The 542,802-nt window shown below is 41.8% G+C and overlaps 4 protein-coding genes, 1 long non-coding RNA gene and 2 pseudogenes across 16 annotated transcripts; 1 reads left to right on the plus strand and 6 right to left on the minus strand.

Moving 5' to 3' along the window:
* Nucleotides 1-58,910: 58,910 nt before the first annotated feature.
* On the plus strand, nucleotides 58,911-59,770 carry LOC112860699 (Y-box-binding protein 1 pseudogene; annotated as a pseudogene).
* Nucleotides 59,771-89,379: 29,609 nt separating this feature from the next.
* On the minus strand, nucleotides 89,380-149,126 carry LOC147584535 (uncharacterized). Of its 3 annotated transcripts, none has more exons than XR_015250711.1 (5): nucleotides 137,330-137,641; nucleotides 135,164-135,351; nucleotides 133,118-133,306; nucleotides 97,786-97,924; nucleotides 89,380-91,470 (listed from the first exon to the last, which is right to left on the minus strand). XR_015250711.1 is itself a non-coding variant. In XM_086705766.1 (5 exons), exons 1-5 carry the CDS (start codon nucleotides 137,344-137,346, stop codon nucleotides 91,387-91,389), a joined length of 684 nt encoding a protein of 227 aa, XP_086561892.1. In that variant the 5' UTR covers nucleotides 137,347-137,641; the 3' UTR covers nucleotides 89,382-91,386. The 3 variants fall into 3 exon arrangements, 2 of the variants coding, with proteins under 2 accessions (XP_086561892.1, XP_086561899.1); XM_086705766.1 differs by having other exon boundaries at nucleotides 89,382-91,470; nucleotides 135,097-135,351; XM_086705773.1 differs by lacking the exon at nucleotides 137,330-137,641 and adding an exon at nucleotides 148,553-149,126 and having other exon boundaries at nucleotides 89,383-91,470; nucleotides 135,097-135,351.
* A 2,888-nt stretch (nucleotides 149,127-152,014) lies between these two features.
* On the minus strand, nucleotides 152,015-371,485 carry COMMD10 (COMM domain containing 10). Of its 4 annotated transcripts, none has more exons than XM_025924332.2 (7): nucleotides 371,411-371,485; nucleotides 369,758-369,848; nucleotides 360,595-360,705; nucleotides 358,324-358,479; nucleotides 323,316-323,426; nucleotides 153,731-153,790; nucleotides 152,015-152,559 (listed from the first exon to the last, which is right to left on the minus strand). In XM_025924332.2, the coding sequence occupies exons 1-7, from the start codon at nucleotides 371,449-371,451 to the stop codon at nucleotides 152,521-152,523; spliced, it is 609 nt and encodes a 202-aa protein (XP_025780117.1). In that variant the 5' UTR covers nucleotides 371,452-371,485; the 3' UTR covers nucleotides 152,015-152,520. The 4 variants fall into 4 exon arrangements, with proteins under 4 accessions (XP_025780117.1, XP_086561923.1, XP_086561909.1 ...); XM_086705797.1 differs by having other exon boundaries at nucleotides 371,308-371,422; XM_086705783.1 differs by lacking the exon at nucleotides 371,411-371,485 and adding an exon at nucleotides 371,280-371,299.
* Nucleotides 276,119-280,715, minus strand: LOC147584536 (uncharacterized). The gene is made up of 3 exons (XR_015250710.1): nucleotides 277,853-280,715; nucleotides 276,574-277,816; nucleotides 276,119-276,335 (listed from the first exon to the last, which is right to left on the minus strand). It is a non-coding gene; the product is annotated as an uncharacterized LOC147584536 (long non-coding RNA).
* A 19,997-nt stretch (nucleotides 371,486-391,482) lies between the features above and the next one.
* ARL14EPL (ARF like GTPase 14 effector protein like) lies at nucleotides 391,483-400,176 on the minus strand. Its single transcript, XM_086719615.1, has 5 exons — nucleotides 399,478-400,176; nucleotides 397,840-397,954; nucleotides 395,777-395,916; nucleotides 393,580-393,582; nucleotides 391,483-392,218 (listed from the first exon to the last, which is right to left on the minus strand). Exons 2-5 carry the CDS (start codon nucleotides 397,930-397,932, stop codon nucleotides 392,002-392,004), a joined length of 453 nt encoding a protein of 150 aa, XP_086575741.1. The 5' UTR covers nucleotides 397,933-397,954; nucleotides 399,478-400,176; the 3' UTR covers nucleotides 391,483-392,001.
* A 19,545-nt stretch (nucleotides 400,177-419,721) lies between these two features.
* LVRN (laeverin) lies at nucleotides 419,722-498,995 on the minus strand. Of its 7 annotated transcripts, none has more exons than XR_015250717.1 (21): nucleotides 498,127-498,995; nucleotides 478,370-478,512; nucleotides 476,138-476,277; nucleotides 471,596-471,722; nucleotides 463,939-464,093; nucleotides 461,883-461,996; nucleotides 454,966-455,109; nucleotides 454,142-454,207; nucleotides 453,973-454,038; nucleotides 453,579-453,751; nucleotides 451,429-451,505; nucleotides 450,925-451,064; nucleotides 447,752-447,807; nucleotides 444,292-444,445; nucleotides 442,309-442,403; nucleotides 440,424-440,531; nucleotides 438,688-438,855; nucleotides 438,106-438,243; nucleotides 430,391-430,466; nucleotides 424,874-425,091; nucleotides 419,722-424,349 (listed from the first exon to the last, which is right to left on the minus strand). XR_015250717.1 is itself a non-coding variant. In XM_025924540.2 (20 exons), the coding sequence occupies exons 1-20, from the start codon at nucleotides 498,822-498,824 to the stop codon at nucleotides 424,951-424,953; spliced, it is 2,979 nt and encodes a 992-aa protein (XP_025780325.2). In that variant the 5' UTR covers nucleotides 498,825-498,995; the 3' UTR covers nucleotides 424,855-424,950. The 7 variants fall into 7 exon arrangements, 2 of the variants coding, with proteins under 2 accessions (XP_025780325.2, XP_086561985.1); XR_015250722.1 differs by lacking the exon at nucleotides 419,722-424,349 and adding an exon at nucleotides 431,140-431,179 and having other exon boundaries at nucleotides 425,052-425,091; XR_015250718.1 differs by lacking the exon at nucleotides 438,688-438,855.
* Nucleotides 427,652-427,819, minus strand: LOC112861911 (U2 spliceosomal RNA; annotated as a pseudogene).
* Nucleotides 498,996-542,802: the final 43,807 nt, after the last annotated feature.

Raw genomic sequence — 542,802 nt, forward strand, 5'->3', positions numbered from 1 at the left:
CTGACACCTGCTATGGTGGCTTTTGCCCCAGTCAGCTTTGTTCTGGTCTGGTGAAGAGGAGTCCCAGGCGGAACAGGTGCAGCCTGTGTTTTAGCCGGGGCCCCAGGGATGTCCTCGCTCAGACTCAAGGAGTGCCTCCGATAAGCCAGCTTTTTAATTGTCGTGTTTACTCTCTCGCTTGCTTGCTGCAGGGTTAGTGGTGCCTGTAGGGTGCTTTCAGACTGCTGGCCCCAAGGAGTGGCTGTCCCGACACAGCCAACGAGCTAGGCATTCTATGGGGCCAGAGCTGGCATCTTAGACCTGCCTGCCTCCCTCAAGCACCATGTCAAGCAAACACAAACAGGTCTTGTTGTTCAGTCTTATCATTTGGCAGAAGGCACGCAAAGTACCCCAGAACCACAGCGCCTAGGTTTGAACAGCCTGAACAAAAGCTCTTTCAAAAAATTCATTCGGCAAGTCAAAGAAAAGTGATCTAAAAGGCACCTACATTCTCAGGCACTGGTATATTTTTTTTTGCTGGAGGCAAAGGGGTGAGGGGAATTTAAAAGAACGCCTTCGTAACAAAATAACACGATTAAGAGCATAATCCTCAGCCTGGCTGAGCAGTGTGACAGCTGGGTGCATGCACCCAGTAACCCTTAGAAATCCACATCTCACGCTTGTCTTAAAACCAGGTGGTGTCATGTCTCTTGCACAGAATTGGGAAGGAAGGGCTCACATTTATTGATCGGGACCGCCAGACAGATGGGGATCTTCAATATTCCATTTAGAGTATTGTGTATCTTTAGCTCTAACCCCCCCGGGACGCCTAGGGGTGGGGGCGGTTGACCTCAACAGAGGGCTAGGCTGCACTGATGTGCATTAAATGTGGCTGGGCAGAAAAATGGGCAGATGTCCCTCTAGCAAATGGAAATGAAATTTGAGCAAATCAGGAGAGGCAGCTGAGTGGTGGGGAGTTCCCCATCCCTCCTCTGCAAACACATCCACACACACATGTGCCCACAAATGCTACCATGAGGCTTTTTTCCTCCAGAGTCTAATACCAATAATGTCACGGAGGTCAGAACCCGTGTTTGCTAAAGGTGGACCCTTTGGAAGTTCTTTCATCCCATTTCCTGGTACAACATGGGCTTCACCTCAGCACTTTCTAGTTAAAATCGAAGTGTCACAGGGGTTCTTGGGTGGCTCAGTCGGTTAGGCGTCCGACTTCAGCTCAGGTCATGATCTCACAGTTCATGAGTTCGAGCCCCGCGTCAGGCTCTGTGCTGACAGCTCAGCCTGCTTTGGATTCTGTGTCTCCTTCTCTCGCTGCCCTTTCCCCGCTCGCACTCTGTCTCTGTATCTCTCAAAAATAAATAAACATTTAAAAAAAAATTTTTTTAATGAAGTGTCATAAACCGTAGTCTCAGGAACGGAAGCCAACACTTTGCAGAGGAGCCTGGACACGGGTCCCTTTCAGCCCTGTCGACAATGACTCCCATGACCAGCAACTTTTTGATTCTTCTAATCACTTTCACATAGTAGACTCCCTCGGGAATCATTAAGATCATCCCCAGAACAAGTCATTGGTCCTGTTAATGGGCTGCAATAATGGTCCAAATAAGGGGATGCTAATGAAGGAGAAAAATAGGTAACCATGAAATGAGAAGCATTTTTCATTGATGATTTTCAGCCAAAAAAAAAAAAAACGGATGAAGGTGACATTGGACACAACACCAAACGCCAGGAGACCAACAAGAAAGAGGTTCAGGCGGGATTCCCAGGGGGTTCCTAGGATGCGCTGGATGATGTAAAATCTGTGTGAGAGCCCAAAGCTCTGTTTTCTCCTGTTCAGCATGACAACTGCCCTCAACCACATTTACAGGGTTGGTAAGGAAGGGAGCCGATCTTGACAAACTTAGTATCAGTTCTCTGGTGTGGACACGGAACATTTTGCACACAGAGGGCACAAGCGTGAATTTCAACAAGAGAAATGGTCAGTAACAATGACAGTTTACATTGGTGGCATTTTACAGTTTGGAGACCTAACCTTGTCCATGGTATTCTTTGATCCTCATAACAGCATCATGTCTGATGCATCCTCATTTTACAGGGAGGGGAATTTGGAGAGAAGGAATCTATTGGATCACCGATCAACATGAAAATGGAGTAATGTTTCATAAACCTGTGTGTTGACATCACCCTCTCGGCCCCCTTGGGGACACCTCAGGTTACACAATCACTCCGCTTCACCAAAGGGGAAAAGCCACCCACAGCATTTCCCAGGAGACACGGTTACAACAATAAAGCCTCCGAAATAAAGGCTAGGCATACACGTTCTATTTTAAGGGCATTGTGCTCTAAGATTTTTCCATCATTAAAGAACACATCTCTTCCTTCCTGCGTCTGCAAAGTCCTGATGCCAGCAGTGTTATTAGGAGCTGTCAACAAAGCAGGAAAAGAGAGAGATGAAGCCAAAGTCAGTGACCTCCCTTCTGGAGACGCACCCTGCCACCTCCGGGGCAGTGACAGAGACCCTCAGTGGAAAAAAAAAGGGATGAAAGGCCAGCTTTTACAGATTCTTCATCCTACTCAAGCCACACGGATCACAAGAGAAGTTCGAGGAGCTTAAGAGAGCGCAGGGTTAATTGGTAACAGAGAAGAAAGTCCCTACACCTACCAGGGTAAAGAATTTGCTCACCCTTCGCTTCATAGAAAGTAATTGACGAGTAAGAAATATCACTCTTGCTCTTCACGTTGGCACCATTGGCCACTGCGGCACTATGGGTACCAGGTCAACAAAGCGACTTCCTCTCTGATGTCAACGATGGGATCATTTGGTTGAGAACCAGAGGTGCCTGCGTGGCTCAGTCAGTTAAGCGTCCAACTTCGGTCAGGTCACGATCTCAGAGTTCATGAGTTCGAGCCCTGTGTTGGGCTCTGTGCTGACAGCTCCAAGCCTGGAGCCTGCTTCATATCGTGCATTTCATTCTCTCTCTCTGCCCGTCCCCCACCTGTGCTCTCTCTCTGTCTCTCTCAAAAATATAAATAAATGAAACATTTTAAAAAATCACCCAGAAGGAGACAGAAGGTAGCAGTGGCCTCTACCTCAGTACCTATCTTCCTCCTCCGTATCACTGCCCATATTCCATGTTGCTCTGGCCACAGACTAGCCCTCCTGGAAAGAATAAGCTACTTGGTGTGAATGCACAGGATGCAGCAGAGGCAGGACCACCTCTCTGCAGTGGGACGCCTGGCCTCCCTCCTGCCCTGGGGACAGTGTGGCCCAGCCAGGTACTACTCGCAACTAGCTTCTTCTGCCCTCAGAAGAAACCGGCATCTTCCATTAGCCGCCATGACGGATAGCCTTAGGCAATTTCACTCAGAGGGAGGGGGAAAAGGCCATTCTTCTTAGAACTGCACTGTTCTCTTTCTGCTTTGTATTCGTTTGTTTGCCAGTTGAAGCCCTGTTCCCATAAAGCCTTTTCTCAATACATAGAAATGCTTTGGGGGCACCTGGATGGCTCAGTCGGTTAAGTATCTTACTTCAGCTCAGGTCATGATCTCACGATCTGTGAGTCTGAGCCCCGCAATGGGCTCTGTGCTGATGGCTCGGAGCCTGGAGCCTACTTCAGATTCTCTCTCTCTCTCTCTCTCTCTCTCTCTCTCTCTGCCCCTCCCTTGCTCACACTCTGTCTGTCTGTCTCTCTCTCAAAAATAAATAAACATTAAAAAAAATTTTTTTAATGCTTTTTAGTAAAGACCAAGGCTGTTGCCACCAACTTTGGTAGCACTGGTACAAGATATATATGTAATTACAGTTGTTACACAGTGATATCCATCTAATTATGCACTCAGTAAAGGTAGCAACCTTTGAAACAACTGATATTCCCTGATCTGAAGGGTGCCCGTCAATAACCGATTGACTTTGTAAAGGAAGTTTTCTACTCCAAAGGATGCATTCCAGGACAGCATCAAATGCTAAAGTTCTTCTGAAGACCTCCCTTCTCCATTCCTGGGAAAGGATACATTTTTTGTGTGTACAGGAAACAGAATTGTCTACTGAAGTTTGACATAGGTGTTGGCTGATTTAAATTCTTACTGGTGTTTTATTTAAGAACCAAAGATTCATCCCTCTTTGTTTCCAGGGTGAAGATCTGTGATCACATTTCCTGCTTGGGGAGAAGAAAGAATGTGTTAGACTTATATGTATGAATAGAAATAGGTAAACAGTCATATTTCCTTCTGACTTTGTAATTTAAACAGTGTAAGTCAGTAGGGAAGGGCTGTATTTGGATCCAAAGTACGTGAGGTGAAAATTACTAGGTGTTGGACCATCTGCATTTCGTTTTAATTAGGTGACTGTAATAGCGAGATCAAAAACTTCTCCTCGTCATTCAATCTGGGGAGTTTTCTAATCCAGAAACCAAAGGGCTCTTTCTGTCCTCCGGAGAGAGTGACCCAAAAAGGTCCTCTCTAATTACTTGGCCAGAACAGCAGACAGGCCTGGGCGCAGGGACAGACCAGGGCTCAGTGGTGGTGGCGTCGTGAGGGTGAGGTGCCCTGAGACCAGCCCCCACAGAGGCCAGTCCCCAGAGGCTCTTAGAACAGTCATCCTTAATCTGGCAACTGGGAGTTTCGGCTTCTCCCAAGACAAAGTCGCTTAGAAAGCACACCCGTGGTGAGTCTGTGGGCCTGGCTTCTAGTCTGAGCTGGCCTCTGTGACTGCGGGGCGGTCTTTCAAACTCTCCACAATTCACCTTCTCCAGCTGCAAAATCGATTTAAATCATGGCTGTCCTGCCTACCCCACAGGAGTGTGTAAAAGTCAACTGAGGTGAATGTTTTACCGGCGCCTGAAAAACTCCAAATCCCACCATGTCCTTCTTCTCCAACTTGGCATTCACACACAAGATCCCAGTCCTCGAAATCTTCAGATTAAATAAATGACTCTGAGTCCCCCATCCTGCTGATAATGAAAATGTCTCTTTTTTCTCTCCCCTAAATACTCCTTATCTGCCAACAAAAGCAGCCAGCCAGACCTGGTTAAACAAAAGCCCTGCTTGGCCGGATAGAGTTCTGGCTCTTTGTCACACGTATAGCCATCTGTGCCACAGGATGCCTGCACAGAGGCCTGGGGGGCTCTGAACACCTCAGGGCCGTCCTCTGCCATTCCCCCATGGCTGGTCTGGGGAGAACAGAACTTACCATCACTCAGTCGGGCCTCCTGTGCTATCTGGGAAGTCCTATCTGCTTAGCCTAAACTGGTGCCTCTGGGCAGGACTCTCTGGACCCCAGAATGGACCCAGAATGCACTACAAAGAACAAAACTATAAGGTCCCTCACCCCCTTTGTCCAGGAGGCTCCTGGGCACCAGTACAGGATGCCTGGAGGCCTTGGATTGCCCATCTGCTTGCTGACTTGCTCTTCGAGCCGATTCTCACGGCCCTTTTCCCTGCACACATCTACATTGTTGCCCTGCCTGGTCCCAGGGCCATTCCAACCTCAGAATCTCAGCTGCGGTTAACCTGGATGGAAGTAACTGCTTGCTTAGCCCCAAGCCTTGTCCCATCTCCTGGCCAGAGACTTGAGACATTTCTTTTAAGAGAAAAATTACTTTGTGACACGGGCGCCTGGGTGGCTCCGTTGGTTAAGTGTCTGACTCTTGATTTCAGTTCAGGCTATGATCTCAGGGTTTGTGAGTCCAAGCCCCGCGAGGGGCTCTGCTCTGACCACGTGGATCCTATTTGGTATTCTCTCTCTCTCTCCCTCTCTCTCTCTCTGCCCTTCCCCTGCTTGTGCTAGCTCTCTCTTTCTCAAAATAAATAAACTTTAAAGAGAGAGAGACACAGAAACTACTTTGTTATAAGAATAAAGCAGGGCACCTCGGTGGCTCAGTCGGTTAAGCGTCCAACTTCGGCTCAGGTCATGGTCTCAGTTCCCAAATTCGAGCCCCACCTCAGGCTCTGTGCTGACAGCTCGGAGCCTGGAGCCCGCTTCAGATTCTGTGCCTCCCTCTCTCCCTGCTCCTCCCCTGCTCACACTCTGTCTCTGTTTCAAGAATAAATAAACATTAAAAGATTTTAAGAAAAAAAAAAGAGTAAAGCATCATACCAAAAATGTAAGTGATAGCCATTATCTCATGGTGCTGAAAGCCCCTCTTTTTGGAGATGAATAAATCATTTTGAGACATTGCTCAAAAACACACTGCTCGTTGGCAACAGATTTGATGGCAAGAAGCGGGTAACCCAGTTCCTAATTCACTGCCTGATACCATACTCTGTCACATACAGACTTAACTTCTGCAACAAAGTACTGCCAGAACAAGGCAGCTGAACAAAAGATAGAAATTTATTTCACTCTTAAGCAACAGCCCCACAGCACGGGATCCATCACTGGTGGGGCAGCTCTGTAATCTTCCACGTGTGGCTTTAATCTTCTGATCAAGACAATTCTCTTCGTGCCAACTTCTCCAACAACAGGGAAGGCAAAGGAAAGAGTGGGTGGAGCATACCCAGCCATTTTTAGGGGCTATTCGGTAGTGGCACAGAATACCTTAGTTCACATCCTAGGAACACAAGTACACTCACAGCTGTGGCTACATCAGGCAGCAAGGGAGGCTGAGGAGTGTAGACTTTAGTGCCTTGTGACCTGCTAACACTTGGGAACACATAGTGCTTTAAAAATAGGAAGGAGGGGTGACTGGGTGGCTCAGTCAGTTGCGGGTCCGACTCTTGATTTTAGTTCAAGTGATGATCTCACACTTGGTGGGCTCGAGCCCCGTGTCTGGCTCCGTGCTGGGCGTGGAGCCTGGTTAAGATTGTCTTTCCCCCTCCCTCTGCCACCCTCCTTGACTTGCATGCTCTCTCTAAAATAATTTTTAAAAAAAACAAAAATGGAAAATGGAGCGGGAATGCATACTGCAGGAAGTCAGCAATCTGCCACATTCTGTACACAGAAGAACACCTAAATCTTATTTCATAGTACATACATGTAACATATGTGTGCGTGTGTGCATAGGTGCACATACACATTTTACAAAAATAAATTTTAACCAGCCACTGCACATGCTACATCACCACCTGTCTCTACCAAGCTTACCCTGAGCTCCCAGGCAGTATTGGGCTCCCCTTCCCTCCTCCCCTCCAAAGCATAAAGATCTCGAATGTGTAGCACCATGTATTGGAAAGATATGCTTCTCCATTCACCTGTTAGCATACCAAGGGCAAGAACTGTATTTTTATTTATTTGTTTGTTTGTTTATTTTTACCTTAAAATTTTTTTTTAACGTTTATTCATTTTTGAGAGACAGAGGGAGACAGAGTGTGATTGGGGGAGGGGCAGAGAGAGAGAGAGAGACACAGAATCCGAAGCAGGCTCCAAGCTCTGAGCCGTCAGTCAGCACAGAGCCCGAAGTGGGGCTTGAACTCACAAGCCATGAGATCATGACCTGAGCCGGAGTCAGAAGCTCAACCGACGGAGCCATCCAGGCGCCCCGATTTATTTATTTATTTTTACCTTTATAAGTCCATAGCCCACACTGAGCTGGATAAGTTGTAGGTGCACCACAAAACATTTGCTAAACTAAGTTATCATCAGACATAAGATGGTAAGGGGTGAGTCTCCACTCGCATCCATACAGAAACGATATTATTGCTAAGGAATTGCCGTGGCCATCATAATAGCCATAGCATGAATCCCACGCTCACCACCGGATGCCAAGTACTGGCTTATGTGTTTCCCCAGCATTAGCCCCCTCAATCCTTATGAGAATCCTACCCTTTGTTCTTTCTTTTGGAAAGGTAAGACATCTGAGGCGTGGAGAGGTTAAAGAACGTTCCCACATTCACTGAGCTAGTATTTGGCAGACCCAGGGTGTACATTTGGGTCGAACCCATAGCCGTTTGGGTGGAACCCATAGCCAGTGCTTTTAGTCATCCTGTGTCTTATTAGGGGAGGTGAGCTAGGGAATGCTTTCTTTTCTTTTCTTTTTTTTTAACATGACAAAGAAAGCCTATTGGAAACCAAGAGATAGCCAACCCTGTAGGGAGCTAGGTGATTAATGACACCAGGGATGGGAATCACACTAATCCCTTAGGGACACTTCCAATAACCCAGACAACATGCAGCCCACCCCACGGATCGTCCATACGTGCACGCCCACGTCAGTGCTGTGACGACGCTCATCCTGTTTTCCAAGGGCTTTTCACATAGGACATAGAGTTAGGAGCTGAAATCTCAAGTATTAAAAACAATCAAACTTTCCAATTCCCTAAATCCTTGACCCTCGTGAGATTCCCCACTCCACAGCACCTTCAAGAATCTTCGTTTGCACAACGATAACAACTGACTATGTAATTTTAGAAATTTATGCATGTAATGTAATATATGTAATGTAATATAAATCATGATGGCAGAGCAAGCATTAGGGGACTCTGAGCTGGTGGTGACATTGGGGACACATTAGCACATCAGCTCTGGAGACCAAGCCCATGCGTGCTGAATATCAGAGAGAGGAGAGAGAGAGAGAGAGAGAGGTTTATTTCTCCCTTCGCTGATGCTTTGCTGTGTAAGTGCTGATAAGAACCTCCTAAAACTATTTTAGGAGATATTTTAGTGCAACTTGGGTGTGTTGGGGGGGGGGGGGGGGAGACTCATGATTTGAAGGCAAAAAAGACAACAAGATTTGATTTCACAGACACTTCAGAAATAATGGCATAATCTTATCCGTTTACAGCAAATACAATCAAGCATTCAAGCCCCCGATAAAGGTGGAGCGCCGTCATTGGGGCAGCAAACTGCAGATTAAGCGCTTTTTTTTTTTTTAAATGCTTTTCAAATTGCCTGTGAAGCAACCTTTCATGAGATATGATGGTTCAAACAATTTTGCAAAGAGCAGAAGACAAAGAATACGTTTTTACACCGAACTGGTTTCCTAGGAAACCCTGAAAAAAATGTAATATGATATCTCTTAGAGGTAGTTCAAGGACCAGGACTCCACTTTACTTATTTAATTTTTTTTTGAACGGTGTTTAATATCTGCCTCTCCCCCTCTCTGCAGTGGGAGCTAGAAGAGAACAATCTTTCTTGTACCCAGCCGCGGGAGTGTCCTCTCATTAATTGAGTGCCCGATCTGCACAAAGGAAAAATATTTGAGCCAAGTTGAGCCTTCATTACACTCTGCAGCAATTTAGAGTAAGAAATTAAAGGGATAGAATTTGAACTTTTTGCTCTATCATTAAAAAAAAAAAAAAAAAATCCCCAAATCCCAGCTAAGACATTAAAGGAAAAAAAAAAAAAAAAGCCAACCCACTGCTTTTCAAACCACGTCTAAATTAATCTGTTTCAAGGTCTTCAAATACCATTTATTTTAGGTTTATTTTTACTCTGGCTCTCCATCCGTCTCTGTGATGTGCTGGCATATGCAGGCTGCTGGAGGATGCCTGAATTAGCAGGCTTACACATCTCCCAAGTTCAGGTGCAAGATCACCAGGGTCTAGAGGTGGCAGGGAAGCTGTGGACGAAGAGATGGGGAGTCTGCAGGTCAGGAATCCTTCAAGGAGCATGAGGCTGTTTTGCAAGGACACCTCCACGAGCCCTAATGTCCATCAGTCATCACCCCCACCAAGAGGAAATCAAAATAGGCAAAGTGAGGGAACATCTGGGCTGTGTGGGAAGGAGTTAAATTCGATTTTCAAATAAATAAGGCATCTAAGCTTCAAGTTGCACTTATTCAACAATTGGAGATGAAAATCATAATGCTGGCTTAAAGAAGCTTGGGATGTGTCTGCAGGCGCAAGGTGGGGAGGGGGCTGCGACCTCCTGCGAAGGTCCTCACCCGTGGCTCTTTCCCCACCTCTGTGCAAAGACCTGGGGAGAGCCTGGAAGAGGCGCACAGCCAGGGAGACCGTTGGTGATGGACTGTCTCTCAGCACCAGCAGACCACAAACATCTGCCTTTCGTCACCATCACTGAGTCTGGGTGACCGTGACATTCTGGGAGCAAACCTCTTCAAGCTGAAGACAATACCATTGTTTCTCATTCAGGATCTTTGAGCCTACAAGCCTTTAGGGTCACCAAAACACATTTAATAGCTGCCTTTGGGGATGCGACAGTTGCCCAGGAAGAGAGGGAAACCCAGAACTTGAAGACTTTTCACGAAGATTTTAAAAAACCATGAGGGACACCTGGGCAGCTCAGGCGGTTAAGCATCTGCCTCTTGATTTCGGCTCAGGTCATGATCTCACAGTTCGTGGGTTTGAGCCCCACGGCAGGCTCCACACTGACTGTGGAGCCTGCTTGGGATTGTTTCTGTCCCTGTCTCTCTGCCCCTGCTCCACTCTCTCTCGCTCAAAAATAAATAAATAGACTTAAAAAAAAAATCTAGGGGCGCCTGGGTGGCTCAGTCGGTTAAGTGTCCGACTTTGGCTCAGGTCATGATCTCACGGTCCGTGAGTTCCAGCCCCGCGTCAGGCTCTGTGCTGACCACTCAGAGCCTGGAGCCTGTTTCAGATTCTGTGTCTCCCTCTCTCTCTGCCCACTGTGTTCTGTCTCCCTCTGTCTCAAAAATAAATAAACATTTAAAAAAAATTTGTTTTTTAAATCCAGGCAAGATATTTCTTAAAAAAAAAAAAAAAAAAAAAAAACAAAAACAAAGAGAGAGAGAGAGAGAGAGAAATGCCAAAGCAACAAAAGAAGCTTGACACACACAATAGGTACCCTCAGGGCTTCATGGGATCCAGCTCGTGCCAAAGGACATGGTAGGCCCTGAAGGGACCCTACAATGCCAGCCTACACATTTGTTTTTTAAATGCGGGTTGAGTTGGAGTTCTATGAATACAGGGAATCTCATTTGAAGGTGGGAAATCCACCTTTAAAAGCAGCTGCAGCATAGGTGGGGAGAGAAGAAAGCAACCCTTCCCACTTGCCTCGGTATAATAAGGAAACAGGTGAGCACGAGCCAAAGGTACACATCAAAGTCTCAGGTACCAGTGGACATGTGGAGGCCATGTTTCCTTGCTTTTTTTTTTTTTTTTTAATAACAGCACCCTATTTCCCTTTTGAAGAGTGGTGTCCCCTTCGTCATGATCTTGTTGGGGGCCATAAATGAAGGTTGCTTCTTCTCCCCTAAACAAGAGGTGGACAGGTGACCCAACCTAGATCAAAGACTTTCCCCAGAATCTTAAAGAGAAAGATGTCCTCCGTAGTTAGCACTCATGCCTTAACAGTTGGATAGTCACCAGGATGCACCCTTGAAAGCCCAGGCTCAGGCTTCAGAGCCAAAAGCTACCCTGAATATGGCGACAGTAAAACATCCATATCCTCTAAGGGCCGGGATGAGTGTAGTCTGAGGGGAAAGGCACATACTAGCACATGAGGAAGTGAGACAGGAAGTAGAGGCCATTGTAGGAGCCACTGTACTGAGTCTACCACAAGTGGGACTACAGGCTGCATCATTCAGCTAAATCACCCTTGGCAACCTTCTGGAAGCCATGGTGATTAATGGCAGTTTGCACCCAGCAGTGGTGAACCAGGGGGCACCGAACCTTCTGGATATAGGGTACAACTTGGGGACCAAAATAACATGACACATAGTCAGGATTCAATTGAGTAAAATCAGAGTTCATTATCAGGATATGGGGTTATCTCAAATGCTGACTGTAAGGGTTCTTTGGGCCTCATGAGGGCTTAGAACCCAAAACTTAGAAAGTCAAGAAACAGGGTGCTCTCCGTTTCTCTCTGGAGCCCCTTGGCCTCTAGTGCCCTGTCTTGGCCTAGTCCCGGAGACTGCTGCTCTCTGACCATCTACACATGAGTCTAAAGCAGCCACTCCAGAAAGGTAACTTTCAAAGCACATAAATTCCCTATTTAAATATTTGACAAAGGGGCGCCTAGGTGGTTCAGTCCGTTAAAGCATCCGACTTTGGCTCAGGTCATGATCTCGCGGTTGGTGAGTTTGAGAAGTGTGTCAGGCTCTGTGCTCCATCTGTGTCTAGATTCTGTGTCTCCCTCTCTCTCTCTGTCCCTCCCCCACTTGCACTCTGTCTCTCTCAAAAATAAACAAACATTAAAAAATTGTTTTAAATAATCAATCAATCAATAAATACTTGGCCAAGATTGACCAGCCTTTCTGAGGCTCAGCCTTCAGATTTGAGATTGGAGCTCAGGGATTGGACTCTATAGCTGGGGTGGCTGACACCAGGGGAGGCCAGGAAGCCACCCTGTGCTCCAATGAGACTCCATGCAGATGAGGCATTGCCCTGTCCTCCGGAGAATTTCTCAAGTGCCATCTAAGGATAGAAGGAGGGAGCACAGTCTGATTTGGAGGTTCAAGAATTACCACTTTTCAGCTGGGAGGTTGGGGAGAAAACCCAAATCTTTCTTTCTTAATCTTCCTGAGCTCCCAATTCCTCATTTTAAAAAAAGATAAGCTTTGGGGCGCCTGGGTGGCTCAGTCAGTTAAGCATCCAACTCTTGGTTTTGGCTCAGGTCATGATCTCACGGTTTGTGGGTTTGAGCCCCACGTTGGACTCTGTGCCAACAGTGCGGAGCCTGCTTGGGATTCTCTCTCTCCCTCTCTCCCTCCCCTCCCCTGCTTGCTCACTCTCAAAATAAATAAACATCCAAAAAAAAAAGATAAGTTTTTTTTTGGAGATCATTAAATTAGATCACTGAAGAAAAGTGCTGGTACACACTGGCTCTCAAGAAATGGCGGCCATTTCGCCATCTTGCCTGGCCATGTAGAGGGTCACAGGGGGAGCAAAGGACAGAGGCCCTTTCCTGTGGTGTTCACATGGACCTGAGGATTCACACACATGTAGGCAGTGCGGGAGTTTTCTCAGCTTTTCGGAAGGTCCATTCCAGCTATAAATACAAATTCACTGAGCTGGCTCTGACATCTCCACGCCACGTGAGAGAGCGTTAGGCCGCGTGACAGCTCTGTGAGCAGTCTCTGGGCCCTGAACGTGTTGACACAAACATGACATTCCACGTGGCTGATGGGAGTCAAGTGGTGCCCAATATATTTTTACTCTTTAATGTTAAAATTAAAATATATCTTCCCCAGAATATCAGAACACCAGCCAGGTGAGGAGGAAAAATCTCAATGCATGCATTGTCATCAGACAGGGTGAGGAGCGGGGCACTTGAAGGCAGTGGGTAGGAACAGAGCTGTCATAATATAGACTTTCCTCACCCTGATTGTTTTAATGTTAGGCTCATAGGAATTGTGGCGTTATTCTCAAGGCCACACACACGCATATGCACAACATATTTTCCCAAAGTATCTATCAGGAAATCTGAAATTAATTTAGCCAGCACACATGGATTGCACATCAGGTTGCATGTTGTGAGCAAATCAAGAGATCAGTGTGGAGGTAGGTAGGGCAAGTGCTATGACTGGACACGTGTGGCCCATTGAGCAGCCAGAGGAGGGACGCCCTCCCCAGACTGTGAGACTGGAGGGGCCTCTGAGAAGACCTTGAAGGAGGTAGCCCCGAAGCCTGAAAGATGAGCAGGAATTAGCTGTAAGAGGGAGGATGGTGCTTGTGTTTGGACATAGGGTAGCATCGAGGGATGGTTCCATGAGAAAAAACCCCCAGCATACATAAATAAAGATCCCATAGAAAATGGCTCCCGTAAGAATGTGTAGGTACCCCAAGTCTTTACATCTAGGATAGACACATTTCTTGAAACAGCAAGGTCTCTGGAGGAAGTACACATTACACAATCAGTATCTACACATACTATTGTTTTTCCCTGGGTGGCTTGATCCTCTTGTACACACACACACACACACACACACACACACACACACACTGCAACCACTGTTCACTATTAAACATTTGCCCCCCCACCCATTATCTTTTGCAGGATTTTTTCCAATATGGAACCTCTCTAATTTCCATTAACCGTATATTGCTAACCACATTATTTGCACTAACTAGACACCCAATGAAGAGTGGTATTGGTCTCCATAATGGTACAAATATCCCAAATACGTAGCATGATGTATTTTGTTGTCTCCGTGTTAGCAAGGATGTGATTCATAAACTTGAATCTGTAGCTTTAAAAACTGACATTATTATGCTCAGTGAAATAAGTCAGTGAGAGAAAGACAGATATCATATGATTTCACTCATATGTGAAATTTGAGAAACTCAGCAGATGCTCTAGGGGAAGGGTAGAAAAAAGAAGATAAAAACAAAGAGGGAGGCACCATAAGAGACTCTTAAATACAGAGAACAAATTAAGGGTGGATTGGGGGGGCGGAGAGGGGAACATGCGTGATGGGCATTGAGGAGGGCACTTGTTGGGATGAGCACTGGGTATCATACGTAGGTGATGGATCACTGGAATCTACTGAAGCCAAGACTACACTGTAAGTTACCTAATTTGAAAACAAATAAAATTTTAAAAAAGAAAAAGAGAAACCTGACATTATTGTTATTCATTCTGTTCCAAGAAGTTGGATCAGTATGACAAAAAGGTACATGTATTTTGATGCCCATGTGTCTGAAAATCAGTCAAAATGCTCCTTTGATTCATAGTGATACCAATGTCTTTTTTTAATATATAAAATTTTTAATGTTTATTTTTGAGAGAGAGAGAGAGAGAGACAGCATGAGTGGGGGAGGGGCAGAGAGAGGGAGACACAGAATCCGAAGCAGGCTCCAGGCTCTGAGCTGTCAGCACAGAGCCCAACTCGGAGCTCGAACTCACGAACCGTGAGGTCATGCACGACCTGAGACAAAATCAGATACTTGACCAACTAAGCCACCCCGGTGTCCCCATAGTGACAGCAATGTCTTAGTCAGCTCAGCCCACTGTACCAAAATACCATAAACTGGGTGGTTCATAAACAACAGTTCTATAGACTGGAAGTCTAAGATCAGGGTGACAGGAGACTTCTTGTTGAAATCTCACATGGCGGAAAGCAGAGAAAGGATACAAGCTCTCTCGTGGCTCTCATAAAGGCATTAACTGCACTGGTGAAGGCTCCACCCTCATGACCCATCTAACCCGAAGTGCTCCCCAAAGGTTCCACCTCCTAACACCATCTCACAGAGCGGTAAGGTTGTAACATAAGAATTTGGGGAGGAGCATATTTCGTCCACAATAATCGACGACGAATGTGATTACCCTTCTCCCCCTACCCTAACCACCCTTGGAAGCACTCCATCTTTTTTTTGCAAGTTTATTTATTTATTTTGAGAGAAAGTGAGCGAGCGTGAGCAGGGGAGGGGCAGAGAGAGAGGCAGTGAGAGAATCCCAAGTAGGCTCTGTGCTGTCAGCTCAGAGTCCAACTCCAGGATCAATTCCACGAACTGTGAGATCATGACCTGAGCCAAAATCAAGAGTGGGACGCTTAACCGTCTTAACCCAGGCACCCCGATGGCCTCCATCGTTTTAAATTTCATTAATCTTGTAGGCAAAAAGTCTGTTTTTGGTGTCCGTGTTCATGAATGTGAGTAAAGCTAAGCAACTCTTCATTTGCTTAGAAAACGAAAAAGAGGATGTTTTCTTTTTTTTCCATGGATTTTCTCCATTTTCTTAATTTAATTTTATACAGGCACTAGGCGGGGCGCCTGGGTGGTGCAGTCGGTTAAGCGGCCGACTTCAGCCAGGTCACGATCTCGCGGTCCGTGAGTTCGAGCCCCGCGTCGGGCTCTGGGCTGATGGCTCAGAGCCTGGAGCCTGTTTCCGATTCTGTGTCTCCCTCTCTCTCTGCCCCTCGCCCGTTCATGCTCTGTCTCTCTCTGTCCCAAAAATAACGTTGAAAAAAAAAAATTTATACAGGCACTAGGCAAGGCTTGAAGCTTCTTGTCTTTCAAATAGGTGCAACTTGTTATAACCCTATGTATTAAGCGAGGCAGCCCTCTCCACTGTTACGGTATCACCGTGATGACTTTGAACTCTGTCAACTCAGCTAAGCTAGAACTCAACTTCCCCAAATTCCCTTTCCCGTACGGTCCTGGGTTAGGGATGACTATGAGAAAAAATTACAAGGTGGAGGTAACATGGTGGCTCTTGGGCTTTGAAGGTCATCGTAGAGGGCAAGGTTATCTCGCGTGTGGTTGGCTTAGGGCGTCAACCAGCACTGGGGCTTCCGCAGCCTCTCTGAGTCCTGGGCCAGATGCAGACGTAGGTCGTTGTCACCGAGCACCAGCTTCTCCAGCAGGTCACCTGCGGCATCAAGGTGGCGAGACACACTCACAGGTTCCAGTTGTTTCTTGTGGTTTCCAGCTTATCCTCCCTGGTTTACCCAAGTTTGTCCTTTTTCTCACCAGCTCCACATCCGTTTTTCTTCCTGGCTGCCCTCTGGTGACTCAGGGCCTAGCTCCCATTGTTGCTTGAGGTTCTATAATCAATCCTTTGTATCAGGGTTTCTCGGTCTCATTGCTGTTAACATCGGGGTTGGGTAATTCTGTTATGGGAGGCTGTCCTGTGCATTGTAGGAAGTTTAGCAGCATTGGGACCTCAACCGATTACATACTAGTGGACCTGCCCCTTAGTTGTGCTTGTAAAACATGTGTCCACAGGTTGTGAAATGTCCCTTGGGGCCAGGTCACCTCTACTGAGAACTGCTGTTCCGTGTCCTTGACGGTGGTTCCCCTCCTGTGATGCGACCCTGAGTGACACCATCACCTTTATCAAACGCTCTTTCCAAATTGACTTGGATCCCTCTCTTTATTCTCTTCCATGGATCAGCGTTATGTATTTGTGTCAGTACTATGCTTTTTTTAGTTATGACAATTTAAAGCAGGAACAGAAAACCCACTGCATTGCTCTGTTTTTCACATTAACTTGGCATTTTTCACATATTTATTCACCCACATATGAGGTAGTCCTGATTAATATGTAGTCATCCCTAACCTGGAACATCCTGTTTATGCCATCCTATAGAGAATGGGTTTTTATTTTTACTGTTTTGAGAGGCAGTGAGGGGCAGAGAGAGAGAGACTCTGAAGCAGTCTCCATGCTCCGCACAGAGCCCAATTCAGGGCTCGATCTCACAGACAGTGAGATCATGACCTGAGCCAAAATCAAATTATATATACCTATATTCATATATATACATATATATATGAAACAAACTATATGTATGTGTATATATGTGTATATATATGTGTATATGTATATGTTATATATATGTGTATATATGTGTGTATGTGTGTGTGTGTATGTATATATATATATATAATTTGTTTCTTGAGAGAGAAAGAGACAGAACGAGAGGGGAAGGGGCAGAGAGAGAATTCTGTGCAGGCTCTGCACCATCAGTGCTTGAAGTCATGAACTGTGAGATCATGACCTGAGCCAAAATTAGGAGTCCTGAGAATGGGTTTTTAAACTGGAGTTCCTTCATGAGGGAAATACAAATCCAAACCACACTGAGATACCACCTCAGGCCAGTCAGAGTGGCTACAATGAACAAATCAGGAGACTATAGATGCTGGCGAGGATGTGGAGAAATGGGAACCCTCTTGCACTGTTGGTGGGAATGCAAATTGGTGCAGCCGCTCTGGAAAACAGTGTGGAGGTTCCTCAGAAAACTAAAAATAGATCTCCCCTATGACCTAGCAATAGCACTGCTGGGAATTTACCCAAGGGATACAGGAGTACTGATGCATAGGGGCACTTGTACCCCAATGTTCATAGCAGCACTCTCAACAATAGCCAAATTATGGAAAGACCCTAAATGTCCATCAACTGACGAATGTATAAAGAAGATGTGGTTTATATATACAATGGAGTACTACTTGGCAATGAGAAAGAATGAAATCTGGCCATTTGTAGCAACGTGGATGGAACTGGAGAGTGTTATGCTAAGTGAAGTAAGTCAGGCAGAGAAAGACAGATACCATATGTTTTCACTCTTATGTGGATCCTGAGAAACTCAACAGAAAACTGGGGGGAAAGGGGGGGAAAAGTTACAGACGGGAGGAGGCAAACCATAAGAGACTCTTAAATACTGAGAACAAACTGAAGGTTGATGGGGGTGGGAGGGAGGGGAAAGGGGGTGATGGGCATTGAGGAGGGTACCTGTTGGGATGAGCACTGGGTGTTGTATGGAAACCAATTTGACGATGAATTTCATATAAATAAAATAAAATAAAATAAAATAAAATAAAATAAAATAAAATAAAATAATAAAATAAACTGGAGTTCCTGACCCCCTTGAAGCTGTATATAAACTGTGTGTGTGTGTGTGTGTGTGTGTGTGTGTGTCCAGAGATGCTATAAAAAGTGATCATTCTGCCCATAACAGTTTCAAATCTCCCCACCTTTTCAGAATCTCCTACAAAGCACCTGACAGGCAAGTCAAGGTGGACAGTTCACAGGAAAGATGAATTCACAACCCTTCCTCTGAAATTTATGAGAGATGCTCTGCAGAGTAATATTGCCAAGGGACTCTCTCCTCAGGTCCAGCTAGCCACGATATGAACAGTGACAGAGACCTCTTTTCCTGTGTGACCAAGGGTGACCAAGGATCCAGAGTGTGCACTCTGGGGGGCACACACCCCCAAACAGGGGGACAAACCTCCCGCGTTAGCAGGCAAGGCCATTATGAAGCATCAGAAGAGCATCGTATCATATGTTCCTCTCTTATTTATTATTTATACTCCACCTGCTTCCAAAGGGATGTGACTTTTCAATGAAAAGCTCAGCTCTGAAAGAACCGTACAAACTCTAAAACGAAGGTCAGAGGACAAGAGCCAAGAAGGACAAGAGGCAACAGGGGAAGGGATAGAACAATTATAGAGTAATTATACTGGAAAGCAATGGCTTAGCGCCCACTTCCCATCATCCAAGAGGGAAAGAAGAAAGAAAGAATACACAATGGCATATAGCTCCCTTTAGCTAGTAAAAGGAAACAGATCACCAGGAGAGGCATTAGCCACCACCCTAGAATTATGGCCTCTTTGGCCAGAAGAGAGCTAGGCAACAGGAGGACAATAGGTGAGTCCCTCCCCAAACATCCGGCTGCCACAGGGATGTATGTCCATTTAAAAAGCACTAACTGGGGCACCTGGGTGGCGCAGTCGGTTAAGCGTCCGACTTCAGCCAGGTCACGATCTCGCGGTCCGTGAGTTCGAGCCCCGCGTCGGGCTCTGGGCTGATGGCTCAGAGCCTGGAGCCTATTTCCGATTCTGTGTTTCCCTCTCTCTGCCCCTCCCCCGTTCATGCTCTGTCTCTCTCTGTCCCAAAAATAAATAAACGTTGAAAAAAAAAATTAAAAAAAAATAAAATAAAATAAAAAGCACTAACTTTCTGTTATCTAAGGGTAAGAGTTGGAGAATTGTTCATTTTACTCATCAAATACGCGCTGGGCACCTGAGCTGGCCAGACTTTGTAATGAGGATTTAAAATTAAGAGTAAGGGACCACCTGGGTGGCTCAGTCGGTTACTCATCCGACTCTTGATTATCAGCTCAAGTCATAATCTCACGGTTTGTGACATCGAGCCCTGCCTCAGGTTCTACACTGGCAGGATGGAGCCTGCCTGGGATTCTCTCTCTCCTCTGCCCCTCCCTCATGCTCTTTCTCTCTCAAAATCAATAAATAAACTTAAAAAAAGAAAATTAAATTAAGAATGAGGACTTGGTGCCTTCCTTCGGGGAGCTCACACTCAAGAAAGGGAGATGTGAGCCAACAGATGGAACGTGCCTTGCTGGGTGTCCAGTAAAGGATAACCTCAAACATGGCAGCACAGAAGGGAGCCACCAACTTCACTTGGGAGGGATGCCAGTGCCTGGAAGCCCAGGATGGGGCAGAGGCGAGCTCTCAGCTGAGGGCCTCGTATGGGTAGAGAAAGTGCAGAAGCGGGTAGCCAGTGTAGGCAGAAGGATGCAACGTGGAAGGCATACAGTGTGGAGTGCATGGTCATTATGCAACAAGTGGGAGCTTGACAATGTGGCTGTAGTTAAATCATGAAGGGCTAAAGAATCTGGGCTTTGGTGTGAGAACCATCCAAGATGTTTAAGCAGGGAGTGATGAGCTCACATTGTGGGTTTTGTGCATTTGTTGAAGATCCTTAAATCCGTATTCAAAAAACTTATAGAGAGCCCAAACTTGATCAACTTGGGTGCCTGGGTGGCTCAGCCGTGGGAGTGCCCAACTCTTGATTTTGGCTCAGGTCATGACCTCACGGTTCATGAGTTCGAGCCCCGCATCGGGCTCTGTGCTGACAGCGTGGAATCTGCTTGGGATTCTCTGTCTCTCTCCCACCCCCCCGACCCCCACACATGCGTGTGCTCTCTCTCTCTCTCTCTCTCTCAAAATAAATACACTTTTAAAAATAAATACATACATACAAATAAAACTTTAAATTCAGTCAACAAACCCTTACCTGTAACGACTAAGAGTTGAAACAAGGGCATTTCAGACAAGTTCAATGTTCTTTTGCAAAGCAGAACTGTGTGTCCTTCCTCATCATAAAACAGATAACAAGGAACTCTGGCCCAGCAATCCTCTTAGGCACAGCCAAGAAGAGAAGTAAAGTCAGCAGCGGGGGGCTGCTTCCAAGAATAAACCTAGGAGTTTGGGAAGAAAAAAAAAAGAAAGAAAAGATGCATTTGGAAGCCATCTAAAAATATATTCCTTGGTGAAGGACACATAGGTACTTTCTGCTTCTCTGTAGTTAAAAGAACAAAAAAAAAAAATTGCCTTGTTCCCATTAGTACTGCAGGTTTCTAATGGGATATAAAGCTAAGGGCAGCACAGCTGAATGAGCCCAGAATGGACAGGGACTAAGAACAGTGGTTCCAGGCAAAGCCCAGTGGTTTGTGGGGAACTGGGGCAGGAAATATATCTGTTATTTATTTACCTTTTTTTTCCCCGAGAGATTGGGGGTTAGAGAGAATCTTAAGCAGGCTCCATGCTTGGTGACAAGCTCCACACAGGGCTGGATCCCACACCCCTGGGATCATGACCTGAGCAGAAACCAAGAGTCGATGCTTAACCGACCGAGCCACCCAGGTGCCCCAGAAATGCACCTGTTCCAAACATCGGGGAGAAGGAAAGCCTAGGAGGCTGGGAAGAAGCAAGAAGCCAGAGAGCACTGCTCTTCCTGCTCTCTATGGGGAGGAAGAGGGGACCGCTCACCTCCGCTCTACCTCTGACAATCACCAGTTACCCTCTTCCTCCCTGACAAGCGTCAGCAGCCTCCCGTTCAGGGCCCATGGTCCTTGACCTGCTTCGCCAGCCTAGGATGTGTTCATTCCATGTGTTCTGAACCTGAAGCATCTGGTCAGAAAAAGGACATAGTTGCATAGTTCGAACATACAAGCGATTTAGGATACCAGAAAGCAGGTGTGGGCTGCAAAGCAGCCAGCCTACTCTCATTCTATGACTATCAAGACCCTGGCGGGTAGATCCTGAGAATTAATCGGGGCGTCATACAGGAAGTCCTCTCTAACAGGGCTGAATGATGTCATACATTTATTTACCTTTTCAAAATTTAGAAGGGATTTATTTTCTCTCTGCTCTTTATTTATTTTTTTTTAATTCATGTTCTCTCAGCTCTGAGAACCAATCTTTGATAGTCTCCCATGGCTTTTATGACTCCCCCACAACTATGTCTCTGGCCGACTTTGCCTATGACCATTCAACACTTCAGATCTCCCAGAATCCCTTGCAGAGATACATGTTCCTCAGAGCTTCTGACTCTGCTAGTAGAGATAAAACCGTTCTCTCCTTGGAGCTTGCCTCCTTTATTCTCTGACCCCATTTGGACTGGGATGCCAAGATCCGGTCTTGAAAATGGCTACCAAGGAAGGAATAGCGCTTAGAGAAGAAACTTCAAACTGAAAGATTTTGTGCTCTCTAGACAAGCTGGTGGATGTGACACATTTTCTGGTCATGGTCCATCCTCCTCTTCCTGGCCTTCCCATCTCACTTGGTACCAACTTCCTATGTTCTCTCTGTCTCTCTAGGGCTCAGATTCTTCTTTCTCCTGGATCCTTCACCCAGGTTTTCCTGTTACCACTTTCCATGTTCCAGACCTTTCCTGAAGCCCCACCTTCTGTCACACCAGCTGGTGCTCCATTGCCTCACGTCCTGAACTCCATTATTAAATCTAGTGGTGAAGTCACCCAGCTGTGAAAGCCCCTTCTGATGGCAGATTTTTGGGGGGTTTTTTTGCCATGGAAATTAAAGACACTTATTGATAACTGACCCATAGTGGCCATGACAATTATGAAACCAACAGTCACCACCAAAATGTGTTCACATTCAATATGGCTCAACTGAATGCTTTATTTTAGGGAATGATGATCCTCCCTAAGTTTTCATAAGGTTATATATAGGATTGTGTATTTGAGTAAAAGAGAAGTAATAAACACGGAGGGTATGTTAAATAGTACATTAAAAATTTTTTTTAACGTTTATTTATTTTGGGGAGACAGACAGATTGTGAGTTGGGAAGGGGTAGAAAGAGAGGGAGACACAGAATCTGAAGCAGGCTCCAGGCTCTGAGCTGTCAGCACAGAGCCTGACGTCGGTTTCGAACCCACAAATTGTGAGATCATGACCTGAGCTGAAGTCAGATGCTCAACCGACTGAGCCACCCAGACGCCCCTAAATAGTACATTTTAAATCTATGACAAATCTGAGCTACATTTGTGCTAATTTGCATTTTTCCAGTCTTATTCTTTATTTAAAAAAAAATTTTTTTTAACATTTATTTTTTAGAGAGGGAGAGAAAGAGAGACAGAGTGTGAGCACGGGAGGGGCAGAGAGACTGAGACACAGAATCCAAAGCAAGCTCCAGCCTGTGACTCGGTCAGCACAGAACCGGATGTGGGGCTGGAACTCATGGACCGTGAGATCATGACCTGAGCTGAAGTCAGACGCTTAACCAACTGAGTCACCCAGGTGCCCCGAGTTTTATTCTCTATTAAATGAAGTTGACCTAGACCATTTTTCCCCCCTTCAATCTTTAAATTAGTTCAAATTCCTTGTAACACAAATTACACACAAGTGCCAGATTAAATGAAAGACCCCTCTAAGTCTCAACGCTAATAGCAAATGGCTGTCTTTTTCCCAAGCACATATACACACACTCTTATGACTTTGGTCTGTTACATAGTTTTACAATAATTATATGCATAAACGGGTACCCTTAGAAAAATGTGCAATGCTGCATTCTTTTCTTCTTCTTTTCAGTTTAAATCCAAGTTAGCTAAATATAGTGTAATAATGGTTTTAGGAGTAGAATTTAGCGATTCAACGCTTACATAGAACACCCAGTGCTCATCCCAAGTGCCCTTCTTAATGCCCATCACCCATCTGGCCCATCCCCCCACCCAACACCCCTCCATCAACCCTCAGTTTGTTCTTTGTATTCAAGAGTCTCTTATGGTTTGCCTCCCTCTCAGTTTTTATCTTTTTTCCTTCCCTTCCCTTATGTTCACCTGTTTGGTTTCTTAAATTCCACATATGAGTGTGATTCTATGATTGAACAAGAAGCTGCTTCTGCCGATAGAGCACACATTTGGTGTGTGTGCCTCCCGCACCCTTTCTCCGTTTATTCCTGGTAACGGCGCCCCGATTCCCTTTGCAGAACTTCATTTCATGCCTCCTTGACAGGACTACTGCTCAGGATGACCTTATCTGTCATAAATAAGGGGTGGTCACAGGACCTTAAATGGGGCAAGCTGGCTTTCCTTGAGCGAAGTAACGGAAAGCAGTAGAAAACAATTGATCCAAAATTCATTAATAATTAATAAATAAATAAATGCAAAAAAAAAAAAAAAGCCGTGCATTAATTCTGGAGATCTAGATCTCCACACCTGGTCTGGTTCCTCTCTCTCTTGTCCTAAGGCCTAAAAATCTATCCAGTAAAGTACCTACTCTATCCCTCCTACCTTGTTTTTCATTCTCCTTTAGATGAATTCGTAGGGCAAAAAGCCTTAATTACCATTTACCTCAAAAAAATGGTAAATTGGGGACACCTGTGGGCTCAGTTGTTTAAGCATCCGACTCGTGGTTTCGGTCCAGGTCATGATCGCATGGTTCGTGGGTTCGAGCACCTCACTGGACTCCATGCTGACAGTGCAGAGCCTGCTCAGGATTCTCTCTCTCTCTCTCTCTCTCTCTCTCTCTCTGCCCCTCCCCCGCTCATGCTCTCGCTTGTTCTCTCAAAATAAATAAATAAACTTCACATTTTAAGAAAAGGAAGACCTGGAAGACATTACTTTAGACCACGTGGTCTTTGGGAGGGTTGGGTGTGCTCCCTGAGAAAACAGGAAGTGGTGGTAGATTTTCCAGCACGTGAGAGAGCCTCCCTGTCGTTCTACCCACAGGCTCCCCCTGGAGGGATGATCAAAGGGCTGAGGGTAACACCTGACACACGCCTGCGGAGATCCTCAGCAGGAGTACCCAACTCTTTCTGTGGTCAGGAGGGTTGAATCTGCCCAAGTAGCTCTGCCATAGCCTTGCTGGTTTCCTGTGAGGGCAACCCCACAGAAAGTGGCCAGCGGCCATGTTGGCCTGGCTGTGAACAGTGGAGGGTGCACTAAGGGCCTTCCCCACAGGAAGCCCAGGGAGGAGCTTTCCCCTCATCCCCTCTGAGGAGTCTCTGGCTCCTGGCTCCTCTCCCTGTTCTGGACAAAAGGGGGATCAAACTGAATCAACTGTGGCCAGAGGCATAAGTACCCTGAAGCTAGGGGCACCTGGGTGATTGAACTTCCTACTTCTCAATCTCATGGCTTGTGAGATCGAGCCGCATTGGTCTCTGAGCTGTTAGCAAAGAGCCTGCTTCGGATCTTCTGTCCCCACTCTCTCTGCCCCTTCCCCCCTTGTGCCCTCTCTCAAAAATAAATCTTAAAAGAAGGAGGAGGAGGAGGGGAAGGAGGAGGGGGAGGGGGAGGAGGGGGAGGAGGAAGAGGAGAAGGAGGAGAAGGAGAAGGAGTCCCCTTCCTGAAGTTAGGAAAGCTCGAACTTCAGGACCAGGTACTGATACCAACCCCTTCTATTCTCATAGTAAATAACGATTCACTTTTATACTTAAATCTGTAAGGTTCTTTTACATTTTATTTTTCATAAAACGGTCCCTCCAGATTGAGTAAGCATCGGACCCCACCACACTTGGATCTATCCTGAGTGTTTTACAAACAGGAAAGAGAAAATGAGGAAGTGCAGAGCCCTGGGCACAAAATTAGAAGCTGAAAATGACTTTTGCTTTTGAAATGGAAGAGAATTGTAACCAGGGTGTGTCAGGACACTCCCTGCTTTCTGTCCCACCAGGGGTGTCCCTCATTACCTAATGGGGTTGGGCGGGGGGAGTGTGCCCCTGGTGAGCAGAGAAAAATGCTTCAGGGTCCTCTGGGCCGGAGGAATTGTCCATGGTCTGCAATTGGCTCCTTCTATCACTCAGCTGCGGAAGGTCAGGTCGCTGCCAGGTGACCAGGAAACCGGTGCTTCCTCTTTGGAAGGACCACCCCGCATCCTCCTCAGAAGGAGCCCACTCTGAACTCCGCAGGGCACTTTACTGAAGGTTCAGGAAGGTGTCCTACGGCAGAGGAGCCGGAAGACATGGCTTTATTTAACTAACTTTGTTCCCTCGGTGGTGAAGAACAATACCCCAGAGTTTGGCCTGCAGGGATGTCCGACACAGGTGTTTGGTTCTGGCCTAGAGCAGTGGCCAGTTTATGCTGTGCTCCTGGGGGAATTAGAAAAAGTAAGCTCTCCCGGCTCTCTCCTCCCTGCTCTCTCGATGGTGCCAGACGTACTTACTACCTGGGTTGGCGGGTGGAGCATGGCTGGGATTCCCGTCAAACTGATGAGCAAGCTGAGGCCAAAACACAAGCTATCACCCCGCCCCCCTCCTCCAGGTGGGACATGTGTGATATTGCTCAGGCACTCCCAACTGCCCAAGGACAAAGGAAAGGACAGAACACCAATGGTTAACTGATAAAGATCACAGTCCTGCAGGACAGGAGTCTCCATCAATTTGCAAATACCTTAGTAAATTACAAGAAAAAAAAGGCAATCTTAACTATAGCCTAATCTCCAGAAACCTACAGGCTGAGTTTTCTGGAGCCCCTAATATCACCGCCCCCCCCCCATAGTTGATGTGGGGAACAAAGGCAAGAAGGAAGTGGCAGGTAAAATTCACTTCTTTATAACCTCAACCCATTGACAAATGCTTGAGGCCAATACAGAGTAGAACCTTTCTCTAGGACCCCCCCCCTCCCATCCTAAGGTTAATGCCTTACTAGAGGGAAAACAGCATTAGCGGGACAAAAGCAAGGCCTCAGGTATTTTAGGAGTCCTCTTTAGCATATCAAAGTCCCTCTGGAGGCCTCCCTTTGACCTTACCTCCCCCAACCCCATCTTAAATAGTCACTCTTCACAACCCCAGTGCAGCTCTTTCTGCCCATGGGTCCTGTGTCCGTGCTTTAATAAAATCACCTTTTGCACCAAAGACGTCTTCAGGAATTCTTTCTTGGTCATTGGCTCCAAACCCCCACGGCTCCAAAACCCCATGAAAATCACTCCACCAGCTCACTGATACTCAGAGTGTAAATGACCTCACCTGCTCTATCTCAGGACACTTCTGTAGCTCCTCCCCCCCCATCTGCTTGGGTACAACGCCCCTCCCTAACCCCCCACCCAGATGAATCAGCAGGGCCATTGTGAAGGCAGTCTCCTGGAGCCCTGTGACCCGTGCCTCTCTGTTCCATGCACAGAAGGGAATCCCTTGAGTTTCCGCACCACTGATGGCTCAAGCTACCTTATGATCACCTGAGAGCAAACAACCTCACCCAAGAAGAATTCTCGTGTCCTTCTGAAATCAATACGATCCTGTTTCATACAAAGCGTGCTTACCTTTTTCTATTACCAATCGTTTGACCCTGCTCAAAGCGACGAGAATTCTGGCATTATTACCTGGCAGGAAATAGCGCCACCTCCAAAGAGTCTCGCTTTGCTATCAAACCCCCAACCACAAATAAAGATGGAGGGGAGTTTCAGCACGTGACACCACAAAATGTTTTTTGGGTTTAGCAGGAGACAAAAGCTCCGGTCCCTTCTACGTGCCACGATTCACATCATCCTGCCCCGGAACAGTTAGGTGTCTGGGCTATTTAATATATGCCGCATTTACTACGGAGTGTGGAAACTGTAAGGTCCATTAACTGTAAGGTCCATTAACTATTGCTAGGGCAATGCAACGTCACCTCAAAGGCACACAAGCATCAACATTTATTTCTCCCTGGTGCGTCTGCAGATCGGCTGGGGTTGAGCTGATCTAGGCAGGGCTCAGCTGGACTGGACTCCAAGCTCCTTCACCACCGGACTCTTATCTTCCTGGTCCAGCAGCTCTGTGGGGCATGTTGCTCTCATGGTAAAAATTGGGACAGTAAGTGCATAAGCTCACCCATGAAAACACATTTCAAGCCTCCATTCATGTTGTATCTGCTAATATCCCAATGGCCGAAGCAACTCACCTGGCCAAGCCCAAATCAAGTAACCCGGCCCACGATCAGTGGGGCAGAAAAATATATTCTTGCCTCTCATGGAAGGAATACCAACGTTCTGTGGCAAATGGTACACAGAAAAGGGTGAAGAATTGAAAGTAATCAGCCACTGACCATAGGGAGGCAGGAAAAAGGGAAAGATGGCAAAAGAAATAAGATTTTTAGGGATTGGCTTTGAGCCAGGTACTTGGCTGTGTGTTTCAGGCTCAAAATTCTATTTAATGTTCACAAGAACAGGGGCACCTGGGTGGCTCAGTCAGTTAAGTGTCTGACTTCGGCTCAGGTCATGATCTCGTGGTTCGTGAGTTCGAGCCCTGCATCTGGCTCTGTGCCGACAGCTCACAGCCTGGACCCTGCTTCAGGTTCTGTGTCTCCCTCTCTCTCTGCCCCACCCCTGCTTGCACTCTGTCTTTGTCTCTCAAAAATGAATAAATGTTAAAAAAAATTTTTTTTAATGTTCACAAGAACCCTTTATTAAAAATGGGGCACACCTGGGTGGCTCAGTCAGTTAAATGTCCAGCCCTGGATTTCAGCTAAGGTCACGATCCCAGAGTCATGGGATCGAGTCCCGTGTCTGGCTCCATGCTGAGTGTGGAGCCTGCTTGGGATTCTGTCTCTCCCTCTCCACACCCCAACCCCTCTCTCTCTTAAAAAAAAAAAAAAATGGAAAATTGACATCGAGATATCTAGGTGGGAAAGCTGGTGAGCAACCAAGCCGGAATTTGCACATAGGTCCAACGGACTCCAGATTCTGCCAAGAGGCAGAGATAGCAGCGTCTTTAGCTGCCTCTTGCTGTTTCAGAACTACAGATGGATATTGAGCCAGAAAGAGGTAAATAAACTGTGATCTTTTCAAACCCAGGCTTCTCCCAAAGGGCTTGAAGCAGGGACATTATGCCTGAAGCAATAATTGGAGTCCAATGACCCGAGTCCTCTGTCATTAGGCTGTAGATTGGCTGCTTACTTATTCCCAGGGCTCTTTGGGGCATTCAAGCCCATCCGAGGCAGACAACCTTGCCTTCAAATCTATGTTATAATGGGATCAAGAACCATTTTCAAGTCCTCTAGAACGAGTTCACATTTGTACCCTTTTTTTGTTGCTGTCTGGCATTTGGCTCCCGGCATGTTAGTGCAGATGGTCAAGTATGAGAGAAAGCAGAGCATGTAACCAGGGCCCCGGGTGTAGCTGTCAAGCCCTTAGCATCAAGTTTAAGATGCACTTGGATGCTCTTAGGAAGAACGCAACGGGACACGGAAGTGTGTGGCCGCTGTATTCACTTAGTTGGCGCTGAATACATGCTTTGCAAAAGAACAAATTCATGGACGCAGCCGTGCTGCATTTCGAGCCATGAGTTCATGGGCCCAGAAGGATGACTGTGATTCTTCTCTACCACCAATATGCTTCCACTCAGAGAAAAACCCTCCCTCTGAGGTTTGTCCCAGCGTGCCCACGCTCTCTCCCCACCTTCAGCCATCCCTTGACGCCCCGGTGACGCCCTTGTATTCACTGCTGATTTGGCCTCCTGCATTACAACCTTTCCCTGTTCTGCTAGGGACCGGGGATACCACCGTGAAGGATCATGTGGTACCTGGGCCTTACAGGTGCCACCTCTGTCAACTCCGGCAGCCTCACTCAACCTTCCTTACCCACGCCCACCTCCCGTGGGCGGGTCTCGCAGTCTAGCGCCGCCCCCTCACCGTTTTCAAATGCAGGTCAGAGCCACTGGTGAGTCACAAAGTTAGTTTCAGGGGACTTGCAGCATTTTTGCCAAATAAAATAGAAAAGAAAATACCTGACAGCCTTCCACATAATAAGGGGGTATTTTTCTCGTGCAACTTTTGTTTGAATTATATGTATTGAGAGGTATACGGGGCGGTGATAGCAGATTTTTTTTTCCCCGAAGGTTATGGTCAAAAAAAGTTTGAGAGATACTTTTCTTGGCACTTTTTTTTTTTTTTTTTTTTTTTTTTTTTTTGCAGAACATTCCATTCTTTTTGGTTGAGTTATTTATTTTGAGAGACAGAGAGAGAGAGCATGCAAGTGAGAGGGGAGAGGCAGAGACAGAGAATCCCGCACCAAGAGTGCAAACTTTGTGGGGCTCAAACTTACACACTGCAAGATGATGACCTGAGATGAGAATAATAATCGGACCCTTAACCGACTGAGCCACCCAGGCACCCCCAGAACACTCCATTTTTATTTTTTTATTAAAAAAAATTTTTTTTAATGTTTATTTATTTTTGACAGAGTGAGAGACAGAGCATGAGCGGGGGAGGGGCAGAGAGAGAGGGAGACACAGAATCCGAAGCAGGCTCCAGGCTCTGAGCTGTCAGTACAGAGCCCAATGCTGGGCTCAAACTCACAGACTGCGAGATCATGACCTGAGCTGAAGTCAGATGCCTAACTGACTGAGCCACCCAGGAGCCCCAGAGAACATTCCATTTTTAAAATATCATTCTCTCATAGCTCCCTCTAAGGAATGGCACCTGCTCACTCTCTACTTTTCAGACACCCATTGTTGCAACACTTATGGTTACATGTGGCCCATTAGCATGGCAGGTGAAAAACTAAGGACTGGGATATTGTTGCCTTATAGATCTCTTATTCTATCCCAATCCCCTCTGAAAGACACACACACACACACACACACACACACACACACACACGATACTGTCCTGCATGCATGCACAAATTGTCTAGTGGGTATGGCATGAATACACACACCCTCAGACTGCAGTGGATACTGAGACAGAGAGTGAGTTTCCCACATGAGCTGACATGGGCACAAAACCGGCACACCACGTGTAGTCAAATGAGACGACCGGAAGTCGCACGTGAAAGTGTGTGCGTATCCCGGTCAAGGAGGTATGGACTCATGACATTAACACAAGAGGCATATTTGGGTTTTCTTCAAGATGACAAAGTCATGACCCAGAAAGAAAAGCCCCAGTATTACAAATTTGAGCTGTAATATAAACTCTGAGTCAATGTAAATGGTAAATCCAAATTTTCTCTTGGGTGGTAGGATATAGCACGATTTCTCAACCTGGAAACTATTGATATTTTGGGCTGGATAATCCTTTTTTGGGAAGGGTGGGGGGCTGTTCTGTGCATTGTAAATGGCCTGGCCACTGCGCACTAGATGCCAGTACCACCCCCTCCCCACTTGTGACAACCAAAAATGTCTCCAGACACTACCACTTGTGCCCTGGGGGCAAAATCATCCCAGTTAAGAACCACTGGAATATAGCAAAACCAAGGTCATGAGGTGTCCCATGGTTGATGAGTTCCTCTGTGGCTATGATTTCCTTTAGCCCTCACAGCAGCCCTACAAGGTAAGACTGGCCCTGTTAGTGTTATGCCCAGAATTCGTGATCCACAAAGACCACCAGGGAGCCGAGTCTAATGAGCTAGCTTGAGCTCAATCCCCTACCTGCACCGACGTAGCGGTGAGATGCCAGGGAGAGAGAGCGAGTTTCAAAAGCACAAAGGTTTTATAGGGGTCTAGGGGCAGTTGGTGAGGTAATGGTTGTGGCCTCAGCCGATTGGCTGGGGAAGGGTCATGGCCTCAGCCGATTGGCTGGGGAAGGGTCGGAGTCCTGTTACGCAGGTCGCAGGGCGTGTTTTGATCAGGAAGTTTGAACCGGTGAGCGGGAGGTTACTCAAGGGGAGGAGGCGTGGTCTGAGGTGTCTGCGATTTTCCCGGAAAGGGGGCATGTCGGGGACATAGTCACTCAAGGTAGAGGACACAGAACAAGATGGAGTCAGCCAGCGTAGGTCCGCTGTTTCATTATAACTTTCCATGGTCGCAGTGACCCATCGCCCAGGTATCCCAGTGCTCTTGGGAGCTCTGCCTCAGCCACCCGACTCTGAAGTAGATGACCAGTGACTTCAGATTGTGCATCAATCACAAAATGAGTCACCTTTTACCCATTCTCAGTCATTTGGCAATGCTAAGACAGGAATCAAAATACTACAAGACAAGACACTGAAAGTACTTTAGGAGGCCACGTTTGGATAGTCCAGCCCCACCTTGAACTACAAGAACACAGATTATTAACATCATTAACCTTCCTTATTTATGGGACACTGACACCCAGAGAAAAAGAAATAACCTCCCCTATGTCAAACATGTATCAATGGTGCCCCCTGCTCTCGCCCCCTGCTCTCTGCCTCGCTCTCTGACCCCAAGACTGACCCCACTGACCCCTGACCCCAAGTACTCAAGGAACGTAAACCCAACCTATTACAGTCCCAGTCTGCCAGCATCCCAATTCCAAATTCCTGAGAGCAAGTCACAATGGGGCTCTTACGTGGGGGCATTGCACCATGCCAGGGGCACCACTCACACAGACCATGGAAATCCTATGGTACTTGATTCCAGAGTATGAACAGGGCTTCAGGGACCAGCCCATGGATAAAGAGCAAATCTCTGCGAAGGTGGTAACAAATTAGACAGGTTAACTCTACAGATGTCGACTGAAGTGATCTCACACAAATCACGAGACTTCTTGCTGCTTCAATGATCCCATCTCCGTTTGGCGATTGTAAAACATGGCCCCCTGATTCCCTGCCACTCCCCCCAATGGAAGGTAGAAGGCTTTGTCCCTGCCCCTTCAATCTGGGCTTTGTGACAGTCTGACCAGTAGAATTTGATATAAATTCTGCTATGGCAGTGTCCAGATTCAGGTCTTTAGAAAAAAATGGCAAATTTTCACTCCGTGTCTCTTGGATGCGTGCTCTTCGTGCCCAGCCACCATACTCGGAGGAAACCCAAGCATTCCTGGAGAAGCCCACCTGTCCAATGGTCTCTGCTTATCTTTCGTGGAGCTGAGACGAGCCTTCCTCAATGGAGCACATTCCCAGTTGGAAACCCATGTGGTTAAAACAATTGTTAGTGTTAGTGTTAGTGTTAGTGTTAGTGTTAGTGTTTTCAGCCACTGTGTTTGAGGGTAGAGGTGGTCGGGTATGCAGCGATAACCAAGAACACTCATAATCTCAGCCTTCCTGGTAGAGGGTATTAGGTAATCCATTGAGATACAGTATGAAAAGTGAAAGCTCTTGGTACATCGGAGAGCATCAAGTCAGCTTTAATTTGCATGATTCCAAGGTAAATGGCAGCAAAGCCGTGGTTCTCCCGGCCAAGTCAGCAGCTGGCTCGTGTTCAGGGGAGAGGAGGCAGTTGCTAACAGCAGCCAGCACAGAAGCCAGGCTGGTGAGGATTGGGGCAAGGAGAAGGCGCAGTCACAGACTGCTGTGGTTTATCAAGCCTCAGGGCAAAAGATGACCCTGGGAGGTTGTCTGAGACCCTTCCTCCAGACAGATACATGAAGAATATCGATTTTATTTTAAAGGTTCTGGAAGGAAACAAATGTCCGTGTCTAGCGGTAAGTTTGAGTTATTCTGGATTCTTGGCCAGGAAATACTAAACCAAGTCTCTCTGGCTTCCTACGTGGCCCGTATCTTTGGGTTGCGGTGTCAGATAAATTTGGGGACACAAGTAGGAAGGCGCATCCTTGGCCACAATGATTCTGGCCGGGAGGGTGTTTCTAAAAGTCTCAATCACTGCAAAGGACTGTTGTATCGTTGTCTCAAAAAAAAAAAAAAAAAAAAGAAAAGAATTTCCCCATCTTTCTAATGTAGAAGTCTGACAGGCCACGTCCCAATTTGGTGATGGAAATCCATACATTATTTTGCCCATTGAGTGCAAATACCCCGGGAGAGATCTTTCCGAACCACGTTCAACGTCTTGTCATTGCCCTTCGTTTTTTTTCTCCTTTGCAGTTCAGAGAAGGTGAGTCCTGAACACGCTGAAGTTCAAGTCCAGCCATGCCTGCAATCAGCCCCGCCCTGTGCATTGCAGCCTACCGGAGTCCCCACATTTTGTGTGTGCCAAAGGCCATCTGAGCTGGCTTTTCTGTCACTTGCAGTCAAGAGTCCTAACTGACCAATGCGTACAAAGAAAATTTCCTGGGGTGACCGAGGCAGGAAACTCACATGGTAAATCCTTTACTCTGTAAATATCATGAAGACCCCACCCAAGTGGAACCACTTTTATTTTCTCTTCTATCCCCCTTTCTCTGCCTGGTGGGGGACTCCTGGGCTTCCACATTATTTTCCTTCTCAGTGGGGAGGCCCCTAGTCCCCACCTCAACTCGGCTGCGCTGGCTCTCTCCCTCTTTCTCTCCAGCAAGTTTCGACCACACCAGCGAATGCTCATCAAAGAACCTCAGGCCATGAAGTAGTAAGGTACAAGGAAGTAAAGTCTGTGAAAACGTCTAGCTACTTTCAAACCAGCTCATAAAACCCCAGCGAGGCAGCAAAGGGCACATGCTGTCCCCAGGCCCGTGATGGGGCAAGAGAAGGGCCGCCCCCCCCCCGCCAACCTTAGAAGCTGTTTGACAACAGCGAGCTCAATGCCTGTATTTTCTGGAAATATCTCAGTTTTGAATATCCTATCCTGTGGACAAACGGTGCATCCCACTTTGGTGTCCTGAAAATACGGTGACTGTTCGTAAAGCATCACCCCATCTAGCCTGTGTCAGGAAACGCGGCTCCCATCGCAGAGGGTAGGGGCTGCCCTGTTGTACCACGGGGCTTGTCTGCACTGTCACTGTCCCAACCAAACCAGGGAGGCTCGGAGGTGGCAGGCTGCAGCTCTCAAAGCTCTGAGTACAGAGAAGGCCATGCAGAAGAAGAAGACAGTTCTTGGTCCCCCTGGACTTAATTACCAAAGTATGGCTCTTCAGATGACTTATAGTGCTACACAAATGCTATTTTCTTTTAAGATTTTATATTTAGGGGTGCCTGGGTGGCTCAGTTGGTTAAGCATCTGACTCTAGCTTGGGTCATGATCTCACAGTTTGTCGATTTGAGCCCGCGTCAGGCTCTGTGCTGACAGCTCAGAGCCTGGAGCCTGCTTTGGATTCTGTGTCTCCCTCTCTCTCTGCCTCTTCCCCCCCCTCAAAAAATGAATAAACATAAAAAAAATTAAATTGTCATGTCTCATAGAGGGAGGTGGGTGGGGGGAATCGGCTAGATGGGCAATGGGCACTAAGGTGGGCACTTGTGATGAGCCCTGGGTGGTACATGTAAGTGATGAATCACTAAATTCTACTGCTGAAACCAATATTACACTGTATGTTAACTAACTAGAAATTAAAAAAAAATTTTTTTTAATCATCATGGTGTTTACAAGCTGTAAGCCATTTCACAGATATTATTGCCTGAGATGACACCAAACTACTGACAAAGGTTGGCCAAGTAAAATTAAAATATTAAATAAATAATGGCTCAGTGGGGTGCCTGGGTGGCTCAGTTGGTTAAGCATCCGACCGGCTCGGGTCATGATCTCGCAGTTCGAGAGTTTGAGCCCCACGTCAGGCTCTGTGCTGACAGCTCGGAGCCTGGAGCCTGCTTTGGGTTCTGTGTCTCCCCCTTTCTCTCTGCCCCTCCCCTGCTCACAGTCTGTCTCTCTCTGTCTCTCAATAATAAATGTTAAAAAAAAAAATTTTTTTTAAATAATGGCTCAGCAATCTATCGTAATGACAAAAACCACACGGATGGTAGAGAAAGGCAGGGAATTCGGTAAACTCTGCCCTCAGCTATCGCTCTAGCATCTTCAAAGGGGTCTGCTTCTCTGGACCACATTCCTTCAGAGTATTATTCAGTTTTGCTTAGCCTCCATGTCTCACACCCTCAGAAGAACACAGAAACGTCACAGGTGGCTATGTGAAAACAGTGCCTGGGTAGTTGGGCTCACAAGAACTTCCTAAACTGCACCGAAAGAACAGTGAGTCACATTATTAAATGGACCACAGCGGTGGTGTAAGTTTTACGTGATTCTAACAAACACATAGTGCGTAGGTTTCATGGTAAGGCATAGAATAAAAGGTTCATCTTATTGCAGCATTGTTTACAATGGCTAAGATATGGAAACAGCACAAGTGTCCATCGACTGATGAATGGATAGAGATGTGATATCTATATATGTATCTATAGATAGATAGATAGATATACACACACATACAAAGGAATACTACTCAGCCATTGAAAAGAATGAGATTGTGCCATTGCAGTAACATGGAAAGACCTAGAAGGTATTATGCTAAACCATGTAAGTCAAACGGAAAAGACAAATACCATATGGTTTCCTCATATGTGGAATCTAAAAACAAAACACAGGGGCGCCTGCGTGGCTCAGTCGGTTAAGCGTCCGAATTCGACTCAGGTCGTGATCTTGCGGTTCGTGAATTCGATCCCTGAGTCGGGCTCTGTGCTGACAGCTTGAAGCCTGGATCCTGCTTCGGATTCTGTGTCTCCCTCTCTCTCTGCCCCTCTCCTGCTTTTGCTCTGCCCCTCTCTCTCAAAAATAAATAAACATTAAAAAAAATTTTAAATAAATAAGAAGAACAACGCAAACTAATGAAGAAACAAAGAAGCAGAAACATACCCATAAATACAGAGAACACAGTGATGGTTGCTGGTCGGGGCAGGGTCGATGGGCAAAATGGGTAAAGAGGAGTAGAAAGTCTGGGCTCCCAGATATGCAATGAGAAAGTCAGGGCACCTGGGTGGCTCAGTCGGTTAAGCATCTGACCCCATTTCTGCTTAGGTCATGATCTCATGGTTCATGAGATCAAGCCCCACAATGGGCTATTTGCTTCCAGTGCAGAGCCTGCTTGGGAGTCTCTCTCCTCCTCTCCCTCAGCCCCTCCCCTGCTCTCTCTCTCTCTCTCTCTCTCTCTCTCTCTCTCTCTCTCAAAATAAATAAATAAACATTTAAAAAGAAAAGCCACCAGGATAAAATGTACAGCATAGGGAATATGGTCAAATAAAAAAGAAAATAACATCAAAGTCTCATCTGTTCAATACTTTGTATTGACTCCCGTTCAACGCTTTTTAACTTCTGCTTCAGGGGAGAGCAGTGCTAGATGTCCAGAGTGGGAGAGACTGGAGGGTGAGTGCAGGGTGGTTGACACTTTCCACGCTCAGGGTGGTCCCTGTCTAGTCACAGGAAGGATGGCAAAGCCACACGACCTGTTTTATCCACAATTCTCCAGCCCAGGTGCGGACACCCTGCAGTCACTCTTGAGGGATTAATGCTCAGGGGACCATATATGTCTACGTCTCTATATCTATACCTATTGCAAAGCCAGGCAAAAGAGCCTCTCAGATCACAGAAGTAAATCTTAGGAAAAAAAATCACAGACGTGAAGTCTTAGAACGAGTTGTCACCCCGAGGGATGCACCGGAAGTAAAGCCTCAGCCTGAATGCCAAAGTCAGAAAACCCAGATCCAGACCTTGTCTGTCTCGTTTCCCGGCTACATGATGTTAGTTGACTTACTTCTTCTATCCTTGGCTCTGGTTTCCTCATTTTTAAAAGTCCATTAGCACGCCAATCTCCCAGAGTTCTTGTGACAATTCAGCGAGATTAGTTGATGTAGAGCCCTTGGCTGACAGTTGGGCAAAAGCTGACTGTTCATTCCCTTGTTCCCTCCTCCTTCCCTCCCTCAAATGCACAAGCCCGTGGGAGGAAGGGGAGTTGGTGGCTGCCAGGAGGGGGGCGGGGTGGGGGGGTGCAGAGATGGCGGGATGCTTGGCTGTGGTTTTTGTAGGCAGAAAGCTGCAGCTATACTCCCCTTAGAGACAGGAACGAACGCTTTGCTGTGCTCTCAGGGAAACCAGCTCCTTGACACCATCTGGCCATGAGGAAGGGGGACCTCACGGAAGAGACAGGTCAGGCGAGGGCAGAGAGAGCTGGGCTGAGGCCAGCGGCCAAGGCTGTGCTTCCCAACCTGCTCTGCCCAGGGGCCCCTCCCTTACCAGAGGATGCGTTTTGGATTTTGCCTCCTATGGACTTTCTCTCCAGTCCACAGGCCTGCTTGGCATCCAGACTCCAAGTGATGAGCTTGACCATTGGCTGGTCACATGGCTTGGACGCCGTCCAGACTGTGCAGTTGGGATGGATGCGTCAGCTACAGCCATGGTGCAGGGCATCTGATTCAAGGGTAGAAAGGAGACGCTTGTAGGCTTTGTCTCTTTTATTATTTTTAGAAGAATGAGGGGTTGCCTGGGTTAGCTCAGTTGGTTAAGCATCTGACTCTTGGATTCCTCTCAGGTCATGATCTCATGGTTGGTGGATTCGAGCCCCGTGTCGGACTCTGTGCTGGCCGTGCAGAGCCTGCTTGGGATTCTCTCTCTCTCTCCTTCTCTCTCTGGCCACCACCCCCGCCCCCAAAAGATAAATAAATAAACTTAAAAAAAAAAGAAAAATGAATATATGCCAATATCAATAGACAGAGCAGCCAACTGAAAAGCCACCAGTGACCTCACCCCTTGGAGATAACTGTTGCGAGTGAATCTAATCTAGAAGCATCGCCATCCTCCTTTAGCTAAAAACTAAATTACTCTGTAACTCTTTTTCCTTCTAAGACATTTTCTTCCAATATAACAAAGCTCCCGACACATTTCAAGACCATTCGGGGCTCTTGGTTCCGGGTCCCGGGGCCAGGTGTGCCCTTCAGAGGCCAGGGCTGGTGAGGGGTGTCTGTCACAGTCTGCCAGGAGCAAAAGAGCCGTCCCATCCTTGGCCTCAAGAACCCAGCAGAGAGGAGGGATGGGGGTTGCCCCATCCAGATTTCTGCAACCAGAGGAGGATGGGCAAAGACAGAGACAGAAATGCACGAAAGAGCCTTAGCACCCCGCATTTCTCTCCTGCCTCCCGTTAATATACTCTGGGCATGTCCCCCCAACTGCAAGGCCTCTCAAGGGCAGCCCGTGCTGCTGGCATCTGCATTTTGAAGAAGGATGGGGTGGGGTTTGCAATTACTCCATATTGCTATGAATTAGACTAATACTCAATTAGCACATTGTGCATTTAAATGACTTATTTATGATGCATAATTGATACAGTTGCGTCTACACAGCCTTGCTGAGTCACATGAAAAGTTTCAAGGCCTCGGATGACGACTAAGCTTCCTCTTGGCACTTGGCACCCTTGCCACCTGCCCTTTTGGGGCCTGTTCCACCCAAGAGCCGGCGGCTCTTGCCCGGGTTTGTGACTTTCAAAGCAAAAATGGCTGCCTCTCAGCTGCTGAGAAGCCAGGGCAAGGCCTTGTGTTCTTGCTGCCAACTCAGGAGGGAAGGGCAGTGTAAACAGCAGGTGTGGAAACCGGACCTCGTCCTCCAGGACCTAACAGAGCAGAGAGGAGCGGCTGGCTGAAGTGGCACCAGAGCAAGTGTGAGGGGAGAGCTCCCCATGCGGCCTGTGTTTCTGGCCACAGCTTTGGGGAGGTGCAGACAGCTGGACGATCCGGCTTTCTGTCATGAAATTTCAGCGGCTGCCTTCGTCAGTCACAAGATCACAAGATGGCAGCCCAGGCAGGCTCAGTAGGCAGACAACTTGAGCCCGGGACAAGTTCATCCTTGGGGGGGGGGGGCGGGGGGGGAGGCGTTCGTTTGCTGCCACAGAAGAGTATGGCAGACTGGGTGCGGTGAGCAATAGAAATTGATCTCCTCACCATTCTGGAAACCACCAGTCTGAGATCAAGTGGCCTCCCTGGGTGGCTCAGTCAGTTAAGCGTCTGATACTTGGTGTCAGCTCAGGTCATGATCTCACAGTTCGTGGGATCAAAGCCCACATCGGGCTCCACGTTGATGAGCCGGCTTGGGATCCTCTCTCTCTCTCTCTCTCTCTCTCTCTGTCTCTCTCTGTTCTTCCCCCACTTGTGCTCTCTCTCTCACTCTCTCAAAGGAAATCAATAACCTTTAAAAAAACAAAAACAAAATGTCGGCAGGGTTAGCTTCTGAGACTGCTCTCCTTGGCTTGTAAGTGGCTGTCTTCTCCCCATTCATCTCATGTCCTTCCCTGTCTGTGTCTATGTTCTAAGCTCTGCTTTTATTTTTTTTTTTTTTTTTTTTTTTTTTTTTTATATGTTTTTATTTTTTTTTTTCAACGTTTATTTATTTTTGGGACAGAGAGAGACAGAGCATGAACGGGGGAGGGGCAGAGAGAGAGGGAGACACAGAATCGGAAACAGGCTCCAGGCTCTGAGTCATCAGCCCAGAGCCCGACGCGGGGCTCAAACTCACGGACCGTGAAATCGTGACCTGGCTGAAGTCGGACGCTTAACCGACTGCGCCACCCAGGCGCCCCTAAGCTCTGCTTTTATAAGGCCACTGATCATTGTGGATTGGGGCCCAGCTCATGACCTCATTTTAATGTAATTACCTCTTTAAAAGCCCGGCCTCCACATTCTAAGGTACTGGTGTTTAGGACATCCACATACAAATTTCGGGGGAACAAAACTCAGCCCATACCAGGGGCTCTCTCACCCCGTGAATGCATCACCTACACCTCCTGTGTGCTCTGTCCGAATCCAAGCAACGGTGGGGTGCTGCTGGCCTCTGCAAAGAACGCTGAGGGAGAAGAATCACAGTAGGAAGGCCAGTGTGATCCCTTTTCTCTCATGAATTTAACAAGAAATCCGTAAAACCTCCCCACTGGCTGTAGGAGGAAAGAAAAAGGCCCAGCGACAAGAAGTGTGGAACTGCAGTGCAGGTTGAAGGGCACTTCTGACCCCACTGCTGGAGGCCTTGGAGCCACCGAGGACCCGGGAGTGTTTTCCAGATCCAGGCATTCTGAGCTGTGGCCGCCCTGGGGTTTGGGTTCTGAGGCTTCCAAGCAGTGACATGTGAATCGAGAAAATCAAGCCCCTTGTTTGAGCCAATCTTGCTGTGCAACTACCACTTACTTGCAAGACACGAAAGAGCCTCAAGGGCAGTACGGATGTGATACAACCAACACAGGGGATTTTTTAAATAATTTTTTAGTAGACGTGCTACGAAAAAGTTAAAAGAAGCCAACAAAATAAATTTTAACAATTACTTCAGTATGTCCAAAGTACTATTTCCACATGTAATCAGTATTAAAACGTGTAATGAAATTTTTATGTATTTAAAATTAAATATAATATTATCATATATAATTATATAATATTATAAATAGAAGTATATATTATAAAATAAATTACAGTCATATATTACTATTAATTATTATACAATACATGTAACATGATAACATATTTGCCCATCTCTAGGGGCCCCTGGAGGAATGAGGGCGTCCGGTCCCACCAAGTACACAATTAAAGCCATTATCTCGATCATTCAGGTCCTAAGGTCATCTTTTTCTCTGTTACCTAAATTGAGTGATCAGAGCACCTGGCTGTCTTGGTTAGTAGAGCATGTGACTTTTGATCTTGGGGTTGTGAGTTCAAGCCCCAAGCTAGTGTAGAGATTACTTAAAAATAAAAATCTTGGGGCACCTGGGTGGCTCAATCGGTTAAGTGTCTGACTTCGGCTCAGGTTGTGATCTCAAGGTTCATGAGTTCTAGCCCCGTGTCGCGCTCTGTGCTGACAGCTCAGAGCCTGGAGTCTGCTTCGGAATCTGTGTCTCCCTCTCTCTCTGCTATTCCCCCGCTCACGCTCTGTCTCTCTTTTGCTCTCAAAAATAAACACTAAAAAATCATAAAACGTACATAAATAAAAATCTTCAGGCGCGCCTCGGTGGTTCAGTCCATCAAGCATCCAACTCTTGAATTTGGCTCAGGTCATAATCTTAGGGTTTGTGGGCTCGAGCCCCATGTTGAGCTCTGCTCCGACAGCCTGGAACCTGTTTGAGATTCTCTCTCTCTTCTCTCTCTACCCCTCTTTCATGCGTGCAAATACACTCTTTCTCAAAATAAACTTTCAAAAAGAAATTAATGACAATAAAAATCTTTTAAAAAATAAATGGATTTGTTTCTCTAGAATCCCAACTCCGACTATCTTGGAGCACAAAGACATATTTACCTGGAATCTATGGATGCACCCTTGCTTCCAGATTTGGAAATAAGGCGAAGGTTGGGATGATCCGGCAGCCTGGGGAAATGTGCCAAGGACCCAGCATTTTGGGGACTCACCCAGCCTGTACCACGGCGGTAGGCCAACCCTGGTAACCTCAAACCGCGTCCAGCTCTGTTGAATTGTCAAGACAGCTTTTGCAGAATGAACTGTGATCCCTCTGCCCCTTACGGATGAGGAAGCTGACGCTGAAAGGTAATGTGACTTGTGCAGGTCACTCACCAGGGAGACGGAGATCCAAGCCTCGAACCCGGGTCCCTCTGATTCCAAAATTGGTGCTTTGCACAGCGCCCAAGGTTTCTAGGGTCTCAGGTGTAAAAACAACTGTCCCAGAAAATAAAAATCTAAACTGAGGGTGGGAAGTGCTGTTGTCTTGTTTTAGCAGATTACTCGGGTCCCAACCTGAAAGGCTCCACGTGCGCAAGCCTCCCTTGGTTGAGCGAGCCTGACCCCGGCAACTGGGAGAAAGTCTGGTGCTTTCCTGTTCTGCTGAGAATCCTACGGTCAGACCAGCCCTGACCTTGCTGGCCAGTGCGTTGAACGGGCAGCAAAATCCATCCTCCTTGACGGGTGGAGTAAGATGATTAAGATGATGTCTGTTAAGCACGTAGGACATCTTGGCATCATGGCGCTCTCCCAAACTGATCGATAAACCCCGTCATCTGCCTTAAGCACGCCATGCTGCCTTCAGGATGAACCTTGTCTCCCTCCCATCTGCGGGATTACTCCTGCTTGAGACCCAGCCCAGGCCTCCTGATCCCTCGGATGTCTTAAAAGACTCACCTGTGTGGGTCTGAGTTTAATTATACTCGTCAGCCAAGGGATTTGGGGAGCTTTAATTTAAAGACGGTGTTGAACGCTTTTAAATTATTTTAAATTTTCTGAGGCACCCAGCTGCAACACACGCCTTTCATAAATTACAGAGCAAATGCGGCGGAGGCTGTGTGTGCAGAAGGGCCAAGGATCAGAACAGATCCCCAAAGGATGAAATATATTTCTGGCAACGAGGAAGAGCTTAGCGCACACCTATCATTATTGTTAATGGCACCGGGGTGTCGGGCTCCCTCTCAGGGCGCACCACAATGCAAACGCGGCTCTTGGAATTCAGTTCCTCGCTGCTCCCTGGCCGCTCGGTAGCACTGAGCCCTGGTGAAATGTGTGTCAAGTTCTTCAAAACAATTATTGCTGCTAGAGGAAAAATGATCAGCGAAGTGCTCTGAAGTTAACACCTCCTCAGCGCCGGAAATGGAAATGGAAATGAATTCTGGAAATGTCTGCATTCTGTTGAATATGAATCTACAGACATCTCGGCTGCCGTGTGCAGAACGGGAGAAGGGACTGTAAGGGAGGATAATGAGCTGACGAAGGAACTCACGAGGTCTAGAGGCCAGAGTAATGGACTGGTGGTCACACTCCCAGGTTCTTGCTACGGTTCTGCTGCGGGACCCTGGGTGAGCTCTTGACCTCGCAGAGCCTCCTTTCCGGAGGCTAACTCACAAAGGCGTGGAGACCAACAATTTATGCTAGAATCTAAATAATCATGCAAGTTACCTGGAAGAGTGGCTGCAAGGCCCACCGTGTGTGACTGAAATCTTCCCAAGGGAGCTTCAGCAGTGAGGTGTCTGAGGGAACGCTCCCCGGAAAGGAAAGCACCTGTCACTCCTGGGGCCACTGTGTGTGGCTCAGACGTATTGGCTCCTGGACACAGGGATGATTTGGGGACAATTCCAAAGGTGAGATGGGAGACTCCTCGAGGGAGAAGATCCCACCCGCACTGAGCAGTAGAGCCAGAAAATTCTGACATGGACCCCAAGGCACAGAGTAGGTTGGTAAAATGGGACTCAGTATGACTCAGTCTTGGTTAAAGCTCCAGAAGCTGAGAAGTATCAGTGAACGCCAGGAGCCAAGAAAGGCCCCATCGTAAGTGGGGTGCTGGGCCATTTGTGCAGGCAGGCCACTGCACAAATGCAGATTTCTTTTCTCGCCATAATCTCCCTGGTGGATCCAAAAGGTTGGGGCTGGGAAGATTCCAGACTTTCTTTAAAGACAGATGAGGGCACACCGAGCCCCCTACAGGTCCTCCCTCCTACTCTGGGGTCGAGAAGGAGAGGCAAGACTTCCCTCCTTTCAACCCAGCTGAGATAGGCTTCTGAAGAATCACTTGGCAAGTCTGACCTGTGTCCCCCGGGGGTATGCTGGGGACAGAGGCTGGGTCAGACCCACGCCTCAAGAAGCCCACAGGCAGGGGCTTGCCAAAACAGCCTGGTGGCAGAGCCAATATGCCCAGGGCCAGCTGCACGTCTACAATGACCATCTCCCAAGGATTCGATGGGAGACTCCAGGAATGGAGGTGGCTTGGCAAAACCTCAGACTCGACTCCTTTGGGACACAAACAGGTGTCCACTCTGAACCCAGAGCCACTAAGTAAACGGCAAAGCCAGGATTCAAACTCACATCTTTTGATTCCTAACCCAAAGACCTTTGCTTATTGCTGTCCCTCTTTTTATATTTTATCAGCCAGCGTTAAGAGGTAAGTGTGCAGTCTAGAAACTCAATTTCTCCCGCACGCCTAGATAAAGGACCTGCTGAAAATAAACCCATGTAAACACAATCATTTCATATATGAGACAGCAAATGCAATCATTGGCCTCATTTTATCAGTATTGTTCGAGATAATAATTGGTGCACTAATCGAGTCTGACATCAGAGAAAGCTCTAATTTGATAAACTCCTGATTCAGGATTATAGAGCGCTGATGCTTTCTCATGAGCGGCACATAAGAGTAAGCAGGCAACAGAGTCCAGTGTATTCTCCAACGTTCTCTGGAGTGCTGTCAACCTGTCATGATTAATTCCAAAAGGAGAGAGCAGAATATGGTTTGTGGAGGTGACGAAGTTGTCCGTTTGTCAGACAAGAGGACAAGAGTCTAAACAGGGTGACAAATGTAAAGTTTGGGGGTTTGCTTTTATTCACTTGGACATTTAATAAAAAAACATTTTTTTCTCCAGAGAAATGACCATTTGAATTGTTTTTAAATTTTTTTAAGTCTTATTATTCATTTTGAGACAGAAAGAGAGCATGAGCAGGGGAGGGGCAGAGAGAGAGACTCCCAGTGCAGAGCCTGATGTGGAACTTGAACTCACAAACCGTGAAATCATGACCTGAGCCGAAACCAGGAGTTGGACACAACCCACTGAGCCACCCAGGTGCACCCAATTTGATTTTCTTTTTTAAATTTGAGAGACAGAGAGAGAGTGAGAGAGATCACGAGTGGGGAGAGGGGCAGAGGGAGGGAGAGAGAATCGTAAGCAGGCTTCACGCTCAGCACGGAGCCCAACTTGGGGCTCAAACCCACGACCCGGAGATCATGACCTGAGCCGAAATCAAGAGTCAGATACTCGACTGAATGAGCCACCCAGGTGATTCAAAAATCCGTATCCCTGCTTCACAAAACTTCAGGAGTTTCAAAGAAATGACACGTGCTGGTAGTGGATCAGCCACGAGTTCTAAGGATGCAGTGCTGTACCTGAAGGGCAGAAAGCGGGGAGGTGGGGTAGGTGGGCCCCGATACGGCAGATCAGCATTTCTATAATCTCCTCTCGACCCCCTGCTTCGTGGCTGCTAAACTCAGGATTGGAAGAGCAGACCTTCTTCTGCCACGACCTGGGAGGCAGCGAGAGGTAGCTGGGAGCTGGAGGGCCACATGCCCTGAGGCACAGAACGTGAGGTACGGCGTCTGGCGCAGTCAGATTGTAGGTGGTCAAGGTATGTCCAGATGAGTCACTGTGTGCGTGCAAAATTCCTGAGAACGGTGGGCTTCCCGGATCTTGCCCTCAAGGGGCGCTTATACCTTAGGGTGGTAAGTGACTTACGCTATCATTTGGTCTATCACCTGATGTCTGGGGTAGAGCCAAGCGCTCTATCACGGTCACTTTAAAGCTTGAGAAACTGCTATCTGCCCGTCCACCCGTGTGTCCATCCATCTGACACAGAACAAAGGTATTATAGGAGCAGAGAACCCAGGGCCTGACCACGCCTGGGGTCCTCCGCTTTCAGGCCACCCTGCTGCCCCAGGTGTGGGTCTTTAAAGAGGGTCACAGCCCATGTGGGACCACAGCTGGCAGGGATGAGGCCGCCCAGGGCGCCCTGCACAGAAGGACGTCTTTGTGCGAGCTCAGTGTGGAAACTCAGACTTGGGGCAGTGCGGGCTTTCAGATGGATTTCCTATCATTTATCTTCTTATCAAAAGGTTTAATCACTTTCCGCTCTCCTGACTGTACGGGAATAATGACCCTATTCTATCCTTACCAATACAATGCACAATAGAAATGGTTCAGAGTCTCTCAGGCCTCCTAAAATGAATGTCTTATTGTACACACATCATTCAAACCACAGTAAAAGGAATGTTTAAAGAAGAGAAAGAAATCTCAGTAATCCCACGCACAGCGATTGCATATTGCCCGCCGGTCTTTGCATGTGGGCACGCCGAGATGAATTGCACGTTGAAAATTACTTGTCCTGTCATTTCCCCAAGAGGCCGAATGTATTCTGACACGTCGTGGACCTGTAGCTTCTGGAGAAGTACAGCATGTCCCCCTCTATGATTTTCAACTTCTCTATCCAGAATGAACAAGTACTGAGAAACTTGAAAACGAATCGCAGTGGTTTCTGCCCAGCGTTGGGCTGCTGAGTCCTTGTTCTGGAAACAGTTAAAAGCTGTATTACATTCCTGGAGGGCAAGGGCTGTATCATATACCTTGATGCCTCCATTAGCTCCCCACCCCCACCAAACAAAGCTCCTTTCTATGAGATCAGGCGTATTAAATAACAACAGCAGCACGAAACCTGAGACACCCTCACGGGCAGTGGCTGATGCTCACGAGGCCTTATGCAGACCGATCGAGTCCTCAAAGTGCTTCTGGCTTCCCCAGGCTCCCCAGGTCAGAGTTAGGACCCTCATCCTCTCTCCAACACCAGAAGGGAGAGTTTTTTCACAACTCCCCATTCATTGTATCCTACGGAAGGAAGAATTCATCACTGATACTGTCACTTGGGCTGTTTAACCATTCCTTGGGTTGTATAAGAAGGGTGGGGGTGTTATGCACCTGTAAAAGTGGGTGAAGAGATATGGAAGCAAAGGGCCTGTAAAGACACCCTACAGTCTTACTACTAAAAATGTGGACCTCAGACCACCAGCATCGGCATCCCATGGGAGCTTACTATAGAATGCAGAAACTCGGGCCCCTCCCCGGTGCCATAGATTGGATCCGAATCCACACTGCAACGAGACCCCAGGTGGCATGGATGTGGTTGATGAGGGACCACACTTTGGAAACCACTGCTCTAGGGTGTCTGGGTGGCTCAGTTGGTTAAGCGGTTTGGGCTCAGGTCACGGTCTCACAACCCGTGAGTTTGAGCCCCTCATCGGGCTCTGTGCTGACAGCGTGGGACCCTGCTTGGGATTCTCTTTCTCCCTCTCTCTCTGCCCCTACCCTGCTCCCTCTCTCTCTGTGTCTCTCTGCAAAATAAGTAAATAAACTAGAAAGAAAGAAAGAAAGAAAGAAAGAAAGAAAGAAAGAAAGAAAGAAAGAAAGACAAAAGAAGAAACAGAAAGAAAGTAAGAAAAACAAAAGAAGAAAGGAAAGAGAGAGAAAGAAAGAAAGAAAGAAAGACAAAAGAAGAAAGAAAGAAAGGAAGAAAGACAAAAGAAGAAAGAGAAAGAAAGAAAGAAAAACAAAAGAAGAAAGGAAAGAGAAAGAAAGACAAAAGAAGAAAGAGAAAGAAAGAAAAACAAAAGAAGAAAGGAAAGAGAAAGAAAGAAAGACAAAAGAAGAAAGAGAAAGAAAGAAAGAAAAACAAAAGAAGAAAGGAAAGAGAAAGAAAGACAAAAGAAGAAAGAGAAAGAAAGAAAAACAAAAGAAGAAAGGAAAGAGAAAGAAAGAAAGACAAAAGAAGAAAGAGAAAGAAAGAAAAACAAAAGATGAAAGGAAAGAGAAAGAAAGAAAGAAAGAAAGAAAGAAAGAAAGAAAGAAAGAAAGACAAAAGAAGAAAGAAAGAAAAGAAAGAAAACCACTGCTGTAGAACCAGTCAGGGAATTCACATACCTGAGTATCCCCCTGGGGCATTTGCCTGTGGGTGTAGAAGAGGCAAGTAGTGAGTTTTCATTTCCATGAAGGTAGAGGAGACCACCAGGCAGGGAGGCGCACTCACCCACTTACTGCTGCCTGCTGTCTCCTGGGTCCAGACTACCCTGCAGGCCACCCCACTCCCACCTCCCCTCCCTCCAGTCTCTGCCCAAGATCTCCAGCTCTAGGTCATCAGGCACATGGGATCCCATTTCGTCACCACGATGCACGCAAAGCCAATCTGAACCATGTGATATAAAATAGTACTCACTTAACAGTCTCATGCGATACACAAAATTAGAATTAACGTGAATACTCCAAAATTTTTTTTAAAAAGCCATCAGGCATTTCATAATTTCAGGTGCCTGGATGGCTCATTTGGTTAAGCGTCCGACTTCGGCTCAGGTCATGATCTCACGGTTCATGGGTTCGAGCCCTTGCATTGGGCTCCGTGCTGACAGCTCAGAGCCCGGAGCCTTCTTCGTATTCTGTGTATCTCACTCTCTGCTCCTTCCCCACCCGCACTCTGCCTCTCTGTCTTTCAAAAATGAATAAATGTTAAAAAAAAAATTTTACGAATTGCATAATTTCAAGACCAGGGGAGGTCCTGGGAACCATTTCTACTTTTCCCACACGCCAGGCCACAGAAATGCCTGCCATCTTTTCTCAGCATCTGTAATCCCTGAATCTTCTTATTATTTACATATATCAAAGACTTTGCTAGCATCCTGGTGATGATTTTGCCAATATTTATCTTCACTGATGTCATTTACTGTCACCTAAAAGATCCCTGAATGAGGATGTTCATGCTAAGGCTGATAAAAAGTTCCCCTAAATCGAAATCTGTGCAAGGGAAGTTAGATGTGGTAAAATGCCACAGTGAAACCCGTTCACACACTCTGACACGCTATTAATATAGGAAAAGGCTCTGCAAAATATTAAAGATAATGCTACCGGGAGCGGGGTCGGGGCGGGGGGGACAGAGCTTTCAAACCAAGAGACAACGTAATAATTACAGATTTATGCTCTCCTGGAACACATCCCCCTGACTCTACATTTATTGCCATGGGAAAGTTTGTCTTGAATTATGCAAGGTCTTCAAAAAAGCACCCGTTGCATAAAATGTGACCACAACATACATGAGAATGTTTTATTCCTTGGGTCACCGAAGACAAAAATGTATCCTGATGCATCCAACATGATTTCTCCCCTTGGTTATGGAACTCGACCCCTCCCCTGGCTCAACTCCCCTTGTCCAGACTCCCTTTGTCCCCTGGGACCCCATACATGGCATTGCATGTATCAGACACACGATAACATGATCACCAGGCCATACCCACCGAGAGAATTGGTTTTTAACTAATTCTCTGTTTTTGTTAAAAATATATATATTTTTAAATATTTTTGAGAGAGAGAGAGAGCAGGGGTGGGGCAGAGAGAGAGGGAGACACAGAATCCGAGGCAGGTTCCAGGCACCAAGCTGTCAGCACAGAGCCTGATGAGGGGCTTGAACCACAGACAGAGAGATCATGACCTGAGCCAAACTCAGACGCTTAACTGACTGGGCCACCTAGACACCCCTGTATTTTTTTTTTTTTTTAAGTCAGATTGATATTTTTTTCAGCCTTGGCTTTGAGCAAGGGCCTTGATCACTCGGCCAGATGGCTGTTTCACTTCTCAGTGCCTCAGTTTTCTGTCTTTGCAAAGAGATCTGCCCTCAGCCTAACAGTCATTGCTCTGGGGGAGTTGTACGAAGAGGAAGACAGTACCCTTGAGGGTGAAGAGGGGCAGGGGTCGCAGTTGTGTGACCCGAAGTGGGCATATAAGTCCATTCGCACTCTGGGGTGAGGGGTGAGGGGCCGTCACAGGTGGGGCACAGCCCTCACGCAAGCTCTTCTGCAAGGCCTCTCCAGCTGAGACATACGTAGGGTTGTATCTCAGGGGAGAGGGTGGAGTGTGCCCTGGGGTCTGTCTAGGAAGTAGCCAGTTGTAGCCATGAGCCGATGAGCTTAAGTATCAAGAGGTAACTATAGAGCGCCTGGGAGGCTCAGTGGGTTAAGCCTCCGACTTCGGCTCAGGTCATGATCTCATAGTCCATGAGTTGGAGCCCCAGGTCAGGCTGGGTGCTGACAGCTCAGAGCCTGGAGACTGCTTTGGATTCTGTGTCTCCCTCTCTTTCTGCCCCTCCCCTGCTCATGCTCTGTCTCTCAAAAATAAATAAATGTTAAAAAAAAAAAAAAAAAACTAAAAAAAAAAAGAGGTAACCACAGATGGAGATCAGAGCTGGGGGAAATAGGGATTGAGACAGGTGGAGTGACAGGGTCCCCACATGCGACAGTCCTTTTGCTTCCTCCTGTGCAAACTCCTCTTTGGCCCTTACTCCAAAGGAAGCTCACAGAGGCACCAAGGGAGAAAGAAGTGTGGAGGTGAACCATCTGAAATTGCCATTTTCAGGCACCAACCAGTTGACTATTGGCAACGGCACACGTGATTGAACCTAAAATCACCCAGTGGAAATGGTGGGGAGGGAGGGTGTGAAACCCTCTCAGATTTGCCTGTGGCAGGAGCTAGGCAGGGGGAGGCTGAGCTTCGGAGGAGACCTCTGTCTGTGCCCCACCATGGGGGAGGTGGCACAGACTGGGGACTTCGGAAGTGACCCTGCTCCCTCTTAGTGGTGGATGCCGAAGACAGAGGGGTTATTTCCATGAGCTGCTTGCAAACGACCACTGCCGTCCTCACTCTGCCTTGTCAGGATTTGTTTTCAGATAATGTCTTCAGGGCAGGGTAGAGACAGTCTCCTAGTCTCCTGTGTATTCCTAGCAACTTGTCTGGGTTCCGGATACCCACTGGAGGCTCCAAGAAATGATTACTGGATGGGGCGCCTGGGTGGCTCAGTCAGTTACGTGTCTGACTTTGACTCAGGTCATGACCTCACGGTTCATGGGATTGAGTCCCATGTCGGGCTCTGTGCTGACAGCAGAGCCTATTTGGGATTCTCTCTCCCACCCTCTCTCTCTGCTGCTCCCCTGCTCACGCTCTCTCTCAAAATAAATAAATAAATAAACATAAAAAAAAAAAGTTAGAAATAGGATGGCAGTATTTCCTAAAATTATTGGATGACAAAATAGATTGTTTTCATGGCGCATCTCCCAGGACTGGTGATTCTCCCAGACTGTATTTTGGTCCTTCAGACAGAGGTTGGGCTGAAATATATTTATGCATGAGCTATGAACAATAAATTAATAAACTAGATGTCAAGGTAGAAATGGGTAAAATACTGAGGAGGAGAAAAAACTCTTTCCAAAGACTTGAGAAGTATTTCAGAAACATCAAGTACGTGTAAATAATTGATATAATATCAGTCATAACTTAATTATTCATTGACATAGGTTCCCTAATGATATGGATGAAGAAAGACTGGATTAGCCTAGTTGAAGGTATATATTTGAAAATAATAGGACTACATAGCATCAAATATATTCTCACTTTTCAATAATTCAAGCTAGTTCCACCATTTTCTTCCGTACTTAAAGGTTTTAATGTGTCTATGTAATTTGCTAATTCACCTGAAAATATATGAAAGGCACAATGTTTGGTATCATGGGTCTACAAAGATGAATCAAAGGAATTTGTCTTCAAGTCTCTCTATGAAAACAGGTGGTAAACCAGGAAGATTAGATTAAATGAATATTTTTCAAAGTAGAAAGGGGATAAGTCGGTATGTGAGAGACACAGACAAGTGCTAGGAGTTTCTGAGGGACAGAGAGATGTTGCCTTCCAGCTGCGGGAGGAGACATGTCTTGGTGTCGGGCATTCTTTCCTGGAAGGCGGTCTGTGGGTGAGGAAGGCCATGGAAGGCAGGAGGAAAGAGCGTCCTCTAGTGGACACTATGGATTGTGTTTAGACGTGAGCACGTTTGTACGGTCAAGTAGCCAACATTAGCCAGTGCCAGTGGGTGTGTGAGAGGTAGAACTGACAGCTGGAAACCCACAGAATGGGTTTGTAAGGGCCTATAATGGAAAGTTCTGTGTGAAAACCAATGATGTGTATTTTGGAAATGTGAAATCCTCAGCTCTGCTCTGTCTGCCTTGGTAGTACAATGATCCGCCAACCAATACCTGAGAGTCACCAAGGAGATCCTGGAAATGTGCACCAAGTGCTTTTTCCAGGGAATGAGGATGGAAAGGGCCCCTTGGGTTCGCACTATTTAAGATAATGTAGGGACAAAATAATGAAACCCGGTCGTTTCCGTGTGAGGACGCTGGGAAATGTCCTGGCAATAGCACCTCAGTCTCACTTGGGGTCATCGCTAACGGAATATGGCCATGAAGAGGTGGCTCTATGCGAGTGGTATGTGAGCAAATGAAAACCAAACATGGCGCCTGGGCTTTCAACAGACTACAGCCAGTATTTCCACGATGACCGAACACCTCCCTTGTGCTCTCATTTCTTGTTCCTATCAACCCCATACATTATATAATTCCCTTTTTATACCTTTTATAAGTAAGCTTAGGCTCAGAATGGTCTAAAAAAGCTAAAAGATGCGAACTCGCAAGCCAGCAGCGGGGCTTTGATTTGAATGCAGGTCCTTCTGATTCCCAGCACAGGGCTCCCCAGAAGTCACAGCCTTTACCTCATAGGTAAAGGGGCCAATTCCCCCCTTTCTCAGAATCTTGGGACCCCTGTCTGTAAAGGAGGGTGTGAGGATGGGGAGGAGTATGCACATACCAATACGAAGTCTACTCACATCCCAGGACCATTTTGCAGCTCAAATGTGAAAGCATGTTTTCTTTTTTAAAAATGTTTCATTTATTGTTGAGAGACAGAGAGAGAATGGGGGAGGGCAGAGAGAGAGAACACGAAGCAGGTTCTAGGCACTGAGCTGTCAGTACAGAGCCCGACGCCAGAGCCCGATTCAGGGTTCGAACCCATGAACTGCGAGATCACGACCTGAGGTGAAGTTGGACGCTTAACCGACTGAGACACCCAGGTGCCCAAAAGCACATTTTCAACACTGAGGTAAGGACTATATTAACAACCCCCATAGGGGTTAGAAAAAAAAACGAAGCCCTGCAAAATAAGAGCTCTTCCTGGGGCGCCTGGGTGGCTCAGTCAGTTGAGCGTCCGACTTCAGCTCAGGTAATGATCTCTTGGTTCATGGGTTTGAGCCCCGCATCGGGTTCTGTGCTGACAGCTCAGATCATGGAGCCTGCTTCCGATTCTGTGTCTCCCTCTCCCTCTGCCCCTCCCCCACTCACACTCTGTCTCTCTCTCTCTCAAAAGTAAATAAACATTAAAAAATTAAAAACAAAAGAGCTCTTCCTAAAAACTGCAGAATTGGCACAGCTGGGCCATAATGGGAGGGCTGTGCCTTTAAAGGGTGTGGTCAGTCAGCAGCTGGAAGGGTAGAGGGGAAACTTCTCAGGCTCTCCACTTTTGCCTGAGGCCATCTTTAGGTCCTAAGTACGTGGGACTGGACTTAGCTGTCCTTCCCCTTGGCCATCAAGCATAGCACGTAAGCCCAGAGGCCAGGGCTAGGCCTGCAGAGGCCCTTCCCTGAATGCAGCTTCCACTGGCTGCCTGCACTGTGTCTGCCCTCACTGGCCAGGGCCCCGCACCCACGGCCAGGTGCTTGCCCTGATAGAGAGCTCAGAGCCAAAGCCACCACCAGTAATGCTGAGGGATTTGCTCTGGGGCCACGACATTGTCCTGCCACAGCAAAAGAAATGTATCCAGATGGACGCCAGGAAGCCTTCCGTTCTCTGCTGGCAGAGGGGGCCCATGTCTCCCCACGGTCTGCGAGATAAATCCGTTCAAAGACCCCAGCTTCCAGGGCACAGGGGGACCCCCAGGCCAAACTCAGAGCAAGAGCTGCCAGATTTCTTTTTTAATTCATAAGTCTTGGTGGATCAGAGCCTGCCCTCTCAGCTTTGCTGAATCCTCTCTGGCAGGAGCTGTGCACAAAGCCATGGCCCAGGACAAGAGTCTAGGGCCAGCAGAGAAGGTGCCACGTACCTAGCAAATGACAAACTTTTGGTTTGAATTTCCAGCGTAAGGAAATATTGATGGAGGGTGGCCATCACCCATTGATGGAGGGTGGAGCCTGGGTGGCTCAGTCAGTGAAGCCTCCGACTTTGGCTCAGGTCATGATCTCACGGTTCATGAGTTCAAGCCTTGTCTCGGACTGTATGCTGGCAGCTCAGAGCCTGGAGCCTGCTTCGGATTCTGTGTCTCCCTCTCTCTCTGTGCCCCCTCCCCCATGCTCTGTCTCTCTCAAAAATTAACATTAAAAATTTAAAAAGAAAAGAAAAGAAATATTGATGGAAGGGAGGGAGGAGTTGTCTCTACCTTATCCTGAAAATGGCCTCTGCCTTCCTCTTGGCTCGCAGGTGGATAATAGCTCTTCAGGGCTTTGGGCTGCCTTCCAATGAAAGTTCCAATCCGAAATTTTTCCTGGGCTCCAGACTCCCAACAGGCCTTTGGCTGAATGTCAGTGGGTCTGTGAACTTGAACTTGTCTGCATCTAGTCTATACTGCACATGGCAGGAAGAGTCCCTATTGGTTCCCAACCAGCCTCTATTGGGATGTTACAGGGCCCGGAGCTTCCTTGTGTCTTGAGACATCCATGATCCCATATGGACTGTTGCTGCAGGAAGATAAGACTCCTCTGTTCTTCCTCTCTGAGAACCGGGACCCTTTGTTCCCAGACTTCCATGAGTGGTTTCGTCTGCCTAGAGCATGAGTGGCAGACAGGGTCCAAGGTGTGGCTCTGGAATTTGTACTTGCATTTGCAGAAACTTGGCCTCAGCCTCATCCTTCCCAGCCCTGCTTCTCCCTCAATAAAGCAAGTTTCTTTCTTTCTTTTTAAAGTTTATTTATTTATTTTTGAGAGAGAGAGAGCGAGCACATAAACAGGGAAGGAGTGACACAGAACCTGAAGCAGGCTCTAGGTCCTGAGCCACCAGCCCAGTCGGGCTCGAACCCACGAACTGCAAGATCATGACCTGATTCGAAGTCCTACGCTTCACCGACTGAGCCACCCAGGCGCCCCCAAGAGAGCAGGTTTCTAGAACCATGGAAACTGATACTCAGTTACCACTGGATGCCCGCAGGGGACCTGGTGCGGGCAGAGTGCAATCTGCAGAGAGACTCCAAAGCCTCTGGATCTACAAGCTGACTAGCCCCAGGAAAAGAATGTTAACAGCTCGCCCTGAGCTGAGCGAGCTACAGAATCCTGTCTTGAAAGGACAAATACCACCTAGAGGTAAACAAGAACTAACAGAAGGGGCTGGGCAGCAGCCCCCGCTAGCCAGAAGAAACAAGGCAACAGGCGGAATCCAGGATGGTAAAGAGCTGGCTGAAAACATCCCAAGGAAGTGTCTAGATGCTACATATTTCCAGTGCAAGAACACAAGCAACAGCAACCACACAAACAGTTTCGGAAGCCAGGGGCGGCGGTGCAGGCAACAAATGCGAAAGTCACCTGGCCAGGGAGCGCCTCTCCTCTCTGCAGAAGTCCTGAGGTCCGGCAAAACCAGTGGGGCGAGGGGAGGGGGGCACTGGATGCTGGGCTCCTGTGAAAGCCCAGAGACCCCGCAGCATCCCGGCTATGCGGCCCTTCCACTTGGGAATGCAAACCTGGAAGAGCCTGGCTCCTAAGAAAAGGCTCAGGTCCATGCCCTTAGCACAGAGCTCAGGAAAGCCAGTCTTCTCCCTCCTAGCACAGCATCCTCCCTCCTGGGCAGTTCAGCGCATCCTCACTGTGGCCAGTCGGTTGTTTGGCCACTGCTTCTGCGGAGCAAAGGGGAAGTGTAGGAAACATCTTCCACCAGTTGCCTTTCTCTTTTTAACAGTGCACCTTGCTCCCAGCCCCATCTCCAGGGGGGTGTGGGGAGTGGGGCAGCAGAGGCCCTCCTGACCTTGATCAGCCTGGCAATCTGGCGGGCATGGGTAGTGCCAGAGAGGCCAAGCGGAGGCAGAAGCAAACAGGAGAGCAAACTCTCTTGTTGCCATCAGACAACGGGAGTCCGAAGCCACCGCCGTCGGATAGGCTGATCTTTCAAGAGAGGCAGGACATCTGCATCTGTATATGAAATGTCCCGTTTACAATGGTGGGTTGAAATGTTCAGACAGTAGTTTTTGGTGGGGCAGGCTCCGCCAGGCGCCTACGCCGCTCCGTCTCTCCCGTGGGTAGGTAAGCGCTCCTGCAAGGGCACCACTCGGTCAGCCCTGGGCTGCCCTGCTCCCTCCAAGCCCACCGGGCGATGCCCCGGAGCCTGGCAGGGCACCGCCTTACTGCCATCCAGAGCAGCCTGCTCTAGAAGAAGAGGTTTCCTCTTTCTGGAAAGTGCAATCTGCCAATCTGAGCAAATAATTCTGGCCCCTCCGCGGGCACCGTTTCTAGTCTGGAACAAGGCACCCATCCTTGTCCGCTGTGGAATCTGAAACACGAGTTGGCGGGATGGCGCCCACCGTTGCCTCATGTGGCCACAGGGGAAGAATGATAGCCTTTGGGCATTTGGAGTCCCTCTGAAAACAACGACGAACTGTTAAGAGTTTTGCCAAAGAATTACTGTACCGAAGTAATAGTTATTGACATCATTGCAAAGCCTCAGTCCTGTTCTGCCTAGTGTCTGTGAAATACCAGAGACACCGACTCTTCCCCATTGTATGGACTGAAGCTGAAGATTGAAAAGGTTAAGATTGGTCAGCGCCCGGGGCACCCAGGTGGCTCAGTCAGCTGAGCGTCTGACTTTGGCTCAGATCATGATCTCAAGGGTGGTGGGATGGAAACCCGCACGGAGCTCTCTGCTCTCAGTGCAGAGCCTGCTTCAGATCCTCTGTCCTACCCCCCACCTTCTCTCTCTGCCCCTCTCCCATCATGCTGTATCCCTCAAAGATAAATAAAACATTAAAAAAAAAAAAAAGACTGCTCAGAGCCCCCATCTGCAGAATCAGACTTAGGATTTGGACCTCAGGGGTGGGGATCTCTTTCTAAAGTCCCTACTTGAGGCCACCTCCAGTCCTCCAAACTCTGTAGAGATTCCACTTTACAAAAAAAATTTTTTTTAATGTTTATTTTTGAGACAGAGAGACAGACCACGAGCAGGGAGCAGGGGAGGGGCAGAGGGAGAGGGGGACACAGAATCCGAAGCAGGCTCCAGGTTCCAAGCTGTCAGCACAGAGCCCAGAACAGGGCTTGAACCCACAAACCACAAGATCATGACCTGAGCCAAAGTGGGATGCTCAACCGACTGAGCCACCCAGGTGCCCCTAGAGATTCCTCTTTTATTCCAGGGTAGGGACCTTCTTTCACCTTTTCCTCTTCTTTCCTTCCTCCCCTCACCCCTTCTCAGGAAGTGAGAGCCAAAAGTCAAAGGCTTCGTTATCATAATAAGCCACCACAGTTTTGCACGCCAGAGGGGGTCCATATCAGCAAGAGAAAGGGTTATTTTGCTACTGGATTATTTATTCCCCTGGGAACCCCATGAGGGCTCCTACCTGGTGAAATGTCAAACTGTCTGGCAAGAGACCACACCTATAGCACATCCCAAGTATTACAGACAAACACAGAGTTACCCAGTTTCATATGATTCCTTGGGAAACACACAATATGGAGCTAAACTGGATAGTAAGTAGAACAGCGTATTCAACCTCCTCTATGAATGTATCACTCTCTGGTTTACCAGGGTACCACGTATCCCCACTTACACAGAGGGGAAAGTCCATCATTACTGGTGACCTTCAATATTTTTATGCATTCTAGTGTTGCTTTTAAGCACAGAAATATTGCTCATGGTCTTTCTTTCTTAATCAATCAGCCAATCATTAACAACTCGTCATCTCTGCCCCAGTCTTTAAAGAATATTTAGAAGGAGAATTAGAAATACTGGGTTCTTCATTGATCGATGGAATATGTATAGGCATACATGTATCTATACACACATATATACTAATAATACAAAAGAATATCAAGTTAAACTGCTAAATGTGTAGAGACAGCAAGTTCTTCAAGAGTTCAAAGAAAGGGTCAAGGGATTACAATGAAAGATAGAGAAATCAGGGAAGCTTCCTGGAGTTGGTGATGTCTGAGCTACAACTTGAGAAACAGGAACAAATTCCCTAGAGCTTTAGGGGCAGGAATGACCTTGCTTTAGTTGATGGAAGAAATGAAATTCTGATTGGGTGGCAGTGGGGCAGCAGAACCCAGTAAACAACACAGATAACACTTTGGATAACGTGATGGGGAAATATCTGGCTTTTTAGTTCAGCGTGTGTTTGAACGGAGTTGAACAAAATGGATTTGTTAGTGGTGCTTAGCAGAATACACAGGTGTCAGAAAGGGCAGCCAATGCTGGGGCGCCTGACTTAGTTGGTTGAGCAGTTGAGCGTCCGACTCTTGATTTTGGCTCAGGTCATGATCCCCCTGTTTGTGAGATGGAGCCCCGTGTCAGGCTCTGCACTGATAGGTTGGAGCCTACTTGTGATTCTCTCTCTCTGCCCCTCCCTCGTTTGCACTCTCTCTCTCTCTCTCTCTCAAAATAAATAAACTTAAAAAATTAACAGTAACAACAAAAAAAGACAGGGTAGCCAATGCTAAGCACTAGGGTGGGCAACTAATGTCTATTAAGAAGAAAGGAATCTTATCAATCGATAGGAAAATAACAAATATCTTTTTTGAAAAAGTGGGCAAAGGACAATATTAAGCATGATGCAAAAGAAGGACACGCACAGCTGGTAAGAACAGCTGCTTATATTTGGCACGACGTGCAAATCTTCAATTCAGCAAGGAAGTCTGCCTTTTAACACATAGCCTCAAGAAAGAATTCAGAATTTGAACAAAATCCTGTGCAAGGATTTTCAGTACCTCGAGCTTATCATGGTCAAAAACTAAACTAAGTTCTTAAGTGGGAGAGTCAGGGACAACGTATAAGAAATGTGTTTATTGATTTTGAGGGTTGGTTGCGATATATTTGCAGATTTTCTAGAAGGCATCAAGCAGATCATGCGACCCTGTGCGGTGTGTATGCCATTTGTGCATAAAAGTAAAAACAAATAAAACTATCCAACCTAAATACGCACACACACACACACACACACACACACACAAATATACACACACATGCATAGATATTCATCCATATTTGTTTTTCTTTCCATCTATATGTATATATAGGGATACCTGCACACACATATGCATATATACATAGATGTCTATATGCCTAGATGTTAATACTCCTTATTTCTAAGTAGTAGGATTATATGTAACGTCTATTGCCTTCTTCTGCATACGCTTTATGTTTGTTTTATAACTGTTTTCCACAACAAGCATCTTTTTTTCCCTGTGCAGCTCCAGCACGGCACCAGCCTAATTGCCATCGCGCCCAGCAGTCCCTGCCTCGCCCTCGTCCTCAAGGTCAATGCCAAGCACAGGAAGCAGCGGCAGAGGACTCACATCCACGACCTCTGCCTGCTGGGTCAGGGTCATTGCAATGAAGCTTTGGGGAACAATAAAATGGTTCCTTGTAAGAAACTAATATGGTTTCAATAAACAAAAAGGACACTGAGGAAGACGTATTTTGTACACCAAGACAGCCATAAAGAAGAAAAGCCCCAGGAAGAACTTTCTCAGTGTAGTTGGTGGAGAGACTGGAATTTGATCTTGTTGCAGGAGAAAAGGGTACAGGGGCAGCAAAGGTCACGTGCCCTGGTGGGGTTCCAGTGCAAGGCGGTGACACAGCTCACCAGAGGCATTATAGACTATCCAAGATCGGCCGGGTCCTCCACACACTCACCAGCGGAGCTACCAAAGCGATGAGAGTAGGGTGAAAAGAGAGGGGATGGCTCTTGGAGGGCTCCCCAAGTTCAGGGCCAACAGTCCCAGCACTCCCATACTGCGCGTAGGCTCCCAGCTTCCTGCTGAGCACAGACTGTGGGCGTGGACCCCAGGATCCCAGCCCTTCTGTTGGGGGAGAAAAGGTGGAGGGGGCTGACAAACGGGGTGCAGGAGAACAAGGTAGGCCATAAAGACAGAATGTGTATCAGGGTTATAGACCACGACTTCCCAGGGGTCCCTCCTTATCAAAGACGGCCTAGAGAGGATGGCAATGAAGAAGGTAAGGGGAATCAAGGAGATGACACCCAAGGTCAGCAGGTCCCTCAAGGTTAGTACCCACAAAACTTCAATTTCCCACACAGGGGCTCAGAAAACTGGAAACTGCTGGATAGCACAGAGACCAAAGCAGCGGACCCACCGGCTGAGACTTTTGCTCCAGCATGAGCAGTGCAGGGCTGAGTAAATGCTCACTGACCGTCTCTACCACCGGCTGGTTGAGGCATCCAACAAGAATGAATATGAAATTCCAGCAATAAGAAATGAACAAAAGATTGGAGCTGAGGGCGTTAAGTACTTGCTTTTTGCCCATTGATCAGATACCCAAACTATCTGCATTATCTATGCAGGATGGGGTTTCTATTATTTTTACCTAATCTCTTTTTGGTCATGACAAATGTGTGTGTGTGTGTGCGTGCGTGTGTGTGTGTGTTTTAAAACCTGGTTTTTCTCAACACACCTTTATTTTTTTCCTATGTGGTCAAATTGAAATTTCTAGGAACCTCATTTTTAATCTATAATAATAGTTTCCGACTTGCTTTTTCAAAAGGATCAACAAACAGCAAACATGTGTTAATAAAGATCTTAAAGGTACAACTTCTTTGTTTTCTAAGTTTATTTATTTTGAGAGAGAGAGTCAGGGAAGGGCAGAGGGGGAGAGAGAGAGAGAGAGAGAGAGAGAATCCCAGGTAGGCTCCACGCTGCCAGCACAGAGCCCAAGCGGTACCTTGAAGCGTCGAACCATGAGGTCATGACCTAAGCCAAAATCAAGAGCCTGACGATCAATCTACTGAGCCATCCAGGTGCCTCAGTAAAGACCTTAAATAATAAATAAATAACTTTAGGGGCACCTGGGTAGCTCAGTTGGTTAAGTGTCTGACTTCAGCTCAGGTCATAATCTCATGGTTTGTGGGTTTGAGCCCTGTGTTGGGCTCTGTGCATACAGCTAAGAACGTGGAGCCTGCTTCAGATTCTGTGTCTCCCCCCTGTCTCTGACCCTTCCCCACTTGTGCTCTGTCTCTCTCTCTCTCTCTCTCAAAAATAAATAAACATTAAAAAAATTTTTTTAAATAAATAACTTTAAAACTGTAAAGGTCAGATTCTTCTGTTAGAGCCCCAGTCAGTAGGATGGACAGTGCAGTGGTAATTTATTATGGTAGAGAATGTCCTGAGGAACCAGGCAATTCTGAAAGAAGCTTCCTAAGGTTTACAGCCCAGAGCCCAGCATCTGTGTGGCTTAGCAGAGGGAAATGTTGCTTGCCTTCCCAAAGTTGTACTTCCCAGCGTGTATTTCAAAGAGCAACAATCAGAGGTGGCAAGAGGAGAGGACACGAAACTTCAGTGACAGCCCGGAGGCCCAAAAGGGAAATAGTGGCAACAGGGCAGAAAACCCAGCCTTGGAGGCTGCCGTTTTGCACATAGTGCCCCGGAGAGCCAAATCACACGCTCACAAGTGGCTTCCACATTCTGAAAACGTTGAGGCATGAATCCACATTTCAGAAGGGAGATGTCTGTTCCAAGAATCACCCTCAAATAAGGCAGAGGCATTTCAGTTCAGCCCAGCAAGCTGCCGAGTGCCCTCTACTCGAGTGATTCTACTCTGAAAAGCAAGACTCCTTCCCTCCTTTCCTCCCTCTCCTAGAAGTAACAAGGCCCACAACGAAGATATCATCCTCTTATGAAGCATTTCTTCTATCAAATCACTCACTCTTCACAACAGCATCATCATGTAGATGGGTATTATGATACCCATTCTACAGATGGGAAAAGTATTATTATACCCATTCTACAGACTTTGGGGCACAGCCAGGACTTGACCCCAATGTACTAACTGCCTCCTCCCTAGGTGACTTTTTGGGGCATTTACCAAACAGAACTCATTCAAAGGCAGGCATTTGTACCAAATGAGACACCGCAGTGTTTGATATTTAAGCGAAGGTTAGGGCGCGATCATGCAGATGTTGTTTACCATCGTGCCTCATTACACAATCAAATTAAAGTTGCTGACACACTGAACTGCGAGTCCAACGTTGTGTTTTGTTTTTGTTTTGTTCTGTTAATCCCACAATGGAATTGCTGATCCACTAATCAACCTTCAGCATGGCCTTTCCTCCTTGGGAGGGCCCTCCCGCCCGTGGAAGGAGGAAACACACTCCTTTGGAGGAAGCTGACCCAGCCCGGCTCTGGTTGAACTCCTGGGCCCGGGATCTCTGCTCTGTCAACTCTCCCCAGCAGGGCCCTGAGACAGACTGTGTTCGCCAAGGGAGGAAGAGAGGGCATGGGTGATTTCCTCCTTCATTTTGCTTGCTCTCTCTCTCTCTCTCTCTCTCTCTCTCTCTGGAAACCTCTTCCCTGGGATTTGAAACAGACTGCTACTTTAAAAATTTTTTTTTTGTTTTTTAGTGCTTATTTTTATTTATTTTTGAGAGAGACAGAGCACGACCTGGGAGTAGCAAGAGAGAGGGAGACACAGAATCCGAAGCAGGCTCCAGGCTCTGAGCTGTCAGCACAGAGGCTAATGCGGGATTCAAATCCACAGACCACGAGATCATGACCCGAGTGGATGTTGGACGCTTATTCGACTGAGCCACCCAGGCACCCCTAGACTGCTGCTTTTAAAGTAGAAGCTGCAATCTTCGAAACTGCAATCTTTTTTGCACTGAAAAATAAACCTGAGAGGACAAAAGACTCTTCTTGAGGAGCGGGGGTCTCTGGGTGGTGCCTCCAGCCTGGGCAGGGACCCCCTTGGTTTAGGGAACAGTGTAGACAGCCTTTCAATTTAATGGTTTCCAATAGGCTATACATTTGCAAAGTTCAGAGACAAGAATAATAGAAGAGAGACTACAAGGGGAAATCTTTTTAACTTATATTTATTTTTTTAAGTTTATTTTTCTTGAGAGAGAGAAAGCACGAGTGGGGGAGTGGCAGGGGGAGAGGGAAAGAGAGAGAGAGGGAGAGAAGGTGACTCCCAAGCAGTCTCTGTGCTGTCAGCACAGAGCCCCATGTGAGGCTCCAACTTACGACCTGAGCCTGAACCAAGGGTCAGATGCTTAACTGACTGAGTCACCCAGGCGCCTCTAACTTACATTTATTTTTTTTAAGTCGTAAGTCATCTTTCAACCCCAGGGGATGCTCAGACTCACTACCCCCAAGACCAAGAGCCCCACACTCTACCCACTGAACCAGCCAGGCACCCCTAGGTGGGGCAATCTTGATCAGACCTTTGTGCCCATCTTCCCATCGGCTCCCTTCCTTATAGGCCACTAGTTTTCTCAGTTTCTTAAGTAGCCTTCCAATTTGTTTCATAATATATTTTCTCACTTTCTTATCGAAGAGGCTTCCTCAGTTGGGGTGATACCACCCCCAAGGGGGTGAAAATTGATTTTGGGAAGTGAAAAGTTCTTCCCCTTTTTATGTGTAAATCACAAATATACATTAGACACGCCGCATATAGACAGATATACATGATATCAACATTTCACCGGGGAGGGATGTCTTTAAAGGTTTCTTGGTGGGGGGGGTGATGATGACGAAAAATTTAAGAAACACTGTTCTAGAAAGCAGTATAGGATACAAACTGTTCTGTACCTTGCTTCTTTCCGTTTACAATATGTCCCAGAGATCTTTCCGTATCAGTTCATGCAGATTTGCCATTTTTTTTTTATAGTGGCATGGTATTCCATTGTGTGGCGGACCATTATGTGTCTTACCTGTTCCCTATTCATAAATACTTGATTTTAGTCTTTGGCTACTGTAATGCCATAGTGAACAGCCTTCTGCACACATGGAACATACACACAGGTCTATCTGTATATCATAGATGCCTGGAAAGTGGGTTTGCTAGGTCTAAGGCTCGAGTCCTTTAAAATGTAGGCTGATATGCCAGATGCCCTCCCCGCCCCGCCCCCCCCCCCCCCCCCCATTTTGCACTAACTGAGTCTGTCATCCAATAAGAAACAGGTCGGTTGCTCTTTAAATGGCTGTCTGATGCCCCATGAGGATTATGTTAGGGGCTAGGGGCAAGGTGGTCCTAGGGGCTCTGGGGGCTCCTCTAGGCTGTGTGGTGTGCCTCAGCTAAGCAGAAAGTGGGTCCTCTGTGATAGTACTCAGGGTACTCAGGCAAGGAAGGGGCCTCCTACCCTCCCCCCTAGTTGGATGAAGAGCTTTGGGGTCTTCAGAGGGAATATTGCATGGGATGACCTCAGGCCGTGGCGTGGGATTTGGCAGCCCTGCCTCATAATCTACAGCCTCCAGTTTGTGGGAGGGCAGCTCCCGGTACAAACTGAGCACACCTCAACCTTGACTTTCCAGCCTGGGAGCCAAGGCCTGGCCAAGGGCGGTTCGCTCTGCATGGAACATTCAGGGTGCCACGCAGCTCAGTTCCTGACACAATTCCCTTCCCACTGTCCCGCGCAGGGAGGGAAATCAAGGGGTAGCGGCCTCCTCTTCCCCGGAAATCTCGGGAAGGAGCCTCCCCCACTGCGCATGCGCAAGGCAGGTGCGTTGCCTTCCCTGCAGCTCCGCTCCTGCTGTGATCTGGACTGAGATTTTAATTGCTCACAAGACATTCGTGCTTAACACCTCAGCCGACTCCGCAAAGATTTTATTTGGCCTTAAATGATTTAAACCACTGTAATCATATTTGCTTTCAACAGAAAACTGCCGTATTTACTGGCTTGAAAGGGACTCAATGAAGCCCCTGGGGTGGCTCACCACTGCTTTGGGGTCTACTTGGACCCGCCCCTCCCCAGACAGACATCCCTGCAGGGCTGGGGGCAGGGTTTGCACTGGGTTTTCTCGTGCTTATAAACCGAGGTCAACTACATCACAAAATACAGAAATTTACACTGCCTTACAATCATGTCTAAGCTATCACTGGGAAGGATTTTGACGCAGTCATTTAGTCAAGACACCCTCTCCTTCCTGGACCAGTCAGATCTCTGAGCCTACCTGGTCTTTCCCGCTTAGTTCTGCAAGCAACTGGGGACTCCCACTCTGTTCAGAGAAGGCTTTTAGGTCCAGGGGATGAATTTAAATAAAGAAAGAAACATCTGCTGTAAACACGATTTCAAGGACAGAGTGAGCACTGTGGTTCCCCATGCCTCTGCGTCTTCTCTCCGTAAAGCTGAGTAAAGCTCCGAGCCAGAAGGGACATGAGAAAAGTGTCAAACAATATCAATCGTGAATCGTAAGTCACAGTTCCATTTGCTCTGCCACAGTGTAAAAATTGCGAGTTTTTCATTAAGAAAGAAAAGAAGAGCTGTGAATGCTTCCTATCACTTGGCTGCCATGATACTCTCATCATCCACACCCACCTCGCTGGTGCACCTTCTCTCTCCCAGAAGACTGGCCTTCCCCAGGGCCAACACTTACATACCTTGTCTTCCCTGGGTGCACATGTTCCTCGCCCTCCCTCGGGTGACGGATATTTTGGATGGGATCCACAGTTGTCTCATTCATGGTTAACAACAGTGGGAAAAGGTGTTGAAATTGAAATCTCTCCTTTTTCTCCTTGGTAATTAATTCATATTCTCTCTCTCTCTCTCTCTCTCTCTCTCTCTCTCTCTCTCTCCCCTCTCTTTCCCATCCCCATATTTTCTCTCACCTGCTCGAGAATTCCAAAGAGAGCTAGAACAGGAACAAGCAGAACCCAGGCTTAGCAGAAACAATCAGGTCCTTTTACAAATGATCTTCAGAACTATGGACAGCAATACTTGTGAGGAGACAACTCCCAAAATTTGAGGGGTCATACCAGGTCTATGACAAAAATTCCATGGCTTCTCCAAAGCCCTTCCCAGACCTGGGGGTGTGTATGAATCGCTAACTTCTACTTCTAGGACCCACATCTGGCCTCAGTGGGCCCATCTCTACATGGCGGGTCAAACAGTATTGCCAGATGCCAGGCACTATGAGAGAGAGACCTAGGCCAGCAGTGATTTATTATTTATTTATTGCTAGAAGGCTTGACTTGAACTATGGACTCACAGAGGGTCAGGACTGGCTTTATGCCACCTCCACACAATGCCACCAAGAGGGTTTCTATACTGCCTCTGGGCAGTGATGAGATGGCAAGCTGAGATAGAAAGAATGATCATCTGATGTATTATATTTAAGAATGTGTTAATAATATCATTTAAAGTCTATATCAGTTTTATCAAGTCTCCTGTAACTCAACTAATGGAGGAAAATGAGACCAGCTTGTAAGGAACGCAAGTCTTATTCATTGGACATCTATTTATTTATAAATAAATGTGCATCGATACGCAAAGTAAATAAACATGTATCAATATGCAAAACACTGTGGTAGAGTAGAAAGTTAGACAAGATGGACCCCTGCCATCAGGAAACTTAAAGGAAAAAATAATAATAATAAATCATATTAATAAACACAACCAACTTTGCTGGGCTAGTTGCTAGTCCCAGTTCTACACACTCAGCAGAGATTTGCTCATTTAATTTGTACAACAGTCATACGTGATAGTTAGTTATTATCCTCATCTTACAAACTGGTACACAGACAGGTTAAATAATTTGCCCCAGGTCACACAGTGAATACGTAAGCCCAGCTGTGCACCCAGAAAATCTGCCTCCAGAATCCACATACTTAACCACTGTACTATGTACTTAGACAACCATTAAGTGATGCAGAAATGAATGGGATCCTTAAAATTTAGTCTGCCATAAATAGGGGAATTCTAGGGGAATCTAGAAAGAAGATCACCTTCGGTGGGAAGCAGGAACTCTGGGATCTCAGCCAAGGCCTCATAGAGGAGATAGCATTTGTGCTCAACTTTAAGAATGGATGAACTTGGAAAAAGTGGACCGATCAGAGATCTCTGGGTAGACATGATGCGGTCTTAGAAGCGACAGAGAAACACCCAGCTTGCACAGAAATGGCGAAACATCCAGGTAAAGAGTTAAAGGAGAGTCGTGTGGTTTACAGAGAGGAGGGGCATTTTATATTGCAAAATAAATCTTCCAAGCACTGTAGGGCTCACTTTGGTCTGACTCTTTCACAGAAGAGCATATAAATGGCAGGATATAAGAGCATCTGTCTGGGGGTGCAAGGAGAAACGGGGAGGTCTGAGGGCACCTGGCAGTAGTCCTTTCCCTGTCACTACGGACCCCTCTGAGGAAAACATAACTTTTTATTATCAGAGCTGGAACGGGCCCAAGCCGAGGTCCCAAATTGGCTCAGTTCCCTTCTTAGGCTGAAGTGTCATTGTGTTCCAAGGAGAAATGACTTGATCTTAGCAGATGGCTGTTCGGGCTGGCTGGTGACCAGTCTACTGCCCTGTCCTGTGTCCTCCTGGAAATGAATGGCAGCTTCTTTCCTTAAGTTTCCTGGCTTGCTCTGCTGCTGAAAATACCATTCTGGAAACAACACAGCCTCCGGTGGGCTCTGTACAGGGCTGTCCCAGCCTCCGGGCTCTGGGCAGAGTGACCTCCACCAAGGAAAGCTTGCCCTGACCACGGAGGTGTGGAGGGGACCCCGCCCAGGACCTTCCTGGGGCCCAGCCTGCAGCTCTGACCTCATCCAGAGTGGGAAGAGGTGCACAGGTGATGAAGGCCATAGCCGTCCTGAGACAGAGGAAGCCTGGCTGGAAAGGCCAAGAAGGGAGGCACAACACGTACAAGGACGACCATCAGCGTCCTGGTTTATACAGGCTCTCGATTGTTCCTTTGATGTAATATCTAACTTGGTGAACAGATGGTAATCAGGTGACATCAAATGCTTCCCCTTCCTCCAGCTTCTCCTTCCTTGTCCTCAAAAGAGTTCCAAGTTTCTTTCTTTTGTTTTGTTTTGTCTTGTTGTGGGTTTTTTTTTTTTTCCTTTTTCCTTTTACAAAGGAAATTAGACCCAGCAGAATGTAGAAATCACTGGCATGGTGTGTAAGGGGGAGGGGAGACGCATGGTCTTTGCAAAAGGGAGGCTGGCCATCTTTTCCGTTCTGCTTGGCTCCGTGGCTGAGGAAAAGGATCCCACCAGTGAAGCGCAACAGGATTTCAGTTTCTGGGCACAGGACCACAGTGGGCAAATTCATTAGGCTTCTGCTCGCAGACGAAATCTTCTGCAGGGCAGAGCACGATGACACGGAGGAGGCAGCTCGGAGATGTGCTTCCTGTAATGAATTCTCCATCCCTTGCTGGGGAGAATAAAACATTTCCTTACACGTTTGTTTCTCAGACATCTTGGGCACACAGAGGTGGGGGGGAACCCCAGAACCCAAAATAGCACAGCATTGCGTGGGAAGAATGATAAAATTATGGCATTCTGGTGACAGACAGGAGGTTTCATTTTATCTCTCTGTCACAGGGCGTCTTGGGAGGTTCACTGTTTCCACTTCTCTCCTTTCTCCCCGTCCCTATGTTTTCCTCCTGTGAACATATACATGGTTGCATATTTTACTTCCATTTTGGATGTTTTTCCTTTTCTCAGCCTGCCTTGGATCCATGCAGCCTAGCTGCTCCGGAGGGCTGTGATCGGCCCCACTCTCCAGTGCTGCCTCCCAAGGGGCCACTCCTATGTAAACGCTTGCGGCCCCAGCTGGCCCCTGCGCAGCACCATTCAAGGACCGGGTACAGCTGCTGTTGCTGCTATGAAGGCAAATGCATCCCTCAGAATCTGCAGCATGGGATTCCCTGGGATCCCTCCCCACTACCAGTTCACAGACACCAGGCAACAACCTGCTGCCCCAAAACGAAAGCACTGCCCCTCTCGCCGCCAGTCACGGCAAGCTTTTGCATGGCAACCTTCATCCTGTCCACTTCCCTTTGAGCACGCTCTTCCTCCAGTTGTGGTCACGTGCACAAGCTCCACCACCTCTGCGTCAACCCCAGTCCCAACCTCAACAGCCCAGGAGAGAAAAGGCGTGGTGGGCGCCACAGCCTCTGAGATGGCGATTGGCAGGGTCCGTGCTGCCTCGTTGCACGTGAACTCTTAGACGCGAGGCGTGGCTACCACTGTACCTGCAATTGTGAGGGTCTGCATGTGTGATCAGCTGTACCCACTGGATCAGGTGGGGTCTGATCAGAGAAGGAGAACCTCTGGGGGTAATTTACCAAGGGAGGATTTGTAGCGTTTACGGGGGCTAGACCTTCTGCAATGGAGACCGCAGGCTATGCTGGCCATGCAGTCCCTGCAGGCTGCTGCTTCTGTGTCTCACCTCCAGGTGCAGTTACTATAGGTCAGCCATCCGAGGAGAAGAAAGCCGGATGCAGGTGACAGCAAGAATGAACTAGAGCCTACAGGGGTGAGGGGAGGGTCACATGACATCTGGAACCAGGAGGGGAAATGGAACCTGCTTCCGTCTCTCATCACCTTGACGCCGCGGGTGACCCGCGGGAGAAGTGGATTCCCTGTGCCGAGAGCTGTGTGCACACTGGGGCCAGGACTTGGCAGAACCTGCCGCCCTGGGCCACGTTCAGAGCTTGCCAACGCAAGAGGGGGGTGAACTTCCGTGTTCCTCACCCCACCTGTGGAAGAAACAGCAATCCCAGCGCGGTACATTCATTCTCATCCTTGTGTGTTGTGTTCGCTGATGAGGGAAACACAGGCAAGAGAAATGTAGCTGAAATTAAATCTCCCTACAGCTTGCAGCCTGAAACATGCAGAGAGTGACCTTGCTCAAGCAATTCATGGCCGTCTTACTTCCTTCATGTTTCTGTTTCATTAAAGACTAAAAGTAACCTTATCTTAACAGCAGCTAGCCTCTCAAGGTCCTGAAAGCCTTGCTTTCAAACTCCGTAGAGACTTAATGCTCTCCCTCACCTCCAGAAACTTAAAGGTCCATAGTCAGTCACTCCTCACAACCCCGGTGCAGCTCTCTCTGCCCACAGGTCCTGTCCCCGTGCTTTAATAAAATCACCTTTTTGCACCAAAGACATCTCAAGAATTCTTTCTTAGCCGTTTGCTCAAGAACCCCATCGTTCACTGCCACTAGAAGGTGCTTGGTCAAGTCCAGAGACCATCCCCACAAACTCTGATCCTTCTGCAAGTTTTCAACCCACTCTGTACTTCTACGGCAGTCCAGAAATTAAGCGGGCATCTGCGGAGAACTTGCGTTGAGCCAGATCCTGGGCTGGGTCCTGAAGAAAATGCAAAGAAAAGCAGAGAAGGCCACTCGTGCCCGCTGGCTTAAGAGGTGACATACGTTCATCTGAAGCTGACTGACTTCACAGTGTCACACTGGTAAGACGCGAGGAGGAATCCCTACGGGGACTTCAGGGAGGTTTCCCAGAGTTGCAGGACTTCCACCAGTGCGTGAAGACGGATGGAGAGGAGGAGGAGGAGGAGAACAACAGCAGAGGAGCACAAGCCAGAGTTCAAAAGGCTCACTTGGGGCAGGGAAGGTCCCCCCGACCCCCACCCCAGCGAGCTATCTGACTGTGCAGAGAACGGGAGGCAGAAAGTCAAGGCTCAAGTCGAGAAAGATGCTAGGATGTGATCCCCCCGCTGCCTGAGCTCCCCCATCGCCGCGAATGCAAAAGGTGAGCCTGATGATCTTCAGTGATGACAAAGAATAGCTGACGCTCGGGGCACTTACAGTGTGCTGGGGCTGGTGCGTGACCACGTAATCCCAAACTAACCCGCAGGTAGTTGTTATTATTGTATGGTATTTACTGTATTTATTTTATACTTCTGAGAGAGCGTGCAAGTGAGCGAGGGGCAGACGGAGGGAGAGAGAAAGGGAGAGAGAACGAGGAGTCCAAAGACGGGCTCGGGCCCACCCGACGCGGGGCTCAAATGCACAAACCGTGAGGTCATGACCTGAGCCGAGATCAAGAGTCGGACGCTGAACCGACTGAGCCACCCAGGCGCCCTCACGTAGTTACTCTTATTCCCATTGAAGAATGAGGAACCTGAGTCTTAGAACATAAGGTCTCTCAACGCCACATTCTTCACCCACCGCTTCAAGGCTGCCCACCTGGCCCTGCAGTTCCAGGCTCAGTGACACAGATGTTGCAGTAGATGCCGGCAACCTACCCAGTGTTACGCTCATGAGGCCCTTCTTCTGTTATGTAATTTCAGTTCTGATTAGGGAAGCAAACCCCCCAGGATTCGAGCTGGCTACATTATAAGAGACGTCGGCTAAGAAAGTGGCTTTCTCTACCCAGGAGGCTGGATGGGCGAGAGGGCCTCCATCACGGTGCGACTCGCATTTGCTGTGCAATGTGCACTGGGTAGTTGTTTCCTTTTCATTTTTTTTTAAAAGTTTATTCATTTTTGAGAAAGAGACAGGACACGAGCAGGGAAGGGGCAGAGAGAGAGGAAGACACAGAATCCGAAGCAGGCTCCAGGCTCTGAGCTGTCAGCACAGAGCCTGACATGGGGCTCAAACCCACAAACTGTGAGATCATGACCTGAGCTGAAGTCGGACGCTTAACCAACTGAACCACCCAGGCACCCCATCTTTGCTTTTCATTTAATTGGGGGGGGTTCCTCCTGCAGATTCCAGGTTTCTTTTGTGGGGGTGGGGGAGCATTTTCAGTTTGTAAGTTGAAAAGCACTCGTCGGCGTCAGTAACGAAAATGTGCGCACAGAGAAATCACCGCCGCCCCCCAGGCAGGGCAGCGCTCCCTCCCCCCCATCCCCAGGCCCAGAACTGCTCCGGTGAGCCGAGGCCGGCTGAGGCAAGGAAGCAGGATCAGGGAAGGAGCTCAAGCTAGTAAATGTGTCAATTTACTTGGGCTCCCTGCAATTTAGAAGCTGATTTCAAAGAAAAATTGCTTCGGGCCTCACGCTCCTTCTGTTGTTGCCAAATGTGGCCCAGTTTTACAGCTGACTGACCACGGGCTAAAAATGCGGGTCTCTGGTGGTCTCCGCAGGCCCCGCTGGCTCCCGGCCGCCCCCCAGCAGAAGTCACAAGCATAATTACAGCTAATGGAGGCAGGTCGGGGCAGGCCGTCCCTCACGTCACTGCCACCTGCTTCCCCAAGGACTGTGCCTCGGCTCGCACACGCAGCTGTTGTGAATCCCCAGTCAACAGCTGACATGACTCATTAGAACCTCACGCTCCTGCCCGGCAATCCCCTCACGCCTCTCGAACCTTCTCTGCTAGCCTTCATGCCCAGTTCACGGTCTGTGGCTGCGTGCTCCCTGCCCTCCCTGTCCTCCCTGTCTCCCACCCCTGCCCTGGGTGACTCCCCGCCCAGGGTTAATCATGTTTTCTCCAGGGCCTCCACCCAGAAGGAAAAGAAACAGTCTGACTTCACTGAGGGTGACGGGGCAGAGGGGCAAGAAATCCTTTCCCCACACGCAGAAATCCACGCACAGGCCTTTCTCTCTGGCAGCTTCCATCTGAGTGTGTCTCACTTAAAATCCATTCCTCTCCGGTTGCCAGCCTGACATGGGGGATGAGGGGTTAGGAGATTGCTCTGTGGTAATAGGGACAAATTCATCTCAGCTGAAATTCCAGAGAGATGCTGGGTGTTTTGTTTTGTTTGGTTCAGGAAGGGCAGTTACTCAAATAGTGTTGTTTGGAGAGTGAATCATTAATAAGTTGTCCCCGCAACAAACCCTTCAAGAACCTATCAACCTGGGTGGCTCAGTCAGTGTCTGATTTTGGCTCAGGTCATGTTCTTGCGGCTTGTGGGTTCGAGCCCCGTGTCGGGCTCTGTGCTGACAGCTCGGAGCCTGGAGCCTGCCTCGGATTCTGTGTCTCCCTCTCTCTCTGCCCCTCCCCCGCTCACGCTCTGGCTCTCTCTCTCAAAACTAAACATTAAGAAAAAGAAAAGAACCTATCAATACAGCCTCAGTTGCTCAGAAGAGAGATTCCTCCCGCACACGGCTTATCTCCGGGCAATTGGAGGATGCATAACGTCTGTTCAAAGAGCACCTGTTTGGGGAAGCTTTGGGATGGCGTCTAAGCCAGCAGGGCTACTCTAGGCTACGGTGAACCGTGGGAGGCCAAAAGCAAATGGATGTGCCACCTGCAGGTGGGGCCCAGCCGACAGAACAGGGTAGACCAGATGACCTTTCTCCTCTGGTGCTCTCTGGTTCTGGGCTCCTTACCTGAACTTCCTTCTTTTGTGAAGACAACCGTCTAGACGAATGGAGATGACCTTTGAAGACCAATCGCGACCTTCCACTGGGACATTTGCATGTGATTCCTACGGAAAGGTCACCCGAGAATTCCGTGGTTGAAGAGCATCTTTTCAAACAACAAATGTGACAATTAAAACAAAGCACCCTTCTCATGTGGTGGCAGTGCGGAAGCAGCTGGGCTCCAGGATGGCTTGGCCGGCGCAGGCCTGTGGCATTTGTCACCTAAGGGAAACAATAGCATCTCTGTAGGCATTTCTGTCTGAAAGGGCGAGAGCTGTTGCCAGCTGCTCGGCTCAGGCCAACAAGAGAGGGGCAACAGGAGAACACCCATCGTGACTGTGGGGCATCCTCGCACCTTCCCAAAGCCCCCATATTGTCCTGCCCCCTCGTGACGGCGTGCGCATGCGCATACCGGTGACAAAGGCAGGGTCTTGATTCCGGAGCGGGACATGAAGCTTCGGGCACAGGGTAGGCGCGGTGGCTGTGGGTGTGTCTCTTCCATTCCACTCGGAAATAGCCAGGTCGCTCACAGCTCTGTCCTCCAATTGAAAAATGTGCGTTGGACTGTGAGCCACAAATACACATCTCACTTTCTCCCATTTTTTTTCCAGTCTCCGGTGGAACCAAGTCTTCCATGGAAGTGACCATTTATGGATAGATTATGGTTCCTCTTAGAAGACTCTCAAATGCTGGTCATCCTGGTGGATACTCTGTTCAGAGGGAAACTGACCCATGTAAAGCCCTTGCTGCTTCTCCATCTAGATCCCTCCCACGCAGCTCATCGGGTCAAGGGCTGGGGCCTAACCCATAAAAAGAACCAATGGACACCTTTCCAATGACTTAGGAGCCATATGGTTTCTAAGAAAATAACTATGTAAGTGGAGGAGGAAACATTGAACCTATTACATTCTCTCTCTCCCTCTCTCTCTCTCTCTCTCTTTCTCCCTTGAAGCTGAGCCATGAATAAGAGAATTTCCCATTGGGAGGAGAAATCGTTTCTGAAGCGTCATGAAGTAAATTTAGAACTAAAGAAGCCAAAGGTAAGGGTGAGTTGGGGCAGTGGGCAAACACAAGGAGCCACTGATGGTTGTGAGTGAGCAAGAAAGAGACACAGCAGGTAGGTATTTTGTCCTGATGGTGCAGTATTTGAGGAGGACCCCACAGAAGCCCCCTTGAATCCTTCTGTTCCATTTCCAGATGACCCTTCTGTACCTCAGTTTTCTGTCCTAGGCTTCGGACTTCCTCATTGTTGCACATATACCTTAAGATTAATTCCCCTTCACTTTGGCTAGCTTCAAGAAGTCTCTATCCCTTCCCTGAAGATAAACCTGGAAAACAGAACAACAGACACCCTGGGGAGACTAGCTTTCCCAGGGTCCAAAAAAGAAAGGGTGATTATATTAACTACACATTTAAGGGGCGCCTGGGGGCTCAGTTGGTTAAGCGTCCAATTCTTAATTTTGGCTCACATCATAATCTCACAGTTTTGTGAGTTCGAGCCCCGCGTCGGGCTCTGTGTGCTGACTACACAGGGCCGACTTGGGATTCTCTGTCTCCCCCTCTGTCTCCCCCTCCCCTGCTCTCACTCTCTCGTCTCTCTCTCAAAAAAAAATTTTAAAAAGAACACATTTAATTGTTGCTGTTCTATTTGATGAAAGGAAGGAGGAAAAAGAATTCTGATCTACAAGGCGATCACCAGATCCAGGGAAGGTGATCAGGCAGCCAAAGGCATTGGCTGTAATTTATACAGATTATTGTATATTATATTGTATATTATAATCTGTAATTTATACAGATTATTGAGTAACCTGACTGCCTCAGAGGGAGAGAGAGGGGAGTCTGATCTCTCCTGCTAGGAGGGCTGTCCCTTTGGAGTCGTGAAAAACTGAAGTCACGGCAGGCAGCTTTCATGTCCCCCCTCTGGGAAAGACCAGCAACATTGGCACCCCAGCACATGTGGCCTAAGAGGTCAAAGCCCTATTCTGCCTGGTTCCTTGAGCCTTGTGGACACTGACCCAAGATGAGAGATTCACATTCCAAACTGGGTGTCAGTCACTCAGGCGTTTTATCTTTTTTCCTGCTGTATCTATAATGAACACGCTCTAGGAGAGGAAGAATGCACAGTATTTTAACAAGTGTCGAGAAGCTTCTATGCCATTACATATTCATTACAGCTTGTTTGAGGAGGCTGGGAGGACCCAGGTAGAGCAGGTTATATAATATTTAAAAACCTCAGCTAACCAGGGGCGCCTGGGTGGCGCAGTCAGTTAAGCGTCCGACTTCAGCCAGGTCACGATCTCACGGTCCGTGAGTTTGAGCCCCGCGTCAGGCTCTGGGCTGATGGCTCAGAGCCTGGAGCCTGTTTCTGATTCTGTGTATCCCTCTCTCTCTGCCCCTCCCCCATTCATGCTCTGTCTCTCTCTGTCCCAAAAATAAATAAACGTTAAAAAAAAAAAAACCTCAGCTAACCAGAAGTCAGCTAACCATAACTTCTCAATTAACCAGACATTTAACTGTTACTTTTATAAACATAAACCAAAAAAAATAAAAATACAAATAAAAAATGTCAGACTAGGTTATGTCTCAGCAGCTACACATTAGAGATCTCTAGGACCAGGACCTTGAGATGTTGCAGGATCTTGACTCGTGTGAAAATGTTTGGCTTGCTCATCAACCTCTACTGACAAAGGCATGGGTGTGATCACAAGTATTTTGGGCAGATTTGCAACAAGTTTCTATTTTGGAAGCAGGGAATTGGATGTTTAAATGTCCACCTATGAGATCCTAAACATAAGTGTTTAAGATTATACCAGCCTGAATATCACATTTTCTTCTGGAGAAGAGGGATCTTGAGGGGGGATTTGTCCACATGCCAAGCTAGACAAAAGCCTCAAGTACTCAAAGGCATCAGTGAGCCATTGGACAGAAACAGGTCTTGGGATTTGGACTCGTTTGGTCAAGAGACATGGGTTCCAGCCTCAGCCTTGCCAGTCAGGGAATGACTTTGAGAAAGCTTGGTCCCATTTTCCTTGGCTGCAAAATGGAGAGACTGTATTAATGTCTAAAATGGCCTATCTTCAGAGATGACCTCACTTCCAAAACCTGCTCCATCAAGTGGAGAGTAAATTTAGAGGCTACCTGTCTTATTTTGAGCCTCAACTCAAGGCAAGTGATGGAGGAAGATACCTTTGAGAAAATCCCAAGCTCTGTATTACAGTTTTGCCCTCTGAGGGAAACTCCACCTGGGATAATCATCCTCCATATGTAGTCCTAGTTGTAGTTCACAAACTACTTTTCTTGATATAGAAAGATCTTGAAGGTTCTAGCCCATCACTCAGATTTGGCATTTAAAGACATATTCCTCCCACACTGGGAACTCCCTGACCAGAACTGAGATTATGTAGCCATGAAGACCCCTTTTAGTGTCTCTCAGACCCTTCATCCCAGATCAAATCCAGAAGTTCTTCCAAATCCATTTGGAGGTGAGGCAATGGGAGGTTTTGTGTGGGAAAAGGATGAGATGCTTCCTTCCTCTTAGAGCTGGGTGACCTCCCTCTTCAGGACTCCCACAGCCTCACTGGCCAAGGGGTCAGGGGCCTGTAAAATAGGGTAGAACCGGGTTTCCTCTCAGACCCCAAAAATCAACCCATTGCAACAGGTGCGTGTGATCTATCTACTGTAATCAGACTGGGAGAGAGAATATTCCTAATGGTTACTGCCTTGGGCTCTGGGGCCACAAAGTTGGGACAAGTGACTTCATCTACTAAGGCTTTAATCTCCTCATCTGTAAAATGGGCTTAAAAACAGTCTGCACTTCATAAGGTTGGTGCACCAATTCAGTGAGAGAGTTTATGCCAAGTACTTGGTGTGTAGGAAGTGTTTAGTAGCATGTAGCTCATGTTTTGTTGTGTCCCAAGGATCCCCCAAACCCTTCTGTGTTCGCCCAAAGTCTCCTGAAGACAGGGCATCACAGGAGTTAAATTTGATATGACCTCCGTGTCTCATCTAGGAGAAGGAACTGATGAGCCTTCCGATTTGTGGTGAGCACGAAGTGGTTCATTGGGTCTGAGCCGACAGCTCTGATTTTTGCACCTGTGACTTCACTCAGTCCAGAAGCGCCACCTCTGCTTTCCGTAGATAAAGGTGAGAAATTAGTCATTTTTGTCACCTTCCTTCCAGCCTCGATAATTTCAGTTGCACCTATGTTCGTTAGAGTTCCATAACTTTTAGTTGAGGTTTGGGCATTCAAACACACCCAGGCTCGATTAGAAAGGAAGAAGTTGCATCATTTCATAAAAAGAGGAATAATACCCAGAGTCTTAGTGTGGCACCCGAGGCTGAACCAAGGGGATCAAGGGCGCGGTCAGGGGTTCACTCATTCTGCCTCTGCCATTTGCCAGCTGTGGACAAGTCGGACTTCTCCAAGACCACACTTCCTTCTTTATGAGGAGGAGAAGGTAAAAGCCTGGCAATGTTTCCTTCCTAGGGTCATGGTGGAGACAGCGTTCTACAGCTCACTATTTGTTGGTGCCGAGTCTACTCAGCTTCTCTCCCAGACCCGTTGATGGCTGGTAGGCAACTGCATTAACCATTTGGTATCCCTCCATCAACTGGCAACCAAAAGCAGGCAGCTAGCTCATCCACCCGCCGGACTGGACTCCCAACTTGGGGCAAGTCTACCTACTTGGACTGCGCCAGTACAGCCCTGAGCCTGCAAATCCACCACCGGCAGGGGGAGCACTTCCCCATCTCCCACAGGTAGTCACCCTCCCCCACACCTGGGGGGGAGGGGGGAGCAGGCTGGAGGCAACAGAACGGGGACCTTCAGCACCTGATTCCTACTAAAGATCGCCAGCCCCTAGACAGAGTCCACATCCAGCTGGAATGTGGTAGGGACGTCATGACTCCGGGTTGTGGCTCTGATAAGATACACAGAAAAGCCTCCTCCTCCTCCTGTCCTTCTCCTGAGGATCTCTGAGTCCTCCAGTGGAACTCTGCCCTGCTCCCCCATCTGATGTCCCATCAAGTCTTGGTCACAGCATTTCCAACCTGGCCTTCACTGTTTCTTTGTTTCATTTTTTACTATTCAACATTCAGTCATTCATAGCAAGGACCCTGGTCTCACACTACCTGAATTTCAATGCTGCTTCCTACATATGCGACATTAGCCAAGTTACCCAATCTCTCTGTGTCTCCTGTTCTGCACCTGTTAAAAAAAAAAAAAAGGTAATAATAGCTCCTCCTTTTATACAGCTGTCCTGAGGACTGAGTGAGTTTATGCAGGTAGAGTGGTTGTCAGAGTCTAAACACTGTATTACTGCTGGCTTCTTGTTACTGTGTTCTTATGCCTCAGTGACATCTCGTAATTAGTGGCGTTGTGAGGAGGTATCATCTCACAGGAGGAAGGGAGCAGAGACTGTCCAGTCAGCTCTCCACCAGGACGCTGAGTGAATCCATTGTGTTGCAAAACACAGTTGGACTCTTCTTTGTTTATCATGATCCTAGGGCAGCTCAGTCCTTCCTGTTCTTGGGATGGTTTCTCTTCTTCCGGAACTTTCTGTTTATTTCTGTAGATCCACCCTCCCCAGTTACACAGAGAGAAATAGAGATCTATATTTTACAAAAAGACATAGATAATTTTTTTAAAAAACTCAAACTACCCAAACACGTCAACCTCACCACTGTCATGCTTAATCCCACACCATGGCGCGAGATGGGGAAGAAAAAGGCAGTTATGCCTGTTCTCGCTCTCCCTAAATGCGGGATGGTTTGGTTCTTCTGAATATTTATCCTGAAGAGCCATCTTTTTAATGTCTTCAACAACAAGGGGCACCTGGGTGGCTCAGTTGTTTAAGCGTCTGACTCCGGCTCAGGTCATGATCTCGTGGTCCGTGAGTTCGAGCCCTGCGTCAGGCTCTGTACTGATGGCTCAGAACCTGGAGCCTGCTTCAGATTCTGTGTCTCCCTCTATCTGCCCCTCCCTGGCTTACACTCTGTCTCTCTCTCTCAAAAATAAATAAACCTTAAAAAAAATTAAACAATAAAATCTTCAACAACAAGAGGAGTAGAATTAATGAAGAATTCTCACAGGTAAACCTGTCTTTTTTGGCCACTTGGGTAAAAGTGGAAATAATGTTCCCAAACCCTACCCCACATCCTCTCCCTACCCAGACCCCAATCCTCACGGCCCTGATAGCAGCTCGGGGACAAAGTCATCTTCCCAGAAAGTGCTGGCCAAAGACACAGGGGGAGGAGGGTGGGGTGGGGGCGGGGAGGGAGCTACCTCCGCTTTGAACCAGACTCTGCACCCTGCTTACACCCCACCCCCCCATCCGGGTGGCACAACGTATACCCCGGGCATTTCCAAATCATTGCCCATCAGCTTCCCAGTAAAACAAAAAGGCCATAGCTGGCACTTTAATTCTCTCCCCACCCAAGCTGTTCATGCAAGAAAAAAAAAATTTTTTTTAAGACTACAAGTTGAAAGGCTTTTTTTTAAGCGCCTACCCACATTAAAGGAGGACTATTTAATTCTAGAGCTACAGCTACAAGATCAAAAATAGGAATAATTAAAGCCTGAGATGTAACTGTTAAGAAAGGCGTTTTTTATTTTCTTTGCCAAGTCCTTAAACAGGTAAACCACATATTTAAAGAAAGCACTAAGATTTGAAAATCCCAATGGGAATTTTTTTTTCTTGTTTAAGGCATAACGAATTCAGTCTTCAGAGACCACAGAGCAGAGTTTGTTAAGCTCCCTGAACTGTCAGCTGAATAATTATCTGGCAAAGCCTGTGTGTAGGTGACTCCCCACGATTTCACTTCTTTCCTGTTTTGAAACAGAAGGTCACCAACCTCTGGAACAAAATTTGGCAAACTCAGGGAATGTCAGCTTGTGGCCTTCCTTTGCATTAGGGGATATTTCATTTTTAAGTCTTGCAAATATGTATACTGAATGCCACTCAAGTACATGTCCTAGAGAATGTAGAATTTAAAAGCAAAAGAAACAAAATTAAAAAAAAAAAAAAACAACCAAACACAAAAACAATCTCCCTTTTTTCAGAGTGGCTGGAGCCAAATGAACCTTATGTCAAAACCCATGAACAGTCTGACAATTTATATTCCAAGGAGAAGGTGAAGCAGGAACATTGAGGGTCAAATGCAAAAAAAAAAAAATCTCATTACAGCCAAACCTGTTGGTTTTTTAATAAGATTATAATTTTAAATTGTGGCCTTAAAATACCTGTCTGAGTGCTTGGACGTTACTGCTTTAAAATCTCCACTTGAGAGGCTGTGGCTGTGGGGGTTCCGGTTCACCTAAAAGGAGTCTGGACAGCTGATTCATGGGCGCTTCCTTCTGTCACATGAACCTTGTCCTGTTCTGAAACTGAAGTATTCAGTCTCCGTCCCCATAGGATGCAAGGTACCTTCAAGGAAAGACAATGCATATCATTATCCTAACTTGACTGAAGGCAGAGCTAAGTAGAGATGAGACTTGAGATCTTGAACTTGAGATCAGACGCAAAACCTGACGTGGAGCAGAGATCACGCCTGGCTTGCCTTTGTCCCAAAAGAATGTTGCCTGGGTGTCAGGCAGGACTGTTGGCTACACCTGACCAGGTGTGGGGAGGTGGGATTTGCAGATGGGAACACAAAACCTCAGTTCCTTGTAAAGGAGAAAAATGAACAGCCCACCTGCTCCAGAACTGGCCAGCTTCTCTCAAGTTTGGCCAAATAGGACATTCCATTGTTCTTATCCTAAAACCAGAAAACTACCTCCCTCGCTCCTGCTACTGCCTCTGTTATCTGCCAAATGTCAAAATGGGCCTGGAGTAGGCTGTCTGCTTTGCTCTCCAGGGTAGTAGAGTTGAGAGAGGGGCAATGATCAGCCAGTGCTGCCCTAGACTCATGTCTGCAGCTGGAAATCACCTAGCCACACAGTCTTCATTATCCGTGCAGACAAAGGTGGTTGAGAAAAGAGGCGGGTCCCCGATGCAGCCGTAACTATTCCTGATGGGACCTTATTTCTAGAATCAGCAGCCTACACTGTGTTCCCGGGACTGGAACCTGATAGGTACACCCTCTACATTCTCTGGACAAACCAAAGGATGACGAAACAAGCACAGAGAAACGACCCTGTGACCATGTGTTTGATCATTTCTCTTTGGAATCAGGAGCGAAGTTGGTCAATTGTTTTAGTTTGCCCTGATTTTTTTTCAGGGCACCCCAGCCCTCAGAAGGTATAGGTTTATATGACTGCCCCTTGCCTCAAGAAAAGCTGCAAACTCCTTGGGAAACCTTTCTATCCTGTCACCTGTATTTCCCAAAGTTTGGGGCGGGTATTTGTCTCCTGTCTTTACTTAGGCTACTTGATTATCAATGTTCCAAGAACCTTAAACATCTAAGTCTTTTTCACTGTTTCTCCCTCAAGCTCTAAAGCCCTTGTGAAAACTGACCCTCAAGGTGCATCCTGATGTCTTGTGGACCCCAGGTGGGACATGAGGATTACGCCGTGATGAGTGTGCAAGCCAGTTTCAAATATGTGGTCCATGCCTATAAACCCACGAGAGCTTGAAAGCTGCCATTGTTGATGCCAGCCTGACTCAAAAGACAGAAAATATCCCAGCATACCCAGATATTCCTCTCAACCCCCCTTCCTGTCTTCTTTGATAACATTAACTCCATGATCACTGTTGTTACCAAATTCCGGTCTTTGCCTGCTGCCCCAACACCAGCCTTCACCCCTCCAACCCACTTTCTTTCTTTCTAGAAGCCACAACGATTGTATGACTTGCTCCAACCGAGCAAGTCAGTCAATGGCCAGAGGTCATTCTGAGCATTAGCTTTCCGTTCTGCAAAACCTACACACCAAATTGAAGAGCAGACAAATAAACCCACAGCTTGGGGTCATCAGGGTAAGGGGCTAAACTAAGATCTCATTTTATTTGACAGGTGCATGGAATCGGGGATTTAAATTTCAGGAAATCTCCATGAGAGAAAGTAAACCCATGGTCATGGTCATGGGTAGTCATCAGTCAAGTGTTACAATGTGGACATGTTTCACCCAGATTGGTCCCCAAATAATTCCTAAAACTTCCTAAGTTTCTTGCAATCTATGAGAAATGTTTCTGGTGCCCCGCCCCCCACCCGTTTAGTCCTTACACATTTTTTAGTTTAGCGTTCCCAATATTGCAATTGTTTATGAATGGGGTGTAGTATCTGGCCAACTTACTGAAATTCTCTTACTAGTTCAGATCATTTTGCGGTTGATTGAGAAGGATTTTCCAAAGAGACAATTATACAGTCTGCAAGTAAAAACAGTTTTGTCTCTCCTTTTTCAATACTAATACATTTTGTTATTTTATACCGTTTTATTCCATTAGCTCGGATGTTGAATAATAACAGTGTTCGTCTTTGTTTCTGATTTCAAACAGGTGACTCACTGCTGAAGATGAGGTTTGTAGAGGGGTTTCTTTCCTTTATGAAAATGAGGCTGTTTTATTTTAATTCTGTTTTGTTAAGTGTTTTTCTTTTTTACGTCACAAATGGGTCTTTGTTGAGCTCATTAAAACAGTTTTTCTGAATCTATTGAGATGACGTTATGATTTTTCTTGTAATTCTTGATCAAATGAATTACATTAATAGATTTCTTCATGTTGAAATACCCTGGCATTCCAGGGATAAACCCTGCTTTGTTAAGACGTATTATTCTTTTAGGACACAGATGGATTTAATTTACTACTGTTTATTTAGGATTTTGGTGTCCTTGTTCATAAATTTGATTGATCTATATTTTCTTTCCCCTCGATATCTTTGTTTAGTCTTGTTATATGGTTACACAAGCCTCATAGATGAGAAGCTTCCAAGTTTATTCTAGGTTCAGAAAGAAGTACTAGACCCCCCAAATTATCTGTTTCTTGGTGATCTGAGCTTTATGATTAACTTTGCCTAACTTTTAAATGTTTCTATAACTATACCTCTTTAGTCAATTTTAGAATTTATATTTGCCAGGAAATCACCATTTTAAAATCCACATTTGCACATTTATTTTAAAAAGTTGAGCATGGTATGTCTTTATGTTTTAAATCTTCTAACAGAATATACACCCTTTCTTATTTCTGATGTTTCATCAATTTTCTCCTTATTAATAATTGGCCTCGATCAAAGCCTTGATCATTTTTCTTTTTTTGCATTTACTCCATTAACTGCTGCATTTTCTCATGTTTATTCTCTCCTACTTTTGGGGGGATTACCTTACAATTTGTTATCTAGCTTTTGATTCATAAGTTTAGTAAAAAAACAAAAACCAAAAAAACCTCCTCATTATCTAATTAGACTATTTCAAACTGTAAAATGTTCTCTGCCTATTATTTTGTATGCATCCCACAAATTTTTTCTTTAATGCTGTGCTCACATTCTTGTTTATTCCTAACTTGTTTGTAATTTCAGTAAGATTTTCTCTTCAATCTAGGAGTTATTTAAAAGTCTGTGTTAAAATGTCCCGGTAATTGTATCTAGACTATATAAAGAACTCCTACACATCAATACAGAAAAGACAGCTCATTACAAAATGAATAAATAAACATTGGAACAGGCAACTCGTCAAGAAGATATATGAATGGCTAAAAAAACATGTGAAAAGGTAGTCAACATTAGCAGTCTTCAGGGAAATGCAAATTCAAACTACAATGAGATACCACTTGCCATCCACCAAACGGTTGCCATTTAAAAGATGTGAAAATATCAAGGGCACCTGGGTGGCTCAGTCGGGTGAGTGTCCAACTTAAGCTTAGGTCATGATCTCACGGGTTCATGGGATTGAGTCCCACGTTTGGCTCTGTGATGGCAGTGCGGAGCCTGCTTGGGATTCTCTGTCTCCCTCTCTCTCTGCCTCTCCCCTGCTCATGCTCTGTCTCTCTCTCTCTCAAAAAATAAACATTGAATGAATGAATAAATGAATAAATGAATGAATGAATAAATAAATAAATGATGTTAAAATATCAAATATTGGTGAGAAAGAGGAGCAAAAACTCTCGTATGTGGCTGACAAAAGTATAAAATGGCACAACCACTTCGGAAAAGAGTGGTAGTTTGGTGGCAGTTTCTAATAAAATGAAATTTACCTCAACCCGATAAGCCCGAGATTCTGTTACTAGGTACATGCCCCAAATAAATGAAGGCACATATTCAGAAAAGTCCTTGTACAAAAATGTTTCGGGGCGCCTGGGTGGCTCAGTCGGTTGAGCGTCTGACTGTGGCTCAGGTCACAGTCTCATGGGTTGTGAGTTCAAGCCCCGCATTGGGCTCTGTGCTGACAGCCCAGAGCCTGGAGTCCGCTTCAGATTCTGTGTCTCCTTCTCTCTGCCCCTCCCCCACTCGCGATCTGTGTCTGTCTCAAAAATAAATAAACATTAAAAAAAATTTTAAGGGGCGCCTGGGTGACGCAGTCGGTTAAAGCGTCCGACTTCAGCCAGGTCACGATCTCGCGGTCCGGGAGTTCGAGCCCCGCGTCAGGCTCTGGGCTGATGGCTCAGAGCCTGGAGCCTGTTTCTGGGCTGATGGCTCAGAGCCTGGAGCCTGTTTCCGATTCTGTGTCTCCCTCTCTCTCTGCCCCTCCCCCGTTCATGCTCTGTCTCTGTCGCAAAAATAAATAAATGTTGAAAAAAAAAATTAAAAAAAAAAATTTTTTTTTAAATGTTTCTATTAGCTTTATGCAGGTGCAATAACCCCACACTGAAGTCTGGATTACCACACAGTAATATATCTGCACAGAGACATACTACTTAAAAAATGAGTAAGTAAATAAGGGATAAACAGTTCGTACGTACCACAAACAACAGGGATGCATCTCAAAAACATGCTGAGTGGAAGAAGCCAGATACAAAAGAGTATCTGCTATGTGAACCATTTACATAAAGTTCAAGAATGGTGATTGTCTCTGGGTGGGGGCATGACCAGAAAGGGGCAGGAGGAATCTTTTTGGGGTGATGGAAATGTTCTAGATCTTCAGCTGGATGATTACTGAGTGGTGGACATCAAAATTCTGTGAGCTCCACAACTGAATTCTTTAACTATATAAATTATACTTAGAAGAACACCAACAACAACATAAAGTGTTTCCCTTCCCCCCTCCTTTTGTAGTTAATTTATACTATTATTGCATTTGGCTAGTAAATTTATTTAAATACATTCAACTACTTATTATTTGCTGAGATTTCCTTTGAATCATAGTAGATAGTGCATTTTTGTTACTGCTCCATAAGTATTTGAAAGAATATATGTTATTCTGTTAAAAATAACCTATACAGCTTGTAGTGTCTTATTCAAATATACCAGTTTTCTTTTTTTTTTTTTAAATGATATTTCTATTTCTGAGAGACCTATGCTAAACTTGTGGCTTTTTCCACTCATTTCATCTGGTAAACATTTGCTGAGTTCCTACCCTTTGAGGAACATACATTAACAGTTGAGAGGAAAGGGTGTGGAGCTAGAACCCTTGGGCATGAATTCTGACTCTGGTATCGACTAGTTGTGTGACAGTGAATATGTCACGTAGCCTCTCTGTGCCCCAGTTTCTGTATCTTTAAGATGTGGACAGTATAGTATCTGTCTATGTATCTGTCATACCTATTAAATAAGTACATGTGAAGTCCTAGAATAATGCTTGCATATAATAAGGACTTAATAAATGTTACCTATTATATGACAGAAACTATGGTAAGCCCTGGAGATATTACAATGAAAGAGAGAATATAAGACATGGTCTGAGACCTCCTGGGGCTTACCTTGCAATGGAGGAGTCAGACTTTTTGTCAATTGCATATATAAATGTATAATTACGCTGGGATAAGTGCAATGAAAGAAAACAGTACCATAAGAGCATATAATGAAACATCATCTATTTTGAGGGACTGGAGAAGACTTTCCTAAGGAAGTAATATTTGGGTCGAGGAGAATGTGGTTATGACTTTAGAATACAAAATAATTTCTTAAACAAGTCACAGTAAGTATAGTTCATAAAATTTTATTGCATTAAAATTTAAACTTGTATAGTTCAGGGGCACCTGGCTGGCTCAGTCAGAGGAGAATGTGACTCTTGATCCTGGGGTCATGAGTTTGAGCCCCATGTAGACTACAGAGATTACTTAAATAAATAAAACTTAAAAAATTTTTTAACTTGTATAGTTCAAAAATACCATAAATAAATTGAAAAGACAAATCAAAGACAAGGACAAGATATTGCAATGCATGGGGCGCCTGAGTGGCGCAGTCGGTTAAGCGTCCGACTTCAATCAGGTCACGATCTCGCGGTCCGTGAGTTCAAGCCCCGCGTCAGGCTCTGGGCTGATGGCTCAGAGCCTGGAGCCTGTTTCCGATTCTGTGTCTCCCTCTCTCTCTGCCCCTCCCCCGTGCATGCTCTGTCTCTCTCTGTCCCAAAAATAAATAAACGTTGAAAAAAAAAATTTAAAAAAAATAAATAAAAAAGATATTGCAATGCATATGGCTGATAAAAGGTTGCAAATTTATAAAGAAATTCTACAAATCAATAAGAACAAGGCAAAATGTATAAATGTGTGGACAGATGACGGGAACAAGCCATTCACAATAATCAATTGGAATTGCCAAAAAAAGACACATGTAAAGATTCCCAACCTCATTAGTAAGTAAGGTAACACACAAAATACAGTAACAATGAGATAACATGTACCTGATATAGTGGCAAAAATTTTAAAGTCTAACAATATCAATATTTGGCAATGGGAACTCTAATGCTACTCCAAAAATAAATTAATATAATTAATTTGGACAGCAATGAGGCAATATCTAGTAATATATACTCTTTGACTCAGAAATTTTACTCCTGGGTATATACTCCAGAACTAAGCTTTCCAACTTTTTCACATCATGGCCCACAGTGGATTTTATTTTCCCCAGTTAGTGAGTCTCTGTCTTTTAATAGGAGAAATTTAGCCCATTTACATGTGATAACTAATATGACTGGATATATTTCTAAAGCCTTATTTAATGTTTAAAAAATTTTTTTAATGTTTATTCATTTTTGAGAGAGACAGAGTGTGAATGGGGGAGGGGCAGAGAGAGAGGGAGACACAGAATCCGAAAAAAGATCCAGTCTCTGAGCTGTCAGCACAGCCCAACGCAGGGCTTGACCCCACGAACTACGAGATCATGACCTGAGCTGAAGTTGGATGCTTAACCGACTGAGCCACCCAGGTGCCCCCAGCCTTATTATAATGTTTACCATGTATCCACTTTAAAAATATCTTTGTTAGTTTTCCTTTTTTAAACCATCTGTTTCAATGGATTTTGAATTCTTTGAGTTTTTTTTTCTCCAATAGTTTAGACATTATATACCCTATTTCTATTTTTTCTGGTGATTATCCTTACACTTTAAAACACACTTAAGCATATATCTTTCTACGTATCTCAGGTATTTGTCAATATCTCTATACTTACCCTGAAAAGTTATCTATTGATTTGATGTAATTCCAATATTAGCCTGCTTTCAATTTCTTCTGTGTCCCAAACCCACCACACTGAAATCATTTGGGATTTTAGTTTTTGTTTAGTTCTATTCATTATTTTTCACATCACGCTATCAAAATCTTTTAAGATTTAACAATTAAGCTTATAGGTTTATTGGCTTACCACCTTCCTGTGACTTGATCACTTTCTTAGGATCGCTTTTCTTCTTTCTAGAAACACTCAAGTGTATCTTCTCAGAGAGGATCTGTGGGGGCTGAACCCTTGCATGTCAGTCATTTTATCCTGCTCTTCAATTTCACTGCTAATTTGGCTCAGCATAACGTTGTAGTTCTCTGGAGTTATTCTTTCTCCTGCAGTTGAAAATGAATGCATTCCCCTAAACTGCTATCCTTTAAAAAAAAAAAAAAATTTAATGTTTATTTATTTAAAAAAAATTTTTTTAATGTTTGTTTTTGAGAGAGACAGAGACAGAATGCAAGCGGGTTAGAGGCAAAGAGAGAGGGAGACACAGAATCCGAAGCAGGCTCCAGGCTCTGAGCTGTCAGCACAGAGCCTGACACGGGCCTCGAACCCATAAACTGTGAGATCACGACCTGAGCTGTAATCAGACACTTAACTGGCTGAGCCACCCAGGTGCCCCCAAACTGCTATCCTTTTGATCTATTGCTGCCTTCCCTTATATTTCAGTTTGACAGGTATTTGTTGCATCCCTACTATGTGCTGAGTGTATTTCTAGGTATTGGGGATACAAGGGGGCTTGACATAGGCCTGTGTGTGGTGTGCTGGGTTCACTACCACCACTGTGTATGGACTTCCTAGGTTTCCCCCTGATGACTGGCCGAGGGGCCGCCCTGCTCAAAGTTAGTCAACGCCTAGGCTGGCCTACAGCACGGTGTGGTCTGATAATCGACAAAAACCCAAAAACAATAGCAACAAAACTGACCTGTGCTGATTCAGTTCTCATTCTTATGCATTTCAATGGGGAAATGCCCAAAGAACAAAGCTATAAAAATAACCCTGCCTACTCTCTGGCCATCTGCCCACCAAGGGCAGAGCTCAGGGCATCTGGTCCTTTTGATAAATGCTCTGGCCCAGTTCTGCCTGACAAACCACATCTTTCCCACTATCACTTTCTGGGCAATGACATGTGAGAAAGGAAAGACCAGCTTCTTGGCACAGCAATTCCCTAAAGAAAGAAAACAGGGCTGGGGGTGAGGGGAGCATTTATTAAATCACCTGGAGGACTTTTTAAAAATGCATGTTCGGGGCGCCTGGGTGGCTCAGTCGGTTGGGCGTCCGACTTCGGCTCGGGTCACGATCTCGCGGTTTGTGAGTTCGAGCCCCGCGTCGGGCTCTGGGCTGATGGCTCGGAGCCTGGAGCCTGCTTCCGATTCTGTGTCTCCCTCTCTCTCTCTGCCCCTCCCCCGTTCATGCTCTGTCTCTCTCTGTCCCAAAAATAAATAAATGTTAAAAATGCATGTTCAGGGTCCTTAACCCCAGAGAATAAGATTTGACCTCTTGGGATGGTGGGGTAGGGGTTAGGGGAACTTGGGGGAAGCAAATATACATTTTGAAAAAGTATCTCAGGGAATTATCACCTCTATTGTATGTATGACCACTCTGCCACTTCTGTTATCCAACCCTGTCATTTTATAGATGAAGCAACCACGGTCCAGAGAGGAAAGGTGATTGATTTGTTCCAGGCCATACAGCTAGTAGATAGCAGAGCCAGGATGAGACTCAAGGACACTTGATTCCTAGACTGTGCTTCTCCTGACTACCTATAATTCATCTTTAGCTCTTGCTCTTCTTGAGATCATTATCATCACCATCACCACCATTAATGTCATCACCATGATCACCATGATCACCACCATGATCACCATGATCACCACCATGATCACCATGATCACCATGATCACCATGATCATCATCATCACCACCATCATCACCATCACCATGACCACCATGATCACCATGATCACCATCATCACCACCATCATCACCACCATCACCATGACCACCATCATCACCATCATCGCCACCATCATCACCATCACCACCACCATCATCATCATCATCACCATGACCACTATCATCACCATCATCACCATGACCACCATGACCACCATCATCACCATGACCACCATGACCACCATCATCACCATCATCACCATCATCACCATGACCACCATCATCACCATGACCACCATCATCACCATCATCACCATCATCACCACCATCATCACCATCATCACCACCATCATCACCACCATCACCATGACCACCATCATCACCATCATCGCCACCATCATCACCATCATCGCCACCATCATCACCATCATCACCACCATCACCACCATCATCACCATCATCACCATGACCACCACGACCACCACCATCACCATGACCACCACGACCACCATCATCACCATGACCACCATGACCACCATCATCACCATCATCACTATCATCCTCATCACCTTCACCAGAAGGCTACTGGCCACTTATATAAACTTATCTCTCCAATTGACAATAATCCTACAAGGCAAGTGTTGTCTCTGTTTCTTACTCCTTGTCCACGTTCCCAACTTTTATGTACTATTCATCCTGACACACAGGATCTGTCATCAGCAGCAAATGCCTCTATCTGTGCCCTGTGTCTTTTGTTGTAAGGTGTCTTCCTATCTTGCCCTAATGGAAAGTTGGCTGTGCTCTGCAAACGCCACCTCATCCGCAGACTCTCAAGTGGAGGTTATTTGGGCTTCATCAAGGCTCAAGGGTGGGATAGCTGTCCCATTGTACCTGTAATTCAGTTCTCTTCACTCCTCCTTCAAAACTCCCATCCTTCAAAATTCAGGGCACACTTTACTACCTGCCACTGTTATCTACCAACTTACTCTCCTTCATTCATTAATGACTCTCCATGTTTATTCCTGACACCATTCTTGGTGACTTAACAACCTTGAAGAATAGTGATCCATTCCACACCTTGCTCCCTGCATTCTATGACCTCCTCACCTCCAACAATCTTTCATTTCTACTCCCCGGCGCCCCAGCCACACTCTCATGCTTGTGTTCTAAACCCCAGTATCAGTTCTCTCTGGTCTCAATCCATGACTTTACCACCTTTGTATCTTTCTTTATAAAGATACAAAATACAGTGAAGCTTTGGTTTGCAAGCATAATTCATTCCAGAGACATGCTTGTAATCCAAAGCACTCATATATCAAAGAGAATTTCAAGAACCATTAGCTCAGTTGTGATCATGTGACATTTGGTGTCATGTACTACTCTTATTGCAAGACGTCGCTCGCTTATCAAGTTAAAATTTATTAGAAGTGTCTGCTCGTCTTGTGGAACACCTGCAGAACAAGTTACCAAGTTACTCACAATCCAAGGTTTTACTGTATATGCAAAGATAACATATATGTCCGTATAAATGCAGATTATTTATATATAATGGGACTGTATATATAAGGAGATATTAACATGTGATATGTATATATATCTCCTCATATCCTCACTTGCCTCCTTGTTCTGCTTAATTCCATGATGTATCATTATAGTGACTGCTTTGTGTATTCTCTCATTTCCATGGCTTTTTCTTTTCATCAAATGCATCTGGCAAAAGCCCATTCAAGATTAAATCCCTACCCGTAGAGTTTGTAACCACAGCTGAGAGGCTCGAAGTTGTGACAGAAGATATAAAGTGGCTGGAGGGTTTACTTTCAACACATTACTGCACACCCCAAATAGGACCCCAGCGCGCTCGGTGGTTTTACAATCCTACTCTGTGAAAAGATTGTTCCGCCCCTTCTCCTCCCTCTTTAAGCTTTATACATGGCTGGCTTCATGTGAGTTCCCCTAAAAGCTGTGCCTGAGACACAGGTCTACCTGAAGGTAGTTTATATGGGAAGTGATCCCAGAGATCCAGAGAGAGGACCTGAGGAGTGAAACAGGAAAAGTGGGAAAGGCGATGGATGACCTCTGGTAGATGGGCAGTTCAGCACCCATGACCTGTGGGTGACGGATGAGTTATGGGTGATGGATGACCAATCTCAGGGACCTTCTGAAGAGCCTGAGGGGCTGTAGCTCAGATTTTTCCACTCAGGGAATGGAACGGGTGAGCATTTACCTCCAGGCTCCTGTCTCCCATTGCCCAGTGGGGGCCTCTTGCAAGAACTTCCCCGCATCTCCAGGCCATCCCAGGGTGAATGTCACACAGCAGCTTCTAGAACGCCCGGGGCCAGACACTGTCACATTGTTCTTGGGCTGAGCTGCTTTGAAGCCAGTCCAGAACGGTCCCTCCAACAGTCTGTAAAGTAGGGAGTGTCTCCCTGAGAGGAGAATTGAACTGAGGCACAAGGGAAGCCCCTTGCACCCTTCACATCTGTCACGGACCCTCCAAGTCCAACTGAGTCTTTACCCAAAGCTGCGACTTCTGCCGGGACTTCATGCAAGAGAGAGTGATATGAGCTCCAGTCCCCCTGCTCCAGCTAATCTCAAGGCCATAGCCGATACTGTCCATTTCTACCACCCATTCTCCACTGCCCTCCACCTCAGCCAGCACTGAGCAGGTCTAAGTTGATTGCTGTATGCAGGGTCAATGATCTTTGTCCCCTGAGAGGTCTGCCTCTCAATGCCTTGCGTTTACATCTGGTCATGGGTGCTGAACTGCCCATGTACGTAGTTATTGGACAGGAAAGCATTGAAAGCCACTCATGTAGGTCTCTTGGGCGCAAACACAGATTTCCCTGCTCTTGTGGGTTGGCTGGCTGCTCACCCCACTGGTTCCCAGGGCAGCATGAGGGGTGTGAGGGCACTGGACCTGGGAAGAAGGTCAGAGGTACAGAGATAAGAGTTGTTAGAAGCCGAGAAGGTCAGCTCCAAAAGTCTTCCACATGAGTGGGACGTAATGCCAAAGACCTTCTCTGTTAACCTCACAAAGAAGGACCTGTCTTCTCTCGAATACATATCGTGTGCCAGGCAGCCTAGGTGCCTTGTTTTCACGTGAGAGGTAGCATTGCGGTCCCCATTTCCATCAGGGGGAAACTGATCAGAGCAGGAAGCCAGCTCACCAAGCCGGATCTCGCCCACAGGATGGATCCCACAGCCCTTCCCGTCAGCCCTGTGCCTCCAACCTGGGGGTTGAGGCCAGTCAGGTGACAGGTGAGAACATACCCTGCAGGGCCCAGAGAGCTCGACCTGATTAGATGTGTGTAAAACACGCACGGAATCGAGCACAGAGACATGGCCAGCCACTCGGCATGCCCCCTGGGGTCTCCCCCCTCCCCCCATGCTCTTCCCCATGGCACTCTCTCTTCTCTCCCCACTGTTCTTGTAGGAGCGGCGCATCTCCGGTAGAGCGGTAAGTGGGAGTCCTTCAAGTCCATCCAGGGAAGGCAGGCACCTTTCTCCTTCAGGGCACTCCCTTCCCAGAAGGGCCCCATCCACAACATCCAAGCAGGTCAACCTTCGCAGGGTTGGGTAAGGTCCAGAGGCACAGCAAACCAGCTTCAAGGCCACCTCCTTCCTCGAGGAAACCCTGGTCTGTGCCAGGAGGAGTGATACTGCGGTAATGACAGCTCACAGGCTGGGGCAGGGACAGGTGCAGGCAGGACCCAAATCACAGACTGACCTCTCTCGCAGGAGAGGCAGGGAGGCGGCGAGGTGCTGGGGGCACACCGGCCCCTCTTACAGGTACCCAGAGACTGAGGAAGAGCAATCAGATGGAGAAGCTGCAAATCTGGATATGTTGGGAGAAGCAGCAGGCCACCAGGGCTGACCCATGATCAGAAGCATCAGGGCCGCAAACAGACTGTGTGGATTTCGAGAACACCCGGCATAGAGAAGCTGTGGCCTGGGTGGGGGCAGCCGGAACAGCCCTGGCCGACCCCAGCTCCCCAGCCCTCAGGCTCCCTGCCTGGCATGTCCCCCTGACCCAGCCTCCTCTCCTCAGATCCCATTCCCGTACTCTGTCTGCTGGTCCCACGTCACTGTCCTTTCCTGAGCAGCTCCAGCAGGTCTGAGGTAACGAGAGAACGGGCTCGTGTCCAGAGTGTGCCTCCTCCCACCAGCCGTGGCCCAGCCCGGGTGCACCTGCTCCAGGCCACACTCCTTGCCTGGCCGTGAGACCATGCACAGGTCATTTGGCTTGTCTCTGCCTCAATTTCGTCCTCCATAAAACAGGGATGGCGATGGTAACGAAGACGATACCCTCCTACTATGGTTGTGCGGATTGAAGCGATATGTATAGTTGTGAAAGAGGTACAGAGCTGATGTATGTTTTGAACCATTTCATTTACTCTTCCCAACAGTATAATTGGTCCCATTTTACAGACGGGGAAATAGAGGCTCCAAAATGAATAGGCATTCACTGAAAGGCATGCATGAAGTAGGAACCGCAATTTGAAACCCAAACTTTTTTTTTTTTTTTAAGTTTATTTATTTATTTTTGAGAGACAGGGAGCACATGCGCACATGCAGGGGAGGGGCAGAGAGAGAGAGAGAGAGAGAGAGAGAGAGAGTCCCAAACCTGATCCAGGGCTCGATCGCACAAACCGTGAGATCACGACCTGAGCCGAAATCAAGAGTCTGACGCTTAACCGACTGAGCCCCCCAGGCGCCCCTGAAACCCAAATTGTGTGACTCTGAAGCCCGGGGTCTTTTTGACCTCTCAAAGTCAGAGGCCCAGACAGGCAGGCAGGTGAACAGGGAAAGGGCGCTCCTGCCACAGCCGGGGCTTGAAGTGGTGCTGCTTCACTTTTGCTTCTGTGCGGCGTCCCCAGAGCAGACCGCAGTCCAGAGCCAAGATTCCTGCTGTGGAACTCGAGGCCTGACCGCAAGCTAGATGGAGGCAAGAATAGAGACCCAGGTATCTTTCCCAGCCCTGCCTCCTCACCTCCCCCCCGCCCCCCCCACTTCCTGCAGGCAGGGCCACCTGCTGAGAAGCCCTGGGCTCTGTGCAGGAGAGATGGGCATATGCCAAAGCAGGAGTCGCAAGCTAGTGTCAGAATCGCCCCCAAAGTCCTTCCTTCAGCTTCTTGCAGCGCTGTTTCTGGACAGAAACCAAGCGGAAGGACGGATGCTGTGGAGTCTGCGCCTTGTACAAAGGCTCTGGCCAACCGCATTCCCCAAGCTCTCCCAGGACTTGCTTCTCTTCTCAGTTTGCTCCTCGCAGCCGCGTGCCAAGCATTCAATTAACCACCCTGCTTCTGCCCCCTCCCCAGCCAAATGGGTACCAGATGCACCATGGAGACCTCGCACAAAGGGGGGAAGAAAAACTTTACTCAGGCAAATCAGCAGAGAAAACACAATTAGGCAAAGCAAACAGAGCCAAAGAGGCAGCGGCGAAGCCAAGCGTCCGGGAGCCCACCTGCAACACATTTCCAGGAGCCCCTCAAAAACCATGCTTTTCTAATGGAGGCCATACAGAAGCCCCCGCCAGGCAAAGGGAGGCTCTGTGCCTAGCAGATCAAGACAGCCTCCACGCCAGGGGCTGGGGAAGTGGGGAGAGGGGGGTTTGCTTTTGTTCCACCCTCGCGTCTCCAGGAAGGATGTAGGTAGGGCCTGTGGCTGCTGCAAAAACACGAGAGCTCGATGCCAAGAAGCCACCAGAAAATTGGCCCCGCTCCTTCCTTATCTTGCAATCTAGACTTCCAGCCAGGGCCAGGAGCGGCAGTCACTGGAAGAGGGAGGGGTTAAGGCCAGGTTTGCAATAACTCTTTTCTCTGGGAGGCCCTGCTCAGATCACTGGGCTGAGAATAACAGCTGCTGCCCCGGGGAGCAGGGCAAGGGCTCCTTGATGGCCTGCTCAGAGCATCAGGCAGCCCTGGAGGAGCTTCTGCCAACAGCAAACACCCAGAGCCCCAGGTAGCGTGATCCTGCCAGTTCCCGGGAGCAGCAGCCGAATGCGAGGTTCAGGTGTCTGCTACCAACATCACAGATCCGGAAGTGCGATGTGCAGAATCGCTTAGACCTCCCCCCACCCATGTGCCATCCCCAGAGCGGTACAGGGCAGGGAGGCAGTGCCGGGAGCACAGCCTCTGGCATCAGACAGAAGCTCAAATCCCAGTTTCCACTGCTTATGAGAAGCTGTGCAATGCCCAGCAAGTTACTGAACCTCTCTGGGCGTGTTTTCTCATTGGTAAACTGAAAAGGGACACCTAAGTTTGCCAGGAAGATTAAGTGAGATTTGGGCACATATGGTGGTGAATACATACCTGGCACCTGGTGGGAACTTAATACATGGCAGCAGCTTTGTGCCGAGCTTATTAGGAAGAAGCTTGGGAAATCAGGAGGTGGGAGAGAGAGGAGGGAACCGGCAGAATAAATGTGGAGCGGAGAGGTGTGAGGCCACGAAAAACCAACAGTTGAGAAACATGTAGCTGAGCGTTGGTGGAACCAGCTCGTGAGCTCTGCTAGCTTATTAGCAGAGGAAGGTTCTATTTTGACAAACCAAACCAGCCCAAAGGAGGCATCAGCCATAGGGCGTCTACGTGGTGGAAATGAGCACCCAGCTCTGTTTCTTTTCCATCTCCAGAGCCTTGCATGGTACCTGAGCCAGCCCTGAGCCCTCCACCCCTCGCAGGACTGTGTTGACTCTACCCACTCCCCATGCCCTTTATTGCATAAATAATGCCAGAAAGGGGGCGCCTGGGTCGCTCAGTCAGTTAAGCGTCTGACTTCAGCTCAGGTCATGATCTCACGGTTCACGAGTTCGAACCCTGAGGCGGGCTCTGTGCTGAGAGCTCAGAGCCTGGAGCCTTTTTCAGATTCCGTGTCTCCCTCTCTCCCTGCCCCTCCTCTGCTCACGCTCAGTCTCTGTCTCTCAAAAATAAATAAACATTAAAATAGAAAGAATGCCAGAAGGAAGTGGGAAATTCCACCTGGAAAGGCAGGCGTCCCGGAATTCTTGAAGGAGGCTGTGTCATGGCTAAGTCCCAGGAACTGGCCTGGACAGCCCAGGGGTGTGGCTGACCTCATGGGTGGCCCAGAGGTCACCACCTCTGTCCACAGGTCTGATGCCCCACACCCCTCGGTGGGACTGGAGTCTTCCATGAACCTCTCCTCAGAGCTGGCCAGAGCTGTGGGCCTCACGCACTCACAGGGAGAGCTGCAGGGGGGAGCCACGCGGCTGGAATCTGGAATCTTCTATCTTGTGATTTAATTTAACAGTGTAACAATGAACTTCAACCTAGAAATACAGCTTTTTCACCAGTCTCTATGCATCTATATGGTCCTGCGGTGGTCCCAGGGTGGAATGAATGGGCTGGCTGCAGTCAACTGCCCCCCAGAACACAGGGAGAGGAGTCAATACAAATTGGCAGCCAGAGACCAGCTCCTGAATGACAGAAAGGCGGCAGGGAGTCGAGCCTTTGTTCCCCGTGTCCTAGGACACCACCACCGGTATTGTTCTGAATGGCACGTGAGCAGGGGCCCTTCCCCGCCGGGCACGGGTGGCGGAGAGCACAAGCTCTGCCATCAGCAGGCCTGTCAGAATTTGAGGCTAGCATCTTCTGTGTGGTCTCACGAACTCGAGACTTAATCTATTCCGCTTCAGCTGCCTGTAACGCTCCACGACCAGGGTTTCTGTGAGGATTAGGCGGCATAAAGTATACGCAGGGCCCGGCTCAAGAGGGGCCGATCCCCTTTCTCTGTGGCTTGAGTTCACAGACCAAGTTTGCGGGGTCTGGCCAGACCTACTGTGCTGCTCCTTCAGGGCCCGAGCCCCCTGTGCCGAAACACAGTCCCTGCCGGCTCCCCATCCCCCGGACCCCACACACTCGGCCCTTCCTTCCACCTGCAGTTGTCTCTCTCCAGCTCCTCGGCACCCACAGCCGTGAGTGAGCTGCTCCAGCCACGCTCCAGTAGACAGCCCGACAGCATCTCCCCGCTCCGACCCACCCTGAACCACCCAAAAGCCACCACTCAGGACATAGGAACAAAATATGTCCCGCACAACGGCAGAAAGGTCAGAGCATAATCTTTTTCTGCGACAAACTGGACAGGACAGTATGCAGGAGAGACACGTCCGTTTTCCAGGAAGCCTATGGCTTCAAGAGGTCTGAGACCCAATCTGGGCTTCAGATCTACCAGACGACGGAAAAGAAAAACCAGCAGGATAAATCTGCGGGGAAATGTGAGTTGGTTTTTTGGATGAGCAGTAACTCTGGGGCTCTGTCTTGACTTTTTTTTTTTTTTAATTTTTTAAATGTTTATTTATTTTTGAGAGAGGGAGAGAGAGAGAGAGAGACAGAGTGTGAGTAGGGGAGGGGCAGAGAGGGAGACACAGAATCGGAAGCAGGCTCCAGGTTCTGAGCTGTCAGCACAGAGCCCGATGTGGGGCTCGAACTCATGAACCGTGAGATCATGACCTGAGCTGACGTCGGACGCTTAACTGACTGAGCCACCCAGGTGCCCCTTGACTTATTTTCTATCTGTGCATGTCCGTCCTGGAGGCCAATGGGGTGGAGAAAAGGGCAGACCCTGGATGAGAGACAGTCTCGGCCTCTCCACCTGTGTCACTCACCCCAAACCGGGTAAAGCAGTCATATTTGTATTTGGGGCTTGCTTAAGTTATTCTGGGGCACAAAGCAGAATTTTACCAAACCTCTTTCAAGCCTACTACCTGTTTCAGAACAAAAGCTGCTGGAGGAGCCAGCCTGTCTTGTCCGGGATCATGTCTTCTGTGTCTGCCCCAAGGCCTGGCACCTAGCAGGTCCTCGGTAAACGTTGTGGAGACTGAACTCCTCCGGTCTGCCGTGGATCTGTGAGAAGAGAGATAAGGCAGGTAGACATTTCGAACTCCAATCCTTGGGGCTTCAAACCCAGAGTGATGGAGCCATGTACAGGAAGGTCCATAGAGCTATAGGGATTTGATAAAATGCAGGGTGGAGAGGAGATCTCTCGGCTACTAGATTTATTTGGATCACTTATTCACTCGCTTAGATAAGGACAACCACTTGAAGGATTAAAAACAAAAACAAAAACAAAAAGACATAGTCATGCCTCAGACAACAGGTTTTTGGTTCTTCATAAGCACGAGAGAGAGAGAGAGAGAGAGAGAGACCTCAAATTTTGGAACCTCCAGTAGGATTATGTTCCAACCCAGCCTAAGCCAGCCCTTCCAATACAGTTGCTAACCACAAAGAACCCAGCTGCCCGCCGCTACGATACTACCCAGGACGCTACCCACCGGGCACCCAGGATGGCGGTATTTCAGACATTCCCAGTCCACTGGTGAGTGGAGCCTGTTCTGGTCCCTCCTACTGGGTGAGGAAAAGGTGAGCCCTGAGAGGCATGAAATATAGCCTCTCTTCCTGATGGCCTCCATACAGCCAGTCTCCCATCTGGCCCTTCAGGATGGTTTCTGACCTGGCCTTTAATTCTGTCTACATCTTGTTGAGTGTTACCTGTAGTAGAACATGTATCTGGCAACACGTAGGACAGCAGCATGTGTTACAAGGAAATACTCCTCAACAGAAACCATCTGGAAGGCGGGACGTCTTTGTTCTTGAAAACTACAATATAATACCACCCTAAACTGGCAGGGGGAGGCAGAGGGTTATGTGTATGAGGGGAGAAACAATTGAGTGACAAAGCCAAGACATGAATACCATGTCTCAGCAGTTAAGTCTGTGAGCAAAGTCCCTATCAGATCCCCGACACGGGCAATACGCCTGCAGACTGAGCAGCTGCCACCAAGAGAACGTGGGGCCAACGTGACATTTAGCTCTCCTTTACTCCCAACTAGTGCAACATTCTCTAGACAGGCCAACTCTTCCTAACAATGGTAGCAGAAACGCATGCTAGTTTTTTAAGTTATGTATTTATTTTGAGAGAGAGACAGAGAGAGTGTGTGTATGCATCCACAAGTGGGGAAGGGGCAGAGAGAGAGGGAGAAAGAGAATCCTAAGCAGGCTCCATGCTGTCACTGCAGAGCCCAATGCAGGGCTTGATCCCACAAATCATGAGATCGGGACCTGAGCCAAAACCATGAGTTGGACGCTCAACGAACTGAGCCACCCAGGAGCACCAGTGCATCCTAATTTTAACCTCTAAGAAGTGAGTAAACATGGGTATCTAACAAGACTTTAGTAACTAATAATTCACAGCTTCTGAACTTATTTACGCTTTTCAAGGAATCATCTCAGAAAAACTTATGTTTTAAAATCCAGATCGCTTGCTTCTCCCTAACTATCCACAGATCACTTGTGGCTTCAGCATTGAGAGTTCTGTGTAATGTCCACAGGCCCCTGTTTCTCCTGCCCCCACCCATGAAATGTAGGTGGCACCGTACCCCCCCCACCCAAACATAACAAGACAAAACCCAATGACCCAGCAATGGGCCTCCAACCAACTCCAGTCAGTTGCTGAACAACTTTGTCCCCTTTGTGGTTAAGAACATCGCCTGCCTCCCCTCCGTGGCTTCTGCTCTGTTAGGCAGCTTACTTAAAAAAAGAAATTTTTTTTAATGTTTATTCTTGAGAGAGAGAGAGAGAGAGAGAGAGACAGAGAGAGAGACAGAGACAGAGACAGAGAGAGACAGAGCACAAGCAGAGGAGGGGCAGAGAGAGGGGGAGACACAGAATCTGAAGCAGGCTCCAGGCTCTGAGCGGTCAGCATGGAGCCCATTGTGGGGCTCGACCTCACAAACCATGAGATCACGACCTGAACCGAAGCTGGCTGCTTAACTGACTGAGCCACCCAGGTGCCCCTATGCAGCTTACTTTTAATAGCCCAACCACGCCCTCAGACACAGTATTCTTGCCTGCCCTGCTGCTCCCCTCTGTACTTGCTTGAACAATTTGGAATGGAACTGGGTACGGCAAAAAGGTAAATATTTTGAAGAGAAGGGAAAGGAAAGGAAGGAGTCGGGCCTCAGGACTAATGCAACAAAGGACCTGACTACTTCCAGATTCTTCCGTTTCCAATCTCCTCTCCCACCTCCTCTGGTGTCCAGTCCATTTTCCTAAGGTTAGCTTCCTTCACCTGGTTGGAAACTGGCCATGAGCCACTCGCACAACATACAGCCTGTCATGAGAGAGGGATTAATCTCTTTCTACAGTGTATGTGCACACACACACAATCCTAGACAAGGATTCTGAGTGACCTGGCCTTGTGCTAGGGTCTGCATGTTTGAGTCCCCTTCTCCCCAGTTCACATGTTGAAATTCTAACCCCCCAAAGTGATGGTATTAGTAGATGGCGACTTTGGGAGGTGGTTAGTTCATGAAGGAGGATTGTTGCCTTATCAAAGAGGATTCAGAGAGATCCCTAGCTCCTCCCACCACGTGAGGACACAACGAGAAGTCTGCAGCCTGGAAGAGTGCTCTTACTTGCCCACCCCCCCCAGCACCCTGATCTCAGACTTCCAGCCTCTAGAATTGTGAGACATGAATTTCTATTGTTTATAAGCCATCCAGTCTGTGGTATTTTTAGCAGCCCGAACAGAGTAGATACTCGGTAATCAAGACAATCAGGTTTTGTGCCCATTTCCATGACTACTGGGTATTATGATTGAAAGTACCGATAAAAGGATGTGGAAGGAATGGAAGGTAAATTCCTCCAAAGAAAAGGGGGGGGTGTTGTTTCAAGATGAAAAGAAGGGTGATTACAGGCCAAAAAAAATGATGCCCACTATACCTTCCTTAACCAGAATCTTTCTCAAAATACACTGCTTAAGATTGCTATGGCCCAAAGTGTCCCTCAGACAACTTCCTGTGACTATTCTTCTCACACTCACAGGTGACATTCATATCACATTGTTCCAGAGCCCAAGACAAGAATGTTTTAAAATCTCCAGTTGTTCATTATATGTGCAGACACAAACACACACACACACACACACACACACACACACACACACACACACACAGTTGTATTTTAAAGTTGTATTATAAAACCCCCCACAGGGATACCTGGGTGGCTCAGTCGGTTAAGCATCTGACTCTTAATTTCGGCTCAGGTCATGACCTCGTGGTCATGGGATCAAGCCCCAAGTTGGGCTCCACACTTGAGTGAGGAGCTGCTTGGGATTCTCTCTCTCCCTTTCTCTCTGTCCCTCCCCTTTATCATGCATATGCTTGCTCTCTCTCTCTCTCTCTCTCTCTCTCTCTCAAAATCAATCAATCAATCAATCAATCCACCCGTCCCACAAATTATTATCACTGTTTATACAATCAAAGTTCATTTAGGCTTACCTGCATATTTTCCATTTTATTCTCACTTTATTCCTTCCATTTTACACGTTCCATCTGGAATCACTATCTTCCTGCCTAAAGTACATGCTTTAGAATTTTCTTTGGTGTGAGTCTATCAATGGAAAAATCTCTCCATCTTTTTGTTATGATTCTAGATTTTATGTTTGTATATTTTATTTCTTCTTACTCTTAAAAAAGTTTTTTTTAATGTTTACTTATTTTTGAGAGAGAGACAGAGAGACAGAGAGAGAGCACGAGCAGGGGAGGGGCACAGAGAGGGAGACACAGAATCCGAAGGAGGCTCCAAGCTCCCAGCTGTAAGCACAGAGCCCTATGTGGAGCCCAAACCCACGAGCCATGAGATCATGACCTGAGCCAAAGTTGGACACTCACCTGACTGGGCCACCCAGGTACCCCTATTTCTTCTTACTCTTGAAGACTATTTGCGTGGGTATAGAATTCTATGCTGGTAGAATTTTATTCTTTCAACATATGGACCTCATCACTTTACTGGTCACTAGCTTCCATGTAATTGTTGAGAAGCCAGCTGTCACTCTAGTAGCTATTCCTTTGTTGATAACCTTTTTTTCTGTACCTGTTTTGTGATTTTCTCTTTGGTTTGGTTTTCTGTGCGTCACTGTGAAGGGGTGCATTTCTCTCTGTTTACACTGTTTGGCATATGGCGGGTCCCTTAAATCTGTGGTTTTAGTTCTAGAAATTTATCAGCAATCATCTCTTTTAATTTGCCTCTATTCCGCTCTTTCCCTCTTCTTTTGGAACTGTTTTTACACTTATTTTAAGTCTTCTTACACTATCACTTGTGTTTCTCATCCTCTCCTGTATTTTTCCTTTCTTTTTTTTTTTTTTTTTTTTTTTAAATTTTTTTTGAACGTTTATTTATTTTTGGGACAGAGAGACACAGAGCATGAACGGGGGAGGGGCAGAGAGAGAGGGAGACACAGAATCGGAAACAGGCTCCAGGCTCCGAGCCATCAGCCCAGAGCCTGACGCGGGGCTCGAACTCACGGACCGCGAGATCGTGACCTGGCTGAAGTCGGACGCTTAACCGACTGCGCCACCCAGGCGCCCCTATTTTTCCTTTCTTTAATTAATTTGTTTTTTGTTCTTTCTGTACTGTGGTTGAGAGAATTTCTTTTGATCTATTTTCCAATTTACTAATTCTCTCTTCAGTCTGATCTAATGTGCTAATAATCTGATTTACTGAATTCTTAATTTAAATTATATCATTTTTAATTCTAGACATTCTATTTGGCTCTTTTTTAAACATCTGCTATATCACTGTTCATACTTTCCAATTTTTTGCTGATAAAATTGACCTTAATAAGAGTTTTATAGTCTGTATATGATAATTCTGATCTTTTAAAATCTATTTATGTTATATCTTTGAGCTGGTTCTTGCTCAAAGTGTCTTATTTCCTTTTATGTTTAGTTTTCCTTGAATGCATGCTGGCCACTGTACTTAAAAGTAAGATGTTTTTAGAAATAATTCAAAGCTAACAAAGATAAAGTTACCTTCCTTCAGAAAGGACTTTTGTTTTCTTTGCTCATCACCAGTCTGGGATCACCTTAATCCAAGTTCAGGGCTGGAAGTTGTTTTGGACCAAGGTGATGTTAACTCAGGCTGCAAGGCTGAGGGGTGGGGGAGGGAGGGAGGGAGGGAGAGGAAGAAGAAGGAGGAAGAGAAGGAGGAGGAGGGGAGAAAAAGAAAAGGAAGAAAAGGAGGAGAAGGAGGAGGGGAAAGGGAAGGATGAGGAGGAATGAAGAGAAACTGAATAAAGAAGGAATCACTTTTGATTCATCATTTTGAGGATGAAACCAACCAGGTACCAGCTTAATAGGTATACGGAAGAATGGGTATCACACTTACATCTTGAGCTGCAAATCCTTGTCTTTAATTTCTGTTTCCCCTGTCACAAAAGAGGTCCTCACAACTACAGCTCAGACAGCAGTTGTTTCTTCCATAGTAGCTAATGCCCTCAGAGTAAAAGTTGCTTTGAGTGAGTAACTCACATTTCCAAGATTTCGCCTTGGTAATTCTTCCCTAACAACTAGGCTCCATAGCACTTTAAAATTGTAATTTTGGGGTGCCTGGGGGGCTCAGTCGGTTCAGTATCTGACTCTTGATTTCAGCTCAGGTCATGATCTCACGGTTTGGTGGGTCTGAATCCCGCTCTGGCTCTGTGCTGACAGTGCAGAGCTTGCCTGGGATTCTCTTTCTTTGGCCCTCTCTCTGCCCCTCCCCCATTTGTTCTGTCTCTCCAAATAAATAAATAAACTTAAAAAATTCTTTTAATTGTAATTTTTATATTTCATCTGGAGTTTTGATTTTTCCAAGAAGAAAAGCTAATCAAAATTTCCTACCTAAGCATTTCAGGAGGTATTATTATATCACATGTTAATAACAAATGTCAAAGCATAAATTATAAAAGTAATCTGAGATACCATTATCAGAGGTATATTATTAAAATTAAAGTTATAGTAAACTTCTTTTCAGAATTCTTTGTATGCATACATCAACATTATTCTATATAAACCTATGTTACTAGCTAGTAACTTCTGCCCAATAGGATCATTTTCCATGTTACTATAGATCTCACCATTTATAATGCTTGGATAAGAACCATATCTAACACTTACTGAGGACTTACTACGTGCATGGACTTTCAATGTAATTAATTCATTTAATCTTTGGAACAACTTTCTGAAATAAATTTTAATAGGTTATGAAGCTATTGTAGAGATTTTAAAACATTTTCTCCATTAGGAAAAATAGGCAAAAAAGATATTAAATAATGTGATCAGAATCACAGAGGTAATAAGTGGTAGGGCCAGATTTGAATTCTGACAGACTGACTCCCAAGACTCTGCTTAATTTTTTTTTAAGTTTATTTATTTATTTTGAGGGTTTGGGAGGGGCAGAGAGGGAAGGAAGGAGGGGCAGGGAGAGAGAGGAAGAGAGAATCCCAAGCAGGCTCTGCACTGTTAGTGTGGAGTCTGAGGTAGGGCTTGAACCCGTGAACTGTGAGATCATGACCTAAGCTGAAATCAAGAGCTTAACTGACTAAGCCACCCGGGCATCCCTGAAGCCTATGCTTGTAAGAGCTGTGGAGTACATAGCATTTCACTGTATTCCACTTAATGTATTAAATCAAGCCACATACTCATGGATTATTAAATTATTCAAAGTCTGTTTTGCTATTACATAAAAATAAGTTAAAACAATTCCTTGCCATACATCTTTATGTACTTATTTACCTATGTCCTCAGAATAAATACCTGCAAAGAGAACTGCCATGTCAAGACTATACATGTTCAGGGTCACCTGGATGGTTAGTTAGTTGAGAATCCGAGTCTTGATTTAAGCTCAGGTCATGGTCCCAGGGTACTACCCCCATGTCTAGCTCTACGTTGAGCTCTGCGTCAAGCCCCATGTCGGGCTCGGCATCAAGAGTGGAGCCTGCTTAAGACTCTCTCTCTCTCTCTCTCTCTCTCTCTCTCTCTCACACACACACACACACACACACACAAAGAGTGTATACATTGAAAATTTTAGATTTTGATACATATTGCCAAATTGCCCTCCAGAAAGTTTTGCCAATTCACAGTCCCTCCATCACATCAATTTTATAAAAGTGCCGATTCATTAGCAGCATGCTTTTTAGCCCTGAGTTTTGTTAATATTTCCCTTCTTTGATGCTCTGAGCATTATTCTCTGCGTTTCTTTCCAAACTGTGCTTCTGAACTGTGACTGTCTGGCGGGCTATCTGGATCCCTATGTATTGCATTTCCTCTGTTCAGCCTTGACTTTGCTCTGCTTTCCCCCCCTTCATTAGTTTGTCCCGTGGAAAGTTCATCATGCTGGTTACATTTCCTTTCAGGACAGAAAGCGGTCTTTAGGATGCAGGATTATTCAGAGTCTCTCAAACCACATTTTCTGGTTAGGATGCAGTTACCTGAGTGACAAAGACATTAATTTCAAGGCTGAAAGTATTTTCTCTCTTTATGCTCCAGAATCTGCTCACTTCCTCTCACCTTTCTAATCAAAGAAACTGAATGACTGGCAGTATCTCAGCAGTTTTTTCCAAGCCTGTAAAGTCTTCTACTTAACAGTGGGCGGGCTTTAGAGAATGCAGATTGAAATCTGTTGCATTACGGAAGGTGAATCCACAACCCATCTAAGAGCTGTGTTATTATGGTCAAACAACTTCAGTCTAGAGACTGGAACAGAATTTTCGAGGTAATTCTCCTTCCTCCCTTCCTTCCTTCCTTGTTTCCTTCCTCACACATTTCTTTCTATATCATTTTAAAAAAAGTTTTTATTTGCTTATTTATGGGGGGGGGAATAATCAGGGAGGGGGGGCAGAGAGAGAGGGAGACACAGAATCCGAAGCAGGCTCCAGGCTCTGAGCTGTCAGCACAGAGCCTGACGTGGGGCTTGAACTCATAGACCGCAAGATCATGACCTGAGCCGAAGTTGGACACTTGACCGACCCAGCCACCCAGGTGACCCCCAAAAGAACAATTCTTAAAATTCCACTTCTCTCTTCATTCTACTTCTCTCATATATTCCATATCCTTCCCCCTTGTATTTCTCTCTCAAATTTCCTCCCTACAGTTTGTCTGTTACCCCTTATCTTTCCCCTTTTCTTCCAAATCTGCAACTGAAGCTCAGAGACTACCTCTAAAAATGGCAGATTTCCTTGGAGGGCAAAGGAGAGAGAAAAAAACTGAGCAGAGGAAACTGAAAAACAAGATCCTTCTCCCATGGAAGGCAATGGAAATGCTAGAAAATGGAAAAAACTATATGCTAATAATCATTTTTCATCCCAGCAGAAACACAATGCACGGTGTTTTAACAGGAGTCCAAGTATTTTCTGGTCCTTTCCTTCTGATAAGCTGATGAACAGGAGTGATAATATGCAGGTAAACCCTGTGGCTGGGTGGGGGTGTCAGGACAATGAAGTGACCAGGTGTGATTTCCTGACTTGGGGGAGACAGGAGAGTTACACTTGGCTGTCACCGATATCAGAGCAAGCCAATGCCACAGTGCCAAAAAATGTTAGAGATTAGAGAAAGGAGTCTCAAAGGTCCTGAGCTTATCATGCTCTAAACTCTGTTCTTTGGAACACTAGGTCACATTTAGATAGTTGGGGGGGGGGGGGGAGGGAGGAAGAAAAAGAAACTATAAACTAAACTATAAATCAAACAATATTCCTTACTACAGGATCGCTCTGACATGTTATATGGTAATATGAATTACATATCTCCATGAAGAAGATATGAAATGTTGCTTTAATATATTTTTCATTTTTTTAAACATTTATTTCTTTTTGACAGACAGAGAGAGACAGAGTGCAAGCAGGGGAGAGGCAGAGAGAGAGGGAGACACAGAATCTGAAGCAGGCTCCAGGCTCTGAGCTGTCCAACGTGGGGCTCGAACCCATGAACCGGGAGATCATGACCTGAACTGAAGTTGGATGCTTAGCTAACTGAGCCACCCAGGAGCCCCAATATTTCTTAATTTGACCACAGGACTCTTCTCCTTCTGGAAGCCCTAATTTTTACAACAAAATTTGGGTAAGAGTGGGTATATTTGTATTTCTGTCTTCATTTTTATGGATGAGATGCTTTATAGCTCCACATGCTTTATTTGGTAACAATGCACACAGTGACTGTGGGGGGAGCTGTACAATAGGATGCAAGGGGTTTCTTTATGTTTAAAATTTTGTAAGGCATTAAAGATTTGAATTTTTCTAAACGCCCTTTAAGCTGACTTAAAAAAAATACATGCCAATCATAGAAAATTTATAAAATATATGTGATCCAGAAGATATGGAAAATCTTATCAAGAAGAGAGCACACAATTCCAGGATACTGAGTTATCCAGAAATAATCCTCTTAACGTGTTGTGTATTTGTTCTTGTGTTTGTACGTAATACGATGTGAGCATGTGAATGTGTACACATAGGTTTTTAGCAAAATTAGGGTTATAATAGTTATGACACTTTGCATCGTTTCAACACATTATTTTTAAGGGCTATTCCTTCATTTGTATGGCTGAACTCAATTTATTGAACTCTTTCCATGTCAGCAAATACCTATCTCTAATCTTTCACTGTTCTAAGTAACACCATGATGACCATCTTGTATATAAATCTTTGTTTTTACTTCTGCTTAATTTTCTCAAGATAAATACCCCAAACTGTAATTGCTACATTAAAAACTTTAAAAAAAAAATCTGCTACACGTCACCACACTGCTTTAGAGAAAGATACATGATACTTATTGCATAGACCTCATTTCATGTTAGCACATGAAGGATGCTCTCATCTATTTTAACAGCTGCCTGGCATTCGCTGTATAAAATGAACTACAATTTTTTAAGTTTATTTATTTATCTTGACAGGTGGGGAGAGGCAGAGAAAGGCGGGAGAGAGAGAGAATCCCAAGCATGCTCCATGCTGTCAGTGCAAGAGCCGACGTGGGGCTCAATCCCACAAACTGTGAGATCATGGCCTGTGCCAAAAATCAAAAGTCTGACGCTTAACGGACTGAGCCCTCCAGGCATCCCTGTATTACAAATTTTTAAACCAATTGTCTATTGATGGACATTTGTGTGATTACCAAAGAGAAGAGAAGAGAAGAGAAGAGAAGAGAAAAGAAAAGAAAAGAAAAGAAAAGAAAAGAAAAGAAAAGAAAAGAAAAGAAAAGAAAAGAAAACCATTTCACATGTGTACAGAAATATGCAGACCATGTTCTTAAAAGCAGAACACTCTGCGAGTGTTCTGCAAGATGAACAAACATTTCTAACACATTTTAACTTGATAAACGAACGATGTCTTGCAATACAAGTAGTACATGATGCCGAATGTCACATGATCACAACTGAGCCAATGGTTCTTCTCTCTCTCACTGCGGGATTGTGGGTGATGGTCTCCCACGCTCAGATGCTTGGCCTCAGGCTGTAGTGTTTGGCAGAAATCAGTGATTTTTCAGAAGGTTGGAAGGTGCCCACAACTGGAACTAGTGTATTTTTTGTCACTTCAAAGCACTATGGACAGTCCTTTGCTTTTCCACCCAAGAGCAAGCTTAGGAATGCTTTGCTTCATTCTAGGTCATTGGACAGGTTCCTTGTTAAAGTTGTATGAAAAAAAAAAAAAAAAGATTCCATTGAGCCAATAGATAGCAGTGTTTCTGTTAGTGATCATGAAAAGTCAATCTCCACAATAAACCCCCTCTTTCTTGTCTCCCTCACACCAGCCACGAAGGTTTTCTTTTTTTTTTTTTTTATTATTATTTTTTCAACGTTTATTTATTTTTGGGACAGAGAGACACAGAGCATGAACGGGGGAGGGGCAGAGAGAGAGGGAGACACAGAATCGGAAACAGTCTCCAGGCTCTGAGCCATCAGCCCAGAGCCCGACGCGGGGCTCGAACTCACGGACCGCGAGATCATGACCTGGCTGAAGTCGGACGCTTAACCGACTGCGCCACCCAGGCGCCCCGCCACGAAGGTTTTCAAAGGTAAGCGTAGGTTGATTTATTTTTCTTTATATTTTATATTTTCTTTATTATTTTGTATTATGTTACAGTATTGTAATCATTTTTATATGAATATTCTTGGGTTGTGGAACGAATCATCTCAGTTTCCATTATTTCTTATGGGGAAATTCACTTTGGTATAGTAGTGCTTTGGATTACAAGCATGTTTCCGGAATGAATTATGCTGACAAACCAAGGTTTTACTGTATTAACAAAATTCCACATGGAGATTGTGCTGCTTTATATTCAAAACAATAATAGTATGAAAGGGCTTGTTTCCCCTGTTTAAGTGCAGCCCTTGGTAAGAACAGAATGCTCTGGCATTCTGTGTTGGCAAATTATTAACAACTGGACTTCCAGCAAGAAAAAAACTTAGGTTTAGCTCTCTCCCTCTTCTCCTCTGTTATTCGTTCATTCATTCATTCATTCATTCATTCATCTTAAAGTAGGCTCCATGCCCATTTGGGGCTCCAATACAACACTGAGATCAAGAGTCGCCAGCACTTTTCATAGAGCTAGAACAAATAATCCTAAAATTTGTATGGAACCACAAAAGACCCTGAATAGCCAAAGCAATCCTGAAAAAGAAAAGCAAAGCTGGAGGTTATCAAGATTCTGGATTTCAAGCTATATTACAAAGCTGTAGTCATCAAGAAAGTATGGTAGTGGCACAAAAACAGACACATAGATCAATGCAACAGAAGAGGAAACCCAGAAATGGACCCACAACTATATGGTCGACTCATCTTCAACATAGCAGGAGAGAATATCCAATGGAATAAAGACAGTCTCTTCAGCAAGTGGAGCTGGGACAGCGACATGAAGAATGAACCTGGACCACTTTCTTGCCTCAGGCACAAAACTAAACTCAAAATGGAGGAAAGACCTCAATGCGAGACTGGAAACCATCACACCCCTAGAGGAAAACACAGGCATCAACCTCTTTGACCTTGGCTGCAGCAACTTCTTACTAGACATGTTGCCGGAGGCCAGGGAAACAAAAGCAAACATGACCTACTGGGGCTTCATCAAGATAAAAAGCTTCTGTACGGCAAAGGAAACAATCAACAAAACTAAAAGTCTACGGAATGAGAGAAGGTATTTGCAAAACACGTATCTGATAAAGGGTTAGCATCCAAAACCTATAAAAAACGAATCAAACTCAACACCCCAAAAACAAATAGTCCAGTTAAGAAATGGGCAGAAGACATAAGAGACATTTCTCCAAAGAAGACCTACAGATGGCTAACAGGCACAGGAAAAGATACTCAACATCACTCATCATCAGGGAAATACAAATCAAAACCACAATGCAGGGCACCTGGGTGGCTCAGTCGGTTAAGTGTCAGACTCTTGATTTTGGCTCACGTCATGATCTCACCATCATGGGATGGAGTCCTGGGTCCAGCTCCATGTGGACAGCCCAGAGCCTACTTGGGATTCTCTCTCTCCCTTTCTCTCTGGCTTTCCCCAGTTCATGCTCCCTCTCTCTCTCAAAATAAAAACAATAAACAAAAACAAAAACAAAAACCCACAATGGGACTGTCAACCTGTCAGAATGGCTAAAATTAACACAGGAAACAAGAAGTTGGTGAGGATGTGGAAAAAAGGGAACCATTTTACACTCTTGGTAGGAATGCAAACTGGTGTAGCCACTCTGGAAAACAGTATGGAGGTTCCTCAAAAAGTTAAAAATAGAACTACCCCAAGGGGCACCTCAGTGGCTCAGTCGGTTAAGTGTCTGACCTCGGCTCAGGTCATGATCTCGCAGTTTGTGGGTTCGAGCCCCGCGTCGGGCTCTGGGATGACAGCTTGGAGCCCGGAGCCTGCTTCAGATTCTGTGTCTCCCTGTCTCTCTGCCCTTCCCCTGTTCATGCTCTGTCTCCCTCAAAAATATTTAAAAAAAATAGAACTACCCTAAGACCCAAAAATTGCACTACTAAGTATTTGCCCAAAGGATACAAAAATACAAGTTTGAATAGCCACATGTACCCCAATGTTTATAGCAGAATTACCAATAATGGCCAAACTGTGGAGAGAGCCCAAACATCCATCAACTGATGAATGGGTAAATTAGATGTGGTATGTGTGTGTGTGTGTGTGTGTGTGTGTGTATAATTAGAAATAATATATTAATGATATTATTACATGTAATAAATATAAATATATTTATAAGTGATATGACATATAAAATAATATAAATAATATAATAATTATAAAATATATACAATTGAATATTACGCAGCTATCAAAAAGAATGAAATCTTGCCATTCACAATGATGTAGATGGGGCTACAGTGTATTATGCTAAGCAAAATCAGTCAGAGAAAGGCAAATATCATATTATTTCACTCATATGTGGAATTTAAGAAACAAAACAGACTGATGAACATAGGCAAAGGGAAAAAAAATTGGGAGGCAAACTATAAGAGATGGTTAAATGTTGAGAACAAACTAAGGGTTGATGGAGGGAGGAGGTGGGGTATGGGCTACATGGCTGATGGGTATTAAGAAAGGCACTTGGGATGAGCACTGGGTGGTACATGTAAGTGATGAATCACTCAATTCTACTCCTGAAATCAATATTACACTGTATGTTAACTAACTAGAGCTGAAATAAAAATTTGAAAAAAAATTGTCACATGCTCTATCAACTGAGCCAGCCAGGTGCCCCTCTTCTTGCACTTTAAAGGTGGCATTTTCACATGTTCTTGAGAAGGCTGCTGTCACATTTAGCTTTATTTCTCTAGATGTAATGTATTATTTTTACGCTTAAAAAGTTCTTTTTAATGCTTATTTATTTTTGAGAGACAGAGACAGAGCACGAGTGGAGGAGGGGCAGAGAGAGAGACAACAGAATCTGGAGCAGGCTCCAGGCTCCGAGCTGTCAGCACAAAGCTCAATGCAGGGCTCAAACTTACGTACCGTGAGATCATGACCTGAGCCAAAGTCGGACACTTAACCGAGCCACCCAGGTGCCCCTATTTTTATGCTTCCTAACCTTCATTTATTCCTTTTTAATGTTCTTTCTTTCTTTGTGTAGATTCAAGTTTCTGACCAAACCATTTTCCTTCTCTCTGAAGAACTTATTTTAACATTTCTTGCAAGGGAGATGCACTGCCAACAAATTCCCTTAATTTTTGGTTGTCTGAGAAAGTCTTTCCTTTTCTCTTTTGAAGATACTTTCACAGCACACAGAATTCTAAATTGGTGTGGTGATTTTATTTTTGTCTTTCTCTCTCAACACTTCAAATATTTCTCTCCACTCTCTTGCTTGTGTGGCTTCTAAGGGTAAGGTGGGTGCAACTGTTATATTTGTTCCTTTTTAGGTAAGCTTTCCCCCCCTTCAAGAATTTTTCTTACTTTTTGAAAATTCTGTAGGTTTAATATGATACGTGTAGCTATAGTTTTTCCTTTTTATGGTTTTTTTTTTTTAATTTTTGCATTTATCTTGCTCTGTGTTTCTGAGTTTTGGATCTGTGGCTTGGTGTCTGACATTGATCTGAAGGAAATTCTCAATCATTATTGCTGTAATGCAGTAATGCAGCAACATCCAACAATGCTGTTGGATATTGTTGGATATTCCGTTCCATTTAAAAAAAAGGTTTTTTTAATGTTTATTTATTTTTGAGAGAGAGAGACAGAATGTGAGTGGGGGAGGGGCAGAGTGGAGGAGACACAGAATCCCAAGCTGTCAGCACAGACCCCAATGTAGGGCTCAAACCCATGAACTGCATGATCATGACCCGAGCCGAAGTTGGACTAACCAACTGAGCCACCCAGGTGTCCTTCTGTTCCATTTTTTAAAGGCTTTTTTTTTTTTACCCTGGTTTTTCATTCTTAACGTTTTTATTCTCTCATCTTCAAGCTCAGAGATTATCTGTTCAGCTGTATCCAGTCTATTAATGCCTACTACTAGGCATTCTTCATTTTCATTACTGTGAATTTAAAAATTTTTTCTAAATTACATTTATTTATTTTTGATAGAGAGAGACAGAGCACAAGTGGGGGAGGGGCAGAGAGAGAGGGAGACACAGAATCCGAAGCAGGCTCCAGGCTCCAAGCCGTCAGCACAGAGCCTGACGCGGGGCTCAAATTCACAGACCGTGAGATCATGACCTGAGCTGCAGTCAGAGGCTCAACTGAGTGAGCCACTCAGGTGCCTCTCCATTACTGTGATTTTTAATTCCAGCATTTCTTTTTGCTTCTTAGAATTTCTACCTCGCTGCTTATATTACCCATCTATTCTTGCATGTTGTCTATTTTTTCTGTTAGAGCCCTTAATGTATTCATCATAGTTATTTTTTGGAGGGGGTGAGGGGAAGAGGCAGAGGATGAGGGAGAGAGAGAACCTCAAGCAGAGTTCCACAGCCAGTGCAGAGCCTGATGTGGGGCTTGATCCCATGATCGTGAGAGCGTGACCTAAGCTGAGATCAAGAGTTGTACACTTAACCAACTGAGCCACCCTGGTGCCCCAATCATAGTTGCTTTAAATTTCCAACCCGATAATTCCAACATCTCTGCCATGTTTCAGTCTGATTCCACCTCTTGCTTTGTCTCTTCAAACTATGTTTTGCCTTTATAAGCCTTGTAACTTTTCGGTGAAAGTCTCATATGCTATATTGGGTAAAAGAAACTGTGGTAAATAGGTCTTTAGTTATGTGGTGGTAGGGAATGAGGAAAGGGGAAGCATTCTGTTCTACAATCAGGTCTCAGTCTTTTAGTGAGCCCGTGCCTCTGACAGTGAACTTCACAAGAGTTCCTCAATGTTTTTCCCTCTTGGGTGGGACAGGATGGCTAGAGGGGACTGGAGTTGGGTACTTCCCTTCCCCCAACTTGTTTAGGCTCTAGGAAAACCCCATTAGATGAAGCTCTGATAAAATAGTTTTTTCTCAAGTGTAGGCCTGGTTAAGAACAGAATGTCCTGGCACATTTCAAAAATGTGTCCCTCCCCTCCTCATTCCACATAAGCTTGAGGGATTTTTTCCTCCAATATTCATCATGAGAACCTGGTAGGGCTCCTGGTGGTGAAACAGCTGAAGTGTGAAGGCTCCTCTCTGACTAGTCCCTCTGGAGTTTTGAACTCTCCAGCTCATGCACACTGAGCCTTCGGCAATTCATCATTTACAGTTCAGGTGTTCTACCTGGTAATGGTTCCCACAGAGCTTTGTGCGCGTGGGTTTCTGCTCCAGTACACTGTGATTCTCTGAACCTGTCTTTCTCTCTGATGTGGGGGGCAGGTGTTTGCCCTATGACCTCACTTCTCTGACAGATCTAAGAAGAGTTGTTGATTTTTCAGTTAGTTCAGCTTTTTACTTATTAGGACTCAGTGACGGGTTCCAAAAGCCTTACATACCAAACCAGAAGGCTGGGTGTCTTTTAAGACACACCCTTTATTACTGGCTTTCAGCAATTTGATTATGATGTGCTTTGGTATGTTTTTGTTATGTTTTTTCTGTTTCAGGCTCATTGAGTTTCTTGGATCTAAGGGTTTCATGTTTTGCCAAATTTGAAAAAACATTGGTCACTTCTTCAAATTTTTTTTTCTGCTTCCTGCCACTTCCTCTCCTTCTGGGACAGCAATTACACATACGTTTGACTGTTTAATATTGCCACGCAGCTTGTGGACACTCTGTTCACCGTTTTTTTCAAAATTTTTTCTCTGTTTCACTTTGGATACATTTTTCTGTCTTTGGATTTATATTCTAAAACTCCAAGTATGCTGATCTTCCCTTTTGCAGTGTCTAATCTGCTCTAAAACCTACTCAGCATATTTTTCATTTCAGATATTGTATTTTTCATTGTCTGAAGTTGCATTGAATTCTTTATTTCTTCCACTTCCTTCTCATTATGTCCATGTTTTTCTTTAATTACTTGAATAAACAGAACATATTTATCATAGCCATTTAACATCCCACTAATTCAATTATCTCTATTATTTTGAGTTCATCTTTATTGATGATTTTTCTCCCAATGTGGATTGCCTTGTTTCTTCATATGTAATTTTTTTTTGAGTTTATTTATTTGAGAGACAGCGTGTGCATACATGAGTGGAGGAGGGGCAGAGAGAGAGAGCAAGAGAATCCAAACAGGCTTGGTGCTGTCAGTGTAGAGCCCAACATGGGGCTCAGTCTCATAAACCATGGGATCATGAACCAAGCTGAAATCAAGAGTCAGACGCTGAACCAACTGAGTCACCCAGGCGCCTCTATGTGTATAGTAATTTTTAGTGGTTGCCCAGACATTATCAGTTTAACACCGGTGAATGCTGAGTTTTGTTGCATTCCTTTAAATAGAGTTCAACATTTTCCGGCAGGCAGTTACTTTCACATTAAATTTGACCCCTTTGAAGTATTTTTTAAAAACTCTTTATAAAAGGGCCTAGAGGAGCCCTTATTCCCCACTTCTAAGACTTGCCCTTCTGATGTCTCTACTGAATGTTCTTCAACTCAACAGTGCCTCTTTGCTCTGGCTGGACATTAGGCAAACAATTCCCAGTCCTGTGTGAACCCTGGTAATTGTTTATTTTATAGTTTTCCTGTAATTATACTACATTGGAAGTTGTTCTTGTCCAACTTTGTGGGATGTTTTCCACTTTGGTACTCATTATGTTCATGTTTCCCTTTAATTCCTTGAACAAACAGAGTATGCTCAGACTGGTAACCAACCAAAGACTCAAAAGATGCCTATGCATGCTTCTATAGCAATTAATCCTTCATGGACAGTAGTAGAAACAGCCGTGTCTATGTTTCTTGGGGATGGAGGGAGATGCAGGAATCTTGTACCATGTTCTTGCTCTCAACTTCACATGTTTTCAAAGACTAAAGGGACCAAAAGTTGTTTCTGATAAATGTTGTCCAAAATATTTATGTCTTAAAGATTTAGACTTTATTATTAAAAAACAAGCTGTTTTCGACCATATCTAAATTGCCTGATAGCCAACAGCAGCTCTCTGGCCCTTGCTCTACGTAAAGCAGGGAATACCTGGTGAAGGGTATTAGTACTTGACTACCATAAACGATCCCGCTTTTAAAGTTATGTAAAATCTATTGCGCGCTCTATGCTTTGATGACTACAGCTTTGACTTTAACCTCTATAATGTAGTTGTGTCAATTCCCACCACCCCTTGACACTGAATGAAACAACAATGCCCATTCCTTCTCCTTGCCTCCTATCACTCCAAACAGAAACGCTCACAGGGGATATATTATTACAAAGACGTTTGACAGTATCTCCAAATGTTTCCTGGGTTATCCAACCCTTCTTATGTCAACAACCCAACACCCTGCTCTTTTCTGACCTGTGAACTGATCTGGCTGGAACATATCAGGATTTTGGAAAGACAATCCACTGCCAGAGAGATCTCAGCAGCAATTCTTAAAGCCATTCTGTCCAATAAATGGCATAGGGCTGAATTCTGATAGCATACCCAGTCCTGATTTCTTTTCTGCTGAAGAGAGAAAAATTGGGGAAATCGTATTTTCTGAGATGAAATAGTGGAAAGGAAATAGATTATACATAATCACTTTAAATGTTGGTATCAGCAGAGCTGGAGAAAATCCCCTGGCTAAATCCCATGGTGAAAATCCCCTAATTTTGAGGGGATTAAATCAACTGAATAATTTTGGATAGGCAGATAATGGAAGTAACCATTCTGAAAGTTAAACTTCTCCAGGGAAGCAAACTTAATTTTTAAGTCTCTGGCAATAATTGCAAGTAGAATTTGGTATTTTTTAAGCTATGCAATGGGGACTGTTTCTTATGATACAATTTACATTTCTATAATCTTTGCATGCCAGGAGTGTTAACATTTTATTCAAATCCAAATTCAGAGTTTAACTATTACTGGCTAGAGATCATTAGATAGTAATCTCCCCATTTGCCTTATCAAAAAAGGACCCAGGCATGATTGGATCTGGTTGATATAATAATCCCTATAAAAGATTTTTTTTTCCCATTTTCAACACAGTGGCAAAGTTTTGAGAATGGCATTAATGTGTTTAGCAGAGGAGAGTGGACCATGGGGTCAGTTTCAAGCTATGAGAAGCACAAGCCTTTCTCATTTCTTTGGCTTACAACTTTCTGCCTGGTTTGGCATTAATTGGAGAGATATAAAGTTGGCAGAAGATACAGGCAGGAAGGAGAAACAAAAGACATCTCATTGAGCACATTACTAAAGCTTGTCCCTTAGCAACTGCTAGCGAGGCTCTCAAACATGCAGAAAAAGCTGTGACGAGACACTGGGAGCTCCTCCGGGGCAGAGATTTGTGCTTCATTTTACCCCCGGGTTTACAGTGTCTAGTGCACTGCTGGACAGAGCAGGGGCTCAGCACATGTGATGTATCATCAGTTGTGGAACCCTGGGGAGCCCCCCTCTCTGAGAAGAAATATGCCTCTCCCCCTTTCCTTGCTGAAATGGTGGTCAAGAGAAGCAAAATGGACCCAGATGGAGCTCCCCTTTTCAAAGACAAATCTTCCCAGATGGACTCATCCTTTACCATTATGGCCAAAATGTGAAGTCTTATTGTTTTTACCTGTCCTCGTGTCTTGGTTGTGAATTAGGGTATTTCCAGCAGACGAATAGCCTGTGTTAATGTAGGGCATGAGACTGGATGGTATGTTTTTGAAACTGTTCTCTCTTTCTCTGTGTTTTGTTTCTCGTTTTGGCTGTGGAGAGTGAGTACAGAGGTCAGAGTGAATCATATTCCTTTGTTCGTGGCATATTATCATAACTGGTCTGTTTAGGTTTCTCTTGTTTTATTTATGCATCTGTCACTTTTTCCCGTAGACTGGCTTCTGGCTTATGACATACTAAGGCTTCCACTGATAACAGATAAACCCCGTAACAAAAAGCCACACCATTTTTCTTTCTAGAAGTCATTTGTATAGAGATATCTGAGGGGATAGCAGAAACCAACATTCTGGAGACAAAATGAAGAGAAGTGAACTGATCCTCTATAGCCACTTTATCTCCTCAGGCATTTGTTGATTTTGGCCAAAAAGCAGAATGAGAAAAATCAGAATTTTTTAGCCATCTCACAGGGCTAGAAACCTGCGTGACCTCACTACACTTCCAGTTTTTTCCCTAAAAACACCTGCCAAATTCTGAAGCTACACCGACTGTGACCTTTAAAAAGCTAAGTAGAAAATCTGTGAAAAGCAGAATGGGCTTTGGGGTAGTCTCACAGTGATGAGAAGACAAAGGCTAGAGTTGCAGAGTTGTTACCAAGATGGGTATACCCAGTGGCCACATCAGGACAGACTTGGACGACTATACCCTAGAGCAGGGATGAACCAGAGGTAGACTGAGACTTGACAAAAATTGCAGCTAAGCATTTTCTTAGCTGAGTCTCTGACTAAGTCATCACTCCCCACTCTGTAAGCCTCATAAAGGAAGTGGAGGATCAACTCTAGTGAAAGAAAACATAATTTGAAGCCTCTAAAAAGTTTAAAAATCCACAATGTCCAGTGGACAACAAAATAAAACTAAAGTTAAGGAGGAAAGAAACTAATAATCAAGAGATAAAACACTTAGTAAAAGCAGACTGAGAAATGAACCAGAGAGGAAAAGGTTGCAGACAAGGTCTTGAAAATAAATAAGATTCACAGAAAAATAAAAGAGAAAAACGGATAGAACTTCTGAATGGACAAAGTGAATCACTGAAACAGAGAACTTGTATCTATATTTAAAAAGAATCAATACAACAGTGAGCACTGGGTGTTATATGTAAGTGATGAATCACTAAATTCTACTAAAACCAAGAGAACACTATATGTTAACTAACTAGAATTTGAAAACCTGAAACAATAAATAAATAAATAAACAAAAATAAAAAGAGTCAAACTGACATCCTAAACCTGCAAAATATGATTGAGGTTCTGCTTCTGGTTTAGAAGGAGTGTACTCCTAAAAAAAAAAAAACCTATGCTCCTTCAAATAACAGCTATAACCCCTAGAAAAAAAATACAAAATGGGGAAAAAATTACCTTAAGACTCTGGAGATTGAAAAACACAGGCTGGGGCGCCTGGGTGGCTCAGTTGGTTAAGCGGCTGACTTCGGCTCAGGTCATGATCTCTCGGTCCGTGAATTCGAGCCCCGCGTGGGGCTCTGTGCTGACAGCTCAGAGCCTGGAGCCTATTTCAGATTCTGTGTCTCCCTCTCTCTCTGCCCCTCCCCTGTTCATGCTCTGTCTCTCCCTTTCTCAAAAATAAATAAAACGTTAAACAAAAAAGAAAAAAAGAAAAAAGAAAAACACAGGCTAATTATGGAAGGGAGCTGAAATTTAGAAAAGTGATTGGCACAGAATGAATGTCTTGTTTTTGTCACTTTACCCTGAAGGGAGCCACAGATGTGGTGGCAACAATGCCAGGTCACTAATGCTTTGGTAGGAAAATCCACCAGCTTATTGTCTGTCAGAAGCAGAGAAAGAAGCCTGGGACAAGCATAGCCATCAAAGAAGAAAAAGAGGGCATGTTAGAAAGGAGAAAGCCAGAGAGAATCCCATTGTAATTCTGTGTGTTAATTTAGCCCAAGTCTTTGACTGATTAATGCCTCATACACGCTGGGGAGAGCTGGAAGGAGCCCGTAGCTAAAACTTAGAGAACTAGATTCAGAAGGAAGCCACCACCCACCACAGGCCTAACAGTACGCAGCTTGATTATTAATTAGTATGATCCTCTATGTTTCACCTCTTAAAGTCAGAATGGGCTCAGAATCATGCCTCAAGTGGGGCTTTTGGGATTATCACAGGATCTGATCATTAGCAGGAGCCCATTGGGACTGTTTTATGGCTTTAGCTGCCACTATTTGTGGAAAGAGGGCTTAGGAATAGTTTTAGTCATTAATTCATCCCTCATTTCTCAACCCCCTACTGTGTTTCACCACCATCTGGCTTTCTGTATTTATGAACAAGCCGATCTCTTACCCCAGCGGTACATAAATGTGAAGCAGATATCTGGGCTCCTCGAAAGAAATATTTGCATTTCAGTTCCCAGACTGTGGGAGGGAGCTATCCCACTGAATCCTGGGACACGCATCATGATTTGGGTCCTGCCAGATCTCCAGTAGTAAGCACAGTGTCTGAACCAGGTAAGTGCTTGCTTTAATAAATGCTTGTGGAGTGGACCTAAAATTTATTTGCGATTTTTGGAGAAAAATTCAGTGATGTCACCCCAATTCTCCAAGGACATATTTTTTCCCGCTACCTGTCACCTGTAAAGGGTAAAACCTCTAAATCCTGTCTAGGAGTCCCTCAGGCTGTCTATCTATCTAGATAGACAGTGGCTATGTGGCTACCAGGACCTTCATATACTTCACACATATAAAGTAGGAACACCAAATGTTTTTGATCCTTGTGTAGATTCTTGCTGGAATCAGCACTGACTGTGTTCCTGGGCTCAGGCCACACTTACTTTCCAACAAATGGACAATAATATGTACTGATCAAGAAGTTCTGCCTACTGGGAAGATATTCCTGCCTTTCCATCTTTCAAGGCACCTTGAGCGGGACCAGGATACTGCCGCTGACCTTTCCAGTGTTTCCAGCTGCCAACATTTCAGGCACAACCATCTGCAATTACATCTGAATTTCAAATTCTCCCCCTCAGGTAGCTGGTCTCATAAACATCGCTTCTACCCCATAATGGAATGCTTCTTAGCTGGCTCATCATTACAGACAGGGAGAGAAGAGAGCATTCATGCTGGGGTGGTTTGGATCATATGGTCGCTTAGCGCCCCATGTCCAACATTCACCAGAGCCAAGTAAAGAGCCGAGAGCAACATCTAAAAGGAGAGGAGTTGCCTGTCAAAGGCTTTTTGCTCCAGAGTCTTACTGGCCTCGCCGACTTTATATGACATTCAAGTTGCTACAGATACCAAAAGCTCTTGGAATCTGCTGGGTCACTAGCACTGGTTTCTAGACTCACTGGAGTGCCCTTTCTTTCCTTAGGACCTACTCGAACCTTGCAGCTTTTTAAACATCACATGGTTGGTGTGCCTGGGTGGCTCAGTCGGTTGAGCATCTGGCTTTGGCTCAGGTCATGATCTCATAATGCGTGAGTTCCAGCTCTGCTTCAGATCTTCTGTCTCCCTCTCTCTCTGCCCCTGCTCCGCCTGCACTTGTTCTCTCCTGCTTGCTCTCTCGCTTGCTCTCTCAAAAATAAACAAAACACTAAGAAAACACTAAGTGAATAAAAATCCCCTGGCAAGTGAAGGCTAGATTATTCATTAAGCAGAAAAAAACATGTGCTCAGGGGAGAAAGAGGGAGAGACAGACAAAGAGAGGGATACTAATGGATTCACCTTTAATGAGCTTATTGCGATTTTTGAAATATGAAAATCTGGAAACTTTTAATTTTAGCAAACTAATTCTGTCTTTAATAAAGTGGAATTTTATTTTGGATTACTTAGTAGGCTAGCAAAATATTTTCACTTACTAGATCATCGAAAGATCTTAATCAGGTTATTGCTAAATGGGCAAAGCTGCCACTCCAACAAGAAAAATTCTGCCTGTAGAATCCAAATGAGCCCACCAAGCATGATGTGCTCTCTTCAATATAACAGGACCTAAGGTTCATCAACTTGTTTGGTAGGTACCTGACCACTAACCAGATCCCTATGTATTTCACTGAGGTGTAAACTCCCTATATTTTCATGGATATAGCTCTTTCCCACTGACACAAACATCTTTCCAATTTTTCAGGCTGCAAGCAGTCTAGTTAAGGGTTCAAAACTCCTCTATGATCTACTCCAATGTGCTGAGCAAGTATTTTCTGTGCATAAGAGCACGTGAGAAAAAGTTTAGGAGGCACTGAGGTAAGTAACGTATGTTAACAGTCATGTGTGGTCAAAAGAGTTCTTAACATTTCCCTGGGGGCTATACTGAATTTTGCTCTAGCATGCTCTTCCCAGGGAACACTACCTTTTTCTTTAAAAAAATTTTTTTAAGTTTATTTATTTATTTGAGAGAGTGAGAGAGAGACACAGAGAGAGGGAGCAGGGGAAGGGAAGAGAGAGGAGAGAGAGAACCCCAGGGAGGCTCCATGCCGCCAGTACAGAGCTCAATCTCACAAACCATGAGATCATGACCTGAGCTGAAACCAAGAGTCAGAGGCTTCACCAACTAAACCACCCAGGCACCCTCAAAAACTACCTATTTCTGAAAACATATCCTGATTCTTGTTAGAAGTTTCTAGAAAATGCTTTATAATAGCTTACCTAATTGCTAGGAAAAGTCTAAGCTTTGTGCCTATTTGTCCACCACTGGCGTCACCACTCCCCTGGGCATAGTCATCAGTTCTGAAGCACAGAAAAGATTCATCAGGCTTTAGAAAGCTTGCCCCAGTAACTTAAAGCTTTGAATGATGAAGAATGACACTTAAGTAGAAGGAAATCTTAATATGCTTCCTAAAACGTCTAATCATGCAGCCTGTGTTTTGGACCCAAAGTGTCTTGCCATTTGACCCCGAGAGGCTAGAGGGCGGGGAGAGTGATTTTATCTAGAACAGTACCTAGAGCCACAACATTTATGGAATGCTTGATCCAGTTATGAGCAGACTTTTGGCCTTTTTGTCCTGGGATGCACTCCCTGGGTCTCTAAGGAGGTGGCTCAGTTTCCAGTTACTTCACCAGCACTGACACAGAAAAAAATTTTATTATTATTTCTATTTTCTATTTTCTCATGCAAAGAATTACAGTGTATGTGTGGGTGTGTGGGGGGCGGGGATGGGGTGGGGGTAAGAGCACAGTGAGAGTCACAGCTAAAGCAAAACAGCCACGTAAGTGGCTGCATATGTTCCTGTTCAAAATGTGACCTCCTGAGGTTGGGAGAACATAGTCACAAGGGCCTTCCCACCCCTCTGTGTGATTCCTACAATACAGGTAGGGCCTGGTGACCTCATGAAGGTCATAGAAAGTAGACACTGAAGTCCCATTTCTTCCTCCTGGCTTCCCTCACTGGAGGGGGCTGGGAAGGTGTTAGGATAAACACTTTCTCTTAAAGTGGTACCTTTTTAAGCCCCAGACACTGTCACTTGGTTACAAGGTGGTGGTTCTTTTATGTATTGGTCCTCCTCAACAGCAGGACCTGGTCAGCCCTGGTTACTTTTTCTTGCAGAAAACAAGCCCCAGAATCCTTTTGGCATTCAGATGAGAGCTAATAATCTTTAGAACTATTAGGCTGCACCTACCTCAGTTTTCCCTACTAGGTTATGGGAGCCCCTGACTTCTATAGAGTGGAATAAACCTCTGTGAGGCCATGAGTACAGCTACCTAAACCCCTTCTGTCAAAAGTCAGTGAGACACATCTCCCCGGGCTAAGCGCTCAGGTGAAGCATATGCTTTACTGCTTTTTGCCTAAAATAGAAAATTCCAGAAGGCCTTTCATCCTAAAATCCCTCTGCGTAGACATTAGGGTTACTCATTTCAATGTAATTTATTAAAATTTCAATGTTTTTAGCTTCAGATATAGAAAGCAGAAGTCCTGCACTAGGGTAGCCAAGTGAGGCACTGACCTCAGGCACAAAATTTAAGGGGAAGCTGCAATCAAGATATATAATATTTAATGCAATATTCAAAAATTCAAAAGTAATACAGTGTTTTCACAATGAAGAAAATATCAAAATTTTAAATAAAGATAAGATCAGCAATAGTGTCATTCTGAGCTCTACTGAAACCTGAGGCAAATAAAATATTCAGCAATGTTTCGTTCATCACAGACACGTGATGAACCTTCACACTGTACAAGAGATAAAGTAATGATCAGTGACAGACTCAACTATGACACGGATGTTGGCACTATCACACAGGATACTGAAAACAGTTATGATTAACAATATTAAATGCTATAATGAAAAAGGTAGGGGCGCCTGGGTGGCGCAGTCGGTTAAGCGTCCGACTTCAGCCAGGTCATGATCTCGCGGTCCGTGAGTTCGAGCCCCGCGTCAGGCTCTGGGCTGATGGCTCAGAGCCTGGAGCCTGTTTCCCATTCTGTGTCTCCCTCTCTCTCTGCCCCTCCCCCGTTCATGCTCTGTCTCTCTCTATCCCAAAAATAAATAAACGTTGAAAAAAAAAAAAAAGAAAAAAAAAAAAAGAAAAAGGTAAACAATATACAAAGTCAGATAGGTTATTTCAACAGAGAAATGTAAACCATAAGAAAGAATAAATGGAAACGTAGGAAATAAAAAACACAGTAAACAGATAAAGAATGCCTCTAATAGGCTCATCAGTACAAATAACACAGACGATGGAGAAAAAAAAAATATCAGTGAACTTGAAGAAGAGTCAGTAGAATTTATGCAAATTGAAAGCAAAAAGGAAGGAGATTAGAAAAAAAAAGAATTAGAAAACACATCAAAGAGATGTGGAACACTATCAAATGGCCTGACATGTGCAAAATTAGAATCCCTAGGAAAGTAGAGAATGGACTCAAATGAATACTTGAAGAAACAATGGCTGGAAAATTTCCAAAATTAATGACAGACACCAAACCCAGATCCAAGAAACTCAGAGAACACCAAAAGGATTAAAACAAAAACAACCCAAAAAACCTAGGTAAACATATCATAGCAAACTGCTGAGAACCAAAGACAAAAAGAAAATCTTGAAGGCAGTCAGAAAAAAAAAAAAAAAGACACATTATCAATAAGAGAACAAGTATAAAAATTAGAGTCAATGTCTTATCAGTAGCCATCCAAGCAAGAAGACAAGGAAGAGAGATCTTAAATGGGCTGAAAGAAAAACACTGTCAACCTAGAATGCTATATGAAGTGGAAATATCCTTTTACATGGAGGAGAAATAAAGATTCTCTCAGACAAAACAAAAACTGGGGAACTGAGGGAATTCACTGCCTTCTACAAAAAAATGTTCCATCAAGTTCTTCAGGCAGAATAAAGATGACAGAGGTCAGAAATTTACTTTAATACAAAAAAATGAAGAGAAAATGAAATATTTGACCTTGCTTAATTTTACACTGTTCTACAAGACAACTGACAATTTAGAGCAAAATAGGAACAACGTATTATGTACTTATATCTTATCTAGAAGTAAAACATATAACAACAATAGCACAAATGATGAATGGGAGGCATTGTTGGTATGTTAGAAGGTCCTTAAACCACACATAAATTACTATAAGATGATTTGACTGTAGATTCAGATTACTTTAAAAATGTATATTGTAGAGGTGCCTGGGTGGTTCAGTTGGGTAGGCATCTGACTTGATTTTGGCTCAGGTTATGATCTCACGGTTTGTGAGTTCAAGCCCTTTGTCAGGGTCTGCACTGCCAGTGCAGAGTGTGCTTGGGATTCTCTCCCTGTTTCTCTCTTGGCTCCTCCTCTACTCATGAACATGCTCGTTCTCTCTCTCTTTCTCTCTCTCTCTCTCTCTCAAAAATAAACAAACATGAAAAAAGTATATATTATAGGACGCCTGGGTGGCTCAGTAGGTTAAGTGTCAGACTTTGGCTCAGGTCATGATCTCATGGCTGGTGGGTTCAAGCCCTGTATCAGACTCTGTGCTGACAGCTCAGAGTCTGGAACCAGCTTCAGATTGTGTCTCTGTCTCTCTCAGCCCTTCCACCATTCATTCTCTGTCACTCTATCTCTTTCAAAAATAAATAAACATGAAAAAAAATTTTTAATGTGTAATGTAAACCCAAGGAAAACCATTAAAATTCTACATAAATAAGTCAATAGAGCAGATAAAATGGAATAAAAAAACCGCACAGTTAAATACAGAGAAGAAGAAGTTAAATACAGAAGAAAAAGAAATAAAGAACAAATTATTTTAATCCAACAATATCAGTGATCACAATAAATGTGAGTCCTCTAAAAACATTAGCTAAAGGACAGAGAATGTCAGATGCGGGGGTGGGTAGAAAAGCATACCCAAACTTATGACCTCAATAAGAAACCCACTTTAAATATACAGATACAGATACATTAAAAGTAAACAATGGAGAAAGACATATGATAAACATTAAACAACAAAAAACCTGGATTATATTAGCTATTTCAATTTCAGATGAAGTAGACTTTGCAACAAGGAATGAAATCGGAGATAAAGAGGAGGTCTACATAATGATAAAGGGGTCAATTCTTCAAGATGACACAACAATCCTAAATGTGTACGTGCTTAACCTCAGAGTTTTCAAAACAAATAAGGTAAAAACTGATAGACCTGAGGGAAGAAATATGCAAATCCACAATTGTAGTTGGAGACTTCAACACTCCTCCCTTGGTAACTGAGAGAACAAGTATGCAGAAATCATAAGAGTATCTGATCTAAACAACTATCAACCAACTTGTCCTATATGACATTTATATGACATTTATAGGACATTCCATCCAGTAATGAAAAATGCACATTCTTCTCAAATGCAGAATATTCTCCAAGATCCCCAATCTTGGAGACTGGCCACAAGTTTTGTGGCCTATCAGATTTTTATATACTTACACAAGAATAGAAAACATCCAACGTATATTTGTGGCCCATGCCAGAATTCAGCTAAAAAATAATAACAAAAAAAATTGGGGGGGAAGCCCCAAATGTATGAAAAATTAAACATTACACTCCTGAATAATCCAGAGGTGAAAAAGGAATTCCTAAGGAAAATGTGAAAAATTTAAATTGAATGAAAATCAAAACAAAATGTGTCAAATTTGTGAGACACAGTTAATGCAGTGCTTACAGAGAAATATATAGTATTATATGCTTATGTATTATGAAACAGCATCTACAAGGACTAACCTAACCTTTCATCTTAAGGAGCAAGAGAAAGACAAATAGATTATATCTGAAGAGGTAGAGAAAAGAAAAATACTAATAAATATTAGTGTAGAAATCAATGAGATTGAAAACACAAAAATAATAGAGAAAATATATTAATTAAAAGCGGGGTTTTTAAAAAGATCTATAAAGTTGATAAGCTTTCATCTTCAGATGAAATGATATGATATATGAATATGATATCATCTTTAGATGATATCATATTCATATCAAGAAAAAGACAAGATGACATAAATTATCAGTGTTAGAAATAAAAGCTGAATATCCACTGCAGACCCTACAGATATTGAACACCTGCCAAGGAATTCTTACGAATAACATTATGGCCATCAATTCAACAGTTTGGAGGAAATGGACAAGTCCTTTGAAGAAAGAAATGAGCAAAGTTGACTTAAAGACAATTCAAAAACATAAAGCAACTAAGTGTGTCATTAAATCGTTTGCCACAAATGAAACTCACATGGCTTTATGGTCAAGTCTAACGACACTAAAAAAAATTGATAATCCAGCACAATATATAGTGAGAAATTTGGATTGAGTCCCAGGAATGTAAGTGTGGTTGAATATTCAAAAATCAGTCTGTGTCATCCATCATATTAATAGAATAAGGGAATAACAAAAACATTTTCCTCTTGTCAAAATTCAACACTCCATCATGATAAAAAGTCCCCGCAATCTAAGAACTTTCTCAGTCTCATGGATGACATACACCAAAAACTTAAAAAAGACTTGTGATGGGGATTAAGGAGGGCACTTGTGATGAGCCCTGGATGATGTATGCAAGTGCTGAATCACTATACTGTACACCTGAAACTAATATAATACTGTATGTTAACTAACTAGAATTACAACAACAACAACAAAAAGCCTTGCTTTCCTTCTAAGATAGGGAACACAGCAATATTATTTGTTCTCATCACTTCGATTTAATACTATCCCGAGGGGCCCTCTTAGTGCAATGAGAAAAAAATTGCATAGATGTAAAAAAGGAAGAAGTAAAATCATCATTTTCCTCAGACTGCATGATCCCAGGGGAAGAAAATCCAAAGGGACCCTCAAAAAGCTACCAGAATTAAGAAATGAGTTTATCAAGTTCACAGGAAACAAGATTAAAATACAAATGTCAGTTGTATTTTTAGATACTAGCAGTGAACAATTAGAAGGTAAAATATAAAAAATGCCATTTTACATAGCGTTAAAAAAGGAAACCCCACGAGATAAATGTACTAAAAAACAAGTATAAGATTTGTGCACTGAAAATGACAAAACATTGTTGAGAGAAATTAAATAATTAAACAACTGGAAATTCACTGTTAAGATATGAATTCTTTCCAAATTGATCTATAGGTTAAATGCAGTCTCAGTCAAAATTACATAGGCTTTTTTTTTTTCCTTTCCAGCTGAGAAGTTAATTCTAAAATTTAGAAAGAAATACAAAGGATCTAGAATATCCTAATCAATCTTGAAAAATTATAATGAAGTTTACTTCATGATCACTATATAGCTAAAGTTATTAAATAGTGTAGGTTCAGTGTAAGGATATGGGACCATGTAAGGAGTCCAAAATAGACCCTCATAACCAATGGTCAAATGATACTGACAAAGGTACGAAGATGACTCAGGAAAAGATGCTCTTTTCAATGACAATGCCAGCTAACTGGTTATCTATTTAGAAAAAAAAAAAATGGACCTTGGCCTTTACCTCACACCCTTTATCAAAATTACTTTACTTCTTTAAAACATTTTTAAATTTATTTCCGAGAGACAGAGTGTGAGCAGGGAGGGGCAGAGAAAGAGGGAGGGAGACACAGACTTGGAAGCAGGCTCCAGGCTCTGAACTGTCAGCACAGAGCCCGACACGGGTCTCAAACCCATGAACCAGGAGATCATGACCTGAGCTGAAGTCGGACACCTAACCAAGTGAGCCACCTAGGCGCTCCATAAATTACTTTAAAATGAATTATAGTTTGGGGCACCTGGGTGGCTCAGTCGGTTGAGCGACTGACTTTGCCTCAGGTCACATGATCTCACAGTTTGTGGGTTAGAGCCCCATATCAGGCTGTGTGCTGGCAGCTTGGAGCCCAGAGCCTGCTTGGGATTCTGTGTCTCCCTCTCTCTCTGCCCCTCCCCCACTCATGCTCTGTCTCTCTCTGTCTCAGAAATAAATAAATATTAAAAAAATTTTTTTTGAAAAAAAAATAAAAATAAAAAAATAAAATGAATTATAGTTTTAGCTTTTATGTTTAAAAGCAAATACAGGAAAAAAAATGTGTGTGAATGTGAGGAAGGAAAAGATTTCTTAGGACACGGAAAGCATGAACCACAACAGAAAAGAATTGCTAAGAGTAGACTTTTTCAAAATTAAACACTCGGCTTTTACAAGGCAAGCCACTGACAAGGAAAAATATATACAGTAAATATAACTGATAGTGGAGTTATTTCCAGAAAATATAAAGAACTGTTATAAATCAACATTAAGAAGACAGTCAGTATGATAAAAAAAAAAAAAGCAATATATGTGAAAGGACAGTTCTCAAGATATATGGATGGCCAAGAAGCACAGAGAAATTGCTCAATAGCATTAGGCATCACGGAAATGCAAATTAAAACTACTACCCCCATCTAGAAAAGCTAAAATTGGAAAGACTGACAATACCAAGTGTCGGACGATGTGAATCAGTAAGAGCCTTCATAGATGAATGGTGGGAACATAACGTGCTACAACTACTTTGGAAAACAGTTTGGCAACTTCTTAGGAGTTAAATATTTTCCATACAACTCATTACTTCCCAGGCATTTCCATAAGAAAAATCAAAACGAAAGACAGACACAAATGTTCAGATCGGCTTAACTCATAATAGACCCCAAACTGGAAATAATCCAAGGACCCATCAACTGACAAACAGATAAACGTTTTGCAGCCTAAGCATTCGATGGCATATTCTTCAGCTATAAAAAGGAACAAATGCTGCATATAAATACGTCTTAAAAATATGGTGAACAAATGAAGCCATAGTATACACACTGTATAGTTCCCATTTACATAAGATTCTAGGATAGGCAAAACCAATCTACAAAGACAGGAAATAAATCAGTGGTTGTCTGGGGCCACAGCTGGAAGATACTGAGTGCAAAGGAATACATGAGATCTCTTAGGAGGTGAAAATGTTCTGTATCTTAACTGTGATGGTGATTACGTGATTCCATCTATATGTGTGTCAAAACTTAGTGAAATGTATAAATAAAAATGAGTATACTTCTTTGTATGTAAACTGAATCTCAACATATGTAAGCAAAAATAAAAAATAAATTCTAGGTTTTGGTGTCTGTCTTTGTTATTTTTTAAAGTTTATTTATTTTGACAGAATGACAGAGAGAGTGGTGGTGGCAGTGGTGGGGGGGTGGGCAGAGAGAGGGAGAGAGAAAATCCCCAGCAGGCTCTGCACTGTCAGCACAGAGCCCGACTCGGGGCTCAAACTCACGAACGGTGAGATGATGACTTGAGCTGAGATCGAGTTGGATGCTTTACTGATGGAGCCACCCAGGCGCCCCGGTTTTTTTTTATTTTGTTTTGTTTTTTAGTTTGCAGACAGACAGCCGGGGCTTGTGCATCTGGGTGATGCATGGTAATGGAACAAGGTCTGCCAACGCCTTGGGACTGCTTTCCTTCAAACACAGTGACATCCCAGCTTTTGGAGTCCACTATTCTGAATGTCTCTGTTTACAGCACCCTATGCCAGGTGCTAGGAGAGGGTGACAAGGTGGTAGCTAACCAGCTAGAGCTGCTGTACTCCCAGAGTCTAGCACAGTGCCTCTTGGATGGACGAGTAAGACATGGGTAAAAGAAGCATATTTCCAGAGGAAACCTCAGATCTCTAGAATGGTACCAATGCAAAGACTGAGAGAGGGGGCTGGGGGAGGGAGCCACGCAGTGGCTTCAAAGAAAACCATCAGGCCAGGAAGTGCCTCAGTACTGGCTCTTAGAGCAAGCCCCGGCCAGGGAGTGCACAGCCTAAGCATTTCCAAATCCTAGCAGCGTCCTTCTTCATTGACTTCACTGGGCCAGGTCAACAGAACCATCCTCACTGGAGTAGATTTCCCAGTGAGAGATTTTATATCCATGCACCTGCAACCCTCAAATAAGGTGCATCTCCAGTCAGGGCCAGCCTGCAAAGTACAGCTCTCATTTTACCGGAACCCCTTGTGGAGCATCTGGCCTCTCCCAGGCCACTCCCAGGCAGACTTATTTTCTCTGCACCCAGTGCCTCTTGCTTCCCACCATAGAAGCGTATGCACATCCCAAATCAATTAATCAGCATGGGCTTCTTCCCAATGACAGCCAACAAAGACATTCTAAACATGGCTTGACTTCGCGCACACAGCTCTTGCTACATCCACACTCCCCCTTGGCTCATATTGTGACCCATCTGTTGATGAGAAATTAACGACACACAGTGTGTCACATATGCCCATACGTTTATTGTAGGATTCAAGCTAGAAGTCATGCTTTTGGGAAAGCTGCAGAGAAGTGTGTGGAACAGGCTGTGTTGGCTCTCTTCCATTAGGTAAGATGGGCCTCGGCTCCCTGGGAAACATCTGATCGGAAATAGCAAAATGTCCTGCTAAGTAAACCAACATGATAAAGGAAAATCATGAGCATGATGAAGCCACAGACATTAGAGACGAGTGACAGAGGGGAGTTATGTGAGGGTGTGGGGTCACCAGTGATGCTTTGAGGAGGGTAGGGCAGGGAGGACTGTGCTTTGCCCCACAAGCCTGGGATGCTGGGAGTTAACAAGTGCTTAGTTACCTTAATGATCATCAAACCCAAAGTTCAACATATATTTAAAATAAATTTTTGTTCAAGGTATATTCATTTTTCAGAAACAGAGACAGAGCGTGAAGGGGGGAGGGGCAGAGAAAGAGGGAGACACAGAATCCGAAGCAGGCTCCAGGCTCTGAGCTGTCAGCACAGAGCCCGACGCGGGGCTGGAACTCACAGACTGTGAGATCATGACCTGGTCTGAAGTCAGACACTTAACTGACTGAGCCACCCAGGTGCCCCCAAATTCAACATATTTGACAGACTTCTAACTGCTTTCCCAAAGGTAATAGCATTGGCAGAGGAATTTCTTGGATTCCCCAAAAGACTCTTTTGAACTACTAGGTAAGGGATAACTATGTTTTGGGGTATTTTCCCCCATTTTCGGAGATGGCAGTTTCGATCACCACCTCTTTCTGCCCAACTTGAAGAAGCAATACAATGTAATTAATGGTAACGATTTGGACTGAGGATCATGAGACTAGCTTTCCTCTTTTTATTTTTATTAAAAAAAAATTTAACATTTATTTATTGTTGAGAGGCAAAGAGAGACAGAGCACAAGCAGGGGAGGGGCAGGGAGAGAGGGAGACACAGAATCCAAAGCAGGCTCCAGGCTCTGAGCTGTTAGCACAGAGCCCGACGTGGGGCTTGAACCCACAAACCGCGAGATCATGACCTGAGCCAAAGTTGGATGCTTAACTGACTGAGCCACCCAGGCACCCCATGAGACTAGCTTTCTATTCCTGGTGCTGCCCATTAGAGGCCAAATGACCTTAGATAAGTCACTTATTTTTTCTGAACCTCACAAGCGGTTAGACCACACTTGGAATTTCCCTAGCTCCTTCTGAATCTTTCCATGTTGTATCCAGAATGTTCCTTTAGCTTGTCTTCTAGTAACAACAATTTACTTGGCCTCCCAGTGGAAGGCCAATGCTGTTGCTCCCACCTGGCATTTGATCAACTTCACTAGTGCAAGAAGACCTAACAATTGTAAATATTTAGGCACCCAACATGAAAGAACCCAAATATATAAAACAATAACAAACATAAAGGAACTCATCGAAATAATACAATAATAGTAGGGGACTTTAACTCTCCACTCACAGCAATGGACAGATCATCTAAACAAAAAATAAACAACGATCAACTTTACTGAACAAATGAATGAAAAATCACATACATAAATGAATTCCTGACTCCTTCCTGCACACTGGCTTTCTCTGTGGGCTGCTATTGCTTCCAATCAAACAGGAGTATAAAAATTAATTTAAATTATGCTCCGTTACTCAGTCCTTATTCAGGACCTTCTATGTACCAGGCATCAAAGTAGGAAATGCTTGCACTTGTCAAAGACATACGAAAAGATCCCTGCCTGTAAGAAACTCCACGTCCTTTGCTTTGTCTGCGACTCCACACCAACAGTTAGGACATCAGTCAGGGTCCAATCAGGAGACAGATACTATTTAACTATTTAAATAAGGGAAGCTTAACATAAAGAATTATTACCTAATGACAAAACAGTAACTATAAAAGAGAGCTTTATAGGGTACCATAGGGCTGAGAGAGAGTACCCAAAGTCCCGTACCTGGTTGAAGAAGGTAGAGTTGAAGTCTGTCGGATGGAAGAGAAGTGTGTGGGATGGGCCAGGCCAGAGCTGGTCCACAGTTCCTGGGAGAGCAGGAAGCAACCTTCTGAGAGGTAGGTAAGCCACAGCCAGTGACCAGATGTTTCAAGGAGGCATGGCACACCTGGTGTCCATGTCGCGAGGGCAGACCTGAGGGGGAAGGGGCGTATGAGCAGAGGGAGCCATGGCTCACTTGAGCAGGCATGTGGAGAGGCTAAAGGTCACAGTCTGGGCAGAGGACCTACCGCATGCAGTGTCTGTGTTGAAAGAACCGTGGGGAAGTGTGAGGGCAGCACTGCAGGGTCACTAGGGGACTGAGTACCCTGGGCCTCTGGCTGGGGCAGAGAGCCACCAGATGTCTTCACGTTCACAGGCATGACTGATGGGGCTGCTGGCAGAACCCACAGGAGAAGCCTCTTCCTCCTGCTCTGTTCCTCCAGTGGCCTCCACCAAGAAAGCTTAACCTGTGATCACTGTAAAGAAGACCTTAAAGGGATTCCAACCATTATTTTCAGAGCAGCTGTTGAAGAGGACATTCAGAGCTGAGAGGCAGAAGCTGCTATCAAAAGGGCCCTACGCTGGGGGGTGGGGGTCAGACCTTCTGAGTGCACCTGAAACTTGGGTGTCTTGGCTTTATTCATCTGTGCCACGGAGAAATACCTGTTTAATTTACTAACCAAGAATACTGTGAGGCTCCAATAAGCAGCGTGAAAGGGCTCTGCAGAGCGTAAAGTAGTACACATCTCCAGCGGGTCCCTGCCATGTTAGCTGTGCTCAGTGTTACATTTGCTGCCCCAACAAGCTGGGTGATGTGCCACCTGGTGTTAAGGCCTCGGTGATGAGACCCTGAGACCCTGTCTTATGTATTTTGAATTGCTGGCAGCTAGTGCTCTAGGCACAAAGCAGGTGGTTAATTGGTCTTTGTTACCAGAACTATATGTTTCACTTATTTATTGAGAATCTCTTTTAAGGATTTTTTTTTAATGTTTATTCATTTATTCTTGAGAGAGAAAGGTAGAGAGCAAGCAGGGGAGGGGGAGAGAGAGAGAGAGAGAGAGAGAGAGAGAATCCCAAGCAGGCTCCACACTGTCAGCAGGGAGCCTGATGCAGGGCTCAAACCCATGAACTGTGAGGAAACCAAGAGTCAGACGCTTAAGTGACTGAGTCACCCAGGCGCTCCAGAGTCTCATTAACTGAGGTGCGGAAGCTGCCGGCCATGCTGTATCTGACCCATGAAGGGGTGGGCTCCTTGCAAGTGAATCTCTCTCATGCTTCCCCACCTTTCTTCCTACCACCAGAAAGCTGCCGGAGGCATCGCTGAGGAGAGCCTCTTAGCCTCCTGACCAGCCTCTTCCTGGGGACCTGGGGTGATGCCTTCATTGTAGATCCTGATACTCAAGCAAAACAGGAGTTCCAGTAGGACCTCACTTGCTGACCGATTACGAAGTGGGTGAATAACGTATAAATGAATGAATGAATGAGCAAACAGAGTTGCCCAGCTAAGGTCTTGTACAGTATCCTATTTGAGTGTGATAATCACGAGGCTATCAAAATCAATTGTTCCTTAAATATATGTCTTTAAAAAACAAAAATCTTTGTCCATTCCTTTCTCTTATTACTCCCTCCCTTCCTTTTTTTTTTTTTTTTTTTTTTTAAAGTTTATTTATTTTGAGAGAGAGCGAGCAAGCAAGCACACAAGCAGGGGAGGGGCAGAGAAGGAGAGACATAATTCCAAGTAGGCTCTGTGCCCTCAGCACAGAACCCGATGGGGGGCTTGAACTCATGAACTGTGAGATCACGACCTGAGGTGAGATCAAGAGTCAGACACTTAACTGACTGAGCCACTCAGGTGCCCCTCCCCCCACCTTTTATTAAATCAATGAAGAAATATGGGTATATATGCAAAACAACTTATTGGATTTTTGCAGCAGAAAGCTCACAGCACAGTACACCGTGGTTCTGTCTGGGCATCGCGGATACAGCTCTTGGAGGTCAGAAGAGTCTCACTCTGTATGAAGGGTAAGTTCCTGGGCATCCGCAGCCTCCACCCTGCTCGTCCTGGCACTGCTGTTGATTCAGGTAGGGAGAGAGCTGGAAGCAAGCTGTGGCTGGAGGGGGCAAAACCTGTGGACATGCTGATTGGTCTAGGAGAGAAACCTCCTGCCATCTGGCTCTCCTCCCCCATAAAGGTAGTCCTGAAGGAGAAGTAGAAAAAGGCAAGCACGTTTAATTAGTTTCAAACATATCCTGGGACATTTCAGAGATCCCTGCAGGAAACTGAAGCATTGCATGCTTTTTAAAACTAAACGTCACTGATGCAATTAGAATTTGGGTGTTTTTTGTTTGTTTGTTTGTTTTTGTTTTTGTTTTTGTTTTTTCTGCCCAGGTTAGGATACATTTTGTGGATGAAGTTCAACCAGTAAGCCCTTAGATAGATTTCGGCATGGTGCCGGTTAATTGTCTGAGGCAGAAACAACTTGGCATTGCAGAATCAGTTTGTTCTGCTTTTGATACACAGGAGGGTGGGTTCAATGCTGCAGGGTGAAACTAACATATGGAAGAAGTCTTTCATTCATTCATTCCCCTGCCTGAAGCAAATCCTGTGAGTTTCATATAATGTGAATGAGATCTACTTGCAGATAAGGGAACACATTTAGAGAAGGAGGCACAGAGGTGGCCCTGAAGTGGGTTGGTCTTCTGTACCACACAAAGGTAACCTGATCAGTCGGTTGATATCTCATCCACTCTTTTTCTCGGTTTCCTCTTTGGCTGTGCTACACTATCAACACTTAGTCTGGAAAGAGAGGGAGCACTGTTTTCAGTTGTTCTTTTCCTTCCACAAATTCAGCAAATGGTAAAAAGACAGAATCACGTCAGGCTACCAGAGGTACAATCCTCCTTGGCTTCCTAGGGAAGTGAAGGGAGAGGTTGAAGTTCAAGTTCTCAGAAGTGTAGAGGAAGGTGAGGGTGAGGTCCATTTCCTCCCTGTAGGGAACTGGTCTCACTGCTCTGTTGTGGCAGGTGGGTAGCCAATTGAAAGGGACTCAGCAATGTTTCCCCCGTTTTCAGAGAAGGGGGTATTTTGTTTATTTAGAATGGAAGGTTAAGAGTGTCAAGCTGGTCTTCTGCCTTGAGAATCAGTCATTGATTTTAAAGACTTCTCTTACTCAGTGTCTACTTGAGAATTGAAAGGTATAAACGATGCCTTTGATATTTTTGTCCATAGCCCTCTAACATGTTTACCACTGAAAAGATCTGTTAAGAAAAGCTACAAGGGACACAGAGAAAATTGTGATTGCATTCAATGGCACTTGAATAGAGAACTCCAAGTGCCCAAATCTTGTCCTGTCAATCACTCCTCAACTTTTGACGTTCCCAAGGGAGCTGCATACAGAAAAACTGATAGCAAATGGGAAGCAGAGTGAGACTTTATTATTACTCTTCAGAGCTTCATATAGCTGGATCAGAGCACATGGCTCACTCTTAAGACTTAAGAACGGCCCCCCCTCCCCTATACACTCTGCTTCACCTCAAATTCTCCAGTATCACTAGCTCCTGCCAACTATATGGCATGTAACGAAAACAACAGCATTTTACTAAGGTAGAGAAAGACGGCTAGGCCCCGAGGGATTCCTGGTTCCACTGATAATTCCAACCCATGAACTGAAAGCAAGGAGTGCAAGAGTACCAGGAGAGGATTACCATGCACAGACATGGTCTTTTGACATTACTCTGTTCGCTGGTAAACATGGCCAACAGTGTTTCCTTTTTTTAATTTTTAGAAAAAACTTGATTTCAGTACTGTTGACACACAATTTTATGTTAGTTTCAGGTGTACCACATGGTGTTCAACTTCTTTATACGTTACGTTATGCTCACCACAAGTGTAGTCACCATCTGTCACCACACAATGCCTTTACAATACCGCTGTGTTCCCTATGCTGTGCCTTTTATTACCGTGACTTATCCATTCCATAATAGGAAGCCTGTACCTTCCACTCCCCTTCGCTCATTTTGCCCATCCCCCAGCCCTTCTCCCCTCTGGCAACCATTCGTTTGTTCTCTGTATTTATAGGTCTGATTCTGCTTTTTTTTTTTTCCTGGATTCTGCATATGCGTGGAGTCATCTGGTATTTGTCTTTCTCAGCCTGACATATTTACTTAGACTGATACCTTCTAGGTCCATCCATGCTGGCACAAATGGCACAATTTCATCCTTTTTAATGCTGAGCAATATTCCATTGTTCTACACCTTCTTTACCCATTCATCTATTGATGGACACTTGGGTTGTTTCTCTATCTTGGCTGTTGTAAATAATGCTGCAATAGACATAGGGGTGCAAATACATTTTTGAATTAGCGTTTCTGTTTTCTTTGGATAAATATCCAGTAATGGAATTATTGAATAATACAGTATTTTTATTTTTAATTTTTTGAGGAACCTCCCTACTGTTTTCCACAGTGGATACATAAATGTGCATTCCCACCAACAGTGCACAACTCCTTTTCTCCAAAGTGCACAAGTCCTTTTTCTCCAAATCCTCACCAACACTTGTTAACTTCTTGTCTTTTTTTATTTTGGCCATTCTGACAGGTGTAAGGTGATATTTTATGGTCGTTTTGACTTGCATTTCCCTGATAATAAGTGATGTTGAGCATCTTTTCATGTGTCTGTTGGCCATCTGGATGTCTTCTTTGGGAAAATGTCTATTCAGGTCTTCTGCTCATTTTTTAACCAGACTGTGATTTTGGTATTTAGTTATATAAGCTCTTTATATATATTTTGGATATTAACCCATTATCAGATATATCATTTGCAACTATCTTCTTCCATTTAGTAGCTTGCCTCTTTTCTTGATGGTTTTCTTCACCACACAAAAGCTTTTTAGTTTTATGTGTCTCAACAGTTTATTTTTGCTTTTGTTTCCCTTGTTTCAGGAGACATATATAGAAAAATACTGCTATGGGTGATGTCAGAGAAATTATTGCCTAATTTCTCTTCCAGGAGTTTTGTGGTTTCAGGTCTCACATTTAGGTCTTAAGCCATTTTGGTTTATTTTTGTGTATGGTGTAAGAATGTTTCATTCTTTTGCAGGGAGCTGTCCAGTTTTCCCAACACCATTTGTTGAAGAAACTGTTTTTCCCACTGTATATTCTTGCCTCCCTTGACACAGAGTAATTGACCATATAAGCATGGGTTTATTTCTGGCATCTATTCTGTTCCATTGATCTATGTGTCTATGTTTGTGCCAGTACCATACTGCTTTGATTACTACAGCTTTGTAGTAGATCTTCAAATCTCGAATTGTGATACCACCAATTTTGTTTTTCTTTCTCAAGACTGCTTTGGCTATTCTGGGTCTTTTGTGATTCTGTATAAATTTTAGGATTATTTTTTTCTACTTCTGTGAAATATGCTGTTGGTATTTTGATAGGGATTACATCAAATCTATAGATCGATTTGGGTAGCAGTCTGGACACTGTACAATTATGAACCCTTCCAATCCACAAACATGGAATATCTTTCCGTTTGTGTCTTCTTCAAATTCTGTCATCAATGTTTTATAGTTTTCAGAGTAGTGTTCTTTCGCCTCCTTGGTTAAATTTAGTCCTAGGTATCTTATTATTTTTGGTACAATTATAAATGGAATTGTTTTCTTAATTTCTCTTTCTGCTACTTTTGTTATTAGTGTATAGAAACACTACCAATGTCTAGCTATTAACTTTATATTCTGCAACTTTACTGAATCAATTTATTTCTTCTAGGAGTTTTTTAGTGGAGCCTTTAGAGTTTTCTACGTATAGTATGATGACAACCAATATCTTATAATTGATCCAATGGAATGGCAAATCATTTTCCCTTAAGAGACACTGGAAAGAGAGAGAGAGAGAGAGAGACACACACACAAAGAGAGACAGTTAATAGGGACAATAGGAAAGTAAGTAGAGAACTAGAAATAGTTTTCCCCTATAAAACATTCACCCTCTCTGCACAATAAATGTTCTATTTAAAACTTGTACAGAGAAGCTTGTGAAATAATAAAATATATGATTCTTTAGTAAAATGTAGAATACATATTTAGTCTTAGCTGATGAAATAGGGAGTAATTATTTAATTATAGGGCAATTACTCTCTTCTCAAAGATAGGATTCCACAGAAAGAAAATTAGACTTTTTGAGGCCCCAGCTTTTCAAGTAGACACTTTTGTAACCTGGATGTCCCAGCACAGAATACACTAAATATAGCAATTAACTAAATAACAGCTAAATATAGCAATTAACTGACATACAGAAAACCTGAAAGACTCTACCAAAAAATTACTACGACTGACAAGTGAATTCAGTAAAAGTGCAGGATACAAAATCACTGTGAAGAAATCTATTCCATTTCTTTTTATTTTTTTTATTTTTTTTAACGTTTACTTATTTTTGAGAAGAGAGAGACAGAGCATGAGGTAGGGGGAGGAGAGAGAAAGAGGGAGACACAGAATCCGAGGTGGGCTCCAGGCTCTGAGCTGTCAGCACAGGGCCCGACATGGGGCTCGAACTCAGGGACCACGAGATCATGACTGGAGCCAAGGTCGGATGCTTAACAGATTGAGCCACCTAGGCACCCCGAAATCTATTCCATTTCTATATACTAATAGTGAAGCAGCAGAAAGAGAAATTAAGAAAACAATACCATTTATAATTGCACTAAAAATAATAAAATACCTAGGAATAAACCTAACCGAGGCGAAAGACCTGTACTCTGAAAACTATAAAACATTTATGACAGAACTGAAGAAGACACGAAGAAATGGAAAGACATTCCATGCTCACATATCAGAAGAACAAATATTGTTAAAATGCATATAGTACACAAAGCAATCTATACATTTAATGAAATCCCTTAAAATAGCAATAGCATTTTTCAGAGCTAGAACAATCTTAAAGTGTATATGGAACCACAAAAGACCCCAAATAGCCAAAGCAATCTTGAAAAAGAAAAGCAAAGCTGGAGGCATCACAATTTCAGACTTCAAGTTATATTACAAAGCTATAGTAATCAAAATACTATGGTACTGACAGATAAATAGACAAAAGATCAATGCAAGAGAACAGAAAAACCAGAAATAAATCCACACTTACATGGTCAGTTAATCTTTGACAAAGCAGGAAAGAATATCCAATGGGGAGAAAAAAAAAAAAAAAAAAACATCTCCTCAACAAATGGTGTAGGGAAAACTGGACAGCAGATTGCAAAAGAATGAAACTGGACCACTTTCTTACACCATACACAACAATAAACTCAAAATGGACTAAAGATCTAAATATGAGATCTGAAACCATAAAAATCCTACAAGAGAGCATAGGCAGTAAGGTCTCTGGCATCAGTCATAGCAACATTTTTCTAGATAGGTCTCCCGAGACAAGGGAAAAAAAATAAATATAACCACTGGGACTACATTAAAATAAACCTGTGCAAATGAATGGAACAACTAATAAAACTAAAAGGCAACTTATGGAATGGGAGAAGATATTTGCAAATGACATATCCGATAAAGGGTTAGTATCCAAAATATATAAAGAATACAACTCAACAAATAATCCAACTAAAAATGGGCAGAAAACATGAAAAGACATTTCTTCAAAGAAGACATACAGATGGCCAACAGATGCATGAAAAGATACTCAACATCACTCATCATCAGGGAAATGCAAGTCAGAACTACAAAGAGATATAATCTCACACCTGTCAGAACGGCTAAAGTCAAAAACGTAAGAAATAACAAGTATCGGCAAGGATGTGGAGGAAAAAGGAACGCTCTTGCACTGTTGGTCGGAATGCAAACTTGTGCAGCCAGTCTGGAAAACAGTATGGAGGTTCCTCAAAAAGTTAAAAATAGAACTACCCTACAACCCAGTAATTGTACAACTAGATAAATACTAGGTACTTACCCCGAAATTAAATACAAAAACACTAAGTCAAAGGGACACATGCACTCCTATGTTTATTGCAGCATTATTTACAATAGCCAAATTATGGAACAGCCCAAGGGTCCATCGATAGATAAATGGATAAAGGTGTAGTATACACACACACACACACACACGAACATTATTCAGCCATGAGAAGAATGAGATCTTGCCATTTGCCATGACATGGATGGAGCTAGGAAGTATGATGCAGTCAGAGAAAGATAAATACCGTATGATTTCATGCATAAGTGGAATTTAAGAAACAAAACAGATGAGCAAAGGAAAAAAAAAAGACAGAGAAAGACAAACCAAGAAACAGACTCTTAACTATAGAGCACAAACTGATGATTACCAGAGGGAAGGGGGTGGGGGAAATAGGTGATGGGGATTAAGGAGCTTACTTGCTGCGATGAGCACCGAGTGATGTATGGAAGTGTTGAATAACTATAGGGTATACTTCAAACAGATATAGCATTGTATGCTAACCATACTGGAATTAAAAAAATAAAGACAGACATATAAAATTGTGTAGAATGAGAAGGCAGAAATAGGGCTAAAGTAGAATGACGCTTATTAGCATTTAAGAATATTTGAACTTTTTAATAGAAATACTATTGGGATGCCTGGGTGGCTCAGTTGGTTAAGTGTCTGACTTCGGCTCAGGTCATGATCTCATGGTTCTTGAGTTCAAGCCCTGCATAGCGCTCTCTGCTGGCAGCACAGAGCCTACTTGTGATTCCCTCTCTGATTCCCTCTCTTTCTTTACCCCTCCCCAGCTTGTGTTCTCTCTCTCTCAAAAATAAACATTAAAAAAAAATTAAAACCATAGAAACTCTAGTGAGGATTTTTGTTAAAAAAAAAGGAAGTAATTTTAAAATGTCTTTGAGATTATCCAGATTGTAAATTTAACTGAAAGTGTAACCTAAAGAAAAGGGATCCAAAAGTATAAATGCATTTAAGGGAATACCATGAACCCCAGGAAAATGACCCAGGAAAATCAGGAATGGGAGAGTGGTTCCTGGAAGCCAGTAGAGGGGAATCATAGCACTCTTAACATCAGCACACTTGGGCAGATTCTCAGAGAGTGCCTGAAGGAATAACCCTACAGATGGTGGTTACACTCTCCTGGTCCAACAGCTCAGGGCACCTATCAACACATCTAAGCCTGCCAGGCAGAACTTAGTAAGGTCACTGACCCAAACACACAAAGGGAGGTTAAGAGCATCCCTAGTGAAGGCAACTGTTCCCAAAGTTCTCCGAGCCTGCTGAATGAGGCACACATGCTCTGGGTAATCTGCAAGTCCAGAAGGTTGATGCATCCAGACTTGCTTTTTATTACTACTCTAATCACTTGAGACCACATGCAGTGCAGAACATATGATGCAGTAAGAAACACCAAAACTTGGACAGTGAGAGGACTTTTGGCCATGAGGTAGAAAAGCTGGATGTTATAAATCATCACTCAAGAAGAAAATCATCCCTCACCCTGGACTCTCCATCTAAAAACACAGTTGGCTGCATAGGGAGATTTTTAATTAAAATGTTACTGAACAGGGGCACCTGGGTGGCTCAGTCGGTTATGCGTCTGACTTTGGCTCAGGTCATGATCTCATGGTTTGTGAGTTTGAGCCTCACGTCAGGCTCTGTGCTGACAGCTCGGAGCCTGGAGCCTGCTTTGGATTCTGTGTCTCCCTCTCTCTCTGCTCCTCCCCTGCTCACACACACACACTCTCTCTCTCAAAAGTAAATAAATATTAAAAAAAATTTTTTAATGTTACTAAACAGCTTTCTTCATGGTTCTCTGCACCTTGCTTGCATCCTGCCTTATCTAGGTGAACATTTTCGAATTTTTGCCCCGCCTGTGTATTTGGGATGACCTGAAACAATCTGTGCCATGTAAGTGGAGACCTCTAAAACCTTGTCACTGAATCGCCCCACACCAGTGAGGAAAGCCTCTTTGTAGGCAGTATGTGTATGTGTGTGTCATTAATCAAGGTAGACTCTTTGACAGGAAATTAAAATCTGGATGATGAGCTCACAAAGTCTATATATACTTTACATACACCTCTATGTAAGAGGGTTGCTGATGTCTTTCCGGAGCACCTCATTTGACCCTGCTACATAAATCATCTCTGAATTTGGTAGGAATGTAATTGCTTTCCAGTCTTCAGGACATCGGCACCAAAAACCTGTCTGGGTCAACTTCATGACTATCACATATCTCAGAGCAGTGGGAGATCTTGCTTTATCTTAACACTCTGGATGGGAGAAAGCTGGGTGTCTAGCAGGTTAGCCGGCTGTTACCCTGTGCAGGTACATTTTCTGCTTGATGAATGAAGGCTCAGTGACTTTCCAGAGATCCTCCCCAGAAGAGATGTGGCCATTCCCTGGTGGGATGACTAACATATTGCCAAATCAGTTTGAAAGGTACTCTTGTAAATCTGAGAGTTATGATGGTTTTGTTTAAAATCTTTTTTTATTTATTTTTGAGAGAGAGAGAGAGAGAGAGAGAGAGAGACAGACAGACAGAGTGTGAGCAGGAGAGGGGCAGAGAGAGAGGGAGACACAGAATCTGAAGCAGGCTCCAGGCTCTGAGCTGTCAGCACAGAGCCCGATGCGGGGGTTGAACCCACGAACTAAGAGATCACGACCCAAGCGGAAGTCGGACACTTAACTGACTGAGCTATGCAGGTGCCCTGGTTTTGTTTGTTTTAAAGAATTCAGATGGTACTGTAAAAATAAGAGAGGCGTGGGGAGGAAAACTATGTACTCTGTTAACCCCCTCAGCCAATACTTCTTAAGGACCCTGATGTCCACAGGATTACTTACATCAGCGTGTTAACAGGGTGAGAGGCTGGACTTGCAAAGTAGAGCACATGGCCTGGGATGGATGAGTCACCACTCTCTCCGATCGCTTGGAAAATTACTGTGTTCTGCTGCCAGAGCATAACCCCTTTTGTGGGTGGGGAGGGATGCTGAGGCATCCAAGGTGGCAGTGATACAGCCACCTGGTTCTGGGGACAGCTTTGTCCGTGACTGGCGTGGAAGAAGAGTGTGAAGTGAACCTGTAGGAAGAATGTGAAACGCGGACTAGAGACAGCAGAAAAGGAAATCTGGCATCATTGGGAGCAAGGCGGCATGGGGAAAGACCTTGAGAAACCACGCAGCTCTGTGCCTCCGGGTGAATCTACATTTATTACAGACGAGAAAAACCTTGTTATTGACTTTTCCTTAAACAGTTCAGGTGGGATGTATTGTGTTCTTCAAAACTCAGTTCCAGAAATAAATGCAACTGGCAAATGTACTATTAATGTCTTTCTTTCCCCTTCTGTCCTTTACCTACATTCCTCGGAAGAAAAAAATACTTTAAAAAACCCAAGTCATTTAGAAAATGAGATTCTCAGATTCTCATTAAAAGATGCTAAAAATGACTGAACTCTGGGTTTTTACTAAGGGAACCTGATTACGTATTCATTATTTTTCCTGCCAGTTTCACTAATCCTGCGGCATCTTCTAGATTTTTAGACGGACCTGCTTCAACCGTCCTCTCTTTGCCGGCTATTTCTTTTGAAAGAAAAAACTTTCCATTTCAAATAAACAAAGCAGGCTGTGAAAACTGCCATCGCTTGGATTTAAATCGTAGGCCTTCGATCACCGAGAACAACCTCACACCTCAGAGAAAAGCAGAGGACTATTAAAAGCCCCAAAAGTACATGTTTGGCGGCGGGGAGGCAGGGAGGGAGCAGTGATCAAATCCTTGAAATTCTCTAAAATTATAAATGCCATTAAGCTTTACTATAAAATCCTTCAAATTAATGTGCTCCTAATTTTAGCATTCAACGGGGCTGTTGTATCAAGTAGAACTATTTGCATAATGATGACAAAAACCAAAGTTTCAGGGAAGCAAAATGGACTCATCTGAAACTCACATTCTAATTCCTGAGCAGCTTCTGACTAATGAGCCAGAACAAGTCAGAATTGTCCTGGCCCTCTTCTTCAACAGGGAAAAAAGGATTATGGGAAGCCTTTGGGGGAAATTTACAATACATATCCATAGGCTTCTCAAACTTTTCCCCCAAGGAAGCCACACTGGGGAAGGGGCGTGACCTTCTCAGTAGCCTCATGGGTTTAGCCTGTAGACTGCCAGCACAAAGATTTTTAAAGCTTCTCATTTTCTCCTTAACATGTATATGTATTCTCAACTATATGCCACAAAATATTCATGTCTCTTTAAAAATATAAATGCTGGGGCGCCTGGGTGGCGCAGTCGGTTAAGCGTCCGACTTCAGCCAGGTCACGATCTTGCGGTCCAGGAGTTCGAGCCCCGCGTCAGGCTCTGGGCTGATGGCTCGGAGCCTGGAGCCTGTTTCCGATTCTGTGTCTCCCTCTCTCTGTGCCCCTCCCCCGTTCATGCTCTGTCTCTCTCTGTCCCAAAAATAAATAAACATTGAAAAAAAAAAATTTAAAAATATAAATGCTGTCAGGGTGCCTGGGTGGCTCAGTCAGTTGAGCATCTGACTTCGGCTCAGGCCACGGTTTCACGGTTCGTGAGTTCGAGCGCCTGCATTGGGCTCACTGCTGTCAGCGTAGAGCCTGCTTCGGATCCTCTGTCTCCCTCTCTCTCTGCCCCTAACCTGCTTGCATTCTCTCAAAAATAAGTAAATCTTTTTTGAGCAACCTCCGCACTGTTTTCCAGAGCGGCTGCACCAGTTTGCATTCCCACCAACAGTGCAAGAGGGTTCCCATTAGTCCACATCCTCTCCAGCATCTACAGTCTCCTGATTTGTTCATTTTAGCCACTCTGACCGGTGTGAGGTGGTATCTCAGTGTGGTTTTCATTTGTATTTCCCTAATGAGGAGCGACGTTGAGCATCTTTTCATGTGCCTGTTGGCCATCTGGATGTCTTCTTGAGAGAAGTGTCTATTCATGTTTTCTGCCCATTTCTTCACTGGATTATTTGTTTTTTGGGTGTGGAGTTTGGTGAGTTCTTTATAGATTTTGGATACTAGCCCTTTGTCCGACATATCATTTGCAAATACCTCTTCCCATTTCGTCAATTGCCTTTTAGTTTTGTTGATTGTTTCCTTTGCAGTGCAGAAGCTTTTTATCTTCATGAGGTCCCAAGAGTTCATTTTTGCTTTTAATTTCCTTGCCTTTGGAGATGGGTCAAGTAAGAAATTGCTGCGGCTGAGGTCAGAGAGGTTTTTTCCTGCTTTCTCCTCTAGGGTTTTGATGGTTTCCTGTCTCACATTCAAGTCCTTTATCCATTTTGAGTTTATTTTTGTGAATGTGTAAGAAAGTGGTCTAGTTTCATTCTTCTGCATGTTGCTGTCCAGTTCTCCCAGCACCATTTGTTAAAAAGACTGCATTTTTTCCAATGGATATTCTTTCCTGCTTTGCCAAAGATTAGTTGGCCATACTTTTGTGTGTCCTATGACCCAGCAATAGCACTGCTAGGAATTTACCCAAGGGATACAGGAGTGCTGATGCACAGGGCCACTTGTACCCCAATGTTTATAACAGCACTTTCAACAATAGCCAAATTATGGAAAGAGCTTAAATGTCCATCAACTGATGAATGGATAAAGAAATTGTGGTTATATATATACAATGGAATACTACTTGGCAATGAGAAAGAATGAACTATATGGCCTTTTGTAGCAACGTGTATGGAACTGAAGAGTGTTATGCTAAGTGAAATAAGCCATACAGAGAAAGATAGATACCATATGTTTTTGCTCTTATGTGGATCCTGAGAAACTTAACAGAAGACCATGGGGAAGGGGGAGGGGAAAAAAAAAGAGAGGGAGGGAGCCAAACCATAAGAGACTCTTAAAAACTGAGAATAAACTGAGGGTTGATGGGGGGTGGGAGGCAGGGGAAAGTGGGTGATGGGTATTGAGGAGGGCACCTGTCGGGATGAGCACTAGGTGTTGTATGGAAACCAATTTGACAATAAATTTCACATTAAAAAAAATAAATCTTTGGGGCGCCTGGGTGGCGCAGTCGGTTAAGCGTCTGACTTCAGCCAGGTCACGATCTCGCGGTCCGTGAGTTCGAGCCCCGCGTCGGGCTCTGGGCTGATGGCTCAGAGCCTGGAGCCTGTTTCTGATTCTGTGTCTCCTCTCTCTGCCCCTCCCCCGTTCATGCTCTGTCTCTCTCTGTCCCAAAAAAATAAACTTTTTTTTAAAAAAATAAATAAATAAATCTTTTAAAAAAGTCTCTAAATAACTGGCTAATTAAAATCAGGTTACCCCCATATTAGTTAGGCTCGAGGTTAAGCAGCTGTATTAAAAAGTTCCCCAACACAGTGGCTCAAACAGAGATGTTTAACTTCTCATGTGATGGTATACAGATGGCAGCTTGTCAAGAGCGTATCAGCAGCAGTGCTCGACAGGACATTGAGGGACCCAGCTTCTTTCTACCTTGTTGCTCCCTACTCCTGACGGCATTATCCTCCTCTGCTCAGCCAAAGCTGACCCAGCTGCAAATCTGTTTTTAGCCCTAGAGAGGGCAAAGAAAACTGGAGACAAATGTCATTTCCACTCACATTTCATTGGTGAGACCTAGTCACATGGCTATAGTAGCTGCAGAGGATGGAAAATGTAATTTCCAATTGATGGCCACGTGGCTGGCAAAAATTACAGTGATGCTACGAAACCATATACCAGATCCACCTTAGAGATTTATGTAGCCCATGGCAACTGCTGTATTCCTCTAGGGATGCACCGGGGAAGCACGGCAGAAGGCACGAGTCTGCAAATTTTTCCTACAAAGAGCTGTGTAGTAAATATTTTAGGCTTTCTGGGTCAGGTACTCTTTTGTGACTACTCATCTCTGCTTCTATAGTGCAAAAGCAGTCAGAGACGACACAATTCCATGTAAACAAAAGAGCACGGCTGTTGTTTTAGCTATCCAATACACTCTAACAAATTACTACAGTTAGATGTTTATTCATTTATTTATAGATTAATTAAAAATTTTTTTTAAATCTTGTTTTTTTTTATTTTTGAGACAGAGAGAGACAGAGCATGAGCAGGGGAGGGGCAGAGAGAGAGGGAGACACAGAATCCGAAGCTGGCTCCAGGCTCTGAGCCATCAGCACAGAACCCGACACGGGGCTCGAACTTACGGACTGTGACATCATGACCTGAGCCGAAGTCAGACACTTAACTAACTGAGCCACGCAGGCACCCCTAATTAAAAAATTTTTAATGTTTATTTAGTTTTGAGAGGGCAGTGGAGGGGCAGAGAGAGAGGGAGACAGAATCCAAAACAGGTTCCCGGCTCCCAGCTGTCAGCACAGAGCCTCACGTGGGGCTCGAACTCATGAACCGTGAGATCCTGACCTGAGCTAAAGTCAGATGCTTAACTGACTGAGCCATCCAGGTGTCCCCTACAGTTAGAAGTTTAAATCAACACACATTTATTACCTCACAATTACCATGGGTCAGGACTCTGGGTCCTTCATGTAGACTCTCACAAGGCTGCAACCACGGTCAGTTAGGACTGTGTTCTCATCCACAGGCTTGACTGGGGAAGAATCCACTTCCTAGTGCACTCAGGTTGTCTTGCAGCTGTAGGGCTGAGGGCCTTGGGCCTCGACTTCTTATTGGCTACTGGTCAGCTCCTAAAGGTCACCCACAGTTCCCTGCCACGTGGCTGTGTCGACAGCCCCTGTCACAACATGGCAGCTTGTTTCTTCAAAGACGAGAAGGGAGAAAATCTCTACAGTGAGTTTGGTAGCATGACAGAATTTTATATAACATAACCATCCTGGGGGTGACATACCATTTCTGTGCCATATTTGAGTGGTTAGGAGCCTGTAACAGGTGGTGTTCACACTCAAGGACAGAGGATTATAGTGAAATGTGAATACCAAAAGGCAGGGGTCACTGGGAGCCTGTCCACTAGAGCTTTGTTCCAATAAAACTTGATAAAAACAAGTGGTGGGTGGAACATAGTTTGTTGAGCCCTGGAATAGTGAATAAGGTGTAGAAGACGTTCTTTAAGGTAAGAGGGAGAAATTCATAGAATAGAGTCAGAGCAAAAGACTGGTCAGAGCCAGAAGGGCTTTGTAGAAAGAGAGTCCTAGAAAAATAAAAAATTCAGATTCCAGACCCATCCCATAATACATTGACTATGGGAAATTACTATTTTTATAATAATATATAATTTTATAATAAAACTGGAAAATATATCTATATACTTTTTACATAATCCCACCCCTAGTAACCTATGCTAATATAATGACAGATGAAGTGTTGGGGTTACAGATATAAAAATATGCACCAATGAGTTCTTTAGTATGTTAAAAAACTGGAAATAGTCTAAATGTCCAACAACAGATTGGCTAACTAGAGAAAGTATAGCTCATGCACATGGTGGGCTATTTAATATACATTAAAATTATGTTTTAGATAAAGGACAGGAAAAATGCTCTTGTAGAATGTTACATAAGCAAAGCAAAGTACGAAATGGTATTTATGGTATTATTCCAATGTATTAGGAAAGGAAGAAAAAAGAGAAAAAAGGAACGAGAAAGATATAAGGGTAGGAAAAAAACTCACTTCAATAAAATCTACCAAAATGTCATTTTAACAGCCATTCTGGATGATAAGATTCTATAATTTTATGTTACCTCTTTATTACTTTTGGTTTTTCCTAATTCAAAATAATTACAAATTATGACTGGAGAACTTCAGATATTATTTGCAGTAGGTGTAAAAATATCACGTTGGTTCCTTTCTAGCAATTGGTTCCTTTCTATTTGTATTCAATACTCATGCCAAGCACTCACACGAGAATGCTAAGAGGTTTCAGTTCCTATTTGTCCTTACACCCATCTTATTTCTGTGAAAAAGTAGCATGTATTTAATATTGCTTGGGAATGATATTTTCTTTGACCTGTGTATTGTAACGATGGTGGTACCTTAAGGAATGAAAGGATCCGCAATTAAATACATTTCAGGAAGGGGCGCCTGGGTAGTTCAGTCGGTGAAGCATCTGACTTCGGCTCAGGTCATGATCTCGCAGTTCATGGGTTCGAGCCCCATACTGGGTTGTGTGCTGACAGCTTGGAGCCTGGAGCCTGCTTCAGATTCTGTCTGTCTGTCTCTCTCTCTCAAATAAATAAATGTTAAAAATTATTTTGAAAATATATTTCAGGAAGAAATTATCTTCTCAGTTGGAATTACACCTTCTACTTGTCCTTTCTTCAATGCCTTTGGTCAGACTTTCTTGTACAAGACTCATGGAGAGAAAACTACCTACCACATTTTTGTACAGGTTTAGATATACTCTTTAGAGAGCATAAAAGCAGGTCTTTTAGGGAGTGTAAAATGAGCTACTAATCGAGAATTTCATTTTGGAATGTCACATTTAATTTAGGTACCTACACTGGGAGTTAAATTGGCCATTAAACCAATGAAAACTTCTACCTAGCCATATGGTCACTGTCAGGAAGGCCTAACAAATTTAACTTGAGATGATGTATGTTTTGTTGCATATAAGAAGTCTGAAAGAATATTTACCAAAATGTTTAAGCAGTCAGGTAGTTCCCTCTGGAAGTGGCAGAACACAGCATAAAAAAATAAGGCGGCTCCCATAAGCTGGATATGGAAATAAAGGCCATTATATTATAAATATGTCTTCCTGATATCTTATCAATGGAAGTTAAAGTTAAAAAAACTTTTCAAATTAATCAACTATGGACAGCAACTATAAATTACTTTCTGACATAATCCAAACTCCCAATTCTAAGCAACATTATAGCACACATAAATAATGGCATAAATTCCATATACTGAACATTTATTTGAAACACCTTTAACACTTGTATTATGCAGATGCATTTAATCCTGATGGCTCTGTTTGTTTAGCCACAGGACATTTCTGAAATCAAATTCCTTCATATGAACAAAGTTGTGCTTACGGGCACTTGGGTGGCTCAGTCAGTTAAATGTCCGGCTCTTGACTTCGGCTCAGGTCATGATCTCATGGTTCCTGAGTTTGAGTCCCACAACGAGTTCTAGGCTGACAGCATGGAGCCTGCTTGGGATTCTCTCTCTCCCTTTCTCTCTGCCCCTCCCCTGCTCATGCTCTCTCTCAAAATAAATACATAAACCTAAAAAAATAATTATACAGAAAGTCATGCTTGACTCAAATTAATCTCTAAGTCTCTATCATTTTCTCCTCTGCTCCTCTCCCTCTGTCTCTCTGGAAACAACACAGAACAGATATTTCATTTCATAAAAAATCCAACTGATAGTATTGCTTTTATAGGCAACCATACTCACATTTATATATAGTCAAAGCATGAAACACTGTGGACTTCAACTAATTCTACAAGATAAAAATTTTATTGACTAAAATTAATTAACATATTTACAGAAATAAAGTGTCAAAGGTATCTGTTTCAAAATTTTAAGGATACCCATATTTCACACTCACTACAATTATTTTTACTTACGATCTGAATCCGTCTTCCATACTATGAAGTGAATCATTATTAACTTGCAGTACAAAGAAAAGAGCACAAAAACCTAGACTATTATTAAATCATTACACTCAGAGAAAAAATTAAAGTGCTCAGAGAAGCTCACACTGGAATCAATTGATGTACCACAACCAGCTCTAGTTTAAATTTCTTTCCTATGTTACTTCCCAACCAAACATACTCATTATATTCAAGGAAAAAGGAAGTATCTGATTGCATTTGGTTCTGTTCTTGCTTTTGTTAATATAAATAGCCACGTTCTGTATTCCGAGGTACACATTATACTTTGCATCCATGGACTATCCACGAACCCTCCTTGATACATAAAGGTGTCATCAAAAATGTAAAAAATAAACAGGTCAGGCAATAAAGCAAAAACAAGACAATAAAAACAGTATGGTATTTACTGCTGTTTCCTTTATTTTTTTTCCCTTAAAATTTAAAAAATGTTTTTATTTATTTTTGAGAGAGACAGACAGAGCATGAGCAGGGGAGTGGCAGAGAGAGAGAGGGAAACACAGAATCCCAAAGCAGGCTCCAGGCTCTGAGCTGTCAGCAGAGAGCCCGATGCAGGGCTTGAACTCCCAAACTGTGAGATCATGACCTGAGCGGAAATCGGAGGCTTAACCAAATGAGCCACCCAAGCACCCCTATTGCTGTTTCCTTTAAAGCAAAAGTATTCTTAACAACTGTTTGCTGCTGTTCAAAGAAGGAGGGGATGTGTCCTAGAAGCTCTGGAAACAATGATCTCCCTTGGCAGTTATTTCTCTCAGAAGTGATAAGCCGGGTAATTTACAAGAAGAAAGCTACTGAATCCTTCTGAAAACACAACCTGGCAGTCTATCTTCAGAGCGGAATGATGAGGTGGCAAGAGTGTGATGGGGAAACCAGTCTTCGAGAACATCATGTCAGGGAATCCAGCTGTGCTTGTATGGTCTCCAGCTATTTATAAAGATAAAACAAGAGAACAAGTTGCTGAAAGCAGAGAAATGCTATGAAGGTTTGTTCAGAAACTTGCAAATAGAAGGGAAAGAATGGCAGTGGCAACCGTGCATATTAAATCCATTTACACAGCAACAGATGAAGCACGCAGAAAAGTTTTCTTCTTATGGGAAGATATTACAATTCACGCCTGCAATTTAAGTTTACAAATTTGTAAAGGAGGATTTCTAAACATGGTTTGGGGTGTCTGGGTGGCTTAGTCAGTTAAGCATCCGACTTGGCTCAGGTCATGGCCTCACAGTTTGTGAGTTTGAGCCCTGCTTGGAGCCTGGAGTCGGCTTCAGATTCTGTGTCTTCCTCTCTCTCTCTGCCCCCATTTGTGCGTGCTCGCTCTCTCTCTCAAAAATAACTAGACATTAAAAAAAAAAAAAAAAAAAACCTGGGGCACCTGGGTGGCTCAGTCTGTTGAGCACCCAACTTGGCTCAGGTCATGATCCCACAGTTCATGAGTTTGAGCCCCACATAAGGCTCTGTGCTGATGGCTCGGAGCCTGGAGCCTGCTTCAGATTCTGTGTCTCCCTCTCTCTCTCTCTTTGCCCCTCCACTCGTTCTCTCTCTCTCTCTCTCTTTCTCTCAAAAATAAAAAAAATACACTTAAACAAAAAAGGGCTAAATACAGTTTTAAATATACTCAGCTGTTTTAATTTAAGTGATCACTACATAAGATTTTTGAAGGTGGGGAAAAGGAGGAGGGGGAGTACATTTCCCTGGATTACAAAGTCAGTATTTGTAAAGAAACATAACATGCACTCAAAGTTAAATCTTTACAGGCTTGGCACCTCCCTTTTTCCTTGGGCCCAGAATTAAAATATTTAATGTTAAATTATAAAGTGCCAGTGTGGCTAGGTACCACATAGTTCATTCCTTAATGCTTTACGTTAAAGTAATAATCCTATTGCCTTAATTAAAACCATTTCCACTTTCTTCCTGATTTAGGCTGTCAGATTCTCTCCATCTCCGCAAAGCTTCCTGCTGTGAAACATAAGGTGTTTACAAGGGATGTTTAAAGAACTTAGCGCCATAATAGGACATTTAAAAATAAGGATTCATAAAAATGAAGGAAACATTATGCAAAACCCCACACAGCAGAAATTATTTGAAAAATACAGACCTTGTTATAGAAATCAAACAACTCCTGGTGACTGAATTCCACAAGAACTTTCTCCACGCTCTGCAAGGAAGAACAAGAAGAAAGAATTCAGTTGTACGCAATTTGCATTGCATGTTTTTTTTCTTTCTCTCTCTGGCTGGCCCCAGAAGATGCCCTATTATTCTCTGAGTGGTTTAAAAAAAAACAAAACAAAACACTCACCTGCTCTACTCAACCCCACCGTTCCTAGAACTCACAGCTGCACTTAATAATGCTCCACTTTTAGCAAAAGGTTTCAACTCTAGAGGGACATCTGTTCTTTAAAGTTGACTCCACAGAGGTTAATAAAATATAAGCCGGCAAGAGAATAATTTCATTATCTTTTTTTTTTTTTCTAGACCGAGATACATGAGATTGTATTTCATTTTTCTCAGCAGTCCATTTGAAATCGAGTAAATACCATCACACAAAGACATTGGAGGCGGCACGTCTGATTGAACTCATCTAGGCATTAACGCCTCCCATCAGCACAGCTGCTGCCTCTACGCATTAATCTAGCAGTTATGATCTTAACATGCTGAGATGGTTACCTTTCCTAATGTACGGACTCAGCAAAAGTTCGCAATTAACATGACAGTTTCAAAGCGGAGACCGAAACACGCTCCTTCCTTTTGCTCCAGACGTGACGGGGAACCTTCCTGGGTGCTGTGGGCACCAAGGAATACTGTGCACGTACGTGTGATGGTGCAGCAAAGCGCAGCGGTAATCCAGCCCAGCCCAACCTACTTTTGGTTCGTTTTGTAAACTGAGGCATCACTTTGAGTAGTTTCTGAAGATTGGCTAAACATGTCTTTATTTTTATTTGTTTTTAATTTAAATTCAAGTTAGTTAACAAACAGTGTAGTCTTGGTTTCAGGAGCAGAACCCAGTGATTCCTCTCTTACATATGACACCCCGTGCTCATCGCAAAAAGTGCCCTTTTAATGCCCATCACGCATTTAGCTCATCCCCCACCTCCTCTGCAACAACCCTTTGTTTGTTCTCTGTACTTAAGAGTCTCTTATGATTTGTCTCTTTACTCAAGGTGGCTTTGGGAAGTGAAAGTTAATAAGGAGAGAAAGCCAAGAACGTGCTACCCGCTCTGACCAGACTGGCACCAGGGAAGGCACCTAGGTGGCTCAGTTAGCTAAGTGACTGACTTCAGCTCAGGTCTTGATCTCACTGTTCAAGGGTTTGAGCCCTGTGTCGGGCTCTATGCTGACAGCTTGGAGCCTGGAGCCTGCTTCAGATTCTATGTCTCCCTCTCTCTCTCTGCCCCTCCCTGCTCGTGCTCTTTCTCTCTCTCTCTCTCTCTCAAAAACAAATAACATTAAAAAAAAAAAAAAAACCCAAAAGCAGGCACCAGGAACTGAAGAACTGGACAAATGTTGAAAACGACATTAATTCGTGTACTTAATCGCTTGTGATCATTTCCAACATTCTCTTAATTCTACTTCTCAGTTTCTATGGCTACTTTTTTTCCCTTTGTTTTATCTGTTGGGTTTTTTTTCCTGATTTCTTTTTTTTAAGTTTATTTACTTATTTATTTATTTCGAAAGAGACAGAGACAGCACAAGCAGGGTAGGGGCAGAGAGAAGGAGAGAAAGAGAATCCCAAGCAGGCTCTGTGCTGCCAGCGCAGAACCTGATGCAGGGCTCAAGCTCGCAAACCATGAGACCATGATCTGAGCCAAAACCAAGAGTCAGAGGCTCAACCAAGTGAGCCACCAAGGCATCCCGGTTTTAAGGATTTCCATTTCTGTTGACAAAGCCAGCATTTTCAAAACAAGTTCACTCCAGCACACCCCAGGAGAGTCGATGGGGCTATCTTCAGATACGGCATTTCCTTTTTCAAAAAAGCCAAGGCACCGGGGCACCTGGGTGGCTCAGTCGGTTGAGCATCCGACTTCAGCTCAGGTCACGATCTCGAGGTCCGTGAGTTCGAGCCCCACGTCCGTGAGTTCGAGCCCCACGTCAGGCTCTGGGCTGATAGCTCAGAGCCTGGAGCCTGCTTCTGATTCTGTGTCTCCCTCTCTCTCTGCCCCTCCCCCGTTCATGCTCTGTCTCTCTCTGTCCCAAAAATAAATAAACGTTGAAAAAAAAAATTAAAAAAAAAAAAAAAAAGTAGTAGGCTAACTGCCACACATCATTCAATCCCAAAGGTTGAGATCAGCATTATCTAGCAGTGCTGTATTTCTTTCCAGCAGTTAAAGGGAGAGGGCAGGCCTCAGTTTACCCTATGAAAATCAAGGCAAGTTCATTACTCTCTCCACAATCCAAATGTTAGGAGGGACTGAAGACTGAATTAGTATGTGAACAAATGATTTGCTGTATGGATACTTACAGGTAGTGGTCAAGCTAGGTTCTTGTTTCCTGAACTTTGCTTTGTTTCAAGGTAGTGTTTTTCTAAAATGTTACACTGAGGAAAGGGAAGGAAGGCAACTTTGAAAACATACTTCTTGAAATAACAATAGCTAAAATGATGTGTGTACATACACACACACATGTGAGTATGTGTATGTATGTATACATATATGTATACATTGGGAGAGATATGTATATATTGTCTTGGTTTATTGAAATACTTAGCCCCAAGAAGGGAAAATGCTGATACCTGAGATAAAATATGCAAAGAACTTACACTGATGTCTGGTAGGTATAATCACTGGTAGCCATTATCATTATCATTTCCCATTTAACCTGCAATGATTTAGGGAAGACCAGGAGAATTCTGGAGAATACAGGAATGGTTTTAAGTGTTGCATATCTATGTGTATAGAGATTATCCTTAGAATTTGAGAAGCTATGTTTACCCAAGGGGTGGCCAAGGGCAGTTGTTTTAGGGGGGTCATGATGGAATTTAGTTGTGTAGGACAAAAAGGAAAGGGGAGCTGGCGAAAACTCAACTCCATAATGTCATGCTCTGACATGAACTTCATGGAGTCCAAGAATTCTAAATTCAAATCTTTCCTTCTGGGACATTACTGAAGGTATATTATCACAAAAAGAGCATAGGTCGCATCTATTTAATAGTTTGAGAGCTTTATTTATGACATTAAATTTCGGTATATGGCCCATGGCCTCCATTTTTACTCATGCTTTAGGTCCCTAACACATTAGGAACAGGTGTGGTCAAATCATTCCTTGGACTGTGACATTTTTCAGAGGTAAACACACTCTGAGCTTTATTTGAGAATGTAATTAGAAAGTCACAAATGTGCTTTATCAAACCACAATCAACTCTCTATCTGCACTGCTCATTCTGCAGAGAATGTATGGAAGATTCTTTTCCCTAAGGAAGCATGTTTTCAAACAACTCCTCTTTAGTTTCATGTCTGGTCACAAATCAGTGGCAGTCCAGACCCAACAAAAATGTAAGAAATGCATTAAGTTAAATGTCAGTCCAATTATTGGTATTTCAGGGGTGCTTGTGCTTGGATTGTCTAGCTCTGTAAACACTCCAAGACTTCGACTCAACTCATGGTTCATTAATATCTTTGTTAAGGCAAGAAGAGAAAATGAAACTGAAATTCAAAAATGCCATCTCAGCTATCAGTAGCAATTCTAACAATAGGCTTTCAGAAGGACTATGTAGAAAATCCTGGCTACTGTAGTTTTATAGGCTGTATTTGACAATGGGTTTAAATATCCATGTGCTTCCTGTCTATCACTGTCAATAGATAATGAGACTTGACTATTTGGTCCTATTTTTTTTTTTCCCCTAAAGAGTCAGAAAGATAGTCTGGATAATAAAAAGTAGCCTGTTATGTCATAGTAAATAAGAAGAGAAATATCTTTGTGACATAAAACTACAGTGGCAAAAATCACAATGCACTGTCATCTTGTCAATCATATACGGTAAGTATTTTAAACTTGAACTACATACCTCTAAATCACACATGTGTATTTTTCATATGTGTGCATATATATACACATCTTTAGATAGTACTGTGCCTCACTTTTTACATAGTCAAATGTTTAGGAAAAAGTTTATGAGAACATTATATCCCCATTCTTCCAGTAATTAGATACAAAAGATATTTACATATAAGGCAAACTATATTTTAAGTTAAAAGAATTAAAAAAATGATAATTCTAACAGAGAGTTTATACTGTCTTCCAGAGGAATATAATAACTAGGTAAGTACTAAAAATTATTTCTGGAAGGGCTTTTCATTGCTTGTGTGTTTAACAGGCCTATCAATGGATACTGCTATTATCCAGGATAGCTCATGGGTAACATTTACTAGATTTGATGGAAAAAAAAAAAGAAGTAAATTCAGACATAAAGGAAGAAAATGACAGTAATACAATAATAGTAGGGGACTTTAGCAACCCACTTACTTCGATGGATAGATCATCTAGACAGAAAATCAATAAGAAACAGTGGCCTTAAACAACACATTACGTCAGATGGACTTAACTGAGATATAAAACATTCTACCCAAAAACAGAATACATGTTCTTCTGAAGTGCACATGGAACATACTGTAGGAAAGGTTACATGTTAGGTCACAAAACAAGTCTTAATAAATTTAAGAAGACTGAAATCATATCAAGCATCTTTTCATACCGTAATGGTATGAAAATAAAATCAATGACAAGAAGAGAACTGGAAAAACCACAAACATGTGGAGGCTAAACAACATGATAATAAACAAACAATGAGACAACAGAGAAAGAATAAATAAATACCATGAGACAAATAAAGATGCGAACACAACAGTTCAAAATCTATGGGACACAAGAAAAGTACTTTAAGAGGGAAATTTATGGCAATACATACCCATCCTAAGAAACAAGAAAAAATTTAAGACAAACAATCTAAGCTTACACCTAAAGGAACTAGAAAGAGAACAAGCAAAACCCAAAGTTAGTAGAAGGAAGAAAATAATAAATATCAAAGTGGAAATACATGAAATAGAGACAAAAAAAAAAAATCAATGAAACTAAGAGCTAGTTCTTTGAAAAGACAAACAAAATTGTTAAACTTTTAGCCAGACTCCTCAAGAAAAAAAAAAGAGAGGGCCCAAATAAATAAAATCAGAAAGGAAAGGGGAGAAATTACAACCAATTCTTCAGAAATACACAAGATCATAAGACACTACTACAAACCATTATATGCCAAAAAATGGGATAACCTAGAACAAATGGGTAAATTCCTAGAAACATACAATCTTCCAAGACTCAGTCCAGAAGAAATAGAAAATGTTGATTCATGACTAGTATTGAAATTCAATCAGTAAAAAAATAAACAAAACAAAAAAACCTCCCTAGAAACAAAAGTCCAGGACCTGATAGCTTCACAGGTGAATTCTACCAAATATTTAAAGAAGAGTTAATACCTACCCTTCTGAAACTATTCCAAGAAAAGGAAGAAGGAATGCTTCCAGACAATGCTTCTGTGAGGCCAGCATTACCCACATACTAAAATCAGACAAAGCCACCATAAAAAAAGAACACTACAGGCCATTATCCCTGAGGAACATTGATACAAAAATCCTCAACAACATATTAGCAACTGATTTTAACCATACATTAAAAGGATCACACGCCATGGTCAGGTAGAACTTATTCCCAGAATGCAAAGATGGTTGAACATCACCAATTAATCAGTGTGGTACACCACACTAACAAAAAATGATAAAAATCATATGATCATCAATAGGTGCAGGAGATGTATTAGATAAAATTCAACATATATGTATGATAAAAAGTCCCAACAGAGTGGATACAGAGGGAATGTACCTATGAAAGACCCAGAGTAAACATCTTACTCAGTGGTGAAAAGCTGATAGCTTTTCCTGTTAAGATCAGTAAGAGCCAAGGATGCCACTCTAGCCACTTTTATTCAACACAGTATTAGAAGTTCTAGCCAAAGTATTTGTACAAGAAAAAGGAATAAAAAGCATCCAAATTGAAAAAGAAGATGTAAAACTGTCACTATTAGCAGATGACATGATACTAAATATATAGAACCTTAATAAAAGACTCCACCAAAAAACTATTAGAGCTAATAAATTCAATAAAGTTGAAGGATACAAAATTAACATATATAAGTCTGTATATACAATATGCATAAATGTAATTATATAACTTACATAATATATATAAATTGTAATCTATACAATTACAACAAAATATCAGAGGGGCACCTCGGTGGCTCAGTTGGTTAAGCATCCAACTTTGGCACAGGACATGATCTCAGTTTGTGAGTTCAAGCCCTGCATTGGGCCCTGTGCGGACAGCTCAGAGCCTGGGGCCTACTTCAGATTCTGTGGCTCTCTCTCTCTCTCTCTCTGCCCCTCCCCTGCTTGTGCTCTATCACTCTCAACAATAAATAGTAATAAAAAAAATAATACAACAAAATAACAGAAAGAGAAATTTAAAAAACAATACTATTCACAATTGCTTCAAAAGGAATAAAATACCTAGTAATAAATCTAATCAAGGAGGTAAAAGAGCTGTACTCTAAGAACTACAACACATTGATGAAAGAAATTGGAAATGACACAAATAAATGTAAAGATGTTCTTGCTCATGGATTGGAAGAAATAACATCATTGAAATGTTATTACCCAAAGTGATCTGCAGGTTCAATGCAATTCCTATCAAAATATCAATGGCACCTTTCACAGAAACAGAACAAACAATCCTAAAATTTGTATGGAACCAAAAAAGACACCAAATAACTTAAAGCAATCTTGAATAAGAAGAATGGAACTAGAGGTATCACAATCCCAGATATCAAGATATAGTACAAAGCTGTAGTCATCAACCCAGCATGGCAGTGGCACGTAAGTAGACACATACATAAACAGAACAGAACGGAGAGGCCAGAAATACTATGCTTGTACAGTCAATTAGTTTTCAAAAAAGGAGTCAAGGGCATACAACAGAGGAAAGACAGTCTCTTCAATAAATGGTGTTGGGGAACCAGGACAACTTCATGTTAAAGAATAAAACTGGACCACCTTCTTACACCATATACAAAAATAAACTCCAAACAGACTAAAGACTTAAATATTAAGACTGAAAACCATAAAACTACCAGGAGAAAACACAGTCAGTAAGCTCTTAGAAATCAGTCTGAGCATTATTATTTTGGCTCTGTCTCCCCATGCAAGGGCAGGAAGAGCAAAAGTAGGCAAATGGGACCACATCAAACTACAAAGATTTTGTACGGTCAAGGAAACCATCAACAACAACAACAAAAAGCAAGCTACTGAGTGAGAGAAGATACTGCAAATGATATAACTGACAAGGGGTTAATAACCAAAACATATAAAAAAACTCACACAACCACCAGCAAAACCCCAAACATTATGATTAAAAAATGGGCAGAGGAACAGAGTAGACATTTCTCCAGATGGCCTACACCCGCATGAAAAGATGCTCAACATCACTAGTCATCAGGGAAATGCAAATCAAAACCACAACGAAATACCACCTCACGACTTGTCAGAATGGCCATTAACAAAAAGACAAGAAACAACAAGTGTTGGTGAGGATGAGGAGGAAAGGGAACCCTCATGCACTGTTGGTGGAAATATAAATTGGTGCAGCCGCAACAGAAAACAGTATGAAGTTTCCTCAAAAAATTAAAAATAGACCCACCATTTGCTATGGTCTAGTAAATCCAATTCTGGATGTTTATGGAAACAAACAAACAAACAAACAAACAGACAAAAAACCAACCCAACAAAAAACAAATCACCAATCTGAAGAAATACATTCATACCTATGTTCACTGAACATTATTTATAATAGCCAAGATATGGAAGCAACCTAAATATCCATCAACAGATGAATGGAGAAGATATGGTGTATATATATTCACCAGGGAATATTACTCATAAAAAACAATGAAATCTTGCCTTTTTTGAAAACATGGATGGGCCTAGAGGGTATTATGTTAAGTGAAATAAGACAGAAAGACAGAACAGAAAGACAAATAGTATGTAATTTCACTTATAAGTGGAAAATAAAAACTAAAACAAACGAACAAACAGAACAGAAAGAGACTCATAGATACAGAGGACAATCTGGTGATCGCCAGTGGGCAGAGCAGGGAGGGGTAGGTGAAACAGGGAAAGGGGATTAAAAGGTACAAAAAACTTTCATTTATAAAATAAGTAAGACATAGGAATACTATGTACAGCATAGGGAATATAATTAATAATAGGTACTAATTATGTATGGAAACAGATGGTAGCTCGATTTATCATGGTGATCACTTTGTAATGTACAAAAAGGGGATCACTAATGTTGTATAACTGAAACTATAGTCGACCCTTGATCAACATGGGGGTTAGGGATGCTGGCCCCCCATGTAGTGGAAAATCCATATGTAACATTTGACTCTGTCAAAACTTAACTACTAATAGCCCACTGTTGGCCGGAAGTTCATTAATGTATATTCTGTAAGTTACATGAGCTATATACTGCTTTTACTTTATATACTATATGTATGTACCATAAAGTAAGCTACAAAAAAGGAAACGTTAAGGAAATCACAAGGAAGAGAAAACACATTTACAGTGCTATACTATATTTAAGAAGAAAAATCTATACATAAGTGGACCGGCACAGTTCAAACTCATATTGTTCAAGGGTTAACTATAATATAGTATTGCACATCAACTATATTTTAAGAAAAAGAAAAGAAAAAGAAAATTCACCCTAGGGCTTTAGCTGTAATGGGTAACTCCCAGGAAAACTCTTCATAGAGATGGACCACATACGTCCCACAAAAATTGTTTGGTTGTATGTTTTTATATCATTCCCTTTTCCTGTTAATATGGATAACATTTAATTCCATAAATGTAATTTTATCTATCTATCTATCTATCTATCTATCTATCTATTTATTTATTTATTTTGAGGGAGAGAGAGACAGACAGAAAGAGTACACATGAGCAGGGGAGAGGGGCAGAGGGAGAGAGAAAATTCCAAGCAGGCTCCATACTCAGTGTGGCTGGACACTGGGCTCAATTCCACGACCCTGGGATCAAGATCCAAGCCAAAACCAAGAGTTGGATCCTCAACTGACTGAGCCACCCAGACGCCCCATAAATGTGATTTTAAATAGAAAGCATTGCAGTTGTTTTTCTCACACAAATAAAGAACAGGCTCATGTGGTTATATACATTCTCAAAGTCCTGACACTGGTAACATTTCAAAACACTTTCACCTACATTAGCTCGCATTAACTTTAAAATAGTCCAAGGAGGTGGGCATGTCATACAATATGACCCTTTAACAGATGAGGGCACAGAGGCACACTGTGGTAAGAAAGCCACCTAAGGAAAACAACCATGTAACAATGGGCAATGAACTAGAAGAGTCAGAGCTGGAAATTAAGGCCTATTCAGGACTGTTTCTTAATGTGACACAAAATACAGAGAACAGTATCAATAGGTAAATGTCACTAGGAAAAAAAGGGAAGTAATTTATGATAGCCAACTAGGTCAAGATATTATTATACATTCCCTTCCACATAAATGAAGAATTTTTCAAACATAAAAGTGAAGTCGGTAAATAAGATAGTTGTGTGTGTGTGTGTGTGTGTGTGTGTGTGTGTGTGTGTGTGTGTGTGTTAGTTTGCTTTGTTGCTACAGTTTGGTTGGGAGGAGAGAGGGTGGGTGATTTGTATGGAGTCATCCACACTACTGAATGGTCCCTTTTTTGAGACAAAAGTATCAGTACTCAAGATGTTTTGGAGGCTATTGTAAAAAAATTTTTCTTAATGTTTACTTATTTTTGAGAGAGACAAAAACAGAATGTGAGTGGGTTAGGGGCAGAGAGAGAGGGAGACACAGAAGTAGAAGTAGGCTCCAGGCTCTGAGCTGTCAACACAGAGCCCAATGAGGGTCTCAAACTCACGAGCTGTGAGATCATGACCTGAGCCAAAGTCGGATGCTCAACCGACTGAGCCACCCAGGCGCCCCTTTGCAGGCTATTATAAATGATACTTGCTCATGTGACAAAAAAGCAGAATAACGTTTTTCTTATTCTACACAATCCTCCTAGATCTTTTTTTTTTAATGTTTATTTATTTTGAGAGGGAGCACGTGCATGCATCAGTGGTGGAAAGGCAGAGAGAGAGGGGAAGAGAGAATCCCAAGCAGGCTCCGCACTGCCAGCCCAGAGCCTGATAAAGGGCTCAATCTCATGACCATGAGATCATGACCTGACCCAAAATCTAGAGTCAGACACTTAACCAACTGAGCCACCCAAGCACCCCTCGGATCCAACTTTCTGGTTTTATTTCCCACAAGGCCCTCTCGCCACCACCCTCCACCCCTGCCCACCAAAAGACCTCTGTGCTCTAAGCAAACTATTGCACTCATTCTCTCCCCGATATCCTACACTTTCCTGCCAGTTTTTATTCATGTGGTCTCCTCCTTTCAGATGGACTATACTTCTAAATGGTAAGTCAAGAGAAAAAAGCTAAAAGAAAATACATGCAAACTTCTCCGTAATCTTGGCATATATAGAGACTCCTTTAAAAAGACATGAAGATATGTGTTAGTTCACAAGTAAGCTGTGAGCAGATATACCAACTCTAAAGGAAATGACTAATAAATGAAAATATATTAAAATCTAAAACTTCCATTCATCAGGACACATCAAAAGACTAAAAGGTAAGCCACAGAGACTCAATCAAGAATATACAAAAATTACTACAAATTAATGAAAAAAGAGGCAAAACGCCATTGAAAAGTGGACAAGAACATGTACCCAATCATTGCGCTGTACATCCAAAACTAACACAGAGTTGTGTCAATTATACCTCATTAAGGCAAAAAAGAAAGCCACCTGGGTGGCAGTGTTAGGCTGCAGTGAAGAAACTATCAGTTCTAGGCACTACATATACATTTACATAATGAGCCACAGAGACAAACTATCATGATGCCAGATGAGATTCTTAAAAGGGACTCCAGCTAATGTGCTGCCCTGGAAACCTGGCTCTGGGGGGGAATACAAGTGGGAAAGAAACTAACAATTACAGACAGTCCTCCTCTTGGTAGGTTTCCCGGAAGTTTCCCTGCAGAGAGGGGTACCTCCAGGCTGCTCAAGAGTGCCCTGGCTTGACAGTCTTGCTCTGATTAAAAAAAAACAACAACAAAAACAAAAGAAGACAAGAAAAAAGAAAGAAGAAAAAAAAAAGACAAGAGACTTGAATAGTCACTTCGCAAAAGTTGAAGTCCAAAGAGCCAAAACCACAGTAACACATATTAGTAACCATACTGCTGGAAGGAGTGGAAATCTGTATAATTATTGTGAAAACTTCTTTGGTATAATTTACTAGAGCTGAATATACTCATGCCCCATTACATCCAAATTTACGCCTAAGTATGAGCGTTGTGCTCAATAGAAATGTGCACATTTGGACACCATGAAACAGGTATGAGAACGCTGATAGCACCAATATTCAAAAGAACCAAAAAACGGAAGTAACGAGTTTCTTTCAACAGAAGAATATATAAATCAACTGTAGTACAGCAACAATGCAGACATGAAAATAAACTAGAGCTATGGGGCGCCTGGGTGGCGCAGTCGGTTAAGCATCCGACTTCAGCCAGGTCACGATCTCGCGGTCCGGGAGTTCGAGCCCCGCGTCGGGCTCTGGGCTGATGGCTCAGAGCCTGGACCCTGTTTCTGATTCTGTGTCTCCCTCTCTCTCTGCCCCTCCCCCGTTCATGCTCTGTCTCTCTCTGTCCAAAAAAAATAAATAAACGTTAAAAAAAAATTTAAAAAATTAAAAAAAATTAAAAAAAATAAACTAGAGCTAAATACGACAGCATGCATGACTCTCAAACATAATGTTAAAAGTCAGAGGGAGGCACAGAAGACACATTGATTGGTTTCATTTATGTGGGGATTTAAAAAACAATAGTAAAAAAGGTTTCAGAGACAAACGATTGGGTGGTACAACCACCCAAGCTATAAAGTAACAAAGCAACAAAGATGTTACCAGAAGTATCTGAATAGTGATCACCTCTGGGTGAATGGAGAAAGGAGGTCATAATTGAGGGGAGGCCATTCTGACGTAATGGCAATAATGTATATATTTCTCGATCTTGGTGGTGGGTAAAAGGTGCTTTTTTTTTTCTTATGACAAATCACTGTACTCTTTTTCTGTATGTGTGCTATATTTTCCCAGTTAAAAAAAAAAAAGAATGGCATTGCTAGGTGTAAAATTCATTCATTCATTCTTACTCAACAAATACGAATTAAAAGCCTACAAGGGTTGTTCTAGGCACTACATACACATTTACATATTGAGCGACAGAGACAAAAATGTCCCACTTTCTAGTTGATGAAGACAGAAAACAAGATTTGTGATAATAATAACGGTAACAATCCATATACATACATGTAGAAATGTCTGTTGGTGTTAAGTGCTAGGAAGAAAAAGCAAGGATAGAGAATGTGTGTTTGGAGGTAGGAGGAGATTCAGTGGTAGATGGTCAGAAAAGGTCTCACTGAAATGGTGACATGTGAGTTCAGATTTAAAAGAAGTGAGGAAGAAAAAAGACAATTCACAGAATGGAAGAAAATACTGCAAATCACTATCTAATAAGAGTCTAATACCAAGAATATATAAAGAACTCTTATAATTCAACAACAAAAAGACAAGCCCAATTAAAAAAAATTTTTTTAATGTTTGTTTATTTTTGAGAGAGAGACAGAGACAGAGTGCAAGTGGGAGAGGGGCAGAGAGAGAGGGAGAGACAGAATCTGAAGCAGATTCCAGGCTCTAAGCTCTCAGCACAGAGCCTGACGTGGGGCTCAAACCCACAAACCCAGAGATCATGACCTGAGCTGAAGTCGGATGCTTAATTGAGTGACCCAGGCACCCCAAGCCCAATTTTAAAAAGGCAAAGGTGGGGTGCCTGGGTGGTGCAGTCGGTTAAGCGTCCGACTTCAGCCAGGTCACGATCTTGCGGTCCAGGAGTTCGAGCCCTGCGTCGGGCTCTGGGCTGATGGCTCGGAGCTTGGAGCCTGTTTCCGATTCTGTGTCTCCCTCTCTCTCTGCCCCTCCCCCGTTCATGCTCTGTCTCTCTCTGTCTCAAAAATAAATAAAAAACGTTGAAAAAAAAATTTAAAAAAATAAAAAAATAAAAAAGGCAAAGGACTAGAACAGACATTTCTTCAAAAAAGATATGCAAATGGTTAAGTAAGCACATGAAAAGATATTCGACATCCTAAGTCATTACGGAAATGCAAATCAAAACTGCAATGAGACAGCTCTTCACACTTAGTAAGAAGGATATACGGTAAAACCTTGGATTGGGAGTAACTTGTCCTGTGAGTGTTCCACAAGACAAGCAAACATGTCTGATAAATTTTTTAATTTGATAAATGATTGACGTCTCACAATACAAGTAGTATGTGACGCTGAATGTCACATGATCACAGCTGAGCCAACGGTTTTTGAAATTCGCTTTGATATGAGCACTATGGATTACAACCATGTTTCCGAAATGCACTGTGCTCGCAAACCAAGGTTTTACTGTTATTTTTTTTAAATGGGGAGGGGGGGTGGAGAACAAGTGTTGGTGAGGACATAGGGAAATTGGAATCCACATACATTGCTAGTGAGAATATAGAATGGTGCGGCAGCTGTGGAAAGCACTGGCCATTCCTGAAAAAGTTAAAGAAACAATTTCCATATGACCCAGCAATTCCACTCCTGGGCATCCACCTGAAAGGAATGAAAAGAGGAATTCAAACAGATACTTGTGCACCAATGTTTCCGGTATCTTTTCAACAGTAATTTAAGGTAATATGTTGACCTAATGACAGTTAAGATTTCGATGAAAAAATAGGAGTGGAGGTAAGACCATAAGGAACATAGAGACATTACTCAGAGTAGTACATTCTGTTCATGTTTACTCCTCCATTGACCATCAGTTTAGGCCCTGTTGTGGGCTGAGTTGTGTCTCACCCCAATTCACATTGAAATCCTAACCCCCAGTAACTCAAAATGTAATTGTACATAGTGTTAGTGTCTTACAGAGGTAATTAAAGTAAAATGAGGTCATGTGGTTGGGAGCCCAGTCCAACATGACTGGTATCCTTGTAAGAACAGGAAATTAGGACCCAGACACACACACAGAGGGACAACCATGTGAAGACACTGGGGGAAGATGCCATCTACCAGCCAAAGATACGGGCCTTAGAAGAAACCAATCCTAATGACATGGTGACCTCAAAACTTCTCATCTCCAGGCTGTGAGTACATAAATTTGTTTTTTAAGCTACCCAGTCAGATGTACTCTGTTATGGAGGTCCTACCAAACTAAGATAAGCCCCAACACCTCTTTGGGGATGGACAGAAGAGAAGATCTGTCCTTTAAGAACAATGGAAAGCCACTGGCGAGTTTTAAGTATAAAAATTATATGATTACATCTACATATTAACAAGTGCCCTTGGCTTCTATTCCCCTCACTCCCCTGCCTTGGCTTTCCTTTTCTTTTTTCATTTTTTAAAGTTTGTTTGTTTGTTTATCTATGGGGGGGGGAGGGAGGCAGCGAGAAGATTTGAAGAAGGAGATAGAGAGAAAGAGAATCCCAAGTAGGCTCTGCACTGTCAGTGCAGAACCCAATGCGGGGCTTGAACTCACAAGCTGTGGGACCATGACCTGAGCCAAAAACAAGAGTTGGACGCTTAACTGACTGAGTCACTCAGGCGCTCCATGGCTTTTATTTCTAAATGGAGTTGGCCAAACTCGATGTGAGAAACCAATGAGGAGGCTACTGCGTTAGTCCCGGCAAAAGACAGTAATTTGATCTAATGTGATGGCAATGGTGATAAAGAAAAGTAGAAAAACTTGAGATGTGGATTAGAGGTAGAAGAGACAGTACTTGGTGACAGATTTGAACGGAGGTGTGTGTGTGAAGGAACAATAGTCAGAATGACTCTCAGGTTTCTGGCAAGAGAAAGTGGACAGAGGCAGTGGAGATAAGGAAACTCTAGAGAAGATCTGAAGAAGGAGAGCATCAAAGGGGCAGTTTAGGACACAATTAGCTTGATATGTCTGTGAGACTTCCCTGAAAATAAATGAAATAAGTCTACGAAGCCAAAAAAGAGACTTAGGTAAGAGACGTACATTTGATATTTCCATATTATATATTGATATTTAAAACTGCAAGACTGCAGGATGCCCAGCTGGCTTAGTTGGTAAAGTGTGTGACTCTGGATCTCAGGGTTGTGACTTCAAGCCCTATGCTGGGCATGAAGCCTACTTAAAAAACAAAACAAAAAACCCCAGCAAGAGTAGATGTGACCGCCCAAGATAAGAATGCTGTATGAGAAGAGAGGCAAGCCTGGGGCAGAAATCTATGGAATTGCAACATTTAGGGTAGGTGGATGTTCCAGAAACAGTAAGTACCAACAGGTCCACAAATGTGTTCTGCGTGGTATGTGGAAATGTATGGTGGGCATACATTTATTATTACATGGATTATTATGTGGATCAAAATAATTTAGTGAGTTAGTATACAGGCAATAAAACTGGGCAGCTTATTTTTAAATATGCCTTCAATATTGCATTTTCCAGTAAAACCCATTAAAGTCACTAATATTGTTAAGTAAACACACACAGACTAGAAGATTTACTCTCTTTCTTCCGCCTTATACATATAAGATTACAGCCAAGAACCCACTTAGGAAATTCATTACTTATGTTGCCTAAGCTGGTCTCCTGCATTAAAACTGAACTTAGACTTTCTGCGTCCTATCTGAAAAACACCACAAAGTGAAAATCGAAGTGCAAAGATTAAAATTCTGCCAATTTCTTAAAAGAGAAGAAAAATGTATTTGTTTGCCCATTCCTTTTCATTTTTAATTTGTAATGCTGTCTACAAGTACCTGGGTAATGTTGCACATACCCATTAGCAAAATTCCCATGGAAATATAATGTAGCGAGGCCTTCAGAGAGGTCTAACTTGATGAAAGCTGACAGTAAAAATATCCTCTGCCTTCCCATTAGTTAGGAATTAGGAACACCTATACATTTTCCAAGAGAGAAGTGCATTAGCCTCTGTACAAATTACCCAAGTAAAAATAGCCTCTAAATAATACAGATATAAACTGGATAAAAGCTAAACCACATTTACAGTGCTTAGCTTTTAAACTTAAGTTGGATATCAGAGTTAGAAATGATACAATTAGCTTTTCACCTAGAAAATCAGGAATAAAGAATGCCAGGAAAAGAAAAACTACTAATCTCATGTTCTGACTGATCTAAAAATACTTTTCTAGGTATTTCAAGAGGAAGTTTTCTCCTTTTCAGTTACAGAAATGAAGGGCAAAGATAATATATAAGTATTTCAAGTTCTACTGAATGCTCAATGGGTTTATAGCACATAAATCATTAGGCACCATTTATTTAACAAATATATCTACAGATTATGTTCTACATAACTATATACAATATGTTAATTGTGAATATATTCTAGTATCTCTATTATTACTTGTTGACTATCTTCACTATTATTGTTCAAAAAACCCTGGGGTGTAATTTAAGCTCTCACCACCAAAAGAAAAAAAAAAAAACCCATGAAATTCTACTGATACATACAGGCATTAGCCATTTCCGTCACCTGTAATATTCCATCATTCAATAAACATTAGAGAGTGCCAATACAAAGGTAAACAGGAACGTGTATACCCTTGACCAAAGAAAGGTCGTTCTCTAAGCAGGCTGGTTGCCCTTTACAGCTAAGCTCCCAACTACAGGAAGAAGGTACATAGGAGAGAAGGGAGAAAGGGATCCTCTGCCCATCTGTCAGATCCGTGGAATCAATCCTGGCAACCAAAGGGGGTAACAGATGTTACAATGGGCTCTGATTCAGAGGGTGCCAGCTTGAGAAGGGGCAAGCAAAAGCTTGCTGTAGGTGGAGGGAGAGCAAATTTCTACTCTTCTTTGAAGCAGCTTGACTATGTGACCTCCCAAGGTTCTTTTCAGTTCTATGGCTTGACGATGTTGGAAGGTGTACCTGACATAAGCAAATTAAGCTAGTGAGCCAAGAATCACAAAATGGTAGTAAGAAAGAGCTTTGGCAATAACCTAGCTCAACCCTTTTGTTCACTAAATGAGGCAGCAGGACCCACAAAGATGAACTAATACGCAGTATATCATGGTGAGACCAATCGCTGTTCTTTCTGCTTTACTATTATGATAACTCAAGATAAAACTGCACTTTCAAGCTAATTTAAAGAAAACATTTCTCTCCATGAATTTGCACATTTATGTCCCCTGTCTAATTCTACACAGAAATACATAAAAGCTGTTCTGAGAGTACATATTTTGATAAATATGGCTACATAAGGTAATGTTTGTCTTGGTTAAATTAATTAAAAGAAGAAAAAAAAAAAAAAAAGAGGAGCGCCTGGGTGGCTCGGTCGGTTAAGCATCCCACTTGGGCTCAGGTCATGATCTCACAGTTCTTGAGTTCGAGCCCTGCATCGGGCTCTGCACTGACAGCTCAGAGTCTGGAGCCTGCTTCAGATTCTGTGTCTCCCTCTCTCTCTGCCCCACTCCAGCCTGTGCGTGCTCTCTCTCTCTCTCTCTCTCTCTCTCTCCTCTCTTTCTCCCTCTCTCCTCTCTCTCTCAAAAATAAACTTAAAAAAAAAAAAAAAACCACTGGGAGTATTTCATAGAAGTTAACACAGCACTCCACCATGCTCAAAATTCTAATTCCAAGCACACAAAAATATGTCAGCCCAATGGATAAAGTACATGAATCAGAGACAGAGGAAGACAAATAATCACTTGCACCTGAATATGGAGCTGATGCCTGTTGCTCCACTGACCCCTGTGATTCCAAAGGCTCTTCATGAAAACTACTGCCCGGTCCAGCAGGCCCCTGACACCTCCTGGGCATGGATGGTCCTGCTGCTGGAGGAGGGTAGTAGGCAAAGTGGAAACCCTGAGCTTTTATCAAGGCTTGATAAAAGTCATAAAAGGACAACTTCAGCAAAGAGATGGAACACAAGTTACAAAAGGCATTTATTTCCTGGGGTTAAGTCAACCAAACTCGAACTTTCCTTTTCGCCATCTTTGAAAAAATGCAGCTTGACAAAGACACTTGTCCATTTAAGAATACAGTCAGTACATACACAACAAAAGCAAATTTCATGCTTGTTAGCGTGGCAGTCAAGACTTCCAAAATCTGGCCCCCAACGCTGCCTACAGCCTCGAGTTCTAGCACCCTCTGAATGCACTGTGCACACCTGCAGTCCTAGCAGGCTTTCCACAATGCCCTTTGAGTCTCTGTTCATGCTGTTCCCTGCGTTCTCTCAGCAGCACTCCCCACAGCTCTTGTGCATGCACGGAGCACACACATGCATTTGTCTAGATCTTTGAGTCCTTTTTTTTTTTTTTTAAGTTTATTTATTTTGAGAGACAGAGACAGAGACAGAGAATGAGGGAGGGCTGAGAGAGAGGGAAACAGAGAATCCCAAGCAGGCTCTGTGCTCAGATGTGGAGATCGAACTCACAAACCATGCGATCATGACCTAAGCCAAAAATCAAGAGCTGGACACTTAACTGATTGAGCCACTCAGGCACCTCCAGATCCTTTAACTCTCAATTCAGTTGACCTAATAGCTCCTTGTGCATGTCAGTTACTGCCCTTCCCTAATACACTGTATGGAATTGCCTACCTTTGTACTATAGATGGGAGGAACTTCAAGGGCAGGGCTATAGTTTCTTTATTGTAGACCAATAGCCTAGCTTGGGATTGATCACCAGTACCTGGTATCACAGATGTTTATTGAGCTCAATTTTAAGAAAAGGTAGCTGTAAATTAAAAAAAAAAAAAATTTATTCTTTATTTTTGAGAGAGAGAGACAGAGATACAGAGCATGAGTGGGATAGGGACAGAGAGAGAGAGGGAGACACAGAATCCGAAGCAGGCTTCAGGCTCCAAGCTGTCAGCACAGAGCCTGACACAGGGCTTGAACTCACAACCTGCGGGATCATGACTAGAGCCGAAGTTGGATGCTTAACCGACTGAGCCACCCAGGCGCCCCAGGTAGCTGGTAAATTTAAATTTACTTTTTTCCCCATGGGGGAAAATACTATATAGAGAGTATCAAAATAATTGGATTTTGCCTAAATGATGACAATATTTTCCAATTATACTATAATATTTGCCCTAGTGATGACAGTAGTCTTGTTGGTCTCCTAAGTCTTGTTTATTCAGCATGTATGTGTGCTATAAAGTACAGTAATTTTGCTATTGATTTCCTAGTTAGCTTGAAAAATGGCTTTTCACACTTGAAGGGTCCTGCCTGAGCTGGTGAAATCAGAAGATTTGAGGTTTTGCACATATTTAGCTAAAACCACAAATTTTGGCTGTCAAGAGAACAATAAACCATTTTTAACCAGAAACCTTTATTTAAGAGATAAGTGGTGTCAAAGTGTCCATGCCATATTGTCACAAAATGTTTAATCAGAGGTAACTATTTCAGCTGTGAGGACAGTTAACCTGTTTTCTGTATGGGTCCTTTGCATTCTGGCTAAAATATTACTTCATTCTTGTGTAGACAAACAGTGTGTATGGCAGTCATCTCATGACCACATTTTCTATCCTCTGAAAAATTACAACATTCTGGGCTCCTGGGTGGCTCAGATGGTTAAGCATCTGACTTTGGCTCAGGTCATGATCTCACAGTTCATGGGTTCAAGCCCCATATTCAGCTCTGGGCTAATAGCTCAGAGCCTAGAGCCTGCTTCGGATTCTGTCTCTGTCTCTCTGCCCCTCTCCCCCCTTGCACTCTGTCTCTCTTAAAAAATAAACATTAAAAAAAATTACAATGTGCTATGCATGAGCAGATCACAAACTTGGAGCCAATCACAATGCACCTCTTAGAGTATTCATTAACTGTAATTTATTATGTGTATGCTGATATGTCATTATGATTTTCAGCTCTGGTACTGAAATATTTAGCTATGGTTGCTGAATATAATCAGCAAGATAAGAGGTTTTGAATATGATTACAAGAAGCTCCTTAAATGTAGTGAGAAATTATGTTAAGAGCACTGACAGCTAAAAAAAAAAAAATGGAGCATTTCTCTGTAATAAATATTATAGGTGATGCTATCTTTTTCTGGAAATTACTCTTTATTCTAATTATAAGCACTTATCTGATTACTGAAGCATTATCATTACAGATTTAGAATGGCTGCATTACTTAACTTCTCAAAACATGTGTTAGTATCCCAGTTGAGGGATTCCGGGTAAACTAGACACTAAATTGAAATCATGTTCCCAGTGCGTGGTTTCTAAAGACTATGAGCTCAATGCCCAAATTGGGGTTTCTCCTTTGTTCATAAAATCACTTTATTGTATTCAGAGACAGAAATTTGGATGATGTGTGTGTACTTTCAAGAGCTACCATGCATTCTGCATCCTAAATTAAATAACCTAATATAATTCACAGTGTTAAGAAAAAGGTAATTAAAAACATATGTTGGTTTCATTTTTTTCTGTCTTGTGCCATCACGTCAGTCTTCAAGGAAAAGAAGACGACTATGTGCATCTAAATGAGTATTAATTTCACAATTTAGTTACAATTTATACTTCTTATTGGCTACCTGGAGGCTCTGTTTCTGGAAAATAAACACAAGGGTAAATTCAGCATTTGCTTCATGTTCTGAAGGGCGCTGAATTTATCATGTAACAGGCACCCAGAAAGGCACCGTTTGCAAATCTGCAGCATAATCAGAGGACACCCCTGATTCTATTCTCAACCCTTAGGGATCCTAAGTCCTAGAGACTGGCGGGAACAATAACAAATTTCACCATGGAGTTAAGGCAGTAACTGTCTATTAGAAACTGTTATCTTGTAATCATGTTCCATTACAAATTTTTAACTTGTAATGGTGACAGATGAAGACTGAGCTCATTTTTCCACCCACATTAGTTCCCTGCTAACCTAACTACCTGATTACGATTTGCAGAATCCTCTTGGAATCATGAAATTAACTAACAATGCACAGTCCAAAAATAAAATGGTCCTAATGAGTTATTACTTTTCTATAATCCTGAGTATATCCGGAGCTTGTGAATAAGGGTGCAGTATCTGTTCGTACAGATTAGTTTTTTTAAAAAGTTCATGCTCGGGACTCCTGGCTGGCTCAGTCCGTTGAGCGTCCAACTTTGGCTCAGGTCATGATCTCATGGTTCATAGGTTCGAGCCCCACGTCGGGCTCTGTGCTGACAGCTCAGATCATGGAGCCTGCTTCGGATTCTATGTCTCCCTCTCTCTCTGCCCCTCCTCTGCTCTCACTCTGTCTGTGTCTCTCTCTCTCAAAAATAAACATTACAAAAAATTTAAAAGCTGATGCTCTTTGATCCAGTAAATACTCTTCCAAGAAATCTACTCTAAGAAATAGGAAGGTTGAAAGAAGATTAATTTCAAAGAAATTCATTGCCATTCAATGGAACATTACATAGCCAGTAAAAATTGTATTTACAAAAAAATTTTTTTTAATGTTTATTTTAGAGAGAGAGAGAAAGGGAGACAGAGAGAGCACACGAGCAGGGGAGGCGCAAAGAGAGAGGGAGACACAAAATCCAAAGCAGGCTCCAGGCTCTGAGCTGTCAGCATGGAGTTGGATGCAGGGCTAGAATTCATGAACTGTGAGATCATGACTTGAGCGAAGTCAGACGCTCAACTGACTGAGCCACCCCGGCGACCCCAAAATAGTGTGTTTAAGTGAGGCACTGATATGGGCAAATGTAGACACTATAATTACTACACATTAATGGGGCATACTACTGTGTCTGGCCTTAGCTACTATGAACTCAACACAGAGAATGCTGGCAGACAGTTCACTCTGTGCTACGGTACTTGAGGAAAAGGTGGAACATGGGTTTTATTTTCAATCTAGGGAAAATAATAACATTGGAGAATTTAATATTTTTTTAACTTTATGGAGATATTAATACACCACACAACTTGCCCCTGTAAAGTGTGTAATTTGGTGGTTTTGAGAGTATTCACAGAGTTGTACAACTATAAGCACAATTAATTTTAAAGCATTTTCACCACCTCCAAAGAAACCCCATACCCTTTAGATATTATCCACCCACCCTCCTAACCCTAGTCCTAGGCAACAAGCAATCTGCTCTCTGTGCCTGTATGTTTGCCTATTCTGGAAATGATATAAATTTTAAACAGATCTCTCATGCACACCAATATTTAAGGAATGGTATAAGCAAGTGGAACTTTGTAAACACAAAAGAAATGAGGAATGCCTTGAGAGGTAGAATTAAAAAAAAAAAGAATAAAAAACAACCTAGAAAGTGTTATCATGGACCCTGAGGAAAGAGTTTTAAGAAGGAAAGAATAATTCAAATGTCAAAGGCTCCCAAGAACCAAGTGAGACAAGTATTGGTAAGTTTTTATTTCAGATTAAATGACAAAGAGAAGGTTAGTGACACCAGGGGTTGATAAACTCTAGTCCACAGGCCAAATCTGGCTTGCCATCAGTTTTTGTAAATAAAGGTTTATTGGAACACAGCTCCGCTCACTTGTTTCGGTACTGTCTACGGCTGCTTTTGGGTTACAAGCTTAAAATATTTACTATTTGGCCCTTTGCAGAGCAAAGTCTGCCAACCTCTTGTAGACAAATGTCTCAAATCATTAGTGCTATTAACCAAAAATGACCCAATCATCATCCACATTCCATGGTACAGTCACTGCTGCCAGTTTTAAAGGCCTGGTTGTTTATAGGCAAGGGGACAATTCAGCTGTACTGAAAACAGAGTAATCGCTACTCATCTCAAGGTTGACAACTTCCGACTCTCTTTACCACAATCCGATATACTGCTGTTTTACAGCACAGGCTGGTGACAGGTGCAGAGGCTGTTAGATCGCACCTTCCGAATATGTAGGCTACATCCCTTAGTGGCTCCTATTTATGTAATTTCTCAAACATGAGTAAAATCTGATCTCATGCACACTTCCTTAAGAGAACACAAATGTGATTTATAAATTGATACTCTGTAAAAAGTAAATGCTGGCTCAAGTTTTATCTCTTTTCTAAAGTTTACTATTCACAAATGCTTTTTTGAATGATTAGTTCCAAGTGTTTTATTTTAACGAGCCATGTACTCATATGAAGTCCATAAGAACTCCATTCAAGTGTTTGAGTGCTAAAGCTCCAGTGTGTCTACAAATAGAAGTAAGAAACCAAAGGTTTGGATCAGAAGCATTAAAACGGAATTGTTCAGCTTTTGCTTGTCCTATGTGGTCTCTGCCTGGAATGACTCATAACATAATAAAGCTACACAATTTGGTTTAATGCTTTGTATCTGTTGATGATTAGAGAGCCTTAATGCCTCACTAGTCTAGTCATTAATATTAATGAGTTTTGTGACCTAGGCCAAGTTAATAAAAATAAAACTTTAAATATCCAATTAAGAAGTTCTCAATAATTTTGAAGTTGAAATTACTTTACGGATTTTTTTTTTTATAGTGCTGGAAAATAAACAAGGGTTTCAAAGGCATTTCCTATCCTGATGGGGAAAAAAAAATGACAGAATGGTAACAGCATCTATCAAATACCACTTTTTGATTACAGGTCACATAGGGCTGCTTCAAAATCACAGATTAATGGAAGAGGGAATTTAGATGTACATTATTCCACAGATGACTGGAATACAGTATTGGAAGAGGTTAGATCTGTTTAACCCCAAAGCGATTACAAGTAATTTTTACTTTCAAATCAGATCTGAGTTAATAAATGGAAAACTGATAAGGTTGGTGGGATTTACCCAAGTAGCTGTGAAACAATTACTCATTTGTGGCACGGAACTGGAAAAAGTCAGTGATTTTGTAAAAATATAGAATGTTTGTGTGAAGCAATGGGTATTTAAGGTGGGGTGAAAGAAAGATTTCTCTTTTAGACATTTATAAAGAGACTGGCTTAAGCAAAAGTTTGCAGAAACCTGTAGAAGCAGCCAAAGACTGTGTTGCAAATCAGAGCTCTGCCAAATAGACAGGCTCCATGCAGACGGGCCAGACTTAATTTAAAATCTGTATTGCTGGTAACAGAGCTAACTGATGTTCTTGGAAGATCATCTTCCACATGGATGACCATATTACTGGTCATGATCTTGGCCTGGTCTTGGTTTGGAAATGTTAACCCAGTTCACAGAGAGGGCTTATATTCAAAGCATTAATAGCCAGATCTGAGAGAGGCAGTATACAAAATGCATTAAGCAGAATTGGTAATATACTCGAACATTCATTCCAGAACGCTTACCAAAAATAGAAGGAGCATTCCTTTCCCTTTCCTCCCTATTCTCTATGCCACCACCTGGTCTAAGAACTTATTTAACAAAACCCAGAATGCTGAATTTTCTTAACTTCCATCTCTTCAGGGGGCACCTAGGTGGCTCAGTCAGTCGGTTGAGTGTCCCACTCTTGACTGCAGCTCAGGTCATGATCCCAGGGGGATTGAGCCCTGCGTCGGGCTCTGTGCCGAGCATGGAGCCTGCTTGGGATCCTCTCTCTCCCTCTGCCCCTCTGCCCCACATGCGAATGCTCTCTCTAGAATTAAAAAAAAAAAAAAAATCCATCTCTCCAGTTTCATCGTTCTCTAGATCATTCTAAATACTGAGGCCAAATCCAGTTTTCTACGTGCCACTTCAACAGACTGCTCTTCAACTAACAATGGTCAGTATTGCCGCCGTTAACGTCAGTTAAAGTTCTACCTCTTTTGCCTTAGAGCTCCAAACTTTCCATAAACTGGTCCTAGTCTATCTTCTCCTTTTAAATTACAAAATATTTAAAATATTAAAATTATAGGGACTGATTTGGCAGATATTCATGTATTCCCAACACTCATATTTATCTCATATTTACTATTTTGCCTGTCAAAAGAGTAAATATACACTTAAAGTCTGACACCATCCATCAGATTTCTTTCCCTTTAGTAGGATGAAGATTTACTGGAGATTAAGATATAAAGTAGGAAACAGGAGACAATGAACAAAAGACTTAAAAATGTAAAAATATAATTATTAACTACACTAAGATAAGAATTCTTTTTTTTTAATTTAAAAAAAATTTTTCTTTGTTGAGAGAGAGATTGAGAGACACAACATGAGCGAGGCAGGGGCAGAGAAAGAGTGGGACACAGAATCCGAAGCAGGCTCCGAGCTGTCAGCACAGAGCCCGATGTGGGGCTCAAACTCACGGACCGTGAGATCATGACCTGAGCCAAAGTTGGACGCCCAACTGACTAGGCCACCCAGACACCCCAAGAATTCTTTTTTTTAAATGGTATCCATTTATTAGTCTTAGATTGAAAAGTTGAAAATAAGAAGGAAACAACAAAACAGCAGTTAATATCTCTTTTTACCTTCATTTCAAATTTGCACAAGAGGTGAAGTCAGACTTCGTGTTTCAGGATGGGATTTGAATATTCAGAAATAGGGTTAAGAATGCTCAGGAATTCTCCCTCTTCTATCCCTTATTCTTCTAACAAAATGTAGAAAATGAAGACTGGCAAGGCATAGATCAGAAGTGGTTAGAAGTTAATTTTCTTTAAAAACCTGTATGTGTGTGGGGCACCTGGGTGGCTCAGATGTGGTTAAGTGTCCGACTTCGGCTCAGGTCATGATCTCACAGTTTGTGAGTTTGAGCCCTGCATCGACAGCTTGGAGCCTGGAGCCTGCTTGAGATTCTGTGTCTCCCTCTCTCTCCACCCCTCTTCCACTCATGTTCTGTCTCTCACAAAAATAAACATTAAAGGAAAAAAAAAAACCCTATATATGTGCAAACCAAGATGGCTTGCAAGCTGTAGAACCAAAACATAGCAAAACCTTGGATTGAGAGTAACTTGTTCTGCAAGCGTTCCACAAGATGGGCAAACATTTATAATAAATTTTAATTTGATAAATGGATGATGGCTTGTAATACGAGTAGTCTCTTTAATGTTATAAATATCAGCAAGTTACAGGAAGAGATTTAAAGTAAAAAGTATAGTGAGAGTAATTCTTTACTACTACTACTATTTTTTTTTTTTTTTGAGAGAGAAAAAGAATGCAAATAGGGGAGGGGCAGAGAGAGAGGGAAAGAGAATCATGTGGGGCTTGATCTCATGAGTCGAGATCATGACCTGAGCCAATATCAAGAGTCAGAGGCTAACTGAGCCATCCAGGCACCCCAAGAGTATTCTTTAGAAGGTAGGTTTATTTTTGTTGCATTAACACCAAACCTATTAGTTCAGCTACAGATAGTGTCTTTTAAAATTAGACATAAAACATTAAAATATATAAAATATTTTATAATATCTTTACAGGAAAGTGATGTTAATGTGTAGCACCATGGCGAGATTCTAGTTTGGATAATTCTCTTCCATTGAACAATTCTCCTAAAGTTAAAGAAGAAAAATATAGCGATTCAATTTTAAGATAATCTACAATTTGGATCTATAATTTTCTAACACCTCCAAAATGATGTAAAGTTTCCAATTTTAAATAAAAACATGTGTGTTATATTCAAGGATCTGTTGAGCACAAAGATTTTCCTATTCTATATATTCAAACTAACTTTGGCCACTCTCGTTTTCATTTAGTTACAGAGTAAAATATATTTTAAGTATGTGATGCAATTCCTATCTATGCTCTCTGCCCAAGTTTTAAAAAGTTCCCGGGCCACTCTCCCCTTCCCACTTCATTTCATCTAACTCTGACCACGGACTTCTTTCTCTAGGGTTTAGGTCTTGTGAAGATTCTCCATTATGGGCAGAAGTCCAGATTCCTCAGGTTACCACTTCAGTCCTTCCACAACTCAGGTTGAATTATCTTCTTCCTCTTACTTCCCCAAGGATGTTATTATACAAACTTGCTAATTACTACCCATGAACACTTGTGTTTTCTCCAAACAATGCCTTTGTTCCTAGTGCCTCCTTCAATGAGAATATACTCCTCTAACTACCGTATGGCAAAGTCCTGCCATTCTTCAAGGGTTAGCCCAAACACCTCGTCTATGAGGCCTTCCCCCACCTCCCAAAAGGAATGCATCTCTCCCTCTGAGCTCCAATATCTTCCATACTTGAGGTAGTAATGTAGCACCAGAAAAATTCTACCCAGTACTGATTTTTTTTTCCCCCAAATATATCATCCCCTTTCTAGCAGGATGAAAGCTTCTGTTGGGTAGGGTCTTGTCTTCATTTTAGTATGGCACAGTGGTTAAGAGTGTGGCCTCCTGTGTCAAACTGCTTGTGTTTTAAACCAGTCTTTGTAAGTCATCGGCATATTTTATGCTCCACGTGTACTTAGCCCAGAGCCTTGAATGTAACAGACGTTTCATATATGCTTGCTAAGTTGAATAGAATTTTTTTTTTTAGCTTCTTAAATCGAATGGAAAATAAAGCCATGTGTAAAATACTGAGTAGGGAAAATAAAAAACAAAAACTCCCTCCAATGTAACATCTTAAATAAGCAATAAATAAATAAACACACAGAGTTATATAAATGTTGTCCAAATATATTGCTTTTTGGAAAGGGTGTAAAATCACTGCTTGGATATAATCTAAATATGGTTACAATTCTGAAAGCTATTTTCATACCTACATGTTGTCTGAGAGACCCTTTACATGTAAAATGAAGGTCACTGGTTTCAACAGCATTATCAGAACTGCACAAAAAATCCTGGCTTTGGGCAAAGAATGAAAAAAAAGCCAGTATGTAGAATACCGATCTAGGCAGAGAACATGGGGAGTGAAGGCTTCCTTTCCCACATGATACTACTTCTTATTAAAATTGCAACTTCCGGGGATGCCTGGGTGGCTCAGTCAGTTAGGCGTCCGACTTCAGCACAGGTCATGATCTTGCAGTCTGTGAGTTCGAGCCCTGCATTGGGCTCTGTGCTCACAGCTCGGACCCTGTTTTGGATTCTGTGTGCCCCTCCCCAGCTCATGTCTGTCTCTCTCAAAAGTAAATAAACATTAAAAAAATTTTTTTTATTTTAATTGCAACTTCCAGCTATTTTTATATGTAATGTCTCTTGAACACAGACCACCAAACAATGCAGAACTAGGTTACTGTTTTGTGAAGTAGACAAAAATGACTTCAATAGGCTGAGTCTATGGAGTTCATTTCCACCGGTGACCTAATCCAGAGGGGAAGCCATAATATCGGTATCAGAAACATTTTCACTGCTCTTTTTCATGAATAACGTGCAAGCAAAATGAAATGCCAACTATTCCAAATATAGTCAGTATCCGAGACATCTTACTTGAACTTACTTGAATCTGGACATGAACTTACTCGTGGTAAGTACTATATAGCCATATGGTACAGACTTGTACTCCAGGACAGACTTGTACTTGAAACAAACATAGACTTGTTTTAAACAAGTACTGTATTATTCTCGATGGCAAGGCAGATAAATCAAATGATGTCTCAGACTGAAAGAACTGACCATATTTTTCATGGAGATGACACCTACCTTTCAAAGAGTTCAAGGTGTTTTGCAAAACCTGACAGAAACGGGATTTCTCCCCATCACACTCCTAATTAGGAAAAATACATGCTAAGACAGGCAAGCGAGAAATCAGCAATACAATGCAGGGTCACAATGGAGCTCACAATGCTGTGTCTGTTATGTCAACAAGTAGGTCTTGAAACTGGATGCTTCTATTTTCAATTTAGGTTTGTGTTTTACGTGACACTGTGGTTGATGCACTTTTCTCTTCTGATAAGAGAAGAAACTAAGACTTGTTGAAAATCCAGCCGTCACATGCTGAGCACTGTGGTGGGGGTACGGGTGGCGGTAGGTGCTGTGAAGTGTTACAAAATGGCAGTCAGATTTTGGTGAAGGGATACCTTGAGTAGCTGAACCTGCACCACGCAGTACATTTTCTAACTACTGAAGGGGATGAACTAGAATATTAAACAGTATTATGGCTTCCTACATACATTCACAATTTGACCTGAATTACTACTGAACAAATCTGCAAGATTTGTTTCATCCCCACAGCACCATGTCCTGCATTGTAATCACCAGGGGAAACGTACACCCGAGAAAGTACAGCCAGATGCAGCCGATCTGGCAAGAGGCAGGCAGAGCCTGGAACAGTCTGGCCTGATTTAGGGGCCACACTAGTAGTGAAAGGCTCTTAAGTACTGGCATTTGAAAAACCAGGTTCACACTCTGGATCACGTCCAGCTCTCTTTAGTTCTTAATCTTTCTGGCAAGTATGGTTTGCTGCAATTCAAATACATTTGAGCATTTAACACATGTTCAAGGAAAGTCCTCGAAGAGCACAGTATGAACTATGCATTTTCTAAAATGCATGTGTGTCTAAATAAAAGCTTATCTGTTAGTGAAAAACTGTAAAACCATAGAAATTTTCAGTCATGACAACCAGATATCACAATTCAAGTTTTTTTTTTCTTTGCTACATTAACTGTTTCTATTACAGAGACTAAAGAGACAATTTCCAGAGCACCATTTTTGAATTTTATACTTTCTTTTTTTTTTTTAAGTGAGCGTCACGCCCAGCATGGAACCCAACATAGGGCTTGAACTCATGACACTGAGATTAAGACCTGAGCTGAGATCAAGAGTTGGACGCTTGACTGACTTGAGCCACCCATGTGGCCCTTATATTCGTTTTTAAAAAGGTAGTAACATGCCTTATAATACACTGGCTGCTTTAAGTGCAAGACTGTAAAATATTTGACATAGAAATATTGCCAAATATTGTCCAAATGGGCCTAACTTGCACCTCAGATTGTTTTGGAAATGAGGAACAAAGTTCTGAAAAATTGTTTTTGTTGTGCGGGTATAAAATGCAAAGAACAAAATGCAGAAGCATTTTTATCTTTGACTCACTTCAGAATGAAAGACTTGGGCCATATTTCATTTTTTCTCATTGCCACGTAGTATTCCATTGTGTATATAAACCACAATTTCTTTATCCATTCATCAGTTGATGGACATTTAGGCTCTTTCCATAATTTGGCTATTGTTGAGAGTGCTGCTATGAACATTGGGGTACAAGTGCCCCTATGCATCAGTACTCCTGTGTCCCTTGGATAAATTCCTAGCAGTGCTATTGCTGGGTCATAGGGTAGGTCTATTTTTAATTTTCTGAGGAACCTCCACACTGCTTTCCAGAGCGGCTGCACCAATTTGCATTCCCACCAACAGTGCAAGAGGGTTCCCGTTTCTCCACATCCTCTCCAGCATCTATAGTCTCCTGATTTGTTCATTTTGGCCACTGTGACTGGCGTGAGGTGATACCTGAGTGTGGTTTTGATTTGTATTTCCCTGATAAGGAGCGACGCTGAACATCTTTTCATGTGCCCTGAGAAACTTAACAGGAACCCATGGGGGAGGGGAAGGAAAAAAAAAAAAAAAAAAGAGGTTAGAGTGGGAGAGAGCCAAAGCATAAGAGACTGTTGAGAACTGAGAACAAACTAAGGGTTGATGGGGGGTGGGAGGGAGGAGAGGGTGGGTGATGGGTATTGAGGAGGGCACCTTTTGGGATGAGCACTGGGTGTTGTATGGAAACCAATTTGACAATAAATTTCATATATAAATAAAAAAAAAAAAAGAAAACAAAAAGTTAAAAAAAAAAAAAAAGAATGAAAGGCTTGGGAACACATACATTTGGGCCTCACAACCAATACTTAGCCAGTAATCTGTTTCTAATGAATAGAGTCATACATTTCCATATAATGAACAATGAAAAAACTGGGCCTGGATTCACTCTTCAACTCTAAGAAAATCATACCTTAATCGCTAACGATAAAATCCAGGCATTATAACGTCTTGTTACAGTATTGGCAATTAAGAAATAAAGATTTATGGATAAAATAAAAACGCATATGTACGCCACCTCTAAATCCTCTTAGGTCTAACTCTGAACCCTGTGATGATTGTTCTCCTTTCAATTTCATTCCAAAGGGCAACAAAAAGAAATTTGTCCATAACATGTCCTCAAGCTTCCACTCTGTTGCAAATTACACTACCTGATATTTGGACAGTTTTGAGGGATGTAGAAATTTTTAACATAATAGGTAAGTGTGGGTCAAACGAAAAATGTAAAAACGTAGACTCAAACAGAAAATGATGAGACGAAACACTGATTCAAAAAGCAGCAGAGCTCTGAGAAGTTAAAAGCACTGACTCTGGGGTCAGACTGCCTGTGTCTGAATCCTGGTTCCTCCAGCTACTGAGTGGTGAAACTTCACAGAAAGTAATTCATCTCTCCGTGCCTCACACTCCTTATCTGTAAGTAACTTAGCTGAGGACTGTAGTGAAGATCTTATGTCATTTAAGGTCTTGGAAGAGCAAATGACACAAAGTAAGTGCTCAATAAGTATTCGTTAATATTATTAAAAACTAAGGGAAACAGTATTTCTGACGCCCAAACTCTACAAATGGCTGGCTAGTAATACCAGGGGTTGACGAGAGATCTAGAAGACACAGAACAGGGGCATGGAATCTGCTGGTAAATCTTAAACCAGAACAACTAGAATTGATAAGTGAAGATAAAATGAAGGGAAACTAAAACTCAGTGCAGGTTGACAGGAATGAAAAAGCCACAGATCTGTACATATGCAAAAGGCTGCAAAATAAAAATTAAAAAAGGGATGAAAATAAAGAAGAGGCAACAGTCAGGTGTTTTGGTCAATAAAAACCACAAAGATGTCAAATAAATGCACTGAAATGAAAACTATACATAGTAAGATAATTTTTTTTTCATAGTAACATATCTTTGAAAGGACCCAGCTACAGGCTGTACTAATCAACTTGATAAAAGAATTTTACTAACATATAAGAAGAGTACATATTAACATCACCCTAACTTTACTAAAAACTAAGAAACATCACCTCCCTCCACACTGCCCCCCCCACTCTCCCCAAAACCAAGAAAATCCTCCAAATACTTGTAGAACTACTTAGTATTACCATGGCAAGATTAGCCAAACTTAAAAAGGAAATAGCAATTGTCACATCAAGATTTTTCAGATTCGGTATCTCCACGGGTACATCTCTGATTTCTGATTGCATCCAGATTTTCTGTTCAATAAACAGTTTTGAACATTATAATCAACTTCTTTTTAATCAAAACTAGTCATATTGGCAAATTAGGTAGTACTGAGAAATGTAATTCATTATGGCAGTTTTCTTTTTAAGTATGTTTTTAATCAGTTTTGGATGCAGGTGCACTTTTAAAAGAAAAGCAGCAAATTTCCATGGGCGACTGAGGTCTCTAAAGCAGAAATTGGTTTTGGTAGAAAAAGTAAAAGAAAAATGAAATCAAATTTTGTAAGTCTCCATGAGGCCGTTCGTATACAAAACCACTCGGACTGATTTGTTAATAATTCCTAACTTTCATGTTGTTTCATGTTCTCCTATTTCTGAAGAGTTTCATGGAAAAGTATATAATACTTATACCATAAATAAATCAGTACTGTACAGTGTAAACTAAACTCTTTACTTTTTCTCCTTTAAACACTTATTAGCAAACTTTGTTTCAGAAAACAATTATGAAAAATATGACAAATTCAAGCCTGGGGTCTAATATTAAATTGCATTCATTTTTCCAGAAATGTAATTAATTACAATGAGGTTATAAAGAAATCAATCTGTCTGTTTTAGCAGATAATTAATTTACTTGTACAGATTAGCCGCTGCTTTGCATGACTATTAATATAATCCCTGACTTTCTCTTTCTACTGAATTATGTCTAGAAAAAGACAGTGAAATTCTTTTATAATGCCCACTAAAGTATGTGTTTACTTCTCTTAATGTTGATAGTTAAAATGTACTGATCAAAATGTTGATACACCATGCTACTTTTGAAAATAGCACGCCTACTTAATAAATTGGGTCAACAGAGAATACTGAATATATCAAAATAACCCATGTTACCTTGGACTAAAAATACCACTTAATTGGGGCACCTGGGTGGCTCAGGTGGTTGGGCAACTCACTCTTAATTTCGGCTCAGGTCATGATCTCATGGTTTGTGGGATTGAGACCCGCATCAGATTCCGGATTGGCAGTGTGGGACCTGCTTGGGACTCCCTCTCTCTCTCTCTGCCCCTCCTTCACACACGTTCTCTCTCAAAATAAATAAAACATTAAAAAAACCCCACTTAAACAACTTTTTCTTAAATAGGATGACTAATAATAATGCCCAAGAAATGACTCAAATCTCAGAAGTCGACTTTAAATCTGCTTTCTGGGGGCGGGGTGGGGGTGGTGGGAAATGAACTCACGAAGGTTAATGCTAAATAAATAGCTTTTATAGATTCATTACGTACTATAAACATTCCTAACATTTTCCTCCCTTTAAAATATGTTGATAAGCCTCCATTAAATGGTTTCATCATTTTCCCAGTTTCTCTTAATTTCAAAGTCTGTACTTTTTTACATTTTATTTTTGAGAGAAAATGAATCACGATGGCAAATGAGGACACATTTACCTCTTTCAGTTTCCCTGAAATTCCACACAGAATGTATTAAAAAATAAACATTAATAGTTTAGGAAAACAAGAAAGCATACCATTGCAGAACAGAAAATGAGAGGAAGTTCTATAAGCTAAAAAGCAGAGGAGATTCGATTAAAGGGAAAAACACCAAATCAGAGAAAACTGGAGTAAAAATAGGCAAAGGAGAAGCCATTACAGAAGCTCACAAAAACAAAACTCCTGATCAGTAAATAATAAAAGGAGGAGCATATTGTCTCACATGTGCTTCGTGACCGTGCAGAGTCCCAGAATGCAAAGCGGGATTAGAGGAACAGAGCAAGGTGTCAGGTCACTTATGGGAAGGAAGTCTCAAGCCCAGATGCCATATTCCTGCAACAAGGCACACCCAGCCCTGTAAGTCACTGGCTGAAGGCTTCTGTGGTAAGAATCTTCTTATCCCCATGAAGAGGAACAGATTCCCATTTGGACTGAGGAGTAAATACCCTACAACCACCAAAACTGTTCTACCTTGAGTTTCAACTAGACATACAAGTAACCAAGAATCACAATCACTTGAGGAGAAATTAGCAAGAAAGTCATCACATTGAAACTAAACAAATAGGGGCACCTGGATGGCTCAGTTGGTTGAGCGTCCGACTTCTTGATATTGGCTCTGAGTCATGACCCCAGGCTCATCTCTCATCTCTCTCTCTCTCTCCCTCTCCCTCTCTCTCTCCTTCCCTCCCTCTCTCTCTCTCTCTCTCTCTCTCCCTACCCCTCTCCCCTGCTCATGACTCTACAAAATTATATATATATAAAAAAGACATTCTTAAGTGAAATGAAAACACATCAATGACAAAAAAGAAGGAACAGCTCTTGGTATTTTGATAGGATCTCATTAAATCTATGTTAAATCTAATCCAAAGTAATCTACAGACATTTTAACAATATTAATTCTTCCAATCTGTGAGCATGGTAAATCTTTGCATTTATGTGTGTGTGTGTGTGTGTGTGTGTGTGTGTGTGTGTGTGTGTGAGTGATCTTCAAGTTCTTTCATCAATACCTTACAGTTTTCAGAGTACAGGTCTGCCACCTCCTCAGTTGAATTTACTCCTAGGTATTTTATTCTTGTTAATGCAACTGCCAATGGGATTGTTTTCTTAATTTCTCTTACTTCTACTTTATTATTACTGTACAGAAGTACAAGGCAGAAATGTAATGTATTTTAGTTTTGCATCCTGCAACTTTACTGAATTCATTTATTCGTTCTAATAGTTTTTAAGGTGGTCGTTAGGGTCTTCTATACATATAGTTTCATGCCATCTCCAAATAGTGGTACTTTTACTTCTTTCTTACCTATTTGGATGTTTATATTTCTTTTCCTTGTCTGACTGCTGTGGCTAGGACTTCTAGTACTAGAATAAAAGTGGTAAGAGGGGCATGTTTATTTTGTAGGAATAGCTTTCAGTGTTTCCCCATTGAGTATGATGTTAGCAGTGGGTCTGCTATGTAAGTCCTTTATTATGTTGAGGACATTGTTTCTACATCCACTCTGTTGACAGTTTTTAATCATTGAACAGATGTTGAAGTTTGTCAAATGCTTCTGCATCTACTGGATGATCATATGAGTTTTGTCCTTCATTTTGTTAATGTGGTGTACCATGTGAACTGAGTTACAGATCCTGGATCATTCTTGTATTCCTGGAATAAATCCCACTTGATGTTGCTGAATAATCCTTTAAATGTATTGCTGAATTAGGTGAAAGGGAGTAAGAGGTACCAACTTCCAGGGGCGACTTAGTGGCTCAGTCGGTTAAGCGTCCAATTCTTGATGTCAGTCAGCTCAGGTCACGATCTCAAGGTTTGTGAGATCGAGCCCCATGTTGGGGTCTGTGCTGACAGCGTGGAGCTTGCTTGAGATTGTCTCTTCCTCTCTCTCTGTTCCTCCCCCATTCCCTCAAAATAAATAAATAAAACACTAAAAAAAGAGAGAGGGATACAAACTTCCAGGTACAGAATAAGTCATAGGGATAAAAAATTGTTCTTTTTATCCTATAACCCATAAGGAATACCGTTAATAATATTGTAATAACTTTGTATGGTGACAGATGACAGCTACACTTACTGTGGTAAGCACTGCACAATGTATGGAATTGCTGAACCACAATGTTGTGCACATGCAACTAACAGAAAGAACACTGAATGTCAACTATGCTTCAATAAAAAAGACTCTTTTGAAAAAGTCCTACTCAGCTAAAAACATGATAAAATGACAAAACAAAGCCTAAAAAAGGGACTGAAAATGTAAAGGACCCATCTAAAGATCAAATTTTTGAGTTTAGACGAGGACAACAGAGTCTCCACAATCCATTGCAAATTGAGAAAAACATAAGAGAAATGGAAGGCAGATTTAGAAGCTCCAGTAGCCACCTAACGGAAGGATAAGAGAGAAAGAAGTGGGTGAAAAAGTAATCACAGAAATAAAAGAAAAAAATTTTTCACGTGGCTAAGAATAGATTTGGGCTTTCAGACAAGAGTGGGTGGAGCCACCTAAAGGAGAATGCTAATAATAAAAACTGATACTTAATCACATGTTTGTATAACAGCAGAACTCTGGACACAGATTGCAAAATCTTATGGGGGGGAGGGTAGCGAGGAGGGGAAGAGACAGAAACAGGGCAACAGGTTATTTACAAAGGTATGAAAATTGTATGGATATCAGAATTCTTTTTAACAAAATCAGATAATGAAAGTCACTACAGTAATGTCTTCACAATTCTTCAGTGCAGAATTGTTAAGTCTAATAAGCAGTCAAGTGAGAGATTAAATAAATGCACACTTAAAGTCATGCAAAAACTCAGGCTAGCTTACACCTTCAGATATAATCTTAAAGAATTGCTGAGCCACCTGGATGGCTCAGTCAGTTAAGCATCTGACTCTTGATTTTGGCTCAGGTCATGATCTTACGGTTTGTGAGTTCAAGCCCCACATCAGGCTCTCTCTCTCCCTTTCTCTCTCTCAAAAATAAATAAGTAGGAGCACCTGGGTGGCTCAGTTTCTTAAACGTCTGACTTCGGCTCAGGTCATGATCTCATGGTTCATGGGTTAGAGCCCTGCGTCGGGCTCTGTGCTGACAGACAGCTCAGAGTCTGGAGCCTGCTGTGGATTCTGTGTCTCCCTCTCTCTCTGCCCCTCCCCCACTTGCACTCTGTCTCTCTCTTAAAAATAAATAAACATCAAAAAAAATTTTTTAAATAAATAAACTTAAAATAAAAAAGTAAAAATAAAAGAATTACTAAGTGGTCAATTCTAGTAAAACAAAGCAAAACAAAACAAAACAAAACCAACGAGGAAGATGTAAAATAAAAATGCAATGTCCAAAAGCAATGAAACTAAATTTAAATAATTATTGATAAAGTTAAAAAGAAACAACAATCTAAAATTAAAGTACAAAAGTACTTTAATGAAACCAGGGAGGAAATAATCTATACGAAAAAGTCTAGATACTATTCTAAAAGAACACCAACATTCAGTAAGAGAAAAGCTTTTGGATAGTCTCAAAATATCCCTTTTAAGCAGTTATACAAAGAAATGCCAAACAACGAAAAAAAAAGATTCAATTTCTGTGCTTTTATAGTTAAAATGAGTTTGCTTAACTCCAGATATACCCATATTTAAGCAGCAATAAATCCTTACTGGTATGTAAACATCACCATTATACTGTTCCTGGAGCTACTGAGCCCTCTTTAAAACTAAGTAGACAAAAATGATAATATATGGCATTGAATGTATGGAGTGGAACCAAACAATGGTCAGATGTATGGAATTGTGATTTGGAATGGTTCAGTATTAATTCTTGGAATATACTTCCCCCAAAGTTCAGATGACCACAGAAACTTTTTTTTTTTTAGGTTTCATACATTTTATTTTTTTTTAAGTTTTTATTTAAATTCCAGTTAGTTAACATACAGTGCAATATAAGTTTCAGTTATACAATACAGTAATTCAACACATCCAAACAACACCCTGTGCTCATCACAACAAGTGCCCTCCCTAATCCCCATCACCTATTTAACACATCCCTCCAGTTTGGTAACAATCAGTTAAGAGTCTGTTTCTTGGTTTGCTTCTGTCTCTGTCTTTTTTTTCCCCCTTTGTTTCATTTCTTAAATTCCATATGTGAGTTAAATCCTATGGTATTTATTTTTCTCTGACATTTTGCTTAGCATAAAAATGTCTAGCTCCATCCATTTCACTACAAATGGCAAGATGTCATTCTTTTTTATGGCTGAGTAATATTCCATTGTGTCTCTGTGTGTGCGTGTGTGTGTACACACATCTTGCTTATCCATTCATCAGTCAATGGACACTTGAGATGTTTCCATAATTTGACTATTGTATATAACGCTGCTATAAACATCAGGGTGCATGTAACCTCTTGAATTAGTATTTTTGCATTCTTGGGCAAATATCTAGTATCGCAATTGCTGGACTGTAGCATAGGTCTATTTTTAACTTATTTAGGATTCTCCATACTGTTTTCCAGAGTGGCTGTATCAGTTTGCATTCCCACCGACAGTGCAAGAGAGTTCCCCTTTCTACATATCCTCACCAAAACCTGTTGATTCTTGTGTTGTTGCTTTTAGCCATTCTGGCAGGTGTGAGGTGATAGCTGATTGTAGTTTTGATTTGTATTTGTTTGATGATGAATGATGTTGAACATCTTTCCATGTGTATACTGGTCATCTGTAGGTCTTTGGAAAAAATGTCTATGCATGTCTTCTGCCCATTTTTAAATTGGATTATTTGTTTTTTGGGTGTTGAGTTTGATAAGTTCTTTATCGATTTTGGATACTAACACTTTATCAGATATGTCACTTGCAAACATCTTTTCTCATTCTGTAGGTTGCCTTTCAGTTTTGCCAATCATTTCCTTTTTTTTTCTTTTGATGACATCCCAATAGGTTATTTTTGCTTTTGTTTTCCTTGCCTCTAAAATATATATCTAGAAAGAAGCCACTGTGGCTGATGTCAAAGAAGTTGTTGCCTGTGTTCTCCTCTAGGGTTTTTATGGTTTTAGGTCTCATATTTAGGTCTTTAATAATTTTGAATTTATTTTTGTGTATGGTGTAAGAAAGCAGTCCTGTTTCATTCTTTCGCCTGTTGCTTTCCAGTTTTACCAACACCATTCACTGAAGAGACTTTTTCCCACTGGATATTCTCTCCTGCTTTTCAAAAATTAACTGACCATATAGTTATAGGTTCATTTCTATGTTTTCTATTCTGTTCCATTGATCTTTGTGTCTATTTTTGTGCCAGTACTATTTGTTTTTATTACTACAGCTTTGTAATGTAACTTGAAGCACAGAATTGTGATGCCTCCAGCTTTGCTTTGCTTTTCCAAGATTGCTTTAGCTATTCAGGGTCTTTTGTGGTTCCATACAAATTTTTGGATTGTTTGTTTTAGCTCTGTGAAAAATGCTGTTGATATTTTGATAGGGATTACATTAAATGTGTAGACCGCTTTGGGTACTATATGCATTTTAACAATATTTGTTTTTCCAATCCATGAGCATGGAATGTCTTTCCATTTCTTTGTGTCTTCTTCAATTGCTTTCATCAGTGTTTTATAGTTTTCAGGATACAGGACTTTCACCTCTTTGGTTAGGTTTATTACCAGGTATCTGACAGTTTTTGTGAAATTGTAAATAGGATCGATTCCTTGATTTCTCTTTCTGCTGCTTCAAAATTTGCACATAGAAACGCAGCAGATTTCTGTACCTCGATTATCCTTCAGCTTTACTGAATTCTTCTATCAGTTCTGGCAGTTTTGGTGGAGTCTTTTGCGTTTCCTATACAGAGTATCATGACATCTGCAAAGGGTGAGTTTCACTTCTTCCTTGCCAATTTCGATAACTTTTATTTTTGTTTTCTGATTACCGTGGCGAGGGCTTTGAGTACTATGTTGAACGACAGTGGTAAGAGTGGACATCCTTGTCTTGTTCCTGACTGTAGAGGAAAAGCTCTCAGTTTTTCCCCATTTAGGATGATATTAGCTGTGGGTTTTTTTTTTTTTTAATATGTGAACTTTATTATGCTGATGTATGTCCCCCTGTAAACCTACTTTGTTGAGGGTTTTTATCATGAATGGATGTTGTACTTTGTCAAACTCTTTTCCTGCATCTATTGAAATAATCATATGGTTCTTATCCTTTCTTTTATTAATGTGGCGTATCATGTTGATTGATCTGTGAATACTGAAACACCCTTGCAACCCAGGAATAAATACAACTTGATCGTGGTGAATGATTTTTTTAAAAATTTTTAATGTTTATTTATTTTTGAGAGAGAGAAAGAGAGAGAGAGAGAGAGCGCGACAGAGGAGGAGCAGAGAGAGGGAGACACAGAATCTGAAGCAGGCTCCAGGCTCTGAGCTGTCAGCACAGAGCCCAACACGGGGCTCGAACCCACAGACCGCGAGATCATAACCTGAGCTGAAGTAGAACGTTTAACGGACGGAGCCACCCACGTGCCCCTGGTGAATGGCTTTTTTAATGTATTGTTGGATTTGGTTTGCTAGTATTCTATTGAGAATTTTTATATCTGTTGTTTATCAGGGATATTGGCCTGTAGTTCTCTTTTTCAGTGGTCTCTTTATCTGGCTTTGGTATCAGGGTAATTAATGCTGGCCCCACAGCATGGATTGGAAGTTTTCCTTCCATTTCTATTTTTTGGAATATTTTGAGAGAATAGATATTAACTCTTCTTGAGATGTTTGATAGAATTCAGCTGTGCAGCCATTTAGTCCTGGACTTCTGTTTTTTGGGAGTTTTTTGATAACTGATTAAATTTCTTTGCTGGTTATTGGTCTGTTCAAGTATTCTATTTCTTCTTGTTTCAGTTTTGGTAGTTGATATGTTTTGAAAAACTTATCCATTTCTTCTAGTTTGTCCAATTTGTTGGCAAATAGGTTTTCATAATATTCTCTTATAATTATATTTCTGTGGTGTTAGTTGTTATTTCTCCTCTCCCATTTGTGATTTTATTTATTTGGGTACTTTCTCTTTTCTCTCTCTTTTTACATTTTTTAACGTTTATTTTTATTTTTGAGACAGAAGGAGACAGTGTGTGAGCAGGGAAGGGGCAGAGAAAGATGGAAACACAGAATCTAAAGCAGGCTCCAGGTTTTGAGCTGTCAGCACAGAGTCTGACATGGGGCTCGAACTCACAAACCCCGAGATCATGACCGAGCTGGAGTCAGATACCCAACTGACTGAACCACCCAGACACCCCTCTTTTCTTTTTGATAAGTCTGGCTAGATTTTCATTAGTTTTATTAATTTTTGCAAGGAACCACCTTCCGGTTTCATTCGTCTACTCTATTGGTTTTTTTTTTCAGTTTCTTTATCATTTATTTCTGCTCTAATCATTATTATTTCCTTCCTTATGCAGGCTTTAGGCTTCATTTGATGTTTCTTATTATAGCTCCATTACGTGTATGATTAGTTTGAGATTTTTCTTGCTTCCTGAGGTTGGACAGTATTGCTATAAACTTCCCTCTTAGGACCACTTTTGCTGCATCCCAAAGGTTTTGGACTGTTTGTTGTATTTCCATTTTCATTTGTTTGCTTTTTTTTTTTTTTAATTTCTTCTCTAGTTTCCTGATTGACCCATTCATTCTTTAGCAGCATCTTGTTTAACCTCCATGTATCTGTGGTCTTACCAGATTTTTTCTTGTGGTTGATTTTCAGTTTCAAGGCACTGTGTTCAGAAAAGATGTGTGGTATGACTTTAATCTTGCTGGATTTGTCGAGGCCTATTTTGTGACCTAGTATTGTGATCTTTCTAGGGAATGTTCCCTGTGCACTTGCAAAGAATGTGCATTCTGTTTTAGAATGGAATGTTCTGAATATATTTGCTAAGTCCATCTTTTCCAGGGTATCATTCAAAGCCACTATTTCCTTGTTCATTTTCTGTTTAGACAATCTGTCCATTGATGTAAGCAGGGTGTTACAGTCCTCTACTATTACTGTATTATTATTAATTAGTTCCTTTATGTTTGTTATTGTTTTATATATTTGGGTGATCCCATAGGTGCATAAATATTTAAAATTTTTTGATCTTCTTATTGGATTGTCCACTTTAGGATTATATAGTGCCCTCCTTGGTCTCTTGTTACATTCTTTGTTTTAAAGTCTAGTTTGTTTGATATAGGTATTGCTACTCTTACTTCTTTTGACATCTATTTGCATGATAAATGTTTTTCCATCCCCTTACTTTCAATCTGCAGGTGTCTTTGGGTCTAAAATGAATCTCTTATAGGCAGCATATAGATGGGGTCTCCTTTTTCCATCCATTCTGACACCGTTATGTCTTTTGATTAGAGCATTTAGTGCATTTACATTCAAAGTAATAAATGACAGATATGCATTTATTGCCATTTTATTACTTGTTTTGTCATTTCTGGAGATTTTCTCTGATGCTTTCCTGCCTTTGTCACTTTGGGTCTCTCCTTTCCACTCAAAGAATCCCCTTTAATATTCCTTGCAGGGCTGGTTTAGTGGTCATGAGCTTAGCTTTTGTTGTCTGGGGAAATATCTCTCTTTCTATTCTGAATGATAGCCTTGCTGGATAAAGCATTCTTGCTGCAGATTCTTCCCATTCAGCACTTTAAATATATCATGCCATTCCCTTTTGGCCTGCAAAGTTTCTGTTGAGAAGTCTGCAGTTAGACCTTATGGGTTTTCCCTTGTAAGTTAAGGACTTCTTTTGTCTTTCTGCTTTTATTTATTTAAGTTTATTTACTTATTTTGAGAGAGAGAGAGAGAGAGAGAGAGAGAATATGCACATGAGTGTGGGAGGGGCAGAGAGACAGAGACAAGGGAAAGAGAATCCCAACCAGGCTCCATGCTTGCAGCATAGAGCCCAATGTGGGGTTTGATCCCATGAACTCTGAGATCATGACCTGAGCTGAGATCAAGAGTTGGACACTTAACCAACTGAGCTACCTAGGCACCCTAGTCTGCTTTTAATATTTTTTCTTTATCACTATATTTTATAAATTTAGTTACAGTATGTCTTGGTGTTGTCTGCTTTTATTGATTTTGATGGGAGTTGTCTGTGCCTCCTGGATCTGGGTGTCCGTTTCCTTCCCCAGATGAGGGAAGTTTTAGCTATTATTTCTTCAAATAAATTTTCTGCCCCCTTTTCTCTCTCTTCTTCTTCTGGGATTTCTATGATACAAATGTTATTACTTTTGATGGAATCACTGAGTTCCCAAGTCTATTCTTGGGATAATTCTTCTCTTTGGTTCAGCTTCATTATTTTCTATTATTTTGACTTCTGGGTTACTACTTCATTCTTCTGCTTCTTCTAGCCTGCTGTTCATTGCATCAATCCTGTTTCCAATCTTGTCTATTGCACTCTTCATTCCTGACTTTTTTTTTTAACCTTTTTTATCTCTGTGGTAAGGGTTTCACTGATGTCTTCTATTCTTATCTCATGCCCAGTGAGCAGCCTTATGATTGTTGCTTTAAATTCTCCACCAGGCATGTTACTTGCATTTGTTTTTCTTAGATCTAAGGCCATGGCCTTATGTTGATTGGGATCAATTATTCTGTCTTGGCATTTTGTCTAAGTGTCTGCATTCTTCTCTGTGTTAGAAAGGCCAGTTGTATCTCTTACTCTTTCTTCAGTGTGGCCTCTTCTCTGTCTTCAGTTGTGGAGTTTCTTCTGTCAGTCTTCAAGTTGATTCCTGGGGTAGTTAAGATGATTTGATAGTTATCTAGTTGTGTTTGCGGGATGAGGTGAGTGTAGGGTCCACCTACTCCACTGTGGTCTTCCTCTCCTGACCACAAAATCTTGATTTTGGAGTTACATTGTATAAAAGCAGTCCAGACATGAGAATATCCAAATTATGTAATGCTTACATTCTAATTAAAATTGACCCGAACCCACCATAACAGCCTTCTTTTGTTCAGTAAACAAGTTTAACATCTTATTTTTATTTCTGAGAAATGTACATAATTTTGAAAATAACAGGTATTTGCTAAAAAGAATAGCAAGTCCTAAACTAGCACCATGATTTCAGAGAGAGGGCCCTCTGCTAAGAATGCTCATGGAAGTTAATTTTGAAGGTCTAAATGAGCCTTCAATGTACAATGTTCTCATTTAGAGCAAACCAGTGTCAAAAGCTGTTTCATCTTCATTGTTGTACTAAAATGCCTTCTGCACAATCTCCTTTCATAAATTTCAGATGAAAGTAAATAAATGTTTCTATAGCACAGGGCATCTGGATATGGGTAATATAGATTTAAAATATAAAATAGAAGAAAAACAAAAGAAGTCTAACTTCTTATTGTTGAGAGAGAGAGAGAGAGAGAGAGAGAGAGAGAGAGAGAGAGAGACAACAGGTTCAAAATGGAGTCACTTGTGCTAAGTCCATGTCAGGAAAACTAGAGGTAACACCTAACTTAATTAGTTTCAACCTCTCTCAGAAGTGGAATCCTAAACCAGTCAATCTGCAACTATTGGTGAGTACTAGTGAGATCATCTGCCTGACGGACCCCCATCATCCCCTATAGGAAGTTAACCAGAAACAACAGACTTCTTGCTAGCAACTTTCTTGTCCTGGCTCCTCCCACCTATAAAAATCTTTGTGCAGCTCTTTGGAGCTTGTTTCTGTTAGATGAGATGCTGCCTGATTCATGAATGACGAGGAAGAAAACTAATAAAGTCTTCAAAATTTACTCAGTTAAAAAAGTTTTTTTAAACACTACTCAGTAAACAATAAGCTATATACTTAAAATATCTAGAAAGGGTCTTTATAAGATTTGTAAGACTTGTTTGTATCTTGTTTTGAATGTCAATATGACAGAGAGGGGAGATGATCCCCATTCTCTGGCTTCTTGAAACACAAATCCAAGGACCATTAATCAAGGGTCTTTGGATCTCAACTGTCATATACACGCATGGAACTAGTAATTTCTGTAGCGCTCAGAATAAGAAACATAAAAGTCTATTACAGATTAAAACCCATACTCAAATTATACTTCAGCATCATCTTGTCCATACTTACTGACCTTTAGGAACAGATATAACAGTGTTCTTCATATATAGTAACTCCAAAATGAAGAGAAGTTGGAAACTACCATGTGAATTTTCCCCCAGCTTCTCAGTTCAGTCTCATTCAGTGATACAAGATCATCTTGGACTTTACAGCACTACGGTTAACTTTCAAAGATTCTTTTCTTCTGATCAAATATCCATCCAGAAGCCAGGCACAGCATGTTAATACAGGAAAATATTATGGACTTGCCACCCTTGGGATATTTTTCAGATGCTTTTGAACATTTTTATAGAAGGTAATTTCAGTCATGCATATTTGGGCTAATTTATTTAGCTGAGAATGAAGACAAAAATAGCTCCATATGCATATCCATGAAAATTTAAGAAAATGAGAAAAATTAAGATTGGGTCTAACTGCAGTGTTTCTGAACATTGCAACTCAATTCGCATTAGTAAATGTTTTAAAGACAAGAAATATGTTCTTCTCTGCCACTTAATGAGATCAACATTTCTCAATGTTTTAATAAAGCATTTTATATCTCTTACAGGCAAAAAAGAATACAACCCAAGAGTCTAAATAAATGTGAATTTGCAGTTAGCATATACATACACTATTAAATATCAGTGCCAACTCATGCCATCATTAAATTCAAACTAAGATTATGAAATGTAAAGACTAACTGTTCCTAGATCAATCCCCATCAATAGATGAGCAAATAAAAACATCTTCAGAGGGAAAAAGTAGTTTCTGGTAGAAAAGTAGTCTCTGGCCCTAAGGCTGGGCCACCAAAAGTGAAATTACTCTTGAAAAGAGAGTCTGCTGCAATGTGTGAACAATCTGTACGACCGGGAAGAAAAACTTAACGAACGATAGAAATTAAGATAACAGAACACAAAAGCCAGCACTTGTAGTAATATGATGGCTTCAGAAACAACAGACCCGCATAATAATGAAAATAAGTTTCCTCTGTCGTTCTGCCTGATTGGTGGCAGTGCGTAGGAGCTCTGCGCGCACAGGTGCACCCACCCGGACGCAGGCAAGCTCCACATTAGGCAGGAGCTGTGGACAGCAGATAGGAAGCCGCCTGCCAGGCTCCAAGTCCTCAAAGGCCGGAATAATGCAGGCCTATCTGTGCAGTGCCAAGGTGCACAAAAGAAACCTTTCCCCTTCCCACCTGGTTTGCTCCCTTTCTCCTGGGACGAGGCTCTGGCTTCGGCCTGGGGATGTAGATGTGGGTAGGGGCGCCGACTGTCCTGGTTTCCTGTACAGACCTGTCATGAATCCTCCTGTTTTCAGCTCTACATCGTCCTCCTGCCCTTCCTCATACCCACAGACTGTCAGTGCTGAGGCTCCTTTGGGTTCGGCCGGGGGGTGGGGTTTCTTCTCGTCTCTGTGGCCCCTCATGGCTTGTTTCAGCCATCAGCTCATTCCTCTCTTCTCTCACTACTTGAAAAGCTGCAAGCACTAGTGAGCCTCTCTGCTTTTCTTTGCTGCGTGGATCTACTCCTTTATGTGCCTCTGTGTGTGTCTATTTTCGTGAAGTCTCAGAAGGGGCAAGAAGTCCACCCTTCTGCTCAGGCCTCTATCCCACACTGGCTGGGACTACTTGTCAAAAATTTTTTTTTGCTATTTATTTTGAGAGGGAGAGGGAGAGGGAGAGAGAGAGAGAGAGAGAGAGCAGGGGAGGGGCAGAGAGAGAGGGAGAGAGAATGCCAAGCAGGCTTCACGCTGTCAGCACAATGTGGGGCTCGATCTCATGGACCGTGAGATCATGACCTGAGAAGAAATCAAGAGTCGGGTGCTTAATCAACTGAGTCATCGAGGTGCCCCTACTTTTCAAAAATTTTAACCAGCCTACTTCCATCTAGTGCCTGGAACTGTGTATAAAAATCTTATCTGCTAACTTGTAGCACGGCTAACCTTTCTCAGTTCTAAACACATTTTAAAACTCTACAGCATTTCAATTGAACATAAATTGATGGGAAATCAGCAGTTATTTTCATACCTGAATGATAACAAATTACTCTTGCTACACCCAATGCTTACTGAAGAAAACCCAATCCCTCCAGTGAATCTCAAGAAGATTCAGCTTCTGCTTCAAGTTCAAGGGTGTCTTTACAAACTAAAAGATAAAATGTATTTTTTCCAATTATCTCAGCAAATGAATGATTATCAATTAGTTGCAAGATAACGAAAATAAAAATCTTGTTTTTTCCCCAAAAGAAGGCAATGAGTCAAAAGGATCAATGACAATAGTAATGAAAGTCTGGGGGAATAGAGTTTACCATTATTCATAAAACCAAATTAGAAAAAATAGCAATAACATAATCCTTAAAAATTCTAGAAACAGACACTAATTTTATGACAAACACACCACTGAATAACAAATATGATTGTTAAGTGACTTATGTGAATCACAATTAATTGAATCATTATGTTGATTTATGACATTACTGCCATTGTCTCATTGCTGGTTCATAAAAGCAGATGCGGAACTGATCTCTGGCCGAGAACTCCCAGCGAAACAGAAGGATAACAAGAAGCACAAGCCCTATAAAGGCAGCTTAAAGTCTGCACCATATTATATGCTAGTTTTAAGATTTTAATAAGCTGTAGAAAAACATTCTGAAAAATTACCAAACAGTGTAGTTTTATGTGATATAAACCCACAGAACATCTCTGTCATGCTGGCATTATCTCTTAATCTTTCAGAATTCAAATTTAATGTCGTGGAAGAGGAGGGCCAAGGTGGCGGTGGGAAAAGGGAATATACTGACCGCCACAATGTCTTCTTGGTGCTAAATTCACTACTTGGTTTCACAATCTCAGTCCTTTATTTATTAATGCTTTAGTATCATTAGAAAGAAAAATTACTTAAAAAAATTTGTTTTTAATTTTTTTTATTTTAGAGGGAGAGAGAGAATCTTAAACAGGATCCACGCCTGGCGCAGAGCCCAATGCGGGGCTCGATCCCGTGAACCCTGAGATCATGATTTGAGTCGAAATCAAGAGTTTAATGCTCAGCCGAATGAGCCACCCAGGTGCCCCAAGACAAATGTGTTTGGAATAAAGATCCTACATGAAGACAAATAAGCACCAAAAAAGCACGGCGTGGTCTGCTGTGGCGCATTTACTTTACTCACGTGTCTTACAGATGAAAGATCTCAATGCTGATTTGCAACAATCACTAGAATAATGTTTGGGAACTTACCTAACTATTGTTATAAAACAAAAAGTAAAAGATATTTCAATAAAAAGGAAATATCTACTTGTAATCATTTATATATTTGAAGCAGCCCAAACCCTAACAGTCCTGAACAGACCAAGGTAAAGACAGCATGTGATACAAATTTTGACTTTAAAGGAAGAATACGCTGATAACCATGCTTTGAAGTGAACTGATAACATAGTTCAATAAATGTGTTTTCTTACACTAAAAACAATAAAAACTGCTAAAGACAGGATCACTAACATGTAACACAGCATAAAACTCTAATAATGTACAGAGAGAGAGTGGGGGGGGGGGTGTGTGGAGAAAGAATGTCAAGCAGGCCCTGCACTGTCAGGGAACAGCCCGACACGGGGCTCAAACTCAATAACCATGAGATCACGACCTGAGCTAAAATCAAGAGCCAGAGGCTCAACTGACTGAGCCCATCCAGGCGCCCCTACTTTAGTGTTATTTTTAAAGACTGGTGGGAAAGTAAAGAATAAAAGATTATCTGCACAGCCAGGCCACAGTGGTTTTCAGCTCGGGTTCTAACAGAACCAACAGGGAAGACTATTTTCTTTGCTCAGGGCCACTCCCAAAGACTCTGTAAATCTTTAGGCTAAGATAGATACATTAAAACAAACAAAATAAAAAATTACATCAACAGAAACACAATTGTTCTGATGCCTGCTTAGGATCTGGAAAGCCTGGCACAGACCAGCTTTACTCTCTCACGTTTTCCTCGACCTTTCCAAGTCTTCGGTGCAAAAATCTTTACTCTTCCTCTGTCATCCAGTTTACCTTTCCTAACTTGCTTTCGATTTTTAAGTTTACTGTAATTCCAGTATAGTTAACACACACACAGTGTGTGTTAGTTTCAGGTATTCAATATGGTGACTCAACACTTCCTTCCATACGTCACCATCATCACAACAAGTGTACTCCTTAATCCCCATCACTTTTTCTAACTTTCACATTGTACTTTCTCTGATTATTCCTTTACAGGGTTGCCCTGTAGTTCATCAGAAGTGAAACTTCAGGGTTGCCCAAAAGCTACACTGAAGTCAACCTATGCACTCTAACCTTTTTTTTTAATGTTTATTTTTTTAAAGAGAGACAGAGAGGGGCGCCTGGGTGGCTCAGTCAGTTGGGCGACCGACTTTGGCCCAGGTCATGATCTCACAGTCTATGAGTTCAAGCCCCGCATCGGGCTCTGTGCTGACAGCTCAGAGCCTGGAGCCTGTTTCAGATTCTGTGTCTCTGTCTCTCTCTGACCCTCCCCCGTTCATGCTCTCTCTCTGTCTCAAAAATAAATAAACATTAAAAAAAAAAATTTAAAACAAATAAAAAAAAATAAAGAGAGACAGAGACAGAGTGTGAGTGGGGGAAGGGCAGAGAGCGAGGGAGACACAGAGTCCAAAGCAGGCTCCAGGCTCTGAGCTGTCAGCACAGAGCCCGACGCGGGACTCCAACTCACAAACTGTGAGATCACGGCTTGAGCCGAAGTTGGACCCTCAAACAATGTGCCACCCAGGCACCCCCTAATCTTTTTTTAATGTTTATTTATTTTTTAGAGAGAGTCTCAACTTTTATTTAAGGGGAATTCAAGGTCACAGAGGGATGACTGTTTAATGAATATTCTGATGTGAGCACACGGCAGCAGAGTCTAAGGAAAAATACTCAGTGTTTGATTCTTTATTCAGTTAAGAAACATAATACATGACAAAGAGCATGAGTTTATGGTGACAAGTAGTGTCTAATATCTCAGTTTACACCTGGCAGAGTTCACTGGGTACCCCAAGATAGGTTTGGATCTCAGCAATCTGAAGAAAAAAAACTTGATAATCTTTTGGTCAAAAGCATCTCTAAGTGCTAAGAGAGTTTTCATCAGTCATGATAGGGGAATCTAATGTAGTGGCCTTGCATGCTACCTCTCTTTTGGATTTAAACAGATTATGTGGCCTAGAAATGGTTAGATGTATTGAGGTCTGGTTTGAAATTTGTTTCCTCTAATCTCTGATATTTTGGGAAACGTTTATAATGTTTTTGCAACAGCTTTTATTCTATCTTAATGATTTCTAATTTCTTATTCTGCAATTGGTAAGCTCATATGAATATCATAATACTAACTCTGATCTTATGATGCTAACATACATAATTTATCAACCTTCAGACTATGTACACATGTCACTGGAATACATACACTTTAGCAGTTGCTCTAAGTACAATGAGTTCTGCCAACAGCAGACTTGCGCCTTTGTTTTTCACTCCTTATATCCATGTCTAAAACGTTTTACTCTAGTCCAAATGCATTAAAACTCCATTTCATCGGAATTCAAATTTTCTGATAATTATGTAATCACCTCTAAAAACTAATGGCTACATAGCGGAGGTTATTGGAAAATCAGATGCTTAAATAATTCCAGGAAACCTATTTCCTTCTTGATTGTTTTGAAACCTAATTAATACTAAAATATTCTTTAAATTGTTTTTCTTTTGACCTTACCCTCACATACAGATTAAAGAAAAAGAGGATTTTATTTTTGATACAAGGGAATACTCTTAACACTAAAACGATAACTTAAGAGCCAGAAATAACCTCTATTTTCTACATTTTTTTGGGTAAAGATTCCAAAATAAGTTGTCCAAGATATGAATAGATTAGAAGGTCAAATAAACAGACAAATCTGAGTTTGTTTTGAGCTCAGAGAAGATTTCTTTTAAACTATGTCAATTCCTGCACAAAACAAATAATCTAAATGTGCTTTTATCCCAAAGCACCATTTGTAAAAGGTCTAACTTTGGGACTACTGATCCCACATAAGAAGCTTTGTGAAAAGGAGAGAAAGAACCAGATGACATTTATTGTGCTTAGTGACTCAAGTCATCATAAACCACAAATTTACATATTGGAAAATAGAAACATTCTTTAAAATACAAAAGTCTCGGCTCAGCTATTTAAAAAAGGGAAAAGAAAACTGCCATGTTTTTTTCTTAACATTTCATGGTTAGTTCAAGTCTTTAGTCTATCCGAGCAAATCTCATAAACATAAGAAAACCTTCAGACAAACGTATGATGCAAGGACCTGTATGGTGAATCATTTGAGGATTCAAAGTAGGGGAAAAAAAGGATTAAAACTACATTTTGGGAAAAAAATCAAGTATTTGCTGAGTGGCTATCCTAGGCCTAAATAACTCAAGACTATGTCCCTTCCCAAATTAGAATTTGTAAAAATCTGGGGAATAACTTGTCTTATAGACGATTTCTTCAAAATGTTATCAAGCAGATTTGCAAATAAAACTTTCTGCCTGGACTTTCAATAAGTGAGGTTTCCTACATGACACTACTTACTTACTTACTTATTTATTTAGAAGATCTAGTTGGCTTTCTTAAGTGATTCATGAATTGGGCAGTATTCCATCTAGCAAGTAGAGGGGGACCCCCTCCTATGTGACAGTTTAAATAACTAACTTGACAATATTATTTGATTCTAAAAAGGCTGACATAAAGTGTGGTCTGTATAAATCAGGAAATATTTAATGTAATATCGGGGTGTGGGAAAAAAGACGTATCTGTATTTAATTATTTTCTTATTTTCTAGCTTTTTTTATGTAAAAATGGGTATACCATATACATAGTATACATATGATACGTATAAATAAATGATATGTATATACACTATGCATATTCCTACATTTTTGTTGATAGGGCATACAATCGGGGAAGGCTAGAGTAAAAAAAAAAAAATTTCCTCCAATAACATTGAAGAAAATTTCATGACATTAGAATAGAATCATTTCTTACATAGGACACAGAAAATAGAAACCATAAAAGAAAATGTTGAGAAATAAATGAGATAAATTGTACCATAGCAAAATTTAAAATTTCCTTTCTTCAAAAGACACCTTAAGACAGTTTAAAAGCAAGGCATGGAGTGGAAAAAGAAAATTTCAATATATACAATCAACAAAGGGCTTGTATCTAAAATATCGACAACTCAATATGAAAAACAAGACAACTTGGTAGATAAATGGACAAGAGATTTGAGAAGGTACTCTATATAAGTGGATATCTAAATAGTCAATACACATGTCAGAAATGTTCAACTCACTAATAATCAAGGAAATGAAAACTACAAGTCCAGTGTGACACCTGTCTACAAATTCACCAGAAATGAAAAACACAACAATACCGAGATTTGAAGATAGGTAGCAATCACAGCTCTACACAGCTGGTGGGAAGCGAATTGGTAGAGCCAATCTGGGAAACATGGTTATCCACCAAAATTGAGCCTCTGATCCAACACTTTATTTTTCATTTTATTTTTTTAATGTTTGTTTATTTTTGACAGAGAGAGAGAGAGAGAGAGACAGAGCATGAGTGGTGGAGGGGCAGAGAGAGGGAGATAGAATCTGAAGAAGGCTCCAGGCTCTGCGCTGTCAGCACAGAGCCCAACATGGGGCTCGAACTCACGGACCGTGAGATCATGACCTGAGCCGAAGTCGGACGCTCAACCCACTGAGCCACCCAGGCGCCCCTGATCCTACGCTTTATATCTAAGTATAGACTCAACAGAAAGGCACGCATGTGTGCTTCAAACACAGTACGAACTGAGATTTGCATCAATATAAAAAATGGTTGAATATGCTGTGGTCATACTACATGAAATACTATGCTAAAGTAGGGCCACACAAAATATGGAGGAAGCTCATACATACAAAGTTACGCAAAAGGACCTAGAGGCAAAACAGTACATTCCAACTGATTCAGTTTATAAGAAGTTTTTTTTTTTTTTTTAATTTTTTTTTTCAACGTTTATTTATTTTTGGGACAGAGAGAGACAGAGCATGAATGGGGGAGGGGCAGAGAGAGAGGGAGACACAGAATCGGAAACAGGCTCCAGGCTCCGAGCCATCAGCCCAGAGCCTGACGCGGGGCTCGAACTCACGGACCGCGAGATCGTGACCTGGCTGAAGTCGGACGCCTAACCGACTGCGCCACCCAGGCGCCCCATATAAGAAGTTTATAAAACAAACAAAACTAATCCAGCATATTAGAATAGTAGGGAGAGGGGTTAACTTCAGGGAGGAAAGGAGGGAGAGTGGTTAGGAATCGGTAAGAGGGCTTCTGGAAGATGCAGCAATGTTTTCTTTCTTCAATGCGTGGTGTTTACACAGGCATATTCATTTTCTAGTAACTCACAGAGCTACAGGTGTTATACTTCATTAAGACATAGGAACACCAAAGGCTAACTTTAGCAACTTTAGTCTGAAGATGAACTTATTATTTTCTTAAACAATGGGCCAATTGTTCTTCTGACTTTTCACAAAATCCTGATGAGAGGGAAAGAGGAAGCTATTTCAGCATAACAGCTAAAATGTTCTCATTAAAAAAAAAAAAAATATCACCAGTAGCAAGTGTATTTTCTTATTTTAATTTTTGTAGAACTCGTCACCGGAAACTTACAAGTCTTCAAAGAAACCAACAGGGAAGTAACAGTTGAACACGAAGACCTGAGCAATTCCTTCAATCTAATCCAGAAACGAACAGATGAAGAGGAATAAAATGAAATGTGTTTAAAATAAAAGTCAAGTTGTAAAGAACTATTTAAGATCCGTATGAAAACAACTACTTCTGAAGGGAACAACAGTACTTCACACTCCCTCCAAGGCCGAGAAGTTATCTAAATTAGTTGTACTCCACTGTGTCAAGCTCAAGAGCCACTTCATACTGAGGTGAATTTTTTCTAGTTGCTGGAGAGCCACAAACTTCACTTGTACATTCTCAAGGGTTTGCCCCTAAGAGCAAGCCAGGATTGCATACTTTATCTGTGTAGGAAGTCGGAGTTGTATTTGCATATTTGTTTTGTTACCCGCAGCATATACGCTGCCTTTTGTGAGGCATCCATTGGTATAATGCTTTGAACCAAACTGGGCTGAACCAAAGTGGCAGCTCTGATTGGAGACAGAAGGCTTTAAAGATGTTACAAGGCCGGGGGCCGGGGGTGGGGGGGCTAGAAGTGGGTTGATGTGACATTGTTGGGACATACAAGTTAATTATCTCTGTCCTAAAGAAATTTTTTTTATTTTTTTTAATTAAAAAAAATTTTTTTTAACATTTTTACTTATTATTTTCAAGAGACAGAAAGACAAAGAGCACGAGTGGGGAAGGGGCAGAGATACAAGGAGACAGAATCCCAAGCAGTTTCCAGGCTCTGAGCTGTCAGCACAGAGCCCAACGCGGGACTGAGACACCCAGGTGCCCCTAAATAAAGTTTTTTATGCTGAAGTATCAAAGTCATCCTAAGGAAAAAAAGATGAACAAATGAGTTAGAATAAAATTCAATCCATGGTATCAGGACCAGTACTCTGTTCAAAAGTACCTTAGCATAAATACTCAGAAATAACAATGCTTAATCACCTACAAAAAAAAAAAAAAAGACAAAACCAAATGTGATGAGGTTGAATATTTTCTTAGGCATAAAATTATAAAGCACTTATATGTGCCACGCACTATTAAAATTGCTATATATTAACTCATTTAATCCTCAGGCAACCTCTGAGGCCTGAGACACAGATGCAAACTAAGTACATGTATGCAAAGTCACATGAAGCCTATTTAAACTCCAGTAATGTGATTCTAATTCCATGCTCATACTGCAAGAGACTGGTCAATTCTAGCCAAAATGTATGCCCGTGTAAAATATGGAGCATCGTAGCATTTATTATATTCATTAATTCAACAAATATTTATTTATGATGTGTCAGGCACTATTCTAGGTGCTCAGAAAAGTTTATAAAACTAAAGTTCCCTGTTCTGGTGAACTACGCGTTCCAGGGGAGGCTAACAGACAATAAACAAACAAGTAAAATATATAGTTTACTTAAATAAGTAAAATATATAGCTTCTCTGAAGCCGTGAGGTAGGAGGTATGCTAAAAATATGATGGGGGTGTCTGGTGGTTCAATCATTTAAGTTTCCAACTCTTGATTTCGACTCAGGTCATTCATGATCTCACAGTTCGTGAGTTCGAGCCCCGCCCAGGGCTCTGCTCAGACAGCGTGCAGCCTGCTTTCAGATTATGTCTCCCTTTCTCTCTGCCCCTCCCCCACTCATGTTGTCTCAAAAACTAAATAAACATCAAAAAACCCCTGAAAATATGATGAATTATCAGTTCCTACAGGAGACAGGGAAGGCTTCACTGGTAAGGTGACATTTGAGTAAAGACTTGACACAGAAGCAGAGGAATGCACCATGAGCTTATCTGGGAATAGAACATTCCAGACAAAGAAATCAGCCAACTACTAAAGTCCCTGAGGAGAAAGTGTACATGATGCCTTTTAAGAAACAACAAGGAGGGGCACCTGGGTGGCTCAGTCGGTTAATCGGTTAATCCTCTGACTTCGGTTCAGGTCACGATCTCACCCTTCCTGAGTTCGAGCCCTGCATCAAGCTCTGTGCCAACAGCTCAGAGCCCGGAGCCTGTTTCAGATTCTGTGTCTCCCTCTCTGCCTCTGCCCCTCCCCCACTCATGCTCTGTCTCTCTCGCTCTTCACAAATAAATAAAAAATTCTTTTTAAGAAACAACAAGGAGACATTATGACTGGGACACAGTAACCAAGAGGGAAATCATTCAAGGATTCGGGAAGAGACATTGTTAGGATTCCACTGTTAGGATTTTGGCTATTTTTAGATGGGAAGCCAATTGAGGGATTTGTACAGAAGTCCAAAATTCAAAATATTTTGGGTTTTAAGGGTTATAAAAGAATCCTCAGCAGGATGCCTGGTGGCTCAGTCCATTAAGCAGCCGGCTCTTGGTTTCTGCTCAAGTCATGACACAGCAGTTTTGTGAGTTCAAGCCCCGCTTCCAGCTCTGCACTGACACGCGGAGCCTGCTTGGGATCCTCTCTCCTCTCTCTCTCTCTCTCTCTCTCTCTCTCTCTCTGCCCCTCCCCCACGCACGCTGTCTCTGTTTCTCTCAAATAAATAAATTAAAAAGAAAAAAAACTGAAAAGAATCCTGGGCAACTAGAAAATGGAGGTTTCACATTAACACAACGGGTGAAGAGTAATGAACGAAAATAGGACGATGGAGTGAAGTTAACAAGGCTGACCGGTCAGGATCCCTACGGGCAGTAAGGAAGGACGTGAGGCGAGGCCACAGCTTCCCCTGGCACTGGGGTTGGGAAGATGGGTCTGAAACAAAATCTGCTGAGGATGCCAGTGTGACAGTGGAGGCAGGAGTAACCAGGAAAGGCACAGGCAGCAGCACACAGTGAATCCCTCAGAGAAATACTGCCAGGGAAACACAGAGAATGTCATCTGGACAGCTCTGCTTACCAACAGACACTCTCAAGGCATTTGAAAGACTGTTCTAGAAACAAAGGAATGGGTAGCATTGAAAAGGAAACAACTTCAATTCTGCAACAATCATTAAAACAGGGTCATCAAAGCAGGGAAATACTTCACATAGAAATTCTCATGGTGGCAATAATCTAATGCATATGGCCTTGAAGATGGGTAAAACTGTTTCTTTCATACGGCAATAGGGGTGAATAGAGAATGACAGAGACTGCTTAGGCAAACACAGTTGGAATGAGGTAAAAAAAAAAAAAAAAAAAAAAAAGCAAGTGTTCAATGGACAAACTATTGAAGTGTCCAGTAATGATGCATTTAAATAGGGCAATTTGGCTGGAACTGTACTCATCTGTAAATAATTTAAACACAGATCGAGTTATGAACTGGCTAAAAAAATAGTATGAGTTCTAAAAACACACCCAATAGGATAATTTCATCTGTAAGGTTAAAAGAGCCGATTTTAAAAGGGTCTCAGAGTCCCTTTTGTGCAGAGATCCCTTAAAGTATAAATGGCTGATGGAGCACAGGAAGGAGCTGACGAGGAGCCGGGGGCGGGAGTGGCGGCTGGGGGACAAGGGGAAAAGGGCAACAGCTCTCCTAATCAGCCACCCAGAAAAGAGTCTGGGTCACAGCTGTCTGTGTGGGGTCTGAGACTTTTCATCTTGCTAGAAAACCCTCACCCTGTCTATCCAACTGTCTATACCCTACCAATGAACTTCAACCTTGAAGGTACCGGTACCACTTGTAACAGGACACAGAAATCAATCACTTGTGTGATATGATTTCAGAGCTGTGCTTTTTATACACTGTTTCACCCTTTATTTTTTCCAGTTGTGAATGTGCCAGAATCTACTCATTTACTTTTTCTGTTAAACAAACAAACAAACAAACAAAAACACAGACACAATTAAGAAGAGAGAGTGTGGGCTAACAATAAGCTCATTTAAAAATATACATTAAATGGAGAGAGTAAATACTTTTTAATTCCTTTGAGGAGTCTCTGTGGTCCTTCTGGATTCAGAATTATAAACACTGCAATTCCCTTTGGCTGCTAATTGTGGGACTGTTGTGTGTTTGTCAGAGGTTGAGTCCCAATTTGAGTCGGGTGCCTTCTCCAATAGCTGCGAAGCTGCCACGTAAGTATCTCGGGCATCTGACTTTCCTATTACACTCCTGAGGCTAGAATCCCTGTTACTCAGCTCTCATCTCTTCACCTCTTGTCATTTTATTGGAGATGCACTTTCAGAGTTTTTGCTGTCGGAATTATCTTTATTTGTGTTCACACTTCATGGGTAGTGTGACTGTGCATATACGTTTCTAGCTTCAAAACCTGCGTCGTATATTGGGACACCTGGGTGGCTCGGTCGGTTAAGCAACAGACTTTGGCTCAGGTCATGATCTTGAGGTTCATGAACCCAAGCCCCATGTCGGGCTCTGCGCTGACAGTTCAGAGCCTGGAGCCTGCTTTGGATTCTGTCTCCCTTTCTCTCTGCCCCTTCCCGGCTCACACTCTGTCTCTCAAAAACAAATATTAAAAACAAAACCAGTCTCGTATAGAGCCCTAATGACCTTTTCTCCATTGTGCCTTAGAATTTAGGGTTGCTGATGAGTTTAACAGTTTGATTCCTGTTCTTTTGTTGGTAACTTTTTTTTTTTCCTTCTTTGGTATCTCTTAGGATTTTCTTCTTTACCTTTGGCATGTTGAAACTCCAAGAGTATGTATTTACATGACAGTATTTTAATTCATTTATTCTGCTTGATACTTTGTTTAGCTCTTCCATCTGAAAATTAATAGCTACCTTCAGGTCTTGTGATTTTTTTTTTATTATTATTATTCACTTAACTTCCTCTCTGTAGTGCATATACATTATTTGTGCCCATCCATGATCTTTGAACAGCCTTCTGTGTTTTATTTCACACATTATGTTCTTAAAAAGTAAAAATATTATGCAGTAGGTTAGAAAGTGATAGACCATAATGCAGGAAGTCCCTGGCATGTGTGAGGAGCAGTAAGAGGGTTAGTGTGGCTACAGGGAACTGAGTGATGGAGAGAGAAGACTGGATAATAAGATCAGAGAGGAAACCTTGAGTGGACCATATCATTTAGGATTTTGTAGGCTAACATAGAGACTTCTCAGTTTGAATGAATGGCAAGTCTTTGCAGGGTAAAACATGTGGTTATATCACACATTTCCTGAGACACACGCGTCGCTTAATTAGTGACTGACTTGATTTCAGCTCAGGTCATGATCTCACAATTCATGCAGTTGGGCCCCCCGCTTTGGGCTCTGTGCTGACAGCACGGAGCCTGCTTGGGATTCTCTCTTGACCTCCATCTCTGTCCCTCCCATGTGCGTACTCTCTCCCTCCAAAACAAAACAAAACACACTTAAAATAAATGGCACATTTCCTCTTTCATTAGTATTATTAAAACAGATTTAGTGTTCCAGTTATAAAAATTATGTGATTTATATTTAACTTATTTCTATCATAAGCCCGGAAATTTTGAAAAAGAACTGTACCACACCATGCCTTTATTCTAAATTGAGGGATGCCAAAATAAACAAACAAACAAACAAACAAAATTATATGCAAGATCTCTAAGCTGAAGTACTCTTTGAAAAGATTTCCGTAAGTAATCATCGTCTCTAATGGGCTTTTTATTAAATGGCCAAATTATTACTTAGCAAAGTTCAGTTGGTTATATTTATTTTTTTAAATGCAATAAATACATCCTGCATTTCCTCCAAAGTCAACACTGTTGTTAAATCTTATGTTTCCTGATCTGTACTATCAATTAGAGTTAGGCTAATGGTGGACTTTTCGGTAGTCAATGACAGCAAAGCTCAGGGGTCAGAAGATAATATCACTGTTGTTTCAAAGCAATTTTCTTAGTTATAATCCAAGTAATTTTAATAAAACTAAAAACAATCTGGTCGTACAATGTTACAATCTCCTGTTTTGAATAAATTCATATTATCTGGAAATCAATAAGGCTCACAGTTGCATACAAACCAGGTCTGAAAATAGTAACGCACCAGAGCTCCAACAGGAGGCCATATCCTTGAACTTTTTTAGGCCAATATGAAAGGCTATTTCCTGGAAGAAATGATGCTTCTGAGCAAGACATTTCTTCAAATGCTATTTCCAGAATGGCTTGCAACCACCATAATAAAACATTATCAGGAAATCGTCAGCCTGGTTGTTCACAGCATTGGTGACACAGAAAAACTGCCCAAATTTTCTGGAGCACATGATAATTAAGAACAGAACATTTTCATGATTAATAGGCTAAAAGGCAGGAGTTTTCAATGAATCTAGACTGGGCAACTTTCACATCTTTGATGATTGTCCTGACCACTTTTAACTGGTTTACTGCAATTTAAAAATGTTTCCCTAAATGTTACATCTGTTAATGGTTAGAAACCAGGCTATATTCCCATGAAGTTTTATTTAACAAACCTCAAGGTTCTGTGCCAAGAACCTCATAAGCAAGTACCCTCTATGCTGTAACAGGATTAGTAGTGTATTTCAACATTAATCTAACAGTTGGTAAAAATCGTTTTTTCATGTGTAGGTTCTCCAGGAGTTCATAGTGAAGCAAGTAATATCAATTCTACTTAAGGTATAGAAACCCATTTCTATGGGCAACAATACAAAAACCCAGACCCATACCCCTTATATGTAACAAATTCCCAGGAAAAGGGCCCAACAAAGCACAGGACCAAGACCGTGATGGAGACTTAACTTAGCTCTGACAAAGTACCACTGGGTCATACTTAAAGCAGTAATCACAAAGGTCATTTTCAAATACGGATCTGTTTAATGCCTTCCCTTGTTTGGACCCACCATTTGGAGGCTCCCAAAGTGCTTTGAAGCCTTGGCATTTAGCTGTCCAAGTTTTTGTTTGGCTTTGTTTCAAACTTAGAGTAGTTCAAGGCACCCTCTAGTAACATATTGCATCAACAGTTGATTTTTATTTTTATTTTAATTTTTTTTTCAACGTTTATTTATTTTTGGGACAGAGAGAGACAGAGAATGAACGGGGGAGGGGCAGAGAGAGAGGGAGACACAGAATCGGAAACAGGCTCCAGGCTCTGAGCCATCAGCCCAGAGCCCGACGCGGGGCTCGAACTCACGGACCGCGAGATCGTGACCTGGCTGAAGTCGGACGCTTAACTGACTGCGCGACCCAGGCGCCCCAACAGTTGATTTTTAAAAAATAAATATCTTCCACTAAAGAGATCAGTGTTCTTAACTACTGTCTCCTTAATTAAAGGAATGGGAACAGTAAAGCTTACTTCTAATGTCAGTCATGAATCTTTACTCAGTTTAAATCATGGCTTTCAACCACAACTGCTATACTAACTTAATTTTTCACTCAAGGATCATCGTGTTATTTACCCACTCCTAGTTAACTAACAACTGTCACAATATTTGTTAATTAAAGTTAACAACAAATATTTTAACTTTGTTTTTTAATGTTTATATTTTTTGGTTTAGTGCAACTTAAAGAGAGACAGAGAGAGAGAGCGAGCACACAGGGGAGGGGCGGAGAGATGGAGAGACACAGAATCTGAAGCAGGCTCAAGGCTCCAAGCTGTCAGCACAGGGCCTGAGGCGGGGCTCAAACTCCCCAATGATGAGATCGTGACCTGAGCCAAAGGGGACGCTAACTGACTGAGCCACCCAGGTGCCCCTATAACAAATATTTTTTTTAAATGAACCTCTATTTCACCCCATCCAAACTCTTCCATCCACCCTTCAACTTTGTCACAGAAAAATGAACATAAGCAAAGCCAGGCAGAGAAGAGAATGACAGAGTGTATCCTTTATTAAACTCAATAAGGGGAAGACACAATGGCACATGAAGGAGGCACATTAACTATGAGAAAGGAAGTGAATACACGTGAATGCAAAATGCAAGCAACACGGGAGAGGAAACGGAAGAGGTTAACATGGGAAAAGGTGGACAAATGGAGAAAGGAATACAGGAAGAGAAAGTAAACCTCAGGAGGCCAAAGAAAAAACAGAATGGAGCAGAGAGAAAAGAATGGAGAGGCTTAAAAAAGGAAGTACATTTGAGGTGAACTTGGACAAACAGATCAAATTCCGATTGAGGTGAAGGAACTTGTCTGGTGTTGCATTAATAAAATCATTTGAATTTTCAAATGCTAATGAAAATGTTTGTTTTTTTAAAATGTTTCCATGAATCTCTTCCCTTATGTTTATAAAATAATGCTCTGGACAGAAATTAAGGCCATTACCTGAAGTGCCAGTGACATCCAAGAAGGACTACTGACGGATAAAAAGAAAAAAATGGTCATATTTTTAAATTATGATAAATACTGACCACACCATGAATAGAGAAAAGTGCAATTGTGGTTACTACATTCTGTAACATGTTACGTCCTAGATGTGACCTCAGTGCTTTTAACACCACCACACTACAGTCAGAAGAAGGCCGAAACCACACTGTCTCAATTTGCATTTGAAACAGGTTTTCAGGGAAAGCCTGGTTACCAAAAACAAAACCTTCAAGTTTCACTCTGTTGAACTGGAGAATTTCTTGTATTATTCATGGCCAGGAAATATCACCCACAGAAGCGAAAACTGAGATACCTTGATTAAGGAAATAATGACTTTGAAGAAAACAGATCATACTAAAATATAAGACTTCCTATTTGCCCGACAGTGTTAGTCTCCCAACATCCTGGTGTTTAAGCACTTTAGTATAATAGCCAAAAATAAAATAGCTGACATTAAAAAGCTCTATGAAAAACTGTGACACTAAAAATTCCAGGTGAATAATTAGTGAGTTGTTAAGCAGATTAATGACTGTATTTCATGTCAATGACATTTAGCCAAAATGACAGCACTAATACCAACCACCAGTAGCTTGTGGCATCAGCTCAACTTAATTGTAGAATTTCTGAGAGACTCTAAGAGTTGGCAAAACCATTTCGAGAGTGTGTATCTTAGATTTGAACCACTCCAAGCTACGAGCTTATGGAATGGGAGGAAATACGTGCAAAAACATATATGTGATAAGGGGTTAATAGCCAAAATACAAAAGGTACATTTCCAACTCAATAGCAAAAAAACAAATATTTTTTAAAATAGGCAAAGGAACTGAAAAGTTATCCACAAAAGACATACAAATGGCCAACAGGTATATGAAAAGATGTTCAACATCACCAGTCATCAGGGAAATGCAAACTGGAACTCTTGTACCCCACTGGTGGGAATGTAAAATGATGCCACTTCTATGGAAAACAGTATGGACGCTCCTCAAAAATTAAAAAACAAATGGAAATACCATATTGCACTTGTGGGTATTTACCCAGAAGAACTGAAATCGGATCTTGAAGAGATATATCTGCATTAATGTTCACTGAAGCATTATTCACAAAAGCCAAGATGTCAGAACAACCTCAAATGTCCATCAACAGAAGAATGGACAATGAAAATGTGGTACATGTGGACTGGAATGGAATATTTTTCAGCCTTATAAAAGGAAAAAAAGAAAAAAAGAGGCAATGCTCTCAAATGCAACAACATAGGTGAACTTTGAGGACATTATGCCGAGTGAAGTAAGCCAGTCACAGAAGAACAGATACTGCATGATTCCACTTAGATGAGTCTCTAAAACAGACACACGGAAGCAGAGAGAAAGCTGCTAAACAATAAGCATAAAGTTTTGTTATGTAACACAATTAAGTTCTAAAGATCTGCTGTACAACACTGTGCCTATTTACAGTTAACAATATTGGATTGTAACTCAAAATTTGTTGAGAGTAGATCTCATGTTAATTGTTCTTCCAATAACAATAATAATAAAACAATCAAAATCTCCTACACCGTTACCATTTAGAAGCAATGGAGAAAACAATAAGAAAAACAGAAGGTAGTAAGGATGCTTGACCGCATGGCCTCCTTACACAAAGCCAAGCAGGTGACTGTCCTCTTTGAGGCTTACTTTCTAATAAACCCTTCGGAATACCTGGACACTGGAAAAATAAACTATGTTTAGAATACACTGAAGACTTACTGAAATGAGAAAACTAAATGAAACTTTAGGATATCACGGGAAAAGAGAGAATCCTGGATAAAACCTAATAAAGTTTATATTCAATAGACTGAGCCATTAAAAGGGAGTAAAAGATTCTTGAATTTATTGACTGTCTCACGTATGAAGTGATCATGTATCTAACTGGTGTTTAGGTTGAGCTAAATGATATTTTAAATAAACATCTTTTAAATGACTTTTTAAGTAATCGAAAGTCTCAAATAACCCGGGCTGTGTGACTCCGTGGCACCACACAGAATTTCACATGATACGAAAATATCTTCTTACTTGCCAGACGGATGGCAAGCGGCACATCCTTTGTGGCACAAAGCTACACTAGAGTATATATATTGTTGTACTTTGTTCTCCAGCTGTTTCATATATGGATGGTCTGTCTCCCAAATTAGATGATCAACTTCTTTAGAGAAAAATCACACTGTCTTCTCCTTTCTTTATCTGTTAGCAGCTAACACAGTGTTGGGCCACAGGACTACTCAGTAACTGCCTGTTGAAGCGAACAGCGCCCTTAATCGCTGTCATTTCTGTTCTCTGAAGTACAGCTGAATGGATTTAATGCTGTGGTGCTGTCAGCTTTTATACTTCGTCCTGCTTCTGTGACCGCCGTTAGAGAAGAAGGCAACTTCAATCTTTACATTTATTCAATCAATGCTGCTCCTGCCAGGATTATCCACAACAATGACAATCAATGCCAGTTCAAGTGGTGAGTTTTATTACACGAGAGTAACTTGTCACCTAGAGATTGAACCCAAAATATCTTTACCAGACTTAGTCATTATTAGCCTGCACCTGTCTCAACACAAATGATCAGTCCTAAATATACAACCACCGCCTGTATCTTTCATTCTCTAAGTGGGAATTAAAAAACAGTAAAAAGGGAAATAATTATTTTTAAAGTAGATAAATTGTAAGTGTTCTCTATGTATAGGCGTGTTTATGACCAAATGTGAAGGTAATATGAATTATAATGTCTATAGGCAGATATTTACTTTACACTATTTTATAAAGAGCTAAAATCATCAGGGTTCCTGGGTGGCTCAGCCAGGGAAGCATCTGACTCTTGATTTCGGCTCAGCTCATGATCTCACTGTTCTTGAGTCAGAGCCCTGTGCTGACAGTGCGGAGCCTGCTTGAGATTCTCTCTCCCCTTCCTCTCTTTCTGCCCCACCCTGGCACACTTGTGCACTTTCTCTCTCCCTCAAAATAAGTAAATAAACTTAAAAAAAGAGAGAGATAAAATAATTGACCTTAATCCTATCATAAGCTGGGAGTCAAAATAAAAAATACAATTCTCATAGTAAGTGAATCTTCCAAATAGAAGCCCATGTTTCAATGCTTATTTACTTACAGTGAAGAAATTTTTCTTTGCCAGTACAGAAAGATTAAACTGAACTACCAAGTAGTTAAAACTTGTTTATAATCAGGGTTAAATTAGAACATGAAACTATCAAGGAAATAGTCACAGTGGTCCCAAAAGGTCCTATTTTAATAAGCTCAAAAGGAAAAGGATCAGAATCCAGGCTTAATTGTCATTTACAATCCTACAACTTATGGCAAATTTATGCAGCCATGAAAACATTCATTTAACGTCAGAGCAGGATTATATCATCTCTTCAGATTTAATTGAAATTTTGAAGGAAAAAAAAAAAACCCAGTAGCCTATTTAAGGTTCTTTGACAAATCTATTTTATTATACCTTTTTATCTCTAATTCTCTTACTTGAAATAAGAAATGACTATATATGAACATGATACGTGTGTTATTTCCTTACATTAATTACTTTGCCTAAAGTGATTTAAATTAAAATTAACATCTAGTTTGTGTCATGCAAAATCAACAATAATGAAAAAAATTGTATTTTATTTTTCCAATTTTAAAACTCTGGCCTAGAATATAAATGATGTTAGTATCAAAATGGTGGTTTTGGGGCTCACACTACGCTGTTTTATTTCTCCTAACCCACTTTTTAAAGGTGAATGGAAAGTGTGTTTTTAAATCAAGCCAGTACAATGACTATTACGTATTTAGCTGAAAAACTCCTATCTGTACCAACTTCCACTGGAAAAATTGAGATTTTTTTTTTTCTTCTAATTTAAGGAAAGCAGGAACGAGGCCAAAATGAACACCTAGGAGTCACAGTGACAGTGACTGTATTCACATTTATCACCACAATGAAAAAAACAAAACAAAACACCCTTCTAATCCTGATTCCTATAAAAGATGTTAAGCTCTACTGAAACGTAAGCATCTGTGCATTATTCCAATGACATTTTATTCCCTCTCTTGCCTTGTTGACATTTCTAACATGACCCGGTTCAGCTGAAATTACCATAGTGAAAACGTAGCTGCACTGTGATAAGTGATTTTACCTAGACACGCTGTCTGGTTCCCAGCGGTATACACACACTGACATCCCTGGGCGAGAGAGACTAATTCCTTCTACTTGTCTTTTTCATGATAAAAGGCATCGATAGTGACTTTTTTAAATTCCTTGCTTCTAAATGGAGAAACTGAAAAGCTGTGAACGCTTGGTATCATCAATCAAGTCAGAAAACTAAGCCCTGTAATAACACTAGCTAAAAAAAAAAAAAAAAATCCTGAAGCCAATACCTTGGGAAATGAAGATAAGAAGAATGAAATCACCTAAGTGGGTGGGCTTAGGATTTCTGGCCGTGTTCCCTGTTCCCCACAGGTAACAGTGGACTGGCGCTGGGAGGCATCTGAGACAGGCCATAAATGTGGAATTTCAAGGACGGTACTATTCTAGGTTAAATGATTAGGAAGTATACATGTAAAAAGCCTCTGCGGGTAGCACCACGTTACAGATGTAAAATCAAGGAGTCGTTCAAAGATACCATGAAAGATAGAGAAAGCAAAGTGGAAGAGGTCCTCAAAGGAACTGATGGAAGGAAAAGGCAGAGAAGGGGTAACTGTAACCAATTTACCACAAAGGTATTAGAATTACTGGTGGGAATAATACTGTCTGCTCCAAGAGACCCAAGCCTTGTTGATGGCAAATGCGAGGCTCCGTTGAGAAGGAAGCTAGCTAGGTAAGAGAAAAGAATGTGTCTGCGGCCTGAATCTAGTATTAAAGTAAGGATTATTTAAAAAAAATTTTTTTAAGTTTATTTATTTTGAGAAAGAGGGAGAGAGAGCACAAGTGGGGGAGGGTCAGAGAGAAGTCGACACAGAATCCCAAGCAGGCTCTGCAACATCAGTGCAGAGCCTGATGTGGGGTTTGAACTCATGAACCATGAGATCATGACCTGAACCAAAACCAAGAGTCAAATGCTTAACTGACTGTGCCACCCAGGTGCCCCAGAATTCATTTTAAACGATCAACTCTGACTTATGTCAAGAAGGGTGAACCTGTCGTACTGATAGAAATGGGTGCTACTTACCACCCTCATAAAGTAGAAAGGCCAAAGAGAGTGAGACAGAGTTAGGCAGAGTGAGCAGAAGAGGCACATTTCCCAACACCTTGGGCCTTGAACACAGAAATAACGTGAATTTGTGCAAAATCAAAGAGAAGTTAGATGAAGTCTGACAAGTGTTTAATGTCTTCAACTGTCAAGATTAGCAACTTGCCTATATGATAAACTCCTAATAGTATATGAGGGGTATGGTATAATAAATCATCACTGCAATTTTGATGAATAAGTATGGAATTTCAGTGTGGCTAAAGTCATGCTAGGACCCAGAGGTATCTGGATGTCCGTGGTGGGATGGGATGGGAGAATAGGGACATCCCCAAGTGGACGTATGGCCTCACCCGCACACAGAGCGGAAGCCTAACAACACCTGGTGGCAGACGAGGACAGGTAAGGAGGAAAAACTAGGGCTAGGCCTATAGACAAAAGTTGTTTTCAGGAAGGATTCTGTGAGACCTGGAGTCCAAGCACAGCGGCATTTATTAAAGTGAACGCAATGCCATTTTGGAAGCTCCAATAGACATTAACAGACAGCATCTTAATGAGGAAGAGCCCCCCAGGGCAGACATTACAGAGGTGGTGGCAAGGGTCTATGCTCCTGCAAATCCATGACAAGACAAGAGAAGGGGAACATGCGGAGCCTGTGTGCACTAGTGACACCGTCCTGGGGGGCTACCAGAAAAATCTGGGATAGGTGACAGGTAGGACATGAACAAAGATCACAGGGCTATTCCCATTAATGTGACTGGACACTGACTCCCAGAATGGTGTGCCTTGAGCCTCTGAAAATGTTCTATTCTGACAGATGTCATGAGGGAGACGGAATCATTTTGCAAAGAGTGGAGGTCACGGTAAGAGTACATACCCCAGAACAGACTTCTAGTTCTAGAATGCTTAAAAAAATAGTCTTCCCCCCTGACACTCTTTATAGGATGTCTAATGGTGCTGTTGGGGCGGGGGGGGGGGGTTTCCTTAACCACAATGATGACAACCACAACCAATGATATCTGCCTAGTGCCAGCTGCCGTGAAAAACACTTTAGTATGCATTAACACACTGAATTCTCACAATGATGTTAGGAGGAAGGTGATGCTATGATTTAACCTCATTTGATAATGGAACTGAGCTTAGAATTTGTCCGAGGTTCCGTGGAAGGTAAGGGGTGGTAGGAGCTTAGGGATGTTTTGGTAAGACCTGTGCTCCAGAAGCATATTCTGTTTGGCGGCCTGACTGAGAGTCCACAGAGTGGAACTCTGGGAGTATCATTACCTAAGGCTAGAAGCAGCAACATGGCAATGGCCGTGAACCATGATCCCAGTCTCCCCGTTGAAGGTGACCAGGAGAGGGGTAGAGTTTAAGTATTCTGAGTAGGGCTGTGTAGTACTTAAAGTGTTTCTCCAATATGCCGGAATTCTCCAGGTGTTTCATCCATACCGAGAAATCACTGCTCCTCGGGATAAGGGCAGAAGATGAATTTCCTCCAACTCAAGGGGCTTGCAGTGAGGCTAAGAATGAAGGCGACTGAAGTCTTGTCAGGCTGATCTCCAGTTTCCCCTCCAACCTTAGGAACTCAGCCTTCTGCAGCTCACAAATGGGAATGTGGGTCCCACAATTTGGATCTTCCCCACAACCTAACCATGTGAATATGCCCAACTGTCTGTGCTCCACTTTGGACCCAACTACCGCTTGGCTTCTAAAAAGTGAAAGTCAGAAAATGTTTACCACTCGAATTATAAAACTCTTGGTATGCGCTCCATAGGAAACAAACTATATAAATTCCTCAAAATAAGCAATAAATGGTAAGCATACATGACAGGAAATATCACAAATGAGAAGACTGAATACAAAATGGTCATACTATTTTATGTACAATCATTTAAAAATGATAAATCTTTAAGCAGGACATAATTTCAGTTGATAAGTAGTCTGGAACAGTGGCACTTAAATTTTTAAGACACATTTACAGTCTAATGTTACATACTGAATGCTGTATTTAACAGTCACAAAATAAATTTATGGCCACATTTAAAATGCAAGATTAGATAAAATCAATTACATTTTACAGGTTCTTTTCTTCCCCCCTACAGACATTCTAGCTTAAGCTGAGCTACTTGTCCAAAAACACTCTAACTTTCATTCAAGCAGTTGGTAAAAACTGAATGCTTACTATGGACCAGACAGTGTGTTTAGGATCTCCTACCCTCATGAAGTTTAAATTTTAGAAAAACAAAAATACAAGGAAACAGGCAAAAAGAACTGTAAGCCATAATAACAGGTAAAAATGAAGGTAACAATGGACCAGGATGGGTATGGTGTTCACGGTACACCTTTCTAAGGACATCTATTTGAGTTAAGAAAGTAGAGGGAACGAGTTAGCTGTGTGCTAAACTGGAAAAAGAGTTCTGGGGAGATGAAAAAGCATTGTGATTCAAGTGCAGCAGAAAGATACCAGCATGTAAGGAACTACAAGGATATCAGTATGATTGGTCAATGAATGAGATTAGGTGGGAGAGCAAGAGAGTTGGGCCCACTGGAAAAGGTATCATAAGCAAAAAAGAGTCTAGATGTTATACTAAGTACAATGGAGAGTTACTGGAAAGTGGTTTATGCAGGGAGTGAGGTTATCCAAATAACATTTTAAGAACGTCAACTGTAAACTGTGTAACAATGGATTAGAGAGAAAAGTGGGAATCTGGAAAGTCAAAGAACAATGACACTTTGCAACAGGTGGCAAGAGATATATGGGAGGAAAAGTGGATTCAAGATAATAATTTGAAGAGATAAGCAATATGGCTGAAACACGGATGGGGGAACGCAAGAAAGGAATTGAGGACTGAGTCCTAAGTTTCTGCCTTGAGTAAACTTAAGGTAACAGTACACAAAACATCCAAGTCCCAGTGTACTCAAAGGGCCTTTTTTTTTTTAATTTTTTTTTTAATGTTTATTTATTTTTGAGACAGAGAGAGACAGAGCATGAACAGGGGAGAGGCAGAGAGAGAGGGAGACACAGAATCTGAAATGGGCTCCAGGCTCTGAGCTGTCAGCACAGAGCCTGACGCGGGGCTCGAACTCACGGAGCGCGAGATCATGACCTGAGCCGAAGTCGAACGCTTAACCGACTGAGCCACCCAGGCGCCCCTCAAAGGGCCTTTTAAAAAAAGAGCTATGATTTAGGACAGGACTAGTTAAAGAAAGAAGGAAGAGAGGGAGGGAAGTAGGAAGGGAAAGAGAGAGAGACAGCAGGAATCTCTGCTGTTATTTGAGACATTCCAATATCCCAACCTTATGTTACAACACTAGACAGGGTATTATACAATGTGCCTAGGGTGATTCTTTTTGTTTATCTGTCCATCTCCAGATCTCTTTTCCATTTAGCAGATAATGTGCATAAAACAAGCACGCTCTATAATTAAAATGAAATTAAAATTAGTTTCAGGTTGGAACAAATTTCTTCTACAGTTTTTAGAAAAAAATCACAACCACATACTTACTGATGTTTCATTCCAAGTAAATTTTAAAAATATGTATTTTGCAGTTTATGGAGACTCTGATAACTGAAGAAACAAAAGAAGCTGTATGTGCTAATCAAATATAGATATAGAGAGTAAGAAAACTGTATGATTTTGAGGTGGGATGGTTTCTTGAAAGAGACATGAAAGCTTTTTTTTTTTTTTAAGTTTATTTATTTCTGAAAGAGAGACAGCGTGAATGGGGGGAGGGTAAGGGTGGGGGGGGAGAGAATCCCAAGCAGACTCTGTGATGTCACCGCAGAGCCTGACACGGAGCTTGAACTCATGCAACCATGAGATTGTGACCTGAGCCGAAAGCAAGAGTTGGACGCTTAACTGACTAAGCCACCCAGGTGCCCCAGGACATGAAAGCTTCTTGGAAGTCACACCATTCTAAGTTTTCTGAGGAGGAAGTCAACTTAGGTATACCAGAACAGGTGGGGAAGCAAGGTTCAAGAGCTAGTTCTGACACTGCCCTTAGTATTAAACCACTTGAAGTGTTTTAACTGGTTGCACTTGAGTTTTTTTCATCAATTAAGTAAGTAGATTGCAGTTCTAATTATTTGTTCTCTCCTTCCAGCTGTGAAACTCAGTAAGTTCATGGAACTATATCAAAATAACTAATAATAGAGGTAATATGTTGGAAAAGCTGGAGAAACAAAAGTCTGACTCTTAGAGAAAACACTCCCACATCAAAGGACAATAACATAACATTACTGTTTACTGATTTAACCTTTAACAGTCAATAAATTTAACAGTCAATTTATCAGTCAATTTATCAATAAATTTAACAGTCAATAAATTCTGGCCACGTAAATTCATGGTTACAATGCTAGTCATTGCAGAAAACCTAAAAATGGGTTAGTTCACAAGAGAACAAAGTGTTCAACAACACAGCAGGACCGAAAATTTTCCTTTGAGAATAAAAATATTTGCCTTGCCTTTTAATTCTCAGTTCTCCAATAACCACCATGACCAATGCCAAACTATTTTCCACCCAAATGCCTAGAAATCTGACAGTGGTGAGGAGTCAAGAGTGGCTTTAGCTGTACCATTAAATGCACAAACACACAAATTGATAGAAGCTGCGGAGAGCCCATCAGCTAAAATAGAAATATGCTAGCCCTTAAAAAAAAAAGGTATTAACTATCAACATGGAAATGGAAGAGTTGAGGTATAAGTTAATATCGAAAAACTTCACTTAAATTTGACTGAACATTTAGAGGTTTCTTTCTTTTCTTTTCTCTAATATGCACTATTAAAATCAACTAAGTTCACGTTCTGGTCATGACTGAAGTGGTCACACAAAATGCCAGAGACAGCAGTGAAAAAAACTAGATTAAAATGCAAACAAACTACATAAAGACGCTGCCATCACTTTTACTCAACAATGTACAGGTAGTTTTGGAATGTGAAATACCGTAAGAGAGAAAAACGGAAATCAAACACATTTGAAAACAAATAAAGTGTTTGTATTCTCAGGTAACATGACCCTTGTATGTAGAAAAACCCGAGAGATTCGCCCCCTCCAAAAACTACTCGAACTGAGAAACCATTAAGTCATGGGTTACAAGGCCCGTGTAAATTGTATCTCTGTGTACCAGCAACAATTCAAAAGTGAAATTGAGAAAATAATTCAACTCATAAGAGCTTCTAAGAAAATAAAATCCTTTGCAATAAATTTAGCAACAAAAGCATAACATCTCTTCACTGAAAGCTACCAAACTGATCTTAATATACATATGGAAATGCAAAGAATGTAAAGTAGGCAAAATAATTTTGAGAAAGGAAGAAGGAATTATTTAATGCGATTTCAAAAATCTGCTATAAAGCTACAGCAATCAAGATGATGTGGTATTGGTCTAAAGATGGACATTTAAATCAATGCAGCATAACAGAGAGTCCAGAAATAAACCCTTCCATTTATGATGAACTGATTTTAGACAAAGGTACCACCAGGGAATTATATGAAATAGAGAATAGACCATACAGCTATCTACTTGTCCCAACACCCCTTGTTGAAAGACTATCCTTTCCTCTATAAAACTATAAAATTTCAGGAAAAAAATATAGAAAAAAAACTTTAAGTTTTTTATTTTGAGAGAGAGAGAGTACAAACAGGGAAGGGGCAGAGAGAAGGAGAGAGAGGATCCCAAGCAGGTTCCATGCTGTCAGCACAGAACCTGATTGTAGGGCTTGATCTCATGAACCATCAGATCATGACCTGAGCTGAAATCAAGAGCCTGGGTGGCTCAGTCGGTTAAGACTGACTCTTGATTACGGCTCAGGTCATGATCCCAGGGTCATGGGATCGAGTCCCGAGTTGGGCTCCGGGCTGGGCATGGAGCCTGCTTAGGATTCTTACTCTTTCTCCCTCTGCCCCAGTCCCCTTTCCCCTGCTCACGCACTCTCTCTCTAAAATATAAATAAATAAATAAATAAATAAATAAATAAATAAATAAATAGCATTCAGACAAAATATGAATAACCATATTCATCATTTTTCACTTCACATATTATCTTGTAGTGAAAACCTTTTCCCCTGGTATATAAATTTAACTTATTTTACATTTGCCATTAGTGAATAAGTAGAAATACAGTGACATTTCCAAAGTAGCTCCTAGATTTCACTTCTTCACCCTTTCTCTTGTTTTTTTTAATAAAGAAAAAAATCATTTAATATAGAATATATCTGACTCCTGTAAAGACGTTCAGTATATAATTTACAGGTGGACACCAAAAATACAGTGAAAGACATCAACTTGAAAGAAATAATAAGCACGGACAAAGAAAACTAAAATAACACAAAATACTATTAAATATTTTATATAGTCTACTTAATAGCAGTCTGCAAACACCAATCAATTAAAATAACCATAACATTAAAAGAAAGTCTAAATGTTGTTTTCTTTTGAATTCTAGTTTCTTTTGTGAACAAAAAGGCCAAATGAATAACTGAGGTAATTTCTTGTAAGGTTATCTTTCTGTCCAACCTCATGTTTCTGAAAAGAATGTTAAATTTGCTCATAAAACACTGTGTCAATTTACGATTACAAGGAGATTCTGTTCTACTTTTAAAACCACATTCCCATTTAACTAGATGAGTCAATGAGTCAATGTAAAACCCTTTGGAATATAAGAGTTTGATAGTCTAATAGGTACAGAAACCATAATTGTTAACCATATTACAAGTTTCCATGTTTTCTAATAATTCTAATCCATAGTACAAGTTTCCATGTTTTCACCAAGAGAGATTTCAGGATAAGTGGATTTCCAAATTAAACTTTAATTAAAATTTAATTCCAACAGTCAAAACCTACTTTTCTTAAGATCCACGTAAACTGCCTTACTATTTATTCTTTTCAACTTGGGGAACATTTTCATGAAAACAGAGTAGCAGGCTTAAATGGAGCTCAATTATCCCTAGACAGTAAGACATCACAATTTCTTCTTGATTGTATTCTGTGTCCTCCCCAACTCCTTAACACCCCAGGGAGCATTCATAAGTGTTCCACCCTCGATCCCATGTCTAGTTGCAGTATATTCACATACTTAGCAATGCTGGCTGGTGTACTAGGCATCCCTACACCCGTGCGCTCACCAAAGGACATACACGTATGAAGGGACTCGGTACATCTTCTCACAAACCTGCTGTGCAGGTTTATTTTTTTTTGTTTCCTGGTTGAACTGTCTGTCCTCCCATCTATCTATTTATCTATCTAGTTATTCTTCCTCTGGGAAGAAAAAAAATCTCAGAAGATAAAGGACTCCAAAAATCAACCTCTACTTCCTTCTTGACTTACAACCCATTTAAACAAAGAACAGTGGCTGAAACTGAAACCTAACGTCCAAAACAACCGGGAGAGCCACCTCGCACATAGCTCACTAAATTGAAAGTACAAAAAAAAAAAAAAAAGTTTTTATTTAAGAACAATTTTATAAAAACAGAAGCTATCCTGTAACTTTCAAAAAGTGACAGTATACCTTTCGATCTATACGTAACCTGTACTGTGTATACGTATCTCTATGTCTAGAGATGCAGGTATCTATACTTTTTCAAAGTTAAACATCAGTAATTAGTACTGTAAATCTCAGAAGTCTTTTTCATAGCCTTTCTAAGGGATCTGGAGAACACAGGCTCCTACCAGGAGTCTGTGACTGACTGGGAGTGTGAACACGAGGGACTGTATCACCATGAATATCCTCAGCAGTAAGATGAAGGGACTGGTGTTTATTTAGAAGACGGTCGTTTTAAAAACACAAAAACAAGACACTTGACATATTCCCATGGGACAAGAAGTATAAGCTCTTATTACTTGTTGCTTAAAAACATGAACGACTAGATGTTCCACAAATTCAAAAACCTAATTGTTCATTTGGTGATTGAGACGGGTTATGAAATAAATGAGTATACGTGAAAATCTGAAGTAACAAATGTGTGCCGTTTTATTTTTCAGTGCTCAGATACTGCTTGGGTTACATATAGGTCAGTGGATCCTTAGCAATAACCGTCTTCTTCCTTCTCTCAACAGAGTCCAAGGCCATCAGCTCAGAAACTGTGATCTATACCAATCCTTCCTTATCATCCCCTAACTTTCCCAAAGTTTATGATTCTATGATGCCTACCTCATCCAGGCAAGAACAGAATGGAATGAAAGGATCACGAGGCAAAGATAAGTATGGTCAACTCTTCATCACCCACTAGGACATTTTCCAGTGCCTTAGAGTTTGCTTTCTGACTGAATGCCCCATAATGCACGTAAGTCTTCGCTCCTCAAGAACATGGATGGAGTGCAGTATGTCTGAGAAATTCAATACCTGGACTTGTTACCTGATACTATAATACCTGATAATGCTCTATAGGTAATTATAGATGACGCTGGATGCACTCTTATGGCTTAGTATCTAACTCCTGCCCCTTTTATGAGGTCTCTCTACTGCTTAAGAACCAACAAGGGGTGCTGGGTGGCTTGGTCGGTTATGCATTTGACTCTTAATTTCAGATCAGATCATGATCTCATGGTTCATGAGATTGAGCCCCACATTGGGCTGTGTGCTGATAGCCCACAGCCTATTTGGGATTTTCTTTCTCTTTCTCTCTCTCTCTCTCTCTCTCTCTCTCTCTCTCTCTCTCTCTCTCTCCCCCCCCCCCCCGCGCTCATTCTCTCTCTCTCTCTCTCTCTGTCTCTCAAAATAAATAAACTATATACATATAAAAGAATAACCAACAACAGCTCCCAAATGTCTATCATAGGAAGGTTCAGCTTTGATGACCGGTTTTCAAAGTTGGCGTAATCTGGGCTCCGGCTACATAGGTAAACAAATCTGACATAACCTTATGACCAAACCCTGACAAAGACAGTATAAATAAGGAAAACTAGAGACCAATTTCATTCCTTCATATGGTAAGAAAAAAAAAAAATGCGAAACCATCATCAAATTATTATCAAATCCACTGGGGTATTAAAAACAAATTAAAATACCAAAATTAAGCAGAGCTTTTACAAGAATAACACGATGGTTCAATGATAGAAAAATCATCAATATAATTCATTATTTCATAAAACAAAAGCCAACAGCGTAGGATACAAAACCCTCAGACGGCATGGATGATGCCCAACAGGACTTGGTAGATTTAGTCAGTAGATGGTGTTTAGTGTGCTACAGCTGCGGTAGCAAACGACCACAAACTTGATGGCTGAAACAACACAAATGTATTCACTCACAAAGTCTGCAAACAGATGCACTGGGCCAAACCCTTAGTTGTCACAGGACTGTACCCTCTGGGAATCTCCTTCAGTATTTCTTGACTTGAGGCCATGTCACTCCAGTCTCTACCCTAGGGATCCCATCAACTTCTCCTATGTACGTCTGTCAAATCTCCCTCTGCCTCTCAAAAGGAATCTGTGATTACGTTTAGAGCCTACCCAGATACTCCAGAATAATCTCTCCATCTCAAGATCCTTAACTTCATCAAATCTGCAGAGATGCTTTTCCTTATTAGATAATACGCACAAGGTCCAGGGATTAATACCTGATATTTTGGGGGAGCCGTTATTCTACCTACCACACTTTTCCTTTAAAAAAACAAACAAACACAAAACGTTTTTCTCAAATATTAGTTTGCTAGAGCTGCCATACCAAATACCACAGACTGGGTGGCTTAAACAACAGAAATTTACTTTCACAGTTCTGGAAGAAATTGAAGATCAGATACCAGCAGGGTGGGTTTCTCCTGAGGCCTCTTTCCTTGGCTTGCAGATCGCCGCCTTCTTGCTTTGTCTTCACAAGGCCTCTTCTGTGCACATGTATCCCTGATCTCTCTTCCTCTTCTTAAAAGGACACTAGTCATACTGGATCAGGAACCCATGCTTATGACCTCAATTAACCTTAATTACCTCTTTAAAGGACCTATCTCCAAATACAATTGCATTAGGGGCTAGGGCTTCAACATATGAATTTTGGGGAAATAACGGGAGTCCATAACACTCTCTAAAGAAGGTTCATGTGGGGGAGGAGTCAAAGCCCCAGTCAAGGCTAGTTAAAATGTTCTAATGATAGGGGCACCTGGGTGACTCAGCCACTTAAGAGTCCAACTTCGGCTCAGGTCATGATCTCGCGGTCCGTGAGTTCGAGCCCCGCGTCGGGCTCTGTGCTGACAGCTCAGAGCCTGGAGCCTGCTTTGGATTCTGTGTCTCCCTCTCTCTCTGCCCCTCCCCTGCTTGTGCTCGGTCTCTTTTTCTCTCTCAAAAATAAACATTAAAAAAAAACATTCCAATGATAAAAAACTAACTAAGTGCAAGGTTTTTTTGAGCTCTTTATTACTCTACCACCCACGACTGGCCCTAAAGGGTTCTCCCTTTTTTTTCTACCCTGTCTTATAAGAGACTGCTTCCTAGGTATTTGGCTCCACTTTTCCTGCTTCCCCCAAATTTATGCCAAACCTGGATCAGGGAAACTCCTACAGCCAGCCCATGTACTGTTCCTAAAGGTCCAAATAAAGACCTGTTAATTATGTTTACTAAGTTGGGTCAGCTTATTTAGAAAATTGTGTTCTGTTTTCATTAGTATGTATCCTCAGAAACTATGCAAGGCAAACCTGTTTCTATTGTGTAAACTTATAAACAACCCCAATCTACACAGTAGGGAATATTTGTAAGAAGTTTACCGTTAAGAGTGGTTGATTAGGGGTGGTGGAACTGGGGGGAATTTTTTTCCTTCTTTATACTCTCTGTATTTTCTAAATCTTCTATAATGGTCATCTATTATTTTCAGAATTAATAAAAAACGTCTTTTGTAAAAATATATGTCATTGTTTCTTCATGGCTATTTAATCAATGTGTTTACTCAAAAGTATCTTTAAAACGCTCTATTAAAACCTCTTCCTCCCTAAATCTTTGTGAATCCTACAATCCTAATTTAAAAGTTTTCACCTTTGTGTTGGTAGTGCAGGAATTAAAAAAGATAATAGAAACTTGAACAAAATTACAATTCCATGCTGGTATGTTTAATTTATACCCAGTTTTGAAAGTTCCGTGCTAAACGTGATAAAATTTACTGCTGATTAACTGTGTTGTTTATAGTAATTGTGGTGAAAACATGGGTCTTCTTCAAAAATATAACTGAATGCTCTAGAAACTGTTTCTATGAGAATATCAGATTTGTCTTATGTTTCCACTAAGCGCACAAAAAAACCTTTCTGGTTCATGTAAAGGTTGTACACATATACACACTGTACGTAATCTGGGTGATCAGCTTTAATCTCATCTTTGTAATGCAGACAATTGAGCAGTGAGTAAAATAATCTGAATTAACAGAAACACAATAGGAAATCTTACAAATAAAACCTCTGGAGAAATTCATAATTTCTCCCGAATGTGAAATCTTCTGATCAGTTTGCTACCTAGTCTTTTTCCAATAACAAAAACTATAGGTCATGGTTAAAAATACATATCAAAGGAAAAAAGATTTCCTTAACGTTAAAGTGCTTCTTTTGTCTGCAAAAACACCGAATCCAAAAATATTGGACAATGTGTTCTTTTAGGATTAAACTTCTAATCTAACTGGAGAAAAGAAGTATCAGTGCTGTAATGGTCTGGGATGTCTTACTTCAGAACAACTGTCCCTTGACATTAAATTCTGTAAATGATAAGGCTTTTCCTTTCCCACAGGACAGCAACCTCAACAGGAGCTTTTCCATTTTAACCCTGATAGGAAGAAGTAAAAAAAACCGTTTTTCTTCACGGCACTCAGTATATCCCCCGATATTTATACCCAAATTTTCCTCACAAAGGAAATCTTCAAGGAAAAAATAAAAAGCTCTTCATTCATCTACAAATAATTAGGCAATATTAAGATATCAAAGATAAACAGATGAGAATAAGGGCAAAAGCCATTTATATTTAAACTAAATACCAAATACATAAGCAAAACACTGAATAAAACCCTCACCAACATCTTTTTAATTGCCCCATTTTATAAAAAGTTAGATATAACAAGGCTTGGCTCAATATTATTTCTATTGTATTCCTCTCAATGAAATGAACTTGACCATAATGCATCAATGCTAGCTAGCTATAGTGCTTAAAATATTCTGAGGTACTCTCTTTAATGTAAGTAAACTTTCTTTATATACTTACATCTTTATAAGACAATGCTGACGACACATAATAAAACTACATAAAACATCGTTCACATTTTATCCATCACGTTCATTGACAGTGCATTTGCATTAGATATGAATTCACATAAAAAAGAAATACCAGTAAGTTTTGAAAAGGCCACAAAATGTAAAATGAAAATGACACTGATAAATAAACTCACACGGTATCTTCATTTCTCCAGATGTATATGCTGCCTATCAAGGAAATGAGATGGCAAATGTTTATTCAATGTAAAAGACCTCTGAAGAGGTGAGGAACGCATCGGTCCTTACCCTTTCTGGATTTACAGACTTGATAGTCCTTGTAAATGCTACAGGCCTCTTCTCAGAAAAACAAACAAACAAAAAGGGTAAAAGGGTATGCAAATAGACACAAAATGTAGCAGATAATTTTAGGAGCTTCACAGACCTTCTGAACACAGAACCCGTGTCCTTACACAGACTCTTGATACTCAATGACCATTTTCATGGCAACCCAAAGGTCCAGGTCCTGCGATAATTTGTCATTTTGCTGGAGCACACATTTGAATTACACTAAAACAAAGTTCAGACACCGATGTGAAGGAGGAAGACCCCCAGCTAGTTGGGGGGAGGCTGGCATTCACATCTCAGTTTGACTCTGGCAGCTTTACGACTCATCATTAGTAGAATCATTATCAAGAAGTGTTTTAGTGGCAGTCATTAATATCTTCTGAAGGTCTTTGAATTTCTCATAATAAAAAGAGTACGCTGTGCTTTCATATCCTAAGGCGCCTCGACAGTTACAACACAATGATTCCCTAAATGAAAGCAGGCTTATAAAAGATAACCAATAAAAATAAATAAATAAAGTATATTATCTCCATAGACAGTCATTCATTAACATATTTATTAAATCCCTATTTTGTGCAAGATCCTTCCAAGTCATTGTGCAGTTTAGAGACGTAAAAAAAAAAACCAAAAAAACAAAAACATACTCAATCTTCTATGAGCATTCAATATTATCCACTATGTTTATTTCTAAAAATATTGACCACAAAGAACCACATGGCTGAAGTTTTACTATGGACACCCTAAAACAAGTAGTTACAAGTGACAGATACATTTACTATATTCTCCAATTCCCAGAACCATTAAAGTTCTAACATGGGTTTGCTGATAATCGCCTTCAATGTCTGCACTAACTTATGTCATATGAAGACAAACCATGAGACATCCGGTTAGTTTTCTTAAAATAAACAAGGTTGGGATCATAAAATATGATGGATTCATTATCTGATTTCAATGAAATGCCAAGATAATTTCTTGAAATAGTGTATAGTTGGCATGTTTGTTTGTCTGATCAGAAGTTCTATTTCATCTATCACCCTGGCCTACACTTGACACCCTCCTTTACCCATCTCCCCAGCCAATATGCTTTCACCCCACACGTGCATGGTGTTTCAGCGTCTCTTAATGGAACCTCATTTCTTTCCTTTATTTTTTTTTAATGTTTTACTTATTTTTGAGAGACGGAGAAAGAGAAACAGAACGTGAGTGTGGAAGGGGCAGAGAGAGGGGGAGACACAGAATCCGAAGCAGGCTCTAGGCTCTGAGCCATCAGCACAGCGTCCAAAGTGGGGCTCAAACTCATGAACTGTGAGATCATGACCTGTGCTGAAGTTGGACGCTCAACTGACTGAGCCACCCAGGAGCCCCGGGAACCTCACTTCCAACCTTCAATTCCCTTCTAGTGCCCCCACAAAAAGCTCCAGCCCCAGGCAACCAGAGCCACCACCACTGGCTTAGATATGTGGATTTATTAAAAGGTGTTAAGGGTGCCTGGAGAGAGGATTACTGCTTCTATTCCTAGAACTTCATAGGAGAGAGTGTTTCTGGTTTTTCTAATAGGAACTCTGACTGTATTTTCTCATTACACCACTGCTACAGATGGTTGCTTCACTCTAGGTACTGTTTACATTACTCTGAGTTAAATGATGGATCAAGTCAACTTTTGAGGGCTGGGATGGAAATCCAAATGATATTTCTCAGACTGCTTTTCAGGAGAAAGAAGTTAGAATTAATATACTGATGGTTTACCAAGTATGCTAGGTATGAGGCCCTGACCTTAGCTGTTTACATAGATTCTCGTTTAATCAACACAACGAAGCAGGAGGTATCACAATTTACCAAGGTGTGAGAAAACCAGAGGAAGTTCAGTTAACTTGCCAGGGCTGGAATTCAAAGGCAGTTCTTCCTGATCCATGTCTGTTCTCTTAGCTGCTCCACATTGTTGTCTCTTATGTATATTTCAAGTTTTAGACATCACTGAATAATATAATCTTTAATATCACTGTATAATTATTTTGTGAGTTGTTGAGTGTGTGTATGGGTAAAATGTAGTTTATTTATTTTTAAAGTTGATTTCACTTATTTTGAGAGAGAGTGAGAGGAAAAGCCCAGGAGGGGCAGAGAGGGAGGGAGAGAATTCTAAGCTGGCTCCACGGTGTCAGCGCGGAACGCGATGTAGGGCTTGAACTCACCAAATGTGAGATCATGATCCGAGCCCAAATCAGGAGTTGGACGCTTAACTGACTGAGCCACGCAGGTGCCCCCAAAATGTAGTTTAAAATAGAGATGTATTAAAGTTTTTTTGATCTTCAAAATCCGTGTATTTAAAATTCTGCATATATTTGAAAAAGTAACTGAAAAATAAAAATGTCTATATATGTGATTTGGACCTTACTAGAAATTCCACGAGTCGTGACGCCTGGGTGGCTCAGTTGGTTAAGTGTCTGAGGTCAGCTCAGGTCATGATCTCCCCATTTGTGAGTTCAAGCCCTGCGTTGGGCTATGTGCAGACAGCTGGGAGCCTGGAGCCTGCTTCGGCTTCTGTGTCTCCCTCTCTCTCTGCGCACTCCCTCCGCCCCTGCTCGCACTCTGTCCCTGTCTCTGTCTCTGTCTCTCTCAAAAATAAACATGAAAATAATTTCAACAAATTTATGTGACTTACTAATGAGTAAAGACAGCAAGCTAAATAATTACCAAATTCTTTTATTTAACACGATCTCATGGTAATATATCAGGCAACAAAATGAAATTCTGCTGACTGCAATTTCAAATAGCGTTAACTTACATGCTTTACTTTTCTTCCCCTAAATCTCTAGTCAAATCCTTGCAGAAGAAAGGAACCATACTATATTCTCTGTAGGGATACTATTGAGCGATGAGAGTGTTTCAGACTTGCAACTTTCACCATATTTAAAAAAGAATACTGTTGTTCTGTTTTAAAATTTGACAAAATTGTTGCCAAACCGTACACTTCATTTTGCGACTTGCTTAAAAAAAAATCAGCACTGTTTGTTGAAATTTATCTCTGAAGGTAACACAGAAGTCGAATTCTTCCACTTTGTTCTATCTCACGGTACAGAGACCTCTTTAATTATCAGCTTAGAATAGGCATTCACATTGTTTCACTTTGTCACTATTAAGATGTAATGATCATCCTATACATGTACAATGCTTTCTGGTATTGACACACAGAGGTGTGAACTTCAGGCTGATAGGGTTTGTGCAACTCCAAAACTCCTAGGTAACTGCTTTTTAAAGTGCCTACACCAGGGTGCCTGGGTGGCTCAGTCAGTTAAGCGTCCAACTTTGGCTCACGTCACGATCTCACAGCTCATGGGTTTAAGCCCCGCATGTGGCTCTGTGCTGACAGCTTAGAGCCTGGAGCCTGCTTCGGATTCTGTGTCTCCCTCTCTCTCTGCCCCTCTCCCACTCATGCTCACTCTCGCTTTCTCTCTCAAAAATAAATACACGTTAAAAAAATTTAAAAAAATTAGGTGCCTACACCAATTTCCTTTGCCACCAGAAATGTATAAAGAATTCTCATTTCCCTACATAAATATCTGGCAATACCAGGCCTCCGCATTTTTGCCAATTTGATGGGTATGTCAAATGCTATCTCATCCGTGTTTGGTTTATCACTCCACTGGCTCATCGGTGAAATTCATTGCTGCTATAAAATTTTATTTTTCTTAGTGCTGACAATGCATTGTGATGGTGTTTACATATTTCCATAGTCATTTTGGAGTGCTGTCATTTAAAAGATACATATTTCCATAGTCATTTTGGAGTGCTGTCATTTAAAAGATTTAAAAATTGAACTTTTCAGTCTGGAAATCTAATTTCTCCCTCTTATATAAAAGTGTTCTAGTTCTGCCTTTACTTAGGCACAATATCTGTTAAAAAGTGCTTGGTTTTACAAACTTACCTGGTTTTGAGGATTCTATTAATTAAAAAGAAAAGTACTTTTAAGTTTTATACTATATAAACGTTTGGCACTTACAACAAAGGGCAATATTAAAGACATTACAAGTCCTTATAATGTCATCTTTTTACACATACCTCAATAAAATTAATGATTCCAGCTTCTGCTTACTGAAAGCATTTTATACATCACTTATTTTACTCAGCCCAATGTTGCTATGTTGCTCTTTCATTACGTTAGTTCTTCTAAGGCTAGGATTGTTGTGTGGTAATGTCTTTAAATACAAAATGTATTTTTAAGGTATAAAACATTGGAGAACCCGAAAATTTCTCTTCGTGTCCCCCTCCAGTGCTATGCCTTCTAAGGTAAATACTATCCTGACATCTAACAACACAGATTTGAACTTCAAAGAAGTAAAATTATCGAATACATATTCTTTTGCCTTTGGCTTCTTTCACTCAACGTTGTAGTTGGGTGATTTACCCATGGTGTTAAATATAGCCGTAGTATTTATACTGTAATTGGTGTATAGTATTTCATTGTATCACCATACCACAATCTATCCATTCTACTGTTCATGGGCATTTGGGTAGTTTCTACATTGCGGCCCTCATGAAGAGTACTGCCATGAGCAACACCGTTCATGTCTCTTGGTGATCAATTTTGTACTTCAGTTGGGATACACCTAGAAGTGGGATTTCCAGGATACATGGCATATGTATGTTCCATTTTAGACGACAATAACAAATAGTTCCCAAATAGTTCCCAAAGTGGAATACCAAAGTCTAATTTCTGCATTCATTCATTCATTCTCTGATTTTTAAAAATGAAAATGTGTCAAGGCACTGTGCTGATGCTGGTGAAAACGGCCAGCACCACATTCCTGGATCTCTGCAGCAATCACTCCTTCCTATATTCACTTTCCTGAATACCTACAGTAGGCCAGGCATTGTTGTACATTTGGAGACCATCAGATTAATAACAAGGACAAATCCCTCACCCTCATGGTACCCACATTCTAATGGGAAGACCAACAATTAAACAAAGCTAATATGTAAGCTAAAAAACAAAAAGAATATCAAAAAGTAGAAACGCTATGGAAAACAATTAAATAGGATAAAGAGGAAGAATGTGGAAGTGGGAAATGGGGTCTTATTTTAGATAAAATGCACAGGGAAGGTGTCTCTAAAAAGGTGAAATAAGGTTCCAAAGGAAGGAAGTAGTGATAAAGGTAGGGAGCAGTGACATTTAACATATACATATTCTGAAAGTGGAGACAACATGATTTGTGATGGACTGGATGTGGGGTGTGAATACACTGATTATGACAGACTATTCATGAATGTTTGACTGGATGAATAACAATATCTACTAACAAGTTTGTAGAATCATCTATTACCTGTCAACAGATGCACACTAATTTATTAGGCAGTCCTCAGAGTACAGAGTATGTTCTCTATAATAAAACTTAGACTGTATTTCAAATCTTCCTCTGTTGTCATCCCAACAATCAGTCGATAGTTACTTTGTAAACAAAGAATTATTATTCTTCCTGGAGAAAAAGATTTATAAGTGAAACAAATAAACACACGAATATGTCTGTATATACGTGTGTTTGTGTGTGTATATACATACATAATCTTATTATCGCCTTTTAGGTCACTATTACCAATTACTATTCTATTTTTAGTGTTGACCTTTTCCTCAGGGTTTTGATTTTGACTTCTGGTAATTCAACAAGGAGGCAGGTAATTTGGTTTAAGTTTAGTGATACCACCACATGCGAGCCAGTACCACTAACCTAACAATATGAATAGACAAATAACAAGTCTAACTCTTCTAGCTTACTTTTGCGCTACAAGATAAGAACAGCAATACTTTCATGTTACTTCTTTAGAACTAAAAATCATACAGAGTACTCTGTAGCTTTGCTTTTATTATGCCAAGAAATACTATCTGGAAAATCCGTCTTAACTGACAGATTTGTTGCACCAAAATGGCAGCCTATGTGGTTGGTGGTCAGTTCAGACAACCTTTCCTCTTGAACAACAATAAAAATTTCAAATGCCAGGTTTACAAAGCCTTGGTATGTACTTATCCAGGAAGCGTTACAGTTGATTGTTTCTGTAAAGAAAGGAAGATTACAAAAGAAAAATGAAACATTCCACATAAAATTAGAAGAAGAAAGAAGAATATTTATTAATCTACTTGTATAGCTGTGAAAGGCGTTAGAGCAAGACGGGAAAAAGTGAATGGCTATGGGAAAGGAATCAAATGTGTGTATGCTAATAATTGTGAAAAGAGAGTAAGAATCTCGCAGAAAAATAAAAAAGCAAAACAAAAGTAAAAATTCAGAAAATTACCACTCACAATAAAACAGACACTCCCAATGTTTAATCTAACAAATGAGCTACAATGGAGAAATTGCACCTGCATCCCACAAATACAGTGAGAACTGTAAACGCTTTAAGAAGGGGGAAAAAAAAGGCAACTCCTTCTACAAAAGGTTCAATAGAAACAGGTATGCCTCTGAATCTAAAGCATAAGATAATAGGACAGTTCTGACAGCCCTGTTTGTTCTTAACCACATAAACGGCCTGGTGAGAAAAAGCTTATGCTCACTTCTATTGAAAATGGAAATTGTTTTTACTTATTTCCATTATTAAATGCCTACCGTGTAGACTGCTATGGTCTCTTCCCTTCTAAGGGCTTACAATAAGAGACAAATAATACACAACTGAAAAGACACCATACAGTCTCAAATAAATAAATGAATAATCCCCATTAGCAACATGTACAAGGAAGGAGTAACTGCCCATGACTACACAGTGTGTGTAACAGGGAGTCCTGGGTGTTACATGTATGGCTATGTCCAGCCAGGAGACGTTAAATAAGGAGCTTTTGAAATAAACAAGGAAAGGTGAACAGAGTATACTCCCAACATTATAGGAGAGCTGGGAAAAGGCTCTCAAAGTGAAATAAAGTGATTATAAATTGAATAAAGCTGGTCGACTCACTTTTGTGGGTTAAAGATAGGAGCCCAGATGTTCCCTTTCCTAACTTCAGTGTGACCGGTGTTATCTCATTTAAGCTCTGCTTTATCTCATTTAATATAGAGTTGTGATATTCATTGTAGAAGGGAGGAACCTGACACAGATGGTTAGGTGACCCATCCGATCACTAGTGGTGCAACCGAGAGTAAAACCAAGGTAGTGTGACTTTGGAATCTACACTCTTACATACCATATCTACTAAATCGCAACTTCATGAAGAACTATTATGGTCACTTATTGGTAGAGCTTTGAATGCCTGGCTCATGGTAGGGTCTAGTTAAATAATGGCCAAAAGAAAGAATGAAAAACAATACCGGAGGTGGTGAGTGTGATATAAAAAAAGAGAGAGAGAGAGAGAGAGATTTTCACCCTTCTCTGATAAGGCAATGTTCTGAAATTCATTCAGAAAATCTGACGAGTGAGATAGAGCACCTGTCTTATCTTTATGCAATCCTTGAAGGACCAACAAGAAGAATCCAGCCATTCAAGAAATCTCTACTCCTACTACTATACTGGAGATTACTCATTTCAGTGGGCCCAGACTTGGTTATATAGATTCATCTCAACTATTAGTAAGAAAACATAATGCAATTCATATCAATTCAAAACACAGCTATTAGACATAATACCTAGAAATTAAATTATTATTTCAACATTATAGGAGTAAAAGGACCAAAAGTATTCCAGATTTTAACATATAATGCAATGCACATAGTAAGGCAACAATTTTATTAACAGAAAATCTACCCAATTCAATTCAATTCAATAAAATAAAAAGTACTTCAGATGGTCTCTTCAAGTTCACTAACCTTAATTCTTTCTTTATAAAGCTTATTTATTTTTGAGAGAGAGAGGGGAGGGAGAGAGAGGGGGACGGAACATCCAAAGCGGGCTCTATGCAGATAGCAGTGAGCCCCATGTGGGGCTCAAACTCACAAACTGTGAGATCATGACTTGAGCCAAAGTTGGACACTCAACCAACTGAGCCACCCAGGGGTCCCCACTCACCTTAATTCTTAAAAAATTAAAAAGGTTCACTAAAATAGGGGAAGAAAAAAGCTATATCATAGTGTTGCAGTTATCTGAACACAACATTTCCATTCATAATATTTTGGGAGGAAGAAAGAGGGGGAGCGCTGATTGCTTCCTCCTGCCTATCAGCCCAACATCATGGAGTGTCCCTGCTTCTCAAAGGAAAGTTAGACAGAAGAAGAACCTGTCTTGGTCTGAATGTATCTAACTCAAGTATCGGCAAAAGAGGTTTGCTTCTGGGGCGCCTGGGTGGCGCAGTCGGTTAAGCGTCCAACTTCAGCCAGGTCGCGATCTTGCGGTCCGTGGGTTCGAGCCCCGCGTCGGGCTCGGGGCTGATGATGGCTCAGAGCCTGGAGCCTGTTTCGGATTCTGTGTCTCCCTCTCTCTCTGCCCCTCCCCCGTTCATGCTCTGTCTCTCTCTGTCCCAAAAATAAATAAACGTTGAAAAAAAAAAAATTAAAAAAAAAAAAAAGAGGTTTGCTTCTGATAGTTTATTTCCCATAAAGTAAATATGAATTTTAATTTTTATTTCACCAATCATATTTTCAGGAAAACACCCTCAAAATGGTCTCCCTCCTTTAAATATAAGCGAGCAAACTCTTCTAACTTCTACATAGTTTCAGGGCTGGAAATCAATGATAAATGTGTGCATGGGTTCACCTACGCATAAGTGAAGTGGAAACTGCTATTTCAACTCTAAGACTACTCAGTGGAACAAATGGATTAGGAAGTTTAAAAGTTCAGCTGGCCCAAAATTCACGATCAACCTGCGGAAATCTCCTTCAGGAATAGTGCACAATACACAGGCATATACTGCGACTATCAACTAATTTTGAACCACCTAGGAGCTGATATGCTGAATGCTTGACTTGAAGACAATTCAGCAATGAGCTAATAATTTCAGGCAACCATCTTCAGAATTAAGAATGATGAGATTTTATTCAGCTTTGTTTCCAAATTTCCTTTTCACTTTCAGATTCTAGCATGTCAGTAATGCATGTAAACTAACAAAGGAGAGAAGAGAAGCAGTGGAGGTGGAATGCAAAGTGTTTCAGACAAATAAGGAACACTGCGAATAACAGGAAGCAAATATGTAACTGAGAGGATGAAGAAAAGGAAAAACCAAAATGTCTAAACCATATTAACAATCCTCAACTTTTCCTAACATCTGTGTTGTGAAGGTGCTCAAGAAACTAACGTCATGTCTTAGGTTTCTTTAAAAGAAGCCATCACAACCTTATTTTTTGGTTGTTATTTTATGTTTTACCAAGGTATACAATGCTATAGTATTTAGACAGGAACACACACACACACACACACACACAAACACATACGCACATATATACAATACATACATACATATATATATATATACACACACACACACACAACACAACATATATGTTGTGAACATGTCTGTATGTATGCACATGTGTATGCATGCATGTGTATATCTTTGTAATGAATCATGTGCCTGAATATACACTTTTTGTTCAACAAATCATGTAATGAAAGAAAGACGAGAAAAACTACCAAATGAAACAGAATGGTGGAATCTTCCTCCAGGTAAGGAATGATTACCGTGCCGCTTCTAGATGCCGGCGAAAACTCAATAACACCAGATGCTACCATAGGTAGTATGGCTAATTAAGATTTAATGTACTTTTCTGCTCCAGCAATTAAATGGGAGGGACTGCAGGGAATTGTTTTATATTGCCAGGCAAATCATATGATGGTCAGAAAAGTAATGATAAATTTCTACCAAAAATTCTGTTTTCTTGCATTTGTTGGAAGAACGTGTACACTTATGAGGAAGCTCCCCCCTCCCTTGCACTTGGGAGTTTAAAATGGACGTCGTGGATTTTAGCACTTTCCGAGTAAGGTTTTAGACACACCATATGTATGACCATCTAGGAAATCGATGTTTAATGGAATAAAAAGAAGAGCTGCTGGAGCCTGGGAGCCATTTTATTACTGTCTGATTTAGCAGCATCTAACAGAGATGGTAAGTTTTATCATGCACCTTTAGCTACTAAATTCACAAAACAAACAGAAGGCTTACCAGGGGAGGTAGAGAGTGATCAGACTCTATCCTCTAGTTACTCTTCCAGTAAAGCAGCATGTGTTGCCTAAAATTGCTGTGGGAACCTGGGAGCTCATAAGGCAAATCAAGTTCTACTTGAATGTCTTCCTTAATATCCTATATTCCGACCTCCACAGTAAATAACAAGTTTACACGCAGACATCCGTTATAAGTAAGTTCAAATATTCATGGGAAAATGAAGTACAATGATGCTAAACTTTGCAATTTAATTGTCGTGCTGAATTCTTATTAAGCATATAAGCTGTGACTGCATGATGCTTTTGTTTGCATATTACAATTGATTTTCATGTATTCTGTAAATTCCAGTGAGCAAAAGGAAAGACAGATTTGTGTTCCAGTTCTCCTTCTGCCTATGATATAAGAAAGGGTTACATTATTAGACATTATTTTTTCCTCAAAGCAGTACAAATACTTGCCATTTATATGTAACTATTCAGCAGAGGAACCAGGTTCAAAAGGAAAATCAAAAAAGAAGGTACAGAGAAGAGGAGAAGAACAGAAAACACCTAAATGAGTATAGGATCAGAAACACTAACTTAAGCCTCAGTGTAACATTTCCCTATATGAACCAGTTTATATTCCTTTTATTTTTTTTAAGTGTATTTATTTATTTTTGAGAAAGAAAGAGAGGGATCGCACGAGCAGGGGAGGGGCAGAAATAGAGAGAGGCAGAGAATCCCAAACAGGCACTGTCATCACAGAGCAAGATGCAGGGCTTGATCTCAACAAACCGTGAAGATCATGACCCGAGCCGAAACCAAGAATTAATTGGATGTTCGACCGACTGAGCCACCCAGGCACCCCTCATATTCCTTTTCAGAAAAGTAGAGTTTAGCACGGGAGAAAGAAAATTGGATTGAGAGTGCAAAAATTTAGGTTCTAGTCCCACTTCTGGCATTCACAGGCTATGTAACTTTGGATAAATCAAAGACCTTCCAGGAATCTGCTTTATAGACTCCAAACCAAACAGCAACTTCTTATTCCCTTCCTTTAATGCTACAGTATTGTCAGGGTGTCAGCTTATGACATTACAATGATTTCCACAGCAACCAAGCCGACGTCAGTATAGTATTAGGAATCCTTTATAGCATCAGGTAAAGGCAAGACACTGGCAATCACAGGTGAACATCTACTGGAAAGCACACATCTCCAATATATAGCAAGGATGAAATCAAATTGTACTTGACAATTAAAGTGCCCCCTCTAGGTTTCCTCTTCTTTCTCCAACTGTAACTAATAATTGAAGTCTTTCCCTTTAAGGGGAGCAATGGACATTTCTGAAGATAACCTGCCTTAAGGCTTGAGTTTTTCTAGAGCTAATCAAAACTGCGTGTGGGGTGTGTACATATGCAGTGGAAAAAAAATGACCAAAATTCACCGAGACTATGTCTGTGAGGGGAGGGGGACACGATGTGGGGCAACTCGCTTTACATCTTTGGTTTCAAGCCTTCCACGTGATAACCACGAGGAAAGAAAGCACCTATCGCTCTGGCTCTGAACTGACTTGAGAACCGGGGCTAGTAGGCTTCAAGTCTGCCTCTACCTCTAGCTCCACACTTAACGTAGGCAGGTCGAGCAACGTGCTCCCCATGCTTCCATATCTGAAATGAATTCTGCTCAAACGGTAACTGGCCACCTCCATGGGGGCCGATATGGTAACGGAGACTTCCCTGCACTTTCATAAAGGTAGCTAAAGTAGCGGAATTCTTCCACAGATGCTCTATTTCTATAAAAATAAAATTCTGTCCTCGGCTGTACTTATAATTCTTATTGGCAAGAAAGGGAAAAAACAAACTGTGTACAAGAAAAGTCAAGGACATTTGAGAAAGTATAAAAAAAAATGTTACCCAAGGTGTTAATTTCATAGTAAACCTACAAAGCACATTACCATCAAATGGATGGGGGAATGAATGAAATGACCTTTATGGTCTCTTCCAAAACTGAACATGATGACGATCCTATAATTGTAAACTACATTATGTGAAATGTGAAAGACATCCTCACATTAAAAAATGCCAGAAGTGTTTACTGCAGAAAAGATAAAAAAAAGATAGATATTTGGCAGAAACAATTACCCTTTCTTGATTATATACTTCTGATACAAATTTACTAACAATCTATAAAGGGAAAACACTCAACATCAAGATGTTACTCATGTACATATTGGAAGACAGGAATATAGGTATAGCAATGCTTCTAAGCTTTATTTAGAAAATCATCTGTTACACAAAACCAATATCCATTATTTGTTAGGTTTTTAGTGCCTTCTTGGTAAATTTGAAAATTAATAATATGCTACCCAGGCACATAATTCAGAATATACCATATTAGCTATTTCCCCAATCATTATATTAGACTAGAATGAGCCATTCATATACACATACATATTTCTGTGACTAATAACAGCATGAGGGATGTTTGAAAACAGCACGCCATACACAATTTATAGTCATAAACAGTGTACTTTCTTTCTTTTTTTTAAGTTTATTTAATTTGAGAGAGAAAGAGAAAGCATGGGAGGGGAAGAGAGAGGGAGAGAGAGAGAACCCCAAGTAGGCTCTGCACTGTTAGCACAGAGCCTGACACGGGGCTCGAACTCACGAATTGTGAAATCATGACCTGAGCTGAAACCAAGAGTTGGATGCTCAACCAACTGAGCCACCCAGGCGCCCTTAACTTTCTTTCTTAAATGAAACCAGTACAATATCAACTTTGTAACTCTGACACCTTAACCTCATGGGATAATCACCTACATTAACCAGCACAGCCATAGGGAGTATTAACAGATTTGGCTATTAAGATTTTTATACTAGAAAGTCACCCTTATGGCTCTGTGTGTGTAAGATTATTCATCCATGATTTTTCTCTCACTGACAACAAAGCAGTTGAAAGTGGAAAATAAATTTTGCAAATATGCATAAGTACAATTACTCTAAATTCTCTGAATACAAACAGCCTTTAAAAATATCCATCTGAATCATGGAATCTACTCCTGAAGCCAAGAGCACACTGTACACCCTGTATGTTAGCTAACTTTAAAAAAATTTAAAGTTATTTTATTTAAACCCTTAAAAAATATCCATCTGCACTGTATATTATTGATAAAACCAGGGACAACAGATTCACTTGACCACCTGCTATCTGGCTGTGTACATGTATCCTGGCATATCTGTGCAGCTTTCATAGAGATCTGTGTTCACAACGATAAGAGAGTCTCCAGGAGAATTCCTTGCCTGCTTACCATAACCACACTTCCTCATACTGAGTCCACCAGCCCACCACTATAAAGGGCCGCAAGTTTTGACAGGACTTTTAAAGTGAAATGCTAAACATCTGAATACACAGACAAAATGAAAAAGCTTGAAATTTCACGTGTAGCTCCTCCCAGTTAAGCAGCCCCCAGTTAAGCAGCCCCCAAAGCAAGCCTCCCAGTTAAGCAGCCCCCAAAGCAAGCCACACGATCATGATACAAGTTCTTATACAGCAGTCAAAAGCCTCCGTGAATATACTTTATGCATTCATTAAACAGATTCTGACCCTTATTCGCTGGACTGCCTCCCCTCATAAAAGGTACAATGGGATACAATTTAAAGACACAGCAAATGGAGGCTAACTCCACTCAAGAAGGAGTTCTACTACAAAAATATATTTTCTTCATGTGGAAGAAAAATATCTCCATGGACCCAATGTCATGAACAGCACTTAGGCTTCCAGATTCTGGTAAAATTCAATGTGGACCTTAACGGGGCTGAACTACAGAACCATTGTGAACTCTTGATTCTAGGTAGTTGGGGACTGTCTAGAAACAGGGATGGCAGTGGACAAATGTTGATTATTACTGTTGTCAGTAGGCGGAGTAGTGTCAGCAACCCCTCACTGGTCATCCATTATGTGCTAGGCATTGCGACAAACGCCTTACGTAGTTTACCACTAATTTTCATATTTTCACTGTATGAGATAGGTATCATTTTTACCTTACATGTTTAAAAAAAAATCAAGCTTTGAAGAATGACATGACCTGCCTCAAGTCATACAGCTGGGGAGTGGAAAAGTCATACCCAGGTCCACATGGCTTCCAAGGTCCACTCTGTCTACCCCTTGGCCACATGGCCGTGCTTCAAAATACGTACTTTACTTCCCACAGCCCAAATCCCCAGTCCTTCAACACAGGTGATCCCAGCCATAAATCAGAAGAAAGTATTCTGATCTAATTGACACTAAGCATAACTAAACTAAATCCTACCAGGAGCAGTATTTTCATCTTTTAAAAAGGAGGCAACTTCACTGAAGTCAAGAACGGTACAGTAGATAGTGAAGGAAAAGTAAGAGAACAGCTTGCTGTGAGAAGGAGATCGGCCCTCTTGAAGAGGACACATGTACTTTCCTCACTGGCATCGCTGATGTTTTGGAAATATCACTAGTCCAGTTCAGTGCAATACTATCAATCCTGTGGCCTCCCCCCAATCCTGGTGACAAGGACCAAGGAGAGTCAGTGCCTTTTTTTTTTTCCCTAGAGATTTTTAATTGCCACTTGGAAAAACAACAGTCATTCACACTTATCTGAAATCTGGGACTGTGAGAATGCTATACATCTGGGCGCATGCCGTCCATGGACGGTACCTGCCGGAGACAAAGCCGACAAGAAGAAGGCAGTGCTGAAGGATGCAGACCCAAAGCTGTGATGACACTGCCTGAGCCCCTGAATCCTGCCATGACTGAGGTTAGAGATTTGCGTCTTCGTGTTTCAGAGCTGCTACCTGACCCGGTGACTAACTTCATGTAAGTTAGCTTACAACAGGATGCTAGCACCCAAAAGAATCCTTACTAACAGGCTTCTGAGGGTTTGCTCTTGAGGTCATCCTCCCTGGGGAATGCCTTCATTGATTAGTTCTTTTCTTCCTCCACTCCAGTGCCCGAGGATGTGGGAACCAAGAAGGTAAATGAAGAAAAGCAGTTTCAATTTCAGCTCAAGATGACTAGTGAAGGGTGAAAATAAAGGGATCTAGAATGAGTTTGGGGCAGTTAAGGGCAATATTTATAGATAATTTTAATGTTTATTTATTTTGTTCACATGTGTGAGTGGGGGAGATTCGAAGCAGGTTCTGCGCTGTAAGTGCAGAGCCTGAGGCTAGGCTCAAACTCATGAACTGTGAGATTGTGACCCGAGCCAAAGTCAGACGCTTAACTGACAGAGCCACTCAGGCATCCCTACTTAGGATATCTATCTATGTACAAAATCTGAAAGTAGTATGACTCTGTTTCATGAAGTCCTATTTTCCGTGATGATGTCTGATAGAAAATCACAATGGTACAATGTCAAAACCAGAGACAGTTATATAATAAGGCAACAAGACAGTATAAAATGTAGGGAAACGCTTATTACAGATCAGATGCCTGCAAATAATCCAGCAACTGTCAGTAATATGTTTGTTTTAATTTTATTCTTTTACATACACATTTTACATGACCTACCTATTCTTTTTAAGTTTGCATTTCCCAAATTCATGTTTTAGAGATTTAAATCATATAGAAAGTAAAAATGCAGCTACTTCAAAGTGCTTACAGAATTGAAGGTTTGAATTTTCCTAGTCATCTCTTTCTGGATTCGTACGTCACCTTCAAGTCTTAGCTGCTTTTCTTTATTAATATTTCATATATGAAAACAGTATGTAATTAAGATATAAATTAAAAGTTAGTCTTAAAATGTTGTTGCAATGTATCATGAAAAAACTCAAGATGATGCAGCATTCACATTCCAAAGGAACTAGAACTCTTGATTGCCAGTGACAAAAAACCTAACCCAACTGGCATAAGCAAAAAGGTAATAACGTTGTCTCACAGGATTAAAAGCGTAGGAGGGGCGCCTGGGTGGCTCAGTCAGTTAAGCATCCAACTCTTGATCTTGGCTCAGGTTACCATCTCACAGTTCATGAGTTCGAGTCCCACACTGGGCTCTGCACTGATGGCATGGAGCCTGCTTGGGATTCTGTGTCTCTTTCTCTGCCTCTCCCCTGTTTGTGTGTGTGCTTTCTCTCTCTCTCTCTCTCTCTCTCTCTCTCTCTCCCTCCCTCCCTCCATCTTGAATATTATTTTTATTCAAAATAAATAAATAAGAAAAATTTTTTTAAAAAGTGGAGGAATAGGGATAGCTTCAGAAATAACTGGATTTAGGCTTCAAAATATATAATCAGGACTCAGTTTCTCTCTCTCCATTCTCTTAGTTCTACTTCCTGAGATGTTGGTCTCCTCCTCAGGCTCCCTGTGATGTGTGAGGCTATAGTAGACCTTGAAGGCGCTGCATACTGATATGTACTCAACTTACTCAACCTGGACCAATTAATGTGTCCAAGGAGGTGCAAGGTGCTTGCTGCTGATTAACGTAAGTCACATACACCATCTCTGAGATGGGTGGTCAGTGAGACCTGACCCCAAGAGCAGGGAAACGGTGGATTCTTCAAAGGAAAACCGAAAGGACGTTTTTCAGGATATCAAGAATACACGCCTATTACAAATTACATCTTTTCATAATAAAAATTATGTGAACAGGGGCACCTGGATGGCTTGGTCGGTTAAGTGTTAGGACTCTTTGATCTTGGCTCAGGTCATGATGCCACGGTTCATGAGTTCGAGCCCCGTGTTGGGCTCTGTGCTCACAGGAGGCCTGCTTGGGATTCTCTCTCCCTCTCTCTCAAATAAACATTTAAAAAAATTACGTGAACAGACAATAACATCTACAAAAAAATTCTGTAAGTTTTCTAGTGTGCTGAAAACTAGGAATACTTCCTTGAAAATTGTAATTCATTATTAGACTTTCATTACTGTTTCCTTCTGATACCACGACTCAAAGCATTTAAACTTCTATTTTCCATCCTTCAAATTCCCTAGTACTATGTTACCTGAAATACAAGGTTTTGACAGCTATGGCTGCCAAAAAAAATAAAAAAGGGGGATAGATTTCCAAATAGAGATTGATTTTTGCCAAAAATCATTGTACCAGTTAGAGTTCTTGGTTGCAGAGAACTTAAACAGAAAGGGACACAAAAGGATGATGGTGAAGAAACAGAACTGGGAAACAAGCTGGAACTAAGGGGCACCAGGAAGCCAGAGCTGTGACCAAAATCATGCGAAGGATGGGTCACACTAGGAAGCACCTGCTCAAAGTGCTAGAGCCATCACTGCTGGCATCAGTGCCTCCACTCAGTGGGAGGCGGGACCACAGCAACTAGAATAAATCCTGACTTATAATGAGCCTTGAATAAATGTAATTTATTATTCTCCTAAAAGCAGAATTTAAGTAATTATGCGGCACCATATGATTGATAGATCGTCATTAAAAAGGAACACAACAAAGGTAATTTCACAAATCACACAATTATTGGTAGAAAGTAAGCACACGGATTATTCCGAATCAACTATTTAGCTCTAATTCCAGCAGAAAGAATTCTATAAACTCCCATTTCCTGCCCCCTTCCCTAATTTACCCTGCCAGTACAACATGCTTTACTTAAGTCAGGCGGGCTTAACCATGCAATTGACAGACCTGGAATGCAATCAGAGTTTGGCTTCTGAGGTGGGTTATGGCAGGTCGCGTACAGGTTATTTCCTTCTCCACCCTGAGTGTAACTGGTCAAGCAGTCAGTACCGTGTGCATCTAGGCCGCTTTCCATTATGGCCAGTGGAAATGAACGGGGTCACTACTCTGCTGTCCACTGACAGAATAATTGCAGATCCCCGTCCACACCATGCATCTACACACTTGGAGGGGAAAAGGTGTCACCTGGCTCCTGTATTACCAAACTGCTTTTGTGGCTCCAGGGTACAGTCCATTATTACTCTCTTAGAATTCAACCCCGAACACAGAACTATAATTTAGAGAAAATAAAGCATAAGATATAAAGGAAGTATTTAAGAGGAAAATTTGGCTTGCAACATACAGTTGTTTTCATTAAAGTACAAGTACTTGGAAGCCAGCTATATTATTTATAAAAAAAGCTTTTGTTTAAAAAAAAAGTTTAATTACCACAATATGTTTTCTCAGCTCCGTTAAATATAAACTACAGTCATTTCTCCATTTATGTTGTGAGTTTGAATTGAAATACGCTAGGAACATATTTACATGTAAATGTGAATACATGAAGTAATTAAGAGATCATGTAATCTACTTTATAGTAGAGCCCAAATAGTGTCACTGTTCTTTGTCATATTCATATGTAGATAGGTTGACAGGGGATTTTTTTTTACACCAATAAAGTAGCTGTGAAAATAATATAAAGGTTACTCTTGTTTTCTAATTTTTTAATGTTTATTTATTTTTGAGAAGGGGTGGGGCAGAGAGAGGGAGAGAGAGAATTCCAAGCAAGATCCGCACCGTCAGTGCAGCGCCTGACGTGGAGCTTGAACTCAAGACCCTGAGATCAAGACCAGAGCTGAGCCTGACTTAGAGGCTCAACCAACTGAGCCACTCAGGTGCCCCTCTAGTTTTTTTAAAAGAGCAAAAAGCAGAACACCATAAGGAAAAAGTATGTATACTCTGCAGCTATTATGTACAATTGACTACACTGTAGTCATAAACTCCAGTAGAGAAACTAACAGTTTCACCTCCACTTAAAACTTATTACTCTACCAAGGAAAAAGAAGTTCTCCCAAGGCCAAAGACATACTGATCTACTGAACTAGGGAGAGATAAAGCTGTTCCTTTAGTCCGTCGTTTCTTTCTTTTTTTTAATCTTAGAGAGCAAGAGTGCATGCGAGCAGGGGAGAGAGAGAGAGAGAAAGAGAATCTCGAGCAGGCTCCACGTTCAGTGTGGAGTCTGACGCTGGACTCGATCTCATGACCCTGGGATCATGACCTGAGCCGAAATCAACAGTCGGACACTCAACTGACTGAGCCACCCAGGCACCCCTACTCAGTCATTTCTTAAACATATATTCCTTGGACTCCTTACGAGTACCAGCTCTCATGACCAACGAGATGCCAATTCTCTAGAAGCCACATTGAAAGACATAGGAAGAAAGGCAGTAAAAGGATAGCCACAAATGTGACAAGTGATATGAAGAGGGAGTTACGAAGCAGGAGGACCAAGCCTGGTCAGGTCAGGTCAGGGGAAAACTTCTCTCAGGAGATGACCCAACAGAAAGTCTGATTATTGTTTTCCAGGAAGAAGGAACAGAATCTGTAAAAACATAGTATAAGTAAAAAAGTAAGTATACATGAGGAAATGAAGGCCGTGTGCCTGAGCGGAAAGGAGGAGCAGAAGGGCGTGAACATAAGGCAGCACATATGAGACTCCCTCATGCGGGAACACAAGCTGCTGGACATTAGTAAGCAGGGAAGTGAAATGCATTTACACAAGCAGTTTCGGTTATAGGAGGAGAAACTGCGTGGACCATGAAAATAAACAATGGATTTTAAATAAAAATTCATGATGGGGCGACTGGGTGGCTCAGTCGGTTAAGCGTCCGACTTCAGCCCAGGTCATGATCTCCCAGTTCGTGGGTTCGAGCCCCGCATTGGGCTCTGTGCTGACAGCTCGGAGCCTGGAGCCTGCTTCAGATTCTGTCTCTGTCTCTCTGCCCCTCCCCCACTGTACTGTGTGTGTGTGTGTGTGTGTGTGTGTGTGTGTGTGTGTCTCAAAAACAAATAAACATTAAAAGTTTGTGAGACAAGAGAGGGCTGTACCTCAAGCAGTGAATGGGCTCAATTGTTATTTTCATGTGATGCTTGGGCTCCTTTGAGCATGTTTATTTACATGTTGTCAGTGAGAGGCCAACAGAGAAGAAGATACTGAGCACAGAAGGCAGAGGGGCCACTCAGAGAACTGGAAGAGACAGAAGCCAGAGCTCAGAAAACTACAAGCAATGAATGCACCCAATGTGTGTGTTATCTTCTCCAACAGCGCTGGATGGCAGAGCGCACACAGACAGATTCACCCAGAGTCAGAGTTCTCGTGGGCAGGTGCAGGGAAGGGTAGTAGGGAAAGAGCTGGAGAACACAAGAGTCCAAGATGGATAAAGAAGGAAAATCCAGAAGGGTCAACTAAAGGCAGAGAAGAAGTCATCAGTAGCTGTTACTTCAAAGTTAAATCAAAATTTCTGATAAGGGCTCAAAAGGTGGCTCTGTGTGAGTGATCAACTATAGAGGTAAAGAGGCCAAGGAACGTTTCCACCAGGAATGCCCTCCTCTGTGCACAGGACACTTGGCTTTCCATGCTTTGTTGGCTGAGAACTCCACCAATAACACAGCCTGGAAGTGGACATCCTTCCCTGCCCCACCCTTTCCCACAAACTTTAGAAGGCTGAGGGAAAAGCAGAGTGAGACCTGAGGGAAAGGGAAGTCCAGGAATGGGGTACCTGAGCCTGCTTTGGGTTGTGCAAACTTTTCTGAAAAACACAGACCCTTTTGTTCATTCAATACCTTCCATGAAAATACAAAAGGTAAAACGGAGAGGTAGAGCTGCTCTGCCAGAAGGTAGACTGGGGCCTGTTAAATTGCCCTTGCACGACCTCCTCCTTCCTATACGTATCCTTCTATCCAGCAGCCACCTACAACCTCAGAGCACAAATGGACCTTTTGTTCAAGGCAAACAAAAATATAAAAAAATTCCATGCCTTTCTCAAACACACATCCATGCTAAGATCATAGTGGACCCCTTAGGCTGAGACAATCTAGAGGTTTATGGGCACAAAGCTCTAGCGAATCATGCAGAAACTTTTTTTTTTTTTTATCTCTCCCCTTCTATATTTAGCAGCAGAATCTATTTTTCTTTGGGGGAAAAATCTACATGTGCCGAACGTTTCATTTGGCATTTTCTGTATGTAACTGCATTCGATTCTCACAAAATTCTTGCCAGGAAATCATATTATTTCCATTTTGCACAATAGGAGGCTGAGGCCCGGAGAGGTCAAAGTAACCTCCACACAGTTATAAAGCTACTAAGTGAAGGGGGTCAGGATTCGAAGCATTTTATCCCAAAGACCCCAAAGCCATCACATTACCTTGCCTCCAAGTTTATAAATGTTACACTGTTCCTCTATCACCACATATATATAAAATTCCCAGCTATAAGCCCATAAAGTGTGTTCTCATACATAACATTGAAAACAGCTCAACCCTTGAGAATTTATCGCATAACTATTTTTCAGTAATGGCACATAACATAGTCACTCTAATAGACTTTCGCTCAATCGGTTTTCTTTTGGTAAATAATGATCCTCCCCACGGGTGCCAGAGTAAAAGGTGATGTTGCTTCTTTAATGTTCACTATGACCTAATTCTATATCTCCATGATTGATGAGGTTCCATCCTTGTGGTCAGGGTAAACCACTACTGTGATCCAGAAAGGCTGGTGGAGAAGAGTCTGCAACCACTAAAATGTGTCTACGTAAAAGGAACAGAGGTTGTGGAGACAAATATTTGAGAATATAAACACTGAATTACAGGAGCATGACAAAGGGAGCCCAAGTCAATTCATATTATTCTAGAAGAAAGTTTATTGTAGTCAAGAAAAAAGAAGAGAAGGGAAGGGAAGGGAAGGGAAGGGAAGAGAAGGGAAGGGAAGGGGAGAAAGGGAAGAAGAGAGACAGGGAGGGAGGGAGGGGGACAGAGAGAGAGAAAAAGAAAGAAAGAAAGAAAGAAAGAAAGAAAGAAAGAAAGAAAGAAAGAGGAAGAAGGAAGGTCAGACACATAATTAGCATAAATAAAGTATGGATCCAAAATTAGGGAGTGAATACAAAAGAACTGATCTGCTAGATAAAAAAATACAGAGAACTATGGAGCAGAGATGTGTGTCATTTTTCCACACGTGACTACAGCAATAAGCATATCTACTGGACTTTTAGAAATGAATCCAAGTAAAATGAGGTCCTGGGATAGGTCATCTATCATCCATAAAACTTCTTTCAATAGTCATTGATAGTATTTGTTCTCAAAAGCACCATGAACTCAATCTTTTACTACTTGGAATTTAGGAACAACACAGTCAACCATAAATTATTAACTTTAAAGAAGATACTGATCAAAATAATTACAATCCACAAAAATTCTAAGAGGAATTTATGGTGGCTTAAAATAACCAGTATTCTCTGTGATGCATGGGAACACATCATCTGAAAAATGTCCTACCCCATTTCTGACCATCAGCACTATTTCCATGACAGCCTTGCTACAGTATAATACCTGAATGCGGTAATAGGAGAGACTTTGCCTCAGGCACCGCAACTGAACTGCTTTGTGGGGTATCAGCTTCCCACAAACCCCCAAACTGTAAAATTCATATTCATCCAACAAGTATTTACTAAGAGCTTATTATACGTCCAGCACTGTGTCCAGTATGGTGAACACACATATTGGGAAACAAAACAGAAATGGCCTGTTTCTTTCTAACGTAGAGTAGGGTTCTCTCAGAACAAAGCTTTCTTTCGGAAAAAAGTCCCAAGTTTAAACTGAATGCTACTCAGCAAGTCTTCACCCTTATTAATTTCAAGAAGGCCTATCATTCACTTTTGTAAGGATATGAATCATTTAAGTCCTTCTAAATAAGGACTTAAAGAACTGGGAAATATCACATTAAAAATAAAAACAAGACTTTCATTTTAATGAGTTCATATTCTAAGTAGTCATTGAAATTCTCAGCCATGAGCTAGTTAAACCCGGAGTTTTAAAAACTACTCAGGCATTGAAAGTTTATTCTCAAGGAGTTTGCTAAAATCTTTAGGTTTTAGATCCTCTAGAAACTTCTTTTTCTTTCAATTCTGGCATCATCTCTTTAGTATATCCCATGAACATTAACATCTCATATTTCAACCATAGTGTTAGATGTTCTGTGTCTATCGTAATTATTTTCTGTATTATCTGATGAGCCAATGGCCTCTCTCACCAACAATCTCTTGATGATTATGTATTTTAATTTATCATTTTCATGTGCCTTCTGGACAATCTACCTTTTTCCACTTTAACACTTTTTTACTTGACTTTCTAACTTTTTAATTTTTCTGGGGGGTCAAAGTACATCAAATCCCCCCAAACAGATTGCTTTTTGCTAAATCCTTTGATAGCCTTGGTGCTTCCCTAGAATACTGCTTTGGCTCCCTAAATTTTATTAACATTTGAGGGATCTCCTAAGTTTCTCAGCAATAATTAAAGTTTCTTCTCTATACAATTTTACCTTAATATAGTAACAATTTTAATCCCCTCAACTGACCACTTCTTGGACCAAATTCTCAAAACAAAGCTGAGCCCCACTTGATCCTAAACACACAACCTTTCCCCATTCCCATAAACAATACTGCCATTCATCCATTTACATAAGCCAGAAACCTAAGGATTGCCCTTAATTTCTCTCCCTTTCCCTCACCTCCCTCGGGGCTCCCAACCCCAAATTTATAAGCAAGCTAGCCCACTTCCAGTTATAAGAATAAAGAATTTTAATCTTGCCTCAGGGTCTATGGCCATTTTATTATCCCTATTGAAGTCATGTTCCTCTGTCCTTTTTTAAGGTTTTTTTATTATTATTTTTTTAATGTTTATTTATTTTTGAGAGACAGAGACAGACCACCAGCAGGGGAGAGGCAGACAGAGAAGGAGACACAGAATCCAAAGCAGGCTCGAAGCTGTGAGCTGGCAGCACAGAGCCTGACTTGGGGCTCGAACCCATGAACCACAAGATCATGACCTGAGAGGAAGTCCAACAACACCCAACCGACCGAGCCACCCAGGCGCCGGCCCCTGTTCCTCCCTCCTAAAAGACCTAGTTCCTTCTCTTTAGGGTTTCAACTTCATGGCATCTCTTCCGCCACAGCTGACACGGTTTAGTCTCCGATCTTCTCAATCTTCTTCCCCTTGTGTGTGTCCTTCATATGACATACTTCACCCGGCAAATACATCATTTGCCTATTTACCTGTTTTTGCCCCTATGTGCCCCCCAGGAGAATGAGACCTCCATGAGGGTAGGAGCTACATCGGTCTTATTCTTTCTCCCCTGCTCAAAATATGCCTGGCACATATTAAATGTTTAGTAAATATTTATTGAAAAACTGAATAAATACATTGGCAAGTTTAGATAAAGAAATGCTGAGATGCTGGTCAGTTTTATAATACATACAACTGTGGTAGACAAGACCAGGGAAGCTAGAAGTTAAAAATAACTTTCTTACATTAGAAAATCTTCCTTCTTGGGGCGCCTGGGTGGCTCAGTCGGTTATTTGTCCAATTTTGGCTCAGGTCATGATCTCACGGCTTGTGGGTTCCAGCCCCGCATCAGGCTCTGTGCTGAGAGCTCAGAGCCTGGAGCCTGCTTCCGATTCTGTGTCTCCCTCTCTCTCTGCCCTTCCCCTGCTCATATTCTCTCTCTCTCTCTCTCTCTCTCTCAAAAATAATTAAACATTAAAAAAAAAAATAAAAAAGAAAATGTTCCTTTTCATTCTCATCTTGATGCCTTCAGGTAGGTCTACCCTGGACCAGCAGTACCAGGACCACAGTGCTCTTTCAAAATGGCGGTCCTCTAACAATGTTGACTTCAACTGAACAGACTCCCTCTTATCATTTTCCTATTACTTTATGTGGAGTTTCATGATTAACTATGCTTTATGCTTTTTAAATCTGTGACTCAGAAATAATACAGCCTGTACGGAGGTTAAACTACTCTGACTTCTACTAATATCTTACAAATTAGTTACAAATCACTAGCTTGCTTTTAATTTACTTTATATTGCTATTTCACACAATTGCAGAAGATGGCATATAGAAAGCATAATCATGGTCTATAATAAGGACACTGATAAACAAACATCCCATAGCATAAAAATCAGCTTTAGAAGTCACATACTGAATATCCATACACCATACATCCACATACTACTACATTTCCAAAGATCTCAATATATCCAACAGAGAAATAGAGTAGAAATAAAATAATTTGTGATTAAAATAGATGCATGACAAGAATAATAAAGATTTATCAACAAATATCTCTCCATTTTCTCCTCAAAATGACAACAAAAAAAGTTTTTAATATGACAAGGATAAAAATGTAGTCATGGGGTGACAGGATACTACAATATACAAAACTTCCCTAAATGTCCCTGAGTTAAAAGAACTGATTTTATGAAAACAGCTTTAAAAACTCCTTTTTTTAACCCGGAAAATTGTTCTCTTTTTTAAATTTTAGTTTTACTACATTTTTCAAATGAACTTTAAGATTGAGGCCACAAACATAAAAGCTAATGATTTCTCAAAAATTTATGAAACAATTGTTAATAGAAAATTCAATGGGTACCTGGGTGGCTCAGTCGGTTAAGCATCTGACTCTTGACTTAGGCTCAGGTCATGATCTCATGGTCATGAGATCAAGCCCCCAGTGGGGCTCCGTGCTAGGTGTGGACACTGCTTAAGATTCTCTCTCTCTCTCTCTCTCTCTCTCTCTCTCTCTCTCTCTCTCTGCCCCTCCCTTCCCCCTGCCTCAAAAGAAAGAAAGAGAGAGAGAGAAGGAAAGAAAGAAAGAAAGAAAGAAAGAAAGAAAGAAAGAAAGAAAGGAGGGAAGGAAGGAAGGAAGGAAGGAAGGAAGGAAGGAAGGAAGGAAGGAAGTTAAAAAGGAGAAGGAAGAAAGAGAAGGAAGGAAGGAAATATTACAATAAGCTTTACTTTCATTTAGGAAAGTATTATTAACGATGTGAGGCACCACTAGCATCTTATATGAAAAAGTAAATCCATTATTCAAAGAATAATATAGGAAAAAAATTGAACTGAAAAAAATGCCCATTTCTTATATTTTCCTCTATCCCAGTGACCTAGGATCTAAATGAAAGGTAAATGGATAACTTTACTAGAAAAGGGAACTGGTGAATGTGTTAACAATGCATGCTAAACAAAGAAGCAGTGACAACTACAGATTCAGCTATATTATTGCTGTTTGATTTAAACCATATCCATAGTGGTTTTTATAAACTTGAATGTAAGTAGCCTTCCATTCAAAGCTGTTTATATGTATAAATGAAAAATGCAGAGATAACCTAACAGTCTCCAAGTGTACACAACAGGTACAACTGATTATTAACTCTAAATTAAAATGCACACATTTCATTATTGACTATCCAAAGATATGGGAAACTCCAAATAAAACCTAAATCCTATTTTAGGTTAAATGTTAATACATTTAGGGGCAACTGGGTGGCTCAGTCGGTTGAGCATCCGACTTCGGCTCAGGTCATGATCTCACGGTTCATGGGTTGGATCACCTCATCAGGCTCTGTGCTGACAGCTCAGAGCCTGGAGCCTGCCTCGGATTCTGTGTCTCCCTCTCTCTCTGCCCCTTTCCTGCTGGTGCTCTCTCTCTCTCTCAAAAATAAAAAAGAACATTAAAAAAACATGTTAATACATTTACAGTAAGTCTTCATTAGCACTCAGTAGTAATTCTTTTAATATCAAGACCAACAAGAAAAGCTTCCTCAGTTCTCATTCTTAGAATTGGAATGTATACGATTCTACTTCAAAGCTAACTCACCACCGTACAACCGGCACATGAATATGCGCCAAATTACGGCATCATGACTCTATTCCAACAATGCTTTGCCCAAAACCCACCTTTCAGATGTTAGTTTCTCTTTCTGCTTTTCAGAGGCACTGTCATGAAAATGACCTCTTCCATGGCCCTATTTATCTTCTAAGATTTACTGACTGTATCTGTGTGGCAAGCCCTCAGCTAGCTAAGCACTTTTCCTGGCTTTATTCAATGCTTGCAGTAACCCCTACCTAAAATGGGGGTACTATTACTATTGCCTTTCACATAGGAGGAAAATCGAGTGTTAAAAGAAGATGACTGTAACAAAGCAAGGTGGAGACAGACGATGACCTTCACTGTAGGTCTGTGTGGGCCTGAGGCCCATGGTGCTCTTAACTAGTGCTCAGCACTCTGACATTTTTAATTCATTCTTTTCTGTCTCCTCTTTCAGCTCCTCTTCTTCACCCTCTCCCCTACAGTTGTAGGTAACATTGCCAAGACCGTCTCCTCTCTTGCGCCCCTGTTTCTTTAGTGCACTCGTATCTCCTGACAATTCCAACACAGTCATATCGACAAGATTCTAAAATCTCTATTTTGGCCCTTTCACTTCACTGTTATGTTTCCAAATCCCCAATGGATACATTTAGTTGGATGATATAGTATTTATCCCCCAACTCAGCACAGATGATTTCCAAAATCCTTCATTTACAACTTGATTTTAAGTTTTCACAAAAAACTCAATACACGTTGGTCTTCATCCAAGTTATTTTATTTCTGTCCATGGAAATACCATTCTTCTACACTCTTCTACCCTTCATTCTCTTTATAAAACTACAATCTGTGGCTATTGTTTTCCTCTCCTAGAAATGCCTTGTGGGTTTTAATTTTCTACTTTATTCCTACTACTACAACAACCTGATAACCCAACCCACCCTGTCCTTGAGTGATCTTACTTCCATCTTTCAAGGTCACCATCACAGACTGATCTTCCCAAAACATAATTTTTATCAAGTGAGTCCATTTGAGAGATCTATAAAAGCACCCCAGTACCAAGAACATAAAAATCTACCTGGCTTGCAAGGGCTCCTTATCCAACCCCAGGTTAGTAACAGTCCCTACTATGTGCCTTCTACCCTCATTAGGCTATTCCCTCTGTTCTTCCCCAAGCCTTCTGACCTCTCTCCATCAGGAAACAGCAGCTCTTCTCCCCAGAATCTAACCCTACCCTTCAAGAACTCACTTCTTCCTCGGGTCTTGAATCAAGCCCACCCATACATGTTCATAGGGGCTTATAAACAGAAAGTACTACAAAAAGGCTACAGTCAAGAAGCCTGGGTTCTACCTCTGGTTCTGACATTATCCAGTGGGACTCTGGGCAGATTTCTGAGGTAACATCTACTCCAGACTTCTGCTTCCTCATCAGTATAACGAGAAACGGAATGAGATTATCTCTAAAATCTCCTTTGGTTTGAAAATTCTTTAACTCCTACCATATTTAGTGCCTTACTATTTCATTCAACACTTAATCGTACATAAAATGTTTTATCTATGTTTACTCTTCTTTACTAGGTTATAAACTTCCTGAGGATAAAAGGTATGTATTATATGTTTCTGCAAACTCAACAAGACATAGCACACTGTTTGATAAGAGGATCCTTAATAAATATCTGTGACTGATTAACTGTGACAACTCCTCTGTTTATATCAAGCAAGATAAATAAAGAAATACCCTTTTAAATAATAAAACCTTAAAATAATGTCATGATTTTCAAAATCATGAAATTAGGACATGGGGGGGCAACTTGTTTTGCTTTCTAAATCTTCCCTTCCTTTTGTTTTTTTCAATTAACATAAGTAGCAAATGATAAAGTGAGAATTTCTTTTTTAGGAAAGCCATAATATGTATTTGCTAATAGTTATAATCAGTATTTCAGAAAATTATTCTGTGGCAAGAGTGGCAAACTCTAGCTGAGCTCGTTTGGCAACCTCTACAGTAAAATACTGTTCTTTTCATACTAGTTCCCTTTCAGCTATTTTATTTTGGTTATGGGATCGTAAAATTACTTGGATAAATATGGGCCCAGAATTACGTTTACGAATTATGTTTAAAACATGTTTACTTTGGAGGCACCTGGCTGGCCCTGTGCGTGGTCAGTAGAGTGTGCAACTCTTGATCTCAGGGTCATGAGTTCAAGCCCCACTTTGGGTGCAGAGCCTACTTAAAAACAAAAACAAAAACAAAGCCATGCTTACTTTGTATCCCTTTAACAAAAAGTGTCTGGAATCCATATGTCCCTGGTCCAGGTGCATTATAGAATAACCAAACCTAATGCAACTGGATGATTAAGGCATACCTTATTATATTTTTCTAACTCTTAGGAATGGAAGACAGTTTCTATGAATATATTCTAGCGGCTGTTTTCACAGCTAACCACTCTTGAAGATATGTCAGGGCATCAAATCTTTTGTTAAAATCTTATCAAATCAATTTTCCTTAAGGCTACTAGGAAAAGCAGAACCAACCGCAAAAGGCCTTACATAGGCTAGAAAACAAAGTTTGCCAAAGAGGATGTATTTCCTGGCACTAAAATTTTACGTGCTCTTTAGGAACTAGAATGGTAGTTTTTTCAGATACCGGAACTCAAAAAAGGGACATCACCACCAATATTATAGTCATGTGCCAATTTTTTAAATTATAAATTTATGTGCCAATTTTAGAAATTATAAATAGGCTCACATACGTTTTTGTGAGTAAAAGTGTGCATGTGCAGACATATAAAAAGATGCATTTTTTGGTATCGTCAAGGAGTACAGCATAGTGTTCACTGTATATTATATAGCCTTATTGTATTTTATGTAATGTGACAATTTTACAACAACTTTATATTTAAATATTTAACATAACCACCCACTTTAGGAAAACATTTAAATAACTTTTGTGTAAAGCCTAAATCTTACAAAGTAATCACAGAATCTGAGATGTGAAAGAGTACACAGAGTCACAGATGTAATACTATGGTACATACAAGGGGCTCTTAAGTATCTGTCTCCTTGATTTGGGCTCACTTTTACCTTGCTTTTCTTAGCTCTAACTTGCTCTACCAATCCCACGGCAATATATATTGAAGGATTAGGAAAACAGCAGTATAGAAATTAGAGTACTATTTCTTACACAGGTATAAACACACAGAATCCCAATAATTCTCAATCATAGCGTTTATCCTTCTGAAGTCTATTTTTTCAAGTTACGGCAGATGACCATGTTACATGAGTGAAAAACTATTTGAAGCAAAGTATGCGTGGATGTGGTTCATTCATTCACGTAACAAACATCTGAGCCCTACTACGGGCCGTGTGGTACATTAAATACCAAGGTGAAAAGACAAATAGGGTGCCATGGCCTGAAAGTGTGTGTCCCTCCTCCCCCACCGAATTCACATGCTGAAATCCTCAGCCCTGAATGTGATGGTATTAGTAGATGGGGTCTTTGGAAGGTACTTAAGTCACAAGGATGGAAGCCTCATCAGTGGGATTAATGCCTTGACCAAAGAAGATCCAGAGAGATCCCTAGCCCTTTCCACCATGTGAGGGTGCAATGAGAAGTCTGAGAGTCAGAAGACAGCCCTCACCCCGTCGTGCTGGCACCCTAATCTTGCTTCAGCCTCCAGACTACGAGCAATACAGTTCTGCTGTTTATAAGCCATCAGTCTGTAGTTTTGTTATAGCAGCCGGAACAGACTAAGACCTAATGTAAAACAACAACAACAACAACAACAACAACAACAACAACTCAGTTCCATGTGGGATGAGACATACATCAACAAACAGAAACATGCTGAAAGTAACGTGGTCACCTGGCACTGAGGAAGACTTGGGCAAACAGGGATGGAATAGGTGACATTAAAGACTTAAAGGATGAGAAGGTATTTTCCAGGTGTCAAGGTAAGTAAGGGACACCAGAGGGGACAAAATATGCAGGGAAGAAAATCATGTCTGCAGATCTTAGAGAAATTCAATACAGAAAGTGTCTCAGGTGGCTGGTGGAAGGCAGACGTCCAACCTACAGGGCCTTGTATGCCACCAGAGGAGCTTGGAGTTACTCAGCAGTGGGGGGTGGAGGTGAGGGTCATGATAGAATTTTAAGTAGCAAAATGTCATGTCAGATCTTTATTTTTTCTATTTTTTGAGAGGGAGGGATGGAGGGAGCGAAAGAGGGAGAGGGACAGAGAGACAGAGACAGAGACAGAGAAAGAGAGAGAACCCCAAGCAGGCTCTACACCCAGCATGGAGCCTGACATGGGACTCAATCTATAACCATGAGATCACTACCTGAGCCAATATCAAGAGTTGGATGCTTAGCCAGCTGAGCCCCCCAAGCGCCCCTTTATTTTTAATACTAGATGAAAGAGAAAGATTCCGAGGGCAGAAAGACAAACTGGGAGATTAATGTAGCCCCCTGGGATGGGGATGATGAAAGCCTAAGCTAAAGCAATGAGGTTGAGAGGAATATATTAATAGAAGCAGCATTTACGCTACTGGTATGCATTTTAAACACATGAGGATTAGAGGAGGGAAAAAAACAAAAAAGCTTTCTCTTGAATCTCCTCCTGTCCTTTCTCACACACCATTCCAAACATGCCAGCTTCTTTCTGCTACACCCAATGCCATCAGCCCCTTTCAGATTCTCTGTCTCCCTCAGTGCTCTATGCATACGATCCCTGACCCCCTTGCTGTAGCCTGCACTCCGGGCCCCATGCTCCGAATCAGTGGCGCCCAGCATGACCACCCAGCAGCCTCAGCTCGACTATGCCCCACAGGGTTGTTTCCTGCTTGCCTAGTGCCCAGGGACCAACACTGGCCCCAGCAACGCAGCAAACTTCTCCACCGCCCGAGAGGCTACAATCACATCTTCTCCAGAAAGGTCTGAACTCCAGCTCTGGATAGGGGTCCCCTGTTTGGAGGTGTTCCTTCCCTGAACACTCTCCTCCAGCCCTAGGGTGTCTATTACCATTCTCTTTTACATCTTACAGTTATTCGCCTATTGTAGCCTAATAGCTCTGTATTAAGCTTCTCCTGTTTAAATCACTGTGTAGTTTCTGGGGCACCTGGGTGGCTCTGTTGGTTAAGTGTCCGACTCCATCTCAGGTGATGATCTCATAGCCCATGGGTTCGAGACCCGCACTGGGCTCTGTGCTGACAGCTCAGAGCCTGGAGCCTGCTTTGGATTCTGCGTCTCCTTCTCTCTCTGCCCTTCCCCCACTTGTGCACTCTCTCTCTTTCTCTCTCTCTCTCTCAATAATAAATAAACATTTAAAAAATTAAAATAAAATCACTGTGTGGTTTCTGTTTCCTGACTAGACATAGAAAGCTCTGACAGCAACAGTAAAAAATAAGTAACTTACTACTTGGGAAGGAAGAACATGAGAACTAATAACTAGGAAATTTTTTTTTCATAAATAATAAAATGAGAAAATGAAAGTAAACCATCTATTAAGGGTACAACCTGATAGGACTTAAACATCAGGAAACAGGATTTAAGGCTTTAGAATAAGAATTTGAGATACATAAAAACATGTTTAAAATTACAGAAAAGAACCACAATAAAATTGAGTTTAATACCTAGAAATGAGGAAGTACAAAATTAAAGTCCTCACAAGAGTACTGGTAAGATCCCAACACAGTGAATGTTAGTAAATACTTCAGGTTCTGTTTGTTAAAGCCTAAAGCGGAACCATGAAAAAGCCCAGAAAACTGAGAAGGTCAAGGTGAAATTCAAACTCAGAATACCCTGCTTTCAGGTCCATTTTTCTATTTTTTCTTCTTTATTTAAAAAAAAAAAAAATTTTTTTTAACATTTATTTATTTTTGAGACAGGGAGAGACAGCATGAACAGGGGAGGGTCAGAGAGAGAGGGAGACACAGAATCAGAAACAGGCTCCAGGCTCCGAGCTGTCAGCACAGAGCCTGATGCGGGGCTCGAACTCACGGACCGCAAGATCATGACCTGAGCCAAAGTTGGATGCTTAACCGACTGAGCCACCGAAGCACCCCTATTTTTTCTTTTTTAAATTGTAGTACAATAGACATAGCATAAAAGGTACCATCTTAAACATACTGAAGTGTCCATTAAGTGGCATTAAGTACATTCGCATAATTACGTAACCATCACCACCATCCATCTCCAGAACTTCTTCATCTTCTCCAACGGAAACTCTGTACCCACGAACACTAATTTCCCATTCTCCCCTCCCCCCAATCCCTAGCAACCACCCTTCTGCTTTCTGTCCCTATGAATTTCACTACTCTAGGTACCTCATATAGGTGGAATCATAGAGTGATTTGTCCTTTTCTAACTGGCTTATTTTAGTTAGCAAAACGTCTTCATGTTGTAGCACATATCAGAATTTCATTCCTTTTTAAGGCAGAATAAAATCCCATTTCATACATATTTACCATATTTTAAAAAAATTTTAACGTGTATTTATTTTTTTTTTTTTATTTTTTTTTTAAATTTTTTTTTTCAACGTTTATTTATTTTTGGGACAGAGAGAGACAGAGCATGAACGGGGGAGGGGCAGAGAGAGAGGGAGACACAGAATCGGAAACAGGCTCCAGGCTCTGAGCCATCAGCCCAGAGCCCGACGCGGGGCTCGAACTCACGGACCGCGAGATCGTGACCTGGCTGAAGTCGGATGCTTAACCGACTGCGCCACCCAGGCGCCCCTAACGTGTATTTATTTTTGAGAGACAGAGCGTAAGCAGGAGAGGGATAGAGAGAGAGGGAGACACAGAATCTGAAGCAGGCTCCAGGCTCCGAGCTGTCAGCACAGAGCCCGACACGGGGCTCGAACCCACAAACCATGAGATCATGACCTGATTCAAAGTCGGACACTTAACCTACTGAGCCACCTAGGCATTCCTGTATCTTTATCCGTTCATCTGTCAGTGAGAATGTGGGCTGCTTCCACCTTTTAGCTACCATGAATAATGCTGATATGAACACGGGTGAACAAACATGTTTGTGCTCCTCCTTTCACTTCTTCTGAACACATACATAGAAGGGGAACTGCTGGACCGTAGGGTAATTCTATGTTTAATTTTTTGAGGCGTCGCGATATCATTTTCCACAGCAGCTGTGCCATTTTATACTCTCCCTGGCAATGCACAAGGGTATCTGTTTTTCTTCGCATGCGGCCACTTAATAAACACCAATTCTGTGCCATCCCGGGCTATACTTTCACATAAGGACATATGCTTAAAACTATTCATTCATTCATTCGATTCATGTGCAGTTACTTACTAACTACTACATGTTAAGTACCGTGTTAGACTCTGGCACTACAACAGAAGAAAAAGCAATGCCACTACCCTTATGGAGTTTATATTTCAGTGGGGTGACACAGAGACAAAAATAAGCAACAATGACAGATGATGATAAATCCAGGAGAGACAAACAAGGTAAGGCGATAGAAAGAAAGGGAGGAGTGCTTTATTTTTTAAGTTTATTTATTGTGACAGAGAGTGAGAGAGAAAGAACGCACATGTGAGCAGAGAAGAGGCAGACAGAAAGGGGGGGGGAGAGAGAGAGAGAGAGAGAGAGAGAGAGAGAATCCCAAGCAGGCTCCATGCTGTCAGCACAGAGCCCGACGTGGGGCTTGATCCCACGAACTGTGAGATCATGACCTGAGCCGGAACCCAAGAGTCTTGAGCTGAAATCAAGAGCCGGATGCTTAACTGACTGAGCCACCTGGGCACCCCAGGGGCAGCGCTTTAAGTGGAGTGGTGAGAGAAGTCCTCTCTGAATGGTGCCACGTGAGGAGAATGCTGAGGGAGGAGACATTGCTCTTAGAGGCTGAAAGAGCAAAAGAGACTTGCTCCCTAGCAAACTAGTTCCCCTCGGCTTCTAATCAGCAGGCTCTATTTTATCCTATCTGCCATAAAATACAATTATTTCAAAGAAAGAAGTTAACCTTCTATTTTAAATGGCTTAAAAGAATTCCAAAGATCTGGTGAACATTCAGAATTTGGCCATTTTCTTACAGAAAAGTTAAGATGGGCCACATCAACAGACTTACAGGAAGGTTGCCCGTTTTGATAAACATTAAGACACAGGGGCTACAATGTGGGGGATCACCAGAATGAGGAAGAAAAGGTTTCTGTAAACATAGTAAACGTAGCAAGAGGCAAGTGAGAGAGACGTAAATTTTCCAGGTAAATTCTGGAGTCGTTCTTAATCACTCACTTTCTCTCACACATTATCTCTAACCAACAAATCCTATCACCTTTACCTTCTAAGTATTCCAGAATCCCCCTTCCACCTCCTGTAGCACTTTCATTCTGGTCTAAACCACGATCACCTTTTTTTGTTTTTTGTTTTTTAAAGAGAGAGAGAGAGAGAGAGAGAGAGAGAGAGAGAGAGAGAGAGCGTGCACATGCACATGCATGTCCATGAGCTGGGGAGAGGGAGAGAAAATCTCAAGCAGGCTCCACACCCAGCACAGAGCTGGGCTCGGGGGCTTAATCTCAGGAACTGTGAGATCACGACCTGAGCCAAAATCAAGAGCTGGATGCTCAGTCAACTGAGCCACCCAGGGGCCCCATAAACCACTATCATCTCTTGACTGAATTATTGCACTAACCTACCAATCAGTCATTCTGCTCTACCACAGCGATCCTTGTGGACTTTCATTCAGATCCTGCCTCTCTTTGGCTCCATATCCTCCACTCAGAGAAAAAGTTTTTACCAGGGCCTATATAAGTCATTACAGGATTCCATGTCCTCTGACCCCTATTTTTACCCTCACCAAACAACTGAAACTCTTTTCTCCCCACACATTCTACCCCTGCCACAGTCATTTTACTATCCTGGGAATACTTACTGCAAGCACACTTCCATCACAGGGCCTTTGCACTTGTACTTGTTCCTACTTACTAGATTGTTCTTCCTGGAGATACACATACCTCTTATGGGTCTCCAGTTAGATATTACCTTATCAGAGAGCATGGCCTTCCCTGACCACCGTACCCAAAACAGCACCCCATTATTACTCCGTATCTCCCTATTCTACATAGATTTTCCATCATAGCATTTATAACTACCTCACAGAGTGTACACTTATCCAATCCCTGTATGTTCTTTCTCTACCCAATGTAATGAAATATCTAAGAGGACAGGGACTTTGCTTTGATTGCTAATATATCCTCAATACCTAGAAGTGCTTGGCACATGGTAGGCTTTCAACACATGTTTGTTGAATGAATAAATGAATGAATGAATCCCCCTTACTAGCAATCTGACTGTCCTTATTGGGAAGAGGAACAGTTGAAAAATACTTCAACAAGGAAATAAATACCCACTGCACTGGCTTCTTCAGATAGCACATACAATTCTGTTGGTATTTGTACAAATATACGTACAGAAGGTGGATAATTATTCAACTGTAACTCCTCTACAAAAAATCTGACTGCAACTTTTGGAATGACTTCTGGTCATAGCCAGAGAGGTGAAAACTGAAAGCTATCAAAAGTGAAGGGCAAACACCAAGTACTTCATTATCTACAATGCAAATTAGTCTTTTTTAAAAAGCTATTCACAGTGCAATGGCTGAAAATAACCACTACCTCTTTGAATATAAATACATCTATACTGTGGGAGACAGCCAAAGCCTAAGAGACTCTTAAAAACTGAGAACAAACTGAGGGTTGATGGGGGATGGGAGGGAGGGGAGGGTGGGTGATGGGTATTGAGGAGGGCAACTTTTGGGATGAGCACTGGGTGTTGTATGGAAACCAATTTGACAATAAATTTCATATATTGAAAAAAAATACATCTACACTTACTATATAAATTAAATTGCATGATCCAGCCCACCAAAGGAAAAGTTACAATTTAAAAAGTCAGGAAATTCTAAAGTTTATTCTCCTACTCTGATATTAACTTCCTTAACTAGCCTCATGTAGCATTTGAAAGGTATATACAACAGGAAAATTGAAAATTACTACACTCACAGAAATAATGTTGAAATATGGTTGCTGAAGGAAGTATCACTTAAAAATTTCCTCATTTCTAAGAAAGAAAATTTAATGCCAAAGCTTTTCCCATTTGTAAACTGCTTTAAAAATGACAAAAAAAAACAGGGAACAAGAGACAGCTGTTAGATGAATTAAGATTATATGGCTTTGTCATGACCTTAACTCATTGATTTCCTAAATATTTTCATTTTATATTAAAAGAAAAGAGGAATACAAAACAGAAGGTTGTATGTAATAATCTCCATTATTATAAACACTAATGAAGACTGCCATACGGACATAATTTTAGGCAATTTAAATCTTACAAATTTTACAAGAGCCGAATACAAAGGTTTGATAATATTAATAAAATTATTAAAGATGCTTCTCATACTAATTCATCTATGTATTACGCAAAGTTTTACAAGCCTAACAACACTGAAACATTAAACATGCTTTCAAAAAGTTAAAAGCACAGAGAGTTCAAGCCCCAAAACCTCATGTATTCAAATGGGTGGCATAAGTTAGTATTTTTAACTTCAATCTACATACATGCATAGTCCAGACTCCAGGGCACTGGTCCCGGTAGCCCTGTGCTCCATGGTTTGTAGCCAGGCCCAGGGCTGTGGCTACAGAAGGAGACACCCTAGTGGCAGGATGGCTTCGTAACAGAACACTTTAAGTAAATTCCTTTCTCCAGTTGGGAACTCAGCTCTGTTTCTTATGGTAGGAGATTAAAATTCTGTAGAAGTAAAGAAAAAGCCCTTAAATATCTCCTACCTAGGATAGATACCATACAGCAATAGCTAGTCTGAACAAATGCTCCAAGTCTGAGGAAAATCTTTTGTGGAATCAAAAACTAAAGGTGCCTCTTAATCTGGGGTAGCAAATATAGAGGGGGGAAAAGAATACAATTAGCATCACCATAGAGTTTTTTCTTTCTCTTTCTCCCTCTCCTTACCCCTTGGTAGCTCCAAGGAGGGAGAATTTATACCCTTCCCAGTCCTGTAATGATCCAAAGCTTTTCTCTCCTTTTCTCCCCACCTCCCTTGAGCCTTAGATATTAACTTAAATCAGATTTTTCTCTCTATAAAAATACCAGTTGGTAAGGCAATACAGGATGTTTCCTTAACATTTTCAAACTTATCAATATGTAATATGCAAAGTGGCTGGGCTAAGAGAAGTATTTTTCCAGTCTTGGGTTATTCTTCTATAAGCTCTAGACATATCACAAAGCAAAATCTTTTATTTGGGGCACCAGCCACCAGCAGCTGAGTTTCGACGTGCTAATTCACAAAGCAAACCACAGTATTTGGGTGGACTGCACAAGGTGGTGCCAGTAAACTTTGTGGGACTTTCCCCAGAGTACCTGCCCGTACAGAATTACAATAATCCTGGGAAAATGAGCATGTCTGGCCACGCACAGAATCCTAAACTTGGAATTAGACGATTTGGGTTCAACTCGTTAAGCTTTGCGAATAAAGGAACACTGAACGCCTTGATGAAAATAACTCCTCTTTGCTTCTGACTTTCCAGTTCTTAAAATATTTTCCCTTCAAGAATCATGACCAGTTCCACTCTGTGGAACAATGCTTACCACTATTTTAGAGAGAGAAACAGACTCAAGTCCACAGAGCTATCTGTAGATGAAGGGATGAAAAATAGCTCCCAAAGAGCAAAGAACAAGCTTAGAGAATATGCTATCACAGTCAGTATACTCATGGTGATGCAAGTCCCCCTGACCTCATTGGATCAAAAAAGTGGGCCGGGGTGGGGGGCATCTGGCAGGGACACATACACAATGTGTGCTCCCCCAAATTCACACGGGGCTGTTATTTGAATAGGGCCTCTAAGGAAGTAATTAAGGTCAAATGAGGCCACAACGCACAACACAACACAATGAGGCTACTATGATACAATCAGCGTCCTTCTAAGAAGAGATAACAGACAACTCACTTGCTCTCTCTGAGTGCAAACACTGAGGAAAGGTCAAACAAGGACAGAGGGGGAAAGCAGTCATCTACAAACCAGGAAGAGAGCCCTCACCTCACCAACAATGTGCTGACACCTTGATCCTGAACTGCCCAGCTTCTGAACTGTGAGGATACGTGTTTGTTGTTTAAGGCACCCAGTTCATAGTATTTTACGGCAGCCAGAGCAGACTAATAATACACTATGGACGCAGGAGCTAGAAGAATGGCTAAGTTATGACTTTATGATAAGAAAGTACAATTACTAAAAATAGAACACGGTCACCTGCATTCCTGAATAGAACTGTACTTGGAGCCGAGAGGCAAAACCAGGGAAGTTTAAAGGGTATGACGTTTTCACAGCTTGAAATATCCTTCTCACAAAAGTATGCCCTCAACAAGAGAACCTGATCATTCAGACTTTTCTGAGTTAAATTTCCTTTCTTTACACCCTGCCAATCATGGTCCTTGTCTCAGAGGCTCTCTTTGGACTTCAACAGCACAAGACCACCTTAGCAACTTCAGAGGGCGGCACACTTCCTTTGCATATGTTAATAAATTGGAAAAGCTATAAGCTATTGACTGAGATAAATACTGACTGTATCAGCGACTTTTCCTATCTTGGCCATGATTCATTGCGTGTATGGACAAGACAACTCTCACAGGGTGAAGTGTTTTCTTCATTTCCAAGTCTTTAGGTGTGCTTTACTACACTCCAAGGACTTTAAACAGATTCCAAGGTTCAGACCTATAACCACCGTTTGTTCTATTTTGCCAAGAGCACATTACAGCTTATTAAGGGGCTGTGTGTAAAATACCCTATTTGATCAGTACAACAAAATCTCTCCTGAGAAAGATCTAAACATTTTCCCCCCAAAATTATGGAAGTGAGTCTTAGCAAGCAGTACAGCCCAGAATCACAATCTTCTTTTTACTACTTTATATATTATGAGTATATAAATGAAGTAACCCATAGGGAGTCTGGGTGGCTCAGTCAGTTAGGTGTCCGACTTCAGCTCAGGTAATGATTTCACAGTTCATGGGTTCAAGCCCGGCATCAGGCTCTCTGCTGTCAGCAAAGAGCCCACTTCAGATCCTCTGTCTCCCTCTCTCACATAAGCCTTTCCCCTGCTTATGTGCACTCTCTCTCTCTCAAAAATAGACATTAAAATAAATGAATGAATGAATGAAGTAACTCATAAATTTCTTTGTAATAAAGATATATGTGGAGGGGGCGGTCCAAGATGGCAGCACAGGATAATCTTAAACTCACCTCCTCTCACAAACACACCAAATCTACAAGTACATATGGAACAATTCTCTCTGAAAAATCTCAACTAGCCGAACTGGTTTTCATGAAAAAACAACAAAAGGGCCACACTGAGACAGGTAGAAGAGACAGAGACAGAGTCTTGCCAAAAATCCCACCCCTGAAATGCTGACCAAAAATCAGCAGGGATCTCACAATTCTGGAGCTTTTCCCTGAGGAGTGAGGGATTCATGCCTCACATTAGGCAACTCAAACCCTTGGGACCTACAATGGAGAAATGAGCCCCCAAAACATCTGGCTTTGAAAACCAATGGGGTTACATCTAGAAGACCCAAAGGGAACCTATAGGGAACCGGGGCTCACACACAGACTCACTCACCTTAGGGACCAGCACAAAAGCAGCAGTTTGAAAAGTACCTTGACTATATAGGGAGGTTCATTTGCTAACCTTAAAGCATCCGCTTGAGGGGCAGGGGCCTGTTCGGACTCTCTCCAGGTATGGAGGTGCTAGCAGATGCCATTTTTGTGCTCTCTCTCTACCGTGATAGCACTGGGGGCACACTCCAGCCTCGTACTCCCGCACAGCCCACTCTAAAGCTTATAACTGTACTGTGGCCCTATGTACTGCTGCCCCACAAACGATGGAGGGCACACCCTGGCCCTGCACTCTCTCACTAACTCAGTAAAGCCAGTGGGAGCATGCAGTCCACACAAGGGATGCTCTTTGATCACCTGGCTCTGGTGGCAGGACAGATTATATTCCTGGGCACCAAGGGACTGTACCAATCAGAGACCATTCTAGGCAGGCTATCACAACCCCACTCTTCCCATGAAAAATGCCTATTTATCCGGCCTGAGGGGCAGATTTCAGGTTTGCCACACATCTAGAGGCTACAAAGGTGATCTTAGGGAATGTAGGACAGGGAATGCCATCTTTGTGCTCTTTCTTGAACTTGCTACAGCTTCCATACTTCCTCAAAAGGAGCACATATGTTCATCTAAAGCCCCAGTTTTTTGCAACTGTCACCTACAGGACATTTCCAGACTGCCTGGTCTGGAGACCAGCAGAGATTACACCTGCAGTCCCACAAGATTATATATATTTGCATACTTTAAAAGCAATTGCCTCAGGGTCTGGCTTCTAATCAGCCTAAAACTAGGTGCTGACTTAAATCCCTTACTTTGGAACAATGACAGATCTTGGCACACGCTCAACAACTGGACCTATCAAGAATGAATCAGGCCACTTAGCCTAAGGTGAGAGAGCTAGGGCAAGGTTGAAAGATAAGGCTCACTTCCTATGTAAGGCCCCTTCTTCAAGACTTGGAGAGGTAGCAGTTTCACCCCATACATAGGAAAAAAAAAAAAAAAAAGAGTCAAGCAAAATGAGAAAAAAGAATATGCTCCAAACCAAAGAACAACATAAAACTTCAGACAAAATTTTTAAAGAAACAGAGATAAGCAATTTACCTGCTAGAGTGTTCAAATAGTCATAAAGACACTCACCAAAATTGGGGCAAGAATGGATGACCACAGTAAGAACTCCAACAAAGAGAAATAAAATATAAGAAAATATCAAACAGAAGTCAGAGCTGAAGAATACAATAAATGAGATGAGAAATATAAAGAGATGCAACAGCAGAGTAGATGAAGCAGAAGAAAGGATCAGTAATCTGGTAGACAGGGTAGTAGAACTCAACCAAACTGTAGCACAAAGAAAAATGAATTTGAAAAACTGAAGATAGCTTAAAGGACCCATTGCAAATCAGGCAGAGTAACATTCATATATTAGGGGTCCCAGAAGAAGAAGGGGAAGAAAAAGAGGCAGAAAACTTATTTGAAGTAATAATGGCTGAAAACTGGAGCACCTGGGTGGCTCAGTCCATTAAGCATCTGACTTTGGCTTAGGTCATGATCTCACAGTTCGTGGGTTCAGGCCCAGTGTCAGGCTCTGTGCTGACAGCTTGGAGCCTGGAGCCTGCTTCAGATTCTGTGTCTCCCTCTCTCTCTGCCACTCTTCCACTCATGCTCTATCTCTGTCTCTCTCAAAGATAAATAAATTTTAAAAAATAAAAAACAAAACAACATAACATAAAATAATGGCTAAAAACTTCCATAACCTGGCAACAGAAACAGACATCTAGATCAAGGAAGCCCAGAGAGTTTCAAAAAAAGATGAACCCAGGGGCGCCTGGGTGGCTCAGTCGGTTGAGCGTCAGACTTCGGCTCAGGTCACGATCTCGCGGTCCATGAGTTCGAGCCCCGTGTCGGGCTCTGGGCTGATGGCTCAGAGCCTGGAGCCTGCTTCTGATTCTGTGTCTCCCTCTCTCTCTGCCCCTCCCCCGTTCATGCTCTGTCTCTCTCTGTCTCAAAAATAAATAAATGTTAAAAAAAAAAAAAAAAGATGAAACCAAAAGTACCATATCACCATACATTATAATTAAAATGTCAAAAGTTAGGGGCAACTGGGTGGCTCAGTCAGTTACATGTCCAACTTCAGCTCAGGTCATGATCTCATGGTTCATGAGTTTGAGCCCCACATTGGGCTCTCTGCTGTCAGCACAGAGCCTGCTTCAGATCCTCTGTCTCCCTCTGTCTTTGCCCCTCCCCACACCCTCTCTCTCTCAAAAATAAATAAATTTTGGAAAAATGTCAAAAGCTAAAGATACAGAAAGAATCTTAGAAGAGCAAAAAAAGAACAACTTGTTACATACATGGAAACCCCTATAAGACTATAAGCAGATTTTTCAGCAAAACATTGCAGGCCAGAAGGGAGTGGCAAAATATATTCCAAGTGCTGAATGGAAAAAACTTCCAACCAAGAATACTTCACCTGGCAAAATTATCACTCAGAACTGAAGGAGAGATAAGGAATGTTTCAAACAAGCAAAAGCTAAAAGAGTTCATTACCACTAAACTAGCCTCACAAGAAATGTTAAAGGGACTTCTTTAAACTGGAAAGAAAAAGTGTTAATTAGTAACAAGAAAATATATGAAAACATAAATATCACTGGAAAAGGTAAATATATAGTAGAGGTAGCGGATTAATCACTTATAAAGCTAGTGTGAAAGTTAAAAAACAGAAGTACCAAAGATAACTATAACAACATCACTTAAGGGATACACAAAATAAAAAGATGTAAAATGTGCATTAAAAACTGGGGCGCCTGGGTGGCGCAGTCGGTTAAGCGTCCGACTTCAGCCAGGTCACGATCTCGCAGTCCGCGAGTTCGAGCCCTGCGTCAGGCTCTGGGCTGATGGCTCAGAGCCTGGAGCCTGTTTCCGATTCTGTGTCTCCCTCTCTCTCTGCCCCTCCCCCGTTCATGCTCTGTCTCTCTCTGTCCCAAAAAAAATAAATAAACGTTGAAAAAAAAATTTTTTTTTAAATAAATAAATAAAATAAAAACATAAAATGTGGGTTGGGATAAAAATATAGAGGAAGGTGTTCAAACATAAGTTGTTATCACTTAAAATAGACGGTTTTATATACAGGCTGTTACATATGAGCTTCATGGTAACTACAAAGCAAAAACCTACAGGAGATATACAAAAAATTAATAACAAAGAAATCTAAGCATAAAGAAAGTCATCAAACCCCAAGTAAAAGAACAAAACAGGGGCGCCTGGGTGGCTCAGTCGGTTAAGCGTCCGACTTCAGCTCAGGTCACGATCTCGCGGTCTGTGAGTTCGAGCCCTGCGTCGGGCTCTGGGCTGATGGCTCAGAGCCTGGTGCCTGCTTCCGATTCTGTGTCTCCCTCTCTCTCTGCCCCTCCCCCGTTCATGCTCTGTCTCTCTCTGTCTCAAAAATAAATAAAAACGTTAAAAAAAATTAAAAAAAAAAAAAGAACAAAACAAAGAAACAAAAGAACTACAAGACAGAAAACAATTAACAAAGCAACACCTAACAATAATTACTTTAAATGTAAACGGACTGAATTATTCTCCAATTAAAAGAAGACCCATTTATTTATACACTGCCTATAAGTGGCTAATGTTGGATGTAAGAAGGACCCAACAAACTGAAAGTAAAGGTATGAAAAAAGTATTTCATGCAAATGGAAACCAAAAGAAAGGTGAGGTAGCATTATTTGTATCAGGCAAAACAGACTTTAAAACAAAGAGTGTAGGAACGCTTGGGTGGCTCAGTCAGGTGAGCATCCAACTCTTGATTTCAGTTCAAGTCATGATCGCAGGGTCATGGGATCAAGCCCTGTGTCAGGCTCTGTCCTGACATGGGTATGCTTAAGATTCTCTCTCTCTCTCCCTCTGCCCCTCTCCCCCATTCATACTCTCTCTAAAATAAAATTTTAGAGTGTAACAAGAGACAAAGAAGGGCATTACATAATGATACGGGGTCAATCTAACAAGAGGATATAACATTTGTAAATATGTACATACCCAATTTAGGAGCACCTAAATAGATAAAGCAAAAATTAAAGACCTAAAGGGAGAAAAAGATAGCAATAATAATAGAGGACTTTAATATCAAACTTAGATCAATGAATAAATCATTCAGACAGAAAATCAATATGGAAACATTGACCTTAAATGACACATTAGACCCAATGGACTTAATAGATATATACAGAACATGCCATCCAAAAGCAGCAGAATACAAATTCTTTTCACATGTATAGAACATTCCCCAGGATAGATCATGTGTTTGCCCACAAAACAAATCTCAATAAACTTAAGAAGACTGAAATTAGAGCAGACATCTTTTCTGACCACAATGGTATGAAACTATAAAAAATTATAAGACAGAAACTGGAGAAAATACAGATACAAGGAAGCTAAACAACATGCTACTGAACAATCAATGGTCAACAAAGAAAAGAAAAATAATAAACACCTTGAGACAAATGAAAACAGCATTACAGCTTACCAAAATCTCTGTAATACAGCAAAAGCAGGTCTCAGAAGGCAGTTCATAGTAACATACGCCTACCTCAAAATAAGATCTCTAACAACACAAAGTTATACCTTAAGAAACTAGAAAAAGAACAAACAAAAACCAAAATTAGTAGAAAGAAAGAAAGACCAGAACAAAAATAAATGAAAGATACACTAAAAAGACAAAAGAAAAGATCAATGAAACTAAGAGCTGAAAAGATAAACAAATGAAAATGAAAAGATAAACAAATGAAAATGAAAAGATAAACAAAATTGACAAATGTTTATCTAGCCTCATCAAGAAAAAGAGACAGGTCAAATAAAATCAGAAATGAATGACTAAAAGTTTTAAGTGATACCATACAAATATAAAGGATCATAAGAGACTAGCATGTACAATTATATGCCAACAAACTGACCAATGGACAGGTTCCTAGAAATGTACAATCATCCAAGAATGAAATATAAAGAAATAGAAAATCTGAATAAATCAATTACTGATAAAGAGATTAAATCAGTAATAAAAATTGCCTAACAAACAAAAATTCAGGACTAGATGGCTAAATTGTTGAATTTACTAATAACTCATAAACATTTAAAGAAAATTGAATATCTATCCTTTTCAAAAAATTGAAGAAGGAATGCTTCCAGAATCATTTTATGAGGTCAGCATTACCTTGATACCAAAAGCAGAGACAAAAAAAGAAAATTATAGGACAATACCCCTGAGGAACATTGATGCAAAAATCCTCCACAAAAATCCTCCACAAACCAAATTCAACAATACATTAAAATACACCATGATCACATAAGATTTATTCCAAGGTTTCATGGATGGTTCGATAAACATCAAACTCAATGTGGTATACCACATTACAAAAAGAATTAAAATCATATGATCATCTCAACAAAAGAAGAAAAAGCGTTTGACAAAATTCAACATCCGTTATGATAAATACTTTCAAAAGAGTGGATAAAGGGTTAATGTACCTCAATATAAATAAGGACATTTACAACTGACCTACAGCTGACATCTTACTCATTGGTGAAAAGCTATAAGCTTTTCCCCTAAGATCAGGAGAGACAAGGATGCCCACTTTTATTCAACATAGTACTGGAAATCCTAGCCACAGTAATCAGACAAGAAAAAGAAATAAAAGGCGTCCAAATCAGAAAGAAGTAAAATTGTCACTATTGGAGAATAACATGGTTTTATATACAGAAAACCCTAGAAACTCTACAAAAAATCTGTAAGACCTAATAAACCATTTCAATAAAGTTGCAGAGTACAAAAACAACATACAGTAACAATGGATTTCTATACAGTAACAATGGACTATCAGAAAGAGAAATTAAGAAAATAATCCCATTCATAATTGCATTAAAAATACCTAGGAATACCTTTAACTGAGGAAGTGAAAGACCTTACACTAAAAACTGTAAGACACTCATGAAAGAGGGGCATCTGAGTGGGTCAGTTGGTTAAGTGTCCAACCCTTGATTTTGGCTCAGGTCATGATCTTGAGTTTTGTGAGTTTGAGCCCCGCTTGGGATTCTCTCTTTCCCTCTCTCTCTCTGCCCCTCCCCCACTTGCACTCACTCTCTCTCTCTCTCTCTCTCTCTCTCTCAAAATAAATAAATGTTAAAAAAAAAGATACTCATAAAAGAAACTGAGACAGACACAAACTGGTATCTGTGCTCACAGATGGGAAGAACTAATATTGCTAAAATTGTCCATATTACCCAAAGCAATCTACAGATTCAATGTAATTCTCATCAAAATCCCATCACTTTTTTCTCAGAAAAAAAAACAATCCTGCAATTTGTATGGAACCACAAAAGGTCCCAAATAGCCAAAGCAATCTTGAGAAAGGAGAACAAGGATACAGGTTTCAGGTTCACTAATTTCAAAGCTACAGTAATCAAAATAGTATAGTATGGGCATAAAAACAGAAACACAGATAAAACAGGCAAGAGTCCAGAAATAAACCCACATATATACAGTCAGACAAGGAGGGTAAGAATATAAAATGGGGAAAGGACTCTTTAATAAATGGTGCTGGGAAAACTGAACAGCCATGTGCAAAAGAATGAAACTAGACTACTATCTTATACCATACACAAAAATTAACTTAAAATGGATTAAACACTTGAATGTAAAACCTGAAACCATAAGACTCATAGAAGAAAACAGGTAGTAAACTCCTTGACATCAGTCTTGGAGAGGTCTTGGAGATATGACTCCAAAAGCAAAGGCAACAAAAGCAAAAATAAACAAGTGAGACTATTCCAAATTAAAAAGCCTCTGCACAGGGAAGGAACCTATCAACAAAATGAAAAGAGAACCTCTTGCATTGGAGAAAATATGTACACATCATATATCCAATAAGGGGTTAACATCCAAAATACATAAAAAAACTCATACAACTAAACAGCAAAAAAACAAAAACAAAAACAAAAACACAATATGATTAAAAAATGGGCAGAGGATCTGAACAGACATTTTTCCAAAGACAACATACAGATGGCCAACAGGTACACTAAACAGGTTCCACATTAGTAAATCACCAGGGAAATGCAAATCAAATCCTATTGTAGTCTTACTGTAGATATCACTTCACGCCTGTTAGAATGGCATTATGAAAAAGATAAGAAACAACAGTTGCTGAGCAAGATGTGAAGAAAAGGGAACACTTGTGCACTGTTGGGAATATAAATTGGTACAGCCACTATGAAAACAGTATGGAAGCTGCTCAAAATATTTAAAATATAACTTCCATATGATCCTAGCAGTTCCACTTCTGGGTATTTATCCAAAGAAAATGAAAACACCAAGTGAAAAGATATATGCACCCCTATGTTCATTTCATTACAGCAGTATTCATATAGCCAAGATAGGGAAAAAACCTAAGTGCCCACTGATGGATGAATGAATAAAGAAGACGCAGTGTGTGTGCGCGTGTGTGTGTGTGTGTGTGTGTGTGTGAATATGTATAGATAGATATTGATACACACACACAATGGGATATACTCAGCCTTAAAAAAAAAAAAAAGAAAGAAAGAAATCTTGCTATTTGCAGCAACATGGAAAGACCTTGAAAGTTTTTACTAAGAGAGGGGCGCCTGGGTGGCACAGTCGATTAAGCGTCTGACTTCAGCCAGGTCACGATCTCGCGGTCCGTGGGATCGAGCCCCGCGTCAGGCTCTGGGCTGATGGCTCAGAGCCTGGAGCCTGTTTCCGATTCTGTGTCTCCCTCTCTCTCTGCCCCTCCCCCGTTCATGCTCTGTCTCTCTCTGTCCCAAAAATAAATAAAAGTTGAAAAAAAAAATTTAAAAAAAAAATAAAAAAAAAAAGAAAGTTTTTACTAAGAGAAACAAGTCAGACAAAGGAAGACAAATACCACAGGATCTAACTTATACATGGAAAAACAAAGAAACAAATCAACGAACGAACAAAACAAAACTCATGGATACAGAGAACAGAGTGGTTAGTGCCAGAGAGGAGGTTGGGAAGATGCGCAAAATGGGTGAAGGGGATGAGGGGGTACACATTTCCAGCTGTAAGATGAATAGGTCGTGGTGACAATGGGACTGTGGTGCATAGTTTAAGCTGCTGGGAGAGCAGATACTGAAAGCTCGCTCATTTGCTCATGTGCTCTCACAAACACAATATATATATACACACACACATATATATACGTATGTATATATTTTATAGCTTCATAGCTTTCAGCATACGAACATTATATAAGCTAATGTTCATATACTGAAAGCTATGAAGCTATAAAATATATATACACATATATATTTTGTAACTTTTATGCTGACGAATGGTGACTAGACTCATTATACTCATTTCCCAGTCATACAAATGTTGAATCATTACAATATACACCCAAAACTAAATATAATTTTGTATGTCAATTAAATCTCAATAAAAAAATAAACTAAAAAAATGGAGTGTCTGGGTGGCTCAGTCGGTTAAGCATCCAACTCTTGCTCTCAGCTCAGCTCTGAATCTCAGGGTTGTGAGTTCAAGCCCTGTGCTGGGCTCCATGCTGAGCATGGAACCTACTTTATAAAATTACTATACTATACTATAAATAAAGAGATATATGCAGTTATTTGCAAAACATGACAGCTAGCTTTTATAGTTCATGTTTCAAAAGCTAGACAGGTTCTATTTTAGCTTAACATTTTTATTTCATTAGCAGTAATAGCATGAAGATTTGAAAACAAAGACATGCTCACTTGGAGGACTTATTCCAAACTAAGGAACATTTCACCACAGATCTATCCAAAGCTTTGTACAAACAACCATCAGTTATCCACACTTAGGCTGAAATCGGGGAAAGTTAACCTGTAATTCAAATTAGAGACTAATCCAGAGTTAGTGTCTATTGGGTGGGGAAAATAGCTACACAAACTAATCTTAATGTCGTTATAAACCAATATATAAAAATATAAAAATATAAAGTAATCCCATGTAGCTATAAACTAGTAATTTCAACAAAGGAAGGAAGAAACTATGTTTGCTTACTCATATGCAAGGCAAAACCAAAAACTTATAAATTTCATTCAAATGGAATTTGGGTGGGTTTTCTTTGCACATCATTTAATTTTTAAATTAAAATAGATGCAAATTCTATCTTGTAACACCAACAGTCTTCTTTAAAAATATTTTTTAACATTTATTCATTTTTGAGAGACAGAGTGTTAGTGGGGGAGGGGCAGAGACAGAGGGAGACACAGAATCCAAAGCAGGCTCCAGGCTCTGAGCTGCCAGCAAAGAGCCTGATGCGGGGTCTAGAACTCACGAACTGTGAGATCATGACCTGAGCCGAAGTTGGATGCCCAACTGACTGAGCCACCCAGGTGCCCCAATACGACAGTGTTCTATACTAAAAAGAGTAAAAGTAAAATATCACTACTTGATATTTTAAATATCAATACTTAAATATCAATACTATTTAAAATATCAATATATTATAACAACAAAAGAGCAATCTCATACTAATTCAAGAATTTAACTCCACAAAATAAATCCAACCATAAACTATAAGCCATTCACAAAATAACCAAAATACCTTCCTCATGTAGGTTTTTGCGTTTTTAAAATTATAATTTTAAGATCTTTTCAAGAAAAAAAAGTCAACACCATTTTAAAAATAAATTTTAGGGAGTGCCTGGGTGGCTCATTCGGTTGGGCATCTGACTTCGGCTCAGGTCATGATCTCACGGTTCGTGGGTTCGAGCCCCACATCGGGCTCTGTGCTGACAGCTCAGAGCCTGGAGCCTGTTTCAAATTCTGTGTCTCCCTCTCTCCCTGCCCCTCCCCCACTTGCGCTCTGTCTTCCTCTGTCTCAAAAATAAGTAAACATTAAAAAAAATTTAAGGGGGCGCCTGGGTGGCGCAGTCGGTTGGGCGTCCGACTTCAGCCAGGTCACGATCTCGCGGTCCGTGAGTTCGAGCCCCGCGTCGGGCTCTGGGCTGATGGCTCAGAGCCTGGAGCCTGTTTCCAGATTCTGTGTCTCCCTCTCTCTCTGCCCCTCCCCCGTTCATGCTCTGTCTCTCTCTGTCCCAAAAAAAATAATAAAACGTTGGAAAAAAAAAAATTTAAAAAAAAAATAAAAAAAAAATAAAAAATAAAAAAATTTAAGAAAATTAAATAAATAAATAAATAAATGTTAGTAAAATGCCTTAAAAGATCTAAGCGCACCTATATAAAAGATACTAACAAATGCGTTTTATATTTTGATACTGTAAATATTCACATATATCTATTTAATCGAGGTAAACATTTCCACTAAGGTAAATAATTATTTCCCTTTAGCTTATTCTTTAAGTTGAAAGATTCCTCTTTTCTTATTTAAATCTCTAAGTGGTAAGGAGCCCTCAAGGTGGTAGAAAGATTTCCAGGAATTGAGGGGGAAGTGTGAGTTGGCCAAATTTCTAACAATGCCTGGTTCCCTCACTCCAGCTCACTTAACAAGACTTGCTCCATTTTTGTCAAACACACACACATAAAGGTTGGGGGAGGGTCTGAATACCAATTTGAATATCTTATCTATTTGAAGGCAAAGTCCTATACCTAAAATAGCTGCAAAATTACTGCTCCAAAGTAGATCCTACAAGGTGTCTCTGTGTGATAACCAAACAGTGATGGGGACATGTACCAGTTTCTCTTCCAAAAGACTTCTGTGTCTCAACTTCATCTCACAAAGTTGTCACACTCTGTCACAAAGATAGTACACACTCTGTTCATTCGCAACAGGGTGCACGTTGTATTGTGGGGCTATCCACACTTTAAAGTCTTCAACCACAATTAGCTCGAAATTAACCAAGTTCGATTATCTAGAATGATGAATATACATCATCCACCCAGCTGGCGTGGGGCTTGGTGACCTTTCAGCTCTAAAACATACATTCTTTCTTACAGCAAAGAAATCTACCAAAAACTACTTGGTTAGATCACAGCCTAGCCTGATATCTGGGAACCTAATTACAGAGACAATAGCTACCAAAGGTTATAGCCCGTGACCAGGTAAAATTTTAACCTCCCCCCCCCCACCCACATATCGTATATAGGATATAGATGACACCATATATACATTATATATATATAATATATATATATATATTTATCTCACTAAATGAGAATTGATTTGTATATGTTTGGTACAATTGAATTTGCTTTACATGGAAACCTTTGGATGTTTAAAGCAGTTTGAAAAAGATTCTCTAAAATATGTAAACCCTAAAACTTCAGTAGCTCATAAACATGGAAAAAAGTATCTGGGACATCTATTCCAAATGTCTACACCAAGAAAGATTTTCTTTGGCTGTTTTTATTCAATTGTCATGGCAACGATTGTTGTCACTGTAGATCAGGGCAAGCAGAGGAGTTTAGTGATTAGACAGATCTATTCTGTTTCAGAATTATAAGATCGATAATGTGACCTTGGGGAAATCATTCTCTTTATAAAACTGTCAATTTATAAGAATAAGGATTAAAATGATTCATCGGAAACACAAGAGAAAAGTAAAAAGCTGAAAATGCACCAGGTCCTAATAAAGTTATCTCTGTCATAAACAAAAGCAACAGAAACAAAGATAACTTTAAGATCTGGTTCTGGGGGCACCTACGTGGCTCGGTTAAGCTTCTGACTTTGGCTCAGGTCATGATCTCATGGTTTGTGAGTTCAAATCCCACATTAGGCTCTGCACTGACAGTGGAAAACCTGCCTCAAATTCTCTCTATCCCTGTCTCTCTGTCCCTTCCCCAGTTGTGTTTGCAAGCACTCTCCCTCTCTCTGAAAATAAATAAACTTAAAAAAAAAAAAAAAAGGAGGGGTGTCTGGGTGGCTCAGTTGGTTAAGCGCCTGACTTTGACTCAGGACATGATCTCACAGTTCATGGGTTCGAGCCCCGCATCAGGCTCTGTGCTGGCAACTCAGAGGCTGCAACCTGCTTCAGATTCTGTGCCTCCCTTGTTCTGCCCCTCCCCCACTCCTGCTCTGTCTCCCCCTCTCTCATTATTAAAATAAACATTTAAAAAAAATTTTTTTTAAAAAAGGATCTGGTTCTGATTATCACTGACTAACCATGACAACTATACTAGTCACTTAACCATCTTGCCTTCAGCCTTTTTCCATTTATTATTAATATTGATACGCACAGTACATACATAGAAGCATTAAGGACATAATGTGTAAAAATATTTCAGAAAAATAAAGAATACATATTTGGATTGTTACAAATTATAGCTATAAGTATAAATAATAAGATTGGAAAAATGTACTTTTAATACTTTACTAAAATGACTTATCAGTGTAAAAATGGTATTTTGTTCATTGCCAGATTTCTTTTACTATAATAATAAAATGTCAAACCTCAATGTTTCTCTAAATTTGATGTATTTTTCTTTGTTTTGTAGTTCAATCATTAACTCCCTTATCCAACATTTTCAAATAATTTAAAATCAATACAATTCTGAGTATGTACAAGGCACTATGCCATCCATGTGCCTTTATTAAGACGTTCATCAAACTGTGGACTGCCAAGGCCCTTTGCTTCCTTCATTTTTTTTCCTCTTGGGTTTACATTCCATTTGGATGGTAACTTTACCTGAATTCCCTCCACCCCCAGCTACTGCTAAGAAGAAAGAAGAGAACAAACTAAAATTATTCCGCACCCCTCATGCACTTGGCACTGTGCCATCATACCTACATTATCTCGGTCAATCCTCACAACAACCCCAGGAGACAAGTATTCACATACATTTTAGAGATGAGAAAGATGAGCATCACATCAGAAAAAGCATTTAAACTACATATATGCTGAATCCAAAGCCTAGGATCTTTCCATTATGTCAGCAGTTTCCATTCCATTCCATTCCGTGTTACTTTATTTGAACGTAGGTAACACAGGATGTTACATTTGTTCCCATAATTGTATCTCACAGGCCAGTACAATACACACACACACACACACACACACACACACACACACACACAATACTGGTGGACCTCACAACGCTGGCAACATTTTATTTTCTAAGAAATAACATATATTTTTATAAGTCCTCCTATCTATTATCACCATTACTTCCTAAAACAAAAGGATAATGTAATGAAACAGAACAGAAAGACGATCTCAAAATAAGAAACAAGTTTGACAGCCTTATAAAACAACCATATAAAAAGGTTGTCAACTGTTCGTTCTTTGGAAGGCTTGTTTTTATTTGTGTTTTGTTTTTGTTTTTGATTTTTTGTTTTGCAATTTTCACCACAGGGCCTCCAACTGCTGGATGAGAACAAGTACAAGAGGAGTAAAACACAGAAGCTAAAACATTGTCCTACAGACTCTTCCTATTTTCAGTATAGTGGTGGTAAGAACGCGTGTTGCGTTGGGGTGCCCGGGAGGCTCAGTTGGTTAAGCATCCAACTTCGGCTCAGGTCACGATCTCGTGGTTTGTGGGTTCAAGCCCTGCGTCGGGCTCTGTGCTGATGGCTCAGAGCCTGGAAGCTGCTTCGGATTCCGGGTCTCCCTCTCTCTGCCCCTCCCCCCTTGCACTCTGTCTCTGTGTCTCTCAAAAATAAATAAACATTAAGAATGCATGTTGCATTGACTAAAGCCACAGGCTCTTTCAAAGTTAGATGTGCCAAGGTTCTGTGGACAAAGAAAATTACCAGAGGCTTAAAAAGAAGGTAAAGAAGCTCCTGGTACCAGTAAGTGAACATTTTCAGTACTGTTACAGAGAGCGGGGCTTCCTGGGGTTTTTCCTTCAAATCAAATCTCTGCACCTGATGCAATAAAAAGAGCAGTTAAAAAGACTAAATCTATTACCTTGTACCTGAGAGACCCATCCATCTGCAGCTGCTCTCCTGTCTTCTCAGCCTTACCTATCACATTTAATTAAAAAGAGCCAGGGCTGTGTCTTTCTCATGTTTTGATGGCAGCATCTGACATTAGAATGCTGTTATTCTTTGAGGATGGGTATACGATGAATTTATTATCTCACTGCCAAGCCAGAAAAAGATGCAAATAATAAGTGAATTTGAGCTAAATTTTCAGAACAAATTTATATTTAAAAAAATTCATAGTCTGGGGCACCTGGGTGGCTCAGTTGGTTAAGCGTCCGACTTCGGCCCAGCTCACGATCTCAGGTTTGTGAGTTCAAGCCCCGCGTCCGGCTCTGTGCTGACTGCTCAGAGCCTGGAGCCTGCTTCCCATTCTGTATCTCCCTCTCCCTCCGCCCCTCCCCCACTCACGCTCTGCCTCTCTCTCTCAAAAATGAATAAACTTAAAAAAAATTAAAAAAAAAAAAAATAACAGTCTGTCCTCAAGACAGTGACCACTAGCAAAAGACAACAATTCTGAGTGCATGCATCAAATAAATAGTCACTACAGTCTCTTCCATATTTAAACTATAAACACAGGGAATTTCAGATTGTATTCCAATGCTTCTCCGCTGCCATGAGAACTCTGGACGTTTCTGGATATTTCAGCAGTCTGAACAACTCACTCTTAATAATTATTCCCTTAAAGTTCCACATGTCATGGAATGGCTGACACTGTATTCTGATAGGAATACTACCAACCTTAAGAGTGTTTACGAAGGTAGAAGGAAAATCACTATATATGTGTGATATTATTCAAGAAGCAGATAAATGTGTTCCTATAATATTTCTCACTTAACGCTTAACCAATGAAAAAAATAATTTGCCTAATTATTTGATTAAGCCCCTTAATGTATATCTTTGTCACTAATACAAGCATCTCACAACAAATTATAAATACTCATGTTTTGATAGCATTTTCTAAAAGGAAACCTAAATATTTACCTTTTTTCAAGCACTATATTTATTTGTAATTTCACTGACTTGCCAGGCAAAGGATGGGATCAAGGGTCTAGGAAGGGAGGCACACAGACAGAAAATCACCTGCTGTTTGTCGCAACTGAACTTGGAACTGACCTCTCCAATTCATGACTATTTATAAACACCTAGTGTATCGGGCACCACACGAGGTACCTCACAGCCGCCTGCCGCTCTACTATTCCATCCCGATTGATTTTCAAAAGTCTTCAGAATGGAGACTGGATGCCTAAAGCTTCTAAATGGTCACTTTGAAATAAAGTTCCTGCTTTTATGAAATACTTCTTATAAGGCCAACGTAATTGGCAAATTCTCTCTTTTAGGGATGAAACAGTATCCTGATGCCCTACGTTTCACATGGTACAGTTAGGTTATGTACTGACACTGCCCAAAGATTAAATAATAAAATGAATATTGTTGACTTTGTCACTGACACCCTTAAAGTCATAATATGATGTTATCAGGACAATCTACTCAATATTGAAAATAAAATGCTTTCTGTTTAATTAAAAAAAACTACAAGGAGGGTGAATTAAGCATTTTTCTGGGCTACATATTTAGGATTCAATCTTACTGAATTTCATTATTCATTCTATATGCTCTTCCCTTTACTCAGACTGTCCATTCCTTTTATCACTCACTTTTGAAGGCCTAATTCAAATGTGCGCTCCTCTGTGGAGCCTTCCCTATGGATCTAGAAAAGATCAAGCCCGCACATATATGTGCTCACACTGCACTTTGAATAAACCTCCATAATTCATTACCATTTATAAGCATCTCGTATGTCAGGCACTATTTTAGGTGCTTAACATATTTCCCACTTAACTGCACTGTTTCTGAGCCTTTCTCACATCAATGAGAGTCTGTCTAGAGGAAAAAACTTCACACCCATTTTTAGCCATGCAGTACCTATCACAGAGCATGGCACCAAAGAGGTTTTTGAATGAATTTCGATACTTTATTAACACTATGCATTTTATTAAGAGAAATATACACTTGTGTATTCACCTAAAATATAAGCTAGAATTTTATCACTGTCTTCAAGTTTTTTTATTCTAAAGCAAAATTTGATTCTTGATTTTCTTCTCTAGTTCAAATTGACATAAATAATTGCTTAACATCATCAGTATGTTTTCCACACGTCACATCCTCACTCCCAACGTTTTTTCCCCTTTTTCCACACAAAATCAACTGTTGAAATAACTTGGTCTCTAAATCAGGAGACTTACTCACCGCATGCTTTATTACATCAGAGTGAGGCAGACCTGTATTCAGATCTCAACTTATTTACTAGCTGTATGATTTTGCTTTGTTTCTTCATTTCTAGAATAGAGATAATAGTCTATGTTTGACAGAACTATTGAGAAGAGTAAATTAAATAATAAATTTGAAGCACTGGCACATACTAAACACCCAGTACGTGGGCACTGTTGTCCATGTGACGCAGACTTAGCCTTATTCCAGCAATGATTATCACAGTCTTAGCTTAGACCAGTGGTACTCAAACAAGTGTACCTAACAAAGAACACAACAAATACTTGTGTGACTCTCCTGAAATATTTTTCATTGGTGGAAGGACAAGAGAAGGTAGGTATAGGCACAAAGCTAGAAAACTATCCCCTGAGGACTTTGAAATCACAGTTGAAATCACTATTTTAAAATTTTAAATTTATTAAACTTTTTAAGTCCAAACCAAATCCATCTATTAACAAAATGTTAAAAGGCCAAATCTGAGTTCCCTATTTGCCATTAAAATAGACATATTTTAAGGGCTCCTGGGTGGCTCAGTCGGTTAAGCGTCGGACTCTTGATTTCGGCTCAGGTCATGATCTCACAGTTCGTGAGTTCGAGCCTGGGTCGGGTTCTGCACTGCCATTGCTGAGTCTGCTCGGGATTCTTTCTCTCTCCCTCTCTCCGCCCCTCCTGCTCTCTCTTTCTATCTCTAGGTAAATAAACAAACTTAAATAGAATAAAATAGATATATTTTATTCAACAAAATATTTGTCAACATAGCCAGCTTCCTTAGTAATACATGCTTAATTAAAATAATTATATTGATTTTAAATTCTCCTACAGATTAAGATGTAGAAAAAGTATTTCACTTTATAACCAATTCCTAACTCGGGGTTTATTAATTTTTTTAATATTTTAATGCTTATTTTTGAGACAGACACAGAGAGAAAGAGAGAGACAGAGCACAAGTTGGGGAGGAGCAGAGAGAGAGGGAGACACAGAATCTGAAGCAGGATCCAGGCTTTGAGCTGTCAGCACAGAGGCCAACGCAGGGCTCAAATACACGGACCGTGAGATTATGACCTGAGTCGAAGTCAGACGCTCAACCAACTGAGCCATCCAGGCGCCCCTAGGGCTTATTAGTTTATAAAATCAGAAAGGCAATGAATGCCCTTGTCATCCCTGTCACTGCATGAAGAGACAGCTAACATTATCACCATGGCCAGATGTGCTCAGGGCTCAAAGCTGCTCTTCTACTAGGTCAGAAAGGTCTCTATTGGTTTTACTGTTGTTCAACTTAACTATCGAGCTCAGCCTTTTAGAACAGTCTGTAAGTGTGAAATAAAAATACTGCAATAGCCACACATTCATTCTTTAAAAATGCAGTAATAACTGAAGAGCTCACGTGCCAGGCACTGTTTTAGGCATGTTCCTGCTCTCAGGAAGTTTACTTTCTAGGATAGGGGAACAGCAAATACACAAATAAACATACTAAGTAATAGTATGTCAGGGGATGACAGTTCCATGAAGAAAAGTAGAGTAAGAGGAACAGAGAGTAACTATATATAAAGTGTTCAAGGAAGGCTTCTCTCTGGAAGATATTTCAGCAGAGACCTAACAGAAGGGAAACAGCAATCCATGTGGCTGTCAAGGGAAGAAGCATTCTAGAAGAGGATACAGAGAGTGCAAAGGCCCTGAGGCAGACGCATGTTTGAAGTGCTCTGGGAAAAACAGGTTAGAAGACAGGGAGGGAAAAAGGTAAGAGATGAAGTTAAACAGACAGCATGAAATTATCTCATGGAGGACCTTACAGGCAATGCTAAGGCCTTTGGGTTTTAATCTCAGTTATAAGGGGAAGGACAAAGCGTACAGTGAGCAGAGAAATGACATAATCTGAACTATGTTTGAAAATTACGACTGCTGTGTGAAAAATAAGCTACAGAGAACAAAGGTAGAAGCAGGGAGACTAGAAGCACAGATGACAGATTCCTGTCAAATATAAATGATTAGCCACAGGAGAAAATAAAATTTCCTGGACTTAATTAATGAACATGGTGACCTCTATTCCCGGCGACAAGACTGCAAAAGATGTTAGCACCTGTTCCATGTCAAAGCACGACAAAACTGTTTGCCAACAAATTAGTCAGACCTGGGGGGGGGGGGAATAATAATTGTTTGCAAGGCAAATGACACTTCATTTACAAAGGTTTTTCCATGATGTAGATTAATCCTTAAAGCTTTAGACGCACATGCCCAAATCTGCCAGATTCATGAAAGCCAAACTACAAAGACAGGAATGAATTATCTACTTCCAGGAATGGGAGACCAAGCCCAGCTCTCCCCCTAAGGATTCAGTAGAAAAACTTGACAAAAAAGAATTGAAAGCAAAAATTAAAAAAACATTTCCTTGAAGGCACTAGAGAGCCAACAACCAAGGGACGATTTACAGTTCAGGATCCTGGGGCGGCCCAGGGATGTAAACTCATTCTTTGGGGGCACTCCTCCCTTCCTCCTTAAGAGAAGCAGACATTCAAATGACCAATTAAAAAAAGCAGGGAGGGTGGTAAAGGCAATCCATCTTATCAGCAATTTACAAAATAAATATTAAAACCATGATAGTAAAAACCACATTCACCAAAAAGGCTACAAACTAAAAAGACTTACTACCAAGTTCTGGGAACAATGTCAAACAATCACACGTTCTTACACACTGCCCGTGTGAGTGTATTCCGTGCAACTACTTCCAAATTAAACACACACATCCTCGAGCAGATTGTAAGAACGACCCCAATTCTTCACCCTTTGCTACAAGACATTACCTCTGAAATGTGATTCTGTAGCACCTCCGAGAACTAATTAGAATCGATTTCCCTACTTTGTGACTTACTCTGGCCTACAGAATGTGACGAAAACAACAGTGTGCGCGTTCCGCACTGAGGCCTCAGGAAGCCTGGTGTTGTTTCGTGTTTCCCTCTGAACCTGGTGAACAAGCCCGGGCTAAGCTGCTCAGTGATGAAAGACCTGAAGCCCGAGGACCCCAGTCACCACGGCAAGTAAAGCCATCCGAAACTCGCCCGCCCCCAGCCAACTGCCGGCACATCAGCGATACCAACTGGGCTCAGGCAAGCCCAGAGAGCAAACTACCCCGCCCACTCGCACATTCGTGACCAATAATAAACGGTGAGTGTTTTCAACCACTGAATCTTGAAGTGGTTTGTGATACAGCAAGAGCTAACGGTACCCAAAATGAACTACAGTCATGATGATATATATGATTATATATGTGTATTATGTATGTAATACTGGCTTTGGAACCGAACAGTGGCCTAATAAGCCTTGAAAAATGGAGAGCAAACTGTTAGCAAAAGCTGGAAAAGGGGAACACAGCTTGCACTGGAGGCTGTAAATTTTAGGAGCCTGTGCCTGTAGTAACAGAACAAGTGGCAAAATCGTGTCACTGAGAATACCCAGAAGATGAAAAAGTTACTCGATGGACATCTGGATTTGCCGGAGATCTCTAGGCAAATGTTCACGGTCGGCTCATTGTCCCTGGCTGTGCAAGATAAGCTAATGATGGCAAGAAAGACACAACCTAAAGAAAAAAGTGATCGCTTTATAAGGAAAATTTAGGAGGCGTAAAGAGGGGCCAAGCCTTGCTGGGCTGGAAAATAAGACGGCTTCTCATCTCCAGTCTCTCAGCTGGCTAACATTCACCAAATACAATACCATCAAGGGCTGTAGATCCAAATCAAGGGACCAGACATAAAACCCTTTGTTAACCTAAAAGAATTATGGAGGGGTCTACCAGACCCTCTCAGCTAAGCTTTCTAGGCTTAAAGGAGTTGCCTCACAGCAGGCAAATGCCCCCAAAGTAAGTCTACTGCAAGAGGCATGTCTCCGAAAGAACTTAAAGTATGGCTTTAGGCTTATCATAAAACCCAGCAATTCCACTCACAGGCATCTACCCAAACAGAAATGGGTGATCACATGTAACAGGAGGCACACATACAAGAATGCCGACAGCAGCAGTATATATATTAGTGAAAAACTGGAAACAACCAGGGGCACCTGGGTGGCTCAGTCAGTTAAGCCTCCGACCCTTGATTTCCGCTCAGGTCATGATGTCACAGTTCATGTGTCCAAACCCCGCGTTAGGCTCTGCGCTGACAGTGTGGAGCCTGCTTGGGATTCTCTCTCACGTTCTCTCTCTGCCCCTCCCCTACTTGTGCTCACTGTCTCCCTCAAAATAAATAAACTTATTTTTTTTAAGTTTAAATTAAAAAAAAAAAAACAAACACAGAAACAACCCAAATGCCTAAGTAAAACATGGTTGACTCATATCATAAAACACCATACAACACAGCAAATGAACAAACTACAGCTGTATATTACATGGATGAATACCACAAACATAACACTGAAGAATCCAGGAACAAAAGAGCATAGTCAATATAATTTGCGTTAGATAAGGTCAAAAATGAAGCCATCAAAGCTAAACTGCAGGGTTTAGAGATACATGATTAGGGGATAAAAGCATAAAGAAAAACAAGAAATAGTATCATAGAAGGTAGATTTGCATGGGGGGAATTTATTTGGAAGAAGCCAAGACTTCTGGCATGCTGGCACTATTTTAGACCTTGATCTGGCTGGTAGTTACACAGATGTGACCCTAGTGAATAACTGGACATCTATGTTTTATGCATTTTTCTGTATACATATAATTTGGCATGTGTAAGAGATGTGAATAAGCGATGCTACAGGTCAGACTCAGGTAGTAAGAGAACTAAGAACATGTCTAGGTTGGCGAGCACCACAGAACAGAGCCATTTCCTAAAATGAGATGCTTTGCTGAGATTTTATTTGATACATGTAATCAAAGCAACAGTGATATATTCTGTCAGCCTGCTTAAGAATAAAGGGGTAGAAAGGATTCCCGGTGTTTGCTCCATCATGATAAAATCTAGCAGGTACCGTATTACGAGGGGAACCATCACTGTGTCTCATCAGAAGCACCATTTGCTTTCAATAATACTTTATTGAGATCTCTGTTCCATAGCAATTCAGAAAGTCCTGATAGATATAAAATGGCTTCTTCCGTCATTTATCTAAGTTGCTCTACAGAAGTTCTGTGTGAAATTTTACTTGAGGAGAAGCACTTGAGTAGAATTCCCTCCTTGTGCCCTGACAGCTGAAAACACAAGACCTTTGTGCCAGGCAAAGACCACAGATGGCAGACGCCACAAGGTAAGACCCCACTCAAGGCTTCAAAACCGTATCCCAGTTGTGTATCAACTTGACCTGTGTGATAAGAGACATGTATGGTACAAAACAATATACTAAACTACCTACCTTCAATTAGAACTTTCTCTTAACCACTATAAAACAAATATACACAAAAACAGACTGAAAAAAACACACATTCATATCTGCCCAATTCATATTCTACTGCTGAATAATTTTTGAAATCTGTAACCCAAGTATAAAAGAGTTACAGACGGATTGACTTCAGAGAATACTTTTCTTTAAAAAACAAACAAACAAAAAAAGACTGGGGCACCTCGGTGGCTCAGGCGGTTGAGCATCTGATTCTTGATTACTGACTCAGGTCATGGTCTCTCGGTGGTGAGATCAAGCTCCACTATCTCTCTCTCTATCCCTCCTACCCCCCCACCCCTGCCCCCAGTCATTCTCCCTCTCTCTCTCTCAAATAAAAAATATAAACTCATTAAACAAGAAAAAAGAAAAAAAAATCTGCTTGCACTGGCACCTAATACCTTTAATTAAATTTTCAGAATGTACCAGTTGGCTGATGTCAGTACGGGATATGCTGTAACACTATTATAAATAAAACTCATTTTCCGATGAATCTGTAATTGTGAAATGGGCTAGAAGATTAGTACCGTTTTATTTTTAAAGAGCATCACAAAGCAGACAATATGCAATTTTAAAATACAAGCTAACATTTTGAGATCTGTGGTCAATTTAATTCTCCAAATATAGACACAATATCTCTTATCCTTCTCTTACAATATGACTTTAAGACTTGTCCCATAGATAGGTGGGGTCAAAATCCCTCCTCCTTGAACTTGGCAGACCTTTGTGATTGCTTCAATCAACAGTCACATAGAAATTATCCTATGTGGGGAGGGAGAGCCTGGGTGCCTCAGTCAGTTAAGCGTCTGACTTAGGCTCAGGTCATGATGTCACGGTTGGTGGGTTCCAGCCCTGCGTCAGGATCTGTGCTGACAGCTCCAAGCCTGGAGCCTGCTTCAGATTCTGTGTCTCCCTCTCTGCCCCTCCCCTGCTTATGCTGTCTCTCAAAAATGAATAAATGTTAAAAAAATAAAATAAAATAAAAAGAAATTATGCTATGGGACTTCTGGGGCTGGGTCATAAAAAGGCCATGCACTTCTGCCTTAGGCCACTAGCGTGTGGAATTTAGCTGCTACTGGCATTGAAACCAGGTGGAGAATATTAAAGCCTAAAAGGGAGTGAAGAGAGTGTTAGCGGAAGCCTAAAAGACCTGGCAAAGGTCGCGGGATGCTGGTTTTATTTTGGAAGGAAGTTTAGAAATACTGTTGTTGGCAGAACACTTGAAAATAGGACATGTTCCTAATGAAGTCAATGACTGAATGTGCCCACTGGGCTTCTTCTCACTGTCTATGATGATGACATATGAAAAGAAAAAGAGATGAGCTAAAGAATACACCGTTAACTCTGGAGGGGCAGGGACATGCGGGATTTAACAATACAACCCTGAGGTAACAAGCACCTCCAGCTGGTAAGATGATTCTCAAAGAAGGAAACAGCTTCCAGGCAAAGATCAAATCTAGAGTGGGACTGGAAGGTCCTATGTGAAGACTTCAGAAAGATCTAACAGAGCCTCCTAGAAACGTTCAGACTGCTAAAAGGTCTTACAAAGGTATATTGGTTTTTTACTGTTATCTACCAGAAACTTAGTGGTTTAAAGCAACGTCCAGTGAGTAGCTCACATTTCCGTAGGTAAGAATTTCAGTCAGGCTTGGCCGGCATCTCCTCGGTGCTTCTCACGAGGGTATGTAATCAGGTGTCACTCACACTGGGCTCCTATCTGGTGGTTCTGGAGAAGCACCTGCTTCCAAGCTTACTCAGATTGATGCAGCTAGAATCAGAATCTAGTTCCTGCAGCTAATGGTCTGTGTTCTCCACTTCCTTGCCATCAGCCAGAGAACACTCTCTTCTCCTAGGGGCTGCCCTCATTCTGTCTCACTAATTTCTCCATCTTCAAACTGGCAACACGTGGAGTCTCTTGCTGTGAAGCTTCCTGACTTCCTCTTCTGCTACTAGCCAGTGAAAACTTTGCAGTTTTTTTTAATGTTTTAAATGTTTATTTATTTTTGACAGAGAGAGAGAGAGAGAGAGAGAGAGAGAGAGAGAGAATGAGCAGGGGAGGGGCAGAGAGAGAGGAAGACACAGAAATCGAAGCAGGCTCCCGGCTCCAAGCTGTCAGCACAGAGCCCAATGTGGGGCTCAAACTCACGAACCGTGAGATCATGACCTGAGCCAAAGTCGGACGCTCAACCAACTGAGCCACCCAGGCACCCCAAAACTTTGTGCTTTTAAACAGTATACCTGGGGGCACCTGGGTGGCTCAGTCGGCTGAACGTCCGACTTTAGCTCAGGTCATGACCTCACGGTTCCTGAGTTCGAGCCCTGCATCAGGCTCTGTGCTGGCAGTACTGAGTCCTTTTCTGGGGATCCTCTTTCCCCCTCTCTGTCCCTCCCCTGCTCACACATGCTGAGAGAGAGACAGAGAGAGAGAGAGAGAGAGAGAGAGAGAGAGAGGGAGAGAAAGAGTGAGAGACAGAGCACGAGTGGGGGAGGGGCAGAGAGAGAGGGAGACACAGAATCCAAAGCATGCTCCAGGCTCTGAGCTGTCAGCACAGAGACTGATGCAGGGCTCGAGCCCACCAACAGTGAGATCATGACCTGAGCCGAAGTCAGATGCTTAACCGAATGAGCCACCCAGGCGTCCCTAAAACGTACTTTTAAAAAATAAATAAAAATAATGAGTCAGACGGGTCAGGCCCATCCTGATAATCTCCCTTAGGGCAACTGACTTGGATCTTTAATTAAATTTATTTAAAAGATAATTGATCTGTTTAAACAAATACCGTCATATAGTGTGAGGTTTAAAACATATGTAAGAAAAATGCATGGCAGCAGCAGCAAAAGGCTAGGAGAGGAGAAACAGTAGTAATACTACTGTAAAGTTCTATTCGTTATTTGATAAAGTGCTTGGAACCTCAGGCAAAAAATTGTGTGTTCCATTCACATTATTTGAATGTATATTTTAATGGTTAATATTTTTCCAGAACATTAACTGAGAAGCTGAGACTCCTAACATTTTAGATGTAAATATTTTGTTTATATCAACAATGGAATTTGTTATAAGTTTACTTTCCTGGCTTTAATGAAAACAAACTCACCCATAATATTTTTTTTTAAATCTACTTCTCTGCTTATGTTATTTTCAATTGAGGGAAATGGTAGGTGAAACAGTTTCTCTTGACCAAGCGCCAATCTTAAGTAATTTTAAATTAGCTTCAGGGGTGCCTGAATGGTTCGGTTGGTTAAGTGCCATCTTCAGCTCAGGTCATGATCTCGCGGTTCATGAGTTCGAGCCCCACGTCAGGCTCTGTGCTGACAGCTCAAGGCTGTGGCCTGTTTCAGATTCTGTGTCTCCCTCTCTGCCTCTCCCCCACTCATGCTGTCTTTCTCTCTCTCTCAAAAACTAACAAACATTAAAAAAATTTTTTTGCTTCAGTTTCACTGAAGCTTCCTTGACAGGACACCACTGTGAATGGTATTGTTAAAAAAAAAAAAAAAGAAAGAAAGAAAGAAAAGAAAAAGCTCCAGAGGCAGCTGGGTGGCTCGGTTAAGCGTCTGACTTTGGCTCAGGTCATGATCTCACAGTTAGTGAGTTGGAGCCCCACACTGGGCTCTGTGCTGCCAGCTGGGTGCCTGGAGCCTGCTTCGGATTCTGTGTCTCCCTCTCTGTCCCTCCCCCACTTACAATCTGTCTCTCTCACTCTCTCTCTCTCTCAAAATAAATAAACATTAAAAAAAAATTATAAAAAAACGAAACATAAAAAAAATTCCTGGGGATTAAGGAGCGCACTAGTCACGATGAGCACAGGGTGATGTATGTGGCATCACTATACTGTACATCTGAAACCAATGTAACAATGTATGTTAACTAATTAGAATTAAAATAAAAATTTAAAAGAAAAAAAAATCTCAAGGTTGCTTACACATTTCCTGAACCAGTAAGTACTAAGTAAATTTCCTGAACCAGTTTTAGAAGATCCAAACAGCATGCTGATTTTATAATTATGAATACTGCATGCTGCTAAAACCATTTCAGATGAAATTTCTACAGGACTTAGTCTGAATATTTAAGAACCAAGTCAGTGGCTATTTTTTTGTAAAGAAGTATTCATGGGGCGCCTGGGTGGCTCAGTCGGTTAAGCAACCGACTTCGGCTCGGGTCATGATCTCACAGTCTGGGAGTTCGAGCCCCGATTCAGGCTCTGTGCTAACAGCTTAGAGCCTGGAGCCTGCTTCAAATTCTGTGTCTCCCTCTCTCTCTGCTCCTCCCCCACTCATGCTCTGTCTTTCTCCCTTTCAATAATAAATAAAAACATTTAAAAAAAAATTTTTTTAAAAAGAAGTATTCATAAAAAATGATTTTTCTCTGGCTAGAAATTCAAAATTTAAAGACACTCCATGTAACTTCTGAGATCTTCATCACAAATGTGAACCTGGAATGCTGATAATTTCCCTAATTTTTATCTTCTATACATTTTTCCATAATAAGTTATACTCTTACCTACTTCTAACTTCTTTACTTTTATTTTAAAATTGAGCAGATATAGTCCTAGCTCCTGCCATTCATCAAACATTCAAAGTTATGCTCTCTCATGTGTTGTAAGCAAAGGGATAGGGTTTCCCTTAAGCATACAGCTTTTTGTATAGTCAAATATCAAGGTAGATTCTTAGTGGCTTTTTCCAGTTGATTCAAACAGCTAACACAATAAGCCCAAATGGTTAGCCCAACTCCAGTGATAAAAGTTAAGATTTTGCAATCCTAACAGAAAATAACAAACCAAAGCCTAAATTCAAACAAATACCACTACCACACCTGGTCTACCAATAATTTATTTGACAAATCAGTGCGTAAAGGTACACTATCATTACCCCATATGCTCAGTTCAAGGCTACATGCCAACTAGATTATAATTAAATATCCAGTAATTTTTAAAAGATACCAACTATAGAGACACAAATTCAAAAAAAAAAAAAATGTTAATGTGTATCTTTTTCTGAGAGACAGAGAGAAACTAAGCGTGAGTGGGGGAGGGACAGACAGAGGGAGACACAAAATCTGAAACAGGCTCCAGGATCTGAGCTGTCAGCACAAAGCCCAATGTGGGGCCTGAACTCACGAACCATGAGATCATGACCTGAGTTGAAGCCAGTCGCTTAACCGACTGGGTCATCCAGGCGCCCCAAGAGCCACAAATTCAAAACAGAGTCTACCGCATTAAGATTTCTTACCAATGAGGTACTAACAGAAAACACTGACAAATTTATAGGCTTTTACTCCTTGTATAGGCCTCCTTGGAGGCCATTCCTCCAAAATATTCTGATGGTCCATATTCTTTGATACTTGCTAGTTTCCTTTAAATATTCAAGATAGTGCGTATATTCTAGTATCCCTAAAATTGGCATTATCTCTAAAGAGGTACATAGCTGTTAAGTGATGAGTCCAAAGTCACTATAAAAGCAACAGAACTGGAGCCAGCTTTTTGCCTGTAAGTTTACTTAGTATTCATTTCTGATTTAAGTTCCAATGCTCCAGGAAAAGAAAAGAAGGTTACTAGTGCTAAAGAAGAAAATTCAGTAACATCTTGTGACAGACCTAAACTTCCCTTAAATATGTTCTTCCAACTGCTGTCAAAAGTAATTTATCCTAAAGATATTAGAGAGAATATTTAAAGATTCAGAGAATTGTCTTCTTTATGCCTCTACTTTCACAGCCAGTTCCACTTTTGGCAAAACTCGGTAACAGCCTTATAAAGGGTGAGGCATTTCAATTTGCCTTGTCCTCACCTTATCTTTAAGGGATAAACATATCCATGAACTAAACTGTACTGTAATAGACACTTTTGCATTTCCTATCATATTTAGTTCTCAGACAAATCTTGTTGGGTAGCTCTTATTATCCAAATTTTCAGATTAGAATTTGAGCCCGAAGCAGATACGTAACCTGCTTGAGATTCTTCCTAAGAGGCTAACAGTGTGATTCTGAAGCCTGTGTTGTTTTCACTGAATGCCAACGCCAACACCACCTTGAAATTCATCAACCTCACTCTCCATTGTCTGTCAAAATCTAATACGGACTTATTTATGAGCTGGATGGGAGAAATCACTTAATCCGAGCCCTTTATTTTAGACAGGATAGCACCAAGATCAGAGAGGCAAAGCATCAAATGCTTTGTCTCAGGACACACAGCTATTTAGTAATAGAGTCTAAACCCTCTCTGCAACAATATTAATGTGGAAAAAAACCAAAAAACCCCACAAATAGTAATCTTCAACCAAACCTTTTAAAATATAATAAATTAAATGTTACAGCTCTCAAAATTTTCAGGTCTTAATGTTACGATAATTGACTTTTAGAATTCTTCTTACACTAATGACTGTGATAGGTTTTAATGGCCTAGAATGAAGAAAAATAGGTGTTTAATGTTATTAATATAAATAAAGGCAAACCCCTACTGTATAAAGTGGCCTAAGTCGAGTCTACAAGAGTGGAAACCACGGGAGACAGCCGTATCTGAATCTAAATCCAATTAAAATTGCTTGGTGGGTAGCAATTAGAACCCAGCTCAACATATTTGGAGGAAACAGAGAATCATATCAGAGTTAGTATTCTTCAAACTGGCACTAATTAGGTCAAGATACACTCTGCCCTGCCAATTTAAAAATTAGCAACTATCACCTTCACTATCTTATCCCTTCCTTTTTTCACTGGGCACACAGAATGTTTATGTGCAAGGTTTTTAAAGAATATATTTAGACAACAAATACAGAATTCCGGTGAGCTTATATTTAAAGCCTTTTCTCTCTCCTAACAGGCTCTAATCCTATACATCAGTAGGAGATTGGTAACAGGCAGGGGACTTTCTTAATGAACACAGTAGTACTTTTAAATTCTCAGAAATAAGAACCTGAAGGCATAAATAAGTGAAACATATGAGGGACAAAGCATGTACAGAACAAGTATCAGGTGACACAATGGAGTGACAAGATACTGAATTTGTGAATTCAACTATGATTCCCTTATATGACCTCAAGTATACCCTCTGCAAAGAGAGACAGAATCAAATAATGCAGGCAGTTAGGCCCACCATTTGCCTGAAGGAGTTTAAGTCCTGGAGTGAGGTGGAAAATGTCCATCCCCAGTATCACCAGTCAATGCAAGCTGAGGTCCCATGTGGGCTAACAGCGATTCCAGTGCTAAAGGACATACATGCTCTCTAAATGTTCAACTAAAGAAACACTGAACTGTTCAAACAAACTGCCAAAGGACAGTAAAATGGGTGACATGTCCTTACAGGAATGAGATGCTGGGGTCCAATGCCATGTGCTCCTAAGGGAATTCCCTCTGCCTAAGGGGCGCCTGGGGGGCTCAGCTGGTTAAGCGTCCAACTTCGGCTCAGGTCATCATATCACTGTTCATGAGTTCGGCTCTGTGCTGACGGCTCAGAGCCTGGAGCCTGCTTTGGATTCTGGGTCTCCCTCTCTCTCTGCCCCTCTCCCACTCACACTGTCTCTCTCTGTCTCCCATAAATAAGTAAACATTAAAAAAAAAAAAGTGTGTTCTCCATGAGATCATCATCACCTGCATGACCTTAGACTCTAAAACCTGTTTCCCCATTAGATGAGGTGACACTGTACGTAAAAGAAAAAAAGAGATCATGATGCTTTTTTTTTTTTTTTTTTTTGAGACAGAGAGAAACAGAGCATGAACGGGGGAGGGGCAGAGAGAGAGGGAGATACAGCATCGGAAACGGGCTCCAAGCTCCGAGCCATCAGCCCAGAGCCTGACGCGGGGCTCGAACTCACGGACCGTGAGATCGTGACCTGGCTGAAGTCGGACGCTTAACCGACTGCGCCACCCAGGCGCCCCAGATCATGATGCTTTTTAACATTAAGGTGCAAATACAAAACTACGAGGGTTTGTGGGAGAGGCTGGCAGAAATGAGAATGTGCCAATAATTAAGGTGGTCTGTGAATCCACTTCGAAACTGATTTGGGTCAACTTGCTGTTTGTCAATCAGTGATGAAGTAGCTCATCTTCACTATCTAAAAGAATTTTTATGTCAGAGCTTCAAAAATTACCTAAAACTGCTAGTAAACCAAACTTCCCCCAAGAGAATAATGGGGGTGAAAGGCATCCTCAGAAAACAGGTCAAATTTGCCCTCAGTCAATCCACACCATCAGCCAGTAGACACAGCATTCAGGAAATGCTTATATTTTTCTGCAAATCACTACTGCTAACTTCTGAGATCACTAACAATAAACTGCTAACTGTAAATTTCAACCCTGAATACAATATTCTCCCAGCAATTAAACAGAAGATGAGAGAGTGAATTCGGTTTTTTAAAAAAAGACAAAGTATTTTACAATTTCTACTTCCTACCATTTTTGAGGGAAATTCTGTTTCCTCAGCCTAACTCCCATCCTGGCACTGACAGCAAATGATAATGTTTGTACTTTACAGTGTGTTTAGTCCACAAGTCAGCTAGCGGCTGGGTGTGATCGGAAAACACCAGTGCCGGGAGACCCTGCCTGGCTGCCCGAGGGCTCAAAGGCTCAGTCGGTATCTCAGCTGACCTGTTCCCTACTTGCTCTACAGCTGTGGAGATGTGCTTTAGAAAAATTCAGTGCAGACTATTTTCCTACCAGAAATTCTCTGATGCCCTAGTACTATAAGTACTTGATCACCCAGACAGCCCTGCCAAAAAGAACAGGAACAATTCTCAGCCTCATCTCTATCAAGGTCAGTCTTTGACTCCTCACACTTGGCAAATGGAAATAAATCACCTACCCTCAGGAGATTTTCATGGCCATCAAAACAAAATGTTTAAGAGCAACGATAAAACCATAAAGACTGCTGGGGTGCCTGTGCGGCTCAGTCGGTTAAGAATCTGACTTTGGGTCAGGTCATGATCTCACGGTTTGTGGGTTCGAGCCCCGCATGGGGCTCTGTGCTGACAGCTCGGAGCCCGGAGCCTGCTTCGGATTCTGTGTCTCCCTCTCTCTCTGCCCCTCCCCTACTCACGCTCTGTTTCTCTCAAAAATAAGTAAACGTTAAAAAACAAAAACATAGACTGTGAGAATAGGCACTAGCCATGAGCCACACTAAAAGCAGGAGGCAAAGTAATCATTATGTTAGAACGGTGGCTACTTTATTAAATTGTAAATTATTTTCAGTCCTCCTGGGCAAATAATAAAAAGTGCCTCACTGTTTATTAAGTGCAAGGGTCCAATGAGACAAAGCATCAAAGCACAAAGAATACCTGGCATATATTAAGTGGTCAATAAAATTACCGTTATCCTCCTGCTTGCTTGAATGTGGTAGAATCTGTATAGCAGTTACTGTCTGCACTGCAGCTGCTAAGATTCAGCTTCAACCGGCCCCACCCACCCAGGCTGGCCAGAGTTCAGCAGCAGAGAAGTGGAGACAACGAGATATCTCAGACAACTGCAAATTGTATATAGTATGAAGAAGAAATGAGACGTCCCTTCGGCCTCCAAACGGGCCCTGGCCCATATTAACCGACCGCAAGGCAACTTATGGATTTGCTTCTTAGCATAAACCAAATTCCCTGGGCAGAAGACACGAAAAGACACTTTTCCAAAGAAGACATCCAGACGGCTAACAGACACGTGACAAGATGCTCAACATCACTCATCATTTGGGAAATACAAATCAAAACCACGATGAGATACCACCTCACACCTGTCAGAATGGCTAAAATTAAATTAGCAACACAAGAAACAACAGATGCTGGCGAGGATGCAGAGAAAGGGGAACTCTTTTGCACTGCTTGTGGGAATGCGAACCAGCGCAGCCACTCTGGAAAGCAGTGTGGAGGTTCCTCAAAAAACTAAAAACGGAACTACCCTACATCCCAGCAACTCCACTACTAGGTATTTACCCGAAAGATACAAAAACACATATTTGAAGGGGTACATGCACCCCAATGTTTACAGAAGCATTACCAACAATAGCCAAACTATGGAGAGAGTCCAAATGTCCACTGACTGATGAATGGATAAAGAAGATGTGTTATATATACATGTAAAATGGAGTATTACTCAGCCATCAAAAAGAATGAAATCTTGCCATTTGCAGTGATGTGGATGGAGCTTAGAATATGCCTTGCTATGCAAAGTAAGTCCATCAGAAAAAGACAAACACCCTATGATTTCACTCATATGTGGAATTTAACAAACAAAACAGATGAACATGCGAGAAGGGGGGGAAGAGAAGAGAAGGAAACACACCACAAGAGACACTTAACAACAGAGAACTGAGGGTTGATGGAGGGTGGTTGGTGGGGGATGGGCTAGATAGGTGATGGGTATTAAGGACACTTGTGATGAGCACTGGGTGTTGTATGTAAGTGATGAATCACTGAATTCTCCTGAAACCAAAATTACACTGTATGTTAACTAAAAAATTTTTTAAAAACAAACAAAAACAACAAACTAAATTTCCTTATGAGAAATGTTTTATCTTTTTTCGGGAATTGTCATTAAGTAGGCCCCATTTTAAACCGCATTTTTAAGCTTGTTCTGTATCTTAACCTATAGGATATCTCCCCATCTCCAAAGATCACCGCTCAAGAAACAAACAGCCAAAAGATACTGGATTAGGCAGTACTTTATTCATAAAATGCATACCATCAATGTGAAGCATAAACACACTTACATGCCAGTGGTATTATTAGTCATTGCCATGCCAACCTAAAATATCTGAGGAGGTGACTGTCATGTAACTTACAACTGACTACACAGTACTCACCCTCAAAGCTAAAAAAATATATAAATTACTCTACTGATCTGCCTAGAACAAAAAGACTTGACAACTGATATAGTTCAGTTACACTACTTTAGGTACACGCTTGCAACTTTCTTCTTGTACTTGAGAATCTGAAGAAGTCAATACACATTACAATCGGTTGAAAAGTAGAGAAAATAGGCAAATTAAAATGAGGATGGAAATCCTGAGCATCGTCTACATGAGGCAGATAAACTTGGTTTCCATTTTCTTTTTTATTTTATTTTACTTTATTTATTTATTATTCATTTAAATGTTTGTTGATTTTTGAGAAAGGGAGAGCATGAGCAGGGAAGGGGCAGAGAGTGAGAGAGACAGAGGATCTAAAGTGGACTCCATGGCAACAGCAGAAAGCCCAATGCAGGACTTGAACCCATGAATGGTGAGATCGTTACCTGAGCCGACGTCAGACACTTAACCGACTGAGCCATCCAGGCGCCCCTGGTTCTCATTTTCAAAGAAAACCATCCTCTAATTAGCAACCGATTTTTAATAGACTATTTCTTCTCTTATTACAGTATTAACAATGAAGTGGTAACATCCTCCTCCTCTCCTAACAAATATGGATGATTACAGTATGCCTGCTTCAAAGGAGTGTTTTGAGGCTCAATATTTGCAGAGTTTTGAGCCCTGCTGAAAGCTACTAAGTAAATAGAAAGTACTGTCATTGAGAATGATCAAATAAAAGCAAAGATGATTTAATATCACAGAAAATTACACTTATAGTTGGCACACTGCCATGCCAATTTGGTCTCTCAGAGCACACACTCTATGAAAGGTCACTGTGGGTTAAAAAAAAAAAAAAAAAAGTCCCACAGCGAGTTCAAGTAGCCTACAATGCAGTATTAGCAATTAAGGAAGTAGTATTCTTCCTCCATATTCATTTGGGAATCCTTTCTACTAAGTAAGAGAAATGCAACAGTGATTTGTTAAAAACGATGGCTACAGACAATTCAATCTCAATTCTAAGAGCCTGCTTAGAAGCTAGAATACTGTAATGCTGCACAGTATTTTTTAAAGAGCAAACTATCGTATAAGCTATAAAGCTGGCACTCAAGTACTTCCAAGATAATATATTCCTAAAAAAATTTTCCAGAAAAACTTATGTTCCTAACACAAGGTTAGACTACAGCATTGCAAATTCAGATTCAATTAACATCAAGTACCTACTATGTGGGACTCCCTCTAACAGGCATTTTGCTGACATTATCTCAATGAGTTCTATCAACAATAATCCTAAGAGAGGTATTACTAGCCACATTTTCAAAAAGGGAAGTTTGCTGTAAATTCAGATTCTTGCCCACATTCTAAGAATTTAAACTCAGTTTTATCATTTTACCTTTAAAAAAAAAATGTTTATTTATTTTGAGAGAAAGAGAGCATGAGAAGGGGACGGGCGGAGGGAGAGAGAGAATCCCAAGCAGGCTCCGCACTGTCGGCACAGAGCCCAACACAGGGCGTGATCCTATGAATCATGAGTGAGATCATGGCCTGAGCTGAAATCAAGGGTCGGATGCTTAACCAACTGAGCCACTGAGGCGCCCCAGTTTTGTCACTTTAAATCCACTGTCTCCTCCATTCTGTCAGACAAGGATCTCATCTGGCTGTGCAAAAAATAACTGACAAATCATTTAATCTCACTGGGCCTGACCTTCCTCATCAATAAACTTAGGAAGAAGGTTGAATTATTTCTAAAGTCAGTTTCCCTTACTCTCTTTCCTGATGTCTACCAAATTTACCATTTTAATCACTTTAAAGTACACAATTCAGTGGTTCCTGATACATTCACAATATATTACCACTCTCTGATTCCAGAACATTCCCTCACCTCAAAAAGAAACTCCTAACCTTTAAGCTGTCACTCCTCTACCTTCCTTCCCTCCCCCAGGCTCTGGCAGCTTCTGATCTGCTTGCTGCTTCTATGGATTTGCCTAACCTGGATATTTTACACAAAGGGAATCACACAATATGTGACCTTTTGGGTCTGGTTTCTTTCACTAAGCAAATGTTTCTGAGGTTCATCCACACTGAGGCGTATATCGTACTTCATTCCTTCTTATGGTTCAATAATATTCCTTTGTATGTATTTACAGACATTGTTTCTCCATGCATCCGCTGATGGGACATCTGGGACCTTCTGGCTACTGTGACTAATACTGCTATCCACACACATGTACATTTACTGACTTGAGTCCTTCCTGATATATGTCTAGCAGTGGGGCTGCAGAGTCATATGATAATACTATGTTTGAATTTCTGAGGAACTGACAAAGTATTGGGGCTCACCAATTTTATATTCCCTACAGCAATTACAAGGGTCCTAATATCTCCCCATCCTTAACAACACCTATTTTCTGTCTTTTTCTTTCTTCCTTCCTTCCCTCCTTCCTTCCTTCCTCTCTCTTTGTAATTATAGCCACCCCAATGAGTGTGAAGTGATATCTCCTTGTAGTTTTGATTTGCATTCCCCTAATGCCTAATGATACATTATCTTTTCACGGGCTTTTTGGCCATTTGTACATCTTCTTTGGAGAAATGTCTATCCAAGTCCTTTGCCCATTTTTTAGTGGAGTTGTTTTTGTTGTTGAGTTGCAGGAGTTCGTCAAATATATGAGAAACAAATCCCTTAGCAGATATATGATGTGCAAACATTTTCTTCCATTCTTTAGGTTATCTTTTCATTTTCTTCACAGTCCTTCAATGCACAAAAGTTTTTCATTTCAAGGAAGTCTAATTTATCTTCTTTCCTTTGCTGTTCGTGTTTTTGATATCTACCCTAAGAATCCATTGCCATATCCATCTAAGATCTCTTTTTGCTGGTGTATTCCATAAGCTTTTGCTCATTTCATAAATAAAGTTGTACCTGAGTAACTCTCTTTGTTTTACTGCTGGGTTATTTTGGAGTATTTATTACATTGTCCTTATCAAGGAAGTGGCAGGATTTTAAGCATGGATAAAATTACCCTGTTAATAAGATGGTCGGGCTGGAACTCCTTGAGATAAAATGGGATAGCTCTGAAAGAAACTGCTTTCTCCTCCATTATAAAGAAGAAAGGAAGAAGGGGGGAAGAGAAAGGGAGGAAGAGAGGAAAGAAGGAAGCAAACACTGTTTGAGAACCTCATGAATTAACGAACACACACGCAAACACTGTTTGAGAACCTCATGAATTAATGAACACACACATGCAAATTTAAAAGCCATTCCAACATGCACCTCCGTGTTTACAGCAGCATTATATACTATAGCCAAATTATGGAAATAGCTCACATGTCCATCAACTGATGAATGGATAAAAAAGATGCAATTTGTGTATGTGTATATATACATATATATGTGTATATATACATATGTATATACACACACACACAGATATATACACATATATATGTATATATGTATATATACACACACATAATGGAATATTACCCATCAAAAAAAAAAGAAATCTTGCCATTTGCAACAACATGGATGGAGCTAGACAGTATTATGCTAAGTAAAATAAGTCAGTGGGAGAAAGACAAATACCATATAATTCACTCAGATGTGGAATTTAAGAAACAAAACACACAATCATTGAGAGAAAAAGGAGAGAGGCAAACCAAGAAACAGACTCTTAACTCTAGAGAACAACCTGACGGTTACCAGAGGGGAGGTGAGTGGGGGATGGGTGAAATAGGTGATGGGGACTAAGGAGGGCACTTGCTGTGATGAGCACTGGGTGATGTATGGAAGAGGTGAATCACTATATTGTACACCTGGAACTAATATTACGCTGTACATTAACTAACTTGAATTTAAATGAAAACTTAAAAAATAAAATAAAAAATAAGTATAATAATAATAATAATTAAAAAAAAAAAGGATGTTCTGGACTAAATGTCCAAACATGATAAACCCTGGAAAGACAGCTTACCCTGCAATAAAAACTCATTACTCTAGCAGTTACTAGAATTCTAACACATGGAATCATTTCTAAGATCTACTTCCCTTATTTTAACTGACCAATAATGTTCGTGTCTACTAAAAGGCTTAAATATGGCTTCAAAAGGAAAGGCATTGCTGAAGGATTACTTGAAAAATAAACCATGTTTAACCCCCCCCCAAAGAAAAAGAAAAGAAAAAGAAGATGGAATATATAAACAACACAATACTCTGCAGCCATTTAAAGTGATATTGCTGAGTAAAATTTCATTTATTGACATTGAAAGGTTGAAAGGTATTTACAACGTAATGCTCTATGGTGGGAAACAACTAGTTTATAATACATACACTCAGAAAGCCATATATCAATTAAAATATCTCATTCAAAATTATTATCATGGGATGCCTAGGTGGCTCAGCTGGTTAAGCGTCTGACTCATGCTTTTCATTCAGGTCATGATCTCATGGTTCGTGGGATCGAACCCCAAGTAGATAGAGCTCTGTGCTGACAGTGCAGAGTCTGCTTAGGATTCTCTCTTTCTCTCTCTCTCTGCCCGTGCCCTGCTCAAATGTGAATATGCACACTCTCTCAAACTAAATTAAAAAAAAAAAAAGGGACTTTCTTTTTACACATTCACTTATTGTTACATTTTATCTTCACCCTGAATAATTTGTCAGCTATGTTTTTTTGTTAACTAACCACAACCACTACAACAAACATATAGCATTTCACTGATGTTATGATATTTACTGAGTATCAGCAAATTTTATGTATATAAACTCCAAAAAGTAACAATTTATTTTTTTTAAGTTTATTTATTTTGAAGGGGGGGAGGAGGGGCAAAGAGAGAAAGAATCTTAAGCAGGCTCTATCGACCCCAACGCAGAGCTCGAACTCATGAACCGTGAGATCATGACCTGAGCGGATATCAGGAGTCCAACATTTAACTGACTAAGCCACCCAGGCGCCCCACAAAACAAGTTTTAAAAACAAAATATGACGTTGTAAAAATGGTATACAGTCGGTCACTTCATTAATTACGATCAAAACTTTTCTGAACAAGTTACCAAGATGTGCAAAAATGAGATTCTATTCTGCCTCCTGTTTCTGCTAATAGCAAGAGGTGGGGTAAGTGGTAAGACAAGGACAGCATTGCTCCACCGGCCCAACTTGCTCCCCCTTATTTCATCTAAAAGCCCTAGCTGTGGTATGTTCCCACTGCGTGTGAATTCCACTCCCCATTGTATAAGCTGACTGAAAGTGACTACAGTCTGTGCACTAACTGAACAGCTGCCTTCAGACCCTCAGACATGTCATCCAAATACAGACTGGAAACACAGAACCTGTGACACTGAGCAGATGCTACACACAAACATGTAAACGGCCACAGACTCGCAATGACCAGGAATCTTGGGACGGCCACACTTCCAGATAAGAGGGCAGGTGACCCAAGACTTGAGGATCTGATTAAAATCATTAAAGCGCTTTATATACAGACATGAGATGATTTTTAAAGATTACATAATTCGGGATAAGTATTAAGGATAGTAGAAAAGTTAAAACAACAACAAAAACAAACAACCAAAAAAACCAATATAAAGAAAAATCTTTACTTTCCCCAATACCATAAAAACAGTCAATAGTGCCCAAAAATTTGTTCTGAGGAGAGAAATATATTATATAACAAAGTGAGTCTTCTTCATATAAGTTTAATTTTCTCCAAATACTTCTCAGAAAAAGGAATGAAAAAATTTTAAAGAAACACAATTTACATAATCTATTAAAGATACATTTAAGCACTCACATGGTGACATAACAGCAAAAATGCTTAAAATCTCACATAAATTAGGCCAGGAGAGAAAATTGTCAATTTTTTTTTTTTTGCCAAAATTATCAGAACTGATTCAATATTCAACACTGCAATTTACTTGCGAGAAAACTTAGCCTAGCCAACTTTACTGTTTCTTGAATCTAAAATTTACAGTACCATTCCCAAATTAGAGTACTAGATTTAGAAAAGCAATTCAGAAAATCACCAATGGTGTTCAAAAGTTAATAAATTCAGTTGAGACATAAAACATTTACATTTTACACATTTTAATTGATTTCTGGCTGTAGTATCGTTAATATAGAGGGCTCATTGTGAACTACTCCAGTATTTTCCAGCAGCTGTTGGGTATATCGTCAGCCAAGGAAGCAACAGACCAAGGCGTAGCCAGTGGCCACACGTTAAGAACTCTTAGATATGGAACAGATCTTCATATATCTGGACCACTTCAGTTTCCAAGTTGATGCAGGGCTAAACGTTCCGACAAGATCAGACGATAGGTTTTACATTTATCTACTTCTCTCTCTTAAAGGACATGCTTGCCATACACCAGACCAAGCCAAATAAGTCTGAAGATTCAAATTAAAAACTCCCCGAGTGATCCTGGACCTAATGTGTCTATCTGAGGGCCCTCTACACCACAACCTACTCTAGGGAGGCTGTGGCTCGGGGTTCCATTTCTGTCTCCAGCCATTTCTTCTCCAACAACCTACCCCCAACACACATTATGCTGTCACTCTGCCTGACTCAATTTAGAATCACTCCCTTTTACACACAGGCCATCCTTTCTCCCTTTCTCCCTTCATCTGATACCCCAGGCAAAGATGAAACTCTAATTAAATCCAATTACCCACCTGCTCTACCTCTGCAGCTAAAAATGGATCAAGAAAAATGTACAACCTTCCAACAGTTCCCATTTTAAATTTATGGCCACAAATTGCAAATGGGCAATCAGCACTGTTCAACACAGTGAAGCAGACTAAAATCCCGAGTTTGTTCATTTTCCCAGTATACAAAATACTATTTCATACTTTCTCCTCTGTTTCTCAAACCTCTTAAACCTACCCACTCCCTCAGCTGCCTGGAGAAAAAAGCAGGAATCAGACACAAATTTCTCTTCCAACACTCAAAACTACATACTTAACCCATACTCTTATTTCCTATTACAACAAATGCCATGTTCTCACTTCTTTCACAGTCCAACCCTTCCATTTGCACTCTGGATCTTGCAACTTCTCACTTTCTCAAGAAAATTATATCCCTCTCTGTGCTGCGTTGTCAATTTCTCTCTCCATGGATCTGCGGCATCGGCATACAAGCCTCCTCTAACATCTGCAGTCATTAAATCCACACTCCCTACAGGGACCATCCTACCTCCAGGCTTCTTAAAAGAGTTAACTTATCTGGTGGCTTCCACTTTGTGTCCTCACATTCTCTCCGCGGTTTAATCCAAGCAGGTTTCTTTTTCCTCTCAGTTGTACCCGAGATGACCACTGTCAAGGTTATCAGAGAGGTCCATCTAACCAAACACAACACTCACGTGCCTATTCTCTTTCCTGACCTCTCAACAGCATTCAATACTACCCGCCATCTTAAAACAGCTCCTCCTGCCCCTAGACAATGATCACCAGTGATCTCCATGTCACTGAATTCACTTTTTTATCCCTGTATAGTGATTAGAGGTTGAGGCTGTTGAGTCACACGGACCTGGATTCAAATCTTGGCTCTCTCACTTCTAGTACTCAATCTAGGCACTGATATTTAACCACTGAGCAAACCAGGGAAAATATCAGGACCTAATTCACAGCTCTGAGGATTCAATTAGTTAATTTACTTTTTTCTTCTCTATTACCTCTTAGGAACATGTGACATAATTCACTCTCCAAGAAATGTTCTTCCTTTCATCTCAGACTGCTCCTTCCTATTCGCTGTCATAAGCTCCCCCAACTCTACTTGCCTTTTAAATTTAGGAGCTCATAGGAGAGAGAGAGCATGAGCAGGGGAGGGGAAGAGAGAGATGGGCACAGAGAATCCAAAGCAAGCTCTGTGTTGACAGCAGTGTGCCCGACGCATGGCTCAAACTCACAAACCACGAGATCATGACCCGAGCTGAAGTCGGATGCTAAATCAACTGAGCTCCCCCCCACCCCCCAGTATCCTGAGCTCATAAATTTCTATATTTTCTCCCTAAGTGATTGATCTCCACCATTCTCATGACTGAAACTACAATCTAACCCTCAATGATTTCCAAATCTCAGTTTCTAGTCTATAATTTTCTCTCAAGCCCCAGATTGCCAACCAATCTCCACCTGGATATTGCAGCTACCTCATACTCAATGGGCTCAAGAGACAAGCCTCCATCCTTTTTCATGTGCTCTTTCTCTCACCAGAAACTCCCCTGCCTGTCACAGTCTCTAACTACTTGCTGTCAGTCTCTGGGGCTCCATATATTTCCTCTTTTGTAACAGTCACTAAACTTATATTTACTGGCTTGCTAGACCGTAAACTCCATGATAGAAAATAAGACCTTCTCATATCATTAACACTTTGCCTAGTGTCTCTTACATACGAAATGTTTAATACTTTTTTTTCTTTTTTTTTTTTTTAACATTTATTCATTTTTGAGAGGCAAAGCACAAACAGGGGAGGGGCAGAGAGAGAGGGGGAGACACAGAATCTGAAGCAGCCTCCAGGCTCCGAGCTGTCAGCACAGAACCGACGTGGGGCTCAAACTCACGAACCGTGAAATCATGACCTGAGCCGAAGTCAGACGCCCAACCGACTGAGCCACCCAGGTGCCCCTTAATAAGTACTTCTTGAACAGAATCTGAGCTATTGAAAAAGTTACTGCTTATTTAACTTCTGAAACAGCATTTTATTTGTTCAGTTGTCTAATGCAGTATAAACACTTTCATATCAAAATACTTAAACCACTGGTTTACATTAATGTCATTTCTAATCCATAAAAATACATCAAACAAAATTTAGAGGTACTTCTAAATATATTCTATTATGTCTGGGGAATTCCACAATTATCAATTGCCTCTGGATATAAAAAGTTAAAAAGGCTCCAAGCTAGGAAAGACAACTAAGGGTGATACTGTTTGTTTACCTACTTTGGAATCCCACAGAATTTTTTAAAAGAATGTTAGTGAAAAGATGATATTTTAAGTCTGAAATGCATGAACTTTCTGGATTATTTTTAGAAAGGATTTTCTTCTCCAAGACTCTTCTATCATTTTCCCCACATGAATACTAAATACTATCACACTCTAATTGTGTATTAATATTCTGTTTGTTTTTACTCCTCAAAGATAGTATCCAAACAGTAATTTTTTTTAGCTTATAAAGCCTTCTCATGGTTAAATGCAGAGTTTCCATTAGGGAGCCTGAAATTTGAAAAAAGCTTGTACACACACATACGCTCTCACACAGACACCAAGAGATTCACTGTGATATCATGAAGATGTACATATATGACTTGAATACATAAGGGCTTTTAGAAAGTCAAATTGATTACAAAACCAAAATATGCACTAAATTGAGGAAAAACATTTTGTATTGCTCTTATGTAGAAAACATGACCCCTTAAAGGACAAAATCATTGAGAAACTGATCACACTGAAAAAGGATACAAAACAAAGTTAAAAACAAGAAAACTGGAGCCACATAGCCTTAGGAATACTTAAATAAATTAGATTGCAAAGGACCAGACTTTGTTCTCAGAGTATCTGGGCAATTATCTCACAAATAAGGGCTATTTCTATTTTCTATAACTGCCAGAGTATTTGATCAGATTGCTTCTGCACGTTCTATAATAAACCAAAACACACATAATGAAACCTTATACGTACACTAATGGAATAAAGAAATTATAAAATGGACGATTCTCTAATATTACAAAAGTATTTGAGCTTTTAACTGATCTCCTACAATTATCCAAAGTACTTAATTAACCAGTTACGAAAGAGCCTATATGTGAGATAGTAATGTCACACCTTTCTCCAGAAGCTCTTAAATCCTCTGAATGCACCCTTTGAGTTTCTGAGCATGTTTCCAAAATAATTATGGAAAGCCATTTATCAAACTATAGCAAGACCTCTTTTTAGTTTATACCCTTTTACCTACTAATTATACTCCTGGGGAATAATCCTATATACTAAGGAGGCTTTATGCAGTCAGTCAGTCAGTCAGTACATGTTCATTAAGCACCTACTATGTATATACACAAATATGTTTGTCACAATATAACAGGAAAATACTGGAAACAAACCCATTATTTGACAATGGAGGAACTGGGAGAAAACCATAGTATTTCGTAGCCAAAGTACAATACAGTCATTTAAAATACATGCATGGTAAGTTGGAAGCAATATGGAAAAAGTTTTACAGAGTTACAGGACAAAAGCAGAACATAAAATCAAAAAAGTCAAGGGGCGCCTGGGTGGCGCAGTCGGTTAAGCGTCCGACTTCAGCCAGGTCACGATCTCGCGGTCCGTGAGTTCGAGCCCCGCGTCAGGCTCTGGGCTGATGGCTCAGAGCCTGGAGCCTGTTTCCAATTCTGTGTCTCCCTCTCTCTCTGCCCCTCCCCCATTCATGCTCTGTCTCTCTGTCGCAAAAATAAATAAATGTTGAAAAAAAAAATTAAAAAAAAAAAAAAGTCATAGAATCACACTCTCAGAAGAAAGTCTCCGTAGAATAAACACGGAAATAAAATAGGTCAAATAGATTGGCTGCATCTTGGGGGTAAACCTCTGAGATTTTCTTTATATCTCTGGAATTTTCTACAATTTCTACAATTTTCTACAAGTTTTCTACAATAAACATACATAACCTAACTAATGAAAAAACCCTGTTTTTTCCTGTTTTTTGAGAGAGAGAGAGAGAGACAGAGAGTGCGTGAGAGAACGCATCTGCACAAGGAAGGGGCAAAGGGATAGGGAAAGGGAATCTGAAGGAGGCTCCACACCCATCGCAGAGCCTGACATGGTGCTTGATCTCACAACAGTGAGATCATGACCTGAGCTAAAATCAAGACTCAGGCACTCGGGTTGCCTGGGTGGTTAGGTTGGTTACACATCTGACTCTTGATTTCGGCTCAGGTCATGATCTCACGACTCATGAGTTCAAGCCCCACATGAAGCTCTGTACGGACAGCACGGAGCCTGCTTTGGATTCTCTCTCTCCCCTCTGTCTGTGCCTCTACCCCACTCACACTGTATCTCTCTCTCTCTCTCAAAATAATAAATAAACCTTAAAGAAAAAAACAAAGGCACTCAACCAACTGAACCACCCAGGTGCCCCAAGAACCACAATTTTTAAAAGACAATACTTATCAATCATTTCATTTGAGAAGAAAAACCACTGACCTGTCTTCAAAATTTTCTGAACCCTAAATAACCATCCCAAATGGCACAAATGAAAATTAGTATCTTAATACAGAACTGCTGGAAGCAAAGCTCATTTTATAAAATTTCTCATCAAAATCAGTGAGTAAAAAGCCCAAGACTTTACTGAATGTTTCTTCAGATCACAGGAGACCATGTTCTAGAAAAAGCAGTAATTGCTACTTATCAAAATGGAAAAAAATTCTGATTAATGAATGAGATTATCTTCTCATAACCATATCAAGTACTGAACAGTAATAATAACATCTCAATTTTTTCCTAAACCAAATGCAAACATCATTATTTTTTTTTAATCATTTACAAGTTAAGACATGCAAAGTAAAAAACAACTAGAAAGTCCTATAGCAAAACATAACAGTGTTGTGGGTACGGTTTTAATTGTCTTTTTTTTCCTATATTTTTAAAAATGTCCATAATAGATGCACAACTTTTAAAAAAGAGAAAAATAGGGGCACATGGGTGGCTCAGTCGGTTAAGCATCTGACTTCAACTCAGGTCATCATCTCATGATCTGTGAGTTCGAGCCCCTTGTGGGCTCTGTACTGTCATAACAGCTTGGAGCCTGGAGCCTGCTTCAGATTCTATGCCTCCCTCCTTCTCTGCCCCTCACCCACTTGCATTCTGTCCCTCTCTCTCTCTCTCTCTCAAATATAAACATTTAAAAAAAATTTTTTGTTAAAGAGAAAAATAAACTTAAATTATCAAGGGAAATATACTGAAATATATTTATTTATACAGATTAGATTAGTAAAAACACAGTATTTGTAAAATTCAGACCTGCTTGTGAGAGCAGCTCGAGAAATCTGAAGGCCCTTCAAAATCAGTCAATACAACCATCACTTTTAGGGAGATCAGAATACTTCACATTTCTAATACCAGAGTTCATAATTTGAACAAAGACGTATTTTTCTCTTACTAGGAATCTGTCATAAACAGATCTAAGGATGTTTTCTTTTTAATGATATAGCCTATTTCTTTGTTCATAAGGTATCAACATCCATGATGCCATAGAGCTGTTATAGTAAAGTGTGTTAATAAACACAGTCTTTAGTGAACTAACTGAGGTAACATCAAAACATAAAACTTTCTTTACTATGTAAAAGTATTTATTAGTGTCTCTCATTGACTTTAGGTGTAAAATTATTTCAACTTAATCAGAGAAAAGCAAAAGGAAATTGAGAATCCATATGCCTATCACTGTATGGAGAACAACAACCAACAAGATACAACAGTGCGTATTAGAACACTTTCAGCAACTTCAAACATACATACCTTACGGGATCAACTGCTAAGTCATTAAATAAGCAAAAGAGGCAGTATCTCAGCAATGAATAAAGTACAGTGCTCTGAAGTTAAACTGTCTGGTTTCAAATCCTAGTTCTACTTGTTTTTAGTTGTATAACCTCAGGGTTAATCTCTATGTGTTTCCATTTCTCCATCTTCCTATAAAATAGGGATAATAACAAGATAATGACAATAACAGTATAATAACAATAACAATTCATTCATAAAAGAAAGAAATCTTTTATTTTCATTTTTTCAATATGATGATAGCTTTATTTTTTTTTTTAAGTTTATTTATTTATTTTGAGAGAGCGAGAGAGCATGTGAGAGAAAAAGTGCATGCAGGTGCGGGGATGGATCAGAGAAAAAAGGAGAGAGAGAATCCCAAGCGGGCTCCATGCTGTCAGTGCAGAGCACGATGTGGGGCTCAAACCCACGAACCGTGAGATCATGACCTAAGTTGGATGTTTAACCAACTGAGCCACCCAGGTAACTGTGAAAGAAGTATTTTATCTAAAAAAAAAAATGTTTTTTTAATGTTTATTTATTTTTGAGAGACAGAAAGAGACAGAGTGTGAGCAGGAGAGAAGCAGAGAGAGAGGGAGACACAGACTCTGAAGCAGGCTCCAGGCTCCGAGCTGTCAGCACAGAGCCCACGCAGGGCTCGAACTCACTCGTACCGTGAGACCATGACCTGAGCTGCACTGACTGAGCCACCCAGGCACCCCAGAAGTAAAGGAGGAGATACCATGTCTAGCACAGAATAAGCACTAAAACAGGGCTTTCCCTCCTTTTTCTTCACTCTAAATAGAATTTGTCACCCATTTTGGAAATAAGAATGAAGATCTCTAACTCAACAAATTAGTACTTAAAGTCCTAAATTCACTTGAAATCGTAATTACCCACCACAAAGTACCTTGTGCAACCTGAGCATAATCCAACTTAACCTTAAGGTAAATGACAGTTCCCTTCCATGGCGATTTTATCCCAGTTGTTTCAAAAGAAGAAACGAATGAAACACCAAGATTCTTTCTTAAAAGATGTACCAAAAAATTTTAGAGTCACTGTACTAACAAAACGTGATTGTCTCAGAAGTGCAAAGTTACTGGGGGAAACATAATAATGCACAACCAAGAGCAAAATTTAAGTAGTTTAGTCTTTTTAGGATATTTAAAGTTAAGGTGCTTGGAATATTCAAAATTATCAACATTTGTTAAGTATAAAATTGCTATTCTCTATAAATAAAGAAATGTCAACTATGATTAGCCTGGAAGTAGTTATACTAGAGCCATTCAACTATCTTGGGATTACTGTGTTCTCTTTTCTCACAAAGAAATTAGTACAAGCGACAGAATGTTACAAAAATAGTCAATAGTGTTGAAGGCTTTTTAATAAACTTCATTTTGGCAAATAATCAGAGAAACTAACAAACAATGAAATCATGATGATTTCATTTATTTGTTCTGTACATATCTGATTAATAGGCATTAATTTTCTTGATGGAAACAAGAGAACTCTATTGTTATATACAGATTAGAAATGTGAACACTTAGCATTTCCCACAACTACTGACTTCACAAATTATTTTGAATGTTATTTCAAATAACACTGTAAGTGCCAGAGGTTAGGTAAGCAAAGAGCTCTACTGCCCTCTAATGAAATAAACCAAAAAAAAAAAAACCAAAAAACCCTCTTTTTGATGTATCTCAGAACAGGAAAATAATCTTACTTTGCTAAATGCAGTAGACGAACACTAAGACAATTAACTGCAAACAACTAGAATATATAAATCAAAATACTGCAAGAGAAGCTACAATCGCCCAGTTTTCATGATAAAATTAGTAGCAAAACAGGAAAGCCTTGAGACAGGAACATTCCAAGAGAAAGGACACGAGTGCAACAGTGCTATCTAATGTGATAGCAATTAGAACTTCACTGCAGGCTACGCTTTTCATGTGTATGTTGGAAGTGAATGAGAAGAAAGACTTTTAGAAACCACACACTTTGATGAACTGCAGGAAGTTTTCGGCTCAGCAGCTCAAAAGTAAACACCATCAAAAGAGTCTCTCATAATGTTCACTGACTAACCCTCTCAGAATTTTTTTTAAGTTTACTTATTTTGAGAGAGACAGCAGGGGAGGAAGAGAGAAAGAAGAGACAGAGAACCCCAAGCAGGCTCCACTCTGTCAGCACAGAGCCCAACGTGGGGCTCGATCTCACAAACCGTGAGATCATGACCTGAGCCAAAATCAAGAGTCAAATGTTGAACTGACTGAGCCACCCAGGCACCCCTCTCAGAATTATTTTAATACATGAATACTTTCAGGAAAAATACCCTTTAACATACTCACTTAAAAGAATTTTATTTCACGCTTTCTGCTTTTTAAACAAATGCCAATTTCATAATATGGCAACTCTGTATTCTATGATACTTTCCATCATACACTAACCAGTGATAACTTGTCATCGTTTTCAATAAAACTTCTCCCTTCTTGGGCGCCTGGGTGGCTCAGTTGGTTAAGCGTCTGACTCTTGGTTTCGGCTCAGGTTATCTCACAGTTTTTGAGTTCGAGCCCCACATCAGACTCTGTATTATCAGCACAGAGCCTGCTTGGGATTTTCTCTCCGCCCCTCCCCTGCTTTCTCTCTCTCTCTCTCTCTCTGTCAAATAAACAAACTTAAAAATTTTTTAGAAAAAGTTCTCCTTTCTTTTAACAAACATGGTTTTTAAAACATGTTCCATATTCCTGTTCCTTTCATCTAATATTCCCACCTGTCAAGAATTCCCAAAGTCTCACACGAGTACAAAGAACAGAGTACCAGATCACAAAAAGAGAGAGGGAGATTATGAAAAGAAGAAAAAGTAAATCTTCCCAACAGCAGTTCACTGAGAGAACAGAGGTGTGGTGGTTAACTGCTCCTTGGAGCTGGGACACACAGCGCTTGGAGATGGCAGGTGTCTGTCCAGGCTGACAGCTGTGATACGCTCCATTACGTGTCTCTTCTTTAGCAGATATGAGAAACAGGTCAAATCCACACAATGCCATAGGAAAGAGAGGCAATACAAGGGAAAGAGGTGCACTTAAGTCTGCACCAAAATGAAAATATCGGGGTGCTCGGGTGGCTCAGCCTGTTGGGCATCCGACACTTGATCTTGGCTCAGGTCATGATCTCACGGCTCATGGGTTCGAGCCCTGCATCAGGCTGTGTGCCGACAGGTCAGATCCTGGAGCCTGCTTGGGATTCTGTGTCTCCCCTTCTCTCTGCCCTTCCCCTGCTCATGATCTGTCTCTCTCTCAAAATAAATAAACTTAAAAAAAAAAAAAAAAAGAAAATATCCTTTTCCTTTGTAGGCCGCTGCTCTTCTTTGCATCGTCTGTTTGTCGATGCAAATGGTTCTCCAGCTCTACAAGTTATATGGATAACCAAACACTCATTCAAAACTTCAAAACAGCAACACACAGGGAGATACAAATGTACTCCAGGTTCTATCTCCCAGTGAGCTGGATTTCACATCTGTAGAGATTTTCTGAGTAACATGGATTAAAAACATGACTCTTTTACTAGAAGTATTACTCATTCATTCCTACTGTCTCAACATAGAACTGACATATAAACGTATTTTGAAGACATAATAAAAGAGCCGGAAGGACTCAGGCATCCCAAGGTCCACCACTGCCTACACGATGATGCTTGAAGTACACCCCATATACGGTCACAACAGTTTCCTTCCAGCCTATCAATTCCATTTACCTACTCAGACTTAACGTATGACAGTCCAGAGAAATGCAACAGTGAAGGCGTACAGCCACTTGGAGAACATACGAATGTGTGTATGTACATCTGCACATACGTACGCGTGTGTGTCTTCACTCAGAATAGTTCCAGTCTACACTGGAACTAGTGAGTTCCAGACTGTTATCCCAAACCTAAAGGAATGCCTTCCCTAGTTCACTGTAAGAAAACATCAGGCTTTCCAGGCTGCCCTTCCCCTCCCGAGGTCTCAGTAAGCATAGATATGAAAAAGAAGATTGAGAACTAAAAAGGCAGAAGAGGACAAGGAAAGGGAAATGATTAATTTCATCAGGAAATAAATTCACTGTCAGCTTTGGTTTAAAACAAAGGCATTTATTTATTCATTAGCCAAAAATAAGTTTTATTGCCGATGATGATGAAAATGGCAGCAGCCTGCATTTTTTAAGCATTTACCTAACACTAGGCATCGGACTAAATAAGCACTCCATACACTGGGTAACCCCGTGTGACAGGTAATGTTATCCCCGGTTTACAGATGAAGAAGCTGATACTCATAAAGATGAAGTGACTTGCCCAAAGCTACACCACTTCTAAATTGTAGAGCATACATAATATACCAGTTACTTCAACTCTTAACTACTAAACTTATATTATTTTATATATTATTGTTATTTATACTGTATTCATCAACTTAAAATGTGTGAAATGCAATACTTTTGAAACACTGAATGAATTAATAAATTATATACAGTGAGACCCAACTCAATTGCCTAAAATTTTATAGACTTGTTAACCTGGGCTACGTACTGGTCCCCATTACCATGGAAGATAAAAATGCGCATGATATATAACACATGATGAAAGTTCTAACAAAGAAGTAATACTGCTCTCATCCTTCAATGCCCATTTTAAACAATAACATTTCTCCAATTATTCTCTGATTACATCCAGTCATAGTTACCTCTCTTTCCTCAGATCTTCCTGATTTTCACCTCTCTGTGTTAAAAAGATGCAAAGTCTCCTTTATTTAGGGGGAAAAAGTCACTCCCCTTTATCCATCTTAAAAAGGTAATCGATTACAATAAAAAGATAACAAGTATCTTTCCCTGCTATCTTAAATATATATTTCTCTATACGCTACAGTAAAAAAAAAAAAAAAAAAATTCCATACCAACTCTTTTAACTTTGATAAGATGTTCAAGCTTCCTGAAATTAACGCTAAAAAAGAAATCATCACGCAGTATAAACGAATCCAAAATTCAATTTTGCAACAGCTGGGATTTAAACTCATGCACGCTAGTGTTACACACACACAAACACAATTCACATCATCTTGGTAATGCAGGCATTGGCTAGACAACAAAATTCCTTCTACTATATGTAAGCATCTTAAAACACAAAACACCTACAAATATCCACAAATATCTAAATCATTAAAATCTTAATTTTATATGGCTATTACCAAGTTTTCCCACTGCAGAATTTAAAAGAAGAGGTTATGAAATGCTCATGCAAGACATTTCTTCAAATGAATAACAAAGGGATAAGTAACTCTGATTCTCAAAACCTGTCACAAAGATCTAGCCATTTGTTAATCCTTGTTGAATTTTAATTTAATTGTGTTTAAAATTTCAATCCAGGGGGCAGAGACTGCTCACAATAAAGTACAAGACCTACCTGGTAAACAAAATGCAGCATTTCACTGAGGTACCATTTCTTACCTTTGAATCTTCACCACTCACTCCCAGCTGTAACACGGCTTGAGGAGATTTTAGTTTCGCTTGGGCAGAGTGAGCCATCTGAAGGTTAAGCTGCCATCCGACCGTCTCTAGCTATAAAAGACAAGTACAGATTGGAATCAGATGGTATGGAAGGAAGAAAACAGTCAACTTTCAGCAAATCTCCCACCCGTAGGAATGAACATGGATAAGCCTAGACTTCATGGAAAGTCAATTCTATGGCTCCTTCAACCTGCGTTTTCTGCAAACTCTCCCTTTGGGCTCATGAGATTGGCCTTGTGCCAGGCCTGTCAAATTCAACAGTAAAACTCGTCTTCAAATACACTGCATTCTGAAAATAGAGGTCTTAGACTAAGCAACAAAGTACAGTAAGAGTCCATGGTCTTTAAATAGCATATTACTATTTCACAACAGTATATTTTAAAGCCAATGGTTTTCTCAACAGTTAGGGATTTTACACTTTAATGACCTCTCGTTGTCTTTCAAAACTCTGAACTGGATAGAATACAGGTAAGACTTTTTTTTTTTTTTTTAATTTAGAGGAAAATTGAAGTACGCAGATGGTAAGAGGTTCACACATTTAGACACAGTTAGCGAGACTGGAAAAGAGCCAGACCAAGAATTGATATTTACTAGTGAGCAGGTGTTATCATGCTTTCCAAAGTACTCTAACTTATTATGGTTCCCAGTTATGACAGAAACTAATTAGAACATTTCCTATGAACTTATTAATTAACACAAGAGCAAAATTCAATCAGGTAAGGCAAAAATAGTAAAGACAGACTAAAACTGTTTAAGTTTTCTTTTAAAATATTAAATAGCACAAATGTGGTTTACTGAACTTGAGACATGATTGGTTTCACTAACCTCAGAACCTCAGTACCAGGAGTATTCAATTTCCAATAAATTCGAGAAACACTATTTAGGAAAGATGTGTGAAATGCAATTGTCACATGCCTCTCACAACATGGCCCTAATAACTGATTTAGTAAAAACTACCTTAGCTACACTGGTAAGATGGGCAGTCTCACAATTTTTTTTTTTTTACTTAACCAGAATACTAACTTCTAACTTGAAAGACTGTTCAACAGCAGAATCACAGCAGTGACTCGAAGCCAAATTGGAAAGAGAGCAATGGAAGTATTATCTATTCAAGAGAGGATGCGATGAGAAAATAAAGATGTATTTCTGTTCTTTCTGGCACTGAACCTTTGACAGGTTATGGGTAAAAAGAGGGAAGATGTCACACGGACATAATCCACAACACCTAAATAAAAAAATCAGTGTAATGGTGTGTGTTAAGGATCTTTAACATACTGATCTTGAACAGTGACCTTAGTAAGTGTAGTCTCTAATACCAGCCCACCACAATTTTTTTTTCAAATTTTTATTTAGATTCCAGTTAGTTTGGTTTCGTACACAGGGCATTTGGTTTCAGGAGCAGAATTCAGTAATTCATCACTTAAATACAACACAACACTCAGTGCTCATCACAAGTACCCTCCTGAGGACCCATCACCCATCTAACCCACCCCCACTCTCCTCCCTCCATCAACACCCCCCAATTTGTTCTCCATCATTAAAAGTCTCCTGTGGTTTGTTTGCCTCTTTCTCCCCCACCTCCCATATGTTCATCTGTTTTGTTTCTTAAATTACATGAGTGAAATCCTGATATTTGTCTTTCTCTATTTACTTCAGTTAGCTTAATACTCTAGCTCCATCCATATTGTGGCAAATGGAAAGATTTCACTCTTTTTGATGGCTGAGTAATATTTCATCGTGTAATATATACCACATCTTCTTTATCCATTCATTAGTCAATAGATATTTAGGCTCCCTACTTTGGGCTATTGTGGCTAGTGCTGCTATAAACATTGGGGTGCATGTGTCCCTTCAAAACAGCACACCTGTATCCCTTGGATAAATACCTAGTAATGAAATTGCTGGGTCGTAGGGTAGTTCTGTTTTTAATTTTTTTGAGGAACCTCCATACTGTTTTCCAGAGTGGCTGCACCAGCTTGCATTCCCACCAACAATGCAAAAGAGATCCTCTTTCTCCGCATCCTCGCCAACATCTGTTGTTGCCTGAGTTGTTAGTTTTAGCCATTCTGACAGGAGTAAGGTGGTATTTCACTGTGGTTTTGATTTGTATTTCCCTGATGATGAGTGATGTGGAGCATTTTTTATGTGTCAGTTGGCCATCTGGATGTCTTCTTTGGAAAAGTGTCTATTCATGCCTTTTGCCCATTTCTACACTGGATTATTTGCTTTTTGGGTGTTGAGTTTGAAAAGTTGTTTATAGATTTTGGATACTCTTTATCTGATGTGCCATTTGCAAATATCTTCTCCCATTCTGTTGGTTGCCTTTTAGTTTTGCTAACTGTTTCCTTTGCTGTGCAGAAGCTTTTTATTTTGATGAGGTCCCAGTAGTTCATTTTTGCTTTTGTTTCCTTCCCTCTGGAGACATGTTGAGTAAGAAGTTGCTGCGGCCAAGATCAAAGAGGTTTTTGCCTGCTTTCTCCTCAAGGATTTTTATGGCTTCCTTTTATGGCTTACTTTGAGGACTTTCATCCATTTTGAGTTTAGTTTTGTGTATGGGGTAAGAAAGTGGTCCAGGTTCATTCTTCTGAATGTCGCTGTCCAGTTTTCCCAGCACCACTTGCTGAAGAGACCGTCTTTATTCCATTGGATATTCTTTCTTGCTTTGTCAAAGATTAGTTGCCCATACGTTTGTGGGTCTGTTTCTGGGTTCTCTATTCTGTTCCATTGATCTGAGTGTCTGTTGTTGTGCCAGTACCATACTGTCTTACTGATTACAGCTTTGTAGTATAGCTTGAAGTCCGAGATTGTGATGCCTCCTGCTTTGGTTTTCTTTTTCAAGATTGCTTTGGCTATTCAGGGTCTTTTCTGGTTCCATACAAATTTTTGGATTATTTGTTCTAGCTCTGTGAAGAATGTTGGTGTTATTTTGATAGACATTGCATTGAATATGTAGATTGCCTTGAGTAGTATCAATATTTTAACAATATTTTTCACTCCTATCTAAGAGCATGGAATCTTTTACCATTTTTTTGTGTCTTCTTCAATTTCTTTCATAAGCTTTCCATAGTTTTCAGTGTATAAATTTTTAACCTCTTTGGTTAGATTTATTCCTAGGTATTGTATGGTTTTTGGTGCAATTGTAAATGGGATTGATTCCTTCTCTTTCTGTTGCTTCATTGTTAGTGAATAGGAATGCAACCGATTTCTGTGCATTGATTTTATATCTTGCAACTTTGCTGAATTCATGAATCAGTTCTAGCAGTTTTCTGATGGAATCTTTTAGGTTTTCCATATAGAGTATCATGTCATCTGCGAAGAGTGAAAGTTTGACCTCCTCCTGGCCGACTTGGATGCCTTTTATTTCTTTGTGTTGACTGATTGCAGAGGCTAAGACTTCCAATACTAGGTTGAATAACAGTGGTGAGAGTGGACATCCCTGTCTTGTTCCTGACCTTAGGAGGAAAGCTCTCAGTTTTTCCCCATTGAGGATGATATTAGCATTGGGTCATTCATATATGGCTTTTATTATCTTGAGGTATGCTCCTTCTATCCCTACTTTCTTGAAGGTTTTTATCAAGAAAGATGCTGTATTTTGTCAAATGCTTTCTCTGCATCTATTGAGAGGATCATATGGTTCTTGTCCTTTCTTTTATTGATGCGATGAATCAAGTTGTTTTGCAGATACTGAACCAGCCCTGCATCCCAGGTATAAATAGCACTTGGTCATGGTGAATAATTTTTTTAATGTATTGTTGGATCTGGTTGGCTAATATCTTGTTGAGGAGTTCTGCATTCCATGTTCATCAGGGAAATTGGTCTAAAGTTCTCCTTTTTAGTGGGGTCTCTGTCTGGTTTTGGAATCAAGGTAATGCTGGCCTCATAGAAAGAGTTTGGAAGTTTTCCTTCCATTTCTATTTTTTGGAACAGCTTCAAGAAAATAGGTGTTAACTCTTCCATAAATGTCTGGTAGAATTCCCCTGGAAAGCCATCTGGCCCTGGAGTCTTGTTTTTTGGGAGATTTTTGATTACTAATTCAATTTCTTTACTGGTTATGGGTCTGTTCAAATTTTCTATTTCTTCCTGTTTCAGTTTCAGTAGTGTATATGCTTCTAGGAATTTGTCCATTTCTTCCAGATTGCCCATTTTATTGGCATATAATCGCTCATAATATTCTCTTATTATTGTTTTTTGCTGGAAGCCGAGCTATCCCAGCCTGATGGCAAGGCCCAGCCTGTGGACGGATTGGTGACTGCAAGGCAACCCACCGACAGTGAAGCTTCTTGGACTTCCGCTTGTAGGTAATTTGGCCTTAAGACTACCTGGGGTATTGTCTCAGTCGATTGGGGAATTGCCCTCGACAGGCCCCCTGGGAAAAGAACCATTAGGAAAGAAAATAAGGTTCCGCAAGAAACTGTGCAGCCTTACATCTAGCCCTTGCCATCCCCTATGGAGACTCCTCTATTTACAGGAAGGATAGCCTCATACACTTGCCAGCTAAGGAGGCCGACAAAGGAGAGACATATGGATTTGAGAGCCCCACTCCGGCAACTAAGGAGTGTATCTCTGAGCACAGGCGACTTCAACCCCTAGGCCTACCCGGCCCCCAGAAGGCATTCCAGATGATGACTGAACCTAGTCGGTTAAGGTACAGAATGGTTCATTAATTCCTAGGTGCATTGTCTTTCTGAGAATGTGTGAGGCATGGGTTTCTAAGGTCCTTTTGGCCCCTTCCTGGCACCTGGGACTTGAGGTGTTAAGAGATAAAGGGCCTTTCATGAGAACAGCAAAGCAAATGCTTTATAGATTACAGATAAACACAGATGCATAATGAAATAATGTAGGAAATTAATCAATAATCAAAGGGTATGAGGGAACATTACGAGAAAACCGCCATGTTATTTCTTAAAGGTTGATTACACATAGGAACATTTTCAAAATTTAGGTAATGTTAGAAAACCATAGATGACATATACTACAAAAAAATCGCTAACAAATATAATGCCACATTTGCTACAATAAATCGGCCAGTTCAACACACTGTTGTTGTCTGTGTCCATTTTTATTTTAGTTTTAGTTTTTTATTTTAGTTTGGTTTTATTTTCACCGATGCCGTCCATCCTTCGGGAACCCCTGGACCTGCTGGAGCTGGACTCTGGCAGTTTTTATTTCAGCTGTGTTGGTTGTGATCTCACCTCTTTCATTCTTGATTTTATTTACTTGGGTCCTTTCCTTTTTCTTTTTGATCAAACTGGCTAGTGGTTTATCAATTTTGTTAATTCTTTCAAGAACCAGCTTCTGGTTTCATTGATTTGTTCTACTGTTTTTTTGGTTTCGATAGCATTGATTTCTGCTCTAATCTTTATTATCTCCTGTCTCCCGCTGGTTTGGGGTTTTCTTTTCTGTTCTTTTTCCAGCTCTGTAAGGTGTGCGGTTAGCTTATGTATCTGAGACCTTTCTTCCTTCTTTAGGAAGGCCTCCATTGCTATATATTTTCCTCTTATGACCGCCTTTGCTGTGTCCCAGAGGGGAGCTTTTTATTTTGATGAAGTTCCGATAGTTCACTTTTGCTTTTGCTTCCTTTACCTGCCCACCACTACTTTTAATAGTCATATTCAACAGACCCACCAACAAAACAAGAAAAAGCATGTCATAACCACTCTCATATATCCAAGCATTCTGATACACATCACTATCTTTTTTTTTAAATGTTTACTTATTTGTTTTGAGAGAGTGAGAGCGCACAGGCAAGGGAGGGGCAGGGAGAGAAAGAGACAGAGAATCCCAAGAAGGCTCCACATTGTCAGCGCAGAGCCTGACCCAGGACTCCAACTCACCAAGTGTGAAATCATGACCTCAGTCAAAACCAAGAGTCAAATGCTTAACCAATTGAGCTGATTACACATCACTGTCTTAGTTGAAAGTATCTGGAAGGTACTCATATTAACTTATAAGACACTGTCTTGATCTTATTTTACTGATCCTATCCCTGCCCTTGAAGCACTTAAGATAAGTATTAAGTGAATAAATTAAAAAATACCTCTGTTGTGGTCAGGAAATTTGCATAATAAATTAATATGTTAATTTATAGTCACTATATACAGGCGGTGAAGGAGAATTTAAAAGAGCACTGAGCTTATGCTTTGGTTCATGCTTAAGCTGTCACTCCCTAGCTATGGGACCCTGGTTAAGTCACAATCTTTCAAGACTTCAGTTTCTTCATATACAATGAGAATAAATCTATCTGAACTATCTACTTTGCTGAATTATGGTAATGACAATTAAGAAAATGCATACTCAGAGGGTGGCTCAGTCAGTTAAGCATCCAACTTTGGCTCAGGTCATGGTCTCACAGTTTGTGAGTTCTAGCCCCAGGTCGGGCTCTGTGCTGACAGCTCAGAGCCTGGAACCTGCTTGGGATTCTCTGCCTCCCTCTCTCTCTGCCCCTCCCCTGCTTGCTCACTCACTCACTCTCTCTCTCTCTCTCAAAAATAAATAAAACGTTAAAAAAAAATTTTTTTAAGGAAAATGCACATCCAAAGGTGTTTTGAAAACTGCAAAACATTATAAATATAAGGCATTTCGATTACCTGGTTTCTTCTACACTATCTTTTAAATACTGTAGGCACTCTATATCTATCTGTTGAATTGAATTGAAATGAGTCAAAGAATACTCCCAGAGAAAGGTAATTTTTTTTAAGAGGGAGAAAGAGCACCAGTGAGGGAGAGAAGCAGAGGGAGAGAGAGAATCTTAAGTGGGCTCTACGTTCAGCATGAAGCCCAATGTGGGGCTCAATACCATGACCCCGGGATCATGATCTGAGCTAAATGAATGCTTAACCAACAGAGCCATCATCCAGGTGCCCTTTGCTAGGAAAGGTAATGTTTAAGAGTCATGACTAAAAGAGTTGGTAGGTTGCCTTTCTTAAATTCCTGAACCTTATCTACAGAACTTTGTGATGTGAAAATATTTGTCCCACACCCACGTTAAAGAGTAATTTAAAAAGTACAAAGAATTGGTAAGTTCATATTATGTATATGCACATCACACAACTACATGTAAAATTTTGTAGAAAATGACTAGTATTCAGAAGCCTTAAATGGAGAGGGAATATAGAAAGAATATGGAGAATTATAAAAGAATACTTTACAATTACACAGAATAGTAACAAGAAAATACACTTTTCAGTGAAACTCAGAGGCAATGAAAATCAATACTACTTGAGATAAGGACTCTTATTACACCCTTTTTACAAATTAAATATATATATAATGTAAATAACTGGTGAACTGTAGCAAAGAGTATATAAACCTTCTTATGTTATTATTTCAATTCTTCTCTTCTCTAAGTTTCAAATTACATAAAAATCAAAATCACAAGTTATAAGAAATTGATTCAACTAAGAATCATCAATGGATACTAAATCTAGGAGGGGAAAGTTTAATTTGGAATGCAAAGTCACAAAGTTTCCACCCACAACTGCTGGTTAGCTACAGAAGAAAGAAAGTAATTGTGCAGGGAAGAAAACAAAGATCTTAACCAAAGAACAAAATTAACATCATCAAAAAGTGGCAAAAAAAAACCATCATGTAGCCCTAGCTGTGAAACCCTGCAAAGACCACATTATTTATGTAGCTTTCTAGACAAAAAAAAAAAAAAAATAATAAATCATAACCTCAATTTGATTATGAAGAAACAAAAGAAAAATAAAATGAAGGAACATCATGAAAAATAAGTGAAACATACACTTCAGAAACATAAATGTCCTAAAAAAACAAAGAAAAGCCAAGAAAGAAGCAATTCCTTACACTGCTTACAACATATTATTATATTATTTGCCATGTCTCTAATAGGCAGCAGTAGTATAAATAAGAAAAAGCAAAATCCCTTTGCGTAGGTGAAAATCATATAGTATTGTACTGAATTATTCCTTTGAGACTCATAACTAAGAAACAAATACAACAGTCATCAATATTTTAATTACATATAAAACAAGAAAATCTAGTGAAGGATTTTGACTTACATGAGCTCAACTACATTTGCTTCTATTTAAAATAAAACTCTGCCTTGTGTACAGCAGAATCTGTATATTAAAATACCAGGAAATATTTTAACATTTGTTTTCTAATTTTATGCTCAGATTTACATCTGAGGGTCCTTAGGCCTTAATCAACATCCTAGATTTTTTTTTTTAATGTTTTACTTATTTTTGAGAGAGAGAGAGCACTAGTGAGAGAGAGGTAGAGTGAGAGGGGGACCAAGGATCCCAAGCAGGCTCTGCACTGACAGCAGCGAGCCAGATGTGGGCTCATATTCACATTCCGTGAGATCGTGATCTGAGCCGAAGTCGGACACTCCAGTGACTGGGCCACCCAGGCCCTCTCAACATCCTAAATTTAAGCATCATCAAAATAACATAAAACACAAGAAAAATAAGCCACTGATTTCTTTCTTTCTTTCCTTCCTTCCTTCCTTCCTTCCTTCCTTCCTTCCTTTCTTTCTTTTTTTAAGTAGGCTTCACATCTAGCACAGAACCCAACACGGGGCTTGAATTCACAACACTGAGATCAAGACCTGAGCTCAGACCAAGAGTTGGATGCTTATGGACGGACTGAGTCACCCAGGCACCCCAAGCCACTGATACTTTTAATGTTTTTCAACACAAGCTAAACTGTTTAAATGGTAGTTCTTACACATCTCACTAACATTACTTCTTACCTGACAATGTTACTAAGACGTCAGTCCAAAGTATAATAACTTCAAAAACAAATACATACGTGTGTGTGTGTGTATAAAACGACTTTATTCTCTAATTTTAATTTAACAACCTCAACATAAACTTAAATTCTCGTAATTGCTTTGTAAACCACCATTCCAAACACACACAAAACTCAGCCAAAATTGTGATTATATTAACCCTTTTAAGTGGCAAAAAAGAAAAGGTAAAGTTTTATACCAGATTTTAACTACTGGGGCACTCTAAAACAGAAGCCACTGTTTGAACCATACAACACAGTAAGAAATACTTCTACGGTGCAAACCGATATACTAAAGTTACACAGAACAATTTTTACCCAGAGCCGAGTTCTTTAATAAGCTTTATTATGTTTCATTTTGAAAATGCTATTTGAAAACCCTCTAAATTGATTTCATTACCCAATAAACCCTAATATTTCAGGCTATCTATAGCTAGGAAAATACTGCTCAGAAACCCTGAATGAGTTTCAGGAACTATGTGCATAGGTATTCATGAAACATTTTATTATTTATCATAATAAATCATGAAAATACATACAATTAGAGCTGTAACTGCTAAAATAGAAAACACTATCTATATTCTGTTGCTACAAGCTACCATTTATTTTATAACTAGAAAATACCATAAGCAGAAATTTCATTTATGTATGGCTCATTACAGAAACTATATACCTCTATTTACTCTAATGAAAATACAAAAATTAGGAAGTTGACTCAATGCTTAATTTAAGAACATAAATCTATTTGTAAAGCTTAGCTAAATACCTGCTCTACAAATTTTTTCTTAACCACTTCTGACTTCAATGATTTTTTTTTTCCCTCTAAATCTGATTAATTCTATGAAGCTCCCAATTTAAGAAACAGTGACTTCTGGTATCAAGGGCTGTGCATCTAAAAGAAAGAAAATAAAAACAATCTTTCCATGAACAACACCTACAAACTCTCAACAAAATACAAAGAACAACTCTCTGAGGGCTCTATAAGGAACAAAAGCACATAGACTTTAGAGAATCAAAACATAATACAATGTTAGCACGCATGGGTCAAAGAAGAAATCAAAGAGAAATAAAAAAACTACTTTGAGACAAATTGAAAATACAACATAACAAAATTTATGGGATGCCACAAAACCAGTTTGAAAAGAAAAGTTCATATCAAATGCTTACTTACATCAAGAAACAAGATCTCCAATAAACAACCTACCTTTACACCTCAAAGAACTTTACACTAGAAAAAGAATGAACAAAACTTACCTCAAAGAACTTTACACTAGAAAAAGAATAAACAAAACTCAAAGTAGAAAGATGGAAAAAATGAATATTAGAAATAAATGAGGGGCACCTGGGGTGGCTCAGTCGGTTAAGCAACCGACTTCGGCTCAGGTCATGATCTCACAATTTGTGAGTTCGGGCCCCACATCGGGCTCTGTGCTGACAGCTCAGAGCCTGGAGCCTGCTTCCCATTCTGTGTCTCCCTCTCTCTCTACCCCTCCCCTGCTCACGTTCTGTCTCTCTGTCTCTAAATAACAAATAAGCATTAAAAAAAAATTTTTTTTTTAAATAATAAATAAATGAGATAGAAACTAAAAAGACAACTTAAAAAAAGATCAATCAGGGGCACCTGACTGACTTAGTTGGTTTAGTGTTGAACTTCAGCTTGGGTCATGACCTAACAGTCGGGAGTTCAAGCCCCACATCAGGCTCACTGCTGTCAGCACAGAGCCTGCTTCAGATCTCTATCCCTCTCTCTTTGCCTTCCCCTGCTTGTGCTCTCTCAAAATAAATAAAACATTAAAAAAAAAAAAAAAAAGATCAAACTAAGAGCTAGTTATTTTTTTTTTTTTACAATTTCTTGTCTTTTATTATTATTTTTTTTTAATGTTTACTCATTTTTGAGAGAAAGAGAGAGTGGCAAGAGCCGGGGAGGGGCAGAGAGAGAGGGAGATACAGAATCTGAAGAAGGTTCCAGGCACTGAAGTGTTAGCACACAGCCCGACACGGGACTCGAACGCGTGGACCATGAGATCATGACCTGAGCAGAAGTCAGACCCTTAACTTACTGACCTACCCAGGCACCCCCTAAGAGCTAGATTTTTTTTTTTTAAAGATAAACCAAAATTGACAAACCTTTAGCAAGACTCACCAAAAAAGGGCTGGGGGTAAGAATCAAATAAATAATATCAGAAATTAAAGAGAAACATTACAACTGATACCACAGAAATGCAAAAGACCATAAAAGAATACTATGAACAAATTAAATGTCAACATATTGTACAACCTACAAGAAATGTATAAATCCCTAGGAACATACAACCTACCAAGATTGAATTAGACATTAAAAAAAAAAAAAAACAGAGAAAATCTGAACACACCAATTCGATTTTTTTTTAATAGACCAATTCCTCATAAGGAGACTGAATCACTAATCAAAAAATTCCAAACAAACAAAAGTCCAGGACCAGATGGGTTCACTGGTGAAATCTACCAAATATTTAAAGAAGAATTAATATCAATCCTTCTCTAAGTCTTCCAAAAATAAAAGATGAGGGAACACTTCCAAACTCATTTTATAAGGCCAGCATTATCACCATGAAAACCAGACAAGGGTGCCACAAGAAAAAAAAAAAAAAAAAATCAGGCCAATATCTTGATAAACATTGGTGCAAAAGTCCTCAACAAAGTATTAGCAAACCAAATTCAGCCATACATTAAAAGAACCATATGCCACGATCAAGTGGGATTTTTCCAGGGATGCAAGGATAGTTCAATACCCACAAATGAATCAATGTGCTACACTGCATTAACAAAATGAAAGATAAAAATCATATGATCATTTCAACAGATGCAGAAAAAGCATTTGACAAAATTAAGTATCCATTTATGATTAAAAAAAAAAAAAGAAGCAAAAAAAAAACTCCCCAAGGACTGGGTACAGAGGGAACATACCTCAACATAATAAAGGACAGATATGACAAGCCCACAGCTAGCATCATACTAAATGGTGAAAAGTTTAATGTTTTTCCTCTAAGATCAAGAACAAGACAAGGATGGCCACTCTTCCCACTTTTCTTCAACAACATATTCAAAGCCCTAGCCAGAGCAATTCAGCAAGAAAATAAATAAATAAATAAAAGGCATCCAAATCCAACAGACACATGTAAATGTGTCACTCAGATGACAAGATTTTATTTTTTTAATTTTTTTAATGTTTATTTATTTATTTATTTATTTTCAATATATGAAATGTATTGTCAAATTGGTTTCCATACAACACCCAGTGCTCATCACAAAAGGTGCCCTCCTCAATATGACAAGATTTTATATATACAAAATCCTAATGAAGCCACCAAATAACTCTTGGAATTTTAATAAATGAGGTCAGTAAAGCTGTGTGATACAAAAATCAACATATTTACTACATTTCTCTACACTAATAATAAACTATCAGAAAGAAGTTAAGAAGACAATCCCATTTACAATTGCGTCAAAAGAATAAAATACCTAGGAATAAATTTAACCAAGGAGGTGAAAGACCTGTACACTGAAAGTCACAAGAGACTAATGAAAGCAAATGAAGACACAAATATATGGAAAAATATCCCATGCTCATAGATTGGAAGAATCAGTATTGCTAAAATGTCCATACTACCCAAAGCAATCTACAAATTCAGTGCATTTCCTATCAGAATACCAATGGTATTCTTCACAGAAATAGAGCAAACAATCCTAAAATTTGTATGGCACTACAAAAGATCCCTAATAGCCAAAACTACGTTGAGATAGAACAAAGCTGCAGGCATCATGCTTCCTGATTTCAAACTATAGTACAAAGCTGTAGAAATAAAAAACATGACACTGGCATAGAAACAAACACATACATACATCAGTGGAACACAACAGAAAGCCCAGAAATAAGCCCACGCATGTGAGGTCAATTAATCTACAACAAAGAAGCCAAAAATACCAATGGGGAAAGGACAATCTCTTCAATAAATGGTGTTGGGAAAACTGAATAGCCACATTCAAAGGAATGAAACTGGACCACGATCTTGTTCCATACACAAAAACTAACTCAAAATAAATTAGAGACTGGAACCTAAAACTCCTAGAAAAAAACATGGATGGTAAGCTCCTTGACATCACTCTTGGTGATGACTTTTTGGATCTGACATCAAAAGCAAATGTAACAAAAGCAAAAATATACATATACTAGTGGGACTAAATTAAACTAAAAATCTTCCGCACAGCAAAGGAAACCATCACCAAAATGAAAAGACAACCCACCAGGTAGGAGAAAATACTTGCAAATCATATATCTGACATAAGGTTAATGTCCTAAATATATAAAGAACCCATAAAACTCAATTTCAAAAAAATAAACAACCTGTTTTAAAAATGACCCGAGATGTGAATAGACATTTTTCCAAAAAAGACATACATATAGCCAACATGTACGTGAAAAGGTGCTCAACATCAGTAATCACGGGGGAAATACAAGTCAAAACCACAATGAGAAATCGCCTCACACCTTGTGCAATGAGTGTCATCAAAAACACAAGAAAAAAACAGCGCTGGTGAGGATGCGGAGAAAGGGGAACCCCTGCGTTCTGTGGATGAGAATGTAACCTGGTGCAGCCACTATGGCAAGCAGGATGTAGGTGCCTCAAAAGTCTAAAAATAGAACTACCCTATGACCTAGCAATTGCACTTCTGGATATTTATCTGAAGGAAATGAAAACACTAACTCAAGAAGATATCCACAACCCCGTGATCACTGCAGCATTATTTACAATAGCCAAGATATGGAAACAATGCAGGTGTCCACAGACCTACAAATGGCTAAAGAAAATGTGAGATACACGCATGCTCGCACACAAACACACACACCACACACAATGGAGTACTATTCTACCACAAAAAAAGAAGGAAATCCTGCCATTTGCGACAATATGGATGAATCTGAGGGCATTATGTGCCGTGAAAGAAGTCAAACTCAGAAAGACATCCCATATGATCTCACTTACATATAGAAGCTAAAAACAACAACAACGATCAAACCCAAAGCTGCAAAGATTGGTGGCTGCCAGTAGGGAACAGGGGGAATGGGAAGTGAAATGAATGAAAGTGGTCAAAAGGTATAAACTTGCAGTTATCAAATGAATAAACCCTGGAGGTATAAGGTACAGCATGGTGACTGTCGTCAATACTACCGTGTCGTGTGTTTGAAAGTTGCTGAGAGAGTAAATCTTAAAAGTTCTCATCACACACACACACACACACACACACACACACAAAACAATCGCTGAGTGGTGATGGATGTTAAGTAGACTTACTATAGTGATTACTTCACAATGCACACAAATACTGCATCATATACCCCTGAAACAGATATAATGTTATAAGCCAATTACATCTCCCTTTTTTAAAATGAGACAAGTACATGCAGACTAGAGAAAAACACTTGTAATATAATGACATAGGCTGTTTGAACGTTAAATGATGGAAAAAGCTATATCATGCAAACATTGATCAAAACAAAGCAGGGAAGGCTATAAAATTATCTGAGAGGAGGACATTAAATAACAATAAAAGTATGAAAACAATACTAAAGGTCTTAGAACTGCAATATATGTCAAGTAAAAGTGGATGGAACTAAAAGAACTAGATAAATCCACACGTATAGTTAGAGACTTCAACACTTGTTTCTCAACAACTGATAGAGTAGCTGGACAGAACATCAGCCAGACTATATATGAATTCAACATCAACATCAACCAAAAGAATCTAATTGATATTTATAGAACACTTCACTCAACAACAGCAGAATAAACATTCTCTGCAAACACCTACAAAACGTACACCAAGATAGACCATATTCCGGGCCATAAAACATATGCCTTAACAAATAAAAAGAGCTGAAATCATACAGAATGTGTTTTCTCACCACAATGGCACTAAACTAGAAATCAGTAACAGAAAGAGGAAACTCTGGAAACTCAACGACATAATTTTAAATAATCCATGAGACTCAAGAAAAATCAAAATACACAGTGAACAACTTAAAAATAAAAAACATAAAATATCAAAATTTGTGGGATATAGCTAAGGCAATGCTGAGAAGAAAATTTAAAAGTACCAAATACTTCCGGACGCCTGGGTGGCTCAGTCAATTGAGCACCTGCCTTCAGCTCAGGTCATGATCTCACAGCTCGTGAGTTCAAGCCCCGCATTGGGCTCTGTGCTGACAGCTCAGAGCCTGGAACCTGCTTCAGATTCTGTGTCTCCCTCTCTCTCTGCCCCTCCCCCACGTGCACTCTGTCTCTCTCTCAAAATAAGTAAACATTAAAAAATAAAATAAAAAAAAAACTACCAAATACTTACATTTGAAAAGAAGAAAAATCTCACATCAATGACCTAAGAATCTGAAGAACCACAGGCAAAAAAGTTAACCTCAACCAACTCATGTATCTTATACACAAATTAATTCAAAAATGTCCATGGGCATAAATAAAAAATTCAAAACCACAAAATTTTAGGGAAATAAAAACAAAACTAAGCCACGAGTGCTTAAATGGTCTAGGGTAAGGGAAACAGTTGAGACATGACACCAAAAGCAAAATCCATTATAAGAAAAACTGAGTAATTGGTCTTCAACAAAATGAAAAATTTTTGCTCTTCAAGGGATCCTAATTAAGAGGATGAGAAGTCAAAGCACGGACTGGAAGACAGCATCTGTAAACCATGTACTTGAAAGGATTAGTATCTAAAATACACAAATAACTCTCAAAACTTAATAGTTGTTTTTTTTTTTTTTTAAAGAAGTAATCCAATTAGAAAATGTGCAAAAGGCATAAAGAGACATTTCACTGAAGAGGATCTACAGATGGCAAATAAATACAAGAAAAACTGTTCGACATCATTAGTTATCCAAGAAATGCAAATAAAAGCCACAATGAGATATCACTGCATACCTATCAGAACAATTACAATAAAAAATAGTGACAACTCCAAATGCTGGCAAGGATGCAGAGAACGTGGATCCCTCATACATTGCTGATGAGAATATGAAATGATTTAGCTACTCTGGGAAATGGTTTGAGAGATTCTTACAAAACTAAATCTACAGGAGTGCCTGGGCAGCTCAGTTGGCTAAGTGACTCTTGATTTTGGCTCAGGTCGTGATCTCACAGTTTGTAAGATCAAGCCCCATGTCAGGCTCCATGCTGGTCTGCTTGGGATTCTCTCTGCCTCTCTCTGCCCTTCCACTGCTCATGCATGCATGCCTGAGCTCTCTCTCCCTCTCTCAAAATAAATAACTTAAAAAAAAAAAAAGCTAGAAAAAAACTAAATTGGGGCACCTGGATGGCTCAGTCGGTTCAGCGTCCAACTTTGGCTGAGGTCATTATCCCCATGGTTCCTGGGTTCCAGCCCCGTGATGGGCTCTGTGCTGACAGCATGGAGCCTGGAGCCTGCTTTGAATTCTGTCTCTCCCTCTCTCTCTGCTTCTCCCCTGCTTATGCTCTCTCTCTCTCAAGAATAAACATTAAAAAAATAAAAAGTGAAGTCCTTAAAAAATAAAACACTAAATCTATAACTATCCTACCACCCAGCAACTTCACTTACGAGTATTTATTCTAGAGAAATAAATATTTATGCTGATGTAAAAACCTATACACAAATGTCTATGACAACTTCAGCGGTAACAGACAAAAACTGAAAGCAATGCAGATATCTTCCAAAAGCTAAATGCTTAAGCAATCTGTTTCATATACATACCACGGAATACTATATAGCAATAAAAAGGAATGGACTATTAATACTTCATTAGGTATTAATTATAACAACCAATTCTGGTTGTTAAACCAGAACGGATATCCAGAGAATTATGGCAAGTGGGAAAAAAGTCAATCCCAGAACATTACATCCTGTATGATTCCATTTACATTATACTTCTTGAAATCACAGAAGTTTTTCTGTAAAATACAGATTTTACAGAAGAAGTTCTACATAGAAATTATAGAAGAAATTGGTGGCTGCCTGAAGGGTATGGCATGGCAGGCATGAATGGGAAGAGAATCATCAGGCCATAAAGGGTCATAAAAGAACCTTGTGGTGATGGCAACGTTCTGTATCTTGACTGGATGAATGCTAATGTCCTGGCTGAGATATTGTACTAGAGTTATGCAAGATGTTATCACTAGGGGACACTGGGGGATGGGTATAAGGGATCTCTCTGTATTACTTCCTACCACTGCATGTGTATGTATCATTATCAAGAGGCTAATTCACTTAAAAGAGGAATGGCATGAAGAAGAGGAGAAAGATTAATAAATGTAAATAAGCACAGAAATTTTGCCAAATTCATCTTTACACCTCATTCTTAGGTATATGATTATAGCACTTAAAGCAAACCTACTGCTCAACAAGGTCCCTATAATTCTAATTGGCTGTTCCATATTCTTTGTTTCCAAAAATTAGATGTATAAAAATGAAGCATGAGATAAGAACTTCTACATCTTCCACACAGAGGAGAAGGGAATTTTTCAATTCCATGTAATCTGTTTAATAAGGTTAGCTCCTTGAAGTATTTCTCATTATAAACATGTATCACCAAGAAAGCAATACCTGCTGGGAAAATCAATTTCTGAATATTTAAAAGGTCATACTTACAATCTCTCAATAATAGCATGACTGTATGTATGTGTATGCAATTAATCTTTGTTTAAAATGATAGAGTCAGAGTAATTTTACATTCGTCTAAAACAGAAAAGTTTCCAGTATTTCCATTATAATGCAGGGAGACATTTCCTCAGGCAAAACAGGTACAGAATTTGCCCAAGGACACAAGACAACACCACCAGTTTAGAAGTACATTTGACTGGAAACATTCTATATACCAATAAGAGTACAGATGATTATTCCTCAAATTTTGACCTTTTCTTTGGAAAGAAAATAATAGAGACTATGAATAACGGACGTATCATCAGCTCAAATAGATCCATTAATCAAATCAGCAAACATTTTAAACAGTCTGTCCTTTGGAGGCCCTCCAGGAGATCCCAAATTTTACCTCCCCCACCGCCCCCCCCCCGCCATTTTTAAGCTGTTTGTGCCCTACTTACAAAGCTGCATTCTAAAACGTCTCATTAGGAACACAGAACAAATCTGCAAAGAGAATACTATTATAAATGGTGACTAAGTTACCAAGTAATTCCCAAGTAGTTCAACACAAGAAACGCAGTGGGTCTACTTTTCTCCTAACCAGAGCAGTTAGGACAAAATATAACAAAGCCCCCTCACCCAATGGCTAAAAATAAGTAATACCTTAGCATTAAGACAAATCTTCAATTTCCAGCATTTTATATACATGTGGCTTTCCTAAGTATTCTATACACAAATATCAACCCAAACACAAGTATCCAATCTGAGAAAAGCTTGGTGCTTTCAGGGTACTAACGATTCCTATCTTTATGTAAATTCCATTAAGTTTATGAAACCCACACTTCTTACCAAGAGAATCAGACTTTCACCCTAGTTTTCTATTCATTTTTGGCAAAAAATGATATAAAGACCGGCTTGTACAAATGGAGAAAAACAAAAACAAAAATAACAAAATTACCATTAGCTGAAATGGAAAACTACAGGAACAATTCCAAGAGGAATGTTCCAAGGATCAGTTTTTTGTTTGTTTTTTTTTTAATGTTCAGTTTGAGATGCTTATTAGACATCCAATAAATTTATCAAGTAGGCGAGCGCAGGCTAGAGGAAAAAAAAATTATAAAATAGCATTTAAACCCCGAGGCCTACGTGAAATTGCTAGGGAAGGGACAAAAGAAAATAGAAGAGAACCAGGGACTGAGTCCTAGCTATATGCAAAAGTGTGGAAATGAGTCACGGCCACGAAAGCAGGAAACATGACCAAAAAGGCAGCCAGAAAGGGGAAAAACCAAGGGAGTGTGGATCTGACTTTTATACCATCGTAGGTGCTGGTGGCATAAAAACATATAAATTTATAATCTGTCCCCAAAGCTCTCAGTCTAGTGATGAAGACAAACTATACGAAAACAATTATGATGTAACATATCATCATATAGGCAGAAACTCTCAAGTTACCTGCTAAAAAGCTACTAAAACTAGTGGGTGATTTTAGGAAAGCTATGGCACCCAAGATTAATGTGAAAAATCAGTATTAGTTCAAGACAGTAGAAACAAATAGGGAATATAAAAAAATGCAATCCCATTTATACTAGCAACCCAAACCATGAAAATACATAGTGCCTTAGTCGGTTTGGGCTGCTATAACAAAATACAACAGACTATGTGGCTTAACAGTAAACATTTCTCACAGTTCTGGAGGCTGGAAGTTCAAGATGAGAGTGCCAGCATGGTTGGGTGAGGGCCCCCTTCCAGGCTGCCGACTTCTCTTTGTGTTCTCACAAGGCAGAGGGGGTAACGTAGTTCTCTCTGGCCTCTTTTATGAGGGCATTATTCCCATTCATCAGGGTTGTGCCCCCATGAACTAATCACCTCCCAAAGACCCCACCTCCTATCATCACTGTGAAGGTTAAGTTTGAACATAAGAATTTTGGGAAGACACATTCAGTCAACAGCATAGGGATAACTTTAACAAAATCTGTGTATATCCTGATCCTTGAAAATCTACACACATTACTGGAATAAATTAAAGAAGGTATCGGTAAATAGAGATACACCATGTTCATGAATTTAAAGGTTTAACATTGTTAGAAGGTCAATTCTTCCAAAAGGGATCTACGGACTGAGAACAATCCAATTAAATTCCCAGCAGGTACTTTTTCATAGAAACTGACAAGCTGATTTTAAAATTTAAATGGAATGGAGGAGTGCCTGGGTGGCTCAGTCAGCTGAGCATCCAACTCTTGATTTCGCCTCAGGTCATGATCTCACAGTGGTGAGACCAAGCCCCGTGTCTGGCTCTGCGCTAAGTGTGGAGCCTGCTTAAGTTTCTCTCTCTCTCTTTCCCTCTGCCCTCTCCTCCACTCACGCTCTCTTAAATAAATAGATAGATAGATAAAATTTAAATGGAATGGAAATGATCTAAAAGAGCCAAAGCAGTTTGGTGTGTGTGTGTGTGCGTGTGTGTGTGTGTGTGTGTGTGTGTGTGTGTGTGTTTTAATTTGGAAGAACTACACTACCTAACTTTACGACTTAGTATAGGGGTGTCTGGGTGGCTCAGTCAGTTAATGTCTCGCTCTTATTTCGGCTCAGGTCATGATCTCATGGTTGGTGAGTTCAAGCCCTGTATCGGGCTCCACACTGACAATGCCAAGCCTGCTTGAGATTCATTCATTTTTGCTCTCTCACTCTCTCTCTCTCTCCTGTTGTCCTCCTCTCCTCCCCCTCCTTCATGCTCCCGCTGTCAAAATAAATAACTAAACTTGAAAAAAAATAACAACGTTTTTTAAAAAAGGACTTAATCCAAAGCCACAGCAATAAAGACAATGTGCGACTGGCAAAAGAATAGAAATATAGACACATTAGCTGACTTCCGACCAAGATGCCAGGGCAAATGATGCCAGAATGACTAGGTATCTACACAGGAAGGAAATGAACAACAACCCCTACTTAACACCCAACACAAAAATGAACTCAAAATGGATCAGAGAGCTAAATGTAAGTGCTGTAACCATCAAACCTCTGGAAGAAAACACAAAAGAAAACCTTTGTTATCTTGGGATAGGCAAAGAGGTTTTAGGTAGAACATTAAAAGCATTAACCAGAAAAGAAAAAAATTATAAACTGGACTTCATCAAAATTAAAACTTCTGTTCTTCATTTATTTATTTTTAATGTTTATTTGTTTTTGAGAGAGAGTGTGACAGAGTTCGAGTTGGGGAGGGGCAGACAGAGAGGGAGACGCAGAATCTGAAGCAGGCCCCAGGCTCTGAGCTGTCGGCACAGAGCCCGACACGGGGCGTGAACTCATGGGCTGTGAGATCATGCCCTGAGCTAAAGTCGGACGCTCAACCAGCAGAGCCATGCAGGTGCTCCAAAACTTCTGTTCTTCAAATGTCACCATTAAGAAAAAGGAAAGGCAAGCCACAGACTGATCAAATAGGATTCTTACCACTCAGGAATAAAAAGACAAATCTATACAAAAATGGGCAAAGAGGGGCGCCTGGATGGCTCAGTCGGTTGAGCGTCCAACTTCGGCTCGGGTCACGATCTCGCGGTCCATGAGTTCAAGCCCCGCGTCAGGCTCTGGGCTGATGGCTCAGAGCCTGGAGCCTGCTTCCGATTCTCTGCCCCTCCCCCGTTCATGCTCTGTCTCTCTCTGTCTCAAAAATAAATAAATGTTAAAAAAAAAAATTTAAAAAAAAATGGGCAAAGATGTGAACAGATAATTCACAGAAGAAGACACATAAATGGCCAAAAAACACATAAAAGGTGCTCAACATCTTTAGGTTCACTATCCTTGCAGCTACTAGAAGGACTAAAATTTAGGGGGCACCTGGGTGGCTCCATCAGTGAAGCGTATGACTCTTGATTGCGGCTCAGGTCCTGATCTCATGGTTTGTGGGATGGGGCCCTGTATCCAGGTCTATGCTGACAGCATGGAGCCTGCTTGGGACTCTCTCTTTCCCTCCGCCCCTCCCCAACTCACATGCATGTACTCTCGCTCTCTCAAAATAAATAAACCTAACAATTTTTTTTTAAAGATTGGCAATACCAGGTGTTGACCAGTATGTGAAAAAAATTACTGGCTGGAATATTAAATAGTAGAACCACTTTGGAAAACTGTTTGATAGTAACACTTAACCAATCAATCCACTCCTGAGTATTTATCCAAGAGAAATGAAAATATATGTCCAAACAAAGATGTATATATTTAAAATAGCCCAAAACCAGAAATGGCCCAAAGACCCATGCATGAGCAGGTGGATGGACAAACTGATATATCCACAAGACAGAACACTACGCTGCAGTAAGAAAGCACAAACTACTAATACACACAACACTATGGATGAACATCAAAATCTGACTCAAACGAAGAAGGCGGACAGGAAAAAGGAACACCTGTATTAATTCTATTCATACACTGCTATGCAGTTTACAGTGACAGGAAGTGTATCAGTGGTTTCCTAGGGCCAAGATTAGGGGGAAAAGGGACTTCCAAGGGGCATGAGGCAACTTTTGAAGGTGATGAAAATGCTCTGTGTGTTGATTGTGGTAGTGATCTCATGGGTGTACATGTACCAAAATTCATCAAACTGTACAATTTAAAAGGATACAGTTTACACTATGTAAATTATAACTCAACTAACATTGTTTTCTAAAAGATACAATATACTGGAGGCGCCTGGGTGGCTCAGCTGCTTAGGTGTCCAACTTCAGCTCAGGCCATGATCTTGCAGTCTGTGGGTTTGAGCCCCGCGTCGGGTTCTGTGCTGACAGCTCAGAGCCTGGAGCCTGCTTTGGATTCTGTGTCTCTCTCTCTCTCTCTCTCTCTCTCTCTCTCTCTCTCTCTGCCCCTCCCCTGCTCATGCTCTGTCTCTCTGTAAAAAATAAATAAACATTAAAAAAATTTAAAAAAAAATTTTAAAGATACAATATACCGGGACACCTGCGTGGCTCGATGAAGCAGTAAAGCGTCTGACTCCTGATTCTGGCTCAGGTCATGATCTCACAGTTCTCTCTCTCTGCCATGCCCAAGCTCACTCTCTCTCTCTCAAAAATAAATAAACTTAAAAAAAAAAACAAAAAACAATACACTAAAGGTTTTAACAGAAGAATGACAGCTGCAAATGGGAACACATTTTCAGCCACCCACTCCCATCACCCTCTCTGCCACCCTCTAATCATGGGCAAGAACAGGAGGCAATAAGTTTCCAAGGACCAAGCCACACTCACTACTGCTTGCATCCTAGAGAAAGAATCCTCCATTGTGACATCTGTTAAGTATAGACAATGTCAGGATCTTGGAAACGACTGCTATGGAATATGACATCCATATTACACTGATGTGAGTATATTAGCATATATCACAAAGATGCAAACAGATAAACTTCTTGAATTAATACTGGCTCTATCCTCCACCCAGATGACTGCCAACCTCCCTAAAACATACTACATAAATCATAAAGGCTACGCATTAGGCAATCTCCAGACGACATCAAAACTCCCAAAGTGACTAAGCCAATGCCCTTCGTTAATGCTGCTGCTACACCAAATCATAATAAGAGGTACAAATGCTTTACTCTAAGTATCACAACTTAGGGATACTCCCTAACCTATATCCTTAAGTTTATCTAAACTTAAGGATATATCCTAGTCTCACCGCTAGGATGGCATGGAACTTAATTATACTCCTTGACTCACAGACTTGGCCAAAACACCTAATCATGGCCTTTACATCCAAGCTGAAAAGGAGGGAAAACACCAATGAACCATCCTTCAAACTGTTTGCCACTTCTGCATACCAAGAACTTATGAAAAAGATAGCACAAGGTTGAGGACACTGAAATGTCATTCAAGTAATGCTCTCACAATTGGCAACACTCTCAAAAAGTACATCAACTCTATTTAGCAATTTCTGAATGCTAGGCACATTAAGAGTAATTTTGCTAACAGCACAATTTTTGGCATTAGTAAAATCTTTATTTAATTTGTTAATGGTTCTGGTTTTGTGCAATTATTTATAAAGCAGAGAACACATTTCTGTTTCAAATAAGACTGATTAAGGAGCTCTTAGATCTACAGCTCTTTTAATTGATTGCTGCAATACAGCTAATGACATCACCTTGTTTTCCGGGAGAATTTCGGTTTCAAGCTACAGCAATTCTTTCTATATTTCCAGTTTTAAAAAGGAAAAAATGTAAATGGTTGAATCAAGTATTCCAGCAAACCTCAAGAGTCATGAAATAAAAGAACCACAAAAGGTTTGAAGTACAACCAAAATAAAAACAGAAGAATACTAGGAGAGAGATGTCTGGCTGGCTCAGTCAGAAGAGCATGTGACTCTTGATCTCAGAGTGGTGAGTTAGAACCCCATGCTGGGTGTAAAGATCACTTAAAATAAATAAATAAACTTAAAAAAAAAAAGAATACTAGGAAATAAAAAATATATCCATATCCCCTTCTTATTTGGTCTTTCTCCACTAATCAGTACAAATACACTTCTTTATAAGAAAATCTAATGGGGCGCCTGGGTGGCTCAGTAGGTTAAGCATCCAACTTCAGCTCAGGTCATGATCTCGCGGTCTGTGGGTTCGAGCCCCGTGTCGGGCTCTGTGCTAACAGCTCAGAGCCTGGAGCCTGTTTTGGATTCTGTGTCTCCTCCTCTCTCTGCTGCCCCCCCCCCCACCATAATCATGCTCTGTCTCTCTCTGTCTCTCAATAATAAATAAATGTTACCAAAAAAAATTTTTTTAATAAAAAAAAAGAAAACCTAAAAGACTGCACTTCAAAATAGTACAACTTGTAAAGCAGAGATATTGTGCATTTATTCATTCAACAATTATTTATTGACAACCCACTATCTTCCAAGGGCTAGGGCAATGGAAATACAATAGTGAACAAATGCCCTTGTGGACTCACAGTTTAGTAACAGAGACAGAGAATTTTAAAAATAAACAAGTGAAATATATAATGTGCTGGATAAGATTAAATGTTATGTTAAAAAAAAATGAAGTAAGAAAGTACCACAGAGATGTGGCCACTTTTCATGATGATGATCAGGGCAAAATTCAATGACAAAGATGCATTAGAACAAAAGAGTCGAAAAAGGAAGCCAGCCATATGAATCTCCAGGAGAAGGGCTTTTGAAGTAAAGAGATCAGAGGTGACCAAAGTCAGCCAGGTGAGGGATGTTAAAAGGAGAAGGTCAACAAGATAAGGTAGCAGACTGAGGGGTTTATAGATCATGGGGAATCCTAAGAAATTTGACCTCTATTATAAGAAACATTGAAAGTCTTTGGTGGATTTGGAGTAAAGGAGAGATAGAATAAGACTTAGAATTTTAAAAAATCACTTTTTAAACAAATTTTTTTTAATGTTTTATTTATTTTTGAGAGTGAGAGAGACAGAATGTGAGCAGGGGAGAGGCACAGAAAAGGGAAGACACAGAACCCAAAGCAGGTTCCAGGCTCTGAGCTGTCAGCACAGAGCCCGAAGCGGGGCTCAAACCCACAAACTGTAAGATCATACCTGAGCTGAAGTCGGACGCTCAACCGACTGAGCCACCCAGATCCCCCAAGAAAATCACTTTTAGAGCTCCTAATCTGGTAATGGTAGGAAACAGTTTATATTACCCTCTTTACAAATAAAATTATAACTACTATACAAAATATCTTCCATGGGCGCCTGGGTGGCGCAGTCGGTTAAGCATCCGACTTCAGCCAGGTCACGATCTCACGGTCCGTGAGTTCGAGCCCCGCGTCAGGCTCTGGGCTGATGGCTCGGAGCCTGGAGCCTGTTTCCGATTCTGTGTCTCCCTCTCTCTCTGCCCCTCCCCCGTTCATGCTCTGTCTCTGTCTGTCCCATAAATAAATAAAAACGTTGAAAAAAAAAAAAAAAACAAAATATCTTCCAAACAATGATTTGAAGGCATTGGAGAATGGCTAAAAGCAGGTAGAAGTTAAGGGAATTCAACTCATTTAAGACGGGAACTACACAAGGCGACAGATTCACATTTATATGACTTTCCCCAAACCACCTAGCACAGGCTGGCTCAAACTTAAATAGTAACTCTCAGATCTCGCTCCAGGGGGCCAGCAAACCCTTCCTCGGTATGGATCCCAGAAAAATTAAAATATATGTCCACAAAAAGACTTGTACACAAATGTTCACAACAGTCTTAATTCATAATAGCTAGAAACTAGAGACAACCTAAATGTCCATCAACACGGGGATGGAGAGACAAAAGGTGGTATTTTTATACGATGAAATACTACTCTGCAATAGAAAAATGACTGATCCAAGTAACAACATAAATGAATTCAAAAAATATATCATGTTGAGAGAGATTAGTCAGACACATTTTTCTGAGTCCATTTACGTTATATCCAAGAACAGACAGAACCAATCACTGGTGACGGAAAGCAAAGGTGGGAACGGAGGAACCAACATTGGGCATTTTCCGGGTGATGAAATTCTTTATTTTGTTATGGATAATGATTAAATGGGTGTGTATAATTTCTGAAATTCATCAGACTGAACTCTTAAAAATCTCAAGATTTAGTTGCATGAAGTGTGCTCTTTCTACCCTCTTTATATAAAGCTATTTATCCATCCTTAGGATTCCAAAAGAAATGAAACAAGGATGTCAAAGAAAATACTAAAGCAAAATAATACAGTAAATTTTACAAGTATCAAGTCCAAATGTCTAATTTCTTACACTCCATATAAAAAATAGGTATTTTTAATAGTAATTCAAACAAACAATTAGCTGTTGCACTTAACGATAAAGTCAATTGTACTCTAAAGGCTAAAAGGGGATACATTTGTAAGAATGTCATAGTAACAATACAACCTCAGAAACAGTGGCTATCCAACTTTAAACGGAGATTTCTCAAGAACCTGCAAGATAGGATGAAATTTCACTAGAGAGTACAATGCAGTGAGTAAATACTATGAATAAATTCGCCAAGTAATTGGTAAAGAACAGTCTCAGTGAGAGAAATTCCCATTAAACCTATTTCAAACAGGGTCACCTGGGTGGCTCAGTCGGTGAAGCGTCCAATTTTGGCTCAGGTCATGATCTCACAGTCTGGGTTTGAGCCCCACGTTGGGCTCTGTGCTGACAGCTCAGAGCCTGGAGCCTGCTTCGGATTCTGTGTCTCCTTATATCCCTTTGCCCCTCCCCTGCTCACATTCTGTCTCTCTCAAAAATGAATAAACATTAAAAATATATATATTAAAAAAGTAAATAAATAAACCTACTTCGAACATCGGAAACAAATGTTAAGTGTCAAATATGTATTTAAGAATTCCCTAACATATAAGTGCATTTTAAGAAAAGGAGCTGGTTGGGGCGCCTGGGTGGCGCAGTCGGTTAAGCGTCCGACTTCAGCCAGGTCACGAACTCGCGGTCCGTGAGTTCGAGCCCCGCGTCGGGCTCTGGGCTGATGGCTCAGAGCCTGGAGCCTGTTTCAGATTCTGTGTCTCCCTCTCTCTCTGCCCCTCCCCCGTTCATGCTCTGTCTCTCTCTGTCCCAAAAATAAATAAACGTTGAAAAAAAAAAAAATTAAAAAAAAAAGAAAAGAAAAGGAGCTGGCTACTCAGAGTGCTTAAAATATGCCTTACATATATTTCTCATCATCACATCTGTTACTGAGGAGCAAAGTTAATTTGGAATGTAAAATTATTTTAGAAAAATAAGCCTTTATATTCTCTAGTATCAATTGTGCAGCTAACATCTAGGTGGTAATACAGCATAATGGCTTAGGAGTGTGATTCCCTGTAATAAATCCCCATTTTGCCACTTTAAGGCCTCAGAAAATAGACAAGTAAGTCAATAGCATCTGATATATAAGTTTTTACATTTATATAGTACGAATATATGTACGGGAACTCCTAGCAGACTTTAAGGAGTAAAATGAAGTACAGCATTCAAGTTCTGTCTGAAAGGAAATTCGCAATTTAATACATGTTGTAGCACAGGCATTGTGACAAAAATCAAGAGAAGACCCTGTTAGGAGGACAATGCTGACAGAGGCAATGGTGATAAAAGAGGGAAGAATACGAAATTCAAATAAGTCATGGTGACATTTCAGTCTCAAGTCTCCTTAAAGATTAAAATAAAGCATATTAAAAAAAAAGTGAAATAGGATAAAATTTAAAAATCTGTTCAATCATATCCAGCAAAAGACTACCATTAAGATTAATTTTCAATCTCCCTCTCTCTTATTGGATCTAAATAATACAAGACGAAAGGAGGTGTTTTAAAAAATTAAATCAAAAATAAGCACCTTCGATTTTATAACTTATTATTTAATGGAACCTGACCATTTGAACTTAGAATTATTACCCAGAGATGTTCTACTGCCAGCACTGCACAGAGAGTTCATGCACGTGAGCCCCTAAATTACCAAAAGCAGCACTGTAAATATACCTTTTGTTCATTACATAACAAGTCTCTGCCATGGACAGGATCTATTTTCACACATAGCCGAAATAAATATCAGAGCCAAAAAGGAAGACAGCATTATCGCTGCCAGAGGTAGCATGACTTAAAAGGAACAAGGCTTAAGGGGCACCTGGGTGGCTCAGTCAGTTAAGCATCCAACTCTTGATTTCAGCTCAGGTCATGATCTCACGGTTGGTGAGATCGGGCCCCACATCAGGCTCTGTGATGACAACGCAGAACCTGCATGGGATTCTCTCTCTCCCTCTCTTTCTGCCCACACTCCTGCTTCCACACCCTCTCTCAAAAATAAGTATTTAAAATTTTTTAATACTGATTTATTTTTGAAGGGGAGAGAGAGAGAGACACACACAGAGTGTGAGTGGGAGAGGGGCAGAAAGAGAGAGGGAGACAGGGAGAGGGAGAAAGAGAGAAAGAGAGAGACAGAGAGAATGAGAATCTAAAGCAGGCTCCAGGCCCTGAGCTGTCAGCACAGAGCCCAACGTGGAGCTCGAACTCACGAACCGTGAGATCATAACGTGAGCCGAAGGCAGACGCTCAACCGACTGAGCCACCCACATGCCCCATTAAATAAATACTTTTAAAAAACAAAAAACAAGGCTTAAAAAAATATATCTAATTCTCAGGTCAGTTTTACCAAAAGACCAACTGATTGGGGTGATAAACTTATACTTTATGTTTGAGGTTTTATTTTCTTCCTTTCCAAAGATATCCTACATAGACACAAAACTAAGTCAACCACTCTTCACAGAAAAACTGTGTAGCCAACACCTAGGTAGAAGTATAGTATAATGGCTTACGAGGGTGACTACTGTGTCAAATTTACTCAGCTACATGACCCTGAACCAATTATTCAATCCTTCTAAACCTCAGTTGTATTTTAAATATAAACTATAACTGTAAGTAGGTTTTACAAGATACAAAGCACCCAGCAGAGTATGTGGCCCTCAATAAATACAAAAAATGCTTGCTATGATCTCAAGAAACTAGAACAAAGCTGGAAGTATCCCAATTCCAGATTTCAAGATATATTACCAAGCTGTGGTAACCAAAACAGTATGGTACAGGCACAATAACAGACACAGAGATCAATGGGACAGAATAGAGCCCAGAAATAAACCCATGCTTATATGGTCAATTAATCGGAGACAAAGGAGGCAAGAATATGCCATGGGAAATAGTGTCTTCAATAAATGGTACTGAGCAAACTGCACAGCTTCATGCAAAAGAAAGAAACCGGACCGCTTTCTAACACCACACACATAAATGACCCAACATGCATTAAAGAGCTAAATGTGAAACATAAAACCATAAAACTTCTGGAAGAAAACATAGGCAGCAAATATGACATGGACCATCGCAACATTTTTTTAGATATGTCACCTCAGGCAAGGGAAACAAAAGCAAAAAAAAACTACCGGGACCACACCAAAATAAAATGTTTTTGCACAGCAAAGGAAACAATGAACAAAAAGAAAAGACAACCGACCGAATGGGAGAAGATATTCATTCAGAGAAGATATTCGCAAATGATGTATTGGATAAGGGGTAAATATCCAAAATAAAGAACTTATAAAACTTAACTCCAAAAACACAATCTGATTAAAAACTGGGCAAAGGACCTGAACAGATCTTTTTCCAAAGAAGACATACATGTGGCCAACAGATACATGAGAAGATGTTCAATGTGACTCATCCTCAGGGAAATGCAAATCAAAACCACCATGAGATATCACCTTATACCTGTCAAAATGGTGAGAATCAAGGAGACAGGAACAGGGCGAGGATGTGGAGAAAAAGGAATGCTTGTGCAGTACTGGTGGGGATGTAAATTGGTGCAGCCACTGTGGAAAAGAGCATGGAGGTTCCTCCAACACTTAATAACAGAGGGGAACCTGGCTGGCTCAGTTGGTAGAGCAAGTGACTCTTGATCTCAGGGTCATGAGTTCAAGCCCTGCATTGGGTGTAGAGCTTCTTCAAAAAAATTTTTTTAAGTAGAAATACCATGTGATTCAGTAATTCTTTGGATAATTACCCAACGAAAATGAAAACACTAATTTGAAAATATATACACACCCCTATGTCTATTGTGGCACTATTTACAACAGCCAAGATATGGCAGAACCCAAGTGTCCATCGATAGATGAATCGAGACACATGTGCTATATATACACAATGGGATAGTACCGAGCATTAAAAAGAATGAGATGTTACCATTTTCAACAACACGAATAGACCTAGAGAGTATTATACCAAGTCCAATAACTCCAACAGAAGACGATTACCATAGGATTTCACTTACATGTAGAATCTAAAAAGCAAAAGAATGAATAAACAAACAAAAAGCAGAAACAGACCCATAAATACAGAGGCTACACAGATGGCTGCCAGAGAGAAACAGGGATAGGGGATGGGCAAAATGAGTGAAGGGGGGTGGGAGATACAGACTTCCAGTTATGGAATAAGTTATGGGCATACAAGCACAGGAAATAAAGTCAGTGGTAATGTAGCAGCAGTGTATAATGACAAAATGGGGCTACACTTGTAGTAAGCATAGCATAACATACAGACTTGGAGAGTCACCATGTTGTACATCTGAAGTTAATATAACATTGGGTGTCAACTATACTTGCACAAAAAAGGAAGTTTGCTACCACTGTATTAATTGTTTAAGGTATTAAAATAATGTATTAGCAGGGCGCCTGGGTGGCTCGGTTGGTTAAGCGTCCGACTTCGGCTCAGGTCATGATCTCACAGTCTGTGAGTTCGAGCCCCGCATCGGGCTCTGTGCTGACAGCTCAGAGCCTGGAGCCTGTTTCAGATTCTGTGTCTCCCTCTCTCTCTGCCCCTCCCCTGTTCACGCTCTCTCTCTGTCTCAAAAATAAATAAATGAAAAAAAAAAAATTTTTTTTAAATAAGAAAAATAAAAAATAATGTATTAGCTATCCTCTCAGATAATCTGTATTAATAAAAGATAATTTGCTGCATTATCAAGGGAATGATGTACAATTAATCATGTCCTTACAACTTTCCTGCATGTTTTACATGACAAATGACTAAACCACTTCTTAGATATTGATACAATGCAACATAATTTGGAGAAGAAATATTACCTTAAAAAAAGAAAAATGGGTGCCTGGGTGGCTCAGTTGGTTGAGTGTCTGACTCTTGATTTCGGCTCAGGTCACAATTCCAGGGTTGTGGGATCGAGCCCCACATCAGGCTCTGCACTGAGCGTGTACCCTGCTTAAGATTCTCCCCCCCTCCTCTTCTCTCTCTCTCTCCCCCCGTCCTTCTATCCCTCTTCCCTGCTCTCTCTCTAAAAAATAAAAATAGAAATACTATCATCTGGAAGACACTGAAAAATTACTAACAGAAGCAGAAAAAAACATGTTTAACTGTGCGAGTATACTATACTTGTATAAATTCAAGAAAAAATGAACTCTATAAAATAAAATTATACAAACAGAAAACAGGCAAATATTAAAAGGCAAGTGAGATTGCTTAAAAATGGAAATGGTTGAAAGAAGAATTTCAGGGACACAAAGTGGGAAAACCTAAAATCTGTAAAGGATGTAGGGAAAAGTAGAAATTTAACTGATGCAAAACGAAGTAATGATGTGGAGAATGCTTGAGAACACTGAGAATGCAGAGTTCAAAAAAAAAAAAAACAGGAGAGAAATGAAAACAATAAAGGGGCACTTTTAAACACCTGTAGCTAACACCATACTTTATGGTAAAAGACTGAACCCTTTCCCTCTAAAACTATAAACAAGGCAGAACATCTGGCTGGTCTGTTGGTGGAGCATGCAACTCTGGATCTCAGGGTTGTGAGTTTGAGCCCTAGGTTGAGCACAAAAATGGCTTAAAAATAAACATCTTAAAAAGATAGATAGATAAAATTGGAAGCAGGCAGGATATTTGGACTTCTGAGTCCTATTTAAATCATATTAAAAGTCCTACTCAGGGACACCTGGGTGGCTCAGTCAGTTAAGCGTCCAACTTCAGCTCAGGTCATGATCTTGCAGTTTGTGAGTTCGAGCCCCACGTTAGGCTCTGTGTAACAGCTCAGAGCCTGGAGCCTGCTTCAGATTCTGTGTCTCCTTCTCTCTCTGCCCCTCCCATGCTCATGCTCTGTCTCTCTGTGTCTCTCAATAATAAATAAACGTTAAAAAAAAAAAAGTCCTACTCAGTGCATTAGGAAAAGAAAAAAAATAAAAGCTGAACAGACTGGAAAAGAAGAAATAAAACGGTCTCTATTCATGGACAATGTAACTACCCATAAAGAAAATAACAAAAAATCCACACAAAAAAACTGCTGTAACTAATTAAGGAATTTACCAAGGTCACAGAATACAAGGTCGATATACAAAAATCAACTCTATATACTAGCAAGAAACAACTAAAAACCAAAATTTCAAAAACAGTACCATTACAACAACTCCAAAAGCACAAAATACTCAGGCATAAATCTAACAAAACATATGTAGGATGTGTAGGCTGAAAAATGAACAAAAGTGACATAAGAAACCAAAGAGGACCTAAATAGAGAGGTATACTCAGTACTGCTAAGAAGTCATTTCTCTATTAAGTGATCTGTAAGTTAAACATAATCAAAAATCCCAGCGGGATTTTTAAAAACTAGCAAAGCTGGTTTTTAAATTTATATAAAAAGTCAAAGAAATGAGAATATCCAAAACAATTATGGGGAAAAAAAAACCCGCAAAGTTAGCAGACTCACAATACTTGACTTTTAAAGTTTACTACAATGCTACAGAAATTAAGGTAGTATCATATTAGCATAAAGATAGAAAGATCAATGGTCTAAACAGAGAGTCCAGAGAAAGACCCACACAAACATGTCAAATGATTTTTGACAAAAGGGTGAGGCACTTCAGGGACAAAAAGATGTTATCAGTAAGTTATGCTGGACGTGTATAAATGAACATCTAAAATGAACATCTATACGCAGAAAAAAGGAAATTTAATCTGCGCCTTATACCAAACTAACTCAAAATAGATTTTAGAGCTAAATGGAAAAAATAAACCTATAAAACAGAAGAAAATAAAATTTTTGTGATACTGCATTAGCCCACAAATTCTTAGATGCAAAACCAAAAGGATCGATAAAAGAAAATAACTGATAAATCAAACTTCATTAGAATAAAAAGCTTTCCCATAAATCACAGGTGAGAAAGGACACACGCCTAGAATAATATATAAAAAACTCACAAAAGTTGAAAGAAAACAAACACCCTCCACACATTTGAACAACCCAGAACAAAAAAATTCCCATGCATTTCCATATGCTGGGATTTACTCCTGAGACCGTCCTTTAAATTACTATAATGGAACTTCCTTATCTTTCACAATGTGGAAATACAATTAGGCAAAAGATGTGAACAAATATTCTACCAATGAAGATATATGGAGACAAGTAAGCACATAAAGAGATCATATAATTTGTTATTAGGAAAACGCAAATTAAAAATACAAAATACCACTAGAAACCTAATAGAATAGTTTTGATAAAAATAAGTGACAATGGAGCGCCTGGGTGGCTCATTTGGTTGAGTGTCTGACTTCAGCTCAGCCCATGGGCTCACAGCTCGTGAATTCAAGCCCGGCATCGGGCTTTCTGCTATTAGCACGGAGCCTGCTTCCAATTCTCTGTTCCCCTCCTCCTCAGCCCCTCCCTTGCTTGTACTCTCCCTCTCTCCCCCAAAAATAAACATTAAAAAAAAAAAAAAAATGTGAGGCACCTGGGTGGCTCAGTCGGTTATACGTCTGACTTTGACTCAGGTCATGATCTCACGGTTCATGAGTTCAAGCCCCATGTCGGGCTCTGGGCTGACAGCTCAGAGCCTGAAGCCTGCTTCAGATTTTGTGTCTCCCTCTCTCTCTGCTCCTCCCCCACTCGTTCTCTCTCTGTCTCTCTCAAAAATAAAAATATTTTTTTAAAAAAGTGACAATACCAAGTGCTGATGAGGTACTAGAACTCTCATATAATGCTGGCAAAGTGTAAAATAATACCAATCCTTCACAAATTCTTACAGAAAATGGAAGCGGAGGTGAGAACACTTCCCAGCTCACTTTCCAATGTCAGTTGCACTCTGATACCACCAAAGACATCACGAGAAAGCTATATAGACCAAGAGCCCTCATGAACATAGATGGAAAATTTTTTAACAAAACATAAGCAAATCAAACAGCAACATATAAAAAGCATGATACACAACAACCCATGAGACTGATCCCAGGAATACAGCGGGCTGTAAATCTGAAAATCAGTGATGTAATACAACCTACTATTAGAAAAAAGGTCAAAATCTGTATGATCAACTTAACCTCTATTAACAGTGACTAAAGGTCCCCCAACAGTTTTGAAACACTGCTGTTATTTTGTATTTGTCCCAAAGTGCTCCCTTTTTCGCTATTTGCTATTCCACACATACTGAGTACATTCTGCTAGGCACTAATACAGACACACACAATTACGTGATTCAGTAAACATATCGTAAGACTTATACACAGGTACACCGTTAACAAGAATAGCCCACTCTGCCCAAGATTAAAAAAAAAAAAAAGGAAAAACAGACTGACTCATTCCTATTCTGAAGTTACAGAGACATATTTTATTTATTTTTTTTTAATTTTTTTTTTCAACATTTATTTATTTTTGGGACAGAGAGAGACAGAGCATGAACGGGGGAGGGGCAGAGAGAGAGGGAGACACAGAATCGGAAACAGGCTCCAGGCTCTGAGCCATCAGCCCAGAGCCTGACGCGGGGCTCGAACTCACGGACCACGAGATCGTGACCTGGCTGAAGTCGGACGCTTAACCGACTGCGCCACCCAGGCGCCCCACAGAGACATATTTTAAACCGTAAGTAAAATTAAATCACATCGTGGTGTCCAATACGTATGGAAATAACCTTACAGGCCTAGTGTATATATTCTTTCTTTTGCCAGACTGCCTCTGTACAAAACATGATCACCTTGAAAACCCTTCCAGTACAACCATTTTTGCCATTCTTACTGGAAAATATCGTGGGGTAGTGTAACCATATACCTTGTGGGGAGCAAGAATCCTCTGTCTGAATTTTTCAACTGTTTCTTGACCCAAAGAAGACCAAGCATTGCCGAAAGCTTCCGCTTTGTCTTGTCTGAGATGAAGGCTCTCTAACTGCTGCTGCAGAGCCGCTGGCTTCACGCTGTGATACACCGCCTAGTCACGAGAGGGCAAACATTACCTCTGTCCCTGATACTCAGACAGATACCTTGAATTATACTCAAATACAAAATTAGTTTTAAATGATTTAAATCAACAAAAAATTTCCTATTTCTATCAGAAATGTTTTATGTATTTTTTTTAATGTTTGTTTATTCTTTGAGAGAGACTGAGAGAGCGAGCACGAGCAGGGGAGGGGCAGAGAGAGGGGAAACACAGAATCCAAAGCAGGCTCCAGGCTCTGAGCTGTTGGCACAGAGCCCGATGCAGGGCTCGAACCCACAAACCGCGAGATCATGACCTGGGCTGAAGTCGGACACTTAACCGACTGAGTCACCCAGGCATCCCGTAAGTGTTTTATATCTATTTACCAATAATAATATACACAACAGGGAGACGCAGGGTTAAATGGCCTAATTTAAACTATTCAGGCTACACTTTCCCACTTTTGCCTGTGTCTTAAGTAATCCTAAATCCACTTAACGGAAAAATGTCTTCTTTACGTTAGCTATGTAAGTGATACTCTATTTAAAGTATCATTTCTGGGGTGCCTGGCTGGGTGAGTCGGAGGAGCCTGCAACTTTTGACCTCAGGGTCATGACCGTGAGCCCCACACTGGGTGTAGAGATTACTTAAATAAATAAATAATGTAAGCAAATAAAATAAGCTATCATTTCCTCATTTCACTGAACTATTTCAAAGAAATGTAGAACGGTTTCATTTCCCAACAAACAAACTTTTTCCAGGAAGCGCTTTCTCAAAACCACCTTCGTCTACCCAACTTCCTAGGTAATACATAATAAAACATTGTAAACATACGTAATAAATATTGTAAACATACAATAATAATTTACAATAATAAAATATTGTAAACATGTGAAAATAAAACATTTTTAATAATATCTGTTCTAGTTCTTAACATTATTCTGGAACGACTTTCTCATGAAGTCCATGTTGCTGAGTCCTCCTTGATTATCCTTCCTTCTACTGAAGGTTCACCAGGGTTCAGAACCATAGTCCTGTTTCTGACCTGTAATCTGCATAAGGCTGTGTGTAGTAGATGCCTGGGTACTTGTCTTCCTAACCATATCTGTTCACTAAAATGCCTATGAAGCTACAGTACTATTTAAACTTTATTTCACAAGTATTCTATGAAGTCACCCAACAGGAATTTATTGAAATCTATTTTAAGTCCAGCAATGTGCTAGGTTTATAGAAGGTGAATTAAAAATATGACAGGTCCCTCACAAATTCAAAACCTAATGAAGGCTGACACACATGAAATAATCAAAGACTAACAATGTGCTCCACTTGGATAAGCCAAGGATAAAAGGAACCCAAATTAGGGCAAAACTGCCAAGTGCAAGGGGTCAAAGCTACAGTGAGAGGAGATGGGACTTGAACCACATTTAATGGCTGAAAAAGGGATGCAAAAGGGCAGTTTAATAGGAAGAAATTGTATGACAAAAAGTCCTTTGACAACTATGTCTTTTCTAAATGTTTTATCATCCTAGTCAAATAAATCCCCCCGAAATCATTTCTTAAATTTCTTAAATAAAATGCGCTCACTTCTCCAAGTTATAAACCCAGTAACAATGAATTAAAATGTTTTACACCTGTCTCAAGTCAATGAAGCCCTGATTCACGTTGTTAAATACTTTACTCATGCTACTTAACATTTATATTGTTTTGTAGACTGCAATACCGTAAGAAAAAATCATACATTCAAATATTTTTACTACCTTCAAATTCTCAAGTACAATATTCACAGCTTCCATCCGTATACTTTTTTTGAAAAAATAAAAAGCGATAGGCGCCCCTGGGTGGCTCAGTGGGTTAAGTGTCCAACTCTTGATTTAAGCCCAGGTCATGATCTCACGGTTCATGAGTTTGAGCCCCACATCGGGCTTTGTGCTGACAGCCTGCAAAGGCTCTCTCTACCCCTCCCCCTAGCTCGCAATCATGCGTGTGCTTTCTCTCTCTCTCAATATAAACTTAAAAAAATTTTTTTTAATTAAAAAGTACATAAATAAAAAAAATTGATAGCTATCATAGCAATACAGATATGCAGTAAAGAAAGCATGTTTAGGAGGTTTGGGGCAATAAAAATACCTGTTCTAAAATGAATGATATTGTTTCAAGAACTAGGTGAAGATCTTGTTTCTCTAGAGAAAATGCAGCCTGAAGCTTTTCTTCTTCTTCCTCACTGAAACTGTTCTCAGCCTACAACACAAAAAGCAAGCTATTAGCACACATGCAGGTATTCAAAACTTAGATACTCCACAGAAGAGTATCTGAAGATTCCTTTATTCACACATGGGTGAGAAATGTTAAGAAAAAGCGAAAGAATCTTATGTGTTTGTAAATTTCAACAACTCAAAATCATAGTACAATTCATTATCTGGATCATGCCAAATGAAGCTCATTTTAAATAAATTAAAAAAAAAAAAACATTACTTTAAGTTCTATGATGTATAGGAGGTGGAAACTACCAGTATTTACCAAAAGAAATGGATGTTTAGAAAAAACAATACTAGAAGGTAAAACCCCAAAATGTTAATAATAATTGACAGTAATGTCCACCTTCCTCATTCAAGTATATTTACTGAGTATCTATTATGTGCTACAGAGAAAGGCAGTTCATGTCCTCAAGTATATGGTACTCTAGTTAGACATACAAATACAAATACTCATTCATGTAATTTTCATTTTGATGAGTTCTGCAAAAATGTGAGTTATTATAAGAGCATACATAAAGCAAGAAATTAGGTCTTTTTTATCATTTTCATACATATTTTCCAAAACTCACACATTATACACATTAATTTTATGACCAATACGTGAAAGAAGACAGACTCTGAGAAGTCTTCTTTCTTTTGTATCCAAAATAATCTCCTTGATCTAAAGACATTAGTTTATTACGAAGGAAAAACGTGTACCACTTGAACAACTTTAAAATAAAAAGAACTCCTTTAAAAATAAATGAATTAAAAGAAAATAATATAAAATAAGATATAAAATAAAATAAATAACCTATATTATACACATATACTAAAAACAACTCTCCCTATGGCTGCCTCTCCCGAACAGCAATAGGGAGAAAATTCAGAAGTTCACAAGCCCTCCCTTGATAGCTTACGATGACGTACACCTACCTGGCTGTTCAACCAAAGCTGCATTAGAGCTTTAAGCTAGCGTACTTTTGGAGGCTACTCACCAGAACTTCCAGTCTCTACTACCTGTTTTATGACTGAGAAAATCACGAGCCAAATTTAGCCAAAATGCCAATTACTTACCTCAAGAGCAACATTTTGACTTAAAAGTTTCAGAATTTCTGTGACTACCATATGTCTTCTTGAAATAATGACCTAGAGTACCAGATTTCATCAATGTGAGGAAGGTAATGGTATTACATGTATATAATCAGAACCACGTGTTGTATTAAATTCAATGGATATTGGGGTGCTTGGGTGGCTCAGTCGGTTAAGCGTCCAACTTCAACTCAGGTCATGATCTTACAGTATGTGGGTTCAAGCCCCACGATGGGCTCTGTGCTGACAGCTCGGAACCTGCAGCCTGCTTCGGATTCTGTGTCTCCCTCTCCCTCTGCTCCTCCCCCACTCATGCTGTCTCTCTCTCTCAAAAATAAAATAAAACATTAAAAAAATAAATAAATAATAAATAACAAATAAATTCAATGGATACTTATAATTTAACCAAGTCCGTCAATCTGATGCCTTGGAACACATGCTAAATAAGCTGTTTTCACAAAATAATAATAGTGATTGAGGAGGTACAAAAATAAACTTTCAGTGTCCCCAATATGTACAAGGAAGGGAAATTTGTTTTAAAAATACAGCAAACAAAAAAAGAGAGAGAGAGAGAGAGAGAGAGACATTCTCAAGATTTCCAAGGGCATTATATTAATAAAGTGGTTTGGGGAGGGGCACCTGGATGGCTCAGTTGGTTGGGCGTCTGACTTCTGCTCATGTCATGATCTCACAATCTGTGAGTTCGAGCCCCTCATCGGGCTCTGTGCTGACAGCTCAGAGCTTAGAGCCTGCTTCAGATTCTGTATCTTCTTCTCTCTCTACCCCTCCCCGACTCTTGCGCGCGATCTCTCTCTCTCTCTCTTAAAAATAAATAAAGATGCAAAAAAAAATTTTTTTTTAAATAAAGTGGTTTGGGGGGGGCACCTGGGTAGTTCAATTGGTTGAGTATCCGACTCTGGATTTTGGCTCAGGCCGTGATCTTACAGTTTGTAAGATCAAGCCCCCGTGTCAGGCTCCATACTGACAGCACAGAGTCTGCTTGGGATTCTCTCTCTGACTCTCTGCTCCTGACTCATTCTCTCTCCCTCTCTCAAAACAAGTAAGTAAACAAACAAAAATAAGGAATGCCTGGTTGGCTCAGTCAGTTGAACATCAAACTCTTGATTTCAGCTTAGGTCGTGATCCCAGGGTCAGGGGACCAAGCACTGTGTCAGGCTCCATGCTGAGTATGGAAGCCTGCTTAGGATTCTTTCCTTCTCTCTCTCTCTCTCTATCTGCCCCTCTCCCCCACTCACATACTAGCTCTCTCTCTAAAAAAAAAAAAAAAAAATTTTTTTTAAAGAAATGTTCAAAACAAATAAATAAATATTTAAAAAAATAAAGTGGTTTGGAGTGAAGGGGGCTAAGGGAATATTTACTTTCCCCCATCCACGGGTACATCAGGAATGCAACCTTAAAATAAGATGGGAGTGTAAAATATGGGAGCAAATAGAGAATACAGCTTTAAAAAAAGTTCCAAACACATATTCAATACCCTGCTCCAAAAGCAACCTTGGGTCAAATAAATATTAAGCATGAAGTACCTCTATTTGCTTCCAAAAAGCAGCAATTTAACTTATTTCTGTCTACCAAAAGCAACCCACACATATCTAGGAGTAAAAGAGAAGGTAAACAAGATACATTCTTTTTTATCCTCTCAATGGGAAAAAATTAAGGCCTAGGTTTATAAAATTAGAGAACAAATGTCCAAGAAACTTAAATTTTATTTTCTTTTTTTTAATGTTTATTTATTTTTGAGACAGAGAGAGACAGAGCATGAACGGGGGAGGGTCAGAGAGAAGGAGACACAGAATCTGAAACAGGCTCCAGGCTCTGAGCTGTCAGCACAGAGCCCGACGCGGGGCTCGAACTCACGGACCACGAGATCATGACCTGAGCCGAAGTCGGCTGCTTAACCGACTGAGCCACCCAGGCGCCCCAAAACTTAAATTTTAAGATGGAAAGTGACAGGGTGCCTGGGTGGCTCAGTCAGTTAAGCGTCTGACCTCGGCCCAAGTCAGGATCTCACAGCTCATGAGTTCAAACCCCATGTGTCTCCCTCTCTCTCTGCCCCTCCCCTGTTTACACTCTGTCTCTGTCTCTCAAAAATAAACATTAAAAAAAGTTTTTTTAATAAATAGAATGGAAAGTGGGTATTAATTTTTTCTATATATTTAAAGAACATATGCCATAAATACACATACACAAGCAGAAAGGAAAAACAACACATGAAGAATATAAGGCAGTGCTATATGAAGTGATGTGGAAAGGTCTCTTAAAAAAGTGGCAAGCGAGAAAAGGTAAACAACAGGGCAATATATACAGTACGACACCACTTGCGTAAAAACACACAAACTGCACATTTCTATGTGTATGTGTATGCACATGTGTATGCACGTCTGTATTTCTTAACACATGAAGAATCTAGAATAAAAACCAAATTGGTAACAAGGCTACCTCTGGGGAGGTGTGGTGCTTTTATTATACCTCAAAATTCTTTAGCACTCCTCCATTCAAAGGATGGAGCCTCGTTTCTTTCCCTTGAATGTGATCCAGGCGGAATGACTTACTTCTAACAAGGATAATATAGTAAAAATGAAGCTCTGTGACATCAAACGCGAGGTCACAAAAAGGACAGCACCTCCCTCTCTTGGGTCACTGGTTCTGGAAGAAGCCAACCTCCATGTTGGGAGGAAAGGCCTCTGCAGCAAGGAACTGAGGCCTCCCACCAGGTAATCATATTGGAAGGAAATCCTCCAACCTCGGCCAAACCTTCAGATTAACAGCAGCCCCAACAACATCTGGCAGCAACTTCATGAGAACCCCAAGCCAGAACCACGCAGCTAAGCCAGAAACAAGCAGTCAAGCCTCTCCTACATTCTTGACCTACACAAACTGCGAGTATAATAAATGTTTACTCTTGTTTTAAGGTGCTAAGTTTGGGGGTAATTTGTAATTCAACAATAAATAACTAACACAGGAGAGAATGAAGATGAAAGGAGAGCCAGAGTTAACCAAGGGGGCATTTCAGGTTGTCCACACTATGTAAATTTCTTAACACAAAAACTTACTCATAAACTATTTGTGAAATCTAAAATTTGTTATCAAGATGCTTAATTTAAGCGCTCTAAGAATTTTGAACTAGAAAGCCACAAAAAAAGCAAATTAAAAAATCCATTTTTCCAAATTGTCTTTTTCTTTTTTATCTTTTTTGAAGAATTCATTTTCTTAACATGCATGATGAGTAAACTAACCTCAGTAGTTGCAATCAGGTCACATTCCTTAGAAAATTAAATATGTCTTCTACTCTATGAAGATAGTATATTAGGTAAATAATTATGAAAGCAATTAGGCTTTAAATACTCAGAGCATGGGGGGGACATCTGGGTGACCCAGGCGGTTAAGTGTCTGACTCTCGATTTTGGGTCAGGTCAATGATCTCACGGTCATGACACAGAGCCCCTGGTCAGGCTCTGTGCTGAGCATGGAGCCTGCCTGAGATCCTCTCTCTCCCTCTCTGCCCCTATCCTCTGCTCATGTGCTTGCTCGCTCTCAAAAACAAAAACAACCTCAGAGTATGGATTTAGAAACAGAGAAGCCTGCTGTCCAGAGCCCAAGCTCTGACTCACATTCACTGTCTTACGCATAAAACCTCAGTGGAAGAACACACAGTACTACTATTTTCCAAATATTATAATTCAAAGTGTACATATATCATTCTTACCCAATAAACCCATGTGTAAGAAGACCTTACACATCCTATATTAACTTATACCATCTTATGTTAACTACAAAATAAATGTATTTTCAGAGATGAACTGCTCTTTTCTTTTTTATCTAGATTGGTGGGGCCAATTCTCCTTTGCGCAGGACTCTCCTGCACACAGGACCCTTAAAGTCCCAGGCATTAAATGCTAGTGGCACCCTCCATACGTTATAATAGCCAAGAAGAATTCTTAGGCATTTCTATAGGCTGAGATTCACATTTGTGATTGTCCTTTATGTTAACATACTGAGACTTCTCTATCTGTCATAATGAGGAAATACAGAGGTTCCACAAGTGAATCTATCAAATACAAGAATTCTTTTTCCAACTTATGAAAGCAATCTTTCTAAAACGTATCACACCCATTCTAGACTTTTGTAAACAAAGTATATTGGTTTAAACTAATTTCTTATGATGAGTCCGTCACAATGATGAGCATCAGAATTCTATGAACAGTATTGCAAGGAACTCCTAAGATACACTAATGATTTTTCACTTCAGGAAAAAATAAATAAATAAATAAATAAATAAATAAATAAATAAATAAATAAGTAAATAACCAACCCTCAGATTTCTGGGCATTTACATTTCTTGAGTCTGATTTTTATAAGTCAATTCTTGAAACTGCCTCCACGCCCATCACAGCAGCATCTTCACCCCCCAGTTTGCTGTTTCTAGTTTGCCACAGCCAGGTATCCAAAGAACTGATCTCTCAGAATTAGACATACAGCATAGCTGGACCAACAGGCTTTGTGAGATGGCCTACAAGTCTCTCCAGTGGAGCAAAGTATGTGAGCTTTTTTAATTGCATGAGTTGTGACAGCTATTTTTTTCTTCTTTTAAACTCAGAGGCCATAAATTGTTCTTTCTAAGTCCCTAATCTGACTTCCGTCAGTGTTTCCCAATGCAGACTCCATTAGCACGGGAACAAACCTTGTGGGACCATTCTGCACAATACAAGACATTTAGTTCCCGGGCTTTAGTAATAACCCCCCCAAAACTTCCCATGTATTTCTATATGCTAGGATGAGCCAGAAAGATGACCAGTTCAAAGAGGACTCCCAGACCCATGCCTAAGCACACCCATATTCCATGATTAAGGCTTCTCCCTATGTTTATTCCAACTAGGGATTCCAAGGAACCAGTCTGGACAAAGCCCATAAAAAAATGAAAGTGTTAAGCTGATGACATTTAGAAGAGCAACCCAATCCCTAAAATTCTTCACCTATGCACCCGTATCAGGTTTCACTGTTCTAAGAGCTCTGCTTGTCTCAAGGCAAAGTCCAACTTAACAGACCAAGAACACAAAAAGAAATCTGGCAGATCCTGAATGTCCCTGCAAACTTTACTTGCTACAAACTCTTATCACAATAGGAACCCCTCTAGAAGAACACTGCCTGAAACTGTCCAGGAAAAAAAAAAAATGCACCTTTGCTTTCTATCTTAGCTGGCAAAGTTATCACCTGCATATGTTTCTGTTCTCAACTGCTTCAGCTGTCAACGACCAGACCTCCTCATGTTCACTCCCCTGCCACTGATGGCATAGCATCCAAGCATGTCTATAGAATGCTCTGGCCACCCACTTACTCTAAGATAGACACTAACTTATTCACAACCCCAGAAACGACTGAGAGGATCAAAGACAAACTACATATCACCGTTTTCCTACAAATTTCCTATCCTCCCTCATTATAAAGAACAAAAGATTCGTTTGAGAGTTTTTTGTCCCACACTGTTTTGTAAGTTTGAGAAGACAACTACCAGCTCGGGAAATCACAGAACTTCTGGACTGATTGCTTACATCATTCACTTTTGTACTAACTTATGTACTGTTTTGTACTCTTTCCTGAGGTTGATTGTAATAAACAGGGATGGATTGAAGGGATGGATTCTGGAACCAGGGAGCTTACTAGCTAGGTGTGTGTCCGTGCACAAATTATTTAACTGGTGTCTATCTCAGTTTCTTCTTGGATGAAATAAGGATGACAATAGTACCTACTTCCTAAGGTTGCTGTAAGGATCTAATGAATTAACACCACAAAGTCATTAGAACACTACCAGAGGGAGGAACATAACTGAATCACAAATACTTCAGAATGTGGCTGCTATTATATTACTCTGGTGGCTCCTCCTGTCTCTCCATCTACATCACAAATTCCTTATAGCCTGGAATTTAGAGGACCTGCATTTGTTTTGTGTTTCCCATGCAAGGATAAGAATTAACTGCAAGAACAGCTACTGAGTGCAGACCATATAAGTGTATTAGGCATGGAAAATATAAAGACGAGTAAGACATGATGCTCAAGATCTTCAAGGTCAGCGAAAGACCCTGGCATCATAAAACAAATGCTTACACTGCAGGACTAAAATGAGATGACAATGAACCAAGTGTTTTAGAAGCACAGAAAACAAAGTGCTGAGAGTGAGACAGCAAGATCCTTGAGACATCCAGTCTATTCAACAAAAAAGGGGAAAAAAAGACATTGCAGGTAAGGGAAAGAGTATATGCATGGAAACAGAGTTGGAAAAGTTCATGGCATATTCTGGTAAAAGTGCACAGCCCGGTGTGACTGGAGCACTTGCAAAATGGGAAAATAAAGCCTGTGGCTATATTATAATGTTGTTATAACGTGATTACAATACAATTCTAAAGATTTTGAACTTTTTCCATGAGGCAATAGGAAGTCAATGACGACTTCAAACACTGTAAAGATACACTGAATTCTTTTTTTTTTTTTTTTAGGAAAAAATATTTGTAGAGATAAATGGACTAGCATTATGAAGAAGTGATAGGAGGGAGTAGACTTCAGGTAGAGGTAACAGTTTGGAGGCAGTTACTGCAGTCTAAGGCAGGGACATTAAGGATCTGAACTAAGACTATGAAGAGAACTTGGATTTGAGAGACACTTAAGAGGGAGAAGGGACTCGGAAATGAGCTGGCTTCTGAGGAAAAATAAGAGAAGAGGGTCCAGGTTCTCCAGGTGAAGTATGGAAGTGCTGTATCACTATATTCTACACCTAAAACTAGTATCACACTGTATGTTAACTAACTGGAATTTAAAATAAAAACTAATTCGGGGTTGAGCGTCCGACTTCGGCTCAGGTCATGATCTCACGGTCTGTGAGTTCGAGCCCCGTGTCACGCTCTGTGCTGACAGCTCAGAGCCTGGAGCCTGCTTCGGATTCTGTGTGTGTGTCTCTCTCTGCCCCTCCTCCACTCATGCTCTGTCTCTCTCTCTGTCAAAAATAAATAAACATTTAAAAAATTTTAAAAAATAAAAATAAAAATAAAAACTAATTAAAAAAAAAAAAGTGCATTTAATTCTCATTTAATGGTGATGCCATGTACCACCAGGAAGAGCAGTTACTAGATGCTCCATAAACATGTGTTGGATGGAATTAAATTTTTATAACCTGAAAAAGAAGTTAACTTAGGTTGGTGACCAAGCAGTGAATCACTAAACATTAATCTGTACAAAATAACCACACCCTTGAAATAAAAGTGACAGGGAAAGATTAAAGGAAAGATTAAATACTGGGGTGATAAGAAAACTACAGCATTTTTTAAAAAATTTTTAATGTTTATTTATTTTTTTGACAGACAGAGAGACAGAGCATGAGAGGGGTTGGAGCAGAGAGAGAGGGAGACACAGAATCTGAAGCAGGCTCCAGGCTCTGAGCTGTCAGCACAGAGCCTGACGGGGCTCGAACTCATGAACCGTGAGATCATGACCTGAGCTCTGAAGTTGGATGTGTAACCAACTTAGCCACCCAGGAGCCCCAAAAGCATTATTTTTAAGAGGAAGAACGAAATCAGAATATTCTCAAAGCATGTTACACGGAACCTGAGTCCCAAAATATATACCATGAGACATCAGTTGCAAGGTCAAACTTGTTTGAAAAGTTTTGCACATCATATTCACCCTTAAATATTTACTGTAAACACTATCATAAAATATACTCTGAAAAAAATATATATATACACTCTGAAAACTTACATAATAAAAAAAGATTAACTTTAATGAAGACAGAGTTTCTCAAACTTTTGAGACATTACAAAATTTTGTACAGAGCCTGTGTTCCCTAGGACACACTGGAGAACACTATACTTCACAAAAAGTTTTTCAAATACAAACAAAAGAGTTTCAGTGCAATCACAAGAAAGTATTATAAACTATAGAAATGCAAAAATACAAACCTTCAGATGAAGTTTTTGAAGAATTCGGGTGAGCAATCGTGGAAATCTTCCTATGTCTATTGCATTTATCAGCGACACTGCTTTTTTCATGCTAAATAAATGTGTAAAACAATTTTAAAATGAGTTTTCCAGGTGGAACTGTACTTGCTGTAAGCATGCTTGTCTACAACTGCAGTTGTCTCTAAGTTTCCATTTCAACAACTCTGATTGCTATAAAGAAAAACAGATGATGGCCAGCAAAAGAGGCAGGACATTTCCAAAGAGATGCCTCCCAAAAAGTATTTGTGTTGAAAAAGTCCATTTGGCAAAGTTTCTCTTTCTTTTGGGCGAGGCAGACAACTAGGGGAAGCTTGCCCTCTGTGGGGAATGCCATTAATCACTCAGCAGTAAATATTTAATATCCACTTAACCCACAATGGAACTATGGAAAGAGAAGGAGGAAAGTGGCAGTTACACCAAAATACAAAGCAAAGAATACTGCATGGCAGATAAGGCGATAAAACAACGTATATATGACATATGAAATCATTTAGGGTAACAGCACACAGTTGTTTTAAAACCCTACTTCTCCTGTAATCATCAACTTTAAATTATGTGATAAGAGGGGCGCCTGGGTGGCGCAGTCGGTTAAGCGTCCGACTTCAGCCAGGTCACGATCTCGCGGTCCGTGAGTTTGAGCCCCGCGTCAGGCTCTGGGCTGATGGCTCAGAGCCTGGAGCCTGTTTCCGATTCTGTGTCTCCCTCTCTCTCTGCCCCTCCCCCGTTCATGCTCTGTCTCTCTCTGTCCCAAAAATAAATAAACGTTGAAAAAAAAAAATTTTTTTTTTAAATTATGTGATAACAATTCTGCATCATACTGGATATGGCTTAGTGACGTGGCGGCTCTTAAGCAGGACACTGATATGAGGAGAACAACTGGCTGTCAGAACTCAAGGAATCCAGGAAGGGAAAAAACTTTAAAATGACAACTCTCTTCGTCAAGATTCCTGCCCAATTCAGGCGCAAGGAAATTGTTACTGTCCAACTTTTTCCGCTTCACTACCTGCACTATTACTTGTTTTTCATGAAATGGGAGTCATTTCTACTTCAATAATTGTATTTTAAGACAGAACTTTATATCACCACCCTGGACAGCCGAGATTCCCTACCATAAGTAGAAATGAGCTAAAAATAAATTTTAAAATGAAATCAAAAGCAACGTTACCAAATTCTGCTTAGGCACCTTACTAGCCCAAAACGAGGCCTAGTCCATCTTGATTGAAAAGGGGTAATGGCACGTGTTAGGGATTAAAGACCTTCCAGCACTAATGGGAACCTTTCTCGCAATCAGGCCTGAAGGAGAGTTGAAAACAGAAACTGTTTAGCTCTCCACGTGCTTCAGCACTACTCCAGGCAGACTTCGGTACTTCTGATCCCACACTCTGGGAACAGTGACACACATCACACACTGTCCTACTGACCCCAGCTGCCAGGCGCATTGTAACCCCACGTAAGTGAACCACCGAGAAGGCGAGACACCCACAGTCCCCCGCACTCCTGCAGGGCCGCACCGCGGTATCTCCAGCCCAGGGCCCGCCCCGCTTCGGAGCCAAAGGCGACAGCTAACAAGGGAGTCTCTGCGTCGGTCCCATCCATGCCACCTCTGGCGACTACCTGGGGCTCTCCGGCAGGATCAGCGCCGTGGTGGCCGCCATGTTTGAAGCTCTCACGCCCAGCCGCCGCCTGTCAGCTGTCTCCAGCTCAGCCAATGGCGGCGGGTCTACGGAACGCCGGAAGGCCCAAGCCCCTCAGGTTCGAGGTCCGGGTCTTCTCCGGCGGTCCTCCAGGCCAAGGGAGGGTCCCAGCCACCCTCCCAATCGGCAGTGTTCTGCCTTAACCCTGTTCGCATATTAACTTATTTATATTTATCTATTTACTTGTTATATATGCACATTTGACCGTTGAACACCTGGAGGTTAAGGGTGCCTCTCCGCCAAAAGTCAAAAGTATAACTTTTGATGTCCCCAAAACTTCAGTACTAATAGCCTACTGTTGACCAGATACCTTACTGATAACATAGTCCTTGCTTGTATTTTGTATATTTTTTACGTACTGCGTTATTACAATAAAATAAGCTAAAGCAAGCTAGAGAAATGAAAATGTTACTAGGAAAATGCATTATGGCACTGTACTATGCTTATCAAAAGAATCCAAGTATGAGTAGGCATGCACAGTTCAAATTTGGATATGAATGTGTATTTTTATGGAGTAGGTGTGTATAAACATATATTTAGGTGTGTGTACATGTACATACACGGTTTTTTTTAACGAAGAGTGAGCACCCCATCCCAGCCAGCGTCTGGCCTGTGCTGCGTGGGGGCAGGAAGGGGAACACTCTCCCCCAAACCAGTGGGGGGGGGGGGGTGTCACACAACATCCCGCAGTAGAAGTCTGCGCTACCAGCCTAGGCACTGTGCGATCAGCCCTTCCAGTATCCACCTGCCGGGAACTCTGTAGGGCACCCCACAGAGCTTGTAGTATGTACCTTCGCATGTAGTATGTACCGTAGTAGTTACTGAGCACCAGGCCCTGTAGGCAGGCACTATGCTAGGCACTTGGGATGCAAAAGACCAAAATTCCTGCCCTCAAGGCTTGCCAGCAGTTCAAAGGGACAAGTTTTATTGTGCCCCTTTGGGGTGCCGCACTGAGCTAGGTACTGCTTAATAGGAGAGACGCATCCCCGCAGAGGCTGCTCTTTAGAATCTCACAGTAGAGCAGGGATACAACATGGGTTCGCGATTACCTTTGTCGCCTTAGAGAAAAACACGTAGTGTGTTAAAGGGATTCAGAGGTGGGAGGAATGGTAAAGCATGGGAGGTAGAGCATTAGGATGAGGAAAACTTCCTGTGGCAGGTGGCATGAATTCTTGAATGATAGATTATGGTGTGTGCGCTTGAGCTAGTGAGAAATGGGGAGTCATTAATGTTTTCCAGTAAAGAAATTTTTGTGATGAGAGCTGCTATTGATTACGCGTGTGTGTGCGTGCCTGTGTGTTGTTTTTCGTCTTTCAAAGATTACTGTCAGCAGAATGGTGATTGGATTGGAAAGAGGTAAGCAGGAAAGTCAAACAGGGAACTATTGCAATAATCTATGGAAAGCATTAAAATCCTGTGGTAGTAAAATAGCATTGGAGAATGGAAAAAATAAAAAGCAGGGAGTGAATTAGAGTTCCATTTCAGCTGTAGAATCTTCAGGAGCTGGCAAAAGATTGAATGTAATTTTCTTACCTAATTATGTTTTACTTAAATTATTATTTAAATTAGTTGGCATTCCTAGAGCAGCCCAAAAACATCCTAACTGAAGGGAGAAGCCAGATTGCAAATTAAAAGTGAATAATCCCCACATGGATAATTGAGTCAATTATACAGTGTGTCGAACACATACAAATACATTTAATTCCACAACCCGCCACACGCTCCCCAATTTATGCAGTATCTGAAAAAGAGGTATGCGGATTTACATAAATTATAGGTCTCTGATACAAACACAGATTACTTTACCTGGCATAATTTTAGAAGGGTCCCAATTCCCTTGACTTCTGAATAATTTCCCTTTTGTCTCCATTCATTACCTAAAGTAGAGCTATTAACCAGCATTTTTGACTCTCTAGTGAAGTTTACCTCCCTGTTTCCTTCAAAACCATAGCTGGGATTTTGAGCAAAAGGGCATCAGGGTGGTTTGAGCCTTGAATCCATGTAACTTGGAACAGAGCACTTTTCCTCACTTCAATTTCTTATTTCTGATGTGTAAAATGGGGGTGAGAATAATGTCTGCTCCCCTGGGCTGTGATAAGAATTTAACAATGTGATGTATATGTGCAAGAAGCATTCTCCCCTCCTTTATAACACAAAGCACAGACTTCTAAGGTTGTACCAAAAAAGTCTCTGGTAATTCTCATTTTCACTGACAGGGTGATCACTTCTTATTGGCACTCGTTGCTATAAAGGCTTGATGCAGAGAATAATTTCACCCCTTACATGAGACTCTCACCCAAAATGTTTCTGTGGTCTCTAGAGTATAGACATATATATTTCCATGAAAAAGCCCTTATACTTGACTACCTGTTACCACCTGCTAGAGAACAGGATATGTACCTTCTAGAGACACAGTTCCATGACCACACTTTACCCCTAACCCTCGAACGTGTCATCCCAACTTTATGATGGATCCAGAGCCCAGAATGGCTGCCCTTGATCTGTTGTGACTACTAAACATACTGAATGCCCCCAATTTTATTTCTTCCATATTGTTGTCTTCACTGTAACTTTAACCAAATCTAACATTGTGTGTGTGTGTGTGTGTGTGTGTGTGTGTGTGTGTATGTTATACAAGGTGGCATGTTATCCAGTTGGTTATAGTGTGGGACCCAAGGAATTTAACAAAAATCCCCTACCCCTGGACAAGCAGAGCAAGACTAACTCCATTTTGTGCTACACCCACCATCTCATGTATAACCCCCACATGACCTACTTAATCCTTAAGACACTCCCCCACCCTAGTCAAGGCGCTGAGCACACTCTTACTGGAAAACCGGCTCATGTAGGAATGCGGAACCCCTAACCGCCAAAGAATGTAAACCCCGCCTTTTGCCCGCCAAACTTGCGCGCCAATTCTTAAACCCCGCCTTTTGCCTGCCAAACTTGCGCTCCAATTCTGACCAGAGTGATAGGCTAGTTCAAACAGTTACTATAGGGTAAATTGTAATTCAATTGGCCACCTGCGTGTGGACTGACACGACTATGCAACTTTCTGTGTGTGTTACAATCTCAGTGGCCACTGGCCCCTATAAAACTGCTATGCCTCTTAACCTAGGGGTCCAAGTCCCTGCTCCACTGTGTGGGGTATACTTGGGCCCAAGCTCAAGCTTGCAAATAAACCCTCGTGCATTTGCATCGGTATCGGCTCCTTGGTGGTCTCTCGGATTCGAAATCGGGGGCATTACAATAGATTTAAAACCCAGTTTATTTCTCGGGACTGTGGGATATTTCCAGACACACTATTTTGAGTTACTGTGTCTTAGAACCGCCAGGAGTTGGGAGTGAGGGGAAAACAAATTTGTCTGCAGACTCTTTCCAATCTTCTGTCTCTTGCTGGTCACAATTTGTGCCATGGCTCATACCTCTCCTGTCCTCCCGAGGTATGTCACCTGTTGCCTTTAGGCATCATTGGAAAATCCAGAGCCTCCATGAGTTTGGTAGAGTACGATCCAAGTCCCAAAAACTGTAGAAGAAGCGAGCTCATGCCCATACCTATCTCCAGATGTGTCCTCTCCCACCCCCTCCCCTGCCAAGGGTGGCAGCAAATGGCAAGGGCTTTAAGACCATGGGAACAGTTCAGAGTTCCCAGCAGCCACTTTGTCAGGGAAGTTGAACAATACACTGAAGCCTGGGATGCAGTAAGGTTGAGCATATCTGGGGGTGAGGGGGGTGCATAACTCAGAGAACACTTAACTCCTTGAGTGGCATCTCAACACAAGAGTTGCTTAAGCCTTGAATGTTTTAGCTCTTTGGTGATGCAGCTTTTTTAGTTCACATATGCCTAGTTGTTTTACCAAAGTCTATGACAGCACAGGTTGGAGCAAGGTCCTCTGTGTCCTGAGAGCTAACACTTCCTTCTGGGTGTGACCTTTGTCCGGTTTGAAGTCCCTCCCTCTGGGTGAGGTCCATCTCCCGGGCCCCATGGCCATTTCCTGCAATATAGTCTACACCCACTCTCTACCTGCTAGGCATGATTTATATCTTTGGCAATCAATGGATCTGAGCCTTTCCCTCCCCTCCAAAAGTCTCCTCCAACCCTTAAGTAAACCCTGGGTACACCTACGAGCCCAGCCCAAATCCGCACCTCAGTATTCCAGCTACCAATGCAAATGGTTATCTTTGGAGGAAAGGTAACACCTACTCACCCAACAGACTAGTATCTGAGCCCCAGCAACCGAGTTCAGCTGAAACAACCTTGCAAGGAAGCTCTTGATATATATGGTCAGATTGGGGGTATGGGCATTTTATTACACACCCAGATTATTCTGGTAGTGGGTTAGCTAAGCATCTGGCCCAGGTCCTTAACCCTGTGAGTGTCTGTGGTCCTACAACTCATGTTGAGTGTCTCAGGTGAACTTTCAAAGGTAGCTTAGAATCGCATAGGCAGAGGGCTAAAACTACCTGCCACTCATGTCCTATCAAATACAAAATTCATATTCAGCTGCATTTGCTTGCAGAAGCCATTGGCCCAGTTTTCCTCCTCCTCAGCACCACAAGGAACACACCACCCCCTCTCCACACCACCACGCGGTCACAGTTGCTAGCCCTGTTTTTAGCTCAGTAGTCAGCACTTGCTTTATGACTGCGAGTGGATCAATGGGAGTAGAACTGAAGAACGCCTTCTAGACGGGAAACATGCAACAGTCTGTTCTACAGCTTCTCCAGAGATTCTCCGGGGAATGGAGTTTCAAAATTGGATATTTTTATTTATGAGGTGGTTATGTGAACGTGCCTGATTGAGGTGAGATCCATCAGGAACAAGGAACGCAGGAACATAATCTATTCTCTGAGTATTTATTTGCATGCCAGGCTGTGATGTGAAAAGGAAGAAAGAAGCTTAGGGGAAAAAAAGAAAAAAAAAAAGAGAAGAAAAGAAAAGAGAAAAGGAATAGCATCAAAGTTGCAGGCCACATTTGCCCGGAAAACAAAACAAAACAAAACACAGTATTAACCAAATGGAGGGTGGGGGACAGTACGGGAGGGAAATGTTTATTAAAATGTAACAAAAAATATACTTTGTGATCATGAACAGATCCCTTTCTAATCCATTTTTAAATTTCTTTTGATGTTTATTTATTTTTGAGATACAGAAAGCATGGGAGGGGCAGAGAGAGAGGGAAACAGATGATCCATATCGGGCTCCATGCTGTCAGCACAGAGCCCAACGCAGGGCTCAAACTCAGGAACCATGAGATCATCACCTGAGCTGAAGTCCGGTGCTCAACCCACTGAGCTGCCCAGGCGCCCCCACCCCTCTGTTTTAATTGGCACTTGCTTTTCTCCATCCTACTTCCCAGAGGCCTATGTCATTAACAGGACTGATGTTTACACACAGGACATGTGAAAGATTTAATGGATTCTTCAGTAGTTTCCACCAGCGAACCCAGTAGGAAGAGAAGCTGATGGCAGTTCCCCCATAGACATATTGCGTGTGGTGCTGGTACACATCCCTTTGACCCAGTGACTCGTAAAGGAAATAAAGGCAGTAGACACCTCGAACACGCAACAGAAAAAGAAAAACCCACCCATCAACAGCAAACGAGCAAAGAAGCCTAACTTAATAACACACTTGAAGAAGTGTCTGCCGGGAAAAGAAACAAAGCATCTGCCCCTGTCAAGATGGACTTGAAAGGTGATCCCCCACCTGCTGAAACAGTGCTGAAGAAAGGTGTCCACAAAGCCATGAGAATTCCCCAATGTATGTATTCCCCGGTTTAGAAGGGAGCAGAATGGGAGAGAAATAGGCAGCCAAGGGGAAGGCTTGGGAGATCTGTGGAGGCTTTAAGCGTCTGAGGGCTGATCCAGCACTCAGTGGAGGAGCCTCCAGGAGTCACACATTTATTGCCTCTGGGCGGAGGGGAAAGTAGAGCATAGAGCGGTAAGGCAGAAAAAAACAAAACTGTATCTAATTCCCCAAGTGATGAAGGAGTTGGAAATCTGAAAAGAGAAAACAAGAAGCAAAGATACCCATAGACAAAAGCCAGGGGGAGGTTACATTGCAGCTGCAGTGAAAACAGCCTTCCCTTCCCCCACTGTTAACACTGGCTGAAGCCCACAGGCACCCCAGTCCTCCACTATAGGAAGGGGAAATGAAAGAATGAAAAAGTGAACATCAGGGCTCAGGAGGGATCAGAGGGTCTGGGGTGCCACAGTTAATGAAGGGCTGATCTAAAGCCTGGGGCATCCCAGGTGTGCCTGGATGGCTCAGTCAGTTAAGACCCCAACTTCAGCTCAGGTCACGATCTCACAGTTCGAAAGTTCAAGCCCCACGTTGGGCTCTGTGCTGACAGCTCAGAGCCTGGAGCCTGCTGTGGATTCTGTGTCTCCCTCTTTCTCTGCCCTCCCCCTGTTCATGTTCTGTATCTCTCTGTCTCAAAAATAAATAAACATAAAAAAAATTTTAATTTCAGTCCCTGCTCAGGGACTGAACTTGCCCCCTAAAAGTGGAGTGAATCTGGGATGCCTGGGTATCAGTTAAGCATCTGACTCTTGATTTCTGCTCAGGTCATGATATCATGAGGTCGTGAGTTCCAGCCCCACATCAGGCTCTGAGCTGACATAGCAGAGCCTGCTTGAGATTCTCTCCCTCTCTCTCTGCCCCTCCTCTGTGCTCTCTCTCTCAAAATAAATAAATAAACTTAAAAAATAAAAGTGGAGTGAATCCTGCTACAGGACAGTGAATAAAATCTCCAAGTTGAGAAACTGAAAGTCACACCCACCAAAAAAAAAAAAAAAAAAAACCGAAACAAAAAAACCAAAAAACTGTTACCCTCGGTCCCAACTTCCCCTTAAGCTTTTTGTAGACAAACAGAAGGCAACACTGAGCCATCAAGCTGGCATCCTGAGTGGAAAAACAAACAGATCTCACAGTGGCAGGCACAGGCACTGGAAAATTCTGGCACCACATCAGAGGTCTGGGCAGAGCTGTCCATGACCCACACAAATTGGATGAGAAAAAGGGACGCGGCAAGTAAGCGATCATCCTACAGAAAGAAATTTACGAAAAAGAGGCGAACGGTAGGCAAAAAGAAAAAAAAAAGAGCAGATGAAAATAAAATAATGGAATAAAATAATGGAATCTGGAATAAAATAATGACGAAAGAGGCAGCAGCAAATCCCATGTGAATGTTCAAGATAGAACTTAATAAGGAAATAAACTTGTGGAATGAAAACTAAGAGACAACTTGAAAAAACATCCAAATCGGCGTAGAAGGCATTGTGAAATAAGAGAAAGAGACCGAGAACCAAAAGTATGCCATTTCCTAACTAATACGTAAATTAGACACTGAGACAAACAGACTAAACACAATTGCAAATTCAATTTCTTTTATTTTTTTAAGTTTTCTTTTAAGTTTTTTTTTTTAATGTTCATTTATTTTTAAGAGAGAGAGAGAGACAGAGCGTGAGTAGGGGAGGGGCAGAGAGAGAGGGAGACACAGAATCTGAAACAGGCTCCAGGCTCTGAGCTGTCAGCACAGAGCCCGACGCGGAGCTCGAGCTCACGGACCGCAAGATTATGACCTGAGCCGAAGTCAGATGCTTAACTGACTGAGCCACCCAGGTGCCCCATATTTTTTTAAGTTTATTTTTATTTTGAGAGAGAGAATGAGAGTGAGTTGGGACAGTAGAGAGGGGGAGACATCCCACTCAGGCTCCTCACTGTCAGTGGGTGGCTCAGCCGGTTAAGCATCCGACTTCAACTCAGGTCAGGATCTCACAGTTCATGAGCTCCAGCCCTGCATCAGGCTCTGTGCTGACAGCTCAGAGCCTGGAGCCTGCTTCTGAGCCTCTGTCTCCCTCTCTCTCTGTCCCTACCCAGCCCCCTCTCTCAAAAATAAATAAATAAAACATTTAAAAATATACATATACATATACATATAAAAGAAAGCCTCATTATGTGAGTAATTAACCGTTTCACACCTTCTTGGCATCCGTGTACCTTCATCAGGCTCTGCACCAAACCCAGTTCCAGCTGGGGGTGGGTGAGGCTGCCTCATGCCTATGGGAAGATTACAACACACATACACCAGAAGACACTTTCTCTATAACATTGGAAACCCTGTATGTGCCATTTGATGGAAGAACATATTGTGTTCTGAAGAGCCTGATATAAAATGGTGAGGCTGGGGCAAATTCTGGTCAAGTTCTCAACCTCCAAGGATAAAGAGACAATTCTTTGGGCATCCAATGAAAAAAAAATAGAGGAAAAAGAATCAACCAGCCTCAGACTTCTTCACTGGCAACAAAGTTTTGAGAAAAATGCCTAAATCCAGCCAATATGCTATGCAATTATTAACCAAAGTTCCCATATGCTCAAACGGGATTGCATTTGTAATTTTTACATGTTCCTTCTGGGGAAACCGAGAGTTAAAAACAAGCCAACCAAGAGATTAATGAAAACAAATGAGTCAGGAATGGGGGTCCTTTGGCATGTAGTGAATGTTAAATCCATTGTAGAACTAAGGTTTAATTAAACTCTCTACATACTTCACCCTATCTTAAAAAAATTTTTTTGACGTTTATTCATTTTCGAGAGACAACGAGAGACAGAGCATGGGTGGGGGAGGGGCAGAGAGAGAGGGAGACACAATCTGAAGCAGGCTCCAGGCTCTGAGCCATCAGCAGAGAGCCCGACGTGGGGCTTGAACTCACAAGAGCCGTGAGATCATGACCTGAGCCAAAGTCAGACGCTCAGTGGACTGAGCCACCCAGACACCCCATATGAAATGGGGTGAAATACATCACTCAGGCAATAAATTGACTAGAACTTCTTAGTCTATTCTTAATTGTCGCAAGGGTAACAATCTAGATACTGGGCCACGGACTGTGGAGGTGTTTTGCTCAATTTGTGTGACCGACTCAGTGAGGACATAGGCAATGTAATCTGAGAGATTTTTATTTTGGAAACAATACTAAGCAACTTAACATTTACAGCTTGCTTTGTGACTTATAGTCTATGCCCAAAGCCACTTGAGTTTGAGACCCCTGCTTTAGAGGAGTATTTTAGGAACACACAAACCTTTCTTTGTTGAAGAAACAACTACCTAAAATAATTTCTTCAGTTTCTTTTCCTTCTCTTATCCACTTGAATAAAATCATTTCTATTTGTCTATATGTAGATGGCATGTATCCTATATAAACTGAGATTTAGATATAAATATGCGTACAGAGATTACTGGAATTCAGTTTGGCAAATGTTCACAATATTTCTGGTGGGTAAGATTTTCTATAATTTGGGGGGCGCATGGGTGGCTCAGTCGGTTAAGCATCAGACATCTGATTTCTGCTCAGGTCATGAGTTCACGGTTCATGAGTTAGAGCCCTGCACTGGACTCTGAGCTGACAGGGCGGAACCTGCTTGGAATCCTCTCTCTTCTTCATTCTCTGCTCCTCCCTGGCTTGTGCTCTCTCTTTCTGTCTCTCTCAAAATAAATAAAGCTAAAAAACTTAAAGTAAAGATAACAATATTTTCTATAATTTTTCACCATTTACTGTGTACTTCTTTGTATTGCTGAACTTTCTGATAATGAGGATGTGTTATTTTTACAGTAACAGTAAAGTCATGATTCAAAACATAATGAAAATAAATGAATTACTGTGTGCCCAGGTTTTTTTTTTGTTTTTTTTTTACATTAGGTACATTAGGTACTAAAAGAGGTTACATATCACTAACATTACTTTGAGTGACCCAAATATTAACCTTATTTCTCAGGGTAATTTGTAAATAATCTTAATTCATTAATCATCATCAAAATTCACTTAAGGGTGATTTGTGTGTATGTGTATGGGGAAAGGAAAGCTCACAGTAAATTATGAATACTATTGCCTTTAAAAAGAATGCTGATCATTTCTCTCTTCGGTATAACTGCTTTTCTTTTGTTTACACAGGATTTTAAGAGGTTTTCCCTTTAGCGTCTGTTTATGTTCCTAAATCGATGAGAGGGGCATAGTTAGTTTTCTTCAGAACCAGTCAGCGCCGCATCACTGAAGATAAAGTGGTCCTTCTAACAAGTCAAATAGCCAGAGAGGTCCTAACTGGTCTCAAGAGAGCCCCAGGTCATTCACAGAATTTGTGTGACATGTCACCCAACCTCATTGTTCTAACAACCCATCCTTGGTTCTGTGTCTACACTGGAGAAGTTTCTCCTTTGTGATACAGTCTCAAACAGAAAAAGGACATCGGCAAAAGCTAATAAACCTGACAAAGTACGCATTTGAGTTAACAGTAATGTATCAGCATAGGTTTAGTAATTGTAAAAAATACTCCAGATTAAGATCTGAGATTTTAAAAACACAGTCCGCCCACTCAAGAAATTTACAAACCAATAAGAAATTAAAGGGGCGCCTGCCTGGGTGGCTCAGTCAGTTGAGCGTTCGACTTCAGCTCAGGTCATGATCTCCCAGCTCGTGAGTTTGAGCCCCATGTCGGGCTCTGTGCTGACAGCTTGGAGCCTCAAGCCTTCTTCGGATTCTGTGTCTCCCTCTCTCCCTGCCCCTCTCCTGCTCACACTTTGTCTCTGTCTCTCTCAAAAATAAACATTAAAAAATTTAAAAAAAAAAGAAATTAAAAAAAAAGATATAAGGCGGAAAAAAGTGTCGTGATTGAGGTGAACACAGGCCACTGTGGATGCTCTGAATACACAATGAGAGCCACACTTTATCAAGCTATGCTTGTGCCCAGCATTGTTTGAAGAACATTATTTCATTGTACGTCACGACAGTCCTGTGGGCAGGTCCACTGGAGTGGGTAAGGAAATTCACAAACCTTAGAGGATTTGCATAACTTTCCCACAGTCACTCACTCGTCGGTGGTGGGTAGAGCCAGGACCTGAACACCGTGTGCTAACTCAAGACCTGGCTCTCAGCCACTGTCCTGCTGAGAGATCCAGAAAGGCTGAGGGTATCAAGGAGCTTTACTTTCACAAGGGCTCACGACAGTTGTGATGAATGCATAACAGGAAAGGCTGAGAAGGAACCGTCAGGGAGGAGAGAGGTACAATCAAGGGTTGAGATGGTTTCAAAAACAAAGAGTGTGGCCAGCAGCATCAAACACCAAGAGGAGGTCAACCAACATAATGATATAAAGGTTCTTGGGCTTTAACCACAGTGGGGTCGTTGGGGATCTTGGCAAGGGAAGTTTGGGTTGCATGGGGTGGAGGACTGGAGTGGGAGAGGCGGGACAGGGGGTGCAATGCAAAGAACATAGTGAGTTGACAAATGAAGAAATAAGTGACAGAGAAGTGGATACACTGAAGGGCGCCTGGCTGGCTTGGTAGAGCATGTTGCTCTTGATCTCAGAGTTGTGGGTCCGAGCCCCATGTTGTGGGTAGAATTTACTTAAAAGCTAAAAAAAAAAAAAAAAAAAAAAAAAAGATGGATACGGCAATGTTTGAATATTCTTTCTTTTTTTTTTTTTTAACGTTTATTTATTTTTGGGACAGAGAGAGACAGAGCATAAACGGGGGAGGGGCAGAGAGAGAGGGAGACACAGAATCAGAAACAGGCTCCAGGTTCCGAGCCATCAGCCCAGAGCCTGACGCGGGGCTCGAACTCACGGACCGTGAGATCGTGACCTGGCTGAAGTCGGACGCTTAACCGACTGCGCCACTCAGGCGCCCTTGAATATTATTTCTAGAAGCCTGGCTGTTCAGATAAAGGGAGGGGTCAGCAATAGACATCAACCTAAAGAGAGACCTTTTATTTTAATATTTTGTTTTTTTTATGTTTATTTATTGTTGAGAGGGAGACGGAGTGCAAGCAGGGGAGGGGCAGAGAAAGGGGAAACACAGAATCCAAAGCAGGGTCCAGGCTCTGAGTTATTAGCACAGAGCCTGATGCGGGGCTCGAACCCACAAACCTCAAAATCATGACCTGAGCCGAAGTCAGATGCTTAACCCACTGTGCCACCCAGGTACCTCAAGAGATATCTTTTCTACAACTGGTTTTGCTTTGCTTTTTCTAAGAATGGAGAGACCAGAGCAGGGGTTGTACATGGGCAGTGAGCTGACCCACCTAACTTTTCATTTCTCAGTTTTGCAACAGCTCCTGATCTTATTTGGGTAAATCCCCTTCTCCCTCTCCATGCTGTCTTCTTGGGACCTTTAGTCTGTGAAGGGTAGGTTCTGACCCACCTCAGGACCACTCAACGACTTTCCCCAGGGACTCTAAAACTCCAGTGATTGACCCCAGGAGCCGATTCACCCCAACAATGAGGAGGAATCCGGCTCCTACTTAAAAACCTATGTGTGATCTTTCAGCCTGACCACAGGCAATTTCAAAAGCTTTCCCTGGCAGACTTAGGGAGGGAGGTTGCCCGCCCCATGGCAGCAGGGTGTGCGGCCAGCGCATTGAATTTGGCGGAGTCGCAGTCGAAGACTTGGGCGCCTTTGGCACATGCTCTTGGCACATCTCAATTTCTAGCCAAGTGTCTCCACTCCTTGGTCTCTATCTCTGAGACTTTGGGTACACACACGTCTTCTTTAGGCACTTCGGGTGGGGGCTCCTTACAGAGAGGAGGAGGGAATCTGAAAGACACCTTTCTCCCCTCTGACTACAGTAGCCATTACTTTTCCAGCGGTTACTGACTACAGTAGCCATTATCCTAGACCTGACCGCCCAACCCACCCCCCCCCCCCCCGGCTTGTCGACCCCAACACAGGGTGTGTGAAACTGCAGAAGCCTTTTGTTCAGGGCTCGTTGGCAGCAATTGCCCAGATCCACCTGAACTCAACTATTAGGAAAATGGAACAGGGGAAGTCATGCTTTGTCTGGTTTCAGTCTCCCTCTAAAGGGAGGCAGTGATTAAAAGCTTACGTCTTCCGGGGTGCCTGGGTGGCTCAGTCGGTTGAGCATCAGACTTCGGCTCAGGTCATGATCTCCAGGTTCCTGAGCTCAAGGTCATGATCTCGCCATTCCTGAGCTCAAGCCCCGCATCGAGCTCTGTGCTGATGGCTCAGAGCCTGGAGCCTGCTTCTGATTCTGTGTCTCCCTCTCTCTCTGTCCCTCCCCCACTCATGCTCTGTCTCTCTCTGTCTCAGAAATAAACATTAAAAAAAAAAATTAAAAAAAAAACCTTACGTCTTCCTCTTTGGCTTGTTTGTTGCATTAATTAGCTACTGGGACACCTAACAACCTGCCTCTCCCCCAGCTCACCTGGCAATTGGTCCTGGAGGACAATGCTACCCAGCCCCACAGAGCTGCCTGGGCATCTGTTCTTCCCAAGGCCAGCTCGTGTACATTTCCTTACATGGGATGAACCCTTTTTTGGCTTCAATTAGCCCCAGCTCTTTGTAGTTGCAAAACCCCAACTGTTGTAAACATGCCTACATGCTGATCATGGAAAAACAACGAAGAAACTTAAAAAAACAAAACAAAACACATATCAGTCCACTGGGTACCTTCACCACCGACAGCTCGAGAGACATGTGAGTTACGCATTTTATCTGAAATATATTCTAAACTATTTTTCTGCTAAATGCCTCCTGTTTTCAGGGATAGTTCTGAAGCAAAAAGAAAAAAGAGTAGCAAAATAAAAATATATTTACCAAACCTAAAGAGCTGTCATAAATTTGGAGATGTTAAACTAAATGTTGAATTGAACTTTCAGGGGAAAAGAATCCCAAATCTATTTCAGTGATGAAGTCTCTTGTGTAGACGTAAAGTGCCCAAGAATCGCCAGCAGAGGGAGCCAAAACCATACATGTAATTTTTTTTTCTTCTCTACAAACCTTTTAGGAAAATGGGTTATTAAAAACTGCAAAATGCAAATGAGCCTCATTTTCCAAAAATATATGCAAAAATCATAGAAATCATATAATTTAATGCTACTCTGCTGCCAAGTGCTCTATAGAAAATTTTAAAGCTGGAAGGAGATTCTGAATCTCAAGCAGTTCTAAAGAGAAGCATTCCCCCACCCTCCTTCCTTCCTCTCTCTCTTTCTCTCTTCTGTCTCTGGGACTTGCTTGCAATAACTCCTGAAAAGTAGGTAATTTGTATTCTATTTCAGCTGACACATTCTGTGAGTTGTATAACAACACATTTTCAATTGCCATTGCAGGAGCATACCGGTTCATACTGGAAACAGATGTGTTGAAAAGAACCTGGAGAGCCTCTAACTCAGACCTCTTAAATCAGGCCTTAGGTATACCTTAAAAAAGAAAAGGAACACGATTCTCAAAAAATAGTTTGTTGGAAAGGAATTTGCTGCAGTTATAAATGTCTCTCCATTTTCTGGGTGGTACTTACACTAGTTAGGGTGTTTGGTTTATAAACAACAGAACCCCATTCGGGCTAATTTAAGAGGGGAAAGGAATTTATTAAAAGGATACTGGTTTGTATTCTCCTTTTCGTAGTTTACAGTTAAAATTAGCGGAAAATATTTTATAGGTAAAATGATGAATTTATTTTGTGTGATGTAATGTTCACAAAGTTGAAAATTTAAATAAAATGGGTTAAAAAACAAACCTTGAAGCCCAAATGGCTTTACTGCCAAGTTCCAGCAAGTATTTGAGGAAGAAAAATGTTATCTGAAACAAAGCCTTCCATAGAAGAAAGGAGTTCCCACTTCTTTTTTTTTTTTTTAATTTTTTTCAATGTTTATTTATTTTTGAGAGACAAAGAGAGACAGAGCTTGAGTAGGGGAGGGACAGAGAGAGAGGGAGACACAGAATCCAAAGCAGGCTCCAGGCTCTGAGCTGTCAGCACAGAGCCCAATGTGGGACTCAAACCCACGAATCGTGAGATCATGACCTGAGCTGAAGTTGGACACTTAACCGACTGAGCCACCCAGGTGTTCCAAGGAGTTCCCACTTCTTATGTGAAGCCAGCATTACCTTGATATCAAAACCCAAACAAGGAACTTCCGCTTATAGAAAGTTGGGGTGGATGCACTTTTTCTATTCCTCTAAGTACAGCTAAAAAGGCTGGACATTACATATACAACAAACATAAGATGTCTCTGAAAGCAGGAAATAAGCAGGCAGGTGGATAGGGGCCTCAGACAGGAGGAATGATAGTGGGTGGGGGGTTCCTTTTACTTCATATAGCCTAGGGTTTTTTCTTTCTTTCTTACACCTTGTATCCCTAGTACCTAATAAAGTGTCTGGCAAGTAAGAGGTGCTTGGTTAATGAACAAATAAATAAATGAATGAATGAATCTATTAAGCATGAAGGGCTGTTGAAAGCACTATTGAAGAAAACCATTTAAACCCAGTCCTTGATCTCTTTGAATTTATTACATATGACCTAAACATTGGCAAATTTAAAAAGAACACAGACGGTGCCTGGGTGGTTAGGTCAGTTGGGCGTTCTACTTCAGCTCAGGTCATAATCTCACGGTTCATGGGTTTGACCCCTTCATCGGGCTCTGTGCTGACAGCTCAGAGCCTGGAGCCTGCTTCAGATCCTGTGTCCCCCTCTCTCTTCCCTTCCCTGCTCGTGCTCTGTCTCTCTCTTAAAAATAAATAAACATTAAAAAAAAAAACAAGAACACAAACATATAAAGTGTAAAACAGCTAAAACTACAAACTGTAAACACAAAATCAACTTTTTGTTAGGCATGACTAGTGATAATAAGCCCATTCCTTTCTATAGGATGAAGGAAAAGTACCATAGAAATAGGCAGAATTTTAGGAAATCTGTCAACTGCAAAAAGAATATTCCAAATGCAGGATTAAAATATAGAGATTCTGAAAAAGAAACACAGAGTAAAACTGCTTAGCCTGGATCATAAATATGGGCCACTCTCCTGAATGCTCCTGAAAACTGACTTCTGCTGGTGTAGACACCAGGAAGAAGGAAGGAAAAGAAATAAGATAAAAGGATTTTATCTACGGGGTAAGCTAAAGCACTCAATGCCTGGCACATATGAAAAGTGTCAATAAATGCAAGCAATCAAGAAATCCACACATCAGGGGTGCCTGGATGGCTCAACCAGTTAAGTGTCCAACTTCTGCTTAGGTCATAATCTCATAAGTTTGTGAGTTTGAGCCCCACATAGGGCTCTGTGCTGACAGTACAGAGCCTGCTTCAGATCCTCTGTCCCCCTCTCTCTGCCCTTCCCCTGCAGGTGCTCTCTCTCTCTCTCTCTCTCTCTCTCTCTCAAAATAAATAAACTTAAAAAAGAGAGATAGAGAAATCCACATATCCAATGGCACCTGCCTACAGGGCCACTTTGCTGAACAACTAACTGTAGGAGGTGTGGTTGGCAGTGTAGACTATGGGAAAGGAATCCCCTGGGCACATGCGGCAAATAACCTCTATGGCCAAGCACCGCAGACCCACTCATACGTTTCAGTTTCCGAGGTATTATGGAAGAACAATCTGTGATACCTACAACTTCTATACATATTCATGATGACATATGCCAGGATTGAAAGGTAGCTAAGCAAGAAAGAGGAAAATCCTGTTACAATGACAAGACAATTTCCTTGGTTCGTGTCATCAGACGGGACAGCTACATTCCTTGGCTAATCTGAATTTAGTTCAGATCACTAAAGAGCTTTGTTCATTTTGTGATGAAAATTAGATACTTGCAAAATAAATTTCTGAAAATTCTCCTAGATTTATTTTTGCCATAATCATTTAGTGCAGGAGCCTTTTTAAAAATGCATAGGGGGCGCCTGGGTGGCGCAGTCGGTTAAGCGTCCGACTTCAGCCAGGTCACGATCTCGCGGTCCGTGAGTTCGAGCCCCGCGTCGGGCTCTGGGCTGATGGCTCAGAGCCTGGAGCCTGTTTCTGATTCTGTGTCTCCCTCTCTCTCTGCCCCTCCCCCGTTCATGCTCTGTCTCTCTCTCTCTGTCTCAGAAATAAATAAATGTTAAAAAAAAAAATTAAAAAATAAATAAATAAATAAAAATGCATAGAAATGGCATTAGATCAAGATGCAATAATGTGGTTCCTAAAAAAGCACTTCATCAAACGTTTTGCTAGGTTTCCATAAAAGCAGTAGGAGGTGTCTGCTTAGTAACCATTCAATTTTTTTACTTTATTTTATTTTTTGCTTTACTTGGAGAACTTACCAACATGATTTACCAACACACTTTTTAAATCAATACATTTTATTTTAATTAAAAAAATGTTGTTTAATGTTTATTTATTTTTGAGAGAGAGAGAGAGAGACAGAGCACAAGGCAGGGAATGGCAGAGAGAGACAGAGGGAGACACAGAATCTGAAGCAGGCTCCAGGCTCTGAGTTGTCAGCACAGAGCCCGATGCGGGGCTCGAACTCAGGAGCCATCAGATCATGACCTGAGCAAAAATCGGATGCTCAACTGACTGAGCCACCCAGGCGCCCCCAAACCAGTTAAATCAGATTATCTCATCTAATGTTTAAGACTCAATGATAAGAAGAGACCAAAGGTAAAGACACTTTAAGGTTAATTTGCCTTATTTTATTTTTAATGTTTATTTTTGGGGGAGAAAGAGAGAGACAGCGAGGTGGGCATAAGGAGAGAGAGGGACAGAGGATCTGAAGCAGGCTCTGTGCTGACAGCAGAGAGCCCAAAGCAGGGCTCGAACCCACAAACCGTGAGATCATGACATGAGCCAAAGTAAGATGCTTAACCAACTGAGCTACCCAGCTTCCCTGCCTTATTTATTTATTTATTTATTTATTTATTTATTTATTTATTTACATGAAAATAGGACAGCTAGCAATACGGCAGTCTGGAAAAAGGAAGAAATCAAATAACACAAATAACTCAAACTTACGTGATCATAAGACTTACCTGGGGTGCTGGAGGAAAAAAAAAGTATGGATTTCCAGGTCCCCTCCTTGGAGGCTCTGATTCCTGAGGTTTAGGGTAGGGCTCAGAATGAGTATTATTAAAAGCATTTGAAGGAATTTCATGATCAGGCAAACCAGGGAAATGCTTGGTTTCATGGAAAGAAGACTGACCTACTACTGGGGTTCAAAAATACCAAGAGTGGCCAGGTCTTCTGTGTGTCCTTAACTGAGTCATTTGATCTCATTGGGGCTAAATTTCCTCGCTTGTAAAAATCAAACAACAGCAAGACAGGTTTTAGTCCAAAATCCCCTTGAAGACAGGAACCCACTGGACTATGCTCACAGCTGGATCTCTGCCTAGCCCAGTTCCCCAGCACAGGACAACCTCTTGGTTATTATTTGTTGACCAATTCACTAGCTCGACAACATAGAAGATTCCTTTTCAAATTTAAAACCATATGATTCTAAAATCAATAATAAAATAATCCATTTGGTCAGCCATTTGCAAAACAATATTCTCAAAACAAAACAAAATATAAACAAACAGACAAAACAGCTCCCCCCACTCCTTTGACTGGCAGGTGGCTGGTGAGCATTTCAAAGGATCAGACCTGGGTCACTGGGTTTCACGCCTTCTTCACAGGATGGTGACGGTTCAAGGTGATGAAGTGGATGCACTTAGCATCACGTGTGGCTCACAAATGTTAAGTAGAGGCTCAGTAAAAGGGAGTTGAATCTGGAAAACCCAGGAAATTATGTGGAAAACAGAGTAAGTTCTCAGGCCACGTACACAGGAATACCATAGTCATAGCATAACTTTTAGGATTTTTGTTAATTTAGTCCCAAAACATACTGTCAAGTAACAAGTCGAGAATCATTCGGAAACTTCCCTGGCACATGTGCTTGGGACACTGATAAAGAAGGAAAAATAAACCCTGAAAACTCTGGTTTATAACATTTCAAGTTTATTCTAAAATCAAATACTAATTTTTTTTTACATTTATTTATTTTTGAGAGATAGAGACAGAGTGTGAGTGGGAGAGGGGCAGAGAGAGAGGGAGACACAGAAACTGAAGCAGGCTCCAGGCTCCGAGCTGTCAGCACAGAGCCCGATGCGGGGCTCAAACTCACAGACCGCGAGATCATGACCTGAGCTGAAGTTGGACACAACCGACTGAGCCACCCAGGCGCCCCGATACTAAATCTTTTTTAAAAAAATTATACATTACTCTATTTAAAGGCTTCCATATATTATATAGTTCATATAACTTGACTTAATGGTTCTGCAGGTGAAATGCACACACCAGCAGCATCACCTTGGAAATGCAAATTCTTGAGCCCTGCCCCAGACCTAAGGCATCCAAAACTCTTGGTGGGGGACAGCAAAATCAATGATGTAAATGTCTTCCAGGTGGTTCTGTTGCACTCTGAAGTATGAGACCCCTGACTTAGGGTAAACAGGATTCTGTTACAAAAGCAGAGGATTCTGTTACAAAAGCAGACCCAGGGGCGCCTGGGTGGCTCCGTCAGTTAAGCATCTGACTCTTGATTTTTCAGGTCATGATCTCATGGTTCACGGGATGGAGCCCCGCCTTGGGCTCCATGCTGAGCTTGGAACCTGCTTGAGATTCTCTCTCTTCCTCTTTCTCTCTTTTTCCCTCTGCCCCTCCCCCACCCATGCTCTTTCTCCCAAATAAAAAGGAATTAATTAAAAAAATAAAAGCAAATCCAAAGAAGGCTCAGCTCAAAGGTCTGTATAACCTTCTACAATGTATCAGAATTGGAAAAAATCACATCATCTACCTAGTCAACTAACCTACAACACACTTTTACATAACTTGTTTCCTCCTTTTGAATAATCTTGAAATACTGATCCTGAATTGCAAAGAAAAAGTCAACCACTGGCATGTAGGATACTGTCATCCCAATTTCTCAATTTTGCAAATAAAATACAAATTTTTCAGGGGCGCCTGGGTGGCGCAGTCGGTTAAGCGTCCGACGTCAGCCAGGTCACGATCTCGCGGTCCGTGAGTTCGAGCCCCGCGTCGGGCTCTGGGCTGATGGCTCAGAGCCTGGAGCCTGTTTCCGATTCTGTGTCTCCCTCTCTCTCTGCCCCTCCCCCGTTCATGCTCTGTCTCTCTCTGTCCCAAAAATAAATAAACGTTGAAAAAAAAATTAAAAAAAATACAAATTTTTCATAAAAATACTGCCAGGTATTACCAAATTTAATTTTAATGTTATCAACATATTAATAAAAAACAAGACAATACAGTGCAAAGTCACAGGGTGTGGGGGTGTATTTTTAATTCAAGAAGCAAGTCGGACTTGGAACTTGTGTGTAAGGTTGGAAGGGTAGCTAGCTCTTACAAACTTATGATTGTATGTTCTCTGTAAGGAGAGCTCTCAGCTACAGAGTTCTGAACATCTTAAAACTACATCTTCTCAGGTACCAGTAAAGACGAAAGACATTTTTGACTTGAGGGCAGAGACGGAGGTGTTCGGGCGAGGCGATGCTGAGACCATGCACTGTCACCCTTTGGTCACAAGTGAAGGCATTGGAGCGACTGCCCATTCTACATTGTTCTACAGTTTCAGAGAACATGAACCTTCAGCATCTTCTCCCAGCATTTCCCCCAAGCCCTAAAATCCACCCACGAGAAAGAGGTTGGCTTCACTGTCAAGAAGAAACAGAAAGAAACAAAGCTGTTCCCAGGGAACAGCTCCTAGTCAGGAACGGGGTATGGCAGTGTGCTGACCACCTCCCCAGATTCGGTGACAATGGCATCATAGACCCACCGACGGTTGCACCGGCACTCGGGCCCACACTTGTTGGAGTTGCACTTGGGACAAGGGTAGAAGCAGCCCAGACAATTCTTCTCCAGGCAATCGCACAGATCGGCGTCGTTACAGATCAGCCGGCCACTTTTGTCGTACTTCTTCCTGACCCTGCCGAGAAAGCAGACGACAGTCCCAGTTTCCTCAGCACGGAGAATGAAGGACTATGCAGCTCACTTCAAAAATACAGCCCGTCTATTCTGAGCAAATGTCATCCTCAAGATTACCCAGCCACGCTCCAGAATGTGATATGGCAGCGGTGTTTGGGGAAATTCAGCCAACATGCCACAGATTCCCAACACGGCCAGGCTAGTCACTTCGTTTTCCCAGCATGCCGGGGAACAGAATATTCCACCGAAGCAAATGAGAAAGAACAGCTGAATAAAAGCTTCTTCCTACGAATGCCCCCAATTTTTCTTCAAAACTATAATCATCCTTGATGAAGTTTTCCCTGAAAAATTGCACTCTTTTTTTCTTTCTATAAAAAAAAAACAAAACAAAACACTAGAGGGAGGGGCACCTGGGTGGCTCAGTCGGTTGAGCATCTGACTCTTGGTTTCTGCTCAGGCCATGATCTCACAGTTGGTGAGTTCGAGCCCCGCGTCGGGCTCTGGGTTGACAGCGTAGAGCCTGCTTGGGATTCTCTCTCTCTCTCCCCCTCTCTCTGCCTGCCCCTCTCCCACTTGCGCATGCACACGCACTCTCTGTCAAAATATATAAACTTTTTTTTAAAGCGCTACAGTGAATACAGTTATATTTTTAATAACTCGAGATAAATGTTAGAACTGTGCATTACTACGCCATCATCATTTAGAAGAAAGACACACACGCGCACTAACAGTCCTTTGCTACCTAACAGTCTCCAGGTACCCTTGCTTCCCTTCCTTTCTGATTTTGTTTCTTACCCAGTGTGGAAGGAGAGAAAGCAGGTGATCAAGGTGGTAGGATCCGTCGTGAGCTAAGTGAAGGCAATTAGTTCTGCACCCGAGGCGAGCAGCGGAGCCCACACCCGGCTCTAAGTGCCCACACTTTCTCTGTCAGCCCCCGCAACACGTCCAGGAGGCAAAAGCTTCCACAAGAATTCTGCCACCCTCTCCAAACAGAGCCCTTCTGAAATAAACCCTTCAAAAGTGAGCCGCATGAAAGCTCCGTGTGACAAAAGTGCCTCTATATAGCTTGTATCCCTTATTAACAATTGGAAGTAAAAAATTAACAAGGGCTGTGCCCTAAGCTGGTGTGGTGAGACTGTCCACTTTTCTGCTCCCTTTATCCTCAAACAGGCACAGAATCTCCTCTCTTCCGGTTCAGCTGAGTAACGCGGTTCCTTCTTCCTCCCTCTCCTAACAAAGCAGGGGAGGCTGGGGATCACTATGGAAACTTGCTGCCCGATTTTCTCACTTTATCAGGAATACCTTCCAAAGAGGATTTACATCTGAAGCGCTTTGTCTGTGGGATGCACAGACCACCCCCTCCCATGTCCACCAGGAAATCCAGGCGCCAGCAGACCAGGAGATTTAAAATCTAATCTCAGTCAGTTAAGAGTCTGACTTTGGCTCAGGTCATGATCTCACGGTCCGTGGGTTCGAGTCCCATATTGAGCTCTGTGCTAATAGCTCAGAGCCTGGAGCCTGCTTCAGATTCTGTGTCTCCCTTCTCTCTTTGCCCCTCCCCTACTCATGCTCTCTCTCTCTCTCTCTCTCTCTCTCTCTCTCTCTCTCTCTTTCAAAACTAAACATTAAAAAATAAATTAATAAAAAAAAATCCAATATGGAAACCGTGGTCATGAAGCCACCAGAGAGCACATACCAGATCTTGTCCTTGTCACCTTGCCTTAATCCAAAAATATTCCTTTGCCTTCACTCTGATACCAACACACAGATTTTATAGTTTCCTGTCCATCTGATGCTTTCTTTTATAAAACTCACAACTATCAGACATACAAAAGTGTGCAAAACAGGGGTGCCAGGCTGGCTCAGTTAGAAGAGCTCTTGATCTTGGGGTCATGAGTTTGAGCCCCATGTTGGGTGGCAAAGATTATTTTAAATGTTTATATATTTATTTTTTGAGAGAGAGCATGCGAGCACATGCGTGAGCCAGGGCAGGACAGAGAGAGACAGGGAGAAAGAGAATCTCAGGAAGGCTCCACACTCAGCACAGAGTCTAACGTGGGGCTTGATTCCACGAACCGTGAGATCATGACCTGAGCTAAAATCAAGACTCGGATGCTTAACTGACTGAGCCACCCAGGCGCCCAATGGGATTACTTTTAAATAAATAAATGAACTTAAAAAATAAAGTGTGCAAAACATAAATGCACAGGTAAAGAAGAAGAATAAACCAAATCTCCACTTGCCCACTGCCCAGCTTGATAAAAGGGTATTATGGCACTGAGGTCTTCTCCATGGCCCGCCCACAACATCCTTCAACCCCGCCCTCCAAGAGGAACCACAGCTTTAAGTAATAACAATCCCTTGGGGTCTTGAGTTGGCTCAGTCAGTACAGTATGCAATTCTTGATCTTGGGGTCGTGACTTCAAGCCCCACATTGGGCATCTGGGGCGCCTGGGTGGCTCAGTCGCTTCGGTGTCCGACTTCAGCTCAGGTCCTGATCTCATAGCTCGTGAGTTTGACTGCCATGTTGGGCTCCGTGCAGACAGCTCAGAGTCTGGAGCCTACTTCAGATTCCCTCTCTCTCTCTCTCTCTCTCTCTTTCTGCCCCTTCCCCGATCACTCTCTGTCTCTCTCTCTCTCAAAAATAAATAAACATTAAAAAAAATTAAGGGGCCCTGGGTGGCTCAGTTGATTAAGCATCCAACTTCAGCTCAGGTCATGATTTCACAGTTTGTGGGTTCGAGCCCGGCACTCAGAGCCTAGAGCCTCCTTAGGATTCCGTGTTTCCTTCTCTCTCTGCCCCTCCCGCACTCGTGCTCTATCTCTCAAACATAAATAAATGTTAAAAAAGATTTAACATAAAAAAACAAAATTCATCAACATTGGTATTGTCAGACTAAATGCTGCCTCTCTCTGGAACCTCTCTGCTGTACTGATGAGCTTCTGTATCCTGAATGTTCATTAGCCTTTTCTTCATTGTTTGCTTCATTTCTCTCTTTAGATGTTTATCTTTTTCTTATTGACTTAGATATCTAAACTCTGGATACTGACCTTCCAAATTATAAATAACTTCTCCTATCCTGTGGTTTGTCTTTCACTATTTTTAAGGCGTATTTTAATGGGCATAAATTTTTAAGTTTTCAAAAAATTTTTAATGTTTATTTTTGAGAGAGAGGGAGAGGGAGACACAGAATCCGAAGCAGGCTCCAGGCTCCGAGCCATCAGCACAAGGCCTGACGTGGGGCTTGAACTCCCCAACCGTGAGACCATGACCTGAGCCAAAGCTGGACCCTACATCTTTCTTACTTTTAATCATCTTTCTTACTAAAGCTATTACTCTAATCCAAGGGTTTCTGGTACCTTTAAAAAACGGATTACTAGTCTGGGATTATTGTCTATTTCTTGAAGTTGCTAACTTCCAAATACATGGGGCAATACTGCACTTGAGAAAAGATATTTTTAAAACATAAAGAAGAGGCAATCTTTGCTTTGTCCAGGAGAATTCAGGCATGTTACAATCCCGCAAATCAAATACAATAAATCATGATCTTACTTGTATTTTACAGAAAAATACTCATTCATCTTTGACATCCGAGCTTTCTTTTTCTGCTGCCTTGTTTCAGGATTAAAGTCTGCTACCTGTGGTCCCGGGTTTTGAAACGCCAAGCATTTTAACTGCCGCTCTATCTGTTGCTGCGAAACAAATAAAATGTATTAGTAGTAAGAATTTGAGAGTTGTTTTATGTTGTATCAAAATAAACTTCTGCCATAATATCATGAAAGCACAGATGTTTTACCCAGAGAAAGAAACAGTTTTATTTGATTAAGTCTCTAAAGATGATGTAAATATCCTCATGTGTAAATTTCCTCATGTTAGGTCATTCTTTCTGAATGAAGAAATCCACAGTAAAAAACTCATATAATTAAAAAAGGAAAACCACAGAAAACAACCCAGCAGGAACAGAATTCCTCTTACACCTGGAAAACACCAGTTGGCTTCTCAAATCTGATGGGGATGAAAGTCAGAATTAGCATTTTATGGAGGGAAAGAAAGGGAAGAGAGCCCTTCTGCAACTCTTGGCTGCAGAAACTCAAGGTGAAGGGTCTCAAACCACAATGGGACCCCAAAGTGCACAGAGCCCCATCCCCCACCCCCCGCCCTCTGTGTTCTGGAATGTTTTACAACAATCATGTTGTTAGATCACTTCGAGGCAGTGTGCACCCACCTGAAGGGTCCACTCTCAGTAAGAGCCAGATTTGAGGAAGAAAATCTTCCTCGCATGGCTTTCTAGAGTGTTAGTGGATATTTTCAAAAGACTCCATCTGGGGACATTTACAGATGGAAAAGAAATGGAGCCCAATTGAGAAAGACAAGGAACAAAGATGCTTCTTTGATAAATCCTGACACCTTATTTCAAAAATGTGGCACATAGGTCACCAGGGAAGGGAATGCTCTTCTGAAGGATTTCAGAAGAATATAATCTCATTGGCCCCAAAACACACAGGCTGTCATACAGAAATGAAATACCACACCTGGAAACAAAAGGGAAACTTTCAAAGTGTGAATTTCAACGTAACAAGTCAGTAACAACTTCAGCCTTGTCTGCAGTTGATTTAGCTTATAATAATAGTCCAGTTTGTCTAAAATAATATAAATATGTTCCTTTAAATTTTCTGGGTTATTTTTTAAGTTTATTTATTTACTAGTTTGAGAGAAAGGAGAGAGCACAAGCAGGGGAAGAGCAGAGAGAGAGGGAGAAGGAGAGGGAGAGGGAAAGGGAGAGGTAGAGAGAGAGAGAGAGAGAGAGAGAGAGAGAGAGAGAGAGAGAATCCCAAGCAGACACAACATGGTAAGTGCACAGCCTGCCACAGGGCTTGAATACACAAACCACGAGGTCATGACCTGAGCCACAGTTGGATGCTTAACCCACTGAGCCACCCAGGTGCCCCATGTTTCTTTAAATATTCATTTTGGTGTGTGTGTATGGGTTTGTTTTACAAACTAGACCGTATGAAACAATTCTGTATTTAGGTATGGCTGTGAAATAAAGACAACTTCATATCGTCTACTGTCATTGTCAGTTCCATGACAAAAGTATAAGAACACAGACACGAGACCGAGTTCAAACCTTGGCCACTTGTCAAGGGTGTGCACTGAACAAGCTCCCACCTCTCTAAGCCTCACTGATTCCCTTTGCAAAACGGGGTCACGGTAGTATCCTGTGATACAAGTTTGATGAATTAATATCTACCAAGTTTTAGAATCATGACCAGCAGGTAATAGGGGGCAAAAAAAACCCTTAGGGCTTGTTAAATAAAAACACTGGACTATAGTCTCTGCAAATATTTTTCTCCAAGGGGCAGGATTTTATTGCACAGAACACTGGGTTGTAAATCAAGGGAGGTGAGTGGCAGAGAGGAGGTACGTGAAGTGAGACCAGCCCCTCAGAGAGCAGAAAGAAATGGGGGAAAAGCCCCACCCGTATGGAGGAACAGAGAACCTTCCTGTGAAATCCTGACGGGACCCACCTTCCACCCAAGACCAGGCTCACCTCCGAGATCCCCGAGCTGAGACCTCTCCAAATACCATGAAACCCTAATATCCACTTGCCATACCAGCTGCTTTTGTCCGATCTGACAGTCTTTCTCAGGAGAGCTTTGACCTGTGTGTCCCTCTTGCGTGACACTCTTCTCTGATTGTTCATTCATTTCCAATCACTAAACGAAGGAACTGGGACCGAAAGAGAACACATTAGTATGATACATCTCCGGTAACCTAATCCTGGGACTTTCTGGCTCTCTCTCTACATCCTTCTTTCTTTCAAAGCCAGGTTTCCTGCAAAAGCCATCCACTCTCCTGGCTTCTTTTTTTACCCGTCACTCCAAAATCCCATATCTGCCTCCCCCCAGACCACCTGACCAATGCTTTTCTCTGCCGGGAGTTCCATGAACAAATCACACCTAACTTCTAACCATTCTTAGCATCACAGACTTCGCTGGAGCAGACCACCCTGGGACCATCCACTTCTCTCTCTCACTCTCTTTTTAAATGTTTATTTTATTTTTGAGAGTGAGCAAGAGAGCGTGAGCAGAGGAGGGGCAGAGAGAGAGAGAGAGAGAGAGGGAGAGAGAATCTTAAGCAGGCTCCTTGCTGTCAGCACAGAGCCTGATGCGGGGCTCGAACTCAGGAACCGTGAGATCATGACCTGAGCCAAAACCAAGAGTTGGATGCTAAACCCAGTGAGCCACCCAGGCACCCCACTTCTCTTTAAGAGTCTGCATTCTTAGACCCCCATTGTTTCCCCCATTACATGTAATCCCTTGACAAAAAAGTAAGACACGTGAATGTCATATGTCCCCAGTAACATTGTGAAAATCCCATCCGCTCTTGTGGGTTCAGTGTCACCTCTTTGCACAGATAGTTCCTCAGGGTGCTCTAAAAGCCCTGGCTTCCTCACTCAAGTTTTCTGACACATTTCTAGTACAATATGGGCAAAAGGGAAGGCATCCGGTGTCCATAAAACCCAGCTGCTAACATGCCTGCAATTTGCTGTGAAATACTTGGTTGTATACACAGGGTGCCGTTTATGGATGCGTGACTTAGGTGAGGTCAACATGGGATGCTAATCGCAAATTGCATATCTCAGGCTGCTCTGCAGTGTTCTCTCTCAGAAAGGACCAGGGCTCCCACAGCCCTGCGGGTTGTCTTACCTCTCATCCACTGCTGGGACTGTCTACAGGGGTGCTGTTTCTACCGAAGAAGGCTGACTTATGCTTTACCAAGGTCCCTGGGGGCGTTTGGTACCACAGGCTTGCTGCTTGCCAGCTGGATCTATCAGCGTATCTGCATTCTCCCAGGTCTAAGTCATAGACCTTCCACTCTTCTGTATCCCGCACTCTCCAGTTCCCCATAGTAGGTCAGGAAGTTGAGTTTTCTTTCCCTAACAATTGATTTTCCTTTTCTTTTTTTTTTTTTTTAACGTTTATTTATTTTTGAGACAGAGAGAGACAGAGCATGAACGGGGGAGGGGCAGAGAGAGAGGGAGGCACAGAATCGGAAGCAGGCTCCAGGCTCTGAGCCATCAGCCCAGAGCCCGACGCGGGGCTCGAACTCGCCGACCGAGAGATCGTGACCTGACCTGAAGTCGGACACTTAACCGACTGAGCCACCCAGGCGCCCCTGATTTTCCTTTTCATTCTCTATCAGGTGGAATCCACCCTACAGATAGCGGTCTTAGTATTAATGGTACTTACCTTTGACCGGGACAGCTTTAACGTTTGCGTCACCTTGACGAAACCCCAGCCCAGGCTTCTTCCTGACTCTTGAAACTGACCTCCTTTTTCCCAGAGTTACTTCAGAAAACTCATTGTTATAAATTCTTTCTCTGTCCCATTGACATGTAAATCTTCTCGGAGCCTCCAGCCAGTTTTACAACCCAGGAATGTCTTGCTCAAAGATTAGGAGGCATCCCTTTGAAATGCAATCAGCCAGGAAGATGGCACCTGTGTTTGCGTTTGCCAGTCTCTGTGGGAAGGTAGAGCCTAACTTGCTAATTGGTGGGTGCCAATTAGCAAACACAGGTGGCTTAATCACAGAGAAAACCATTTGCAAACTCAAGGTGCTCGACACATCTCCTGGATCAGCCTCTGTCAAGCCCTCCAGTTGTTTCCTTCTGCCTTTTGGGTCACGCTGAGTTCACACTGAGTTCTGGATTCTCTCCCCTGTCATCACGGTCTTGAACCAAGTCTTGCCTGTTTACCTGTGTCCCGTGCGATTTTTCCTTTGACAGTCTCACATGCAGTGTCACTTGTGATCAGCCAAACACTCATGCGGAGTATTTTCCAATTCATCTGAAGTTAAAATCACACGGAGCTATTTTAAAAATTGTAAATTTCCTGAAGAAGGAGGACTTAGAACCACCTCCATTCTGACCTCCATGTCTACTTCCTAATTAAGATCTTTCCAGCTTATCTTTTTCACAAAGTTTTATTTAAAAAAAATTGTTTTAATGTGTATTTATTTTTGAGAGAGAGAGAGAGAGTGCACAAACAAGGGAGAGACAGAGGAGACAGGGAGTCACAGCATCTGAAGCAGGCTCCAGGCTCAGAGCTGTTAGCACAGAGCCCGACACCAGGCTTGAACTCACGAACTGTGAGGTCATGACCTGAGCTGAAGTTGGACCCTTCCTTAGCCAACAAAGCCACCAGGCACCTCTCAAATTTTTGTTTAAACTCCAGTTCGTGGGGCGCCTGGGTGGCGCAGTCGGTTAGGCGTCCGACTTCAGCCAGGTCACGATCTCGCGGTCCGTGAGTTCGAGCCCCGCGTCAGGCTCTGGGCTGATGGCTCGGAGCCTGGAGCCTGTTTCCGATGCTGTGTCTCCCTCTCTCTCTGCCCCTCCCCCGTTCATGCTCTGTTTCTCTCTGTCCCAAAAATAAATAAAAAACGTTGAAAAAAAAATTAAAAAAATAAAAGCTTTAGGTTCTCTTTTAACAAAAAAATAAAAAAATAAACTCCAGTTCGTTAACATATAGTGTAGTATTGGTTTCAGGAGTAGAATTTAGTGATTCATCACTTACATATAACACCCAGTGCTCATCCCAACAAGTATCGTCCTTAGTGGCCGTCACCCATTTAGCCCATCCCCCCCCATTCCTCCATCAACCCCCAGTTTGTTCTGTATAGTTAAGACTCTCTTACAGTTTGCTTCTCTCTCTCTCTCTCTCTTCTTTTTTCCCTCCCTTATGTTCATCTGTTTTATTTCTTAAATTCCACATGTGAGTGAAATCTCCAGCTTACCTCTTAACTCTGGCAAAAGACCCTGAGAGCAAAGCAGCCCCTACGGGAACCCAACTACTGGCTCAAGCAATTAGGTCTGGCCTGAGCCAGCAAGACCCCAAGTGACTGATCCCAAGACAAAGATACACCTGACCTACACTGCCCACCTGTGGAGATGCACCCACCTCTGTCCCACATTTCCCTTATATAAACCTACAAGTATTTCTAGCACTTCGGAGACAATCTTTGAGGTCTTTCCGGTGTTGGCCTTGCTGAAATAAATTCCTTTCCTGTTTCACCATCCCTCCTCTCTCTGCCTTTGGATTTTGTGAACCGTGAACAGCAGAACCTCATCTGTTTGGCTCTTGCACCCCTGGCTCCCAGTTACATTTTCAAATTCCAGACCTACTGGGCTTGCAATTTGCAAAGCAGAATCCTGGTAATCTGTATAATTAATGAGCCCTGCAGGTGAATCATACCCTTAAACTTCCCTTAAACAACAACAACAAGTAGGTGTTAGTTTTCTCCAACCAGTCTTGCCGTGAAACTACTGAAACTCCTGAAACTACTGTCTGTATTTTCTTCCCACCCTCAATTCATCCAAACCATTGTGGTTGTGATAATATTGTCCTAAATCTGATATTTCTTTATCTCATTCCTATTATAAGACTTTGATGAGTTCCCACAATAACACCCCACAAGCCCACCATAGCAGAGAAGGTCGGTCCCAACTACCCCCAACTCACCTATGTCTACACTCGACTCCCCGCACACCCCCATTCAGGGCTGAGCCTGCCTGATCTCACCATTCCCAGTAACAAACACACCTCTCACCTCCCACCTAACACGGCACTTGACCTTTGAACTCTGGTCTCTGCTCCAAGAAGGCTCCAGAAACCTCCCCTGACCTCTCTAGTCCCTGCAGGCTTGGGATCTCTTTGGTGCTTCCTGAAGAAAATCTCTCCTCCCCAAACCCCCCACTCCCCACCAAGGGACCCTAAACCCTCTGCCCTCTTCATGTAACAAGTTTTCCTCCTCATGGGAATAAATACGAGCTCATGATTATCCTTGCAAGCTAGAATTTTTCCTGAAAAGGCATCCGTGTAACTGCAATGAGAGAAATGGATATCTTATGTAAATCCCCTGCCTGAGAGCCTTTTATTTAAGTGCTTTGTGAAATACACTTTTCTACAAATAGATTGGGGGTGGGGATAGGGGGACTTGCTTCTTCATATTACAAACAAAGCAAAAGGAAATTATGATACAATATCCCTGGGGACTGAAGTTTAATTGGATTCTATTATAAGCCCAAAATATCTGTCCCAGGAAAAGTAATAAAAGTGTTCAGAATTCCCCCTTTTTTTTCCCCCCTGCTTGGTTTTCCCAAGGCAGGGGCTCTTGACCTTGCATGAGTAAAGAATACAGTACATATTTATTCCCACTAACCTCTAACTGAAATTCTGGCATTTCCTTCTATTACAACGCAACCAACAAATAATAATAGTGTTAGCAGTACTAACTATTCTTGCCACTGAAAACACAGATGTTTTCATCACCCGTTAAAATTGCTGTCGACCCGTCAAAATGTTATTTACACTTACCCCTTCTTTAAAATGATGGTAAAAATAAAATAAAATAAAATAAAATAAAATAAAATAAAATAAAATAAAATAAAATAAAATAAAATAAAATAAAATGATGGTAGTTCTTGGCCCACTGCTAGAATGTATTTGATAGGTGAATAATGAAACACATATACTGCTATCACAAATTGTTTTTAACATTTTGATAAGTGTCTTTCAGTGTAATTGCTTTCCTTTGTAACCTCACAGATCTTATTTCATATGATTAAAAACATCATTCTAGGGGCACCTGGCTGGCTCAGTCAGAGGAACATGGTACTCTTGATCTTGGGGTTGTGAGTTCGAGCACCACGCTGGATGTTGAGATTATGTAAATAACAACAACAACAAAATTTTTAAATATAATTTTAAAAAAACATAAAAATTCATCCTAAACAAACGAACATTCTGGAAATTGTCCATAGATCTAACCCCGTTGGCCGAAACGGGTCCAGGACACAAAAATCAGATTTAAAACCCTTGCACAGAGGCGGGAAGACCCACTGCCACCACCTCTGCTGATCCTGGAGTTAAAAAACAACAGCTCCAGGCTGTAGAAGAGGCTCATAGGGCTGGAAGCAATGTGGTATGTCCTAGGCTATCGCACTGAATGGAACGCAAAGAGAACATCGATTTAACAAACTCTGTGTTCAGTCCTCACATTACATCAAATTGCATATGAAAGACCCCAAATATGATCTAGCTCAAAAAGAAGAGGCTCCCAAGGGAGCAGAGACTCCCAGAGCAGGGGTCCTCCAGGTGTGGCCAAGGATGGGGCTTTGAGCCCGAATGAAAATCAACTGACTCAATTTATTTTTAAATGAGAGAGAGAGGGAGACAGAGAATCCCAAGCAGGCTCTGCACGGTCCACGAGTGCAGAGTCCGATGCAGGGATCGAACTCACAAACTGTGAGATCATGACCCGAGCTAAAATCAAGAGTTGGATGCTGAACCGACCGAGCCACCCAGGCGCGCCCCCAGAACACTGGGTAGTTTAGCAGACATTTTTATTCATAGCAAGACGGTCTTCCTGGAGAAGGCAGTTCACTGATAGGCATGCTGGCATAAGCTCTAATTCGCTGTGATTGAGGACCTTGAGAAAACTGGAGTTCTACTGGGTCTTCAGCTCTGGAAGTGGTCTTACACCTTTCTTTACCTAGCGCCTACTGCTCGATACGTACCCCCTGAATATTAGGCTAGTGGATGCCAATTATTAGAGACCTACTAAGCGCCAGGCACTTAGACTACTTCATTCAATTCCACGACTGTGAACTAGATGTTACGTCTATCTTTCAGATGACCAAACTGAGGCCCAGAAAGATCCTTTTGGCCCCACAGGTACAAGTAGGCTACATGAGTCTGAAACCCAGATCTCTTTGGCCCCCAAAACTAAGCTTTTCTCAGGATGTTACACAGCTTTAAGATTTGTTTTATGGGCACCTGGGTGGCTCTGTTGGTCAAGCCTCTGACTCTTGATTTCGGCTCGGGGCATGATCTCGAGAACCTCAAGATCAAGCCTCTTGTTGGGTTCCATGCTGACAGCGTGGAACCTGCTTGGGATGCTCTTTCTCTGCCCCTCCTCTACTCACGCACACTTTCTCTCTCTCTCTCTCAAAATAAATAAATAAACTTAAAAATATGTATTTGTTTTAATGATGACCACCATTTCTACACAGGACATTGCAGAGGGAGGGGATGTTGTTGTCCTTTTCAAAAGAAGGTATGGAGAAGGACTGAGGGAGGATGCACTTTAGATAACCTCAAGTTTGCCCTCACATCTCAAAGGGTGTGCTGGGAAAAGACTTCCACCTGAGGCACATGAGCCACATCTGATTTCAGGATGGGATTCAGAAGTCCGCATAAAAGAGAAAGCCAGTGGGGTGCCAGGCTGGCTTAGATAGTAGAGCCTATAACTCTTGGTCTCACGGTCGTGGGTTCAAGCCCCATGTTGGGGGCACAGATTACTTAGAGAAAAGAAGAAAGTCACGTGTAGGCAAAGTTACCTTGAAAACGCCTTCAGAAAATGCTGCATAGAGAATAGCTCTATACAGCCAGACATTTCACCAACATCAGGATAAATCATTGTTTCTTCGATTGAACATCAAATGAAGTAGTTGGCTTAGGGTAGGAGCCACCATGGATAAATTGTTTACCTTGAAACCTCAGAATCACATCGCCTGGCAAGTTGCTGGCTCTATGGAGGCTTTGGGAACTATGTCACCCTAGAAGCAGCCCAGGTCCAGATCATCTTCCTGGTCACTCTGGGGCACTGGTCATGGAGGGGAATGCAGGAAAATGGCTCACACTTGAATCGTTCACATTTATTTTTAGGATGCCCCCAGCACCATAGAGTTGAATTTTTGAGGGCTTATTATATCCTTTTGTGTTTTGTTTTTTAAATAGGCTTCATGCCTAGCGAGGAGGCTAACACAGGGCTTGAACTCACGACCCTAAGATCAAGACCTGAGCTGAGATCAAGAGTCAGGTCGTTACTGACTGAGCCACTCAGATGCCCCAAGGGCTGATTATATCTTCCATAAGGTGGAATAAGTACATTTTTTTCTTTTTTCTTTTCAATGTTTATTTATTTTTGAGTGTGGGGGAAGGGGCAGAGAGAGGGGAACAGAGGATCTGAAACACACTCTACGCTGACCGTAGAGAATCCCATGTGGGGCTCGAACTCACAAACTGCGACATCATGACCTGAGCTGAAGTCAGATGCTCAACCAACTGAGCCACTCAGGCGCCCCTATTTTTTTACTTTTTATCCCGAATGACACTAGCAAATTATCAAAGCAAGAAAAATGTTCAGTTTATACTCTAGCCCAAAAGTTGACCTCTGCTTTTATTCAGGAGCTGATAAAGCTGTGTAATCTGAGAACTATCTGGAAGACACTCCTCAGAAAATATTTAGAAAAGACACACACATAGACATCCATAGAGAACATTCAAATGCATAGTGTGGTAGTGAATGGATCGAAAGGTTTTCATTAAAAGCTGCGACTCACAGTAGAGATTCGAGCTGTTTTAACCTCATTCTGTCTCCAGCCTTAGTTTCCCATACCTGCTACAAATGATAAGTCACTGAGGTAATTGACAGGTGACGCAGATCCCACCAGGGACACCCTGGTAAAGAGAAACACTGTGCTGGTGATCAGTTAAGCCGTTCCCCTGCTGCTCCCTCCCAGCTGAGTCAGCTGGTTTCAAAGCCACAAAACTGCACAATAACCTCTAACAAAACCTCGACTGCCATTTGTCCAAAAGTATTCATAGTAACTTGGATCCAAGCCTTTGGGGTGTTTTTTAGATAAACAATGTGGACACTTTAGAAACAACTTTATTTACAAAATATAAGTATGTATCCTAGTTATATATATCTTATATATATATATTGCTGTAAATATATATTTTTATAAATATATAGTATACTATATATATACTATATATATTTTATAAAGATATATAAATAATATAAAATATACATCACACACACATACACACACCCTTCTGTGGCTCAATATAAAATAATGTGAAAACAAACATCATGCTTTTAAAGTAATTTCAAGGGACGGTCACCGGAAATTGACAATGTGACCACAGGGGTGTTAATGCCATTGCCAGAATGTGGTAACTGGGCATCACTCTGTAACTAAACCTCCTGAAAAGCATATCTGGGTCACTTAAAGATCCGCAGCCACAAGGGCCTCTCCAGTCACACCCTAGTTATAACTGGATCTCCTGAATTACACATTTTCATTCTTCCTTGCAATTTCAAAGACTACAAAAACCACAAAGCTGTGTGTTTAGCCTGCCCCATCAATGGAAAGGAAAGAAGGAAGACAGCTCTTTAATGACGCCAGAAGATTAGGCCATTTTCCGCTGTAGGGGGACCTTTGGCATGAACATTATTGCAAGTGAAACGCAATCAAAACCCAGCAGACTCAGGAAAAGCTCTTTACACACACTCCCCCCTCAACTGCCTGTTTGCACCAGGATGAGAGCCAGTAACAGAGACTCCCCTTTACCTAAGAAACGTATCTACGTAAGAGGGCACCTCTGTTTTTCAAACATCCCCTTTCACCTTCCTGCTGAGTTTTCCTCCTGTTCCTATCTTCAGACCCCCAGCCCCTTCTTAGTTCGCGTAAGTGTCCCGTTGCCTTACTGTCTTTGAAATGCCCGTGTCCATGTAGATTCCCCGTATGTACACTATTCAATCTGATTTTCTCCTGTTAATCTGTCTCCTGTCGATTTGATTCTAAGTCCAGTGAGAAAAATCTTGAAGGGCAGAGGAAATTCTTCCTCCCTGCCACAGCATTGTCCTGATAGATATACTTCCAACTACTCATCCCACCTTTTAGGGATGGAGGTTCTTCGCTCCAGATCCCCGTAAGTTTCTTTTCTATGCATTTCTTTGCTGCCGTTTTTATTTCAGTCCACACTGTAAACAACAGGACCCCAATTTTCTTCCACTCTGAACGACAACACAGTAGCATCGCAATATTTATTCAGAGTCAATATCTGGTGGCCTGCTTTAGCCTTGTCTCTCTCTACCAGCCTCAGAGGGAATCAAGTTTACGTGCATCCTCAGAAAAGGAGCATCCTTGAAATGACTGACCTCCCACTCTCCCTCACTCTCTCCTTCCTAAGGAGAGTCGACTCATCAAGCCCAGCGATGGTGGGTAAAGAGAAAGAGCACATACCTTTCAGTTGGATGAAAAAGAAGGAAGGAATAGTGGAAACAAGAGAAAATGTTCTTCCTTGTTTCCTTTGTTTTGCTGAGAAACCGTAGAGCCCTCCAGGGAAAAAGACACAAGGCCTCTAAGGTCCTCCTACAGTTGAACGCTTTTTTAATAATGGCGGAGAGGAGCAGAGGTGGCAAATGGGAAGGGGGGTGGATGTCAGGGGTGGAGAGTGATCCTTGACTTTCTCTTCCACCGAGACCCTGTTCTAAAATCATACGACATCAGGGAATGAAGGTACATCTGCTCACCATCTCCCATCGCCCCGAAGCAGTGAGTCTCAAGCTTAAGTTTTGACTTTACTATTGAGTCTCCTACGTTGACTGCAAATGTTCAACAAATGTTAACCCCAGTTGCTCCCAGGCTGTATTTATATTTCAGTGTAAACAGCATACACACCCCCACATAGTATCTCAAAATAGAGATACTTTATATACACACACACACATATATAGTATCTATAAAGTATAGTTTATATTGTATTATTATGTAATTTATAACTATATTATTATATAATTTGTAATTATTTTATCATACAATTTATATTATGTAATGTATAACTACATTAATATTATAGTATTATATTACCACTGTAAAATTATATATTATTTATATATTCTTATTTTTATTATTTGCATCATTTACACTATGTGATATATTATGATTCATATATTCATGTATTATAATATCTTGTAATATAATATTATAATCATATTTTATATATTATTCATATTATGTATAATTTGTATATATTATATATTATCTATACATTGTTATTTATATAGTATACATTACAGTATACATAGTACAGTATATATATATATATAAAGTATATATATAGTGTTCTTAAAAAGAACAAGGAGAGGAAACAAAATCTTCACTTAGAAAAGCTTATAACCCATCTGGCAATGCTACAAAACCTTAAGGTTGTGCCAGGATTAAGTATATTTGATTTAAACTTTACATCCTTTAAGCAAACTGCTGTATCTTTCAGATTACACAGTAAACCTTGCAGATCAAAATTTAAACATATATACATTTAAGCTAAAAACCATTTAGGGAAAAAATTGTGTGGTCCCAAGAGAAAGCCAGGTCATGTTTACAAGTCGTGCCTAAGGTATATATTAATCTCTAAATTACAGCCCTCTAACGATTGTCCTCTGCCACCAGGACTCTGATATTGTGCTGTGAGTCATTAAAACCGCTTCACTGGCAGGTTGATACCCGCCCCGTTCATTTGTGAATTAGAGGGTAAAAAACCACCATTTTACTCCTAATTACTTTTGCTACAAAGAACAAGGGAAAAGAAACAAAATCTTCAGTTATAAGAGCTTGCAATCCATCTGGCAACGATACAATACTTTATGGTGGTGCCAGAATTAAGTGTATTTGATCTAAACTTTATATCCGCTAAGCAACTGCTATATTTTTGAGATCACACAGGAAACTTTGCATATAAAAATGTTGCCATCTTGCCATTTAAGGATTGCCAATCCCATCTCGCTGATGAAAGATCCAAAAACCTCAAAGCAGCTAAAAATCCCACCAGGCTTTCCCACAATCACATCTTACAAATATACATTCTTTGGCCAGCATTTGGCTCTGTTATTACACATTCCACAGGAAAAGGTACTCGTCCCTGATTTTTTACCACACAAGATGAACACAGAAGGTATGATCGCATCAAGGGCCGAACGCAAGGACAGGAATCCTCTTAAAACCAGATGGAGGAAAGCCGTCTAAAGAATGAGGATTTTCACCAACCAAAAGTTCCAACTGAAAACTTAAAAAAAATAAAAAATTAAAGTGCTAAGAAAGAACAGTGCGCCAGGGGATTGAAAATTATTACTTCCTCTTGTTGCTTCAATTGAAAAAAGAAAATAAATCATACAAAATAATTATCCTGTACTATTTCCAATTTTCTCAAGCAAAATCTATTAGCTGTTCAAACTCATGGTTTAACTGGCAAACCTTCAGAAGAGTTTTATATCATGTTTTCACAAAGATTAAAATTTAATCTTAAAAGATGGAATAAAAATTAATAATACCTCACTAAATTTGCTATTCCTGAATGTATTGCATTTTCTACATAGCTTTTGCTAAGAAACTATGATTTCTTTCATCTTCAGATGTCTTCAGGTTTTCTGGACAATATTTAAAATTGGTTGCTTTTTCAAGTGAAGGATTCACGTACTAAAACACTCTTCGGTTCACTTACTAATTCCTGGAGAGTAAAAATCTTTGCGTTGGAGAGCTGTGTTAACTTATTTTATCAGTTTGTAGCTAGTTGAATATTAATGTGTAACATACACTGTACTATACAGGGAACATGGCTCTATAAGCTTATTTATCGTGATAACACTTCTTATTGCAAAATATTGGAGTGCCCATATACGGGCAAGTGGTTGAATAAAGTACGGTATATCCATGTGTACCATAAACATGAGAAGAGAGTAGGAAAGATCCCTATGATGCGATACAGAGTGATCTATTGACTGTATTATTTAATGAAAATAACAGAGTGTGATAGAATATCTACTCTCCGGGTAAGGAAGTATACTACCCTTCATGTAGGAAAGAAAGGGATCTGTGGGTGCCTGGGTGACTGGCTCTTGATTTCAGCTCAGGTCATGATCTCACGGTTTCATGAGTTCAAGCCCTGTGTTGGGTTCTGTGCTGACAGCACTGTTCCTGCTTGGGATTCTCTCTTCCTTTTTCTCTCGGCCCACCGCACCCCCCCCCCCGCCCTCTTTCTCTCTCTCAAAATAAATAAATAAACAATAAAAAAAAAAAAAGGAAGAGATCTGAGACAATCTGTTACTTGTAGCCAAACAATTTCAATAAATTCAGTATGGTGTAAGGTGTTGCTTATGAAATAATCAAAAAGTCACTGGCTCCGAGAGCGGTAAGCATCTAGGGAGGAAATCTGCGGTAGGTAAGTTTCTAGTTTTATCTTCCTAAATGTGTTAGCGTCCTCGTCGGCTACTGGACAAGCTCGCGCTGGGCTTATTAACAGTCTAATGAAAGAATCCAACTGAGAATAATCTTCATTGTCTGGGCACTGTTGCTGTGGGTTCACTGTGCTAGTGTTTGATTAAGGTGCTTTTACACTATGAAACTGTAATGAGTTGTACTTTTGAAAAGGCAGACTTCCTAGCGGGAAATCTCCATGGAAGTCCGATGGTGCCTGGAGCTGATAACCCGAGCCAGGAGCCGTGGCTCCAGCTCCAGAGGCGTCCAGGGGCATCTGCTTTTCCAACCATTCACTCAGCAGGCATTGATTACATACCTGTTACCTTCCAGGAACTGTGTGAAAGATAACAAGACAAGTAACACATGGTTCTCTCTCTAAAGAGCTCCTAAGTCTAGAAGGAGATATGTAAATCAAACAGATACAACATATGCATCATAATTGCTCAGGACTCTGCCAGGGCCAGGGGATGGGGTAGAGAGACTAGTGGCTTTCCCTGGAAAGGGATATCAAGGAGGGCTCCGGAGAAGAGGTGCCAATTGAGTTCATTTTGAAAAAAGAACGGAGAAACTAGGTAGAGAGACAGTGGGAAGGGCATTCCAGGCGGATGGAGCTGCTCTAAGCAAGAGCTATAGGTAGGGGGAGTCTCCATCTTTCAGAAGGGTCTGCTAGCAGGTGGAGGTGTTGTCCAGGCTACGGTAAGGCTGAGCCACAAGTGCATGGAGATAGCATCTGTGTATTTATAGACTCTACTAAATGCCTTTCCCAGACAACAATAGAGTGGCTGCTGGCAGATGACATGAATGAGGCAAGGGAGAAGAGCGTCAGCAGAGGTATGTAGTTTTGAGAGCTCCAGCATCTCTGTTCTGGAAAACTAGTCAAACTGATTTCACACAATTTCTAACCTCAGCAAAGATCAGTAGAAGTTTCTATGGTGTGCAGGCAAACTGCTTTCTTTTGAAAAAGACTGAATTGTTTGGGGCGCCTGGGTGGCTTAGTTCAGCATCTGACTTCTACTCAGCCCACGATCTCCTGGTTTGCGGGTTCGAGCCCCGTGTCGAGCTCTGTGCTGACAGCTCAGAGCCTGGAGCCTGCTTCGGATTCTGTGTGTGCGTGTTTCTCTCTCTCTGCCCCTCCCCCACTCGCGCTCTGTTGCTGTCTCTCAAAAATAAATAAACGTTAAAAATTTTTTAAAAAAGATTGAATTGTTTTACTATTATTACTATGACACTACTATTACTGTATATTTACTATTGCTATTACCATAACTATTAAGTAAATATTGCTGTGCTATTTTCATTTACTAATGTCATAGTAACATTTGTTTCTTCATGAACTACTTCCCAATTTCAGGACACGTTTTGTATTTGCTGTACCTCAATTTGTTTCTGTTGTTCTGTCTTCTAGAAGTGACTTCCCATCATGCCTAAAAAAAACTATAGACAGGTGGTGTGTAAAAAATCTTTAGAGAGGCATCTTTGACCCAGCAATTAACTCTGAGGGACTTCTTCTAAGGAAAGATAAAGCTCTTTGCAAAAATTTAGCATCTTGTTTTAATTGCTAGATTATAGAGTTGCTAGGTTGGGAGAGCAAAAATTTAACGACTTCTTTATTAAACAAAATTATGTAATACAATGTAGCCCTTAAAATGATGCTGTGGAAATGTATTTGTTAACAGGAAGAAAGATATACATACTTGAATGTTAAGAAAGCACATTCCAGGGGCGCCTGGGTGACTCAGGGGGTTAGTGGCTGACTCTTGCTTTCCGATCAGTTCACGATCTCACATAATCTGACAGTCATGGGATGGAGCCCTGCGTCCGGCTCCACACTGCACATGAAGCCTGCTTAAGATTCTATTTCTCTTCCTCTGCCCTTCCCCACTCCTGTGCACACACACTGTCTCTCTTTCTCTCTCTCTTTCAAAATAAATAAATAAACATTAAAAAGAAAGACAGAAAGAAAAAGAAAGAAAGAAAGAAAGAAAGAACATTTCAGATGAGAATCTACAGGGTGTATTTTTTCCCCCTAGAGGTATTTTGGTAAATCACATTTTTCTAGGAGCTTAACCATTTTTTCCAAGTTTTCAATGTTATTGACATAAATTTGTTCAAAACATCATTATGTTTTCTGTCAGAAGTATCTGTAGTTATGTTTCCCTTTTTATTCCTAATGCTATTTGTGCCTTCTCTCTTAGACATTTCTCATCCTATCAAAAAAAGCTCTTTTTCTTTCTTTCCTTTCTTTCTTTCTCTTTCATTCTTTCATTCCTTCTTTCTTCCTTTCTTTCTCTTTCCTTCTTTCTCTTCCTTCCATTCATTCATTCATTCTTATATATATATATTTTTTCTATTTCATATCTTTGGGTCTCTTTTCGTGTTATTTTTCTTTTGTCTTAAGATGCATGCTCAGCTCATTGGCTTTTATTCCTTTTTTTTCCTTTTAAAAAACATTTTTTAATGTTTATTTATTTTTGAGGGGGTGGGCAGAGAGAAAGGAAGACACAAAATCTGAAACAGGCTCAAGGCTCTGACCCGTCAGCACAGAGCCCAACGTGGGGCTTGAACCCATGAACTGTGGGATCATGACCTGAGCTGAAGTTGGACACTTAGATGACTAAGCCACCCAGACACCCCTATTCCTTTTTTTCTTCTAATATGAGCATTTGTGGATATAAATCTCATTAGGTCTGCTTCTGTCAGCTCGATTTACTTGTCTCCTTTTACCATATTTGAGTCCTATCTACAATTTGAACTCTTGTTTCAAAGAAGAAATATTTTCCTAATATTTTATTCCACGGAGAAGTTTCTTTGTATTTTCCTCTGCTTTCTGGTATATTTGTTGTCTTACGTATTCTTTATCAGTTATTTGTGATGTTTACCCCAGTGCCTTTGGAAAGGTTCCAGGCTGATTTTCTCTGATTGTCTGGAGACCATGCATGGAGGCCAGGCTTTCTGGGACAGCTATCTGATGACAGATAATGGGAAAAGGGACTGGGGAGGTGAACCGGGGAGAGCAGAGAGATGTTGACTTGGAAAGTTTCCCACCACCCCCCTGCTCTGGGTGTAAGCCTCCACATGTGCTCTTGGCTTACAATCAAGCCTGGAAGGCCCTCTGGTCCTTTCACTGATGGAGGCCAGGACGTGCAGGGCTGGCTGCCCCACCCCCACCCCCTACCACTCCAGTAGCAAGGTGGCTTGTCTGTGCACGTCCCCATTCTGTTCCATTTTCTGTCTTTCCAGGATGTCTCTCAGGCCCCAGGCTTGCTCTGGAAGCCTGAGGCTTGCAGTTTCAAGGATGTCCGGCTTCCGTCAGCGTGCATGATGTAAATTGGAAGGCTGCATATCGTTAAAGATCCACAGGGCCATGTTTGCTGTCCGATTTCTTTCACAACTGGGTCCAAATTTTGCTTTATTTAGCAGTCATTATTCGTGGACTGTGGTTTCCTGACCGCGCTCTGTTCCTAGGTCCGCCGAATAGTGATTTTTCATGTCTGTTTAATACCTCCCATACCTACAAAGCCACCTTCTGACTCGAACCTGGTGTCTCTGCCTTCAGTCCTTCACGTCCTCACACATCACGACCACAGTGACATCCTCCTAAAATGGATTCCATTGTGTCGTTTTCCCCTTCCAACACCTTGGTGATGCTGTGTGATCCTTGGCCTGTATTTCAGGCCATCCATGACATGACCTACATCTACTTTCTCAGCTCACTGTCACCGCAGCCTTCCCTCAACCTGACTTCCATTAGCCATTCCTAAATGCAAGGAACGTTCCCACCTTCAGGACCCACTTATGTGTTCCACACAGTCCCTTTACCCAATTAGGATAAGCTCCCTGCTTCCGTGTTTCTAAGTCTGTATTTATAGTTGCTTCTGTACACACTTACGTCCCCTCCTGGCCTTCTCTCACTTCAAAGCAGCATCTGTAAGGCCTCCTGGTTCTAGAACACGTGTCTCAGTGACTACTAGCACATTGGGGCTCACGACATATCCACTAAGAGAAAAGCGGGATGCCACATTTACCACTGGAAATAGTAACTTGGGGATCTGTTTCCTGTGATTCTGAGCACTGTAGGGCACTCTTCTAGGGTCTCACCCAGTCCCCTAACCCTACCTCTATCCTGCCTGCCTGTTAAATTGGAACATAAGATTCCTGCCTTGCGTAGCAAAAGTAAATCACACAACCGTCCCTCCCCATGAATCTTAGATCTGCGATGTGTCTTCTCCTTTTACTACTGACACAACCTAAGCTAATACAGTGTTGATCTCAAATTTGTGTTTAAAAAAAACCACAAGGGGCGCCTGGGTGGCTCAGTCAGTTGAGGGTCCCACTCTCGATTTCGACTCAGGTCACGATCCCAGGGCTGTGGGATTCCTCCTTGGGATTCTCTCACTCTCCTCCTCTGCCCCTTTACCCTGGTCTCTCTCTCTCTTTCTTTCTCTCTCCCTCTCTAAAATAAAATTAAAATTAAAAAAACACAAGCCAAAACCAAAAGACAACATATTCCTGTGTGCATGTACAAGGAACTGTCATTAAGAATAGTAGGTATCTTTGTATTTTTGTTTTACCCTTCGTTATCCCCTACACTTACATGTTTCCTAGATTAACCATCTATTTTACAGTTTTTAAAATTAGTAATAAATATTTTGAAACCTAGGTCTGAGAATAAACGCAGTTTCTCAGAGTATGTGCAAAATAAATATGCCCAGCAGATGGCGCAAAACCTCAATCCAGAGAGAAAATCTTCAAGAACGCCCTGTGGAGGGCACGTTTCTTACCGGCCAAGCATCAGTAAATGGACGCTGCTCCAGAATTTTCATGCCCACCAAATATCATTTGTTTGACCTCTTCTACAGCCCTAGGTGAGTCATGTCAGAGGTAAGCGACGGGCGTCTGAGGAGGGCATGTGTGGGACCTACAGAGGCTGCAGAATAACATGATTTGTCTAGAAGGTTCTTGAGGAGCAAACAAGCTAGATGTCTTTGTGATGTCGCGCCTGGAAAGGGCTTTGGAGATCACGGAGTCCATCAGTTTTCAAACGTCATTTTTTAGATTTTCCTCTAAATCAACCCCAACGCATGAAACCCACAAAACCAGAGCCATCTCAAGTGAAATGGAGTTTGGGAACAAGAACCCTTTTGGGCTTCCCTTTGCCTGAGTCCTCCCCTGCCCCCCATTGGTGGCTGACATAATCAAGGAATTGGCGGTGCTTAATCAACATCTATAGAATCCATAGCATACTTCCAAGAAACGTTAGAGAAAATCACTAATCATTTTGCATTACTTTCAAGTTACCAAGGAAAAGGATTGCTCAGAGGAAGAGAGTTTCCAATTTCAAATGTAAAAAAATATATAAAAAGATGAAAATCATTAATTGCTTTCAAAGGAAAAACTAAGGACAGTCAAAATGCACCAATAAATTCAGCACTTTTTCACAAATTTGACATCTGCATTTGGAATTCATATTAAATTAAATTTCTGGGATTTTTAACTTTGGAGTCACTTAGAGCCTTTAAAAATTTTTTTTTTAACATTTATTTATTTTTGAGAGAGAGAGTGCAAGCAGGGGAGAGGCAGACACAGAATCTGAAGCAGGCTCCAGGCTCCAAGCTGTCAGCACAGAGCCCGACGCGGGGCTCGAACCCACAAGCCGTGAGATCATGACCTGAACATCGTGACCTGAGCCGAAGTCAGACGCTTAACCGACTGAGCCACCCAGGCGCCCCTCACTTAAATTCTTTTCATGGCCATATGTGGTTTATGAAACCTGTAGGAATGGAGTGTTACCACTAAAGCTAGCTTTCAGGAGTAACATAAGCATATCTGTGAGTCACATTTACATGAATAAAGTTTATTTCTATCAATAAAGTATCCTCAGGCTATACTTTCTGTATAATCCATAGGTTTTAAATGTAATTATAAACCATAGCAATTAATGATTTGACAACGTGAAGCTAGTTATTTTAGAACTTTGGCCATTCCCTAAAAATCTATGTAAATAGTGTTTGCAAAGTAGATCCAATAACCTCTTTAAATGCATTTACCTAAAGTTTCTTTTCAATACAGGTCCAAATCTAATGTTCTTATACAAATCATTCTTAGAAAGTTTTCTTTTGTTCTGAAGGCTGTGCCTGCATGAAGCATTGCCTGTTTTTCCAAGAGCTGCTTACTTGAGGGGCAGCTGGATGCCTCGGTTAAGCATCTGACTCCTGGTTTCAGCTCGGGTCATGCATGATCTTGCTGTTGGTAAGTTCGAGCCCCACATCGGCTCTGCGCTGACAGCTCAGAGCCTGGAGCCTGCTTGGGATTCTCTGTCTCCCTCTCTCTCTCTCTCTCTGCCCCTCCCCCACTGTGCTGTCTGTGTCTCTCTCAAAATAAATAAATAAACTTGAAAAAAAAAAAAGCTTGCCCGCTCTCTAGTTCTGGCCCATAGTAAGTGTGTGTGGATTAACAGCATTCCTATAAGAGCATCTTCACCGTGTCCTGAACTGATAGGTAAAAGAAAATGCCACAGTAAATGAGGTTTGGCAGTACACAGCGTGTGTGTTAAATTCTGGCTTCTGCGTCTGTTGCCCCGTGTGTTGAAATCGGAACAATTACACTGACCTGAGTTGGTTAGGAGGCCACCGTCTCTCAGTCCCAAATCCTCCTTGTTCTCTGCTGTAGCGAGGGCAGGACCCGGCTCTGCAAACCGAAATCCGGGCTGTGCCAGCTCTGCCAGCAGGGGGCGCTGAGGCTCACGGAAAAGCTGGGGTGGGGCGAAGGGGCTTGCTCCTTCCTCTTTGCTTCCCGCTCTGCCATCATCACCCCAGCAATGACCCTTTCTCCTGAGGGTGGTTGTTGGATTCCAGTTCCTGGGATATTCCCCGTGGTCTCCGAGACCGAGCCTGGTGTGTCGCCTCAGAGTGCCAGGGGCCCCGTGCTCAAGGTCTGGGTCCCCGCCCTGCCCGCCCTTTCTCTGAGCTTCTGAGGCAGCAGCACCTGCCTCTAGGTTCTGCATAAGCTCACCTCTTCCGCTTGTTACTCCTGTCCGGGAGGTGCTAGCCGTTTCTTGCAGGTTTTTTTCACCCCCCTTGAGGTTATCTCATTGTTACTCTTTTAACCCTTCGGTTCCTTATATACTATTTATTGATGTACTATTTTATTTTTAAAGATTTATTTTTGAGAGAGAGTGAACACGCATGCACCAGTGGGGGAGGGGACAGGATCTGAAGCCGGCTCTGCGCTGTCAGCAGACAGCCCCACGTGGGGCTCGAACTCACGAACCTTGAGATCATGCCCTGAGTTGAAGTCAAACGCCCGACCGACTGGGCCACCCAGATGCACCAGTTTATTTTTTATTTTAGGGAGAGGGACAGCATGAGAAGGGGAGAGGGGCATGGGGAGAGAGAGAGAGAATCTTAACAATCTCTTAAGAAATTCTCTTCGGAGGGGCACCTGGGTGGCTGAGTCGGTTAAGCGTCCCACTTCTGCTCAGGTCATGATCTCTCGGTTCATGGGTTCAAATCCCACGATGGGCTCGGTGCTGACCGCTCAGAGCCTGGAGCCTGCTTCGGATTCTGTGTCTCCCTCTCTTTCTGCCCCTCCCCCGCTCACCCCTCTGTCTTTCAAAAATGAATAAACGTTAAAAAAAAAATGAAGAAAAAGAGAAAGAGAAATTCTCTTCAGAGAACGGATCCCATGACTCTGGGACCATGACCTGAGCCAAAATCAAAAGTGAGACACTCACCAACTGAGCCCCGCAGGCTCCTCTATACCATTTTTTTTTTTTTTTTTTTAATGGTAAATTCTCTGAGTCCAAAAAAAGCAGATCTGGTTTCTGATTTCCTGACTGAGGCCTGAGGGAGGGCAGCAGACTCCCAGAAAATAGACTCTCAAGGTGGGATTCTGATCACGCCCCTGGCCTTGGACGCAGCGCTGACACCGCCCATCGATCAGGTTAATTACAAGGGGGTACTTAGCGAACAAGCACCTTCAAGGCCCCAGCGGCTGCTGTTTAGCCACTGTCACCGGGAGGAGGTGGGACAACATGGCCATTTGTGAGTGTGTTGGGCACTTACAGGAAGCAAATGACCAGCTCAAGTCCTAGTCATTGAACCAGAGAACTTCAAAGGGAGTTCTAAAATAAGCTCTTTTTTTTTTAATTAAAAAATTTTTAAGTGTTTTTATTTTTTCATATTTTAACGTTTACTCATTTTTGAGAGACAGAGAAAACCAGAGCATGAATGGGGAAGGGGCAAGAGAGGGAGACAGAGAATCTGAAGCAGGCCTCAGGCTCTGAGCTGTCAGCACAGAGCCGGACTCGGGGCTCGAACTCACAGACCGCGAGATCATGACCTGAACCGAAGTCAGATGCTTAACCGCCTGAGCCACCCAGGCGCCCCACTCTGTACCTATTTATAAAAAGAGTGTATTTTCTGTAAAATCAGGGGGTGTGTTGGTGCGGGGGCAGGGAGAACACCAACCTTATGGAAGAAATCTGTCCCCTCCCCCCGCCTAGCTTTCACAGAAGCTCCTAAGACTGAAGCCACCATCTGGCACTGGTGATTCGGAAGGCCTTCTGCTCACTGTTGAAGTCCAAGAAACGCCTTCTGAAAGAAACCATACCTATCCTCTGTCACAGGGCATTCTTAGGACAATCTCCTAAATGAGGCCTCAGACCGACGGCCTCTCTAAGGCCTGGTTCGCATGAATTGGTGAAATTATCAGACTGTGTTGATCCCATGTAAGAGATGCTAGTGTTGAGGGGCGATTCTTTTTTTTTTTTTTTGTAATGTTTATTTTTGAGAGAGAGAGAGAGAGAGGGAGAGGGAAGGACAAAGAGAGGAGGGGACAGAGGATCTGAAGCAGGTTCCATGCTGACAGCACCTAGCCCGATGCGGGGCTCAATGAACCGTGAGATCATGACCTGAGCCAAAGTCAGATGCTTAACCAACTGAATGACCCAGGCACCCCTTGAATAACACTTTTTCAGAGAGAGGGAGGGGGAGAGAGACAGAGAGAAGGGGAGAGAGAGAGAGAGAGAGAGAGAGAGAGAGAGAGAGAGAGAGAGAAATGAATCCAAGCAGGCTCCATGCTCATCACCCAGCCCGACACAGGGCTTGATCCCAAGACCCTGGGATCATACTGACCTGAAACTAAGAGTCAGACACCCAACCAACTGAGTCACACTGGTGCCCAATAATTTTTTAAGTTTTTAGTCCCTCTAGGACTAAAATTTCCTCTAGGAAAATATTGGCTGAAACAAGACATTAGGTTTCTTGGGACAACCTAAGTTTTTACTTTGTGTTAACTGAAATGTTTAACAGATAAACTTTAGGACTATGAGTGGCTGTTACCACGCCTGAAAGGAAAAAAATGGTTTGAAAGAAAAATATATTATAGCTTTACTAAAAAATAACTTTTATTTTTAAGTTTATTTAATCACACATTTATAGAAAAATTGGAATTACAATACAAAAATATTTTTTCCTGAATCATTAAGAGTGAGTTGTCACCGGATGCCCCATTCACCCCTTGATGTGTACTTTCTACAACCAGGGATATTTTCTACCTAATACAACACACCTGCAGAGTCAGAAAATTAATGTCGATACATTTCTAGTATCTAATCCTCAGACTCCAAATATTTCCAGTTGTCCTAGTAATGTTCTTCATAGCAAAAGGATCCAGTTCAGAATCACATTACACTTTGTTGTCATGTATCTTTAATTCCCTTCAGTCTAAGATGGTCCTCTATCCTCTATCTTTCTTTTACTTCTGTGACCTTGAGGCTTTTGAAGACTGCTTTCTGGCATGTACCTTAATTTGGGTTTGTCCGATGTTTCCTCATGGTTAGATTCATGTCATGGAGGTTTGTCAACGATATAACAAAAGTGTCATCTCGCCTTTTTAAACGGAGCAATTTTTTTTTTAAATTAATTCCACTGGGATGATGTTCACACTCACGGGTGGAGTGAGGGGATGTCTGCCAGGTGATTAATTGTAAATTACTCACTTTCCCTTTGTAATTTATTCGTGTTTTATGGTAAGTTGCCTTGAAATTGTGTATATATCCTTTTCCTCATCAACATTTCAATTGTTCATTAGACAGAAAACTATAGATTCATGAGTCCCTATTTGATAACTTGCTGTCTTTATTATGATGCTCAAATTTTCCCAGATTGGACTAAAAGGGGGGTGCTTCAAGCCGGCTTAAGTATCAATGTTCCCATCATTCTTTGAACACTTCCTTGTCTCTCGGTACAAAAAGACATTCCGTCTCGAATTGTCCCTTTCCCATGAAAGCCCTGAAATCAGCCATTTCTCTGTGGAGCCCTGGTTTGCATAGTAGACCATGGTGTTTAGAAGCCAAGATCTGGGCACTAGCTGTGTTCGTTGTTGGTAGGGTGTGGCTGCTCCCAGGCCCTCTCTGCTGAGAAGGTAGGATTGATGTTGACATGTATATCTATATCCGTATCTGTATACGTATCTGTACCTACACATCTGTTCGTCTACAGAAGGGGCAAGATGCGTCTACACACATTTACATGTCTATGCAGGACTCTATCCATATACTGAAAACTGTGAGGACTGTTCACATCCATACCTCCGACTCCAATCCAACGACAAAAGGTCCCTTCTAGGTTTCCCTTTTTGAATGTTTGCTATGCTCTTCTCCAATAGTGAGAAACATGTATCTTTGGATATGATTCACTCATCTGTGGTCACCAAGCTCCCATCACTGTCCTCCCCCCACCCCACGTGATGCCCTCCTCACCATCCTCAGGCTCCCTTACCTCATGCTGGGTCACTGCCCTGGCTCTGAAAGTCCCCTTTACCCCACTAGGGCTTGGACTCCCCATTCTCACCCTGTTTGGGCTCCGACTGCCCATGCTAGGTGGACCCCTGCTAGATGTCCACCTTACCCTGTTTGGCTCTGACTCTCCATGTTGTAAGCCCCTCCCTGCCCCGTGTGCATGTCCTACTCACCTTCCTGGGCTCTGCCATCCTGTACCAAGCTGCTCCCCACTGTACAGACTCCCCCATCGCCCACCCAAACTCCCCCACCCAGTCCAGGTCATGGGTCTCCCCGGCCCCACCCCTGACTCCCCCTCATAAAGAGGCCTGCCTAGCTCTGCCTCACCTTAAGGACCAACCTGTTTATGAAGGAGGAGAAGAGGAAAAGTCCACATGACTCTTAGATATGTGTGTTGTAAGGAATATCTTTGCTGAATGTTGTTGGATTCCAGAGAAGAGCGGGCCAAAAGCAATATTTACATGGTCTCGAATGCTGCTTCCTGCTCCTCCGCGTGAGGGAGGCAGTTCTATTTACTGTGAACCCCATTAAGGCTTTGCTCTGGCCATGTTAATCCTGCTAGAGTTTGGATGGAAAAAAGACAGCATTTGTTGAAGCAAACAGAAAAAGCAATTGAGCAGGCTTCCCTTTTAAAGCTCATCTCAGGGAGCCTGGGTGGCTCAGTTGGTTAAGCCTCTGACTTTGGCTCAGGTCATGATCTTGCAGTTTGTGAATTCGAGCCACGCATCCGGCTCTGTGCTGACAGCTCGGAGCCAGGAGCCTGCTTCAGATTCTGTGTCTGCCTCTCTCTGCTCCTCCCCTGCTCACGCTCTCTCTCTCTCAAAAATAAATAAACACTAAAAAAATTAAAAACAAAATAAAGCTCGTTTCTCTCCTTCATTCATTCCTCAGAATAAACTGCAGTGCAGCTTGACCCCAGAGCTCTAAATTACAGACGATCTCCAGTCCTCAAGACCAAGGCATCTGTTCTTTCCTTTAAAGTCAGCGATGGGAAGTCACTGAGTGGGTTGATCAGGAAAGAAGCAGAAGGTTGTAACGAAAACTTTTCATTTCTAGTTACCAAATGGAAAACAGCCACGATCACATTGTACATCTTACAAACTTTTTTTTTTTTTTATAAGGTGAACAGTACAGAGCAAACTGGGTAAACTGGATGGCTTGGAGAAGTGGTTTTATAGGTGGGGCACTAATAGGTAAGCTGGGTTATTGGTGAATGGAGTATTTATGCCCTTTACACAAATCTACATCAGTATCCCTCCCTGACTTCTTGCTATCTCAGTAGTGACTCAATAATTACTTCACTTTATACCAAGGGTAAGTACAATATGATAAAATGCAATGCCTATCTGGAATAACTGTCTTCATCCAGGTAAGACAAATGTATATTACTCAGAATTCTTTTTCATATTCAGAGGAAGGACTATTAACCAATCAGGTGGGCATTTGATAAGCTCTTTAAAAAAAAAAAATTAGTGTTTATTTATTTTTGAGAGAAACAGAGTGTGAGCAGGGGAGGGGCAGAGACAGAGGGAGACACAGAATCTGAAGCAGGCTCCAAGCTCTGAGCTGTCAGCACAGACCCTGATGCGGGGCTCAAACCCACAAACCGTGAGTGAGATCATGACCTAAGCCGAAGTCGGACACTTAACCGACTGAGCCACCCAGGTGTCCCATAAGCTCTTTAAGTGCTTTTTATTTACTACAGAAGCTAAGATGTAACTGGATTTTGATTTTCAACAGATAGTTGGAGAGTGGCACTTGGGCACTCCTCTGGTGGGATCAGGCAGTCCTCGGCGGTGTCACCCGCACCTGGTGACCAGTGTCAGAGCCTCCCAGCACACTTGGATGGAGAGCACAGTGGGGTAGCAAGACCAAGGTCGCAGGAGGGGCAGACAGCCAGGCAGAAGGCAGGCAGAGGTTGCTGGAAAGGGAGAAGGGAGCCCAAGAGGGATAAGGAGGGAGAGGAAGAGGAGGAAGAGGAACATGGAAGAAAAGACACAGGTGACATGGTTATTGGAAATGGGGACTGTCATCAGAGGAAATATAGGAAATAGAGAACGGATGGTCTAGAAAATACCGGGAGATATCTCACACATAATGACTTGGATGCATGGTGATATTCTATTGCTTACATTTAAAATTTCTTTTTCTTTTAATTTTTTTTCATGTTTATTTTTGAGAGAGAGAGACAGAGCATGAGTGGAGAAGGGGCAGAGAGAGGGGGAGACACCGGATCTGAAGCAGGCTCCAGGCTCTGAGCTGTCAGCACAGAGGCCGACGCGGGGCTCGAACTCTGGAATTGTGAGATCACGACCCAAGGCAAAGTCGGACACTTAACCGACTAAGCCACCCAGGCGCCCCCGTTTTAAATTTGTAAATTTGGAGAAGACGACTCTGACCTATGACCCATGGTCAAGTCTGGGGGGTGGGTGGTGCTTTGGTTGGTTTTCATGGCCACATCCACTCACTCAGGAGCCTCTTTGTGTGAGACAAATACAAAACGAAACTTTAGTTCTGCTTCTTCACTTGTGACTACATTGACTTACTCCAGCAAGAGGGAAAAACTTGAGATCACGTTGCCTTGAGTTTATACAACATCTTTAAGGCATTTAACTGGCATATTTCTTAATGTTTACATCACTCTGAGGTAGATCAGAGATCTGTGGTTTTACCCCCATTCAACAAAAACAAAATCAGCGTGAAAACACAGAATTAAATCACACAAAGCCTAGAGCAGGATGCCTTGCTTTAGCGGTCCCGATTTAATCCTGTGTAACGAAACTAAGCTAATTCCATACATCGTAACTGATGAACGCCTTTAAAGTTCTCCAAACTACAAGCAGGTTCGATTTGGCCAGATGAAACTGCGTTTCAAACTTAGTCCCCTGAGGGCTTGGCTGTAGAGATTATGCTCTGGTTAGCATGTTGGCCTTTTAGCTCTATTTCTCTGTATTTGACCACTTCCCTGGGGCTGAAGATCTGCCCCTAATTGCTACTGTCTGTTGACAGCATTATTTTTGCACAGAGACTTTGGCCAAATGAGCGTCTGGCCCACAGGTGGGTACGCAGTCTCCAGCTTCAGAGCAAAGCCTTCCTCTCATTCCGGCCTCCACGACAGCAATCCCAAGGGCACTTTGTGGATCCTTCGATCCTGGCTCTTTTCGTGACACAATAAAGGCTCGGTAGCCTATAAAGTGTGACACAGGCAACGGGCACTGTGGGGAGAGAGAAACAGGCAGACACATCGCTTGCCTTGAGGGCACTTAACACGGCTCATAAAATGACCTATGTCTTCTTTTTAAAATTTGCTTTCCTTGGCTTTTCTGCGTGCTAGGGACTATTAGTTTTTCTGGTTTCTGTTCCTTTACACTGCTGTGTTATTTGCTCATTACACTTTTAAATACTGCACTAAATAAACCCCAGAGTATTGCAAATCCGTATTTCCCTCAGAAAAGAATGTGCGCTTTTGGCCAAGGATTTAACATCCCACTGACTTTCACAACAGAACAAGCAAGACTCTTCTAAGGTGAATTTGTTTTCACAAGGCAGTTAAAGTAAATTCTGTGGTTTTGTAGCCCAACATGAAATCTCCCCCCCGGAACGGAGCAGCACTGGCAAAACCCTCAGCCATCACTGAGCCTGAGGGCCGAACGTGACAATATGGGAAGGACGGGAAGGACTCCCAGGAGCAAATGTGACGGACACACGAATGACAGAACATGAGGTTTTCCAGACTCACAAAGTATTGGAGGACAGAACTCTGCACAAAGTACATTATGACGGGCCTGAGGGGTGCCGGAAGTGGCCGCCGCTCAGTTACGTGTTTTTCCATAGCCACGCTGTCATCCTGGCATTGCGCTTTTTGTTTTCCAGATTTTTGTTCTTTATTGTCTGTAACTTGGCACGAACTGTGAGCTTCTGGTGCTCTTCCAACATGTTGCCGAAAAACTGCTGCAGCTTGAAGGACAAAGGGAAGGCCGGTCAGTGCAAACTCAGGTCTCGTTTAGCCAGAAGAAGGCCAAGTTCATGCTCAGTAACAACAGGCTTGCAAATGGCCCGTGTGGGCAGGGGCGGGTGGGAAGGCCGGCCTCTAGATGGCGTGCTCCTGGGGAGACGGGCGCTGAGACAATGCGGAGACCGCACACCTACCCTGAAGAATCAGGTGCAGATTCCATCTGTGGAATGGGAACTTCATCTATTTTGTTCACTGCTCTATTCCCCCAAGGGCACACAGTAGGTGCTTGATAATGACCTACTGAATGCAAATCAGGGATTATACAAGATGTGTGGGCAGAGATACAGTGAGATCTTCTCTTATCTCAAAAGAAACTTTGCAACTCCTCAAGCTCAAAGCTGGCACCCTAACATCTGTGCCTTTACAAGTGTATCCTTTATTTAAGAATACTGAGATGGTGGCGGGGGCGGGGGGGCCTGGGTGGCTCAGTAGGTTAGGCGTCCAACTTCAGCTCAGGTCATGATTTCATGGTTCCTGAATTTGAGTCCCACATCAGGCTCTAGGCAGACAGCTTAGAGCCTGGAGCCTGCTTTGGATTCTGTGTCCCTCCCTCCCTCTCTCTCTCTCTCTGCCCCTCCCTACTCACCCTCTGTCTGTCTCTCTCTCAAAAATAAATAAATACTTAAAAAAAAAACTTTTTAAGTTATTTTATTTTATTTTTTTTTTTAATTTTTTTTTTCAATGTTTATTTATTTTTGGGACAGAGAGAGACAGAGCATGAACGGGGGAGGGGCAGAGAGAGAGGGAGACACAGAATCGGAAACAGGCTCCAGGCTCTGAGCCATCAGCCCAGAGCCTGACGCGGGGCTCAAACTCACGGACCGCGAGATCGTGACCTGGCTGAAGTCGGACGCTTAACCGACTGCGCCACCCAGGCGCCCCTTTAAGTTATTTTAAAAAAGAATATTGAAATGGGCCACCTGGGTGGTTCAGTTGGTTGAGCGTCCAACTTTGGCTCAGGTCATGATCCCACAGTTCGTGAGTTCGAGCGCCACATCAGGCTCATTGCTGTCAGCACAGAGCCTGCTTCAAATCCTCTGTCCCCCATCTCTATCCTTCCCCCACTTGCACTGTCTCTCAAAAATAAACATTAAAAAAAAATATTGAGATAGTAGCTTTGTCCACTGGCTAGATTCCTTCACTGGGTCAGCTGGGGCATTTATTTATGGGAACATCTACCTCAATATTCTGCATCAGCCACACCCCAATGAACTAATAAGTTATATTCCAAAAGTCTATTTCTGTGTCACTGGATTAGAATTTAGAACATCCCAGATGACTGTGTACCCATCCCCCGCTCGCAAAATGTCACTTAAACACTAATGTACTTGAAATTGAGCAGAAATAGGTCATCAAGCCTAATTACAATGTCAAAGAAAAGTCAGTTTGGAGGAAAGAGCAGGTGAAGGAACCAGGAACAGACCTCCCAGCCTCTCCCACACCTGCCTGCCGTGGGAGCGACAGGCCACAGCCCCGATGCACCTGTAGTGTGTGTGTGTGTGTGGGAGTCTGTGGGACCGTAGGTGGGCTTCATGTGTGCTGGAGAGCATGAGGCCAGGCTCTGGTGGGGGCAGTATGAAGCCCTGAGCAAGAAATAATGGAGAGCGTATAGTACCTGTGCTACGCTAGAGGGAGAAGAGACTCGTGCGGCTTTTCATTTTTATTCTTGTCATTATTCTCCATATGATCCTGTGAACACATAGATTACGGCAGGACCCTTGGAGATGACTACTTTTTGGCAAGGCTATTCGTAGTAGCTAATTTAACTTGCTTTCAAAACTGCAAGAATTGAACCCCTGCGAAACATACTTTTGCATTAATAAAAATCAACTATCAGTGAGTACAGTTTCGGAACTTTGAGGACAGCTAAATTTATACACACTTCATTCATTAAACAACAAAAAATCTTTGCTGGGTTCTGTAGACACAAAGATGAACTGATGCCCTTTAGACGACACCAGCACACTGGGGCTCCTGGGTGGCTCAGCCGGTTGAGTGTCTAACTATGTCACACATGGACAGGGTCCCGCCCCAAGTCGGGCTCTGTGCTGACAGCTCACAGCCTGGAGCCTGCTTCGGATTCTGGGTCTCCCTCTCTGTCTGCCCCTCCCCTGCTTGCGTTTGCACTCTCTCTCTCAAAAATAAACAAACATTAAAAAAAAAAAAAAAAAAAGGAAGATACTCGCACAGACTCGCCATCCCTGTGGGAGCACTCCTTCCGGCATTTCTGGGTGTGCCCTTCACTCTCTTGTCCAGGGAGTCCCTGGTAAATCACATCCTGACAGCTCAGTCTCAGGCAGGCCCAAATGCAGAGATCATTCCTTCAGGAATTAGTGGTTCTTCCTCTCTCTTAACAACAACTACACAGCTCACTGCTTCTCTCTCTCTCTCCTCTTTTTTTTTTTTTTTTTTTGGCTCACGATCAAACCTCAGGCCTTTATGACTTACATGTGTATTGGTGTATTTGCTGGGGCAGAGAGGTTGATTTTTTTCTTTCTTCTCGTTTTTTTAACCAGCTTGATGCATGGAGGGGACGGAGCAAGCTCCTAGGCCATCTCCCTGCTCCCCAAATCCATTTAATATATTGCCCTCGGAGAGAGGATGTATCAGTTATAAAACTGGTAAGAACAGATACGACGCTTGATCTGAGCCAAAAGGCCAAGAGGCGATTGAGTTTCCTTTCTTATTTACACAGGCCCCTTCTGTTCTTAGGAATATGGTCCCAGGCCACGGTGTTTAATTTGTCCTCAGGCATTAAAAAAAAAAAAATTAAGTCTATTGAAATGAAATCAATGGACAATAAATTATACTCACTAAAGCATACAAATGAGTTGTGATGACTATATACACCCGTGAAACACATAGACACGTTCAAAACACAGTACATTTCCACTACCCACAAATTCCTTCAGGCACTTTGCAACCCTCCCTCTGTCCCAGGCAGCCATTGATCTGCCTTTTATCACTAGAGATTATATTTGCATTTTTTAGAATGTGCGTGTGTGTTTTAAACTCAGCACCATCATCTTGAGATCTATCCAGGCCATGACACAAACCTATTCTTTTTTTTCTTTTAATTGCAGGGTAGTATTCCCTGGTGTGGATATATTACATTTTCTGTATCGATTCACCTATCGATGGATGTTTGGATGGTTTCCATTTTTCGGCTAACGAGAATGAAGCTGCTATGAATATTCATGTAGAAGACTGTGTGGATGTAGGCTTTAATGTCTCTTGAGTAAAAAAACCTAAAAGTGGAATTAATAGGTCACTATGTGTCTAGTGACATTTTAAAATACTGCCTTGGGGCGCCTGGGTGAAGCGTCCAACTTCAGCTCAGGTCATGATCTTACGGCTGTGGGTTCAAGCCCAGCGTCGGGCTCTGTGGTGACAGCTCGGAGCCTGGAGCCTGCTTCTATTTCTGTGTCTCCCTCTCTCTCTGCCCCTCCCCTACGCGCGCACACACACACACATACACACACACACACACACACACTCTCTCTCTCTCTCTCTCTCTCTCAAAAATGAGTAAACATTAAAAATTTTTTTAATAAAATAAAATACTGCCTATTTCCCAAAATAGTTGTACCATGTTCCATTCTCACCAGCAGAAAGAGAGAGTTCTGGTTGCTTCACTTCTCTGTCAGTGTGTGGTATTATAAGTCTTTCTAATTTTATCCATGCTACTGGGTGTGTGGAGGTTGTATTTATATATTACCCTTGTTTTACAGTGTGTGTGTGTGTGTGTGTGTGTGTGTGTGTGTGTGTGTGTGATTTCTTTTTTTAATAGTTATTTGCTTTGGCCCCTTAGTTTACTTTCTGGTTAAAGGATCCCATTTTCTTTCTAGAACTATTCCTCTCCTATCCCAGGGCCTGTGGTTTGAGTGGGGCTGGCTCCAAAGGTGGGCACATGACCCAGGTGAGGCCATTGGAGTATTTCACTCCCCCCCCCCCCCCCCGCCCCACCGGACACAGTGATTGGTGCATGTGACCCACGTAGGACCAACCAGGGTCATTCTATGGGACTGGAACTTGACATTAGGTGAGCAAGGACCTCTTTTCCTGCAAGTGACAGTGTTAAGGCTGACATAAGCCTGGAGCTATGTTTGCCTCCACGCAGAGAAAGCCTGCCTAAGAAGAAAATCAGCCCAGGAGAAAGCAGAGCCTGGAAATGACAAGCCCCATTGTTAGTTTCTAGAATACAGATAGGACTAAAATGTGTCTCTGTCCTCAGGGAGCTCATTATAGCCTCAGGGAGTAGACATATTTACACCCCAATTACAGTATAATGTAGTCACGGCCAGGGTACAGATATTCATAGGATGATTGAGGAGAAGGTATAAATCAGTTCATGGAAAAATTCCTGGAACAGGTGTTTGGAGCACGGTCTTAAAGGGTAATGAGATTTGTCCAGCCAAGGCCAGGCATGGGGAAGTCACCCAGACCAGAAGGCAGAGTGTTTCCAAAATCTGGAAAATGTGGGACAACATGCAAACTTAAGAAAACCTGTATGTGGTACAGTCCAACTAGAGGGAAAATATTTGGGAGTGTCTGTCTCTCTTGCTCCCCGATGCTCGGTGGTGAGGTGGGCAAAAATGAAGCCAGAGAGGCAGATGGGGGCCAGGTTATAAAGGATGCTAATTAAAAGATGAAAAAAAATCTCTTCTAAAGCTGCAATGAGCTACTGAAGCTTTGACAACTGGGCAAGGTGTGGCAGCAGCGTGAGGGCCGGGAGGCATGGAAGACCAGCCTGGGGTACAGGGCCCTGGCCAGAGTCCCCTGTAGTAAGTTAGGTGAGGAAGGACGGAGTCCAGCCCTCTGCGAACAAGAATGGTCTTTATTTCAGCAGCAAGAGAGAATTAAAAGTAATTTCCTGCATACAGTGAAAATAACACCAGTAGGAGCAGGGACTATAATCATTCAAATAAGCCTGTTGTTTTTCATCTATTTTTAATGTTTATTTATTCTTTTGAAAGAGACAGAGAGTGAGCAGGGGAGGGGCAGAGAGAGAAGGGGATACAGAATCCAACGCAGGCCCCGGGCTCTGAGCTGTCAGCACAGAACCTGATGCAGGTCTTAAACTCACAAACCGTGAGCACCACCTGAGCTGAAGTCGGATGCTTTAACCCACTGAGCCACTCAGGCGCCCCAGGCCTGTTGTTTTTAATTTTAGCAATTCCAAATTACGTTAAAAATGGCTCCTGAATTATTGTTACAATTCACAATATCTAAAGTACTTACCTCTGTGATCTGTAAATCTGTGCTTATGGTTCTCCCTATTATGTACATTAGGTTAACCAGCGATTGTGTTCCATACCTACGAAGCAACAAGATGCTAATCAGACGTGGAAAATGTTTTGCAAGATAAAGCTATACTTATATAGCAGGTAAATGCTAAGCGTACAGCCCCTATTGATTCCTATCTCCTGAATCTAAGCAAAATCATGTATGAATAAGGTTAGGGTCATCATTTAAGAGGGAATCTATTATATAGAGAATTTTATCAGCACTAAGGAAACATTTACAGTTAAATATCGATTTCTGTACACGTAGTATTAAAACTTTTAGTTACATATAAAAAGCTCCTAAAAACAACAACAACAACTCTTTTTATCTTTTTAAATGAAGTGGTTAGAATAGTGGTCACACACCTCAAATTAACATACTCTATAAGGGGGTAAGTAAATATGCAAAATTATGCCCCTTAACAAACAGTTATTAATATGGGATCACTTTCGGAAACTCTGGCTAAACTACCCTGAAAGCTTATTTAAAATTTTGAATTTGTATATTGTTTTTGGAGAAATGATCCATGTCTTTGGAGATTCTCAAGATGTTGGTGATCACAGAAGGGCTAAGTACTTCTGTTCCCTCAAAGAGGCACAGTGACTGTAACTTCCCCTCTAGTTTAGTGCCCTTGAGTAGCCAACAGGGATCTTCTGCAATAAAACCCCAGGAAACATTGTTACGGAAATACAGCAGATACATACCTGCCCAAAGCCTTGCTGAAGTTAAAAAGGTAAATAAAGACTTTTGGATGCATTAAAGAAGAAAGAAAATTAAAATAGGGTTAATGCTTTGGACCAAACAAAAAAGGGTTGCAATGACACTGTTTTTTTGATAGTTGACAGTTAATACACACGACTGACTTACTTCAAAAATGTATACTTGACACTAAAAATTGCAAGACTTCACACTGGCATAATATCAAACAATGGTGAGAGAAAACAATGCTTTCATTCTTTTTTAAGTTTTCAGCTGTAACGTAAGCTGTGTGTTCCTGACGAAAGCGAAGGAGACATAGTCTACATATAAACAAATTTGTTTCTATAGGAAAAGAGGACACACTTCTTAGTTTTCCATTTTTTTTTTTAATTTTTTAAATGTTTATTTATTTTTGAGAGAGAACGAGAGGCAGAGCACCAGTCAGGGAGGGGCAGAGAGAGAGGGAGACACAGAATCCGAAGCAGGCTCCGGGCTCCTACCTGTCAGCACAGAGCCCGACGCGGGTCTTGAACTCACCAACTATGAGATCACGGCCTGAGCCGAAGTCAGATGCTCAACCGACTAAGCCACTCAGGTGCCCCCTTAATTCTCCATTTTTATTGGTCAAGTATTAAAAGCTTGTAAAACAACTCAAGAAATTTGGCAATATTTGCAAAAACAACAACAAAGCAAACAAACAAAAAAAGCCAAAACAAACTGAGTTCCAAACTTAAAAAAAAAAAATGTGGAAAGCTACCTAGGGCCCTACCAGTGTGATTTTCTACCAGAGGAAGAAGACTACCCTGAGAGGCAGGGCTGGGTTTGAAATTATCTTGAGCAGTTTATAACTTATAAAAGATGGGGCTGACATATAGTTCGAAGCATTGTTCTAGAGATGAAATGAGATGCTGTGTATTGAAGCACCCATCAGAGTACCTGGCACACTTTATCCCTTACTATTCTTGCAAATTCCAAGAGGAGGTCTTTCTGCCACAGATGATCTGTCCCTCTTGTTGAGAGAGCCATCTCTGAAACCTTACTGAGCAAAACTGTATACATTACAAATAGTTTATCCTGCCAGTGGTCGGATACGTGCTCATGAACGGAACGACCAGAGCCGATGTGCGTCAGTTTAGTTACTGTTTTAAAATACTGGTAACATTCAAGGGAGCCTGGGTGGCTCTGTCTGTTGAGCTGAGCATCTGACCCTTGATTTTAGCTCAGGTCACCATCTCATTTTGTGTCTTCGAGCCCCATGTTAGGGGCTCTGCGCTGACAGCGCTGAGCCTGCTTGGGATTCTCTCTCCCTTCCTCTCTGTCTGCCCCCCCCCCCCGACTCCTCTCAAAACTAAATAAACTAAAAAATAAAAAAAATTGGTAACATTCTGTGGTAGGGTGTGCACAGGGATTTGGGCCCCTCTCGTCTGGATCACCTCCTGTCTCTCTCCTTTCGAATTCTCCCTCCACTCCCTTCCCCTGCCATGTCTGATTTCCTGAGGCAAGCGTGGCCACTGGATAAGCATGGGGGCACCAGGGCATCCAGCCTGATCCAATGACTGGCAGTGGGAATAGGCTGTTCAGAGCTCGGGTGCCCCACTCCATAACACCTAACTTCTCTCCATTTGCTTGTTCTCCATTTCTCTCTTCAGCTCCGTACTCCCCATGATGAAACACAACAGAGACAGAGTAGGAACGTGTACCAGCTTTCACGCTGAGGACTTCAGCCCATGTAACAACAGTATTTGAAGAAGAAATCGGGTGCTAGGTGAAGAAAGGAGTAAGATTTCCTTTGGGATCAGTTGAATTTGAAACTGATCACACCCTGCATTCTGTATTCACGCAAAGCTAGGGTTTTCCCACAGGCTGCAAGGTCTACATTGTTGTAAGAAAGCCAAAAGCACTTGACCAGGATGCCAGGGCACAGAGAGGGTTTCTACCGCCTCCAGGAATAATGCCTACAAACACTACTGCCTCATGTCTATATCCACACGTTCTTCCATAAGATCTATCTGTAGCTAATGGCCCGAGAGCATTTTTCTGCAGCCTGCAAGATGTCTTTGTGGTCAGTGGAGGCTCCCTCATTGCCATCAGGACTCAAAAGATCATCTCCGGCCCAACAATGAACTCAAATACCCTGCAGCAACCAGACCAGTGCCCTAAACATGGGAGGGAGGGGCAGGACCAAACCAAAGCTCTTTTCCTTCGAACAAATATTCCAAAATATAGTTTCAGAGGAGGCTTCCTGGCCCACTTACTGTGACAGGTCCCAAGTCAGACACTCAGTCCTGCCCTGAGGCATTTTCTGGTGTCCTCTCCTCCGTGCAGAAGGTAATTTTTCCCAACTGTTTGTTCAAATCCCACACAAATGCCATTCTTCTCTTTGGGTTCCCCCAAACCTTCCCCAGCTCTCCTCTCCAGCATTTGTCAGATACCATGTCCTCGTCACCTCGTATTCCTGACAAGAGCTTAAACTAACTGTGCCCTGGCAGGAGGAACTAGAACTTTTTTACTACGAGAAGGAACCTTGGAATCGATCAAAGAGAATACCTTTCGTTCTATGTAAGAGGAAACCAAGGCTGAAACGTTAACAAGTAAACAATAAACAGTTGTTGCTTTAGTTACAGCTCCAGAGGAGAGGGTCAGAGCACTCAGTTTGTTATCTGTTTCTCTCCCAGAACTTGTCTCCTGGCAAAATGACACTCTATGAACATCACATATACAGTTATGGCTATAAGATGCAAGAAAAGGGGTGTGGAAAACTCTAGATTTCCTTCCGTGGGCCTTCTTGGGGTCTTTATGATGCTAGCATAGACTGTGAATTTGCAAAAAGCAGAGATTCAAACAAACAGTTCCCAAACTGACGGTCTTTCTTGCTCACAGAAGTCTGAGCAGCGTCTTCCATAAACAATGCTCGGTGGAACATACTGGAGAAACACTAATTTCAAAGCTAACTTGCTCGTCATCAGTCACGTTTCAGCAAACTCAGAATAAGTCTTTCTCACATAATTAAGGTAAAATTTAATTTGTCAGAGGCATTTTTTTTTATTTATCCTTTCATGCTGTCTTTATCATTGTATGGAGACAGGTAACATGCTAGTCTTCTTGTCAAATATAACTCTTAATATTTTTTTAAACGTTTATTTATTTTTGAGAGAGAGAGAGAGAGACAGAGTGCGAGCAGGGGAAGGGCAGAGAGAGAGGGAGACACAGAATCCGAAGCAGGCTCCAGGCTCCGAGCTGTCAGCACAGAGCCCGACACGGGGCTTGAACTCACGAACCGTGAGATCATGACCCGAGCTGAAGTCGGCCGCTTAACCGACTGAGCGACCCAGACGCCCTTGAAATGTAACTGTTGAAATACGTGATGATTAATTGCTCTGATGTACAAAGAATTGACTAAGCATTCTTGTTTCATGTTTAGTGTATATGATAGTTTAATTATTAATTTGAACTTTACTTCCTTCTACAAATCCATAAATGTTATCACCGTTTATTGAAACCAAATTATTGGCAAAATCCAGCAAGACTGATGAACATTACAATTAATATGAAATAAATAAAAAATAAATAAAAATAAATGTACTTGATGTAGAAAGCAAACTTATTTGAGTCTGAAAGACATTGTGTAGCAGACTCTATGAGAGGAGGGGGCTGAGATGAATTTGCTGTAAATAGGTATCTGTTTTATGGGCATGACATTTTGTCGATAAGAGATAAAAATATTCAAGCCATGGATTAAAAGTTCATACATTTACGGGCACCTGGGTGGCCCAGTTAGTTAAGCGTCCGACTGTTGATCTCAGCTCAGGTCATGATCTTAAGGGCCATGAGTTCAAGTGCCGCATGGGGCTCTGTGCTGACAGTGTGGAGCCTGCTTGGGATTCTCTCTCCCTCTTTCTGCCCTTACCCCACTCATGCGCGCGCGCTCGCTCTCTCTCTCTCTCTCTCCCTCAAAAGATAAATAAACTTAAAAAAAAGTTTATACATTTATAATTCTAGGAGCTCCTTGAGGTTAATAAGACCCATTTAGAGTTAAAAAGAAAGGGGAGGCAGGGAGGCATTCTCTCCATTTAATATTGTTATGCACATCACTTAAATAAATTGCTACACGGTGGACTTTTCAGAGAGTGTTACCAACATATTCTCATTCTCTAACCACAGAAAAAGGGTTCTTCTGAGGAATAAAAGTTAAAATACACTTCAAGTCACTTAAATTGAGAGGAGTCTTCCCCATGGGTTGGTCAAAGGCATTTTGGGGGCTTGGTTGGCACATGTGCCCTGCATGAAGAAGAAGAGAGGAAAAAATGAATTGAGGGGCTCATTACCCCCAGGAGCAGTGCTATCCAGCTGAACTCTCTGTGGTGATGACAATGTTCTACATTGGAGCTGTCCAACGTGACAGCTGTTTGGCCATATCACACTCTTAGAACAGGGCCAGTGCAACTGCGGAACCGAATTTCAAATTTTATTCCATTACTTATCAGTTCAAATGTAAATTCAAATATCTATATGTTAGCTAGTGGCTATCATATTGAGCAATGCAGCCTCAGATAATATTTTACTCAGGTGCCAAATGGTTCCAGGTTAAACTATACCAGAGTTGCCCGGGGAGCTAGTGAAAGGTGCAGATTTCTGCCCTGTTTTGGCAGATTCTGATTTTTATTTTTTTTAATGTTTATTTTTGAGAGGGGGCGAGGAGCAGGGAGAGAGGGGGACAGAGGATCCGAAGTGGGCTCTAGGCTCCGTGCTGACAGCAGAGAGCACGACACAGGGCTCGAACTCATGAACCATGACATCATGACCTGAGCCAAAGTCAGACACTTAACCGACTGAACCACTCAGGCGCCAGGAAGATTTTTATTTTGAAGGGGGGATGGGTGGGTGGGCTTGAGGTCTTTAGGTTTCTTAGCTACTATAGGCGATTTCCAACCTTGTGGCTGGGATCACCTGCCTGAACGCCAGGCACCATGCCACTATGAGCCACAATGATAATAAATTCAATCCTCAGCACTTGCAAGGACATACTAGGTGCCAGTCACGGCTAAATACTAAGCCTGGTTCATAACTGTGAACCTCTGTCTTCCTCGGGACCCAAAAGTGCACGGGAGGGATCGGAGGAATCAACAGCTGGTGGTGATGACAAGTTGGGACCTCTGGTGAATCAAAACATATTTCTTAAAGGAGCTGCTCTCTCAACATTTTCATGCCCAAACTGCTACTAGACTGTTTGGTAGGAAGCGTGGGAAGAAAACAGTCAAGGGCTGTAGCCGAAGCGAGTGCCCCACAGCAGCAAGAGGACAGGTGACCTCCCAGGCCAGGCACAGCCAAGTGGAGACAGCACTGTTGTTACAAACTCCAGGGAGAGAGAACAGAAATGAAGAAACACCCCCGCGAGGCTGGGATCTCTGAAATCTCAGGGAACAAGGGGACCAATGTCAATAATTCTGATTTATATCTCAACTCCTAAATTCCCAGTAGGGCCTAGGAAGGGGGGTATTATTTTTAATGACTGAAGCAAGAAGGGAAGGATACCCTTTACTGCCAAAGTGTTAGGAATCTGAGAAAATTTAAGGAATTTCAAAGACCCTCCAAAGCAATGAACTTAGAAAATATAAAACTGGATGTAAGGTCAATTTTCTTAGTATGTGACTATGCTAAATGCGTTCCACTGATGACCAGAAAAATGATACTGTGCAAATAAGTCTCTACCTCCATGTTGTAAATTTCTGTTTTTTAATGTTTATTTATTTGGGGGGGAGTGCAGAGAGAGAGAGAGGGAGACAGAAGATCTGAAGTAGGCTCCACACTGTCAGCACAGAGCCCAATGTGAGGCTTGAACCCACGAACCCAAAGTCGGATGCTCAACCGACTGAGCCACCCAGCCACCCCTGTGTGTTGCAAATTTCCGATTTAAAAGCACAATATTTTGGTATTGTAAAGGAATTCAATAAGTGTTTACAAAAGAAAAACATTCCATGATTTTGTTCCTTAAGAGAGCTATATTCACATTCTTTAAACATTTATATTCTAAATATACTTTCTGTCCCACAAGGATAAATTTATTTGCAAAAAAGCATCTTCCACCTTTACAGGTGTTTGGACCTGAACTGTTGGCCACTTTGTATTTGCTAATTCTAGAGTATGTGAGCACTTGTAAGACATTATTCTAGGCTTTCAGTGATGTGATTAATCAGATATGATTAAGTAATGTTCTAGAAAGACCAGCCATCAAGGGCATGCTGATTTCTTTTTTTAATTTTTTGACGTTTATTTATTTTTGAAAGAGAGAGAGCGTGAGCAGGGGAGGGGCAGAATGAGAGAGAGGGGGAGAATCCAAAGCAGGCTCCAAATTGTCAGCACAGATCCCCATGTGGCGCTCAAACCCACAAACCATGAGATCATGACCTGAGCCAAAGTCAGATACTCAACCGACTGAGCCACCCAGGTACCCCAGCATGCTGTCTTATTTTTGCCCGTCAGCATTTACTTCACCCAAGAGGGGGCTATGAGGCAAGCAGATTTCATCTCAAAAGGTGAGAAATATGAAAAATTCAAGAATACGGAACCCAGATATGTAAAGGGAATATTATAACAAATAAGACACGAGGAAGCGATGAACGTTGGTGTTTCTTGAAATGTAGCGGTCTGCTTCACAAAATAAATGAATGGGTGGTGTGCACTCAAACCAAAGCACATGACCTGCTCTACTCTGTGTGTCTGATGACAATCTTCTTAGTGGGCACAGTGGGGAAACTGAGGTAGGTAAGTATCCCATGCAAATCCATTTTCACATAGGAAGCCAACACTGGGGATAAGCGACCTTCTCTTCCACAAATGAGACTGAATGCAAGCAAAAGCGTCACTTTCCTGATCCAGGCAAAGGACTTTTGGGACCTCGACGGGCTAAAGCTGAGCTTCTAGCCCCAAACCAGTGACCTGTATGAAAGAGAGGTTGCCTGTTAGCTCCTTACCTTTCACTCACAGCTTGCCAATTGTTGATTAAAAAGTCCTTCACAATGTACCGGCCTACTTCAGATTCCGCCACAACTTCCATTATATTTGTTTCGTTAAAAGTGAATGGAGCTGCCGTGACGGCATACTCCAGATATCTGCAAAAATGCATGGGGAGAAAAGAAATATGCAAACATTATCCAATATAAAGAGTGGATTTCAACAAATGGACATAAGATCCCTTAGGGTTCTGAGTCAGCGCACAAATAGGTATTATTTTAACTCCTATATGAGCACATGGTCTATTTCTCTCCCCTTGGTTTATGAATTGCATTCTTCTGCTAGGACCTTTTTATTTTTTAAATATTTTTAATGTTTGTTTATTTTTGAGACAGAGAGAGAACAGGGGAGGGGCCGAGAGAAGAGGACAGAGGATCCGAAGCAGGCTCCATGCTGACAACAGAAAGCCCGATGCAGGCCTCGAGCTCATGAGCCACGAGATCATGACCTGAGCCCAAGTGAGATGCTTAACTGACTGAGCCACCCAGTGGCCACCCAGCCACCCACCCCGCCCTCTCTGCCGAGAACTTTGGCCAGATTACCTGTGAAGTATCCATGGGTCTTTACTGCAGCTCATCGCATAAGTGAGTTGAATCCTTTCTTCTTCCTTTGTTTTATTAGAGTACATATTTAACAAAAAGTCCCATTCTTCATCACTTCCGAAGGCAACGCCATAACATAAAACTACACTTTTAATCGGATAAGGTATTCTGTAAGGTAGAAGGTGCAATGCTATTTCTCATAGTAGTCAATTTATATGTTTATTTAGGTTGTTAAATACACACACACACACACACACACACACACACACACACACACACACGTATGTTTCACTTTAAATTCAAGTTAGTTAGCAGGGCGCCTGGGTGGCTCAGTCAGTTGAGCGTCCAACTTGGGCTCAGGTCATGGTCCTGCAGTCTGTGAGTTCGAGCCCCACGCTGGGCTCTGTGCTGACAGCTCAGAGCCTGGAGCCTGTTTCAGATTCTGTGTCTCCCTCTCTCTCTGACCCTCCCCCATTTATGCTCTGTCTCTCTCTGTTTCAAAAATAAATAAACGTTAAAAAAAAATTTTAATTCAAGTTAGTTAATATGTAGTGTAGTATTGGTTTCAGGAGTAGAATTCAGTGACTCATCACTTCCATACGACACCCCGTGCTCATCCCAACAAGTGTCCTCCTTAATGCCCATCATCCGTCTGGCCCATCTTCCACCCACCTTTCCTCCAGCAGCCCTCAGTTTGTTCTCTGTTGCTAAGAGTCTCTTAGGAGCACCTGGGTGGCTCAGTAGGTTGAGTGTCTGACTTCAGTTCAGGTCATGATCTCATGGTTTGTAAGTTCGAGCCCCACATTGGGCTCGCTGCTATCAGCGCGGAGCCCACTTCAGATCCTCTGTCTTTCTCTCTCTCTCTGACCCTCCCCCACTCACTTGCTCTCTCAAAAATAAATAAACATAAAAAAGGAGTCTCTTATAGCTTGCCTCCCTGTTTTTTCTTACTTTATTTTTCCTTCCCTTCTCCTACATTCATCTGTTTTGTTCCTTTATCAACAATAGCCAATGTATCCAAAGGACACAAAAATGCTGATCTGAAGGGGCATATGCACCCCAGTGTGTATAGCAGCACTATCAACAATAGCCAAATTATGGAGAGAGGCCAGTGTCCATCGACTGATGAATGGATAGAGACGTTGTGGTATATATATACAATGGAATATTACTGAGCGATCAGAAAGAATGAAATCTAGCCCTTTGCAACAATGTGGATGGAGCTAGAGGGTATTGCGCTAAGCAAAATAAGTCAGAGAAAGACAAATATCATATGATTTCATCCATATGTGGAATCTATGCTGTTGTATATTTAGAAGGATGTACCTAGAAAAAAACATGGAGATCTCAGATATAAAGATCAAAAGCAGGGATCTAGAAAGTTAACTGAGAAGAAATCATCAGATTAGCTTAGAAACTAAAGAGGTTTAAGAAAGAAGGAAATTATAATAGTTCAATCAACATATGCTGATAATTGAGCTTGGGCTCATATCTTTTTTTTTTTTTTTTAGTAATCTCCACACCCAACGTGGGGCTCGAACTCATAACCCTAAGGCAAATCGACAGGGGGGAAAAAAAACAAAAACAAAAACAAAAGATACTTGAAGAAAACAGGAGACACAGACTACCCAAACAAAAATAAAACAATCATTCCCAGAAAGAAAACATCAAAAAGGGAGAGACATTATTGGTGTTGAAACAGGACGAAAACAAGGGCAATCTGATACTACTCTTACTCATTCTCTGGATGGTTTGTCCAGTTTTTGAAGAGTTCTCTTGACAGCTGAAGACAGTCTTCCAGTCCCAACCAACACGCAGTTTCAAAAAGTTTTTCCAGGGCCACGCTTAAAAGAGAGCACAAAGAAAAACATTTTATTTTGCTCCATTTACTATATTCATTTTTTCTCCCTGCCTCCAACTATGTGTGTTTCATAAAAGGATGGGTGTTTTAAAATATCCTTCCAATAATACCAGGTTTGTTAAAAAAAAAAATAGCTTTTGTGGATGGCAAACTTATTTAGGGCTCAGAGAAATATTTGCTGAGAGGCTTTCAGGCACCAAATAAACTCCCAAGATTGGTATTTTTTGAAAGTTGGGAATAAATTATTGCCATCTCTCACCTCCCGCAAACATACGTGGGAGTACACACTCCACATCTGTTATCAATTTATTTTTTCCTCCCTTTTACAATAATTTGCCTTATGGATAGAAAAAAAAAAAAGAAGGTTTTGTAGCATTTGATCTAATACCTTAAAAATAAAGTTTTTTTCTCTCTACACGGAAAGGAGAGGGAATGGTTTCTTTCTCCCTTTGGACAATATGCTTTCCCTTGCTTGAATTTCTGTTTCGTCCTCTACTCTGTTTGGCTATTATGTTCGCATCCAGAAAAAGACCAGAGTTTTGTTTTGTTTTGTTTTGTTTTGATAGCTGAGCAGGACCACACATTACGGCTCAAAACAAAAATAGTTCAAAAGAATATGGCGAAGGGTAATCATAAATCCAGATAAGCAATGCCTTTGAGGTACGTCTCTCTATACTCCCTACTCTCTGACTTGGAGTCAGAGGTAACGGAACACCAAGTGGCCATAAATTTCCAGAAAATGCAAGGGCCAAATCTGGTTGCTTCACCCTCCTGTTTCAACCCAGCCTGGCCCGACTTTCTGACAAGAAGAATGTCCAAGGCTGGAGGACCTCGGAGTGATGGTTCTGAGCATTCGTTTACACACTCACACCATCTCCCTACCCATCCCAAGTTGGCTGCCAAAAGACAGAATTCCCTACAAGTACACCAACTCCCCAAAGTCACTCTGAAGACAACTGGCCCTGGATGGTCACTTCTGTCTAGTTGAGGAGAGCCAGGGTTATGGCGGGTTAAGGTCTGTGCTGCCTGTGTGAACACACTTTTGCCTTCCTCTTCATTCACCCAACTGGCCTGCCCACTTAACTATCCCAGCTAGTCCTCGCCATCTTCCCTTTACGTGTTTGGTCAACCCCATGTCACATGCCCTAGCACTGAAATGTCTCCCCTCTCAGAGGGATACTCCTGAGAGTGAGTAATCACATTTTGTGTATTTTGTATTACTTGCTTGGCCTCATTGATTTCAACTTGATGTTGACCAGAGCTGTACACATAATTCCTGTACCACTGTAGATAACAAATTCCCTCTCTAAATCTAGAAGCCCCTAACTCCCCTACAAACCTTGGGTCACAGGGAGGCCGGGGGTACCGCAGCCTTATTTTGTCTTTCACTCCTCCTTCTCAGACCATCAGGACAACCTGCTTACTCCTCTCACCACACCAATGATAGGAAAACCATTTGCAATACTTACGCATGCTCGCAAGTAAATGGCTCGGATACTTCAGCAGCCTCAGAGTTGAGAGTCTAGAGCTATAAATTTCTGTGTCTACACGCGTGTGCTTTGCAAATAAATTAAGATCCCAAACTACTATTTCCTATTAGGATACATGTAGCTCACCAGTCCCAGAGCTGCTGTTCTCAAATTGCATACACAATCTCTCAGTGAAATCATAGGTGTCCAGATCTTTTTAATATGAATCTGGGAGCCTATCTATTCATACAAATCTTGTTATTGAATTATCACTGCTCCAAAAATACTTACAGGGCTAAATAGTCATCTTGTAATGCTGCCACGTTTTCACGAATTACAGTTGAATACATATTCCATATTGAGATAAGTCTCTTTAACAGATACTTCTATAAACAATAAGGAAAAACCTACTGTTAATTTTGGCTTGCAACACTGGATTTGCATATTTCTCTTTGTCCGAAAAGATATTAGTAGAGAAGTGACAGATATGTCTTCAGAAGTTATCTTTATTTGTTACTAAACATATAACTGGTTTATTTTGTAACCTCTCTACATCAGTTTCCTGATTGGGAAAATGGAATTGACAAGAATACCAATAGCACAGTTTTGGGACGACAAAACAATATTACGTATGTGAATGCATTGCCTGGCACGTAGGAACTCAATAAATATTAGGTATTATTACCACTTAATATCACCTGGAACATAGAGAAAGAAATGTAAAAAATATTAAACTACTAAACTTTCTACCTTAACATCTCCTTGCTTAGTATTTACACCTCCAAGAAAATAAAAACGGATTTATGCTTTGGACCATTTTAAGCCCTGAGTCTGAAATAAAGTTTCTTCAACTGCTCTATCAGCTGATGAATAATAAGATTATAAAAGTTATCTATTGAGGGGAGCCTGGGTGGCTCAGTCAGTTAAGCATCCGACTTTGGCTCAGGTCATTATCTCACATGTGAGTTTGAGCCCCATGTTGGGCTCTGTGCTGACAGCTCAGAGCCTGGAGCCTGCTTCGGATTCTGTGTCTTCCTCTCTCTCTGCCCCTCCCCTGCTCATGCTCAGTTTCTCTCTCTCTCAAAAAATAAAATAAACCTTAAAAAAAAGTTACCCATTTATAAGACATCCCTAAGAACAAAGTAGATGTTTTTCATTGAAATTTTTTAAAAACAAATACTAGTTTTTACTTCTTTACCCAGAACCAGGCATCAGATATTATCAACAAGTCACTTTGATGCCATGAACAGTTAAGTGACTTCTTTCCTTGGTCACCATGCCCACGTTCAAGGACCTTTCCACCAGCACTTTGGACAGCAGAAGAAGCAAAGCCTGGGCCCCTGACGTATTTGTGATCTTGCCCTCAGCCTCCCCCAGAAGCTCACTTGGCATTATCACGTGGCAACTTTCTGGTTTGTTTCTGGTCCCTACCTCTCCAAACGGTTGCTCCCCAACTGTTGCTTTGGTCTTCCCTGGGCCATCTTTCTTCTGATCACTGTTTAAGATCTAATAATGGAACTTTCCTCCTTTTATATTGTTTCAGTTATGATGGTGTGTCATTGCCTCATTAATTCCAATTTCCCTCTCTCGCTTGCCAACATCAAAAGCAGCTTCAAAACCTGCACTTTTTTTTTTTTTCTGGAACATACCTCTCTGGTTAAGTGCTAGTCCTGTAAATCAGAGTATTTCAATTATGAGTATGGGGTTTTTAAAGTCTTTCTGTTTAGGGGTGCATGGATGGCTTAGTCGGTGGAGCCTCTGACCTTGGCTTAGGCCATGACCTCATGGTTCGTGAGTTTGGTTCGTGAGTTTGAGCCCTGCATTGGGCTCTCTGCTGTCAGTGGGGAGCCTACTTTGGATCCTCTGTCCCCCTCTGCCTCTGCCCCTCCCCCATCACATGCATGTGCTCGCTCTCTCTCTCAAAAATAAACATTAAAGAAAAAGCCTTTCTGTTTGACTAACAATCTTTTGGGAAAATAGTTGTTATAAGAGAAAAGGCATACCATATCCATCCACTCCTGGATTCTTAGGGCACCTTTTACTTCACCAAGAATTAAAGGCCTTTCCAAAGTTCTCTCACACTCAACTCCTAGATCAGGTCTATGACTAAAGTGTTTTCTTCTAAGAATAACCAGCCGTCCCTAAGAAAACCAATGTATATATGAAACGAATAGACTATTACTTCCGGAAAGATGTGTTTCACAGATGCTGTCTAGATACAGAAAGAGGAAGAGAGGATTTTTGTCCACACCCCATAACAAAGAAGGAAATTACCTTTAATAATGGGTACATATCATAGTTGTTCACATCAAAAACAAGATCCTTGGTTACCAGGTTCACCAAGACTGCATACCATACTATGATTTCATCTTCTTCAGCAAGGTACTTGGTTAAATCAAGGGCTGTTTCAATCTCAACATAATTGTTTCTGTTTGGTTCAAAAAGATACACACTCAAAAAAACCTCCACTTGCTAAATAATGTGCACACTTTCCATATTTGTTCCATGCTTCGATGCCTGATTTCAACAAGGTACGTGAAATGAAGAAGTTAGAGGGTCGAGGGTCCATCTCACTGATAAATGGAAACCAACCCATGCCGACAAGGCCCTCCACTGCAATTTGGTACATTCAAGTGCCCAAATTCTAGGAGGCTATGGGAAAATCCAGGCCAAATGTTGGATGGCTCATTGGGCAAAAGAATACTTGTGCACTTAGTATGCGTTCTTACGAGAGTATAATTTTCATTCAGCAAGTATTAATTAGAAGTCATTCTCTAATGCTCTGCCAGCTACTTGTGGGAACACAAACTGGTATGTAGGACACAACTGTCTACCAGTGGGGAACTTACTATTTCAGTCAAGAGCTAGCTGAGACTTTTGCAGAAGAAGCTGTTAATGAGTCCCAGAATCAAGTAGCAGAGGAGGAAAACAGGCATGTGATGGAAAAGTCAGGGAAGGCTTCCTGGAGGAGGAACTTGAGACGGGCAATGAAGGATGGATAGGATGGAAATGGTTGGAGAGAAAGAGGAAGGTAGCATATGACAAAGAAGATAAAGCAGGAATTGGTGTGATGGGCAGACCACACAACTGAGGCACAGAATTTCTTTTGTGGGGAGTCAAGAGGGGGAGGGCCAGTAGACCAGGTGGATGAAAGCTGCGGGGAACCTCGAATGTCAGGACCAAGAGTTTACGTGTGGCGAGAAGGTGTTTCAACAATTGGGGTAACATCAGGAAGTTGTTGCCGACAAACTTTATTGCTACGGTGCCGAAGGACACAGAATGGTATTGAAAGAACTGAATGAAGGCTAAGGCTCACGTAACCGGCTAAGTGAAAGAAGACGTGTACTTGGCTTAGCATGGAAGCAGTGGAGCTGGTAAGTCAGGGGAGAATCCAGAAGACATCCTCAGGAACAAACAGAATAAGACAGGGTGGCTAGATGGCAGATGGAGAGAGAGAGAGAGAGAGAGAGAGGAGTCCGGGATATCTCTGATTCTTCAAGTTTGGGCCATGGGAAGTAGAGTGGTACTTCGACAGACAGAGACAAATTGATAACAGGAGCAACTCAGAGACAGAAATAAAGTGCAGCGGCTGAAATCCTGAGTGTAAATGATCACAGGATAAACAGAAGACAGGAGGGGACAGGCAGAGTCGTGATCCTTTCACAAGGCTTTCCTGATCACCTTGTATCTGCTGGGCACTGTATGTGCACAGAATAAAAACGATCATGGAAACCAGAAGAGAAAGGTGAGAGAAAAGAACCATGATTGTTCTTTTTTTTTTTTTTTAAGTTTATTGATTGAGAGAGAAAGAGAGAGAGGAAGAGAGGGAGAGAAGAGAGGGAGAGAGCAGGGGAGGGGCAGAGAGAGAAGGAGAGAGAGAATCCCAAGCAGGCTTCGTGCTGTCAGCACAGAGCCTGATGCGGGGCTCAAACTCACAATCCTGAGATCATGACCTGAGCCAAAATCAAGAGTCGGACACTTAACCGACTGAGCCACCCAGGTGTCCCATAACTGTGATTGGTCTTAAGGATGCTCACGGCAGCAGGAGAAACGTGAGCTATAGGAGGAGAACCGGGTTTGCATATCCCAGTCTCGGGAAGACAAAAGAGAAGTTTCCCAGAGGATGTGGTCAAAAGTCTCAAAGTCACGGATGTCCCAGAGAGAGGTGTCAGCGAGGCAGTGGGCAAGGGCATGTGCCATAGGTCAGAGGGGAAAGTGGTAAAGGCATGAAGGACAAAATAAATAGATATTCATTTAAGAAATAGGACAGGCCAAAGAAAGAGAGAACACACTGGATAACTTATCATGTATACTCCTCAATTTTATTGCCTGAAAATTTAAATTCTGAGCACATATTAATCTACCTGTTGAACTACTTAGCACATCTTATATTGAATAAATGCGATAAAGATAAAATGTAATTCTGTAGGATACTAAAATATAGGCCATATCTCATTAAAATTATACCTATGGCCATCAGCCTAGGGTAACAAAACTCATTTCAAAATCTCAGTTGATTGTGTATTTATTTCAAGCAATTCTTTTTTTGGGGGGTATGTTAGCTATTTCCTTAATTTACAGTATCACAGAAAAATACCAATGCATCTACGCTCTTCCTACATTTATCCATTTTAATATTTAATGGCCTTTACAAGTGCTAAGCCTGAATCACTTGTATTTTTACCTGAGATTTTAGTCTTACTGGAAATTTAAAAAATAATGATTCTTACACTTTTTGTGATAATCCTATAAATATTTATGATAAATATTTAAATTCTGTGACCTTTTCAATTTACATCTTCTCTACCGCATCCTTCTAAAATTTCTCCTTTAAGGGGTTCATTTTAAAATGTTGAATTACGGGCGCCTGGGTAGTCCAGTCACTTAGGCGTCCAACTTCGGCTCAGGTCATGATCTCATGGCTTGTGAGTTCGAGCCCCATGTCCAGGTCTGTGCCGACAGCTCATAGCCTGGAGCCTGCTTCAGATGCTGTGTCTTCCTTTCTCTCTGCCCCTCCCTCACTCTCTTTCTTTCTCTCTCACTCTCTCTCTCAAATAAACACTAAAAAAAATTTTTTTTTAATGTCAAATTGCACTTCATCTTGTAGAAATGAAACTCCTTCCCCATTAAACACCAACTCTTCATTCTTCCTCCCCGTGGCCCCCGGGGAAACTACCCTCCCCTTTTCTGTCTCTATGCTTCTAACTACTTTAAGTAGCTCCTATAAATGGAATCACAAGCCGCTTGCCTTTCTGTGACTGGCTTATTTCATTTAGCACGATGGCCTCAAAGTACATCCACGCTGTTGCATACCCCAGCAACTTTTATGTTATAAAATTCCACTGTATCCATGGAATTTGATCCTAATCCTAGTAAGTTAGGCCCTGTATACAGTGAAGAACCAATTTCATTTCATACTGATCTGGTTATTTGTTTATTTTTATAAAGTTCTCAAGGTACACTTTTAAAACCATGAGTGAAGAGGGGCGCCTGAGTGGCTCAGTGGGTTAAGCGTCCGACTTCAGCTCAGGTCATGATCCCGTGGTTCACGAGTCCGAGCCCTGCGTCGGGCTCTGAGCTGACAGCTCAGAGCCTGGAGCCTGCTTCAGATTCGGTGTCTCCCTCTCTCTCTGCCCCTCCCCTGCTTGTGCTCTCTCTCTCCGTCTCTCAACAATAAATAAATGTTAAAAAAAACAAAACAAAACAAAACCATGAGTGAAGAGAATATACTCACTTCGACAAGGAAAAGGCATCATCGATCATCTGCAGTCTATGAATAACAGGGATGGCCTGCAAATGAGACCCAAATATGTGCAGAAAGAGATGAGAACATGTTTTTAGTACCAAAATAATTTCCAAAATAGTAACAGCATTTCAGAATCAGTGCTGCTTACAAAGCACTTTCACGTGAATTGGCTCGTGTGCCGAGAAATGCTAATTACTAAGGATAGTCCCCATGATTTATTTATTATGCATCTGGTTTTGCTAAATGATCCCTCTGGACATCAATCATCAGGCTTTCAGCTGGTCGAGCGTTTTGCCAAAATACTCCCCGAAAAACGGCATGTTAGAAAATTAAACAGGAGGCCATGTTTAAAAGGCTCTCCAAAACAGAAAGTGTACATTAAATTGTATTATAATGTCCAAGTTGTTGTCAGGAAGCTTTTAGGCACAGGAAGCCTTATGCAAATATTATTTAGCATCATGTTGATAATACAGTATCGAATACAGTATCTGGTAAGCAGGATCCTGTCTTCTCAAGATTTTCCTAATTTGACCCAATCCACCAACAGAGCCCTTTGAATCACAGAAAAGGCAGGGGTCGACTGCCAACCTAACTGCTTAGGCTTCTGTTTGAGCTCCGTGGCATTGCCCGGCCACAGGACTCTGTCACAGCTTGAGTGGCCTGAGGGGGCCCAAGGCCTCCTATAGAATTCCTTCCACACCTCACACATTTTCACAAGTTTGGTCCCAGAAAAATCAATCTTTACAACATCTCTTTGAACTTCTTAGCAAGCCAGACTTCAATCTTTCCCTGGTAGCACTCTCATTTCTTTCCTGGCAGTAACAACACTTAGGTTTTCTAAATTAATATTAATGGCAGACATGCTGTTTCATTTGCTCCCCAATTACAGAGTAGAAATAACTGACCTCAGTTTTTCAAAAAGTAAGCCTACAATGTTTCAAGAAATCATTGCTAGACCGGGATGACCTTGTCTCCGTAGCTTACAGTGCCCTTAGAAATCAATAAGGATGTAGCTACTCTGGAAGATTTTTTTTGAGGGGGGGGGAATGAGTGGAGGAGGAGTGGGGGGGAGAGAGAATTAGCGGGGGGAGGGGCGGAGGGAGGGAGAGAGAGAATGAGTAGGGGAGGGGCAGAGGGAGGGAGAGAGGGAGAAAGAGAGAGGGAGAGAGAATGAGAATCTTAAGCAGGTTCCACACCCATCATGGAACCCGACATGGGGCTCGATCCCACGCCTGAGAGATCATGACCTGAGCTGAAATCAAGAGTCAGACACATAGCCCATGGAGCTAGCTAGGCACCCTTGAAAACAATTTAAAAATAAAATTTTATGGGGCGCCTGGGTGGCTCAGTCGGTTAAGCCTCCAACTTCGGCTCAGATCACGATCTCGTGGTTGTGAGTTCGAGCCCAACATCCAGCTCTGTGCTGACAGCTCGGAACCTGGAGCCTGCTTCGGATTCTGTGTCTCCCTCTCTCTCTGCTCATCCACCCCGCTCGCAATCATTCTTTCTCTCTCTCAAAAATAAATAAATGTTAAAACAAATTTAAAAAAAGTAAAATTTTCTTACGAGTGGATTGTGTGGTCTTATTCAAAAGCCCTATAATAATATTTAAAACTTACTATGTTCTGAAGGCCTGGCTTGTGTCTGGCCTCTGTTAAACATAATGCATGTATCACCTTATCTGATCTTCCCAACCCTTTAAGGTTGGTCTATTCAAACGTCATAATACAGATGGGAAAACTGAGGCATGACTTGCCAGATAAGAAAGCCCAAGGTTGCACATCTGGTGATCGATGAACACAGTCTACCTGATGCAGAACCCCCACCAATATACTGTACTTTGTCTTCTGCTCTGTGTCTCAGAGAGCTATCGAAGACAGAGACACCAAAGATATCTTCCAGTCAACACTCTAGCTTGAACAAGGCCATCTCAACAAACCGCCCATGGTTTCACAGCAGAGCCAACTCCGTAGACCCCTACGGCGGCATCCATCTGCACCAATGGAGATTTGGTTTCATGGAACCAATTAAAATCTGACTGATTAGACCTAGCCAACATTTTAATATTTATACATTCCATAATGACTTATATTTTGTGATAAAGTGGTGTTAGATTCCATTGATATTTTGTGAATTAACTTCCCTGAGGGAGAGTAGGAATATATATATATATATATGCACATTTTTTTAAGTTTATTTGTTTTGAGAGAGAGAGAGAGAGTAAGCAGGGGAGGGGCAGAGAGAGAGAAAGAGAGAGAGAATCCCAAGCAGGCTCCGTGCTGTCAGTGCAGAGCCCATGGATCTCACGAACCATGAGATCATGACCTGAGTTGAAACCAAGAGTCAGATGCTTAACCGGCTGGGCCATCCAGGCACCCCAGGAATATAATTTTTTAAGAATGAACACTTTCTAGCATATACTGAGTACCCATTAAGGGCTTAAAATTTTTCAACATATGTTTACCTACGTTGTCTCTAATCCTTGTGATAAATAACGGAAATATATTGTTCCCATTTTATTTTTTTCAATATTTTTTTTAAGGAGTCTCTACACCCAGTGTATGGCTTGAACTCACAACCCTGAGATCAGTAGTTACATGCTCTCCTGATGGAGCCAGCAAGGTGCCCCTGTTATTCCTATTTTAAAGTGAAGATATGGAAACGGAGCATTTAAGTAACTTGTCTAAGATCACAAAACTAAAAGCTAATAGGAAAACGTATTCTGATTTTCACCTAGAAACGTAAAATTGTTGTAGAAAAATGATATTGATGTTCAAAAATAATACGTTCAACCCAAACCTCCCCTTTCTAAGAATGAGGGAGAAAAAGTCCTGTATGGCATGGTGTGAGAGGTGGCAGTGAGGGTAGAGTTCCTCCCACCAGACAGGTTTATGAACGCTTAACTCTAGGGGCATCCGAGGGGCTCAGTGGGTTAAGCCTCTGACTCTTGATTTCAGCTCAGGTCACGATCTCATGGTTTGTGAGTTTGAGCCCCAGGTCAGGCTCTGTACTGTCACTGCAGAGAGATAATCCCTCTCTCCCTGTCTCTCTGCCCTTCCCATGCTTTCTCTCTCTCAAAATAGATAACTTAAAAAAAAAAAAAAAAAGACTCCAGAGTGCAATATTAACGTTATTTAATAACAGGCATAAAATAATCTTACCTTAGGATCTTTTTCAAGCTGTTGTTTTAGCTTTTTCCAACCTACTTTATCATAGTTAACTCTGTAATATCCAGTCATATTCAAATTTAGAATCACCCAGTCGTGATCAGAATCTGAAACTTGCATTTCAGGGAATATTTCTACAAAGGAATATGGGAAAAGTATGAAATGGTCCATCTAAAAAATATTCCAGTAATTGTTTATACTATATCCTCTTAATTCTAAATAGTAAACCCAGTAAATCCAACAAAAAAAAAGAGAAAGGAATTCTAAAATATATACTGATCTTACCATATATATTTTTTCAGAAGTAATGGCTTTGATTTAAAACTTTTCTTTATGGCTCTGTGTTCAACCAGAATGATATAACATTTTACTTTAAAGCCAGACAGCTTTTCAAAAGCTATATGCTTCAAAATTTTATTCCCTTCTTTGATATATGTGTGTGTGGGTAATATATATTCATGCATGTATGTGAAAATATTTTAAAAATGTGTTACTTACTGCTGCTTTTATCTAGCCAAACTAGAGACTGTGTGATTCCATTTTTTATCCAGAGAATAGGTACAATCCATGTGTCGCTTATTTGGAAAAAAAAAAAAAATTCAGTTTATTCTCACAGATAAGATATAAACTCTGAGCCAATATTAAATGAGATGATAAAATAACAGACAGAACCTGAATTCTTTGGTCATTTTCTCTGGATCTGCAAGGGTTTGCTCTTAGGAGTATTCAATGTGGTTTTTATTTAATTTAATTTAATTATTTATTTTTTGTTTCAATGCTCATTTATTTCTGAGAAAGAGAGAGAGAGAGAGACAGCGCGAGCACATGAGCAGGGGAGGGGCAGAGAGAGGAGACATAGAATCCCAAGCAGGCTCCAGGCTCCCAGCTGTCAGCACAGAGCCCGACTCGGGGTTGGAACCCCTGAACTGTGAGATCATGACCTGAGCCGAAGCTGGACGCTTAAACGACTAGGCTAACCAGGCGACCCCATTCAATGTTGTTTTTATAAGCCAGTTTTGCTTTGACCATCTGTTTACTCTTTTATTTCTTCTTTACTTTTTCTTACAGCTTAAAGTAGCTACTAAGACTATCTTGTATCTGAAACTTTCTTTTTTTTTTGTATCTGAAACTCTCAAGGCCTGTTTATATTAAATTACAGCTACTTGGCCTCACTGGGGGGGTTGTCCAAATGCTGTAGACAGACCCAAATCCATCCGTGCCAAGAGAGGCCAAGAGTAATTTAAGAAGAAAAAGCTTGACAAACATTTCAAAATGCTTTTCTGCCTCAAGCTTTCTCCCCATCTGAAAAGTGTTCAGCACGGATCAGCCAGATTATTCATATTTACTGAATGCCGACATTCTTCCCACATTGGTAGACGTGACCTGGAGGAAGCTGATGACCACGAGGAGGACATTAGTCATTTGAAGAGTCACACTCCTCGGAGTTTGGGCAAGACTTGCCATCTGGCTCAAACGCTCACAAGCCTGGTTTCTCAAAAGACTTTGAACGAGGGTGTGTTGATCTAATTGCTAAGGCACACATCTTCTCAAAAGTCACGGAGCCTTGATGAGCACAGGGTGATGGATGGGAGTGTTGAAATCACTGTATTGTAGGTTCGCAACTAATACAACACGGGACATTAACGAAGTGGAATTAAAATAAAAGCTTAAAAAAAAAAAAAGCAAGTCACAGAATAGCAGCGTGGTGAGGGAACTTCAGTTCTCCTCTTTCTTTCTCCTGGGGTTTTAGAGGAAGAAGACGATGGCCTGCATACCACAGTGATGCTGTTTGAAAATTACTCCCTCGTGTGTACCCCTAACTCACCACAGTGAGAAGTGAATATCAGAACTTTATCAAACACCCTGGAACATTCTCCAACAAGTTAAGAGAGGGAAGGGAAGGGAAATAGGGGAAGAGATGGGCGCTAGGCTGCCTTACACTCATTTTTCCATTTCATTTTAACAACAGTCCCCTGGGATATACGCTGTCACATTTACTTTAGAGCTAAGGCAACAGAAACTCAAGAGATTTTTAAAATTAGACTTACCTAAGGTTTGAATTTCGGGGAAGTTGATATTTAAACCCAGATGTCAGGGAATCTAAAGGCCCTCATTCTAATATTATAGGCATGGCGATAAATACACACGTAGGTGTATGTGCGGACACGCACAGAATGATTTCTCAAGGATGCAGTGACCGTTCGATTCTGTTTCTAGGGAAAAGGAGACAGCTGTGCTGCAGGATCCCCTTTTCTCTCAACTAACATGAGGCCATGCATGGTTCTACTTTCTTGTCTCTCACCCAGAATCCTGAGGAAATGCATTCCTTCTGTCCGAAGGACGAATAAAATACATAACCCCCAAAGCACTGGCTGGTGGTGTCATCCTAAATGCCAGGGGAGGGGCACTGCCTTGAACCCTTCAGTGCAGGTCTCTGGCCTTGCTCAGGACATCAGGGGCTCTGCCTCAACCCAGCACCCCAGGAACAACACCCTGCATGGACCATGAAGTTGCCATCCCAGAGCCTCTCTGCAGAAGAGTGTGTACCCAGCTGGAGTTACATGCTTCCTCACCCGCAGGCTGCTTTCCATTTGATCAGAGAGCTCTACCCCCAAGGAAGGTGAGTACAGAGAAGCAAATGTACCTACTTGTGGGTTAGGAGAGTCTGATTTTTAACCTTTCCAAGATAAAATGGTTCCTGTTTCATGGCACCAGTAGATACATTTAAGGTGATGACTGGAAAACCACTCTGGTGTGTCCAACGGTCCATTATGCTTTTTACTGGCGCTGGCAAAAGAATTTTACTCTGGTCGTCTATGACCTGTTTTAGAAAATCATCACAAGAGCAGATATTTACCATCAAAATCTTCTGCCTAAAAGAAACTACCTGGCTATTCTGTTCCTCATCTATGCAGTGATTCCCAGTGGGTGATCTTCGGGGCCAAATTCAGAACCCTATTGAACTCTATATGTGAATGAATCCTTAGTGTATTCATTCATTCATTCATTCATTCAACACAAGTCAGGAAGTAGGACAATTACCATTTGAAAATGCCTCCATAAATCATCTTGCTCAGCAGTTGAGTAAGAAAATGTCTTCAAATAGGACTGTAAAAAATAGAAGAATGGAAAAGCCAAGGTTAAAATAAATAACATGCCAAAACCATGTAGGTCTACTTCCTGCCAAGTAACAACAATTTTGCAAACTCACCTTGAGTGCACTGATAAATACATTCTCATTCAGAAAGCTAGAAAGCATTCGGGCCAAAGATGCTCCCTAAGACATAAGAAACAGTCCATCATTTGAACAAATTCAACATATAAATACCAACACATTCCATTCTGATGAGCAATATTCTGGGCTTTTCTCCTCATTGCTTTGTGGACTTGAGTTGAATGTTTGGGTTATGCCCAAATTGCTGATAAAATAGTAGACTGTCACTAATTACTAGGTAAAAAGTGAACAAATGTCCTACATATAAGGAATTCATGGGGCATCTGGGTGGCTCAGTTGGTTAAGCACCCGACGTCGGTTCAGGTCATGATCTACAGTTTGTGAGTTCGAGCCCCATGGCGGGCTCTGTGCTGACAGCTTGAAGCCTGGAGCCTGCTGTGTCTCCCTCTCTCTCTGCCCCTCCCCTGCTCATTCTCTCTCTCTCTCTCAAAAATAGACAAACATTAAATAAAATTAAAAAAAAGAATTCAGGATACACAACATGTTTTAAGCTGAGATATTTACATGGTAAGAATAAATTTCCACCAAACAGGAGGGTTCTCCTTAAAAGCAGCAAGTTGTCTCAGTGTTTTTATAATGATGGATGGTACTGAGCACCTAAAATAGGCTTGATTAATGTTTGCTAGATGAGAATTGATTTATTTATACACCTCTTCTGAAATGCACCCACTCAATAAAATCACAGTTTTCTGTATCAAAAGTTTTCTAGTATCCTATTATTAATCTATTATTCTTAGAATCCACTTTATGCACCTTCATGCGGGAGTGCCAAACAAAAGAAAATATGTAACTCATTTTACCTTGTTGTAAGTAAATAAGTCAAAGAGTTCATTTATTTCACTGGTTTCTGTGAAATTTTCCACCTTCAAGGCCACAGCTCTAGACACCAGGGCGTGATCTTCACTGAGGACATGATGTAAAATGTTAGAAAAAAAGACCTCATTCTAAAAGGAAAAGAGTGAGCAGCATTAACTTCTCAGGTTTCACAGAAACACAAAATCCAAATGCTTTCAAAATGCTTACAAAAAATACTTTCAAAAACTGACACAGAAGAGGGGACAAAAAATCATTCCGATGTGCTCTATGAGCTGTCGTATGCCAAATAAGTTAGGAATCCTTGAATAACAAAATTCTAAGCTACTTTCCTTCCCCTTTAATAGCCCTTTTTATTTCAATGAAAACAAACAAACAAACAAACACCAAACCCATTACAAAGTTGATGTGTTTTCCAAGAGAGCTTATCTACATTCCCCCAAAGCAGATCCCTGGCCATACAGACAGGACCTACCAGAGAATAGCATCTTTAGGTGGTTTTAATCCTCTAGAATTTTATTGGTTATTTTATTAGTAACCCCTTAAAATGGATCAACCTCTCTTATATGAACATTTGCAAACCAAAACCAGGCCAGATTTACAAATCCAATGATGATGTCAGAATTTGTAATTGGAAATAAATCCACAGACTGGAGAGTACAGCTTACAGATCATGCATTATGAGACGACAACTTATTATATTTTAATGAGAATAACAGAACTCTGCAAAAAAAAAAAAAAAAATATGGGTGCCTGAGTGGTTCAGTCAGTTAAGCGTCCGACTCTTGGTTTCAGCTCAGGTCATGATCTTGCAGTTCGTTTGTTCGAGCCCCGCATCACGCTCCATGCTAATAACATGGAGCCTGCCTGGGACTCTCTCTCTGCCTCTCTCTCTGCCCTTCCTCTACACTCTCTTTCTCTTAAAATAAATAAACTTAAATAATTTTATTAAAAAAAATAGACTTCTCTCAGACACACAACAAAGGGCATTTCTTTTTGGAAGGAAAGATAAAAGGAAAACCAAGGTACAGCCAGAGAGGTGCGTGGGACGGCAAAGCTGAAGAAAGGATAGTGGTTAAGAAGAGACAGAGACAGCTGGCTCAGACCCCACAGAGCTGGGCGAGCCCCCTAATAATCCACAAGAAGCCTCAACTCCCCAGCGGCTATCTCTGGGGTCCCCAAGCTGACTCCTTCAATTTCTGCCTGCTTCCATTAGCCAATGTTCTAACCAACTCTCTCCTTTTTCATTTACTAACACCATTGATTCTATGGTTATCAAACTCTGCTCTTCTAGAAATCAGAAAGCCTGTCATTTAGACCAGTGCATCTCAAACTTTAATGTGAATAAGGATGCCTTGTGGATCTGATCACAATCAAACATGTGTGAATTCAGGGGCACCTGGGTGGCTCAGTCGGTTAAGTGTCCAACTTTGGCTCAGGTCATGATTTCAGGGTTTGTGGGTTTCAGCCCCACATCGAGCTCTGTGCTGCTGACAGCTCGGACCCTGGAGCCTGCTTCGGATTCTGTGTCTCCCTTTCTCTCTGCCCCTCCCCTGCTCATGCTCTGTCTCTCTCTCTTTCTCTCTCTCAAAACTAAACATTAAAAAAAAATAATAAAAACAAATAAATAAATGCAGAGTTGCAGAATGGCCCATTGTTGAGTCAATGAATGAACCATAACTGACTTCATCATTTTCCTGTTAGTTAGGCATTGAAGTTGCTTCCAGCTTTCTGTTGTTATGAACAATGTTTTAACAACACCTTTATACATAGACTTTTCCAGATTTTGTGAACTCCACCCTTGCCCCCTGAATGGATTATCTCTTCTGCCTGCCTGGTGTAAGATCTTATATCATCTTCTAGTTGTCATTATAATCATACAAGTTAACTGTGATGAATGGGGCAAACACCTCTTCCTCAATATCCTTGAGGTCGATTCTCCTCTGGGCCTCCCATAAATTAATGCTTGTTCCAGCCTGTTCCAGTCTGCTGGAGGAAAACACTTCACAAAAAGTGATGTTAGACTTTTAGAAATTCATTATCTAGCCACTACATACAGTGACTGGAGACAGGGAGTCTGTATACTCACCATTACTTTCTTCCGGTAGCTGTGAGATTATAGAGAAAAAGATCTACTCCTATTAAATCTATTTTTATCCTAAGAAACACAACAGTATTTATTACAATCAATTTGCATGGACTATCACTGTGGTTAAAAGCACAGGCTTTGGGGGCACCTGGATAGCTCAGTCGGTTAAGCATCCAACTCTTGATTTCAGCTCAGGTCATGATCTCATGGTTGGTGGGTTCGAGCCCTGAGTCGGGCTCTGTGCTGGCAGCACAGAGTTTCTTGGGATTCTCTCTCTCCCCCCCCTCTCTTTGCCCTTTCCCATTCATTCTCTCTCTGTGTCTCTCAAAATACATAAATAAACTGAAAAAAAGAAAAAAAGAAAAACAGAATTTGGAATTGAGCTGCCTGAGTGTGAATCCTACCTTACCCTCTTTGGAACTGTGTTACTCATAAAAGGCAACCAACTTTATCTCTCTGAAACTCTGGTTTCTCCATCTAGAAATGGAGGGAAGAAAACTGTCCTCATGGGATTATTATCAGGACTAAATCAATTTACATAAAGTTCGTAGCACAGTGCCTGGCGAACAGAACATGCTCAGTGAGGGTTACTCACTCACAATTACTTAACAAAATTGTCACTATTATGATTTCTGTAGTTCGCTGAGGACTGAGTCAGATAATGGATACGACGCTCTATAAACGGTAGTTGTCACGATGCTGCCTCGTAGATCCTCAATAATTTGTTGTGTGACTGCATGAAACTTACTTTACCGATGAGGAACTAAAGCTTAGAGGTGGGCAGCTTACAATGATTGTAAAAACAGAGTTAAGACGTGACTGTCTGCAAGGCTCCTATGTTCCTTTCCCTCCGCCAAGTCTGTTGCTTCCTTAAGCCAGAGAAAGAGAGACAGAAAAGTCAGTGGGTGGCAGCATCAGAGCTGGGGCTTCAGGGACCAAGAAGCCAACTGGTGCCTGATGTTTTCTGAATCTGGGACCATGACCCATTCATAACATGTTTTAATGACTTTCAGCTGAAATGAGACCAAGAAAGAAAAAAACGGGAATCTGATTCGGCATATGGTTCTGTGATTCTCTTCCCCAATGTCAATGTAATGACCAGATTAAAAGGAAGCCAAAGTTCTTGATCTCTCAAAGATCACTGAAATAAGGCTTTAAGCTTTTAAAACACAAAGCTCACGGGAGATTCCTCAAGCGCCAGGATCTCACGCTCTTTTGCCCAGAGTTATATTCAGTCAGCTTCACAAACACTGAGAAATGTAGATTCAGAAAAGAGGTGTTAAGAAAGCAAGGCTTATGGGGCGCCTGGGTGGCTCAGTTGGTTGAGTGTCTGACTTCAGCTCAGGTCATGGTCTCACAGCTCTTGAGTTCGAGCCCTGCGATCAGGCTCTGTGCTGACAGCTCGGAGCCTAGAGCCTGCTTCAGAGTCTATGCTTCCCTCTCTCTCTGTCCCTCCCCCACTCATGCTCACTCTCTCCTTCAAAAATAAGTAAACATTCAAAAATTTTTCTGAGGCACCTAGGTGGCTCAGTTGGTTTAGTGCCTGACTTTGGCTCAGGTCATGATCTCGCAGTTTGTTGGTTCAGGCCCTGTGTCGGGCTCTGTGCTGACAGCTTGCTCAGAGCCTGGAGCCTGCTCCAGATTCTGTCTCCCTTTCTCTCTGTCCCTCCCCCACTCACACTCTGTCTCTGTCTCTCTCTAAAATAAATAAACATTAAAAAAATTTTTTTAAGTATAAAACAAATTTTTTTAAGCAACGATTAAAACAAGTAACTAAATGCTACAAAAAGAGGCTAATCTTATATTTGCTTCAAAAACACCAGTAATATATTTTCATCAAATTTTCCCAGATATGATAATACCTTAGCCATTTCAATTGCATTAAGGGGTAATTGATCGATGGCAATGATATATTCCATTCAGCTAAGAAAATAAAGGATGAATCTAATTGTTTCGCAGGAATGGAACTTCTTTTCTTATTGAATCCAAGCAGGGTTAATTTGGGATACAACCAAATGCTTTCATAAACAGTTATAGATGACATAAACCATGCATAGATTCTAGCTTCTCAAAGAGAGATATAAACAATTTTGTAGGTATAGAGTATATTGAAAGGACTTTTGAAGACAACTGATGTTTACATATATAAAGTTTATCTAAATGGAAAGAGTCATATAATGAACTCTCTCACACACACACACACACACACACACACACACACACACACATCCCATTAGCTCTTAGAGGACAAGAACACTCCTGTGAATCTTCTCTGCAGAGCACAGTGGGGTGAAGGCATGGGCTCAGAGTCAGAGAAACCTGGGACCGAACCTCATCTCTGACATCTAGTAGCCATGAGACCTTGAACAACTTACTTAATGCTCCTAAGCCACTTTCCTCTACCGGAAAATGGACAAAATGACAACTAGACTCCTATGATCGTTTTGAGAACTGAGTAAGATGAGGCATGTACGAAACTCACACTACCTGGGATGTAAGTCCTAAGCACTTGGGGTATAGGAAAGGCAGTATTATTGCCATTATTATTGTCATCACCTTCGTCATCAGACCAGACCCAGACAACTGGGTTATAATCACACTTCTGTCTCAATCATGCAAATGACTTGGGCAAGTCACTTGACCATCCAGTACTTTAGTTTCCTTATCTACGTAATGATGTCCAACCTAAGGGAAGGAGGGCAGGGGCACCTCAGGGCAGCTGGACTGCGGGGTGGTGGGCGATTTATAGGAAGTCCACAAAGTATACGGTGGGTTGCATGGAACCAGGGTATTGTGGGGTGCCTGGGCGGCTCAGTCAGTTGGGCATCCGACTCTTGATTTCGTCTCGGGTCATTGTCTCACGGTTCGTGGGATGGAACCCTGCGTTGGGCTCTGTGCCGATGGCGTGGAGCCTGCTTGGGATTCTCTCTCTCCATCTCCGCCTGCCCCTCCCCCATGCTCACTCTCTCCCTCTCAAAATAAATAAATAAACTTAAAAAAAAAAAGAGGCTGCTACATCAGTGCTTCCCACAAACTGAATTCATGAATAGGTTAAAAAAAAAGGGGGGGGGGTTAAATAAAGTTTCCATGGGGCCAAGTTAGGTTTGCCAATGTTTTATTCTGCCAAATTATCAGCAAAAAAAACCAGAATATCATCTACCTACCGTCTCCATCCTCTCATTAAAAACAGAAATTTTATTGCCAATGTAATAGGAAAAACATAAGCTTAGAATCTCCTTCGAAGTGAGTACATTTAGCCTGTAATAATGACCTGGCCAGTGGAGATTAATCAGCCTTTCGAATATCAGTATACTGAGTGAGGATGGGGAAAGAAGGAAAGAGGCCAAGAACCAAGCTTGGAAACACTGGGGGGAAGGGATGAGGGACAGGCCAGCAAAGAGCAGTGGGATAAGCAACCCTGAGCATCTGAAAGGTAAAGGCAGGGGTGCCTGGGTGGCTCGGTTGGTTGAGCAGCAGACTTTGGCTCAGGTCATGATCTTATGGGTTCATGAGTTTGAGCCCCACGTCACGTTTGCTGCTGTCCCCATAGAGCCCCGTTGGGATCCTCTGTCCCCCTCTCTCTTTGCTCCTCCCCTCCCCCCCCCCACTCACGCACTCTCTCTCGAAAGTAAATAAACATTTTAAAAAATGAAAAGAAAGAAACAAAGGTAAAGGGAGGCAGGGACAGAGGGGACGCAAGGACCCCAGGCTGCTATAAAAAAATGAGGGACATGGCAAAGGATGATATTACATCTAAACATTTAAAGATCAAAGCCAAGTAAAATCAATTCAGCTTTATCATGACATTCTAAAAGCAGTACCTAATTAATCTACCTAAACGACCAGAAGTACAACTTATAGTTGAAATCACCAGATTTGCATATTCATGAAGTTATATTTTCATACTACTATTCATTGAAAATGGCAAAATACTATCAACTATAACATATATGCTATCAGCAACATAGCTGATATATAATTTAATAATATAACATATTATAAATATAACATTACATATTATATATTATATATATTATATTTTATAAATACCATAAAATGTTATCCATACTATTCCATATGCTATCAACAACATAGCTGATATATAATTTCACAATAATATAATATTATAAATATTGTAACATTACATATTATATATTACATATATATTTTATAAATACTATAAAATATTATATTATCCATATTATTCTATTTTATTTAATGATATTACTTACCATTAAAGTCAGAGACTACTAATTACAGTGGCTTTAGAATTTAGTCTAGGTAGGAATAAGTGAAAATGACCTAAAATCTGAGAGTAGGGGAATAAAATATGTATATATCTCATAAGGTGACATAATAAAATATTAGGCAACCCTTAAACATCCTGTTTTCACTGAAGGTTGATGGGGGTGGGAGGGAGGGGAAAGTGGGTGATGGGCATTGAGGAGGGCACCTGTTGGGATGAGCACTGGGTGCTGTATGGAAACCAATTTGACAATAAATTTCATATTAAAAAAAATTCCTGTTTTCAAAAATGATATAATGATTTGTGGAAACTCTCTTGATACAATAGGTAGTACAGAAGGCATTACATGTTTCTGTGTGAAAAAAGTAATTCCCACTTTTACGAATATTTATAATGAGTAAAATCCTGGAAAAAGAAATCACGAAAAAGAGAACACTGATCATCTCTGGTATTACAGATAATTTAACATTCCCTATATTTTTCTGTATTTCACACACTCGAAACAATGAAATGCATTACTTTTATAATTAGGAGAAAAAAATATAAGTAAATTTAACAGACACACTTACTCTTCGGAATTTAGGATTGAAGTAGTTAATGACTCCAAATTCAAAATAAGATGCAAAACCTTCTTTGAGCCAGATATCATTCCACCAATTCATGGTAACCAGATTTCCAAACCACTTTTGGAGATGGGAGAAAAAAGAGCTTTCTTAAATTTAACTTAAGTAATATTTACTGTAATTGCATGTTAAATAAATGTAAGGTCAAAGACACAATTAAACTTTATTTGCCTTCAATAATCAAACTTGAAAATAGGACTCCAAAAAGCAGGTTGTTGCTTTAACATGAAGAGATAGCAGCCGTGCATTTCTCTGAAATAATTATTTCACATCCAAATGACTGAAAGCAATTTGTTTTAAAACTGTCAAGTTCAGGGGCGCCGAGATGGCTCAGTCGGTTAAGTGTTCGACTGCGGCTCAGGTCGTGATCTCACGGTTCCCGAGTTCGAGCCCCATGTCAGGCTCTGTGATGACAGCTCAGAGCCTGGAACCTGCCTCAGATTCTGTGTCTCCCTCTCTCTCAGCCCCTCCCTCGCTCACGCTCACTCTCTCTCAAAAGTAAATAAACATTAAAAAAAAAAACTGTCATGTTCAAAGATGAGGTAAGCTAGAGTAGCATTTCCTAAACTGTCCACTTGCCCAAAAGTTACATTAAGTTAAATAAAGCAGAAGGTTGGAATGTTCAATTAACACCTACTAATTATAGCATCCTACAAATAGACTACATCAGGATTTTTCTGGAAGCAGTTATTATGTTTCAAGAACATGTTTTGAGCTGTGCCATAGACAAATCACTCATATGTTCTACAAAGTGGTCCAGCTGTAATTATTGTCTATTTGACCTTAACAGAAAGAAAGTGCCAAATGGACGATGCATAGAATCAGGAAAGAAAAACAGAATAATTTCTAAAACCAACTAATCCATACCCTAGTATTTAGTCAAGTTCTTATAACAGCTGTGATATACTAATAGTCATCAGCCTGTCTTCCAAAACAATGTGTCGCTTGAGAATCATAAAAAAATGACATATTGGGGGGACTGATCAAAACTTGTCAAGGTTTGTTTTGACTACGCAACAAGGGGTTATTCTATCCTAGTAAATCACTCTTTCCCAAAACTTCTTATAGATCCACATGGCAAGAAGATAACAATTTCATAGCTTAGAGCATTTCTTTCTTGACAAACTGGTATGAATGGAGTCAAGGTCAAAAAGCAGGTGTGAGAACCTCCATTAAACACACAGCAAAGCTTCTAAAATCACGGTGTGAAGGCACAGATCTAAAGAAATAACTCCTTGTTTACACTGATTTTGGGTATGCAGCTTGAGGATTGTTTACTAGTCATCCCACTGACATTAACATTGCTGACACCCCTTTAACCTCTCTTCAAAAAACAAAACAAAGTCTATAATGATGTACTGATGAAAGAAATGTGGATATCCTTCAGTGACCTTTTTGAATATCCCTTATTTTAAGATGGAATGAAAACAAATTATCATCCCTCTGGTTGACTTACTTTCCTTGAACAGGGCTCTGTGGAGTAAAGTCTACCTTTGGGTATGAATACTTGACCTCTGAATGGCCTGTAAGGTCTCATCTCTATGATCCATCACCAATAGTTCAAATCCACACAAGATCTGATTACACAGATCCTTCCTTCATTGTCCCACTTTTTGAATGATTTTTTAAAATCTGGTGTACCATAGGGGCACCTGGGTGGCTCAGTACATTGAGCATCCAACTCTTGATTTCAGCTCAGTCATGATCTCAGGGTTTATTGGTTCCAGCCCTGCATCTGGCTCTGAGCTGACAGCATGGAGCCTGCTTGGGATTCTCTGTCTCCCTCTCTCTCTCTGCCCCTCCCCTGCTTTCTCTCTCTCCCTCCCTCTCAAAATAAATAAATAAACATTAAATGAATGAATGAATGAATGAATGAATGAATGAAAGTAATCTGGTGTACCATACAGTTTTTTGTTTTGTTTTGGTTTGGTTTTTGCTATCCTTGGTAGAGCAGCTGGAGAATATCTTCATGTGAAATAAGAAAGAACATTTTACCACATGCCTGATGTCCAATCTCGTGGGAGAGAATGAAGGAGATCACAGCCTTTTTGTCTGTTACTTGATCATTTGGTTGCATCAACAATAATGACTCATCGAATATCAATAGTCCCCAGTTTTCCATTGCACTGTTGTCAAAAGTAGGCAAGGCAATTATATCTAAGTGGATTTAAATGGAGGGAAAAATGAAATCATCTCTTCCAAAAAGTTTGAGATTTCCAGATATAAGTATGTCAAAATGAAATCATAAAATTACTCAAAGAAAATGCAAGTGAGTATTTTTAATCTGAGGGGAGAGAAGACTAATACCGAAGACAGAATCCAGAAAACAAATCGCTTTGATTATCTGAAAATCACATACTTTTGATAAAGAATCTGCACAGAGAACTCTTAAAACATAACTATAAAAAATAAACTTTTCAAACTTGGCAAACAACCCATCTGAAGAGACACTTTATGACATAAGATAGGCAAAAAGGAAATAGGCATATTAAAAGATGCCCAACATCATAGGTCATCAGAAAATTGCAAATTAAAACAACGGGATACTACGACACAACTATTAGGATGGTTTAAATCCAAAACACACCAACAAATGCTGGAGAAGATACGGAACAGCAGGAACTCTCCCTCATTGCTGGTGGGAAGGCAAAATGGCATAGACGCTTTGGAAGACAGTTCGGCGGTTTCTTAAAAAACTAAATAAATGCTGACCATATAGTCTAGCCATTGAACTCCAAAGTTCTTCACCCACGTGAGTTGAAGACTTAAGTCCACAACAAATAGCAAATGAATGTTTACAGCAGATTTATTGGTAACTGGGAAAAATCAGAAGCAACCAAGATGGAGTTCAAAAGGCGAACGTATAAACAAACTTCAGTATATCCATCCATACCATAGAGCATCATTCAGCAGTAAAAAGAAATGAGCTATCCAACTATGAGAGATCACAGAGGAAATTTACACGCAGATTGCTAAGCAAAAGACGCTAGCTGGGAAAAGCTATACAATGGTACCACTCCAACTACAGCAAAACCTTGGTTTGTGAGCATAATTCATTCCAGAAACACATTGGTAATCCAAAGCACTCGTGTATCCAAGTGAATTTCAGGAACCATTGGCTCAGTAGTGACCATGTGACGTTCAGCATCACGTACTACTCACATTACAGAACACTGCTCGTTGATCAAGTTAAAATTTATTAGAAATGTTTGCTCATCCTCTGGAACTCTGGAACAAGTTACTCGCAATCCAAGGTTTTACTTACAGAAAAGGTAAAAGCAGAGAGACAGGAAAAAGATGTGTGGTTATCAGGACTCTGGGCAGAAGGGGGGGATGCATATGTAGAGCACAGGGGATTTTTATGACAGTGAAACTATTCTGTAAGATACTGTAATTTTGGACACGTGTCAATATACGTTTGTCAAAACTCATAGAATGTCCAGCACCAAGAGTGAAACCTAATGTAAACTACAGGCTTTAATTAATGATATCGTATCAATATTGGTTCATCAATTGTAACAAATGTGCCACCCTAATGGAAGATATTTACAGTAGGATAAACTGGGGGCGGGGGGAGGAGAGGAGGTAAATGGGAAAACCCTACGCTTTGTGTGTAATTTTCCGATAAACCTGCAACTGCTCTAAAAAATAGTCTAGTTACAATGAAATATTTTAGTTCACCAAAAGACACCATAAACAAATATGAAAGGCAAGCCACAAACTGGGAAAAATATTTGCAGCATATAGCACAAACAACTAGACAATGGTTTTTTTCAATACTAAAAAAAAAAAAAAAACCCTAACAAATTAAAATTTAAAAAAAAATGTGAACAGGGGCGCCTGGGTGGCGCAGTCGGTTAAGCGTCCGACTTCAGCCAGGTCACGATCTCGCGGTCCGTGAGTTCGAGCCCCGCGTCGGGCTCTGGGCTGATGGCTCGGAGCCTGGAGCCTGTTTCCGATTCTGTGTCTCCCTCTCTCTCTGCCCCTCCCCCGTTCATGCTCTGTCTCTCTCTGTCCCAAAAATAAATAAACGTTGAAAAAAAAAAAATTAAAAAAAAAATAAAAATAAAAATAAAAAAAAAAAAATGTGAACAATTCACTAAAGAAACAATTAAAATAGTCAAAAATCTTACTTGAAACATTCAACTTCATTAATTATCAGAAACAAAAATTAAAACAGTGATATAACTTAATCTTTCAAAGGTGTGAGAAGATTAATAATTAGTACTGTATTAGTATTAATAATTAGGTAAAGGAGAACTGGCATAATGCCTGTTGATAAGGGTGTGAACTGCTACAATCTTTCCAGGACAATCCAGCAAAATGCTTTATAATTTTTAAAAATGTTCCTACGCGTTGGCTAAGTCATTTAACTTTTGGAATTTACACTAGGGCAAACAGCATGGATATTTGTACACACTCCTTATGTTTTCTTTAGTGTTTCTTTTTTTTTTTTTTTTAATGTCTATTTCTGAGACAGAGACAGAGCATGAGTGGGGGAGGGGCAGAGAGAGAGGAAGACACAGAATCCGAAGCAGGCTCCAGGCTCTGATCCGGGGCTCGAACTCACAGACCGTGAGATCATGACCTGAGCCAAAGTCAGATGCTCAACCGACTGAGCCACCCAGGTGCCCCTCTTTAGTGTTTCTAAAGTGGCCCAAAATGGGTGGGGGAGGGGAGGTGTAGAATTAGTCCAAATGTTCAACCACAGAGGATTAAATAAGTTATTTTGTCAAATCAATGTATAAGCATTCTCTGTGTTTAAAATGACAATAGAGGGGCACCTGGGTGGCTCAGTAGGTTAAGTGTCTGACTTCTAGGCTCAGGTCAGGATCTCAGAGTTCCTGAGTTCCAGCCCTACCTTGGGCTCTGTGCTGAGCATGGAGCCTGCTTAAGATTCTCTCTCTCCCTCTCCCTTGGTCCCTCTCCCCTACTCGGGTGCATGTGCGCGCGCACGCGCACGCACACACACACACACACACACACACACACTCTCTCTCTCAAAAAATAAAATAAAAATGACGATACAAAAGAATAGTTAGTTACCTGGACCATGTTGCTACATACAGTAACAACCTTTTAAAAGAAACCAAAAAAAAAAAAAAAAAGTCAAAGAACAGTCTCAAACTATGGTTCCATTTCCATTAAAAATAAACAAGCAGGGGCACCTTGGCGGTTCAGTTGGTTACACACCCAACTTTGGCTCTTTACTTACAGACCTTGGAATTGGAATTTCATATAACTGTCATGTGTCAACAAAATAGTCTTCTTTTGATTTTTTTAAACTCATTTAAAAATGTAAAAACCACTCTTAATTCGTGGGCCGTAGAGAAAAAGGCAGTGGGCCATATTTGATAGTTTGCCAACCCCTAATGCAGAATATTAGTAATAACTCATACTGTGATTCCCCCCACCCAGACCAACATCATCAGCACCACCTGGGAACTTACTAGAAATGGAAATTCTGGGACCAACTGCAGACCTACTGAATCAGAAATTCTTGGGACAGCAGCAACAATCTGTGTTTTAACAAGCCTTTCAGGTGGTTCCAATGCATGCTAAAGTTTGAGAACCGCTGACTTACATCTTTCTTTGGGCTGCCTCTCAACTCACCCTTCAGTGTATTCTTCCAGAAGTTAAATTACTATCGGCAAGTTCATTTTTTTTTAACTTTAGAAAAAGTGGTTCACTTTCAATGCTATAGAGTTTTTCATTGTGTGAATGAACTGTAATTTACCTATCCATTTGCCTGTCGATGACCATTTTGGTTGCCTTCAGTCTGGGGCTATTATAAGAACTGTAGCTATGATCATTCTTGCACTTGTCTTCTGGTACATAAGTGATCAAATTCCTCTTGGAGATCTATTTAGAAATGGAATTATTGGGTTTTAAGATATTCTTTTTTTAATTAAAAAATATTTTTTAACATTTATTTATTTTTGAGACAGAGAGAGAAAGACAGAGTGTGAGCAGGGGAGGCGCAGAGAGAGGGAGACAAAGAATCCAAAGCAGGCTCCAGACACTGAGCTGTCAGCACAGAGCCTGATGCAGAGCTCGAACTCAAAAACCACAAGATCATCACCTGAGCTGAAGTCGGACACTTAACCGACTGAGCCACCCAGGCGCCCCTGGGTCTTAAGGTATTCTAATGATCAACATTGCAAGATGGTAAATATGTTTCAAAGGTGTTGTAGCAATTGATACTCCCTTCCATTTTCTAACATTTGGCATTTGTCACATGCCTCCTTTTTGATAAGTGAGTAGGTATAAAATGGGGCCTCACCATGGCCTTGGACATTCATTTCTCAGTTACTAATGAGGTTCAATATCTCTTCATAAGTGTATTAGTTACATGTGTTCCTTTTTCTTTATAACAACTATCCAGGTATCTTTTATTTTTTTCTACTGTATTTTCTTATATATTTGTAGGTGTTCTTTATATATGTAGGCTACTCCCATTACCACTTCTTAACCCTCTTTCTTTTAAGACTTTTACTTAGCCAGTACATTATCCCTTACTTGGTGATCTGTTGCTTTTGTTTCTACATATTGAAAGTATCACCCCAATTCATCTACTTAAACAGAGAGCCCCAGCCACTTACTTCTTTTGCATTCAAAAAGCACCTAGAGGGGCACCTGGGTGGTTCAGTCAGTTAAGCGTCTGACTTCGGCTCAGGTCATTATCTCACACTTTGTGGGTTTGAGCCCCACATCGGGCTCTGTGCTGACAGCTAGAGCCTGGAGCCTGCTTCGAATTCTGTGTCTCCCTCTCTCTCTCTGTTCCTCTCCCACTCACGCTCTGTCTCTCTCTCTCCTTAAAAATAAATAAAAACATTCCAAAAAAATCTTTAAAAAAGAAGCACCTAAAAAAGTAATAGGTAGCCAGTATTTGCTCCATAGATTCTCACTGATTATGGTCATTATTTCACTGTTTTATGATTTATATTGTACCTGAGTTTCATTGCTACCAAAAATACAAATCGTGTGGATGTGTAGTATATATAGTTTGGACTCTGTTATTTAAAGTTAAAAGCACAGGGGCTCCTGGGTGTCTCAGTCGGTTGGGCGTCCGACTTCGGCTCAGGTCATGATCTCGCGGTCCATGAGTTCGAGCCCTGCGTCGGGCTCTGTGCTGACAGCTAGAGCCTGGAGCCTGCTTCGAATTCTGTGTCTCCCTCTCTCTCTCTGTTCCTCTCCCACTCATGCTCTGTCTCTCTCTCTCCTTAAAAATAAATAAAAACATTCCAAAAAAATCTTTAAAAAAGAAGCACCTAAAAAAGTAATAGGTAGCCAGTATTTGCTCCATAGATTCTCACTGATTATGGTCATTATTTCACTGTTTTATGATTTATATTGTACCTGAGTTTCATTGCTACCAAAAATACAAATCGTGTGGATGTGTAGTATATATAGTTTGGACTCTGTTATTTAAAGTTAAAAGCACAGGGGCTCCTGGGTGTCTCAGTCGGTTGGGCGTCTGACTTCGGCTCAGGTCATGATCTCGCGGTCCGTGAGTTCGAGCCCCGCGTCGGGCTCTGTGCTGACAGCTCGGAGCCTGGAGCCTGTTTCAGATTTTGTGTCTCCCTCTCTCTCTGACCTTCCCCCATTCGTGCTCTGTCTCTCTCTGTCTCAAAAATGAATAAACGTTAAACAAATTTTTTTGAAGTTAAAAGCACAATTAAAACTTAGAAGAGAAGTTGCCATTCTAAAAGTCTATAAATCTTTAAATGTCCACATTTATTCTTAAAAGCATCATGCCACTTCTTCTTTCAAATCTTCTAACAACGCAGAGGCACCTAGGTGGCTCAGTCACTTAAGCATCCAACTTGGGCTCAGGTCATGATCTCATGGTTTGTGGATTTGAGCCCTGCGTTGGGCTCCGTGCTGACAGCTCAGAGCCTGGAGCCTGCTTTGGATTCTCTCTCTCTCTCCCTCCCTCTCTCTCTCTCTCTCTCTCTCTCTCTCTCTCTCTCTCTCCCCCAAAATAAACATTAAAAAAGAAAAAAAAAGTTACTGTCTACCATTCTAGAAGAAGAAGTCTCAATAGGCTCTGTGTGCACAAAGAAAAAGACAAGCCGGATCCTGAACCCAAGTTACTCTTGATCTAATAAGAGAAACAATTAAGTCGTAGTTAAGTCAAGCGCTCAAATGGAGGGGTGCATAGGATGCTGTGGAAGCATGAGGAAAAGGGAATCAGGGAAAGCTTCCTGGAGGAGGCGGCACTGGGTTGAGAAACATACAAATTAACAAGCTGGAGAGACTGCACTGCAGGATGTACAAAGTCCATGTGCAAGAGCCTGAGGGAGAGGAGAAGAGGAAGGTAGAGAGGGGACAGAGCGGATGCCAGGGCATCCTTCCAACTCGGAGGAGTTGCCAAAAGCCCTGAGAGTTTGGCCAGAGACGCACTGTTGTAAAGACAGGGCACAGGGTTTGGACTGTATCCTCAGGGCAACAGGAAGCCACAGAGAGGTTTTAAAGAGGACAGCAATATGTAATATTACAGTAACACGGTTGTCAGGTTTTGCTGTGGAAAGTTCCCCTGTGCCTCAGTGTTGCAAGACGGGCTCGAGGGGGCCAGCAGGGAAGGGGTGGGGACAATAACGAGGAGACTAACTGGAGGGAGGAGGTGCTTTACGGAACAGGGAACAGAGGGTGACTCTGGACCGTTGTTTATGTAAATAAAGACAAATGGAACTTTTCTTGCCTAGACAATTGTCACCGTGAGATCCTCCAGTCACAGATGTCTCCAAGCCCAGGCTTCTGATGCCTCCAACTCCCAGAAGGAGAGGTATCACTTCCGGGATCCCTGAATGGGCCAAGCCTGGTTTGCTCCCCGTTCCTCCCCAGCCAGAAGGCTCAAGCTGCCTAGACCCCTGGCTCGCCGGTGTTCAGGAGGCTTGAGCTCCCAGACAATTACTTCCTACCCTCTTCCACCATCAGCCGAGCTGATGGTGAAAAAGGCAGAGCACACTTTTTCCAAGACTTCGCAGAACAGGTCAGAGGAACAAGATACATTGACACGATACCAGAGACAGAGAAAACGCCGGACAGCTTTCTGAGCGGAGGGGCTCAACACAATCTTAAGGGCATACTGTACAGATCTAGGAGCAACAAAATGTCTCTATATTTCCTCAAGGACTGTATAGGGTTCACACGTGATTTCAAGTTTGTACGAGAGAAAGGACCCCCACGTCCTAATCCAATGACTCACAGCTAAAGAATATTAAAAAACAAACAGACATACAAACGCTACCCCCCATAAATCACCACCAACCTTATTCATGGGACATGGAGTAACTCACGTGGGCCTGCTAAAAGGATCCAGAACTGTGTTGTCACACACATGCACTAGGAGAGGAAAGGACAGAATGCAGGAGGGACAGCAGCCTCTGTAGGGGGAGAGCCTGGCATCAAACACCCAGGAGGAATCTAAATGCTGAGAACACCTGCGGGCACTGGGCAGTGTATGGAGAAATAGCCGATAGGCCTCTCTGTGTTTGGGAAGGTGTCAAACTTACGGATGGGACGCCCGCAGGGCTGCCTCTGACAGTGGCTAAGTGGTAACAATGGGTCCAAGGAGGCTCTTCTGTGTACCCTTGACCTTAACCCAGGGCCCCAACAATAGGAAACCAATGGCATTGGAACAGAAGATGGCTCACCTGTTTTAGGAAGAGGGTAACTAATATTAAACAAATCTTCCAGAAAAGAGAAGATAGGACCTGTGATGTTCAAAGCAAAGGCTGCGTTTCCATTTGCGATGGCATCTTTCCGGGCCCAGATGCGTATCTAAATCAAAAACAATTAAGCAGTGATTAGGGAAAGCGGTAGTGAACTTTGGAAAGAGGCAGCCTGCATGGGCCAATTTTCTGATGCTCTCGAGTCAAAGCCTTACCTTTCCAGAAGAAGCTACACGACAAAATGTTGACAGCTGACGAATCCTGAACAGCATGGAGGTTAAGGGTGCTGACCCCATGCAGTCAAAAATCTGCATATAACTGTAACTTGTGACTCCCCAAAAACCTAACTGTAACAGCCTACTGTTGACGGGAAGCCTTTACCGATAACGTAAACAGTAGATTAATGCATATTTTATATATGTATCATATATTGTAAACTTACAATAAAGTAAGGTAGTAAAAAGAAAAAGCAAATGTTATTTTAAAAAATCATGAGGAAGTTGGGGTGTCTGGGTGGCTCAGTTGGTTAAGCATCCAGCTTCGGCTAAGGTCATGATCTCACAGTTCGTGAGTTCAAGGCCCATGTTGGGCTCTGTGCTGACAACTCGGAGCCTGGAGCCTGATTCGGATTCTGTGTGTGTCTGTCTCTCTGCCCCTCCCCCGCTCGCGCTCTGTCAAAAATAAATAAGTGCTAAAAAAAAAAATTTATTTTTAAATCTGTGTGTACATGGACCCACTCAGTTCAAATGTGTGTTCTTCAAGGTCAGCTGTAAATGTGTACATGCTCTGGAGAAAGTCCAGAAGGCTAGTCACTAAGATGTGAGCTGTGATTCTCTGGAAAGGGTGTTATTTAGTCGTGTTTTGTTTTGTTTTGTTTTTTGTTTTTTCACAATAACATGTGTAACTTTTGGAATTCAGAAATAATCTCTGGGATGGTATCTACCCCTACAGAAAATGTAGACTCTATCTTAGAGTAAGAGGGTATCTCAGACCCTTGCTTCCCTTTTTAGGACATGTTTCCAATGTTCCAAAACAGAACTGTGCAGTTAGCAGGGCTCACACGATATGGTACATTATGAAACACACCTGAGTTGTGCAAATTTAAAACGGTTTGTTAATGTTTTCAATGCTAAGATCATTAACAGTGTGATCTTGTTTTCAAAGGTTTTCAATAAGGTTAATTCCCCTAATTTAAAGAAGTGCATCACAAGTCTTATGATTTTACAGTTGTTGAACAAGGGAATTCTATTCTGTTTATGACCCCTTCCTCTGTAGCAGGTAAAGAGAAAGCCTTGCCACGTTTTGTTAGGTTAATGTAACTGTGTTGTTGTTTGGGGACTCGGGAATTTATTTGCGCGACTCCGTGGCTAATTTGCTCTTGTTATACCGTTCGTTATTAGTTTAATATGAAATCACTTTCTATCCCACACCACCACCATCGGAGCACTTTTTAATGGAGTCGCTAACATTCATGCCGCAGAACGTGTGTGAAATTCAGTAACCTTGTTACAAAAGTTAGCAATGAGGGCGTGAGGGCAATTGTCCTGATGTGAACACAGTCGCTTTGAGAAAGGGTTCTCTGCAAAACATTAGAGAGAATGCTAGGAAAATGAGAAGCAGAGCGACGATATTTGCAGATGGCTGCAGCCCAAGAACACATCCACCTTAACTTCACTTTTATTTCTGCTGGAAAACTTGTCTTGAATTATATGAACATTGCATTACGTGAGGTCTTCAGGAATGTTCCCCTTTCACAAAATGCAACCACCTGTTTTTGAGGCCTCCTACCTCGTTCTCCTCGGCCTCCCTATCTCGGAAGGAGGCCCCAGGATTCAGCCCTGCCCCTGTGCTACACCTACCCACCTTCCCCCCGCCCCCCTCATTTCTAACTCCAGAGGCAAGGGGAAGATTGCTGAACCAAAGCCTAAGCTACCGAGTGGAAACAGTAGTGCCCACTCCCCACATTCAAGATGTGTGCATTTCCACTGTAACCTATGGGAAAATAATCAAGCCTTTGTATATTTAACTCAACGTTTCCAAAGCCCCTCTCATAAACTACCATTTTATAAGCCAAAGGGGAGGCAAAGTTTGGAGATTTCAAGCTGTGTGGGAAGGGGCAGGGAGCCCCCAGCAGGGTCGCCAGGAGCACAAAATAGTGAGGAACACTTTGGAGATGCGGCCACAAAGTTCTTTCAACACCACGGCTAGTCCACCAGTGTATTCTTGTTCTCCACGAACACAGCGGACCTTACCGCCTGAGAGAGGAGTACCTTTACACATGCCTGTGTGTGCTAAGCTCTGTTCAAAGTATGTGATTTTCAGGTGGCTCAGTCTGTTGGGCGTCTGGCTTCAGCTCAGGTCATGATCTCATGGTTCATGGGTTCAAGCCCTGCATGGGGCTGTGTGCTGACAGCTCAGAGCCTGGAGCCTGCTTCAGATTCTGTGTTTCCCTCTCTCTCTGTCCCTCCCCCACTCATCCTCCTCTCTCTGTCTCTCTCAAAAATAAATAAACTTAATATTTATAATATACATATATATATGATTTCCATCCTTAGTTACATTTCCACGTTTATCTTGATGTCAACAAGGATTAACCGCATTTTCAATTTTACTAAATTTTTATCTCTTACTTAATAAGCAACTCTTCATATACTCTGGACACTATTCCAAGAGTACATTCTGGCTCCCCTGTAGACTATGGTGGACTCCTTCCCTTTGCAGAGCTGAGCCATCGCCAAATGCAGCATTCCGCTGATAAATTCCTCCCAAATTTCAATTTTCTGGCTAAGCACATGACCTTCTCAGGCATGTTCCATTTCCTCTCTGCTTCCAACAGCAGCTGGTTTTCTTTTCAGGGCTGTCCTTCACCAAGAAACAGACCTGTCCCTTTTGTGAGACGTGGTTGCAGTATGGCAGCATTGAGATGGGCAAGCCACTTGAGATGTGGATACTGACACACCACCTCGGTCGCTCGTGAGCTCCGGGGCTCGGCTCCTTCATGCCAGGCACAAAGCACGCGCTTGTAAATAGTGCCCAAGGGGGCTCCTGGGTGGCCCCGTTGGTTAGGCGTCCGACTTCGGCTCAGGTCATGATCTCACAGTTTGTGAGTTTGAGCCCCGCGTCGGGCTCTGTGCTGACCGCTCAGAGCCTGGAGCCTGCTTCGGATTCTGTGTCTCTGTCTCTCTCTACTCCTCCCCTGCTCACACTGTCTGCCTGTCTCTCTGTCTCTCTCAAAAATAAATAAACATTAAGAAAGATTAAAACACTAAATCGTGCCCAAAATTTCTGGCTGTGCTTGACGTGGCCTGCGTTCCATCTGTGGATATCAAGGGTCTACCAGTGAGTCTTCAGGCTGGAGCCAACAGTTGAGGAAGAGAAGCTGTGGTCTCCGTCTAACACGGTGTTACTAATGCATCCTCCAGAGGAGCAGCTCTGGGTGATTCTCCCCCTGGCGACAGACTTGGCTCATGCACAGCTTTGTTATCTCCACAAGTCAGTGGCACAAGCCTGGAAGATCTGGGGCGGGCCCAGGAGAGAGTCTCAGATGGGACTGTGGGGGCCTGATTTTCCTCAGCTCTGTGGAGTCCATCTGGCAAGCAAGATCCCGGCCTACGGAATCGGCCTTCCCTCCACACTGCAGAAGAGGCAGTGAACCAGCATGTAAAGCACTTGTCACAGCAGCCCTGACATTTCCCTAAAGAATTATTATTTTTTGAAGTTTATTTATTTATTTATGTTGAAGGGGGGGGGGCAGAGAGAGGTGGTGGTGGGGGGGAGAGAGAGAGAGAGGGGATCCCAAGCAGGCTCCACGCTGCCAGCACAGAGCCCAGCGTGGGGCTCGAACACGCGAACCGTGAGATCGCGACCCGGGCTGAGATCAAGAGTCAGACGTGTACCCGACTGAGCCACCCAGGCATCCCATTCCGAGAGAATTATTATGTGATGAGGCTGTAACTGGGTGAAAACTGGGTATTTCAGGACAGAGCGCCCACTTCATACAACTGTGGGGAGGTGCCGGGTGTCTCAGAGTTGAGGAATCCAGCAGGGCTCCTTCTCGATGGGGCGATACCTACCTACAGGCAGGCATCCGTCCTGCAGGCACTCTGTCTGCCATTACAGTTGTTCCCAGCTGGTGTCCCTTCTGGTCGGTTGGTGCCCAGACTGCCAGACACTTGGATTATCACCCCCGCTTCATGAATGGCATCGGCTACACAACAGGTAAACCTGAGCTTCGAGGTGCTAGTTTGGCAGCTCCCCTGTCTTCTGAAAGGTGCCAACAGCCCGGCAAGAGGGGGTCCAGAACCTACCTTGAGTGCAGACTTTCCACAGAGCCAAAAGGGAGAATGGTGGCGTCCCATCTGCAAAGCCACCCTAAGGGTTTCAACGGGGCTTGGAAAAAGTCAGAGGGGCCACCAGGAGGTGACGATGGGAAATGTAGGTATAACCCCTGGATGCAGAGAGAATGGATGAACCACCTGTGGCCAGTATGAAGGCACCCTTACCTGCAGAATCTTCCTCACTCACCTCTTGGCCCCTTTCAGTTCTGCTGACGTGGTCATAGTCACATATGGCCAACGCGACTAAATAAGTTGGCATGTGGGGAGTGGTGGAAAAGGTGGTAACGGTCCACACGCTTCCATTCACGTCTCTTTTTTCAGACTGACCTACAGAAATTGGTTTTAGTCCAAATCACCGTTAAACCTAAGCAGTAATAGCTACCTTTGAAACAATGTGTGGAGTCGACTGTCACCCATAGTCTAGCAGTGTGGATTTCTGCACCCCTAAGCCTGTCAAAACCATATTAAGTGAAATAAGTCAGGGAAAGACAAACACCATACAATTTCACTGACATGTGAAATTTAAAAGGCAAAACACATGAACAACAACAACAAAAAAGCACAGACTCAGGAATACAGAGAATAAAATGGTGGTTGCCAATGGGGAGGGGGCTAGGGAGATGAGCAAAATGGGTAAAGGAGATTAAGAGCTACAAACTTCTAGGTTATAAAACCAATTCCATGGGGAAAGAATGTACAGCATAGAGAAGTCTGTCATTAACAGTCCTAACTTTAGGGGCGCCTGGGTGGCTCAGTCGGTTGAGCGTCCGACTTGGGCTCAGGTCATGATCTCGCGGTCTGTGAGTTCAAGCCCCGCGTTGGGCTCTGTGCTGACAGCTCAGAGCCTGGAGCCTGCTTTAGATTCTGTGTCTCCCCCCTCCCACACCCCTCTCCTGAATGTGTGTTTCTCTCTCTCTCAAAAATAAAGACTAAAAAAATAAAAGTCCTAACTTCGTATGGTGAGCATTGCATATTACATAATTGTTGAATCACTATGGTATACACCTGCAACCAATGTAATCTTGTACGTCAACTGTACTTCAATTAAAAACAAACAATGGGCACCTGGGTGGCTCAGTAGGCTAAGCATCTGACTCTTGATTTCATCTCAAGTCACGATCTCATGGTTAGTGAGATCGAGCACTACATCTGGCTCTGTGTTGATCGGGTGGAGCCTGCTTGGGATTCTCTTCTCTCTCTCTCTGCCCTTGCCCCACTTGTGCTGTCTCTCTCTCTCTCTCTCAAAATAAATAGACATTTAAAAACAAACCGTGTTAGGAAGGTCTAAGGACAGCCTCTTTGCTCCGAATCAGTATCTTGAATAACACGGTCTTGACTGAGGACCTAATCCATGGGCACCTCAAGTGACGCCCACCACCCATCTCTCATCTTTTCCATCTACTTCTACTGTTTCATTGACCAGGCCACCTCTCAGGATGCTTAATCTAGAGCCTGTGACAGGTCATGGAAGGATAATTTTGCCATTGCTAGGTTTCAGCGAGATCTTCAGTAGAGGCAAGCTGGGCCTTCAAAGCCGAGGGCAGGTATTTGATGTGAATCAGGCTGGCAAACATTAACAGGGCAGTGGTGGGGACCATGGCAAGTCTGGGGGGGAGGCGTCTGCAGGGGACAGTCTCTCGTGAGCTGTAACTATTGCTGTCACAAAGGAGCTGCAGGCCCTGCGTTGTTAGATCTTCTAAGTTTACAAGGGAGTAAAAATCTTGATGTTTATGAGAAATCTCTGGATTTTTAAAAGTTCAATCAGAAGGAAAAAAAAAATCACGCGAGCCAAATGAAACACATCTGTGTACCAGATTCAGCCTAAGTCCTCGAGCTTATCACTAACGATCAATGTTGAAGCCCAAACTAGTGGGCAGACAGGCTACCAAAGTAGAACGAAATGGCGTTCCCAGATTCCTGTGCAAAAAGAATCAGGACTTGCCATCTCTAAAGTGTGGGTGCTGGGGGCGCCTGGGTGGCGCAGTCGGTTAAGCGTCCGACTTCAGCCAGGTCATGATCTCGCGGTCCGGGAGTTCGAGCCCCGCGTCGGGCTCTGGGCTGATGGCTCAGAGCCTGGAGCCTGTTTCCGATTCTGTGTCTCCCTCTCTCTCTGCCCCTCCCCCGTTCATGCTCTGTCTCTCTCTGTCCCAAAAATAAATAAACATTGGAAAAAAAATTTTTTTTAAATAAATAAATAAATAAAATAAAATGTGGGTGCTGATACGTACCCCATGTGACTGCTCTCCCTAATTATAATACACTACCAACACATGGCCTAGAAAAGCCATTGCTATAAAAGCTATTAAAGAGTTAAATACATATGTATGTGCGAGTATACACATATATCTGTAGGTCCATATATATGCACACTATTGTAATTAACATATTCACACATACCATGACAGGAAATCTTACTTACCTAGCTGTGGCATATTGGAAAGGGCCCCATAGCTTGGATGATGAATAATTGTAATATTAAAGGTTGCCTTTAGAGCTGGCTCATCAAAACAAGGAAAAACGCTCCTGGCAAATGTTGGCTCCATCTGAGATGCTAACAGGGCCCTGTAACACATTTGGGGGGGGAAAAAAACCCTATTTATTTTTATTTCAAGTTAGTGGACACACACACAAAAATATTGAGGGATGATGGCTTGTAATTATATTCAGGAAGGAGCTAGAACATTTCCCCTCATCTTCCGCACTGCCTTCCAGTTAAAACACATACACTCCCAAGGCTCACCGCACCTTGCAATTCTTGTAAGACCTAAAATACAAAAGACCCATTTAATTTTCAACCACAAAATACTATTTACTTCATTACATCATATGCCTTTAAAACCTTCTGCAAACAAAATAGGAACAAATATAGCAAATATGCAATGGCAGGCTTTTGAGAACCAAGTATTTTTTTAAACTAGGATTTCTTTTTGGGGAACGGACTATTGCTTTCATCTTCCACCAAAGTGTAAGCAGTGTCTGCTGAAGAATGCATTTTTTTAAACATTTTCTTACAGTTTATTTATTTATTTTAAGAGAGAGAGAGAAAGCTCGAATTGGGGAAGGGCAGAGAGAGAGAGAGAGAGAGAGAGAGAGAGAAGGAGAGAGAATCCCAGGCAGGCTCCACGCTGTGAGTGCAGAGCCTGATGTGGGACTCAAATTCACGAACCGTGAGATCATGACCTGAGCTGAAGTCAGATGCTTAAGTGACTGAGCCACCCAGGCACCCCAAGAATGTCCACATTTTTATCTTTTTCTCACCTGTTCTTCTGGGTTGAAAACTTAGAAAATGTTTTATTTTGCACCCTCTTGGGGGTAAACAATACAGGTGCGTGTCAAGTGCAAAAGACAATTTTTGTTTCCAGGTGGGTAGATTTATCAAATCCCTTCTGCTCCTTCCCCCATCTCCATGGAAAATTTTTTAAAAAGTGGCATTATCTCACAGTGCACTGGTGATTTATGGGGAATAGTTTAGGGTCAAGAGTGTCCTGAGCAAATGAGGAGATGGTCAGGTTCATTCTGTGTCAATGGGGCCCAAGTCTGACAGGACATGGGGCCTAGCTAACAACTCTCGTCCGAATAAACCTGTGGAATCACTAAGACTCAGTCACCTGGGGTGGGGGGTTCCTGAGCGGCTCATTCAGTTAAGCATCTGCCTTTGGCTTGGGTCATGATCTCACAGTGCACTAGTTCGAGACCCACATTGGGCTCTCTGCTGTCAGCATGGAGCCCTCTTCAGATCCTCTGTCCCCCTCTCTCCCTGCCCCTCCCCTCCTAGCTCTCTCTCTCTCTTTCTGAAAGAAAGACAGACAGACTTAGGGACTTGGGAACCTGTTTTGGGAGGACAACTGTGGATGCTAATTCTTTTTTTTCTCCTAAGACCCTGAGACTTAGTGTCCCTGATGCATTTACTCTTACTTCAGGCCCAGCTCTTAGATAAGTAACAGGGGAATTCAACAGGTGCCACAAGAGAGTATGGTCCCTCCGTCACCACCACCCACCTCTGGGATCCCTCCTCTACCACGATAAGGCCTCTATTCACATGAAAATTCACAGGCAACGATCAGCACGTTCAAAAGCAACCCACAGTCAGCTAACTGGATGTGTTCATCACCTCACCGTGACAAAAGTGTAATTTTCAACAAGCCTTCCCTACTTGCAGCTTCCCACTGTACGTTGCTCTTGCTTGCATGGACTGGAAGGTGGCCTGTGAACTCTGATACCAGCCACTTTGTCTGCAGGACTCTGTTCCATCTCCTGCTAGCTGAGTAATCCTGGACAGGTCCCACATTCCTGCCAAGCCTCAGTTTCCCCATCCAGAAAGCAATGGCACTACCAACCTTTTATTGCTGTTTGAGCTTTCACATTATTAGTAGCTGAATGTATCAATAAACCACCTCTGAATTCTGCTATATTCCTTGCAACCTCACAAACTGCTCTCCACGTAGATGAACTATAGAATTCAAGGAGATGGGGCACCTGGGTGGCTCAGTCGGTTAAGCATCTGACTTCAGCTCAGGTTATGATCTTGTGGTTCATGAATTCAGGCTCCCCATGGGGCTCTGTGCTGACAGCTCAGAGCCTGGAGCCTGCTTCAGATTCTGTGTTTCCCTCTCTCTCTGCCCTTCTCTCACTTGAGCTCGCTCTCAAAAATAAACATTAAAACAATTTTAATATTAATTAATTTATTTTGAGAGAGAGACAGAGAGTGAGCATGAGTGGTGTAGGGTCAGAGAGAGAGAATCCACGCTGTCAGTGCAGAGCCTGATACGGTGCTTGATCTCACGAACCATGAGATCATGACCTGAGCAGAAACCAAGAGCTGGGACACCTAACAAACTAAGCTACCGAGGTGCCCCCCAAAATGGATTCTAACAGGGATAAAGACATCCAACAGAATTGAAAAAGGAGCCCCTGAGGTGACCATGACTGAGTCATCTAGGGTTGGGAGAAACAGCCCCCTTGGAAGTTTGCGCCTGGCCTCCATGAGGCCTGTGAGCTCCCTGGAATTGTAGGTCATTTTGTACTAATGGTAATAAATTAGCCTGAAAAAGTATAATGTAGAGTGAAAAAGCACAGCCAATTTTATAAAACGTGCTTATCCATCTGGAAAGCCACCACATGCCTATTGTTTTTGTAATAGAAACTATAAAACATAAAGCTTGGTAACATCTCCACTGCCATGACCTCACAAAGCATAGGCCTCTCAAGGAAGCTGCAAGGTCAGGAGAGAAAATCAGACTCTTCAAGGAAGTGGGAAAGTTTTAACCTTCTCAAAGGGGGCTACAAGTTCAAAAAGGCTAAGAGACATCAGCTCAGAGAGTAACCACTTGAAGCAAATAGCAAGCAAGTGCCTTCCTATTCCATGATTCAGGCCTCTTGAGAGGTGAAATAGAAGAAACTCTTGGATTTTACTCAACTATTTCCCTCCCTGGTTTTATACAAACAAACAAAAAGGGAAAAAAGTCCCTACGACACACAGCCCTTCTGGCTCACAGTCCTAACTACAAAGGTCAGGGCCAGCCAGAAACACACACGATCTGGTTATGCCACATCTGGGAACTCAACACTGGTATTTATTTCCCTTCTCTCTCTCTCTCTCTCTGCTTTGGATTCAAGCAACCCTGTAAAGATATCTTGACCTCAGAAAATAGAACCATCCACCCTCTGCTCCCTTCAAACCTCGCCGAAACATGCTATTATGGTGCCTGACAAGTCTGGGTTTAGCGCGGTCAGTTGGTGAGGGAGTTAATTTGGGACAATTTGTCCCGTAGCGGCTCAGTATTGCAAAGCCACTCTCCTGCCCTCTTGTGTGGCCAGGGAATCATGGGCTCACCACTTTCTTGTGCTAGAAGAGGGCTTAGGGGTCAAGACCACATGATATCCTTTGGGATCCATCTACTGCCATATAAAAAATATCCACTCATTCATTCCAAATCATTGTATGAACTCTGCCTACAGCTCTAGCTAACAAGTGCTACATGACATAACTGGTCAAGGGTTAAATAAGACCGGAAAGCCTGTCTCCCCAAGTTGTTTTTACACAACAACACCCTCAGAAATCAAAATGTTTTAGTAAAGACGGATATTACACCACTGGACTGTGGTTCAAGGATTGGCCCATGAATCATGTTTGTTTATTACTTGTATCATAGGATCTTAAAGCTGAAGTTTCCACCAGGCAACAAAACACAATAGACGTGCAATCCCAGAGAGAGGTGCCAAACCACCTTATGAAAGTTTTCGGAGTAGATGGCCTTGAGAACCTGGGGCCCTTCTGGGGCCTCTGGGCTCCACCAAAAACACATGGAAGGAAGGTCAGGCAATGGAGGCCAGAGAGGAGAGGAGAGATTTCTAGGTGGGGGGGAGGAGGTGGTGCAGGTTAGCCAAGCTTCTTGATCTCAGGGTGCTGGGAGGAGGGAAACCCCCGAACTGGGGTGAGCCATGGGGGAGAAGATCCCTCAGAGAGCAGAAGCAGAGAGACTCAGAGCCTGGTACCCAGCTTACTGCCGGGAAAGCCGAAATTGACCCCGGTCGGAGTTGAACTCCCACCAGTGGGAATGTAAAAGGCAAAAGGAAAGGCATTGGAGGCGGAACCAGAAGAATACTCTTGCCTTGGGACCCACGTGAGCCCCAGGCCAGGGATTAGGAGTGTTCCTTGGAACAGCTGTGGGCCCTGAGACGCGGACTGAGCCAGGACGGGGACTGACTTGGGTTCTGTCCAACAGGGCCCACCTGCATGAAACTAGAAGAGCTTGGAGATGCACTCCTCCATGTCTAGGGGCTGAGGAAGGAGTCACTAATGACCACCAGAATGGAGAACTAGAGGCAGCATTCTGCAGGGTCAAGAACATTGTAGTAGAAAGGGAAACAGTGAGAAAATGACATCTCAAGGGAAAAAAGGTATGTGCTAGGCCAGAGTCAGGCCAAACAGCAAGAGTGCTGGCTCAGGTGAGAACTGCCCTACGTGTCACCTCACCATGTCTCCCCCAGACCCACCGGACCTGGTCGGGGTGTAGAAGCAGCTCTCAAGATAAAGGTGGGGGGGGGGGGGCTAGAACCCTGAGGTGGAGAAAGGGAAGGAAGCACCACTACCCCTGACCGACTGCAGGCTTCTAACCTGAAAGCCCACCCAAGCTTGGGGGAGTGAGGGTGGAGGGAGAGAAAGGGAGATTTAACAGCTAACTCAGTTCAAAGCTTTTAAAAGCTTTGACACAGGACTGGATGCTCAAATTTTTGCATCTGGACAGTGTTTGTGACTTAGGGAATGTAGCTCATCTGTCACCTAAGAATGAGCAGTAAATTATGGGGCTGTTAGAGTATTTAAGCAGGAGCAGGAAAGATGATCTCTGAGACTAAATTGTAAAAGCACAGTGGGAGAAACACAGTTGCCTTTTTACTGAACTGGGAGGTGTGCCTTTTCGATAGGCTGGTTACACTTGTTTGCAAAAGATACAGGATCTGAATCTTTGATGAGCAAAACCATCTCCCAGAGAAGACAGCTGGGCCCCGTGAGACATGTGGGCTCAACACCTCTATAGGATAATGAAATGACCTCTTTTATCTGTGACACCAGTGAGATCATGTGCTCGGTATTTGAGTTCACTGACCTTGTTTGGATACTTCTAAATTCTTTCCTAATATTGCTCAAATTTCTCTCTTGTGTGTCATTCTCTGAGGCTGGTGCCAGATTTCCTAGCGTAAACAGCAACTGGAAGGACGTCTTTTCCAGTTCTCTGTTCATTCTTTCTACACCTGCACATGCTGATGGATTTTAATCACGCGGTTCTCCCCTTAACGGGTCCCAGATAAAAATCCTAATTTTCTCCAGCCATTTCACACTAGTGAGCCACCCTCATCTCTTAATTTTCTTACTCTCATTCCCCTGAATACCTCCCTGTTCTACCTTATATTTTATACAGGACATGGCATGATTGGAAATGCAACAAGTATTCTTAAAGGACACTTTGAACAACAATGGGATTACAAATTCTTTCTTTCACTGAATTTCCAAAGTGGAAGAGACCTTGGAGAGTCCCATCTCAATTTATAGATGTGGAAGCTGGCACCCCGGGAATTTATATAACTGGTTAGACAACTAGTAAGTGGCAGGGGTCGGGGATAGTACTGGAACGAAGGCTCCAGCTTCCCAACCTGGGGTCCTTTCCAGCTAGCTCCCTCTCCTGGGATCCTTTTAGGTGCTTTGTAGAACATCATGTAATAGAAACTATGAGCAGACCAAGATACCATGAGGAAGAACTGAGGATTAACTTTATACTTAATAACATTACCAAATCTAGAGATGATGAGACTTCTGTAGTACCACAGGCTAGAATTAGCCTTCTGCTGAAAACAACTAAAAACTCTGATGAAATATATGAAACAACTGTTTTCAGACATTAGGTAACAGGAAGCACTGGACTGTGATTTCCAAGAGAAGAGAAACAAAAGATGTGAACTCTATAATCACCTCGCCTACCTGGATGTAATTTCTCAACTGCAGCACAAGGAAAGGGAACAAAAACAGAGTGCAGTGGTCTCGTTGAATTGGGGAGACTATGACTGATGCTCAGGGAGACCTAGATAGCTAGAATCTTCAGGGCAGAAATCCAGAAATCTGCACAGAGTCCACATAACCCCTCCTCACCCCGAGCCTTTGGTCAAATATTAACCTGTACTTTAAGAGGTCAAGCAAAGAAAGAACAGCTACCATGGAGAGGAAAGGTGAACAATTCCTGGAGCTCACACAATGCTAGGAATTGTTCCAATTCCCACAAGCCAGAGTACAGAAATTGCTAGAATAAATGGATTTTCAACAGAGACCAGGAAGGTAATGCCTGAGCAGTGAACTAAAGTAGCCTTGGAGTAAAAGCAACTTTAATTTTTTTTTAAATTTATTTATTTATCTTGGGGGGGGGAGAGTGAAAGTCGGGGAGGAGCAGAGAGAGAGGGAGAGAGAGAATCCCAAGCAGGCTCCAACTGCCAGCATGGACCCCAACACGGAGCTTGAACCCACAAGCCATGAGATCATGACCTGAGCCACCTAAGTGCCCCTTTAGTGACTTTAGATGACTTGAGATCCATTCTCAAAGAACTTAAACACAAGACATGGGGGATCAAACAAGGATCAAGGTCACCAAATAACTTGTACACCTATCCAAAAAAGACCAGCATTCATTAAAGCAATGTAACAAAATGTGGCATTGAGCAACATAAACTTTGAAATGTCAGGCACGCAATAAAAAATGAGAAAATGCCCAAATATTTGGAAACTAAATAGCACAGTTCTACATAACCCATGATTCAAAGAAGAAATCAAAAGGGAAATTACAAAGTATGTGGAACTAGATGAAAATTTTAAAAGCAACATGACAATATTGGTGGCATGCCACTAATGCAGTAGTTACTGGAAATTTTATAGCACTAAATATTTATGTTAGAGAAGAAAAAAATACCTTAAATCACTTACCTTGCACCCACCTTAAGAAAATAGAAAAAGAAAAGGAAGCCCAAAGTAAGAAGAAGAAAGGAAATAATAAAGAATTATACATAAAGCATTGCAGTGAAAAACAAAAAAACAGTAGAGAAAATCATTGAAACAGATTAACAAAGTAGATAAATCTCAAGGCACACTGATCAAACTTATTGTCTGTCAGAAGTGGAAGAGACATTGGAGAACCCCATCCTTTTACTTTACAAAAAGCTGGACACCCCGGAGTGTATGCCACTGGTTAGACAACTAGTAAGTGGCAGAGGTGATTTCACAACCAGGGCTTCAGCTCCCAAAAGAGAGAAGACACAAATGACCAATGTCAGGGGTGAGAGAAGTGACATCACTACAGATTCTACAGATATTAAAATAATAAAGGAATATTTTGAACATTAATTATACTTAAATTTGACAACTTTGACTAAATGGGCAAATTCCTTGAAAGACCCAAACAACCAAAGCTTGCTCATGAGGAAATAGATAACCTGAATAGCCCTCTATTCATTAAAAAAATTTAATTTGTAGTTTAAAGCCATCCCACAAAAACAAACAAACAAACAAAAAAACCCTCGAGGCCCAGGTGGCTTCATTAGTGAAATTCAACCAAAAATTTAAGCAATAATCAAAGCCAATTCCATATAAATTCTTCCCCCAAAATCAAAGAAACTTCTAAATGTATTCTTTGAAGGCAGCGTTACTCTGATACCAAAACAAGACAAAGAAAAAGAAACCCCATGAACAGGGATGCAAAAATTAAAACCAAAATTTTAGTAAATCAAATGCAACAAAATATAAAAAGGATAATACATCAAAACCAAGTAGTATGTATCTTGCAAATGCAATGTTAATTTATCATTAGAAAATCAAGTAATGTAATTTGCTATATTAACAGGCTAAAAAAAGAAGAACCATATGATCATCTCAATAGATGCAGATAAAGCATTTGACAAAATCTGGCATCCAATCTGATAAAAACTCTCAGAAAACTAGACAGAAGGGAACTTCCTCAATCTGATACAGGGAATATATAAAGAGAAGACGATGAAGAAGGAAGAGGAAGAGGAAGAGGAAGAGGAAGAGGAGGAGGAGGAGGAGGAGGAGGAGGAGGAGGAGGAGGAGGAGGAGAAGGAGAAGGGGAAGAGGAGGTGGAAGAAGAAGAGAAAGAAGAAAAACTACAGGAAAAAAATCATATTTAGCAGTGCAAGACTGAATGCTTTCAGCTTATGGTAAGGAACAAAACAAGGATATCTGTACTTAACTACTTTTTTTTTTTTTTCCACGTGTTTTTTTTTTTATTTTTTTTATTTTTTTTTATTTTTGGGACAGAGAGAGACAGAGCATGAACGGGGGAGGGGCAGAGAGAGAGGGAGACACAGAATCGGAAACAGGCTCCAGGCTCTGAGCCATCAGCCCAGAGCCCGACGCGGGGCTCGAACTCACGGACCGCGAGATCGTGACCTGGCTGAAGTCGGATGCTTAACCGACTGCGCCACCCAGGTGCCCCTGTACTTAACTACTTTTATCCAACATTGTATTGAGGCTCTAACCATGGAAGTAAAGCAAGGGAAAGACATAAAAGCTACTTAAAGTAACCAAAAAGTAAAACTCTCTTTATTCAAGACTATATAATCACTGATACAGAAAATTTAATGGAATTCTCAGTTTAGCTAAGCTACTCCATGGTATTCCTGCTTTGGCATCCATATTGTTTGGCCAAGCAGCCTTTAGGGGCCTTAACCTGACATTAGCCTCATACAAGTACATGCTCTAGACAACAGCCTGCAGAGTCACAGGTAAATACAAGCTCCTGATGTGACTCCTGATATACCTTGTGATAAAGCCTTCCCCACCTGCAGGGCCATCCCTGCAAAGCTTAACAAAACCTCACTGTTTTTCAGTTGAATTACACAATCTGGCCATGGACTAAGAACCCCAAAGCACTCTGGCCATGAACCCTAATAAAGGCAGGCGCCCCAGCTCCTGGTGTTCTACCTATACCTTGCCTTGATCTCCCCATGTGACCCCTCAAGGTGTGCCATGTACTTCCTCCAGAGCCTAGGAATAATAAACTTCTCCATTTCAATTCCTTTGCGGTCTTTTGTTGAACCTTGGCTCACTATCTAACACCCCAAGGCTATGTAACATGTTAATTTAACAAAGTCAAAACAGGAATTAACAAAAAAGCTGCTAAAGCTAAGAAGTGAGTTTAGGAAGGTGACAGCATAGAAAATCAATACACAAAAATTAACTAACAACAAACAATTGGAAGTTGGAATTTTTTTAAATACCATTTATAATACGTTTAAAATATAAAATAGGGAAAATTTGATAAGGCATGTGCGAGATATGTACAGTTAAAGCTATAAAACCTTGCCAAGGGACATTAAAGAGGACCACAAATAAATAGGGAGATATATCATATTCATGGGTTAGAAGACTCAATATTTTAAAACTTGAATTCTCCCCCATTGCTTTATAGATTCAGCACAATCTTAACCAAGATTTCAGCAGATGTTTTTGTTGGTAGAAAATGACAAGCTAATTCTAAAATTCATATGAAAACACAAAGGATCTAGAATAGCCTAAACAACTTTTAAAAAGAAAACAAAGTTGGTGATAAATATTATCAGGTTTCGAGATTTATTATAAAGCTTTAGCAATCAAGACACTGTGGAATTGGCATAAAGATATACAAATAAACCAATGAAGTAGAAGAGGAAATTCAAAAATACACCCTCCTATATATGGACAATTGATGTCTTACAAGGTATAAAGACAATTCAAAGAAGAAACAGTAGACTCTTCGGCAAATCGTATCAAAACCATTCAATATCTGTACGCAAAAAATTTAAAAATGACCTTCAATCCATATCTCATATCATATACCAAAATTAACTCAGGGGTGCCTGAGTGCTCAGTCAGTTAAGTGTCCAACTCTGGCTCAGGTCATGATCTCATGGCTCGTGGGTTCAAGCCCTGCATTGGCCCTCTTGCTGTCAGCACAGAGTCCACTTCAGACCCTCTGTTCCCCTCTCTCTTCCTGGCCTCCACTTGTGCTCTCTCTCTCTCAAAAATAAACATTTTTTAAAAATTACCTCAAAATGGATCATAGGTGTAACTACAAAACCTAAAACTATGCAACTTGTAATAAAAGGCATAGGAGAAATTTTTTGTGAACTTTGTGTAGACAATGCTTTTTTAGATACAATGCTAATCGCTTCTCGGCCTTTTGGCTAAGATCAAGTGTAGATACAATGCTAAAAGGCTGATACATAAAAGAAAAAAATGATAAATTGGACTTCATCAAGATGGAAAACTTTTGCTTTCAAAGATGCTATTAAGAAAATAAAAACACAAACCACAGACTGAGAAAATATTTGCAAATTATATGTTTGAGAAAAGACCCTTTAAAAATTCAACAATAACAAAACCACAAAAATGGACAAAAGATTTTAACAGACATTTTGCTAAGATACATGGATGACAAGTGCAGGAAATGATGCACATTATTAGTCATTACGGAAATACAAATTAAAACTGCAGTGAGAGTCACCTATTAGAATGGCTAAAATGAGAAAGCCTGCTGGCAATACCAAGTGTTGATGAAGATAAACAACTAGAATTCTCCTATAGTATTGATGAAAATGTAAAATAGTAAAAATATTTGGAAAATAATTTTATAATTTTTTAAGAAATTAAACACCTACCTACTGTATTTTCCAGTCATCCACTCCACTAGTTATTTACTGGAAAAAAAAAGGAATTCACACAAAGAATTCATACACAGACTGATACATGAATACTTCTCAAATCTTTGTGTATAATAGCCCAAGGAATCTACAAAAAAAATTCCCAGACCTAGTAAGTGAGATGAGCAAGCCATAGGATATCAAAACAAACATACAAAATTCAGTATTTCTAGAGAGTAGCAACAATCATATGAAGACTCAAATTAAAAATACAATACCATTTACAATTGTTCAAATAAAATTAAGTGCTTAGGGGTTAGATACAGTTTCAATTGCCCAATTTGACCTTGGATTAGGAAACCCAAAGCACTCTACCCATGGGTAGAGTATAGGACTTGTATGGTGAAAACAATAAAATGCTTATGAAATAAATCAAAGATCTAAACAATGTACATACATACTATGTTCATGGATTGGCAGATTGAACATAGTAAAGAAAGGGAAAACAGGAGTAGAAGACAAAAATAGGAGCAAAAGCAATGGCAATTAAAAAAAACAATAATGCATGTGATAAATATTAATTCAACTATATTAATACCAAAATCAGAGTGGTGCCTGGGTGGCTCAGTCCATTAAACATCCAACTTTGGCTCAGGCCATGATCTCATGATTCGTGGTTTGAGCCCTGTGTTGTGCTGACACCTCAGAGCCTGGAGTTTGCTTTGGATTTTGTGTCTCCCCACCCCCACCCTGCTCCTCCCCTGCTCACACTCTGTCTCTCTCTCTCAAAAATAAGTAAACATTAAAAAAAAACCAAGATCAGAAATGAAAAGGGAGACATCAGTACACATCCCATGAACATTAAAAGGATAATAAGTACTATGAACAGCTCTATGTTCATAGATTTGGTAACCTAGATGAAATGGACCAATTCCCTAAAAGACATAATCTTCCAAAACACATAGGAAGACACAATCTGAATAAGCTTATATCTATTTTAAAAATTGAATCAAGAATTAATAACCTTCCAAAAAAGAAAGCACCAGGCCCAGATGGGTTCACTGGTGAATTCTACCAAATATTTAAGGAAGAAATGATAACAATTCTCTACAATCTCTTTCAGAGGATAGAAGCAAATACTTCCTAACACATCCTGTGAGGACAGCATTACCCTAATATCAAAACAAACACATTACAAAAAATGAAAATTATTGACCAACATCTCTCATGAACACAGATGCAAAAATTCTCAACAAAATATTAGCAAATTGAATCCAACAATGTATAAAAAGAATTGTATACCACAACCAAGTGGGATTTATCTCAGGTATACAAGACTGGTTCAACATTTGAAAAATAATTAATGTAATCCATCATATCAAGAGAGTAAATAAGAAAAAAATCACATGATCTGATTAATAGATGCAGGACAAGCATTTGCCAAAATCCAACATCCATTCATGGTTTAAAAAAAAAAAAAAAAACACTCTCAGTAAAATAGGAATAGAAGGGAACTTACTCATCCTGAATTAAAGATTGCAAAAAAATCTACAGCTAACTTCACACTTATTGGTGAGAACTGAAGGCTTTCCCATTCAGGTCAAGTACAAGGCAAGGATGTGCCCTCTCACCATTCTTCAACATTGTGCTGGAAGTCCTTACTAATGCAGTAAGTCAGGAAAAGGAAATAAATGGTAGATAGATTGGGAGGGAAGAAACAAAACAGTCTTTAGTCATAGATGACATGACTATCTATGTAGAAAATCCAAAAGAATTGACAAAGAAACTCCTGAAACTCATAAGCAATTATAGCAAGGTTGCAGTATACAAGACTAATACGCAAAAGCCAATTGCTTTCCTACCTGCCAACAATTAAGTGAAATTTGAAATTAAAACCAGAATGACATTTATATTAGTACTCTCCCCAAAAAATGAAATACTTAGGTATCTAACAAAATATATGCAAGATCTATACAAGGAAAAATAGAAAGCTTTGAAGAATGAAATTTTAGGGGCGCCTGGGTGGCGCAGTCGGTTAAGCGTCCGACTTCAGCCAGGTCACGATCTCGCGGTCCGGGAGTTCGAGCCCCGCGTCAGGCTCTGGACTGATGGCTCAGAGCCTGGAGCCTGTTTCCGATTCTGTGTCTCCCTCTCTCTCTGCCCCTCCCCCGTTCATGCTCTGTCTGTCTCTGTCCCAAAAAATAAATAAACGTTGAAAAAAAAAATTAAAAAAAAAAAAAAAGAAATTTTAAAAAGAACTAAATAAATGGGGAAAGATTCCATGTTCATAGATAGGATGACTCATATTATCAAGATGTCAGTTCTTACCAAATTAGTCTATAGATTCAATGCAATCACAACGAAAATCCTAGCAAGCTAAACTTGTGAATATCAATAAGCCAATTCTAAAATTTATATGGAGAGGTAAAAGACCCGGAATAGCCAACACAATATTGAAGGAGACGAACAATGTTGGAAGATTGACACTATCTGACTTTAAGACTTACCAGAAAGCTACGGTAATCAAGACTGTGATATTGCTGAAAGAACAGACAAATGGATCAATGAACAGAATAGCCCAGAAATAAACCCAAATATAGCCAACTGATCTTTGACAAAGGAGCAAAGGCAATGCAATGGAGCAGTGACAGTCTCTTCAACAAATGTTTCTGGAATACTAGACATTCACATGCAAAAAAATTGAATGTAGACATAAAACCTTACACCCTTCACAAAAATTAAGCTCATAAAGGGTCAAATTAACTCACAATGGGCCACTTTAAAATGTAAATGCAAAAACACAAAACTCCTACAAGGTAACACAGGAGAAAACCTATATGACCTTGAGTATGCTGATGTCTTTTTAGATACTACACCAAAGACATGATCCATGACAGAAATAATTGATAAGGGGGATTTCTTTAAAATTAAAGACTTCTGGGGTGCCCAGGTAACACAGTCAGTTATAAGCTTTTGACCTCTGCTCAGGTCACGATCTCACGGTTTGTGGGTTTGAGCCCTGCATCGGGCTCTGCACTGGTGGTGCCGTGTCCGCCTGGGATTCTGTCTTTCCTTCTCTCGGCCCTCTCCCACTTGGGTTCTCTCTCTCTCTCTCTCTCTCTCTCTCTCTCAAAATAAATAAATAAACATAATAAAAAATTTTAATTAAAAACTTCTGCTCTGCAAAAGACATATAAAGAGAACGAGAAGACAAGCCACAGACTAGGAGAATATATTTGCAAAAGACATATCTGATAAAGGATGGTTACCTAAAATATGCAAAGAACTCTTAAAACACACAGTAAGAAAACAACTCAATTTAAAAATGGGCCAAAACCCCAACAAACAACTCACCGAAGAAATTATACACATGACAAATAAGCACATTAAAAGGTGCTCCACATCATGTGTCATCAGGGAAATGCAAATTAAAACGAGATACCACTATCGACTTATTAGAATGGCCAAAATCCAGAACGCTGACACCACCAAATGCTGGTGAGGATATGGAGTAACAAGCACTCTCATCCATTGTTGGTGGGAATGTAAAATGGTGCAGCCACTTTGAAAGACGGTTTCGTGGCTTCTTGTACAACTAAGCACAATTCTTATCATATGACTCAGCAATTATGCTCGTTGGTATTTAACTAAAGAAAATTACCCGAAAGTTTTTGTCTACACAAGAATCTGCACAAAGAGTTGAGAGCAACTTTTTCAGAATCACCAAAACCTGAAGCAACGAAGATAGTTTTCAGTAGGTGAATGCATAAATAAACAATGGTATACCCAGACAATAGAATATTATTCAGTGCTGAAAAGAAATGAACTATCAAGACATGAAGAGACATGAAGGAATCTCAAATGCATATTGCATAATATGATTCCAAATATAAGACATTCTAGAAAAGGCAATACGATGAAGACAAGAAAGATCAGTGATGGGGGCAAGGGATGAACAGGCAGATAACAGAGAATTTTTAGGTCAGTTAAAGTACTCTGTATGATATTATAATGATATATGTCATTACACACTTGTCCAAACAGATAGAATGCATAACAGCAAGAGTGAACCCTACGGTAAACTATGGACTCTGGGTGATTATGGTATGCCAATATAGCTTCACCTTTGGTTAAAAAAAATATATCATTTTGGCGGGTGGTATTGATAATGGGGGAGGCCATGTAGGTGTAGGTGCAGGGGCTATATGGGAAATCTCCTTACCTCCAATTTTGTTGTAAACCTAAAATTGCTCTAAAACAAAAGCCTTTTTAAGAAAGCATCCTTAGCCATGATACAAAAGCCTGGTCTATTTAAACAACTGATAAATCGGAAAAAAATAATAATAAAGAAATAAAGAAATAATTGATAAATCGGACTTCATTTAATGAAAAACTTTTGCTCCCTGGAGATGATTATTATCATTACTATTATTTTAAAGTTTTATTTATTTAAGTAATCTCTACATCCAACACGGGGCTCACGGCCCTGAGATTAAGAGTTGCATCCTTTTTTAGGGGCACGTAGGTGGCTCAGTTGACTAAGTGTTTGACTTGGGCCCAGGTCATGATCTCACAGTTCATGAGTTCTCTGCTGTCAGCACAGAGCCTACTTCGGATCCTGTGTTCCCCTCTGTCTGCTCCTCCTCTGCTCGAGTGCTCTCTCTCTCAAGAATAAACAAACAGAGTTGCATCCTTTTCTAACTGAGTCAGCCACGTGTTCCTGGAAGACCTTATTAAGATAAAAAAAACAAGCTACAGACCAGGAGAACCCATTTGTAAACCACATATCTCACAACAGACTGAGATCTAGAATGTATAAAGAACTCTCAGAACTCAAAAGTAAACAAACAATTCAATTAGAAAATGGGCAAAAGACATGAGGAGACATTTCATCAAAGGTGATATACAGATGCCAAGTAAGCATGAGAAAAAGCTGAACATCACGAGCCGTTGGAAAAATGCAAAAACCACAATGAGGTATCACTACATACTCATCATGACAGCTAAAATAAAAAATAAAAACAGTGGTAAAAGCAAATGGTGGCTAAGCGGCAGAGAAACTATCATTCATACATTGTTGGTGGGAATGTAAATGGTACACTTTGGGAAGCAAGTTAGCAGTTTCTTGAAAACTACATGTGAAACAACCGTATGACCCACCAATCGTGGAATCTGGGTGTTGATTCCAGAAAGATGAAAACTTGTGCTTGTCCAAAAACGTATACAAAATTGCTCATGGAAGCTTTGTTTGTAATAGGCAAACCTGGAAACAACCAAAATGTCCCCATGTAACTTCTCCCTGCCCCTGCCAGCTCCTAGCAACCTACATTCTACTTTGTCTCTGAATTTAACTACTCTAGGCACTTATACAATGCCCTCAAGATTCATCTATGCTGTAGCATAGGTCAGAATCGCCTTCCTTTTTAAGGTGGAATAATACTCCCTTTTATGTATATGCCACCTTTTGTTCATCCATCCATCCATTGATGGGCATGCATTGCTTCCACCTGGTGGCCGTTTTGACTAATGTTGCTCTGAACATGTGTACGGATCTGGAATTTCTGAAGGTGTGCCCCAGGACTCTGTTTCATAAACTCCTCTGGTGACTCTAATATACTTTATTTATTTATTTTTTAAATATGCTTTATTCTTATAATTTTTTCATTTTTTTAATGTTTATTTATTTTGAGAGAGAGACAGAGTACAAGAGGGGGATGGGGCAGAGAGACAGGGAAACACAGAATCTGAAGCAGGCTCCAGGCTCTGAGCGGTCAGCACAGAGCCCAACGCGGGGCTTGAACTCACGAACTTCGAGATCATGACCTGAGCCAAAGTCCGACGCTCAACCAACTGAGCCACCTGGGCGCCCCTCTGATATACTTTAAAAGTTTGTGAACCACAACTCTAATTCAGGATTTCCTCACGTGTAGATGGGCAAGGATTTGGGGTAGCCCTCACACACTATTATAGAGATCTGACTCACACACGAGAATGTCAGTCTTTTTCAAATTTTATGAATCATTCTGGTAAGATCAAAAGAAAAACCTTGGTTTGGTGTTATTTCTCTTGAACACCTAGTTCCAATTTCCCTTTTTAAGAAAGAGAGAGCAGCCCGTGGATTCAGAGGCATCGGATTCTTCAGCAGACAATAAAAGCAGGGAGAACTCAGAGACATTGTTTTTCATTGCATTGGTCGGTTGCATGACTATAAATTCCAAATGGTTTCTGACATATGATAATAACGTAGCATTGCCTTTTAATGAATCTACTTATTATTTTTGTTTAAATTGAGCAATTTTTTTAAGCAAAAAAAATATGGCCAGAGGTGTGTGAATAGGGCAAAACCTTGGGTAGCAATATGCCAGAGAATCAAGTCTGGGAAACATCGCTTCAAGGAACATTAACATTTGGAGTTTGCTCTCAACTTTTGGCACATGGAATGAGGAGAGCATCACACACTCACACACAGAAGCACACATCTAAGGCACTCAGTGGATGGCTCCTACATGCAGACATGGGATGGCACCTGCCACGTGCAGAAAGGCAGAGAAGCTTCCCCAGCAAACTCTTAAGCCAGAAAATCTTCACCCAAGCCTTAGAAGTGTGAGACAGCGATGCTCTTTGCACTTTCTGGAAGGGTTTTCTTTTTCTCTTCCCTTAGTGTTGAGTAGTAAAATTATTTAAAGGCTTCAGCCTGTCCAGACTGTGATAAGGGGTCACCAGACGAGAGGCAAACATGTTCAACCACTGGCAGCTGGGATTAGGCAGTTTGTGCCCCAGGTGGGGGCCCTCTTCTTCTTCGACTCAGATCTACCCAGAACGTGGCAGGTTTCTTGCTTAGGTGACAAGAAGCTGCCCCTAACAGTTACACTGTGAGCTAACGACAGTAGCTGCCACTGCATGGACTGTGTGCCAGGCACCGACCTCTCTCTCGTTAATTCTCACAACGCCCTAAAAGCGGACACTCAGCTCCATTCCGTGAATGAGGCAATGAGCTCAGAGACATGAAGAGACTGACTCAAGGCACACAGCTCAGACTCGGGCCTGCTGGGCTTCCAAAATCTGCTTCACCGTAAGTCATCATTTTGTCCAAGTTCTTTGCGACCTTGGCTTCCAGCTCCACTGGCCGTTTGCTTTCCTTGCGGTTTGCAAAGCAGAGACCCAGGAGAACAACTCCTGAGCAACAGCCCCTTCAAGATGCCACAGTTTTGGAACTCTACATCGGTCTATGAACATCTGTGGGACTTGATTAGGATTTCTGCTTGTTTGAATTTTCATGTTCTCAAAATATGGTTTCTAGTTACCACTAGAGTTGGCCACACGATGGAAAAATGGAAAGGGGCCTTTCGTTTCCCATATTTCTAGGGCAGTTCATCCAGGCCGTGGCCTTATTAGGAAAAAGGAAGAGATGGATTAGCAGATGAAGATTTACTGGCTGACAGCAGAAAATACTGTCAGGTGTATGTGCAGTGGTCCCTTGTGTGTGTGTGTGTGTGTGTGTGTGTGTGTGTGTGTGTGTGTGTGTGTGTGTGTGTGTGTGTGTTTCCTCTAAAAATCTTGCATTCTGAAATAGACATACAGTCACTTTAAAAGGTTTCTGGTGTCCATAAGTCCCGTGACACATCATCCCAATGAGAAAGTTTCCAAAACTCTTTTTCAAGCACTGGTGCATTTTTGAAAGAAAAAAAACAAACAAACAAACCAAGCATACAGTCCTTAAAAACAAAAGTTACAGATTACACATCCGCTAAGGCAGCTTATTAAACTTATTTTAAAACCCCTGGCGTTTTGAAAACAGGGCAGGAGATGATTTAGGGGGTAATTTACTAGGTTCCTCTCCCCCAGAGAACATCTGAGAACATTTTCTCTACTAATAAAAGGCAAAGTACATGCAGTTGTGTAAACCGCAAATGCCCCACCAGTGCGTGAGTGAAGAAGCTCGCCAGCCTGGAGAAAGACCTTTCTGGTGTCTTCCGCAGAAACGATTTCCCCAGCGCTCTCCTGAGTTCAGTAGCGTGATCTCAGGGCGTGGAAAGAGGCAATTCTTGCGCTGGACACGTTCCGTGTGGAAGACATTATCCCAAATGAGTGTAAAGAGAACACATGTAAGCTGCGTGAGCTTGCAAACTCAGAGGGGAGGTCTCTTGTCACCGCTGTTAGTACTCCCCCACCCCCACCCCAAGCAGCGTCCCGAGAGAGCCGTTCAAAAAGCTTGGGAGGGGTGGGGGTGCTGCTGCTCATCCCCAAAACAAGACGCCTTCCCCAGGCAGGGGGTGGGAGGGGACGAATTAAAGGGGATTCTTAAATTTGGGAGAACCCTCAGCAAAAGAAATAAAAAATGAGAAGAGCACCGACGTGAGTCTGCCTGTTGCAAGAGTAGCATCTACGGAGCGCCCAGGGGAAAGGCAGAGCAGGGAGCTGAGCGCGGAGGGGCGCTGGGGGAGGGAACTTCGGCGAGCGCGTGGGTGCGGCAGCCCCAGGCTTCTCCACCTCTAACCCCCAGAAATCCCCCGGTGGTCTCGTTAAAACGCAGAGTCTGATCCCTTTGATCGAGGTGGGGCGGGGGGAGATCTGCATTTCGGACGAGCTCCCAGATATTACAGCGACCGGCGGCCCGCGGACCAAACTGAATAGCAAGGGATTTATTTGACCCCTGTGGTGAAGCAAGCCCTCCGGGGTTAGAGCAGAAGCGGGGCTTTCTGAAGCCTTCCATCAACCTCTAGGGTAGTAGCGACCTTAGAAAAGCAAGGACAGAAACAAACTGGACGGGCAGGAATGGGGCTGAAAACTGGCCAGAGGCAGGACCACGGTCCGAGAGGCTTTATGACAAGCAGGGTCTCTGCAGGGCAGCGGGGGGTGGAGGCGCTCGCCTTTTGGCTCTGCAAGCAAGCGTCGCGAGGGGTGGGGGCTTTGCGGGGAAGCGCAGGAGACGCGCACTGGGACGCAGGTAGCAGCGGGACTCCCAGCTAGAGCGGGGGACCGGGGCCAGCCTGTCCTTACCTGCGCTCGCCCTGGTCCGTGTAGATGCTGAAGAAGAGCCCCTCCCTGAGGTCCCGGTACACCAGGCCCGAGAAACTGAGCTGCAGCTCATACCGGCTCCCGGGCTGCAGGGTCGCGCCGAGCTCCAGCACCATATACTGCATGTCGAAAGCGAACCACACGTCGTCCACGGGCACGCGACCCACCGCGCCGTCTCGGGGGCCAGAGGACAGAGGACCCCGCACCTCGGCGCTCTCGCAGTCCAGGAAGAGGCTGTGCAGCAGCAGCCGCGCGGTGGCCGCGGTGCAGCGCACGGTGATGTTCACGCGGCCGGTGAAGCTCAACGTCGGAGACTGGAACTCGTTCGGACGCAGCCGGGGCCACAGCTCCACCTCATAGTGCAGAGGCACGAGCCAGGGCGGCAGGCGCAGCTGGTCCCAGGGGCCCGGGGGTCGCCAATGGCCCGGGGTGGCCGTACCCGCCGGTTCACGAGTGGGGCGGGGCGGCCAGGTGGGCAGCTGCTCCTCCTGCGTGCCGCGCGGCGAGGACGCGGCGTCCGGGACCCCGCTGTGATGGAGGTCGGACGGCTGGACGCGCGCGCAGCGGCCGTACAGGGCTGCGAGCACCGCCAGCGCCAGCAGGAGCGCGGCGGCCAGCGCGGCCAGCAGCAGGGCTACCGCGCGGCTCACGTAGAAGCCAGAGCTGGAAGGGGGCCCCATGGCTGGGGCCGGGGCGAGGGCCGGGCGACAGCCGGGAGACCTCGGCGGCTCAAATCGTGGCCCGGGTGCTCAGTGATGGGACCCCCTTCGCTCTTCTTCTCTGTACCGTCCCGCCTCCTCCTCCGCGAGGAGCTGGGGAGACAGGAGCGAACGGTTGGGACCACGGCTTCCCCCTCCCAGCTAATCAGATCCAGGTCCCTGCCCATCCACCCCCGCCCCGCCGGAGCCTGGGGAAGAGGCGGATCCCGCGCACCGCAGCGCGCGCCCCTTTGGGTCCAAAGGAAAAGACCTCGCACAAGAGGCTTCCAGAGACGACGCGCTAAGGGGACGGTCGGACCACACTCGAACTTAGACACTTCCGACGAGGATGTTTGGATTCATGGGATTTGTTCGATGCGCCCCAGTGCGGTCTCAGGTGTTGTCGGAAAAGAGACAAGTGCAGGGCCCACGCTGCTCCTTGACTGCCGGACGGTCTGCGGACAGCACACCTGCTGGCCATCAGCTGGGGAAGCCAGGGCTAGGGGTTGGGTGAGGGGCTTAAGGATCGGGACTTTTGGAGACGCACTCTGAAATGACCCTCAGAAGGACATCCACGCCATCAGAACTAACTCCCGGAGCCAAACCGTTGGGCCTACATTCGCCTCCTGAATAAGCTCAGGACTCAGCAGCCCGGGAAGAGAGTGCGAAGATGGAGACGAGGCCAGGAGTCCCCGAGCCTTTCGGAGCTGGCGAGGTGGGGCTGGAGGAGGGGCCGACAGAAAGGCAAGGGGAGTTCCTCCGGGGCTGCGGGGTGGAGAGGGGTCGTCCCTGGGAAAGGGGACGTTCTGATTTCCAAACCGGTCCGTTTCAAGCCATAGTAGTGCGGCCAGCCTTTCCACTCGGAAACTGCCGGGGCGGGACCGTGCCCCAGTCGGTGAGATCTTTGGCTTGCCGGGCATCTGTTTGCTATTTAGCCGGTGCTGCAGGGAGAGTTCCCCGGCCTGGGAGCGGAGCTCCGAGTCTGCAAGCAAGCGCTCGCGTGCGTTGCGAATGGGGTTGCGCGTACTCCGGAGGCACTGGGGGAGGCGAGAGGGCGGTTAAAAATTCTCTTGCTGGCTGAAGATTTACTTGAGCGCATCCCATCTTCAGACTTTCAGAACTCAGAGAAATTTTCCATCTCTGCCAGAAAACAGTCTTCACGCTCCTGCTAGGTCCCATCCAAGGACGAAACCCTTCCACCTGAGTTCAGAGGTGGGGTAAACCAAGGTGATTCCCCTGGCAAATTGACCTTCCCAATGAAATTAATCACGTTAAAAATAAACTTCCGGAACGGGACAGGGCGGAAGAAGAAAACTTAGACCCAAGCTCACACAGATAGTTGTGCTATAATCTGTAGACAGACCCGTGTCCTGATTACAGGTTTGACCTGCTTTCTTCAGCAATGAAAAGATCATATTTGAAAATAATGGTGGCCACCTGCATCACTTCCAGAAGGTCCTGGGTAGAGCTGAGGGAGAAACAGCTCCTTCTGTTAGAACTGTGTGCTACTGAGCTAGTGGGGTGTCCCAGATGTAGAGCTAATAATTGTCCTTACCACCCACAGGACAATTTCTTGAAGGATTCCAGACTCCCAAGGAAATGTTAGAGATAAAAGGAGTCAGTAACTGAGTTACTTCAAATTCGTATTAGAGGTGTTCCTCCCCTCAGTTTGTCATTAAACAAATAGAAATTGGCCACCACACAAAGACTCAAAGTAATAAAATGGCACCAAATGATTCTAAGAAATCTTTCATGTCACTTAAAAGTTGCTAAATAACACACTAGCTGAGTCATGCTTATGTCAATTACTTAACTGGAGAATATTATTACATGAAATTTCTGACACTTCAGGGAAAGAATAGTTCTGGGAAATAGACCATTTGCCAGGAATACATTCACTAAAAATTTTAACAAAAAAAAAAATTTTTTTTTCAAGTAGGCTTCACGACCAGCACCAAGCCCCAAGGCGGGGCTTGAATTCATGACCCTGAGATCAGGACCTGAGCTGAGATCGAGAGACCCATGCTTAACAGACCGAACTACCCACGTGCCCCTAAAAACAAACAAAAAACTTGAGATGCTCGGAAAATCCACTCACTATTCAGACCAGCTAAAAGCAGTGATTCTCAACTGGAGGTGCTTTTGCTGACTCTCTCCTGGACATTTGACAAATTTTGGAGACTTTCGATTGTCACAACTTTGAAGGGTTGGCGGGGGTGGGGGATTGGGGGAGCGAGTTCTATTGGCATCTAGTGGGTAGAGGTCCAGGCTTTTATATACTGTCCAAATGGGACTTCACCTTTGCATCTTTGTACCTATTTACTTTTGTTTATGCTTATGCTTTGACATGTCTATTATTCTTGCATCTTTTAAAAAAAATTTTAAAAGCTTTATTTATTGAGAGAGCACACACGGGGGAGGGACAGAGAGAGGGAGAGAGAGAGAATCCCAGGCAGGCTCTACATTATCAGCCCGTCGCAGGGCTCAAACTCATGAACAGCGAGATCCTGACCTGAGCTGAAACCAAGAGTCCAGTGCTTAACCGACTGAGCCACCCGGGTGCCCCTATTCTTCCATCTTTATATCTTGGTACTTATTATGAACTTCTGTGATACTTTATTATTTCCCTTGGGCCATATGACTCAATTTTTCTTTTCATTTTTCTTCATTTACTTTGAAAATCTGATTTTTTTGAATGGGTAATATAGTCATAAGGCTCAACAATCAAAACAGTATGGACAGTTATGTTGAGATATCTTGCTTCCACTGCTTCCATAGTTTTTATGTGTATCTTCTCTGTGTTTCCTTACACAATTGCATACTCTTGTATCTCTCCCCTTTCTTACATAAGAAATAGTGTAGTAAAATGCACTCTGCACCTTGCATTTTCATTTAACATTATATTCTGGGGATCTTTCTATATCACTCCACAGATATCTTTCACATTCATTTCTACAGCTGCATTGTATGGCTATACTATTGCAGAGATTTTCCTAGTTTGGTTATTTGGACGGATTCACCAGACTCCACAGAGTATCTTCACATAGGCTTGTATTTAAAGGCACAGGAGGGGCGCCTGGGTGGCTCAGTCGTTTAAGCGTCCGACTTCAGCTTAGGTCATGATCTCACGGTCTGTGGGTTCGAGCAACGCGTCATACTCTGTGCTGACAGCTCAGAGCCTGGAGCCTGCTTCCGGTTCTGTGTCTCTCTGCCCCTCCCCACTCACGCTCCTCTCTCTCTCTCTCTCTCTCTCTCTCTCTCTCTCTCTCTCTCTGTCAGAGAGACATCACCAGTGCCAGCTCCCCAAGGGCCCTTACTTGCATAAATGGTCCCTGTTGTGTCACCAGCTCAGTCCACCAAGGTCTGTGAGAGGAACCTTGTTTACAGAAAGCTCAAAGGAGAAACTCTTAGAGAACCCCTTTTAAATAATCAAGCCAGGTATATCAGACCCATAAATCCAACTGCAAACCACCAGTAACAAAACTAACGCTAGGGGTCTCCAGGGAGAATTTCAGACCTGAGTCAACACGTAATAAATTGATCAAGAGTCAGAAACCAAATAACCAGAATTAAAGCAGAGGAAGGAGCATTGAAAATCCTCTCCTCCATGAAAGCAAGGTGAATGCTGGGAAAAAATGGTCTGAATTAACTATTTCAGAACTCTGGGAAATAGCCAAAATCTTGGAGCAATCTGGAGAGTGTTTGTTCAAAAATAAACAAACAGCCCAATCTCAGTTAAAAAGAAACAAACCTGAGCTTTATAACATTCTAACTTGCTTTATTCTCATTTCCTTCTTCTCAGCTCTGCAGTAGCCTTAAAAATCAACAGCCTGCTATCATGGTGCAAATCAGTAGCCTGACCACCACTGGAAGGAGCATATGGTCCCTTTAAAGACCCTTTAAAGCCTCATTCTCAGAGAATTGTCATATTTGAACTACTGGGGTGTTCCCTGGAAGACTGCTCTCAAGGTTATCTTTATTTGACCTGATTCACAGTTCAGTCTGTGTGAACAGCCTTTCCTAAGGGGCACTGGTTGAAAATAACCATAGGCAATTGTTTAATTTTGCAACTGCCTGAGGGGGGCAAACAATTGAAGCAAACATTAAGCTTGTCAGAAAGTTTAAAAGGAAACGTGCAGGAATTATATATCTAGAGGGGGCTTTGAAAAGCTCCAACAGATTCCTGAAAAACTAAAAGGCCATATGCCTGCTATGGGCCGTGCACACAACTAAGGCTACCCACATGCTTGGAAAAGACCCAAGAAAGCCCTAAGCACATCCAGCTTATCTTGAGGCATTGCTCAAACTGGATGTCAAGCCTAAGACAGAGTTGTCAACTGCCTGGTTGAATGTTGAAGGGATACCTCAACACCTACACAGAGCCCCTTGGCAAAACCCGGGAGATTTAGGGGGCCTGGGTGGCTCAGCGGGTTGAGTGTCTGACTTCAGCTCAGGTCATGATTTCACAGTTCATGGGTTCAAGCCCCACATTGGGCTCTCTGTTGTCAGTGCAGAGCCCGTTTCAGATCCTCTGTCCCCCCACTCTCCCTGTGCTCCTCCTGCTCACACTCTCTCTCTCTCTCTCAAAAATAAATAAAAACATTTTTAAAAATCTTAAAAAATGGGAGATTTACTGGTTCCAGGTATTCAGGGGACTCTCTGTCTCACCATTAGCTGACCTCTAAGCTAATGAGCAAAGACATAAGTAGCCACCAAAACAAAGAATACAGACTTTACTGAATTCGTTCAGGAAAGCCTCTAAGCATACAAATAACTACAACCATAATCAGCAACAAGTCCTGAAAGGGCAAGAGATCTTAGACTTGTCATATTATTTAACATATTGTGTTTCCCACAGCAACAAAAAATTATGAGACATACAAGGAAACACAAATGTATGCCCATACACAGAGAAAAGTCATCAATAGAAAGTGTCCCTAAGGACTTTCAAACATTGGGTTTATTAGACAAAGACTTTGAATTAGCTATTTTAAATAAGGTTGAATGAACCAAAAGAAACCATGTCTAAAGAGCTAAAGGGAAGTAGGGGAATAATATCTCATCAAATGCAAAATATCAATAAAAAGATTAAGACCTAATAAAAATGAATCAAATAGAAATTCTAGAGCTGAAAGTGCAGTAACTGAAAATTTAAAAATCACTAAAGGGTCTTAACAGCAGTTTTTTTTGTTTTTTTTTTGTTTGTTTTTTATCAGAAAGGAGAAATAATCAATGAGATTGAAGATAGGCTAAATGAGATTATTCAGTCTGAGTAACATAAAGGAAAAAAGAACAAAGAAAAATGAAGAGGGCTTAACAGAACTGTGGGATACCATCAAGCTGACTAGTGTACAGATTGTAGAAGTTCCAGAAGGAAAATAGCAAGAGAAGGGGGCAGAGACATGACTTGAAGAAATAATGTCCAAAAATTCCCCCAATTTTTTGCAAGAATCAAATCTACAAATCTAACAAAGCTCAACAAATTGCAAGTAGGATAAATTCAAAGAAATGCGTACCAAGACACATTATACTCAAACTGTCGACAGCCAAGGACAAAGAGAGAATCCTGCAAGCAGCAAGGCAGACGTGATTTTTCACACACAAGAGACTCCCATTAAGACTACCAGCTGACTGTTCATCAGAAATCTTGGAGATGAGAAGGTTGATCTGTTCAAAGTGCCAGAAAAAAAATCCCTATCAACTGATAATTCTATATCCAGCAAAACTGTTCTTCAAAAATGAGGGAGACATAAGACATTCCCAGATAAACAAAAGCTGAAGGTGTTTGGAACCACTAGACCTACCCTTCAAGAAATACTAAGAGGAGTCCAGGTTAAAATGAAAGGGCACTGGGCAGTAACTCAAAGAAGAAATAAAGATCTCTGAGAAAGGTAAACAGATGGGCAATTATAAAAGCTAGTAGTATTGTAATTTTTGGTTTGTAAGTCCATTTTTTAATTCTCTATGTGATTTAAAAGACAAGGCATAGAGCTGCCTGGGTGGCTCAATCAGTTGAGCATTTGACTCCGGTTCAGGTCATGATCTCAGAGTTCTTGAGTTCAAGCCCCACAGTGGGCTCGCTGCTGTCAACACAGAGCCTACTTCAGATCCTCTGGCCACCTCTCACTGCCTCTCCTCCGCCAGTACTCCGTCTCTCTCAAAAATAAATAAGCTTTTAAAAAAAAAGACAAAGGCATAAAGACAAATATTAATTTATGTTATTGAACACACAATGTATAAAGATGTAATCTGTGTCATCATTAACAGGAAGGGGGGATTGAACTGTATGGGAGAGAGTCTTTGTATGTTACTGAAGTTAGTTTGTATAAATTCAAATTAGGTTGGTATGACTTTAAAATGTTAAATATAATACCCCTGGAAATTACAAAGAAGATCTTTAGATTATACACATAATGAAATGAGAAAGGAATCAAAATATTTCAATCAAATATCAACTAAACACAAAAGAAGGCACTAATGGGGTAAATGGAAAAAAATTACAAGACATATAGAAAACGTATAGCAAAATGGCAGAACTAAATCCCTCCTCATAGTAATTTTCTTTAAAGGTGAATGAATTAAACTCTGCGACCAAAAGACAGAGATTGGCAGAATGATTTTTTTTAAAACATGACTTAGTTATCTGTTGTCTACGAAAGACTCATTTTAGATCCAAAGACATGTGTTCAAAGTGAAAGAAGGGAAAACAATATTCCATGCTTATAGTAACCAAAAGAGAACTGAGCTGGCTATACTAATATCAGACAAAATAGACTTTTAATCAAAAAATGTTACAAAAGAAAAAGGATATTACATACCAGTAAGAGGTTCAATACAGTAAGATGTAAGAATTATAAACATTTATACACATCTATAACATATCCTCAAAATACATAAAACAAAAATGAACAAAGTCTAAGGGAGAACTAGACAGTTCCACAATAATATTCTACAATAATAGTTGGAGACTTCAGCATCCCACTTTCAATAATGGATAGATCAATCAGCTGGGTAATAAGTAAGGAATTAGAAGACTTGAACAATACAAGAAACCACCTAGGTCTAACAGTCTATACACAACATTCCACCCAAACAACAGCAGAATACCCATTCTTTTCAAGCATACCTGAGATTTCTCCATGGATAGGCCATATGTTAGGCCAGAAAACAATTCTCAATTAATTTAAAAGAAAGACATTATTCAAAGCATCTTTTCTGAACATAGCAAGATGAAGTCAGAAATAAATAACAGAAAGAAAATTGAAAAATTCACAAATATGTGGAAATTAAACGACACAAATCTCAAACAACTAATGGGTCAATGCTCAGAGGGAAGTTGATAGCTATAAATGTATAAATGTCTACATTAAAAAAGAATAAAGATCTCAAATCAGTAACCTAAATTTAGCAAACTAAAGTTGAAAATAGGAAATAATAAAGATTAGAGTGGAGACAAAGAAAATAGAGAATAGAAAAATAATAGAGAAAATCAATGGAAATAAATATGGTTCCCGGAGAAGATCAACAAAATTGACAAACGATTGGTTAGACTGACAGAAAAAAAAGAGAGAAGACATAAAAAAATGAAATCAGAAATTAAAGTGGAGACATTACTATCAGCTTTACAGAGATCAAGAGGAATATAACAGAAAATATAAGCAATTATATGCCAGCAAATTAGTTAACTCAAAGAAATGGACAAATTTTCTGAATACACAAATTACTTAAGCTGACTCAAAAGAGATAGAAAATCTCAACAGACTACAACAAGTAAAGAAATTGAGGGGCTCCTGGGTGGCTCAGTCAGTTAAGCTTCCGACTTTGGTTCAGGACATGATCTCATGGTCCGTGAGTTCAAGCCCTGCATCTATGCTGACAGCTCAGAGCCTGGAGCCTGCTTCAGATTCTGTGTCTCCCTCTCTCTCTGCCCCTCTCCTGCTCATACTCCGTCCTCTCTTTCAAAATAAATACATAAACATTAAAGAAAAATCTTTATGAATATAGTTGCAAAATTCTCCAGAAAATATTAGCAAATAAAATCCAGGAGAGTTAAAAGGATTATTCATCATGACCAAGTGGAATTTGTAGCCCAAATGGAGGGGTGGTTCAACACAAGAAAATGCATCAACACATTAATAGAGCATGATCATCTCAATTGATACAGAAAAAAAGCATTTCACAGAATACAACCTTTTATTTATAAAAACTTATATTGATAAAACTTCTCAGACACTAGGAATAGAAGGAAAGTTACTCAACATGATAAAGAATATTTATGAAAAGCCCACAACTGATAACATATTCAACAGTGAAAGACTGAATACTCCCTCTCCCCCGCCCCCCGCCCAAGATCAGGAACAAGACAAGCGTGTTTGCCTTTATTGCTGCTATTCAACATTGTACTGCAAGTTCTAGCCAGAGCTATTAGACAAGAAATAAATAAATAAATAAAAGTAAACCAAATTGGAAAGAAAGAGATAAAGTTATCTCTGTTTGCAGAAGACATGATCCTATGTACAGAAAATCCCAAAGAATTCACATGAAAGCAATGTAGCTAAAAAATGAACTCAGCAAAGTTGCAGGATATAAGATCAACACACAAAAATCAGTTCTGTTTCTATATGCCAGCAATGAACAGTCTGAAAGGGAAATTGGGAAAGCAATTCTGTTTAAAATAGCATCTAAAAGAATCAAATAGGAATAAATCGAAACAAGAAAGTGAAAGACTTATATGACAAAAATGATAAAACATTGCTGAAATGATTTAAAGAAAATCTAAATAAATGGAAAGATATCCCATATTCATCAATAGGAAAACTTAACATTGTTAAGATGTTAATGTCACACAAAAAGACATACAGATTCAACACAATCCCTATCAAAATCCCAACAGCCTATTTCACAGAAATAGAAAAGCCGGTACTCAAATTCATATGATTTACAATGGCCCCAAATAGCCAATGTAATCTTTTTAGAAAGCTGATGGACAAACACTTCTTGACTTTGAAATTCAATATAAAGCTAAAGTAATTAAAACAGTGTGGCACTGGCATGGGGATAAATATATAGATCAACAGAATAAAATAGAGAGCCCAGAAATAAAGTTTTGTATGTGGTCAGTTGATTATAATTGTATTTCTTTAGAGAGAGATAGAGAACGTTGGGGAGGGGCAGAAGGAGAGGAAGAGAGAGATTCTTAAGCAGGCTTCACACCCAGAGCAGAACCTGACGTGGGGCTCCATCTCACAACCGTGAGATCATGACCTGAGCTGAAATCAAGAGTCAGATGCTTAACCAACTGAGCTACCCACGTGCTCCTGGTCAGTTGACTTTTCACAAGTATGCTGAGACTGTTCAATGGGGGAAGGACAGTCTTTTCAACAGATGGTGCTAGGAAAACTGGATATCCATACACAAAAGAATGAAACTGGAACCTTACTTCACACCATCTAAAAATAATAAACTCAAAGTGGATCAAAGACCTAAACGTAAAAGCTAAAAACCTAAAACTTGTACAAGAAAACATTGGAGAAAGTATTTATGACATGGGATTTGGTGATGACTTCATGAATGTGACATCAAAGACACAGAGAGTAAAAGAAACTTAAGTTGGACATTATCAAAATTAAGTACTTTTGTGCTTCAAAAGATACTATCAAGAAAACAAAAGAACCTAAAGAATGAGAATATTTGTATATTATATATCTGATAAGGTATTAACATACCTTATATGTAATATAATATAGTATATATTAATAATTATATTTATGAATATGAGCATAGTAATTAACGTTAATATAATTATGTTATATATTAATAGTTATAATGTAATTATTAATTAATATAATATTGATATACTACAATACTAATATGTTATTTTATTAATATAGAAACAACTCCTACAATTCAACAACAAAAAACAAACAACCCAATTCAAAAATGGGAAAATGACTTGAATCAACAATTCTCCAAAGAAGATAGGCAGTCAAATAAGCACATAAAAAGATGCCTCACATCACTACTTATTAGGGAATGCAAATTAAAACCACAATGAGATACAATTTCATACCCATTAGGATTGCTACAATTAAAAAAAAAAAGTAAACTAAGTGTTGGCAAGGATGTGGAAAAACTATCATGCGTTGCTGGTGGGAACAGAAAATGATGCAGCCTCTGTGGAAAACGGTTTGGTGGTTTCTCAAAAGATTAAACACACAACTTCCATATGACCAAGCATATCCTACTCTTATGTATATATATCCATGATAATTGAAAACAGGGAATCAAAAAGACATTTGTATACCAACGTTCATAGCAACATTTCTCACAACACCCAAAAGGTAGAAACCCAAATGTCCAGCAACAGATAAGTGTATAAACACAATGTGGTATATACATACAATGGAATATTATTCTGCCATGAAAAGGATTGAAATGTTGATTTATGCTACATGGATGGGATTTGAAAGCATGCTTAGGAAAGTAAGCTGACACAGAAAAGTAAATATTGTGTGATCGTGTGAGGTTATATGACGTTACCTGGAAGAGGCAAACACACAGAGACAGAAGGCAGGTTAGAGGTTACCAGGGCCTGGGGGGGGAGGGGAAAGGGAAAATTATTGTTTAATGGGTAAAAAGTTTTTGTTGGGATTGATGAAAAAGCTTCAGGTATAGATAGTGGTAATGTTTACACAACAGTGTGAATGTATTTAATGCCATTGAATTATACACTGAGAAATGGTTAAAATGATAAAGCTTATGATATATATATAGATAGATAGATATGATATATATATCATGTACACACATATATATGATATATATACATTTTATATATATATATATATATATATATATATATACACACCATTAAAAACAGACTGTAAATCTAAGCATAATAGTAAGATTTTATTATTAATAGTGGTCAAGATCTATTACTCAATAAAATTCAGGAATATGCAGACAGCATTAGGTTAAGAGTTGTTGCCACTGGGTGTTTTAGTCCATGAATGCTTGTTTACAATTGTATGTGTTGCTTTGGAAATGTAAAAGTTGAGCTTCTAGGGGAAAAAATAAGAATCTTTTTGGAAAAAATAAATACTATGTTGGAATAAAAGATTAGAAGAGGGGTGCCTGAGTGGCTCAGTCGGTTGAGGGCCCAATTCTTGATATTGGCTCAGGTCATGATCCTAGGGTCATCGGATCAAGCCCCAAGTCAGGCTCTGAGTTGAGCGTGTAGCCTGCTTAAGATTCTCTCTCTTTCCCTCTGCCCCCTCCCCCACTCAGTGCCCCTCTCTCTCTCTCTCTCTCAAAAAAAAAATTTAAAAAAAAAAAAAAAAGGACCAGGGGCACCTGGGTAGCTCAGTCGGTTAGCCATCCAACTCTTTTTTTTTTAAGGTTTTCTTTTAATGCTTATTTATTTTTGAGAGAGAGAGAGAGAGAGAGCAAGCAGGGCAGGGGCAGAGGGAGGAGACGACACAGAATCCAAAGCAGGCTCCAGGCTCTGAGCTGTCAGTACAAAGACCAATGTGGGGCTTGAACCCAAGCATGAACCGAATTATGAGATCATGACCTGAGCTGAAGTCGGATGCTTAACCGACTGAGCCACCCAGGCTCCCCAAATGATTGTGGCTCGGGTCATGATCTCATGGTTTGTGAGATCGAACCCCACATGGCTGCTGACAGTGCAGAGCCTGCTTGGGATTCTCTGTCTCCCTCTCTCTCTGCCCCTCCTCCAGTTGCGTTCCCTCTCTCTCTCTCTCAAAATAAATAAACATTAAAAAAAAAAAAAAGACTAGAAGAAATAAGAAAAAAGAAAGTGGGGTACCTGGGTGGCTCAGTTGGTTAAGCGTCCGACTTCAGCTCAGATCATGATCTCGCGGTCTGTGAGTTTGAGCCCCACATCGGGTTCTGTGCTAACAGCTGAGAGACTAGAGCCTGCTTCAGATTCTGTGTCTCCCTGCTCTTTCCCCACTTGCACTCTCTCTCTCTCTCAAAAATAAACATTGAAAAGTTTTTTAAAAAAAAGAAAAAAGAAAGAAAACATTACCAGCATCCCCTAGAAACCTTGTTACAATTCCCTCCTGATGGTAAATCCCCCTTCCCCCTAAAACTCCTGTCTTCTTAGTTTTACAATATTCACTTTGTTTTCTGTGTCATCTTACCATCTATATGTGCATCTCTAATCCTTATATATTAATTTTTACTATTTTTAGACTTTATATAGAAAAGAACATTAATATTACTCTTTGATGTCTGGCTTTTTTGGTTCAACATTATGTTTGTCAGATTTATGCATGATAATGCATTTAACTTTTGAGTTACTCTTTTTTTTTTTAGTGTTTATTCATTTTTGGGAGAGAGAGACAGAGTGCGAGAAAGGGAGGGACAGAGGGAGAGGAAGACACAGAATCTGAAGCAGACTCCAGGCTCTGACCTGTCAGCACAGAGCCTGATGTGGGGCTCCAACCCACAGACCGTGAGATCATGACCTGAGCTGAAGTCTGGTGCTTAACTAAGCCACCCAGGTGCCCCAACTTTTGATTTATTCTTAATTTTTAATGGAGTTTACAGTATTCCATTGCATGTATATTCCATGATTTGTCCATTCTACTGTTGATAGATATTTGAGTTATTTTTAATAAGGACCTATTATGAAAAATGACGCTATAAGTACTCTTGTATATATGTATTCTGGTATGTATTTTTGTTGAGTATATATCTAGGCATGAAATTATTAAACTATACAATATGTGTGTACCTTCAACTTAAGTAGAGGTTGCAAAGCTACTAGTGGTACTAAGGCACACTCTCAACAGCTGTGTGGGAGAGTTCCCAGTCTTCCATAACTTTGCTAATATGTAATATTACCCATCTTGTGATTTTTAGCTGCTTTGGTGTGTGGTTTCAGTTTTCACCTCTTTGATTTACAGTGAAGCTAAGGACTTTTTCACATAATCATTAGGTCTTTGGGTTCCTCATTTGTGGAGGGCTTATTCAAGGGTGTTGCATGTTCTTCCATCGGTGGTCTTTTTCTTATTGACTACATATTTTTTTGATATGAGTCCTTTGCTGGATATATATGTCACATACCTGATATTAAAGCAGGATAGAGATAACTGAAGAGAGAATAGTAGCCTTCCAGGAAGAGAGAAATTTCCTTTCAACTATTTTCTTTGGAAATTCCAAATTGTAGCCTTTCCTTATAGAGCTTGGTTGGGGTACCAGTCTCTAGACTACTTCCGCTGTCAGTTACCAAGTCCTGCTTACGTGTGTCTAAACTGTAAAGGAGTCAATATTTACCATCTATGGTTCTCAGGTTTAGGATTTTGGCTGATTGCATGCGGTGACCATGAAAGTGTATCCTTCAGGCTGCTGTGAACCCCGCCCCCCTCCGCCATTTCCTGTCTATGCTGAGGCCATGCCTCCTTGGGCTCCTCCGGGCCAATGAATGACTGAGCCTAGCAGGGATGTTAATGAAGGCCCTAGGAAGGACTCTCGGCTGATGGACAAGTTTAGCTGAAAAACTTCCCATTGGTCTGCCAGAAACTTTCTTAACCCAGCGCTGTAGTCTGAGACGCTTCTTATCCAGCCCTCCTCTTCCCTCTCTCCAACGGAGAAAGTCACAACAGCATCACAGCCCGAAGGCTGACCCACCTCCCCTGGCTCCGTGACCTTTCCCTCGCACTTAGTTCCCCCAGCAAATCCTTTCCACATCTAATCCCATCTTGGAGCTTCTTGGACCACCCACACTAGCACATGATAGATTAAGTCCTGTTTAAAATTCTGTGACACGTGCTCGCTTCGGCAACCACAGACACTAAAATTAGCATGGCCCCTGCAGCAAGGATGGTGAGCAAATTCGGAAGCGTTCCATTTTTAAAAATAAGTAAAGTAAATAAATACATAAAATTCTGTCACACGTTTGTCAGTATATACACAGAATTTTTTTATCTTCATAATTCAAAAATTATTGCCATTGTGTTTAAGAGCAAGACTCTTTCATTGATTTTTTTCAAAATGTTTATTTGTTTTTAAATTTTTTAAACGTTTATTGACTTTTGAAGGACAGAGAGAGTGGGAGCTGGGGAAGGGCAGAGGGAGACAGAGCATCCAAAGCAGGCCCCAGGCTCCCAGCTGTCAGCACAGAACCTGACGTGGGGCTGGAACTCACCAACTGTGAGATCATGACCTGAGCTGAAGTCGGAGGCCCAACCAGCTAAGCGACCCAGGTACCCCCAAAAATGTGTCTTTATTTTGAGAGAGAGCGTGCATGCGCGTGTAGGCACGAGTGGGGAAGGGGCAGAGAAAGGAGGCAGAGGGAGAATCCCAAGCATGCTCCCTGCTGTCAGCACAGGGCCCATGGCTGGCTGGATCTCATCATGATATCATGACCTGAGCAGAAATCAAAAGTCACACCCTTAACCGACTGAACCACCCAGGAGCCCCCCTCCTTATTTTTTTCTTAAGTCATTTTTCTCTGTATTTCTTGGAGACTTCATCAAGTGTGTTCTTCCCACAGCACAGCTGCACAAAAAGACAAAATCTACTCAGTATCGAGACTCAGGTAAGGACAGTATCCAGGCTTTGTATTGAGAAAGATATTTGACCAAGTAGAGAGTGAAATCAAGAGTCTCACACACTTACGGATGGTGACGGTGGCTCTCAGTCTGTTATGCCCAGAATTCGTGATCCCCAAAGACCACCAGGGAGCTGAGTCCGATGCAAAAGCAAAAGAGCCTTTATTCGAGCTAGCTCAAGCTCAGTCCCCTACCTGCACCGACGCAGCGTGAGATACCAGGGAAAGAGAGCGAGTTTCAAAAGCACAAAGGTTTTATAGGGGTCTAGGGGCAGCCGATTGGCTGGGGAAGGGTCAGAGTCCTGTTACGCAGGTCTCTGGGCGTGTTTTGATCAGGAAGTTTGAATGGGTGAGCGGGAGGTTACTCAAGGGGAGGAGGCGTGGTCTAGGTGAAGGACACAGAGAACAAGATGGAGTCCGCCGGCGTAGGCCTGCCCTTTCAAGTCAGGGCTGTGTTCCGCGAGCTCGAAATAGTCTCCACTCTCTGCCCCCCTACCACCGGCACCACTGTGTCTGATCTAAGGAGTGGATAGTGGAGTTCTAGCTGATTGGGTATTGTAGTGGAAAGCCGGGAAGGGTGTACCAGGTGCTCTCTTGAAAGGCTGTTTTACAGAGGGCCTCTCCCCTCATCACTTAGCAGTCTTACACTAGACACACGAACCATCCGCGAAAGGCGTTTGGCACAGAAGGCACGAACTGTGTTAATGAAACACTGAGCACAGCACCCTCACAGCCTAATATGTTCAATAAATGTTTGTGTACTGAACGATGGGACCCAAGCAGTTAGTTCCCCCAAAGAGTTAAGTTCTCTTACTCTGTCATATGGTGTATATCTTTGGTACTTTCGCTAAGTTAATGTATTTAAAATAAAGATCGACTGTGTAAATCAACCCTCTCTCCTAAATGGGAAAACATGCTGCCTGACTTTGGCAGTTCATATATAATAATTGAGAACGAACTGTAAAGAAGAGAAAGATGAAGTCATGAATGTTTTTTTCTGTGGAGTATCTTGAACACAGTCTGGCGTGGGAACTAGAAGTAGGGAAAACTGTCACTAGAAAAAAAAAGGAGAGGAAGAAAAACACATGAAGGAGAAAACCAATCTATTAAAAAATGTACATTCAAACTTGTGCTCAGGGGCACCTGGGTGGCTCAGTAGGGGCACCTGACTTTGGCTCAGGTCATTATCTCATGGTTCATGAGTTCGAGCCCCCCTTCAGGTTCTGTGCTGACAGTCCGGAGCCTGGAGCCTGCTTCAGATTCTGTGTCTCACCCTGTCTCTGCTCCTCCCCCACTCACACTCGATCTCTCTCTCTCTCTCTTCCTCAAAAGTAAATAAACATTAAAAAAAAATTTTTTTTTAAATTTCTGCTCAATTCTTTTCCTTTCTTCCAGCTAGCCATTTAATTACATAAAATCCAATAAAGGTGCTTTTCAATAAAATACTGCGTTTGGACACCTGTTTACTGAGATGGGAAGTCAAGGATCACAGGAGAACTTCTCAGACACGTTTGTGCAAAATGGCCAGTTGTCATCTGTTATTTCCAGACGAGCCTGAAGCGTTAGTTAAGGGTTCGGCTAAGCTGCTGTAACAAAGGGATCACAAAAGAGCAGTGGCTCCAGCAAAACAGAAGTTTACTTTTTCAAAGAATCGTCCAGAGCTACGTGGAGGATCCAAGATGGGCAGGTGGCTCTTGGCCATGACATCACCTGTCCCCCAAGCGGGTCGTCCTTGTGCACGCGCTCAGCACCGGTCCACCGATACAGCTGCAACCCAGCCCCATGGAGGGAAGAGAGAGAAAGTAGAGGGCTAGTGTTTTCTTTTAGGACACAGATGGGTTGCACATGTCTTTTTTGTTCATATTCCAACGATTAGGAAATCATATGCCTGTATCTATCTAGCTCTAAGGAAAACGAGATTTGTCTCTATAATCCTATGGAAAGATTTCTATTATTAAAAGGAGGAACAAACAGATATTGAAGACAATTAGCCATTTTGCCATGCTTGGGAAAAAAAAAAAAACAGTTTAGTGCAGTCATTCTTGCCTCAGGATTTACATAAAATGCTTACAAAGAGGAAGCTGCCACGAAGCTAAACTTCAGAAAAAATGCTGTGTAATGCCAAACGTTATTTTTATCTAAGAATGCACAGAAATCACTCACAGTGTGGTTATCGTTTGTCACACAGTTTATGAGCCATAGGAAAGCAACGAAGTTCACCCCCAAAATGAGGCTCAGAGCTGCCAACTACATCTTCACTTCTCCAGGGTTCTGTCTGAAATTACCACCACTCCACCCCGTTTCCTATGCCCTAAGAAGGCGAGAGTTTTACTGAGCCCTGCCCTATAATCGGCATCTCACTCAGCCTGCTCAGAGGCCAGAAGGCTCTTAGCCAGCATCAAGTGAAGCTTCAGCATTTGTGTCAGTCAGGTTCACCATACAAAAGCAAGACAGGGAATGTTCTGGAGTTAAGATAGAGAACCGAACAGTAGGCTAAGAGTTAGATCATCTCATTTTCCTTCCTGGTTCTATTACGACCTCACTAAGAAGCTTCTCTGTGGAGGGACAGTATCAAAATAAGATCAAGAATGATAAAATATTTATTTTAATTCCCATATCCTGGAAGCATCTCATCGGTGGCCAAAGATAAATCCATAGGTAGCAAAGGCTACGATCAGCAGAGATTTCAAAATGATCTGTTTCGCTCCTGCAGCAGCTTTTTGGACACAGATTGGTATCTCGGGCAAATTATTCTCAGTTTCCCATCACCTAATTCAATTTTTGCCTTGTGCTCTGCTGTAGGAGGCTGATCTTTGCTAACTGCATCAGCCAGCCTCTCTTGACCTCTGAGTCCAGATGAGTTTGACCAGTGGGAGGCATCATCAAGAGATCAAAAGGCAGAGAGAGGTTGAGGTACTTCTTCCCCCTGACTCCTTCTGGACCTCACTCAGCTCTATGATTCTGGCAGGCGCTGAGCCTGTCTGTAGTCTCAGCTCCTGTGGAGGGGTTCTCTTGCACAATCCAGCTCTCTCCAGGGACTGGTACAACCATTTCCTCTTGCCACTTGGGATCCAAGTGTGGTAATGACTTCTCATGGTTGCTAATCCCTGGGTGTGTGATGATTCCTTTTTGCTTCCTTTTATCATGTCCACAACTCCAGAAACAGCCGCTTTGCTAAATTCCCTCCAGGTAAACCCTTGGATTGTGCAATGTGTTTTCTGTTGGGACCTGATACAATCATCTAATCAGGAATATATGTCCCAGGAAACAGACTCTCGAAATGTGACTATGGGATTGGGCAGCTCACATATTTCAAGAGCACATGAATATCCTCCTTTATGGGATGGTGCTTACCCAGATCTTCACCAATGGCAGCACAGGATGGATTACAGGGAGAAAGCAAGGCATTGAGAGATGGAGAGGCTGTAGGACTGAGTTGTTGACTGAGCTGGTGATTATGAGGGTTATGGATTATTACGGCTTCTTCCGAATGCCCCAGGGAGAGCCAAAAAGCGAAAGATAAGTATAAGGCTTTAAATTCCCATTCCAAGGTATAAGTGAACATTCAGAAAACTTCTACAGTTACTTTAAAGAAGTCCCTTATCTCATCTCATATCCTGTGACCATCTTATGGTCATATGGGAGACCAGCATAGTTTGGATTAGGGCCCTGGTTGCTACATCAGTTAAATGGGCAACCCCACCAGGTCTATAAATGCTAAGGTAATGGCACCATTTGGAAAAGAGTAGGAGGCTGAGAAGGGGCATGAGGATATTTGGACAAAAACAAAGCTGAGAATTCCAAGCCATCAGTTCCCTCAGACCCTTCTCTACCAGGGGAAGCAACCCTCCACTCTGTCTGAGGAAACAGTGTCTTCTTGCAGAAACACCTTTGTGCCTCATCTGGAGCAGGTGCCTTATAAAGAGATACTTATTCTCAGGCTTCACTCACTCACTTCTCATTGCCCTAAGGCTTAAAATGAGGCCCTAAAATAGCCCAGAAGAAGAAGTGCTCTATTCCTTCTCCAGGAAGAGAGCCTACACATCTGGGTTCTTCTAATTCCCCCAGAAGCTTGGGGAGCATATATGGGAATAGATTCTAAGGGTGTTACACCAAACACAGTAAAACCTTGGATTGCAAGTAACTTGTTCTGCAAGTGTTCTGCAAGATGAACAAACATTTCTAATACATTTTAACTTGATAAACGAGCAATGTCTTGCAATACGAGTAGTACGTGATGCCTAACATTACATGATCACATCTGACCCAATGGTTCTCTCTCTCTCTCTCTATTTCTGTGGGATTGTGGGTGATGGTCTCTCATGTTTGGATGCTTGGTCGCAGGCCACAGTGTTTGGCAAAAATCAGCGATTTTTCAGAACGTTGCAAGGTGCCCACAACTGGAACTAATGTATTTTTTGTCACTTCAAAGCACCTATGGACAGTTCTTTGCTTTTCCCTATAAGAGTAAGTTTAGGAATGCTTTGCTTCAGTATAAGTCAGGCTGCCTGCAGATATAGACCCTTTCCTTTTCTGTCTTACTGCCAGTTACATTAAATACAGTAGATGACAAGAGTTTATTAATACTGTACTGTAGTCGACATCTGTTAGTGATAGTGAAAGTCATCCTACATAATAACCCTTGTCTCTTTTGTCTTTCTCACACCAGCCACGAAGGTTTTCAAAGGTAAGTGCAGGTTAATCTGTTTATTTTTCTTTATATCTTGTATTTTATTACAGCCTACAATACTTTATATTTATTATTTTGTATTATATTACAGTATTATAATCCTTTTTATATGAATATTTTGGGGTTGTGGAACCACTTATCTGAGTTCCCATTATTTCTTATGAGGAAATTCCCTTTGATATACAAGTGCTTTGGATTACAAGCATGTTTCCAGAACAAATTATAAGCACAAACCAAGGTTTTACTGCATACGATTGAATCAGGTCAAATTTCTTGATATTGGTGAACTCATTGAAGACTCCATATTTAATATGTTAGCTTGGAGATCTGGACTGGAATTAATTGGATCCTAAACTCAGCAGTTTAACTCACTGACTAACCTACAGTCAGTGAGCCTGATGTGCCAGAATTCGAGCAGTGGTTCCAACCCTGGGTGTGCATTAGAATCACCTCAAAGTTGGGCGCCTGGGTGGCTCAGCTGGTTAAGCGTCCGACTTCAGCTCAGGTCATGATCTCACAGTTCATGAGTGTGAGTCCCGCGTCAGGCTCTGTGCTGACAGCTCAGAGCCTGGAGCCTGCTTCGGATCCTGTGTCTCCCTCTCTCTCTGCCCTTCCCCTGTTCATGCTGTCTCTCCCTCTCTCAAAAATAAATAAACATTAAAAACTTTGTAAAAAAAGAATCACCTCAACGTTTTCAAACTAAAAATGACTCTGAGGCCCGCATGCCCACAAATATTTTTGTAATTAGTCTGAGGTGGGACCCAAGCATTTGTGTTTTTAAAAGTCCTCAGGTGAGTCCTCGTGTTGAGAACCATTGCTGCAGTGGAAGGAATCCAAAAGCCCCTGATTATAGAAATATTGGGATGGGTACGTGTGAGCCAGACTTCCAGCTCCTAAACATACTAATGAAAACGCCCACTGGCATTGCAAAGCAACGGTCTCAGAAGCTCTCAGAGGGAACAGGTGCAGACACCACAGGAAGACTACCTGATACATGGCTCAGACCCTGTGGAGGGGGTGAGGAAAATGCCCCGGGTGCCCTCGACAGGGGCTGCTCCCCAAAACAATGTGGAACAGTGGATCTGCACAGGGGGTCTTTGGAAGCCATGAGAAGGCACCTCGCTGAACTTCAGGGCACACAATTGAAGGAGGGCCCCAGCTGCTGTGCTTACAAAGCCATCACCGAAAGGTGGCCATGCCTCCTATGGGTTGATCCCCGCTGAGCGAGGCAGGGAGACACAGAACTCTGGTGGAAATCTCTGGGCTCAAGGGCTCCCCAGCAGCTTTGTCAACCTTGCCATAAACTTCAGGGCAGGTCAGAGCGCTTCCATCCAACGTCTCCCCCTCTCTCTTTACTTGGGGTTAGATTTACACTGAGGTCTGATGACACTCCGTTCTTGCCTGGCTTTCTGCCTATTTCCTTCCCCACAGGCATTTCCCCTCGTAAAATCCTTGCACGTTTAATCTCATCTTGGCATTCGGTGTCGGCCTCAGGGAAGATCCAGACTTGCAGAGAGCTGTGACTTTGTTCTGGCAGACAGTTAACTCGCAGCTTGGTGCTGCTGATGCTCGTTTTTAGGCTTTGGCAGGCCAGATCCAAAACAGCTTCTCCTCAAGGGTTAATTCAGCCCTAAGATCGAGGAGTTTCCTTCCAAGGGTTTCTGAAAGAATGCCCTGATGTTCACCAAAGGACTCTCCACTCTCCAGCACAGGCAGTTACTCCAAGGAGCTATACCTCAAGTCTAGAGGATGCCACCCTGCTTGATCCCCAAATGCCACACATAAGCTACCCTCGTGACTGGATTGATGTTCTGGCACTTTTCTCTCTGGGGAAGAGAGAACTAAATCACAAATTGAATCCACACGCAAGTGCTTTGATAAAATGTCCATTCCTCTAATATTATGAGTTTGAAGATAGTGAGACATACAACAGGTAAGTCCTTAATACAAGAAGAAAATAAAGCAAAATGGAAAAAGAAAATCTAAAACAAAATTAGTGAAAACCAGCTGTTGTGGGCCAGGAATCTAGCCTCTTCTGGAATCTCTACTTTACTACTTCTCCCTAAGTCCCTCCTGCCCAGGATGGAAGAACCAGAAACAGAAAGCTATTTTTTTTTTTAATTTTTTTTAATGTTTATTTTTGAGAAAGAGAGAGAGACAGAGAATGAACAGGGGAGGAGCAGAGAGAGGAGACACAGAATCTGAAGCAGGGTCCAGGCTCTGAGCTGTTAGCACAGAGCCCAATGTGGGGCTCGAACCCCCAAACTGAGAGATCATGACCTGAGCCAAAGTGGGACGCTTAACTGACTGAGCCACCCAGGAGCCCCCAGAAAGCTATTTTTCAATGGAGCTGATCTTGAAGGCCATGGTCATGTCAAAAGGAGTCACTGCTCTTTGGAACCAAGAGTTCCTGTAACTAGTGCTGTGAGGCCGTGCCCTGCCTATACACATCTCAATGTCATTAGACAACCTATCATCATGTCACAGATTCCAAAGTCAGGAAATAATCTACCATTGGGGTTGTTTGCTGAGGTGGTGGTCCTCACAAACCAACCGATGTCCAACGCTCAAGCGAGTGAGACATACAGGTGGCCCCCACATTCATTTATTGGTGTTCTAACGTTTTATTTATACCTCAGAGAGGCCATCTTGTGCAGTAGTAAAGAGAGCAGGTGCTGACATTAGAGTGGACCAGGTTTCATTCCTCAGACTGTGGCTTTCCAGTTAAATGGTCATTGGGCTAGTGTGTAACTCATCTCCAGCTGCCAGAACAAAATACCACAGACCAGGTGGCTTAAACCACAGAAATGTATTTCTCACGGTTCTGGGAGCTGGAAGGCCAAGATCAAGGTGCTGGCAGACTTGGTGTCTGCTGAGTGTTCTCTTGCTGGCATACAGACAGGCATCTCTCGCTGTGGGCTCACATGGCCTTTCCTCCAGGATACAAAAGCCTTAAAATGATGCCTAGCCAATAACAGATGTTAGCTATATTCTTCATTTAAAGAATTCATTTCTTCATTTCTAGCCAATAACAGATGTTAGCTATATTCTTCATTTAAAGAGTTCATTTAAAGAACTCTTATAGGCATTTAAAGAGTGTGAATGTTGGGGCGCCTGGGTGGCGCAGTCGGTTAAGCGTCCGACTTCGGCCAGGTCACGATCTCGCGGTCCATGAGTTCGAGCCCCGCGTCAGGCTCTGGGCTGATGGCTCGGAGCCTGGAGCCTGTTTCCGATTCTGTGTCTCCCTCTCTCTCTGCCCCTCCCCCATTCATGCTCTGTCTCTCTCTGTCCCAAAAATAAATAAAAACGTTGAAAAAAAATTTAAAAAAAATAAAGAGTGTGAATGCTAAGTACATTGGTTCTTTCTAGAAGTAGACAGTCGGAGAAAAGTTGAAGGTTCAACCTGGTGAAATTGGCTGATAGGGCATTCTAAAGGCACTCACAAAGAGAGATGCACGACTCCTCTGTCCTGCCTTGCCTTACCTGCTCCCCAGCCCCTATCCCAATCTTAGGCTGCAAATTTACCGAAAAGAGTAGATAGTCTAGTCAACTGAAGTTCTTTTTCCTTTCAGGCTACTCTGTCACTTGGGCATGTGTATCTCCAAAAAGGAAGGAGACTGAAGGATTTTTCTCTGGAGAAACTGAATGTCTACAGAAAACAAATCTCCAGAAACAGACCCTGGGAGACCCCATCCTTACAAAGGGCAGCTTAGGAGGCACCTGGGGGGCTCAACCGGTTGAACGTCTGACTTCAGCTCAGGTCACGATCTCGTGGTTCACGAGTTTGAGCCCCTTATCAGGCTCTCTGCTGTCAGAGCATAAACTGCTTCAGATTTTCTGTCGCTCGCTCTCTCTGCCCCTCCGTACTCATACTCTCTGTCTCTCAAAAATGAATAAACATTTTTTTTAAAAACAAGGACAGCTCAGCCCCCATGTCGTCTGACAGCGAAAACCATCAGACAGCAAGCTGGCCAAGGACCACTGGACATTTGAGGACAAACCTTAGTATGGACGAGAGAGCAAATTTTCTTCTCACTGGTATCGAAACCAAATGTACAAACATATGCCCAGGAAGCAAGTAGGTGTCACTATCAAATGATTTGAAAATGTAAATTGAATTTAAACAACCTACAATACAATTGCTCACTCATATATGTGGATCAACTCATTGCTTTTACTTGATACTTGAATATAAGTTCATGTGTCTCTTCCACCGAGAAAATAATAAAATACACTTTTTACTTTTTCCTGAAAAATTGAAGTTCACTGTCTAATGAAGTTATGACTGTTCCCTTCGGTAGATTAAATAGTTCTAGCAGACCTAGGGATTTTTTCCCCTTTGGCAAACGGGGGTGAAACAAGCAATCTTCAAAGGTGCTCAGAATAAATGTTTTGTGGCTGGAAGTGAGTGGGAAGTTTGTACCAATTGATCAGAAATGTCAAGTACTGGATTCTAAGGGGAAAAACAGAAAAGCCAGGAGCATCTGTACAGATGGCCTTTCAGAATATTTAAATCCATGAAGAATAAGGGTTGAGGGAACCAAGAATAGGAAGACATTTTCAGTTTTTTATTTAATTTTTTTTAACGTTTATTTATTTTTGACAGAGACAGAGACAGAGCATGAGTGGGGGAGGGGCAGAGACAGAGGGAGACACAGAATCCGAAGCAGGCTCCAGGCTCTGAGCTGTCAGCACAGCAGGTTTGTTTGAACCCACAAACCGCAAGATCATGACCTGAGCCGAAGTCGGATGCTCAACCGACTGAGCCACCCAGGCGCCCCAAGACATTTTCAGTTTTTAATAATTCATTATTTATGTTCCAAACCACAGGAGTAGGACTCAGTTTCCTTTTGCTGGAATGGAATATTTTAGAAGATGTTGTTTATCTGTTCTGAATAATGCATTCTCAGAACTTAATCTCATTACTCCCTTCTTAACTATGCCGTGCTTTATTTTCAAATTCCAAGCCAGAGCTGGGCCTCATAATGGAAGGGCTTCCTGAGAATGACAGAGGTCCCAGAAATCATGGTTTCTCGATTCCGTCATCATGCGGACAGCCAGAGTTTTGAACTGCAGGGTCTCAGTGCGTTGTAAGGTCTTTTGCAGGTAACGTGTCACTGCTGATCATTAAAATATCAAGGTGAGGTTAGAGGGGAAAATGAGATGATATGAAATCGTGTAGACTTTTTAAAAAGGTGGGGTTTTTTCCTACTGCATATTTCTAGCTCAACATCACAAATTGATCACAAGCATTATGCGCTCTTGTTCTCCAAACACGGTCACGTGCATGCTTACTCAAGGATGGGAACAGGCAAGAATGCATAAGAAATTCCAACACATTTTTGGAACACTTTGAAAACCTGAGGAAGTTAAAGCCCAGGTGTCTGCGGAGGTGAACGGCAAGGGAATCAACCTCCACGGAACCCCAGAGAGGCTGAGAAGGTGAAGGTATCTGTTTTCATGGAAGGCAGCAACAAGATGTGGGAATAAAATCAGGGGACTTGGCTGAACACATAGGGAACAGTTCAAGCTCTCACACACCCTTTTGCTCACTTGTTACAGCTCCCACCCCATCTCCACACATACGGGTAACGAACAGCAGGTTCGTTCTTTGGAAGAACTGAACTGCACCCAGCAGAGGGCGAGGTAAGCCACGGGAAGGAAAGGAGGAAGCTGGAACACATCCCAGCTGAACTCCAGACACTCCTCTCATTTTAGCGCACGGCAGTTTCTTCCTTCCGTTGAGCGATCCCCAGACCTGGGAGTCCTCCTTGACACGTCTGTCTCTCCTACACTTGACACCGATTCTATCTGAAACTCCTGTTGACTCTACTTTGAAAATAAATCCAGAATCCAACTACTTTTCACCACCTTTATTGTTGCCACACTGGTACAAGTTACCATCTCTCTCTATGTCTCTCTCTCCTAGATGACTCGGAATAGCCTCCCAACTGGTCTTCTCACTTTGGATGCTGCTCCCTGTGATGTATTTTCTCAAGTGCACGAGCCATTCTTTGAAACCCCAAGTCAGATCCTGTCACTCTTTGGTTCACACTTTGTAGTGGTGCCCCTCTATTCTCAGTAAAAGCTTCCCATTACCCAGAAAGCCCTCCTTGCACCTCTGTGACCCCTTCTCCTTCTGTGTCCTCCTCAATCACTCTCTTACTGCTGTATTAACCTTGCTATTCCTCTAGTCCTCTAACATGACAGATCTGCTTCTACCTCAGGGCCTTTGCACTGGCTGTTCCTTTTTTTTTTTTTTTAATCTGTTAATCATTCATGTTATGAATGTTAAAACTATGTTTTAAGTGTTCTTAGATTATATATTTAAAAAACCTTTTTTTCTGGCTTTATTGGGTAGGCTAGCCATACAGAACAATAAAGGCACCATTGCCTTGTTCCTAACTTTAATTGGAATATTTGTTTATTTTATTTTATTTTATTTTATTTTATTTTATTTTATTTTATTTTATTTTTTTTTTTAATTTACATCCAAATTAGTTAGCATATAGTGCAACAATGATTTCAGAAGTAGATTCCCTAGTGCCCCTTACCCATTTAGCCCACCCTCCCCTTCCCACAACCCCTCCCGTAACCCTCAGTTCCTCCATATTTATGAGTCTCTTTTGTTTTGTCCCCCTCCCTGTTTTTATATAATTTTTGTTTCCCTTCCCTTATGTTCATCTGTTTTGTCTCTTAATGTCCTCATATGAGTGAAATATATGATTTTGTCTTTCTCTGACTGACTAATTTCACTTAGCATAATATCCTCCAGTTCCATCCACATAGTTGCAAATGGCAAGATTTCCTTCTTTTTGATTGCTGAGTAATACTCCATTGTATATATATTACATCTTCTTTATCCATTCATCCATCAATGGACATTTGGGCTCTTTCCATACTTTGGCTATTGTGGATAGTGCTGCTATAAACATGGGGGTGCATGTGTCCCTTCGAAACAGCACACCTGTATCCCTTCGATAAATGACTCACTGTTCCTTTCAACTAGACTGCTCCAACCTTGCCCCAGATATCCTGTGATAAATATATATTTGGTCTTCCTCCCTGATTCCTGGCACACAGCTCCTAAAACCCTTGGAATTTCTGCACAGATAAGAATATCTTTTGTAGGGCTGGGCCCTTCCCTCCCATAGCTTCTAGATGGAGGCTGGTTGCCAGAGGAACCAACCATGCATTAGAAGGTTGGACTTTCAGTCCCATCCCTCAACCTCTGGAGAAGAGAAAAGGGTTAGAGGTTGAGTTAATCACCAATGGCCAATGACTTAACCAATTGTGCCTATATAATGGAATCTCCATAAAACCCCCTAAATGATGGGGTTCGAGGAATTTCCTGGTTGGTGGACTCATCCACATGCCAGGAGGGTGGTGCACCCCCACTCCACGAGGACAGAAGCTCCTGTGCTCAGAACCTTTCCATAGGTACCTGGCTCTTCATGTGTATCCTTTTGTAATAATCTGGTAATAGCAAATAAACTGTGTTCCCTGAGTTCTGTCAGCCATTCTAGCAAATGATCAAACCTGAGTGGGGATTATGGGAAACTCTGATGTATAGCTGGTCATCAGAGGTACAGAAGGCCCAGGACTGGTAAGTGGTTCCTGAAGCAGGGCTGTCTTACTGAGGCTGACTCCTTAACCTTTGAGGTCTGTGCCTACTCTGGGCACTTAGTGTCAGGATTGAAAAGAATTGTAGGGCACCCAGTTGGTGTCCAGAGGATTGGAGAACTGATCGGTGTGAGGACACATTTGGTGTCAGAAGTATTGTAGATAAGAATAGACCAGATATCCATATGCCTAACCCCATTTCCACCAGGTTTCTTTTTTGTTTAAAAACCAATTTCTTGGGGTGCTTGGGTGGCTCAGTCAGTTAAGTGTCTGACTCTTGGCCCTCTGCATTAGGGTCTGTGCTGGCAGCCCACAGCGTGCTTGGGATTCGCTTGCTCCCTCTCTCTCTGCCCCTCCCTGACTCGTGCTGTCTCTGTCTGTCTCAAAAGAAATAAATAAAGTTGAAAAAAATTAAAATAAACAAATAGCCAAATTTCTTAAAAAGGCCTACCCTGACCATCTTTTTAAAAGTTACAACCATGTGGGAGCACCTGGGTGGCTCAGATGGTTAAGCGTCTGATTCTTGATCTGGGCTCAGGTCATGATCTCATGGTGTGTGAGATCGAGCCCATGTCTGGCTCTGCACGGACAGTGTGGAGCCTACTTGGAATTCTCTCTCTCCCTTTCTCTGCCCCTTCCCTGCTCATGTGTGCTCTTGCTCTCTAAATAAATAAATAAATAAATAAATAAATAAATAAATAAAGAAGGATGAAAAATAAAACTGCAACCAGGTGATATTCTTAATCCCCCTCAACCTGCTCTATTATTTTCCTTTTTCTACAGCACTTATCACCTACCAAGATGCTATATAATTTGTTTATTTCTATCTTCAGGCTATGGCTGTCTTCAGGCTGCTGGACTCTATGTCCCATGAGGGCAAGGATCCTTCCCTGTGTTGTTTACTGATGAATTCCCAAGTTCCTCTAAATAGTGCCTGTCACATAATAGGTATTCAACAAGTGTTTGCTAAATGAACTAATGGATGGCTTAGTTAAATTCCACACACTAAATGGAAGGACTGCCCCTCACGCTGCCTTCCTCTCAGAATTCTAGCAGGATGGCAGAGATCCCAGACCAGAGGTGAGTTTTCTGTTGAGAAACCAAACAGCTCCACAGAAAAGTCTTCTGGCATGAGACCCTGGACAGAAAGAGCAGCCAATGTCCTGTGATCCCTCAATGAAGGACCCCGAGAGCAGCCTCTCCAGGACTTTTCCACCCACCACACATAAAACTCCAACTGTCAATGTAGAGCCTCATGCTTACACACGAACTGATAGCTAAGGATCAGTGGCCATTTGAGGACAACCACCAACAGCTCAGTCAGTTAAGCGTCCGACTTTGGCTCAGGTCATGATCTCATGGTCCGTGAATTCGAAAACCACGTCGGGCTCTGTGCTGACAGCTCAGAGCCTGGAGCCTGCTTTGGCTTCTGTGTCTCCTTCTCTGTCTTCCCCTCCCTCTCCCTGTCTCTCAAAAATAAACATTAAAAAAAAATAAATAATAAAAAAAAATGAAAATGAAAATTCTGCACCAGGTAAAACACCTTTTGAAAACCCATTCCAAACCAGCTCAAGTGAAAAAGGGAAAGTCACTGGCTCACAGAACTAGAAAGGCCATGGTGTCACTGCCAGTATTGCTAGGTCCAGGGTTCTGTGTCATTAGGGATCAGATTTCTCTCTCTCTCTCCTCAGCCATGTTTGCTCTTTCGTCGGTTCTTAGTTGGCTCTTCCTCATGGTTGCCAGATGGTGACAGTAGTTTCGGCCTTACATTTTCTCTGATATTTATAGCCTGATATTTACTCTGACCAGGCCAGCTGGGGACATAGGCTGTTACACCAGAGTATGTTACAGTGGCCAGGGAGACACAGACATTTGACAGGCCAGGACAGACCACAGGGCCCTTGTGCCCATCCGGTGGCCCCACCCAGACCATCTGGGCTGAGAGTTGATCGGGGAAAATCATCAAGTAAAACGCTGGGGCTATTTCTGGAGGAAGGGGGATGGATGCTGGGTATGCCAACAGCGAAGGTCTGTTACAACCTTGTTTGTTGTAAAAGTAAAATAGAGAAAAGTGTGAAAAAGCAAATGCAAATCAGCCATAATATTTTGGGGGTATTTCTTCAAACTGCCCACCACGCTCTGTATACCCCTGAGCTCCCATGGGAATACCTTGTACCACTTGGCAAGTTCACAAAGCATCCTGAATCCAGCTACTGGCTGTCTCCACGCCTGGCTCAGGATGCCAGGAGGTCACATGACCCAGCAGGCTGGTAACACTCCCCAGTCATGGTGACCAGCCTCTGCTGGGTCCTTAGTCCTACCATTTTCGCTGTCTTGCTTTTTCACTATCTACCACGACTATCTCCACACATTCTCCACTGTCCTCACTCATCATCCTTCTCCTCCCTTTTGCCTCCTGCTCTACAGAGAAAATAGAAGTCATCAGCTGGGAGCCACTTCAAGTTTCCATACCAGCCAGACTTATCTACAGCCACACCCATCTTTTCCCCTTTCCCTTGGATGCAACAAATAACATTTGCTTCTGATTTAGACTCGGTTCCTCCCCTTACGTTCCGAATGTTATTCTATTATTCTTTCTTGGAAATCTTGTGCTATTCTTATCTTGTTCTTTCTTACACTTGCTCCCACTCTCTTTGCACTCCCCCTCCGCTGATCATTTCTCTTCCCATTTAAACGTGCTTAAGCCTGCACTTAAAAAAAAAAAAAAAAAGATATTCCCTTGACTTCCTGTGCCCTTCTGTTTATGATTCTGTCTCCTCTGCCTTACAGAACTCCTCTAAAAAGTTATGTGCTTTTACCCTGTTTTCTCGCCTTCATGCACTCTTTCTTGTCACTCGCTCTTCAAAGCACTGCAACCTATCATCTCCTTGAACTGCACTGTTGTGCGGACGGGGTGGAATCTGAAGTTCTGGCCTTACGTGGCCTCTCTGCCGTGTTTATCACAGTTGACCGCTCTCTTCTGCTGGACCTCTGGGACCCAGCTCTCCTTGGTGTCTTCCTCTCTGGCCCATCTTTTTAGATCCCTTGGCTCAATCTTCCCTTCTGCTCAAATATTAAATATAAGAATTCCTCAAGGCTTGTCCGTGGGCCCTGTCCTCTTCTGACTGTGTGCCCTTGCCCCGAGTGTTGGGGACCCTGTCCTGTAGGCCCATATGTCACATATGCTGACAAATCCTACATTTGTGTCTGCAGTCTTTTCCCATGAACCCACCTGCTCCTTGACATCTTCTCTGTCTCACGGGCTCCTCGTTTTCTCTCCTGAACTGTCACACCCACATCTGCTCCACTTCCAGGGTGTTCAGTCTTGGGAATTGGCACCCTGCCTTTCCACCCCAGTTGTTCAAGCCAGAAGGTTAGGAGTCAGCCATGTTTCCTCCCTTGTCCTCATTTCTCACAGCCAGTCAACCACCAGACTTGGGGAGTTACTCACGTTTTCCCTTCTGCACTCCTCACATTCAGTCGATTGCCAAGGCTTATCAGTTTTGCCTCCAACACATCTCTCCAATTTTCTCTCTCCTCAGTAGCTGTATACACTCCTGGGCCACGGTAATGTTATTATTGACCTGGAGCATTGATTCAGGCTCTTAAGTGGTCTCCTGGCCCGTGATCGCTTGTTTGAGGGCTATCTTATCCACTGGACTGTTTACTCCATGTAGGCAAAGTTAAAGACTGGCTTATTCACCACTTTATTTACAGTTCTTATTTCACAGCTTGGCATAGTATATGCCCAATAAGCCTTTTATATAGTTAATGAAGGAATATAAGATTCCCAAATCCCAATCAACTACTATATGACTTCAACCAAGTATATCTCTCACTCAGCCCAAAATCCAAAAGCAAGAAAAAAAAAAAATCTCAGTGGTGATAGAAATAAGTGTCACAAATTTACGTAATCTGCTCTCCAGCAGCCACATGAAGTTATCTTCAGGACCTCAGGACAGATCAGGGGATGGGAAACCAGGTGACTCACCCTCATCACACAGCTGGTTGGTGGATGAATCATAATAATGAGACACCCATGCTTCTGGCTCCCATTCTTTATTGCCACAGATAGGGCCTATTAATGCAGCATCGCGCATAAAGTTAATCTCACTGTCATAACAAGTTTATCTATCTTGCTTTCCCTGGGAACCCTGGGATTCTTACCGTTATAACCATAGTTCATGAGGAGCAGCAGCAGATTATAAAAAGGTGGGAGGGAAACTGGGACACTGAGAAGTAATGCCATCAAACGTTCTGCTCACGAACATTTTGGGACAAGTTAAGTTAGATGCAAACAGTCCGATACCTTCATAAGTCATTTGACAAACATGTATTGAGCTCCTACTGAATGCCAGCCACTGTTGTAGCTGTTGGGGATGCAGCAGTGAATGAAACAGCTCAAGTCTCAGCCCTCAAGAAGACGACATTCTAGTCAAGGAAGACAGACAACCAGCAAGCAAACAAATACATAATATTGGGTAGAAATAAAGGTTTTAAATGAATATGAAGCCAATAAAGGAAGAGAATGGCGGAAGTGGGGTAGCCACAATTTTATCCAGAATGGCTAGAGAAGTGGACAAGTGACTTTTGAGACAAGTGAGGGAGGGATCTATGCACAGGCACAGATCTGGAGGGAAAGCATTACAGGCAGAAGGAAGAGTGAGGACCCTGGGGTGAGAGTGTGCTTACTGAATTTAGGAAACAGCAAGGAGGCGGATGGAGCAGAGCACTGCCAGAGCCTGGGCACCCAGTGCAAGGTAAGGATTTCCAAGTCTCTTCTCCTTGTGCTGGGAAGCCATTGAAAAGTTGTGAGCAGGGGAGGGATATAGTCAGGTTGTATTTCAAAAGGATCACTCCAGTTAAGAGACCGTCTCAAGGCAACATACAATGGTATCTTGGACAAGTGTGGTATCAGTTGAAGGTATTGAGAAGGAGTTGGACTGAGGATACGTTTTGAAAGTGGAGGTAAGAACCAAAAGTCTGCTAGAACTGATACATGAATTCGGCAAAGTCGCAGGATACAAAATCAATGTACAGAAATCAGTTGCATCCTTATACACTAATAATGAAGCAACAGAAAGACAAATAAAGAAACTGATCCCATTCACAATTGCACCAAGAAGCATGAAATACCTAGGAATAAATCTAACCAAAGATGTACAAGATCTGTATGCTGAAAACTATAGAAATCTTATGAAGGAAATTGAAGAAGATATAAAGAAATGGAAAAACATTCTGTGCTCATGGGTTGGAAGAATAAATATTGTCAAAATGTCAATACTACTCAAAGCTATCTACACATTCAATGCAATCCCAATCAAAATTGCACCAGCATTCTTCTCGAAGCTAGAATAAGCAATCCTAAAATTAATATGGAACCACAAAAGGCCCCGAATAACCAAAGTAATTTTGAAGAAGAAGACCAAAGCAGGAGGCATCACAACCCCAGACTTTAGCCTCTACTACAAAGCTGTCATCATCAAGACAGCATGGTATTGGCACAAAAACAGACACATAGACCAATGGGATAGAATAGAAACCCCAGAACTAGACCCACAAACGTATGGCCAACTAATCTTTGACACAGCAGGAAAGAATATCCAATGGAAAAAAAGACAGTCTCTTTAACAAATGGTGCTGGGAGAACTGGTCAGCAACATGCAGAAGGTTGAAATTAGACCACTTTCTCACACCATTCACAAAAATAAACTCAAAATGGATAAAGGACCTGAATGTGAGACAGGAAACCATCAAAACCCTAGAGGAGAAAACAGGAAAAGACCTCTCTGTCCTCAGCCGTAGCAATTTCTTACTTGACATATCCCCAAAGGCAAGGGAATTAAAAGCAAAAATGAACTATTGGGACCTCATGAAGATAAAAAGCTTCTGCACAGCAAAGGAAACAACCAACAAAACTAAAAGGCAACCAACAGAATGGGAAAAGATACTTGCAAATGACATATCGGACAAAGGGCTAGTATCCAAAATCTATAAAGAGCTCACCAAACTCCACACCCAAAAAACAAATAATCCAGTGAAGAAATGGGCAGAAAACATGAATAGACACTTCTCTAAAGACATCTGGATGGCCAACAGGCACATGAAAAGATGCTCAACATCGCTCCTCATCAGGGAAATACAAATCAAAACCACACTCAGATATCACCTCACGCCAGTCAGAGTGGCCAAAATGAACCAATCAGGAGACTATAGATGCTGGAGAGGATGTGGAGAAACGGGAACCCTCTTGCACTGTTGGTGGGAATGCAAACTGGTGCAGCCACTCTGGAAAACAGTGTGGAGGTTCCTCAGAAAATTAAAAATAGACCTACCCTATGGCCCAGCAGTAGCACTGCTAGGAATTTACCCAAGGGATACAGGAGTACTGATGCATAGGGGCACTTGTACCCCAATGTTCATAGCAGCACTCTCAGCAATAGCCAAATTATGGAAAGAGCCTAAATGTCCATCAACTGATGAATGGATAAAGAAATTGTGGTTTATATACACAATGGAGTACTATGTGGCAATGAGAAAGAATGAAATATGGCCCTTTGTAGCAAGGTGGACGGAACTGGAGAGTGTTATACTGAGTGAAATAAGCCAAACAGAGGAAGACAGATACCATATGTTTTCACTCTTATGTGGATCCTGAGAAACTTAACAGGAACCCATGGGGGAGGGGAAGGGAAAAAAAAAAAAAAAGAAAAGAGAGGTTAGAATGGGAGAGAGCCAAAGCATAAGAGACTGTTAAAAACTGAGAACAAACTGAGGGCTGATGGGGGGTGGGAGGGAGGGGAGGGTGGGTGATGGGTATTGAAGAGGGCATCTTTTGGGATGACCACTGGGTGTTGTATGGGAACCAATTTGACAATAAATTTATATATTAAAAAAAAAAAGAAAGTGGAGGTAAGAGGATCTGCTAATACAAGACATATGGCATTTGAGTGAAAGGGAAGAGCCACGGGGCGCCTGGGTGGCTCAGTCAGTTGAGCATCTGACTCTTGATTTTGGCGCCTCAATCGGTTAAGGGCTCCGGTCATGATCTCACAGTTCATGGGTTCAAGCCCCCAGTCAGGGGTGGAAAGCCAGGGTGCTAACTTTATAGTATGGCTCCTTGTCACTTGGGTGGATCTGAGCACAGAATGACATTTCCTTTCAGCCAGTAAAATTGTATATAAAAAACGTTGGCTGGGGGCACCTGGGTGGCTCGGTTGAGCGTCTAACTTTTGCTCAGGTCATGATCTCATGGCTTATGAGTTCAAGCCTCACATCAGGCTCTGTGCTGACAACTCAGAACCTAGAGCCTGCTTCATTTTCTGTGTCTCCCTCTCTCTCTCTCTGCCCCTAACCCACTCACGCTCTGTCTCTCTCTCTCTCTCAGAAATAAATAAACATTACAAAAAAAATTTTTTTTTTAAGATTCTTTCTTTCCCTCTGCCCCTCTACCCCATTCTTGCTCACTCTCTCTCTCTAAATAAGAATAAAAGTTAATTAATTAATTAATAATTAAAAAATAATAAAGAGAAGAGAAGAGAAGAAGGGAAAAGAAAAGAAAAGAGAAAAGAAAAGCAAAGAAAAGAGCCAAGACTGACTCCAAAGCTTTGACCTGCCAAACAGGGTACATGGAAGTGCCATTTACTGACATCTGGAATTCTTGGCAAGGATTAGGCACATGGAGGAAAATTAGGAGTTCTGTGTTAGATCACCGATTTTGATACACCTAGTAGGTACTCAAATGGAGACACTGAGTAGGTTTTCTGGAATTCGGGGGAGACATTGGGACTATACATATAAACCTGGGAGTTGCTGTCAATAGTTGGCATATTTTTATGGCTTTAGCCATGGAACTGGGTGAAATAATTTAGGAAAGATGCATGCATGGACAGGGGATATTGCATTCCAACATTTAGACGTTAGGAAGATGAGGAGCATTCAACAATGAACACAGAAGAAGGGAGGCAAGTGAAGTAAGTGGAAAACAGATGAGTAGAGTCCTGGAACCCAAGGGGAGGTGATGTTTTCAGGGGAGGGGATGATCAGTTGTGTTAAATACTGCTCAGGGGTTAAGTAAGATAAAGACATAGCTTAGCTACAGCATATGGCTTCAGAGCATAATCCCGTAACTGATCTCGGAAGTAAAGAACTTCAATTCTTGAAGACACTTACAAATCAATCCCTATTTTTTTTAAATCTATTTTTAAAATTTTCTTTGAGAGAAAGAGCACGAGTGGGGGAGAAAAGCAGAGGGAGAGAGAGAATCTTAAGCAGGATCCACGCTCAGTGTGGAGCCCGACGTGGGGCTCAATCACACAACCATGAGATCATGACCTGAGCTGAAATCAAGAGTTGGACACTTAACCAACTGAGCCACCCAGGCATCCCAACCCCTAATTTTAAATATGAGAACATCGAGATTCCAGATGAAGTGATTTGTCTAAGCCTTCATAGCTAATTAGTTATAACTAGATCTCCTGATCCTATGCTTTTCCTGATGTATCACTGCTCTGCCTTCTAAATATGCAAAATCAAGACCATCTATCCTTATCTTCCAGGTCAAAGTCGACAAAGTTTGGTCATATGCTGTCCATTCTGCCTAAGGAGGCTGAAAATGTAACCAACATCCTCACAGCTAAGTTAAAAAAAAAACTGTTTTGAGGCGCCCAGGTGGCTCAGTCAGTTAAGCATCCAACTTTGGTTCAGGTCATGATCTTGCAGTTCGTGAGTTCGAGCCCCATGTCGGGCTCTGTGCTGACAGTTCAGAGCCTGGAGCCTGCTTCGGATTCTGTGTCTCCCTTTCTCTGCCCCTCCCCTGCTCCTTCTCTGTTGCTGTCTCTCGAAAATAAATAAACATTAAAAAAAATTTTTTTTTACCTGTTTTGGTTCTTGCATACAAAGTTTGTTTAGGCAGAGCGACTCATTGTCTGGAACTATGTGATAAATTACAAGTTAGTGTTTAAAGACAGTTGCAAATTTGATGAACAATCTTTAAAGTTCTGCTTTTTCCTCTCTGCTCCAACTCCATTTTCATGGAAGCTACGTCCACTAGCATAGTCAGCTTCCAAAAATGTTATTACTAAGGCCAGGAGTCATTTCTCAAAACTAGGGGGCTGGGGAAGATGTAATTATTGCATATAATTTAAATGTTCAAATCCAAATAAAATCTGTCTTTCCAGATAAAAATCAAAGGTCTATGATTCTTGTGGTTTTTTTTTTTTTTTTTTTTTTTTGGTTATGGGTATGTAACCAATTTTCCAGCTTTTATTCAGCAGCTTTATAACTCATTATAAGGCTGATCGTTGATTTCTATTGCGGGTTATTAAAGCTCTGTGGTGTAGATAGTGAGGTTCATTCTACCCTGACACTTTCTTTCAGCACAATATAAATTCACCATTGCTTCAAACATTCTTTTTTCTTTCTGGGATTCAACTTGGCTTTCCTGAGTGCTCAGACGGGCTTGAGTTAGCAAGCATTAACATTGTTAGAACTGTATCGAGGTCATAATGTACTTACAAACTGGGCAGCCTCCATTCGCCTTGAGGTACTTAACTTAGTCTGCAGCTCTATTTGAAGGTTGCAGCTACCTCCAATCTTACAAAAGAGATGCTCAGGTACTTTTGCAGTGCCGGGAACACTGTACATGAGAGAACTATACCATCTTAAAAAAAAAATGTTCTTTGTTGTAGAAGCCTTTCTACTGATTCTTTTAACTTCTTGCACTCTCTTTGTGAATGGGACAGAGTAACTCCATAACGTTCGTTTCAGCTATCGTGATGAAGAGGCTGGCGATTCGGCAGCACACTGGTGGTAGGAGGCCACATCTATTGCTAGCATATGTTGAGCGACTACTATGAGCCACTCATGGGAGCAAGTACTTTATACACACACATCTCACCTACTCCTTAAGGCCCTGCAAGCAGTTGTTTTTATCTCCATTGTACAAACATGGAAACCCAGGCGCGGCGAGCTTCAGCCATTTGCTCAAGAACACAGAGCCGAGAAATGGAAGAGCCCAGGTTTAAATATAGGTTCTGTGGGCCCGTGATATTTCCATCATACAGCATGGCTGTTTTAAGAGCCATTCTGCTTATTTATTAATGTTGGGGAGGAACATTTAAATGAAATATAAATAATGTATAGAATAAAATGAAATATAAGTAGTGTATAGAATATATTCACTTTTTGAAATGAGGCAAACTCCCTGCTAATCCTCCATTCTTTCCTGCTCCATACTGATCTTCTGTAACTGTCCTCATATCTGCAGAGTTTCACAAGGTTTTCTATCACATCGTTAATCGGACAGGGGCAGCTTAAAGCATGCTATGTTACTAAAGGGGACATGGAACATACAAATGTTTCAGAATACAAATTCTGAACCAGCACAACCTGCAGAGTAAATTGTAGTGGCTGGGGATATTTAAAAGGGAAATTTAGATTTTGCATCTTTTCTGTGAAAGTTTCAAAAACTTGCCTCAATTGGGCAACTCATATAGTCTGTGGGAACATGACAATGTTATTACTGACGTCATTTGTGCTGGCCTGTGCCACCCTGCTTAATTCTACTCAGGACCAGCCAGCCATTCTGGCATCAGTCCACCCCATCAGGGCTGCTCCCCTCCCTCCGTCCTCACCCTTACCGATAGCCACTACTTGGGAAACTGTTTCTTCTCAAATTCCTTCCCAGACGTAATGTCAAGATTACAAGGAGACAGGCAACTGGTTCAGCTGTGCCATAATGAAAGTCTTAGAGAAGCAAGATGAAAAGAAAAAAAAAAGTTAAAAGAACACGAAGGAGAAAATATATCAGCAAAGAGACCCTGGCAAAAAGCAGTTTGCTCCACTGGCCAATGATATAACTCGGGAGAAATTTTTCCCCCAAGTATTGGCTAACTACTGAATTTAATTAAAGTAACCTTGGTGACCGAAACCACAATCCACTATTAAAGGTTTGCATGTAAAGCACTGGAAAGGAGATCAGTAGTTTGTAATAACATGACAGGCTTTGTAAAGAAGAAATTATAAATGTGTTCATGGGAAAAGGGTAGCTGCTGCCATCTTGCCAGGGTGAGGTCCCTCTATTGGGCTGATAGAATGGATCATTTCTTCAATTACGATTGAGAGTTTTGGGATGCCTGGGTGGCTAAGTCAGTTAAGTGTCCAACTCTCGATTCTGACTCAGGTCATGATCTCACGGTTGTGAGATCCAGCCCCGATTTGGACTCCACGCTGATCGTGGAGCCTGCTTGGGATTCTTTCTCTCTGTCTCTCATTCTTTCAAAATAAAAAACAAATATTAAAACAATATTTAGAAGAATTAAAAATTTCATTTGGTCTTCTTTAGAAGCAACTGTACATTTCCTTACCTACACATAAATATTTATTGGTTACTTTTTATATATACTAGATTCTGGGCTATGGAGGTTTAAGCATGTACACAAAGAGTTATAAGACAAGCAGAATGTGATTAAGTGCCATGAGAGAAACGTGACCTATCCTCAATACCAAAGAGTGTACAAGGCATCCAGGGGACAAGAGCCCTCACTGGCTGCCAGACAGATGCCAGGGAGGCCTGCTGCATATTAGCTAAGGGCACATACTCAGAAACCTAGCATCAACCTTGTGCCTCCATTAATCAGCTGTGTCACCCGGGACAGATTCTTGCCTCCTCAGAGATACAGTTTCCTCATGCATAAAGGGGAAAGAAAATGCTACTTACTTCACAGGGTGACCACAAAGATGAATTGAAATAATCTAGGTGGAAAGTTTTGCACAGTGCCTGAATCATTCATAATAGTATCGTCGTGCTGTTAGGATGATCAAGGTTAATCAGTAAAGGCTGACTTTCGCTAATACAGACACATAAACAAATACAAAAGAATGTATTGGTAATTTAAGGGAACAGCTTACAGATTCAAGAAAAGAGTTAAAGAATCAGGTCATGGAAGAAACAGGAGTTCAAGGTCAAATCAGGGATCAGAATAATAGGAAAAAATGAAGAGTCTTTGGAGGAAACCACTGTCACTGCTTTTCAATCCTAATATCACTTGGCCCAGATTTGCATTCCAGGCAGAAAGTACAAGATTGGCAGACATCTTGGACACATGACTGGCCACGCCCACTTTGTGGGTGGAAGGAAGGAAGGGATAAAGAGTCTGAGAAGTCTTCTTAGAAGCTCTGGTGTTTGTTGGTCCAGGGAAAGAGAAGAAGGGCCATTCACAGTAAAGAGTCTGAAGACAATGGGCCACAACCAAGCAGCAGCAGCAGTTCTGATGGCAGGGTCAGAGCTGCCTGAGTATCTGGTCAGAGAGGAGAAGGATTGTGGTGAGGCAGATGGGAAGAGGCTGGATTTTCCAGGGCTCCCTGAAAAGCCAGGAGAGGAGTTCAGAGGTAGTGTAATAGAAACAGAGAAGCCAACGGGGCGCCTGGGTGGCTCAGTCGGTTAAGCGTCTGACTTCGGCTCAGGTCATGATCTCGTGGTTCGTGAGTTCAAGCCCAGCGTCAGGCTCTGTGCTGATGCCTCGGAGCCTGGAGCCTGCTTCAGATTCTGTGTCTCCCTCTCTCTCTGCCCCTCCCCTGCTCATCATGCTCTCTCTGTCTCTAAAAAATAAATAAATGTTAAAAAAAAAAAAAAAAGAAACAGAGAAGCCACTGATGGGATCTGAGGAAGATGAAGCAGAGAAGAATGCACATTTCCTGTTTCATAGTTTTGCACACCTCATAGAGTTTGGCAGCAGTGGGCAGTGTGATTTGGAAAGGGGAGAAATTAAAAAAAAAAAAAAAAGGCCTAGACTCCAGAACTCTGTATGCGGTGATGAAGTGCTAAAACAGGGTGGCAGTGCTGGGAAAAGACAAAAAGTTCTAGGTAAGGGAGATGTTGCTTTTTTTTTTTTTTTTTTTTTTCAGAGATAAAGGATTTTTCTCAAGTCGACAAGATAGCTAGAATCAAAATGGGAGGCAATAACAACTGTGGGAGAGAATGTGGAGAAGTTGAAACCCTGTATGCTGCTGGTAGGAATGGCAAATGGTGCAGCCACTTTGGAAAACAGTCTGGCAGTTCCTCCAAAGGATTAAGCTTAGAGTTACCACGACCCAGAAATCCTACTCCCAGGTATATGCCTAAGGGAAAGGAAAATGTATGTTCACGCAAAAAACTTGGACACAAAGGTAGCAGCGTTATCTTTGACAGCCAAAAAGTGGAAATGCACCAGAGGTCCATGAATGGAGAAACAAAATGTGATATGTCAGTATAATTAAATATTTGGCCATCGAGAGGAGTGATATACCAATGTAGGCAACAACATGCATGAATCTTGAAAACATTAGGCTACGTGAAAGAAGCCAGTCACCAAAAAAAACATCTTGCAAGATTTTTATTCACGTGGAATTCCAGAACAGGCAAATCTATGGAGCCACAATGTAAAGCAGAGGTTGCTGAGGGCTGGCGTCAGGGGTGGACAATGGGAGGGCACAGGGGTGACAGCCAAAGGGGACAAAATTTGTTTTGGAGGTGATGAAAATGTTCTAAAATTGACTCTGATGATAGCTGCACATATCTGTGACTATCCTAGAAACCAGTGAATTGTACCCCTGGAATGGACAAAGTGTACAATGTGAATTATATGTCAATTAAAGTGTGTTTTTAATAAATTTTTTTAACGTTTATTTATTTTTGAGACAGAGAGAGACAGAGCATGAACAGGGGAGGGTCAGAGAGAGGGAGACACAGAATCTGAAACAGGCTCCAGGCTCTGAGCTGTCAGCACAGAGCCCGACGCGGGGCTCGAACTCACGGACCGCGAGATCATGACCTGAGCCGAAGTCGGCCACCTAACCGACTGAGCCACCCAGGCGCCCCAAGAGTGTGTTTTTAAAAAGCCGACAGGATGTGGTGATTTAGTAGAATGGGAGATGAAGTAGAAGACTGGGTCCAAGATAGTTCCAAGGCAACCTACTTGGTTCAACGGGAGAGGGTAGCATAACAACCAAGAGAAGGAAGACAGTAGAAGGAAGCTGGTTGGGAAGCCTAAAGAAGTGCATTGCCTGTTACACATGTCAAGTCTGCAGTGGCTGTTGAAAGAGCCACGTAGGTTATTAATGTAACCAAGAAAAAAAAAGGATGTGAGAATGCTCTTGCTCCAGCTATGTACGGTCCCTCTTCCCGGGGACCTGGGCTTCTTCCAGAATGACTCAGGAATACAGCGGGACCTGATTCCAAAAAGGCTGCCAACCCCACACAGGTTTAGAAGTAGAAGACAGATTTGCATTCGCAGGGTATCCATAATATAAGGTTGCTTGCTATTACAGTACTTTCTTGAATTCTGTCTGTCGATTACAGGTCTTGGCTAACTTATCCCCAAATCTGTATTCCCCACCCTAGCTAGCTCACTGTTCTGCACTTGAAAGCTATTCAATAATTCTTACAGTAATTTCAAATTTCAAATTAGATTCTCATTTTCGCTAATATACCAAACATATGAAATACAAAGACAGTTCAGAGATGAATGTTTAATCAGATCTCTGACCAATCTCTACACATTGGGCAAAACTTGGAAACACATACCTGGGTCAGATTGGGTCTGATACAAGAAAGGCTGTAATCATTCTTCCTGCTGCAGTGACAAAAACGCATTCTTTTCCATCCTGAGAAATCAAATAAATCTGCATAGTAGTGAATCTTTTAGGGTCTGAACCTGGCATTTTATGTTCATTGTCTTATTTAATGCTCATACGGATGAGGACATAGACCCAAAAAAGCACAGGGATTTGCCCAAGGTCACTTACCTAGGATCTGAAACCAGACCGTTCTGTTTACAAAGACTGGACTCATAACTAATATATTGCGATGGCTTCAAGTGTATAAAACCCCCATTAGTGCTATGTCTTGTATTTATGAGCCATTTATTTATGAGTGTTAGTTAAATGCATTTGAGCGGTGAACCATCACTAAGTAATGTTTTTGGACAGTAGTGGTCTCTCAAACCAGGCCAGTGGTTGTGTTGCACCACAGGCCTCACAGCTGGGGAGTGGCCTCAACGGAACCAAGAATAGCAGCTCCCTGCCACTCAAGGATGGGAAATCCTGGAAGCAGGCCTCGTGCTCTGACTTACCTTTCACATACTTTAATATTGACCACCTCTAAACCGGATGTTGCCAAATAATTCATTGACTCTCTTCATTTTGAAGACCATGTTCATTTAAAAGGAAATGTAATCCATATGTTTCTGGTTCCTTTACACTTAAATCACCAACAATATGTTCTTCTGCAATAGCTACTAGATGTCAAATGTTTTTGGAGACAATTTTTTTTTTCACGAGGGCAGGAAGCTGATTTGGACAAGACTAATCACCAAAAGGTTTAAGTTCAAAACTTGAAAATGCAAACTCATAAGGTTTAAATTGTAAACTTGCCCACTCCTTATTCTGAAAGGGCCCCAAAGAGCAGTAATAGCAAGGATCTGGTAAGAATTAATACATGAACATCTGGGAAAGGGGGACAGGGAATGGATGAGAAAACAGGACAATAATTGGTAGGGATGCCATCAGGATGGCAGACCAGGGCAGAGTCTCCTGACAGGTCCAGAAGACACAGTGTCCTTGGAATCCTGATGTCCTGTTTGTGAAGTCAGCAATGGCAGTAACAGCCAGAAGAACACATAAGGAGCCATGAAGGAATTCACTGTTGAAAACAGAGCACAGACTTAGATCCATTTTTTATTTAAAACAAAATCTGTGGCTGGCCCACAGGCTTTTATTTGTTCAAATGTCTAGGAAAAGGTCTCTACTTCTGCCACGTTGTGGCAAAATCTCAATCTGGGATACAAGTAAAAGAGTAAGGAAAGTTAATTTTTCAGAGTCAGTGGATTAAGCAAAAACTTTCTTGACAAGGCCTATATAATACGGTGCTTTATTATATGTTTACTTTGATCTTGATTTAGAAGGACTGAGTATTTTCTCAGTTGTAATAAATATCACAAAATGGAAATAAAATTTGGTTAGCTTAAAAAAAAGAGTAAATAAACGGTCCTGAAAATCGTTGAAATGTGAATATTTTCTATCATTAATTAGAGATAACAGAGAACAAATACTGAGTATGGTACAAAATCCAACCACATGGGCATTCTCCTGGAGAAAAATTAAAGTTACATGATTCCTAGTTCAAGGACTAGTTGTAGAATTAGCAATAAGAAAAGCATGATGGGTTTCCTCTTGTGCCATCACGGGCCCCACAGAGACACAGGCGACCCTGGAGAACAGGAAATTATTGTCTCATAGACAAATTCCACAGCATGACCCTGAGCTTCATATTACTCACACGCATGTCTCTGTCAAGTGCTACTCCTAGCCTCCTTACCAGGGAAAGATGTAATTTGAGGAATGGGGGCAGGAGGGCAGGGAGAAGAGAAAGCCTGGGGAGGCTCTAGGAACCAAAGATTACAGGGAGAGAAAAGAGGCCTGTTGTGGCTTAAGTGGTCTTTATCCATTTCATTGCTTCACTGCTTGGAAGCTATGTTCTCCAAGTTCACTGGAGTAGGAGAAAGAGATTACAGTGGAGGCACACCAGCTGTTAAACGCCTCAGCATAAAAATGCCATGCATGACTTCTGCTGGACTGTTGGCCAGGCCTAGCCACATGCCTCAACTGCAAAGGACACCGGGAAATCTAGGAAGTCATGGATAGTTGGTGACCTCCAGCTGTTTCTGCCACAAGCACCTACCTGACCTGTGCCTGTCCTTTGACTTCCTCTGGATCTCTTTAGCCTAGTTTTTTGTTAATTCACTGAGTTAAGTTGGCAATCTCCCAATAATTCCCAGCTCCACAAAATGAATCAGTGGTTAGGACAGGACATGGAAAGAATTTCCAATACTGAAAGTAGACATACCACATCAGGCCTGAACTATAGCATGGAGCAAACAGGGAGCTTCCTGTCACTGACCATGCATCATTACGCTATGTCTGGATCAAATAACATGGAATTTGAGAGAAGATGGTTCCAACAGATGTTCAGTTCTCAATTACCTTTTCCATTTCTCTCTAAAGAAGTATATTTTGGGGCGCCTGGGTGGCTC

The sequence above is a fragment of the Puma concolor genome, chromosome A1, assembly GCF_028749965.1.
Source record: "Puma concolor isolate L17-30 chromosome A1, mPumCon1.1.hap2, whole genome shotgun sequence".
Lineage (NCBI taxonomy): Eukaryota > Metazoa > Chordata > Mammalia > Carnivora > Felidae > Puma > Puma concolor.

Bases quoted from the DNA above. Each gene is read 5' to 3' on its own strand.
- COMMD10 (XM_025924332.2), bottom strand. From the start codon at position 371,451: ATGGCGGCCACCACGGCGCTGATCCTGCCGGAGAGCCCCAG. The intron at 358,480-360,594 runs GTATTTTTATTG...TCTCGTGACTAG, and splicing joins TATCATTCATTTTAGAACAG to GCGGTGTATCACAGCGTGAA. The intron at 152,560-153,730 runs GTCTGTATTTTT...CTTTATAAATAG, and splicing joins TGTTTGATTTCTATAACAAG to CTGGAGACCATACAAGCACA.
- LOC147584535 (XM_086705766.1), bottom strand. The intron at 133,307-135,096 runs GTGAGCTTTCTG...CTTCCCCCTCAG, and splicing joins GAACCACGGTGTACTGTGCT to GTCTGCCCTCGCGACATGGA. The intron at 91,471-97,785 runs GTAGTAGGCTTG...CCTACTTTACAG, and splicing joins CAGCTTTTGTTCTGAAACAG to ACTGTTGGAGGGACCGTTCT.
- LVRN (XM_025924540.2), bottom strand. From the start codon at position 498,824: ATGGGGCCCCCTTCCAGCTCTGGCTTCTACGTGAGCCGCGCGGTAGCC. The intron at 471,723-476,137 runs GTGAGTGAGGAA...TTTTTGATTTAG, and splicing joins GAACTGAAAGGGGCCAAGAG to ATACGCATCTGGGCCCGGAA. The intron at 451,065-451,428 runs GTAAGTAACACA...ATTCCTTTGTAG, and splicing joins TTGGCTAGATAAAAGCAGCA to AAATATTCCCTGAAATGCAA.
- ARL14EPL (XM_086719615.1), bottom strand. From the start codon at position 397,932: ATGAATGAACAATCAGAGAAGAGTGTCACGCAAGAGGGACACACAGGT. The intron at 395,917-397,839 runs GTATGGCAAGTG...TTTGTTTCGCAG, and splicing joins AGATCGGACAAAAGCAGCTG to CAACAGATAGAGCGGCAGTT.